Genomic DNA, 576,716 nt, shown 5'->3' on the forward strand with positions numbered 1-576,716 from the left:
GTGGTTGTCAACCTTCCTAATGCTGTGACCCTTTAATACAGTTCCTCATGCTGTGGTGACCCCCCCTCCAACCATAAAATTATTTTCATTGCTACTTCATAACTGTCATTTTGCTGCTGTTATGAATTGGGCGACTGCTGTGAAAGGGTTGTTCGACCCCCAAAGAGGTCACGACCCACAGGTTGAGAAGCGCTGCTCTAGGGCTAGCATTGTTGACATGATGCTAGAATTTTGCTTAGTGATTTAAGTGCTCTCTTCTAGTTTTCCTGTTGACTAGAAAGAATCGAGTGTATCATTGACTTTCTCTCGAGTCTCCCTGAGGAAATAATAGGACAGAAACTCCTCCATTGGTTTGTCTTTTTGGCCTTTGTGGAGGTCTTTTGTGTGTCAGATGCTTGGGACATAAAGGTAAAATGTGCAGTCCCTTTTCCGCAGATAAGCAAACTCACAAGTACATTCTTGGGGTAGCCCTATAACAGACAGTGTGATCAGCAGAATTCTGAGATGATCTGTAAGATTTCTGCCCATCTGGTGGAGGAGGAGGCGGTGGTGATGGCAGTTGCTGCTGAGTGTGCTCTGGCCCCTGGAGGCCCCGTGTACAGCAGAAGGAAACATTGCCTGGTCCTGTGCCATCACGATGGCTGTGCGGCTCTCCTCCACTTCTGTGGCCACAGTGCGGTGTTGCGTGCCGTCCATCCGTGGGCACTCATTTCCAACACAACAATACGCTCCTGTGATGCACAGGGTTTCCATGGACTCGTTTTCTTAAAGAGACCAACAGGCCTTCTTTTTTAGTGTGTTCCCCCGAGTCTGTCTCAATCGGAAAGCTCCATGAAATCTTGCTGCCATGTATTTGGACTACTGGTGGAATAGCTTCCAGCATTGTCGCATCACCACAGTGTAATAATCTGAGAGGTAGATTGGAGACCCCCTGGTGTATGCATCTTACATTATTTTCTCCCTTTTGGTTTGGGAGGGACCAGTGAATTGGATGGGCTATCACTCCTGTAATTAGGTTATTAAGAAAAAAGCAAAGCAAAACATATTCTGTGTGGTCCTGACCTGTTCTAGAGAGTCCTAAAAGGCGTTGTACCCTTTCTGACATCATGGGATTCAACAGTTAGGAGAGAATCCTTCCTGCTGGCCAGGAAGGTATAGTTTCCATGAGCACTACAGCTGCTCGGAAATGGATTCTGCCAGTAACCATGTTCATTTGAAAAAGGATCTGGGCTCTGACCGTGTATTAGTTTCGGTAAACTAGAGAAACAAATCCATGGACACACATATGTGTATAAGAGATTTATATACAAGAGGAATTGAACATTGAGAAAACATCCAAGCCCAGTTTAGATCAAGTCTATGAGTCTGTTATTAGCCGATATATGTCCAATAGCAATCTATAAGGTCCTCTTCAGACTCACGAAACACATGCAATGATGGCAAATGTAGAAGATCACAGGTCAGTGGGTAGCAAGTCTTTGGATCTAGTGACGTTGGAAACATCTCAGCGCTAGCAGGGGTCTCTGCATCAGGGTGGGTCCATGTGTCATCAGCTGCTATGTCACCCAGGGTGTGTGCAGAGCCTCCGACCTCCAAGGAGGAAGTACTAGATTTCCCAGAATTCTTAGGAGAAGGCCATGCCCACACAGAGGCCTCATTGGCTCTGATTGACAAGCTGGACTCCACCCCTACACTCTTATTCCTCAAATTGACAATTATCTAACTACCACAGGCTGTATTGTAAGACTAATTAAAGGACCCAGCTAATCTCTGCCACACCCTGACCCAGGGAAATGGTAAGGTCATAAATTTGTATTATTTGGTAGTCATTCTGTACATGGCAAAGAACATGAATACAGAGGTACATACAGATTACCAGGACAGCATGACCTCTCTTACTCCTGAAATTGATTAAGCCGGAAACTTGCAAGTCAAGTTGGTAGATGAATGTCAATGGTGAGGAAACTAAATATCTGAGGGCTATTACATGGATGGCATGTTTGTGGTGGTAAAAACAGTTCACACACCTGGTGCTAACTGAAATGCTGGAGGTTCAAGTCCATGCAGAGGTATCTTAGAAGAAAGTCCCGGTTATCTGCTCCCAGGAAATCAGCTATTGACAGCCCTATGATGCAACAATCTCTTCTGACCCATATGGGGTCTCCAGAGCCGGAACCCACCGATTGGCAAACAGTGGTACTGAATATTCTACTGTTCTCATCCCACTGGGCCTTGTTACATACGGGTATTTGGCTGAACAAGGGGAAAGGGGCTTGAATGAAAATAACTAACCTGTTGCGCTCAGATGAGATCAAGTAACTCACACGCAAATTTAATTAACGTTAATAAGCCTTTATTGGTCGGTGGTCATGGGGCAAGTAGAGCCTAATTATCCTTTGACTGAATGCCTACAGTAGGAAGCTTTATACTATGGAATAAAAAAGGCACAGGGGCAGGTGACATCACACACTGTATAGAGAAAGGGGAACTTGGATACAATGGCAGGCGGTATTAAGATATTAGGGAACATAGGATATTACAAAAATAGAACAGGGATTTTATATGCATCATCAGCAATTCCAAAAATCCATGGAAATGGGTCAGCAGTTACAGAGGTTACCAAACGAATTATAGTAGTTACAAGGTGGCTACACTTGCCCCAGACCAGTCCAGATCAATCAGTAAGTTCAATATTAGCCTATATATCTGATAGCAATCTATAAAATCTTCTTCAGACTCTTGAAACCCAGGCTAGCAGGTGGGAAGTCTTGTTGAAGTTAACTGTTATACATGATGGTGGGTCGTGGTGGGTTACTACAAACCTAAATGTTACCCTCATAGAGCTTGCTTTCTATGCAGGGAGTTCATCATTGTTAGTCTGGGTTGATTAGAGAAACAAATTCATAGATACATCTTTATAAGAGACAGTTTTATATCAGAGAGTAATTGTACTTTAAGAAAACATCCCAGACCAGTCCAGATCAATCCATAAGTCCAATATTAGCCTATATGTCTGATAACAATCTATAAAGTCGTCTTCAGACTCATGAAACACATGCAATGATGCCAAATGCAGGAAGATCACAGGCTAATAGGTGGGAAGTCATGCGGATCCAGTGGCATTATAAGCATCTCAGTGCTGGCAGGGGTCTTTATGTGGCTTTTCCAGTTCCAGGGCTCTTGCTGCCATCAGCATAGATCCATGCGTCTTGTCAGTAGAGAGTCTCTCAGGGAGTGAAGAGAGAAAGAGTGTCTCACACCTCCAAGGAGGAATATTGGAGTTCCCAGAATCCTCAGGAGAAGGCCATGACCACACAGAGGCCTCATTGGTTATGACCTGATTGACAGGCTTGACTCTATCCTTTCACTCTTAATCCTCTCAAATCAACAAATGATTATATAACTACCACAATCATATTGACAGTGGCTAAATTATAATAACTCTGAACAGGGACTTTAGCAAGTAACTAGGAGAATCTCAAAGAGGAGAAATGGTTGATCCAGCCAGAGACAGGTGAGAGAAGTATTCTGTACCATTCGAATGAGGACTTGAAGGATGTTCATATAGACCCAGCCAGTGCCTTTCTAAAGAACATTCTCTGCCCTCCCCACCCCGCTTTTTTTTTTGCTGAAAGAATCTTGATATTGTCTGGGACTTTATCTTTTCCTAGATTGATTCATGAGTTGACGCTGATTGAACATGATTAACTGGGCCAAATCCAGAATGACACCTGCTTTTTTAAGTGAGCATTTATTGGCACGAGTCAATGTGAATATTTTGTGTTGTCTGTGGAACCTGTTGCACTTCAAAGACAGAATTAAATGATTGCTATAGAGTTGGTATGCCCCAGAAAACTTAAAATATTTTCAGTCCAGCTCTGTACAGAGCAAGAAGGGCTACTTCTGACCTAAATCAAGATAGCAATCCTTGTTCCTGTCTCAGTGATCTTTGAGAAATGGGTATGTTACATAATTTTGGTCAAGAAAATGAGATAGTGAAGTTATGCTTCACACGAATTTTTTAGGAGGTAGTAATGGTATTCTAAAATTTGTGGTTCAAGACTTTGGAAAGTATGAACTATCCTATCAGTTTGAATTCAAGAAGAGTTTCTTTCTATAAAAATGTAAAATGATGAGGAGGGTATAGGATGGCTGGTAGGGTGTGATCAAAGGCAATGTAACCAAGAGGAATTACTGAAACCTGAATGAAGGCTGAACATGATAGTGGGACAAGAGGAAAGTAAAAGGAAATAGAGGAAATAACTAGGAGGCAAAGGACATTTATAGAGATTTAAATAAAGCCATGCACATATGTAAATATATTTATATATAGTGATAGGTAAATAGATCTATGTGCATATGTTCATACATTAAGTATCAAGGTAGCAGATGGCCATTGGGCCTCTACTCAAGTACTCCCTCAACACTTTGTTCTAATAATCTGGCATTCTGTGATGCTCACCTTCCCGACAAGATTGCTGAAGACAAAAAATGGGTGCATAGAAAATGTGGTGAAGACAGCTGATGGTGCCCAGCTATCAAAAGATATAGCATCTTGGGTTTCAAAGACTTGAACACAAACAAACGACTATCTAGCTGAAAACCAACAAAGTCCATATGGAGGAAGTACACCAGCTTGTGTGATCATGAGGTGTCAATGGGATCAGGTATCAGGCATCAAAAACCCAGAACAAAAAATCATATCATTGTGAATGACAGGTAGTGTGGAGTAGAGACCCAAAGCCCATCTGTAGAAAATTGAACATCCTCTCACAGAAGGGTCATAGGAAGAGACTAGCCAGTCAGGGTGCAGTATAGCACCCATGAAACATATAACTTTCCTCTAGTTTTGCTTTTTTAATACTTTTATTGGGAACTCTTATATCTTCTATCACAATCCATATATTCCTCCAATTGTCAAGCACATTTGCACATATGCTGCCATCATCTTTTTATTTTTTAAATTAATAAATCTTTTTATTGGGCTCATACAGTTCTTATCACAATCCTTACATACATCAATTGAGCAAAGCACCCTTATACATTCGTTGCACTCGTCATTCTCATAATTCACCTTCCACTTGGGTTCCTGGAATCAGCTTGGTTTCCCTTTTTACCCCCTCCCCTTCCCTCCCCGCTCCCCCCTTCCCCCTGGTCCCCTGATAGTTTATAAATAATTATTATATCTTATCTTACATTCCCCGGCGTCTCCCCTCACCCACCTCCCCGTTGCCCATCTCCCAGAGAGGAGGTTACACATAGATCTCCAAGATAGGTTCTCCCCTTCTACACCCCCTTCCATCCTGGGGTCGCCACTCCTACCGCGGGTGTTGAGGGGTTCATCTGTCCTAGATTCCCTGTGTTTCCAGATCCCTACTGCACCGCTGTACATCCTCTGGTATAACCAGGTCTGCAAGGTAGAATTGGGGTCATGATAATTGGGAGGGGAGGAAGCGTTCAGGAACTAGAGGAAGATTTTGAGTTTCATTGTTGTTACACTGAACCCTGAGTGACTCATCTCCTCCCCACTACCCCTCTGGAAGGGATGTCCAGCTGTCTACAGATGGGCATTGGGTCCCCATCACACACTCCCCCTCATTCACGGTGATGTGATTCTCACCACCACCTCACCTTTGTTGTTTGAGACCTGGTCTCCTCTGCCCTTCACGATCACCTATGTTGGTGTGCTGCTTCCATGTGGGCTTTGTTGCTTCTGGGCTAGATGGCCGCTTGTTTGCTTTCAAGCCTTTAAGTCCCCAGACGCTACATCTCTCAGTAGCCGGGCACCATCAGCCTTCTTCACCACACTTGCTTATGCACAATTTCGTCTTCAGCGATTATGTGATCACACAATGATTGTTTTTGTTCCTTGGTGTCTGCTACATGGTCCATTCAACACCTTGTATTCGCTTAGGCTGTGTGCTTCTTCTCTGTGGGCTTTGTTGCTTCTGAGCTAGATGGCCGCTTGTTTGCCTTCAAGCCTTTAAGACCCCAGACGCTATATCTTTTGGATAGCCGGGCACCATCAGCTTTTCACCACATTTGCTTACACACACATCTGTCTTCAGTGATCGTGTCGGGAAGGTGGGTATCATGCAATGACCGTTTAGCAGGGCGAGGTGCTATTGTATAGGGGGATTATGCATGAGGAGGCCCAATGTCCATCTGCTACCCTACTACTAAACCTATAAATATATGCACATAAGTCTATTGGCCCATAATCATACATATATTTACATATGTACATGTCTGTATTTAGGCTTCTCTGTATGCACCTTGCCTCCTACTCCTTTCCTCTGTTTCCTTTCACTTTCTTCCCGTCCCACTACCATGTTTAGCCTTCATTCTGGTTTCAGTAATTCCTCTCAGTTACCTTGCTCTTGGTCACTCCCTACCAGTCCTCCCATCCCCTTCCTCCTCTGGTTTTGAACCACTCGCTGTTCCCTTGTCCCTGGGTTGGGTGACACCTCCTTCCTTCCCCTACCTCCCATGCTCTCATGTCCCTCCAGGACCGTTGGTTCCATTATTTTCTTCTCTCATTATTTGTCCGGCCTATCTTGTCTAGGTGTATCTGCTGATATAGTAATATGTGCATGCAAATGCAGATGACTTTGACAATGCTTAAGTGGCACATATGAACATGCTGCCATCATCATTTTCAAAGCATTCTCTTCCCACTTGAACCCCTGATATCAGCTCCCTCACTGCGCACCCTCCCTGGTTCTTTAATGCTTCCTCCCCCCCATGATCCCAATTCTACCTTAGAAATCCAGCTAAACACAGGCACAGATAAGAGCTGGAAACACAGGGAATCCAGTACAGACAAATCCCTCAGGACCCATAATTAAGAGTGGTGATACCCAGCAGGGTAAGGGAAAGTTGTGGAGAGGAAGGGAGAAGCGATCACAGTGATCTACGTATAACCTCCTCCGTGGGGGATGGACAATAGAAAAGTGGGTGAAGGGAGACATCGGACAGTGTAAGACATGACAAAATAATAATAATTTATAAATTATCAAGAGTTCAGGAGGGAGGGGGGGAAATGAAGAGCTCAAGTAGAAAGGGCTCAAGTAGAAAGCAAATGTTTTGAGAATGCTGATGGCAACAAATATACAAATGTGCTTGACACCATGTATGTATGTATGTATTGTGATAAGAGCTGTATGAACCCCAATAAAATGATTAAAAATAAAAATAAAGCCAAAAAACACTTTAGAAAAGTGGAAAAAAGAAAAATGTAAAACATCAAATTGTGATGCTGTTTTTACTTTACCATAAGTGCTGCTGTATATTTAAGTCTTCCTAGGGTAGTGGAATGAATCTCTGGTGGTGCTACCAGGTAAGCATTGGACTGTTAATGGCAAGGTCCATGGTTCAAAGCCGCCAACCACTTTGAGGGGAAAGATAGGACTATCTGTTCCCCTAAATATTTAAAGTTTTGGAAACCCTACAGGGAATTGATTCAATGGCACAGTTTGGGGAGTGGAAAACTTGTTCTTTAGCTATTTTGCTGACTTCATTCATGCAAACGTTTATCGAGCAATTTCTTAGGGCAGGGTATTTGTATAAGAAGAAACAGAATGTCGGATATTTAGTTTTCAAGTCTGTTTACTAGCTGTCATTAAATGTGTCATTAACTCTAAAAAAAGTCTTATTAACATATATATAATTCTGTTACCTTACAATTCAGCCTTTGAACATATTAAAAAGAGTTGAGCAAGCCCTCCACAACTGATTGTAGAACATCTTCATGTTTGTACTTGTGATTAGGTTCCTCTACCCCACCAACTTGCCCCATCACAATCCGAAGAAATAATTAATCTACTTACTGTCTCTGTAGATGTGCTTATTCTGGATTTCAAATAAATAAAATGACACATAAGCCCCCAGCACCAATAACTAAATAAAACACAGAAAAATCTCAATCTAAAAGAAAGTAGAAAATAATAATAAATAGGACAAATTCAGAATGAGTTAAAAGGGAAAGCAAATGATAAGATGTTAAATTTTAACCTAACGATATCTGAATGAGTTCACTTTCTCATGGCCTCCATCAGAAAGCAGGGTTTTCCACATCTCCGCTCACATAGTCTGAGGGAATTCAATGGCTTATTCCCCAGTGAGTATATATGGATTTTGGACCTTTCACTGTCTTCCACAGCCTACTGTAAACCAGTTGCTTAGAATTTAAGCTGTAATACATTTCCATTCTCTGATCTTGAATTTTGTTATTTACAATCCGTAGATTTCACAGGCTGATGAGTTTCTTTTGTGAGGGCTTAGCTGATCTCACTTAAATTGCTACTTGTATGAAGACAGGCTTTTGAGACCCCAGATGCTATTCTTTCTGATAGCTAGGCACCATCTGATTTCTTCACCATACTCTGCTCTAGCACCCATATCTTGTAGTGATCACTTCATGAGGTTAAGTATTGAGTGGGGCTACATAGTAAGAATTCATTGTTCTTAGGATTTACAGTTTACTGTGAATGACAGTTGATTTAAAATATGTGTTTTAGAAATGGAAAAATAATAATAAAAACCCAAATCCACTGCCATTGAGCCTATTTCAACTCAGAACAACCCTCAAAAGGGTAAATTAAAAAAATCATTTCACAATCCACAAATCCATCCATTGTGTAAAGCACATTTGTACATTCCTTGTCCTCATCATTCTCAAAACATTTGCTCTCCATGTAAGCCCCTGGCATCAGCTCCGCATTTCCCCCCTCCCTCGCTGCTCCCTGCTCCCTTATGAATGCTTTATAATTTATAAATTATTATTTTGTCATATCTTACACTATCCAACATCTCCCTTCACCCACTTTTCTGTTGTCCATCCCCCAGGGAGGAGGTTATATGAAGATCCTTGTAATTGGTTCCCCCTTTCTATTCCATCTTCCCTCCACCCTCCCGGTATCACCACTCTCACTACTGGTCCTGAGGGGTTCATCTGTCCTGGATTCCCTGTGTTTCCAGTTCCTATCTGTACCAGTGTACATTAAAAGAATAAATTTTTACAGGAGCAGATAACCTCAATTTTCTCCTAAAGATGGTGGGTGGATTTGAACTGTCGACCTGTGAGTAGTAGTCAAATACCCCATAGTGTCACCAGGGCTCCTTTAGCAATGGAATAAAGACTCATAAATTATGAGAAGTTAGTAATGGAGACCACACATCTAAGAATTTGTAGCTCTTTTGACTAATTTGTAACTCTGTCATTCACAAACACCAAAAGAACATTTATGTTAACCCAGACTCCCTGCTATTGAATCAATGCTGACTCATACTGACCCCCTGAGGGTTTCTGAGACTGTAACTGTTTAAGGCCATTCTTTGTCACACAGAGCAGCTGATGGGTTTCCACTGCCAGCCATACAGATTGCAGACTAGTGTGTAACCACTCACTACCAGGGCTCCTAATGTTTACATTAGCTCATTAGTATTGAATCAGCCCCTCCAATTCATGACCTAAATCAGGGATAAATAAGGTTCTCACTTGATTGTTTGATAGAGACTATTTACCATCATGTTTGTGGGGGAAAAACATGCCTGAGTTCCTGTCTGGACTCCACTGGGAGAAAATGCTGAGATTGATTGACAATGTCTGTACTGGCTCCCGTTACATCATGAGTGCCCTCTCAGTCCTGATTCCATTCATTTAGGCAGATGGCAGGATTTCAGTTCAAGATAGAAAACCAACTTAAACTGGTTTCAACAAAAAAAGGGAATTTCTTTTGTTATTGAATTGCCTGGGCTAAGGGCTTATGACTCATAGATGTAGTACTCAAATGTTATAGGATTAATGTTTCTTTCTCTTCGAACCATTGTTGAGATAGTTAGGTTTTGTGTCAACTTGGCTGGGTCAGAATTCTCAATGGTTTGTTAGGTAACACCTAGTAATCCCTCATGATCTTCCATAACCAAATGCAATGTAATCACAACCAATCAGTTTTAAGCCCCCATAATGGGGTAAAATGAGGGTGGAATTTACTACCCATACTCCATTCACAGCTCAGTTGCACTTAATTGCCTGGGGATGTGGTGGGTGGGCGGGTGGGGTGGTCTGCTTCCTATATAACTGAATGCTGTGGGAAACTTGTTGGCTTTTTGGTAGGTTTGGATCCTGCAACTGGCTCATCAGCCTCCAGTTTTTTTGGACTTGAGAAACTAGTCTGCCATATTGCCTGTTGATTTTGGGAGTGGTCAGTGGCCTGCTATCTGACCTGCTAACCTTGGATTCATCCACTTCAGCAGTCAGAAGTCTGAATTTGTCCCCTTCTGTAGCCACTACCTTGTGGTCTTAATGCTGATATCGAGTTCACCAGTTCCCAAAGCTCCATCCTAATATCTGACCCATGGACTTGGAACTTGCACACTCGACTGATCTTGGGCTTCTTCAACTGTGTGAGCCATCTTTCTGATGTAAATCTATCTCTCTATATATTTGAACCACTGGTTTTGCTTCTCTAAGGAACTTGACCTAGGACACTTGACAAAGAGCAGGATGATAATACTGATGCTGAGGTCACAGGTGGACATCAAGGTGCTGACCACCACTATTTTAAGGACTTTACATTGATTATCTCATGTAATCCTTATAATGACTTCATGAACTAAGTAGTAGCAGCATTAGTCTTACTTGCACATGCGGAAAGTAGAGCACAGAGAAGTTTAAATAACTTTTCTGGGACTTTGCAGATGGTGGAACTAAGATTTGAATTCATGTAGTGTTTCTAGAATCTATGCTATAGATTGATTTGTCAAATTATGGCCCATGGGAAAAATTCTGCCCAACATCCCCCCTCCTTTTTTGGTAAATAAAATTTAAATGGAATACAACCATACTCATTTATTTATATTTTATCTATAGGTGTTCTCCCACTACAGTGGCAGAGGTGAATAGTACAATGTTAGCGACTATATGGCTTACAATACCTAAAATTCTATCTCTGGATCTTTATTGGGAAAGTTCACTCATTCATGCTCTAAAGCCTAAATCATTTTGCCAAATTGAATTATCTCAGTCTTAAGGCATCACTAGGTGGCTGTAGCTATTCCATTTTCAGTTCCTTTTTGGTTCACATTCATTAATAATGAGTACATACAAGTCTTCAATTGCTCAAATCCCTAGAACGGATTCCTTCTGGACTTTTATTGGCCTGGTCAAGGTAATCTCTGAACTGTGGTGGGGTCAAGGCTCGTTGGCATGGCCCATGTGTCATGCTCCACTCCTGGAGGTCAGAATGAAGTCAGCTTCATTCAGGCCACATTTCAGGGTGTCAGGACAGAGCGGCCCACTCTAAGAAAACAATGTGGGAGTTTAAAACAAGGAAGAAGGAAGAATTCTAGGTAGCAAAGCCAAGTAATATGCTATTTGGTTAGTGTATGTTTCTAATTAATAAAGTAAAGGGAAATACTGGATAGAAATATTTTTGTAATGTATTTGGATAGATATTTGGGAAGGAGCAGTTTTTATCTCTTTGCCTTTTAATCAAGTGCTTATTCCCCACTGATAGATGGACACTAATTGGTGCCTATTTTTTTTCTGAAAATAGTAAAAAAAAATTCCATTGGACAAAGACAAAATGAAGATGTATTCTAAAAGGAAAGGAGAGAAATTGAACTTACTTCCCAACTTCTAGTCGAGCACTGGTTCCCTTGGCAGACTCTATAACGGCCTTCTTTCTCATGCTATGTATTTTGTGCACTCTTGCCTTGTCCAGAAGCAGTTCTAGAACTAACTTACGATTTTCCTGGTGTCTCACGGTCCTCCTTCTAAACATACTATCATATGTTCTGCATGGCTCTGGACATGCAATTGGAGGCTGTTTCCCTGTCTGAAAGTAGCCTCAGATTGCTAGAATGTTTGAGTTCATCTGTTAACTTTTAACAAATGCCTTTTTAAATGTCTAAAGATTTGCAATGTAAATATCTTAAAAATTATATTTAATAGCACACAGAAAATTGCATGGAACAAATATAAATATAAAACCCAAACCCAGTGCCTCCGAATCAATGCTGTAACACTACAGGACCAAGTAGAACTTCTCTATTAGGTATCTAAGGTTATAAATCTTTACGGGAGCACATAGTCTTATCTGTCTCCCTCCGCATGGCTGGTAAGTCTGAACCTCCGACCTTGTGATTAGCTGTCCAGTGAATAAACCCTTGTGTTACGCAGACTCCTTCGACTACAAAACGTAACTGGTTATATACAGGGCAAACCTTTTAAATGATACATCGGTAGCATGTCAACCTCCCAGAAGTCACTTCTTAGTGTTTCTTTTAAAGATGAGAATTGTCTTTAATTTTATAATAATCACTTTGGTTTTTTAAAAAAAATAGGTTTACCACCCAGTGATACATCCCTAAATACTATATTTTTGCCTGCATGTGAATTGTGTGTAATTGCAATCATGGAAGCTGTATTCTTTTGCCTGGTTAACCTCCTCATCTGTGAGATTTGCTGTCTATATTGGGTAAAGTGGTAATGCATTCATCTTTATGCTTAGTATTCCAATTTATGAAAGGAATGTGTTGCTTAGTTCTACTTTTGGTCATTTGTGTTATCTTCTACCTGTAGCATTTATGAATAGTGTGGAGAGCTTGTCTTCTGATGTACCTGTAGGGCATATGTTTAGAAGTGTAACACATTGCTGAAACATAGGTGCAGTTTCTTTTCTATATAAATAATAATTTAAACAGTTTTATTGGCACATAATCCACATATCATACAATTCAATAGTTCAGTCACATCAAGAAGAGCTGTACAACCTCCCAGGCTCGCCACTCTCAGCACTGGTCCTGAAGGCATCATCTGTCCTGGATTCCCGGTGTTTCCAGTTCCTACCTGTACCAGTGTACATCCTCTGGTCTAGCCAGATTTGTAAGGTAGAATTGTTGGGGGGGCAGGGACGACGACGCGGGAAGCATTTAGGATCTAGAGGAAAGTTGCATGTTTCATCGTTGCTACACTGTACCCTGACTGGCTCGTCTTCTCCCTGTGACCATTCTGTAAGGGGATGCCTAGTTGCCTACAGATGGGTCTTGGGTCCCCAATCTGTACTCCCCCTCATTCACAATGATTTGATTTTTTTGTTCTTTGATGCCTGATCCCTTGCACCCCTCGTGATCACACAGGCTGGTGTGCTGCTTCCTTGTGGGTTTTGTTGCTGCTGAGCTAGATGGCCGCTTGTTTACCTTCAAACCTTTAAGACCCCAGATGCTATATCTTTTGATAACCAGGCACCATCAGCTTTCTTTGCCACATTTGCTTATGCACCCATTTGTCTTCAGCAATTGTGTTGGGAAGGTGAGCACACAATGACATGATTTTTTTGTTTTTTGATGTCTGATAACTGATCCCTTCAGCACCCTGTGATTGCACAGGCTGGTGTGCTTCTTCCACATAGACTTTGTTGCTTCTGAGCTAGATGGCCGCTTGTTTACCTTCAAGTCTTTCTGATCCTTGATGCTATATATCTTGATAGCCGGGAAGGTGAGCATCATGGAATGCCAGTTTAATAGAACAAAGTGTTCTTGCATTGAGAGAGTACTTGAGTGGAGGCCCAATGTCCTTCTGCTACCTTAATACTAAACCTATAAATATATGCATATAGATCTATTTCCCCATCATCATATGTAAATATATTTATATATGTACATGCCTTTATTGAGACCTTTATAAATGTCCTTTGCCTCCTAGTTCTTTCCTCTATTTCCTTTTACTTTCCTCTTATTTTACAATCATGTTTAGCCTTCGTTTGGGCTTCAGTAATTCCTCTCATTTACATTATCCTTGATCACACTCTACCAGGCTTTCTGCATCCTCCTCGCCACCGATTTGGATCACATGTTCCCTTGTTCTTGGGTTTGTTAACACCAATTCCTATCCCCCCACCTCCCCGTTCTCCTGTGTCCCCCCAGAACCATTGGTCCTATTTTTTTCCCCTCCAGATTGTTCATGCAGCCTATCTTATTTAGACAGACCTGCGGAGATAATAACATGCACAAAATCAAGACAGAGCAAAGCAAAGCACCAAAACAAAACAACAACAAGAAACCAATGACAAAACAGCAATAACAACAAAAAGAAAAAGAAAAAGCCTGTAGTTAGTTCAAGGGCTGTTTGTTGGCCTTTAGGAGTGTTTTCTGGTGGAGTTTGATGGAGTGCCAAGCCCTGGCCCCAAACTCTATTTTAGGTATTCCCTGGGGACTTCACTGCTTTGTTCCCTTGTTGTTCTATTGCATGCCCTTAGTGTTTTGCCTCAGTGTGGTGGGATCAGGTCGGGCGCAATTCCCATACTGTGTCTCCCGTGTTGTCCCCTATAGGGCTATGGGTCAGTGAGGGACGTCTTGTCTCATAGTGGGGCCAGTCATGTGGTCCTCTCTGTGGACTGGCTGCTCAAATTGGGAACATCATCCTCATGGCCTGGTGGGCCAAGATGTGCTCTATTCTCTCTTCCTCCCCCTTCATTTGCTCCCATGTGCTCTGATCAGACACGTCCCTCTCCCAGAGCTGCAGATTCAGTGCTGTCCTCTGAAATAAAGTCTTCTGGCGGGAGGGGTAGGTTTCCACATAGTTGAAATTGGGGCCGGCCCCTCAGACCTCTCCACTGGTTCCCTACGCCATGCCAGCATGTTGCATTCACATCTTGGGGCACCAGGTTGAAGTCTGCTGAGACTAATTTTAAAGTCTCCTGTTTCTTCCATCCACAGACTGGCAGTTTTGGATCACTGATCTTGTGGTTAGCAGCCCAGAGCTCCTCCCGAACAAACTCAACATGTCCAGACCTCATTGCCCCCCTCTGCCTTTTCCTCCCTCTCCAATCTTTTCCTGTTCCCTCCCTGTCCGGGCATTGCTTACCATTCTAGCTATCAAGCTACAAGTATTTTTTTTTCTTGCTGTTGGGTACCCTTGAGTTGCTTTAGACTCAGAGTGACCCCAGGTGACAGAACAGAATTTCCCAATAGGGTTTTCTAGGCTAAAATCTTTACTGAAGTCCATTGACACGTCTCCCTTCTGCAAAGCTCCTGGGTGGGTTTTCACTGTTTTCCTCCTGGCCTCGTGCCTCATTATTGTGCTTCCAGGGCAGCGGCTTCTTTTTTACCCTCTCAGGGCTCTCATCAAACCAATCTCTACATAGTGTTGATTTTTATCTCTTCAAGTGTTTCTTACACCCAAAGTTCCAGATGTTTTCATCTCTCCCTGGACCCACTTCAGTGACCAAAGTAGGCTCCCTGCCTTCAATCATGTCTACTTCAAATGGAACATTTACACAGCCGCCCGAGTCCTCTTCAAAAACCCAATTCCAACTATGTCAATTCTCCCTTAAAAATCATCCAGCAGCTCTCCTCCGTCTGTTAAGTTAAAACTTCTAAAATGCCCTCTGTAATCTGGAGGCTGCCACCCAGCCCACCCCCAGCAATGGAGCCCTTCCTAGCTAAGAGTCTGACTTTTGAGCAAAATCAATCTACTTCGTAGCCAGCAGTGTGCTGCTTTTTAACAGTGTGCCTCTGCTCATGTGCTGCCTCAGCTGTCATGCTTGAGGACTTACCTGAGTTTCTTCTCCTTTAGGAGATGGGGTTCTGGTGGCGTGTTGTCGACTTCAGCTCATGGTGACCCAGTTTATATCAGAGCAAAATGGCAGCCTGTAGGGGTTGAAATGGCTGAAGTAGATTGCCAGACCTCTCTGCGGAGGTGCCTTTGGGGGACTTGAACCAACAGTCTTTTGGTTAGCAGCCAAGAGCATTATTCATTTGTCTCTCCCAAAGACTCTCCTAACTATACACCCATAATAATCTCCATTTAGCTCTGTGATCACTTTGCCATGTTTTATTTTACTTATCTGTTTGGAATTTGATTTCTTATTAGAACGAATTCCCTGAGGACAAAGATTGTCCCCTCATTTATGTTGGTAATGTGCTTTATGTTTACGATTGAACACTGTTTGGGAAATGGAAGACAAGGTAGTCCATAATACTGAATGCGGTGAGTAGTGCTATGATGCTTAAGATGAGCACTACATGCAATCGGTGAACTTGTGGAGCCTCTGAATGTCAGGGAATCTTGGCATGAGGCAGCTTTCCCAGCACCCTGGCAGAACTGTCTTCAAATAGCACCCTAGAAAGACAAGTGGGATGCTGCTTGAGTAGGAATTAAAGCTTGCTAAGGAACCCTGCCTGGTGGTGTAGTGGGTTAGGCATTGGGCTACTAACCACAAGGTCAACACTTCAAAACCACAAGCTGTTCCTTGGGAAGAAGATGAGGTTTCTACTCCCTTAATTTCCAGTCTCAGAAACTCACAAGGGCAGTTCTACTCTGTTCTTTAAGGCCCCTCTGGAGCCAGCCCCAATCCCAACTGCTACGTGGACACTTGCCCTTCCCCCAAGAAGAATTTAATTCAAAGGATGGCATTGAATCTGCGTCTCTGGGAGAGGGACATATCTGATTGGGGCACACAGGAGCAGATGAAGGGGAAGGAGGAGAGAGTGGAGCACATCCTGGCCCACTAGGCCTTGAGAACGATGTTCCTGATCAGAGCAGCCAGTCCACAGAGAGGACCACATGGCAGGCTATTAAAAGATATAGTGTCTGGGGTCTTAAAGGCTCAAAGTTAAACAAGCGGCCATCCAACAGTGAAGTAACAAGCCTACATAGAAAAAGCACACCAGCTGGTGTGATCATGAGGTATCCTCGAGACTAGGCAACAGGCATCAGAAGATTCACAACAAACAGTAAACAAATAAAAGTGCATTGGTGAGAATGGAAGAGGGTTGGAGCAGAGACCCAAAGCCCATCTGTAGCCAATGGAACACCCACCCCCCCACAGAGGGGCTGCAGGGAGGGATTAGTCAATTGATGCAGTAGAGCACCCACCTATGGATCACGCAATTTACCTCTGATCCCTTGAGGCCTCTTCACCCCCCACTACCATGACTCCAGTGTTGCTTCCCACTCTGGATTAGACTGGAGCATGTACACACTCACGACACATGGAATCCAGGAACAGGAATGGGAATAGAGATACCAAAAGTGTAGGGGGTGGGGGTGGGAGAGGTGGGATGGGAGGGGGGCACTGATTGCAATGAACGGCACATAACCACACACCCCCATCCAGGGGGAAGAACAACAGAAACCAGAGGGGAAGGGAGACAGTGGTTGGTGTGAGATTTGAAAATAATTAACAATATATAATCTATCAAGGGGCCATGAGGGTTGGGGGATGGGGGAGGGAGAGGGAAAGAAAGAGGAGCTGATCCCAAGGGCTCAATGGAAGGTAAATGTCTAGAAAAGAACTATGGAGCCCCTTCCCACAGAAGAATTTATTTCAAAGGACAGCATTGACTCTAGAGCTCCAGGAGAGGGACATATCTGATCAGAGCACACAGGAGCAGATGAAGGGGGAGGAGGAGAGAGTGGAGCACATCCTGGCCCACCAGGCCTTGAGGACGATGTTCCTGATTAGAGCAGCCAGTCAACAGAGAGGACCACATGGCCGTCCCACTATAAGAAATGATGTCCCTCACTGACCCATAGCCCTACAAGGTACAATACTGAAGACACAGTGTGGGAATTGTGCCCGATCTGATCCCTCCACACAGAGGCAGAACACTAAAGGAGGTGCAACAGAACAGCAAGAGAAAAGAGTGGCGAGGTCTCCAGGGAATGCGGAAGGTGGCCTTTGGGGCCAGGGTGTGGGGCCCCAACAGACTGGACTAAAACACACTCCTAAAGGCCAACTGTCCTTGAACTAACTACAAGCTTTTCTTTCTTGTGTTTTGTTTTATTTTGTTTGTCATTGGTTTGGTGTTGTTTTGTTCTGTATTGTTGCTTGGTTTTGCTCTGTCTTGTTTTTGTGCATGTTATTATCTCCACAGGTTTGTCTAAATAAGATAGGCTGGATGAACAATCTGGAGGAGAAAACAATGGGACCAACAGTCCAGGGGAACATGGGAGAGGGAGAACGGGGGGGGGGGGGGGGGCGTAAAGGTAGTGGTGTTAACAAACTCAGAGACAAGGGAACAACAAGTGATCCAAATTGGTGGTGAGGTGGGTGTGGGAGGTCTGGTAGCGCATGATCGAGGGTAATGTAAGCAAGAGGAATTACTGAAACCCAGATGAAGACTCAGCATGATAGTGGGACAAGAGGAAAGTCAAAGGAAAGAGAGGAAAGAGCTAGGAGACAAAGGGCATTTATAGAGGTCTCAATAAAGGCATATACATATGCAAATATATTTATATATGAGGATGGGTAAATAGATCTATGCACATATATTATAGGTTTAGTATTAAGGTAGCAGAAGGACATTGGGCCTCCACTTAAGTACTCCCTGAATACAAGAATACTTTCTTCTATTAAATTGGCATTCTATGATGCTCACCTTCCCAGCACAACTGCTGAAGACAAAGCAGTTGAACAAGCAAATATGGTGAAGAAAGCTGATGGCGCCCAGCTATCAAAAGATATAGCATCTGGGGCCTTAAAGGCTTGAAGGTAAACAAGCGTCCATTTGGCTCAGAAGCAACAAAACCCACATGGAAGAAGCACACCAGCCTGTGTGATCACAAGGTGTCGAAGGGATCAGGTATCAGTCATCATGAGAACAAAATATTATGTCATATAGTGAATGAGGGGGAAGTGTGCACTGGAGACCCAAAGCCCATTGGTAGGCCACTGGACATCCCCTTATAGAAGGGTTTCGGGGAGGAGATTAGCCAGTCAGCAGGGTTTGATGTAGCAACGATGAAACATACAACTTTCCTCTAGTTCCTAAATGCTTCCTTCTCCCCAACTATCATGATCCCAATTCTATTTTACAAATCTGGCTAGACCAGAGGATGTACACTGGTACAGATGGGAACTGGAAACATAGGGAATCCAGGGCGGATGATCCCTTCAGGACCAGTGGTGTGAGTGGCGATACTGGGAGGGTGGAGGGAAGGTAGGTTGGAAAGGGGGAACCGATTACAAGGATCTACATATAACCTCCTCCTTGGGAGACTGACAACAGAAAAGTGGGTGAAGGGAGATGTTGGACAATGCAAGATATAACAAAATAATAATTTATAAATTAAGGTTTCCTAAGGGAGTGGGGAGGGAGAGAAAAAATGAGCTGATGCCAGGGGCTTAAATGGAAAGCAAATGTTTTGAGAATGATGAGGGCAATGAATGTACAGATGCGCTTTACACAATTGATGTATGTATGGATTGTGATAAGAGTTGTATGAGCCCCTAATAAAATGATTAAAACAAAACAACAACAACAAAAAGAAAACAAAAAACAAACCAAAAAAACAAATCTCAAAACCAACCTTAGAGGTTCAAAAGGCCTGATTTTAGTTCGGCGCATTGTGGTAACTCTCCCTGTTACCTGGCACAGCTGAGGCTCTCTGGCTGTGGAAGTGCATTTTGAAATGTCTCCCAAAACAATCATGTTCAATGATTGCTCATCAGTAGGACAGTTATTCCAACCCAGAGTGTAGTGGTGACTGAGTAATATAATGAGCAGATGAAAAATGAGGTCGTTATAATCTATGTGCGGTCATATAACTTTATGATCAACCAACTCACAGAGTTTTAATTGGTAAACGAATTCCTTGCCCTGATGTAAAATAAAACGAATTTGCAACTTTTATTTCCAGGTTGTGTCTTTAAGCAGCTGGGGAGAGAACATGGATTCCGAGGGGATTCTCTAAGAGAGGAAAGTCTAGTAGTGTGGAAGCTGTTTGTGAGTGTGTGCTTGATGCCTGCTAAGGAGGATCTGGCATTTGGTTAAAGCTGGAGAACAAAGAAAGGCTGTAATCACATCTCTTGCAGCAGCCCCTTCCCCTGTCTTTCTTGTGAAGCAGGGTATTTGGGCCCGATGGAGTTAATTAACCATTTCCATACTGGTCCAAGTCGAGGATATGTTTGGGTCATGTTTCACACCTGACTTAAAAAAAATCATTTTATTGGGGGCTTGTACAACTCTCATCACAATCCATACACCAATTGAATCAGGCATGTTTGTACATATGTTGCCCTCATTCTTTTCTAGACATTTACTTTCTATTGAGCCCTTGGTATCAGCTCCTCCCCCCCCCACGTAACCCCCTGATAGCTTGTACATTGTGATTATTTTCATCTCTCACACTGACCACTGTCTCCCTTCCCCCAGGTTTTCTGTTCTTCCCCCTGGAGAGGAGTGTATGTTTATGTGGCAATCATGGTGATCGGTTCACCCTTTCTCCCATCCTCTCCCCATCTTCCCCGTACCCTTCTGGTATCACTATTCCCACTCCTGTTCCTGGATTCTGTGTGTCGTGAGCTCCCATCCCTTTCTATACCTGTGTCCATGCTCTGGTCTAGTCTGAATTGAGAAGCAGCACTGGGGTCATGGCAGTGGGGAGTGAGGAAGACTCAAGGAACCGTAGGAATATCGTATATGTCATTGATGCTTTCCTGCACCCTGGCGACTCATCCCTTCTCTGTGGGCCTCTGTGGGGAGATTGTTCCACTGTCTACAGATGGGCTTCGGATCTCTGCTCCAGCCCCCCTCCTTCTCAATATGTTTTCATTTGTTATGTGTCTTCTGATGCCTATTACCGGTTCCCTATGATTCCTCATGATTGCACCGGCAGTGTGCTTCTTCCATGTGCACTTGTTGCTTCACTGCTGAATGGCAGCTTGTGTAACTTCAAATCTTTAAGACCTCAGAAGCTACATCTTTTAATAGCCAGACACCATCTGCTTTCTTCACCATATTTGCTTATGCACCTGTTTTGTCTTCAGCGATTGTGTTGGGAGGGTGATCATTTCAGACTGCCGATTTGATAGTACAAAGTGAGGGAAGATATGAGCAGAGGCCTGAAGTCCATCCTCTACCTCGGTGTATTGCCATGTAAACATCTATACATGGGCCAATACCTCTACTTTTGTGGATTAATGTGTTTGCATATGTACATCACTGTGTTATACCTCTATCTATTGCTTTGCTTCCTAGGCCCTTCCTCTGTTTCCTTTAACTTCCTCCTGCCCCACCGTCACTGTCCCCTTATTTCCTCCTCTTGGTATTTCCTTTTAGCTAGTTTGCTGTTGCTCCGACACCCATCCCCCTTGGTTCCCTATCTCCTCCTTGTTATTGACTCCAACATCCCAGTTGTTTCCCTGTCCATGGTGCAGCCTGCTCACCACCCTCTTCCCCCACTGCCCTCACCTCCCAGGCCTCCCCAGGACCATTGGTCCTGCTGTTCTCTCCTCGGGCATGCCTCCTGTGCCTATCCTATATAGGTAGACACACCGACTATGACATAGCCCAAACTGAGAGACAATAATAATAAATAAGAAAAAATTAAAATTAAAAGAGAAGGAATATACAAAATCCCGGGTCTGTTCACTTGCCTTCATGACTGTCCAGGAGCTGCCCCTCCCGGCCTGGTACATCCCCTTGGGGGCTCCTCAGGTGCTTCATAGCTCTGCCTTGCTCTAGCTGCTGGTCTGGTCTGTTCCCTTCTTGGTTTGCTCCACTGTGGGGGGTTCAGACCACACTGCCTCCCTACCATGTGACCCCAGAAATGTATTCTGTCACAGTCTGCTCCAGTAAGGGGACAACGCAACACTTGCTGTTGTCAGTTGCCCAGTCCCCTCTGTGTTCCTTTAGCTTCCCACAGGGCCACGCCTGACATTGCATGCTTTTTTTTACTTTGGAAAAGTTCTATTTTGAACTGAGCTTTCTCATTGCCCAATGAGCGTGTTACCTGCTCTGTGACATCTGTACCAGTACACCTGTACTGTGGTAGCTCACATGCTGGCATGATCCTGGAAGCTTGGCCACTGCTATCTTAACACCAGCAGGGTCAACCATGGTGGCCAGGTTTCAGTGAGGAAAACTGGGAATGAGGATCAGACCTTCTACTTCTGGGGAAGGGGGTGAGAAATTGAGGAACGACAATGTAATATGGAAACTGCGCCCTCAGGTTGAAGGCGCTCAAAACACAACTGAGGGAAGCGCTCTCTCCTCAAAGGGGAGTTGGCTTAATGACGAGGCTGGAGTACAGCTTGCGGCCCTTCAGCTGCTGATGGGACCGGACTCAAAATGAGAAGCAGCCGCAACAGAACAGAAGAACGTGGGACAAAACAGGAAAACCGAAAGTTCCCCAGAATGAAAGGGAGAGCATGAAGATCAGCACGGCAGCCATTGGTGAGCTGACATGACTGGTCCTGGCCGTTTGAATGGGACAAACATGGTACCCTATTCTGTGAATGAAGCATTGAAGAGAATTGGAACTACATCCCCACCACAAAGAGAACATCAAGCGGGAGCCTGTTGATGGAGTTCTGAAGAAGGCCGCACGTGACCTGGCACTTCAGGGCTAGCCAGTTTCCTCTGTGAGCATTTGTGCTTCTTAGGGGTACCATCTGCTCTCACTCCTGGGCTGCAGCACTCCTGGAGTGGGTGGGGGCCCCGGAGGGGGACAGCGAGCTTCCTTCCTTCCTTGGCCACTGTAGCCAGGTCTCTTCCCCGCTGTGTCCGTGTGTTTGCTGTGCGGAGCCTAGTCGCGGCCTGCACCCATCATGATGTCACCCTGCCCCCTGTCAGTGAAGGATGGTGGGGGGTCCTTCTTGTATGTCAGAGTTGGCATCAGGATGGGCAAAAACACTCTTTGGACCACACCACGCTCTCTCAGGCCCTGCATTTCCACCTTTACCTTTGAGATTTCTCAGAGGGCCCGGCCATGGCTCAATACCCCATCTTCAGCACTCCCCCAGCCCCCCCACCGCATCCTCAACCCATTGGAAAAAGGCCCTGTTGCCATGGGAAGCAGCTCTGTCTGTCCTGCTGGAGTGGCTGCACCTGCCCATAGAAGTTGCCCTCCCCTCCCCAGCCTGCCCCTGTGGCACAGTGTAGTTGAATTTGTCTGTTGATGCTTGGAGCCCCCAGAGGACTGTAGAGTGAAGATAAACAAAACAAAAAGTAGGCATGTGTGCCTTGAAATGCGTGTGCAAGTTTCTAACCCTCCCCCAGGGGGTCTCCAATCTCTCTCTCTCTCTCTCTCTCTCTCTCTCTCTCCATTCTGGGACTGGGCTCCTCAGGGGTTCATCATGGCTCTACCCTTCCTGGGCCATCTGTATGTGACAGGTTTCATCAGCCCCTGGGACCCACAGAGACCAGATTCTTTTGGACCTCAGAGGAGAACCTTCCCCAGCAAAGAAGGCCTGATGCTTAGGGCGAGAGCGCTGCGGTGGCCCCTCCCCTTGCAGGGCAGAGCGAGCTTTCCAGGAGAGTGTGGCCTGTGGGTGGCCTCCTCACATCTAGAGCGAGCCCACAGCAGTCCTCCGGAGGAACTTTCACTTACATCACATGAAATCAGTGTCCGCTGGAAGAGGTCTGCCAGCACAGGATGCCCGAGGGAGCCCTCCCTGCAGCCTGAGGCCCCCTCACCAAGCTCTCATCAGGCCCCCTCCACCCAGGGGTACACAGCCTGCTTGGCCTGACAGGAAGGGCACCAAGTCAGGAGATACCCTTCCCACAGCCTGGGCAGAGCCCGGCCAGCCTTGACCTTGAATAGGCCCACCTACTGCTCTGGGGAGGGGAGCCTCAGGCCATGTGGGCAGCCTCAGGCCAGGCCTGCCACTGCTGGGTGGGGATTAGAGACCACCCTGGGGGCTGGGAGGTAGGAGTCCTGGGCTTCTCCTGCAGGGCTGGAGGCTTTTCTTGCAGAAAACAAACAAACAAACAAACACAAACAGACAATCTTTTCTTACAATGAATCAGTGGGTCTCAATCCTTCAACCCTGTTGGCAGAGTCCCGGCTGCTCCCGGGGGGTAAAGGGTTCCGAGGGAGGAAAAGGAAACGTGTGTGAGCTGAAGCGCTGGTGTTTGACACCAGGTTCCAGCTGCAGGGCCCCTTACACCCCTTCTTGCCTCCTGCCCCCCACCTCCAGTGCCCTACCCTGAAGAGCCAGGCCTCACTTCCTGGGCTCTGCCATCTCCCATGCAGGGGCTGGGCTGCTAGGCCAGCTTGAAGGTCACAGCTTAGAGGTTATCCAGGCAAGGTGACAGGTCAATTGCAAAGGGACACTGACTTGACCTTACATGAGGACCCTTGGATGGGCTAGGACATATCATGTACCTGCTTCCATTCATTTTATCCAGTTTCATTTTAAAATTGGCTTCAGTGCCGAGATGGCTCCTTGTGCTGTTCGGACAGGGAGGAGAACTGGGAAGATATGTCACAAGGACAAAGGGAAGTCTTGGAGGGCAGCAGTTCAACCTTTCTTCTTAGCATCAACAGCATGCGGGGCGTGGATGCTTCTAGGTTTCATTCTTGCGCCCATAGGCCGTCCCACATGCAGTGGCAGCTACTTAGCTCCCCATCCCCTTCCCGGCCAGGGAGGCCTAGGCAGGATTCTGGGGCTTTCAATCCTCTGCTGCTGCACCTGGTGGGTTCCCCTGCCCACCCTCTGACCTTCCCGAGCACCCGGCACCCTCTCCTCTAGGCCAGTAGTTCTCAACCTTCCTAGTGCCATGACCTTTTAATACAGTTCACGTTGTGGTGACGCCCCCAACCATAAGATTATGTTCGTTGCTACTTCATAACTGTAATTTTGCTATTGTTATGAATTGGGTGACCGCTGTGAAAGGGATGTTTGACCCCAAAGGGGTCGAGACCCACAGGTTGAGAACCACTGCTCTAGGCTGTTGGCATCTCAGTGTCATCTTCCCGGCCAGCTCTCAACTCAGAGACCTCACGCACCCACCTTTTTCTTTGCCCCCATGTAAAGTCAAGAGGTGGGGATGAAGGCAAGGTAGAGCCCACCAGTCGGTCCCATCCATAGTGCTGTGGCTTCATGAGATTCTGGACCTGACTTTAGTGAGGAAAAGGGTGATGCTGACCATAGACCCAGAAAAGTCTCACCTCCTAATGGCCCCAACCCCACGAATGTGCAGTGTCAGGCAGGGCACTTTCTGGTACTTGCAAATCCCATGGCTTCTTTGGGAATTTTGAGGATTGGGGGAGGGACAAGAAATCAGCTTAGCTTAGCTTCCTACCTGTGAGTGTACATAGAGTGGATTGTTGTGTTCTCACAACTGATTGACCTTGCCTGTTGCTGTAAATGTGAATTTGGAAATAAAATTATGACTCTGAGTAAAGTAAATCAATAAAGACAAAAACCTCTATCCAGAAGTACCAGTTACCAATGATAGGATAATAGGGTAAGATCGATATACTTCAGATTAATACAACTGTTATTCAAATTTATGCCCCAACCACTAATGCAGTCAAATATGAAAAAAGGGAAGATTTTGACTAAATTTCCAGTCCAGTCTGAGGTAGATCAAACATGCAACCAAGATGCATTGATAATTACTGGTGATTGGAATGGAAAATTGGAAATCAAGAAGGATCAGTAGTTGGGGAATATGGAGTGGGTGAAAGAAAGGGACCAGAGATCGTGTGATAGATTTTTGCAAGATCAATGACTTATTCATTGCTTTTTGAATAGTATATGGTGCATAAGTGTGTGAACCTACAGGACTCAAGTGGACCACGTCCACAGAAAGAGATGACGGAGAAGGGCAATATCGGTCAGAACAAGGTCAGGGGCTGACTATGGAACAGCATTGATTGCTCAGCTCCAAGTTCAGGTTGAAGCAGAAGAAAAATAGAAAGTCCATGAGAGCCAAAGTATGATCTTGCTTATTTCCAACCTCAATTTCAAAGCCATCTCAGGAGTAGATTTGGGGCATCGAATCCCTGTGACTGGAGATAGATGAAAGGTGGGATGGTATCAAGGACATTATACACGAAGAAAGCAAAAGGTCATTTAAAAGTCAGGAAAGAAAGAAAAGGCCAAAATGGATGTTGGAAGAGATTGTGAAAACTTGCTCTAGAGTTCAGAGAAGCTCAAGCAAAGAAACGAAGAAACGAGGTATAAAGAGAAGCAGAATAAGGCCCAGGGCAACTCAGGAAGACAAAGGGAATAATTTCAATGAAATGTGCAAAGACATGAAGCTAGGAAATCAGAAGGCAAGAAAGCACTGTGCATATCTCAAACTGAAAGAACTGAAGAAAGAATTCAAACTCAAACTGTAAGAGTCATTGAGGAGTGCTGTGACTAAGATAGCGAGTGACCTAGGAAGCATTCAAAGGAAACTTAAGGAATATCCAATCGAGGGACCAGCCTGAATTGATCAACATTCAACCATGTCAGGAGAGCCTGCGATCCAAGGATTGACGGACAGAAGGAAGATGTTCAAGCTGCGCTGAAGGCGTCATTCAAAAACGAGGCTCCTGGAAATTGATGAAATAAATGGCTAATGAGCTATTTCAACAGGTGGATGCAAGGCTAGAGGCACTTCCTCGTCTTTGCCCAACCCCTCATCCCCCATCCCCCAAACCAAACCAAACCAAACCAAACCAAACCAAACCAAACCAAACCAAACCAAACCAAACCCAACCCAACCCAACCCCAGCTACCTGGACAACTAATTGGAAGTGATCTGTAATTGTGCCAAAGGTGATCCAAAAGACTGCAAGTTATCTGACAATATCATTCTATGGGAGCCCTGATGGTATAGTGGCTACATATCGGGCTGTGATCTGCAGGGTCAGCAGTTCGAAGCCACCAGCCTCTCCTCAGGAGATGATGCAGCTTTCTACTCCTATAAACAGCGTCAGTCTTGGAAAACTCACAGGGGCAGCTCTACTCTATTTTATGGGTGCACTATGCATTATCATGAATCCATGGCAGTGGGTGAGTGATCATTTTTTCACATGTGAGCAAAGTTTTGCTGGATATAATTAAAAATGATTTATAGCAGTACATTAACAAGGAACTGCCAGAAATCCAAGCCATGCTCAGAAGAGGATGCCGAATTAGAGCTACCATTGCTGACATCTAATGGATGTTGACTGAAAGTAGACCATATGAGAAAAATGTTCACCTATATTTTATTGGCTGCAAAGACATATAATTGTATGGATCATAACAAATTATGGGGACCATTGTGAAGAATGGGAATTCCATGGTACTTAATTGTGCCCATGCAGAATCTGTACAGAGGTCACGAGGCAGGCCAGGTAGAATGAGAGGATGTTATAGTTTAAAACCTGGAAGGGTGTGCTGTATCCTTTCACTATTCCATCTCTATGGAATATATGAAGAAGAATTCAGACACTAAGTCTGGAGGAAGACTCATCAGCAACCCATGCTGTGCTCATGACACCACCTTGCTTGCAGGAAACAAAGACTTGAAGCACTTATCGATGAGAATCAAAGGCCACGGTCTTCATTATGGATCACACAGTAAAATAAATAAATTCTCCCAACGAGACCAGTAAGCAACATTATGATAAACAGGAAATATTGATGTCAAGAATTTTATTTCACTTGGTGCATCCACATCAAAACCCATGGAAGCTACAGTCAAGAAGTCAAATGGCTATGGAAGGGCTGTGGGGAGGAGATGAGCCAGTCAGCGTGCAGTGCAGCAACGATGAAACATACAATTTTCCTCTAGTTCCTAAATGCTTCCTGCTCCCCTTCCCCACATCATGATGCCAATTCTACCTTACAAATCTGGCTAGACCAGAGGATGTACACTGGTACAGATAGGAACTAGAAACACAGGGAATCCAGAATAGATGATCCCTTCAGGACCAGTGGTGAGAGTGGTGATACTGGTAGGGTGGAGGGAGGGTGGGGTGGAAAGGGGGAACCAATTACAAGGATCTACATATAACCTCCTCCCTGGGGGACGGACAACAGAAAAGTGGGTGAAGGGAAACATCGGGCAGTGTAAGATATGACAAAATTATAATTTATAAATTATCAAGGGTTCGTGAGGGAGGGGGATCAGGAAGGGAGGGGGAAAATGAGGAGCTGATGGCAGGGGCTTAAGTGGAGAGCAAATATTTTGAGAATGATGAGAGCAATGAATGTACAAATGTGCTTTACACAATTGATGTATATATGGATTGTGAAAAGAGTTGTATGAGCCCCATATGAAATGATTAAAAAATCAAATGGCTTATTGTATCAGGCAATCAGGCAGATATCATGTTAAGGACTGAGGTGCATCTGTCTCAAGCCACGGTGTTTTAAATAACTTTACATGCATGTGAAAGTCATATAATAAATAAAGAAAACTGAAGAATTGTATTTAAATTATGATGTTGGTGAAAAACATTCAATATACCACAGATGGCAACAAATTTGTGTTGAAAGAAGGACAGATGGAACATTCTTTAGAAGTGAAAATGCTGAGACTTGGTCTCCTATACTCTTGGACATGTGATCAGGAGGGACCAGTCACTGCAGAAAGATAGCATGATTGGGAAAGTAGAGGGTTAGTCAGTATGAAGAAGAATCTTAACCAGATGGATTGGCACAGTGGTTTCAAACAGTATCAATTGTGAGGATGGGACAGGTCTGGGTACTGTTTTACTCTGTTCTCCGTAAGGTCACTGAGTGGAAACCTAACTTGACAGTGTCTAACATCTATAGTTTCCTCAATGAATGAAACTCAATCTTTGAGTTTCAGCCAATTTTGTCATCAAGAATCATCAAGCTCATTATCTAATTAATCTTTTAAAAACGATATGAAAAAATAAGATCTATGTCCCCCATCTTGTTTGGGAGGGATTGAGACGATAAATGAGAGGCCACCAGATAAAGGCACCACCGAATGAAGAGCGCAACCCCGGTGTCCTACCTTCTGCCTGGTTCAATGAGAGTCCCTGGTCCTGGAGGAAGCACCGGAGAGTGTATTGAGTAGCTGTACTGCGTTCTGGCTTATGTGTAACATGACCAGCTTCACATTCTTTCACTGAGAAATACTCGTCCATCATGTTTAACATGCCATGGTAATCATTTGCTAGGCTCTTTGATAAATTGACCCTCTGATTTCCTCGGAGGCTTCCCTCCCGTAGATGCTCAAGCAAATGAAAATGCCACTCGTCCCGTCCCTGCTGTGCTGTCCTACGTATGTGCTAAGTTCTGAGAGCGAGAGCGAGAGCTTCCAGTGGGGAGAGGGCGAAGAATAACTCTTGCCATGTCCCTTCGCCTTGTTGCGGGGACTGTATAGTGCTGACGCTGGGCTGTGGGGGTAACATCTCAGATGTGATCATGTTGCTCCCTGCATCAGTGAACGTGGTATTGATTGTTAGCTGTCAACCTTTCTGCACGCATCAAGCAGGGACACACGTGTTTTATTAACTAATGCTGTACTTTGAGCCTCGTTGCTTGTTCTTAATGCATCTTGGCTTCTGCTCTCTCTCATTCTTGCTTTTATTTATTTATTTTTGATTCCTTGACTCCACTGAGTAGTGCTGTTTGGATCGCCACATTCCAGCTCTCCTTAATCAAAATCCCAGTAGTGCACTGTTCATCCTGTAAGAATCCCGAGGCCAGGGGCGTGTGTCTATCTTTCTCACTGATTTCATTTGGTCACTAACTCAGCAACTATTTATTGATCACCTGCTGTAAGCCAGACAGTGTGCTATGCTGTGGGGATAAAAGAGTATACTGAACAATGTCCTGGTCCTCATGGGACTTAGCAAGATCAGGGAAGGTCTCTTTGAGGGGGTGACGTTTGAGCTGTATTTGTGATTACATGTCCTCTGTCTTGACCATGAATATTTGTGGAGCTATGGAAACCACAGTTCCACAATGGGGCAACTCTTAGCCCAGCTATTTGAGACTTCGGCAATGGGCTGTGCTCACTAAGGCCATGCATTCCTGCTCTTTCAGATTATACACCATTAGTCCCTGACCTCACCTCCTCTTCTATTTCCCCGGGCCTGGCTTCTTGTTGTTTACCTGTCAGCCATTCTGGAGTTTTCAACGTTTCTTAAACATACAGTATGGCTTTGGGTTTTTTTTTTTGGTCTTCACATATGTTATTCTGATACCTGGAACACACTTTTCTTTCTCTTCTCTTCCCCTGGACAACTCACTCCCTGCTTCTGGGATTGGTCTTGGGAACCATTTGGTCTTGAGAACAGTTTGAATGAGGTAGTGCCTCGCTGTGTTCTCCTGGCACCTGTACACCCACAATAGCACATGCCCCACGCCAGTTTATAGCAATGCAGAACAATAGTAATGAATGTGTATTCAGTGAATGCCGTTGGTCAGTTACAATTCTAAGAGCTTTGTGTGCATTTACGTGATCTTATGTTATAGCAATTGTACTATAGGTACCATTATTTTATCAATAATTGAGACACAGAGAGGTTAAGTAATTTCCCCAGGTTACTCAGCTTGTAAGTGATAGAGCTTTAATGTTAATCCAGCCAGGAAGGTTTGCACCTGAGGCTCTTGGTTTTCTCGTGTGGTGTAATGACTGCACACTGAGGCACTAACCAGAAGGTTGGCAGTTTGAAAACACCAGATGTTTTGAGGGAGGAAGATGAGGCTTTCTGCTCCTCTAGAGCTGCAGTCTTAGAAACTTGTAAGGGGCAGTTCTAGTTGAGGGTCATCTTGAGACAGAACTGACTAGGAGGCAGTGAATGTGTGTCTTTTTTGGTGTGTTTTTGAGTACTATCACCTATGAGTATGTGCGTGTCCCTTACTACACTGAATTGTCACTAGAACGGTCACTGTTCCAGACCATCCTGGAAAAGGCTTGACAGGTGGCACATGGTGGTACAAACCAGTTGTTACTGATTTAACTCTGAATCATGGTGACTGCAACTGACAGACTTTGCTCTGTAGGATTTTCAAAGCTGTGACCTTTCAGAAGCGGATCACAGGTGTTTGTTTTTTTTTCCCCTGAAGCATCTTTAGGTAGGTTCAAACCAACAACCTTTGGGTTAGTAATCAAGTGCTTAACTCTTTTTGCTACCCAGCAATTCCTGGTGTAGTACGTGATCATTCATGAAATGTTTAGTGACTGAATTGATTAATGGATAGTACTTAGCAGAGTAGCTGTTTAAGAGTGCCTGAATGGGGTTTCTGTCTTGCTGCGAAGGCGGCCTTTCTCCTTCTCCCTGGAGTTCCTCGTCAGCCTTCATGCGGTCCCTCTCCGAGTCCTCCCCTCTTTAACTGCTCTGGCTGGGTGGGAACAGAACACTAGGAAGCTAGAGCAAGAACCAACATTTGCTGCTGCTCTTTCCTGTTGTCTCTCGCTTTCCATGGAAGGATGCGTTCTGGAGAAATGTCTTCCCTGCTTCCACCCACTCCGAAAGCAGCATCCCCCAAATGATTGAGGTTATAACCATGAGGGCTGAGGCGGGGGGCAGGGAGGGGTTGGGTGGGAGGTAACCATCATGGCCTTGGTACCCACACAGGCAGGTCTACCCTGTCCTGTAGGGTCACTAAGTTGATAGCAACTTAACGGCGGCGAGAACCAGTGAAAAGAAACGAATTTGTTTGGCTTTTCAAGCAATGGAGTGGAGAGTGGATTAAGGCCCTGGAAAAAACTCCTGTTTCTGGCTCCACAGTTGTCATGATTTTGACAGTGTCACAGGCAGGAATCAACAGAGGCAACAGACCACTGATTCTCCACCAGGAGTTCAACCAGCTGGGCATGGAAGATTAGGATGAAGGCAGTGAAACTGTTGAAATCAAGTCAGGAGCTAGAGACCTCGGTGGGCCTCTTGAGTTCCCTCTCTGCTTTGCTGGCAGACCACATTTGTATTCCTGGTAAGCTGTCAGGCAAATATTTGGTCCCCAAATTTGGTGTGTTGATGAGCATTCTCACTAGAGAGAAGCTAAACACAATTAAGACAAAGTCTCTCTGCAGTATTGCACAGAGATGGGAGAAGTACCGGATCTGGAACAGGACAGATCTTGGAAGAACTTCTGGCTGTTTCTCCATAGCTCTCAGCCAATCCTTTTGAGTCTATTTTTTCAGCTATAAAAAATGGCAAGCGACCAATGATTTAAAAAGACCAATCAATGCATGTCACGTAATGTGTCCAGTGAATATTGGCTTCCTTTTACCCTCACAATTCCACACTTAAATACAGGGCCTGGCCATGGGTGTTTAGTAGAGATTTATGGTTGGATGAATGGGTGAATGAAAGGGAAAAGGGCAGGCAAGTTCTGGCAAACTGAAAATAGGTTGGAGACTTGAACAGAATGAAAATATCATTAGCTCCACGCTGCTAGGTCGGGCGCATTCCATACCGTTCACATCTCCTCTTGGTTGGAAATGCTATTTCATGTTTCAGCTTCCAAGAGAACTTTAGGAGCCTGCTTACATGTCATTTATTTTCAGAAACCTTTCATATCCATGGTTAATTAATTAACCACTTCCTCCTCTGTGCCATGTCTGCACCTCACTGTACAGCATACACTTTGTTCCTACCCGGCGCTCACTCTCCTGGAGGGTGGGGTCCAGTGGCTTGTGCACCTCAGTAATCTAGCCCATCAGCTATGGCCTGTTGGTTAATGTTTGGTACTCAGTGTTAATGTTTGGATGGACTGGTGGGTTATTTCAGGGGCTTCTTTTGGAATCTTCCAGTTAGAAACTTTCTAATCTTATACGTACAGACAGTCCCTGGATGATGAATGAGATCTGTTCCTCGGTGTGTCCTTAAGGCAAGTTGGTAGGTGGGGTGGGACAGCAGGTGCATACGGTTTTCGTGTGGCCTTTAGTGCCTACAAGAGCCCTGGCAGTGTGGCGGGTCACGCGTCAGGCTGCTCACCTTCAGGTCAGAAATTCAAAACCACCAGCTACTCTGAAAGAGAAGGTTTTCTACTCCCATAAAAAGTTATAGTCTTGCAACTCATAGAAGTAATTCTACTCTGCCCTCAGGGGTCACTGTGAGTTGGAACCAAGTCAAGAACAGCGAGGTTGGCTCTTTCAGAGCCTCTGTTCCTAAACTTGACTGAGCATTGGAGTCACCCGGGATTCTGGTGAAACCACAGCTCTCGGGTCCATTTGCAGCCTAATGACTCAGTCTACCCTGGGAGGGAAGGTGATTGCAGGGAAGAGTTTGTTGCAGTAGGGGTCCATCAATTGTTTCAAAGTGACGTAAAGGCACCTAGCATTAAAGTGTCCCTATACATTGTTCCACAGTGAGGCATTCATAACCCAGGGATGTGTGTCAACCATGAGTAGGGAATCGAAAACCAAACCAAACTCATTGTCACTGACTTGATGTGACTCATAGCAACCCTACAGTGCTGAGGAGAACTTCCCCTGGGAGTGTCTGAGGCTGGGAATATTTCTGGGAGCGTCTGGCTCATCTTTCTCCTGCAGAGGGGCAGGTGGGTTTGCACTCCTGAGCTACCTACTGTGGCGAGCAGCCCAATGTGCGATGCCACCGACGTTCCTCTGAGTAGGCGAGATTGATGAGAATCTGACAGCATCGCTTGGCTCTGTTTCCTGTGAGCCAGATAAACTTGATCGGGTTTTGTAATCACACTGGGCCTCAGTTTAATCTATGACAAAATGAGGAGGGAGCTACCTTAGAGTTTGAGGAGGAAATGAATTGACGTGAAGTTCATAGAACAATAAGGAGCCCACAATAAATGCTCAATGCAGGTTAACCACGATCACACATTGGTCAGCCAAGTGATGCCATGGCTAAGTTTCAGCTGCTAACGGAAAGGCTGAGGGCTTGAGGCCACCTAAGCCATGTCGAATGACGGGCTTCAGAAACACGAGTCATCGAACCGACGAGCACAGTTCTACTCCAGCACACACGGGCTTGCCAGGGATGGACGCACTGACAGCGACTCGTCTGAGCTTTGCTTGTGAGGGCTTGGGCTTTGGAGTCAGACACTTGAGTTGGAATTCTGCCTCCATCTCTTACTGTGTGCCCCTGGCTAGTGTGACAAATGAAGTCGATTTCTTCATTTGCAAAATGTGAGCGTGACATCAGCCTCCAGAAGTAACCAGGAGGAGAACGAGAGAGGAGGTATGGAAAGTACTTGGTATATTGCTGCTGTTATTTTAACTTTATTTATGCGGTTGTAAGTAAGTGACCTTTTGAGTTTCTTAAAATATTGGAGAGCTTGGACGGTTGGTCCCCGGGCATTTTACAGGCAATGCCAGACTCTGATGTCAGGCCTCAGTGACTTGTAAGTTCCTCAATTACTGATTAGTGGAGTCAAACGCAGGATCCACATTTCCCATCTCCGATCCCGTGTTCTTGCCATCGCTCAGGAATTTACGCCATGGAATGCAGCCTCTAAGACTTGAAAGCACAGGGGGAAAAGGCACAAGGATGGTCGCACCACAAACTATGTTTCAGGTCCATGTTGCTGCATGGTGTCTCTGGGGCTATTGCTGAAAATACACGAAGTTCATCTACCGTGTCCATCATGAGAGGCGGCAAAGAAGGCAAAGCTCCTCAGTGAAGGCCGGCAACTGTAGCTGTCAACTTTAAGGTTTTTTATTTTTTGACTTTTTTCTTCTTCTGGTGTCCTGACTACAGTCAGCAGAGGGGTGAAGAAAGGGTGGAACCCCAAAGGCAGGAAGGAAGCTTGTGGCAGTTTTTCTGCAGGTTTGAAAGGAGGGAAATCGGGTCTCACCTGTGGCCAGTGATAAACATTGCAGCGTCTCTTTAACATCTTCAAAAGAAAGACAAGAGAGACAGCTGGCTCGTTCCATCAGGTCACCCAGCGTAAAGAACTTCAGTTTCATCTTTGGTACAAATGGTGGGTGCCTAATACATGCTGATATGATCGGCTTAATTAGAAAATCCATGAGAGTTTAAAGATTTCACGCCCCCCCCACCCCCGCCCCAAATTGATGTAAAGGCAAGAGCAGACTTTAAAGGGTTCAGAAGCAAATTGGCTTGTATTGTTCCCACTCCTATGTCCCTCCCACTCCTTCATGCTGGCTTGCTTCCCCTCTTTGTTCCTCCCAATTCATATCCCTCCTCCTGACAAGGAAACACGGATGCCTGCCAGACATTGGCATTTGAACTGCTTATTTTGAAATGTCAGGAGATGAATGAATGTTGCATTAGGTTGGTTTTAATAAGCGCTCACAAGGTGTGGCTCTCATTTTCCTCTACGTCAACTGACACCTTCCATTTGGAACCTGATGTCTGATGTCAGCCAGTTTTCCCAAGCAGCAGGCTTCGCAGCATGGAATTGTTCAGGGTTCTTAGAGCTCAGTGCACCCTTGAGAAGATGGCAAATGTGTTTTCCAGTCGGGTGTAGTGTCAGCTGGCAAAGGGGTCACCAGAACTAGGGATGCAGGGGATCACAACGGTAAGCTACTTAGCTTAGTATCTGCCAAAGCAGGTCGTCAGTGAAATAGCATTGGAGGTGGTCTAGTCTCTGAGGCTTACCCTCTTGCTCCTGTCCAGGAGTCTTGAGAGATTTGCCTTGATGCACCTTTTGTAGGGTGAAAGAGAAGATTGCTTCTTTCTGCTCTTTTGCTCTGCAGTCTGGGGACAGACCTGCTATTCTGGAGCTCAGGTGTACATCTGTGGGCTAAAGGTATTGATTGGAGCAGCCAAACATCAAACCAAATCAAACCAGACTAGTTGCTATTAATTGGATCTCCCACTTTATGGAACTCCACAGAATTTTCTGGGTGGAATTTTCTTGGGTGCAGATCACCTGTTCTTTCTTCTGCAGGTCTGCTGGGGGAGTTCTAATGGTCAATCTTTATAATCTTTACTTTAAAGTAAACCATTTGCTCTATAGACTAGAGTGGACGTTTTTACCTGGAAGTCAGCATTGTGACAAAATTGTTCTTGTAGATCTGTATCATCTATCCTGGGGAGCGATTTTGACTCCAATAAGTGGCTCTATCCATCAAGATTCTCCTACTTCCAAAGGTTTAATTGCTCTGTGATGTCAGTTAACCAGAGTCTCAAAGCTGACAGGTATATACCTCATGGTTCACAAGAGAATTTCAGGTGGTGCATGGACACACTTGCTTTATTAACGGATATACGATTGTTTTAATGTTAGGAAAAAATAACTGGCATATTAAGCTTAACATTTCTTAGGTATTATTTCTTTAGAGCAGCCTAAGTCTTACTTTGGAAAAAGGTGGCTTAAGCAAATTAATAAGGGAGTAATAGTGTGGAAGTGAGCTGGTGAGTGAATCTCTCCATCCCAAAGCCCTCCTGGCGCAGACAGAGGAGTGGAGTCCCAGAGGGGTAGGACAAGGGCCAGGGAGGAGGCGGACGGTCAACTTTCTTAAACCATAACTCATTTGTCCTTTAACCATCTCAACGTTCTCTGTGACGTGGAGGCATTTTTGACTCTCCTGTGTCCTCGGAGAATACTGTCCCATGTCAGGCCAGGCATCCTGCCAAGAGCATTTCCACCTGGGTCACTCTCCTGGAGACGCCTGAAGGGGGGCCTTCATTGCAGGGAGAATGAGAACAGGGAGAAAGCCACGTCTTAATTAGATGACATTCTCTAGCATGCCTCCTTAGGGGTGAGATGTGCTTGTTCACATTGCAGCCTTTCTGAAATGGGGCTGCAGCTGACAACATTGGGTGCACTTTAAGTCGATAGCGTTTCCGGCCCCCTGCCAAGAATCTGCCACTAAGTGGAGAGCAGCTTAGAATCGAGACAATATGGTACTTTCACCTTTTTCCCCCTTCTCCCAAAACAAATTTCTCTAGAATGTGGGACTGCTAATATGGCTAGTGAAAGAAAAATCGCTTTAAATGAAAGAAGCTCTTGTCTCAAGCCACTTTCTCCTCACCAAATGGAAGTTAGGGGGAAATAAGTCACAACGACAAGTATGCTTCAGATAAAACTCAAAACTCACTTCCTTCGAGTCAGTTCAAGCTCATAGCAACCCCCTGGGGCAGAACAGCATGGCCTTTGCTGGTTTCCACAGGGCACATCATTACCAGAGTGCTAGCCTTCCCTTTCTATGGCACCACAGCTGGTGGTGGTAACGTGCTCTCCGGGGTGGGGGGTGGGGGTTAGAAGCCCAATGCATAACTCTCAGAAAACTCACTGCCATCGAGTCAACTGCCTCATGGCGACACTGAAGGGCAGAGTAGAACTGTAAATCTTTACCGCCGTAGGAAGCCCCACCTTTCTTTCTCCCTAAGAGCAGCTGATGGTTTTGATTGGCTATCTGCGGTTGACAGCCCAGTGCATAACTGACCCACTCTGCTACAGCTTCCATCCCTAAGCCTCTTCTCCAGATTTGTCAATTCTTTTGAGTTCATCTAGTCTTCTTCCTAGAGATATTCTATAGAGAGCCACTGGAAGGAGCCTCCAAGAACATACAAGTCCGAATCCCCAACGGACGAGAAGGAACCAGTCTGCACAGGTTCAAGTGACTGCACCGCAAGGCCGCAGCATCTCCATTGGGGACCCTGTGGGTTTAGGGAGAGAGCCTTCTGGTCTCTCTTGTTTTCAGACGATGACCTTGGGGTAGGCTAGCCTTGCCTCCCTAGACAGCGCTCATCTGCATTGTTATTGGCGTGATTGCTTCTAGCTACAATGGAGATGAATGGGATTGCTTTGGGGTTTGAAATCCCAGGAGGATGGGGGTGGTGTTGGTGTTCTGGGGAAACTGGGGGAGGGGGTGGGTGCCACTGCCCCATTTAAAACACCAGATAATAAGCAACCAGGACTTAGCCTTTAGAAATCAATGGCATAAATAAGCTGGGAAAGGTTGAAGCAGAAAAAAAAGCCAAGGAACGTGTTAAGTGGGGGCATTATATGGAGCCATTTCAAAGGACAAAAAAGCCAAAGTTAAAAGGCAGCAGATGGAATCTGGCCCCACACGGCCTTGCCAAGCCAATTCTGAGAAGCCCTGCGTGGAGAGTGTTCTCTTAATGTGCCTCAAAGCCCCCTCGACATTTCCTAGCCAAACACTCGGGCTGCTTCTATGGCTTGCACAAGAAGAGCCAATTCCAGTGTTGGGGTGCCCCTTTCCTTCTCATTCGGTGTCCTTTTCTCAGAAATAAATCTCGGACTCAAAATGGAACTGTTACAAAGAAATGGGGAGGAAAAAAATTAGGGAATGAAAGAAATGCTGACTACTTCTGAGTTTCCACACAAGAATTTCTCTAAGAGTAGAGTAAACGGTGTTTATTTTTTGATTCTTTTCAATCAAATGGAATTCTTTAATTAAAAAAAAAGTATCTTTTTCTCCTTAAGTACTACAGACAACCTCATTTTACCTCAGCAGACACCGAGAAACAAAACACTGGCCCCACCAGAGAGAACCGGGGAATAAAAGCATCAGAGATTCAAGTCAACTAGGGGAGAATTATTGTTAGCTCTCAACGGAAGTGTCCCGAACCTATTGAGTTTGACACAACGTTTCGCAGAACTGGGGAGGTGGGCGAGTTGGACTCCTTTCCAGTCTATCCCCGTGATTTTTCTGTATAGGGAAATTAAAGTCAGTGCATCCAATGAAGGCCCAAGGAAACATTTAAAAACATGTTTGTCTAGTATTGAGTATGTGAGATTATTAGGTAATAACTTGTCCGCCTAGTTGACCTTGTCCTGGAATATATATAAGTTATTTGTAGCCGCCACTGCTATAATATTTTCCGAAGGATGCCAAGCTGTATGCAGGATCTTTTTGCTGAAGTCCAGACTGTCAACACTGATCTCGTCTTTTCTCCGCTTGCCCCCCACGCATACTTTGCGGGGCTTCAGGATCGCCCGGGGCTTGCTGTTCTCCCGGGAGGCCTCCAGGGTGACATCGCGCTTGGTGTTGCGGTCGAACATCCTGAAGAAGTTGTTGTAGGAGCCAGTCATGATGACGCTGTAAGGCAGAGGACACGGGGTGAGCCGGAGCTATGGACAGAGGCAGTGATGTAACCCCCCCCCCCCCCGTGACGCCATACTGTGATGAGACCCACCGCCATTGAGTTGATTCTGACTCACGGTGACCCCTGAGTGGAAATGTCCCAGAACATTTTTGTGACTGTGTTTTTTTTTAAGAGACTCTTTACAGAAGTGGATTTGCCCGGTCCTTGCAGGGGTGGTTAGAGAGGCCAACTGTTAGGTCAGTAGCTGTGCAAACTTCCTGCACCACCGAGGGATCTAGTTTAGAGAATGTGTGACTGGGCTCATTTGGTGTCACCAAGAACAACCAGTGGGAACTCGTCATGGAGGAATGTGACAATCTGCCTTGCTGTTTGTTTGATGGAAATTTCCATCCAATTTCTTTGGTTCTTTGATTCAGGATCTGAGTCTAGTGACTTCAAGTGATTTCATCCCTACCCACCTCACACCAGGATAGTGAGACCAGAATGAGGCTCTGAGAGCAGACACACTTTTGAAAACAAATCTAAGGACAGAGGGCTGTCACAGACAGGTTTGTTGGCTCCGGCAGCTTGATTGCAGCCGTGTGGCGGGAAAGGTGTTGAGAGGCCAGGTCACTGATCCTTAGTGTGTTCTCCTTACAGTTTCAGAACTTAATTCACCTTCGGCCTTTTAAAAAAACAATTCTAGAAAATTACATGTCATCATAGTCTAAGCGGGAAGAAAGGCAGCACATTTCCATCCTACGAGGATGTGGTATAGTGAAAGGGGAAGATTTGGTCGTGGACTGACAGATGGTTTCTGTAATTTTGTAAGATTTATTTGTTCTCCGGGGTACCTACAAGGGGTCGGCGAATGCCAGAAAGCCTTCCAGGAGCACGAGCCTGCCTCTTTAGCGGAGACATCTCAGACACATTGACAGGCAGCGAGAGCCCGTGGACAAACGGAGCTGCCGGTGGTCCTCCACGTTGTGCCTGGTGGCTGCCTCCTGGAGCGCCAAGCCTGCTTCTGGGGAAGCGCTGTCTGGCTGAGTCAGACGGGGAGTCAGCTTCCCATCTGTTCCACACATGAGTTGGGTTGTGCAGAGAGATGAAGGAAAACTGACAAGATTGGGCCACAGCAAGGGAGATAAGTTTGGGGGAACTTTGTTGGCTGTGCTAAGCAAATTAATCAAGGGTTAGATTTTGTTATTTTTTTTGGCCCAAGAAATAGACGTTGTCAAATGTTTGTCTCTATGGGTTGGGCGTCGGGCTGTGAATCTCAAGGTCAGCAGTTTGGATGTACCAGCCGACTCTGCTGGAGAAAGACAGGACTTTCTATGCCTGTGAACGGTTACAGTCACTCAGATCTAGGGGGCCAGTTCTACACTGTTCTAGAGGGTCATTATGAGGTGGAATCAACTCCCTGGCAGGGGATTTTGTGTTTTGAGCTTCAGATAGAGGGGGAAGACAGTTACCACCATGTCAGTTACTATGCTGAGAGGTTTGCCTCTGTAACTATGTCTAAGCTTCAGGTATTCCATAGAAGGCAGGCAGAAGTAAGGAACTTGTCACATGGCTACTAAGTGGCAACGTGGAGACTCAAGCCTCCTCCTGCTCTACTCCACGGCAGAAGCTGTCGGCCTTGTTGCCTTGTTTCCTGTGCATCGATGTTCAGAAAAGCTCGACATTACCTGAGCCAAACTTTTAGCTGTGGGACATTTGGGTGAGGAGAAGTGGGGGTTAGAGTTGGCTGATGTAGACTGTGACCTTCTTTAGTGATTGATGCCCATTTTTCTAAGCTGAGCTCCCAGGAGGCATTAGAGGACCCTACTCTATAGTCGGTTATCGAACACCTGCTGTGTGCTTGGGATGAGCAGTACCCTTCGTGGTACTGTCCTTTCTCTGGTGTGATGCTCTGAAAGAACACTGCCCTTAGGACTTACTTACACTCAGCATCATGCGGATTCCCTCCCCGGAGCTGCTAAGTGAGAGATTCATTTGGATTCAGTGGCCCAGCAAACCGAACAACGGGTGGGTGTTGAGACTCACTAAAAACCCAAATCTCGGTGTACCTTACCTTGCCCCATGGTAGGACTGCGCTTCCAAGGACTGACCGTGGTACTGCCTTTACCAAGGGCCTAAATCCACCCCAGCAGGCTGCACATGGCCCTCGTGAAGTCAGAGAATCACCTGTATTTGCCCAACCAGATATGAACTCTCGAGAGGCCATATGCAGTGTCGAAGGCTTTGAAACAGTAATACATCACTTTCAGGGGACGTGATAAATGAGGCCAACTAGAATGCAGCTAACGAACCCAGGGCGGCTGGCCAGCTCCACACTAGCACCTTCCAAGGGAAATTTTAGCTCTAGAAGCACACTTGGACTGTATAATCTGAGCTGTTCCAGCTGGAATTTTCCAGTGGAATCATTCGTGATTTTCATTTTAAGCATGCTTAACCAGCTCAGAAGGTATCTGATTCATGAAAGATAGGATTTTTGTTGTTGTTGTTGACATTAAATTCCCATGCATGTCAGTCCTGAAAGAGAACCTCCCCAAGTCTTACTACTACCCTTTTCCCAACCCTCCAGCACTGGCCTCACAAGCCACCCAAGGACCTACAGAATCTTTCAAAGGCTGGCCCCTGGGGGCCTGATTTTGTGCTCTGTCCAGCTAAACTTCGCTTGGGATAAACTCCCCCCCCCCCCCCAAGATTCCATAGGAGAGGACCCTCTTTTGATAGGTTCCCAGCCTCAGAGCAGGACTTACCTGTCTGACCCATTCCACACACACTCAAATTTATCAAAAATGCAGTCATTTTCGTAGAGGGAGCACAACTTGCTGCGGAGGTAGTCATGGACCTGGAGTGGGCAGGAGGGACACAGGAAGAGAGGTGGTCAGTGAACATCGTCAACCATGGTTATTTCTGCAATCAGCTCCTGACACGAGTTGCTAATTCATTCAGTGTATGCAAGCGTCACACTAGACAGACGTGGGTCGGAAGCCAGGCCTGGCCTTGTGGCTGAAGACGTGAGGAGGGAACTCACTCAGGGATGAGACCAAGCGCGGACTGCGGCCTAGAGCCAGGTTCTTTAAGTGAGAGATGTCTATTTTCTTTGTAATTTTAAATACCTTTATTGGTATGTAATTCCCATATCATATACTTTAATAGTCCAACAGTTGTGCAGTCATCACCACAGTCAATTTTGGAACATTTTCTTCTGCTTGTACTTGTTGTTAGCTCCCTTGTTCCCCCCACCTCCCCTGCCATGCCCCTAGGTAAATTATTAATCTAGTTATGGTCTCTCTGGATTTGTTATTAGAATTTCCTATGCAGAAAATCATATAAAACAAAAATAAAATGAAATAAACCCTAACAGTGATAAAACAACACAGGAAAACCTTAAGGAAAAGAAAGCAGAAAATATTAAAAGATGAAACAACCAGAAAATGGGTCAAAAGGGAGATCAAGTGATAAGATGTTATATTTTGTTTTTAAAAAATAATTTTATTGGGGGCTCCTACAACTCTTAACTCAATCCATACATACATCCAATGTGTCAAGCACATTTGTTGCCATCATCTTTCTCAAAACATTTGCTTTTTACTTGAGCCCTTGATATGGGCTCCTCATTTTCCCCCCTCCCTCCCTGCTCCCCGCTCCCATATGAACCCTTGATAATTTATAAATTATTATTATTTTGTCATATCTTAACACTGTCTGAAGTCTCCCTTCACCCACTTTTCTGTTGTTCATTCCCCAGGGAGGAGGTTATATGTAGATCCTTATAATCAGTTCCCTCTTACCACCCCACCTTCTCTCTACCCTTCTGGTATCGCCACTCTCACCACTGGTCCTGAGGGATCATCCATCCTGGATACCCTGTGTTTCCAGTTCCTATCTGTACCAGTGTACATCCTCTAGTCTAGCTGGATTTGTAAGGTAGAATTGGGATCATGATATTGGTGGGGAAGAAGCATTTAAGAACTAGAGGAAAGTTGTGTGTTTCATCGTTGCTACCCTGTGCCCTGAATCTAACTATATCTGCCCCAATCAACTTTACAATGCTCTCTGTTCTGCTATTCTCATCCCAAGACCAGGTCCGAGGGGATTCACCAGAGGCTTAATCCATGTGGAACCCTGCAAGTGAAATGTGGGCTTCCACTGCCAGTCATTGTCTTCTGCACATGGAGATGCCCGTTGTCTAAACTGGTTTGCGGAGGATTCCATTCAGTCTCTATTCACCAAATATTTGCGGCGTGCCTGCTGTGGGCTTCAGAGGAGCTGCGCTGTTGGTTGCCGTGAAGTGGTGCGCCCCTCCTCGTGGAGACCTTACGAGTAACAGAAACATCACCCAGTCCTGTGGCATCTTCGTGGCCTCTGAACCTCTAGTGCCAATCCATCTCACGAGGCTTTCCCTGACTCTAGACTTTACGTTCTCATTTGCTAGGAATATTGTGATAAGCGGTGAACCCAATGTCCTTGTGTTACTTTTATGTCAATGTTGGAGGGAGAAACTTTATAACCAAGTAAATATGTAAGAGGTTTTAGATGATGATGAAATGATTGGAGAAAAAAAAACATGGACAAGAAGATTGGGAGAGCTGGGCTATTATTTTATTGGAGCAGAAACCTGAAGGAAATGAAAGACTCATAAGGATCTTTGGAGAAAGGCTTCCCAAGAGCAGGGTATGACAAGTGCAAAGGCCCAGGGGCAGGACTCCTGGACGCTGCTGTTAGGTGCCCGGGAGTCGGTTCTGACTCACAGTGACCCTGCACACAACAGAATGAGACACCGCTCGGCCCTGTGCCAGTCCCATAATTGTTTTTATGTCCAAAGGACTCATAGGGCTGGTCAAATGTAGGGGCGGTAAACGGTCAGAGAGCGGTGGGTGACCCGTGCACCCGCCCTTTTGTCTCAGTAGCTGCATTGCGGAAAGGATCATGATGCCTGTGTTATTTTGAATAGATTGAAAAGGCACAGTCCTGGAGCTTGTGGCAATCTTGTCCCCAAAGCATAAGAAGGTGAGAGTGAGGAGTGGGAACTGCATGGTTGGGAACTTAGGTGGGAGTCTGCGAAGGCGCTCAGCCTACTGGAGGTTGGCTGACAACTTTTAAATGATATTAGTCTACCTGGGTAGATGTGTTTTCCCCAGGTACATTCTGCCACTTAGGTGTCCATACCAAATTGGCGGAAGAATAAGGGTAATAACCTGGTTCAATATTCCCAGGGGAGGGAGGAGGGATCGTCCCTGAGTTAATTAGTAGAACAATCATGATGATGGGGGATGCTAGCTTAATGCTAACCATGTGATTTACTTACCAAAGCCTCATGTAGTCTCTAAAAGTATCTGATGATGTAGATCCTACCATTCTCTTCCCTTTAAGGAAGCGTGACCAATAGGGAGGTGCTATCATTTGTCCCAAGTCACACAGGCAAGTGACCGAGTGGGAATTGAACCTGGGTATGTGGATGTGGAGTGACCAACCTCGACGACTTAGCAAGAGTCCTTCCACTTGCTTGATCCAATAAGCGTCACCTTATGGGGGGGGGTGTCTCAGTTCTGGGCAGGGGGATGCAACACTGGGCTCAGGGGAGGCCAGGAGACGGAGAGCAGGCAAGATGAAGGATGTTTCCCAAAGTGTTGTTTCACTTCGTCGAGTTTAAGAGTGATGCTATGGCCTTTCCCCACAACCTGAGCACCTTGTCCCACTTGCTCCCTGAGTTCCGCCAAGGGCCGAACGCAGAGGCTCAGCCATGTGTTTGCTATTGGGCAACAGAGTAAGGGCAGCTCCGTCCCATGCTCAATCCAACGGTTTGGGCATTTGCAAAGCTCTCCAAGTTGGTTGGACAGTGTAACGTTTCCAACTCTACAAATGAATTCCCCCCGCCTGTATGCTTTCATTCCCAAACAGGTCTAGGCCCCTCGTCGGGAAATTGCTTGCTTCAAAGCTACAACGTGATTTGGGCCTGTGTCTGTGGACGGGCACGTGGTGTGTGAGAGTGAGGTCCACGTGCTCTTCTTGGTGTACCGACTCTCTTGCCCCCTACCTCAGAGCCACACAGCACGTGACTCCGGGCTGACCCAGAAGATCTGCCTGTAGCGTTAGAACCATTCTCAGGGAGCTTTTAAGAGACCCAACTGTCTAAACGAACATGGGATGGAGCTGACACCTTGCTGTGTTTGCTCCAGACCAAGCTCTATTTGTAGGCAGGAGGAAGATGTCCATTATCTTTGCGAAGAAGCAGACGAGGAGAGGGGCAGTGAGGGGGAGGAGGTTGATTCTTGAACAGTGGGCCACAATGTCTATATTTAGGCTTTGGGAGTCCATTGAGACATTGGTCACAAGGAGTACTCTGCAGCGCAAGCAGTAAAAGCCAGCACAGACTGTTGCTTGAAGCACGTGGCGGAGGGTGTTAGGGGTATGGCTTGTGGGCTGAGTGTTTAGACGGCTGCCTTTAGTGACTTGTGGGCTCTGTGTGTGAGGGAGACGAGGCGCTTCTCAGGGAACAGGGGCCACGTCGGGAACTGATCCTGTGAGAAACGAGTCACATTTGTTACACAGGTACTCCGGGCTTCCCATTTTGGGGGAGGTCAAGTGGAGCAGAAGCCTCTTCAGTCTTATTCTTCTCCTCTGTGGTGCATCACTTTAAGAACACAATTTCATTGCGCTTCAGGTGAAAGTTTACACAGTAATTTACTTTTCCGAGCCAACACTTCATGTGTGCGCGGTTTGGCGGCATTGGCGACTGTCCCCTGCATGTGTCGGCACTTTCTCATTTCTTCCCTGGCTTCCTTGCGTTCAGTTGTCTGACTTCCCTGTCCTGGACTGCCCTCTCCTCTCAGCTTTGGTTTTGGGCGAAGGCCGCCATGGACCCATCTGGGTTCACGTGGTGGACTAGTCTGCAGAGCACATTGGTCACGGAACGTCATGAAGGCGGGCTCTTCATTTCAAGCTTCTCTCAGGGCAGTAGACTCAGGGGCTTGCTCTTGGCTCTTCTTGACCAGGAAGCCGGGTTTGTTTGTTTGTTTCCATTTGTTGTTGGACAATTAAAAAAAAACATTTTCACAGTGATCGTCTCTCATGGTATTGGTCAGAGCGGTTGCCAGGCACCATCTAGTTGTTCTGATCTCAGTGAGGTGAGAGATGCTGTGGTTCATGTGGGCTGTGAGTCCTTTGGACTAACTGGTTCCTTCCCTGGCTCCTCCTCTATATGGAACATTTTTAAGGCAAGGCACAGATAAGGGGGTTCTAAGAAGGAACGCCAATTTTTGAAAATGCTGGGTTAGAGTCTTATAATACAGACCTCTTCAGAGCCTAAGGTTCTCAGTAAAACTATGAAAGGGAGAACAAAATATTAGATCACTAGAATCTCTCATCGTGTGTGTATGTGTGTGTGTGTCTGTGTCTGTGTGTGTGTGTGTGTGTGAGAGAGAGAGAGAGGACAGACAAATATACACAGGGGAGTGGCATGTTCTTTCAAAGCTAGTCGGGTCTTCCCTATCTTTATGACCTTCCTTGATTCATCACCATTTATAATATAAGTGTAGCAGGTACCGTACTCTTAAAAGGAAGGAACGAGTCAAGGGAAAACCTAGTCTGAGCCATGATCTCCCCTCTTCAGTCTGCGAGTTCTTGCCTGCTTCCAGTTCAGGGTACTTGTTGGAAAAGGACATCTGCTAAGGACTGCAGCATTAACAGTCTACTCTAACAAACAAAACACAAACACACCTTGTACAGAATAAGGCCAGCTCAATCCTTATCACAGGAGAGAACCAGGTAAACAAACACACCTCGTACACCCTGCTCATCACAGGAGAGAACCAGGTAACCCATCCTTTGTGTACCAAATATTTTCTATACAGGTGCAGTGGTTGTATGTTGGGCTGAAAACCCACAACTCAGCAGTTCAAAACTACCAGCTGCTCCAAGGGGGAACGCTGAGGCGTTCTACTCCTGTAGAGCGGCATTCTCGCAAACCTGCAGAAGTTCTCCCTTATTCTATGGGGTCACTGTGAGTAGGATTTGACTCAATGGCACTGAGTTTTGCTTTAGTTTTCTGATACAGTGGTTCTTAATGTATGGTGGAAAACTGGTATCATATAGTGAATGGACTGATCATGAGGCCTATTGATTCATAGTTTTATTTAAAGGGTTGATCATCTTTTTCTGTAAAAAGCCAGAGAGTAAATGTTTTAAGATTTGTGGGCCACGTGATCTCTGTAATTGTTGCATGGACACTGCCTATTTCATTGAAACACATCACACTCGATCATTTATGATCTTTATGCCTAGAAATAAATAGGGATCTGGATTTGGCTTTCAAGTTGTCGTTTGCCAACCTTACTCTATAGGAATCACCATGTGTCTGTCAAGTTGTTGTACTGTGGTGTGTTGCCGGAAGCTACATCACTGGGATTTCAAATACCAACAGGGTCACCCAAAGTGAACCGGTGTCAGCAGAGCTTGTGGTCTAAGATCAGATGATGAAGAAGGAATAGCTATTGAAACAATTTTGACAAAGGTGCAGGGCCAGGTGGTGTTTAGTTCTATTGAGGCAGGTTTGCTGTGAGTTGGAGCTGACTTAATGACCCCTCACAATGATATTCTATGGGACAACTTGAAAGTAGCTAGTCATGGTCACATCTATGGCTTTTCATCCATGCAAACATGTTTGAGATCAATTAGTACAGGAATGAAAATGTAAAGCAGGCATTGGTAGTTGAGCATGGAATTCTTTCACTTTGGCTTATAGACTTCACAATGTTTTTCCCATCATGCTCCAGCTGGCGCTGTTAAATTCTAGATGGCATCTACTTCCCATATGTATATACATTTAGCTAAATTGCCTTTTTAATACCATTTTAATGGTTTGAATATATTAAAAAGAATTGTGCACAAATTGCTTTTAACTATGCTATGATTTCCCTTCGTGTTCTACAAAGAAAATGAAAATGTCAACGTTTGGCGTGAGCACAATAATCTTAAAATGATGCATTTTCTAGAGGATCTATTCGAGAAGCCTTTCCCTAGAATATTCTCTTGCCACAGTGTAATGAAAATATACAGGGGGGCTTCTTTGACGCACAGGCTGCTTGTTGGGTAGGTGCCATCGAATTGGTCCCAACGCTCAGTGATGCTCTGTACAACAGAATAGATCACCACCTTAGCCTGCTCCAGCCTCACAATCGTGGCTCCATGTGAGCCCGTGGTTGCAGCCACTCTGGCAATCCATCCCATTCAGGGCTTCTTGATGACCTGTTACTTTACCAAGCACAATGATTTCCTACAGGGACCTAAATTTGATCTTCAGGCAGTCCATGGTCTAGTCAATATTCTTTGTGAACGCCATTACGTAAATGTATCCCTTCTTCTTTGGTCTCCTTTCTTCAATCTCTGGGAATAACACAACTATCCCCAACACACATGAAAGGAATGGAATTAATAGACTTTAGCCCATCACGTGCCTCCAGACAGAGATTCTTAACTGAAGTTCTCCAGAGCATCATGCCATCCATCTTACCTCCAGTCGCTCCTCTTCTGCACAGTTACCAAAGTTCTGAGTCCCTCTTTCACCTCCATTCCTGCCATGGCAGTCGGCATCACCTCTTGCATAATTCACTGCATACCTGAGTTCTTGGCCATCATCTGGCTTCCCTTATCCTGGTAAGCTAGGTCATGAGAGCAGGCCCATGGTTTGTCCTGCCCCTCTATAGTATTCATCCTAGAATAAGTACCCAGTCCCTAGTCCCTCTGTGTACACTCTTGTTTTAAATCACCTAGTATTTGTAGACACTACTATTACAGAATGCAAATATGTATTGTCTTTAATTTGTTAGGGTTGTTACTCATTATTGATAAGGGTTGAACCCCACAAAAGAAGCACTCAATCTACCTATGGGTGGGCTAGTATTCTGTACCTGGTAAGTCTCGATGGGGCGGTTCTCCATGTTGAGATCCCAGACTTTGACAGTCAGATAGTCCCTGGTCATGATATACCTCCCACTGTGGCTGAATTTCACATCCGAAATCGAAGAGATGATTTCAGAGAAAAACGACCTGTTGCTTGGGTCTTCCGGCTCTTCAAAAACTGTAGACAAAAGCAAAGCAAGAAGAATTCAGCAGTCCTTATAAAGCTACTCTCATCATGTCTGGACAGGCTAGAAATATAATTCATATGCCTTAAACACCACTCATTTAAAGCATACGATTCACGTTTTTTAAAGGATATTCACATAATTATGTAACCATCACCACAGTCTTATTTTAAAAGATTTTCATCACCTCAAAAAGGAACCTGTATCTGTGACTCCCCTTTCCTATTACTCTGAATCTTATAACCACTAATTTACTTTCCATTTCTATGGACTTTTTTTCCCAGAGAGAGTGAGTGAGTGAGTGAGAGTGTGAGTGAGCGAGTGAGAGTGTGAGTCAGTGAGAGAGTGAGTGAGTGTGTGAGAGTGAGTTAGTGTGAGTGAATGATTGAGAGTTGTGAGTGACAGAGAGAGAGAATGAGTGAATGAGAGTGAGAGAGTGAGTCTTCTATGGACTTTTCAAACACATGGACTCACATAACACGTGGACTTCTTAGGCTGGCTTCTTTCATGTGTCATTGAGGGTATAGCATAAACCAGTACTTCATTGTATGGACACCGCACATTTTGTTTATCCAGTTGATGGACCGTGACTACTCTGGGTATCTGCTTATGGGTGGGTGGGACTCCTGGGTGCACTCTGCTTAGCATTTTGAGGGGCTGTCACACAATTCCCCAGAGTAACAGCTCTATTTCACACTCTCATGTATGAGCGCTCAGTTGGCTGCCAAGTAGCCCCCCATAGAGCCCCACCAAGTGCTGCAGGTCACTTTTTCCACTTGAGCTAAGCATCCATCTTGAAGTCCTAACCTTAATCTGTAACTATGAACTTGTTTAGAGACAAGGTACAACTCGACAGGTGTTATCAACAAGACCATACACACCACAGGGGTGTGTGCGCGATGTGTTTCATCCCTTTGGATTGGAAGGGGTTTCAAAAATATCCCACTTTTCTAGGAACTTTTTGAAGTCCCCATTACTATCAAAGGAGTAAACAGAAAGAAAACAAAACAAAACACTACAAAGCCTAGAACCTTTTCGGAAACGAAACGAGACAAGGAAGGATCTTTCCCAAGAGCCCTCAGAGAGAGAACAGAACTTTGAAGTTAGACTTCTAGCTACCAGAGCTGCGAGACAACAAACCTGTGTTCTTCAAGCATACTTCCTAGAGCCCCCAATAAAGGTATTTAATAATTTTAAAAAGCATACTTCCTTTATGCTTTTTTGGTGCCCGTAGAAGACTAAGACACCCATTCTATACATACAATGATTATAGTACCCAGTGATTGTTTCCCTGAAGTCACACTCTTGATTGTGCCCCTTGATTTTCAGCATTTGCTCAGGCCCTCTCTGATGACACCATCATTTCTCCGATCATTATTTGTCTCATCCCTCCCACATGAGCTTCTTGGACAAGATTTTGGGTTTGCTTAAATCGGCAGTTCTCAATCTGTGGGTCGTGACCCCTTTGGGGGTTGAACGACCCTTTCACAGGGGTTGCCCGATTCATAACAGTCATAACAGTAGCAAGATTATAGTTACGAAGTAACAACGAAAATAATTTTATGGTTGGGTCATGACAACATGAGGAACTGCATGAAAGGGTCCCGGCATTAGGAAGGTGGAGAACCACGGGCTTAAATCCATGAATTCTTTGCCTGTGAGCTTGTTGTTCAGTGACAGAGTCAGTTCCGACCCATGCACAACAGAAGGAAATGGCGCCGGCTCCTGCTCCCTCCTCCCACTGTTCCCACGCTTGCGTCACTGTTGCAGCCACTGTGTCAATCCATCTCACTGAGGGCATTCCTCTTGTTTCGCTGCCCTTCCACTTTCCAAAGCATGATGTCCCTCTCCAGGGACTATAGAGTCCCTCCCGACAGCAAGTCTCGCTGTCCTCACCTCTAAGGGGAATGCTGGCCGTACTTTTTCCAGCCAGATTTGTTTGTCTTTTGTGAAGTCCATAGGACTTTGTGAAGCCAATATTCTTCCTCCGCAGCATAATTCACATGCATTATGAGACTACTGGAAGTGGCGTGGCTTGGAGCTGGTGCACCTTAGTCTTCAAAGTAGCATATATTAATTCGAACCAGACATATTTGCTAAAATCCAATTATTTTTGGTCTACAAATCTTGTTATCATAATTTGTGGCTGAACCAAACACCGGTTACTGAGTTAAATGGGTCAATGGATTTACGTAGTTCAACTTTAAATGTTGCTGAATTAAACTATGAATCAAAGCAAAGGCCTAATTATGGAGAGCTATTTAAGAGAATGAGAAAAAAATCTCAGAATCCCAATCAATCAGGATTTTAAGGTCGAGACGGTGGTCCAGCAGCTGCAATGTTTTTAGGGGTTCCTGTCCCTGTCTCGGGATCTTCGCTGTGATGATACCTGGGTCAGCTGTGGCCGCATGCTTGAGATCGAGCGCTGCTGGGAATGTTCACATTTGTTTCCAGTCCGTCTCAGTAGGTCTCCTGTTGCCATCAAGTTAATTCTGACTCATAGTGACTCTAAAGGACAGAGTAAAGCCGCGAACTAAGGCTTCCAAGGCTGCGGCCGTGACAGAAACAGACGCACCCTTTCTCCCAGGCAGCAGCTGACCTTTCGGTTAGCAGCTGAGCACTCACATACTCTGCCGCCAGGGCTGATGACTTAGAAACTCCAGGCCTGTTCCCATGGCTTGGCTATGTCCAGTCTGACACACAGACATAACTCGGAGCAATAAAAGATACAGGTTTAGCAGCCTGCACTCGGGGAATAGCATGAAATCCCTACAGCTTCTCCAGTTAAACGGAGAAAATAATAGTACCAATCGTCCAGGCATACGAGGGTTCAGTGAGATGGTGCATGTAACGCGCTGTGCCCAATGAATATCACTCCCTGTTGTGATAACTAGCAGCATATGTTACTTCAAAGTGGGTTCACCATACACCACTCATCAAGATCCTTAGGATACAGCCTACAGGTTATCTAATGACACAAGAAATGATTTAAAATAAATCCTTTCAGCTTTGTTCTTAGGAACCTCTTCTCCAAATACTTGGCTTAGTAGTAATGTGGGTCAAAACCTTCAGTATAGATATGCCTGAAAATGGATCAATCAATGTCCATGAAAGCAGCAGTTAAAAAATCAAATGAAACATTCCAATGGCAGATCTGCTACCCAAACTCTCAAAAGCAAAACTATCATTCTGGTGTCTAGCCTGACCCAAGGCAGGCCTTTGCGTCGTCTGCAAAGCTGGGCAGTGGACAAGGCTGACAGAAGAACTGGTGTGTTTGGGTTGCCTTTTGGCAACGGCTATTCGACTGCATTGGGGATTTCTAAAGAAGGAGTAAATCAGTCTTATAAGATACACAAATAAAAAAAAAGATACACAAATAGAAGGTTGTTTAGATGTCAAGATGGTGGAACCTGGGCTCACTTCATCAGGAAAAACCAGTCACCAGGAAGGGACCTCATGCTTGGGAGAGACACAGAGAAACCTGTAATGAGATGGACTGACACAGTAGCAGCCGCCATAGATTCAAACATCCCAATGTTTTGTTGTTTGACTGAATGTCACCATTCATCAAAGCCAGTTTGAAGGTCAGCAGCAATGTTGTAAAGGCTCAAAAGGACACTCCTACAAGATGGAGGTACAATGAAAGAAGCCAACCCTTTACTTGCCTTTTCCAGAGAACCTTCTTTACGTAGGACATAGAGGATCGAAAACAGATAATGTACCGGCACACATCGATCTTTGCAGTTCATGGATTCCATGAACTCTTCTCATTTGTATAGTAATTAATAATGCTACTTATTGGTTTTGAAAATGATTAATTTTGGAAAGCTTATAATATGAACAGATCCCATGCTTTACATGCTGCAGAGCTCACTGAAACTTTATAAAAACACTGTAAGAAGGGAGGGTTATCAATGTCTATTTCATAGATATGGAAAACTGAGGTTTTCTAACCTGTTCAAGGACACACAAGAAGACCAAGTTAGAGTTTCTATTTGACTCCTAGATCTATTCAATTCTGCCTCGTACTAAGGCCAAGATCTTTAGATGCTGCAAGAAGACACCAGGTTAAGATTTGGATTTGCCCCAGGTGCTTCTGTTAGGAAAAAATTTTGCTTAACTGGTGTTTTCCAAACCCAAATTCTCTAGATACTTCATTACTGTACAGCCCTTGCACCTGTGAAAAAAGGAAGGCTCATCTTTGCGTCGATGAGGACTTTCAACAACGTACAACCTCTATGTTCCCCTACCAAGTTCCTCAAAGTTCTACCATCATGACTGGGCCAGGATTCTCAGTGGTTTGGCGGTTTCTATATGGTAATCTCCCTTATTGAGTTTCCAATATAAGTGGATGTGGTGCGAATGAATTTGGCTTTCTAACCTCCTGGTCTTTTTTTTTTTTTTTAAATTTTATTGGGGACTCATACAACTCTTATCACAATCCATCCATCCATTGTGTCAAGTACATTTGTGCATTTGTTGCCATCATCATTCGACCCACTAAAACAATACCTACTTATTAATTAGTTCTTTATGTGGCTCTTATCTAAATATAAGGAGTCCTTGGGTAGTGTGAATTGCAACACTGACTGTTAACCACCAGGTTGGGGGTTCCACTATCAAAGAGGCAGATCCAAAGAAAGGTCTGGCAACCTACTTCTGAAAAAATCAGCCATTGACTATTCTAGGTAGTGCCATTCCTCTCTGACCCACATGGGGCTGCCATGAGTTGGAACCAACTCAACAGCAACTGGCAGGGGTTGCTATGTATACACACATGCACAATACTTAGCATATTACCTGGGGTTTACAAACAGAACACATCTGCTGAGTGCATTCATGTTGGTCCCTGTGCAGAGGATGCCATCATGAACAAGGCACAGCCTGCCGTGTTCTCATGGAGCTCAAAGGATAGAGGAGGTGACACATTGGAAAACAATTAGGCACATTTAGTTATGGTTGTAAGAAAGATTTCACTGTGGTATTTTCCAGTGTTAAAGTGCTAGGGAGCAGTCCAGTGGGATGCAAATGAACGATCGTGTGTGTACCCTGTACTGTACTTCCCCTGCCACCTTATCAAGACCTGCACAAAAGTTGACTCGCATGGTAGAACACCATCCAGCGCCCGAGTGATAGATGTTGACACATTCGAACGGGCACTTCCCCTGCTGACCCTTGAGCTTGGCATTCAAAATCCTTCTGTCAGAAAACAGAGGCCTCAAGAGGAGGAAGCGAGCTAGCATGCAGAGAAGAGTTTGCTTTTGTTTTTGGTAAGGAAGCAATCTTGATGAGAATCCCCAGCCTCTGGGAGATGTCAGATTTGCCGACAGGATCGGTGGAAGCATTTGGAGACCCAAAAGCAACAGTAATGGTGATAATTTATGGCACTGGCGACTACTTCATGGTCTTCCTTCTGGGTTAACATCACATGTAATGCTCAGCGGTACAACCAGTGTCCTCCGTACAGATGGGGAGACAGACCAAAAGAGGAGTAATCGAAAGAACCGTGGCCATGTAGTTCGCAAGTAGTAGAGTTTAATCTTCAACTTTGACACCTGTCAAGTAGCTATCTGCCTATTTATATCACCTCCTTGTCTTGCTTTGTCAACATCACTCCCCTACTGATGATAGTCATGTCATCCTGGATTTCTCCATGTTCCAGATGTGACTCGCTCAGCTCCACGTCCATGACGATGCCCTTCCTCACTGCTTTTTATATCCACCTTGGGGGAGTAGAAAGACCATCAGAAGGAATCAGGGATACTGGGTTGGAGTTCAGGCTGGGCACAAATTAAAACCAAACTCATGGCCATTGAGTTAATTTCTCCCTGTGTTCCCCATGTGTTAGAATAGAGGGGAGCGCCATTGGGAGTTATTGGTTGAAATTCCAGAATGTCTAGGCCTTTATTCCTATGGTGTTACTGAGTGGATTCTAACCACTGAACTTTCAGTTCACAGTCAAGCGGGAACCACTTGTTCCCACTCACAAACATCGGGTACAAACCAGGCAGCTCTTCGTAATAGCCCACACCTTGAGTGTTTGGAATATATGATTTACATATATTAGTTCATTCAATATTCTCAGTATTATGATTTTTGTCTTCTCAACAAATTAATCTGTCAACTCAAGCACCGAGGTTATATAGCTAGTAGGTGGCAGCATGAGGATTTGAACCCAGAGAGAGTGTGTCTCATTGGATGACTTTGAGCAACTTCTCTCTGCTCTGGGCATGCTTCCTTCTCCGTATAAAAAGGATTTCCTATAATGAGTTGGGAACATCTGGCTGATGAGCCATGTGAAGCCCGTGAAATCAATACCAGCTAACACCACACACCTTGCTAACGAGAAGCTGTTCCAGCCATCACATTCTCCAAAAGTCTGACTGCAATTAAGTTGATGCAGGAAGCTCCATCTTTCTCTCAAGAAGTGGCTGGTGGCTTTGAACTGTTGACCGTGTGGTTTTCAGCCCAATGTGTAAACACTAGGCCACCAGTGACTTAAAGTGCTTGACAGGTATGGCCAGCAGATGATGTTATAAAGATCCAATGGCTCTTGCCAGAAAAGAGGTTCCCCACCCCTGATCTACAAGGTCTCTTCCAGCTCTGAGGAAATTCTAATAGTCTTTCAATTTCCTTCTCCAAATTTCCATTCCTCAGGGTAGCCTTCCTCAGTAGACTCCACAGAACATTAAACCTGTGGCAGGGCAGGCATTCCAAACTCCCTGGTCAAGTGCGCCTGGGAAACCCCAGCCCTTTTTGGGGGCTGATGAAGCACAGCCTGTTAAACTCAGTCACCACCATGGAGTCCATTCTGACTCAGAATGGGTTTCCAAGATAGCAAATCTTCATGGAAGCAGAAAGCCTCTGTTTCCTCCCTCAGAACAGCTGCTTTTGAATTGCCGACCTAGCAGTTAGCAGTCCAACACGTAACCCTCTATATTCCCCCAGGGCCCCTCAGCTTATTACAGGTTCTTGGAAATCACATAGGTTAAAAACAAACCAATCATTCTTTCATCTAACCTTGACACAGTGGTTTGCACAATTCGTTGTTGTGAGGGGCTTTCTTGACATTGCAGAATGCTTAACAAGGGTCTTTGTCTCTGTCTCTTTAAGGCTACTATCAATTCTTCCAGTTCTGACATCCAAAAATGTCTGCAGATACTGCCAAATGTCTCCTGGGTGGTGGTGGTGGGGGGGGGCATCATTGCCCCTATTGGGGAATCACTGCTTCAACCCCATATTCCCAGTTTGATGACAGCCCCTCCTCCAGCTCCATTTTCATTTGGCAAATCCCTCTCAGCTCAGTGTTTCCGTGGTACAATGTTTCTCAGGATACACATTTAAGGCAACGATGCGAGAACCCAAACCAACTCCTACTTCCTTTTAAGCCTTAGATGCTGTACTACACTGTAGATCCAGCTGTAGATCTGATGCATTTCTGTGGAGCAATAAGTCTGATGCGTCTTCCACGGTTCCTACGCCAGGGATATTGACCCATAAGGTCTCAAGTAATTGATTAAATTAATTAGAGTTCTAGGACAGAATTGAAATTACAATTGATGAAGAGGAGAAGCTAAGAAAAAACTGCTAACGTTAGAGACACTGAACTATTAGGAAACCCTGGAGGCACTGTGAGCTGCACTTGGCTGCTGTCCTGGGAGGAGCAGTTCGAACCCACGCACCGCTCCCCAGGAGAAAGGCGAGGCTGCTTCCATGAAATCCTGAGAGCAGCTCTGCTTGGCCCAGTAGGTAGCTACAGGTTGCAGTGGATCAGATGGCAGTGGGTTGGTTGGGCTTGATTTGATTTTGCTTTAAGCGAATAGTACATTCAAGATGACTGGGGAGATGACAGCAGAAAGGAAGTATGCACTGTGCTAGACATGGAGTGTGAAGGAGGGAAGAGAGCAATAGAGAAACCACTGTGTGGGCGGTACAGCCCCTTTCTCTGGAACTCATGCTGAACACTGCAGAGAAATTCATATGCACTGTGGACGGGACCCAAGGCCACTACAGAGGATCCTTCTGATGGGTTTTGTGTCAACTTCACTGTGCCAACGTTCTCAGTAGTTTGGCTGTAACCCTCATATGATGCAACATAAGGTAACCAACTCTTGTGAGCATCTAGCAGCTGCGTGGAGAGCACCCCCTTTGATGACGTCACAGTTTTGATGAAATTGGAAGACTCCTCAGGAGTGTGGTATGCGCCTCTTAAAGCAGGCTGTAGATGAAAGTGTGTCCCTTCTGCTGGATCTGGCTCTTGCATCTGGTTTGATGACCTCCTGACACATGACCTAGTGACTGCAGGAGTCAACTGTCAATTTTCGGTTCCCCCAACTTTGCATCCACCCGCGTGTGGTCTTCATGGTTCATCTTCCTGCTTGGTGATTAATCAAACCCCGAAGCTACATGAGGCACGAGAAGCCTGCAGCTTACTCTGACACACAAACCTGAACAGGACTGCACTTACTTGCTGATACAACTGCGTGAGCCACTTACTAACATAAACCTCTTTCTAGATATACACAGACATACATGCCACTTTTCTAGAGAATCCAACACAATCCTGATGTCTGTGTCACTCACATCCCCCAGCATGTGGTCATGTTATCAAGTGACACCAGTCCTCGAGAAAGACATAACGCATGATGTAAAGTGGAGGGACGGTGAAACTGAGGAAGACCCTGCATGAGACAGACTGACACAGTGGTTGCAACAATTGATCAAACATAAGAACAACCGTGACGGTTACACGGGACCGGCAGTGTTTTGCTGCGCTGTGCATAGGGCCGCCATGAGTTGGAACCGATTCGACAGCACCAACCCCCGCCCCCCCCCCGCCCCCTCACCAATGGTTTAGAGTCCATGAAGGAGGCTCCTTGCCTCAGAAGGCCTATTCGAACCCATAGGCCTGCTGCTTAAAAGATAGGAGGCCTTGGATCAGTGGAAGGCTAAGCTTCACTTTCTGACTGATAACCTGGAGATTCATTGCAGTGCGCATGAGGTCACCGTGAGTTTGGGGAAGCTCAACAGCAGCAACAGCAACAGCAACAGCAACAGTGTTTATGAGAAGAGATGAACTCTTTTCGGCAGGCACTCATCACAGTTCCTACCCCGAGTATGGAGGGAGCAGCAGGGCAGAAGTAGGCACAGTCCCAGGCAAGGCACATGTGACATCAATAAAAACTCCTGATGCGTCCTTCCATTTGGGCGAGGTATTAGAGAGGAGCCTGTTGTTCTATTGATTTCTGGAGTCTCCCACCTGGCCTGTTACATAGACACACAAGAGCTTATCTCTGGTCTATGACTTGAAGTCTACTCTCTGGGTAAGAGTGTGTCTCACTGGGTGCTGAACAATGAGCCACTGTGGCTCTGAAGACTCAGGCGGATGAGCAGATTAAAGGAAGCTAGGCAGGGAGATGTGAAAGTGTGTTCAGGATGGAAAAGGAACGGCTTTGGAGTTGTGCATAGGGTTTTACATTGCTCACTTCTGCTGACATTTCTTCTGCGGAGCAGCACAGCTGGCAGGCTTCCCGTTGGAGACGTGGGTGACAATTTCTCCAGAATGGGGACACAACTGGCAATCTTCCCATAGAGGGAAGCAGATGGCAATTTTCCTTCAGAGATACGCAGGCAACGGTTTTGCCCCTGGAGAGAAATGGCTCGCCGATTGAGATGCTGCCAGTAATTTTTATGATACAGAAGACGCATCTAATAATTTTTGCCCAATGAGAGAAATGGCCAACAAATTTCCCATGGAGAGTTAGAACTTCCCTCGGACCAATAGTGTTGGCTCTTATCCAGCCTAGGACAATGAGAGAAGCAGCATAAGGTTTAATTAGTGGTTGATGTCATACAGTTCTATTGGCCTAACGACACTGCTTCCACGCATGGGTTAGAGATGAGAACATAGATATAAAGATTCAGACTGGGGTCGAGGATTCTAAAGTGGGAAATAGTGGTGGTATTGTTGATGTTAGGTGCCACCGAGTCAACGCTGGCTCACAGCGACCCCTGTACAGCAGAAGCAGCTGCTGCCTGGTCCGGCGCAGTCCTCACAAGCGTTCTCATGGCTAAGCCCAAGGTTGTGGGCACTGTCTCACTCTATTTTGTCAAGGGGCTTCCTCTTTTTGATGCCCTGCTACTTTATCAAACACGTCCTTCTCCAGGGACTCATCTTTCCTGACAACATGTCCAAAGTACTTGAGACAAAATCTCACCATCCTTGACTCTAAGGAGCATTCTGACTGTACTTCTTCCAAGACAGATGTTTGTTCTTTTGGCAGTCCATGCTACTTTCAATATTCTTCAAAAACACCTTCTAACTCACCAAAATAGTGGATCCCAGTTATTTAGCAGTTGTAATTTACTTCTGAAATGTTGTTAGTTGCCATTGAGTTAAGTCTAGCTCATGGAGACCTACTATTGAATCGTTTGCTCAACAGCCACGGCTAGTTGTTGATCACAATATTATGATCCATAATGTTTTTGTTAGCTGACTGCAGAAGTAGTTAACCAGGGAATTCTTTCTAGTCTGTCTTAGTCTGGAAGCTCCACTAAAACTTGCCAACTTCACTGTAACATGAAGCCTCCATGAGCAGCCGGGCGGTGGCTGTACCATGAGGTATATTGGCCTGGAATAAAATCTGGATCTCTTGCATGGAAAACAAGAATCATACCCTGAATGACCACTAACCTCTGCCATTCATTGTTTCCACAAACAATCGTCTGGCAGTGAATCTTGTAGCAATGCCTTGCATAGTCTGGAGGAGACAGAGAATTTATCCATCTAAAGAGACTATACTGATATTTTTTTCTAGCTAGAAAGGATACCAAACATTTAAGACAGTAAATATTATGAGACAATGGGTTGATTAGGTAAAAATTAATGGTGAATAGAAGCTTGAATGACCAATGAGAACTGACCAGAGGTTGACAGAATTTTTTTTTCCTGAAAAGGGCAAACTATTAAATCTTCTATGCTTTGTGGGGCTTCTGGTCTCCGTTTTTTTGGTGAAGATGTTTGGGGAGTATCAGGGGTTTACCCATCACATAAGAGAATTCCTATGAGAACCTGCAATGCATACTCTTGGGGATGGACGGGCAGTGAAGGCTGCCTGGGACAGAGAGAGCCGGGAAGGGCAGGAAGTGTGAGGAGACTGCGCGTTGCTTCCCCTCAGGCTAGTCTCTGCCTGGTGCAGGGAGAAGTCAATGCCCTCTGGGGTCAGACCCAGAAGCTGGAACCCTTACTGGACCCTGGTCCATGGCAGGCAGAAGGTCAATGGTCTTTACCTCCCTAAGGCTCAGCTTCATCATCGTTAAAACATAAGCACCAAGGCTTTCCTTGGTTAATTATAAAAGTCGCATGGAATAAAAGCAGATAAAGCCCTTAGCACAGTGCCTACTTGGCACATGGCCAGTGACAACAAGGGCGACTCTCACTGAGATGGATCGACACAGTAGCCCCCACGGTGAACTCAAACCTGTCAGACATGGCACAGGACCAGGCGATGCTTCGTCTTTCCATTAGGTCTCTGCGAGGCGCAATGGCCTGGCCTTCAATGACAGCAGCACAGTTCTAGATGCAGGAGCCTAAGTCTGGTCTTACCCAGACTGGGGGTGGCAGAGGTGGAAGCGAGAACCTGTGTTTAGTTTCCGGCTCACACACAAGCCCCAGGCCTGAGCTTGGCCTAACATCCACAGACAAGTTCATTCGTGTAGGCCTGTTTCTCCTCTTCTTGTGAGGAATAATCATGTATTAGGCAAGCAGGGCCAGTGCCTTTTTGAGAAGTGCCATTTTGGGAAGGTATGGATCGCAGGAGGTCTCTGAGCACATTCTCTGCAGCAGCAGCAGCAGCCGTGATGGGGGTGGCTGCGGTCCAGGCAAGATGATGAGCTGGCACTGAGCATCTCCATTGGAGCCTAATTAAGAAATGTGGTAACACTGAGGCCTGGTTTTATAATGCACACATTTGGTCTTTCGCTCCACCATATCCCTCTCTGCTGGGTTGGGTATGAGCTCGGGGGGCCTTCTCCCAGGCTGTGGCATCACCCCCCCCCCCCCCTAGCCAGTGAGCTGCAGTGTGCCCAGGTCCCGGGGCCTGTGCTGCACATCTCAAATCAGAGCTTTCCCCTCCCTCACTTTCTCTCTTCTCCCACAGAGGCAGGTCTCTCTCTCACCCTAATCATTTCTTCTCAACAGGAAGCTTTATAGCAGCTGCTCCGAAAGAAGTCCCAGCTCCCCCTCGGGGAGCCTCTGCCCAGGTGGAAGAGCCCACGAGTGAGAGGCCTTTATTAGGGGTGATTGCTGGGAAGCTCGTTGCCATGGCACCGCAGAGAGGCCAGGGCTACACTCCCAGGGTGTCCCTATTTTCCAGGCTGTCTACATAATCACTGCAATGAGAGGCGGGGACACAGGGAGTGAGAGGGGTGCAGTTCCCTGCTGACAGTAATCCCCTGGCAGAGCAAGGTGAGGGGTCCCAGCTGAGGAGGGGCACATCAGTGCACAGGCGAAGTGCTGCCCGGAGGGGAGTCCTAAAGAGGAGATGTCACTGCTTTATTGTCTGCTCAGGGCTCAGGGCTACCAGGCCCTTGTGTTCCCAGCATAGTTTTCAATAGGAAAACAACGCTTCTCACCTATGCACAGTCAGACCCATATCCTGAATGCTCCCGGGACGTGCATACATGGAGAGGTAAGAGCTACCACTTAGCCCAGGGCTCCTATCTGCCAGGCACTGTGCCCAATGCTGGGCTGACATCTCATTCCACCCTCATGGCAACTCAGTTTCACAGAGGTAGAAAGGAGTCTTAGAGTCACAGGGGCGAAGGGGCAGAGCTAGGATGCTGTCTAATCACTCTATAGCTGATTTCTAATACCTCAGAGAGGCCTGTTCCTGCTCCTCCAATCTGGTGCTAGGGCCCCACTCTCTGTGGATATGCTCCCAGGAAGAGGGATTGGCTGGTCCAAGGGTTAAACCTCTGATTTGGGCTTCATTCCATTGTGAGCTCTAGCTAAATTCCAGAGAAAGAGCCAGAGGTGGGAAGTGTTTATGGACGGAATCAGGGCTGTTGTAGAAAATAGGTGAAGACCAAGTTCACTGAGCACCTGCTACATGCTGGTTCCTCCCTTTGGGTCTGATCACATTCCCATTAGCACAGGGTGCTCCTTCCCCTCCAAGGTGCCCCTGGGACCTTGAAGCTGCTGCACAGTCTCTGTAGGACGGGAAGGCTTTAGCCCTGAGCATGCGCTGTTGCTTAATGTCTTCTTGGTCATGGGGGAAGAAAGCCAATGTACATTCTACTCTCATTTTGCTAAAAAGAAAAATAGATTTCTCCATCTCCACGGTTGCTCACATACTTCCTTTAGCACATCCTGAGAGGCCCTCAAGATGCATGAGACCGAAGGATGCTCATTTTCTGAGAGCCTGGCTAGACCCCAGAACTGTCGATCCTGCAGTTACGCGGCTACCTCTCCCTTAGGCCCAGGGAGCTGAATAAACTTCAACTCATAGCAACCCTACAGGACCGCACAGTACAAATGTCCCTGTGGGTTTCCATGACTGTCACTTAAAAGAGTTTTATTGACATAATTCACACGCCATACAATTCAACAGTTCAATATTAAAAAGAGTTGTGTAATCACCAGCACCACAATCAATTTTACAGCAGTTTCTTCCTTCTTTTACTCATTGTTATTAGCTCCCCTTTGTCCCCAACCTCTTGTGCCAAACCCTTTAGACATTATTAATCCAGTTACTGTCTCTATAGATTTGCCTATCTGGGATCTCATACACAGAAAAACATACACAACCCAACAAAAAAACCAACAACAAGAAAATAAAACACCAAGGCTGTAACTATTTTTAAAATAATATTTTTAGACATATCTTACTCATTTCAAAATATCCCTTCTCTTCCCATACAGTTCTGTTGTTCATTCCCATTGGGTGGGGCTATACAATCATCAATGCTATCAATGCCCCTCTCCCTCCCATCTCCCCCCCTCCCCCACCTCTCACTTCCCATACCCTCAGGGAACCCTTATACCTGTCAGTGTCTCTGAGGGGTCATCTCTCTTGACTATCATGTACTGAGCTATCTTAAATGAGCAAATGAATATATGCAAGTCTAACTTGACCAGTTAGGTATATCACATATGGATCATAATAGAAAAGGCAGGACATCTTAAAGAACTAGAGGATAGTAATGTGGTTCACCAGTGTCACACTGTACCCTGGATTTATCCTGTGTTCTGTGAGACCCTTCTAAGAAGAACTGTCCAATTGTCTTGTTGGTAGACTTTGGGTTTCCATTATCTCCAGTCCCCTTCATATTAATTTGGATGCATGCTTTTTGAAGTTCTGATATCTCTTCCTGTCGACACCTCATGATCACACAGCCTAGTGTGCTTTTTCTATGCGGGCTTGTTGTGACCCTGCTAGATGGCTGCTTATTTAACAACAAGCCTTTAAGACCCCAGACACTGTAACTTTTGATAGCCGGGCACCATCAGCTTTCTTCACCACATTTGCTTATGCACCCGTTTTGTCTTCAGTAATTATGTCAGGGAGGTGGGTATCATACAGAAAGGTAGGAACTCTTGATAGGAGTAGAAAGCCTCCTCTATCTCCTGCTGAACAGCTGGTTTCAAGCTGTTGTCCAGCAGTTAGCAGCCTAATGCTGACCTACTAGGGAACTATGGCTTCCAGGTGAGCTGAAAGGATATGCTTATTGATCAACAACATTCAGCCAAGGGCAGCTTTACCTCTGGCCAAGTCTTTGATTTTGTGAGATATACTAGCTCATCTGAACCCTGGTTTTCTCATCTTCAACTAACTCTGAGCACATGGATCCTTATGCTAACGATTTGCTGTTGTTGTGTGCTGTTAATTTTTGACTCTGAAATTGATCCCATGAAATTAATGCCCTAGATGCTTGATAGGAATATCATACTAATAAGAACCAAGTGCTTATGGGTCCTAGTGGTGCACTGGTTAAGCACTCAGCTGCTAACAAAAAGGTGAGAATTCTGGAAAAGATCTGGCTATTTGCTCTTGTCAAGATTACAGCCTAGGAAAGCATATGGTCATATAGCTCCACTATGAGTCAGAATCAACTTGACTCCATCACCAGCCCCATCACCAACCACCACCATCACGCTTATGGTGGACCAGGCATTCCCTCACCGAGGTGTCACAATCCATTCTTGTCCCTGGTAAAGATTGGCAGGCACACAGGTCTAGGCTTGGAGAGGCCAGTCATTTGTCCATGTTGTCACCATTTGAGTTTTTCTGGTTCTAGAACCTCTGCTTGTGATCACTCTGATCACACTTGTCCTCTCCAGCCCCATACGGCCAAGTTTCCAAACCATAAGAGTCTCACAAACGCCATGGCATTTACAGCTTGTCTTCTAAACCTCACCAGTATTGGGAAATTGGTTTGAAAGATGCTAAGTAGCTTGAAAAAGTTGCTAACAGTTATTCAGTAGGGTTTGAAATTCCTCAAGGGGTAAAATCATTTTATCTCTCTGGGCCCTTCTACCTTTTCTAGACAGTCAAGTTGGCCTTTTTAGAGCAGGGGCTACCATTGCTGGTCAGATGCAGAAAGGTTGTTGAACACCATAAGATACCATCATATCCTTGAAGCTCAGTAACTATAACTTGATATTAAATACACTCTCTTGTATGAGTCTGTTATATATACACCATAGAAGCTTTAGAAAAACTTATAGGGGAAATAAGTTTAAATTTGAGATATTTTTGAGTTTTAGTTTATTGGATTGTCTTGGCAAATGTCAACATCTAATTCTAGCACCAATTGCCTTCTTGTGGTAGTTAGGTATTATATCAACTTGGGTGGGTCTGGATTCTCCCATGGTGCGATTTCACATGGTGTGGTCAACTCCACGAGAGGATCTTCTGTGACTCAGGCAAGTAGTTGGGAGAATAATTCACTCTCATTGACTTCAGGTTGAATCCGACTCATAGCAACCCAATAGGACAAAGTAGAGCTGCCACGTAGGTTTCCAAGAATAACTCTTTATGGGAGTAGAAAACTTCCTCTTTCTCCTGAGGCTGGTAGTTTTGAACTGCTGACTTGTGGTTAATAGCCCAATACATAATTACGATGCCATCAGGCTGCTGGTCACAGCCTTGATACGAACGAGGGAGTGTTCAGTCAGGATGCAGTTTACTCTTAGTATAAATTGGAAGTGTGTAGAAGCTGGTTCACTCCTGCTGTTGGCTTTGGATCTTGCATCTGGTTCATGGACCTCCTGTTGTGTCACCTGTCAATCCCTGGAGCTATGGTAGACTACTGACCTTGGATTCATTCAGCTTGGAACCCAACAGCCAGTCATCTATCTTCCTGCTTCATCCTCCAGCTTCCTGTTTGTCAGTCCCTGCACCTTCAGGACTCAGGAGAAATCTTCAGCTTACATCTGACCCATGTATTTGTATCGGACTGGCTTATCCACCTCTACAGTGATGGGAGCCATTTCTTGATAGAAATCCTTCTATCTGCATACAAGGATCACTGGTTTTGATTCTCCAGGGAACCCAGCCCCACACATGCTGCTCTCCACACTTGGCTTCAGAACGATACTATTGCATATTGTGGACAAAAGCCAACTTTGCTCTGAGTCTTTTGTGCACACTTTTAAATTCTCCATGGACTCATCAAAAAATTCAGGAAGTGTGATCTAGTATCCACAATATTTTGCCCTTCCCTGGGGCAAGCCACCAGGTACTGTATTAGTACAAATGTCTAGTTTTGTGACCCCACAGTGGCACGAGCGTAGAAGATGCTCTATAGATGGAGACTGTGAAAATGCTACCTGTCCGAACTCAGGGGGGGCATCCGGGCATCTCAGTGTGTTGCAACAGCGCAGTGCCATACGAAGTTTAAGTACTTTTTTCCGACAGCTTTCGATAGTTTTCTCTCTTGAGTATTGGAAATCTACATCGCAAATTCAATTTAAAAGGAACTTTACTTTCACAACATTTCCTAATTCTCTATCCTCCGGCTGTACCAATGCTGGAAACGTGGCTTTGATGAGGGTGGCAAGTGAAAGTACATCATAGCTGTCAGTGGACTTGGGGGCCCACCTCTCATGCTCTCTCGGCCCGAGTGTCCACCTCTCTGGCATGGGGGCACGAATGATGCCTGAATTATTGAGTGGGCGTGAGGATTCAGTGAGATGCAGCCTGGACTGCAGCACTCTGTCTTGGTCGGTGGTTTGGTGACAATACATGAGCTCCACGTTGTAGATGAGACCACCAGGGCTCTGAGTAGCAAGTACCTTACACAAGGTTGAAGATCTGTCCAGAGGTACGGCTCAGATTCAAACCTAACACAGCTGAATGTTGTTGACCAAAACCAAGACTCAAACTCACTACAGGGTAGAACTCCCCCTGCAGGTTTCTGAGACGGTAACTATTGACAAGAGGAGAAAGCCATGTTTTTCTCCCTTAGAGCGCTTGGTGGTTTTGAACGGCTGACCCTGTGGTTAGCTGCCTAAGGAGTAACCACTATGCAATCAGAACTCCTCTGTGGACAGAAAGCACCGATAAATACATCCTATCTCCAACTTACATGGCTGAAAGTTACACAAAAGTGGTAATTACAGTTTATAGAACTTTCATCCCATTGCATTTTACACAATGTCTTGATAATATTGATTGATCCACTGCTTTGTTGGGGCCCACAGACTTTCCCTAAGCTTGATGATCCTATTTTTCTCATCTATTACTCTTCAATGACAATTTCATGGCATTACAGATTTTTACATGACACTAAAATTTCAGGATGAACGAATCCACCAAGGATTAAAGATGTTTGTACATGAGACAAATCCTATTTAAATCCTTACACTCAGGTTAAAGATATAAAGAAGATAAGTATCACTAGAAGCGTGCTGGGCATGAGCAGGTCAGGGGGTGCCTGAGTGATTCACAGATAAAGGGACTTGGGCGATGGCACGGAAAGCTGTGTGAATGCACAACACATCACAACTCCATTACCAGTGCCCCCTACCGAGCTGTCAAAATAGAATTATGTGAGCCACACAGGGGGCTGGAATTAGCAGATGTACTTAAACCGGGTCAATTACACACGCGGGGGAGTCTTCCTCCCTTTCCCTCTCTCCCCTCCACTGCCACACAAGGACCCAGTGGCCATATTCTCTGTAAGAAATACACCCAGTCTCTGTGTCACAGACTATCCTCTCAGAGCCTTGGTGCCCTTCGAGGGCAAAAGGAAGACATTCTTTAACATCACAGGTTTTTGTGAGAATCAATGAATATAATGGATGAGAAAAAAGCCAAAGCTATGGAGTCAATTCTAACTCACAGGGGCTAGAGCTTCGAGGCTTTAAACATGGACAGGGGCAGGACAGTCTGCGTCTTTCGCCCAAGCAGCAGCTGCTGGGTTGAAACCGCTGAACTTGTGGTTAGCAGCCCACTGCCTGACTCACAGGGCCACCAGAGCGCCTTAGTGGAGGACCTTCATACACAGTTAAGTGCTTCATACACGGTCAAGTGCTGATTGCTCGATGATTTTAGGTCAACTTGAAGATGTAGAAATGTGTGTGGGTGGCGTCCAACCTGTCAATCAGGTCACGGCCTGATGGTCCCTCCTTGTGGCCGTGGCCTTTCCTGCTCGCTGACCACCCGGAGAGATAAGGCAGCTCCGTGATGTTCCTCCAACTGAGGATCCAAGCGACTTTGCATCTGCCGGCCTGTGATCCTGCTGCGCATTGCATCATTGCCTGGGGTTGCATGAGTCTGAAGAGGGACTTGTGGACTCGTACTGGACTTAGGGACGCGAGTTGGACTGGACTGGGATCCTTTCTTGATACATAATTACTCCTTGATAGAAAGCTCTTTCTTACACATGTATGTCACTGAATTTGTTTCTCTAGTCAACCCCGCCGAACGCCAGTGCTAAACAGCAAGGGCCATCAATTTAGTGATTTGTTTTTACACTAGTCATGTTCGCATCAACAGAATTTGTAAGTCCTCGCCCCAAAGTGTCCCCCTTTTTGTCCTTGCCAATTCATTCGATGGCACCTTCATCTAGGCAAGCATTACAGCCCCAAATCTGGCTATGATTCCCAAGTCTTTCCTTTCCTCACCGACTCCATTTGGTTTCAGACGAGCCCTATGAAACTCGACACTCAAAACACAGTCCCAGTCCACCGACACGCACCGCTTCCCTTGTTACCATAGAAGAGCAGCCACTATTCCCGTGCCTGGACCATTTCGATCCTTTTCTGATTCTTCTTCTCCCCCCTCCGTTTTTCTTCCCCATAACTTATGCTTTGTATTATCACAGAATGAACTGCTTACATGTATCCACACACACACATGCGCAGACTTAGCTACCTGGAGCTCCCAGGTGGTACAACAGTTAATGTGTTCTGCTGATCAGCAGAGGGCTGGGGGCTTTAGGCCATTAGGAAGAAGGGCCTGGTAACCTCCTTCTTCAAAAAAATGTCCCCCCCAAAACAAGAGCTCACTGCCATGGAGTCGATGCTGACTCATAGTGATGCCGTAGGGCAGTACAGAACTCCCGCTGGGGGTTTCCAAGACTGAAATTCTCTCCTGGAGAAGCTAGTTGTTTCGAACTGCTGACTTTGCAGTTAGCAGCCCAATGAGTAACCACTTCACCACCGGGGTTTTCATGATAATCAACATCTAGCCATTCAAAAGTCTACGGGGCACAGCTCAGACAGACATGACATTGCTATAAGTTAAACTCCACTCCGGGGCAACTGGTTTTCTATAAGGATAAACAGGTGTTCTATATCTATATATGTATATAGCACCGTACTACTCCTTTGCATGGAATATTTCTAGATTTTTCCTTTGTAAATACAATAAAATGCAAATACCTACCACTGCCCACAGGGCTAGCACATTGCTCAACTCCCAAGCCATTTCAGGAGGGGAGCAAGAGAATGCTTCCCCCTACTCCCTGGGGTCGTGTAAGGTGACTGCCCTGCCTGGGGACCTCTTGTGATATGCCCCTTCCCTATACACTCCTCTAGCCTCCCCTCAGGCCATGCCTCCTCTATCAATGGGCAAATGGGTCTTCCTCCTGTTCCTCCACCTGCCAAGCACAATTCAGGTTAAGAGCTCCAGGACTGGCTTCTTCATCTTCCCAGGAAATACATGCCTGGTCTGTCTCTTACTCCGGTGAACCATGGGGAGGGCAGGGCCCATTATTTTCTGACTGCCTGGAGCAGTGCCTGGCTCAAAGTAAGCAACAATGAATCCTGGAATAAGTGAACCATTGGTTTATTACCACCATTACCCCACAGACTTCCCCTCCATACTGCCTGTGAACACCGAAAGTTCACTTACAGTTTTTCCAAGGTGTAAACATTCTCTTGCAAGTTTCAAAACTGTAATGTGTTTTTATTTCCAGTTTCCCACTTGGGGTGTCTAGAAATGCATGCAAATTTCAACACACATATGAGTTAAATGGAACAAATTAGGTATTTTATCTTAAAAAATGTAGGAGGTTGGGTGCTTCCATAATCTTTCAATGGATCTGGTCAATCCATTTTCCACGGACTTTCTGAAGCCCCCTCATGTAAATTCCATTGCCAGAACTAGAAAGGAGTGAACATTTGTGCAAACAGAAAAGCCAGATGCAAATTTATCAAGTTGGATGACTGATTCTACAAGCATTTGTTTAGCACCTTGATGATGCTAAGCACCGAGGGAGTACAAAAGAACCTGAGCCATATGGAGGCCCCAGCTAGTGAGAGAAATGGAAACAGACTATGTCAACCTAAGGTCTTCAATGTTCTGAGAGCAGGTACTTAGTCCAACCATGGGGTCAACGAAGGCTGGCTGGAGGAGATGCTCCTGGGCTGACGTGGGTCAAGAAGAGGACTGTCTGACTTTGCCTCCAGAGGGAGGAATGTGCTACTGTAGGGTCTTCCTTGCTTTGGCTACCATCTCCTTACCTCTTCTAGCCCAGTGTTCCTCCTTGGGAAAACTTGTAGTTAGCTACTGTTGAGTTTCCCCCTACTCCCACCCCCCAAGTGGCAACTCCATGCACAATGAACAAAAACTATGTCCAGTCCAGTGCCGTGCACAGGATAGACTGCTGATCCACAGGGTTACATTGGCTGATTTCGGGAATTAGATCACCAGGTCTTTCTTCCTAGGCTAGGAGCTCCAATGAAGCCTGTTCAACATCATAGCAACACGTGAGCCGTCAGTGACAGACGAGTTGGGGGTCTTCATGAGGTGCATTGGCTGGAAATGGAACTTGGTTCCCAGCACAGAATGTGGGGATTCTACCATTACTGTCCTCATCTGGAAAAAAACTTCCCAGGTATTTCCCTGACTGGCATTCTCGTGAACCTTGAGTTTAGTGTTTACTTGGTGCTTGAGATTTCTTCACTAATGATGGCTTATCATGGACCATGCAAATAGGCAAGTTGGTCTCGGGCTGTCCCCAAGCCTGGAGTGGTCAGAGTTGCCCCTCATCTCAGCACCAACTGTCCCTGCTCTGCAAGTCTTTGTGGTCCCAGCCATGAGCTCCGGCCAGTTTGGGCCTCTACTATTTTCTTTTAAATGAAGATTCTGAATGGAGGAGAGGGCAGGACCCTGGAAGGTGTCGACTGCTAATGAATGGTACTCACCTTCAAATTTAATAAGCCCTTCAGTTCTTAGAAAAACCCACTCAACTGTAGTCCCTAGGATGACTAATTGACAGAACTGGCTAAATTAATCAAAAATGGAAATGAGGGATGGAAAAATCGGAGTGTGCTGGTTCTATTTTTAACTCTGGCAGGAGCCTCGCGTGAGCTGCTGCTCATTGCTGCTGAGCTCGAATGGGGGAGAGCTGCTTCTGAACTGTGTGGGCAGGGAGGCCGTCAGGAATTCTGTTCCTTGTAGGAAGTGTGTTTGGCTCTTTTCCAGGGTAGGGAGTGTGTGTGTCTCTCTGTGTTTGTAATCCAGTCGTGAGGCAAACACATTTTAATAAAGGGCCTTGTCTTTTTAACCCAACCAAGGTCCCCTGAAACAAACAATGCTAATTATGCCCCAGATCAATACTGAACCCCTTTTGGAGGCTGTGCCAAGCCTCGGAGGTTGTAAGATTCATTGCGGCGGCAGCCTCGGCTGATGTCTTTGGACACATTCCATCAGAGCCCTGGGGAGTGAGCTTCAGGTTTAGTAAGGAATCTGCTGGGCCAGAGAACCAGGACTTGGCAATAGGTTTCCAGATGAGGGCAGAAGACTGACACGGTGTACTTCATTTTCTGTGCAAAGGCAGAGGTATTGTGCTCAAGAAGCAATTGGAAACGGCTGTCCGACAGGGGCATGGATGGAGGAGGCTGAAGGAGAGCACGTGAAACGAAGGGTCATGAGTGGATCCTTCTGGATGTTAGAAGAAGACCACACTCTCCTGCTCCTGACTGTCCAGGATGCTGGCTCCTGGGAACACAATGGGGATTTGGAGGCGATGACTCCTGCTTCCTCCACTGTGACTGGGGGCAAGTTTCTTCACCTCTCTGGTGCCCATCTAGGGCTAAAGAATTATCACCACTCCTCTGCACTATACCCACTTTTGGAGAGAAAATAATTTCTGACTTGGGTTATATGGTTGGGCATTAGATTTTGGCCCATTCTAATTGGAACTCAGGCTGTTTTACCCATCTGTGGGGGGCTATGATGGTTCAGTGGTGGAATCCCCTCCTTTTATGGTCGAGAACTGTGTTCAAGTCCTGGCCAATTGGTCTCGTTGGCAGACACCACTAACCTGTCACTGCAGACTAGGGGTTGCTATGGTGATGAGGCTCAGCGAAGCCTCTGACTAAAGGAAGACAGACTGTAAAACAGGCCCGGGGCTCTGCTTCTGGAAAATCAGGCAACGAAGAACTCTCTGGATCACACAGGTTCAAAGCCATGGTTTATGGCGTTGCCATGAGCTGGGTGTGGGTCCAATGTTCAAGGCAGGGAGCTAATTGCTTTTACAATCATTAACGAATGCATGGCCAACGAATTCAAGGAAACCAAAACTCATGAACACTTTTCTGCTCCCAACCTCTCCAAAGCATTTAGCACATGGTGATCCCAATATCAGTCTAAATTACTCTCTTGACTTGGCGTAAGTAATCTCTTGGTTTCTTTCTTATTTTCCTGGAAGCTCATAGTCATGTAAGACACTTCCTCCTTCTCTTGCCTCTCTTGGATGCCCTTGTTCCTGGGCCTGGGCTCTGTTTTCTTCTCCATCTATACCTTGCTCCTTGACTGACTTCACCCTATCCCATGGCTTTCAATGTAACAGGTGAATGACTCCAGAACTGATGTCCCCAGGCCAGGCCTCTCCCCTGATTTCCAGAAGCACACATCTAATTGCTTCTCAGATGTCTCTGTTAGCTTGTGTCATAGAGATATCAACCTGGACACAACCGGAAGAAAACTCTTGGTTTTTTCATCTGTTCCTTTTACAGTCTCCTCAGTATAGTATAAGTTACCACTGCCTGTACTCCCCAACCAAGCAAGCCAAGAACCCAAGGTCTAGCTTACATTCCTCCTTTGCTATGTCTTCCACTTCTGGTCTCTCAGCAAATCCTTTGTACCTTCCCACCAAAGTCGATCCTGACTTTTACTTTCATCACCCATTTTCTGACTCACCATCATTCCTCCCCCCAGATTATCAAGAGCTTCCTGAATGACCTCACCGATTCCATTCTTGTCATCCCTTTGTAAGATCGCAGATGGAAAACATGTAATATCATTTTAAAAGATGATAAATCTCCAGTAATCCAGTCTCATTTGATCATGTCAAACTCCACCTTTAGGGCTATGGATAAAGGTCCTAACAGAGCCTCAAATACAGAGAAATCATTGATAGATTAGTCACATCCCTGCTTAAAACCGGTTGGTTCCTTCTCTGAAGTAGAATGAAAGCCAACTGCCCTTCCCCGATCTTCAAGGCCTTCTGTGTATATCCAGGCCTTGGCCTAGCCTGCTAGCATCCAGCCAATGATCCCCACCTCCTGTTCTTGGAATACAGAGGCTGTTCTTTTGTCGGGGTCTTCATCCTCATAGATGTTCTCTAATCATTTTGATTAAGTCCAGGCCTTCTCTTTCCACCTGGTGGAAAGAGTTCCAGCACCTCATATGTCCTCTAACTCTCTTTCATTTTTAAATAGTCTTTATCATTCTCTGAAATAATTTTAATATATTTACCCATATGGAGCCCTGGTAGCACAGTGAGTTAAGCATCGGGCTGCTTAGCAGTTCAAAACCATCAAAGCCACTGGAAGGGAGAAAGAGGAGAATTTCTATCCCTGGAAAGAGTCACAGTCTCAGAAACCCGTAGGGGCAGTTCTACCCTGCCTGTCGGTCACTAAGACTTGGACTCTACTCAATAGCAGCAAGTATTTACATGTACACTTGCAAATGCTTCTTACTCCTCTCCCCAACTGAATGCAAGCTTCTGGGAGGCAGGAACCAATAGATGCTTAATAACTATTAGTTGAGTAAGCCATGTGTGCTGCTCTGGTAAGAAGCACAAGTCTGATCTGCACTCTAGGTCTGTCCCTTCTCTGGTGGCCATAAGCATATAAGTTCAAATGCGGACCATAACAGCATGTATCTCATAAGGTTGCTCTGAGGGTTAGATGAGATAAACCATGTGCCTACCTACTTCTTAGGTGCGGTAAAATGTCACAGATGTATACCATAATTATGTCTACTGTTGCTACATCTAGTGCGGCTACTTCTCCTGTTCCCAGGTTTGAAAGCCACACATGGCAGGCAAGACTGCATGGTCACCACAGTCAGCAACACTTGATTCTTGGGAGGTGCCATGCTGTATTATATGGCTTCATATGTGACTCTTTTAGTCCTCACAAGGGTCCTATAAAGTAAATGTCACCATTAGCAATGTTTTATACATGAGGACATTGAACCCCAGAGTAGCTCAATAACTTGTTTCAGGTCCCTCAGTTTGGCCATGGACATAAATGATAGATAGTGGAGGCCAGGTCCATGGTTTAGCCCTGCCTTAGTCTGATCTGTGAATTCCCTTACTACGGTCAGCCCTGCCTGACAGCAGAGAGGAGCTAGAATGATCTGTCATGCTGTGGTCCTCATTGACTTGCCCCAACCCAGAACCTCTGATAAGTGGTGGTGGCGGTGGTGTGTGTGTGTGTATTGGGGTGGGGGGAGGCGCTGTCAGTGTCATTCATTGCTAACTCTATCCTGGAGCTAAGGCACCCAGAGGAGCTCTCCTATCACACTCCAACTTTGTCAATTATGGAAGTGAAACGACAACCTTTGAACGAATCTGGAAATGGGGAAACTGCTCTGACATCATCCCCTTCACTCAGCTCCTGCCAGTCTTTGTCACTTTACACTCAAGGTCACATCTTCACCTTCTTGGGGAATTTATAACTTCGCATCCATCATGAGCGTCTGTCACGAACATTTCTCACTTCCCCATGTCAAGGTCTTGGGTAAGTTAAGTCTCTAAGGCCCTTCAGGATACTTTTCCCTCCCACATCTATGTAAACATTTCACTTGTGTATTTTCTTTTGTATTTTTCAAACTATCTCTAATTGTTGGGGGCAACTCCCCTAAAGAATGGCTTCTGCATAGGCTAGAGGCTCTTCAGCACCCCAAAACGACAAACCCACTCTTATAGTCATTGTGACTCACAGTGATCCCACAGGGTAGATTAGAAGGGCCCTGTCGGCTTTCCAAAGCTGTAATTCTTGACAGGAATAGGATGCCACGTTTCTCCCATGAAGTGGTTAGTGGGTTTGAACTGCCGACTGTATGGTTACGAGCCTAATGCTTACTCCACAACCTGGCCAGGGCTCCTCTCTCAGCACCCCATAACCTCTCAAATCAATTATGTCTCAGCATGACAGGGAGCATCAGGTGTCATCATCATAAAGCACACCAACAGTCATGGGGGAATCGGAGAGACAAAGCCACAGGCGTTTATGGACTCAGTTCCTTGTCTCCCTTCCTCGCTGTCTTTAATAGGAGACATGCTCACTGCGCGCTCACAGTTCGCGGGGGCTGTGCTAGGACCCTTGTGTATATTCTCTTTCTGTTCAATGACCAGTTGGAGGACAAGACTCGCTGTTGGGACCTTGCCTGGGCTTCCTGCGACGAGTGAGCTAGGGACTCGTACCTGGAACCCCGAGGTCTTCATTGCTTTCATGTCTTTCCTCCTTTCATCAATCTCTCTACCAGCAGAGGAGCGGGACGTGATGCCCCACTCCATGCTGGGCGCTATGAGGAAACCCAGCTGCCAACAAATGGATTCGAACTCACGAAGCCCCTGAGTGTTAGAGTAGAACTGTGCTCCATAGGGCACATTTTTAGCAAGTAGATCACCAGGCTTCCTCCCTACCCCACCCCCTTTCTTCCTGAAACAACTCAGAATGGGCTCACATCCGCATCATTTCACACAGCAGGCCAGCGCATGCACTGTTTGCACCCAGGGACACGAGCAGTATGCGAAGTGTTGATGGTCCAGCAGCTAGAAGATGAAAGTCGCCAGCCTTGTGGCACTTACATGCCAGCTGGGGAGGCTTGGAAGAAGGGAACAAACACCTATTGCTAGCTTCAGACGGAGATGCATGCTATCATAGAAGTTCAATATGGACGTAGAGGGAGAAATCAGAGCCAGATGGGGTGGAGAATCCACGTGAGTGGAGGGCCTCTTGGGAGAGCCTTCCAGGTAGAAAAAGAGTCTGTGCAAAGGCCCTGAGGCAGGAAAGGGCTGAGTACATGCTAGGCACAGAAGCAGGTCACTGTGGCTGGGGGTGGCTCCAGAACAGAGACGTAGGCCTGGCCTTAGGTGCTGGAAAGCAGCTCAGCTTTATTTCCTGTTTCATTTCCGAGGTTGATGTGTATCACATCTGGCTAGCTGTTTAACCCAACCCGGAGTTCTCACTCACTGCAAAGGAAAAGCACAAGGAGACGCCCCTGCGGCCACTGAGACCCTATTGTTCCAGCAGGGAAACCTCGCATTGCGCACACAGCCCTGGTCGCTCCCGCCAAAAGTGGCAGAAAAAAAGAGAAAGGCAGCAGAGAAGGAATCATCCCTCCCAACCCCTGCTGAGTATGCAGAGTGAGGGACATATGGAAATTAATATATGCAGCTCTGATAACACGGATCTCCGCGGCATTTGATTAAATGCCGACGGTTATGAAATAGCGTCCTCTCAGAGCCCCTCTCCGAAAGCCAATGTTGCTTTTCATTCTGGACGCAATTCCATTCGCACCCCTGGGTCGCAGCCGGGCCTTGGCGGAGGACGGGGAAATCAATGTGAAATGTCAGGAGAGAGGTCAGATGGAGCCGGGCTGCCGCGGAACAAAGGGGATGCGCGGCCCAAGCCCGCAAGGTGAGTCAGGAAAACAAATTTCGTCTGCTCCTTAATTAGATTAGCAGGCTGGCCGCTCGGAATTCACAGTGCCGCTGTGTCGGTCACCACCTGGCTCCGGGGTCTCCCCAGGAACTGTCCCAGGACCTGTCCTCCCCAGGGCGCTGGGTCGGCAGGCTTGCAGCCTCCATTTCCCTAGAAGACCTGCAGTGCTTCCACCCAGCGACCATCCCAAGCCTTAGGTCTCAGCTCCCAGGTGAAGTCACTGCCTTGGGGCATAAGGTCCTTGGCATACCTGCTCCTAGCATTACCTGCCTCTCTTGGTGCCACTCAAGACGTTTGGAATGTCAGATTTGTGTGTGACTCTCTGATAAATGTGTCTTCCCTGCTTAGGCAGCGATTTCTATTCTAAAACAGAGGAAGGCAGGCCAGCTTCTGCTCACCCGTGTGTCCCCGGAGTCTGGTTCAGAGCCTGCCAAATAGCACGTACTCAACCAATATTAACAGATAAATACAAGGGAATTCCAGAGGAATAATCGTGATAATGGAGCATGGGTGGTGCACGCTGTTAATGTGCTCAGCTGTCAATGGAAAGGTTGAAGCTTGGAATTCACCCAGAAGTACCTTGGAAGAAAGACCTGGCTGTCTACTTCTGAAAAAGCACCCACCGAACACTCTATAGAGTTCGATTCTGCTCAGATACATATGAGGTCACAGAGAGTTACAGTCAACTAAACAGCAACTGGCTGACTCATGACGGCGGTGGTGACTGCAAGAGCTGTGGCTGTCCCACAGGCTCCTGTGTGCCCGAGTGCTGGGACTGTACACTCATCAGGACACCCACTCACGACCTTGGGCCTCTAGACATTTTTACTTTTTAAATTCCATTATCCCATGAAATTTATGAAGCGTCCTCAAGTTTACTAAGCACTCACTTAGGTGCCAACCACCACCTACCTAGCTCAGACAGGAGAGCATGACACTTTAAATGCCAGGGTCATGAGCTCCAGCCCCACGTTGGGGTTGTAGTGGTAAGGAGCGCTGGTGGCAGTTAGATGAGGCATTGGGCTGCTAACCACAGGTTGGCGATTCAAACCCACCAGCTGCTCTGCAGGAAAAATACCAGGTTGTTGGTTCCCATAAAGATATATAGTCTCAGAAACCCTATCCAGGGTCACTATGAGCCAGAATCAACTCAATGGTACTAGATTTGTGTGCATACTTAGTGTAACCCTCATCCAGCAACAAAGCAGGATAAAACAAACAAAAAAATTAAATCTGGAATTTTCTGCAATTATGGAAATGTTCTCAAGTCGTATTAGGTAAGAGCCACTAGCTACACATGAAAGAACCGAGGTGGCATCATCAAGCGAGCATTAGATGACTAACCACAAGGTTGGTGGTTCAACCTCACCAGCGCTTTATGGGAGAACTCTGGGGCTATCAGGGTCACTGTGAAGCAGAACTGACTTGATGAGAGTAGGTGTGTAGGTTTGTGGAGCGACAAATGATGACTGGACATTCTCAATGTGCTGAGCTAGCTATGTGCTAGGCTGGATCACTCTAAGCATATTGGAAATTCGGGTTACCTCTGGACCCCCTGCTGCACTCAGTAGAACGTTTTAAGAAGAGCTGTGTCCCAGACCTGGGGAATGAGGACGTTCTGGATGAGTCAGAGAGTACATGGAAGCACAACTTTTGACTCTGCTCTTCAAGGCAGCCTGTGTCTCCCCTAATTCCTCTTCACTTCATCTCCTCAGTCTGTCCCTTTCTACCTGATACTTCTGGCTGAGATTCTTTAAGGTTTTACACACATTAGATTTTTACCGATGCTACAAGTACCACCATTAAGCATCTAACAAATCCTACTTGTGCTTACTTCAGAAGCAGACCACACTACTAAGCCTTCGCTGTGAGGTGTATTCCAAATGCTCAGAATTCTTAATGAATAGTTCACAAATCATGATGAAGTGTGACCTTCCCCCCCCCCCCCTTTGCAGGCTACCTTTGACACGGTGTAGAAACATACTTGGTTGTCACCTTTGGGGTTTGCTACTAACGTTGTCCTACAGTGCATGGGACCAGCTCCAATCCCACCCAGCAAGCAAGCACTGTCTGGCCCCAAATATCAGTAATTGCTACTGTCAAGAAATCCTGGTCTAGATCCTATTAAGCATTCTCCGCTGGTTTTCTGATTCTCTCAGCCAGAAGCTAACAACTATACTTCTGCCTTTTGCCAGAGTGATTTCTCTAGAATAAGATTCTGATCCTACTATTCTCTAGTTACTTTAGTGACTGTTTAAAAACTTAGGAAGGAAAAATTCACATTCTTTGTCATCGTCCTAATGGTCCAACTCCAGCATTCCTCCCAACCTCTTAACTCCCTCTAACTTCTCCAAGTGAATCTGTGTACATCAGTCCCCGTAGTCCCACAAATGTGTGGTGATCTTCTGGGTCTCAGCACCTTTGCAGTGTGAACCCTTCTGCCTTGGACTCTTTTCCTCTTGCTGGCTTTCTGTAAGAACTGCCCGAAGGGCAACCCGACACAAAAACCAAAACAGATTTATTAACCATCTATCATAGGTCAGGCATTGTTTTAGGAAAAGGGAGTGAACAAAATGAAATAAGCTCAGGCCTTCAGGAATTATCGGCAAAATCCAATTAAATTGTAATGATGGATGTTCCAAATTTGCACAAATATAATAGCCACTAGCCACAATGGCCACTGAGCACTTGAAATGCTAATTGGAATTGAGATGTGACTAAACATGAAAGGAGGCAGGGTGTTGTGAGCTGGTTGGCAAGCTGCTAACCCAAAGTTCAGTGGTTCAAGCCCAGCTGCTTGAAGGGAGAATGAGGAGGCTGTCTGATCATACAGTCTCGGTCTCATATAGAGTCCTGTACGACTGTGGGGTTGCTTGTTAAAATAAGTATGAAATACACATCAAAATTTGAAGATTTGAATAGAACAAGAATGAAAAATATCTAACAATATTTAATATTTATCTGAGCCCATGATAAAGCCATGAAGTGACGGTTATTGTTATCTTACCCGAGAAGAACTTGGCCAAGGTCAGATAGTTAATACAAGGTGAAATTTGGCTTTAACTCAGGTTGGTGTGACTCATGAACCTATTCTCTTAGCACTACATTGTACATGCCCCCATGCTATACCTCTATAGCAAATATTAAACATCAAAATTACCAAAATAAGCAAACCAAACTCACTGCCGTTGACTTGATTCCAACGCACAGTGACCTACAGGACAGGGGCGAGCTGCCTCTGTGAGTCTCTGAGACTATAACTCTTTAGAGGAGTAGAGAGTCTCATCTTTCTCCTGCAGAGCATGCTGGTGGTTTTGAACTGCTGGCTTTGTGGTTAGCAGCCCAACATGTAACCACTATACCATCAGGGGTCCTCTATGAAAATAGCCATGAAACATTCATCCTTCTCGTCAAGAAACTACACAGAAAACAGTCATGACCCTCAGGCCATAGAGGAATTGAAATTGAACATGGGGACGGTGGGCAAGGAAGACCTCCATTTTCTCTTCACAGACAACTGACAAAACAGGACCCAGAAGGACTGGAACATGGATCACCACTGCCATCCAGGTACCCTTCTCTGGGGAGCAGTGCATTCCCAGAATGCCTCCCAGGCAGCTCCAGGGCCACCCTGCTTCCATAGCACCAGGTTTTACCTGCTTATCTCCAGTTTTTAAAATTCCCCAATGCTCTTAAGAACTATAGCATGTAGATTAGAGCATATACACTGGTACAGATAAGAGCTTGCAACACAGGGAATCCAAGACAGATAAACCCCTTAGGACCAACAATGAGAGAAGTGATATCAGCAGGGTAAGGGTAAGGTGGGGGGTGGGGGAAAATGGGGGAACCGATCACAATGATTTACATATAACCTCCTCCCTGGGGGACAGACAACAGGAAAGTAGGTGAAGGGAAACACTGGTCAGTGTAAGACTTCAAGAAATAGTAATTTATAAAATATCAAGAGTTTGGGAGGGAGGGAGGGAGAGGGGAAAATGAGGAGCTGATACCAAGGGCTCAAGTAGAAAGAAAATGTTTTGAAAATGATGATGGCAACAAATGTACAAATGTGTTTGACACAATAGATGTGTGTATAGATTGTGATAAGAGCTGTATGAGCCCCCAGTAAAATGATTATTAAAAAAACCCCAAAAGCTACAGCATGTAAGAGAGTAAAATGACCTGGGAGTAAATCTAAGGAAGTGAAAGATGCGTACCTTGAAAACTTTAACGCTTTACTTCACATCATTCGACATCACCCCATTGCCACTGAGCCCTTGGGGACTCACAGCCAGCCCAGGTGGGGTTCCTGAGGCATTGTACATTTCTACGGGAGCAGACCTCCTTAAACATCCTATAAATGCAAATCAAAATCACAACACGATGCTAGCTTGTCTCTAATAGAAAAACAAGGATCAGAAAGAGCCAAAAAGGAAACGTTAGGTGTGTCAAGGTTGTGGAGAGACCGGACTCCTCATTAATTGCCTGCAGACGTGTGAAATGAGAGACAATGTGGGAAGCAGGCTGGCAGTCACTCAGAGTTGACAGCAGAGTTAGCGTGTGATTGAGCAATCCTAATCCTGGCAGTATGTGCCCAGAGAGATGGCGGGAGTGCAGAGGGCACTGGACATCTATGTTAACTACAGCCTGGGCACCGTAGCTTAGAGGTGGGCCCAGCGAAATGTCCGTGGACTGACACGTGGATAAATGAAACGAAAACATACAAACAATGGGCTATTAGGCAGACACCAAAAGAAATTAAATTCTAATGTGAACCAAACACAGATGAACCTTGAAAACATCTTGCTGAGTGAAATCAATCATTTTGACAAATATTAAATGATGTAACTATTAAGGGGAAATATCGAATGATGTAATCATATGAAATAAACGAATAGAAAATAAGATTACCACATATACTCGTGTATAAGCCAAGTTTTCCCAGCACATTTTTAATGCAGATTTTGTGGTAAAATTAGGTGCCTTGGCGGATATTCGGGTCAGCTTATACTTGAGTATAGTGTTAATGTTGTGAGGGAGAGGGGAATGGAAATTTTTTGTTTTGGGAATATTTTAGTTATCTAGTGGTGCTGTAAAAGAAATACCACCCATGGGGGTGGGGGGAGGGTTCCCACAGTTTAGGAGGTTAGAAATCTATGTTGAAGGTGCTGACTCTAGGGGAAGACTTTATCTCTGCTGGCTCTGGAAGAAGGTCCTTGTCTCTTCTGAGCTTCTGGTCCTGGGCGACCTTCCTGTGACTTGGCATCTCTGTTGCCTCATTTCGTTCCTTTAATTCCTTGTTCACTCTTTGTTGTTCCTGAGAACATCAACTCAAGATATTCCCTAGGCTGATGCTTACTCATTAATACAACAAAGACAAGCCATTCCCAAATGGAATTATAACCACAGGTAGAGAGGTAAGGATTTACAATCCATATTGAGGGAAGGAGGGCATAATTCAATTTGGGAGAAAGATGAGACTTTCTACTCCCATAAGGAATTACGGTCTCGGAAACACACAGTGGCAGTCCTACCCTGTCCTATTGGGTTTCCATGAGTCAGCATCTACCTGATAGCTGTGAGTTTGGTTTTTGTTTTTCATTCAATTCAAAATAGAGGCCATTGATTTTATGTTAATGATGGTAGGATGATTTGAAAAAGGATAATAAGAGTGAATGTACAACCTGAAGAATGTAATGAGGGTCACTAAATTGCATATATAGAAATTGTTTGGTTGGCATATGCTATGTTATATATATTTTCACAGTTTAAAAATATATTAAAAGAAATTGAAGACCTAAAAAATGAAGGACATTCCATGGTCATAGATAGAAGACTTAATATTGTTATGATGTCAGTACTACCCAACATGATCTATATATTCAACATTTTCCAAAATTCCAACAGCTTTCTTTGCAGAAATTTAAAAAAACAGCACAACAGCTCTCAAATTCTTATAGAATGTAGCCTTGTGGACAAAAAGGTGGCTTCGTCCCACATATCATGCTATCATTCTATAGCAAAGAGGTAAAAGGTAATTGAGACAGATTCGGAAGACTATCCTGAGACCCTGAGCATCAAGGAAAGGAGAGAGAAGTATGCTGAACAGTGATTGGAAGAAGAAAAGGACTGAAAATCATGAATGAGAAGAGAGCAAGAGGAGGGGTACCGTTAGCCGGCTCTGCAGGCCAAGACAGCAGCAACCAAAGATAGCTCCATTCAATTCCCAGTAGGTCATAGACATGTTGTCGTTAGGTGTTGATGAGTCAATTCAGTCTCATAGTGACACAATACATATAACACCATATATGACAGAGGGAAGCATTTCAACCTCCTGTATCATTGCTGTGTTTGAGTCCATTGTGGTCAATTCACCTTGAGGAGTTTCTTCCTTTTCCCTGACCTCTCTCGTTTATCCAGCATGCAGTTCTTTAGAGACTAGGCCTTCCTCATACGATGACCAAACTATATGAGTTGAAGTCTTGTCATCCTTGCTTCTAAGAAGCATCCTAGTTGTACTAGACAGATTTGTACAAGGCAGATTTGCTCATTCTTCGAGGACTCTAAGACATATTTAATATTCTTCACCCAAATCATAACTCATAGGTATCAATTCTTCTTCAGTATTGCTTATGCACTGACCACTGTTTGCATGTATCTTCACCTTGGCTTGAGTTGGGTGTACTTTAGTATTAAAAACTCACTGCCATCAAGTCAATGCTGACCCATAGCGACCCCCCTGTGGGTGTCTGAGACTATAACTGTTTATGGAAGTAGAAAGTCATTCTCCTGAGGAATTGCTGGTGGGTTTGAAATCCTGAGCATGTGGACCACAGCCCAATGCATAACCACTACACCACCAGGGCTCCTTTGAAAAGTGACTTGCATTTTAAGACTTTAAAGAGATCTGCCCAATGTGACATTTGCTTTCTGATTGTTGCTTCTGTAGATGTGGAATGTGGAAACAAGCAAAACGAAATCCTTAATAACCTCACTCTTTCCTGTGTTTATCATGACGTTGCTTATTGTGAGGATTGTTTCTTCACGTTTGAGGTGTAATCTATACTGAAGGCTGCAGTCGTTTATCTTCATCAGTCAGTACCCCAAGCTCTCTCCACTTTCATCAAGCAGGGGGGTCATCTGCATCTTATGGTTGGTAAAGAAACGCCTTCCAATCTGGATGGATGTTTCTCTTCACATAGTCCATTTTCCCAGATTTTCAGCATATTTGTTCAGCAGATGGATTGAATAAGTATGGTGAGTGAATGTGACCCTGGAGAACACATTTCTTTATTCAAATGGCTGTGCTTTGGCCTATGTACGGGTTCTGTGCAAACACAGCAAAGTGTTCTGGATTCTATAATACTCTCCTATGGGAAAGCAGGGCTTTCTACTCCCATAAAAAGTTCTAGTCTCAGGAACCCGGTGGGCCATTATACCTTGTCCTATAGGGTTGCAATCAGTTGGCATTGCTCAATGGCAATGAGTTTGGCTCACTGCCAAACTCATAATTGGCAATGATACCCACAGTGGAATGCCTTTGTATAGCCAATCAAATAAAGGTAAACATCTTTGCAGTATTCTGTGTTTTCATCCAAGATACAGCTGATACCAGCAATGATAGCTTTCGTTCCACATCCTCTTTTGAATCCAGCTTGATTATCTATCAGGTCTCTGTCAATATATTGCTACAACCATTAGATGTACACAGAATGAAATAAGGTTCTGATTGTTGACTGCAGCAAACAGGAAGAGCCCAGAACCCCACCCACTTTCCTTGAGATTGGTGGTACAAATCCCCTTATCCCTCCAGGCCTGACTGTCTGGGAAGAAGGAACCAGACCATTCTTTTGTCACCTTCCCCCACTGCTGGATGATCCCTCTGAATGTCAACAGGCTGCTGTGGTTGGTGCTAGCCACCGACCCTGATCCTCCCACATGCTGACCCTGCCGAGTGGGGGCAAGCTGCACTGGTGTGTTGTTGATTCCTGGGTCTACCATTATCGCCCACTCCTCCAACCACACACAAAGAAAGAATTCTGAGAATAGCTTTGGGGGAAAGTGTTATTTACCAAAGGAGACTGATAAATCTGATTTCTTAGTAGAAACCACACAGGCAAGAAGGCAATAGGATGGTATATAGAAAACCCTAAAAGAAAATACAGCTAACCAAGAATTATACCCCCCCCCAAAAAAAAGTATCCCTTAAAATGGTGGTGAAAATAGCATATTTCTAGATAACTAGAAATTCAAATTTCTATTTCTAATTTAAATACAAGTTAAGTTTGTAAAATCTGGACCAATCTTACAAGAAATACAAAAGAGAGAACAAAAAATGATACACACTAGCCCAAGATTAAGGCACATGACAACAGCAGCCAGAGATCAACCCAAGTAAAGAATTTTCTCAAGTGAAATAAACCTACAAGACTGAAAAAAAATTAGCGAGCTAGAGACATCATCTGAAATGTTGACATCAAAACAATAAACTACAAGGGGGTAGTTTCAGAATTTCCATGTGCAGTGGAAGTGATAAAGACAGAATAGACTGCTCTAAACTTAAACTTAACCAGCTCACTCAAATGAGGAGGTCACAAAGACTCCATAAACACAAATTTAGCAATAATTAATGAAAGGAAGGAATGCCCATACATAAAAATAAGTCAGTACCCAAAATGTACGAGAAAAAGAAATCATCATCACCATAAAAAAGCACAACTTAATGACAGCATAAGTTCTTACCTATCAAAAATTACACCAAGGGTAAGTGGATTAAATGCATCAGCAAAGAGAGAGGGACAGAATGGATAAGAAACCATGGCCCATTAATATGCTGTCTATAAGAGAAACATCTCAGACGCAAAGAGAAAAACAGTCTAAAAATGAAAGGATCAAAACAAAAAAATCAAACGACATCCACCGACAGTAGAAGTGCCAATATTAATCTCTAATAAAAGATTTTTAAAGGATGAACTAGCAGAAGATATAAGAAAGGGAACGGTACAATGGTAAAATGATCAATCCAACAAGACATAACCATACTAACTATCTACACTCCCAGTGAACGAGTCCCAAAGTATATAAAACACACTTTAACAGCAATGGAAAGAGAAGCTGACAACTCCACAATGATAGTAGGAGACTTCCATACTTATTTTTTCCTTTTCTTTTTTTAATAAATCATTTTATTGGGGCTCTTACCACAATGCACACATCCGTCCATCGTGTCAAGCACATTTGTCCATATGTTGCTATCATTTTTAAAATAAACATTTTTTCTCATACATATTTTTGCATGAAAAACAGAATAGAACACTAAAAGAAGGATAAATATAAATAAACACAAACTCAACAAAGATACAGATCTAAATAACACAATCAGCCAATTTAATCCAGAGGCATAGACAGAGCACTCCACCCTACAACTGCTTAGTAAACATTGTTTTTCAGCCCCTAAAATTTACCCTCCAGAATAGTCCATACATTAAGGCACAAAACAAGCCTCAATAAATGAAAAAAATCTAAACAAAACACCAAAATAATAGCATATTATCAGATAATAGCATAAAGTTAAAAATCAATTAATAGGAAGAATAACAACAAAATTCAAATGGAAAAAGAATGAGACACTACTTAAAAATACTGGATCAGAGAAGAAATAAAAAATGAACTAAAATATTCATAGAACAAGATGAGAATTAAAAGAAAACATACCCAAATCTCTGGGATATTGTCCAGGCAATGCTTATAGGTCAATTTTTAATTACACACACACACACACGAAGAATGGAAAAAACCAATACTTTAACTATACAAGAAAATGGAAAAGTAGCAAAACAAACAAACAAACAAACAAACAGACAAACAACAAAACAACAGTTACCAGACAAAGGAAGTAATAACGATTAGAAAAACTAACCATAGGAGTCGGTTCTTTGAAATGATTAATAAAATTGACAACAAAACCCAAAGTACCATTGAGCCAATTCTGACTCACAGTGACTCCATGGGCCAGAGTAGAAATCCTTTTTTTTGGTTTCTGAGACTGTCAATATTTACAGGAGCAAATAACCTCATTTTTCTCCTATGGAGTGACTAGTTAATTTGAACCACTGACCTTATGATTAGCAGCTCACTACCCCATCAGGGCTCCTTAAAATAGACAAACCACGGGCTAAAATGACAGAGGAATGGAAAAAGGCAAACAGCACAAATAACTGAAATAAAAATAGTAACAGAATACTATGTTCTTCAATAATTTTGACAACTCAGAAGAAATGGACACATTTCCGAAAAGCACTACCTACCTAAAATAGTATGGACTGGAGTAGAAAACATGAATAAACCCATAACAAAAACAAAACCTACTAACGAGCAACAACATAAAAGGCTGATCTGTATAACTTCATTGAGAATTCTATGGAATTCTGACACTAATTCAGGATATAACAAAAGATGAAATTCTACCAAATTTATTTATATAACTCTAATCCCAAAGTTAAGCAAAGAAGCCACTGGAAAAAATCATAAACTAACATTCATCATGAATGTAGATACAAAAATGCTCAACAAAATCTAAGCCAGTGGACTCAAAGGCATGAGACCCCCACTGTCCCCCAGAAAAAATAAGTCGTGACAAGTGGCATTCATACAGGTGTGTGAGTATAGTTCCACATTAGACAAATCAATCAATGTGATCTACCACACAAATAAAACTAAGGAAAAGAATTATACCATCATATCCATCAGTGTAGGAAAGGCATTTGATAAAGCCCAACACTCTTTACTGTGAAAAGCACTCAGGAAAATAGGAAGAGAGTGAACATTTTTTCAATATAATTAAGAAAATATACATAAAACCAATAGCTACCATTATTTTCCATAGAGACTGAAAGCATTCCCCTTGAGAAGGGAGACCAGACAACAGTGTCTTTTTATCACAACCCTTCTTCAATATTTTACTGAAAGTCTTAGCCAGAGTAGTAAGGCAAGAAGGAGAAATAAACGGCAGCTAGACTGATGAAACTCAAACACTAAACTCTCTGCCATCAAGTTGATTGTGACACACAGCCACTGTATAAGATGGGGTTGAACTGCCCCTGTGGGTTTCTGTTGACAGGAGTGGAAAGCCCCATCTTTCTCGTGTAGAGCAGCTGGTGTTTTGAATTGCTGATCTTGAAATCAGCAGCCCAGCCCATAACCACTCTTCCAGGGCTCCTACTAAAATATATGGACTCTTCATAATTTGCCTAAGGAAGTAGTAAAACTACCCCATTTGCAGATTATATGATCCATATACAAAATCCCCTAGATATGCTATACGACAGCTACTTGAACAAATTGAAGGGTTCATCAAAGTAGGTCAACATAAAAGATAAGTTGGATCCTTCTACATTAACATTGAGAGCTCTTTAAAGGAAACAAGGGAAGCAATACCTATCTACAATAGCCACCAAAAAGATGAAAAACAGGAATAAATCAAACCAAGTGTGTACAAGACTTACACAACAAAAATTCCAAATCACAACCTTCATGAATATACCATGAGCATAGACACAAATGATCTACAGCTATAGTACAATTCCAATCCAGATCCCATTAACTCTCTTTAAAAAGATGGAAAAACTATTCATCAATCTTAGATGGAAAGAAAAAAACTCAGGTAAACAAAAACCTGAAGAAGAAGAAGAATGAAGGACAAACACTCCCAGATCTTCAAAACCTAGTTTACATCCATGGTAGTGAGAACATCCCTGTACTCATACAAATGACAGACTCAGAGACCAATGGAACAGAATTGAAAACCCTGGCTGAATCGCTCCTTCTCTGAGGTGATCTAAACTTGTCTACAGATGGGCTCTGGGCTCCACTCTGAACCCTCTCCTTCTCATGGATATAATTGCTTGTTTTTGATCTTCTGATCCCTGATCTCACTGACACCTCATGATCACACAGACTGGTGTGCTTCTTCCATTTGGGCTTTGTTTCTTCCCTGCTAGATGGTCACTTGTTTATCTTCAAGCCCTTAAGACCCCAGGCACTATATCTTTTGATAGTCTGGCACCATCTGCTTTCTTCACATTTGCTTATGCACCCATTATGTCTTCAGCAATCATGTCAGGAAGGTGAGCATCACAGTGCCAGGATATTAGAATAAAGTGTTCTTGTGTCGAGGGAAGACTTCAGTAGAGGCCCAAAATCCATCTGCTACCTTAATAATTTCACATATAAATCTATGCACTTAAATCAATACCCCATCCTTATACATTAATATATGTACATACTTATATCTATACCTCTATGTAGCATTTTCCTGCTAGTTTTTTCATCTGTTTTCTTTTACTTTCCTCTGCCCCACTATCATGTTCACCCTTCATTCAGCTCTCAGTAATTCCTCATGATTACATTACAATTGATCAAACCCCAGCACACATTCTACACTGTCCTCACCACTGATTTTAGATCCCTTGTTGTTCCCTTGTCCCCGAGTTTGTTGACCTCCCACGCCCTTTCCCCTATATCCTCCTCTCCTATGTCCCCCTCCTCTCTGTCCATCTCCTCAAACCATTGGTCCTTTTGCTTTCTCCTTGGTAGTGTTTATCCAGCCTATCTTATATAGACATATAAAAGTAAAAATAAAAAAAATAACAAGGGGGGAAAATTAAAAGCCTATAAATAGTTCCAGATCTATCAGCTGACTTTTATGAATGTCTTCCAACCAGTCTGATGAGGTGCCAAGTACGGCCCCTAGGTCAGAAGTCTATTTTGGAGATTCCTTGGGAACTCTGTGATTTTGCGCCCCTCACTGCTGTGTGGTGCTCCCTTCCTGGTTCGCCTCACTGTTGGGGGATCAGACGAGACATACTTCCTGCACTGTTTCTCCAGTGTTGTCTCCCTTAGTGCTTTGGGCCAATGAGGAGATGTCATGCCTCATGTTGGGGCAGGCCCCACGGTCCTCTCTGTGCACTGGCTGTGCTGAGCAGGGATGTCATCCTTAAGGCTTGAAGGACCAGGGTGAGATTCTCTCTCTCCTCCTTCTCCTCTCTTCTCCACCCCCCGACCCCTTCTCTCTCCCTCTCCTCTTCATTTGCTCCCGTGTAGTCAGGATAAACTGGCCACTCTCCCTAGCCTGTATCTTCAGTGCTGTCCTCTGTACTACATTCTCCTAGGGAAGGGGTCAGGATAGCTTGAATTGGGGCCAGCCCTGCAAAAGACTAGACTTCTTTACGAGTGTGGAAAGTCTTGTCTTTCTCCCATGGAGCACTTGGTGATTTGAACTGTTGACCTTGTGGTTAGCAGGCAAGTGTTACCCCACTCCACCACCAGTGTTCCTCATAGCTTAGGCCAGGTTATACCTTAATCAGCAAAGTGATATCTTTGCTCTTCAACATTTGGGAGAGGTCTTTTGTGTAGCATATTTGCCCAATTTGACATGTTGTTTGATTTATTGACTGCTGCTCCCTTGAACATTAATTGTGAATCTAAGCAAAATTAAATCCTTGGCATCCTTAATATTTGTCTCTATCATAATATTGTTTATTATCCAGTTGTGAGGATTTTCATTTTCTTTATATTGAGTTGAAAACCATATCATGTGACCCAGAAATTCCACTACTATTTATATCGCCAAGGGAAGTAAGAGTCTACACATCTACACCTACATCCAAATGCACTTCCATGTTTTCTGCAGCTTTATTCCAATAGCAAAAAGATGGGGAAAACCCTAAGTGCCCATCAATGGATGAATGGACGAACAAACTTTGGTACATATGCACCATGTAATAATATGCAACTCTGAAAACATTCCAAACTCATTGTCATGAAGGTGATTCTGATCATAGTAAGGGAGGACAGGGTAGATTTGACCTTATGGCACTTTGGGTTTCCAAGAGAGTATGTCTGTACCCTCCTCCCTCCCTTTGAGCAGCTCGTGTTCTTTGCCTTGCGGTTCCCAGTCCCAGGGGTAACCCACACGCCACCAGGGCTCCTGGACAACAGCAGAGGAGGACGATGCAACGGGAACATCTCGCAGCATGAGCGACTCTAGAAGTCATTCTTGCTGACTAAAATAAGTGATCACCAAAGGACAAACGGTCAACACGATTCCACTGCACGTCCCCGCACAATTCTTCACAGAAATGGAAAACGAATGGCCAACTTCATATGGAAAGGAAATAAAACCTCCCCCTAACTACCATGATCCGAATTCTACCTTGCAGGGCTGGATAGGACAGAGGCTGTACACTGGTACATATGAGGGCTGGAGGTACAGGGAATCCAGGGTGGATGATACCTTCAGGACCAAGGGTGTGAGGGACGATGCTGGGAGAGTGGAGGGTGAGTGGGTTGGAAAGGGGGAACTGATTACAAGGAGCCACATGTGACCTCTTCCCTGGGAGAGGGACAGCAGAGAAGGGGGGAAGGGAGACCCCAAATAGGGCAAGATATGACAAAACAACGATGTATAAATTACCAAGGGCACATGAGGGAGGGGGAAAAGGGGAGGGGGGGGAAAGAGGACCTGATGCAAGGGGCTTAAGTGGAGAGCAAATGCCTTGAGAATGATTGGGGCAGGGAATGTATGGATGTGCTTTATACAATTGATGTATGTATATGTGTGGATGGTGATGGGAGTTGTATGAGTCCCCGATAAAATGTAAAAAAAGAAAAGAGGAGAAAAAAATGATTAGGGCAAAGACTGTACAGATGTGCTTTATACAATTGATGTATGTATATGTATGAACTGTGATGGGAATTGTATGAGCCCCAATAAATTGTTTAAAAAAAAAAGAAAGGAAATAAAACCTGGTTAACCAAAACACTGTTAACAATAAGTAGGAGGTCTTTTATCTTGGATCTCAAAATTGATTACCCGGTCATGGGAACCAAAACAGCTTGGTATTGATACAATGATAAACATGTAGACCAATGAATTAGAGCAGAGAACCCAGAAATATAACCAAGCACCTACAGACTTTTTGATAAATGACTAGAAGAAAATCTGTAATTCGATAGGAAACATGTATTAACTTGGGCAAAGAAATGCTTTCTATAATATGGGAGAGGTCACAGAACATGAGCAAGGGAAAAGGAGGCACTGGGAAGCGTGGAACGGAACAACAGTAAACACTATCATATATACAGTCCTGAAGTAACTATAATAACAAGCAACAATTGCCAAGTAATACATAGGTAGATATGTAAGCTGGACAGGTGTCAGAGGGTATGTGGAGTATACCAGTGAACTTACATATGCTTGGTAGAAGAGAGTTCTCCATATGCATTTGTATGTGAAACAAATGTACTCGGAGGTACAACAGTTGTATGCACTAGAACGAGATCTTAATAGAGCAATCTTTAAAGAATAAACCAGAAGCACTCACACTTCCTGATCTCAGACATAAAGACCAATGTAAGAAAACTGAATCTGTAGGTAAAACTATGTACTTACAGTCAGTGGGTTTTTTGATAAGGATGCTGTATCCATCCAGTGGATACAGGATAATCTCTTTAATGAATTATGCTGGGGTGCCTACATCTGTCTACACATACCAAATAATGAGCATGGATTCATATCTTATACTTTATACAAAAACTCAAAATGAATCAAAGCCCCCAATGTCCGAACAAAAGTCATAAACGTTTAAAAACAAAACATAGAAGTAATGTTCTAGACCTGGTTTTAAACAATAATTCTTAGCTGTTCCACTAAAAGTACAAGCCACCAGAGACAACATGCCATCTATGGGGCATCACCCAAGTGAAAACAACGAAAAAAAGAAAACTTGGTTCACTGAAAGATTTTATCAAAAATGCAAGATGACAATTTACAGAGTTAGAGGACATTTTTGGGAACCACATGTATCTGAAAAGGATTTAATATGTAAAATATGTTTTAAAATTCCCACAACTTAAACAAAACAAAAGTGGGCAAAAGATTCGACCATGTTTTTCACCAAAGACTAAATATTAATGACCCACAAGCCTGTGCAAACATGCTCAATATCATTAGTGGTTAAATAAAATCAAACCAAACCAATTGCTGCTAGTTGGCTTCTATGCATAGAAGTCTCAGTGTCTCTGCAGAACCCCACCACGTGGGCTCACAATGGTCACGAGCCTTTGGACTCGCATTACCCCTCTTCTGAGACCCTTTGGGGTGAATATGAACTGACGGCTGTTTCATTGGTACCTGAGCTCTTAACTGCCCAGAGACTCATTCCCAAAACCGAACTCACGGCCACGGGATGATTCTGATACATGGCAACCCTATAGGACAGGGTGGAACTGCCCCTGTGGGCTTTTTAACGGGAGTGGAAAGCGCCGTCTTTCTCCCAGGGACTCCTGAGCCATTTAAACCAATGAATCAATTCCGACTCATAGTGACCCTAGATTAGCCTTTTAAACTCTAAATCTCATCACCATCAAGTTGATACATAGTAAAATTTAAAAAAATTAAAAATAAAATTGCAAAATTAAAATAGAATCCATAACTACATGAATTTGTGGTATCCTATTAAAAAAAAAGGAGGCTATACTGGCTGCTGGAGAGGGGGAGAGATGGTCCACCTCCGGAAAGGCAGATGAGGGCTCTGATAGACAAGGCGCACATGCACCCACTGGACAGCAGAAAACTAGTTGCCTGAGTGGGACTACTGGCTGACCTCCGACGTGGCAGTGAGGAGAGTGAGAAAGTGATATAGCCCCGTTTTAGTGTCGGTTGACCCACCTTCCATGGCCAGGGGCCACCAGAGTCTGGGTGAGGCTGGCAGGGAGGTGTGTGTGTGTGGGGGGGTAGCATCCATGTCATTTGGAAGATGTAAATCAAAACAACAATGAGACATCACTCTGTAGCTACTAACATGACTATGATTAAAGACCAAAGCAAATGAAATCACACCAAAACAAGACGACACAGAAAACAACAGCGACTGGCAAGGGGGCAGAAAAATTAGTATCCAATCTGTTGCCACTGGGAGTGTAAAATAAATAGTTGAAACACTGGGAAAAGTTTGGTGGTTTCTTCAAAAGTTCAACATAGAATCACCGCAGGATACAACAATTCCATTTCTAGGTTTTGACCCCAGGGAGCTGGAAACAGGAGTGCGAACAAATCTTTGCCTGCCAATGTTCATGGCAGCACTGTTTAGCATAGCCAGAAGGTAGGGACAGCCTACGTATTTATCAACAGATTCATGCGTAGGTAAAATCTAGTACAAACACACAATGGAGTATTATTCAGCCACAAAGAAAAATAAAGTCATGATACATGGTGTAACATGGATGAATCTTGAAAAAGCATTCTTTTCAGTGAAATCACTCACTCACAAAAGGACAAATGTAGGGTGCTTCCACTGATAAATATTGAGGGCAGAGACCAAAGTTTATTGGTGGCTAAGGGGGGAGTAGAAAGGAAGAGGGGCTCATTGTGTAGGAGACAGGTAGCTGCTGTTACAGGTGATCAGAGTGTTTGGAAATAGAGACTGGTAAAGCAACACGATAAACATAATGGAGCCCACTGACTTGAACACGTGAAAATCACTGAAAAAGTAAACCGTTGGTTATTTAGATATTTACCACAAAAATTAAAATAAAGTTTAAAAGCGGGAAAACAAAGACCACACAAAGATCGAACTTGTGCCTGACCTGAAAGCAGCTTAGGGAGGCTGCATTTTGCCCCAATCCCTTTCATCTGATCCTTGCAGGGTACTCTGTCGGCCCGCCAGGACTTGGAGCACACTGGATCCACAGCTGCAGCCACTGAGAAGCCACGGAACTCTTCTCCCGCCTGCACTGTCCATTCCCCACTTTCCACAACAGCCCCAGCACGTCCTGCTAACGAGGCTGCCAGGAGATGCTCACCTCCATGCCCACCTCTCCTTTCCCCAGCATTGCCCTCGTCCAGGTCACCCCATCTCTTGCTTAGATGTAGCACCTGCCTCTTGAATGCCCTCCGCTTCCCCCCCACCCCCACCCAGTCACCGGAGCGATCTTAACATGTAGCTTGGATTGCACCATACTGTTATTTAACCCTTTCACAGACCGGCATCTGGTCTCATGTCCCAAGCAAATGCTTGTGGAATTCCAAGTGAGGTTTCCTCTTTCGGAAATGCTAAACACTGAGCCGAGACTCTCCCACAGGGAAGGCGTGCCACCCCTCCTAGGAGGCTTCCTTCCTCTGGCCTGCCAGAGGCCAGGGGCCTGTTGCCCAGTCCCCCCACCCCCACCCCCATTGACCCTGGATAGCTACTCACATTTGGTGTGCCTGTCACACAGGGCTGACGCCCTCATGTCACACAGCCGGATTGTCCCTTTGCTGCTGCTGTACACAAAGGTGTTGCAGTGATGTGGGTGAAACTCAGCTGCTGTGATCACCTCCGTGAGCTCCTCCATATTGGCCGGCTTGATGTCGACGATATCTGGCACAGACGAGTCAAGGAGGGGACTGGGAGGGCAGGAAGAAGCGGCTGCGGGTGACAAGTCCCCACCCTACCTTACCACTGTATAATGTGTCAGCCTTTCCTGCACACCTGGCGGGTCCTTGTGACAACGCAGGGATTACTCATCTGGAGCAGGTGAGAGGGGGAATTTCAGGAAACAGCCCACTCTTACCCAGTGGTCTAAGGTAGGGTCATAACTCAGGTCTCTCTGACTCCCATCAGTGTTTTATCCTCCACAACATGAAGACAACGTCCTATTCACCAGCATGGTCACCTGCTCGTGCAATCGTGCTAAAATGGACCAAGTGCAGAGACTTGCATTCTCCATTGTATAATAGTGATTAAGGAACTAGTCCCATTGCAGCCAAGTCAGTCAACTTCTATGGATCCTGAACTGACTCCTGGTGTGATGAGTGATGTCCACAATAGACTCCAAATCTACAAATTCCATGAGCTCTCTGAGACCATCTTTCATAATAGTGTTGCTGATACTCATAACAGTTGCTCCTATTTGCTGAGCATTTATGAAATGCCGAGCACGGTGCTAAGCATAGTAGGCACTTTATCGCATTTACCCTTTTCAACGACTGTCATCAACGGGTGTCCCCACTTTTCAGGGGTGAGTAGAAGCTTAGCGGACCCAAAGCAGACTGCCTGAAAACACAAGGCTAATGAGCGCCAGCACTAGGCTTTGATCCCAAGGACACAATCTGTATTGTTTATGTAGAATGTACCTTAAGATAGACAGGCCCGCCCATCTGCCTACATTGGGGTCCACTTAGTTCCTGTGTGGGAGTGGACGTTCCAGGCGAAGCAGTCGGACCGTGGTGACCTTGAAAGTGCTGTGGACTGCCAGAAGAACAAGCAAAGCTCTCGGGAAGAAGTACAGTCGGAATTCTCCTTCGAAGTGAGAATGGCAGGGGTTTGTGTGACGTACTGTGGACGCGCTGTCAGGAGAGACCTACCACTTGAATGTTCCTGGGGCATACTGTGGTGGCTTGTGTGTTGCTGGGTTGCTGAAAGCTGGGTCACTGGCTTTTCAAATATCATCAGGGTCACCCAAAGGGATCCGTTTTCTGTGGCGTGTCCAGACCGAGAACAGACCACTGAGAAGGGGGCGGCTGTCCACTTCAGAAGAATTAGCCACTGAAAACCGATGAACAGAATCGAATACCCTCTGGTAGCATCAAAAGTTTGTCAGCTACTAAAAACCCAATGAATAGAAGCAGAACATTGTCAGAGGTAGTGCCAAAGGTGTCACTTATTAACTTCCAACCACTTCTTAACAACCTGCACTATGCAGATGACACAACCTTGCTTGCGGAAAGTGAGGAGGACTTGAAGCCCTTGCTGAGGAAGATGAAGGACAGAAGCCTTCAAGATGAAGGACAGGAGCCTTCAAGATGAAGGACAGGAGCCTTCAGTGTGATTGCAACTCAGTGTGAAGAAGACCCAAATCTTCACAGCTAGACCAATAGGTTACATTTATTGTGCATGGAATTAAATGTATAATGCACATGTATAATAATTAAAGCAAAAACATTTGTGTGTGCAAGTGTTTAAGTTCTACATTTACAAAAGGCTGCACAAAACCGACCAGCATAAACTCTCACACATGCTCCGATTGGATGAGGATGGGTAAAACCTTCTATACGGTTCACTAAGTAGCACAGCCCCCTTTTTAAGAGGTTAGAGGGGGAGGGAAGGAGGGGACAAAAGAGCTGATACCAAGGGCTCAAGTAGAAAGCAAATGTTTGGAAATGATGATGGCAACATATGTACAAATGTGCTTGACACAATTGATGGATGGATTGTTTAAGAGCTATAAGAGCCCCGGTCAAATGATTAAAATAAAAAAAGTCATTAAAAAACAAAAGTTTAGAGGGGTATACGCTCATGCATAGATACATTTGTTCCCAGCAGCACTAACACTGCGGCCCTCTACACTCGAACACCGCCCAAGCTCCTGCTGCACCGATTCTCTCAAGCCACTGGTTGCAGCAAGGGCTTCGTTATTTGTCAGGCCCTCATTTACCTTCACTTTCTCTAGCAACCCTGTTGGGTTCAGTCTAACATTCGCTCGAGATTGAGCTAGGTTTACAATTTATTACAACTTCCCCACTAAATCCAGATGCAAATATTACTCAGGTCTCCAGGGTACGTGAGTCCCCTGGATTCACAAAGTACCACCTTTCAACTCAACAGCTGTTGGGGTTAAGCACATTATTGCAGTTAGCACCACACACTGGGGAGCAAGGGCCGGTGCCAGAGGAGGCGGTTCCAGCTGAGCTCTGCGGTCCTCCTCAGCCCCCACTCATGCCCCCGCCGGGCCGGCCTCGTGTGGGGTACACAGGGGTGAGTGTGCAGCTGCTGTCAGATTCCATCACCCCCCAGGAGGAGTCTTCACTTCCTCCTGTGCCAGGGAGCATGCTTCTATTTTCCCAAAATAGAGAAAGAAAATCTGGTGTCAGTTTTCTCAACCTCTACCAGTACAGCTTTAAAAACAATCTGAATTGGAAGGGGTTTTCTGTGTGTGGGAGGAAGAGGTGCTATGTATACAGCTATTTCTTCCCTACCTAAAAATAAAGCCCCCAAATCAGAATGTGTAAAAACGAGGTGCCGAAACATAACTGTGAACCCAGGAACACCCCCACCATCAAGAATGCCACTGCGTGGAGATAGACCCATTGAATCTGCTTAGGGCTGCTGCTTCTAGATCTTTCCACACCCATCCAGCCAATCCTTCCAGATCGCTAAGCCTGTCCTCATCACCATTCAACCGCAAGCCACTGCTTCCTCACCCCTCCAAGTGTTTGTCTCCTTGTTGGCTAGGTTGCTTGTTTGGGTCTGAGTTTCTGTGGGGGTCTGGGTGATCAGCCACATTTTAAACTCTGTTTTTCATAATCTTGAGGGTGAGGATGAAGAAGAGGATACCAATGACCAGGTGATGACGGTAATCAAGTCCCATGCTTCCCTCGTATGAAGTGCTTTATACATATAATCCCATTTGACCCTCATGACAGTCTTATGAGGTTGGAACGACTTTAATTTCTCCCCCGCTCTAGCTGAGGAAACCGAGGAGGGCAGTGAGGTACATTACTTAAGGTCATCTGCTGAGAAGGGGCCAGGGTTGGGATTTGAACCCATGAGCGCCCAATGTCACACCTTGCGCTCTTTATGCTCTCTGCCTCTGCTCAGGAACGACTTGTTAGCAACCATCTTCTCTGAATGTGGTCGTCTGACTTTCTTGACACTAACAGCAGTAGACAAGTGGCTGCAGGGTCAATTCTGACCCATGGACACTCCATGTGTACAGTGCAAGAAGTGTGTCCCGTGAGGTTTTCCACGGTTGATTTTCTCCAAAGCACAGGCAAGACCTCGGGAATATGGTGGGTTCGGTTCTTGAGCACCGCCATAGAGCACACATCACAATAAAGTGATGCATACAATGTGTTTGGTTTCTCAGTTCGTGTAAAAGGTATGTTTATGTTATATTGTAGTCTATTATGTGTGTCTTAGCATGATATAAAAGTCTGACAGGCTGTGGGAATTAGTAAAATGTGACAAAGAGACTCGACATAAGCACAAGCCATTGGGAACATGCTGCTGACAGACTTGGTTGATGCAGGGTTGCAGCGAACCTTGACATGATAAGGAATGTCGCACGTGTGGTGGTCTAAAGCGAGGTGCAATCAAACAAGGCAAGCCTGTCGACTGCCACGACTTTCCCCAAGGTGTCTCTGGGTGGATCTGAACCCCTAACCTCTTGGCGAGTAGCCCAGTGCTTGAGTTGTGCATTCACCATTTGCACCACCCAGAAACCCCGATTCAGGTTTACCAGAGAGGGTAGCTCTATCCCTTCTGCTTCAATTCTTTAGTTCGCCTGTCACTTTGGTTACTACCTAGTTCTGAACCACAGTTTGGGATGTGGCATCTGACCCAAGCTGTTTGTGTCCTGTGATGTAATGAACGTTTGGGATCAGAAGAGGGGACAGAAACCTGACAAAAGAGTTTTTTTGGATTGTTACCTGAGCAGGGATTTGCTGAGTTCCAAAAATATTCAGGAGAAGCAAGCTGGTTGCCAAAAATAAGCAATGGCTTGTGGGGAAGACAGGCGAGGGCAGTGCACACCTGCAACATCCAGGCACCCAGCCCTGTTCTCTCACCCTGTTCTACGGGGCTCCTCCGCAGATGTGGCTTTGCCCTTCATGTGGGGCGGGAAGGAGAAAGACGAGCAGTGCTAAGCTCCCTGCATTCTCGTGAACATGGAATGATGCACGTTGACAGTCAATTTTCTCTTCCCCGTCCTTTCGAGCTCTCTATCCCAATTATTTCCCTGTTGTCTCAAAGAACTAAACGGCAAAAGCAAAACATCGCATTTGATCTACGGCCCATATCCAGTGCAGACAGCCAACAGATTGCTATGAAATTAACCCCGGGGCTTGACAGATCTGTTCTTTCTGACCCCAACTGCTTATGGCATCCCTTATTAATGCTGAGCCCAGGCAAATTACCTCTGCTAACAAAAGGGGTTAATCTGGTTCTCTGCTGGGACTCTGGAGGCAGCTCTGAGGCCAGGAGGGGGCATAGGCAGCTTGGCAGCTGAGCTCCATGCTAGAAAGACAGAAGGAAGGTGAGGGCACCACTGTGCCAGGCAGTGGCCTAAGGCATCATTTAAAATAATAATTGAAGACACTGGGAGGTCACCCCTTAAGGGATCTGCTGCAAACCAATCAGAAGCTAGCGCTGTACAGGTTCTCAGCGGTGGGGCGAGGGAACAGAGAATTATGGCGGGATGGCAAGAGGCAGCAAGGGAGCGCGGGAGATACCATTCTCTCCCCCCCCCCCAGTTGGAGAAGAGTCTTCTGTACAAACTGCCTGATGTCCCAAAAGGAAAAGAGCAACCAGAACCTGGTACGCAGAAAGAGCAAAGACATATGGGAATTGTGACCGAGCTCATTCGATCAGAGAGCAAATGTACACGGAGTTCTACAACATGTGGAAACATCTCTACACAAAGCCTCATCTACCACACGGTCATACCATCTTTTAAAAGAAAGACTCTGAAGATACCACGCGCTTTGAAGATAAAAGGGCAAGCATCAAAGTGTTAGTGATAGTTCTGTCTGGTTGGTAGGTCTACGTATATTTTATTCAATTTCTCCATTAAAAAATGAAGCTATAGTATTTTTGAAATCTCCTCAGGAGAAAGACAGAGTTTTCTCTTCCTGTAAACAGTTATAGTTTATCAAACCCACAGGGACGGTTCTGCCCTGTCCTGTGGGGTCACTATGCGTCAGCATCGACTCCACTGTGGTGGGTTTGTGTATTTTAGAATGGGCAAAGGCCGCGGGAATTTTCTATATTTATGCAGCATAACCTGTACAAGCTGGAACTTGACAAGACTGCCTTGTTTTTCCAGGTCCCTCAAGACTGCCTTGTTTTTCTAGGTCACCCACTTTGTAGGCGAGGTTTTGTTACTTTTTAAGAAAATCATTCTCTCTTAATGTTCCTTCTCTAACAGGTTTCTACTCTACGGAGGTTCCAGCATTCTCAGGCTCCACTGTCTATTACTTTTCCCTCAGGCTCACTGCCATGGAGTCGATTCTGACCCCCAGCGACCCTATAAGACAGTATTAAACTGCTTCTGTGGGTTCAACCTTTCTGAGAGCAGAATGCCTCCATTTTCTCCCATGAGGTAGCTGATGTATTTGAACTTCTGATCTTATGGGAGTTAGCAGCTCTATACAACCGCCACTATGCCATCAGAGCTCCTGCATATTATTTTAAATATTATAAAAGTATTTGTTGTCAGGTGCTGTCTAGTCCGTTCCAACTCATACTGATCCTGTGTATAACAGAACAAAGCAATAACCAGTCCCACGCCAGCCTCACAATGAAGCGAGCCTTCAGATCTTTTCTATATTTATACAACCTTTTTGCTGAGGAATGCATTATAATCTACCAATAGGCATACTTAACAAATTGCACACACATTCACAGAAAGAGAGGGAGAGAGAATTAATTGACAGGAAGGAAGTGCATTTGAATCTTGTAGGGGGATTTGATTCTAAAGCCACCATTGCCTATCCATTTAATAATGTTCCTTTAAATCCATTCATTAATTTAGCTCTTTTGCTAAGGAGCCCTGATGGTTTACTGGGTTATGCGCTGGGTAGCTAGCACCACGGTCAGCAGTTTGAACCCACCAGGTGCTCTGTGGGGAAAGATGAGGCTTCCTGTTCCCTCAGAGACGGATCATTTTGGTAAGCCAAAGGAGCATCTACTTTGCCTTGATGGGAGCGAGTGAATTTAAGCATTCTAGAATTCACTAGTGGCACTGGTGAGTAAGCACTGGGCTACTTATCACCAGGTCAGTGGTTCAAACCCACCAGCTATTCTGAAGGCAGAAGATGAGGCTGCCTGCTCCCAGACTTACAGCTTCAGAAACCTTATTTGGGTCTCTATGAGTAGGAAGCAACTAGGTGGAAGTGAATTTTTTATGAAGTTTGGATTATTAATGAATCTACAATCTTCCAGTGTTTTTTTTTGGGGGGGGGGTGTGCAAGGGACATGGGTTGCCAAAGCAGAAAATAAAGAAGCCCCAAACAAAGAAACAAAACCAACCCCACCCTTCCTAAAAAGGCCTGATCTCATGGAACCTATGTTCCAGTGGGAGACACGGTCCATAAATAAGCAAATAAAGTATACAGTGTATCAGAGAGTAAGAAACCCTGACAGCATAGTAGTTATGCACGGCTAACTGCAAGGTCAGCAGTTTGAAACCACCAGCTTCCCTGGGCAGAGAGGGGTTTTCTACTTCTGCAGAGTTAAAGTCTCAGACACTCACAGGGACACTCATGCTTTGTGCCATAGGGTTGCTTTGATTTGGCTTTGACTCAATGGCAGTGTGAGTGAGTGAGATATTCCACAGTGACATGGGAGAGAAAGCGTATTGAGGCGAGTGGCGTGGGAGAGTTGTCACAGACTGAACAAAAGAACGGTTCCGGGGTAAATCAAGTGTTCTACATTTTTGGGGGTGGGTGTCATTTTCACCCCGAGTCCACATCGCCGAGTTAGCACTGTTAAAATTTTGGTGTACCTCCACTTTATGTAATCAAGTTTAGTAGTTAGAGTACTGGCCAACCTACCCCCTCCAAAAAACTCTACAATGAATACAATGTTTCTTTATTACTAAGCAAAGGAAAGAACCTTAATTTTTAAAAAGAAGTTTTCCAAATGGGAAATCTTTCAGGAGTGAGCTAAGAGATAAGAGCCTTCTCTCTGTGGGTGAAGGTCAAGTGACTATTGTGATAAAATTGAAAACAAAGGAGTCTAAAACATTGTGATTCCATTTTGGTTTCATTTCCATTTTGCCAAGAGAACTTGAGAAGGTAATTTTATCTGAGTTCCAGAATCTTTACCTTTAAGTAGGCATATTATTTACTCGGTCCATCTTTGAGTAGCAATAAGAAAATGAGAAAGGGTTATTTATTAAATGGTTGTATATCAGTTATAAATGACGTCAACGTCTGAAGGAGGCATGTATTCTTCCAGGGGTAGTTTTCTAGGCACGAATTTTGTGAGCTGTAAAAGATGACTGTCCCTTATGTCTCTGGAACTGCTGGTTTTTCTTATACTGACCATGCTTATATTTCCCCAAGCCCTGCCCAAGGCAAGCACGGAAAGGAGAGACCAGCAAACAGCCCTTATGCAGGACAAAGGATTCTACTCATTAGTCAAGTTTACCTGGGTAAGGCACCCATGTCCAAAGATGCTGGCGATGCTCACATTTTTAATTGGTAGATAATAAAATCTGCCAAGACTGACGATGGAAAATAGCCCTCAAATCGAGCATATTAGAGTTGGTACCTATTTGAGGGAAATGAATCCCCCCTTTCCTTTGTACGATATGAAGTTAACAAACAAACCCATTGCCACTGAGATAATGACTCATAGTGATCCTATAGGACAGGGCAGAGTTGTCCCTATGCGTTTCTGAGACTGTAATTACTTGTGGGAATAGAAAGCCCCATCTTTCTCCTGTGGAGCTGTTGGTGGCTTTGAACTGCCGGTCTTGCAGATGGTAGCTCAGTGCATAACCACTGTGTCCCCAGGGCTCCTCCATTGGTGATTAAGCATTCATATGGTGTTAGCTAGAAGGGCATACAGAATTCCAAGGGATCTCTTTCTCTTAAGAGCTTTACAAGAAAGAAAGGAAGAGCCTGTGTGCAAACAGTCACTGGACGGCTGCCAGTTGCGAGCCGACCCCGAGGAGGCTGACAGCGACTGACGCGAAACTGGCTCCTGCTTTTGAAATGCTCCAACCTGCTGGAGGCTTGGGGCTGTGATTGGTTTGCATGACTGGGACCACTTAAAATCTACAAACTCTTTATTAGTCATGCAGCACAGCCTGAAATTCTACCACTGTAAAACTTTCAACATTTCCTGCAAACATCAACTACAAAGTTACACACTTTATGAAGCATTTCAGCCTATTTCATGATCCTCCCTGCTCCACAAATCCAAAGTACTGGGAGTAAACCTTTATAAAAACACTTTGAAAAACAAACACATTCTTTTCTAATTTGATATGCCATGTAATACGGTAAAATTGACTAGAGTTTAGAGTAAGGCCTACATTTTAATTCCAACCTTATGATCAATTTAATAATCTCAAAATGGCTTTGAATCTGTTAATTTATCCAGAGAGAGAGAGAAGTACAGAGAAAGTGATGAGAGGGGGAATGAAAGCAGGGAAGAGAGGGGATAGGGGCAGTGGGGGTAGAGGGAGGGGGAACTTATAGATGATGTGTATGATATATGTAATGTTTAATACAGGCTTAAAAATTGCTAGCTTCACCCTCCCTATTATGATCAATGTCTGTCTCTCTCTGTTCCCCACCCAACTTTTATGGTTTTGTGGTATGTCTACTTTGTTAGACTGAATGACAATCTTTGGGATTTCCTTCCTAGTATAGTTCTGGTTAGGCTGAACTCTCAGGGACGGCACCTTGGGTGAGTTGGGACAGGGAATGAGGGAGCAGAGATTTCGTAGCAGGCTCATAACTTCACTCACTTTTCAACTGATAGAGGTGTTGCAGGAAAGAGATTTTGCAAACGATTAAAGTCTCTAATCAGTTGATTTTAAGTTAAGTTCAAGAGAAGATTATCCTGAGTGAGCCTGACTCGAACAGTTGGGAGGCCTTTTTAAAAAAATGCCCAAGAGACCCACATGGGCTCTGGGTCTACAACTACACTGCTTTCCCCCGCAAACCGCCCTTCCTGACTGCTGCCCCCACGCACCAAACTTCAGCTCAGGATGGGGGCACTCTAGCCTGCTCATGCTCTTCCCTGACCAGCTGCCCAAGTCAGTCACAACTGTACCAGCAAAGTCTTTGTTATAAATCTCATTCTTTAGGTACACACACACACACACACACACACACACACACACACACACACGCACACTGGCTTTATGTTTCTAGTTCAACCTTAACCAATACACTAAACCTTCCGATTCAAAGGGCCATGATTGCAGGGAGGGAGTTTTATTCATTTTCCCATCGCCAATTCACATCCGAGGTGCTCAGTAAGTGTCAATGGATTTGAATTCATTCTTATGATTTAGCAGCCTTGGCATTTTTTTCTAATACTGAAAACAAATGATAGGTCAATATGAGTATGCCAATGTGTCAGTCTTGTACAGAGTGAATTGTTCAGCCTGTCATTTTAGGAGAGAAGAGAATCCAAGCAACGAGGCAAGGAGGACAAGGGGCTTCCAACCCAGAAAGACCCTGTAGGACAGAGTAGAACTGCCCCATGGGGCTCACAGGGCTGTCATCTTCATGGAAACAGACGGCCGCACCTCGCTCCTGTAGAGCGGCCGGTGCATTTAAATGACCCATTATTCAGTAAGCAGCTGAGCACAGAATGGCTCCTTTCCAAGTCAGAGTCATTACCATTGATTAGGCCTGCTTTCTGAGTCATGCATGCTTCTGAGTACTTTTCGTGATTCCCTTTCTTAACCCTCACACCCACCTTACTAGATAGCATTGTGATCCCCATTTTATATCTGGGGAAATGGAAAAGGTCAGCACCCGACCAAGGTCACAGATTTTTAAGAGATGAAGTTCAGTTCAAACTCCTGAACCTGACTCCAGAGTCTATATGACCAATTACTAAACTGCCATACTAGGAGGAGGCTGAAGGAGCCCAGGATGAATCTGCACGGTCTAATTCTTGCTCTCTCCCTTGGCTATATGAGGCCCAAAGGACTTGCCCTGTGGGAAAAGAAGCCCAGGCTCTCGATACCTAGTCAGAAAGCTGTAGGACTAGCCTCAGGCACAGAGGGTCAGTATCCACACTAGCTGACTCCCCAGTTTGAGGAAACCCACCAAGGCTGCTCTCTCTGCCCTGACCCCTCAGGTCAGCGCTCTCTAAGTGTCATGAGAAGAGATGCTCTCTTTCATACAGATGTCAAGGTGAGGGTTGTATGTGACACTGAGTCCCTGGAAGAGTGAAAGAACCCACACCAACAAGAGATACTTGTAGTATGGCCCAGAGTGCCCCCCCCCCCCCAAATTTGTCCGGGCGAATCTCATCATTCAAGGCAAGGAAAAGCTGCTGTCCATGGTTCTGAAGAGAGGCGAAGCTGGAAGCTAATACAAAAATCAAGCTCACTGCCATCAAGTCAATTCTGATTCATAGCAACATTGTAAGACAGAGTAGAACTGCCCCATAGGTTTTCCAGGACTATAAAATCTTTACCAACGCCTACTGCCTATTTTTCTCTCATGGAGCCACTGGTGGGTTTGAACTGCTGACCTTTTGAGCCAAGTGATTTAATGGTCCCTTGAGGAGAGAATCAACTCCCAAAGAGCATCAGCTCATTTGCCAAATAAAACTAATGCTCAGGGTTGCTAAGACCAATGTCAGTGTACATTTGGCATCCAGTTCCCCTTGGTTAAGCAGGGGAAAATTCTGTTCGATGCCTTGAACTTGGACTTCTTCAAGGTATGCCTTTTGCTTTCCATCTTTCCTTTATCTCCATACCACTAAGTCTACCTTTCATTCTTTCTTTCCACGTTTGCATTGTAGAGATTAACAGTGTCTGGCACACTCTAGGTGTGCAATAAATAGTTGAGGGACATAGCATTACCTTGGGTGGGGGGCATGGGACCTTGAAGATCCTGCATACTTAACAAGGGAACTTCAAAAGGTTTTCAGACAAATGGAATTTTAAAATAATAGAAAATTTCCAAAAACTTTTTGAAGCCCCGGGCTATCTGGTAAAGGGTATAATGAGCAACATCTCACAAAGATCACTCTACTGCAGAGCCGAGGAAAGAATCCAGAATAGAGAAGACAGCTCCACTAATAGACTCGTCAGGATAGAAGCCACCGTTCTGACATTCAAAACCAATTGTTTCCTTGTCCTTTGAATGGTGATGGTGATGGTGATGGTACTAGTTCGTTTAGTTAGTAATGTACTGAGCACGCACATGGGCTTGCATGTGTGTGTATACACACATACACAGGTGTGTATATGTACATATATAAATAGAAAAATTCTTATGCTCCTCTTTGATAGAATTGTTCTACACAGATGATGAATGGAGGTTTGAGGAAGCTAAACAGCATGTTCAAAGGTACACAAACAGAAAGTGATCGAGCTGAGCACCAATTCTTGGCTTGTCTGACTCCAAAGTTCTCAACAAAAATGTAAGTGGCACACCAAATGCCAGTTGCAAGAAATCACGGTTTAAAAATCAACAAAACTCTATCTCAATACCACGTCTTATTATTCACTTCGTACTTTTCTATACATGTCTGTGTTTTATACTTTAATTGCATTATTCAATGTTTGTGAACTCCTGGGACCAATCTGGCAGTTGTAATTTCTAATATACATTACAAATACCTAATTAAAAAAACAAAGATGTGTTTGCAATTATCTTACCAAATCCTGCTGCTACTGAGCATTAGGCATTGGGCCCCTCAGCCCAAGGTTGGCAGTTCAAACTCAACAGTTGTTCCACAGGGGAAAGATGAGGTGGTCTGCTCCCATAACTATTGACAGTCTTAGAAACCCTACGTGGTTTCTATGAATCAGAAATGACTCCATGGCTTCCCATTGGTGGTACTTACACCATGCATTGGGAAACCCTCCATGATTCTGTCATGAACCATGTTTCATCTGACTCTTTAGCATAAAAGAGACAATACAGTTACTAAATAACATATGATTTAGGATCTACCTCATGGTTGGTGTTTTTCTGAGACTGTTTTGAAAGGTGGTCGCTTCCTACCCCAGGCGTGGCTGTACTTCAGTCACGATAGGCAAAAGGGTCTCCATTTGTAAACTCAGCTCAGTGCTTAGGGCAGGCTGGATGAAAAGGGCTATATAGATATCAGTTATCATCATATTCATGATGACAACGATTATTTTACATATGGATGTTTTAAGGGTGAGTGGCACGGTCTCATTTATATGCCAGCATCTGGCAGGCTGGCAGGCATCTGCAGAATATAACCTCAATTGCACTATTAATATTTTCCCCTTTGCATTCTCCCCAAGGCATCTGTCTCCCCAAATGCCTCAAGAAACGTCCACCCCCTCAAAGGCCTAGAGGCAAAATGCAGAAAACATGTCTGCTAGACTGGGGAAAGCAGAGGCTCAGAGTGACAGCAGCTGAGCGCAAGCAGACTTCTGGCTGTTGGAACAGTTGCACGGGGAACCACCGCCCACACGCATTCCACTAGCAGCTGCACTGACTGGCAAAATCTGTAGGCAGGTTCCTCCAGGCCCAGAAATATGTTGCGTCTGTTCTGTGCAAAACACAGATGCCAGTCATGGTGCTGATGGTCAAGCTTCAGTGTTTCTACATATACATACCTCACAACCACCACCACCTGCTGAAAGCTGCCTTCCTTGAAAAGTCTTGGGCACTACAGAGCATTCTCTGTGGCGGGGAACTACCTAGATGTGCACTGATATCAGGTCTTTATTTTCTTGGGCACATAGCTAAACTACATTTACCAGTGTGCTTTGCAGCTAGAGGTGGCCACATGACAGGATTCTAGCAAAAGCCTCGTGCATGGGGCACTAGGGCCTGACTCATTGGCATCTCCAAGGCACGATTCTGGGAGGATCTCCCTTCTGAACACAATCATGGTGGCATTGGAGAGCCAGAAGACTGTGGGCGCAGGTGAGGGGGCAACAAAACCCCAACTAAGTCAAGTCTTTGAATTACTGATTGGAGGAGGCCAGGAGTTGATGCGATGACCATCAATAGTGGACTTGACAATAGTCTTTTCTGTGTTTTGAGCCATTGCAGGGTCAATTTTATATCTAATCATTCAGCACTTTGTCATAGTGAATATTATGTATTTTTGCTCAACAGTCTCCTGTATATCTCCACTTAGCTGGATTATTGGTCCTTCAAATTTGTCATGCCCAATCAAAATAATACTGTGTGTCAGAATGTTTTGTTACTCTATATCAGAAAGCGCTTAAATACCACAATGGATCATACAATCGCTCTGATGGAATTTGCATTCTAATATGAATAAATAAAAAATAAATTAAAAAACCAATGACAAGTTCTAGGAAGATATCAGGATAGGTGGTTATTTGAGGCTACTTAGTAATTAATCAGAGAAAATGCCTCTGAGGAGGTGACAGCAAATGGAGTCCCGAGTGACATGTATTTATCCACATAAATCCTGGGGGCAGAGTCTTCCAGAGAGAGAATAGCAAATGCAAACAATGGAACTGAGAATAGGTTTATCCCAGAGCAAGGTGGCCAGGTGGCTGAAGCAGATTGAACTAGGAGAGAGTGGTATGAGGGGATATTAAAGAGGAATAGAGAGCCAAGACTGTGTGGGATTTTGTAGTCCAGAGTAAGGAACTTGGATTTTACGCTAAGTTCAATGAGAAGCTAGGAGTTTTAAAACACAGAAAGAATAATGACATGTTGGAATGTCTACTCTGTTACATAGGAAATGCATTGTGTAGAAGAGCTAGGAGACATGGAAACCGGCAGATTTTTTGGTCATCCATGTGAAAGAGAACTCTTTTCTACTAGCCTGTGTTGGTAAGAGTGAAGAGAAATTAGTTAATTTGAATTGTATTTTGGAGGAAGCTTTGGAAGGGTTCAGGGGTAGATTGGTTTGGTGTTAGGGGAAGTTGGTGAGTCAGAGAAGTGTCAAGATTGACCCCCAGGTCAAAGGGCTGAATGGAGAACCGGCACCGAACTAGGAAACTAGTAAGGAATAAGGTTTGCTGTGGGATCGAGGCTATGACAGATTCCCAACAAAGAGTGGATTTTTATTCTGAAATTGAGGCTCAACAATAACATTGGTTTAGATATTCAGCAATTTTCTTGACTTATTTAAGTTCTACGTGTATGGAGATAATCTGCACATGTTATGAGAGTATTATATCAAGTATACAGTGGATGGGCAGAAACTAAGAGGAAGTGTGATGGGGCATTTGAGGTTTGCTAGCATATGATTTTGGTTCTTGATCTGGATGTTGGTTACACAGGTGCGTTTGTGAAATCCATCAAGCTGTAAAATAATGATGTGTGTTTTTATGTCTCTGTTATACTTAAATAAAAGGTAAAAATGAGATAGTCTATATAAAATTCCTAGCACAGTCATTGGAACTCAACAAAAGGCATACATTATTGTTTAAACTATTGTAACACAATGGAAACAGTCTCACATATACCTGTAGTCCCTGCTGTCCACACAGGCATTCAGGAACCCTTTCACAAGGATAAAACACACTAAGTGAACTCGAGTTTCTTATAATTGATAAAATCACATCTAATTTTAACTAAGGACACATAGCTGCATCCCCCCAAAGGAGTTCATTCAGAGCTGCAAACACTGCTCATCATGGAGACTGGTGAGCACCTCTATATTTTTCTTGTTTTATAGTTAGGAGGAATGAGTATCCATGTAATCTAAGAGAGAAATGTTTCCCATAATTGCTAGTGTTAGTGTAATCTTTCTATCCCATTTTCCCAAGCCAGCTCCTATCTCAATATTCTCAGGATTGACTATCTTGTTGGCTAATTGACCCCAAGTAAAGGATACTAAAACTTTGATTGGTTATCTCAAAGTTCCACAGGTTGATCCTCAGGTCATCAGCTGACATGTAGGTTTCATAGTCGCTGTTGACAGATATGGAGTTGATGTGATATGTGTGCGCGTTGGCAAACACTCTTCGTGGGGTGGCCTCCACCATCAGGTCCATGGGTCTCAGAACAGGCACCTGGGAAAGAAAAGAAAGAAATTACTTCAGAAGCAAAGCTCTGGAAAAGCAGCCCCACTGAGTGTACATGTTTATATTCTCTTGAATCGCACAGAATTCTAGCCACATGAAAGAAACGTTTAAATTCTTTAGGAGATTAACAACAAAGCTCATGCTGTTCTTGTTGACTCTATTCCTTTCAATTTTACCCTTGTTTAAAAGGATTTTTTGAAACTTCATTCTTTATTAAGTCCTCCTTCCCCTGGACATCTCCAACTGACTGCATCCCAGGGGAACTTGGAGTCCACTTGGGGGTCATTTGTTGATAGGGTCACTGGTCCAGTTTTTAATTATTTTTTTATTAAAAGATTTTATCAGGGCTCTTACAGCTCTTATAACAATCCATACATCAATTGTATCAAGCATATTTGTACATATGTTGCCATCATCATTTTCTAAACATATATTGAACCTTTCTATTGAACCTTTGATATCAGCTCTTTTTTCCCCTCCCTCCCCACACTTCCACCCTTGTGACCCCTTGATATATTAGAAATGATATTATTTTCATATCTTGCACTGACCTGTTTACCTTCCCCACCTCTTCCCCCCTCCTCTCGTTTCTGTTGTTCATCCCCCTGGTGGTGTGTGAGTGGTTATGTGTCAATCATTGCAATCTGTTTCCCCTTTCTCCCCTCGACCCCCTTCGCCCTACCCTCCTGGTATTGCTACTCCCATTCCTGTTCCTGGATTCTGTGTGTTGTGAGCTTTCTCACTTATCTGTACCTGTGCACATGCTCCAGTTTAGCCTGCAGTGAAATGCAGGACCGGGGTCATGATAGTGGGGGGTGAGGAAGCCTCGAGGAGCCCGAGGAAAATTGTGCATTTTCTCAGTGCTTTACTATGCCCGGGTTGACTCATCCCTTCCTTGTGACCCTCCTGTGAGGGCATGTCCCATTGTCTACAGATAGGTTTGGGGTCTGTGTTCCGACTCCCCTTGTTCACAACAATATGGGTTTTTGTTTGTTTGTTTTGAGTCTTCTGATGCCTGTTACCTGATCCCACAGACAGCTCATGATCACACAAGCTGGTGTACTTCTTCCTATGGATGTGTTGCTTCTCTGCTAGATTGCCTTTTGTTTATCTTCAAGCCTTTAAGACTCCACACTCTATATTTTTTGATAACTGGGCACAATCTGCTTTCTTCACCACATTTGCTTATTCACCCATTTTGTCTTCAAGTGATTGTGCCAGGAGGGTGAGCATCACAGAATTCCAGGTGTTAGAACAAAGTGTTCTTGCATTGAGGAAGGGCATGAACAGAGGCCTGAAGTTCATCCACCACCTCAGTGTATTGCCATATAAATATATGCACACAGGCCAATACCTCCATTTTATGAATTAATATATTTACATATGTACACTCCTATGCTCTTACCTCTATCCATAGCTTTGCTTCCTAGCTCTTTCCTGCTTCCTTTTATCTTCCTCCTGCCCCATCATCATGCTCGCTGTTCTTCTGCCTCTCAGTAATTCCTCTCAGCTAGATTGCTGTTGCTCCAACACTCCCAGGTGTCTATGACCTCCTTATTGTTGTTTTTAAAACTTCATTCTTTATTAATTATGAGTCACCCACCCCTGGATATCTCCAACTGGCTGCATCTCAAGAGAACATTGGAGTGCACTTGGGGGCCATTCGTTGATAGGGCCACTGGTCTAGTTTTTTTTTTAATTACATGTACTTCACAAAGGATCTTGTTTAAGAAGGCAAGCTGGTTATAGCTAATGGAACTGAGGGGCGCTACAAGAAAATACCACGAGGCGAGAGAGAGGGTTTGAAAAATAACAGAAAAAATGTTCAGACTCGATGAAGGAAAAAAGTAAAAATTATAAATCAATTATAGAATCAATTCCAACTCTTATAAGCCTCACATAGGGTTCCCCAGACTATATATCTCTACAGGAGTGGTCAGTGTCATTTTTCTCCTGTGGAGTGGTTGGTGGTAGGTTTGAACCACTGACTTTGCTGTTAGCTATCTCGTGCCTAAGTCAGAGCATCACGAGGACTCTTTAGCTGGAGGACTTGCATCAACAAATATGACACGTCCAACAACCTCTAAGTAGGATAAACACAAAGAGGTCTACACCAGGACACAGCATCAACAATCTCTGTAAAACCAAAGATAGAGAATCTTGAAAACAACGAAAGAGATGAAAAATGTCACATATAAAGATTCTCAGTAAGATTAAGAATTGATTTCTCCTGAGAAATTCAGGAAGCCAGAAAGCAGTGGAATGACGTATCTACCATGCTGAAAGAAAATTCTAAATCTAGTAAACTAAAAATTCTAAATCTAGTAAAACCACCCAAACTCACTGCCACCAAATCAATTCTGATTCATGGTGACTTTATAGGACAAGGTAGAACTACTCTTGTGGGTTTCTTAGACTGTAAATCTTTCTGGGAGTAGAAGGCCTGTTTTTCTCCCAAGGAGCAGCTGATGGCTTCGAACTGCTGACCTTGAAGTTAGCAGCTCAACTTGCAACTCACTATGTCACCAGGGCTCCTCAAGGGAAAATTAAGACATTCCAAAGTAAACAAAAGCTGCGTGAACTTGTTATGACCAGAATGGCCCTATAAGTAATGCTACAGGGAATCCTTCAGTGTGTGCGGGCAGGACACTCGGCTCTTCCTGGACCTGTAAAGATCTCTAGTAGAGGCCATTTCAAATACCAGGGCCAGGCTTTAAAGTATTTTTGGAAATTCTAAGGGTTATGTTTCACATGCTTTAAAATGAGGAATGCCTAAAAACAAGCATAAGGACTTGTTACAAGGCATGTGATTTATATGATAGGAGTAAATGTTTTCTTCCCTGCAGGCCAGAGAACTAGGCACATTAAATAGTTTCTTACACAAGAAGCCCTGCCTGGCAACCCCGAACTAGGAGAGTGTCCTGACTCTTTTTGAACTCAAGCTTATTTCTTAGTACACCTGTGTGAATGACTCTTGAGAAAGTGGGTGAGATCACAAAAGCCTGAGAGGGGCCAGACTTACAAAAAAAAAAGAATGACAGGTGTGGTCATTTAATAGAAACAGGCAAAGAAATCTAAAACTATGTCCTTTGCAAGGCAATCACCACTTGCAACTGAGCCTTGACTGATTTGGTACCTGGGGGTGAAGAAGAGAAAGTGAACACAAAGGTTCATTTTTGTGAAGTGGAACCACCTGAGCACTGTAAACCTTTCACAAGACCGATTTCTCCCCTCAGTCTTCAGGGAGCTTACCTCCCCAACCAAAACCACTGCCATTAAGTCAATTCTGACTCATAGCTATGCTGTAGAATCGAGTTCTCTGGGTCTCCAAGGCTGCAAATCATTATGGGAGCAGAAAGTTTCATCTTCCTCTCTCAGAGAGGCTGGTGGTTTTGAACTGCTGACCTTGTGGTTAAGCAGCACAGTGCATATACACTTCTATACCACATACCACTAAACCAACCAAACAAAAATATCCCAAACTCACCACTATCAAGAAAATGGACGCATGCTGACCCTATAGGGCAGGGTAGAACAGCACCTGGGTTTCTGAGACTGTAACTCTTTACAGGACTAAAAAGTCTTATCTTTCTTCCAAGGATTAGTTGATGGTTTCACACTGACCTTGAATTTGGCATCCTCACTCTTAACCACAATGAAACCAGGGCTCCTTAAAGAGGATTTAAAATTAAATGAATATTCAAGCCTTTAAGACCCCAGATGCTATATCTTTTGATAGCCGGGCACCACCAGCTTTCTTCACAATTGCTTATATGAACACATTTGTCTTCAGTGATCGTGTTGGGAAGGTGTGTATCATGGAATGCCAATTTAATAGAACAAAGTGTTCTTACATTGAGGAAGTACTTGAGTGGAGGCTCAATGTCCATCTGCTGCCTTAATACTAAACCTATAAATATATGCACATAGATCTATTTCCCCATCCTCATATATAAATCTATTTACATATGTGCATGCCTGTATTTAGACTTCTATAAGTGCCCCTTGCCTCCGAGTTCTTTCCTCTATTTCCTTTGACTTTCCTCTTTTCCCAGTATCATGCTCAGCCTTCATTTGGGTTGCAGTAATTTCTCTTGGTTACATTGCCCTTGATCAGTTCCTACCAGACCTATCACACCATCCTTGCCATTAATTTTGGATCACTTGTTGGTCCCCTGTCCTTTCCCCCACCACCCCTTCTCCCATGTCCCCCAGGAACCATAAGTCCCGTTGTTTTCTCCTCCAGACTGTTCATTCAGTCTATCTTATCTAGCCAGACCTACAGAGATAATAATATATACAGAAAAACAAGGCATAGCAAGACAAAGTGACAAAAGAAAACACAACAATGACAATGACAACAAAAAAACCCCAATGATCGAAAGCAGAGGGGGTGGGGGACAAAAACAAAAAATATAGGAAAAACCTGAAAATAATTGAAGGTCTGTTTGTTAACCTCTAGGAGTGTCCTCTAGTCGAGTCCGATGAGCCAACTAGCTCAGAAGCAACAAAGCCCACATGGACGAAGCACACCAGCCTGTAAGATCATGAGGTGCCAAAGGGACCAGGTATCAGGTATCAAAGAACAAAGAATAATATCAGTGTAAATGAGGGGGAGTGCAGATTGGGGACCCAAAGTCCATCTGTAGGTAACGGGACAACCCTTTACAGAAGGATCACAGGGAGGAGACGAGCCAGTCAGGGTGAAGTGTAGTAACAATGAGGCATACAACTTTCCTCTAGTTCTTTAATGCTTCTTCCTCCCCACTATCATGATCCCAATTCTACCTTACAAATCTGGCTAGACCAGAGGATGTACACTGGTAAAGATAGGAACCGGAAAACACAGGAAATCCAGGACAGATGGTCCCTTCAGGACTAGTGGTGAGAGTGGCAATACCGGAGGGTGGAGGGAAGATGGGGTAGAAAGGAGGAACCAATTACAAGGATCTACATATAATCTCCTCCCTGGGGAAAAGACAACAGAAAAGTGGGTGAAGAGAGGGAGACATCGGACAGTGTAAGGCATGACAAAATAATAATTTATAAGTTATCAAGGGTTCATGAGGGAGGGGGAAACAGGGAGGAAGGGGGAAAAAATGAAGACCTGATGCCAGGGGCTTAAGTGGAGAGCAAATATTTTGAGAATGATGAGGGCAACGAATGTACAAATGTGCTTGACACAATGGATGGATGCATGGATTGTGATAGCCTCCAATAAAATGATTTTAAAAAATAAAATTAAGTAAATGATTCAGAGGAATCCTAGAGCTCTCTATTGATTTGGTGCTGGATATTCTGACCACCAAAGTGGCCTTCAGATCAGGGCTTTCTGAACTACTTTATTGTGGTTCAAGCCTCTGTTGAGTATAGCCTGGGTCCAAAAATCGAGTCACTGCCAATTCACAGAGACCCTCTGGGCCGGGATAGAACTGCCCCTGGGAGCTTCTGAGAGGATAACTGTGTGTGAGATTAGAAGCCCCATCTTTCTCTTTCAGACGGCTGGTGTTTTTGAACTGTGGACCTTGACCTGGAACAAACTAGTTTGAAGTCTTGCTTGCGATGACCACATAGAACAAGTCAGAGTTTCTGTGAATACTAGCCAAGAGCCCCTCCCTCTCCCCCACTTCCCATCATGGAGAATGGTTCTTTAGCACAAGCTGCGGAAGAGCAGGAACCTGGGTTCTGGCCTTACACTGACCACTAAGGAACAGCGGGGTGGTCATGGCTAAATCGCATGTTCCCTTGGGCTCTAGCTCTGTCACCTCAAGAGCAGCAGCAATAGCAGTTGTGCCCTAATCGTCTGCAGGGTGTTCGAGGGACTGGTTAAAGTGATTTACACTGTGGCTCCCCTTCCCACCTGCCTTTCCAGTAAACACTTACTGAGCAAGATCTTGGAGGTTCAAGGGTGAGCAAAGTCAGATGATTCCTGCTCTCCTACAGTTAACTGGTTAAGATGTTGAAGAGATACAGGAATTGAATATGTAACTTTGTGGTTAGCAGTTCAAATCCATTAGCTGCCGCTCCCTGGGAGAAATATGAGGCTTTGTGCTCCTGTAAAGATTCATATCTTAAATAAGCCAAAGAGGATCACGATGAGTCAGAATTCACGTGGGGACAGTGAGCTTTGAGTTAAAGAGCGAGTGTGACAGAGAGGCAGAGAGAGAAAGGAGGAGGACAGAGGGCGAGCAGACAGAGTGCTGACAAGGTCTGTAAAGACATTCTTAAGTGTGGATGAGTCTGAGGTGGAATGTTATCAGGCACATGAAGTATAATGATACAAGTAAATGTTTTCTTCTCTTCAGGTCAGAGAACTAAGCACATTAAATGGTTTCCCACACAAGAAGCCCTGCCTGGCAACTGTGAACAAAGACCCACCACTCTCAACTCTCTTTCTGAACTAAAGCATACTTCTAACTATACCTGTGTGAGCTGGCTCTTGAGAAAGTGGGTGCAGATACTAGAGCTTAAGCAGGCAGAAGGGGCAGGGAGATTGTTCCAGGAAGAGAAGTCAGCATGCACGAATGTCGTGCGTGTGTGCGTGTGTGCATGTGTGTGTGTTTGCGTGTGCGTGTGGTTGGGTGAGCAAGGAAGACGGAGGGGCTGAGAGAGAAGTGTAGTTGTGATAGAGAAGATGAAAACCATTGGGTGAGATGAGGCTGATAGGAGGCGAGCCCCAGAAAGATTTTTCCAATACTCAAAGAGGCAGGGAAAGCAAAGGATTGGAAATGATTGTGGTATGATCGGGTTCATATTATCAACTTTGATAAGGTCATTCTAGACTCAGAGTGTAGGACAAATCAGAGGGCTGATGAAACAGAACTTTGAAAAGGCAGATGATTCACGACTGAGCACCAGTGAAGGCTTTCTAATGGGTAATAAGGTGATCTATCCTTCAGGAATTTTATCTGTAAATATCTAGGGGATATTTACTCTGTGTCACATTCTTCTTCATCCATTACCCCAGGTAAGGCAATTCTTCCAACAACTCTGTGATATCGGTCCTAGGACAAAGTACTACTTCACAGAGGAAACTCCTGCTCAGGGAACCCGTGTCATTGCCCCAACTCTAGGCGGCACAGCCAGGATGTGCTTCTAGGATCTGCCTGAACGGACATTAGTGTTCTTTCCAACGTACCATGTAGAACTCAAGCACACAGAGTGGAGAGTGAAAGGTATTCTGAAACGGACAGGAGTAAATTTCCAGGCGAATCTGTGACACATACCGAATTACTGATAGGAACAACGGCATTGGTAATCAGCAGTGCGATAGTTTAAGGTGCCTCTAGCGACCTAAATTGGGCCTTGTAGGTATTTGAATGAAGCCCCACCACATCTCTACTCGGTGCTTTCAAAGACATTTGTCATCCTTTTATCATTTATTACAAAAGAAACCCACACTGGGGCTTCTGAATGCTGTTTCCTTTACCCACAGAGATACCAGAGCTCGAGGTGGGCGCCCCAGCCCCTCCACCCTGGCCCACAGAAGAAATCAAATCTATGAGGGCCTCCTGTGGCGCCTTCTAAACCCTGCCCTGGGCCTCTTCATTACTGCACATTGTCTGTAGCGGTTCCCTGTGGCTGTGGTGACAGGGAAGGGAACACGACAGCCAGCATCAAGTGGCATTACAAAGTAGGAACTGCCAGCCCAGAGCTTCCGTTTTATGTGAAAGACCTGCCTGCTGATTCAGGCTGACATATTCCATGATGTACCACTTAATGGGGAAGGGCTGTGCAGAGGCGTCTGGGGATGGAGTCTCGAATGCTTTGCCCAGGGAAGGCAGGGGGCTGAGGACTGCTCTCCGTTATTCCAATACTGTGCCTATGTCCAATATTGGGGAAGGTTTGTCCACAGCCTGGTGACTCCTTTCATAAAAGAAAGAGCGAGGCTTGGCAGATCAACAAGAAAGGATGCATCAATTATGTAGCCATGGTAGGATCACGTTTCCCACCTTCTCTGGCCAAATATTTCTCCTTGAGCCAGGCAGAGAGGAATCAGGTCCTACCTCTCGTTTTACCCACAGGCAATCATTAAGGCATTCTCCATAAGATTTTATACACATTGGCTGCCTTCACAGAGGACCTCCTGAGCTGTGTGCCCGTCATCTTATCCCACCACCCAGTTAGCTTTCTCAGGAGTCAACCGAGAGGAGGATTCTTCTGTTTGCCCCACTTTACAGGGAAGTGAACCATCTTCTTTAATGCTCTTGGGTGAGTGAGTTAAGAAGCAGACAGCTCAATGACAACTGATAGTTGCAACAATCATGCTTGGATGATCTTCAACATTTTACTTGTATGTGACATTAATGATATTGTTCTACAGTTTGCACATTCTGGATCACCTTTCTATGGAAAGGGTACAAATATGGATCTCTTGCAGTCACTTGGCTACTTGTCTGTCAGTTTGCCATAATGTGGCAGCTTCTGTGTTACTGTGGTGCTGGAAGCTGTATCACTGACATTTCAAATGCCAGTAGGGTCCCCCAAAGTGAGCAGGTTTCAGCAGAACTTGAAGACGAGGACTAGATTATGGAGAAGGAATAGATGGTTCAATGTGGAGGAAGGAGGTGCTGAAAATCTTATGTGTAGTACGGAGTCACTGTCAGATTTGGAAGGCCTAATGATTGGAAGCAGAACTGTCAGAGAGAGTGCCAGAAGGTAGGCCCCTCAGATCCAGGTACACTCCAATGTGACGGAGGAAGAGCTGCCTTGCACAGCAATGGAAACCACAGTGATATGAGTGGAATGAAGCCTTCAGGAATCCATTTACTGCTGTTGCAAGCCGCAGAAGGAGGAGAAAGAGCTGCAAACATCAACGACTAATTAGAATTTGGAATGTATGAAGTACGAATCTAGGAACACCGGAAGCCATCAAAAATAAAATGAAACTTATAGACTTTGATATCTTAGGCACTAGTGAGCTGAAATGGACAGGTATTGCCAGTTTGAAACAGAAGGTTATATGGTTTACTATGTTGAGAATGATACAGTCAAAGGGAATGGCCTTCATTCATTGTCAAGAAAGACATTTCAATATCTATCTTGAGGTACAATGCTGTCAGTGATAGGACTTTATCTGCTTTCAAGGAAATCCAATCAATACAAGTACAATTCAAATTTAGGCACCAACCATTAAAGGTAGTAATGAAGAAATTGAAGAATTTTACCAACATCTTAAGTGTGAAGCCGATCAACCATGCAATGAGGATGCATTGATGATTGGAATTTAAAATCTGGAAACAAAGGAAGGAACAGTAGTTGGGAAATATGGTCTTGATGATAGAAACAAGGTTGGATAGACAGAATTTTTTGAGACCAATGACTTGTTCCCAGAAAATACCTTTCTCCAAAAACACACAGTGTTGAATACACAGAAGTCAAACTGACTACCTCTCTGGGAAGAGAAGATGAAGATGAAGAAGCTCAACATAAGCAGCTAACACCAGACCAGGGGCAGACTGTGATACAGACCACCGATAGCTCATATGTAAATTCAGGTTCAAAATGAAAACAAGTCCATGAAAGCCAACATGCAACCTGAGTCTAACCCACCTGAATCTCAAGAACATCGTACGAATAGATTTGACACATTGAACACTAATGACAGAAGACCTGATGAGCTGTGGGCAGATATCTAGGTCATTCATGAAGAAAGCAAAAAGTCGCTAAAAATACAGGAAAGAAAGGCCAGATCAAAGTGGATATCAGAGGAGAGTCTGAAATTATATTTAATCGTAGAGTAAATAAAATAAATGAACAGAAACTTTCAAAGGGCAGCTTTAGAAGACAAAGTAAAATATTACAATGAAATGTATAAAGACCAGAATTAGAAAAACAAAAAGAACCTGTTCAGCCTATCTTCAAATGAAAGAACTTAAGAAGACATTCAAGCCTCAAGATGCAATACTGAAAGATTCTATGGGCTAAAGACTGAATAATGCCAGAAGCATAATCAAAGAGAATATTAATGAAATTATGTCCCAAGGGGTGGATCCATAAAAGGGAGGTTTGGAAAGGGAATCAAAGGCAGATAAACAAACAAAAAACCCAACATAGATCCAGGAATGGATTTGGGGAATGCACTAATCCTAGCTCTAATTTAAGAGCAATTAGTTCTTACATCATGTCCCTGCTCAATATTTGCCCTCAGGAAGGGAACCCAGAAGATATGGATGCTAGAGCAAAGTGCGGTGAAGAAGCATCTGGGGTCTTAAGGATTTGCTTCCAAACAAGCAGGCATCTAAGTGAGGCATCAAATAAGTTCACGTGGAAGAAGCACACCGATGATTGCAAATCATATAATTCAAAGCTGAATGAGGGAATAGTATCAGAGCTAAAACTGTGAGAAACTGGTTTACAGAAGACTATGAATGACCGTGGAAGCCCAAGATACATTTGTGGGATCTACATAGGAAACAAGCCTCTGGTTATTTCTCTCTATCCATACAAAGGGAAGGGAGGAAAGTGGTTACGGAACAGAGTGCATTGGGGAGATGCCTATAGGACTTCAATGTGGTGAACCTGACTTGAACAATTAAAACCTTGTCAGTTGATTTCCTCCCTGATGTACGTTAGGCCTGATCTGCTTTTCAACATTTTCTGTATTTGTTGTTTGTTTGTTCATGTCAGGGTTTATCTCAGAAGTGCTATGTCATGGGGGGTCACCCTCTTGAATTTGTGTGGTATGTCTTTTCTGTACTTCGGTATAAGAAACCCAGGACTGATGAACGCATAGGGACAGCAGGTAGAATGAGGGTTGGGAATACCGCGGTAGAGGGGGTGAGGCTGTAAGGGAGCTGGTGTCAAGGAGTCCAAGAAGGAAAGAAGTAACGTCATGAAGCTGATTGTGGTAGACAGTGCACAATACTGCCTGATGTGATTAACTAAGCGATGATATGAAATCTGTACTAGCTCCCAATAAAACGGTTTTAGGGATTAAAAAGTGATGGAAAGAATACGTAGAGTCACTGTACGAAAAAGAAGTCGTGGACAGTCCACCATTTCAGGAGAGAGCACCTGAGCAAACACCAATGGTGCTGAAGGAGGAAGGTCAAGCTGCTCTGAAAACATGAGCGCAGACCAGGACTCCAGGCATCCATGAAACACCAGCTGAAATGCTTCAGCAAGCTCACGAAGCACTGGAAGCACTCATGAGTCCATGTCAGGAAATGTGGAAGATAGCTGCCTGCTAGGAGGCACTATTCATTATCTCTTCTCGCCCTGGGTGCTAGCAACTACCAATAAAAGGGCCCTTTTTATAAGTAAAACAAAAAAGCCATATATCAATTAATTTTATGTGGTTAAACACACAAGCTTTGGAAACTCTGATGCGTGACACTGAATCATGTACTGGGCTTTGAAGGTGTTTCAAACTTTCTCCAGCTAGCAGGCCCTGCATTTGGGGCTCACCACCTGCATTATTCTGTTATACTTGAGTCTATTTGGCGTTTTAATCATGTTTTATTCAAGGAATGATTTCTGTGGCTAAGACAATCACTTCAGAAACAAGCAATCCATTGTGGTTCATTGAAACCTATAGACAAAAGAACTGACAGACAAGAAGTGAAGCACCTCCTCACCCTGCTAGGGACTGACAGCCCCTCTTGGGCTGCGGGCTCCCACCCTGGCGTCTGGTGCTGCACATACCATCTGCCTGAGCCATTTTCATGCAGTACAGAGTTTTCTTCTTGCCAAGTACAGGGTCAGGACCTGACAAAATTGAGCATCAGGCTATGATTTTTCACTCTTGGTTCAAACACTCCTTCTGAGCCACCACCACGGCAGCCATTGGTGAAGCTGAAAGCATCTTGGAGACAAGGGCAGTACTGTGTCAGGAGAACAGGGGCCAGAGCTTGACCCCGAGAAGGAGTAGGTGGTTCTTGCCTGAGCTGCTGAATTCAATGATAATTCTTCCTCAGGCTGTCTATGGGAAGCTTATATTCCACCTTGAGCTGGATGCAGTTTCCACCTATCAGGTTACTTCTGATAGGCTAATTCTTGATTCCAAAGGACAAGCACTCCACCTGATGGCCTTCCCTGCTCCTAGTACCTCATGTTAGACTAGCAATTCAATGTACCCACTCCTCACATTTTGATGGAGTTAGGTCCCAAGACTAAGTGGTTTTGTAAAAATCATCATTATGAGAGAATGGAGCACATTGGAGATCACATGGAAGATCACTACATCATTACATAACCACCAAGTTATAATATCATCTAACTGCCCAAATATATTGTGGCATAGCTGCCAAATGATGGAGACCAACGGCCTATTACAACCTTGACCATCACATCATTACTCTTGCATCAGACCTCAGCATTCATTACTGCCAGGTATACAATTTTGAGGGCCAAAATAGTCAGATTTTTTTTACTATTGTAATAATATGAAACATTGGATAATGAGACAAACAGCTAAGAGTGAGGACTAGGTATCATGTTCTATGGCCCAGGAGAACAACCCAAGGGCATGACCTGAAGTTAAGCTAAAGTCTATGGAGAGATTCAGTTGGTATATCCTGACTGCTTAAGACAGCAGTTCTCAACCTGTGGGTCACGACCCCTTTGGGATCGTCCAATCCACAACAGTAGCAAAATTACAGTTACTACAGTTATGAAGTAGCAACTAAAATAATTTTATGGTTGGGGGGGGTCACCACAACATGAGGCCCTGTATGAAAGGGTCGCGGCCTTAGAAAGGTTGAGATCCACTGGATGATTTAAACACTTAGGGAATTCATCAGAAGTAGAAATCTTATAAGGCAGCTTAGTATATCTTACGATCCCTAATGCACAGTTGGGGAAACTGAGGCACGGAGAGGCTAAGCAATTTGTTTAAAGTCACCCACAGCACTCACGCCAGCAGCCTTGCTTCTGGCGTCCACATGCTCAGTCAGAGGCCGGGGAAAAGCACACTCAGAGGCCTGGCAGCCAGCCAAGCAGACTTTCAAATGCAGCTTTCACTGCTGTCCTAGAGGCCAGTAGGCACTGCCTGTGTCCTTGGCAGATGCAAGCGGATAACACACTCAGATGCTAATCCAAAAGTTGGAGGTTTGAATCTATCTAAAGGTGCCTTGAATGAAAGGCATAGGGTTGGTTGTTCTTTCAAAAAGTATCAGCCACCAAAACAAAACAAAACAAAAACAACAACCCTATTGAGCACAGGACCACTCTGATGCAGGAGTCACCAGAACAAAAAGAATCCAGCCTAGCACAGTGGTTAGAAGCACTTCCCTATTAACCATTGGCAGTCTGCTTCTATAAGTATTCATAACTTTGGAACCCCTATGGCACATTATTATATGCCCTATTAGGTCAATATGAGTCAGAATCAACTAGTAGCAATGAGTTTTAGTTTTGGTATTTTTCTGGTCTTGTCTTCTAGTTGGGGTGGCGTGGATCACTGAAGATCTCTATAAAGTGGTGACATCTGATTAGAGTCTTCAATGAAGTGAGGGAGGGGGTAGAAGCAGAGGAAACAGTACATGCCAAGGCCCTGTGGTGGGAGTGGGACCAGGTTGTTGGAGGACGGAGTGGTGAAGGAAAGATGCTGGATGGAGAGCGAGGCAGGCCTGACGGTGGGTTTATTGTGAAGGGGAGGAAAATGCAGGAGGCACAGAGAGCTGCCCAGTACTGTCTCTTCCCAACCTTCTTCCCGCCTTCTTTCTCATTATCTTTCCTGCCTCTCCCTCTGGGAAAACCGTATCATCCTTCACTTCTCAGAACGCATTTGCTAGCAAAATGAACGTTGCTGTCACTTGGTTTATTTGGCGACCATGCTGGCGATTCTTCACAATTTTCTACAGCATCCAACTTGCGGGGGTGGGGGCAATGGACCACAATAGCCCACTTCAGAGACACACAGTGAAAGCTGAGTGGAAGCCTGGGACATGGGAAACCCTGGAGGCCCTATATTAAGACACCACTCCCCCCACCCACCTTAACAGGCACATCTGGGGGGAGGTGCAGGGTGGGGAAATGACAATGAGGTATAGGTGAGATCTCAATGCACCTTCGTGCTTACACTTTTCACCGACTGAAAAAAAATCACAGTTGTGTTTACAATGGCAACTCCGCACCCCAGTAAACCCACAGATTCAAGGCAAGACTCCCAGAGAGAAGGGGTGGCCAGATATGGGAAAAACAAAAACACACCAGGAAATCGACAGGGTCATGAAGATAGTAAGAAGCCCATTTGTAGAGGCAGTTAAAGGCCTTTAGTTGCTCACTGGTCTTGGGTCAAATTTGACTGAGTCGAGCACAAAACACTTTCACACGCCTCCTTACATGTAATCTACATAATCCAAGTTAGAGGGCCTTTCATAAAATTCTACCAAATGAAAACGAAATCTACGCTTGCTTCCCATCTCCTTGTTAATGTTCAACAGATGCTCATCAGCCCCTTCCCCAAGTCATTGGTATCACTTTACATTAGACCTACCAGGACATGTTAAGATCATGGGTTTAGGCTGGTTCTATTTTCACAATTTGCAAGTGCATATAGGAACGTTCTGACCACATACGCTCCAGATAAACCATGTAATCAACTATTTGCATTTATTCTGTGCTAGGCAGTGACCACACAAGTCTTAGCCCTCTCCATATTTCACAGCCAGCCATTTGGGGTGCAATTAAAACTGAGGCTGCTTGATCTCGGGGAGAAAGTGATGATGGATGTAGTCCTGGGACTCCCCCATACTGGGTGGCCCATGCTGGAAGCCTGGCCCTGGGGCTGTGCAAGCACATGTCTGAGGGCTGTGAAGAACCTGAGGTGAACAATGTACCCCATCTAGAGGCCCCGGATGACACAAATGCCAAGTAGGCTCAGAAATTCCAGCTTCAGCCTCACTTCAATTTACGCTCGATCTTCCCGCTGGGCTACTTCAAGAAAACATCCTCGTGACCTTCCAGAGATCTTTGCTGTGGGTTTGGGGTAACTACAGAGCAGCCAAAGCTTCGTTTTCAGGGGCGAGGCTGCGTGTCCATTTGGAAATTGCAGGGTCATTCGATCTGTCTGTATTCTGACCCATCTTTCAGGGTCCTGTCATGTCGAAGGGCAGAGCTGGACTCTTCAGCACGTTCCCCTGGGAATGTGCAATGATGTCCAAAGAACTTTGCAGCTCTCAGAAGATGGCCACAGCCGAGGTGTCTTCTCTCTACTTACACCATTGTTCTCTCATTTTGCAACACAGAGTCACCCATCCTGAATCTTGCCACAGGCCACTCTCCCAAGGTGTACACACTTCTGGAAAGGAGTGTTGGACAACACCTTTAATCAAGTTCTCATAAATATCCTCATCCCAGCTAACTGCATTTCTAATAAAATTTCCTTTTTGTTCCATCAGTATTGCCACCTTGAGCAATTGTGTTTTATTAATAGTTATCAGGATGCTTCAAATTCATAGAGAATTTTAAATTCTTCACAGTCACGTTATAGGAAAAAAGTACACTCCCTTTTCTCCCCCACTCCCTGCTATTTTTTTATAGCGATGATCGGTTCAAAGGTTTTAGCTCTGGTAGTGGATGCAATAGGGGCCCTGGTGGTGTAGTGATTATACATTGGGCTGCTAACTGCCAGGTCAGCAGTTCGAAAGCACCAGTCACTCTGCAGGCCAATGAAGGGGCTTCCTACAGTCTCAGAGACACCGGGGCAGGTCTACCTGTTCTATAGGGTTGTGAAGAGCTGGCATTGATTTGAAGGCAATGACTTTGCGGGGAAGGGAGGTGCTTTTCCTAAAACTCACCTTTTAAGAAGGAAGGAACAATGTCAAGATCCAGACTTTTATAGAAGAACTTTCCCACATACTCTTTTCACAGATCTTGGTAGGTAATTTAATAATCTAATATAGACAAAAAGGGGTGAGGAGACAGAGGTGGTTTTTCCCCCCTATAACATATGGTGGTTAAGAGGTTAAAATGTAGTTGAAATCACCATGCTACTTAAGTTCCACTGGATATATAAGAAAACTATACGAAGTACAGTTTTGCTTTGAAGTGTTAATGTCAGAAATACCCCTGGAACCACATTCTCTGCAGTTACTTAACATCACAATGGGAAGGTGTCAGCTGTCCACTTATGTTCAGGAAGGCAGATAAGGCTTTTGAAAGTTCTAGGGAGTCCAAGGTCAAATGTGCAGACGGGTGGCCTGGGAGGCTTTCTGCACTCCTGCAGACCTGGGCTTGCACCCTGGCCCTGCCACATGTTGTTAGGTACCATTGAGCTAGTTCTGACCCATGGCGACCTTATCCCCAAGAGACATACACTGCCCAGTCCTTCGACATCTTCACGATGGTTCCTGTGCCCGAGTCCCCATTGTTGCAGCCACGTGTGAATCCATTTCCTGAGGACCTTCCTCTTTTTCACTGTCCCTCCACTTTACCAAGCACAATGTCCTTCCCCAGGGACTGGTCTCTCCTGACATCATGTCCAAAGCATGTGAGACAGTGCATTTTCCTGCCATTTCCTAGCCCCCGAGTCTTTCTCACCATCAGTGCTTGCCTTTGGAACATGAGAGAGAGAAACCCTCCTATTGGCATTGTGGTGAAAACTGAGCACAGCACCTGGCATGTAATAATTTAATACAGACATGTGAAGAACATGCTTTGTGTGAAATACTTTCACATACTCGGTGACTGAATCCTAACAACAGCCCTCTGAGGAAGGTATTGGTCCCTTTTACAGATGTGGATCCTGACCCAGAGCAAGCTGATGCAGCTTACCACAGGTCATAGTACTTGATGAAGCTGGCTTTGAACTCTGGCACTGGGCGCTCACCCCTCACACTCCCATTGCCATCCAATTGACATCAACTCCTAGCAACCCAATAGGACAGGGTAGAACTGCCCCTGTGGGGCTCTGAGACTAATTCTTTATGGGAATAGGAAGCCTCATATTTCTCTAGCAGAGGAGATGGTCGTTTTGAACTGCTGACTGTGTGGTTAGTGGCCCAACGCGTAAACACCAGCATTGAATATCTGAGGAAAGAGACATTCTCCCTCATTGCCATCAACTGCATTCCGGCACACAGTGCCCCTATAGAACAGGGTGGAACTGCCCCTATGGGTTTCCAGGACTATGACTTGTTACCGGAGTAGAAAGGTCTTCTACTGGCACAGGGTTTCCATACCCTTTCCATCTCTCTCTAGGGAACTCAGTCATGATTATAGAACTTAGCACCACTCCAGAGAAGTGGATAAAGAAATGATTGGTCATTGGGTAGCAATTAATTTCACTGCAAAAGTCGGTGGGGGGTGGGGTGGGGAAGAGGGGTTGAAAAAAGAAAAAGCCCCAAACTCTCCTGGTCCAGAGTCTTCCAAATTGCTTTGGTCCACAGTGTTCTGAAAACCTTGAAAAATATGGATGCTCATTTAATTACTGGCCCAATCTGGGTAGCCGAGTATGGCATCGTGCATACCCATTATTAAAGGGTAATTCAGTGTAACAAACCAAATCGAGTATGCACAAAGACTGTCAAATAAAATAAACCACGAACAAATTAAATTACTTTCTATTTTCAGTGGGAAAAATGCCAGTCATCTTTCATTTAAAAAAATATGCTTCTTAATTCCATTACAAAAAAAAGAAAAGAGAAGAAAAGTAGCCTCAACTGGACTCACGGATGTCCACACTGAGGCTTAATGTCTACTGGAGCCTCTCTCGTGGTGCTCAGGTATTTTCCCGGAGAGAATGAACAAAGCATCAAACCTAACTCCCGTCAGAAAACTTGTTTTCTCCATAGATCAGTGGTGGATGGAGTTTGAAAAGCAGGAGCAATAGGTTGGCTCAAGCTTACAGTGACAGATCAGAGCGGTTGTTTCCAGAACGAATCTGTCACTCAACAGCACCCTGCCAACACGTCCCCGCCCCTGGGAATTCTGCCCAAATACTGTAATTTTAAGATTTCCAGACTCACACCCTTCAATAGCCTCAATATGTTGCCAATTGCTTCCTGTACTGGCTTTGCCACATAGACTGCACTAGCTTGGGAGGAAGAACCTCTATAGTACAATTCAGGCTTTAAGGCTCCTGTTTTTAGATAGCTTAGAACAATATTCTATCAATTCACAGTAGATATTAAGTAACATCTATGTGCATATTTCAGGACTGGAAGGTGAATGTATAAAAGGGGCCCAAATAGATAAGCTGTGGAACTTAAAGTCCCCCAGCCGTTCCACGGGAGAAAGATGAGGCTCTCTACTCCTGTACAGATTTACAGTCTCAGAAATCCATAAGGGTAGAGCTGCCCTGTTCTATAGAGTCACTATGAGTGGGAATCTACTCAACCGCAGGGAGGAAGCCCTGGTTACAAATGTTGCTTTGTTTTGCTCTGTCTTGTTTTTGTGCATGTTATTATCTCCACAGGTCTGTCTAAATAAAATAGGCTGGATGAACAATCTGGAGCAGAAAACAACAGGACCGACAGTTCTGGGGGGACATGGGAGAGGGGGAGGTAGGAGGAAAGGTAGTGGTGTTAACAAACCCAGGGACAAGGGAACAACAAGTGACCCAAGTCGGTGGTGAGGAGGGTGTGGGAGACCTGGTAAGGCATGATCAAGGGTAATGTACCCAAGAGGAATTGCTGAAACCCTGGTGGGAACTGAGCATGATAGTGGGACAGGAAGACAATCAAAGGAAATAGTGGAAAGAGCTAGGAGGCAAAGGGCATTTATAGAGGTCTAGATAAAGACATGTAAATATGTATATATATATATATATATATATATATATATATATGGATGGAGAAATAGATCTATGTGCATATATTTACAGGTTTAGTATTATAGTAGCAGAAGGACATTGGGCCTCCACTCAAGTATTCCCTCAATGCAAGAATACTTTCTCCTATTAAATTGGCATTCTATGATGCTCACCTTCCCAACACAACCACTGAAGACAAAGCGGGTGAATAAGCAAATGTGGTGAAGAAAGCTGATGGTGTCCAGCTATTAAAAGAGATAGCGTCTGGGGTCTTAAAGGCTTGAAGGCAAACAAGTGGCCGTCTAGCTCAGAAGCAACACAGCCCCCATGGAAGAAGCATACCAGCCTCCGTGATCAAGAGGTGCTGAAGGGATCAGGAATCAGGCATCATCAGAACAAAAAATATTACCATAGTGAATGAGGGGGGGAGTGCAGAGTGGAGACCCAAAGTCCATTTGTAGGCCACTGGAAACTGCCTTACAGAAGGGTCTTGGGCAGGAGATGAGCCAGTCAGGGTACGATGTAGCAACGATGAAAAATACAACTTTCCTCTAGTTCCTAAATGCTTCCTCCCCACCCCCACTATTATAGTCCCAATTCTACCTTGCAAGTCTGGCTAGACCACAGGATGTACACTGGTACAGATAGGAACTGGAAACATGGGGAATCCAGGGAAGATGATCCCTTCAGGACCAATGGTATGAGTGACAATACTGGGAGGGTAGAGAGAGGGTGGGTTGGAAAGGGGGAACCGATTACAAGGATCTACATGTGACTTCTTCCCTGTGGGACGGACAACAGAAAAGTTGGTGAAGGGAGATGTCAGGCAGGGCAAGATATGACAAAATAATAATTTATAACTTATCAAGGGTTCATGAGGGAGGGGGGAGTGCAGAGAGAGGGAAAAATGAGGAGTTGATGTCAGGGGCTTAAGTGGAGAGCAAATGTTTTGAGAATGATGAGGGCAATGAATGTACAAATGTGCTGTACACAATTGATATAGGTATAGATTGTGGTAAGAGTTGTATGAGCCCCTAATAAAATGATTAAAAATTAAATTAAAAAAAGAAAAAAAACCCCAAATGTCTGGCTTAGGAACAACTTATACTTGCCCTTAAGATTTTATATAAACTTGCCCTCACTTTGAAATGACTGTACCAGCCCCGACTCAGGACAAATCCTATATCAAGTCCCCTTCATGTGCTGCGCATGCAAGCCTTTGGGCCTTCTCTTGCACCAGAATCAGGTTAAACAAGGACAAGTAGTTTGAGTTGTTGAATACAAAATTGATGATCTGCAGCATAACCCCTCACATAACCCATAACAAAAGTTATATTACAAAAACAACTATCATGACCTGTTCCACGTCACCTATAAATTCTATTCTTCAAGATGGAATTAGACTCAGTTTCTCTCCTTTATAACCCAGGGATGGCCTGTGTTGTTATAAATGGTGACGGATGCTATGAAGGAGCCCCGACTTAGATTACTGAGAGACATCATTAGCGAAGAAGGGACAACACCCCTTCTTACCTGAAAAAAAGGAGGACCATCAGTATCCTATGAATTAATGGGCCTGGACGACACAGAGGATGGATATGCTCTTCATCATTTTACCTTGGGCAGCGCGGCACCCCCCCCCCAGCTGAAACCAGACATTTTTGGTCCCCAAATGCCAATAGTTCTGAGGTTGAGAATCCACATTTAAAGAAGACCCTTTCAGAATAACATGTAATTTCTATTGTGGGGAAAACAAACAAACAAACAGCTTCAACCTCTACGATAAGTAGCACAAAGGTCCCGTTTATAAAGATATTCTGGATGAAGTGGTAATTTCATAATAATCATTTGGAAGGCGTAAGAACTCATCTCACATTTCCAACTATAAAAATAATACACAACCCACAAAAAATGTCTGGGGAATTATTTTATATATCTATTTAAGCCCTTTTGGCCGCTCTGTGGAAGAGAGGAAAAATACCTTTCCCTCAGAAGATAAACTCACTATCTAATTACTAGCCCATGCAGCAGCCTATAATTCTGCCAGTTTTTTCTTATTTTTTTTCTCCCAGACACTTCCATTTTCTGCCAACATCGCTATTTCTCAAAGCGTGCTTCCCCGTTCACTGCCCTTCCTGTTATTTCCCTTGATGCTTCACATTTTAATTCCACAGCAGAAAGGAGACATCTTAAAATATCCTAGTAGAGAAAAATTTCAATTAACACTTACAGCTGGGGAAAGATGGCAGTGGAAGGAAGCAGTGCTTTGCTTTTGGGGTAGTTTGCTTAGGATCAGTCACAAATCTTGCTTTTGTTTTTCAACAGCTCTTGATGAAAATTATCTCAAAACTTGTTAATAATGCACTTTCTCTGATTGGTGATTAGGATAAATACCAAGTCTCTGACACCAAAGCACCCAGCCCCCTGGAAGTGTCACCCTACAGGCTGTCAGTGGGACTGGGATATATAGAGAATAGACTTCAGATGAGAAACCTACATTTGCTGGTAGCCTCAAGAATCTCACAGCTGCAAGGAAGCAGAGAAGCCATTTCTAAGGAAAACCATTTGGATAAATATAAATTTGCCATCTCTGAGAACTTTCAAAACGTCATTTCCCAAGTTAATGACAAGCTCTATGCATTCCGGAGTTCAGTCAGTTCTGCCTCCCACCCACAGATGGTGGTAGTGATTGGTCACTGGTCACACTTGCATTCAGAACAAAGCCATTTCTGAAGGAACGTTCAGAATGATGTCCTCTGATTTTCAACCTTGGCTGCACTTGAGAACCCAGAGGGAGTCTTACTAAAAACGACGCTAGGCGGCACTACTGGTCAGTTACCTTACATTTAACGTGATCAATCTACCTGTGAGGCAGAATCCAAGTACCGGGATTTTGAAAAAGTCCCCAGATGACATATACAGCCAAGACAAAAAAATCAATGAACCTGAAAGTAAACTGAAGTCTTTTCATACAAAAAACTCTGCGATCTGCTCTAATAAAGATTATAACCTAGATAGCTCTTTGGGGAAGTTCTGTCACTGGCTGTGTGGCGTGGGTTTTGCCTTGGGCTGAGAACCACAAGGACAGTAGTTCGAAACCAGCAGCCACTCGGTGGGAGAAAGATGAGGATTCCTTGTTCTATAAAGAACTACAGTCTCAGAGACCCACAGAGGCAGCCAGTGTGAGTCAGAACTGATTTGATGACAGTAGGCTTTGTTTGGAAAAACACATTGTGGAGTATGAGCTTACATGGTTTAAAAATTCCATTTACAGTTCTTTATGGATTTGAAGGTGTTGGTGTTAGTTTTATTAAGCATACTGCTTATTTGTGTAAGTATAGAAAATACAATGATTTGTGAAAGATTAAAATGAGAGGAAAAAAAGGTTACTATCTAGAAGACACAAAATGTTCCTTGTTTGACAAGAAAACAAACAACTCAACATGAGTAAAAGGTATCAGCAGAACATTTAAAGAAAAAGCAAAGGGCCAAGAAATACATAGACATATGCACAGCTTCAGTAGTCAGGCAGATGAAAATTAAGATTTTCTTCAATTTCACAAAAAATAAGAAATGTACCACATCCCAATGACTATTCTTAGCCTTTTCTAACTATCGATTTATGTAATGCTCAGAACTACAGGAGGCAGGCAGTTTATATCATTCCCTTTTCACCGAGAAGAATAACCGAGATGCAAAGCAAGTGGAAAGTCTTCACATAAAGTCAGACAGTCTTTAAGTTCTTGTTGGAACTGGGGGATTCTGGCCAAGAAAATCTACCCTGAACCACTGTCCTTTGCTGTCTCTCATAACAGAGTTCCTCAGCTGGGCAACCATTACAAAGACTGATAACATGTAAGACGAAATAAATATTTGCTGATGGGAATATGAATTACAAGAAGCCCTTGTGGGCTATGCATGGAACTGCTGCAAGGAAGGAAGATGAGGCTTTCTGTTCCCATGAAGAATTACAGTCTTGGGAAACCAAAGGGCAGTTTTATTTCTTCCTGCACAGATTTTTAAAGAGGCGCCATATTTCCCCCCAAATACATGTATGTTTGTTTGCCCACTGCACCCCTCCCACTGGGGAAATGTATATAAGAGCTGCTGTGTCAGTTCAAAGACAATACCACCAAAACAGGTTTCTTCCTTTTAAAAAAGAAACAAACATGTTTGTATAAAGTAAAATTAACTTAAGAAGTCTTTGAAAATATTTGTGTGCATGTATGTGTGTGTGCATGCCCAAGTGCATGCACCTGCAAGTGCTTTGTGTAGGCATAGTTGACAAAAGTTGGGAAGTGCCACTCCCCGCAGAGGTTCTGCATAAGAAAGGCCTGGCATTCTGTTTCCATATGGAGCAGTTCTAGCCTGTGACAACAGGGCTTGCATTGAGTTGGAATTGCCTCACCAGCAATAGGTTTGAGTTTATCTCATAGAAATGGTGTTAACAAACACAGGGACAAGGGAAGAACATGGGACCCCAAATGGTAGAGAGGGGGGAGTGGCAGGCCTGGTGGGAAATGATCAAGGGTAAGGTTGCTTAGAGAAGAGGTATACTCTAGCCCAGGTGGCGACGAAGCATGGTAGTAGGGCAGGAGGAAAGTCAAGGGAGATGGAGGAAAGAGCTAGGAGTCAAAGGGCATTTATGGAGGTCTAGACAAAGACATGTACATGCAAATATATATATGAGGATGGGGAAATAGACCTATGTGTCTATATTTATAGGTTAAGTATTAAGGTGTTGGAAGGACCTTGGGCCTCTACTAAAACACTCCCTCAATGCATGAATACTTTCTTTTATTAAATTGGAACTCTAAGATGCTCACTCTCCCGACACAACTGCTGGAGCCAAAGTGGGTGAACAAGTAAATGTGGTGAAGAAAGCTGATGGTGCCCGGCTATCAAAAGAGATAGTGACTGGGGTCTTAAAGGCTTGAAGATAAACAAGCGGCCATCTAGCTCAGAAGCAACAAAGTCCACATGGAAGAACACACCAGCCTGTGTGATCGAGTGGTCCCAAAGGGATCAGTTACCAGGCATCAAAGAACAGAAAATCATATCATTGACTGCACACCTCCATGATAGGATCGCTGAAGACAAATGGGTGCATAAGCAAATGTGGCGAAGAAAGCTGATGGTGCCTGGCTATCAAAAGAGATAGTGTCTGGGGTCTTAAAGGCTTGAAGGTGAACAAGCGGCCATCTAGCTCAGAAGCAAAAAAGCCCACATGGAAGAAGCACACCGGCCAGTGCGATCATGAGGTGCCCAAGGGACCAGGTATAAGGCATCATGCAAAAAAAAAAGAGATATGTGTGTGTATGTATATATATGTGTGTGTGTATGTATGTGTACATGTGTGTATATGTATATATATATACCATATTAAGTGAAGGGGGAAGTGCAGAGTAGAGACCCAAGGCCCAAGTGTCGGCCAATGGAGATCCTCTCATAGAGGGGTTAGGAGAGGAGATGGGTTAATTAGGGTGCGAGGTAGTACCGATGAAGAACACAGCTTTCCCCCAGATCCTGGATGCTTCCTCCCCGCAACTACCATGATCCGAAGTCTACCTTGCAGGGTTGGATAGGGCAGAGGCTGTACACTGGTACATATGAGGGCTGGAGACACAGGGAATCCAGGGTGGATGATACCTTCAGGACCAAGGGTGTGAGGGATGATGCTGGGAGAGTGGAGGGTGAATGGGTTGGAAAGGGGGAACTGATTACAAGGATCCACATGTGACCTCTTCCCTGGGAGAGGGACAGCAGAGAAGGGGGGGAAGGGAGACTCCGGATAGGGCAAGATATGACAAAATAACGATGTATAAATTACCAAGGGCACATGAGGGAGGGGGGAAAGGGGAGGGAGGGGGAAAAAAAAAGAGGACCTGATGCAAAGGGCTTAAGTGGAAAGCAAATGCTTTGAGAATGATTGGGGCAGGGAATGTATGAATGTGCTTTATACAATTGATGTATGTATATGTATGGACTGTGATAAGAGTTGTATGCGCCCCTAATAAAACGTTGGAAAAAAAAAGAAATAGAAAACATTAGTATCTAACAATGTATGCTGGAGAACATTTACTGAAGCATTGATAATTACAATGGCATTGAAGAAATATATGAAAATCGCCTGAATAAACATCAATTGAGGAATGATTTAATGGTGGTGTTGGGGTTTGGACTGTGAACTATAAGGTGCTTGGTTCAAACCTGCCAGCTGCTCGGGTAAGGGGCACGGGGAGTGGGTAGAAAATGAGGCTTTATGCTTTCCTTAATGACTTGTGGCCTTGGAAACCCTCGGCAGGGAACACTGACGTCAGAACTGACTTGATGGCAGTGGGTTAGTATAGTATCCACAATGATCTCAATGAATATAAGGAATCGACTGGGAGGGATATGGATATTACAAGCAGAATAATGCGTACAACATAATCCCAATCTTGTAAAAGCAAAATGAAATCACATTCATCTACTCATGTTAGTGAGTGTGGACAGACACCAAACTAGTAACAGACTATCTTGAGAAGGGGGTCCATAATCTAGTAGTATTTGATTTGTGACTACAAGCAGCCACGACTTTTGTAATGTAAAAGAAAAGGAAACAGTACAAGAGGAGCCATCGCTTTAATGTCCCACCAGGGCAAGTTCTCAGGTTTGTCCCGACTGCCTGGTAATCTCCCGGGGAAGCTGGAGTAACTCTCACAAGCACACTGTCTTCTTTTCTCCGACCGTAGACCTACTTTCCTTAATCATTTCCCGATTCTGATACAATAGCCTTTCAGATATTTGAAGACAGCTCTCAACCCAATCCATTCCCCATTCCACAAATTATCTTAAGGCTCAGCTTCCAATTTTCCAACTCACCAATGCCGAGGGCTGCTTGATCTCTGCCAGGGCTTTGCTCTACTGAGCACATTGGATGCGCTGCAGATACATGAATTCAGAACCCGGAAGGCCTTCCTTAGTCTTCTGAACAAGAACGATGTATTCTGCTTACAGGTATTAAGAATGATTTCCCTGTAACGGTACTTAATCACATCGCCACTGCTAATTGCCATCAAGGCTGACTCGTGGGGACCCTGAGGGTGTCAGAGTAGCACCGTGTCAAAGGGCTTTCCAGAAGCACATCTCCAGCCCTTTCTTTGAGGCACCGAAAGAGAACTCCAACTGTTAGCTTGTCTGTTCCCACCCAAGTGTGTTAAACATTTGCCCACACATCACATAGTCAACTAAAATTCCTATGCCCCCCATCCCCTTTTCATTGCCTGGACGTAATGAAAATACTTTTTCAAATAAGTTATTTCAAATCAAATCTCTCTATACTGATGGCTACTTTGAATGTAATTTCCTAACCTCTTCTCCTGGAATCCCTTTCTCTGAAAAGGGAAGGATAAGGGTGGGAGCTGGAACTTACTGCATGTGGGAGATGGTGATGGGAATCAAATGAACTATGGATTCTATATGATTGGATTTTTCTGCATCATGAAGGTGCTTGGGCAGACGATTAAAGACCTGGTCAGGGGGATGGAGAAGGCATGGCAGTGATCTGAGGTCTGGTTTCAGAGTGTGAGCTATTTTACACCTCCCATACCTCAGAGGCAGGGCTGACTCTGAATGTGATGGTCCTGGAAAATAGAAATGTTACATGAAGTGGGTGGGGAGCGAGAACTCTAAAGGGCAAGGTTGGCTTGCTCCAAGGAGAGCAGGACAGGAAAACAACTGAAGTGCAGGCTTGGGATGAGAAGGAGAAGAGGGCATTTAGGAGAGACAGACACTACAAGAACTCCCACAAGAAAAATGACAGACAAGTCTCAAGAAATATGACTGGGAGGGGAGAAGAAAGAAAATCTAGATTCTTTAGATGATCAGAGTCAGAAACAGACCTAAAGGGGAAAGAGGAGGATTGTAGGGTACAGAGGGTGTGCCAATCACTTTATAACACTGGCAGCAGAGCACGGGGAATGGAATGGTGGCTTGGAAATGCACTAAGGGAGCTGGGAAACCATACGTTTCCATTGTTTCTCTGTCCCTCTCAGGGGCCACCTCATTTCCCGAAGTGATTGTCGCAGCATGCTTGCCACTTCGCCTCCTCTATCTCTTGATGTGCTTACCAGGATGCACAAGACCTCCCATGGCTCCCTCTAGCCCTGCTTCTTCACACTGCTCAGTCCAAGACCCCGACTGGAAAGGGGAGGAAGAAACTAGCACGGAAAAATGGCAGCATCTCTTAAATTCATGCCTTTCAAGAAGACTCAATCCCCTCGACATCTTTTCCTTCGTTGCTCAACTTATTTTTTGCCAAACCATTTTTCTCGCAGCTCATACCTACCTATCACGCCACAGTTCCCTCACATCAAGCAGTGTGTACAATCGCTACCACCATCAGTTACAAACAAATCTTCTTCCTTCTTGAACTCCTTGATATCAGCTCCCCCGCCCGCCACCTCCCCCACTGGACTCCCAGGAAACTCTTACTCTAGGGGTTGTAGGTTCATTAATCCTGGGCTTCGTATATGGAAAATCCCAAAGCAAAGATTCAAGAAGGCTATCCACAATGACAAAACACAACAGAGATCAACCCCAATATAAGGAACAAACACAGAAAATATCAGAAAACTAGATCAAACCTGAAGTGTATTGGAGGGGGGATCGAGGGACGTGGCTTTAACTGTTCAAGTCGTTTTTGTCATTTTAATCTGTTCTAGTTGTCTGTCCAATACTCTGTCAGGGAACCAGTCTATTCCCAACCCTCAGTTATGGTCAGAGGGCAATCACCAGAGACTTAGTCCATGCGGAAATCCTGCAAATGCATCTTGAGCTTCCCCTGTCATCCAGAGTCTCCCGATGGAAGGCCTGATACTAGTCCCTCCTACGGACGATGCTCCACTCATTCACTTCACTTCTGTCCATGCGCATCCAAGTCTCCCTTGAGCCTGATTCTGTTTGCTCCAGCTCATAGAACTCCTCATGTCTCACACCACGTGTGCCCAATCTAGTGCAGAACATAATCTACTATTTTTAAAAGTCCAAAGAAAAAGTCTGTTTCCCGCCCCTACCCCCTTTTTCTTCCTTCTGAAGCCTGAGTCAGCTTTTGACAGCTCAACTTAAATCATTTTCTCTCCCGAGTTCTCCATGTTTCAATTTCATTAACACAGTCTCTTGTTCAAGAAGAGTGGAGTGCCACTGGCCACGATTCCCTTGGTAAACATTGTCCTTTGTTTGGTGTTATTGCCTTTCAGTCTTCACAAAATGAACCCCGTTTCTTGAACTCTCCCTTATAATTCCTTTTTCCACTCCCCTACCGCTGTTCATGGCAGCCATGCTTCTTTTGAGACTAGACACTCAAACCACATTTGAATCAGAACTGAATAAAGCTGGATAATTATCTTATCTAGAACAACATACTACGTTGGCTGACATACGCCTGAAATAGCTTCAGCTGACACCTTTGTGTTGTTCTTTACTAAGACCCTGCACTATTTTCCTGCAGATCAACCTGTGGGTCTTTGACATTCTACATGGGCGGCTGGCTTTCTTTCCACATGCATCAGCACTCTGCTTTGTCCTTGTGGAGCTCCACATCTTGTCTACCACCCTCAAGTGTTCATCGTAGCCCTCCATTTCCTTACTCATTTTAAAAAATCATTTCCCCTTTGTTTTGTGAAATGCAAATCTATGGTTAGGTATACAGATAAAGGTGAGAGCCTTTGAGGCTGACTCAGGACAGTAAATTCCATTAAAATATATTTTTTCTCCTAAAGAGAGGAATATAAATTATTCTCTGTAACAGCCAAAACAGATGATAGCCTTAAAAACCACACATTCATGAAGCTCCTAGTTAAAAAGGGGAGACTCTAATCCTACAAGGGGAAAGGACAAATCCGCAGTTCATTTAAAATCACTGTAGTTGAACGTCAAATTACCACACCTGACCTCCACCCATTCAATGTGATGACGACCTTCTTTTGCATCCAATCCAGGAGTAATAAGCATATACGGAATTGCATCACATATGCACAGAATGTGGGAATTCAACTATAGAGTTCACATAAAGCAGCAAAAGAGGGAAAAAGTTTAAATCAAGTTGACTATTGCAACTATATCCCACCCAACAGAGAGAAGGCTTAACAAGAAGACAAGATGGAGGCTGTGAGTCTGTTCTTTCCTCAGTCTAGGTGAAGTCTATATGGACCTCATCTGAGACCCTCGATATGGTGAATCAAGTACTAAGATAGCGGTTCTCAACCTGGGGGTTGAATGACCCTTTCACAGGGGTTGCCCGATTCATAACAGTATCAAAATGACAGTGATGAAGTAGCAACGAAAATAATTTTATGGTTGGGAGTCATCACAACACAAGGAGCTATATTAAAGGGTCGTGGCATTAGGAAGGTTGAGAACCACTGTACTAAGGTTTAAAGAATAGCTTTGATAAGTGGGTCGTAATATTTTTTTTGTACAGCTTTATAGTATATATTATGCTTTATATGACATATATGTCATTCTGAATTTATAAAAACTAAGTATAATATATCGATGGGTAAAATTTCAAAGGTAATTTCTTTAACCAAATGTGACTTCTGATTTTGGGGAAGACTTTGGAACTAAGCCTCTATAAGACTGCTACTACACTGACCTTTTATCAAAAACTGAGGATTTCCCACATGCTTGGTGGGTATTACCTTCTTTAGAGAAAAATCTTGCAAGATTGATATTATTTTATCAATATTTTTTAAGAGAGCTTTTTTTAATTAAAAATATTTTATTAGGGGCTCATACAACTCTTATCACAATCCATACATATACATACATCAATTGTATAAAACACATCTGTACATTCTTTGCCCTAATCATTTTCTTTTTTTTTAATCTTTTTTTAAAAAATTTTATTTTATCAATATTTTGTGATGCTTAAAGACCATGAAGTCATTCTGTTAGGATTAGTAGGCAGAGGATTCAAACACAATCTGACTTAATGGATTGCAGGTCTTTATTGAGAAATCTAAAATCTCTATCATTTTTAAGCTCTACAGCAGCATACACAGAGGGCCTTATATTCCCCCCCACTCAAAGTCTACTTAGTAATATAACATCCTAACATTTAAATGTCTTCAAAGTTAACCAAGCAACAGTAATCGAGATTTATCAGATGCAAGGTACTACTGTATAGGATAGCTATAAGTCACTTTTTCTAAAAATAACTAAAAACAACCTAAAGTCACTGAGCCAGTTACAACACACAGCAACCCTATGGGCCAGAACAGAACTAATTGTTAGGGTTTTCGAGACAGAAAATCCTAAGAGAGCAGAGAATTATCATCTTTCTCCTGTAAATGGCTGGTGGGTCCAAACTGATAACATGTCAGTTAGCTCAGCTCAGCTCACAAATGGAGAAAACAAAACAACAATCAAAGGATACAAGAAACTTATCAAGTACTATGTAGTTAGGAGTTGATGCACGGCCTTGTAAACCAAGGTGAGAACTTTGGATTTTATTTTAATGGATGGATGAGAAACCATCTGAGGCTCTTACATAGGGGAGCAAGTAACCCGATTTACATATTTAAAAGAGCATGCTTAAGTGCTTTGTGGAGATCAGATTGTAGCTGGGAGGGGAAAAATGTAGGGAGAACAATTAGCAGCCTTAATTATCTGGGAGAGGTAGATCTAGGTGAAACAAATAGAAGCTGAGTGTTCAAGAAGGGAATGAAAAAGAGAAACACAGAGACATAAACCACTTTACTACAACAATAGAAAGACAGAATCTGATAAACTCATTTATCAACATAGCTTGCGAAAAACATGAAAAAAATACAAAAACATAAATATCACCATAAAAAAGATTATAAGGGTGGATTTTTTAAAGCTTGTAGAAAAAATATCATACTCTTTTAATTACATTTTTTAATGAACATTTTGAAGCATCCCTACTTATGTGGAAAACACAGGAGGGAGTCAATGTATATGCACAATTGGTATTCATGAAGAGCCGCAAATAAGCAAAAGGAAAGACATATACACAGACACATATATATTTAAAAATTTACCGAGACAAAGACTTCAATTCAAAGATTAAAAAGATTGAAAAGACACAGTATTCAAAGAGAAATTCTTATAAATTTATACCAACACAAAGCCTAGTGAAGTTATTTTTAAGCATAGAGAGAAGTTATTTTTTTAGCAATATCTAGCTTTTTGAAAATAACTATAAGAAGGAAAAATAAAGTTGCCCTTAGACAACACATGTCAGGAACATAAGCAAGAAAAGTCCTCCAAGACTGTGTTTTATTCTTTAGGCTGTTAAAATAACAACAGCATTCTTTAGGAGGAAAAAAAATTCCATCTAACAGAAGAATATTTGTTATATTCTATATGAATAAAAAGAATAAAATAAATTAGACACTTTTCTCTTTCAAAGATTTCTAATATATATATATATATATATATATTACTTAGAGCAGTGGTTCTCAACCTGTGGGTTGGTAACCCTTTGGGGTTGAATGACACTTTCACAGGGATCACCTGATTCATAACAGTAGCAAAATGACAGTTACGAAGCAGCAATGAAAATAATTTTATGGTTGGGGGGTCACCACAACACGATGAACTGTATTAAACAGTTGTGGCATTAGAAAGATTGAGAACCACTGACTTAGAGATATCTTTAACAATAATTTTTAAAAGCTGTCATAGGCTAATTGTGCCAGCCTGGCCAATGAACACATGTGGGATTAATTGAAGGGTGGAGAGATAAATCGCTTGGCAAGCTTTGCCTTTCTTGTCTCTTGCTCTTTGTTCATCAGACAAGTGATGGCTGTTTTAGCTGGTTCTCTGCCTCAACTTGCAAGCTACACTACCTGTGGAACACCCAACCAGTGGACTATGTGGCTGTAGTTTGAGGTTCCTTCAGACCTGCATTTCCATACAACTGGAATATACATTCTTGAGCCGAGGACTGTCATCTGGCTGACTGTTGGTAACCTGCCTTGCTGTTTGTTGCCTGTGGCCGAATTGCCTGATTTTCTCTACAGAGGACTCAGTTGTCTGCTTCCTTGACTTGCCCCAGGTGGCCCTCGTGACTTGAAGGACTGCCAGTGTATTAGCTGTCTCACGGATATGAGTTGCACTCAACCATTTGTACTGCTCTATAGACTAATTAGCTGTTTATTTCTTATGTTGTATACTGTATATACTCATGTATAAGCTGAGTTTTTCAGCATATTTTTTAATTTAAAATTTTATTAGGGGCTTATACAACTGTTTTCACAATGTGTACATACATCATTTGTGTCCAGCACATTTGTACATATGATGCCATCATCATTCTCAAAACACCTGCTTTCTACTTGAGCTCTTGGTATCAACTCCTCATTTTCCCCCTCAATCCCCACTCCCCCAAACCCTTGATAATTTATAAATAATTATTATTTTATCATATCTTACACCATCTGACATCTCCCTCACCCGGTTCTCTGCTATCCATCATCCAGGGAGGAGGTTACATGTCATGTAGACGTTGTCATCTGTTCCCGCTTTCTCCCTCATCTTCCCGCTATGGCCACTCTCACCACTGTTCCCGAGGGGCTCATCTGTCCCGGATTCCCTGTATTTTCAGCTCCTATCTGTTTCAGCACATTTTTAATGCAGTTTTTGTGGTAAAATTAGGTGACTTGGCTGATACTTGGGTTGGCTTATACTCGAGTATATACGGTATATGTCAATCTATATAAAATTATAAGTGTCCTGTGCTTATTTCTCTAGAGAACCCTAACACAAAAGCCAAACCCCCAAAAGCATCTCCAGAGTAATACTTCAAGATTCTCAGTTGTCTGGGTTAGGTGTCTGCATTTTGATTGGCCACAAAGAAGAGACAAGCCAGTCAGGGTGCAGTATAGCACCAACAAAAACCCTTCCTCTTTAATGTCACCCCCACCCCCTGCTTCACTATCATGACCCCAATTCTATCTCACAAATCTGGCTAGACCAGAACATGTACACTGGCACAGATAAGAACTCGCAATACAGGGAATCCAGAACATATAAAACCCTCAGGACCAATAAGGGGAGCAGTGACACTAGGAAGGTAAAGGAAATCAGGGGGGCGGGGAGTAAGGGGGAACCAATCACAATAATCAATGTATGGCTCCTCTCCCAGGGGGACTGACGGCAGAAAAGTGGGTGAAAAGAGAGTGGTTGGTGACGACATAAAAAAGAAAAAGATTACCGTACATACTCAAGTATAAGCTGGTCCGAATATCAGCCAAGACACCTAATTGTACCACAAAAAGTGCATTTTAAAATGCGCTGGAAAAACTAGGCTTATACATGAGTATATATGGTAATTTATAAATTATCAAGGAGACATAGGGAAGGAAGGGGGGGAAATAAGGAGCTGATACTAAGGGTTCAAGTAGAAAGAAAAGGTTTCAAAAAAGATGATGACAATATATGTACAGATGTGTTTGACATAATGGATAATGAATGGATTGTGATGAATTGTAAGAGCCCCCAATAAAATAAAGATTAAAAAACTCTAATAACATCATAAAAAACGCTCCCCAATAAATGAGTATACAGGATAATAATAAAAGAGTAAAATCCGAACCAAGCCATTGCCGTCACACCAGTTCAGACTCACCGTTACCCTATGGGCAGAGTGCACCTACTCTACAGGGTTTCAGCCACCGTCGATCTGCACAGAAGCAGACTGTCACGTCTCTCTCCCGTGGAGCAGCTCAAAGGTTCAAACCACTGCCTTTCCTGTGGGCCAGTGCTTTACCCACCGAGCAACCAGGGTGCCTCTGATGTCAGAACCCCAGCCAAACTCTATCGCTGACTCAATTCAAACTCCTAGCAGCCCTAGAGGGGGAGAGCAGACGGGCTCCACAGGGTTCCCAAGGTGGTAAGTCCTTACGCGAACATCTTTCTCCCACGGAGTGGCTGGTGGGTTGAAAACATGGACCTTGTGGCTAGCAGTCCAATGCTCCCCCACTCCACCTCCAGGGAATCCCTTGAAGACAGAAAACGGCTCGTCAAATTTCAGTCCTTTCGGCACTTTAAAACTTTTGCCTTGTGGGTTCTATCTGTACAACTGTTTTCTTTACATGGACCTACTTTTTAGCTGATAACATTTAGTTGGAAAGGAAATTGAACATCTTTTCAATACATGGAAACTCAATTTCTGTAATTACAGATAATGCAATTAGAAGGATTTGAAAAGGAAGTGAAAAGGAAACGCTTTTCTCAATGATGTGAATTGATATACATTTCAGTCTTGTACCAACAGAAACATGTATCTCAGACACTGGGAAACAGTGATTTTTGACGGTGACCAGCACAGCATTTGGGCTATCAGAGGTGATTAACATATACCGATTTCAAATATTTATAGAAAATCTATGATTGCTAGGCAAAATATTGTGTTAGAAATAGATAGACAAAATGATTAGGGCAAAGAATGTACAGATGTGCTTTATACAATTGATGTATGTATATGAATGGATTGTGATAAGAGTTGTATGAGCCCCTAAGAAAATGTTTAAAAAAGAAATAGAAAGACAATTTCTGTCCCTAAGCTGCCCATTGTATTTTCCATGCACCTTTTCAGAGCTGGCAATGGCTTCACGGTCAGCTGGATGAGCTGTTGCACAGGCAGACAGGAGGCGCGCCAGGCTTCCCAGCTGCACGCCAACAGCAGCTAGCTCCTGCTCATGCACAATGACCTGCAGCTTTCAAACCTCTGTATGGGTTTACTATGCACTTTAGGCGTCCTTCCTAAAACCACCATAGATTGAGGGCTGCTACTTCAGTTGCTAACTTCAAGGTTGGAGGTTTGAAGCCACCAGCTGCTCCAAAGAAAGATGCAGCAGAATTCTTCTGTAAAGTTTACAACCTTAAAAACCCTATGGAATAGTTTGACTCTGTCCCATAAGGATGCTAGGACACATCATTGACTAAGGTAACACTTTTTGAGGGGGTTTGGGTGCAGTGCGGTGGGGGGGCATTATCTCATTTAATCCTCATAACCATCATATAAGATAGTGGCTAGCCTCACGTCTCAGATGGAAAACTTAGACACAGTTCTGACAGAGGCCTTGTCCTTACTAAGACAAAACGACATCCTCTGCTTACCCGATTGGCTGAGCTCTCTGATACGGGCTTTTCTTCCATTGTATAGCCTGCTTCCTCTAGTTACATCCCTTTCCTTATCCTGGTGCGATCATCAAGGGAACATGTGACTCCAGGGGTGGTCTCATTAGCTTCTGCTTATTACAGAGGAGAATGCAGAAAATCTGGAGGCAGGTACAGATGGGAACTGCCGGACTGAGCAAGAAGTTGGATGATAAGCCAAACAAAGGGAGAGAATAAGGCGATGACTTCGCTGGGGGGTCGTCAGTGAAATAATGAGCTCCGTTGTAAACACCAAAGGCGAAGATAAGGGGTGCATGAGGCAGGCAGGCTGCTGGATCTTGGCAGGGGGTAATTTATTGATCGACAAGTAAGAATGGGCCAAAAAGCAAGGCACTGGGAAGGGAATTCTCTGCTGCAGACATCCAAGTAGGCAAAAGATGTCAGTTTCCCAGGGGAAGGAGATTATGAAGTCAAAATCTCCATTTCAAGTCCTCAAAAGGAAAGGCATTGACTTTGATGTCAAACACAGATCAGAACAAACAATTGTTCCTCAATACTGACAGACAGCTAAAGCTGTGTAGAGTCCAGGAGGAAAAAAAATCCAAAAAACTCTAACCAATTGCTCCCGAGTGGATGCTGACTGATGGGGACCCTCGTACCAGTAAACTGTGCTCCCACGGCTTTCACGGCTATGATCTTTGGGCACCATATCGCGAGACTGTTTTTCCGAGGCACCTCTGAGTGGGTCCAAGCTGCTAACCTTTCGGGTATGAGACAGTCCTTAACTGCACCAGCAGGGGCACCAGTGAAGGAAGCTGCAGAGAAGGCAGTGGGGAGATGGGACTAACAAAATCTTCTAAAGCTAAGGTCAGAGCAGACACGGAGGGAGGGGGTAGAGGGTCAGTGTGCTTCAGTGGGTGCTCCTGGAAGAAAGGCTGGAACTGGAGCTAGAGGAAGGAGACTGCTGGAGCAGAGGGGTACCCTGAAACAGTGAGCCTCTTTCCAGCCGAGCATTACATTCTCTATCTGAATGGAGTGATCCCCAAGAACGGAGAAGGTAAAGGAATTCATGCTGTGGTGCCGGGCAAAGGTGGCTGATACCCCTCCCTCACCATCTGTGGGCTATACACTGCTGTTCAGCTTTGATGTTCATTTAACGTTTTTCATGTTAGCTCTCAGTTCCTCTCAAGAGGAACTCGACTCTTGGTCTCTTGGCTCTTCCCTAAAGATTTCTTTTTACTTTAGCAATCATCTTGAAATGAGCTGGCATTGAACTCTAGACTCATATATATTATATGTATTAATTTTTTCCCCTTGAATGACAGGAAATGAAATAAATCCAGTTCTTGGGGTGTGATACCAAATGTAGGAAAGTATTCTGATTTTGTAGAGGGGAAGGTTTAGGTAAGAGAGGGGTTTTCAAAGAGGGGCCCCTGGGGACATAGCCATTAAAACACTTCATTACACACCTAAAGGCTGGCACCAGTTTGAACCCACAAGTTAGTCCTTGGGAGAACATTGTGGTGGCTGGCTCCCGTCAAGATGGCATCCTTGGAAACCCGACGGCACAGTCTGATGATGTCGTATAAAGTTGTTTTGAATCAAACTAGACTTGATAGCACTGGGCTCGTTTAGGGGCTACATTTACAGACTGGCTGGGATTTGGTATGATACTTGCAAATACATCTGCTCATAGATGTCTTCTTGTTTGCTTGTTTTCTTCATCCCAGAAAGGTCTAGTGCCAGTAAAGCTCATCTCTCTGAGCAATAGCTTTTTCCCTCCTGATAATCAGCAGAAATGATGCCAAGGCACAATGTTATCACCACACAGGGAGAGAGCCATTTAAGTCTACCTGATAGTGTGGTGTGGCTGACTGTTTTTCCAGACTCCACCTCATGACAGATGCTGGCAGGATGATTTCCATAGGGGGTTGGGGGTGGGGGTGGAATCAATTAAGAGGAAAAGTTTTAGAAAGTCAATTCAGATGTCCAGCATGACATCTGCGTATGCAAATGTTAAGTGAGTTAATCATGAGCTTGTGCTGGAAGAAAAACAGACATTTTTTCTTCACGATTGAGACAAATGAGACTTCATTGTTATTAGAAAATAAAGGCATAAGGATGGGTATCTTCCAGCGGACACTTTAATGTAAGGTGAAATCTCTAGGCCAGGCAGAGAATCCACATTTTTACTGACAGGTTGTTGGAGGCTAAGGTAAACCCCAACCAAACTCACTGCCAATGAGTTTTTCTGATTCATAGTGATTCTGAAGCAGTGGGTAGAATGTCCCCTGTGGGTTCCCAAGACTGAAACTTTTTTTTTTTTTAAGACTGTCACTGTTTACAAGAGCAGAAAGACTCAGCTTTCTCCCATGGAGCAGCTGGTAGTTTTGACCTGCTGACCTCGAGGTTAGCAGCCCAATGCATAGCTACTAAACCACGAGGGCACCTGAAGGCCGAGGCAGAGAATCTGAAGATGGAGTCACAATCCAGAGTCCTGAAACAACTCTCAATAGATTTCTAAGTCATCATTCCCAGGAGACTTGGCTGTGGCTTCTTCCCCACAAGGGATTTTTCTACTGAGCACATGACCTTTCTTGATGGCACAGCGAAAATATGAAGATCTCTGCTGTTTGAAAAACTCGTGTCATAGTGGGTTATGTGTTGGGCTGATAACCCCAAGGTCAGCAGTTTGAAACCACCAGCAGCTCCCTGGGAGAAAGAGGCGGCTTTCTACTCCCATAAAGTGTTACAGTCTTGGAAACCCACAGGGGCAGCTCTACTGTGTCCTATAGGGGTGCTAGGAGTCGTAATGGACTCAATGGCGGTGAGTTTAGTGAGAGTTTTCTATGCACGCCATGTGAGTGTGTGCATTATTGATGTGGGCATGTTATACGACAAATACGGTAAGCCAGCTCACATTTCTCTTGGCAAGAAGAACATTGTGCTCACACACCCTGAACAAACAGGAAATTACTTTATTTTATCCTAAAGGATGTAGGCGCCCTTGTTCCTTCAGCTCCCTCATCTCTCTGTGTACTCTCTTGACACATTTTTTGGGGCTTATTCACATAAAATATATTGCAATTCTCTTCTGGGTCCCAAGGCATTTTAACTGGCAGGCAACACATGCTGTCATTTTGAGGACTTGCTTCCCGTTCCAACACGCCACGGTGGAAAGGAAGCAGGCTGTGCCACCGCTGGCCGTGGCAATGTCTCTCTGCACTGGACACGCGCGGTTCCCTCTCTGTGCGGGTGGCCCTGACCGCCCCCTCTCCAAGGCTCCAGAATGAGGCTTCATCTGTCTCTCCTGGAGAATAAGCTGGTCCCATCCCTTGTCTTGGCCCCCACGAGCAAGAGACTTCAGTGTTTCTGAAGTTTCCTGCATAATTTAGCAGAGTTTGGGATTACTCAGTGCTGGTGCTTCTCCAATTGGAATCTTCTAGGCCGTCACAGTCTGGTAGCTCCTGGGTATTTTATGCAAACTTGGGCACTGTGCAATCTAGTTATAAGCTCTTAAATCTTCATGCAACATTTTCCGACTTGCTGGCCTTCCATTGCTTTCCTTTTTTTTTCAGTTGGTGGCCACACATGGACTTTGTTCTTTGTCCCGAGAGACACCCTGATATCTAGGCTCAGGGGCGACTCCTGCAACACCTGAGTCAGCGGGATAACGGGATAAAGGGTTCACCACAGCTGGCCCTGAGATATCCAGCGTGAAGGCAAGAAAGGGAAATGAGCAATAACAGTGGTCACTACGGTGATTACACAGTAGGGAGATCTGGGATCAAGCATTCAGCAAGCGCAACACAAGCATGCCCTCACTCTCAGCCCTCCTTGGCTTCCAGGAAATCTTTGTTGGATGCTATTGGCAGGTTAGCCGTCAAACCCTTTCGTCAGTTCCAGAGAAACAAACTGTCCCTTCCTGGAGCCAGTGGGCATCTGTCTCTGTCGTTCCTCTGGGCCGGGGCAAATCGTGCTTGGGAGGCAGGCAGGGACCTTTTCATATGGTTCTGCACGGCTAACCAAGCACAGTCACTTCTTTTCTCTTTCCCTGGCCCAATTCTCGCATGGAGGATCCAGGTAATGATTTACCCCGGGTAAGCAGCTCTGACAGAAGCACTCTATCTCGGCTCCCTCCAGCCCCAGGCCTAATCGGAGGCTTATCTTTTCCTTTGTATAAGAGGGAGCTGTCAGGTCCTGTGACCCTGCACACAATTCAATCACCCAGGGAGGACTCACCTTGGAGGGAGGACGCCTTGATACTGGAGAAGCTTTGGAGGCCGTTCCCTGACATGTATCAAAACAATGGTCGTTAGGGGGCCGGAGGGTGACATGGCCACACTGTCAACACACCAAGTGCATCACCCATCAGGAACTACCGGGGCTGTGCTGCTGCGGCGTGCTATGGAGTGGACCGCAACGCACAGCAAGCCCGTCCGACAGAGCAGGGGCACCCACAGGGTTTCCCAGGCCGGGAGATGGGAACGGAGAGGCCCTTCTCCTGTTGAGCTGCTGCTACCTAGTAAATCCTGTCTTGGGTGCAGAGTAAATCTGGGTGGATTCCAAAAGTGAACTGGGCAGAGAAGGCTTATATTGTTGTTGGTTTAAAAAAAAAAAAAGCAAGTCTCACAGCAGGGCCTCCAATGTCCAATATAGTCTGTCCTTAAATTTCTTCATTGCCTGCATCTTGCTGGTACCACATATCTCCCTCCTTGCCTCTCAGACCCACTCTCTCATCTCACTCCCTTGGAGATGCTCACTGATAAGACACATAAGACACATGGCCCTGTGCCCTGGGAGCTGGAGAAGCCACATGGACCTACTCTGATGCAACCAGACCTCTGGAGCCAGAGAAGCCATGTAGAGACCCCTGCCAGCGCTGAGATCCTTACAATGCCACTGGATCCACAGGACTTCCAACCTACTGGCCTGTGATCCTCCTGCATTCAGCATCATTGGATGTATTTCATGAGTCTGAAGAGGACTTTATAGATTGATATTGGATATATGGGCTAATATATGGACTTCATCTGGACCGGGCTGGGATGTTTTCTCAATATTCAATTGCTCTTGTCTATGAATTTGTTTCTCTAGTCTACCTGGACTAACACAGGGCAATTTCATGTGCCAGAGTAGAAATGTGCTCCATAGGACTTGTCAATGGCCGATTCTTCCAGGATGCTTCTAGGTGAACATGGACCTGTCATGATTCAGCCAGCAGCTGAGCACATTAACTATTTATTCCATGCAGTCACCTACCTCCGATTTAAACTAAAATATGAATTGCTCAGGAAAGCGTTCACTATCCTCACTGATGAACCAAATTCCTTTCATCGTCTGCTGTCCTAAGCACCATGTATTTCTCCGCGGCCCTCATCACAAGCCACTTTCACATATCAACATTATCAGTCTTGCTCCATCTGACTAAGAGAGACCATAAACTCTCAGAGCACAGCCTTGGTCTTTCAGGTTCATATCTCAGTGCCTGGTGCTGAGCGAAAACTCAAACACACAGCAGACTGGGAAAAGTATAAACTGTGAAAAGGGAAAGTATAAACCTATAATTAGTTGGTTTGGTGATACTGTCCGGCTAGAGCCCATTCATTTGGTCATAATTATGGCTGGGTGCATCCACGTATACGCAATGGCATTACTTGTGCGAAGGACTAAGGCTAACACCAAGGGTGGTTTTTTCGTCCCTTCTATCTCAGTATCAAACATACTGACACCTCAAGTCCTCCTGTACTGTCTGCAGTGATAATAGCAGGATCCCTTTCTCAGATGCTATTTAAATTGAGAGAGAAAAGGATTTTAAAAAATATCATGCCTTCAGGAGCTTCTAAACATCTGCACACTTACCAGAATAATTGGATGACATTTTCACCCAGTGTCTGGATGTTTTGGCATTAAACATACAAAGTCTTCATTTAATTGAACATTGCAGAAGTCTCTCTCTTAAAATAACAAGAGGGAGTGGACTCCAGAGCAGCAGACACTGCGGAGAACTCAGGCTGTGATGACATACAAAATGGTAGGATGGCGATGTCAGACAGGCTCCTGCCACATTGGTGCCGTCACCTGGAATGATTTTCAACTACAAGCTCAAAGCCAACTATTTCCTGACTGGAGTGTCAGCTCCAGGAGGGCAAAATCATCACATCTGCCCATGACTCTAATCATGGATGGAATCTTCTCTTATAAATGGCAGATTGATAGACTTTACGCAAGCTAGAAGCAACACTGGTGAGAAGTGGTGGTTTCTGGATTGGTGAAAGGAGAATTTCTGCCTCAACAAGTCTCTAGAAATTAGGCAAAGTCTCTGTTGGCTCAGAGAGATGACCATGATTCCTGTTGTAAGGCTGGAGAACATGGAGCTTAAGAGTGAGAATTCTGCAGCCAAATCGCCAGGAGTGAATCCTGCCTGGTTCTGCCTCTTGTTAGCAGAGCAACCTTGCACAAATGGGTTCCTTGATGTCGAGCACAGCTTCCTTATCTATGAAACAGTGATGAGACCTCTTGGCTCTGTGGCCGGGACTAAGTTCTCAGTGAACATTAAATGAACTCCGGTGTCCAGGGGAAGGCTGTATGGACAGGATGAAGACACAGCCAAGTGACTCCTGATGGGGACCCGATCCTTTCAGCCAGCATTTTCCCAAAGTGGAATCTCTAGCTGAACCACTCAAAGGAACAGATCCAGAACGATTGTTACCAGCCCATGAAAGGTTGCAGAAGTCAAGTCAGAATCGGCGCATTACGTCTTTCATTGACAAAGAAAGAGGAGGGATGGAGCATTAGCTGAGCTCTATAGTACAATAGACAATTCACATGATAGTACAGAATCCTTATCTGGTTGTTGTCTACAGGCACTGGGCCAGGTACAACATTTGGAGTAGAATGTTCTAAAGAACAGAAATCCTGTGAATTGAGAATAGGGTTCTTCAGTCAAACAGTTTTGGTGGACTCTATGTCTTTTTTTGAGTTTGAGACTGCTTATTGGACTACTGCTTCTGAGAAACCCTGAAGCAAATAAATAAGTTTGTTTAACTGAGAGTTTCCCATATTTGCTGGAGAAGGAGCCATTTATGCGTGGTGTGTGTGTGCAGGCATGTGTAGGGGGTATGGGAGGGTGTGCTAAAGAACATGAGCCCAAGAGATCACGTGTTAACAGTAATAAACCACCAGAGGGTAGAGCCAACTTTTCCTCACCCAAAGAAACACAAATCAAACACCTTTCAGATAGAAAATTCCTTTCACTCTGGCCCATACCTTTTTAAGGAAACTAGAGAAATAAAATTCTTTCCTGTCGATAACCATCTTCCTTTAATGTAAAGGTATCCATTCAAAATGCATTGTTTCAACCATTTAAAAAATTATAGGTATCCAAGAAAAGGATGTAATTTGCTTTGTACTAACCTTAGGGAAATATTCAAAATCTCATTCTCTGGTAAGGATGGGAATTTAAGGTGTTTTTTAAATCAATGTATAGGTTTGAGCCTGGTGGGTACATACTAGGATCAAAGTGAGCATGTCCTCTCCTTCTCCTGAACTTGATTCCAAATCTCTTTGTGTTAATTATTTTCTACAGATACCTTATGAATATGGAACAAAGGCCCTTAGAGCCCTCTTGGGTTTTCAAATTAGTTCTTTATAGAACCTGATAGCAAAAGGAATCTAGGCACTTATTTTTGATCTCTTGTTAAGTAAGTCCAATTGAAAAACAAACGGAAGTTAGTTCTGGGCTTTATTACCATCCCCAGGCTTCGTCAATAATGTGTGACCTGGCCATTCCGCGAGACGTAGACATGCACACAGATGCACAGGGAGTGTCCCAGACTAGAGACTCACCCCCTCATGCCAGCAACCGCAGGCTCACCCCTCAGAGCCAGGACCTGGTCTGGGGACCACCTGTGACTTCGTTGCATTCATGATCCCAATAATTTCTTCCCAAAGATCCAAAAAATGGAGACATTCCTCCCCCTTACATAATCCGCCATGCCTCCACCTTTGACATCCTTCTAAGGGTGCACAGGGGACTCTTTAAATGGACATATCTTGTCTCGTTTCTGAAAAATCCATCTGGGTCGGTATGAATTAGGTTCCAGACAATGACAAGATTTGATCTGGTAATGCCTGAAAATATGCCAGAAGTCAGCCTTGGCCTGGCTAATCTCCCAGGTCTCTGAAATACTGATCTAATGACTAGGGTTAAAAACAAACAAACAAACAAACAAAAAAAACCAAGCTGGAATGCTGGCCAGCCTCCTGATAGATTGGACTAGAGGCCACAGAAGCATCTACAGTTTCCTCTCTAATATGATTCTTTTTTGTTAATAAATCTTTTTATTGGGGCTCATACAACTCTTATCACCATCCATACATACATCAATTGAGCAAAGCACCCTTATACATTTGTTGCACTCGTCATTCTCAAAATTCACCTTCCACTTGGGTTCCTGGAATCAGCTTGGTTTCCTTTTTCCCCTCCCCTCCCTCTCCTCTCCCCCCTTCCCCCTTAATAGTTTATAAATAATTATTTTATCTTATCTTACACTGCCTGGCGTCTCCCCTCACCCACTTTCCCATCGCCCATCTCCCAGAGAGGAGGTTACACATAAGTCTCCAAGATCGGTTCTCCCTTTATATACCCCCTTCCCTCCCGGTGTCACCACTCTCACCACTGGTCCTGAAGGGTTCATCCGTCCAAGATTCCCTGTGTTTCCAGATCCCTACTGCACTGCTGTATATCCTCTGGTCTAACCAGGTCCGCAAGTTAGAATTGGGGTCATGATAATTGGGAGGGGAGGAAGCATTCAAGAACTAGAGGCAGGTTTTGAATTTCCTCTAATATGATTCTTTTGTTTTTCTGGCACTAGTGGGCTTGCTTCTCAGCTTCCTATTGTTAGTGAATCCACACACAAGGCAGGCCCTTAGCTAGTTCCGTGGGAGTCCTGGAGCCACACAGGTTATGGGCTGGCGTGTTAACCGAAGGTCGCCACTTTGAAACCACCAGTACTCTTCAAGAGAAAGCTGGGCCTTTCTACTCCCATGAAGAGTTAGTCTCAGAAACCCACAGAGGGCAGTTTTGCCCTGTCCTAAAGGGTTGCTATGAGCCAGTATCAAATTGATGGCAGCGATTAAAAAAAAATCACATTAAAAGAAGTGCCCTTCTTGCAGGTAAATAAGCAGCCATCTAGCTCAGAAGCATCAAAGCCCACATGGAAGAAGCATACCAGCTTCTACACACCAGGTGTAGAAGGGACCAGTTATCAGACATCAAAGAACAAAAAAATCTAGTTTTTAAATGCTTCCTCCATCCCCAACCCCCCACTATCATGATCCCAATTCTACCTTACAAGTCTGACTAGACCAGAGGAAGTACATTGGTACAGATAGGAACTGGAAATACAGGGAATCCAGGACAGATGACCCCTTCAGGACCACTGGTGAGAGGAAAGGTGGGGTAGAAAGGGGGGAGTGATTACAAGGATCTACATATAACCTCCTCCCTGGGGGATGGACAACAGAAAAGTGGATGAAGGGAGACGTCGGACAGTGTAAGACATGACAAAATAATTTATAAATTATCAAGGGTTCATGAGGGAGGGGATAGTGGGAAGGGAGGGGAAAATGAGAAGCTGATATTAAGGGCTCAAAGAGAAGGCAAATGTTTTAAGAATGACGATGGCAACGAATGTGCTTGACACAATGGATGTTTGTATGGTGCTAAGAATTGTACGAGCCCCCAATACAATGATTTTAAATTTTAAAAAGTGTCCTGATAGGAGCTATCACACTTTGAAGACTAAGGTACGCCTGACCCAAGCCATGTATTTTCAACTACTTAATACACATGTGAAAGTTGGACATTGAAACAAGGAAGATAGAAGGATAATCGATGCATTTGCATTATGGTGTTGGCAAAGAATTCTAAAAGTATCGACAGTGTCATGGACTGCCAAGAGAAGAAACAATTCTATCTTGCAAAAAGTACAGTCAAAATGCTTCTTAGAACCCTGGATGGAGAGACTCCATTTTATGTACTTTGGACACATTATCAGGAGAGATCGGTCCCTGGCAAAGGACATCACGCTTGTTAAAGCAGAAGGTCAGCAACGGCCTGACACAGGGGCTGCAGCAATGGGCTCTTGATGCAACGGCCTGACACAGGGGCTGCAGCAATGGGCTCAGTCATGAGAGTAAATGCGAGGGTGGTGCAGGGCTTGTGTTTTATTCTGTTGTACACAGGGTTGCCATCAATCAGAACCGATGACTCCGAACAACAACAACAGAACACACCAGCCACCAGGTGGGCTGTCCCAAGGCTAAATAAGGTGTACAGTGGTCAGAGAACTTAAGCTAGAAAGGGCTGGTCAGCTCAGATGAGTCAATCGCAGCCAGCCTGGTTTTCGAAGGCTCACTCCAACTCACGTTACGTAGTGTAAAGGAGACCACAGTTTGATAATAACATTGCTTCTAACGTGACTGACAGAGAGGCCTGGGGTAGGGAGAGGAGAGAAGAAAAAGAAGGCCTTAAAAATCCAGTCAGATAATCCATACGTTGGGGTCCTTATGCTAATGGATCTTGAATCCAGCTACTCTTCAGACTCATCAGGGAAATAGTTGAGAAATAGGAGTGAATTCTTATCCCGCTCCTGGAGAGTCTGAGACCATCAAGTGGGGGATACTTTTAAATATCTCCAGAGTCTGATGGATCACTCACGTGTGGTGTTCCACAACCTTGTTCCACACACCCTTTCTGCCCCATTTTCCTCCAAGCAAATAGGGAAAGCCATCTGTGCCCAAGGCATGGGATTCCCTTGTCGTCGTCCTGACATGCTAGTCTCTAGTCCCTGCTTACTGATATTGGTTCATGAGAAGCAACTCTTGACTCATAGCAACCAACCTCCTAGTCAATGGACCAAAATGCTGCCTGGTCTGTATCGGCTTCAGGGCCAGTTGAGGATGCAGACAGGGCTATTGCGATCCATCAGATTTTCATTGGCTGATTTTCAGAAGTAGATCGCCAGGCCTGTCATCCTAGTTCTTCTTATTAGGAAGCCCCCCCCACCCCCCCACCCCCCCGCCCAAAGCTGTTCTCACCATAGCAACTCATGGATGAATTGTTGAATGGAAAACTGATTTGCTCTGTAAACCTTCATCCAATTCACAACAAAGAGTTAAACACAAAAGCCAACCAACAAAACCAAGAGGCAGGACAGCAGCACTGATTTTAGAGTCTCTCAGTCATGAATTCAGGTCCAGGAACTGCCACTTACTACCCATCTGACCTCAAGTGACTAACTGTACTCCTCGGACATCAGATCTTAAATCCCTACGATGAGGACAATGTCAGCACTTCCCGAAGGGGTTTGTCTAAAAGAAAAATTAGTCAAATGGATAGCACGCATTTCTTGAACAGTGACTGTTCTGTGCGTGTCTGCTGCCCTTATTACGATGCCAATGGAAATAGCTCCTGTGCCTCACGTTGACACCACATCTCAGCCAGAAGGTGAAGCATGTCAAGACACAGAGAGGCTGGCTGTGGAGGAAGAGCCCGCAGTTCCTGGCGAATGTCTTCTGATCCCACAGCCGAAACTCCACGACACAGACGGATACAATCAGATAATGATGGCAATCAATAACGCTAACAGAAATTATTATTTATTTTCATAAACACAGACTATGTGCGTCCTGCTGAGTTACACACATCACATGCCAACCTTCGCTGGCGGGGTAGTCAATCAATGGGAGATCTCAATATCCTCCCGCCGAGGCAGGAGGGGGAGGGATGGAGCGAGGTTGAGAAATCCCCCACACCAGAGTGACACATCCACAGAGTTAATCTAATCCAGGGGGGGCATCCGGGTGCCACTGCAAGCCTGTGAATATGGAACAGGCTTGATTGATTTTTCACCGCACTCGCTAAACACTTCGTTGTTATTTGCAACAAACATAAGGAAAGGAAATATGAAACTGTAAAAGGATTGGATATTAAGCCCCCAGAGCTGCCATAAATCACACAGTGAAGTCTAAAAAATTAAAAATGGCTAGAGAAAGGCTATATCTATGTCCTAAGAGGCTTGGTTATCAAAGCATAAACTCAAAATTAAAACCTGGGGCAGTGCAGGGCGATCCGGCCTCAACCAATAATTTGCCCTGAAACTGGCCCGGGGTTACCCATCCTCCCAGAGTGAGTATCAGTACGTGGTCACACTGAGGACGTGCCAGCGTGTCAAGGCACACAGAAATGGGTTTGCATACCAGTTCCATTTCTTCCTAGGTGTGGGGCACAGGGTGAGAAACCTGCCCTCACAGAGCCTCAGTTTCCCCCTTTAAAATGGGGATCAATCACACCCTCACCACTCAAAAAACTCATGGCCATCAAGTCAATTCTAACCCACAGAGACCCCATTGGCAGTATAGAGCTGCTTCTGTGGATTTCTGAGACTGTAAATCTTTGCTGCAGTAGAAAGCCTCATCAGCTAGTGGCTTCAAACTGCTGAACTTGCAGTAACCACCTCACTGTACGAGCCACTATGTCACTTGGGCTCTTTCTACACGAATAGGAAGGGGGACGTGGCAGTACATATCCTGCTTGCCTCCTCCAACCCTTGGGAGCATCATGAGACGCCAATGTGAAAGCCCACCTATCCTGCAAGATGCATCCTGAAAACTGCCTCCTGTTCCTGAATCTCATTCCTTCTTAGCTCCCTGAGTTGTTATGTCAGGACACTCACTGTCATCCAGTGTTTCTCAAAGGGTGGCCCAGGGCCATCTGCATCAGGATACAGGCGGTTTTGGAGTTCGTGGCTGTTGGGTCCAAGTCAGGACTTTAAAATAAGGAGCCCCCAGTGGTAAGGCCTGCAGTATGGATTACAACTCAACACAAAGAAAGGAAACCCTCACAGCTGGACCAACAAACACCATACTGATTCGACTAGGACCCACAATCAACGTTAACGGAAGCATCGGGTAAGACATCAGACAATGGACTACACTGGGCAAATCTGCCGCCCCGTAACTCTTTGAAGTGTTCATAGAGAACAACGGTGTCGCTGTGAAGACCAAGGTGCGCCTGTCAAGCACAGGGTTTTTTCTTCATCTTATATTCAAGTCAGAGTGGGACAGTAAAGAAAACCAAGGAAGAAATGATGCATTTGAATTATGGTAATGGCAAAGAATATGGAAAGTACTTTGAACCTGCCTGAGGAACCAACAAATCTGTCTTGGGAGAAGTACAGCCAGAAGGTGAGGGTGGTGAGACCTCATCTCCCAGAGGATCTGGAGAGGCCCGACCTTTAAGAAGGAGGTTGTGCTTGGCAAAGAAAGAAGCTGGCCCTCAGTGAGATGAACTGATACAGTGGCTGCAACCACGGACTGCAACATAAGCACCATGGTAAGGGTGGCATCAGACCAGGCAGTGTGCTTCATTCACTAGGAGTCACAACCAACTCAATGCCACCCAACAACAGCCATGATGAAGTGAGTGAGTGGATCCTAAAAAGCACCCTGGGTGATGGTGAGGCACACTATAGATTGTGAACTGTGGTTAGAATTAATTTCATGTTACACTTATTCATCATTTGTATTCTCCCCATGAACAGGGAGTGTATTTCACACATATTTGCAGGTCCATTTTTTGGGATGCACTGAGCAGGGTTGGTACACAGTGCACCTTCAATGCATGGAATCAAATTCCTACATATTAGATGCTATTTTCTTAAAAGGGGTTCTGATGGTGTACTGGTTGCCCCAAGTTGGGCTGTTAACCAAAAGGTCGACAGTTTGATACCAACAGCTGCTGTGAGGGAGAAAGATCAAGCTTTCTACTCTTGTAAAGAGTTACAGGGACTCCCTGGGAGACATCCCTGCTGACAAGACACATGGAGCTATGCTGAGCTGGAGGAGCCACATGAAGACCCATGTCAGTATTGAGATGAGATGCTTCCACCATCACTGGAGCCACAAGATTTTCCACCCACTGGCCTGTGATCTTCCTGCATTTGGTGTTATTGCATGTGTTTCGTGAGTCTGAAGGGGAATTTATAGATTGGTATTGGACATATGGGCTAATATCATACTTATGGACTTAATCTGGACTGGGCTGGGATGTTTTCTCAATATTCAAGTGCTCTTCTATATAAAGCTCTTTCTTATACACACATAGATACACAGACACACAGAGACACACAGACACACAGAGTTAGAGTCTTGGAAACTCACAGGGCAGCTGTACCTTGTCCTATAGAGTTGCTATAAGCCAGAACTGACTCGACGGGAGGGAGTTTGATTTTTGAGTTTGGTATCCTAATTGTGTAAATTTGGAGCCAGTCAATTATAAATATGAAAAACAACAGAAAACCCAAGCCCAGGAGATTTGGGATTAGACACACCTAGATTCTGTTAGGTAGCAGAACAGGGGTCAGAGGTGTCTACTGGGCATGCACCAATTCAGGCCCTGGGTCGTACACCTAGTGGGTGGTACACCCGGATTGGCCCAATCTAAGCCAGGTGGGCATAGTTCAGCCAATAGGGTCAACCAGTACCATCGGCAATGTTTTCCAGAGGAAGGCCCTACAAAGCTGGACCCTGGAGACCCCTGCTCTCCTTTTCCAGCTGCTCCTCAGCCTTTCACTCAGCCGCGCTGCGGTCTCTCCCTCAGACTCAGGTGGCCACGTGTGGGGGCGCAGTCCCGTGTTCAGTGACCGCAAAACCCGAAACTTCTTCGACCCTTTATAAAAACCCACTTGGATCACAAACCAGGTTTCGGTGCCAAGAATCGAACAATTCCATTTTTAATGTTGTCCCTTATTAACTCTGTACCCTTATACCTGTCTTTTCCTCTCTGCACCTCTATTTTCACATCTGTAAAATGGGTGTGATTACTAAATCACCAGGTTGTAGTCAGGAAAGACTTGTAAAAGATACATAAAACTTCCCAGGCAGCAAGGGCTTAAGTGGAGCTCAAATGCTTTGAGAATGATTGGGGCAGGGAATGTGCAGATGTGCTTTATACAATTGATGTATGTATATGTATGGATTGTGATAAGAGTTGTATGAGCCCCTAATAAAATGTTTAAAAAAAAAAAAGCTTCCCAGGCAGAGGCTGTCTTTCGGACTGGCTGTCTAGGTGTAGTTGCTATTAGTAATGAGTGGAACTGACAGTCTGTTTAATCATATGGAAAACAGTACACAATTACAGTAAGCTCATTGTTTCACTAAAAGGATTCCTTCTGGGAAAACTAGCTAGTCTATTTAGTCAACCCAACTAATCTCATGGCCTATGAGCAGTAATTCTTAATAATTCCCTTTCAGGAGTCCGAGGTGTTTACTGCTCATGTCAGTTTGTCATCGTGTCTCAGGCTGTGGCTAAGAGGCTTTGTAACTCACAGGGTTATTCCATGTGAAAAATATTAGTCCTGGAGTGTCACAAAACATGTGTGTGCCCTGCGTAGAGAGGAGGGCAGGGGCAGTCACCAGCAAGAGACACATGTGTCAGCCCATGGTATCCACTACCCAACACCCACACATCATCCCACCTCTAAGGGCCATCCTGTGCTAGAGAAGCACTCCTGACCTTCCACCCCTCCTCCCAAATCAAGCCCACATGCTAAGAAAATTTTGATTAATATAAGAAAAAAGAGTAATAATAAAATTCTTCCTTCCATGGTCTCACATTTTTCTTAGAAAGCAGAAGCTGAAGAGAAGAATCATTAAGATAATGAGATTTGCAATCAAACAAGCTACATTTGAATCCAGGTTTGTGTCAATCTCTAGCCATTAGACCTGGGGCAAATCTCATGCCTCCTCTGACATTTTGGGTTATTTATTCAGTTGACAAATAATTACTGAGTGCCTACGGACAGGTGGGCTGTGCATTATTCTAGGTGCTGGAGAGCCACTTCCTGCTTTAATGAATCTGAAATGTTGGGGTGACAGAGGGGAGGCACCAAACCAAACGCACTGTCATCGAGTCAATTGTGACTCATAGTGACCCTGGAATTGCCCCTGTGAGTTTCCGAGACTCTAACTCTTTATGAGAGTAGAAAGCCCTGTCTTCCTCCCTTGGCGCTGCTGCTGATTTTGAACTGCTGACCTTTTGGTCAGCAGCCCAAGTTGGTGTAACCACGACACCACCATGACTCCTCAGAAGGGAGGTAAACAGTGAACAGTTACCATATTAAGCAACTATAAGAGCTAAGAAAACAAGGCAGGGTGAGTTTCGGTGGTCAAATTCCCTCCTTCCATGAAGGGACCCAGATTTAATCGCGGGGGCATGCACCTCATTCACAGTGCCCATGTGATTGTCAGTGGAGGTGTGTGTACCTATGACACTGAACTTTCTGGAAGTTGACTCTGAATGCTCCTTCCAAGTGATGAGACTTCATCCCACATACTTTGGACATTGAAAAAGACAAAGACCCTCGATGGGACGGATTAGCACAGTGGCTGCAATAATGGGCGCAAGCACCGGAGAGAAGGTGAGGACGGATCAGGTGCTGACAGCGATCTGCTTCGCTGTACCAAGTGTTGCCAGGAGGTGACACAACGTGATGGCACCTAACAGCAACACGCTATTGAACAAGTTTGTGCGGAGCTTCCAGACAAAGAGACTGGCAAGAAAGGCCTGGCACTCTACCCCTGAAAATCAGACAGTGAAACCCTGTGGATCTCAATAGGGATGGACCAGGGTCCTAGCTGACTCCATGACAGCTTCCAACAAGATTTCTGGAAAGCTACTCGCAGGGTGATTGTGGGAATTAAATGATGTAAAACGCAGCTCCTGGCACGTGGTGCACATGCAGTTAATAGTGGTTCTGTGCTCCTACTACCGATTACCACTACTGGGAAGAAACACCATAATCCAACAGACAACCACACAAAATCACACACACTTGGAAGTTCCACTGCCACAGGTCCCGACTCACAGTGACCCCCCAGGGGAGAACAAAGCTGGGCCGTGGAGTCCCCAAGGGGCTACATTTAACAGAGCAGATTCCACACCTTCCTCCCACCGAGCAGATGGTAGAGTTGAACCGCTCTTTCTCTAGCAGCCCTGTGTGGCCAGGGCTCCATAATGAACAGTACTTATTCTTTCTATTCAGGTGAAAAGAGACGAGATAAAACCCACGAGGAAGCTCCAGCTCCTGGCACCATCTTCCTTTTCTGTAGGGGGTCGGATCTGACAAGCTACAACTCAGGAGCACACCACGTCCTTCGAACCGTTTTCCTAACTGGTTCAAAAACACACTTCCACTTGGCCTAGGCAAGAGCCCTGGCAGCCAAGTATCAGGAGACTTAACAACTCCACACTCCTCCTGCAGCGAGAAGTAAGCTCAGGTGATCTCTTGCCACCCAGCTCCCATCCCAAGCTGATGAAGTCAGTGAACAATGAGCTCAACTGAAACACTAAGTTTCAAATACTAAATGTATTTACCTCTTGACTTTGAGTCCTAACTTTCAGATACCCAGTTGCATGGCTTGGGGCTTGGGGCTTGGGTAGAAGTCATTTTCCTCCTCTGAAGTTAGGGTAACAGCTTCCACAGCAAAGTAGATCCAGTTTTGATTCTTTACCTGTATTATCTGGGGCATATTACTTAAGCTCTTTGAATCCAAATGGGCATAGTAGCAGTGCACTACATCTCATGGGACAGCTAATACAGGTAGCATGTGAAGTCCGGTGCACGAGATACAGTAAGCGCTCAATAAGTAAATACCAGCATTTTCACTGGGTAAACACCAGTACCTATTTTGCCTTTCCTCACTAGGTATTGCGAAGCATAATAAAGGATTAGGTAGGAAAACACTGTGCGACATACATGGTACTTAGAAATTGCACGTTGTTAGGAACTAGCAAGTCGGTTCAGAGTCACAGTGGCCATATGTGCATGTATGTGCATGTATGTGCATGAAGTGATGTCACCCCCCCCGTGCCATCTTCCCAATCATTACTATGCTTGAGCCCCTCGCTGCCATGTTTCCACCCATTGTTGCAGCCACTGTGTTAATCCATCCCACTGAGGAGTATAACGATAAGGGGTTATTATTAAATTATCATCATGATTATTGCTTTGAAAGTTATGCCTTTGAGCCGGGCTATGCTTCCCATAAAAATGCTTCTCAATGGCTTGCTTTCATGCAAACGGGGAAAAAATCGCCACATTCTTCCATTGAAAAGCGACGCTTTCCAGCCTTGAAACAGAATAGGTCCACGACTCAGTGAGGATTAATTAGCTGTCTGGTATTATTAAACGCACTCTCAAGATGCACGTAGGGCTGAAAACTATGAAAGTGAGCAAGAGGTAATCAGAGTAAGGGGGTGGGGGAGAGGCCACAATTGCTGGCAATGCAAATTTCAAGAGCTGAGCTTGTTAGTAAATGATAGTCTGATTAATATCACGTCGGCTTGCTCTCTGGAGCCATGTTCTGAATGTGTGGTCTTCAGGGTTGCCTGGTTCTTTCTTTTTCTACAAAGGGACCGTAGAGGTATAAAAAGAACGTCGGCGTGTGGGGTGTTGACGTGGAAATGTAGGGCATTTGGAAGTCTAAGAAGGGAGAGGAGGGAATGTCAGACACGAGTAGCTCTAATTTTATAACAGATCTGTCTCCCAAGTTGGTACAGTTCATTCTGAGGTGGTTGACACCTAACAGGAACCTTAGAGAGGACAGGGAGACCACAGTCCCCCTTGTCTCAACCACCCAGAGGTGGCGGTGCATACATTAGAAGTCCAGATTTATCTGAACCACCTGACTTGCTAAGTAGAAGGGCCCACGCCCTTTAGTTCGCCACAAATCTCCTGGGGATGGGTCACCGGAATTGGTGCCCGTAACCAGCAGTCCTGGTGGAGGACCACTGAGGTTGCCCAGCCCTCTACTTGGCAGCTTAAGAACGAAAGCGAGAAGAAACCCATTTCACTGGTTCTGGATCACATCGCCTGTTAATTAAAAAAAAAAAGCAAGAACCAGACTCGAGACTCACCAAATTCCAGCCACACACCAGGGTTTCCCTTCCACGTCTGATACGGTCAGTCCACATCATCTGCAGCATGGTCTTGCCACGGGGAGCCTCTTCTTCTAGGGGAAACTAGTTTCCCATCTGTAGCTCTTCATCTCGGGGATGGAATTGCCCACAGTGTCTAACACCGAATTAGGAAATGCCGTCTACCCATGGACAACAGCAATACACAAGGGGGCCTACAGCTGCCATCCGATAAACTCCATCCACATTGAGACGTTCAACTTATGACACCCTCACTGGCACCCAATCCATCTGTTTCCTCCCAATCTCTGGAGGGGTGGATGGATGATTTCTTCCTATTGTACCACCAGCGCAGCGCTTGCCATTTGGTATGAGTGAATGGTCTGAGGGTGCATTCAGCAGCCAAAAGTGTGCAAGCAACATCATGTTAAATTCCTTCTACGCACTGACCCACGGCCAGTAGAGGGCGATAACAAGGAGGCTGCTAGCAATCCTGAAACCTCAGTAGGGAACTACCATGATGGAGCGCTTGCTTTCAGAGAGACTCGCCATGTAAAGGCTGAGCTCTTTGCGACACTCAACCATCTCAGGAGCAGCGAGACATGAGGGGCTCAAGGAGGGTAAGCTAGTTGCCCAAGGTCACCCCGCCAGCGACCGTCCCAGCTGCTCTTCCCTCAACCTTCCGGGGCATTTCGAGCTGCAGGGATTGGTGGGGCCTCACCCATGTCATCCGAGGAGGCAAATTTGTAGGAAAATGATGCAGGGTTAAAGGCAAATGCTTTAGGGCTGAGGAGAGAGAAGAGGGCAGAGGTTGGCTCGTCCAGAAGAGGATCCATGGAAGATCATGCAGTCATCAAAGAGAGCCAGCTGCTGTCAAGTTAGTGGTGATTCCCGATGACCGCATGTGTGTCAGTTTTTAGACTGTTCAACAGGATTTCCAATAGTCCGGTTTTCAACAGCAGATCACCAGGCCTTTCTTCCAAAACACCCCTGGGTGGACTTCAACCTGTACATTTGTTAGCAGCCAAGTCCATTAACTGTACTACACAGAACTCCTTGTGCCTGTTAGACCCGAGAAACATCCACAGCTTAGCACTGGAGTCAGCAAAAGTACTGCCGAACGAGCAAATCAATGGGCAAATGGATGAATGTACCCATAAACAAGCGAGCTCACCAGGCACACAGTCACTATTTATTTCCTTATCTGCTTTATACCTAGGTTGTATCAGAACTTAATTTCTTAACACTAGGCTAGTGAAAGGCTGTGGTTAACCATGGCAGCTCAAATCCATGGTGAGTTCTCACGTAGATTCAGCCTCTGCTAAGTTCTTTCTGCCCACTGGTCAGCAAGGTAAAAAGCTTTGCCTTCATGACAGAGTGCTTGAAAGGAGATTGCGATGGCCCCCCGGCCACCGCAAGGAGGGCAGTCTCACCCTTATGGAACTGCCATGATGGGAATTAGGGTATTAGGGCCATATGTCATGAGTCATACCCAACAAGGCAGATAGAAGGTATCAAAGCCAATTCTAGAAGCCTTTCTAAACCAGAATAGTGTTTGTATCCTAATCTCGGTCCTGTTCCTGCTGCTGAAGTCTCGCCTATTGCAGTGATAATTCATCTGCCACTACCCTTGGTTTGTGACAGTTCCCTTTGTTTTCCGGGTTCTGTGCCAGTAGCCACGTGGCTCTGAATCCCTGGGACACCAGGATGACCTTGCGTTGGTGATCTCCCTCATTGATTCATTTTTGTCTCTGTCTTTATCCTGTTTATGACTTAATAAGGAAGGCTCTATATAATAAAATCTAAAAAAAAGTGAGAGCTGAAACCAAGGGCTCAAGTAGAAAGAAAATATTTTGAAAATGATGATGGCAACAAATGTACAAATATGCTTGACAGAATGGATACATGTAAGGATTGTGATAAGAGTTGTACGAGCCCCCAATAAAACGATTTTATATATATAAATAATTTGAATTTGGGGTCTTCTTCAATGTTGTTCCCTGACATATACTCATTGTCTCCCTTTTCAATTTTTGAGCAGCTGGTGCCTGCAAACACAGTTTTTACACCATGTGGAAGGCCCTTGGGGCTGGTCTCAACACATGCCTGCTTTTCTGCTCACACTGAACATGTCCAAACTCATCATCCAGTCCTGCACTACTTCCCTGCATCTAGAGAGCCTTCCCTCCCAGGGCCATGTTTACAGATCTATTTGCAGCCCCATCTCCCTCTGAGACCTTTTCTGCTTTCTCAGAAACAAATGCCATTTCTCCTTCCTTTGATCCAATGGCAAGTGTTCACTTTCCACTCTTGTTGTATCTATCTTACTCTGGTTAGTGTCGTAACCGCTTGTCTATCGGTCTTACAAGTCTTCTTCCCTCAGCAGACTGTGCGTGTCTAGAGGGCAGGAAGGAAGCAACCCCTACTCGGATAGCTACTCGTAGAGGCGATCATTTATGTAAGACCCGAGCTAGCACTTTCTAGCTCCATTCCATTCTGTTCTCCTAAGTCCATGGGACTTAGATTTTTATCTTCACTGTTTTACGTGTAGAGAAATGGAAGAAACCTGCAGGACTAAAGTTCAAGGAAGGCAAAGAGACGATGTGAGATTCTGGGACATGGCAGAATTCAAACCCAGGCCTGGTAGATTCTGAAGTTTATGTTCAGGATCATGAGACCCTGCCCTTCCATCGAGGGTCGCCCCGCACCCTGCCAAGCACAGAAGGTTCTCAAGATCTCTGAGATAATCGGACCAGACAGAGCCTAAGAATACAGTAGCATATGGCAGTGGGCACATGGGCAGGTCCTCCAGGATACAAGGAAAAGCCTGGGTTGGCACCTTTCCTACTCCTTCCATCTGCCACCCGAGGCTATGGCACGGATGCCTCGGCCTAGGGTCCCTCTACTGTAGTTGCAGCAGCCCCCCGGCGGCAGCGGGAGATCTTCCTTCCCCCAACGCTAGTGGCCACAGGAATCTCAAGAAGGCCTTGCTCACCCGTAGGGTTGTGATGGTGGACGGATCCCGGAGCCGGCCCTCCTCATCTTTCAGGTTGTAGCCTTCTGGTCTCTTATCACGCTCGCTCACTTTCCACAGCTTCACAGTTTTATCTGTGACAGGAGAAGAGGATAACAGAATCACATACATTGAAGCAAATGGTTCTCCATGACAACACATACTTCATTCTATAGCTTTCACATTAGTTTGCTTCTTTCAATACACACATTGATTAGACACTGGAGAGGAGTAGTCAGGTGTTATAGAATTTATGGTGTAACTATGGATGCACTTTATATGGGGAATTTAATATTCACCATCATCCCAAGAACTAGGTATTATTAGTGTCCCCAATTTACCATCCCGCCTTACTTCCACACCGATCTGGGCCACTCTCTCTCCTTCCTACCTTTCTTTCCTCTTTTTGGTTAAGTTTCACTGGCACTTCATCCACACATTATACAGCTCAATAGTTCAATCATATCAAGAAGTCTCTCTTTTACCATTCCAATCCCATTTTTTACCTGTCTTGTCATCCCCTCTGCTCCAGTCTCACATCTTTACAGCTCCTTGGACACCTAAAGCCCAATCTGCCTCAGGGGGCCTTGCATTTGCTATTCCTCCTGCCAGGAAAGCTCACTACCCCTATCCCATGGCTCTCCTTTATCCCATGACTCCCCTTTATCCCATGATGACTCCCCTTTATCCCATGATGACTCCCCTTTATCCCATGCTGACTCCCCTTTATCCCATGACTCCCCTTTATCCCATGACTCCCCTTTATCCCATGATGACTCCCCTTTATCCCATGACCCCCCTTTACTCCATGGCTCCCCTTTATCCCACGACTCCCCTTTCACGTTGCTCTCGCTGCTCAAAGCCAACCTCAGAGAGGCCTTTCCCAAGCAACCTGTTCTCTCAGTCCCAGCTTCCTGCTTGGATTTTCTTTACAGTACTTTTGGTTAGGATTCATTATATGACAGGGCTGCAAACAAATCAATTTTTGCACAATCTTTTTTAAGCCCCCTTATATACTGAGAATTCATTATATAGTTTATCTTTTAAGGATCATTTTATTGGGGGCTCTTAAAACTCTTATACCAATCTATATATCAATTGTATTAACCATATTGTACATATGTTGCCACCATTTTCTAAATATGTACCGTATATACTCGAGTATAAGCTGCCCCAAATATCTGCTGAGGCATCTAATTTTATCAAAAAATGCATAAAAATGTGCTGAAAACTTAGTTTATACTCAAGTATATACAGTACTTTCTATTTGAACCCTTGATATCAGCTCCTCTCTTCCCCACTCCCGCCACCATGAATGCTTGATAAATTATAATTATTTTCTTATCTTATAGCAACCACTGTCTCCCTTCACCCATGTTTCTGCTATTTGTCTCCCCTCAGGGGTGGGTGCGGGGTTATGTGTGATCAGTTCCCCCTTCCTCCCCTTCCTTCCTGCTGCCCTCCTGGTATCACTGTGCCCATCCATTTCTCCTCTTGCGGGGCTTATCTGACCTAGATTCCGTGTGTTGTGAGCTCTCCTCTGTACCTGTGTACATGGTCTGGTCTAGCCAGAACAGAAAGGCAGGACTGGGGTCATGATAGTGGGGGGTGAGGAAGCCTCAAAGAACCAGAGGGATATTGTGTGTTTCATCGGTGCTAGACTGCACCCTGGTAACTCATCCCTTCCTCGTGACCCTCTGTGAGGGGAAGCCCCATTGTCAATAGATGGGTTTTGGGTCTCTGCTCTGACACCCGTTGTTCCATTACGTACTTATTTATGACCCATCTCTCACTAGAATGGAAAATCACCAGTAGCGGGCGGGGGTTCTGTCTTGTGTATCGTATACTATCAGCAGCTGGAAAAGTGGCCAGAGCGCTGCAGCTGTTTAAAAGAGATCGCTTGATGAAGGAAGAGGATAGCCGACTGAGTGCAGAGTGCTAACAAAATTCAGGCAAACAGAATGATAAGGAGGCCAGTCCAAAGTGCTTCTTCATTCTTTTCTGAGCCTCGGCTGGCCACCATTGTTTTCCCCAGTGCAGTCCCAGCACTTTATCCCCTGGCCACTCGTAATTCTCTAACGGCACTGAAAAAGGCGGAAGAGTGCCGGGCAGGCGAGGGGAATGAGCAAAAAGGGGTGGGGCTCTTAGGAGCCGGATATGACATATTCCATCCACAGACTTTTACTTCCATTTTTCCAAGGAACATGCTCTGGCCAAACCCGCCATGTCAGTGGGTCACAGGCCTTTGTTGGTCCTTATTAGTGGACCCCTGTCTTCATTAATTATACTGGTCTGATTTTCTCTTCTAAAAGGCAGGGACTCGATGGCCTTCTTTGTACCCTTCTCTAAGCATGCCCAAGGTAGGCTTTGGAATCAGACGGGGCTGGAATCGATTCTCATTCCAACTCCAACCTGCCCTGTGACCAAGTAGGGAGTCCCTACTACGGAGACCCCCATATGGGAGGCATATTGTTGAGTCGGAAGCAAATAGCATCGACTAAGACAACTAAGAAGTACAGAAATTTGAATCTTAGATAACAAATACTTTTTAACTGACATGTCCCAGATAAGGCGTCCTGGGGGCCCACTGGTTAAGCGCTCGGCTACTAGCTAAAAGGCCGGCGGCTTGGAAGGCGCGGCTGCCCCACAAGAGCGAGGTGGGCCACTTTGCTCCTGGAAGATCCCAGCCTGAGCACCCCGTGGGGCAATTCCTCCTTGTCTTACTGGGTCTCTCAGTCAGCGCTGATGTGATGGCAAAGGGCGGCTCCATATAGTGCAACCTGATGCGCAAGATACCTAATGTTTCTGTGCCTGCTTTTGTTTGTTTGTTTTTCACTTGTAACTCGGGGACAAGGAGGACATGGGGTCTCACAAGGATTAAATGGAACCATGTATGGAGAGCGCTCAACATTGTGCTGGGCTGTTCGTAACGGTCCATGAGTGGCAGCTGCTATTAAGAAGGGAAATGTGGACAGCCCGTCAGAAAGCACGCCCTTCATCCCCTGTGTGTAGCACATCCTCTTTCCTATTACACGACCAGGGGAGAAAAGCCGCCCCTCCCCTGCTCGTTAATGGAGTTCTCTTTTTCTGCTGCTCCCTCGTATCATGCCTATTTCCTTTCACCTGGCTCTTCTATCACCTGATTCCCTTATCCCTGGGAAGATAGGCCATGTAAGCAGAGCCAGAGCAAAACTCAGACATTGTACTTCATCTTCAGAGGCCATGATGTACCACATTGTGAAGTGTGCTCCAGCAGCAACTGGGCCACTTGGGCGGATGGAGTGTCTCCATTCCTAATACTTGGGACTGCTAAGCATGAGCTCTGTGCATGTCGCCCACCACATGCATTCACCCCGGTGTGCCCTGCAGCAGAGAGCCGAGGCCACCTTTCCCAGCTGGATGTTGAATCTGGAACTTTCTATCTATAGGCCACTTCCACAGTCTTGGTCCCACCCTCTGAATAGCCTGCGTTCTGTAAAACTGCTTTTGCTGAGGGAAAATGAAAGATGGGGCACAAGCTTATAGTTCTACTTGATTAGCCGCTGGTCAGTCCTGCCGCAGAACCACCCACATCAGTGAACTGTCACATTAAACAGTTTCTGTCTTGGGGATGTACTCTATCACATTCTCTAGGAACATCGTATTTTATATATGGTCCCTTGTGGGCAATAAATTGCTGTGCAGTGAAGTGAAAGGATGGATAAATCAATGGATAAAAATAATCTATAATCCCGTTCTTGGCGGTGGTGGTAGTGGTGACAGGTACTGGTCAAGTGGTTTTCCAATCATAGTGGCCCCATGTGACAGAGTGGAACTGTATCGAGGTTTGCTGCTTTTGTAAATCCCCAGGAAGGTGACAGCCACATCATCTGCCATGGAGTGTGGCTGATGGGTTTGAACCAGTTATGTTTTGGTTCACAGCCAAACGCTTAATCACTGGGCCACCAAGGGACCTATGATCCTCTTATCGTCATTAATATTTTGCATCGATCTTTCTAGTACCTTCTCTGTGGTATGTTTACATAAATGGAATTTGCATTTTCTCATTTCAGTTATTTAGTTGTGTTCAAGTAATACATGCAAAGGTATTTAGAAAAGGAAGACAATCATGAGGGATATTAGTCTATAGGTATTTGTTTCTATAAACTTCCCTGCCTGGCTTTGGGATCTGAGTTATGCTTGCTTTATAGAAGGAATTCTGACGTGGTCTCTCTTTTTTCCATCTTCTGGAGTAGTTTTTATCAGCTCTGTTCTGAATGGTTGGAAGAATTCACCATGAACCTGACTGGGACAGGGTTGAATTTTTATTCCTGTCCTTGAGAAGTTTTATTTATTTATTTTAACAAACTGTTCATTGCTTTCTTTGGTATGAATTTATTTAAGCTTCGGCCTCAGCACATGTGTGTGTCCCTCCCTCAGTTGAGGTAGGTAATGTGTGTCTAGGAACTGGACTATTCCTCCAGGCCTTCAAATTTTTTGGAGTACAGTTCTCTAGAGTACTCTGTTATTATCCTTCCCTTTTAGGTTTGTGCTGCCTTAATGGTGCCCATGCCCATCTCCTTTCTAATATGAGCTCTTAGTATTTTCTCTCTTCTTTTGTTAAGTGTCACAGTGGTTTATTGATTTTGCTAATTCTGTCAAAGGCTCAACTTTCTAACCTTGTTGTTTCTATTGTTTTTCTCTTTCATTTATTTTTGCTCTAATCTTTATTATTTCCTTTCTCTAATTGTTGAAGATGTTGGGATAACGTGTTGATTTTGTTAATTTTCTTTTTTGATATGCACAGTTATTGCCATAAATTGCCCTTTGAGAACTAATTTTATTATTTCCTAATGGTTTTGGTATGTTGTGTTTCATTCTCATTTGATTCAAGGAGTTTAAAAAATTAATTATCTGATAATCTTTAAACAGGTTGAGACTCAGTTTCCATATATTTGATTCCTTGCTCCCCCTAAATCCTTGACTTTCTAATTTTGTAGCACAGTGATCTGAGAACATTCTTTCTAATATAGTTCTTTAAAAAAAAGTATTGAGGCTTGCTTTGGGGCCCAACATTCTGTGGAATATTCTGGAGAACTTCCATGTGCGCTAAGAAGGAATGTATACTGTGTTCTCATTGAGTGGCGTGCTCTGTGTATGTCCATGAGGTCAAATTGGCTGATTGCATTCCTGAGCTCTTTGGTATCCTTGTGGGTCTCTTTCTAGTTATTTGCTTTCTCACTCTCTCTCCTACTATTATGGGCTCATCTCTTTTTCTTTTCATTTCTGTAAAAGTTTGATCATGTGTGTGGATTTTATCTATAAATAGATATATGTGCACTCATGTTTACTGCAGTACTGTTCACAATAGCCCCCAAATAGAAACAATTTAAAGGCTCATCCATAGAAAATTGGATAACCAATCTATAATACATAGAAACAATGTGAAAGAAAAAGGATGAATCTGCAAGACATCTCATAACATATATGATCCTGATGGAGATTACATTTAGTGACATTAGTCCATCACAAAAGGTACATATTGTGTGAGATCCTTATTTTATATCTCTGTCTACATCTATTTCCAGGCCTTCTAATGTGAGTCCTTTCAAGTAGACAATAGTGGGAGTCAGTCATACATATAATGACAGTCTAAAGTGCATTTACTGGTCTCTCCCCACCTAGAGGAAGACAGAAAAAACAAAACAAACACAAACCTATGAAACATAGGGAAACAATTAGTCTACAGGACTAATGGACCCCTTGAGCCTCCATGGCACTGAAAGGAGAGTAGCTTGATGGAAGCCAGCTGCCACTGTTGACTGTCAGGAAAGGAACCTCATTAGAAGGTCTTGGACAGAGTGAGCGAAAGCATAAAACCAAATCAAAATGATAAAAAAGACAAGGCTCACGGGTCAGGTAGAAACTGATGGAACTGCTCAGATTATGGCCCTTAATCACCTGGCAAGCCTGGCAGTGAACACATGCCTATGGCTCAACTTTCAGCCAAACAATAGGCAGGTCTATAAGGTAAACAATAACACCAGAGAGATAGGCACTCCTGAGAACAATCAATCAATGGGATCCAAAGGACAGTCTTTGCTGAGAAACTCGGTTCAGCAGACAAGAAAGGACAAAGGGATGGGGGTGGGAGTGGGGGGGATGGGGGGAAGGAGGAAGTGAGGTGAGCCCTGCTGCATTATGAGGACAGCGGTCAAGAGCATGAATCAAAACGTGTACAGACTGTTGAATGGGAAATGCATTTACTCTGCAAACTTTCACCCAAATCAGAATTGTTTCAAGAAAGTAAAAGATTATGAAAGTTAAAATCTCCTTCAATTCCACTATACAGAGATTATGCAAACTATACTCACATAACTTTTATTATATTTGTATTTGCAATTGCATATCCCTTTTAAGTAAATATAACATAGTGCATACTATGTTTTTTCTCTAATTTTATTTATACACATCTGTCACAACATCCATCCTTATACATAAGAGTAGGATTTGTTCATAAAGATTTGATAGGGGATACTTATTAATCAATGATAGATAAATCATATAAGAAAATATTAGGCTTTTATTGTAAATGTTATTTTAGAAAAAAAACTACTTCATAATTAGGAGGACGTTATTAAATAAAAAACCCAGTTAACAAAGTTTGTGGAAATAACATATTGTTAGTAAATACTGGGTTTAGTGCCTCTTTGCTCCTTTTCTTAAAATAATCATTTTATTGGGGTTCATATAACTCTTATCACAATGCACACACACACCCATTGTGTCAAGCACATTTGTGTATTTGTTGCCACCATCATTCTCTAAACATTTGCTTTCTGCTTGAGCCCTTGGTATTAGACGCCTCACTTTGCTCTTTGTCTACCTAAGACATTGCCAGTGGTTGTCTTGGGATGGGGACATTTTAATCATCTTCATTGTGTCCATGCATGTTCTAGACATGTACAACGAACTTGCTCTACTCCCATTAACAAGAATTCTGTACACCTTCCATTTTAAGAAGGACTCCTAGTTGCTCGATGGGTTAAGCACTGGGCAGCTGACCACAAAGTCTGTGGTTGAAACCCACTAGCTGCTCCACGGGAGGAAGATGGCGCTGTTTGATCCTGTCAAGATTTACAGCTTGAGAAACCCCAGGGTGCAGTTCTCCTGAGTCCTTGTAAGTCCTAGTCAACGGGACAACAGTGAGTCCCGTTTGATTGTCAGTTACACTCCCTCTATGTATTCTGCTAGAAGACATTTCCAACTCTACAATTCTTAAGGAACCATCAAACCAGCATTCACTTTGGAATCTAGGTCTTGAACACATTTGACACGTGAAAAGCACGTTGCAAATAAACTCAAAGCCTATATTCTCAAGGGAATGTGGTTTTCATTTTTTAATTACCAAAAAAGATACAGAAAGTAAAAATTGTACCCAGCTGTCATGAGATAAGGAGCACATATTTTTTCCCTTAGAAAGATAATTGATGGCAAATTCAATCCAATCCCCATGGCTGGGTTGCCTGGAGACATTCTTGACTTTATTATCACGTGCTTTCTCTTGACTCAGTATCTGGAAGCTTTATGGTTAAAAATGTCTATGGAGCACATGGCTGCTACCATGAGTAATGGCTTTCCCTTTCTTCTGGCTGCTTCTCTGAGTAGTTTATCATCACTTGTAGCAGCCTTTAAACACAATCTTATCATCTATCTTCATTTTCCCTTTCCTACTGTAATTCCCATTGTCTGCCACTAATTTTTGAATGTTAACCTATTTGGCTTAAGGGGGATTCTCAACCTCAATATTAGTATAAAAAAGAAAATCACATAAGAACATGGGAATTTTTTTTATAACAATCATTTGGAGATGTTGTTGGCAAATGAAATAGCATCCCAAATGGGAAGATAATATCCTTGTTAATCAAAAAACTATTTAAAAACTCAATTAACAGAACATTATGCTACATAATTAATCTTCATTGCATTTCACCGATTTCCTTTCCATCACACCCACAAAGTAGTTAATAAGCCTTTGCATTTTATTGCAATAATCAATAGGATAAATTTCATAATATAAAGCAAGCTAGCAATAGAGGATAATCGGATACTTTTTCCCTGCCTGAAATAATTAAGTAAAAAATCATCAGACCTCTCTTTTATTCTAAGAAGCATTGAAATGGAAGAGTACTTGAGTGAAACATAATCCTTAAACTGAAAATAAAGAAACTGAATCCATTGTAGTGTGGCTTCTAAGAAATCAAACCCAATGGGTGTATAAGTAGAGATATGAAGAAGGAGGAAAATGCTTGGAATTTGGGCGGGGGAACAGATTAATTGAGATCTGGTCATTCAAAGATAAGAGATGCTTGAGATCTTCCCATTCAAAGACGAGAGGTGCTAGAAAAACCCTAAGGTGACTGAGTCAGGATTATCATATTTTAGATTTGTATCTGGCTTTTTTGGATGGATTTTTGGTTCACATGGAGCAAAACATTTTGCCCATTCTTTATGATTAACATAAAACTTATTGTAAAGACATAGAAAATTAAGAATTTTTAAAATTTATAAATCATGATAAAACACATTCTCAAATTAACTACCATATATATACTGGGGTATAAGTCAATATGAATATCAGCTGAAGCACCTAATTTTACCACAAAAGCTCATAAAAATGTACTGCGTCCCCTTTTCCCCCACTATCATGATTCCAGTTCTACCTTAAAAATCTGGCTAGACCAGAGAATGTACACTGGAACAAAGGAACTGGAAACACAGGGAATCCAGGACAGCTAAAGCTCTGAGGACCAATAAGGAGAGTAGCAATACTAGGAGGGTAAGGAGAAGGTGAGGGAGAAAAGGGGAACCAATCACAATGATCTACATATAACCCCCTCCCTGGGGGACGGACAACAGAAAGGTGGGTGAAGGGAGACATCGGAAAGTGTAAGGCATAAAATTTTTTTATAAATTATCAAGGGTTTGCGAGGGAGGGGAAAAAACGAGGCGCTGATACCAAGGGCTCAGGTAGAAAGAAAATGTTTTGAGAATGATGATGGCAACAAATGTACAAATGTGCTTGACACAATGGATGGATGTATGGATTGTGATAGGAGTTGTATGAGCCCCCAATAAAATGATTAAAAACCCAAACCAAAATGGCTTATACATGAGTATATACGGTATAACGAATCTTTTTGTAAGGTTCATTATAATTATTTTTTTTCAAGTCTTTAAAATAAATGAATCATTTTTATTAATTCTGTTTCCTTCCAGTCTTTAAACTAATCACATTATATGTTGTTAAGTGCCATTGACTTGGCTCTGCCCCATAGCAAACCTCTGCACAACAGAAGGAGACACTGCACGATCCTGTGCCGGCCTCACCGTTGTTCCTGTGCCTGAGCCCATTGATGCAGCCACTGTGTCAATCCATCTTGTCGGGGGCCTTCCTCTGTCTCACGGCCCCTCCACTTTACCAAACAAGATAGCCTTCCCCAGGGACTGGTCTCTCCTGACTACATGTAACATGAAGTAAGTAACGTGAAGTCTTGCGATCCTTGCCTCTAAGGAGCTCTGTTATTATATACATAGTCTATATATTTGTTCACTTGACATATGAACATTTTTATTTTCCTTTTTCCCCTCTCAGTATTGAGGCTTGATGGAAAACACACCCATCATTTCATAATCAATATGGACAGTCTTCCTCGCAGGCTCACAGGCATAGACTCATTTTATGAGGGGCTTCAAAAAGCTGTGGAAAAATTCCATTGCCTTTTAATTCTATAAAATTCCACATGCTTTTGAAGTCTCCTCCTATTTGCTTGGGAGAAGGTGCACCAAGTTACTCACTGGTCATGAGCCATACATATATGATCGCATTCTGCTATCGGGCCTTCTGCTATCGGGCTATAAGAAGCAGAGGGGAGCTCCACTGTATAAAAACTTACTGAGATAATGTGTAATCCAGCTCTCTAGTCAACCTCTAACATATCCTCTCTTACCTATTTACATTAACTTCCTAGAATCCAGACAAGCCCTGGTGGTGTACTGGTTACATGTTGGGCTGCTAACTGCAAGGTCAGCAGTTCAAAACCACCAGCCACCCGCTGGAAAAAGACAAGGTTTCCTACTTAGTTACAGAAACCCACAGGGGCAGTTCTGTTCTGTCCTGTAAGGTTGCTATGAGTCAGAACCGACTTAAGGGCAGTGATAAAAACCAACAAAGAAATAGGAAAGCTATAGCAGAAGATAGTAAATAAACCATTCTTTGCTCAACTCTCTGGTTGGCACTCCTCTCTCTTCTCAATGAGTACTCCTAGCTTGGAACTTGATTGTGTCTGAGAGATGTGGCCTCTACCTTAGAACACAAAGGAGATTCAGGGCCTAAAGCTATCTATTCAGTTTGCCAAACTCACAGGGGCAACCTACAGAATTTCCTGAAACCTATTCCCAGAATCACATTCATTGGATCTGAAGACAGGAAGTCACATTCCAGAAACACCCAGAAGTGACTAGAGAGTCATACATTGGTTGTTTCTAAAAACAACAGTGACTATTTACCGAGAGCCTAATTTTTGGGATGGCAACATGCTTGGCATTTGTGAAGATTCTTGCTGATCTTTCACAACCTGTGCGGTCAGAAGAAACTGCCGGCAGAGAGGATGGAGTGTATCAGGCTGCATCTCTGACACTATCGAATGGGGACAGTCCCCCGCACATACCATTAGTAGACAGAAGAAAGTAGGCTGCATTCTGTTGTGGGAGCCATCTTATTTTATTGATTTTTTCTTCTATTTCTAAGCTCTTCAGGTAATCGAACTCGGGTTCATGGCTCTGGAATGTGCTGTAAACATTGTATTCACCCCTACGATGAACCTGGCTTTTACTCTGTAGGAAAGGAGGGAAACAAACAAGCACACAAGGTTAAACCATGGAAACCAACCGCCATTTCTCCAACCCTGTCCTTTTGACAGAGTGAGTAGGGGCCAGGTGGGCAGCCTGTGTCTGGGGCAATAGGGCAGGGCCATGGCATCCTAGTTCACGGTCCTCCAGAGCTGTTCCCCTCGGAACACGCTGAGCAGACACATCATACAATAGATGCTATAATGCATGCGAGCTCCAATATATACAGGGACTTCTGTATTCATGCATGGAATACCTAAGTATAATTTACGTAGGACAAAGTTTCAAAAATCAATATTCACAGGAGTTCTAACATTTTCTTTTTGTGCTCTGATAATTTGGGGACTTTCTTTGCTGGAGTTCACGTATCCATGCATCAATTCAGGACAAAGATGACAAAGTTGGATCACAGTGACCCTATAGGGCAGAGGAGAACTGCTTCTTAGGGCCCAAGACCGTCAATCTTTACAGAAGCAGATTGCCACATCTTTCTCCCATTGAGCAGGTGGTGGGTTTGAACCCTTGATCTTTTGGTTAGGAGTGCGATGCTTAACTCAATGCACCACCCAAATGCAAGTAGCACACACTAAATAAGCAATTGGGTTATTGCTGGTGGAGACCCCAGTCAAAAGAGAGGAGAAAGTGGAAAAGGAGAGAAAGGGGAGGGGGATTCCTTTTAGGTAGCTTAGGAGCTGATTACAGAGAGCTTCACAAATTCAAATACAGGCTTAGTAACCATTTGTTTCAAATGCTTCAGTTTTAACAAAAGACTCCATTTTTTTTAAGTCCTCTTTCTGAGAGGGTGTAGAACATTCAACTAAAATCTCCAATTCACCAATGGGCTGTGGTGCTGAGCCGTGGTGTTAATGCATCTGTGGGCACCGTGGCCCTGTGGGCAAACACTCTGGGGGTGTCTCTTGAGGATTCACCACCAAAAGGCTGGGGGCCAGGGGTTCTCACAGGGCTTTCTCTCTCAGCCTTCATGTCTCACTTCAGGACTCTTCATAAAAGCTAAAGGACTTACCAGCACGCTATCCATCCAAACGGACACTTATTTATTTTTATGGAACAAAAGCAGGCAGCTTTTGAAAGCATATCCCTCAACATTCCACTAATGAATTAGGCTTCCCAAACATTTCAATAAATTAAAATAGGTGAAATCTATAAATAGCTAACGGGAAAAAAAAGTGGAGCAGGGATAATACTGGCAACATGCTGCCTTTAGGTAATTTATGCTAAATAGCTCCTCCAGTTCCTCTTTATCATCACTGTGAACTTAATTGGATTGAAAAAATCAGAGAAGATTTGAAAACCAGTGTAAAGAGGACTTTTACTACTGACATATTTGGTGCTACCCTACTTCTTTGCAGGGAGAGTCAGGCCACCTGAACAATAAATGTATGAGTGTTGATTTGCCACCACCCGGATCAGACTGTCAAGTGTGTGCAGCATGTGCCAGACCAATTAGCACCAGGCAGCTCCGGAAAAGCAGGAAAAACTCCAGGTCACGAAGCGCTCTTCGTTCCTACTTGCCAACCATATTTTCATGTTTCCAGGGCCAAGGGAACAGGCTGGGTGCCTGATTTAGTGCTGAACACTTGCATTTGAATGGAACCCCAAGGGATTAGGATGCCCTTATAGAAATTAATTGCAAATAATGTGCAATTACCAAATCTATCACCTCTAAATGAGGCTTTCCTTTTTCTAGGGGAGGTGCCACACAAATGGCTTTGAGGCACAAAGCAAGCTTTAAATTGCTAAGGAAGCCTCTTGTGAAGTTGTCCTCTGGGTCTCCCCCTCCCCCCACCCACGCACCTTGCACCTTGAGCTTCCCTTATGCAATGTGGATCTCAGAGGTGGGCAGTGGCAGATGAGAGGGTCACCAGGACAGAGACCAGCCTGTGGGAAACTCCCGGGCCATTCCATGGAGGCCAAGGAAACCGGGTTGGGTCAGAATTCCATGCAGATATAACGGTAGCAGAGAGCAACCAATGTCACTTCTCTGAAAAAGTGAAGCAACCGCTAGCCTAATGAGAAAAATGGCTTTTTGAGAGCCCCGGAAAGTTCTTAACGAGTGCTCAACACTCTTTCTTGCTGAGCTCCTGGGTGGGAAGCTCCAGTCACTTACAAGGGGAGGGTGGTGTGTGTGTATGTGTGTGTGTGTGTGTGTGTGTGTGTGTGTGTGTGTGTGTGACTCCAGTCTTGTTTGGTAAGATCTATCTCACTCCCTTTAGTAGGCTGACCTATCATTTTCTTCTCTACTGAACCCACGCTGTCCTTTCCACATGTGTTGGCAAATAAAGAGAATACATGCATATTTCGCCCCCTACATTCCGGCAGTCCCTGAAACAAAAGGCAACTGACTGCATTTCAGCAGCAGGAGGACAAATCCCACTCTAAAGGGAGAGGTCAGACTCAACAAGCACCTCTGCATTGGCAGGTCCCATGAGAAGTGAAGTCGTTTTGAATGTGCAACACCCAGACTGGAAGAGATAAGGCCAGGCCAGAAAAGGCTCTATTTTCAGGTACTTTTATGAGCCACAATGTGGAACTGTTGATGTTAATGACTTTTTTTTTTGCAGGCTCCCCCCTCCCCTTAGTTTGCTGGCAGAGCAGCAAGGTTAAGGGCAACACAGGAGGATTAAGGAACAGTAGGAGGCCTCCTTTAAAAAGAGAAGAAAATAGGCATTTTGCATTCACCACCACTTACCTCCTGCTCTCGTTGAAATATTACAACCCGACCCCCCTTGTCCCCTGTCGCGAGCAATTCTCCCGTGTGGTTGAATTCTACCGTGGAGATAATGTCGGCTGCAGAGAAGAAGACAAAGGCATTTAAGTCGCTGCACACTTACTTGGGAAGGATAGATAATAGTCATACTTTTCTGTGCATTTAAAGGCTTAGGGCTTTGTCTCTGCAGAGGAATTTGCAAAGATTTTATGTTCTGTACTCCAAGTGGCACTTGGAAGCCTGCGTTTCTCAGATGGCCACATCTTATTGTGATCTGCTGGAGCTTCTGGAGAGAACAAAACGGTAAAAGCACCTTCAGACCCCTTTGTTCTGGGCAAAAACTACTGCATTTCTTGCTGGCTCGAATAAAGATAAAGATGGCAACTTATTCTCTTTGCAAAAAATTCTTTGCAAATTTCTACCAACAGCTTGCCCTTCACCCATTCTTGGCCATTTCTGCATCCCCTTTTCTTCTGCACCAAGAAATGCCTCCACCGCGGTCTCAGGGCTATTCAAAGGAGAGCCGAGGGTTGTGCTGACACAAGTTGGGCATACCTGGAGCTCAGACACTCAAGTTCAAGGAACGAAACACAAAGAAATCACAGGACAGGTTTCTGGGTCAGAAATTCAAGGGGAGGCCCCATGATGCTCCAGCCTGACTCAGGCACCCACCCTTGTCGTGTGAGGCCAGCACACCCCTCTGTGAGCCCAGCACACCCCTCTGTTGAATTGTAGCCGGGTGCCGGGAAAACAGGGTTGGGGGTCACTGGGGAGAGGGCAATTTGTACTCTGAATGTCTACTTGGAGCAAACGCACAGGCGCCAGGAACTGAGATCACAGATAATTGCTGAAGGAATGCCAGCCTGCCAAGTCTTTCTTCAACACTAGTTACCCCCAGAGAAGCATGGACAGGTAAATTACCTGTGATTGAATTTATTAGGGCTATTTTTAGAAAAATGTCAGAGGTTAATTCCCCTGCAATTATTCCTCTGCATGACTCCAACAATTGCTACTGAGAGTGCAAATGAGTTAAGAGAGAGAGAATGAGAGAGAGAGAGAGAGAGAGAGAGAGAGAGAGAGAGAGAGAGAGAGAAACGATGAGGATGGTTTTAGACAGAGGGGCATTCTGAAGAGTTTGTCTCAGGGAGGAAAGCAAAGGGGAAACAGTGAGGTGAGAAACAAAGGCAGTGGCCCCTGCAAAATTCAACCCTCTAACCTTACTTCAATATCATCATTCCAGGATTTTCTCTGAATGCGATTTATTCAGGTAAGTAGTGCATAATTGTCCACTTCATGTGTAAAGTATTCTTTTCCATATAGGAACGTGTTACCTGTGGCCGTACGTTTTGCAGGAGTAAAAAGAGCCAAGGGTGTGTCAGAGGCCCTCGCAGGCCAAGCACACTGAAGACAGTGTTCCACCTGTCTTGCTTTGGACTCTGAGATGATTAGCCCCGCCGGGTGGGCGGAGGGGAGGGCAAAGTTACATCCCACAGGAACTACATCTGTAGCATCAAGAAGCAAAGCAGACCAGGTGAGCCAAAAAGCTAGTGCTTCCCTTCAAGGGACAAATGGCTGTGGAGTTTCATGTGTTGCCAGATATCCTGATTTTTTTTCTGCAAGAAGCTAGAAATCTGGATTTTTATACAGATATTTATTACATTTTAAACATCGAGAATTACTTATTATTTTTAAGTGCCATACCATTAAGAAATTCACATAGTTTGAGGGTCACCAACAATAGTCTCAGGAATTTCTCCAGGATTTACCAGTGTAGTCTTTTATGTGAATTTGAGTTTGGTGAGATAGTTTTCTACCACTCCAACTGGGTCCTTCTTTTGTGTCTCTGCTCAGAGCGGCCAGTAGTGGTAGCAGGGCACTATCGAGTTCTTCTTGTCTCCCGCGGACCATTAGTCCTAAGGACTAACTCCTTCCTCGAGTCTTTATTTCCCTCCCCTCTCCTTTGCTCCAGATCGGAAGAGATCAATAACTGTATGGTACGTGCTTGCTCCTGAGCTTCTAAGAACTCAGACACCAGCACAAAATTATGATATGGAACAGGATCTTCAGGAACCATGGCAATTAACCTAGGAGTCCATGAAGATTACGGGCCTTGGCCTGCAAGCCCGACTCATTCAGTCCCATGAGGTGTCTGGATACGTCTAAGAAGCTTCTACAACTGTGCTATGCTCTCTATTATAGATACAGATCTTTATATGTAGCACATACGAATGTCCCCAGAAATACCTTAATATTCATATGTATGTGCTCCCGTACGTCTCCCCACCTTTTCATAGCGTACACATCTACCCATGTAACCACGCATACATTTTTTGTTATTACTGTTGCTGCAAAACTGTATATATTAGTCATCCGAGTTCTCTACTTCCCTTTGTTTCTCAAGTCCTATCATTCTTTATGTTTTCTCTCTCTCAAGAAGCTTGTAAGAGAAAGGGGAGGAGCACGGCAGGATTCTAAAATCTCTTCGTCTTCTTGTCAAGTCTTTACATTTATTTTAGTCCAGTTAGTCATTTGGGCTGTGCAGTGGTTTACACATTGGCCTGAGATCCACAGGGTCGGTAGTTCAAAACCACCAGCAGCTCCCTCGGGAGAAAGACTGGGATTTCTACTCCTGTAAACAGTTACAGTCTCAAAAATACACAGGGGTTGCTAAGAGTTCGCATTGACTTGATGGCAATGAGTTTGATTTTGGTTTGAAGTCTGTTGGGCTACTGAGATAAAGTCAATTAACAAGGCCCTTCTACCTCTAATACTTTCCATGTGATGTATTATAATTGCTCACTGCTATGCCTGTGGTTAGAATCCAGTTTTGGAGGGCGTTCTCAGCTATGCTAATGGGCAGGATCGAGATCAAGGTGGCATGTATTCTGAGTCTCTACTGTACTAGAAAATGTGAACCAAGTGACCACTCGGTTTCCTTGAGGATGTGGTCTGATGGAAGACAAAAAAAATCACACCTCCATTAGAGCTACGCCTCTGCTTGTCAGAGTCATCTCAGAAACCAAAAGGGAAATCCCAGAACCCTTGTGAAGGAAGAGCCACCAGAGGCTGTGGCACAGAGCAAGGCAGCCAGGCCAAGACTAGATGCTGTGGCAAGGAGGCCGGGAGACAGACGTAGGACCAGCATTGAGGCCGTGAGGCAGAGCAGCAGGCTCCCTTCCTGGTCTACGGAGGCAGAAGCTAAGAACCCATGTGGGTGAGAGGCTGAGAACCAGAGAGGTAGACTTGGCTGCTGGCTGAGGAGAGGCCCTGCTGTGAACCAGTGGCTGTACCCTTACAGTTTACTGATCCCGACTGGTGGTAACCTGTTAATTTTCCTAATAAGCCCCCATGATTGTGCATTTTGTCTGTGAGCTCCGCAGGCGCTGCAACAACTACAGCGCCCAATAGAAAAGCAGAGTGTTAGGAAGGAGTGGTCGGTGTCAGAATGTCTGATTTCTGCCTTGTGGCCACAGTCCTCAAGCAGACGAGGCGATGGATTTTCCTTCTCCCTTGTGTAGCAACGAGAATAATCTTATGGTTGGGGTGTGTGTGTGTCATCACAAGATGAAACTGTATGAAAGGGTCGCGGCATTAGGAAGGTTGAGAACCACTGCTCGAGAGGGTCACGATGAGTCAGCATCACCCCGAGCAGTGGATTTGGGGGTGGTATCGTCATTAAGCAGCAGCCGTGTGGTTCAGCTATGGCCCCCGCACTGTTTTTACAGCTTTCTATTAGATTGTGTACATTTAGCTATTGTCTACCTCCCCTGAGAGCGTATGCCTCTGCAGCTCAAGTTAATATCTATTTGGAACTTTCTTGCCTGAGTCATTTATCATTCCTAAGCCAGTAGGTGCAACTAGACTACCTTACTGCCCCATCCATCTCCGCATATTTTTATCTATGACTGCTTAATAATTGATGCAAAACTCATGAATCACCTCGCATTCCAATTTCAAGACACTGGAACTTCTGACATAAACACTCTGTGTCTGCAATATGCCCTTTGGTAGAAAATATACACTACTCAAGACAAAATAATTGTGTGAATATAGAAAGATGCAGTAACAATAATAATAAACTAACAAATCTAGAGATGGCAACTTCACTGGAAATCAAAGTTAGGAGCAATCAACTCATCCAGTTCAATGTAAGTTTGGCCTTTGGGGTCTACTTTGGGGTCTACATGAGATTTCGTGAATCACACCGTTGAACAGGAAACGATGTGAACTTGAACACTTTTTCTCTTTTACATATTCATAGATTAAAATGCACACCGACTAAAAATAAAATATCAAACGTGTTTTTAAAGCCCTCAAACCCAGAAATAGTTATGGAGGTCAAATGTAGTTAAAATATTTTTTAAGAAAACCTGGGAGCTGTGACACTCGCCCTATTCCACATGTATTTGTGCTGACTTAATTCCACTGGTGGCCTGGTAACCTCTTTTCCACTTCACTGGGCCCTCGGAAGAGAACCCCTCCTTCTTTACATCAATCTTGGCATACTCCAAAGGTTCCACACAGCAACTTCATACACAATGTCTCCATTTACCTGAACCATAAAAACTAACTTGGCAATTATGATTCGTGTAAGGTTGAAGAGAACTGGGGTGGGCAGTGGGGCATCTCCCAGTTTATGCCATGGCTTCTGCATTGCACCTCTCTAGAACCTAGCTTGGTGTCCCTGGGTAGTGTAAATGGTTGAGTGACTGTCCACTGACTGGAAGACTGGCAGACTGGCAGGTGGAACCCACCCAGAGAACTTTGTCTTTTTTTTGAAGACAAGCCTGGTTTTCTGCTCCTGAAAGGTCTAAACCAAAAATAAATAGATCAATGAAATCCCAAACACCGGCTAAATCGATTACAACTCATAATGACCCTCGTGGGCAGAACAGGATTGCCCTATTGATTTCCAAGGCCATAAATCTTTAGGGAAGCAGACTGCCACATCTTCCGCCACGTGCCGCTGGTGCGTTCACACCGCTGACCTATAGGTTAGCAGCTGAGTCCTTAACACCGCAGCACCAGGCTCCTCCGGAAAGGTCACAGCCTTGAAACCCATCAAACAATTCTTACTCTGGGCACAGGCAGCGCTGGGTGTGGAGGTGGACTCTGGAGTACGATATGGGGTGATGCCGGGCCACAGAGACCCGGCACCAATTGACTTCATGGCAACTTGAAACAACGAGGCTCGAGGACCAGACCAGGGGAGGAAACAGACCGTCAAGTGGCAGGCTGACTTTGTTGGTAAAAGCATGACTGCTGAGACTTGAGAGGATTTAAAACCAAATCCTCCTGATGGAGCAAGATCTTACTGACCAGGCCAATCACATCGGCCTCGTAACATCAGTCATGAGGACTGAAATGAGCGAGTAATGCAATTTAGCCTTCAAAATCCATTCAATGCTTTATCTCTCATCCAAGAAACATTCGGCAAATAATAATATAAAGCCGTTTATCCTACTTGTGTCAGCTGACCCGTTCTCTCTCCATAGCCTATACTTGGCTTTATTCATGGGCATTAAGTCAGTTCTAGGCTCCGTTTTCTGTTTCTTTAGCTAGGACGAGGACATCAGCAAGGATGAGAAGTAGATTTCAGAGCAGATGACAATGATGAAATGGTAGTAGTTGCCAGAAGGTTTTTGTTGGGGGTGGGGGTCACTTGTAGGCTGAGATGCTCTGACTAATTGGCACTGGGCCCTGCAGCAGGGAAAGATGGCAGGTGCATTCTCTTCTTGTCATCCCTGCCTAGGGGCTGCTAGATAGATTAGCAAGTGGCAATGAATTTGTAGATCATTAAACAAACAAGAGGACTCACAGGTTTCTCAGTGGGAGTTATTAATTACTCCTTCCATCTACATTAAGGGTCACTGTTGGGTAAGCACTGGCTTACTGAGCCCAAGGTTGGAAGTTCAAACCCACCAGCTATTTGGTGGAAGAAAGGCAAGGCTATCTACTCCTGAAATGATTTCTCAATGCTGACTCAGCCACCTGCTATGGGTTTCCAGGTCTGGACCTGTTTATGTGGTTAGGAAGCCCAGTCTTTCTGCAAGGTGCTGCTGGTGGTTTCAAACTGCTGACCATGCCACCACCAGGGTCTGTAATGATTTAAAGCCTCATAAACCCTACAGAGCAGTGGTTCTCAACCTGTGTGTCGAGACCAAATTGGGGGTGGAATGACCCTTTCACAGGGGTCGCCAGATTCCTAACAGTAGCAAAATGACATTTATGAAGCAGCAATGAAAATAATTTTGTGGTGGTGGGGGGTGTCACCACAAGATGAAACTGTATGAAAGGGTCGCGGCATGAGGAAGGTTGAGAACCTCTGCTCGAGAGGGTCACGGAGTCAGCATCACCCAGAGCAGTGGATTTGGGTGTGTGGTCCTCATTAAGCAGCAGCCGTGTGGCTCTCCATTCGGCGGCTGACTGCAGGGTTAGCAGAAACCACGAGCTGCTGCGAGGGAAGCTGACACTTTCTGTCCCCATCAATGCTCACAGCCTTGACAGTGCAGGGACCCTGATGCACTTTCCTCTGTGGTCTCTGTGAGCTAGACTGGACTCAAGGGCGGCGAGTCTTTTGGGGTTTGGGTTTAAAGAATCCACCTTAAGCGGTGGACTCTTTTGGGGGCCCTGGTTCACAGTCCAAACCCAGCATTCATTTTCTCTGGGATGATTTTTTTTGGTAAGTTTTAATAGCTGAAATCATGCATTGGAGCATATTCTCCACCAAAGTAGCGGGAAGAAGAGAGTCCGGTTATGAGCCAACCACAACAAGATAAACTCATTGCTGCTATGAGACTCTACCAAATGGTCCTCTTGCTGAAAGATGTTAAAATAGGTGTAAATTTTTTTTAAAAAGCAATCAGTAAGACAATATGTGTCTTATGATCACATTTTGTTAGGGTATTTTTATTTTAAAAATGCATCTTATCTAACTGGTAAAGCAGCACACACTTATTAAAAATGGGGTGTAGAATTGAGGATAATGTCGTTAGTTTTCTTACAGTATTTCTCAAATTTTCCTCTATTTTCTATGTTTTAAACTGGAACCACAAATATGTGAACAATTTTTTAACTTGTAAATTATTTTAGCTGTTTCAAGCAGAATAAGAGGTTTTAGAATTTGTCTCAGGGATGTTGAAAACTTTAGAAATTAATTTAATAACACATAGGAAAATTAAGATTTTGTAGTGTACAGGTCTATGGATTATCGGTGTATATCTACCACCCAAATCATTTGACGGGAGTAGTCCAGTACTCCTAAAGAGTTCCTTCATGCTGCCTCATTGTAGTAAGTCATTTTTTTAATAAAAGAGTAAATTAAGGAAATAAAATGGGTGTGCAGCTATTACGCTTTTAAAGTCTAAAATGTTGTAGAAATAAAGAAGTTAGTACTACTAGTGTCTGTAGTTATGACATAACTCAATTTGAGATCATTAATCATTTTTCACTGCATGCAGAGTCAAAGATTTTTTAAAAATCTGATTGCTTAACTAGTTACTCTATAGAATCATGCTATTAATTGAAGATTTATATCGATAAAAGACTGATATTGATGGGTACCGGTGTCACAAACTAGGTTTAAGCAAGAGATTTCTGCAAATTAGGTTTCTGCAAACAAGGTTTCGGCAAGAGGTCTTCCGCCAGATAACTTCCACCTTTCATTTCTGCCCCTCAGTCATTCAGCTTGGCATTTCAAGGTGACAGAAAAGTAACATATTGAGGCGTGCCAGCAAATAAATGGACTAGATTTTGATTACGAACTCCAATCAGCTGGCAGAGGTGCCTTTTGAGAAGACTTCTGAGGTCCTAACTGGGTTTGGTGAGGGAAGTTCTGACATCAGTTACGGGCTGCCAGGGTGTAGGAAGAATGAGAACACGCGCTACGTCCCTGCTATCCCTTGTCATTCTGTGCATGAGATACACGTTCTGTCTGAGCCCCGCTCAATGCATGTGCTGCCAGACGCCTGTGTCTACTATCTGGTTAGGGATTCTCTTTCTTTCCTGTGAGCAGGAATCACTGTGCATCCTGGTTTTGACTCTAAACGGTGCTGGTCTTCTTCACACACGGATAAAAGGCAGGTACAAGTTTCCAATAGTCACATTCTCCATACCTCACCAACGGTCATTTCCTGTTTATTGACAAGCAATTCTAGAAGGTGGCACTATTTAAATGTCAGCCTGCCTCTCTAGGTCATGTTCATGAAGCGTAAGGAGAGGCTGCAAAGCAGAGGATGCAAAAGCCAAGTGTTTACTTCCCAGACTCCCTTTGACGAGTGACAGCCATGTAGGCCTGATTTGCTCAGTGAGACCCAGGAAAAGGGGGTGTGTATGTAGGGGGGAGGGGGAGAATGTTGGACAGATTCTATGATATAATTTTCCTCTTGAATAAAAGGACAGAAGTAACTGAGGAGAGGCCTTCTGGCTGCATTGATTACGCTTTGCTTCCTGCCTCCGTATGTGGTCATATGTGGGTAGGATTTCTGAAGCTGAGGTGGTCATAATATGATCATGAGGTGACACGCCTGAGGACAGAAAGCCAAGAGGCTGAGGATGACAGATGGAAGATGGGAATAATTCCCTCGATACCAGCAATGAGCTGTAAAAACCTACCTTAGGAAAGATGAGGTCTGGATTTGTCCAAGAGTTGACCTCTGGTTAAATCACAGGGTTTGCTACTTGCAGCCAGATGCATGCTAATAGATCGATCTTTGCTGTCTTCTTAGCACTTTTCACAGGGCCACATTTTTAACATATATGCAAAATGGGAGACATGGACTCTGGTCCTCCACCCTCCCTGTACAAACTGTCCTATCGTGGTTTCATTCTATCGTAAAATCCATTTTCCTTCCCACTTGCCTGGTTCCCAGTATTGGGATATTGGTTGCCCCTCTTTCTCCTGCTGTGGAAATGAAACATTATCTTTCAACCATTCAAATGTGAAAGCAGCTTACTGGGTAAGAATGCCAACTCCAATTTATTCATGGTGTCCATCATAAAATTATGACTTCAAAGGGACCTAGCCACGCCCTCTTTAGGAGCCAAGCTCTTCCTGATAATAGGCAGGAAGCCCACCATGCTCGCTGAGCTGTGAACATCCAGATGGTGGGAAGCAGGTGAGCAATGAATGCCATGCTGTTTCCATTAAATGCACACAACTTCTGCACACTGACCAAATCCCCAGCACGGTCCAGGCACATGTGAGTTGTTGGAGGTTGCTTTAAATTCACAATAATTTCTAGCAGAAAGCAAAAAGAGAGAGAATTTGCCTGTAGCTGGAACAAAACTTGTCCTGGGGGCAAGAGTCTAAATGTTAGAAGTCCTCTAAGTACAGAAAAATCCAGTAGGAAACTTGGAGCAGCCCAGACTTGCCTACACGCCTGTGCGGCTCCTAGTGGAATCTGCTGCCAAGGTGTCTACCATCTGTTACCCATTCTTTCAAAAAGCGGAGGGGCAATTAGCTGCTCCGATGATGCAAACGCTGTCAAATTCCCACCGAACACGGAGATCTATTATCTGCACACTGTGCAGCATCTACATCCGACTCCAAAGTCCGTGGGGCAGCAGGTCCCCAGTGAGGAGCTCATGGCCTCTGTCGGGAAGAGAAGTGCTTTGGCAGCATGGCACCACCCACACACCCGTAACACGGCACCTCTTAAGTACTCCTTTGGTCTGTCATTTCGTTGAGCCACAATGCCAGTGTGTGTGGAAGACAGACACCAGCCTTGTGGGAGGTTCAACTTCTCCGTGCTTGTCGGTTGGCTTACATATCACTAGACTGCTCTCAAAACTAGAACAGGGCCCTTATCGTGAAGCCTCAGTGCTTCCCAAAGGCATCCCTGGGGGGGGGGGGGGCGGTGTCAAACAAGCATTTGGAAAAGGCGGACGGTCCACTTTGGAAAGACCATGGCCTTTGGAAGCTCTACGGAACACAATTCTATTCTAATCCATATGGGGTAGCCATGAGTCAGAACTGGTTTCATGGCAACTGGTCTTGTTTCTCATGCTTCTCCTTCATCCCAGCTATCAGGCCTTATCATCGCCATTTATCACAATGTAATCAAATCCTTTTAAAAGCTTGTGTCCATCTCTACACCATAAACTCTAGAAAGGGTTTCTCATTGAACCTCCGTGCTTAGCTGAGTGTGTTAGCAAATAACAGATGGTTCTTAATATTTTTTCTTTAATGGAACATTGACTGGGAGCCAAAATGAAAGTGGACACCTTATATAAGGAGTGGGCATTTGCAGGACAACGACATCCCCTCAGCAATTATCAAAGAATAAAATATTTGTGCTTGATGTTACAAAAAGAAAAAGGAAAGGGAAATTGGAGGGTCTAAAGGGAGAGGAAATTCTTATTGGAAGAGTGAGTATTACATGATTTTAGAACAAGACAGACTAATCAGTAAAGACCAAGTTTTACCTGAAAAAACCCTTGCGGTGTTGACTGGGAGTTAGGGATGCTATGAAACAGAGGCTGAGCGAAACACCCAGTTCTGTTTTTCATAGAGGACACCTAGAGGGCTTGGAGATTAAGTAAAAGAATAGAAAGAGACTTCGAGCACTAGGACCGGAATGGACAACCCCTGCTTACTGGGCATCTGCTCTGTGCATGTTGTCAACCAGGGAGCAGGGATATATTACTAAGCAAACCAGACCTGGCCTCTGCCCTCAGGGAGCATTCAACCTGGAAGATCACAAAGCAGTAGTAGAATGGGAGAGGGGCAAAACATTGCCAGAGAGACTGTCAGCCTCTTCCAGTAATGGTCATAGTTCTGACTGAGAGGCAACAAGGAAGGTGCTGCAGGAATGTGCGCATGCCCCCGGATCTCTTTATTCAGACAACCTCTTGCATTTCTCTAGAGGACAGGCTGAACATTAAATGCAGCGGGTCCTTCTTCTGTCCAAAGTCAGAAGGGATTAAAGTAAAGAATAAAGATGATGGCAGGAGAGGATTTGGATTATTTCCTCCTAAAACACTAGATGTCTGTGTGAAACAATAAAAATGCCAACAGTTCACCAGGACCTATGCTAGGATGGATTTTTCAATAGTTTTAAGAAAAAAGGGAAGTATTAGAGCCAAATGTGCCAAGTACAATTCTGTGGATCACTTTGTATTTCTCTTTATCTGTTTGCCTGTCCTTCTAAGAGTTGTAGTGTTGAATATTATGAAACGTAATGCTCTTTGGAATCATATGTACATGTTAAGACTCTGGATGCAATGCCTGACGCACCACCGCACATACCTATTAAAAGATGGAGCCGATAGCACACCATTCCGCTTTCCTTCTTCTCTCAACTGGAAACTGGATATTTAGAAAATCTATTATATTTGATTTCATGTTCAGGTATTGGTTTAGATATTATGAACAATACAACATGTAGAAAAACCAAGAAAGACTAAAAATGATATATTCATTCATTCTTTGTACAGCTATTCACTGATTGCCTACTAAGTGTCAAACACCATTCCGGATGTTACCAAGCCCACTGCCGTCAAATACAGTCCAACTCGTAGTGATAGGCAACACTGGCCTCCCTGGGTTGTAAATGCTCGTGGGAGCAGATAGCCTCGTCTTTCTCCTGCAGAGCATGCAGTGGGGTTTGAACCGCCTATACCACATGGTTAGCATTCCAGGGCCTACTTGACTGTACCACTAGGGCAACTGGGGAGGTACATAAAAGAGATAAAATCTCTCCCCTTGTAGGACTGGTTATGGGGAAAAGCCAATAATCAATTATAGAGTAAACAATGAACTACTAAAAATAATAGGTAAAAGGGCTTCCGTACTTGAGGTGGGTGGGGTAGGACTGGAATTTTAAGTGTGTGGTTGTGATAGACTACGCTGAGCAAGTGACAGTTGAGAGAAGACCTGAAGATGGGACAGGAGTTACTTATGTATACATTTGTAAGAACAGTGTGCAGGCGAGGAGGAGAGCCAGCACAAAGGCCTGAAGAGGGAACCATGAATGTGTCAAGGGATCGGTGTGGCTTGGACAGTATTAACAATGTGCTGGAGAGGAGAAAGAGTGGGATTGTGTGGTCCTATAGACCACATAGCTAACTTGGCTTTTACTATGAGCGAAACGGAGGGCTGTTGAGAATGTTGAACGGAAGAGTGGCGGGAATCATCAATTCAGTGATGGTGTTGAGGACAGACTGCAGGGCGCTGAGGTGGAGTCAGGGAATCTACTGAAATAATCCAGGTGAGAGATGGTGGTGGTTCTGTCTAAGGCGAGGGCAGTGGAAGTGGAGAGAAGTCATCAGATTCTGGATACATATTAAGGTTAGACCGATCAGGGTTTTCTGATGGACTGGACATGGAATATAAGAGAATGAGATGAAGCTAGGTTGAGTCCAGAGATCTTGGTCTCAGCAACTGGCACAATGAAGTTGACATCACTGAACTCGGGGAGTTTTTGAGCAGATCCAGTCGAGGTTTTAGGAGTGAACTAGAAGTTCAGAACGTTTTAGCAATGTCAAGTGTGAAAGGTTTATATGTTGAATAAATATGTTAAATCAGATGTTGAGTAAATGATTGGAAATCAAGATGTGGTGCTCAAGAGAGGGATACAGTCCAGTAATATAAATTTGGGGCTGATTCACAGTGAGATGGTACTTTACAGGTATGAGACTTGGGTGAGAGCTTAGGAAGTGAATGTTTAAAAGAAATAAAAGAGAAGAGGGATTACCTAGGGGCACTCCAACAGTGAAAAAGGGAGGAGAAGAAGAATCAGAAACAGCAGAGAGGGAACAGCCTGCAAGACCGGGGGAGGATCATCAAGAAAGCTTAGCATCCTGGAAGCCAAGTGAAAAAAAAAGTAATGTGATCATTCTTGTCAGCACTGCTATGAAGATGGTGAAACACTGGAGTGAAATCTAAATTTGATGCTGTAAAGACCTCATCAAGGAGGAGTAAAATATGGTCTAAGCAGACCAATCCTGGAGGACAACATGCCTGCATGGAGCTGCTGAGGCACAGAGAAGACGGTAGGGCTGGCAACAGCTCAAGGCGTGTCATCCTCTCACTGGAGCACACTGCGACAGAGGGCAATACTGGGACACATGGTAGGGAGTCAGTCCAATCTGAAACCCCACTGCAGCAGGGTGAACCAACAAGGGAACATAATAGAAGAGCAATGGGGGTAAAGCAAACACACAAAGCCCCTGAGAAGTCCCCAAAATAGACTTCAGACTAGGAGAGGCAGCACCTGGAATTCCCCCAGGACTAGCAGGGAGACAGTCATAAAGGTCGGTGGACAGACCTGGAATGATGTGCTTTTTTCCATTCTGTTGTTTGGTCTGTTATTGTTGGGTTGCCTACTTATATAAGAGAGGCATGGGAAACAAGCTTGAGGAGAAAGCAACGGGATCAATGGTCCTAGAGGGACTTGGGGGAGTAGGAGGTGGGGGAAGGGAATGGTGAGCAAACAATGCCATAGACAGGGAACAACTAGGGAACTAAAATCAACAGCAATGAGATCCTAGGGGTGTTGGAGCAACAGAAATCTATGTACCTGAGAGGCATTACTAAGAGGCAGAAGTAAGGCAAGTGTGATGGTGGGGCAGGAAACAGGAAAGATCTAGGAAGCAAAGCTATGGATAAAAGTAAAAGATTAGGTGTGTGCATATGTAAATACATTAATTCCTAAAATGAGAGCTATTGGCATATATACATATATTTATAAGGCAAAACACTGAGGTAGTGGATGGATTTCGGGCCTCTGCTTATATCCTCCCTCAATGCAAAAAGTTTGTTCTAACAAACTGGCATTCTGTGACGCTCACGTTGGCACAATCATTGAAGGCGAAACGGGTACATAAGCAAATGTGGTGAAGAAAGCAGATAGTGCCCAGCTATCAAAATACAGAGCGTATGTGTCTGATCAGAGTACCCAGGAACAGAGGAAGAAGGAAGGAGAGAGAGTGGAACCCATTCTGGCCCACTAAGCCCCCAGGACGATATTCCTGCTTAGGGAAGCCAATACACAGAGACGACCATAGGGCCAATGCCACTACAGCCACGACGCCCCTCACTGACCCATAGTGCTTTGAGGGACAACACTGGAGGCACAGTGCAGGAACTGAGCCCAATCTGACACCACACCAAAGTGAAACACTAAGTGTGTGCAACAGAGCAGCAAGGGAAACAAAGCAATGACGTCTTTGAAGCAAAAATAGACTTTGGGGCCAGGGCGTGGCGTCCCATCAGACTCAATTGGGAAAATACTTCTAAAGGTCAAAAAACAGACCTGGAACTATTTATAGAAAGCCCAGAGCTTTCAGGGTGGAGCCCCCTCAGAAGCAGATCAGCAAGCCTGTCTTTAGACGGGTTTCCAGGTGAGTTCAGCTGCCCACCTTTTGGCCTGCAGTTGAATGCTGAACCTTTCACGGTCCACGGTTCTCCTGTTCAGTTCTCACGCAGAGCTCAAAGATGGAAAATCCTACCTCCGTGCAAGTTTTAACAATTATCAAAAGCTTTAGGATTGTTTCTTGCATACTTTAGTATTGCAGGTTCATGCGAATGCTCTGAATCAAAAAGAGCCTCGTGTTTTCTTTTTGTCTCTTATCCCTTTCTCTCAGTTTTCTCCCCTGTTTGCAGTCTCATCTTTTCCTCCCCTATGTGTTCCCAGGAAGCTTCGAGTAGAAAAGACCATTCCTTCTGCTACCACGTTCAAGGTCTATTACCCCATCTGCCTTCCAGGAGGAAAGCTGCTCAAGGGCATAGCACTTTAAAGGGTGAGAACTCTGCACAAGATCACTTCCACATGGGTAGCCTGACCTCCTTGAGGCCTTTCCCGAGTGGCTTTTACCTCGATGCCTGCTTACTGATAGCAGGGAGGGGAGCCGAGTCTGTCAGAGGGGGAGAAAAACCACACAGACATATCTTGGCCCGCGGAAGATTTGTAGACACTTTGCAAATGACCAGGCCCAGGTGATGCTGCCAAGACCTTTCCAAGTGATTTGTAGAGCTTCCTTCCAGGAAGTCAGTCTTCAATGGAAAGCTCTCCTGGTCACGGCACATTCCTTGGGCACCCAGTGACTACAGGGAGAGGATTCAAACTGTCATGCAGAACACACACGGGAGACTCACTGAAATTAACTCATTGTTGACGGGGCCTCGAGGAACGTCAGCCTAAGAGGAACACAGAGTATTTCAGTTGAGAGAATGCCTATGGGCTTTTGGTGCCCCACCATTTACTGCATTCTCATTACTATACACATGTACGTCTCCGGGAGCTGCCAAACCTTCAAGGCACATTCAGAAGGGGACATGGAACAAGGGATATCATTGCTGCTGTGGGAAGGGAGTAAAAAAGACCAGAGACATGTTCACTTGTACCTCATTGACGATGCTACAAACAAGCTCTTCAAGGCAGCGGTTCTCAACTTGTGGGTCGCAACCCCTTTGGGGGTCGAAGGACCCTTTCACAGGGGTCGCCCGATTCATAACAGTAGCAAAATGACAGTTATGATGTAGCCATGAAAATAACTTTATGGTTGGGGGGGTCACTACACTATGAGGAACTGTATTAAGGGGTCACGGCACTAGGAAGGTTGAGAACCACTGCTTTAAGGTGTTCAAAGGTAAAGAAGTCACTTTGGTAACTAAGGTGTGCCCACACCGTGATTGAGAATGTTCAATCACCTCACATGAATAGGAAAGTTCGACAATGGATAAGAAAGACCGAAGAAGAATCGGTGCCTTTGAATTGGTGTTGGCAAAGAATAGTGTACACACTACAGACTTTCAGAAAGGGAACCACTCCGTGTTGACAGAAGTACAGCACAAGGTTTCTTTATAAGCAAGGATGATGAGACTTTCTCTTCCATACCTTGGAGATGTCCCAGGAGAAGGATAACATGCCTGGCAGAGAGAGGGCCAGCAAGAGAGAGAATGATCCTCAGGGTTGACGGGGTGGCGACCATGGAGTCAAACATAGGAAATGATTGTGCAGGTGGCATGGGACCAGGCAGTGTTTCATTCTGTGTTGCCAGAGTTGGAACCACTGGACAGTACCCACCAACAATCTCGACCACTTATTGGAGGGACTGAGTGCACGGCAGACACAGTCCTCCCCACTAAAAACCACCTTCATTTATGGAAGGTCTGCTCCAATCAGGATCTTTACTGCTAATTACTATGTCATTCAGTTGCCACTTAACTTCTGATTTTAGTATCTCCCCCTACTTATGATATGAAAAAAGGGCAACTCAGAGAGGCCAAACATTTTGTCTAAGTTTACAAGGTGTGATAGATAAGGTTTTATGTTTATGTAGCTGGGCCAGAATTCTGAGTGGGTTTGCAGTTAAGACCTAGAAATCCCCATGAATATTGAAACCTTTTGAAGCCACCATGGTCTCCCAAAAGGACCAACAAATCTGTCTTGGAGGAAGTAAAGTGAGAATGATCCTTAGAAGCGAGGATGACAAAAGTTTGTCTCATGTCCTTTGGATGTTATCAGGAGAGACCAGTCCCTGGAAAAAGACTTTATGCTTGGTGAAGTAGAGGGGCAGCGACAGACAGGAAGAGCCTCCATGAGATGACTGATGCAGTGCCCCACCCCGGGCTCCAACACAGCAACAGTGGTGAGAACGGCTAGGACCTGGCAGGGCTTTATTGTATTGGCAGAGGGCCACTATAGGTCACATCTGGCATGACTGCACCCAGCAACAACCCCCCCACGACGAAATCTCACACAAGGTCAGCGCCTCCACAATGAGATCTGCTATGAGCTGGCAATGAATTGGAAGGAAGTCTCCTCAATGGTATAGCCTTTCCCCACTATACACGGGCACTGCGGAAAAAGCTTGCTTTTGCTGAGTCTAGACCTTGCATCTGGTTCATCAACCTCTGTTTCTTTAGACTTCAGCCAATGGCCTGCCATACTATCTGACCATCCTGGGAGTTATCAGTGGCTCTCCTCTGACTTGCCAGCTGTGGATTTATTCATCTCTACAGATGAAAGCCTGCCATCATCCTGCTGATCTTGGGCTCATCAGCCCTGAAGTTATGAGTTCAGAGAAGGCCCCAGTCTAATAGCTGACCCACCAACTTGGCAGCACTTGCTTGCTTCTACAACAGGGTGAGACAGTTTCTTCATATACATTTCTCTCTCTCTCTCTCTCTCTCTCTATTTATATATATATATGTAAGCTTCATTTTTTTTTTTTTGCTTCTCTCAATAACCCAGCCTAAGATAAAAGACAAATGGTTAGGAGAGCTGGGCTTTGACCCCAATGGGTGTTCTAAAGCCTATGTTCTTCGTCTGCCTCTTTCCATTTCTTCTTTTCCCTCCACCTTCCATTATCTCAGCTGACCCTTTCACAGGATTTCCCGATTCATAACAGTAGCAAAATGACAGTGAGGAAGTAGCAAAGAAAATAATTTTATGGTTGGGGTAGAGGGTCACCACAACACGAAGAACTGTATTAAAGAGCCGTGGCATTAGGAAGCTTGAGAACTACTGTGTTATCTGATCCTTACTCCTTTTTTTGGTCTATAATTCCTATTTTATTTCCAATCCTTTATTAACCTCTCACATGTAGTTACAGGACTTATTTCCTAGCTTGGCAGACTGTATCTTTCTGGGCTCCACCTTAATGCTTTCTATTGTCAGGAGCGTCCAGTCTATGGAAAGAGACCCTCACATTAGACAAAGGGGAAGGGCCGCGAGAAAAGGAAGCGCCTCAGAAAGATGGGGCGACACACTGGCTGCAACCGTATACTCATAACAACAATTGTGAAGATGGCGCAGGCCTGGGCAGTGTTGCGTCCTGACGTACGACGGTTACTACACGTTGGAAATGATTTGACGTCACCAAACAGCAGCCACATCTTCTGTACCCCTGTCGCACACCTGCCACAATAGCAAAGTTTAACTTTTTGGATTCCCTAAGCAAATATTGTTTTTGTTGAGTAAATTGCATGGTTTTCCTGTGTCTGGGGGCATTTCTCCTATTTGTGTCTGCTGACACTTCAATCTAGGACTAAGGCACAGAGGGTGCCTTTGTGGGTAGACATTTATTCCCTAGTTTAGTCTATGGATCTAATGTGTGAACTGCCGCCGAGTCCCTTCAACCCCAACCCCAAACAAACAAAACACCCTGAAACCAAATTCACTGCCGTAGAATAAATTCCAACTCATAGCCACCCTGTAGGGTAGAGCAGAACTAAGGCTATCTAGACATGTTTATGGGAGCAGAAAGCCATCTGTGTCCAGAGGACAGGTAGACAGCCAAACTCATAACCCGCTACTCCACCGCGACCCCTTTGACACCTAGTAGGTTTGCAAAATATACCTTTTGACAGCTGAATGGAAAAAAACAAAAACGAAAACTTTAATACACAAGTCCTTCAAGGTCAGATCAAAGCCACCCACCCGTGGAGCTTTCCATGAGCTCTCCCGACTGGAAGAAGCTTCTGCTTTCTCACCGCAGCTGCCACGGACACTCTTGCTTCTCTGTGCACTTGCTCTGCGTTCCTTACTGAAATATGTCCCTAACAGCAGAGACCATATTTTACTCCTCCTCTATTGCTTCATGAATAAAGAAATGGAGAAAGGGACCCTTCTTAAGGCCACTAGCTCCTGACATTTTCTTTAGAGGTCTTCAAGCTCTTTCAGGCTTTAATAAATGTATAAATCATTTTCTTGCAAAGATATACATACACCTTTCACTATGAAATCCTGCACCCCACTGACAAGGGACTTCTGGATTTCTTTCTTTCTTCCTATTTTTACTAAGTGGATTTCTTAAACTTAAGCATCTTTGGGAGATCTTGTACCATTATTCCAAACCACCCTGGTCCCAGGCCTTTGCTAATCCAACGTTTCAATCCAGAATTTATTTTCTTAGAATTTATCATCTTTTCTCTTCCTTCAAAAACCCAATTGAAAAGTAGTCCCCCCCCACACACCCCATGAAAGCTTCCCTAACCTAGCTGGTCTCTTATCACACACACTTCATTTATATTGGATTATTGTAAAGATGTTGATAGACTGCATGACTATATTGTATGTGTGTGTCTGCTGTCTCCCCAACTAGATTATAAATTCCCTGAAGACATAATTGTATTTATTTATTTAGTAGACAGCATCTCTGTCATTAGTTAGCATCTCCTTCTGTGCACAACAAACATGACATAAATCGTTCGGAGTTGGAGATGAAGGATTCTCAGGGAGACAACTGATTGTTGGCTCAGGTAATGCATAGGACAACTCTCCCCTACATTTAAAGTCACACATGCAATCCATTTTTGCCTGCAGCTTATTGCTTTCTTCTGTTTTCAGTGGTCTGGGACATTTCAGAAATTAAAACCAGGATTTGGGAAATTAGGGAACTAGGTCATTTTCAGAAGTGCTTCCCGCAAACATGTCTACAAGGACAGTTCTAGGGGACACATCTCACATGCTGATTTTGACAGTGGAAGTGATTGCTCCTAGAGAATATGGAAAATCTTGGAACTTGGAAAGAACAGTAGGTAGAAAATGCACTAGCAAAGTTTTTGTCCCTGCGATATGTTATAGCAGCCACAATTCTTTGCCCTGATTGTGACCCGCTGATTATTGTTAGTGCCAATGTTCACAGGTAGAAACCCAAAGCCAACGTTTTATCAGGGAATCAAACTATTAAATACCAATGGTTTTTAAGTCAACTCTTGCTACGATCTGAGCTATGCCTCCTGCTTCCTCAGCGAACCTTAACACTATGATGTTGCAGAAGCCGTTTGGGGGAAACTAGCATGCGGCCACTTTCGCGTAATTTATTGGTAAGGAAAATACTACTGTGAAATCACGCTTTCTTGTCTCTCACAGCTTAGGACAACACGCGCATGGCGCAGGGCTGGGCGCAGGACTGGGCGCAGGACTGGGCGCAGGACTGGGCGCAGGACTGGGCACAGGGACACGGTGGGTTGGAACTGACTCCTGGCATCTTTCAACAATGTCTCTCAAATCTCACCCCAAACCATCTCCCTGTACCATTGGCTCACTCCATGCTACTCCCACCAGCTCATTTGTCAGGACCTCACAAATGGCACGTGGGATCTTACTCTGTGGTCTTTAAACATGCCGCCTTCCCTTTACCTAAGTTACTTTCTTCTCCTTTCCCTTTGGCTTCCTGTGATTTGTTTACCTCTCAGCATACCTGGCACTCATGCCAGCGAGTTCTTCTTGAACTCTGAAATTTGTTCTACTTTGTTAGTACCCTTTGACCCTGACTCGTGGCGATCTCAAGTATAATGAACCTGTTTCCTGGTCCTGAACCATTCCTGCGGTCACTGCATGCCAGATTACTGTGATTCATGGGGATTTCAATGACGGATTTCTCGAAGCAGAGCCCTGGGCCTTCTTTCCAGTCTATCCTAGCTTTGCTAAAACCTGTTCTACAGCGTAAGAACACTTCAGCACCTAGTGGCCTACAGGTGGCACCTCAGAAGAGTGAAAGATGAGATAAAATAATACTTTTAAGTTATTAAGGGTTCATGAGGGAGGGGAAGCGGGGAGGGAGGGGAAGGGAAAAAAAGGAAAATGAGCTGATTCCAGGAACCCAAGTGGAAGGCAAATTTTGAGAATGATGAGGGTAATGAATGTATAATGCTTTACTCAATTGATGTATGTATGGATTATGATAAGAGTTGTATGAGCCCCAATAAAATGATTTATTGAAAAAAAAAGAAGATGGCAACAAATACATAAAAAAAGAAAAAGCAGCCACTGAGAACCCTGTGGAGCACAGGAGTACTCTTGACACACAGGAGTTGCCATGACGTAGAATCAGTTCAAGGACAACTGGTTTTGGCCTACCACTTCCCCCGTTGTTTTTCCCTTAAGTTTCCTCTACCCCTCTCTAACTATCTCTTATTGGACTTTTCTGGTTCCTACAGGCATTGCCGTTAGCAGCTATTAGCCTTGACTATTGGCTGGTATGCTCTGGAAACTGGTACCCATTCTAGGGCTACATGAAAGGAAACAATATAAACAGAAGCAGTAGCCTTCTCATCCCTAGTGTCTAAGGCTATTGGTCTGTCCTAGCCAACCAGGTGTAGCGGGGAAGAATTGTCGAAGCCCATGGCTGAGACTTGAGAAGGAGTGAAGATGGCGGAGGGCAGTGGCCGTGGTGACCCAACCTCAGGGCCTGTCAAACTCTGCGTCTGACGGAGCATGGGCCTTCCTCATCAGAGGAAGACTTTCCTTGACCTTTAGGTGCTTTTAGATTTTCTTCATCTCAGAAAGAAAATAAAATTTCGGAACCCAAGACTTGGCAAGCATTTAGATGTTATGTCCGGGAGCAGGTAGTCCTGCCTCTTTTATCCAGTCACATGACCTCTTCATCAGGCATGGGATCTCTTGGCGACAGCTGACTTCGAGGATTTGAAATGGAAAAGGCTGCTTTCCTTTATTTGGTTCCCCCTCTGAAAGTCAACCCAGAGCAGCCCTTTTTTCTTTCTCCCCAGAAAGAATCCACTGACCTGCATCTTCTGCTGCTGCTGGCTTAATTGTAAAGAAATTACTTTGAAAGCCGAAGTCCAACATAGCTTTGAAACACATGCTCTGCTGGTGGATTGTGAACTCTTTACTTCTTGTTCCATAGAAGACCAACGGAACAGCAAACAGGGATGGCTTCAGGGTCTTATTGTTTCTGTTTTCATGTCCCCCAGTCTCAGCCTTGATCAGGAAAAGCGCAGCTCTTCCTCAGCAGTGAGTTCTAACATGCGGTTATACAGTTGAATTTGAAGTATAAAAAAGAGATGGTAAAACATGACATATATCCAAATCTCATCTCATGACATATTGCCAGATTAAATCAAGGTCCAATTTTGCAATTAAACCTTTGATGTGATGAAGAAGCATAAAGCAAGGTATCTCGGGGTTAATCATATGTGAATAAACCATCACAAACTCTGTACTGTGATGAATTTTTGCATATGTAAACCACAATTTTAGGTGAGAGAAGGGGATTTTTTTCCTCCTAGAGAAGGAAATTATGTTCACTTTTTCTCGGAAATCTTTGGACATCGATAATTATAAATGTTTTTCCATTCATGACCAATGGACAGTATTGTTTGGAACCTAAACTCATGAATATACGTGTGTTTAGTGAAAGAGCGGTAAAGGAAAACAAAACCGTCATTCACCTACTGGTGGGGAACCCTTTTTACCTTTCTAGGAAGCAGGCAGCTGGGCTGGAAATGACTTTATTGTTCTTTGTGGGGTTTCCATTTGAGACTTGGTTTTTATTCTGCCATGGCAAGAAAATAGGCAGAGTGGTTTTGCAGTTCAGAAGATGTTGATGGACCCCAGGTTATGGTTGGCACATAAAGGAGGATGGTGTGATGGGGAAAGCTTCACATAACTCCTGCCTCCTGAGCAGCAAAGATGCCGTGTACAGCTCTGATTCTATGATGTTTTACATTTTTTAGTTCTTTTATAAAATTACAAGTAACATTTTTTCCTTCCAATCAAGATGAGTTCTTGGGTGTTCGGTTTATTTTTTTCTAGGCGATGGTAGGCTGGGCCTCAAATAACTGTGTGTAGGTGGAACTTAGCCTTCTCGGGAGGGAACGGGCCTCAGCAACAATGGCGTGTTCGTGTGCAGAACTAGAAGGATTTCAGAGTCCAGGAAAAAAACCTCAAGAAGAATTTTAACAAGATATATAGATCTTCCTTTCCTTCACTTAAATGTTTTGAGAATGAGGGTAACAAATGCACAGGAGTGCTTGACACATGGATGTATGTGTGGATTGTGATAAAAGTTGTATGAACCCCCAATAAAATGATTTAATTAAAACCATATTACACCACACAGACAGACTGTAGAAGGCGGCTATCTTGACTTTCAAATTCACAGGATCATTGTATGAATTATTTGGCTCTTATGTAAGGAAAAAAAAATCAATGTGTGATCCTTTGAGATTAGAGAATTTAAAAATTTTTAGGTGGAATTAAAAAGAGAGAGTCTTAAAAAAAATTCTGTGGCTGAAGGCTGGCCTTTCCCCAGAACTGAGCACATCCTTGGAGAATAGCCTCTCATTCACAAGACGATCCATTAAATTCATAGTTTACCTCATCTGTCTCTATGTGAATTCTGACGCAGGCAGGAGATCCGTGGACAGGAAAACAATGTGCTAGAGCTGAGCTCCCTAAAAACTACCACATGGATTATTGTTCTGTGAGATGCTGCTCCTCAGAGGACAAAAGTGAAATATGTTGGAGAGGCCTTTGGGAAAATAAAAGACTCAGTGCTTTGAGGAAAAAGTCTATCTGTAATTCATGATCAAGTACCTACTATGTGCTGGACTCTGTTCGAGACCTTGGAGATTCAGCATTGCTAGGCACAATTCCAGGACTCAGTGACTGAATCTAGTGTGGGCTAAAGGAGGATACTTTGTTTGGTTTCCTGGCCTGCACCCCAGGGAAACGCTGATATAGGCAGGATGCGAAGCTGCTGGAAGATTCCATCGCAGAAGTCCTTTAGGATAAGAGATGAACAGAGTCCTCCCCACCCCCACCCCTCATTGGCACATAAGAAAACAAAGCTGCTCCTAACCCCTTCTTAGAGAAGCTCAGTTCCTTTTGGGAAGACTGAATGAGCGTGCAAGGTGCCTTCGTTTGGGAAGAACCATAGCCTCACTTAGGACCTCAGATTTGGCAAGGGTATTGTCCCTCCGAGATGCGGGTGGTGAACAGCTCCGGGGCTAATCTCAAGGGTGAACACTGGTGTTCCACCCAGAGGGGCCTGGGCAGAAAGGCCTGGTGATCTCCTTCTAAAATATCAGCCATTGAGAACTTTGGGGAGCACAGTTGTAGGCCGGCACGCATAGGCTTGCCCCTGAGTTTAGGTGATTGGATGGCAACTGGATTCTTTCCCTGAATTACATGAAGGGTTAACCCGGCTCTCACCTCCAGAGGGGAGCCGCTTTTCTCTGCCTGCAACGTGACCCAGTTGGAAATGTATTTGTTTTTCACTGTTTACTCTTCTGCATCACCCATTGTTGATTAGATTTAATTAATTTATGTTTCTAATGAATTTAGAACCTCGCAACGCTGTAGCAGGCACATTTTCCGACAGCATCTGGCCACCGAATGGATTGATTACCTTGCCTGCAAAACTATTTCAAACATCTGGGACCCGATTTTGTGAAACGTTGGTTTCAGAAGCTCTTTCGGAGGTAAGAAAGCCCACACCAAACATCTTGAACACCCATTGAGTACACAGACAGAGAGGGCTAGAAATAGGTAAGACGTGCTGTGATTCGCAAGTGTGGATTCTGGCTCTCCACCAACATGAAAGTGCATTTTGCTATTCATTGGCACAATTTCAAAGGCACCAAATAGACTGATCTGAATCTATTTTGTTCAATACCCTCCGAATCCACCAGGCCGGAGCCCAGGCTGCCACCCTGTGCACTTCTTTGGCACTGACTTCTGTGAGGAAGCTCCCGCCGATCATTAGGATGAAACATTTATAGAACACATTGAGAGAGAAGCGCTGTGCTCCCATTCATTGAGCAAACATTTATTGGGGGCCCATGGTGTGCCTGGCCCTGCGCCATGGGCACCTCTTCATTAGCCGCTCTTGGCAACAGCCCATTCTCACAGATGCGACCGAAAACAGTACAAACTATAATAACCATTAACATTGGTATTTCAAAGGACTATTCTTGGATGTGGAGATACACACAGGTTCTAAATGAAGCAATTCACACACAGTAACTCATTCAACTTCATAAGACAATGATGCGGTAGATGTCACTGTCACCTCCATGGTTCAGAGGAGGACACAGAGACAACAGCAAGTCTTTCTGAGCCCTTGTTGATAACCCCTCTTGCTTCCCCATTGGTAAAGGCCTACTCTGTGTTACGTTCCATCCTGAGGACACAATGGCATTAGATGAGGGGGCTTCAAAAGATTCATGAAAAGATCATGGAATTTTTCCCATGAGGTTTTTGAAGCCCCTGTGGCTTTTCATCTACAGTTACACCTTATAAAAAGAAACAATCATACACACGCAGTTACCATTGAGTTGTCTCTGACTCAGGGTGGCCCCATGCCCATCAGAGTAGAACTGCTTTGTTTAAATATTGTTCTTCCCCACAGAGTTTTCAGTGGTTGTTTTTCAGACATAGAATGTCAGCTCTTCTGAAGCCCACTGGGTAGCCTTAACCGCCCAGTCTCTTGGTTAGGAGGCAGACACACGGACCATCTGCAGCATGCAGGGACTCATCCACCTTGTAACGTGGGTATCGCTACCCCTTTGTCAAGGCAAGGAGGCTGAAGCCCAGAGCCATGAAGCAATGTGTTGAGGTCACAGGACAGGGCAGTCTAGCATTTGACTCAAACACTACTGTTTGCCTGCTGGTATACCTACTTACAGAGGAGAAAAACGAGCGTGCTGATAACCACTGATTGGACGTGTCAGCAAATCAGAGTGACTGGTGACTCTGCGCCACCCAGCCCCCTCCAGGGAAAGAGAAGCTGAAGAAAGCACAAGGAATAATGGAAGAGCTTCATCTTAAAGGGTAAAGAAATAGGCACAAACTGTTGGAAATCTCATTGTCTGACTGGTTTTTCTGGTACAGTTTTAAAAAGACATGACTCACAGCCGAGTGGGCTGCCTCCCATAAAAATAAGTGATAAAGCCTAAAACACTGACCATCTGCGTTTATCTCAACAAGGGATGCAGATTGTGGTTCAATTAAGCTGCTACATTTACCGCTATTGAACAAAACTGATTTAAGCAATTGAGTGATTAGCATTTTGAAAATTCACAGTTTCTATAATATAATATTGATCAGGTCTGGCCATTTCCTGCATTTGAAAAATGAGTTCTTTCCATTATTTCTTACCCATGACCACGACCTCAATAAGACCATGCCCTTGTCATCTCTGGGACCTACACATGCTTTCTCTTGGCCTGGAACCACCCACCCCACGCTCATTGGTCTGGCTGCCCTCTGTTTATCTCTCTAGTCTTATTCAAAACCCTTCCTTGATTTTCCTAGTCTGAGTTCTTAAGGAGTCCCTGGAGGTGCTGTCAGGCAAGTATTGGACTGCTAGCTTCACGGTCAGTTATTCAAATCCACTCGCCACTCCATGGGAGGAAAACGAGGCTGTAGGTTCCACCTGTGAAGATGGATAGCCTCAGAATTCCTAGGTGGGGTCGCAGTGAGTCAGAATCACCTTGATGACAGTCAGTTTAGTTTGTTGGCTTGGGTTGTTAGCTGCGGTTGAGTCAGGCCCTACCTTTGGGCAACCCTATGCAAGATGGATTGGACTGTTGTGATCCACGGAGTTTTTCAATGGATATGGTTTTCAGAATCCGACCACCAGGCCTTTCTTCCTGGTCTGCCTGAGTCTGGAAGCTCTCCTAAAGCATACACAGCATCACAAGCCTTCACTGACAGGCTGGTCATAGCAGTAGTTGAGACGCACCTGCTGGAACAGAACCCCGGTCTCCCACGTGGAAGGTGAGAACTCTATCACTGAACCTAGGTCACCCTTTTTAAGGGCAGCCTGCATTTTAAACTTCTACAATGCTTCTCACACTTCAAAGCAACTGTTTCTTGATCTGTTGGTCTCCTCTTTGAGAGATGCTTTTGCTAGTTTCCATTTTCTTTCCAGTGACTGTGTCTGGCGCATATTAGGTATTCCATATCTATTTAACTGAATGGGTGAAGGATTGTGAGCCTTATAGCCTCTTTATTTGAAATTGTTCTCCTTGGCATTTCATGCTATATTCTAGGAGGCATTATACTTTTCTATAAACCTTCATCATGGCATTTTCCTAGTTTATCACTAATTTCCAAATTCTCACCTAAGTGAGTATAGTGATAGACACGGGAGAGAGGGGTCAACAGGGAAGGGACATGAGTTAATCTTATGGGATCCTGGAATTGTCCTATATCTTGATCTGAATGATGATTATATAAGTAAATACATATATAAGTCACTGAGCTGAGCACAAAAGATTAATGTACTTTGCTGTATGTAATTAAGGCCTCGGTATATAAAGATGCACCCATTCAAAGATTGCCTCTGTTAATAGAATAAAATCTGGACCTCTTCACCCCCCATGTACAAAGTTCCTTGGTAACTGACCCAGTTGGTGGCTGAAAAGTTGAAATACTTTTCTAAAAAACACATGACTACATTTTATCCCAGGTCCTCAAACTTCATGTTCACTCCCACATTTGTGCTTAAAATAGATTAAGACTCAAAAGGTTGGAGTCGATTCCTTTCACTGTTTACAAGATCCTCCCATCCTTGAAGGAGACCAGGTCAAGTCCTGTGAATCCTTGATGTGTGTCTGGCTTAGTCACTCATGCCACTATTTCATGAAGACTGTAAGCTCGCCGAGGGCAGCGATTTGATCTTGTTTTCAATGTTGTATATTTAGTGCAATGGCTGGGGCAATGGTAGGATCTCAATATATATGCTATTGAATATACTAAGGGCCTATAGCTCTGTGCCCAGACCTTTGGCAGCTACAGGATTATATTGGGAAGAATAAGAGAAGCTGCATATCTCCTCTAAGATGAAAACTTAGTGCTGCTGTTACATCATGGATGTAGGATTCATACTTGATTTCCATCTCGTTATTTCATAGCTTACTGACTCTGTGGCCCAGTGCAACCACAGGCCATTGTCAAAACTCAGTTTCCTCAACTGTGAAACAGGGAGCGTCCACAGAGGGCTGTAGGAAGGGTTTCAAAACAAATAGGAAGCTAGTCGTTTTCCCTAAACATAGCCATCAGACCCAGACCTTTAATGATATCATGCAAAGGATTTAGCATAGCGCCTAGCCCATGGGAAACACTCAATAGTCCACACATTACATGCATAGTTCTATGTATCTATTCACTGGCTCAGATATCACCACAATTGCTCAAAACAACAATGGGGTTTCAGGGAGAAAACTCTGAGAAGGCAAAAACACAGACTGCAAGAAGTGGGGGGCATGGAGTGAGATGCAAACGTGCGTACATACACACAACGAAAATTTAACTCCCATGAAATTCCTTAGGGAAATTCCATCACATCGCATTAACATTGTCCCAAAGGCAAGAGCTGGCCTCTGATCTTTACATATTTAATATCGCTGAAGAAAAAAAAACCCCAACCAAAACGAACCCTATGAAATAACCGTCATCTTGGAATGGCACACAAAGACACGTGTGCTGGCGAGTCACATGCAAAAGTATCCTCCTTTCGCTCTGCTTTGGGCAAATCTTTAATCATCCTAATTCCCGGTGTCTCCTTGCAAACTTTTGACCCTAGGAGAGCTCTTTTGATTGCTCAATAGGGTTTTGACAGGAAGCGAAGGGGAGCAGTGAGAAACACGGTCTCACTGTGTTCTGACACACTCGTTTAAAAGACAACAATGTAATCATTCTAATTCAGATATACTTCTATTCACACAATCAATAATTCATTGCAATTCCTCTGCAGCATTTTTGTGACAACAGAAAGGGCAAGCCATTCCATCTCCTGCCTTTGCCTCCCTCCCTCCCTCATCTGCCCGGAGCCTGGAGAGTTCAGAATTTCAAGAAAACAGTTTCCATGGTGATTCTTCCTTTGAGTACCCTGCCTGCATTTTGCTCTTTCTGGAGTGAATTAATGCTTTTTATTGCTTTCATGCTAAATATATTGAAGATTAGATTTGATTTCCTCTGCAGTGATTCAGTTTTATCGAGAAAATGGAAAGCAAAAACACAGCAGGAAGGAACTCTATCTTCCTGCCACCTTGCTCTCAGAAGGGTGTGGGAGTGGGGTGGGGTGGGGACGGAGAACATTTCAGAGGAAAAATAAGCAGCCGGGGACGGGAGGTGTATGCAGGTGTCTGGAAGCTTGGCTATGCACGCATGCGTCTGAATGGTAGCAAGCCTGCTTTCAGAGGCACTGCTCTTCGTTCTCCCACGGGCTGGGGTGCTAAAGCCCCAAGCTGACCGTAAAATGCCTGTGACTGGAACCACCTTGGTTTTTAGGGTACTGACCTCTTCTAGGAACAGAAAATATAAGCTCGTGTGGAATAATCAAGCCATCAGACCCACAAACTCGTCCCTACTTCATAGATTATTAAGCTTTGCTTTCAACGACAGCTACCTCGCTGCTTTCCCTTACTGGACAAGAGACTTGGGCCACCCTCTTCAGACTCATGCTGCTGTGTGTGAGTCAAATCTGATACAAGGTGATGCAATAGGTCAGAGCGGAACTACCTCATAAGGTTTCTAAGCGGAAATCTTTTCAGACCATATCGCCAGGTCTTTTCTCCTGCGACTCCTCTGGGAGGTTTGGGGGTCCAACTGTTGGCCTGAAAGTCAGGAGTCACGAGGTTACCTAGTAGGCCACAGTGTCTCCCTGTGGCTCCCACGGAGCCACACATTCATTTGTTCCCTCACTGTACTTTATAGGAGGAGCCCTGGTGGCTTAGTGGGTAGGAGTTGGGCTGCTAGCCCCAGGTCAGAGGGAGAAAGATGAGGCTTTCTACACCTGTAGAGATTTGGTCTTGGGAACTCACCGGGGCAGTTCTATCCTGTCCTATAGGATCAACTCAATGGCAGTGAGAGACTTTATAAGGGCAAGGACTTAATCTTTTTTATTTATGGGGCTAACCACACGGTTGGTGGTTCGAACCCACTGGGAACTCTGTGGGAGACAGAGGAGGCCGTCTTCTCTTTCTTCTCTTGTCAAGATTTACAACCTCAGAAACTCTATAGATGGTTTTTATGAGTTGGAATCGACTCACTGTCAGTGGGGTTGGTTTTGAGTTTATTGTTGTAACCATATACCTAGTACATTGGGAAAATGGGAATTATTACTAAAGAAATGTAAAAGGGCAACTTTGAGTCACTCAGGGAGCCCTGGTAGGACTGTAAGGTTAAGCACTGGACTGCTAACTATGAGGTCAGTAGTTCAAACCTACTGTCTGCTTCCAGAGAGAAAGATGAGGCTGCCTCTTCCTGTAGAGATTTACTCATCAGGTTGCTAAGAGTAAGATTCTTGATGTCAGTGGGACTGCTTTTGCTTTGGTGGAATCAATGAAGTCTCCATTATAAAGTAGCAATGTTGGGTGGAGATACAATCTTGCTTAAATAAAAACTTAAATCTCAGCAACAACTACTGGCTTTCACTGTGTCTCTGGTCCTAAGCCCTATTCCTTTCTCTTCCTTGAACACAATGAGGAGTCAGCATGAAAGGCAGAGGCAAAGGGCAAGTATCGTCCAGTGAAACTTCCTTCGATTCCACTATATATATTTACAGGTAGCTGTAAAGTTTACATATACATAAATACATATGTAAAAGTTTCCAGTGAGCTAATTCTGACTCACAGCAACCCTTGTGAGTCACACCGCTCACCACAGAGTTGTTGTTAGGTGCCATGGGATTGTTTCCAACCATAGCATCCCTGTGTACAACAAAACGAAACCCTTCCCTGCACCATTCTCACAATCGTTCCTATGCTTGAGCCCATCGGTGCGGCCACAGGGTCCATCTGTCTCCTTGAGGACCTCCCTGTCTTTTGCGGCCCCTCTACTTTACCAAGCATGGTGTCCCTCTCCAGGGACTGGTCTTTCCTGACAAGATGAACAAAGTGTGTAAGATGAAATCTCATCATCCTTGCCTCTAAGGAGCACTCTGGCCATATTTCTTCCAAGACAGATCAGTTTGTCCTTTTAGCAGTCCATGGTACTTTCAATACGCTGCCCCAGCACCTCAATTCAAATGCATCACGTCTTCTTTGCCTTTCCTTAGTCAATGCCTAACTTTCACATGCATATGAAGCAACTGAAAATACCACGGCTCAGTTGAGGGCATTTTATTCCTCAAATTTTCTTGCTTTTCAATAATACTCTAAAGAGTTCTCATGTATCAGATTTACCTAGTGCAATGAGAGTAATTTGAATCGATTACAGCTTCCATGAACATTGGTTGTGGATCCAAGCAAGATAAAATCCTTGCCAACTTCATTCTTTTCTCCATCTCCATTACAATGTTTCCAATCGGTCCAGTTATGAGGATTTATTTTGGTTGCCTTCACATTGGTCCATACTGATAGCTGCAATCCTTGATCTTCATCAGCAAGTGCTCCAAGCCCTCCTCAATATGAAGGTTCATTCTTGTGTGTTGTGTAGGCTTGCAGGTATTGACAAAAGTGTAATATCTTGTTTCCACTATTATGGTATTATACAGAATTGGTCTAATAAGCTACCCTTAAAATGCTATGTACTGCCCCACACTGAGACACGACGTCCCTCACCGACCCATATTACTACGGGGGACAACACTGGAGACACAGGGTGGGAATTGCACCTGTTTTGACCCCACCACACTGAGGCTAAACACTAAGGGCGTGCAACAAAACAGCAAGGGGAGCAGAGCAACAAAGTCCCCAGAGAATACCAGAAATAGGCTTTAGGGGCAGGGCATGACACCCCATCAGACTCAACCAGAAAGTACTCCTAAAGGTCAACAAACAGACCTTGAACTATTTACAGGCTTTTCTTTTTTGTTATCGTTTGTTGTTGTTGTTTTGTTTCCTTTTGCTACTTTGTTTTGCTTTGTCTTGTTTTTTGTGCATATTATTATCTCTGCAGGTCTATCTAGATAAGATAGGTGGGATAAACAAGCTGGAAGAGAAAACAACAGGACCGAGCACTCTGAAGGGGACATGGGAGAGGGGGAGGCAGGGGAAAGGAAGTGGGTGTTAACAAACCCAGGGACAAGGGAACAACAAGTGATCAAAAATCAATGGCTAGGAGAGTGTAGGAGGCCTGCTAGGGCTTGATCAAGGGCAACGTAACCCAGAGCAATTACTGAAACCAAAATGAAGTCTGAACATGATAATGGGACAAGAGGAAAGTAAAAGGATACAGAGGAAAGAACTAGGAGGCAAAGGCATTTAGAGTTCTAAATACAGGCGTGTCTACCATAAATATATTTATATATGAGGATGGAGAAATAGATATATGTGCATATATTTATAAGTTTAGTATTAAGGCAGCAGATGGATATTGGACCTCTACTCAAGTCTCCCTCATTGCAAGAACACTTTTTTCTATTAAACTGACATTCCATGATCCTCACTTTCCTGACATGATCGAAGAAGACAATGCAGTGCATAAGCAAATGTGGTGAAAAATGCGGATGGTGCTCAGCTATAAAAAAAATACAGTATCTGGGGTCTTAAAGACTTTAAGATAAACAAACGGCCATCTAGCTGAGAGGCAAAAAAGCCCACACGGAAGAAGCACACCAGCCTGTGTGACCATGAGATGTCGATAGGACCAGATATCAGGCATCAAAGAGCAGAAAATCCTATCACTGTGAATGAGGGGGAGTGCAAAGTGGGGACCCAAAGCCTATCTGTGGGCAACTGGACATCCCCTTACAGTCTTGGGGAGGAGACGAGCCAGTCAGGGTGCATGTGGCACTGATGAAACATATAACTGTCCTCTAGTTCTTTAATGTTTCCTCTCCCCCCTCCCCACCCACCCCAATACCACGATCCCAATTCTACCTTAAAAATTCGGCTAGACCAGAGGAGGTACACTGGTAAAAAAAAAAAAGAGCTGGAAACACAGGGAGTCCAGGACATATAAACCCCTCAGCACCAATAATGAGAGTAGTGATACTAGGAGGGGAAGGGGAAGGCAGGGGAGAAAGTGAGGACTGATCACAAGGATCAGCTATACATTAGATATGTAGATCATTGTGATCAACATATAACCCCCTCCATGGGGGACGGACAACAGAAAAATGGGTGAAGGGAGACATTGGTCAGAGTAAGATATTTTATATATATATATATATATATATATATATATATATATGTATATATATATTATCAAGGGTTCATGAGGGAGTGAGGGTGGGGGAGGGAGGGGAAAAATGAGGAGCTGATACCTAGGGCTCAAATAGAAAGAAAATGTTTTGAGAATGATGATGGCAACAAATGTGCTTGACACAATGTATGTATGTATTGTAATAAGAGTTGTACGAGACTCAAATAAAATGATATTTTTAAAATGCTCTGTGTTCAACATATTCATCTCTGTCCATGTCCCTCTGGACCTAAAAGAGTTTTATGGGGGACTTAATTTTATAAATCACCTTGTAGGAAATTCAATATTTATCATCTAAATATTGATTTTCATTCCATAGAAACAGTGAGCTATCTGTGGAAGCTAATGGACTGGCTCTTAAACACCTCCCTTTATTTCCAACAGTGCAGTTGTCTTCAACTAGGTTAAACAAATGTATTACAAAGTAGACAGAAAGGGCATGGATCAAAGCTTAAAGGGGAATATTTTACTTTTTAAAGATAATTTTATTGGGGGCTCTTACAACTCTTATAACAACCTGTACATCAATTGTATCAAGCATATTTGTACATATGTTGCCAACATTTTATTCTAAACATTTACTTTCTATGTGGACCCTTGGTATCAGATCTTTTTTCTTTCCCTCCTCCCCTTCCACCCTTGTGACCACTTGATAAATTAGAAATTATTATTTTCATATTTTACACCGACTGCTGTCTCCCCCCATGGTTTGTTGTTCCTTTCTCTGGGGGAGGGGGATAGTTATGTGCTGATCATTGTGATTGGTTCCCCCTTCCTCCCCTCTTCGCCCTACCTTCTTGGCATCGCTACTCCTGTTTCTGTGCCTGAGAGGTTTATCTGACCTGTATTCCGTGTGTTATGCGCTCGTATCTGTACCAGTGTACATGCTCGTCTGGCCCGCAGTGAAAGGCAGGGCTGGGGTCATGATAGTGGGGGGTGAGGAAGACTCAAGGAATCAGAGGAACATTGTGTTTCATCGGTGCTATACTGCACCTTGGTTGACTCATCTCTTCCTTGGGACCCTTCTGTGAGGGGATGCGCCATTGTCTAAAGATGAGTTTTAGGTCACTGCTCCAACCCCCATCATTCTTAAGGATAGGTTTTTTTTTTTGTTTGTTTTGCATCTTTTGATGCCTGCTACCCTATCCCATCGACACCTCATGATCACACAGGCTGGTGTGTTTCTTCCATGGGGTCTTGTTGCTTCTCTGCTACATAGTTTTACACTAAAGTCGTTAAGACTCCAGATGCTATATCTTTTGAAAGCCAGGCACCATCTTCTTTCTTCACCACAGTTGCTTATGTAGCCATTTTGTCTTCAGTGATCTTGTCGGAGGGTGAACATCACAACATGCCAGGCTGTTAGAACCGAGTTCTTATACTGCGAAAGGGCTTGAGCAGAGGCCCAAAGTCTGAGCACTTCCTCAATGTATTGCAACACACACACACAGAGGCCAGTATCTTTAATTTTTATGAATATATTTACATATGTACACACCTGTGTTTATACCTCTATCCATACTTTTTCTTCCTAGACCTTTTCCTCCATTTCCTTTTACCTCAAAGGGGAAGATTTTAAAGAATCTTTAATGAACGGTTTCTAATTTTGCTACTGCTTCTTTGAAATCATTCTCATTCCCAAATTTCAGTAGCATCTTAAGCATCACTAAATAAATCCCTTTATTTTAATTACTTTTAACGTATTGATGCCTCAGCAAAAGAGAGCAAAGACAGGGTACAGAGTGACACTGAACTTATCTTGTCAATGAGCGTTCAGAATGGGAAGACCAGGAAAAGGGCTCCTCTCTGACGTTACGCATCTTGTGTGTGACTCCTATAAATAGACTAGTTCACAATGGCACCCTGCACCCCAATGTAGTGTGGAAACATGCCACTTAGTAAGCAGTACCAACCTGAAGTGTGTCAGGGTGGGTGGGTGAATGTGAGTGTGTGTGTGTTACTCCTGGAGGAGAGAAGGGCCTCAGAGTTTGCATTCATGACCTCCCCATGTCACAGAGTTCACTGATCTCTGGGGGTCTGTGGGAACCCAGAGTCTGTCTTATTCACGCTGTGCTCTCAAGGCCTTCTCATCTGAAATCTGAACCAAGTCATGCTCCAAATACCGGCTGAGATTATGCTTTCCTCCTTAGGAAGAGGGGCAGCCGGGGCAACCTGGGGGGGGGGTGATGGTGGGGGTGGTGGAGGTGGTGGAGGTGGTGGTGGTGGAGGTGGTGGTGGTGGAGGTGGTGGTGGAGGTGGTGGTGGTGGTGGTGGTGGTGGTGGTGGAGGTGGTGGTGGTGGTGGAGGTGGTGGTGGTGGTGGAGGTGGAGGTGGTGGTGGTGGTGGAGGTGGTGGTGGTGGTGGTGGTGGTGGTGGTGGTGGAGGTGGTGGTTTTGTAGGTGGTGGTAGAGGTGGTGGTGGTGGTGGTGGTGGTGGTGGTGGTGGTGGTGGTGGAGGTGGTGGTGGTGGTGGAGGTGGTGGTGGTGGTGGAGGTGGTGGTGGTGGTGGTGGTGGTGGAGGTGGTGGAGGTGGTGGTGGTGGAGGTGGTGGTGGTGGTGGTGGTGGAGGTGGTGGTGGAGGTGGTGGTGGTGGTGGTGGTGGTGGAGGTGGTGGTGGTGGTGGAGGTGGTGGTGGTGGAGGTGGTGGTGGTGGAGGTGGTGGTGGAGGTGGTGGAGGTGGTGGAGGTGGTGGTGGTGGTGGTGGTGGTGGTGGTGGTGGTGGAGGTGGTGGTTTTGGAGGTGGTAGAGGTGGTGGTGGAGGTGGTGGTGGTGGTGGTGGTGGTGGTGGTGGTGGTGGAGGTGGTGGTTTTGGAGGTGGTAGAGGTGGTGGTGGTGGAGGTGGTGGTGGTGGTTTTGGAGGTGGTGGTGGTGGAGGTGGTGGTGGAGGTGGTGGAGGTGGTGGTGGTGGTGGTGGTGGTGGAGGTGGTGGTGGTGGAGGTGGTGGAGGTAGTGGTGGTGGAGGTGGTGGTGGTGGAGGTGGTGGTTGTGGAGGTGGTAGAGGTGGTGGTGGTGGTGGTGGTGGAGGTGGTGGAGGTGGTAGAGGTGGTGGTTTTGGTGGTGGAGGTGGTGGTGGTGGTGGAGGAGGAGGTGGTGGTGGTTTGACTAGGTAACTCAAGCCGAGAGACTGCATTTTCAGGACAGACAGATAAGGTCTTCAAGGTACTCATTGGAGAGGGGGAGGGCTCGTCCCAGGCAGCTCCACAGTGTGAGCATGGAGAGAAAAACACAGATGAGATGTGTCTTCCTGCCAGGGGGTACATGTGGCACACCAGCTGGCTCCCTTTCCCATCTCCCCCATCTTCTCATTACATAAACTATGACTCCGCTCACCTGGTGGCAGCCCGCACCACAAGTCAGAGAGCGAGGCGGCGATGAAAACAGGGCACTCTCAGGCATGTACAATCACTGCCGGCTGCCAGATTTTAAAGTTTTTGCAAAGCTGCAGTACTGCTGGACATGTGATATTTTGGGGGGACATCCCCAGGAACATAGCTCTGCTGCTGGGACTTTTTAAAGGGCCTTATGGTACCTGGGTAAGAGTCCTTTAAGTGCCCGCACGGTGGTGCTGGCAGGGGGTGTGGTTTGGGATCATAGTACTGGGTAATAAATAAATAGTTTGCCAGAGACAGTAACTCTACCGTAAAACATTGTTTGTTACATAATTAGTACCAAACGTGCCAGACAGAAGACAACTTGCATTTCTGTGTATTGTTCCCCTCCCCGGCTTTAGTTTTCCTGGTCTAACTAGAGTTTAACGGAGGGTTTGAGAGCTCAGGCTTTCAGGGTGGATGGCTCTGGCATAAAGCTCAGTGCTGCCAACCTTAGCTATATGGTTTGGGGCGCATCTGTTACCCCCACTTTCCACGTCTGTGCAATTGCAAGGAGGCTGGTCAGTACCTTGAATCTACCTAGCGACTCCACTGGACAAAGATGGCCAATTGCTCCCATAATGGTCACAGCGTAGAACATAATACGGGGGCAAGTTTACCTCATCACATGGGGTCACCAAGAGCTGGGATTGACTTGACAGAGCCACAAAACAACACAACAGTAAAGAAATTCTTTCCCAAGGGACGTTCCAATGTCCTCCCCCATCTATTCTGATTCAGACTCTATCCTAACCAAACTGGTGGCCATAGAGGTCATTTTGACTCATGGAGACCCCACAGGGCAGAGGAGACCTGCCAGTGTGGGTTTCGGGGCCTGTGACTGCTTACAGGGTCAGAAAGCCCCACCTTCCTCCCAAGAAGTGGCCGGTAGTTTTATGCTGCTGCCTTTGTGGTTAGCAGTTCCTTGGTGAACCCATTTATGCCCCCAGGGCTCCATATAGGGATCCTGAGATTGCACATCTTTATGGGATCCAATAGCCTCATTTTTCTCCCTCACCGCAGGCTGGGGGGTTGAATTACTGATCTTATAGTTAACAGCCCAATGTTTATTCCACTTTGTTGTGGGGGATTCTTTTCATAGGAAAGTAGTGAGGAGGAAATGAGACCATGCAAGCAAGAGAGCTACAGCATCTGGCATATGCAAACCAAAACAAAGTGACCTGATGTGACGGACCAGAACTTGGGGTGTGTCCATTGAATGTCTTGACTTTTCCCTATACAAAGGTTCTCATCTTACCATGGGTTCTAGTTTATACACTATACTGGTTACAGCCTTTCTTTCAGACCCCAAAGTTAAAACCAGACACACGTCTCACTCACTCGATGATGGCAATAGGTCCAAGAACTCTTCCCTCCTTTGTGATTTCAAAACCACCTTTTGCAGAGATGGTTGATGGGTTACAGAGGTATTTATGACTCAGGCCTCCCAGCAAAGTCCCTGCTGTTGGCTCATTTGTTGCCCAGAGAGGGACAGAGGCAGCGAGATCATCTTTCCTGGTTCTGATGCAAGGCCAATGGCAAGCTGCCCAACAGAAGGCCGTGAATGAGGTCCAGCAGTTCAGGAACTCCCCGTTCACCACCAGGGAACACAGGCTTTCTTACAAACACACACTCTTAAGAATATTAGCAAAGTCCTCCTTCAGACCAGCGGGACTGCACTCACTGCTAAAAGGATATTCTACTGAGGGCTCAGACTCTGGGTTCCAAACCAGACAGGAGCATTCTGCAGTGGAGCAAGGGGAAGCCAAGTGATAATTGATTGGAGGGAGGTGTGAAGAGAAATAGTAAGGAGGCAAGACTTCGCATTTCCCTAATGATTCCAGCCTTGAAATGAGGCATAAGCGGCAGCCCTGCAGAATTATAGGAGGAAATGTAAAAGGTCTCATACAACGATAAAGGTAGTAATTAATGTTATTTCCACAAACATAAAGGTAAGAGTGGGACCGTCACTATCACTATCACGTGGTCAGACTCGGTTGGCTTCCTTTGGACACAGCATCAGGCAGGACCGATATCTGGAGGAGAGCAGCATCACGTTTGATGAAGCAGAGAGTGAGAGAGAGGCCTCTGGTGACATGGACTGGCACAAATGCCACCCTGAGGCACTCAGACATGTAAGCAATCATCAGGCTGAGGAGGACATGAGGGAGGGTGGGCTTGAAGTCATGTAACAATCACATCACAGTACAACCACCAGCAAACATAACATTAATAAAATGGACTCAATTAGAATTTTACAAACCAATTAAAGAAATATATCACAGTGAGTACTTCCTAAGCGTTTCCTCGGTTTCCATGCTAACAGACCCTAAAAGCAGCTCCCCATGGAGTCCCCGGTGCGGATTGTGAAATTGATTCTCTTCTACACTCATTTTACAGCCAGGGTCTGGAGGCTTAGAGATTTTCAATTACTTAGTTAAGCAGACTACAAGCTCTCTGTTCCCCATAAATTGATATAAATTCATTGCAGAAATGAATTTTAAGTACCAAGTACTACTTGGTTCAAAGTACAAGATTTGAAAGAACATTTGGGGCCAATTTTGACTTTGGGCAAGGTGGCACTGCCAGTGGAATTGCTGCTACCACATTCTGGAGACTCTGAGACTCTCACCGTCAACCCTCCTGAAGCATCATCATTTCAAATTTTGTGGGGATGTGGGATAACATTGATAATGTCTCCAAAGTTCACGGATAGGTGGTGGAAAAATAATGACATTTAATTTTTGTCAATGCCCAGAATTATTGAGTTCAATGTCAGCAGGGATGTTTTTTGCAAGATATGACATCAGTTGGAGGTAAAATGTCTGTGTAGCTACAATACACAGATTCCTCCAACCTTGCTCCCCTTATTCTGCATTTTGAGTAAATAAATAAGATTTGTAGAGCTTACTCATAGACACATGTGGCTTTTAGAAGGAAGAAAGTGACCCACTGAGAGCATACTTACTGAAGTTTGAGGCGTGACGAGAGAGAGAGAGAGAGAGAGAGAGAGAGAGAGAGAGAGAGAGAGAGAGAGAGAGAGAGAGAGAGAGAGAGAGAGAAAGGGACAGATATCAAAGACAGGATACTGAGCTCCTAAATGAAGCCTGCTTTTTCTTAGGCTAGAGCTTTAGACCAACGTCCCTCAAGCAAGACCAGAGCTGGTGTGTGGTTGAGAGGAGTAGAGAGCGATCGAGGACAGAGAATGCCTTCCTTGTCCATGCTCCCTCAAGTACTCATTCATGTATAAGTTCGTAGTTACAATCAGGGGCTAACTCTGCTTCTACAGCTCACTTCAAGGTCTTTGGAATGTATTGATGGGCTAGAACTGAGTTGTAATTTGCATCATGACCGGTGTGGTGTGAATAGTGGTCGCAGCAGCAATAACTTTTGCTAACAATTGTAAGCATTTCCAGGCACTGGAATATATTACCTTTCAGGTGGCTGTGAAGATAAAATGAGTTAGTTATGAACTTGTCCCCTTTCTATAAATGAGAAGGAACTCTAGTAGCACATGGTTGAGTAGTACGCTGCTAACTGAAAAGTTGGTGGTTCGAACCCACGAGCCACTCTGGAAGAGAAAATATGGCCATCGGTTTCCTGAAAGTGTACAGCCTTGGACACCCTGCGAGGCAATTCTGTTTATTCTAAAGGGACACTAGGAGCAGGGATTGAGTTAGGAGAAGTACCACAAGTTCTGTACATGGAAGTGCCCCCATATGTAGCATCACACCAGCCCTTTGAGGTACATTCAGTCCTCAGACTTACCTATAGGGACCTATTGTTATTCCTATTTTACAGATGAGGGAACTGAGGCAGTGAGTGCTCGTGGCTCCACAGCTAAGAGAGAAACGCGCTACACTCAACCTCCAGGTTTGTTTGATTCCAAAACCCATGTGTGTAACTGCTTGCTATTTTTCATTTGGAACCGGTATTCTCCGTCCCCCTGGCCGAGACCACCTTCTCGAAACCTCCTTTCTCCTGCTCTGCTTGTCCTAGCGAGTGGCGGAGGTAGAATTTTAGTTTCCTCATTTGTCAAATGGGATCAAATCAATGTCTACCTCAAAGGGCTGGTACGGTGTTCAAAATCTTACGACGTAAGGGAAGTGTGCATGATGTTTCCCCTATGAAGACACCCGCCAACCATTATTAGAATCCCGCTGCAACCCCGACTGCCTGCTCCTCTCCATGCGAGCTCTTTACTCCGAGGGCTCAGCCACGAGCCGGCGATGAATTTCCCAAAGAGGAACTGGAAGGGAGGCGAGGGTTAATGTGGAGGAGATGAGCTGAGCCAGATGAGAGGAGAAGGAGAAGGGGGACTGCTTCGGATCCCACTGCCGAGAACCCCTTTTTTATTATTTGTATAAATCACTTGGCTGTGAAGGCACCACAGGCCAAGCCTCCGAGTATGGCCATGATAATAAATTGGGCAGCATAATAAATAATGGGGAAACCAGGCTGCCAAATGAAGAAGGATTTAGATCATTTAAATCCTAGGCTATGAGTTGTCAAATCCAGTTTAATACTGATAAGTGTGGGATAATAACTCATAGCAAACACCCACCCCTCCCAGTCCCCGGCACAGCCCTTCCAACCCCTTCTCCTGCCCCTTGCAAACAGAAAGAGAAGCCTGAGGGGATTTGCAGAATGAAAAAGGGATGGTACAGACTGACCAGAAAGGAGCCCGAGTTATTACATAATAATCCCAGATGCCTCAGCTTGGGCTTAGAGCAAATACTGAGAGCTAATAGAATGCTGCAGGCTTCGATTAGCTGCAAAGGAGATTCTGAAATCGAGAGAGATTTTATACTATTAAATGGGATGGACAAAAGAAAATCCTAGATTCTCACAGTTGGGTAATAATGACAAAACCAACAAACACCAGAAAGGGTGAGGCAAACAGGAAATCATGGGCATGGGCTAAGTGAGCTGTGGCCTGACTTCAGGGCAGAGTCAACTCTGAGGAGACTTGTCAAAAGGAGAGACAGCCGAGTCATGAGAATGGTCCACTCTGCGGCTGTGGCTGCGTCTGCAGGACTCACACAAACAGCCATCCGCATGGCCTCGAGGCTGTGCGAACACTAGAATTTGTGTGATCCCTGGCTTTGATGACGATGATACATTATTTCAGCAACGAATACTTACTGAACACCACCTCTGTGCCAGGTATTATTTTAGACCTGAAAGCACATCGGTGCACAGAACAGACTCTGATGGTTTGTGTTCCCAGCAAGGGTGCTCCCGCACAGTCACATTAGCTCTTTCAATCCTCACAACAGTCAAAGGAGGTAGGGACTCGTAGCTCCACCCTTTTATCAGTGAGTAAGCTAAACCAGAGAGGTTCAGTCACTGGCCCAAGGTCACGTGGGAAGCGATGGTGCCGACATCCAAACTGCCTCTGTGCAAACCCATTTGGTTTACATTGCTTCCAAATGAGGATGGCAGCCACCGTTTGATGTGCCATCTCTCCTCAGGCAGCACCTTGTGATGCAGTCTCTAGGTCTCTTCTGAGACCTCTTTGCTTGGTTCTATTGAGAACCCAAGGCGTCCTTTTATTTTCCAGCACAACACCGTCCAACGGATGCACAATGCGAACCACATGTCATTACAACTGTACTAATAGTAACATTCAAAGAAAGAGATATAATATTTAATGATGTATTTGATTTCACCCCATTCCCCTAAAATGTTATCATTTCAATTTGGAACACATAAAAAGTATTAATGAGCTGCATTATAGACTTCTTTTTCATACTTAGTCTTCAAACTCTAGCATGTCTTTTAGATGTATGGTGTATCTCAGTTGGAACTAGCCACATTTCAAGCGCTCAATAGCTAGCCACCGTCCTGGGCTCTAATGAATGGTGAGTTTTTGGTGATTTGTCTTGACTGGATTTAGTCACAGGAGTGAAACCACTTTATTTGTCTAGTGCATGTGAAGGCTTGTACTGGACATTTGTATTCACATTATACCTAACCGTCTCAGCAACTCTTCCGGAGCACATTATTGGGGCCCCACATTACAGATGAATATACTGTAGGAACGTGATCAGAGATGCCAAGATTGCAGTGAAAATCTAAGGTTGCCTCTGTAACACCATGTGGCCTTACATGGTGGATTCCACAGAGCAGGATTCAACAAATATCTAGGAGTGAATGGAAGGTTACTTGGCAAGCTAGAACAATGTTGTAAATTGAATCACATATGTCTGATTTCAAAAATGGAATCACATATGTCTGGTCTTGAAAACCGACTCATGTCTGTCTGGTTGTAAAGCTTGCACTCTTTCAGTTCTGCCACCCCAATTCCTGTGGGTCTGCTACAGCTCTGGTACTATGGGAAGGGTTTCCCCAAAGCTTATAAAACCCCTGAGCCTTATACCCCAGAGAAAGAACTTATAGTTGCAAAGCGTTTGATCCAGATAGTACGTCTAGTAGTCTTTCCCTTCACTTTGTATTTGGTATAACAAATAATCAATAGGCAACTACAAAGTCCGGGGATGGTGCAGTGCCTTAAGCACTGGGCTGCTAACCTTGCACTGTGGGAAAAAGATCAGGTTGTCTTCTCCCTTTAGGAAGTACAGCTTCAGGAACCTTATGGAGTAGTCTCTTTCCCATCCCCCATCCCATTCTATAGGGTCTCTATGGAGCCCAGGTGGTATAGTCGTTATGTGTTGGGCTACTGACAACAAAGTCAGCAATTTGAAACTACCAGCCACTCTGGGGGAGAAAGATGGGGTTTTCTACTCCCATAAAGAGTTACAGTCTCAGTAGGAGCTAGCATCAACTCAATCGCAATGAGTTTGTTTTTTAAACAGGGTCTCTCTGAGTGGGAATCAACTTCATGGCACTGGATGGTTGGGATCTGGGTATGGAGGTGGAATAAAGGGCTACTCAACTTGATGGCAGTGATGAGGTCTGGTTTGGAATTTGGATCCCCTGGGTGATACCCAGGTTACATACATGCTTGACTACTAACCTAAACATTGGTCATGTGAACCCACCCAGGGGGACCTTGGGAGACAGATCTGGTGATCTCTGCTTAGTGAAGACTATCACCTTGAAAAGCCTATGGGGCAGTTCTACACACAGGGGGTCACCATGAACCAGAATTGCAGAAGGACGACTAGCAGAAATGTCTCAGATCGAGGCACTAGGCAAGATCGTGGAGGTGTGAAGACGATCAACTCATGATCTCCACCTTCATGTAGCTCAGACTGGTAGGGAAGACAGATGTGCTATGGAAATGTTTCCTACAGTTAAATGCTATAAAGAAAACTTAGATTCACCTAAGTACTCAGTGGAAAGTGACTTTCCATGATGTCTCAAAATTTGTGCTTCCTTATTCAGAGCGACATTGAGTGTCATATGGAGGAACTCTTTTGTTCCCCGTGACATGTTATTTAGCCAACAATAGGTCTTTTAAGAAAAACCCATATATTTACCCCACAATTCATCTTGCAGAGGCCAAGCAAATGACAGGTGAGCTTCTCTTAATTAACCGGCCTTGGCTGTCTCTGTTTCTGTGTGTAACCAAGAGTTAGATTCCTCATGGCCTAAGCGTAGTTTGATCAGATATTGTTGAAGTGCTAATTATAGAACACAGAGAAGCAGGAAGATTCTTCACTCTTTCTACAATAAAATGCCTTAAACACATTTCTTTGAGGAGTTTTTATGAAATTGAACATACTAGTAAATCAAAATAGGTACCCACTACTCTGCATCCATTAGTGTGGCTAGAACTCTGACCATGATAGTCTATGCTCTTGAGAACATCACCGATGAAGACACAGTGACAGGAAGAGGTAGCTGTAATATACTGTGAGAACTAAGATAAGCACAGAATGCCAAGCTCGCTGTAACTTGCAGAAGGCAGGGACAGTTTCCTGGGAGAAGCGTCTTAAAAGACAGACGAGCGTTAGCTTGGTCAAAGGATAAAGGACTGGGGAAGGAAGAAGCACGGCATATCCGGAGCCCAACAATGTAAGTGGCCCATGGAAGACAGCTTTCCGGATGACACTGAGAAGCTCCGCCGAAGATCAGGAGGCAGCGGAGAGGAGGCATCAAGGACTTTCAGGAGGAAGCCAGACTTGGGTTTTAGGAACATTTTATTGTTGCTCTTGCCACACTTCATCATGGTGCTTATCACACTTTGTGATCATGGTTTTTCTTACCTGCCTTCAACGCTAGTTTGAAATACTTAGGACAAAGATCCCCGTCTTGGTTAGTGTCCCCGGTGCTTCCATGCGTGTCTGCTGCGTAACTGATGACCAGTCTTTATTTTGATCAATGGTTTGTGTGGGACTCCTTGGTAGATTTGAGGGGACTCAATCTGTGATCCCACAGACCTTCTGGAATTGTATGCAAAAATTTGTGTGTAATATGTGCAATTGCTCCCCCCTGGAGAGATCTTAATTTTTACCAGGTTTTCAAAGGGGTCTCAGCCCACCCAGTGATTAAGAATCGATGTATAAATGGGGGTACTTAGAAAATGTGGACTCATGCTACAGAAGACCTCTCAAAGGTGGAAGGCTAAAGAGCAGTTCACAAGAAAGGTAGACTCCATCAGGCTGGCAGGGGGGAGACGACCTGCTCCAGGTGTTAAGAGATGGGGACAAGATGACACCTTCAGGGAAAGGGGAAAAACCTTGGTGATGATACCGTAATTACCCCGCTTGTAGTCCTCAAAGGAGGATGCTCTACATACAGCTATAAATAGGGAGCTTTGAAACTGCCTCAAAGGAGGCCCTTGTAAGTGAAGAGCCCGGCTTGGCAGAATCCTAGGAGGAGAAAGAAGGGACGTCTGCATGCAAAAAGTCTTTCTCCTTCCTGAATTCGGGCTGCTGAGCCGAAAATGCTGCTTTTAAATACAGAGATGATCCACAGACACAGAAAAACATCCTTGGTGGCGGTCCTGTTTCTTGACGGATAGCTACTACAATACTTATGGTAATTCCGTCTCAATGGTCGAAAATGGATGCCTTATACTTTGTCATCTCTGATTAAAAAAAAACAAACAAGAATGGTTTTCTGCAAAGAGACATCCAGGGAGAAAGCCTACATTCCTTCTGAGAAATAAAGGTAAGATAAAAAGAAAAAGCAAGTAAACAAACAAAAACACCCACCCCTAAGCCCCTAGTACTCTTAAAGAAAGATCACAAGAGGGCACTGGAGTGCTGAAGTTGTTTTCAGGCCTCAAAGCTTACAAACAGCAAAGGAACTCATTTTAAAATGGCTGATCTCTAGGCCCCATTGCTGTTCCACTAGATAAAAGTCTTTAGGAATGGGCCCTGGGAATCTACCATTTTCAAAGCTCTCCAGGTAGAGCCTATGCTTCCCGCAGGGACTTTCGGGAACACATGGATGGAAAGGGTGAAACATGCAATAAGGAGGGAAAGTTCAGGCCTAGCTGGCAGCTTTACTTTGTATCTCCAAAGAACCACTGTGATCCATCAGGGTCGCACTAGGTGACTCTCTGAGATAACTCTCCAGGTCTTTCTTGTTAGTCTGTGTTCATCTAGAAGCTATATTGAAATCACTTTAGCATTACAGTAACATGCGCATCTCCACAGACTTCCAAAAGGCGATGCCTGGGATTCAAATCTGTGTGGATTCTACCATGGAGCCGCCACTTCCCTCTTCGAGGTACTCAAACCAAACCAAGCTCAGCGCCATGAAGTCCACATGGACTCACAGTGACCCTATATAAGAGGGTAGATAGAACTGCCCTTGTGAGCGTCTAAGACTGTAACTCTTTAAGGGAGTGGAAAACCCTGTCTTTCTCTCCTGCAGTGGCGGATGGTTTCTAATGGGTGGACTTGGCATTTAGCAGCCCAATGCATAACCAGCCACTGTGTCACCAGGGATTAAGAGAAATAAGAGCATCATGAGCAACTTTGGTGACATAGGCCCGTTTGAACCCTCAGCCGCTCTGAGGGAGAAAGATGGGGCTTTCTGCTCCTGCAAACTTTTAGTCTTAGAAACCCACACAGGCAGTTCTACTCTGTCCTAGAGGGTCCCTTTGAATCAAAATCTACCTGATGGCAGCGAGCTTTTGTTTTCTTAAGGGCCTGTCTCCCATGGGGGTCGGTGAGCATAGCCCATGATGTGACTGGTAGAACACGCAGAGCTCTGAGGCTCAGGGCACCTCAGGAGCGGCGGGGTCACCACCCATCAGGTTTGCTAGCACTGCTCCTTCCTGGTTGCATGAGAAGTTGGCTTCTAATACCCAGGGCCCACCATTTTAGGTCAGCTAAATTTTAATTTATTTTAGCCTATCATATCAGACATACCTTTGAAGTAAAAAAAATTCTTTTTGAAACAAAGTAAACATATTCCAGTTCAACAATTTTTTGACAGATCGATATTAACCTAGTTTCCAAATATAAACAGGTATACCCTACTATCTGTATTTCTAGGTAAGAAATTGTGTCTTTGAGGAGGGAGACTTGCCCGGGCTCACACACATCACTGACGATTCTTCATGGAGGTAATGGGATTTCCCTAATCGCACCCATTAGACTATCTTCTTGTAATTATCTCGGGGGCCAATCTGTCTATGTAATGGGCTCTGGAGGAATCAGATCTCCGCGTTCTTACAGAGGGAAATGTTGTGTACGTGTCAGAAGAAAACTGCTTTGAAGAATTACTGGCTAACCATGAAATTGTTCGATTTGAGGTTTTATTGCTCCAATGGGTATTTCTTCTTTCTTTTTTTTTATTCAAAGGCTCTTTAATAAGTTTTAAACGTGACGACGCTAGTGGCACAGGGACGCCATACCATATGGTGAGGTTGGGCAAGCTGCTGCCTGCCTGCTCATTCTGCACGAGCATATCCAAATCTTAAGGTTGGGGAGACTGCCAAAGCTCTCGATGGCATAACGAGTGTCCAGCTCTGCTGCCATGCTGGATTGGGTTGACCCCTCTCCCAGTTCTTCCTACTTCTATATCGATACCTTGATGCTCAGAACATATTTCACAAGTGTTCAGTTAGAGTTCTGTGCAGATATTCTGACTATACAGTGCTCTTCCTGTTTCCTCATCTATTTTTTGTGGGTGCAGTTTTTTAATGTGTAGGGTAGAAAGAGAGGGAACCAATGAGAATAGGCAATCATGAAAAAACTAGTGACTGTGAATAAAATATAATAAATTATAGGAATGCATGAACCAAGTTCTGCACCATTCTCTTTATTCTAGATCTCATTGAATTCCCTCGAACAAGCACCCCGTGGCTTGAAGGCACGCAATGACAGATCACTGACTGGCTGTGTGGATGGGGAATGGATTTCTCTTCTCCCCTTTTCTCTACCGAGGACGACTTCAGTGTGTATGTCAGATTTGTACAGTCTCAAAACATGCAACTTTGCTAAAAATCTACAAATGACCACGAGGCATTTTGCTGAGGACTGCTCAGTTGTGAGGCACGTGAGATTCCTTTTTCAATAGAAGTGGCCTAGGAAATATGGGGTGGCCTAGGAAGAGGGCCCTGGCGTTAATGCTAGGGTGGAGGCTCCGTAATGGCTTGCTGCACTTCTTGGATTAGCTGCTATCCGCAACCCCCATGTACACACCTCAAATGTGGGCCTCCCACCCGCCTCAGCCTACATCCATTCCACTGCAAGTTTCTCAAGGCCTAGGTTCACCAGGAGTCCTGGTGGCATAGTGTTAAGCACTGGGCTGCTGACTGCAAGGTCCCTATGAACCAGAATTGGCTCGACGGTAGTCAGTGGGTGTTTGTGGAAAGGTGGTATACGATGGAACCGTGATGTTATAAATTATGTTATAAATTATGAACCAACACATCGGGAGTTCTAACGCACCCAGTAGCTTCTGGGGAAAAAGATCTGGCGATCTGTTTTGGTAGAAATGCAGCTCATTTTATTACATCCTTGGGGTTCACTCTGTGTTGGAATCAACATGAGGACCCCTAACAACAAAGCTCGAGTTTAAAAGCAAAACAAAGAAACAAAACCCCTTCCTGACTCTCTGGAAAATTTATTTCAAGTCTCCTTCTTGTCAAATCGATTCTTCCCAAGCTTCCGGCCTATACGCTCTTTGTAGTATAAGAAAGCAAACAGGCACCCAACTAGTAAGCCGACAGGAGAAGGCCCGGCGCAGCGTCACACGCTAAAACGTGCCCCACACATGCTCTCAGAGCATGGAGCAAATATCACTGCCAATCAATCTGCCTCCACATCGAGTGGTGTGCAGCCAGGATTACCAAGATTAAACCAGGACTGGATGACGTGCGAAAGTGGGCCCGGCTGACCTTATTGATTCCTCCCCTCTGAGAGAGAATCACAGGTTAGCAGACGGAAATCAATTCGACTGCATTAAGCTAAGTCACGGGTAGGTTTATTTATACTAGGCCTGGAAACAGCTTTGTACAATGGTGGGAAAATATCTGTCTACATACAGGTATATATACTTGTTTATAAATGAATACAGATGGAATTCTATGCATAGGTTGTTCTTTCACCTTTTAATAATATTTAAAATAGGCAATAGACCGTAAAGCCTTCCCTACCCTACGTGTCCTTTCACCCCCAGATCTGGTTTCTTCCCCCCCCCCCTTCTTTCAAATAAAAGAGGTTGCTTGTACCAAGCGGTCACCAACTTGGCTATGTTAGTTCCACTGCAGATTCCAGGAGAGGATGGTGGAGCAGACCCAGACACTGTCGGGAGAGAGGCACTGGCAGCCGTTGGCTCCGGAAGGGCGCATCATCTTGGGTTTTAGAGTCCAGGAGCGTGGCCCTCAGGCTTAGCACTAAAGGGAATGCAGAAGCCATTCTCTCCCCTCCTCCCGCACAGCAAGCAGCCTGGTCCCGAAGAAGAGAGCGTTCAGAATCTTCAGTGGGCCGAAAACACAGCCCTTCCAGCCGAGCGGAATGTGACATTCCACTCCCACCCCCGCATGGGGCACCCGGGAACCATCCTGATGCTCCCCGGGGCTGGGGCATGAGCCAGGCCCTCGTTGTTGTATTAGGTGCTCAGCCATCGCCTAAACACCACCAGGAGAGCCAAAGAGGGGCTCCTTCTCATTCCTCCTCACCAAGAAACAAAGCAGCACACGTTCTCTTCTCCTGCACGAGGCTGCGGCTCTGCTGGAGAATCGCTTAGGGCCTGTTTTTCCTTGAGCAAGCTGTCCACTTCTGAGCAGGCTGGGCCTGCCTAGCTATCCTCCTCCTTCAGGCCTATTCAACCTGCTGGGCCTTTGAAAGGAGCTGCCAGCTCCAGGGGAGCTGAGCTTGTCCTTTGGTGGATGGCCAGGAAACCCAACAAAAGTACTTTTACCAAACACACATGGTCAGCATTCCCAGAGATCGGGCCGCGAAGAGGGCAAGAGCCAAATTTAGATTCGAGTTTAGAATATAAACCTCCCCTTCCCAACTGGGTGAGAAATAAATAACAGACCCAAACTCTTGGCTGTTCAAAGCTGGCACGGTGGCCACCTTTGCAGTGGTCGGTCAATTGCCCTGTTTCATTAGCCCAAAAGCCCCAGTTGGAAATGTGCCTTCCATGTACGCCAAGCTTGGGATGATGGGTAAAGACCTCGGAGTCTTCTCTTGGTTTTACCATTTGGGAATCGTATGCCCTCGAACAAAGGGATTAACCTTAGCGAGATTTGAGTCTCCTCCACCAAAAAAATGAAAGGAAGAATTTCAACTAAGGGGTTGAGCTTTTTAGTCCATTAAAAATAAATGGAACAATAAAAACCTGACTTACGGGGCTGTTATGGAAATGGCATAGGAAAATAAATACAATAACATTTTGTACGCTGTCACGTGCTAGATGAATGTTAGTTATTTCCATATGGGCAGAAGAGTGTTCTTTAAATGCCTATCATATCTTTACCACAAGCAGCTCTAAAATGATGATTTAAACATTTTTTTTTAATCGTGTGATGAAGTACAACTACCCCCCATGGGGTTTTCAAAGGCTGATTTTTCACAAGGAGACCACCAGACCTTTCTTCCAAGCCACCTCTGGGTAGATTGCAAACCTTCAACCTTTCCGGTTGCAGCTGAGCACATTAACCATTGCATCCCCACCCCTCACCTCGAGGGATAATTATGAAGACTCTTTTAGTAAGTCACTGAATCCCTCTGAAGTTACGTGTCCACCTAAACGGTTTGCCGTCCAAGTGAGGCGAAAATGGCATAAAGTAGGTGAAAGGTACTTTGCTACAAGCCACAAATTATCCTAGAAATGCAAGCAATTATTATTGCGGGAGCGTGTTCTGATGTTCGGCGTTAGGATGCACATGCTGCCAGCTCTTGGCTCCATGACAGCTTTTAATTGGCCCGCCTCTGAAAACTGCACAGAGCCATTACCACCACACCTGTGCTGGCCGTGCAGCGTGTTAATCAAGCCAATGAGGCTGGGGACCCAGCGAGCGGCTTTCCTCCACTGTGCAGAGACCTCCTCACTCGGAGGGGGAAATCACCAGCTGCTTTAAGGTCACTCAGCTGATCTCACTTTCTTGGAGAGGGATCCTAATCAGATCCACCTTGACTAAGCTGCATTTATCACCCGGGCCTGGAACGACACCACATCTGGGGAGAAATATTCACTTTGACTTTGAAACAGTTTTGGTGCTGGGAGTTTTAAAAAAAAAGGTCCCATGTGGCCCTCAATGCATAAAACAGCCCTGCCCCATCCCCCAATCTCCAGGTGACAACCTGAACTGGCAATGAGGACCTTGCTGTCCTTTACGGGATGTGTTCTCGGAGTGGCGTGGGGGGAACATTGTGACAACAGAGGCCGTTAGCTGGAAAGGTATTCCCTCTCCCTGAGAGCAGCAGGGGAGGGCTTCGGCCAGTGTAACCTTCCCCCCCTCAGCTTCTCCGGAACATCACAGAATCTGCTAGGATTGCCTTCTTTCCTCGGCCCACTGCCCAGGCCCATCTTTTCTAGAAAGCCCGAGAACACATTTTGTTTGGATTCCTTTGGACCCTTGGGCGAAGCAGCTTGGATGCAGCCTTAGTGATTAAAGAGGGGGGCAAATACCAACGCCTGTTAGGTGGTGACCTGAAACTGCGCCTACACTCACTGATGCCGTCAAATCTTGCAAGAAAGAGGTGCTGTGGGGATGTTTTCTTTTCTTACTCTTAAACAATAGAATTTTGGTTTGGGAATGGTTTTAGGTGTACAGGAAAATTGAGCAGAAAGCAAGCAGAGAGTTTGGACTATAGATCCCTCCCCTACCCACTCGCGTTTCCCCTATTGTCGACAATTTGCACTGGCGTGGTGCATTTGTTATAATGGAGGGAACCGATATTGATTTAAAAATAAATAGCTGCCCTCTGAATCGATTCTGACCCCTGGCAGCCCCGGTGTGCCGACAGAGCAGGCCTGGGCCCCATCGGTTTTCAGTGGCTGCCTGTTCTTAAGTAGATCCCCTGGCCTTTGAAAGCAGCAACGCACCCCCATGGTTTTTCAGCCCACTCACAAGGCACTGGAGCGTATTTCAAGTTCAAGGGGAACATGATGACTGTCAACATCGGTCAGATGCTTCAGCTTACACATTCCTTGCTGCCAAGTCGGTTTTTGACGCAGAGAGACCTACGAGGGAGTAGAGCTGCCCTACTGCACGTTCAAGGTTTTCTTTTTATAGGAAATGGTCGCCAGGTCTTTCTCCCATGGAGAAGCTGGGTGGGTGGATTTGAACCACCAGCCTTTCGGCTTGTCGTTAGAGACTTAGCCATTAGAGTGTGGCAAGCAGGTAATCCTTGATGTACAAAGGGGTTCCAGGCTGACATCTCTGGCTGAAGTCAGTTCTGACATAACACAACCATTTCAGGTATTGTTTGCAGTTTCATTATTATTGCCTTGATTATGAGCATCTTCACAATCCAATTTTGAGCACGTGTACATGGATATTTGGGGAGAAAGAGGAGGGTCTCTCGTGCTGTAGAGTTAGTCTCGGGAATGCTGTTCCACCCTGTCCTAAAGGGTTGCTCTGAGTCAGAACGGACTCATTGGACAGCAGGCGGGAGGGAGGGAGGGAGGGAGGGAGGGAGGGAGGGAGGGAGGGAGGGAAGCGAGCATCTGAGGACGATCACATCAGCAGATTACCTGCTGAAACATGGTATGCAGCATATATGATTGAGGGTAGGAGGTATACAGTGTACACACACATACACACACAAAGCAGGCACACACTGTGTCTAAATGGGAATACATTCCAAGTCAGCTTTCCTTGTATTCTCTTCAATAACTGATTGCTGCAAAGTTGTTTTCTTGGCATTTAATGTGATTCAAACACATCGTACCTCAAAATCAAGTGAGGTGCCTGGCATCCATTTGGTCTCCAAGAAGCTCTGAAGTGTGTGGCAGATACACACACCTCATTGTAAGTAATTGTGGTTAAGAATGAAATTAAAAAAACATTATCTCACTTTTTTTAAACAGCTGCTAAATGGTGAGGATGCAAACACTTATTAAGTAGTTTGGTCCTAATTACTTCTTAAGAAGAACCATTATTTATTTTGGTCTAGGAGAACAGAGGGAAAAAATATTAGAACAAAAGGGGACCCTCGTGGGGATATTGGACTGCTAACCTGGAGGTCAGTGGTTCAAACCCACCAGCTGCACTGACAGAAAGATGAGGCTGTTTCCATAGAAAGAACAGTCACAGAATGAACACACACACACACACACACACACACACACACACACACACGGCTGCTATATATTAGAATCAACATGGTGACAATGGATTTTGGGCTAAGAGTGCCATGAACTCAACGAATGTCAAATGTGCTTGACACAATTGATGTATGTATAGATTTTGATAAAATTATTGAAGAAAAAAAAAGACTGCCACGAACTGTTTGGGGACCTCTGAACCACACAACTCCCGGGCTTCTGGTTTCCACAAAAGGCAGCAACAAAACCAGCTCCCATGTCCTGAGCTGTCGACCCGCAGTCGGGACACCGGGCTAAATACTGTAACTGCAAACGCCCACTTCCTGCTCAAAATAATTAAGAGCATGGGGTGCATCGTGATCCCCACAAAGAAACTGAACCTCAGAGAGGCTAATAAACTTCTCAGAGTCACTGAGTTAGTAAGGGCAGGGCAGGGGTTTCCACAAGCCCCAAGCTGTTAAAGTCCCAAGGCCTGCATTTGGCTATTTTTTTTAATATACAAAATTAGACTTTCTACCACATTGGGATTGTGTGATTTCACAGAAGGAGCCCTGGTGGCACAGTGGCTCACACTCACTCACTCAGCTGCTCTGCCAGGTCTCCTGGTTGGAACCCTCAGAAGAAAGACGAGGTAGCCCGTTTCTGTGAAAGTGAGTCTTGGGAACCCAATGGAGCAGCTCTACTCTGTCATGTGCAGCCACCATCTACGTTGGAAGCCTACCAATGACAGTAGGTAGTTTCATGCACAGTTGTGCAGACTGATAGAGTTCCCATTCATCCTTCAACCAATTGCCTGTCCCCAGTGGTAACCCCTTACAGAAGTATAATACAGCATCAGCTAGGATATGAACTTTGATGCTTTTAAAATTTCCTTTCCATCCCCCAAGGATCCTCACATATCAACTTACCTGACCCTCACGTTCGTTGTTCCCACTTTCACTCCCAGCAACCATTCACTGTTCACCACTTCCATGACCTTGTCATTTCAGGGGTGTTATAAAATGGAATCATATCATATATAACCCTTAGGGGCCTGGATTTTTAAAAAATTAGCACTATTCTCTGGAGAATCATTCAGGTGGTTGTATCAATAGATTTTTAAAAATTGCTAAGTTGTATTCCGTTGCATGGATGCCCCAGAGTTTAACCTGTTGGCGGACACCTGGGTTGTTTCCAGTTTGGGGAAACTTTGAATAATGAAGTTATAAATATTTGCATAGAGGCTAGCGGATAAGTTTCTATGCAGGCATTGCATTTCATTAGGAAAAAGAGTGTCCTTTTCCTCAGTGAAATGCTTAGAACAGTGATTAGCCAAGTGGGTGTGATTGTCCCTGGAGGTTGCTGCAATACAGGGGGGGGGGACTGTAAAAGCAGAGACCTACATTTCACCCTGCCTTACGGACTACAGTGCAAAAGTCTGTAATTGCCAGGCAGTGCTGGGTGGAAAGATGGCAGGCCAAGCAAATTTAGGAACCAATGGTCTAGAAGTTCCGTTGCTGGATCTATGGAGGTTATAGCGTTTGGATGTTTTAATATTTAAGAAACTGCCACACTGTTTTCCAGCGAGGCTGCACAGCTCTGGATTTCCACCAACAATATATGAGGGATGCAGTTTATCTGCCTCCCTATCGGTTTTTGCTATTGTCACTATTCCCCCCCCCCCCCCATTTTACTCATTGTGACAGGTGTGTAGTGATATCTTATTGGGGTTTTAATTTGCAGTTTCCTAATGGCTAATGATGTCGAACATCTTTTCATGAGCTGATCTGCCATCTGTATACACTCTTTGGTGAAATGTCTATTTGTATCTTTTGCCCAGGTTTTAGTTGGTTTTTTTTTACTGTTGAGTTCTGAGAATTCTTTACATACTCTAGATTTACCTATTGTCACATATGTGGTTTGCAAATATTTCCTCCCAGGCAACAGCATGCCACTGCAGCTTTTGCCATCAAATGGCTCTAGTCGTGTTGAACTCCTAGTAACCAATCTGCCCCTTTATGAATTGTGCTTTTGGTGCCAAATCAACAGACTCTGAAAAACTTTTCAGCTTCGTGTTTTACATTTACGTCTGTAATCCACTTTGAGTTACACATTGTGTATACTGTATGAGACAACTGAAGCAAAATATTTATTTATGGCATACAGAGATCCAGTTGCCCCAGGACTATGTGTTAAAAAGGCCATGATTTCAACATATGTACAAATGTGCTTGATGTATGGATTGTTAAAAGAACTGTAAGAACCCCAATAAAATGATTTATTAACATTATAAAAAAGGCCATGATCTTTCTTTCAATTGCTTTTGTCCCTTTGTCAAAACTTAGTTGAGCATGTGTGTGTGTGGAAGTGTGTGGGGATACTCCTGGGCTTTTTATTTTGTTTCATAGATCCAGATGTCCATCCTTCCATTAGTACAACACAGTCTTTAACACAATAATTATAAAGTAAATCTTGAAATCTGGTAGGCTAAACTCCTCCCACTTTATAAAAACATCTAGAATCTTAGTCCTTTTGATTTTCCATATGCTTTATAGAGTAAACTTGTCTGTAATTACAACAACAAAAGCTCGCTGGAATTTTGATTGGACATGCATTTAATTTGCATATCCTTCAGGAAGCATTGACATCTTTACTATGCTGAGTCATCAAGGCCTATGGTTTTAATTAGCAATTGTAAGCATTTGTCTATTTTAGGACCCAAACCCCCAACTGAACCCACTGCCATCGAGTTGATTCCAATTCATAGCAACCCTTGATAGGGGTTCTGAGATGATACGTTTTATGGGCACAAACAGCCTCATTTTTTTTCTCCTATGAGCAACTGGTGGGTTTGAAATACTGACCTGATGTTTAGTGGCCCAACCTCACCCACAATTCCACCAGCACTCCTTTTATTTTTAGACCAAACCCTAACCCACTACTACTGAGTCAACTGTGCTGCCAGCCATTCAAAATGTGGAGAAAGATGAGGCTGTCTGCTTTCATATTCAAAGCCCCCCAAGGACAACAGAGCCACTTTAGTCTGTCCTAAAGGTTCTCTGTAAATTGAATGGAAGATAGCCGTCATACATATATATTTTTAACATTGGTTTTTACCATCCGAAAACAAGAGCTCAAGAAGAAGTTAAAAGTCAGAGAACGTTAGCGCTCAGCAGTCGACACAAACAAGGCGGGGTGGAGACTGGCTGCAAGCTGAAGCATGTCCCTGATGACTGGGCAGTGGCTACTCTAGTCCCCTGGTTGTGGCCACTTGCGAACACAGGCACACTATTGCCATTGTCTGTAAGAACATTCTTAACAGAAGCCAGAAAACCATTAAACAAAATGGTTTGTTTTTGCGACAGTGTTGGCAGCTACTTTGCATGAACATAAAACAAAACGAGTCTCATTTACACCACAGTAGGTTGAATCCAGATGATCTTAGAATGAGGACTGAAGAAGAGAGGTGCCCAGCCGCAAGGAAAAAAACCTCTAGCTGAAATAACAGACATACAAATGTCACAAAGCAGGGCGTCATGTGCTCTGCTAGCAGTGGGAGCTAAGTGAGCCCATGGGCTCGGGAGTTCAGTCTTGACTCCAGGGGGAGGGGTATTTATACAACAATTCAAAGCAGAGACACTGTGCGCATGCTAGCAAAGAGCAAGAAATACTTCCCAGGAAATCCAAATGGTGGCCGGAGGGACACATGGGGAGCTTAGTCCAGGGGCTGATTCAGCATGTGGTGTTTAATCTGCGCAGGTCAAGCACACACTGGTAGGATGAACGCATAATGCCGAATTCTACGCTTGGGCAGTACAGGCTGTAGAGTGAGGAAGAGACCATACAGGGCAATGTTTCTCCAAATGCTGTGTTACTTGCTAGTAGTAATCACAAAGAAAAAACAAAACAAGAAACGTTTCCGGAGGTTTCTTTCTATTCCACACCATAAAATCGGAGCCCCTTGCCTTTGTGCATGAGGCCATGTGTGGTCTGACCCTGGCCTGACTATTCAGCTTCCTCTTCTTTCTACCTTCTCTTGCCTCCTGTCTGCTCTTTCCACACAGTAAGTCTCAAGGTTTTTGCATTTTGTCATTCATTCATTCGTTCATTCATTCAAGAAGCATTGAGGGCAGACCACTCTTCCAGGAAGTGAGATGACAGCAGTGACCATAGCCAGCCCAGTCCTACTACCACGGAGCTTCCATTCCACCAGGAGCGATGCATAAAGTAATTCGAGTCTGGTAAAGTCTCTGGAGAAGTACTAGGCAGAGCTAAGGCATGGATGATGGCAACTGCGGGCTTGGATGGGAACTGGGGAAAGCGTCTGGTGAACACTTGAGCAGAACCTGAATGAAGTAATGGGGGCAAAACACAAAAACAGGGGAACAAGCTATTCAGACAGAGAGAGAGAGAGAGAGAGAGAGTTCTGAAATGCAAAGAAGCCGAAGGGAGGAGAGACAGAGTGTGTGGGTAGAGTAGGAAGACTGGGGGAACCTAGGTTGGAGTGAAGGCTAGTCAAGATCAGACTTTTTTAGGCCTTGGTGAATATTGTGGATCTTTTCCTCGGTGGACAGAGATTATGAGTCGGAGAGTGTCATCATCTGGCTTACAGTGGGTGGAGACAGGGAAAACAGGAAAACTCTGTGGAAAGGATGCAACCACAGTGTGAATGGCAGATGGGGATGGCTTGGACTGGTGCAGCAGCCTTGGGGGCAAGGAGAATCTGTCTGCTCCGAGGTACGCTGATGATACACTGACGGCGCTTGCCTGCTGATTGGATCTGAGTCACGAGAGCCAGAAGTCAAGGTGTCTCCAAGGTTTTTGACCATAGCAAATGGCCATTTTATTGAGGTTGAGAAAATGATCTGCTTACTACTCCCCCCACCCTCCACCACCTTGCTGCCACTGATTTGAAGAGAACTCATAGCAACCCTAAATGACAGAGTAGAACTGCCTCAGTGAGTTTCCAAGACGGTAAATCTTTAGGAGAACAGAAATCCCTTTTTCCCAAGGAGCAGCTAGTGGTTTCAAACTGCTGACCTTACAGTTAGCAGCCCAATGTGTAACCAGTATGCCACCAGGACTCCTTAACAACTCCCTAAGGCTGACTGATTTTTATGATTCAGGATTCACACCAATGTCCTCTCTCTGGAGAGATCTTCTTGGACTACCCCTTGGCCAGTCAATCATGGTTTCATTTCATTTTTCAGGGCTTAGGAGTCTGAAATTATGTTATTTATCTTATTTAACTCATCGATCATATGGCTCCTCTCCTGTAATACTAGACCCAAAATAATTTTGTATATTATTTTTATTACATTATTGCCGTAACTCCAGTACCCAAGTTACAGTCTGGATCATAGGCTATGGTCAATAAATATTTGCTGAGCAAGATTTGGAGTGTGTTTGACAAGTTAAACAAGTCTCTGTGTTTCTTTAGTGTGTGCTTTTTTTAGATCCTTTAATAAAGCAACTCATTAATGAACTAAATAATATTGATTCTCTGCACTGTGGCAAGCACTTTGCCAGGCTCTAGGGAAACAAGAGTAAGCAGAAAACACAATCCAGACCCACAGGGAGATTATAGCACTTGGTGTAAGCACGGGAAACAATCTCACAAACACGGAATTGCCAGGGTGTTAATAAGTGACAAAGTGCATACAACAATGGGCTCAAACATGAGAATGGTAGAGAGAGTGCTACAGGAGCAGGCAGGGTTTGGTTCTGTAGCACATAGGGTCCTCGTGAGTCAAAACTGACCTGGGACCCTCTCACAACAAGAATTATGAAGGAGGGAAAAGATGAAGAATTCAATTAAAAATACACAGAGGACCTGAACAGACAGTTCATCAAAGAAGACACCCAGGTGGTCAACAAACACATGAAGACATGCTCAAGATCACTAGCCATCTAAGAGATGTAAATCAAAATGACAATGCGATACCACCTCATACAAGCATTGACATCAAATCTCAGGAAGTGCTGGAGAGGATGCAGAGAGATTGGAACCCACACACACTGCTGATGTAAGTGTGAAGCTAAGTAACCACTCTGGAGCATAGTATGGCGCCTCCTCATGCAAGGGAGGAGGGGGGACCCTATATTACTTGTTTATACCATAAACTCTAAGAGCCATAGGATGAACAGATATATGCTGATCCAGCTTCACCATAGTACTATTCACAGTAGCAAGAAAATGGAAAAAAAACATAAATGCCCATGAATGGAATGAATAAATAAGCATTGGTATATACACACAACAGAATACTACATATAGCTAAAGAAGAATGATGAAACTGCGGAACACGTCATGGCATGAATGGACTTGGAGAACATTATGCTGAGTGAAGTCAGTCAATCACAAGAGGAAGAAATACTGATTGAGACCACTGTTATCAAAATCTCACAGCTATCGAGTTGATTCCAACTCATTGTGACTCTGTAGTACAGGACAGAACTGCCTCTGTGAGTTCCTGAGGCGATGATTCTTGAAGTAGAAAGGCCCATCTTATTCCCAAGGAGCAGCTGGAGGCTTTGAACTGATCTGTGATTAGCAGCTCAACTTATAAGTCCTATGCCAGCAGGGCTCCTGTTACCAAGGAAAAATCAAGACAAAGGATTTCATACCCAAATAAACAGACTTTAGTTGTTACCAAAGTAACCACTTTGGGTGGAAGGGCAAAGAAGGAAGGAAGGCGCATCAGTCAAGTAGATCAGCGTTCATTTGACTGACGGCAGGATAGCGTTCGACAAGAGGGAAGAGAGAAAAAAAGGGGAGCAAGGCAAACTATAGGGCGATGTGTTACGTAGTATAAGATATTGAACGCAAAATTGGTGATCTGCGATGTAAACCCCCACCTAATTAACATTTTTTTTAATTTTGAAGAAGAGAAACACAGAGATAGTAGAGCATGCAGTATAGAGAGCCAATTTTGTGGGCGAGCACAGAGAAAGCTTCTCTGAGCCAAGATCCAAAGGAGGAGTAATGGTGGGCCTTAGGCATCTCCAAGAAAGATATATTCTGTGGTGATAGGTCCCAAGTTTTGTGAAGTTTCTTGAGAGAAAAATCATGTCTTGGAAGAAACGCAGCCAAAATACTCCTTAGAAGTGGGAATGAAGAGACTTCCTCTCGCGTCCTTTGGACGTGTTATCAGGAGAGACCAGTCCTTGGAGAAGGACATCATTCTAGGTAAGATCGGTGAACAAGAGGAAGACCCTTACTGGAATGGATGATGGATTGACACAGTGGCTGCAACAATGGGCTCAAAGCATTACCATTATGGGTTTGGCGCAGGACCAGGCGTGTTTAGTTCTGTTACACTCAGGGTCACTGTGGGTGGGAGCTGACTCGTCAGCACCTAACAACATACCCCCACCCCATCCAGAGTCAGTAGCTCCTGTTAATTACTGATGCAAAAGGGAGGAGCTTTTTGGCCAGCCAAGGACAACTGACAGCTTGAATGGAAGGAAGTTAGCTTGATCCTTGGTTTTAACAAAGAATGTTACTATGTTAGAAATTCCCAGCCGATACAGGGATTTGATGTAATATTAGTTGTAATAAGCAAGCATAGCCAATGTCCAGGAATATTTGCTTCTAAGATGGCATTTTCTTTGCATTGAATCCTCTGTGCAATTTCTCAGCTGCTACTCTTGTAAAGGAGGTGGCTGTGAATTACAGTAATCAACCTGGCTCTCCAGAGGCACCTTGTACCCGACAACACCCCAAGTCCTTTGCAAACATCAGTTAAGCTCTTCTGCTTCCTCAGGGTTGAGCTCCTGGATTTTCGCTGAAATCAAGCAGAGTTGAAGGGGAGAGGCTGCAGTAATTCCAGGCTTCTCACAAATCCACAATGGAGAAACATAGAATTATCTGCAAGTTCCTTAATATATTTCACCAAAAAAAGTTCTTTCACATGGCCATCGAGTGTCTTGTCAGGGATGAGAAAACTATTAGAAATTAAAGCAACAGTGTTGGAAGGACAGGTTGGCAGTAACTGTTATGGTAAGCAGATCCTTCAACTCAGCAATTCTATTTTGAGGCAATTTTCCTACAGAAATCCTAGTGTTCACCCTAAAAGCTATCAGCAAGCACTCCCACTGTGGTATTATCTGCAATGGCAAACAATATCTTGACTCAATCTTCAGGTAAATTGATCAAGATGGAAACAACCACATAGGGAGTGGATACTAGGAAGCAGATAAAAAGAATGAGGCTGAGCTGGATGGACTGGCCAAGGAAGCATTTTGAGAAAGATTTATTGAGGGAGAAAAGAAAGTTTCAGAATCGTATGTGGAGCATGCCATACATGGTAATTTTATAACAAGACTAGACATTTTTTGATATGTCTTCCGTGGGAGGTGGAAGTCAACCAGTCTTCCCTTGGAAGTGGGCCAGTCTCTATGGTTGACTTCGAATGAGCAGAAATATGGCCGAGATGACCAGGTGTCACTTGCAAGACTTGGTCATCAAGTCATTCATTTGTTTCCGCTTTGATCTCTGCGTCACCATTCTCTCCGGGGAAGGACAGCTGCTGTGTTGGAAGAACACCCAGGGCACCCTCTGGAGAGCCCGCCCCCCAAAAGGAAATGGAAGTCTCTCACCAACTACCAGGGAGGGTCTGGGGTCTCCAACCACTGGACAGCTGGTCAGTGAGCATGGTGGCAGAAGGCCCGGCAGCCCCTGGCAAACTTTCAGCTGACTGCAATGCTGGACCACATTCGGACCAGAACTCCAGAAGTCAGAACCACCCACTTTTGCAACTTTTGGACTCCCACCTCTCGGAAAAATGTGTGACGTAGCATACGTTCCTTATTGTAAACACCAAGCATTGTGGCATTAATAGGTAACTAATATTTTATCTCAACATTATAGATTTTGAAAATGTAATGTATCCGCACATACAAATATGTAGAGAAAGGCCTGGCAGGGGATGGACAAGGCTAACTAGAGTAGATGCAATAAAGACATGTTGGTAATTACTGTGAAATTTCAGTGTGGAAAAAAGGAAACAAAGAAGGAGCCTTCTTTTGAAATATGGCTTTGGTGATAGAAATGACACCAAAGATTGCATGATAAAAATTTGCAACCGACCAACAACTTGTTCTCCACAATTATTTTTTTTAAAAATAACACAAATGCTGGCCATCCATGTGGACTTTATTGGACACACAGGGATCAAATTGATTACACACATCTGAGAAAGAGCTGATGGAGAAGCTCAAAGTCAGCAGTCAGAGTAAGGCCAGGGGCCATCTGCAGGGCAGACCATCCGTGACTCATGCGCAAGGTAAGTTGATGCTGAGAACAGCTAAAACCAATCCACCACAGTCAAAATACCACCCTGAGTACATCCCACCTGAATTCAGAGACCATTTCAAGAACTGGCATACAGAACACTGGTGACTACAAACCCGGTGTCTGCAGGTTCAACAGGGACGCCACACATGAAGACAGCAAAGTGTGATGAAAAAGACAGCAAAGGGCAAAGAAACAACCCAAAATCCTAAAGGACAGTCAGAAGAGACTGTGGAAAATGTCCTTGAAAGAAAAAAATATTGCAGAAATGCTAAAGTAATGAGTTGAACAGATTCCAAAGGGCAGCTCAAGAAGTTAAAGTAAAACACAATGAAAGTATAAAGCATAATGAAATGTGCAAAGACCTGGAGTTAGGGAATCAAGAGCACACTCAGCCCGAGGGGCAATATTGAAGGAGTCTATTGGCAAAATATTAAGCAACGGAAGCATCACAAGAGCATGGAAGGAACACAACGGCGCACTGCACACACACACACACACACACACACACACACACACACACACAGGTTGATGCTCAACCACTTTAGGAAGCAATATGTGATCACGATTTATAGTAATCAGGAAAAAAGTCCAAGCAGTACTGAAAACATGGGTGGAAAACTAGGCTCCAGGAGTTGAAGGACTCCCGTTACGCGATGTTTCAGCACATAGAGGCAATGCTGGACGCAGTCTCACCTCTATGCCAAGAAACGTGGACGGCTGCTTACACGGTCCACTGAAGTGCCAATTCCAAAGAAAGATGAGGCCGCAGAAGGTGGAAATGATCAAACCATATCATTAACATCATACAGAAATAAGCTTTTGCTGAGGAGAATTTTGAAAAGGTTGCAGCAGCCAGAAATTCAAAGCGGACTCAGAAGACAATGTGGAATGAGGACGATCATTGCCGGTGGCAGAGGGACATGGGCTGAGAGCAGACAACGCCACAAAGACGCTTACCTGTATTTCACTGGAATGCAAAAACACTCAACTGTGTGGAACATAACTATGGATGACATCGCAAAGAATAAAAATTCCAGGACACTTAATTATGCTCATGCGAAATGAACACACAGACCAAGTCACGGCCTTTCAAAGAGAACAAGGGGAGAGTGCCTGGTTTAAAATCAGGAAAGGTGTGTGTCAGGTTTGCATACTTTCATCAACTTAATGCAATCTCTGCTGAGCAAGTAATTCAAGAAACTGGGTCATACGCGGAACAATGTGGCACCGGGATTAGAGACACATTCCTTAACCACCTGTGTTATCCAGGTTACAGAACCTGGCCTGCTCAATGTGAAGAGGATTTGAAGCACTTAATGATAAGTAGCAAACACTACAGCTTTCGAGATGGATTATGCTTCAACATAAAGAAAACAAAAACCCTCACAACTGGGCCAATAAACAACATCATGATAAATGGAGGAAATGTAAGTGGGCAGGATTTCCTTTTACTTGGATCATAAAGTTCATGGCAGTAGCAGTAAAAAAATATCAAAGAATGACATTGCATTGGGAAATTCTGCTGCAAAAGACCGCTTTGTACAGTGCTACAAAGCAAAGGTGCCCCAGGGTCAAAGTGCGCCTCGGCGAAGGCAGGGTTGATGTCACGCGAAAGCTGGGCAAGAATAAGAAAGTTGAGGAAAATGTGATGCATCTGAATTATGATCTGAGTAAAGGATATGGACGAGGCCACGCGCTGGCAGAACAACACACACATTCGTCTTAGAAAAATCTAGCCAGAATCCTCCCTGGAAGCAAGGACAAGTGTGTCTCATGGACTTTCTATGTGTTATCAGGAAGAACTAGTCCCCGGGGAAGGACACGAGGCTTGGTAAAGTACAGGCGCAGCAAACGACAGTGGCTGCAGTCATGGGGCAAACACAGGACTTATTTGGGAGGATTGTCAGGATGAGGCAGTGTTCTGTCTCAGTGGGTGTGAGAGGTCTCTGTGCGTTAGTACCAGTTTCAAAGCGCCCCATCCATGACATCCACCTATGAGGAGTGGGAAGAAGTGCGATCGGGATGATGGAAGTGAGTTCCTGGGTGGGGCTAACAGTTAAATATTCAGCTTTTAATGGAAACAGTGGGTGTTTAAAAGTTCACCCACAGGCACTTCAGAACATCCACTTCTGAAAGCTCCTGGAGCCAGGCTTGACTCTGACCCACGGAGCACTATGGGTTGGAATTGCCTCGACAGGAACTGATTTGGTTGTGGTTTGGGAAGGGGGCACTGACTACTTTGATTGCACAAGAGTGTATAAACGCATATTCACTCACCCACTCACTCACTCACTGCCATCAAGTGGATTCTGACTCATAGCGAGAGGCTCTATGGGACAGGGTAGAGCTGCCCCTGTGGGTTTCCTAGATTGTAACTCTTTTCGGGGATGGGGGCACCACAGACTAGAACTCTGTACACAAATAGAAAGCATCATCTTTCTCCTATTAAATGCATTACTGGAGTAATTTAAAAAACCTAAATATCAGAGAAGGTAGAAATGCAGTTTAAAATTCTACTGCTTTGGAATTTGGTGCTTTTGAGATTTACTCCTGAAAACTAGTTGCTCAGAAAATTAATAATAAACAAAGTTATCAGTGGACTTCCCCTACCTACTTAAGAAAACCAACCCGATAGTTACCCTTAAAAAGCACCTTTTCATCAGTTATATAGATTGTCATGTTTGTGAAATCTATGTTCTTATCAATTGTTAAAGCAGGTCAAAGTGCCCTTAATTTGGGTGACATTTCCTGGCAATATTCTTACTACCAAAGATTAGCTGAATTCTTTTCAAATAACTCAGGTACTGCTTTGGAAGGAGTTATGCTATCTATGAATGTGTAAGTAGTCTAATCAAGTATTTCAGAATCAAAGTTTTGTTGTCAGGCAAAAGTCATGGAAAAAGCATTTTTAAAAGTAACTTAGTATAGGATTTTTTAGGTTTTGGCAAATTTGTTTGTCAACTTTGGGCCTAGGGTTCTGCACAACGTGGGGCCAGTTCTGTGGATAGGACCTCCGTCTTGGCCAGACTGGCTGCAGACACCAAAGCTTCTTGCCTTTCGGTGGCATTGGCAGCTGGAGCTTAGCTGCAACTTGACTTGTGACTGACCAGAAATTCAATCACTGCACATTCATTTCAAAAAATCCCTTTCATGTAACATTTCTAAACAGCCTACGTGTTTACATGTGCATTTCTCTGAGCCGGGGTTTGGAACTACAGAAGAATGGGGTTCTGTTTTGTTCACAGGGTAATGGGAGGGAAATAATGGAGGGAGGGGGGCATTTCCTTTTCTTGGGTAGAGTAAGTCCTGCTGAGAGATCTGAACCAGCAGCTCTGACAACAAGCCACTGCCCCACGGAGCTCAGGAGTAAGAATAGCTAACATGTACAGAGCGTTCCCCCCCCCCCCCCAGCGGAGGGCCTTAGCATCCATTGCCTCATTTCACAGGCAGACGGAGAGCACAATGGCGGCATCTGCCGAGACTGCCCTGGTTTCCCTTCACGCGGACACACTAAGCAATGATGATGCCGCATGCGCGCGCGTTGTCCAGGCGAGTCAACGGCAGCCGGCATGACCCGGATCATTTCGGTACGTACACGCCAGCATGCTCCCTGCCTCTCTGCACTCGTTCCGATGTGCCCGGAACTCAGGGAAAGCCTGGGTGCTGGGACAAGTTCTGATCTGTCTGGGGCTTCAGAGTGCAAACACCGGGGTTTCACCTTCTAGCTGCGTGGCCTTGACCAACAAGCTGTCTAATTTATCTGTAAAACCTTTAAAATGATTCATCTGTTTTCCCATCTCGAAGAGGGGCTAATAAAACACCACAGCCATCCCACGGCGTCTATGAGAAGGAAGTCCATGAATGCATGCAGAGAGCTGTAAAGAGTGCCTGGTACCCTGTCTACGCTTGCTAATGATTAGCTCAAACGCCACACTCACTGCCAACTACTCGATTCGACTCTCAGTGACCCTATAGTGACTACTTTTGGTAAATGACATCCAAAGAGATCTGGCTGCACAGTGGTTCTGTCCAGGCTGCCAACTTCAAGGACAGCAGATCGAAAGCACCGGGTGCTCAAAGGGAGAAAGACAGGACTTTCAACTCTCATGGATGAAAAAGAACAGATGGAGTCACAAATTAGCATCTAACTCATCCCTGTAGCTTTCTGACCTTAGTGCAGGGATCACTGAAACCCACGTTATGTGGGCTATGGGGGCAGAGGGGCTAGAGTTACCCCTGCACCTCAAATGATCCTGGGACCTAGAACCACTGCCTGGAACCAAACCTCAACAAGGTTCCAGAAATAACCATGACTTGATCTGCAGCCCTGAACTCGAACCCTTCACCCTGACCTCACCGTGACTTTTGAAGGCTAAAGAAATCTACAGGGACCAACGTCCATTTCCCCCCACAAAGCATCAAGGCTCTGCAGCCCAAAGACAGGCCACTGAATTGGAGCTGAGTAGACACAGGCAGACTAATAATGTTCAGACAAATATAGCCCAGCAGGGGACACAAACCCCAATGAGAGCAGAACTAGTCTGTCTCCAGCAGAGCTTGGCCTTGTCCCCCCATTCCTCAGTTCATTGGGCCCACGTGGTAGTTCAGTTTCGGCACTATTTCTGCCTGTTAGGGGCCCTGCTTTTCTTGATCTTAACCTCAATGATGTCAGCACAGGAATTTGCTTATATATGCATTCTCTTTGGAATGAACTTGACAATTGCCAGACAACTGTAATTCAGAAGGACTGCCCAAAGGGTTCAAACGAAACATGAGAATTGGCATAGAGAGGCCGGGGTGGGGGTGGGGTCAAGTCTAGGTTCTGCATTCAACTGTGTGACTTTCAGCACGAATTTTTGATCCTCTTCATTTCAGTTTCCTCTTGGTTAAAAATGATCACCGTATGCCTCAAACACTTGATTATGAGGTACGTCAAAATGTTTTATCAAATTAGAGTAATCCAAATATAGCATTATCACCATCATAAAAAAATACCAAATGCTTACATGAAAACCAAATACCCAAACCACAAACAACTGAAGATCCATCCACAGGTGGATAGAGAAATAAAATGAGGTATAAACATAAAATGGACATTGTGCAAGCAGAGAAAGAAAGGGGGTTCAGATGCAGGTCGCATCATCCATGAACCCTGAACACATTCAGCTGCCTGAAATCGGTCACAAAAGAACAAATGCTGTAAGATCTCACTTACGGGAAATATGCAAAGAGAAAGGTGCCCCGTGGTTATGGGAGAGGGGAAAGGGAGAGTTTTTTTGCTTGGGAGAATTGAGCTTATATGAACGAGGGGGGCTATTTTGGAAAAGGATAGTGATATTAGTGACATGGTGAAGAATGTCATTAACGTTACCGAATTGAAACTGTGGAAGTTGTGTTGGCAAAAGCTTCGGTGTGGATAGTTTCCCAATTAAAACACAAAAAACCCACACGACGCCAAACAACAACAAAGTGACCCATTGACATGGAGGTGCTGTGGACTCATGGGGAACCATGTATTCCAAGGTAGAACTAAGCTCCTGGGAGTTGTACTCAGCTATGTCCTCCATGGAGCAGAGAGCCAGAGAGCCAAGGCTTTCCCTTGTGATGCCGCCAGGTGGGTCCAAACTTCCAACCTGTCACCTGGTAGGCCAGTGCAAACTGAGGGACCCCTTAGGGATTACATAGCATCTGAAAGATTTTCATTTGCTGTGTTTCATGGAAAGATACAGACGAGGCTGTCTGCTTCCAGAACGGTTTATGGTCCTGGAAATGTTCTACAGGGTTGATAGGAGTTGGGATGGACTGGATGGCAGACACTGTTGGTAGATGTTTAATTCGGTAATTCACTAATTAACGAGCTATCACTAAATTGTAGAGTCCATGAGTGTAAATTGCCTTAGTTAGCTTTTTCCCACTGCAAAACCCTACCACATGGCAAAGGGCTGGAAAATAGCCAGTTCTCAACCTGTACAAGTCGAATGACCACGAGGAGGGGGAATGAACCCCAAACATCTCCAATGAACCAGCCACCACTCTCTTTCTTCCTGGTTGGTTTTGGGTTTTTTAAGATGAACTTTTCGCTAAAGATTCCAAGTCCATTTCAATTTTACTTTTCCTCCTCTTTTTTGAAAAAGTCACTCAAACCACTTTTCAGAATAAAGAATCTAAAGGGATTTTGGGGGTTTGTTTTTTAAATAAGTATATTATATATATGAGAGGTTACCTCAAAAAACCTGATACTCATTTGTTTTTTTGATGTGAAGGGGAGAGTACATTTAGCATGCATTCCACCAGGCCAGACTGTTAATCAAGCTTTCTACTTAAAGGTTCTGAAAAGATTGCATAATAGTGTGTGAATAAAAAGGTCTGACTGGGGGCAGACGGGGGACTGGTGTTGCTACCACGACAAATAACCAGCTCAGCAGCTTTGTCAGTGTGCCAGTTTTTGGCAAAAAATCAGCATGTCTCTCTTGCCCCATGCACCTGACTCACCTGACCTCACTCTGTGGGACTTCTGTTTGTTTCTGTGAATGAAGAGGGACGCGAAAGGACTGTATTTGATGACGTAGAAGAGGTGAAGAAACATCTAAGGGAGGTGCTGTTAGCCATCCAAGTGGATGAGTTTGAAAAATGTTTCCAAGAACAGATTGGACAAATGTATTAAGTGTAATGGAAAGTACTCTGAAGGTGATAAGGTGTGTTTTTTAAAACATTTAAATACACAGCTTTTTTGGGGGGGATTCAATTTGGGGGGGTGGTACTCCTCATGTATCACACAGCCCAAGAAATGAAATCAATGACAATATCCTACTAAACTCTCTATTTGTTTTTTCAATGTTAAAAGATTAATAATCTTCTTTGAAGATAGAGAATATTCCTTCCATTTTACAAGTTTAGATTCTGAGTGGCAAGAATGGTTTAGTTGTGCTGCAAACTGAAATTTTCCATCTGAATTCTTGATAGAAAAAGACCTAATCCTGCTGACTCTCAGCTTCCCGTTTGTCCCCTTCGGCTTTTTCAAATGGAATTAAAGCCTGTGTTTCCCTTAATGCAGCCTCTCATTCCCTTCCTGAAGCCATCTGCTTCTTTATATGGCAAAATGTATTGATTTTATTTGAAAACTTTTAATTAGAATCTTCCAGGCAGTGGCTGAGTTAAGTGTAGAAGCATCAAGCTTGTCTGATACGCCGCAGCTGTGATAAGGCAAGGCTTGTGATTGAAGCCCATTATATTCTCTTTGTTGATGTCATTTTCTTTTCCCTTGCAATTGCTTTGTTCCAGGAAGTTGCATGAGGCTTAAGAGCTGCCAGACTAATATTGCTTCTAAGAAATGACCTTTCAGGGAATTTTCCTCATGTGCTCAGAGGCCGGGAAAGCTATAATAAGGAATGATCTTTCCCTTCTACCTCATCTTTCCTCCAAATATTTTGGAGAATTTCATAAATATTAATTAAGCCAACCACTGAACACTTCAGGAAAAAGGAGGGATCTGCCACAGGAAACCAAAGGGAGTTTAAAGGCACGTGAGTGGCATGCTTGCACTAGTCACCTGTGGCGAGAAGACTGTTGTCACAGAAGCGCCCCCTTGGAGGTATGAATGATCCACTCAGGGCCCACTTCCTCTTGGAAGCCTCCTCACCTTTGCTTTTGAGGTCGAATAGGTGCATCTCCTTCCTTTCCACCCCCCCCACCTGCTCTGCTGATATACCTTCACATAGATGTACCTTCACATACCTGATGTTCCTTCTTCATATAGATGTACCTTCATATACCTTCATCTCAAGGATGCCTGCTCCTGGAGACCTTATGGACAACACGATGAATCATCCTGTGTCCTGTGTTATCTTTTCCAGCATGTTCCAGTCCACTGCTGCAGGATTATGCTAATCCATCTTCCCAAGACTCTTCCTCATCCTCCCAGGGCCCCCACTCCAGGAAGCATGACATCCTTTCCCAGGGACTGATCTTCCCTGATGACACATCCAAAGTAAATGGGTCTGACCGTGTTCTGTTGTGAGCCGTACCACTGTCACTGGCTAATTTTCTGAGGGCGAGCACCAGGCCATCTGCTGTCGTTGGAAGGCTCGGGGGAACCTGTCCACGGTTTGAAACAGCAGCAGCAGAGCTTCCACAGCAGCGACCACCGTGCAAAATGACAGATGGATGGGTGTCTTCACATCACCCGCCAGTACAGTTTGATACTGTTTTTAGCCTTAGTTACTTCATCTCTTAGATTTTATCTCCCCGAGGACATGTCGGGGACTTAAATCTCACCCCGACCCTTGCAGGGAGCAAGCTGTTCAATCCACATTTACTTAATTGGGCAGGTCTCTTTTTCGCAGTCCTGAAAGCGCTTTGCCTAGGGCAGGGCCATATTCTTTTGGAAAACCTTTCTAAACTCAGCCTGCGCTCCTTTCTTTCTTTCCTTTTTTGGTCGAGCCTATAATCTGGCACACCACAGAGCTCATGGTTCATACCGGTTAACACAGGGCACGACTGCTTCTCCTGGGCTTGCCTTGCACGTGCTTCTGGATCCTAAAAGATTCAGTGCTACACATGCAGCCTGCTCCAGCGGCCCTCACCTCCTTTGTACAACAATCCCCGTGACTGCAGTTAGTTGCCACATGGGATGGTCCGATGCTCCGGGGATGCCGGCTTCTTCCCCTTTCGCAGAGAGAGCGCGCAGGGCATCAGACAGAATGGAGCACGAGTGCTAACATCATGGTTATCTTAAACTCACCGTGTTTTATACATACAGCAAAACATCAGCTCCACACTTTAACTATTGTTGTTATTTGATGCCATTAAACCAATGTTGATTCATAGTGACCCCACGGGACCGAGTAGAACTCTCCCAGCAGGGTTTGATTAGTAAAGGTTTTTTTTTTAGCAGTAATCTTCATGGAACCTCCTGCAGAGGCACTGGATGGACTTGAACTACCAACCTTTTGGTGAGAAATGGAGTGCTTAACCATTTGAGCCACCATTACTCTTTCCTGAGATATACCACAAGCACGTTACAATACTTTATCTGTGCCTGGCTGGTCTAGAACATGACTCTACAGACAGGGAAAGCAAGCCAGTGCTTTTAAATAAACTTTTTGGGTAAAAACCACTTTTTCTTCCCTTTTGAAGTTGACAAATTCTTTTTATTTTGCAAAAATTCAATGAGATAATTGCATATAAAGCACTCGGCACAGCATGCAACACACAGCAAACACCCCATAAGCCCAGCTATTGTATAATAGTAGCATTAATAATTACTATTTATTGAGTGCTTATTAGGTGCCAGGCAGGATGCCAACCTGCTTATATACTTCCCTCTCAGTATCCTCAATGACCTCATAAGGTGTTCTCATCCTTGTTTTAAGTTTGAAGGAAGTGCACTTCTTGCATTTTATCTCATTTTCACTAAGTTGCACAGCTAGTGAATGGAAAACTGAGGTCAGCCTTCAACATCCAGTAATTTAATGTCTTTTTTTTAGGCAGGTGAGTGACATTTATGAAGGATCCATGTGCCCTGTAATGTGTTATCCACTATTAGCAAGTTGATTCCCATTCATGGGTACCCTGCAGGAAAGACCAGAACTTCTCTTTGGGGTTCTGATACTGTAAATCTTCACAGAAGCAGGCAACGTCAGCTTTCTCCTAAGCAGAGGGTGAGTTTGAACCACTGATCTTGCTGTTAGTAACCCGCATCATAACACAGTTCACCACCAGGGCTCCTTTTAATGCATTAGGCAAGATGGAATTTTCTGTCCTCCTGAAACTTACAGTCTAGCTGGAAAGGACAAGTAGATACCCAAGTAGAAAATCAGAGGTGATAAGACAATGTAGAACACATTTTAAGCTAAACAATTTAGGCCAAATGTGCCACTGGCTTTGAGAAAAGCGACCAAAAGGGTGGCATGGTCGGGCAAGACCACTGGTCAGAACTGGAGTTGTGCCCGCAACGATCTGTGTGGTTAGCATCCACTGCTGTGACTCTGGAGGCGAGGCATGCATTGAAAGCATCTCACCCCCAGTCTGAACACGCATACGTTGACGATTCCTGGGGAAGTCTGCCATGGTATTTGAATCGCATCCCCTGCCCCAAATAATTATTGGAATCCCAACCCTTATGCCTGTGGATTTGATCCTATTCAGAAATAGGGTTTTCCTTGTTATATTTATTAGACCATAACCATTTCTGAATTAGAAAAGAATCGATTCAACAGAGACTCAGACATCAGCTGGAAGTGGCAGCTACCATGTATTATCTATCAGGCAGGGCTCCACGGGATGTCTGGGACAACTCACTAGAACAAAACCTCAAGCCCATGGCCATTAGGGCTTCACCATTGCATCACCAGGGCTTCTTACTGAAAAGGCACTAATAAGACTGAGATCCTGGTTGGGACATTTCACCCCCAGAAATGTACTACAATAAGTGTATGTTCTTTAAAGTCACAAGTGCGTTGTATTTGCTACAGCAACACCAGGTAATTAAGGCAGTCTTGTTGAAAATATTGAAAGCATATTAACTAACTCTAAGGACCTCGATGGCCCCATGGGGTTAAGCATTGGGCTGCTAACTAGAAGATCTGTGGTTCAAACTCACTGGCTACTCCAAGCAAGAAAGATGAGGTTGTCTATTCATGCATCGTAAAGATTTACAGCCTCAGAAATCCATACGAACAGTTCTCTTCTGCTTTAAAGGGTCACCGTGAATTGTGATCACCTTGCTGAGAGTGACTGCACTCTCTCTTGCCTAGAGAGTTTTGGTTTAATTGTTAATCTGAACTCTGCAGTTTGATTGCCTGTATTCAAATTTGGCTATGTCCAATCTCTCAGTAAACCTCGCCTTTCCCATCTGTGAAACGAGTGAGCATTATTATAGTAATAAGGAAATGTATGTAACTCCCCTAGCAGGGAGTCTCGCATAGAGGGACTACTGGTAGCAGTATTCCTCCTGCTGAGTGAGCAAGAAAGAGTGGAAGAATCATTGGTCCAAGATGTGTGCAAGGCTTCACAGTGCTCTGAAATCCTTATCGCGAGCCTGCCTCAGGCTGTCAACAGGGAGGGGAGAGGCGGGGAGCTTTGGGTTCAGGAACCGTGTTTTCAATTCATCTTGGGACCTAAACTTTTCAATCTAAAGACATCTCAGGCTGACAGTTCTTCTTAGAGAGGTTTGATTTCAAGTGACCACTTAAACATAATGGAATGAGATGATTTCATACAGCATGCTCTTGGGATTAGAATTCCTTGAATAGATCATTGGAAAAATAAAAGAGTTAATAATTTTGGCAAAAACACAAGCATGGTTTACTGTCAGATACTCAATAATCTCTCATATGAGACATTTAAAAAAAAGAAAATGGGGTTATAAACTGTATGAGCTCAGTGGTGAAACCCATGGCTGAAATTCACTTGGTCAGGGAGAGGCTCAGATTCCCTAGCAAATGGGGATCATAATAGTACTGAGGAGTTCACTCAGGGAATCTGAGGGAATTAATTGAAATAATGAGGAGGAAGCACTTAGCAGAATTACTCAATAAATGTCCACAACTCTCATTATTCCAGGCACTAATAAACTATCTGACAGAGGACTTAAGACACACTAGTTTCTAGTGTTGACAAAGACAGAGCTCTAGTTCGAGCCATTCTGTTCTCCATGCCTCCGGAGCTGTGTTAGTACGGGTAGAAAAACAAGTCCACAGAAACTCATGTATAAGAGAGAGTTTTACATAAAGGGTAAGTGCACATCAAGAACGCATCCCAACCCAGAGCTGCCCAAGCCCACAAGTCCAACATTAACTCATAACACGAATCCACAAAGTCCTCCTCCGTCTCACAAAACAGATACAGTGACGCTGACTGCAGGAGGAAAGCTGAGTCAGTGAATGTGTAAGCGTCTCAGCACTGGCAAGGGTCTCCACACAGCTGCTCCAGCACCCAGGGCTGCATTGGGGTAGATCCATGTGACTTCTTGGGAATGTCTTGCAGGAAGTGAGCCTTGCCAGCTGAAGCAGAGAACTGGCTAAGGCAGCTGCACCCTGGTCTGACCATCAGAAAGCAAGAGATCTGAGAACTAGAAAGGCGAGGCTCACTGGGCCACTTATCCCTCTGCCCTTCAGTTAACCCCATGTGTTTAGCGGCCAGGTTGGCACAATAAAGTAACTACCTCAAGAGCCATTTGCAGAATGACGTGCACAGTACACTCTTCATAGTTGCAATTTGAATGAATGAAGGCAGGTGTCTTAATCTTTGCCTGAAAGAAACTCATGGGAGGGAGAAAAGAGACACAGAGACATAATGCCTTTGATTTGCTGTGGCCAAGATGTTCAGGGTTCTCAGAAGGCGTCGTGTCCTAGAGATAAACCAGACCGAGCCTGGCTCTGCCCTGCCTCAAGCTGGCAGGTAATAAGTAACACGTGAGGACTATGACCCCACATCTGACGGCAGTCACTTAAGAGTTCTCTAGTTGCGCTTGTCATTTGGCTAATGTTCGGCACACATCAGAGGACCGACCTGTGACCCCGCGGCCCCAGGAGCAGCTTGGCCGAGTCTGTTTTGCTAGCTCTCTGCCTGGAGCACTTGGATGTAACAAAGTGAAGAGGGGAGAAATCAATACAACCTGAACGGAACGCGCACTTAAAACATCAGCCCTCCACTCTGGGCGCTCACACACAACGTGCGCTCACGCCCCCACCTTGCTGGTCCACAGCTACAAAGCCAGCAAGGAGGACGAAGGGGAAGCAGCTGCAGGGCACAGGCAGCGAAACGCGCTGTGTGATAAGTAAAGACAGACAGAGGGATAGCTTCCCACGCTGGCAGCCTGACCCTTCAACCTCTCTGTGTCCCAGTTTTCTTCTTCGGGAAGTATCGTCTCTGCGATCAGGAGGAAGCACCGGCATATCCCCTCAGCGATGCGCCTGGAAAGCACCTAGCACTCGGTGCTCGGAAGATGCTCAGCACATGGAAGCTTATCAGAATAGTTTATTTTCTATTGTTAGCAGAAATCAGGCCAAAGGCAGAGGAACATTTACTAACCACACAAATAAATGCTAAACAAAGCCACAGTTGCAGTGCGACAACTACTGTGTGCCCGAAAAGCAGGCTTCCCATAGCTCTATTCCAGGCTACCGATGACATCCCCAGCACATGTCCCATGCTGCGTCAAAGGCCAAGGACCCCAGGATGAGCAGGACTGTCCTCTAAGAACCAACATTAATCCCAATATAACTCTTAAGAGCAACTTCACAGACAGGAAGAACGGATAAGGTGACAAGCTGCATGGAGAAGGGGCACCTCACTCGGCAGGGAGGCAACGGAAGCCGATGTGAACTGAAGGCTGAAGCATAGAGCTGGCTGAGAGGTGAGGTGGGCACCCCAGGTGCATCTGACTGGATTGCGGAGACAAGACGGGCCTGAAACAGCACGGAGCGTGTAGGCTACCGGAACTGGAGGCGGGTGGGCAGCAGGTGGCAGAAGTTTCAAGTTTTGTGGACCTCGTTGGAGGGAATTTATCTTGAGACCATGTAAGTCACCGAGAGCTTTTGAGTAGGACTGGATTTACATTCTGACACATCAGCCTGGGCTCACGGCCATCGAGTCCACGCTGACTCATCATAGTGACCCTACAGGACAGAATGCAATTGAGCCTGGGCGTTTCTGAGACTGTAACTGTTTATGGGAATCAAACGACCTGCCGTTCTCCCGAGGAGCAGCTGGTGGTTTCGACCTATAGACCTTGAGGTTTTCAGCCCAATGCATAACCACGCCACCTCCGGGAGATGATTCAGGGGCTATTTAGTCATTCGTTTCCAACTCAAGCACACACACAAAGCACAACAGGGAAGCGCTCCCCTGCTAACTCCAGGGCTGCTGGGTTAGCCCATCCAGAGCCCTGAGGGAGAAAGGCCTGGGGGTGTGCTCCCAGAAAAATTGTTGTTACTGTACGGCCTAAAAATTGGGAATCCAGTTTCGAAAACTGTGTACGCAGTTTGACTGTCATTTGGAGACCACTATGAGATGGCTCCTGTGAAAAGAGGCGCTTGGCCAACAGAAACCTCACCCTCCATGTGGAGAACTGGGTTCAGTTTCTAGTCAGTGTACCTCTTGTCTGTTAGCAAAGGCTTGTGTGCATTGCTCTGGTACTGAACGGGTGTTTCAATGGAACTTCCAGACCAAGATGGACTAGAAAGCAAAGCCTGGCAATCTACTTCCTAAGAGCAGCCAATGCAGATCCCACAGAGTACAATAATCCAAACCCATCGTGAATGCATTCTCCTTGAGTCGTTGGCAGCACCTAACAACAACATAGCACTTTCAGAGTGATTCAAATTAGTGATGATATAACCAAGTAAGACTTCAGGACACTTAATCACTCTGTAATGGACAAACTGCTTCAAGCTGGCCTCTCTCTGCTCGCACACTCCATCCCCCCAGAGTCCCTACCCTTGATCACTCACTTGTCTACGTCTGCTATGCCTGCCAGATTGAAGTTCATTACTCTCCATCACGCATGTCCACTCAGTTGTACACAACCTCAATGGGGAGGTCACAGGTTCCAGCTCTTGTGGTGTGTGCTATAGTTAAGCTAACTAAAGGCTTTTTAATCTCAAGGGTGACCAGCCATACCAGCCCCACAGAATGAGACAAAACTGTATAAAAAGGTCTGTACTCTGCCCCAAGTCATCCTGGATCTAGTCATTAATAAAATATTAAGCTACGCTCATCACAGATTTCCTTGCAACACAATTAAGAATTTTATTTTTCTCATATATGAGTTAATGAGGCCAATTATCACACTAGTGGTAGGAAAACATAATTGCAAATGTAGGTTTCAGAAAAAGAATAAGTTTTCTCAGAGAATGTCCTTCACTCTATTTTAGAACTCTTTATTATGTTCTAAATAGTTGATGTGATGTTCTTTTTTTTACTATACCATAGAAAATTTAGTATCAATTTAAATAACACTCAAATACAACTGCAAATAATAATACCCCTATTTCACCCGCTGATTTCCACATTTATAAATGTGGCGCATGAATGTCCAAACTCCCTACCAGGCAGTGTGTGGGTTTACACATGGTTTTCCATGGTACCATCCTTCTGGTCAAGGAACCGTGCTTGCCCGGTCGGGGAAGCTTTGGGTGGCATATTCAAAGCCTGGTCATTCCTTGAGAGAAAGATGAGGCTTTCCACTCCTGGAAAGATTTACATCCTTAGAAACTTTGGATCTGGTTACTATTAGTCAGAATAGACTCAATGACAGTGAATTTTGGAGTACCATTATAGTCAAGACATCAAATGATAAAGTGCACTTTTATAAAGTGTTCAAGAGCAAGCACGTGAGGACTAAAGGGTGCCTGCCCCAAGCCATGGCATTTGCAATCTCTTCATATGCACATGCAAGCCGGACAATAAGCAAAGAAGACCAGAAAAGAATTGATGCACAATGAGCTATGGTGTCGGTGAAAAAGGTAGACAGTACCAGAAGATATTCATTGTCAGATGCGCAAACACACCTGTCTTGGAAGTCGTGCTCTTTAGAAGTGAGACTGGCAAGACTCATGCACTTTGGACATGTTATCAGGAGAGACAAGTCCCTGGGAATATATAATGTTTGGTAAAGTAGAAGGTCAGAGAAAATGATGACCTTCAACAAGATGGACTGACACGGTGACTATGTCAGGTCACCCATGTCGAGGTCAGCACCAGACCAGGCGTTGTTTCCTTCTGTTGGGCGTGGGTTGCTATGAGTCACAGCTAACTTAGCAGCATCTACCCACACCCATCCTCCTAAGGATGTTTATCAGCACAAGTAGAACACAGTAAACTTATGTTTCTCTTCTACGTATTCCCCAGCACGTTAAGGTCAGGCCTATGGTGAAAGAGCAGTACTCAGACATGAACCACACACTCTGAGAAGTGGCTGTAAAGCTTCTATGTCGATAACTGACTTGTTAGTGATGACACGACACCCCTGAAAATTGTAGGGGGAAAAAGTAATTAAAGTCCAAATGGCAGCACCTGCCTGCTTTGAAAACATCCAGATCTTCACGCATGCATTACGCTCCAAATGCTGGCTCTGAAGGCGTTCGTTCAGGTCCCTCCAGCACTGCATACATCATTGCTATAACTCAGTCCTTCTCACCCTATGTATAGGGAAGGTAGTTAATACCGGGTCTACACCTACAGGAAGTACATTGACGACATGTATGGCAAGAGACAGTGAATTTAGATAACTATTTTCTAAAAAGCCACCAGAAACACTGCTGAAGTCACCCTGACACAGAGCGGTTTCTGTGGGAGCACCGCTTCTCAGAATGCGCCAGTGACGTCCAAGCCTAGCATAAAGTCACCCTGGAGCATGTTTGGACCAACTGCTTTAGACCGATCTGTTTAGGCTTCCCATGTGTTATAAAAGAATGTGGTAGTAAAAAATGGGGGTATTTAAGCTTGGCCTCCCCACCCCCAAGAGCAGGCATGTTCATTTCTACAGTTGTAAGGATTATGACTATTTTATTTAGGTTGAGGGGTGATTTATATTGAAGCCTATAGTTTTTGGTTTTCACCAGTAAGTGCTTTAAGTCTATTTGTTCAAGCAACATTATACCAATCTGCACATCCAACCCACAGATATTCCCTCAACCCAGTGTCTTAGCCATCCTGTAGGTCGGAGTCTTTTAAAGAAACGAATGGTATTAAGTCACCAATGACAAACTGAGGAAAAAGCACCACATAAGCAAAGTTCCCTCTAAAGTGCTCGCTGTGCTTTCCATCACGTGGTCCTAAGCTGGATGGCTTTCTCTGTGTGCTCGGGAAAATCTGTTGTGCCGCATATTCTGCAGTCTTTGGTGTATTTTGCTGAAGATAAGGAAATGCTCAGATTGTAGTAAAACAATTATTCCAATATTTTGAGGTTTAAGTATGATGCCTGGGGGAAGGAAAAACAAGAGACCATTTCTCAGAAAGAACACGGGCTTAGAACAAGCCCGTTCCAGAGATCACCTGTGCAACAGTTCTTTCGACTCAAGGACCAGCGGAGAGAACTGAAGAAATCCTTAGAGAAGCAGTTCGTGGAAGAAGCGAGAAGCGTGGTCTTCGGGCCTCTGAGAAGTTGGGCACAATGCAGGCAAAGGCCATCATCCCTTCAAAGGGCATTTATAATTACAGCCCGTGTGGTACGAGGTACCTGGCCAATTTTGTGTATCCTTATAACCACTCCGTGGGATGGGTCTATTGGCCCCATTTTCAAATGAAAAAACTGAAGTCTGGAGGGGCTATGTGCCTCAAAGTCCAGAGACTCAGTTGTGGCATTTATTTCTGCCCATGGCACCACCCCTCGACCCTACAGCACTCACAGAAAAGTTTATTGTTATAAGGGGCCATTGAGTTGGTTCCAAATCACAGTGACCCTGTGTTTGACAGAATGAAAACCTTGCCCAGTACTGTACCATCCTCACGATTGCTCCCCCATAAAAGATGGATCCAAAAACGCTTAGTTGAGATCAAGAACAGCAGCACAAAATATCTTGGGTAGAGTTGGTTGTTGTTTTTTGGTTTTGTTTTGTTTTTGTGTCAAGATTTTGCTAGCGATGGTCCAAGAAGAAACCATGATAAAAGGCGTATTTGAAAGTGCATGGAAATGCCTTCTGTCTTTAAGAATCGGAACCACCGCATGGTTGAAATTTATATCCTGAGTTGGGCAAAGGGTTACCACAGTTGGCTGGGGTTGATGCCATCTAGAGGAGTCTCAGAAGCAAAGGTTGGTGATCTCCATCTGAACAACGATCTATTAGAAATCCCACAGAACACAGTTTTAACACACAAAGGGTCATCCTGAGTTGGAATCGACACAATGGAAACTGACACCTTGTTATGGCCATCCCTATTCTCCTATAAAGAATCCAGAGAACTCACCGAAGCATCAGTCATTGACTCTATGTGCAAAGCAAATGTCACATATTTCAGATAGGGCCTGGAGTTAGCTGTTCGGGGTGAGGAAAATTCCTAGCATCATGATCCTAAGACCATTGCCAACTCTAAACAAGGAAGTGCTGATTGCCCTGTTAAGCAATTCTTTCTTTCATTTGAAGAAGTAAAGCGCCCTTACTTCAATGGAGGACCCTATTGAGACCAATAGAGGGGCGTTGAAACAGCAATGCTGAAATGCTAACCTGAAAATAGTTTTGAAATGTTATTTACCAGGTGCTCTGTGGAAACATCTTAATAAGTGATTCACAGTGAATTGCACATGTTGAAGTCTCCTGAAAAATCCAATGAGCTATTTGTTGTAGCCAATGTTTCCCAAGCATTTGGAAGTGGTTGGGGTCAACTACTAAAATTTCATGCCCTCCAGGCCTCACTGTCATTCAGTGTCTCCTCTCTGACTCAAGCCAACCTCATTTCTCATCAAGTTCACAGTCACAGAATCCTGATCTAGTTTTTCCACTCCACTCTTGCGAAAGGCCTTTTCTTTTTCCTCTCAACAGCCAACATAATCTCTTTAAGATATGAACCACAGCTCAGTCCTCTGCTCATAATTGTTGGTTTTTGACTGCATGTAAGATAAAATCCCAAATCCAAACTCTTCATTATATTCTACAAGGCCCTACCTACCTGAGGGTAATGGAACCCTGGTGTGGTGGTAGTAATGTGTTGGGCTGCTAACTGCAAGGTCTGCAGTTCGAAATTGCCAGCCACTCCTTGGGAGAAAGACAAGGTTTTCTACTTGCCTAAGGAGTTACAGCCTTGAAAAGTCACAGGGCCACATCGATTCTATCCTATAGGGTTGCTATGAGTTGACATCCACTCAATGGCAGTGAGTTTTATTTGTTTGTTTGTTTGTTATATGATGCAACGTCCACCAAACAACTTCAACTTTCATCCTTTGCTTCCTCAATTACCGGCCCCCACCCCCCTGGCATCCCTTTAGCTTCTAACCAAGCTCCGCTTTCCTATGTGTGGGCACCTGCTGTCTGCCTGAAGCATCTGCACTTCCTCCTTCCTCAATCTGTTAGTCCCTGTTACAGGGATTCTTGACGTGTAGTTTTCCAGATCAATCGCATCAGCAACACTTGGAAACTGGTTAAAGGAATGCAAGTTTCCAGGCCCTTCCCCAGACCTGCTGGATCAGAAACTGCAATTTATGTTTAGACAATTCCTGCCAGTGATTCTGATAGGTTTAAATGTACAGTGCTTTATCTCAGAATTTCTAGTTCCTAAATGTTGGTCACGAATTATAATTACTTCTTTATGTGCTTACTTTGCCAGTTTTTGCCTAACTTCCTCAGTAGACGGTTAAGGACTGTCAGGCAGAACTCTATCTCAGCAATCATTGCTATAACTCAAGACTATGGCTGGAGGTTAATAATTCATATTTGCTGAATGGATGACAGAGAAAAACCTCAAAAATACAGCTTTTAATAAGACTTTGCCTGTGGCTATAATGCTATGAGCCACCACTTTGTCCTCATTCATTTCTTCAACAAATATTTATTGAAATGTGCTACACATTAGGTACTTTTCTAGAGACTGTAAGTACTAAAATGAGTTAAGTCCTTGTTCTGATAAGATGCATATCATACTAGTTGGATAGAAAAACAAACACATCATTCATCCATTCTGATAAGTCTGACAATACAGCTAGCAAAACTTCTCAAAAACATTCAAAATATGCATCTTTGCCTTTGATTTAGCTATTCTGGTTCACAGATTAATTCTAAGAAAACAGACAGGGTTTGTACATGCAGATTTATCAAAAGAACATTTATCACAGTATTGTTTTTGTTAGCAAAGAGTAAAAATTTAGCTGTAAAAGAATGAAAAAGTAAAAAGGTGTCTTATATATAAAGAAAGTATACAAAAAGCAATTAGTGATTTAAAAGTCAAAACCTTCCTCTAGTTCCTGAACATTTCCTCCCCTCCCAGTTATCATGACCCCAATTCTACCTTGCAGACCTGGTTACACCAGAGGATGTACAGCGGTGCAGTAGGGATCTGGAAACACAGGGAATCTAGGGCGGACAAACCCCTCAACACCCGTGGCAGGAGTGGCGACACCAGGATGGAAGGGGGGTGGGGGAGAACCGATCTTGGAGATATATGTGTAACCTCCTCTCTGGGAGATGGGCAATGGGGAGGTGGGTGAGGGGAGATGCCGGGGAGTGTAAGATAAGATATAATAATTATTTATAAACTATCAAGGGACCAGAGGGAAGGGGGGAGCGGGAAGGGGGAAAAAAGGGAAACCGAGCTGATTACGGGAACCCAAGTAGAAGGTGAATTTTGAGAATGATGAGTGCAACGGATGTATAAGGGTGCTTTGCTCAATTGATGTATGTACGGATTGTGATAAGAGTTGTATGAGCCCCAATAAAAAGATTAATTTAAAAAAAGCTCATAAAAATGTTTTTCCCATTTTAAAGTCACTGTGTGCATCAGTGTTTATTTTTTATTATTCATACTTTTATTGGAGGCTCTTACATCTCTTATCACATTCCATATATTAATCTATTGTGTTGAGCACATTTATACATATATTGGCATCATTTTCAAAGCATTTTCTTCTTATTGGTATCAGTTCCTCACTCCCCCTCCCTCCCTCACCTTCTCTCTCTCATGAACCCTTGATAAGGTATAGAGTATTATTTTCATATCTTACATCATTCTCTGTCACCCTTCACCCACTTTTCTGTTGTTCGTCCCCCTGGGAGGGGGTCATATGTTGATCCTTGTGATAAATTCCTCTTTTCTCCCCCCACCTCCCCCTTATCCTCTCCTGCCATCTCTATTTTCACCATTGTTGGTCCTGAGGAGTTTATCTATCCTTGATTCCCTGTGCTGTGGACTCTTATCTGTAGCAGTGTGCATGCTCTGCTCTAATCCGATCTGTAAGGTAGAATTGAGGTCATGATAGTGGGGGAGGGAAGCATTAAAGAACTAGAGGAAAGTTGTGTGTTTCATCAATGCTCCCTGACTGGCTCATCTCTTCCTTGTGACCCTACTGTAAGGGGATGTCCAATTGTCAATGGCCTTTGGGTCTCCATTCCTCATCTCATCCCCCCCCCACCACCCAATTCACATTAGTATGATTTTGTTCTGGGTCTTAGATGCCTGATACCCGGTCCCTTTGGCACCTCATGATCACACAGCCTGGTGTGCTTCTTCCATGTGGGCTTTGTTGCTTCTCAGCTAGATGGCCACTTGTTTATCTTCAAGCTTTTAAGATCCCGGACGCTATGTCTTTTGATAGCTGGGCAGTATCAGCTTTCTTCGTCACATTTGCTTATGCACCCGTTTGTCTTCAGCAATAGCGTTGGGAAGGTGAGCATCACAGAATGCCAGATTATTAGAACAAAGGGTTCTTGTGTTGTGGGCGTACTTGAGTTGAGGCCCAATGTCCATCTTCTACCTTAATTCTTAACATATAGATATAAGTACATAGATCTATTCCCCTCGCTATATATAAGTATGTTTACATATGTACATGCTTGCATTTCAACCTCTATCAATATTCTTTGCCTCAGTTCTTTCCTCTATTTCCTTTTATTTTCCTCTTGTCCCACCATCATGCTCAATCTTCATTTGGGCTTAATAATTCCTCACTGTTACATTCCCCTTCATTAAGCCCCAGTAGGCATCCTATGCCTTCTCTCCATTGATTTTAGTTCCCTTGTTGTTCCCTTGTCCCTGGGTTGGTTGCCTCCCACCTCAATGACAAAGTTAGTCACCATATAGTATTATGTAAAAAAACTGCATATTGAATGTTTTTCAATTTAAAAACCGTATAAACGTGCTTCAGTGTATAAAAACTGGAAACATAAAAATATACTGGAAAGGCCTATGTCAAGACACTAGCCAAAGTTATCTTGATTTTTCTCTTTTTGTCCTTCTTTGTGGTTCCAAATTTGCTATGATGTGTTATGTATGTGCTAGGGGAAAGAAAAGGGAGAGAGCAAGTCAATCTGCTATGCGGGGCCAGGGTGTCAACATGGAGCTCATTGAGTTGGGTCCTGAGATCACGTGGGAGTTGGCTGTCAGGCCTCATATGTTGGAGGCATGTGCACCAGTGGGGAGGCAGGTTAGCACGGGATGGTTGGAGAGGCTTCAGTCAGGCTGAAGCAACGGTGGTGAGAGCTTGCAGCTCCCACTAAAATTAGCCTACAAGAGGACGCTACAGTATAATCCAGGGAAGCTGGAACTCATGTAAAGTGGGAAAATGTCAGGGGAGAAAAACGTGTGGTATTTTCCACTCACAGAGGGCGATAGAAAAATGGCGATGGCCTCTAGAAAAACAAGGCCATCCCCTTTGAGTTCTGGCTCGCACGGTGCCATTGTATTTACCTTCCTGAAGAAAACAAAGCCCCAGATGGGCAGTGGCACTGTTCATTAACCCAAACCAGAAGCTACTCATGCATGGTGGGCCATCTGCACCCCACTTGGACTCTCTTACCAGCATTTTGAAGAGTGAATCAACAACAACCAAGCAGCTTCCCCATGGGGTGAAGGATAACACCGTGCATAGAAACCATCCCGAGGTTTCACTCTGGCTGCATGGCTGTGAGATAACATCAGTCGGAAGTAAAAGAAGGAAGACACACAAAGTAGCCACACATCTTAGACAGAAGCACCCAGTGCCAGAGTTCTCGAAGCAGGCCTAATCCACGAAGTCTGGCCTTCATCAGGGGCCAAGAAAGCGGACCGAGCAGTGAAATGCCTCTTTGATGCTCGCTCATCACTCATCGCCAACACAGAAATTTCAAAGTCCGTGATAAGTGGCTTGACAACCTGGAGACAGATGATAAGGTCTCGGCTTCTAATCACTAAACACAATAAATCCATTGTGCACAGGTTCGACTCATTTTTTTTAAAGACCCATCCCGTGTTGTCAATCATTTCCAGGTCAATTACACGAGAGCCTGTTGACCTGAGGCGTATTCAGATTGAGCTACAATTCCGTTGAGTCCACATGTGGGGGAGCGTGCATGTGGTTTAAATAGAAGGGCTTGCTCTGGAGAGGATTTCAATCAGGGGTGACAAACGCAAATGCTCGGGGAGCCGGGGAAGATGAGGAGTTTTCTATCGCAATCAGTCCCTCCCCTCTGCAGCAGAATCATGTTTTAGTTCGCCACAGAATACGGGAGAAGTATTTTCTGGCCTCTGTTGCCATGGCAGGAAAGCTAGAACCTCACTAAGCTATGTACCGCCCCCACCCTCGCGCACACAATTAATCTATAGTTTCCCGTCACTCTTGCAGTGAAGACAGACCACATGTCTGCGCTCAAGTCAGTGGAATGTGGGTGGAGGGGATACACCCCATGTACTGGCATGGTCCGGGGAAAACTCTCAGGCACAGTTCTTTCCCTGCTCCCATCGCCCAAAGGAGAACAGACTCTACAGATGGACAGGGGGTCAGAATGTGCGGACTCTGGGGGCCAGAAGTCATCCTTCATCCAGCAGATACCTGGGCACATGGACACAATCATTTATATAAATACTCACTGAAGCCTTGCGTATTGTGGCAAAACATGGGAAACACCTGAACGACACCCTCCACAAGGCCCTACATGAACGCTGCAGCCTCTGTAGAGGACGCAACACAGCCTTTCAAAGGAGTCCGATGGCTGCACACTGTGCTGATGTGGAAACATCTCCAAGACCCACGGCTGGACCCCAAAAGCAGGCTGCAGGAAATTCATTCCGTTACACAGCTAGGATGGATGGACAAGGGTGGTGTCAGGAGAGACCAGTCCCCAGAGAAGGACACCATGCTTGGTAAAGAGGAGGGGTGTTGCGAAGGAGAAAGAACTTGGCCAAGATGGGCTGGCCCAGTGGCTGCATCAGTGCCTCAAACAGCAGGACAATGGTGAGGAGGGCGCGGGACCGAGCAGTGGGTCCTGCTGTTGTGCAGAGTCACTGTGAGTTGGAGCCGACCAGACAGCACCGAAGCACAACAACATGCCGCGCACTGGTCTAGGAACTGAAGAGAAATCAATGCACACAAGAAATCTTGTCTGCCAGGAATGTGAATGCCCACAGAGCACCTATGCTGAAGTCCTAAAACCACAGAGCTGTTGTCAAAGGTGCTGCTGAGTCAACGCGTGACTCACGGCAATGCCGTGTGACAAAGTAGAAATGCTCCTTAAGGTGTTTGCTCTGTAATCTTCACCGGAGGACACCACCAGGCCTTTCTGTGTGGTGCGGGGTGAGTTCAAAACCTTTGGCTAACAGACTAGTGTGTGTATATACCCAATGTGCACTCACAGTTTCCTTTCCCTCTCCCCCTCTCTAAATATGGAGGAGAGACCCAGAGTGACACCCCCACCAGATTGTTCCCGTGAATCAGTCTCTAGAAGGGGAAAAAGATTCAGCTGGGGAAGCGTGGACCCACTCACGCTGGGCTTGTTTTCTCCTGTGGCCTCTGGGGTGTTTACAAGAATCCTTTTGCTCATGACTTGGGTGTTAGAAAGGCCTGCCTAAAGCAGCTCGTGGCTGCTCTGTAGAGGTGTGGCCCCGGGACCCCCAAGGCCCTCCTCCTCTGTCCGCAACATTCATCTGTCTTCTTGACTTATATCTGCATGGGAAGTCTCTTTTGACTGAAGGCCTCAGTGGCAACAGAAGTTTAAAATCAACCAACCTTGGTCACAATCAGAAAATGAAAACACAGGCACATGGGACTAAGGAGGAAGGCCTGACTTGGGCATAGTACTGGACAGACCCCTGGTCATTTAAGGGTTTAGATTGTCTGGGCCTTTCATTTCTGAGGCTCGTCTGCCAGGAAAGAACAAGAATTTGACTTTTCAGATGTCCAGCAGCACTCAATAAACATCACAAATGAGCTCTGATATGGACAACACATTTTCACATGGATGAGTTTTTGTTTTATTTTATTTTGAAATTGTGTTAGCACTGAAAAAGCCCCTGTAATAGTGAAGATAAAGTTAATCCAGTAATGCATTTACCACAGTAAACCTCTATAACAGAAACCCATTATCTCCTTCTGCTGGAGTTCTAGGTCAGCAGAGGGATTAAACAGCCTGACTCAGCCGGTGGAGAGCGCCGTGGAAGCTCGGTGGGTTCACAGATGTGACCGCCAAGCGCACCACCATTCATGCTGCACGAACGCGGCTGTCTGGCCCTTCCCTGATTACTGCTTGTGACACATGGGTGGCCACTCGCTGGAACACATTCAAGAGAAACAAATTTTATTTATTTTTTCCATGTGGAGATAAAAACAGTCTGAACGAATCAGGGTAAGTGGACGGAATCGACATAGGAAACCACAAGGAATCCAAGTCCTCCTCTCCCAGCTTGCACTTCAAGCAGGGCTCCAAGGTTTGGGTGGTCATGTCTAAGTTTATTCAGTACATAGTTTTTTGTTTGTTTGTTTTCAAAACAGTTCTTTTAGACCCAGTTGCTGCCTATCCCCTACCACCACCTCCAAATCGAGTTTTACAGGAAATATCTTAACCATCTCTGTTTCATAAAATCTGATTAACCCTTAATGACAGCCTACTTATATAGGACATGTCTTCCCCCAAATGCCCCAGCCCCCCACCAGGCAATCCTGTGGTAACTGCGGAATGGGTAATACCTAAATGAAATGAAATATCTTCGAATTTGGGGCAAAACCAGAGACAAGGCGTGCATTTTTCCAGGGTGGGCACTCTGTGGATCCATACACATGGACTCACCTGAGCACAGCGGTCGAATGCAGTACCTTAGAGTACTTTTCCATTCACCAATCTTCTGGAAATGTTGACCCCTCTAACTTGGTGAGTGTAGTTCAGTTTTCTGAAAACGGATAGGATAGGATGGCAACACTGCCCGTAGGGTTGTCATAAGACCTTAGTGAGAAGATATATGTAAAATGTTTGTTTTTGCAAAACCAATGGAAATGGTTTTGATTTTCAAAACAAACCAATAACTGTGGACTAGATTTGGGCTTGTGATAACTCCACTGGGCTTTCTCAGCTATAGTCTTTGCGGCCCAGATCACACGGACTCTGCTGCGCTCGCAGCTGGGGGAAGTTCAAACTGCCAACAGCGCGGTGAGCGACTGCACCCGCGCTGCCAAGTCCTCATGAAGGTGGTTATGATTGGTGCTGTTAGTGCGATGACTAGCCAATGTGCTTTCCTATAATTAACTGAAAGAAAGAAACATTGTCTGTGAACCAGGGATACAAAGGAAAAGCTTCTTGGAGCTAGATGTTAGTAAAAATGGTAAAAGAATTCCCTCAAAGTGGGAGATGATAAAAAAAAAATAATGCTCTGTTGTATATTGAAGACATTCAAGCAAAGCTTATGATCATCCAGCAGGAGGATCCTAAAAGGAATTCCTACAAGCAGCAGGATATTGGACAAGAGTCCAAAAAGCCTTCTTCCAGTTATAAGGAAGCATATACGAGAACTGAACCCGACCAGAAATATTCCCCTGATTAAGCCCTTTCACTTCTTCCATAGTAGCAACATTAAAAAAAATATTGTTCTAGCATTCTCGGTGACAATTTCCCATCTTTGTCTGGTGATATAGTCACTGAAAATCATCTTTACTGTAATTTTCTCTTCCATAAATGTCCATGGAGCTCATCAGGTTTCAGAAAACAGATCATCTTACAATAAATTTTAAGATTTCCAAGTAGAACAGATTTTTCTACGAAGTCCTAATGTAGAGAGTGAAGTTCTCCTCACCTTGACTGTCTTCACGAGGGGTGCCGAGTATGACACCCAGGGCAATGGCATGATTAGGCGGGCACGACAAACATGCGAACGTAATTTCCACCCAGGCAGCCAGCCTCAAATACCCGGTCTATGTGGAGGCAATGTACGTGAAAATGACGGTGGCCAGTGCCGCTGCTGTCACTTCTAGCTGCCGCTCTCCCTGGGGCTGTCTCATTCACCCGGGTCCTACTCTGCACACCACACACCATCCCCTTCAAGCATCCACTAACGGTGCCTTAGGGTGATTTTCCTTTCAACAAGTCTATGAGTGTGCGATTGGACTCAACAGTAATTAACAACCAAACCAAAACCCAACTTGCTGCCATCAAATCAGTGCTGACCCACAGTGACACCCTGGGGGTTTCCTAAGTTGCAAACGTTTAGGGGTGTAGAAAGCCCAGTCTTTCTCCTGCAGGACTGCTGGTGGTTTTGAACTGCCAACCATGCGGATCAAAGCTCAACGCTTAACCACTATGCCAGCAGGACTCCTTTAGCAACAGTGGTAGGGTAGGGTACTGTAGCAGTTACACATTGGGCTGCTATAATCACAAGGTCTTCAGTTCAACACTACTAGCTACTCTAAGGAAGCCAGATGAGGCTCTCTAGTCCTCTAAACATTTAGTCTTGGAACCCTCCCGGCCCCGCCCCCCCTGCCAAGGACAGTTCTAGTCTTACTACAGGGTCCCTATAAATTAGTGTTGACTCCACAGCAGTGAGTTTAGGGCTTTGGAAGGTTTCTGAAACAAAGAAGGTGTGCTGGTGGCAAAGATGAAGTGCTTCAGCTCCTAATCAAAGGGCCAGCAGTGTGAACTAGCCCCAGTCTCTCAGAAAGAGACCTCGTGATTTGCTCCTGTGAGCATTAGAGACTAGGGAGCCCAATGGGGCAGCTCTACTCTGTCCTAGCGGCTGCTGTGAGTTGGAATTGACTCGGCAGTGCACAATGATTACAACGAACAAAGAGACACGGGAGGAGAGAAGATGGCTCACTGGCTCAAACCTGTGAACCAGGGCAAATAGCACAGCCATCTCAGCACATCCCTGGGCCACAGAAGGCACGTTTAAGTAATGATTGGGAAACCCAGACTCTAATCAAACACATCTGTGCCTCAGATCCCTACCTGCTGTCTTGCCTGAAATGAGGATGCTTAAATCCCCATTAGTGGGGCAGGACCACCAGCTCTGGAAAACCAGAGCTGGACTCCAATCTGCTTTGGGGGGGTCTTTAGAATGGCTGGCAGCTGATCAGAAATCATTTAATGTGGGGGTCCAGTGTGGGGCAGATGAACACAGCTGGCTGACACAGCAAGCTGTTAGGAAAAACAACAAAAATGCCATTTGATTCGTAGGAGGAGCCATTCCATCGAGGAAATCTCTCCAAGAAAGTGACTGGAAAGTGACATTTCAGCCCCGATTTTCTTGGCAAAGGCTGCAGCTGAAGCCACTGACTCAGAAGTGACAGTCCATCTGGATGGTGTCACCAACAGTGACGCCGGGTTTCTTCTCATTTGGTCCTTGGGGAGTGATTTTAGTAAGAGATAGCACAGGAGAAGGGGCTGGGTGCTAAAAACCTGGACAATGCCCACATCTCGTTTCCAGAAAATAGATCACCCTTCTAGCTGTTGACTCCTGGATTCCCTATCATGAGATCAGAACCCTGGGCCTGATGCACAGCGAGGCGTGCGGTTGGCATTTGCAGCCACCTTGACATCCCACACTGCAGTTCAAGATAGGTGTCAGACAAAGCAATGTATTAAATGACTGCCCGCCCGGTGATAAGCCCCGTTATTACTGAGGTGTAGTTTCCCCAGGTCTAAAGACTCAGAGTGGTGGCACTGAAGCATGCCGGGGAAAAGATAAAATTTAATTAATAATTTCCTCAGAGGCCAACAGTCTATTACAACTATGTTCCTCGCTGTTTTTTGCAATGACCTTACAGCTCATAAACATCATAGATGCACGCGTGGTCAGAGTCTCATCCCCAAGTTTAATTTATGGCTCAGGGTGCACTGCATAATTAGCTAGCCTGAAATGAAGATTTTCAGATGCCACTGCTGTGGCTGGAAACGTTGCTGGCTCTGTGTAAGGCAGGTGTGTGTCCCCCCCCTCCCCCCTGCTTTCTGTCTAGTCCTCTACCTAGAATAGACAGTAGCATTTCTGGATTAATATTATGGACGATGATGGGAACAAAGTCAGCTTTTCAGATTGTGATAGTGGGGGCGCTCTTTGGTTTCTATTCCAATGGGAAATTCTGGACAATAAAGTAGCTTTATTTATTTTTTCCTCTGGTGTTCCAGAATGTTGCTCAATCTAATTGCTTTTAAGAACATACAATTGCAATGAATGCTGTCATATCGGGGCAGACCTTCTCCTCTACTCCTTTAACACTGAACCGCCATTGATTTGGGAGCTGTATCGTGCCCGGCCCTTGGGAGAGCTGTGGGGGGAACAAACAAAACTCTCCATCGTCTCTGGGATCGGTGCTCTGCATAAAATCTGGGAAATAGTACATGTTTAAAAAATAACTGTCGGATAAGTACATCAATACACGGATTGTGGCGATATTTGATATTTGGAATCATTAAAAATACGGATGCTACTAGTATACAGAGAAAAATAACAATGAGGTAGATTGCCAGCAACAGTCTCTACCCAAATGGAAAACCAGTGTTTGCTGAATGTCTAATACTGGGTCTGATGGTGCTAGGGTTACAGGCAATGATAGAGTGACTTCCTCAACTTGCTAAAATAGAACCTAAATTCTAAGCCTGGCATTACTTTGTGCCTCTACAAATTGGTCTCTGGAACTGTGTTTCTACCCTAATCTTGGACAAATTTCCATCACCATCCTATGTTAATGGCAATGTAGATTAGTCTCTTTTTCCTCCCCAACACAGAATAGGCATAACTATGACTTTATGGGAACTGTGGACTATATGGTGACTCTGTGGTCTAGGCATTGGATTGCTAAGCACAAGGTCAGTGGTTCAAACCCACCAGCCACTCTACTTGAGAAAGATGAGACTCTGCCCCAAAATGATTTCATTTAGGAAACTCTCTATACAGTGGCTCTGAGTCAGAACTGACTTGAGATGAGAGTGGGTTTGATGTTGAGGCAGATACAGGACAGCTCAGCATCGGGACTGGAAGAAGACTCATTAACCATCTATGATACAGAATTGATAACAATCTTGCTTGCTGAAAGTAACAAGGGCTTGAAGAACTTACTGGTGAGCATCAGAGACTACAGTCTTATACATGGATTACATTTCAACATAAAGAGAGCAAAATGACACGAGTGGCCATTTCCCCCACTAGTGGACCAATATGCAACAGCATGATGAAAAAAAACGGAAGTCAAGACATTCATTTTACTTGGATCCACATTCAGGGCTCATGGAAGACGAAGACAAGGAATCAAACAATAGCGGTCATTGGGGGAAATCTTCTATAAAAGACCTCTTTTAAAAGTATTAGAAAGCAAAGATATGCTGGTAATTTTGAGAACCTAGATGTGCCTGTCCATGATGTCTTCTGTCACCTCATACGCAAGAGAAGGCCGGACAAGGAATAAGGGAGACTGAAGGATTGGTAACTGTAACTTATGCTGTTCGTGAAGAATATGGACTAGAGCGTGGACTATCAGAAGAAGGAACACCTTCGTGTTGGAGGAAGCAGAGTCCGAATGCTCCTTAGAAGGATAAAGGTGAGGTTTCCTCTCACACACTTTAGTCTCATTGCCAGCAGGCACATGGAGCTACAGTCCCTGGAGAAAGGCTTGGGACAGTAGAAGATCAGTAAAACAAAAGGGAAGGCTCTCTATGGGCTGGATTGACACGGTGACTACAACAATGGGCTCAAATGTAGCAATGAGTGTGAGGGTGGTGCAGGACCACCAGTGTTCTGGAATGTTGCGTCTAGTTGCTATGAGGAGGACCTAACTGGATGGCACCTCGTGACTAGTGTCTTCAGTGCCAAAGTGATGCTCCTTGCAACTTTCATCGGATCCAAGATGATGATGATGAGAGCAGCTACAATTATTAGCTGAGTTCTGAGTTGTTATCCTCTTCTTACAGAATCATCTTAGGTATACACACATCACCACCAAATATTGTGCCATTACGAATAAGTAAACAGAAACAGACACATTAGGTAACCTACTACCCACTGCTATTGAGTCAATTCGAACTCAGAGCAACCCTTATGTTGTTCGCTGTTTGGCGCCATCCACAACAAGCCCGTGCACAACACAATGAAGTCGGGACACAGGAAAGCTGATGTAGGACAGAGTGGGGCTGCCCTATAACATTTCCAAGGCTGCAAATCTTTATGGAAACCAACCGCCACACCTTTCTCCCACGCAAGAGCTGGTGGACTGACAGTTTGCATAGCAGGTGGGCAGTTTAAGCACTGTGCTACCAGCGCTCTTTACATGAAGAAATCGGCCTCCTAATCACACAGGTAGGTCCATATGTCAGTATGTTAAGGTAGGCCTACATAGAAACCTTTGCTTTTAATCACTGCTCTCCTACCACTCATTATCAACAGCTATGGAGGTGGCTAGTTAACTATGTACTTGACGAAGAAAATGGCATTATCATTTGCCCGCCTGACAACACCTACCACCTACTGTCCACACCACTGCTCTCTTCTAGTTCTTAGCCTGTTTTTCTGTTTGATTCCTCTGGATTTTTATAGGGCATAGCAAAGAATATGGGATAGTACCTCAATTGCTGCTTTCTTTCTTGCCCATTTTTAACAGCTGTTCATAGTTTTTCAACCTACGCTTCATATATGGTGACTGCTTTGCTTTCTGAATTCTTTTTGTCTATTTTACTACATCAAATGCCTGAAGTTTATTGAGGGGAGATTGTGTGTGTGCCTGCATGTATGGGCAAACACACACACACACACACACACACACACACACACACACATGAATGAGAAACAAAGAGAAACAGACATGGCTGAGGAGGAGTAAAAAGGACAGAGATGTGGTTAAACAGTACCATAGTAAAATATAGGAGTATGAAAAATGTTCTAAACTGCTCCGATAGATCCTCAAATTCTGCCTTTTAGAAAATTTCTCCCAAATATGAAAAGCATGAAGGTAGTACAGGAATTAAGAATATTGAAACACTGGAAGTAACGACGGTTCTCAGACTATATTCTTGTACCTACAAGGGGCTCGTGCTCAGAGTGGCCCCGTGTATAATACCGCCCTGGCCCATTCCATCCTCGTAATCCTTAGGTTTGAGTTCGCTTCGGCAGTCTCTGGTCAATCCATCTTGTTGAGAACCTTCCTCTGTTTGGTTGCCCCTGTATTTTACCAAGTCTGATACCCATCTATCCCCCGGGACTGAAACCTCCTGATAACATGTCCGAAGAACATGAGGGAACATCTCACTACTTTTGCCTCTAAGAAGTATTCTGGTTGTACTTCTTCCAAGACAAGTTTGTTTCTTCTTCTGGAAGTCCACGCTATGTTCAATATTCTTTATCAATTCTATAATTTCTTCTCTGGATCTTCCTCATTCTTTATCTAACTTTCTCATGCAGCATATGAGGCAACTGGAAATACCATGGTTCAGTAAGGTGTACCTTAGTCCTCAAAGTGATGTTTTGCTCTTCAATCCTTTAGAGAGGTTGTGTGCAGCAGATTTGCCTAATGTAACGTGTCATTTGTTTTCAAATATAGGATAAGTTAAATGAAGATGCACTTATATGGTGTATGTAACTGGAAAGTTATATGTGGCGCACTATTAATGACACACCTCTTTGGATGCAGGGCTAACATAGGTGTACATGTGGTCACAGCCTCGTCTTGGGGTTTAATGTGAGGCTGCGGTTGCAGTGCATTATCAGCTAGACCCAAAGGAGATTGTCATGCTCAAAACGCTACAGGCTCAGCATAAGGTAGAGTCAAGTCGACTGAGTGTATTCAAAATACACACAAGAAATGAATACAAGAAAAAGATAAAGATTTCCACCAGATGTTTCCAGTAACATATCCTTGCATGCTTTACGTGTTATTTCTGGATTGTTTTGTCTTCAATTGTTGATTAAATGGCATGAATCATTTCAATTTAAGAAACAATTTGCTGTTGCCATTTCCCCCTATTTTCACAGCCCACATAACTTTTTAATCAGTTTCAATAATCTATGTCAGAAGTGGGAAATCAGTTTAAAAACACACAAAAACAATTAAAACAAACAAACAAAAAACACTTATGCAACTCAGGCACCAAAGAGGCCTTTTGCTGTTGAGTCTTTTCTTTGCGGCTGGTCAACAGGCACAGCTCTGCAGACCATACACCTGCAAGTCTCTAACAGCACGTGTCACCGCCCCTCCAGACCCAGGACCTGAAGGACTAACACACATTCCATCTCCGAGCACTGCGCGCACTGTGCCACTTTGTGGGAGCGGGCAGGAGAAGCAAGAAGGCTGTGCTTCCGCCTGGCGAGTCAGCCGTGTTAGTAACGTATCCTATATTGGACTATTAGGGAGAAATAGGAATTTCTGTGTGTTCCAGTTTCTGGGTGCATCTGGATCTACAGAACTTGGGTCACAGGGAAGAAGAGGTTCCCCAGTGGGGAGGAATCACAATATCTCAAGACCTTATGCATTTATCCAAAGCAGAGAAGAGGCTGTTCTTAAATGGAACCAAAAATAGAAGTTTTAGCTTATTTTCTACTCTCTACTTTCTTCCCAAACTACAGCTTTCTTCCCATTTGTCTGTACTACAAAAAGAAAAATTTTCTGAGTAAACTACAGAAGTAAACTGGAAAAGACCCCTGTCAATGCATTATGTGTATTTTTGTCTTTATACTACTATGATTTTAGCCTTACCACCTTAGTGCAATTTTGTTTTTTATTGTTTTCTGTTGGGTTTTCCCAGCTGTGAAGCACAGGAGTGGAGACATAATGAGAATAACTGATACAAGGGGTTATAGGGAATGCAGGGGTGGGTGGGGGTGATCTGGAGAGAAAGGGGATTTCAGGAGTAAATAATGCTAAAGCTGGTTGTTATTGCACAACTCAGTGTAAAGCGGATTTAACCATGGGGGGGGGGATGTTCTAAGATTGATGTGGTGATGACTGCGCAATGCCCCTTGATAAGGTTGAACTGTTGAACTACTGACTTGCATGATATGTAAATTATGTGCCAATAAAACTGTTGGGGGGGGAAACAGTACACTGGAATCTCAATTACTAAAACTGACAGGTAGCAATCGGGATGTCTAAGTCCCCTAAAGCTTAATTTCTCATGCATTTGTACAAGGCACTTAGGCTGAGCTCTTACTTTGTTGTTGCTGAGAATAGACACAAAATACACATCAACACATCAATTCTACCATTTCTACATGTCCAATGTCATGACAGGACCACTGACCCACCAGCGCCTCTTCCTACATAGAATGCTGGTCTCAAGTCTCCTATTAAACACGCTAGTTCCAAACTGCCCGACACCAATGTAACTTTATTTATTTTTGGTCTAAGTCTCAGACTCTTCATAGAGATATGCAATCATTTCCTGCTACGATTAATAACTCCACTTCGTAAAAGAGAGCTTTATTACCTTAACTCTGAGGAGCCCTGGGGGCTTAGTGGTGATGTGAAGAGGGGCAGTGGAATAAACAGGATGGGCACCTGGTGGGCTGCAGTACTGCCTTCAAGGCCGTGCTTACTAAAGTGCAGGGGACTTCTGGCTAGTGCACATGATGAATGTGCTCGGCTGCTAACCTAAAGGGTAAGAGGCTTGGGTCCCCCACAGAGGTGCCTCGGAAGAAAGGCCTGATGCTCTACTTGAAAAACTCAACCATTAAAAACCTCCGTGGATCACAGTTCCCCTCAGTCGCCCACGGGATTGCCAGCATCTACTCAACAGTAACTGGAGACTGAAATGTGTGCCACAGGCAAGTGGGGAGGGAGGGGAGTGGGAGAGGACTCTTGGATCATCCTCAGCCTCCAAAATGATCCTGGAGGAGAGAGGCACTTCCTGCTGATGCTCGATGTTCTCTTGGTGGCTTTTGTTTTCTGCATGTTTCTCTCTTTGCAGTTGTAGATTCCACAAGTTGTGTCCCCTTTTATTTTCCTCCAAATTCACTGCTATCTCAGCTATGGTCAGTCCTAACATTTCAGGATTCTGACATCTCAGTATATCTGAGACCAAATTCTCCAGAGACAAGACCTTCTGTCAAGTTAGGTAATGCCCAAACCAAACTCACTGTCATCAAGTCAGTGCCAACTCAGAGCAACAATACAGGACTTATGAAAAGCCAAGTTGAATGTATAGCACTGTCTAGGGATTACCTTGTTTATGCCTTACACACCCCGCCTCCTATGAAGTCATACTATGGGGTGGGGGGAATCCCTATTTTGTGGATAAAGCAATTGAAGCACAGAGAGATCAACAATGGATTCAGGGCCATATTAAATAGCAGATTTGAGTTTGAATGCTAGGTCTGTCAAAAATTAGTCAAACAATCTGTCAAACAAAACAAAGTATGTGCCTACGTGGTCCTAGATTTACAGCATATTGGAGTTATGATGAACCCCACTTACCAGTCAGCCTGGGTCTCTCTGTGTATTTTATCATGAGTCCATGTAAAATGTTGCAGTACTTAATTTGCCAGTGTTACCATTCTTATGCTCACTGACAGATAGATGTTCACTGCGGTGATTTATAAAGATACTGATAAAATAATGCAACACGTACAAATAAAAACTAAAAGAAACGAGGCATTTGACTGACTTACCATCAGAATGAAAACTAAAATAAAATGACACATCTGAACATCAGAACTACCTTACATTGGCGTCATCAGCATGGGACCTGTCAGCAATCCAGGATTACCTGCATGTACAGCGACTCTTCTCTTTCTCCTGAGTTGGGTTGCAAACTCAGATGCCACACCAGTGATTTCAATTTGAGTAGCAGGCTGCCAGGGGTCTATGGACTGGAGGGCAAATTGTACCGCACTCCAGCCAAATGTGGGTATGATAGGTACCAAACGTGGCCACAATTTTGGGGTTTTTGAGATGAAAACATGGACATTCTTGAAAATTTTAAAGTCTCATTTTTCAAATGTTGGCAAAACATTAAAAAAAATCTGGAAACACTAAAGGTCACCTCAATACTGGTTAACCCAAGGCCACCTGTAGCCTTGGGTCTTGACAGGTGTGATAGACGCAAATGAATCCATACCACGAAGCAGCTTTGACTCAACTACCATGTCTCTTTCTCCAATGGAGTAAAGGGAGGGGCACTGAACACTTTTCCCTCCATTTCTGCTGTGGGAGGCAAAGTGTAAGCCCAGAGGGTTTAGGAGCCTGCTTCCCCCACTAGTGAGAATAGGTCCTCCCTCCCCAGGCTGGGCCTTCCCAGCTCTCTCAGTGGTTCATCTACAGACTGGCTCTCTCTGTGTTTGTTCAAATCCAGTCCCACCCCATTGGAACGTCTGAAAGGAGAGAAAAAAACATGTCTTCGACTCCAACACTGAGAGTTCAGCTTGAGCCTTCTATGTCTACTTTCGGAGGATGGCCACTGCCTCGCTCACCAGCAATATGGTTCTCCTTGGCATGCCCAGATGAAAATGCCACGGCCGGTGCTTGCCGGGGTAGGGAGTCTGGTGTTGGATAGAGCGACCGAGAATCTTAGCATTAGGGAATCCGGAAGCAGACTTTGAAGTCTGGGGTGAGGGTATTGCTCTGTTTGCGGTTAAACCCTAGCAACAAAAACAGTGACCTTCTCAAGCTTTGGGACGGACGGACACGGACACACACACACACACACACACACACACACACACACACACCACCTCCCCCCCGCCCTCCCCATGCATTCACTCCCGAGTTTCTTGGAGAGATCTTAGCATCCATGAATCAATCTTGCTCACAATGGTATCCCCAGCACCTGGCACAAACATTAATAAATATTGGTTGAATAAATGAATAAAATGAAAGACGGGCTCAGATCAGCTGGGGCCGAGATACCATCTACGCTCTGATTTATTCATTCAAATATGTTGGAATGAACTTGGCTCCCTGAGGAGTGTGCACGAGGAATAAAAGGTGGCGGCTGCTCAGCTCCCTGTAAGGCTTTCGTCTTGCTGGGCAGAGAGACATTGGGATGGGGGGGGGGGGAAACGACAGATTTTTCTCAGGACAAATGTGGCAGAGAGAGGATTGGGAGTAGGTGTGTGGACTGCAGAGGAGGAGGAGGAAGGTACTTGAAAACTGGTGGGGTGGGGTGGGGTGGGGAGCAGCAAATAGGCAACATGTGGGAGAGCAAAGATCTATGGCAGGGTGTGTGAAGGAACCTTTGGCCTGAACTCTGCTGAAACTCTCAGTAAAACATTCACTCTCATGGGTGATTCTGGAGTCAAGTTACACAGGACCGTTCAAACCAGACGACCCAAAGCAAAGACAATAAAGTCCTGTTCTTGGAGGAACAGATAGCCTAACATGAAGCAACCACGGAAATAAAATCTTATATAACAAGAGAAACTTCTCAGAGAGATCCCGCGCCCCTCCCCCCCCCCTTTCAGGATCATTTACATGTGCAAAGACATTTGCTAGTGTTTATTCTATCCTGGCGCTACTTGCTTACCTGTCTGTACATCATAATGCGATGCTTTGCATTCTGTGATTCTGTAGCAAAAGTCACCCAGGGTGGACAGGGGTCAGCAGAGCTTCCAGAGCAAGGCAGATGAGGAAGAATGACCTGGCCAGTGACAACCTTGTGCATAGCAGCAGAAAACTGGCTGAGCCCGAGCCAGACGATGAGGCCTTCAGGCGTGAAGGCCCTCAGAAAAGGACTGGGAAGGGCTGTCCCCTCAAGGTAGCAAGGACCTTAATGATCAGCAGTCAGGCCTTCCAGGACCTCCTGTGGCTGATATATGGCTCAAAATGATGGCAAACAGCGTTCGTCTTCCATTAATCAGAGCATGGCGTGTACAAGTCTGAATCTAGGAAAACGGGAAGTAGTAAAAATATATGGACCACTTAAAGGCAAAACTCTAGGCACTGTGACCTGAAATGAACTAGTATTGGCTGTTTCGAATTGGGTAATCATAGAGTCTAGTACACCAGGAATCACAAATTGAAGAGGAAGCGCATCATATTCATCCTTAAAAATAGTATTTCAAAATCAATCCTCAAGTATAATGCTGTCTGTGATAGGATAATATCCACACACCTGTAAGAAAGATCAATTAATATGACTATTTTCAAGTTTGCACCACAACCACTCAAGCCAAAACAAACAAACAAAAATAAAGTCCCTGCCATTGAGTCAATGCCAACTCAGAGCAAGCCCACAGAACAGAGCAGAACTGCCCCTGTGAGTTCCTAGAATGGAACCGTTTGTGGGAGTAGACAGCCCTGTCTTTTTCCTGAGGAGCAGCTGGTGGCTTTGAACTGCCAATTGTGTGGGTTGCAGCCCAAGTCGTAAGCACACCACCACCAGGGCTCCTTACTCAAGCCAAAGATGATGAAATTGAATCATTTTTACCAACATCTTTGGTCTGAAATTGTTGAAATGAAATCAAAGTACATTGAGAATTACTGGAGATTGGAGTGGGAAAGCTGGAAACAAAGCAGGCAGCATGGCGGCTGGGAAAACAAGGGGCTTTCCAAAAAGTAATGAAAGAAGCGCACCAGCCTGTGTGATCCAAGGATTATCAGTGATGAGATCTGAACCTGAAGGCAGAGACCGTGTCAGAGCTTAAACTGTGAGCACCTGGTTTGCAGAAGACGATGGATGACAGTGGAGGCCCCATTTCCGTTTGCAGCGTCCGTGTGTGCATTATGCCTCTGGTGACTCGCTTGACCATGGTTGAGAGAAGTGACTAGCTGTTATCAGACAGAGATTGTGAACTTGACTGTGACAGCTGTAGCTACGTTAAAATGTAATATCATTTAATTTCACTTTTACCCATTAAAAAAACCAAAACCACAAAACCTCTGTTGAATCCCCTCTGACCACAGGACAGGGATTGGAAGAACCTTGTTATGCAGGATGCAGCCGAAAGTAGATTGCTGCAGATGCAGCTAGGTTAAAATTTAACACATTGCCATTTCGTTTCCCTTTGGATCCATTTTAAATTTGTTCTAGATTTTACTATTTTATGCTTTTTTTCTCAATTGAGGCTTTTATGTTTTACTTTGTTAGGTGTTTTTAAAATGTTTTTCTGTACATGAAATCCAGGATAGGCAAATCAGTAACTGGAGTCAGTAACTCGATTAACGGGTCCTAGTGGGCACCAATGCAGGGGAGGGTGGGAGGAATGGGGAGCTAATAACGAGGACACGAGTGAAGAAAATGCTCTCGAGTTATTTTGGCAATGATTGCACAGCTCTTGATTTGACTGAACTACTGGATTTTATGATATGTGAATTATATTCCAATAAAATTCTCTGTAGAAAAAAGTTAATGGGAAATGGGATTAAGTGACTACGGAATAATTTTTTCCACAAGCTTTTTGAAGTGAAAGACAGGGCTTTCTTCTCCCATAAAGAGTTACAGACTCAGAAACTCACAGGGGCAGTTCTACCTTGGCCTATGGGTCCTTATGAGTCAGCAGTGAGTGGATTTCATTATCTGATATTGGTGATAGAAATTTGCAATACCAATGACTTATTCAACACTTTCCAACAGCATAAATAGTGACTCTATGCATGGACCTTGCTAGATGGCATCCATAAAAATCAAATCAACCACATCTGTAGCAAGAAACAATGGAAGACCTAGACATCGACAATCAGAAAACGTCGACTACAGAACAAATCATCAATTGCTCATGTGCAAGTTCAAGTTGAAGGTGAAGAAGACGAAAACAAGTCCATGACAACCAAAGTATGATCTTGAGTACATTCCATCTGGATTTAGACCAGTGGTTCCCAACCTTTCTAATGCCACCGCCCTTTAGTACAGTTCCTCATGTTGTGGTGACCCCCAACCATAACATTATTTTTGATGTTACTTCATAACTGTAATTTGATACTGGTATGAATTGGGTGACCCTTGTGAAAGGGTTGTTCGATCCCCAAAGGGGTCATGACTCACAGGCTGAGCACCACGGATTTAGATATTATCAAGAATAGATCTGATGCACTTAGCACTAAGGTCTGAGGGTCAGATGAGTTGTGGGATGCCATCAGACGTCATCGATGAAGAAAGTGAAAAGTCAATAAAGAGGAAATAAAGGGCAAAGTGGATGTCAGATGAGACTTTGAAACTTGCTCTTGAATGTAGGAGTAACTAAATAGATGCAATTATGAAGTTAAAAAAAAAGAGGTGGCCAGAAGATGTCAAAAGACTAGTTTAAGGAAATGTGCAAGGAACTTATGTAGAAAATGAAGCTAGAAGAACATGTTCAGCATTTCTCAAGCTAAAATATCATATGTACTCGTGTATAAACTGAGCTTTTCAGCACATTTTTAATGCAGTTTTTGTGGTAAAATTAGATGTGTTGGCTGATATTTGGGTCAGCTTATACTCGAGTATATATGGTAATTGAATTAAAAACTCAAGCCTTGAATTGCAATATTGAAAGCTTCTATGGGCTAAACACCAAACAACACAAAGCGTGAAAATAGCATGGAAAAAACATTCACTGTATCAAAACATTTGGTCCCTATTCAGCCATTGGAATGGGCAGCATCTAATCAAGAATCAACAGTAGTAAAGGAAGAAGTCTAAACTTCATTGAAGGCACTGCCCCAAAAATATTTCTAGGAATTGATGGGATATTGATGGAGATGTTTCAACAAATGGATGCATTGCATGGATGAGCTATACCAGGAAATTTGAAAGTTACTGGCCAGACAACTGGAAAATATGTGCTCACAACTAAGACAGAGGATCCAACAGACTGAAAATTATCAGACAGTACTACGTGCTGGGCTGCTAATAGCAAGATTCTTGGATCAAACCCACCATTTGCTCCACAAGAGAAGGAGACTATCTGCATCCAGACAAATGTACAGCTTTAGAAATCCTACGTGGGTTGGTATGATTTGGTGCTTATGACTTGATGGCAGTGGGTTGGCACATACATGTAAAATTTTGCTGAAGAGTATCAACAGGAGCTGCTAGAAATCCAAGCAGCACTCACAGGAGAACATACAACAAGGTATATCATTGCTGATGTCAAGTGGATCTTGGCTGAAAGCAGAGACTACCAGAAAGATGCTTACCTATTTTATTTACTATGCAAAGATATTCAACTGTGTGGGTCATAACACATTATAGATCACACGGAGAAGAATGGGAGTCCTAGAACACTTAGAGCGAGAAGCAGTCCTTCAAAGAGAGTAAGAAATATATTTTAAATCAGGAAAGGCATATGGCAGGATTGCATCCTATCATCATATTTATTCTGTGTGCTGAAAAATTCACCCAGAAAGCTGGACTGTGAAAAGAAGAATGCAGTATCAAGACTGAAGGAAGATTCATAAGCAATCTGTGGCACAGGGGTGACCCAACCTTGCTTGAAGTGAAGACGACTTGAAGCGCTCACTGATGGAGATAAAAGAAAGGAGCCCTTGGGATGGATTATACTGCAATGTGAAGAAAACTGCAACCCTCACAACTGGATCGATACGTGGTATCATGATAAATGGAGAAAATACTTACGTTGTCAAAGAATTCATTTGCTTGTTTCGCAATCAACGCTCATGGAAGCAACAGCCAAGAAATGGAGCTACATATTGCATTAGGCAAATCTTTAAAGTGCTAAAAATCCTAAAAGACCTCTTTAAAGTGCTAATGAGCAAAGCTGTCACTGTGAGGATTAAGATGCCCCTGACCCCAAGCCATGGTCTTTTAAATCGCCTGTGTATGTGGAACCTGGACAATGACTAAAGAACACCAACAAGGAACTGATGTCTTTGAATCACGGTCTTAGCAAATAATAGCGAATATACATACCATGCGCTTCCAAAAAACGGAGAAATCTGTCTTGGAAGGAGTCAAATTAGAATGCTTCTTAGAAATGAGGATATGGGTGTATAAGGGGGTTTCAAAAAGTTCATGAAAAATTCCATTCCATCTTTTTATGAATTTTTGAAGCCTTTTCACACTTTGGATATGTTATCAGGAGGGACTATTCCCTGGAGAAGGACATCATGCTTGCTACAGTAGAGGTTCCGGGAAAAAAAAAAAAAAAAAGGAGACTCTTGCTGGGGATTGACACAGTGGCTACAACAATGGGCTCAAAAATATCAACAATAGTGCAGGACTGGGCAGCTTTTTGATGTGTTGTACATGGGGTCACTGTGAGTTGGAACTGACTCAATGGTGCCTAACAATAGGGCAGTGGGCTCTGGTGATGCAGTGGCAAGCAAGGGAGTCAGAGCCCCTGATGTAAAATAGCAGATGGAGTAGCAGGAGGCAGAGAGGCCATTGGAGTCCACATCAGAGAGCGAGAGAACATGTGTACGTCTACAAGGACAATGAGTGGACTTGCAATGAGTCAAGAATTGATGACTGCAACGCAAAGGTAAAATGTAATCACAACACAAAGGCCTTAGCAGCACCATCTCTAGGGGGAATGTTCTCAAACATTAGCCCTCCAAGGGGTGGGGAATAATGCAGTCTACTTAATTGCCCTTCAGGACCGCTCTGTGTATGAATGTAAAACTAGGGATTATCCAGCCCCAGATGCAAATGAAAAGGGCACAGTGGGTCACTGGTTTTCCCCCAGACTCTTTTCACTGGAGGTAGAAGTGAAAATGTCAATTACCCTCATTTCTGTTGAAGGGAAGTAGGGGGTGGAGGAATGGAAAGGAGAAACATCAGGAGAATTAGGCTTTCTGATTGGCTTGTCAATCATAACCACCACCCCAAAATGAAGAGCACAAGGGAAAAAAGCCCCTTTCTCTTGGGACCCTGAGTGATTAGAAAGAGTTGTTATTTGGCTGATTTTCACACTTCATTAGCATACACATAATTTAACGAGGGAACATGCTGGGGGGCTGGCAAGAGTGAGGGTAGCTCCCTTACCCACAGGCTGGAAACTAGGGCAGGAGCATCGGGAGGGCTTTATGCAAGCAGGCAATAGAGATCAGCTTCTGCAGGCAAAGGGGGATAAGTATATGATGCAGTTATAGAAAGGTGTGCCAGTGTCTACCTTTACCTGCAAGCACACCTGTCTTGAGAGCTGTAAGGAATAGTTTAAGAACATTCCTCCCAAGACAGCCCTCAGTGTAAATCCTCATGTCCTGTACCATGCCCAGCTTCTCCCTGGTCAACCTGATGGATCAGATACTCACACTTTGTTCTCTAAGAAATGGTGATGCCAACAAGCAGCACAAGGCATTCCATTGTGGTTTTCCACATCCCACTGAGCAATTGAAGATAGGAATAAGGGAATAAACTGTAGGAGAATCCCACTTTCAAATTCAAATTCTGAGCTACCTGGCTAAGTCTACTGGTAGGACGAAAGTCTTACAACCAATGCTTTAAATTGGTTCACTTCATGATTTCCTTTCCTCAAATCAAAAAAGTATCCTTTAGGGATGTTTATATACTAAACATGTTGTGACTGATTTCACTAAGTTGGGTGCTCTCAACTTAATGTTGACTCATAGGAAACCATAGAGTAGAACTCCCCCTAATGTTTCCTTAGCTGCAATCTTCAAAGAAGTGAATCACTGTATCTTTCTCCAGAGGAGTAGTTGTGTGGGGCAGAACTACCAACCTTCCTGTTAGCAGGTAAGCACATAACCGTTAAACCACTAGGGCTTCTTGTATCCCTAGATTCTATACCTGGAAAATGTTGAAACTGGCAAATATTGTCATGTATCTGTATGGGTGCATATATATGCACATATACAAACACAGAGAGCAATAAGAAAGCACCCTTTAAACTTCCAGGGCAGGTAGGAAACAAGAAAAGGAACAGTTTGGCTGGCTGTCATGGGATGGGGCCATCATCTTTCTGTCCTTGTTTGTCTGACGAATCACATACACAAGGCTAACTTTTTACAGTGGTTAATACAACGGTTCTCTCTAAGAGAAGAGACTGGTGATCTTACAATGTTATACCATCATACCATGTCATCTTATCACCACGTTCAATGTTCAGTGCCATAAAATAGTAAAATCATCGGATACTAATAATCTTCTAAGGATTCCTATTGGTGTAGTGTGTTATACATTTGGCTGCTAACTACCTGGTTAGCAGTTCAAACTCACTAGCCACTCCAAGAGAGAAAGATGAGAGCCCGTTCCTATAAAGATTTACATCCTCAGAAATCCTAGGGAGGAGTTCTAGTCTGCCCTTTCCCCAAACTAAAAAACCAAACCCATTGCTATCAAGTCGCTGCCAACGCATAGTGACCCTATAGAATAGGGTAGAATGTTCCCTTGTGAATTCCTGGGACTGTAACTCTTTATGCAAGCAGAAAGCCCTGTCATTTTTCCAGGGAATGGCTGGTGACTTCTATGATGTCCTCATGGCGAGCAACCCAACTTGGAACTCGCGACACCACCAGGGCTCCTCCATCATGTCCTATAGGGTCACTCTGGACACAGAGACACACTGAAAAAAAAGATCTCTGAGTTGGAACGGGCTTCATGGCAGTAGGTTTTAGGGGTATTTATAGATCTTATTCTATTATGAGATGATCAGGGTTATTTTATGCTAAAAGACAATGTTCTTTCTCAGACCAATTTCCCTTGTGTATGTGTGTACATGGGTACGTATGTCTAAAAGACTTGAGCAGACTCAATCCCTTCTCCTCCTTGGCAACAGAGATGTGTAGAGATTTTTTAAAAAATCCAATTTGTATCACAGAGAAGTCCAAGACTTTTGTCAGTGCTACTGAGGGTATGCCAATGCATTATTTTCACACCCTTCATACCATGTCTTCACAGCTCTCCAAACATGTCAACCATTTTCATACCTCTGCGCATGTACAGATGCTATTCTACTTCGTGAATGAATAAAGAAACCCATCGACTCTCTCATATGTTATTTTGGCTCAAATCCCTAAGCCGTATGCTACCATGCTTAACACAGTGACTCTGCCCTCACTCTTGTTGTATCCGATCATGAATTCTATTGGACATTCATTGCCCATCTCCCCAGCCACTCTGTCCTCCTCCAGCCAACACTCTCCAGGATTTCTTCTTTTTTACTCCCAAGGAAAAATTTGGTAGCACTGATTCCTTACGCAACATCAGAATTACCCTAAATTTGTTAAATGCATCATGTATACCATTTTACTGGGTACAGGGGATAGATTTAGGGCTGGGAACAGAAACCAAACCTTGCTCATGAAATGCTAGAAGATACGTCCTAGGGGTATTTTGAGACCTTTCAACTAAAAGAACCTCAAGGAATGCATTCACACAGATGTGGAAAAAAGTCACGAGGCAAGATAAAACCTGTTGGAAACGATAAAGTGAGCTCTTAATTCCACTCATGACAACCCCATGTGTGTTACAGTGGAACCACATTTTATCAGATTTTCAATTTTTTTTTCAAACTGGATCACCAGGCCTTTCTTCCCAGGAGCTTGCTCTTTGTTAGTAGCCAAGTCTTTAACTGTTGCATCACCTGGAGACTCCAAACTATGTTCTTAGTCAACAACACACTTCTCATTCATTCATCGATGTAACAAACACTTGCACACTTACTTTGTCTCAGTCAATGTGATAGGATTCTTGGGACCCAGCAGTGAACAAAGGAAACTATACATAAGGAGCATAGACATTAGTGGAGGGCGGCGGACGTCCCCGTGTGCTGAAGGTGACCCTGGGGAAACAATCTAACAGGGGTAACGCAAATCAGAAAAGTCAAAAGGTGGTCAGAGCTTGCCATTTCAAAGAAGATACTCAGAACAGGTTTCTTTGAGAAGACAGCACTTGAAGAAAGTAAGGGAATGGACCACACAGTGAACTGGGGGAAGCTCACAGGCAGGAGGGAAAGCATGAGCTAAGGCTATAGGAACGGATGGTTTTAAGCAACAACACAAAGGATGTTGAGCAGGGAGTGAGAATGAGAGGGGTCAGATAGGAAATGGGAGGACCGAACATGTGGGCCACTCTAGAGACCCTTTCACACTGAATGAGATGGGGAGTCAGTAGAAAATTAAACAGACAGGTGGCATCATCGAATCTATATTTTAAAGGGACCCAGCTGGCTACTGTTTTAAGACTCGCGGGTAGGTCAAAGGCAAGGTGGAAGCAGAAGACGGTTGCAACAATGCATGTTCTTCAGATCCAATGACTGGCATCAGAGAAGTAGTATTGGAAGTGATGAAGAGATTAGAGTCTGAATTTTTGTTTTTAAAGAACCAGTATGATTTCCTGATACACTGCGTATGAAGTTTCTATCAAAAATGATCCCAAGGATTTTGTCCAGAGGAAATAAAATGATGAAGTTTCTATCAACTGAGAAGTGACCAGCGTCAGGTGAACAGTCCAGGAGGTGAGTTTGGAAAAGCTAAGAGATATTATTAGACATCCCAGTGGGGATGTTGAATAAACTCTTGGAGAAGTAAGTCATATCAGGAGAGAGGGGTGGACAAAAGGTATACATTTGACAGCTGACAGCATATAGTGTATAAATCTACAAGGCTGCTTCAAATAATGACAGAAGTCTTACAGATGAGACGAGAGGATCCACGAACTAATGAACTCATTTACTTTTATATTAACTTTATGAAATCAGTTGTCATTAATTTTACAATGGAGGAAATTGATGTTTAGATGGGGCACACCTTACAGAAGGGTCATGAGGAGGAGATGAGCCAGTCAGCCTGCAGTGTAGCAACAATGGAACATACAACTTTCCTTTAATTCTTAAATGCTTCTACCCCCCACCCCCTATATCATGATCCCAATTCTACCTTACAAATCCTGCTAGCCCAGAGGATATGCACTGGTACAGATAGGAACTGGAAACACAGGGAATCCAGGACAGATGATCCCTTCAGGACCAGTACCTAGAGTGGTGATACCAGGACGGTGGAGGGAAGGTGGGGTGGCAAGGAGGAACTGATTACAGGGATCTACATATAACCACCTCTCTGAGGGACAGACAACAGAAAAGTGGGTAAAGGGAGACATCAGACAGTGTAAGACATGACAAAATAATAATAATTTATAAATTATCTAGGGTTCCTGAGGGAAGAGAGAGCCAGGAAGGAGGGGGAGGGGGGAAATGAGAAGCTGATACCAAGGGCATAGTGGAGAGCACAGTATTTTGAGAATGACGAGGGCAACGAATGTACAGATGTGCTTGACACAACTGATGCATGTATGGATTGTGATAAGAGTTATATGAGCCCCCATAAAACTATTAACAAAAAGCATCACACCACAACTTGGCCACGAGCACAAGCACTGCAGTGTATAAATGTTTAAGTGTCAGGGCTGAGATTGACCTCTCAGCATTCTGGATCCACAGTTTGTACTCTCAGCTATAACTTGATATTTATGTCTATTCCCAAGCAGGATTAGTTGATTAACTGAAAAATATTTAGCCTTAGAGCTAAGAAAAATGTGTAGGACCCAGGAGTGGCCAATCACATACCAACCCACTGCCATCAAGTTCATTCTAGCTTACAGCAACCTGGTAGGACAGAGAAGTGTCCTACAGGCTGTAACTCCTTATAGAAGCAAAATGCCGCATCTCTCTTCCTTGGAGCTGAAGTTGTGGGACCCAAACACTGGGAGTGCAGCCAGTTGAGGGGGCTTCAAACTAAGTCAGAGTCACTTGGGGCAAAACTTAGATTCCCAAGCCACTGCTCCTAGAGATGACTTTGTAAATATTGAGTGAAGGTTAGGGATTTCATTTTGACATGTGTCTCAAGAGATTCTGAACACCTTCTGAACACCGTAAGAAATCAGCTTGTCACTGGTATTTCCCATTACGCCCCCAAAAAACAATAAAACTGGATTATAATTTTTCTTAGAGAGGATTGTGATAAAAGAAAGATATCTAGGTATGACTAACGACTAGTGCTTAGTGTTCTTTTTTCAACAATAATTAATTACCCACTTGAACTAAAATCACTCTTATCTTTTTAATTCACTCATATTAGTAAATGAAATTGTCCTTGGACTTTGCATAACAAATGGCAGGCCTTGATAGTTATTGAAAAGATAAATGAGTGAGAATTTCATATCTTGAATTTGTCACGAGGAACCCAAATTTGGCTGAATACCTTCTTTTAAGTTAATACTACACTCAACGCGTAGGAGGAGTGTTTCATTTAAGCTAGCAAATCCCTATCCTTTACAATAGAAACTGTCAGAGTGGGGCTATAAATAAAGCCAACTTCTGTGAATGTTATTTTCTTTTTAGATTAAACAGACATGTAGGGCGCTTCTCAGGAACGCACAGATTATAAGCATAATAATTCAACCGTTGAGTAAGCCTAGAAGAGCATGAGAAAAACAGCTAATATTTGCTCCCAATTTGATTAGAATTTAAAGGGAATTGCAAAAATGATTTCCTCCAATACCAATGCCATCACCAAATGTTTGCACTTCCCATCGCTTCCTGTTGCTAGTTTGAGTTTGGAACACACTCCTTGCAAATTGCCTCAATTCTACTGATGCGTCGAATCACCATAGTAATAGCACATACTTTCTTCATAATTAAAATTTTCCTCTCCAAAAACTTCTGACTTATTCAATGTCTTGGTATCTTTGGGGGCACCTAAGTGAGAATGGACTTTATAAAGCAGGAAAACCAGAAACATGTTAGTGCCTTCTGTTCTTCCCAAACCCCTCTTTTTATCACAAATGAAAATATGGGACAAAGGAATAATTTCCATCCAATAATCCACTATGCCAACCAATTTTATTAAACAATTATGTAGCGGTTAAGCCCATGGGTTTCTAGTTGAGTGACCTGAACAAGTTTTTAGTTGCTTCATTTGTAGAATGGGGCTGGTGAAAGTATCTGTCCTATGAGGCCTGTTATGAAGATTAGTTGGGAGAATGCACACAAAATTACTAGCATACTGCCTGGAACACCGTGAACGCTCCAACATTGTTAGTGACTGGTACTTTTCTATAGGCACACGAGTGACTGGGTATACATACATAAGCATCCTTACTCTTTTTGCTATTGTGCATCTCACCATTTCCTCAGCTGCCAGTGCTGCCCACTAAGGTCCCAATACGCATCTCCAGTCACCTTTTCCAATGTCACCGTAGGTTGCACGCTCTTGTTGCTGACCTTAATGACGGCACACCGCTGGAGGACACGCTCACCGAGGTCACGTTCATGCTCCCCCATCTGAGGGGCATTTCAGAAATGCTGTCACTGCTCTATCGGGGAATACAGAGACAAAGGGCATCTTCACAAAGAGGCTGCGTGTCGCAGCACAGTGAATGGCTGCGAGCGCTGCTCTCCTGCCTCCACACCCACACCTCCGTCTTGCAAACAAGTCACCAGAAAGGTAAGAGGTGCTCCACTGGAGGGACGGCACCTTGCTTCCCTAGGCCCCAAACAATTGCTGTTGTGAGCCGGGTTTAGTGATTAAGAGAAAGGAGGCCACTTCCCTGAGGTTTGATGGCTCAGTACCTGCAAGGAGCAGAGACCATTTCCTTTATTGTGCAGCCACGGAGCACTCACCGCGCACTATACATTGTGCTGAGTTCTTTGGGGGAAAAACACAAGCAAATTAGACAAGATCCCTGAACTCCAGGTAAGGATAATAAAGCTGTAAAATGCACTAGTTTTCTAACAAATGACTAGAAAGGACTTGGTCCATAACAAATGCTTAATGAAGATTTGCTGACTGAATGGACAAATGTTCCATTTGGGCTTTTCTATTTACAACCCCAGACAAATATTCAACTATATGCATCATAACAATCTATGGATAATCTTGAGAAGAATGGGAATTCCAGAACACTTGTGTTGCTGTTGAACTTGTACAGTGATTGAGTGAACAGAACAAGGGAACCCTGTATCGTGTAGTATCAGGAAAAGTGTGTGTTGGAATTGCATCCTTTCAACATACTTGTTCAATCTATATGCTGAGAAAATAATCAGAGTCTGAATTATATGCAGAGGAATGTGGCATCAGGATTGGAGGAAGACTTATTAACAACCTTTGATATGCAGATGACAGACCTTACTCACTGGAAGAGAGGAGGAATTGAAGTACTTGATGAAGATCAAGGATTGTAACCTTAAGTATGGTCTAGAACTCAAAGTGAGGATGGCACAAGATCAGGCAGTATTTTGTTCCATTGTGCATAGGTCACCATGGACCGGAAACAACTGGATGACACCTAACAACAACATCTACAAGCCTAGGAGCTGTAGTGGTTTTGCCTTGTGTTGCTATCCAAAGGGGCTGAAGTTCAAAGCCACTAGCTGCTCTGCAGGAGAAAGTTGAGGCTTCTTACTCCTGTAAACAATTACCGTCTCAGAGACCCAATGGGGGAAGTTCTACTCTGTTCTTTCGGGTGACCAGGAGTCAGAATTAACTCGATGCCAACGAGTTTGGTTTTGGGTTTTAGCTGTAAGCCCCAGGTGGAAAGTGAAATTAGTCAAACCGAATTTAGCCACCTAGCTATCATGGCCCAAAGCTACCACTCTTTGGTTTGTAGCTTCTAAGTCACAAGCTTCTCCTTAGAGCATTGATTCCTACTGGGTACGGCCATTGATGAAGGTCTACCCTACCCTTTTCATCATAAATATAATGACGTGATATAGGGTCGCTGGCAATGGGAAGAATCAACGTGACTCACTACTCCAGAGCCTGGTTCCATAGGAGCACCACCTTTTAAAGTGGGAGGCAAATCATTTGTTAGCAGTCAACAACCTTGTTTTGCTCACAGCCTGGAAGTGGCTCACCATTGTAGAGAAATGGGCACTGGCCGTGGCAATCAGTATGGTAAAGGACTCGCTTGGACTTCCTTCCTGCCAGTATTTGTAGGCTGAATACCACCCTGCTTTAGCTTACAAGACCCTGAAGAACTTGAAGATGCACCATCTGTAGATTCTTATGATTGCATAAAGCATCTCATTGCTTCTTTTTCATCTGTGTCGCTATTACTAATTTTTAGCATGTCCACAAGCTATCCCATCGACAAACTGGGTACTGACGCAGCTTGCTTCATTATGCAGTGGGCTTGTGTATCCTGTGCTAGCCATCTTGACTTCTCAATCCAACGCTCTTGCTTTGTTTCTTCTCTTTATCTTTAACAGGAGGATCATAAGACCGTCTTTCTGGCCTCAGGAGGGATCAATGTTCAGATGAGCCGCAAAGGTGAAAGGCGCCGCAGCCAGACTGAGTATGAGAGAACAAAATATGTTTGCAACCTCACGCTAAAGACACCTATCGATTTGGCAGATCCGGCTACCAGCAGTTAAGCACGCTACCGTCATCAAAGGCTTATTTATTGAACATGCAATAACTGTCTTCTGAGCGCCAAATTAATGGGAGATTCCTGAGAACCTAATTTTAAAACGTTATCCCCCTCTTTGCTATCTGGATTTGTTTGTTGCAGAGCCTGACACTTTAATTGGGCCTGAGGACTGCAACGCACAATGGCAATTTTCCCTTAGAAAGCCGAGAAGGGGGGCTGCTTAAAGAAGCCTGGCTTAGTTCAGAGGCTGGCAGCGGGCTGTGTAGTCACAAGTGCCCACGATTACCGTAAGAACGGACAGAACCTGGAACTTGTCTCAGGTGCAGCCCGAGAAATGGACAGACAAGCCGTTAAGGTTCTTTTAGCATCACCTTTCCTGTAACTATTCCATCCCAGGCAGGCACTTGTCTTATTTTTAGCCTGTCTCAGGAGCTTTCCATTTGTATCCCCCAGTTTCTTCAGGAGCTGGTGAGTCTGGGTTTGATCCTCTAATTGGCTTTTACCCTCTAATCCCTTTTGATTTCCCGGAAGGCAAATTGGCCCTTTCCATGTCTACTTCATCCCAACTTTTTCCACTCCACTGACTCATTTCAGTTGTTTCATCTTCCAAGGAGGTTTGTCCTCTGCTTTCTCCTTAACAGGTCACTGGAGAGATCTGTCAAGATTCCTGTAACCTTGACTCCCCGTAACCCCCTCATGGAGGCTTCTCCGATGGTAATTAGCTTATCTTACAGCTTCCCCCATCCTTGGCTTGGGTCTTCTTCCCTACATCACATTCTACAGTGGTCTGTACCTGGGAGCTCCTTGCAGGTGGGGATGTGGCAGAGGACATAGCGTGCACAACAGAGTGCCAAGGCACTTAGAAGAGAGTGCAGGCACTCCTAAAAGTATTATTAACAATTAGGTACTATAATTAAGTGAGTTGAAAATGTAGAAGCCTTCTAGATGTTAGAATCAACAACTAAGATTACCTAACAGCATGCTAGTGTTGAGAACAAAAACGATTTAAAGTAGCAGTAGCAACTGATCTTTTTCCAGTATTTAAAATATTCAGAGTACATGGCTACTTACTTTTCCCTCTCAATAACTTTGTGAGGTGGACCCTCATGGTCCATTTCATAGAAGAACATTTTGGTAGCTTTACCGAGGATGCACGGCCAACAAATGGCAGAGCTGGGATTCAGGTCCACGTCTGTCTAACCCTGGAGTTGACTGTGTAAGTCACTAAACTTACTGGAGTGTCCTTTCTTTCCTTTGGGGCCTGTTTACAAAGACAGAGGCAGGCTCACCTTGAGTGACTTGATCTGACACTTGGTAAAACTTTTAGGACAAGTGATAGGCACACGGAAAATTCAGACCAGATCAGGCACAGATGGGGTGGTGTGGCCATAGACTACACTGAGCATTCAGATGTGACTTGTCCATTTCTATAGGGAACCCTGGTCATGCACTTGGTTAAGCACTGGGCTGCTGACCACAGGTCAGTTGTTCCAGTCCACCAAAAGAAAGATGAGGTTGTCTACTCCCCACAGCACTCTCCGCTGTGTCCTATAGTGTCGCTATGTGTCGGAATCAATGACAGTGGGCTTGGTCAACCGATCCTGAAAGATACAGTAAAGCCATGGGCCAACGAAACTTTATCTACTCTCCAACTTTCTTCATTAAACAATTAAGGTTTTCTCCCAAATCTTGGTGCAGGATAATCATTATCTTTCTAGTATTTTGTGGTATAGAGGGTAATTGCCTTAAGTTATTTTACATATGAGCACAGCCAAACTTTGAGATGGCAAGAGAGGAGGAGAGAAAGCTTTGGGGTGATAGACGAGGAGTTACAGGCGGGCTCCATTTCCTTGTAGTTAACTGCCAATCTCGTCAGAGTCCCAGGTCAGTGAAAGAAGTGTAAAGCCAATTAGGGTTTCTCAGCTTCTGCTTGTTTGAGGTTATGCACACCCCAAGTACATAGTTTTGTAAGAAGGGTGGCTGGTCTGCAGTCACTCTGCCACGCAGCAGAGTGGCTCAGTTATCCCAGCCTGGGACAAAAAAATGTCCACACTTTACACTTGGGGTCAAAGTGCTGTGACCCAAAAGAACAGAAGTGGACAAAGAGATCCGGCAAGAGTGGGAATGAAGCATGAATCACAGATAGAGGAGATTACTATCAAAAGCTCTTAAAAAAAAAAACCTAGCAAAGCTATATAGCTCTCTGCTAATGACTCTAACTGTAATTTCTGCATATTTTAACAGATGTTCTGTTTATAAAACAGCAACCGGATTTAGGGGTTATGAATAAAGCCAGGAGGCCCTGGAGATGTTTCTTTGTGTGATTAACTGACCACAGGCCATTTGTTTTACAGCAAAGATGCTCAATGAGCCATAGTCCATGATTTATACCAGCCCATGTATACTAATGGCTGATATCTCCATGGTACTGCTCATTAACATCTGAAGGGAGATTGGAGGAAAACAGATTGTGGGAATAGCTCCCCATAGCTCGACATGAGAGTTCATTAGTGGGCGTGGAATCGATCCGAAAGACAACAGGGAGAACCATATGCGGAGATTTGAATTATTAGAACAATTAGGAGTTCAACTCAATGACAAAAAAAATAATATCCCTCTCGCATAACCCTCGCTGTGTGCTTCCATGCAAGCTGGGAATGAGGGGATCTTTTAAAGAAAGGGCAAATCACCTTAAATATCATGTAAAAATAGTAATAGTGCAACCTTTATGAAGCATCTACTACAGACATTCTGCTGAGCCGAGGACGCAGGTCATCGCACTAGATTTTCATGACATAGTAAGGGGACCCTTGCACTGGAAGTAGACAGCATGAGGCTAGAGGCACTCCCAACTATTGGATATAAATATGTGTGTTTTCTTTCTTTCCCCCCTCCTTCCGTCGTTCTCACAACCCTTCTGCTTCTCTTTGATCGCTAATATTTTCCCTAACAAATGCATTTCTTGCCTTAGTCATAGACACTGCTGTCCCATTACTGCACAGTCATGGTTTCATCTTCAGTTCACAAGGCCAAGTGGCTCTCCTGGTAGTTGGCATGCTCTATGTAAATTCCCAAGATGAGGGATCTGATGGATTCAGCTACCTCCTCCTCCACCTCCCCGCTCCCCACACTAGCTCACAACATAGGTTTCAAGTCAGCCTCCTAATTGGTTGCCTTTCCGGAAGTCTTTCCCTAAGTGCAGTCATCTGCAGTTGGAGGGATGATACGGTGGGAATGGCACGTGGTGCCCTTTGAGGAGACGCTGGAGCTGGTGGTGTATCAGTTTCCTGGGACAGTAATAGCGTAACACAGCAATGTGGACGCTTTACAGAACGGAGGTTTATTTTCTCACAACTCTGAAGGCTAAATAAAAGTCCATGGTAGGGTATTGACTATGTTGACTCTTAAGACTTCTGAAGGAGACACTACCCTGTGGCTCTCTCATTACTGCTGTTGCTGTTGGGGGCCACTGCACCAGAGTGAACCCCAACACAGTCCTGTACCAGCCTCACAACTGTCCCCATGCGTGGGTCCCTGGTTACAGCCACTGTGTTACTCCAGCTCGCTGAGGGCCTTCCTCTTTCACACTGCCCCTCCACTTTACCAAGCACGGTGTCCTTCCCCAGGGACTGGGCTCTCCTGACAACAAATTCTGTACGATGAAGTCTTGCCATCCTTTCCTCTAAGGAGCACTCTGGCCGTACTTCTTCCAAGACAGGCCAGCTTGTCCTTTTAGCAGTCTGTGGTACTTTTAAGTTCCTTCTCTGGCACCTCAATGTGAAGGCATTGATTACTCTTCGGCCTTCCTTATTTGTTCAATGTCCAGCTTTCACAGCATGTGGGACTCTCCTAGCTCCTGGGACCTCTGTTCTTGTGATGACAGGAACATCTTTCTTCTGTGTCTGTGCTCTTTTAAAAGACAACACTCAGAAGGGGTCAGGTTCTACCCCACGCTGATGTAATCTCATGTCAACTTAACAAACAGCATCCTCAAAGGACTCACATTCTCACTACCAGGAATCAGGATGCCAGCATACTTTCTTGGAAGAGACAATTCAATTCCGCCAACAGCTGGAATCTCTCCTCTGAGAAAGTCATCAGCACTAAGTCTAGTTCCACCCTGAGCGTGGTGCGAGAGGGTACCGGATGTGGAGTCAGGCCGCCTGTCTCGGCTTCTTATTAGCTATAGGACCTCAGGCAGTTACGTTATGAGCCTAAGCCTTATTCACTCATCCATTAAATGGGACTATCATAATTGCCTACTTGATAAGATTGTTACGAGAAGGAATTGGATGCACAAGTCCTTAGCATGGTGCCTGGTGCCGAATCCATGGTAAATGCTCGCTATTATCATAATGCATTAATGCATTGTATCAATAAAAATTTATAAATGAAATCACAACTCATATGTAGATAAGCTCAAACTCAAGGATTAGCTAGGACTCAGACTGATGTCACTTAACCACGGGGTGAGAGAAAGGAGCAGATGCATTTGTGTCTGTCCTTTTAATTCACTGGGTAATTGTATTTTAAGGTGAACATACAAAAGCTGGGTCCTCAACGATATGATCCTTTGGGTCTGGCACAGTGGGTAGGGTTGCTCTGAGACCCTCCAGCGTGGCCGTCACCACAGACTTCTAGTTCCAGGCTCAGGCTCATAGCCCCATTTCCTCCTGTCCAGAGTCCCACCTTCCAAATTCACTTCCCTCTGAAATGCATCAGCTCCTTCCACTTGGAATGTCTAGGTCAAACCCAACATCTGGCAATAGCTACCCCAAATTTGTTGGATAATTAAAGTCTAGCCAAGAACTCAACAGGGGGCAGCCAATGAATACCTGAGGGCACTGCCTGGCTCTGGAAGTTTCATTTGAGTGCAAATGATCACTATTTGTGTTTTTGTGAGCACAAAATAATTACAAAATGCTTCCAAAATATCATCTCATTCCATCTGTTGCCAAGGTTCACGTTAAGTACCAAATCCAAGGGAGAATAATGAGTGATGGGAAAATTGTGCTTGGAATTTCAATATCCCCAGGTGATGCAAATAGTCGCATTTGAACTTATTCTGAAATATCCCAAGCTCTGGGGTCTGAACATATGGTCCAATTTATTGATAACATTTGGGATTTCCTACAAGTTGGGTTTTGTCATCAAGATGGTTACAACTTCCCCGTTTGGACTGTCAGAATCATGGTGGGTGGTAGGGAGGCAGGGGCGTAGCAAGGTCTTTCCACAAAGGACACAGTTACAAAAAGAGATCGAACCCCTATGCTTTGCCTCAAGGCTCTGAAACCATCATCATTTATGCAAGTGCTTTGTTGAACCCAAAGGACTTTTGGAAATTGGAAGAATTCCAACCTGGCTATTAGAATCAAGCTTCAGATATATTTCACTCCTGTCTTCACGCTGCACATTAATAAGATGCTCAAGGAACTGAAACCAGAGCTTTAAGGAATCATGGCACAGAAGGAAGGATGGATAAAGGACGCGAGGTGGGTGTGGATGGTGAATTTACCTTATGGATTGTGCCCTCCGTGTACTACAAAGGCAACTTCTTTCTCAGAAACATGTTTCTTCCACACCTAATATTTTCAATTCCTCTCAATGCCTTACAGCTATTGTTCTGTAGCCTGAAGTAGAACACTTAAACAAAGTATTTATTAGGAAACCAAATCCAGAGGCAATGTGATGTGATATTTTCCTACATTGTCTTCTAGAAATCCCACCATCAGGACAACGCAAACCCAAGTAAAAGCTTTGTGTGGGAGAGTGTTCTCAGACAGGGCTGGGTATTATCAGGCACGTTTGTTAACGTTAGTACAATTGAGACACTTAAAGATAAAGGTCATTAATATTTTAGCACATCATTAAATTTAAATTCAGAACTGAGAACTGTTATAAGTGAGACTCTAACCAGGTTTAATTAGGCATTTAATAAAAATTCTCTATGTGAAGAGAGAGATTCATTGGCAATCATGAGGTTAAAAAAAAGCCACAATGGAATGAATGTTTGAGAAAGGTTACATTCTAGCTAAACTAAGGTTACATTCTAACTTAAATCTAGATTAAGTTTCTCAAACAACATAATATCCAGCTACTGAAAACACAAAGAAAGCTCGGTTCCCTCACCTTGGTCATGGTAAAGACCACCAACTCCAGAGCTAGACACATCTGGGTTTAAACCAAAACCAAACAGCCCAAACTCTGCCACAAAGGTGGTGCGGACTCAGAAACCCTGTAAGACAAGGTAGAATTGCCTACACAAGTTTCCAAGACCATAACTGTTTACAGGAGTATAAAGTTCTCTTTCTCTAGTGGGTTCAAACCACTGACCTTGCAGATTGCGTTCCAACCTGTAACCACTACACCACCAGGGCTATGTCAATTATCGTCACTGAAGTATTACTTGAGCATTACTTGAATTACTTGAGACCACACTAGGTCTCAAATTTTCTCACCTGCAAAGTGGGGAGAATAATAAAACCTACTTTATATAATTGTTGTAAGGACTGAATCAGGAGAGAATGCTAGCTAACATTTATTGAGTGCTTATTAAATGTCAGGCATTAGTAGAGACATCTCAAGATATGTTATTTGGGTTTTAACCCTACAATAAACCCATGAAATAGGCACTTTTATCTTTTAAAAAAATTGGATATTGAGGCTGAGAGAGAAAATAAGCAACTTTCTTCAGATCATGACTCGTATCTGGCAGACCTGGGACTGGGACCCAATCCCACCTGTGTACTGTTTACTCTTCTGCTGCCCTCCCCCGCACCCCCTTCTTTCTAGCCACCCATCCCAGCCCCTTCTCCTTTCACAGACCCAGGTACCTGTAACTGTAAATACCCGGAGACTTGTCCCTCGGTAACTATTTGTGAAATGAAAAAATGTATCTTCCACTACTTAGAAAGATGAAATCAAGCTCTGTTTAGAAGCAATGAGAAGTCCCTCCACCAGTTTGAGTTAAAGGTAGCATCACGACTGTGAACTTCTCGAAACTATTGCTATACTGAACAGTAACCTTTTTAAAAGTCGGACAAACACTGACCAACAGAGTAATTGCAAAGTGTGTACTAATGGCCTCTGAAATCAATCAGAGTCAGTCGCTGAAGGGAAGTACAAAACTCCGTGGTTCTCTTCCATGATGGGCTCATGAGAAGAAATGAAGCTGAGTCGGAATTAGGTAGCCTAGGTCGAGACAGTGCTTCTGGAAGCATGTGGGGCGGGTGGCGAGGAGATGCACTCGATGCTTTAATTTGAGGAGGGTGCAGCTTCGCAGGCTATGAGAGTTGCTTGGCCTTCAGAACAAAGCTGTTGCGTCCCAAGATGGCAGCATAAACTCCTGGCTCAAGCTGTGGGGTCAGATTTTATGTGCCGGGAAGAGATTAACTTTATTGCAAGGAGGAGGATTTAATTGCAGAGAGTGATTAGCCAAATGCTTAGATCAATAGAATGCAGGTCAAACTGTGCTTAGAAATAACTGTGGCTCTTATTCCATGGCAAGTTGAAGACCGGGACATCCTTTAGGGACTGCAAGCCATTTGAGCATGAAGTCATTGGCCAACCCTCTCTGGGACTGCAGACAGTCTTTTCGCTACCCGGCACTGAGGGCCTGCTGACTCAACGAACCTTTGCCCCAGCTCTCTTGGAATTGGAGAAAGTCAATAAAACAGCTGGCATGCTTGAATGCTATTTGTAAAAGTAAGGGAAAGTATCTTGCCTGATCTGTCTCTTCATTCTCTAATTGCAAAACAAAACAAAACAAAACAAAACAAAACAAAACAAAACAAAAAAATCAATGGTTTTTAAAATGGGAAACAGATCACTCTCATTTCCCCATGAAGGTACATGGGAGGAAGGCGAGGGAGTGACATCACCTTCTCTTCTTCAGTTTCCAGGTTAGCCAAAGCCCTCCTGGTCAGTCAGCTCTGTACTGGTATTGGTCTTTTGAGAGAATTCATCGACAGCAATGGATCATAGTAAGTCAGATATACGTATCTAGACCTTAGGATAAAAATGGTATTTTATTCAAGGATTCCCTCCTGCTCAAAAAGCCTATTAATCTGAGACTGCACAGAAGACAGGGTTCAAAGGGAAAGCCACTGTATTGCTAACTCGCCCAGGCTCAGACCCCCAAATGTGTCTCCATCTATAACCCAGGGTTGATAAGAACACAAAATCAAACACAGTCCCACGGAGTTGACTCATACAGATGCTGTACCAACTGCCCCCCGCCCCCCCCAAAAAAACCCTCAGTGCTGTCGAGTCAATGGTATCGAGCCATAGTGACCCCCTGTGGGTGTCTGAGACTGTAACTATTTACAGGACTAGAGTGTCCAGTCTTTCTCCCACAGAGCTGCTGGTGGTTTCAAACTGCCCACCATGTAGACTGCACCTACCAGGGCTCCTCACGGGGCAGGATAAAACTCCTTCAGAGTGTTTCTGAGGTTATATGTCTTCATGGAAGCATGGGTTTGAACCATTGACCTTGCAATTAGCAAGCCAATGCTTCACCTACTGCACCAGAGAACCTTAGAGAACACAGGCTCACTACTTATCATCTAAGTTCAAGTTGTTCAAATTCCTAGGTTTTTTAATCCAAGTAATATGATAGAAAATGCCTAGACAATTTCTATTCCTTCCATAGCCTCGAGCAACTAGATAATACATATACACCAAATCATTCAGAATTCCCAGGGAAGTCTGTAGTTGGTACTTCTCTCGTCTTGACAACACATTTGTGAACTGGTTGCTAGGCATCAAGTTGGTTCTTACTCGTAGTGATCCTAGGTACAATAGAAGGAAATCCTGTACCATCCTCACAATCTTTGCAATGCTTGAACCCATTATTGTAGTCACCATGTCATCCCACTTCATCTTGCTGGGGACCTTCTTTTTCACAGAGCCTCCAGTTTATTAAGCATGATGTGATTCTCAGGGTCTGGTTCCTCCTGATAACATGTCTAAAGTAGGTGAGATGAAGTCTCACCGTGTAAGGCTCATTCTGGTTATATTTAACATGACTGATTTTTCCAACAACTAGATGCATCATGAAGGGAGTTATATTCATATATGTTAATAACTGCCGTCGAGACGATGTTGACTCATAGCAATCCTAAAGGAGATGGCAGAACTGTCAGTTACGTCTCCAGGATTGTAACTGTTATGGGAATAGAAAACCCAGTCTTTCTCCCAAGCAGCAGCTGGTGGTTTCAAACTGCTGACCTTGCAAATCACAGATGAATTTGTAACCACTATGCCACCAGGGGTCCTCATATATACAAGGGGGAACCCCTCTCCAACAACAAAAAAACTAAACAAACAGAAAAAAGTACGTATTTTTCCTGCTAGGAGAGCGTGAAGAAACTCGCTGAGTTAGTGCACCTAGTGGCGTTACCTGGGAAGGGTCTCTGGTCACAGTGAAATTTTTCGTAAAAGCAGTTTCACTTGAACTTAGTTTTTTGTGATGGCCTATTTAAGAGAAGAGTTGTGAGGCTGTGAAATTTTGTTTCCTATGAAAAATGAAACAGAAACATTAGTGATATTGAACACAGCTTACAAGGGCAGTGCTATGGGAAAAAACTCAAGTGTACAGTGGTTTTCTTGTTTCAAATAAGGTGAAATGTTGATTGATGAAAAGCCTCATTCTGGATGTATGTCAACTTTCCAAACAGACAAAAATGTTGACTCATTGTGTATTTGGACTTTGTTCCACCAGGTCAGACTGTTGATCAAGCTTTCTATTGAGAAGTTCTGAAAAGGTAGTGTAACAGTGTGTGACAAAAAAGGCCTGATTTGTGGCAGACGGGGAACTGGTTTTGTCACCAAGACAAAGCACCTGTTCACGCAGCAATCTCAGTGCACCAGTTTTTGGTAAAAGATGGCATGCTTATCTTGCCCCATGCACCTGACCACCTGACCTCACTCCTTGTAACTTCTTTTTGTTCTGCAAATGACGAGGGACATGAAAGGGCAGTAATTTGATGATGTAAAGACAACAACAACAAAAAACCAAGGGAGGTGCTGTCAGCCATCCAAACAGAAGAGTTTGAAAAATGTTTCCAAGAATGTAATCGCAGATTTGACAAATGTAGTACGTGTAATAGAGAGTACTTTGACGGTGATAAGGGTTTGTAAAAAAATTTAAATACATGACTTAAGAAATCCATTTTCTTTTGTTTTTTCTGCCCCCACCCCGGAAAAATCCATTTTCAAAAAAAAAAAAGTGTGTGTGTGTGTCCCCTTGTATATGCTTCTATGTAACAAAAAAATCAAAACACAAACCTAATGCCATTGAGTTCATTCCAACTCAGAGCCACTCTGCAGGGAGATGAGAACTACTCTGTAGGAGGGCTGCTCCAGAATCAGACCATTTCCTCTTCATCTTCAACTCCAAATGGTTCATCTGGCAGTAAGTAGTTCCATTCATAAACTCCTACACTACAATGGCCACTCCACGTGGGAAAGGTCAAAGTGAAGCTCTAACTTCCCCGAATGGGAAAATGCTCCCGTGGCTCTTGTGCACTGTCGAATGTACACTGCGTAAGTACATATATAAACACATAAATAAGAAAAGAATGCGTGTGCATATTCAAGCTTACCTTGAGTTAGTCGTCTAAGTCAGTAGCAGAGGGGAGATTTTTAAAGGTTTAATCTCCTTTTCTCTCCCGAGGTCTATTAAGAAATTGCATGATTCACAGTTACTAAGGAAACAATTTCTTTGGTGAATCAGTTTCTTGAGAGTTTAGTGCCTCCTCTTTGCCTTTCCCAATTGCAGCCACCATTTATTTTGGGTCCCTAAGCAGCACACACATGGCTGCAGGAACTGTCTGTGCACAGGCTTAGAGCAACATTGCTACTCTTCTGCTTGTAATGAATGTTCTGGAATCCAATGCTTGTGTGACATAGAAAGGAGAAAGATAAAACACGTGATTCTTCTTCTGCCTCCATGTTCTGGCTGTGTGATGTCCTAAATGAAACCGCACTTAAGTCCCTACAAAGACTTAGATTCTTGGCCATCAGAATAGCAGACAGGAGCCTCTCAAAGATGGGACAGGGAGTGGCAGCCTGTTAGTGTCTAAAGCAGTGGTTCTCAACCTTCCCAATGCCGCAACCCTTTAATATAGCTCCTCATGTGGTGGTGACCCCCCAACCATAAAATTATTTTGTTGCTACTTCATAACTGTCATTTTGCTACTGTCATGCATCGGGTGACCCCTGTGAAAGGGTCATTTGACCCCCCAAAGGGTTTGCAACCCACAGGTTGAGAACCGCTGGTCTAAAGGAGGGGTCCCTGCATTAAGAGTCAACACATGCAAATTTTCACTCGAGCTTAGTGGGTAGTCACTAACTGCAATTATGTTTGAAAGCGGAGTCATCTCTACTCTTTGTTATCATCCTCAAAGCTGACAAATGGAAAATGGAGTCCCTGACAGAAAGACATTTTGCAAACTGCTGAGTGTCATGAAATGCAAGAGACTGCAGCTGCCTGTGGAAGGGCAAAAGTGCACATGACACTGCAACAGGGAGGGGGTTGGGAGGGACTCTGTTTCACCTCGGCTCAATTTCTCAGGTCCCATGACCTTAGGCCAGTCACTTTCTCCTGTGGGTTTCCACTTTCCTATTAGAAAAGGAGGTTATAAGACTCTAGTACTTGCTAGTCTAAATGTGGGCCGTGGACCAGCAGCACAGGGTGACATCTGAGGACCTGGTAGAAATGAAGAGTCTCAAGCCCCATGACAGTCCCACTGAATTGCAGCCTATAGTTTAACAGGATCCCTATGTGATTTATTTGTACCTTAAAGCTTGAAAATCATTGGTCTTCAAGAGTCCTTCTACCATTCTATAATTCTATCATCAATGGTACCATGAGTTGGACTTTCACAGAACATCTGATTCAAGATCCTGCTCTACAGTAATCCCTGGCTGATGAAGCATGGAGGCATGTTGTTTCTAGGTACACATTTATATAAATAATGTGTCCAGTCACTTTTAGGAGAAGAAAAGTTTCTCTTTGTCCTCTCTGACTCCCTTTTCATCACAAAACTCATCAGATATGCTTGAGATATAAAAGAGGAGCATATTTTATACTGAAGGTAGTAATATACTCAATTTAGAACATAAATCGCACCAGGTGCAGTATAAAATGCCTTAGTATCTTATATAACAACTCTAGGACACAGATTCTATTATGACCATAATAATAAAAACGAATCTTAAGGAAATTAAGCAAATTGTCCACAATCACTTAATTAGAACTTGGCAGTACTGGAATTAGAATTCTCATTGTACTGGAGCTGTCTCACACCAGGTGAGTATGCTGATGTTTAACGCCTCCTGTGACAGGACCTGCTTAATCATTTGGTTAAAACTCCTGAGTTTTCCTGTCCAGTGAATTTAAATACCCAAAGTGTGACTATTAAATTTTTAATTAAGCAAAAATTAAAAATTCCGTTCCTCATGCTTAGCTAACTCCAAGTGCTCAGTGGTCAAATATACCAATGGGTACCCCCAGTGCTGGGCAGCTTAGCTACAGATTTCCATCATCACTTAAGTTCTATAGGATAGCACTGTCTTAGTGAGTCAAAAAGCAAAAATCGTCACTCCCTCTTTGGCCATCTCTCAAAGTTCACTAATTCTCAGTATTGAAAAGCTCTCTTCTTGTAAATGGAGGCTGTGGTTCAGTGTAGAATCTTTGCCTTCCCATGTGGGAGACCCAGGTTTGTTTCCTACCAGAGGAATCTCAACATAGACACTACATATCTGCCAGTGGAAGGGTTCATTCTGTTATGGGACTGAAGTTATGGAGTTTCCAGACGATGACAGGGGAGAAAGAAAGGTCTGGCAATCTACCACTGAAATCCTGCCAATGAAAATCAGAATGGTCGGATTCTACTGCTGTGCAGGGGAGTGGACACTAAGCTAAGCTGATTTGATAACTAAAAACAACTCCTCTTAGACACACCCATGGAGAGAGAGAGAGAGAGAGAGAGAGAGAGAGAGAGAGAGAGAGAGAGAGAGAGAAAGAGAGAGAGAGAGAGAGAGAGACCGAACATACTCCCTCAGCTCTCCTTCATGAGGAATTAATGGATATCTGGAGAGGAAGGACAGAGAGATCCCTATCCAGCAAGATGAGTGTCCTACAATTTGACCTCGACTTCAAGTTAAGAAGGAAAGTCAGGGTGTTGGTGTGTGTAGTCAAGACTTGCAAGCCTTGGCCTTTATGATTTACTATGGCAACAACTCATTTCTGTCAAAGAGGGAAAAAAGTCCAATCAGGCAGAGTTTTATTTTCTCTCTGAAATAAAATAGAAGCGACTGGGCAACGTACCTCCGGGGACATCTGCTGTGGGGTCTTCAATTACCCAGTAACACTTCCAGTCAATCCCACTTCCATGGTGGAGTTTGCAATCCACATTTATCTCTATCTGACAGACCATCTGCAGGTTTTTAATCCCCGTTTTATTATTACCTTGTAAATGTAAAATCCTTGAGGCAGAAATTCCAGCTGCTAACAGGAGTGTGCATGCGCCACTTACTTCTCCAGTGATGAATGCCTCTGAGTCCCCAAGTCGCCAACAAAACTCACACCACAGACTTGCCCAGAGATTTCTTACTGTGTGATTTCCCACCTCTAGACTTTTTGGTGAATCTACTGATACCAATAGACTTTTCCCTTCTCATCCAAGTGAACAGCCTTCTGCTTAGCCTTTCGACTTTGGGAACCACAAGTAATGGGAACAAAAATTATTGCTCTTTACCTAACACACCACAGCAGCCTTTGTGATGAGTATTGATGAACACTAGCAGCTACTGTTTATTGAGGTCCCAAGCTTCCATTTCTCCACTAATTTAGTAAATGTTTACAAAGTACCTGCTTTGTGCCGATACCGTGTTTTGATCCATAGGGCCCCAAACAGAGTGGCCAGGGTCTTAGACACCTTTAAGTCAGCAAGGGCATACACATTTAAGCTAGAAAACATCCACAGAGATTCATAATCACAAACAGCAATAAAGGCTTGGAATGAAAAAACAAAGCAAAGCAAAAAGCTAACAGAAATGAAGTTAGGGGGACATAGTGGGGTCCACATTGGGCTGCTCACCCAAGGCACAGCAGCTGCAACCTGACTTCCACTCTGCAGGAGGAAACTGAGGCAGTCTGCGTCTGTCAGTATCTAGTCTCAGAGACCTACAGGGACAGTTCCACTCTGTCCTGCAGAGTCACTATGAATCAGAATAGACTGCATGACAGTGGGTTTGTCCCTCTACAGATTGACCCAATTCTCGACACATTAATGAGTAATTATTGAACAAATTGATATTATTTGTTGTGTTCAACTCAGTTCTGACTCAGTGATCCATGTTCAGCAGAACAAAACACTTCCTGGTCATCCTCAAAATTGTTATGTTTAAGCCCATTGATTTCAATGAATATTTGCTGAGTAATTTCCTAATTCACTGGTATCTTTGAGATGGGAATTGGCCAATTTAATGCAAAGGGTTGGGAGACTGGTTAAGTGCATCCATTGGCACAATGCAGGAGCTCTGGGTTAAGTTTTGGCTTTTATTACTAACTTGTTGGCTCTACCAGCATCCAATGTGGCACAGTTTGCACTCAACCAGTATCCAAATGGTTGCTGGTTCAAACCCACCCTCAGTAGCACTGTGAATATATGTGCATATATATATATATATTTAGCATTCTGCTTCCACAAAGATTATTCTGACTTATGGCCATCTGATGTATTACAAAGCAAATGTGCCTGATTGCTATCATGCTCATCATCGCTCCTATATTGGAGCTCATTGCTGTAGCCACCAAGTCAGTCCTTGTTGGGGTCCTCCTCTTTTGCACTCTTACCCTGCATGATGCCCTACCTCCAGGGATAGGTGTCTTGTAATAATATGGTGCATCTCCACCTCTAAGGAACAACCTGGCAACCCTTCATTCAGGACACATTTGCTTGTTCTTCTAGCTGTCCTTTAATTGTGCTTCACCAGAACCCTCACTGGAACCCCTCAGCCTTTCTCCAGTCTTCCTAATTCATTGCCCAGCTTTCGGATGCACATGAGGCAACAGAAAAGACCAAAGCTTGGGGCAGGCGCATCTCAGCCCGCAAAATGAAGTCTTTGCTTCTTAACATTATAAAGAGATCATTTACAGTACATATGCCTATTGGTATTTTTCATTTGATTTCTTGACTGCCACTGCCATGGACTTTGATTGTGGATCCAAGGGAAATGGAATCCTTGAGAATTTCAATTTTCTTTTTCTAATAAGCATGTTGCTTATTGATCCAGTGGTGAGGATTTCTGTTTTGTCTAGGTTGTCTGCAATTCATACAGAAGGCTGTAGTCTTGATTTTTGCCAATATGTTCAAGTCCTCTTTGATTTCAGTAAATACGGTCGGGTCATCTGTGTATCACAGGCTGTTAATGATGCCATATTCATTTGCATATATTTCAACTTCTTGCCCGCCCTACCACGCCTATCAGCATACAACTATGTGTGGTGAAAGGATAGCACTCCCACAAACCCTGCAGTACCCACGAAAATTACAGCCAATGAAGTCCTAGGGACCAGTTCAACTTTGTCGCGTTGCACTGGCATGTGCTGGAATTAACTCAACAAACCAAGATAACAACAGCAGCTAGTTCTATGTTGCTTCGAAAGTCTTAGATCTCTTCTCTGGACTTTAGTTTCCTCTAACTAGAACAAAGTAAAACCTGACCCCTGACCCCACAGAGTTGGCCTACATTCAAATAACAATCATGAATGGGCTTGAGAAGGGATAACGTGTATATATAGGGAATGTGTGTTCCTTGCTAAAACACCCAATAGCCCTGTTCCCATTCGGGGTGACTCAGAGGTGAAGATTTGGGGCTCTGGAGTCCAGCAGATCTGCGGGGTCTTGGCTCTAGCATTTATTAATCGCTTGAATCTGGACAAACCCTGTTCTATGAGAGAAAGGCCTCAGTAGCCCTAGTTCCCACAGAGTCCTTCTGAAGATTCAGTGGCCACAGTCTGAGTCAGACAGACTTGGTGGCACATAGCCAGCAGGTGTCAGGCTCTATTTAAACCAGTTGTTGGTAAGTGACCTTGGATCCCTAGTGACCCTATATGGGTTGGAGTAGAACTGTGCTCCGCAGGGTTTGCAATGGCTGATGTCAAGGAAAACCACCAGGCCTTTCTTCCTAGGTACCTTAGGGTGAATTCAATATACCAACATTTCATTTTGAAGCCTAGCATGTTAACTGTTTGCATGCCCTAGGGAATCCAGTGCTTTGGGTGTGTACCTATACACATGGGTTTCAGGAAGTTCGTGGACTGAATGGAATTGAGAGGGGAATCCACAGACTATTGAAGGCCCCTTGCATATAAACTCGTATATCTTACAGAGTAGTGTTCACTACAAAAGAAACATCTAAGTCATAACTTTTATGATGATTATTTTTAAACCCTCTCTACACAAGCACAACGTCCCTCCTGTACGAATCCAAATTCTACACCTAACGTTTGGAGGCCAAATTTGGGGGAATGATTTTTAAATGCTACTGAGGATGGACATTATGTAAAACCATCCCCCGGAGCAGCTTCTTGAATCAGTTTCCTATAAACTCTATCTCCAACAAGCCACTGTAAACGGAGAAAGGCGCCTTTCTTCACAGAAGTGCTTTAGGAACTTGAGAGGCCGTGTGTCGCCATGAAAGGTCTGTGGTGAGGACCCAATCCCAGCAAACCCCAGTCCTCCGTGAACTGAAACGTTCCACCCAGGAAACTTTCTTTGTCTCCCCAACTTCTCAGCACCAACAGACCACTTCTTCTTTTAGATTTCCATCTTCTAATTCAAAATCAAACCTCCCATTTTCCACCTCTCTGCTCTGCTGCCACTCAGCCCACCAGAAATCCTACCGCCGGAGCGCGTGGCGCTCAAGTAGCCCCATAATCCACAAACGAGGACCCGCTTAAGCAGCTGGAGGATAAAAGGGTGGACGAAGGCATCCTTGGCAGGCAGAGCAGAGGAATCCAGGAGCCCTGGGGCAAGGCTGCACAGGCTAGATGGAGGCGGAGGAGGCCAGGAAAGGAAAGAGGATGCGGGAAGAGCAAGTGATAAGGAGACCTGTGAAAAGCCCCAGAACTGCCGGGCGGAGCACAGATTCGGAACTCAGGCCGGGGGTTGAGACTGCGCTCCAGCATTTGCTGAATGTGGACTCCTGGGAAAGGTGCTCCACTTCTGCACCTCAGTTCCCCAAATGGAGGTTCCTGGAACATCCTCCGAGGAGCAGGTGAGCGATTAGCACAGTGTGTGATGGCAAACCGACCCTCGATACACACCGGGTGGGTGTAAGACCATAAACGAATGAAGGAGGAACAGCTCGGCTTTGAAAGTCCACTGGGACCATGTCTAGGACACTGTTCGTTTTCTGGTTCACCAGTTTCTTCAAATTCGGCTCACTTCCTTTGTTGCTCCTCTAAGCAGAGTTCAAGGGTACTTGGTTGTTAGGCTAGGAAGGCATTTGTGTACTCCTGCTCACCTGGACGCTCCCTGGCAGCACCCCGACAGATGTGGCTGTGCCTACCCCAATCTGCTGATGGGAAGCTCACTCCCTCAAGGACAAGTTCTTTACATCTTTCTGAGAGCTGGGTTCAATCTGCTGATGGGAAGCTCACTCCCTCAAGGACAAGTTCTTTACATCTTTCTGAGAGCTGGGTTCACGAAGCTCTTCGCCAACCAAAGTACAGCTCCCTGTCCTTGCCAACTGCTGGTCTGTAGTAGGCCTGATGGCGGTCACTGCTCGTGGTTGCGTTGAGTCAGATCCGACTGGTGAGACCTGCACAACAGAATGAAATGTCCCGTGCCATCTCTTGTGCCACTGTGGTCCACAGGGTTTCACCGACTGATTTCCAGGGCTAGATGGCCCAGTCATTCTTCTCCACGGCAGACTCGGGCAAAACCCTTTCGACAACATAGCCAACCATCAGCTTCTACTGACAGTGGGTGGTGATGACTGCACTTGCTGCGCACTGGCCGGAAGGCGAACAGTGCTCTTTCACATGAAAGTCGCGGATTCTACTCAGCTACCACTGCCCCCATCCTACCTAGCGTAAACTCAAAAGCAAAACCAAATTAAAACATCAAACACGTTGCTGTCCCCCTATAAAACAGACTGGAATGTCCCCATAGTTTTTTTCCCAAGGCTGTGACCTTTAAATTCAAAGGGGACAGTTCTACCCTGTCCTCTATGGGGGAGACGATTCAGCATCGATTTGATGAGTTTGGTTTGCGTTGGTAATTTTTAAGAAAGCACAATTCCCACATCTTTCTCTCAGCAAAAGGATTGGTGAGTTTAAACCACCAGCCTTTCAGTTACCGGCTGAAAGCTTAAGCACTGTGCCATTAAGGGGCCACAGCTGTATCTGACCTCTGCGAGGAGCCCGGGTGACACAATGGCAGAGCACTCCCCTTCTAACCCAAGGCCACTGGCTCAAACCCAATGGGATGGAGCTGCCTCTGTGGGTTTTCCGAGACCGTAACTCTTTACGGAGTAGAAAGCCTCATCCTCTCCCCAGGAAGGGCTAGTGGATTTGCACCGCTGCCTTGCAGTTAGCAGCCCAGTGAAGAGACCACTAAGCCAGCAGGGCGCCTTGGCAAAGAGTAGGTGATGAATAAGTATAAATGAACAAGTGATATGCAACACAACTAAATGAATAAATGACACTCAAAGGACACGCAGAGCATATGCTGGGGTATGGTAAATGAAAATAGCTTCAGGGGCCCAGGCAGGTAAAATAAACAAGACGAATGGAACACAAAGTTGCTAGTTCACCTCCACCAGATCCTCAAAACAAAACAAACAAACAAAAGATGAAGCTATCTGGCCCTAAAGGTTTACAGCCTCAGAAACCTTCTATGGGTCACTATTCATCAGAATCAATTGGATGGTAGTGGGTTGAGTTTGGGGTTTTTATAGCCTACATGGTTAATTGAGGAATACATGCTATGCTAAATGTTTCTGAATTCAAATGGTTTTAGAAAAGCCCATTAGCTGAATAAGCCCATTTACTGTTAGGTTGTAAATTGCTGGTCAAGGAGTTTTGACTTCATTTTAATCAACCCCCCATTCCCAGTAGAAAATTGAAGCTCTTCAATTACATCCTTTACTTACACTAACTCACACTCACGGAAAGGGAAAGAAATAGCCCCAAATCCTTAATTATTTAAAAATTCAATACCTGCAGCTAAAGGCTACTTCCTTGCAATTTTATCCAATAGGTCTTACTTGCCCCCTTGGAGGATAGCATAGAAAATTGAATTCTTTCCCTATTTGATTTCCCTGCAAATATTTGATGTTTATCATCCCTCCAACTCACTAAATCTTTTCCAGATTAAAGTTCTTTCCGCTGTTTCTTATGTCAAGCTTATGAATCCTCCACCACCCTTAGCCACTCCACTGTGTCAACATTCCTCTATAAAGTGCACTGCCACCCGAGTACCTACTCTTAATCACAGTGGAACAGTCTGGAAAAGATCCAAAAAGAAAACTAATAAGTAAAATTTGGTGCCCCTCTTATAATGGACAATTGCAGCTATTAAAAATCTTGTTACCAGGCATAACAAAGTATTCTTATTAGAATATGTAACCAAGAAATCAGATTATAAAACAATATATCTGATATTAATTTGATTCAAAATGATTTTTAAGTAAAATCAGTATGTGAATAAGATGGCAGATTAGAATGTAAACTAACATTGTCCCCAACTTCATCAGGAAACAAGATTATGTTACAAAGGTGGTCTTCAGAAACAAATTTCCATTTCCTATGTATGTAGGTTGTGTAACATAAATGAATGGGAGATGGCCCCTCCATTGATCCAGGTCAGTGTTTCTCAATTAGGGCCCCTCATGAGGGAAACGTTTTCTACATCCATGTACACCGCCCCTACGCTCGGAGATTCTGATTCAGCCAGACTGGGTGGGGTCTGGACAGAAAAACCTGTCCCCCGCGTGATTGCGATGAACACCACTGCTGAGGGGTCAAACTACATGGTAGGTTTCCATGAATGTCACCAAACGCCAAGTCTCTTTCTTGGCAGCTGCATGCGCTCTCCTGACTCACTGGAGCGTGAACAAAGACCCTGCAGGCTCCGTCGCACGAGCAGCTCCCTTCCGTGCATGCATGCGGGTGGCTGTGGGAGACCTCGGGGACACACTGGCATTGATCGCCATATTCTACTCGTGCTATTAGCTTCGGCCCATCCATCTAGACTGTCAAGATCGCTCTGTTCTGGCTTAGCCTCTCGGTCCACGAGTCACTCTGAAATTCAATCAGAATGACATTCTGGTACTTCTCATGCAAAGCTCTTTTCTCTCCAGGTAAAAATTCACAGTGTCGTCAAGCAGACCATGGAAGAGAGTTTTTCCCCTTACTATCCAGCCTGGACCTCCTCGGCCACAGGTGTTCCCTCCACATAGAACATGGTCACCGCTCTCCACTGAGGACAGAGGGGCCACCTTGACTGGCTGCTTGCATGTGTTTTTAAAGAAGTCCCATTCACAGCTTAAAAGTCTTTAAGTATGGTTTTTTCTTTCCAAATGTAATATTTAGTCTCTGGGTCATGAAAATAGTTGACCTGCTCGACTGCTAACCAAATTCTGGGTTCTGGTGCCGCGGAGAGCTACTTCTGAAAAACCAGCCATTGAAAGAAAGCCTTTCGAATGGAGTCCTACCTGACATGTGGGGTTGCCATGAGTTTGAATCCACTCAATAGCTACTGCTTTTGGCTTACAGTCGGATTTCCTTATAGTAAAAAAAATGTAAACTCCATGTAAACATTCCAAATAAACAACTTGTACCACAAAACTTATTTCCCCCAAGTAATCACTATTAACCACTTAGTGTACACGGATGCTCTCTGGGTCTCACTCTGCTGGCTTGGTTTCAGCTCAGGTGAAGCACATCCCCCTGTGTTTCTGTAACCCATGTCATCATCCGAATTTAGTTTGGTGCCAATTTTAAGAATCAACTGACTCCATCCTTTAATCTTCCATAAAAACACCACCTCAAGTGTTCACTTCTTAATGGTGAGACCAAGCAAGCGCAGCACTCGTGGCTCATCAGGAATCTGGGCGGTTTCTCTGGGGCTTGGTGTGTGCAAAGGGATAGAAGAACAATTTCCCCCAGGCCAGCCATTATCGGGGTTCTTCAGGGAGCTTTAGGAAAAATACAATGTCCCAGAGTATGATTCCTGATGGCATTTACATAGCGGGGGCTTGGACGGGACTCAAGATTCTGCCATTTTAATGAAATCTCTAGGATGTCCTAGTATTGAAATCAATGGTGGGACCCAGCTTCCCTGAAACCCCACATATGTCAGAGTAGGGCTCTGCTCCAGAGGGGTTTCAACAGCTGACTGTTTCTGAGATGCCTCTGAATAGACTACGTGCAAACCTTCCATTTAGGAGCCTGCACAGGAACCCTTTGCATCACGTAGGAGCTCTGTGGCACGGTTTTGAGTGATTTCAAAATAAGGTAAAAGTACCGGACACTTTGGCTTGATGCTCTGATACGCCCCTCACCCTGAATCCAACGAACTTGTCATTGTTCTATCATGACCACACTTCCTGATGCACAATCTCCCATTGCTCTCCACTGTCAACAGTCAAAACGACGCAGCAGCTCTTAGCTTGGACTTGAGGACTTCGCCAAGACTGGCCCCCGCCTACCTTCTTTCTCAGAATTCCCCTTCTCATGTTATGCCATACATCCTATGCTGCTTTCTCAGAGCCTTTGATTGTTCTCTTTTGCTTAAAATCCCTCTTCTTGGCTTTACTCCCCACACCCCCAAACTCTCCTCTAACACAAGGACTCACCAGGGGTTGGAGTCTATGGCAACTGGTTTGGTTTTTGCCTTTTTGGTTTTAACACGTAGCCAATGGACAAATGATTCGTCCACTGGTCCTTACAAGGTGAATTAATTCACCTTGCATCATGGATCTCTTGGGTAATCTTGAGAAAGGCAATTGTTTTCTTTGGGCCTGGGATGGGGGTTCAAAAGAGTGGATCCTTGGGAGAAAAATGAGGCCATCTGCTTCTGTAAATAGTTACAGTCTCGGAAGCCCTCCGCAGGATCCCTATGCATCAGCAATCAACCCCATGGCAATGAGTTCTGGGGGTAGGATGGGAAGATGCAATGACACCAGGCCTTCAAGGGTTTCTAAGCAGGAAAGCAGTACTGCAAGCAAGTAGTCTAAGGCATTATAATTCTGCTTCACCCCTCCCTACCCTCAAGAGCCAACCGATGGCCTTCTCATTTGAATAGCAAGCATCCTACGAAGGTCAGTCATGCCTACAAATCAGGGTAGGCTTTCTTCTCCTGCACAAAGTTGCCAGATGGAAATCAGCTCTAATTCTTTCTCTTACTCAGGACTTGCGTTGAATTATATATTTTGAAACTGAACTATTTTGGGCCCAAGAAATCTGTAAACTGGAGCTGTTTCATCACTTTTGCCATCAAGCTGTTGCTCCTCTGCTTCTTCTGCCTTTTCAAATAAAGATGCTGTCTCCACTAACACGTTCTCATCACGCTGCGTGCAGAGTTCTGCTCGTGTCATGATCAAATTCTTTGCAAAGGGTTAAAAACCCATGAATGGGCAGAGTCCTAAGAAATAAATCTTGAGAAGTAAATAAAACACAGGGGTAGGATGAAGGTATGCTGGGACACAAGTGCAGACGAAAGGAGACCCCAACGTGTCGATTATCCCTCCTAATCTAATCAGACCCTTGACCATGGAGGCTATTCGGAGTCATGGTGACCCCATCTGTTCCAGAGAAGAACCGCTGCACAGGGTTTTCTTGACTGTAATCTTCAGTGAAGCAGATGGCCAAGACTTTCTTCCATGGTCCCTTAGGTTGGAACTGCCAGGCTCTAGGCAAGAAGTCAAATGAAAACCTATCATGTGACCCAGGGACCTTGGCAGTAGGAGTTGGGGGTTGGACACAAGAAATACTAAATAACCATGACAATTCCTGAAAATATAGTACTTAACAACCAGTTCTAGCTAGCTTTGGAATCCTTATGACATTCCCACAAATACTTTCCTTGGGACATTTTTCTTAATAACTATATTTTAAAGTAAGTCTGCTTTTATGAACTTTGGAGACATCCTTGAAACTATGGTAGCTAGAATGGGGCAGCCAGCATATGAGAACAAATGCCATCAAGGCCAATTTATGGATCACTGGAAATTGGCCAAAGTTTCTTAGGGACAGAGACAGTTTTACAGAAAACCTTCCATAGTCCTTGGGCCTTTCAGAGCTCTTTAGGAATGCAATGTGGTCACAAAGCACATACTGCAGGACTGGAGGAGTCCGGCCATGCTGCCTTTCCTCCCTGCTGCTCTTGCTCCAGGTTATACATTCCTCCTCGGTGCTTGCCCCAGTCTCTGCTTCCCCCATGAATGGCAGGATGCTCAAACTCAGCTGACTCTTACATGTATCCTTTCCCCATCTAATCAATCAATCAATCAATCAATCTCTCTCACACACACAAACAGCACACATCCTTTATTCTCAACAACCTGTCTGCCATGCCTCCATGCCACACCCCCATGTCACACCTGTTTCCCACTTTAACATCTCTGCATAGGCTTCTCTCTCTCTAGCACTGCAGCATCCACTTACACTCCTGAGGTTCTTATCTGTCCAAATACAGTTTAAAGCACATCTCCCCTCGATACAACCAGTGGGCCTTGTCTCTCCCTTCTTTCTCTAACCCCTAAGAGCATGTTGTACCTTCACACCCCCATGTACCTGGAAAGTTTGTTAGGCTTACATCCTTACTGCCTCCTCCAGTTGTAAAAGACAGACCATCACAGCATGGCCACTTGGGTCAAAGAAAACTGGGGAAACTCCAGAAATTTCAATAACTTAAGAAAGTAAATTCTCTGAGTCCCAATTTTATCATTTGAAAAATAGAGATAATAACCATATATCAATGTGTTTTACTGATTACTACATAACCTTTTTTTTCCTCTGTGAATTCTCCCTCTCATGAGGCCTTATGCTCAATGAAATGAGAGCAGCAAAAAACCTTGCTGATGGGCATTCAGCAAATATGTGTCAAACGGACGCATTGTCCAGCCTCTCTTTATCACCAGTAGAACACAAAGAGAAATCCTTCTATGCCTTCACAATGTAAACTGACATCCTTGAAAGGAAGTCAGCACCCTCAATTAGTACCCCTCAGAAGATGTGAGCCAACATTGAACACCATTCTTGCATCTTTGAGAACAAAGAACTCCATTTTTAATTTATACTCAAGGCAAGCTGAGTCTTTTGGCAAAAGACACTGCTTGGAAACACTCCTCCAGTTGGAATCAAGAGGTCACTTATGCTTCTCCAAACTGGAGCTCAGCCCCCTGGCTCTGGTTTCAGTCTCAAGTCCTTATCTGACAGCCAGCATATCACTGCCTACGGAGGACTTACTCTGTTGTCAGAGATTTAACTTAGAAGATATACCACATATGGTGAAAGATGGGCATCAAGGAGAAATGAAACCATCTTCAAAGATGTTTCATTTCAAGACTTGACTCTAAAATTGTCTGGAAACTTCATTTCTGATATCATATAGCACCTGATAAGCTCTGAAACACTCAGAGATTGGTTCAAAGTAAAGCTTATCAGATAGAAGCAGTGCATAGTAAATGTCTAATAAAAGGCAGTTAAAAAGTATGAGAAATTGCAACTGAAATTAACAACAATTCATTCAGTGCAAGGCAATTAAGTAAACTTCTTTTATTCTCAGGCAGCATTTCATGTTTCAGATGAATAAATCACCTTAGAGAGGTCAACTGACTTGCCCAAGGTCACACTAGGGAGTGGAGAAGTAGGATACGAAACGCCAGAACCCATGTTTCCCATCAGCAGACTATTTGTGCCTGTGGTTTTAACAACACAACTGCTAGAATTAGGAGCATAGTAGCAACACATCTCGATTTTCTAATGGATTGACCAGTGATGTACCTCTATGTGCCAAGGCAGCAAACAGTCCACCTATCATCCAGCAGAAGGACTCTGAAAACCCGGAAAAGCACCAAGAGCTCTTGAGTCATTACTGATGGTTTCTAAAAGCACCAAGAGAAAAGGTCTAACCAAATGTACAGTAACGGTTATTTGTTTTATAAGTTAGTAGTACCATCTGAAAGGCTAGGGTTTGAAATCTATTTCCTTCCTGGATATCTGATGTTTGGGGAGCACCTAAAAGTGAATTCAACTTTGGGTGAGGGATACATTGGATGGTGTTAAGATATGGAAATAATAATAATAATCTATTAAGGGATCAATAGGGTGTTGGGGGCGGGGAGGGAGGGAATAAAGAGGAGCTGATGTCAAGGGCTCAAGTCGAAAGAAAAGGGTTTGAAATGATAGCAAGTTCGCTTGATGTAATTGATGTATGGATTGTTATAATATCGGAAAGAGCCCCCAATAAAATGATCAACTTAAATACACCAAAGCAAAAAGTGATTCCAGGCACACAATTATCTCCCAACTAATTCCATTTTCCTCTATCTCACTTTTAGACGGTAGACCCACAGACCCACCCTCTCCCTTTTATCAGAAGTCTCAAGGAGTTATACAAAACTGAATTTGGATTGGATTTAATGTCAACTCTGATTACAGTAGAAAATCAAAAAGCTTTTGAATATGAAGCTATTTCTATTTTAAAAGCTCAGAATATAGTGTCTTTTTTCGACCTTCTAGCCTCAAAAATCAGATAGAGATTCTTGATGAGACAAATCCCAAATCCCAAATGATGTCTCAAGCTCAGCGTGCTGTAGTTTATGCTCCTCACGACCATCTCTGTGGCCTCCAGCCAGACAGAGCCTGCTACAGGAGCCCTGGCTCTTCTCTCTCCAATGGATGAGTAGCTGCTTAACTCCCCAGGGGCACATCTTCAAAAGCTTCAGGACGGATAGCTATACATTTCCATTTGTTCTTATCATCATCGAATAGTTGAGTTCTGATAAAACATTGGGTACAAGTGGGGTAAAAATAATTTTTTTTAAATGTGGGGGGAAGAGGTATGCACTGCCAAAATGTGGATTCATGAAAATCAAATCTGGTAGGTCTATAATTAGTAAAATAGCTTTTAACAGAACTAGAGAGTACTATTAAGACACTTCATAATAATTAATTGAGCCTCTTCTAGTCCTAAATTAAGAAAAATACAAAATCAATAAGTTAAAAGGTGTCGCACTTATTGACACTAAGGAAACCTTCTGAAAAAGCACTTAAAGCATCCCCACTGCTATTTCAAACTTACGCTCCTCACTGAGTGCGCATTTACTAGGTCAGGTCAGCTCCCTGGGGCTTCAAGGACAGGACTTTCTCAGGCTGTAGATAAAGCAACCCTTTAGAGGGGCCCTGAGCTATCCGTGGTGCTGGACAACTATGGTTTCCCTCCCCCTTCTCCTTTGGTTCAGAAGACGCCATAGCTTTCAGATATGATCCGGTATCTTCTAGTGCAGTGTCTCATATTCCCATGTTTATTTGGAAAAAATAAAAGGATCTCCTAATACTCTGACTTCGTAGCAAGCTTTTGCTTTATTATGCTACCTTAAGAAAGTCCTGCTTGTTACTCTTTGAACACTCGGATATTAAGAACCACCTCAAATTATATTAATTTTAACTTGGTTGCATTTTCTCCTTGTAATATATATTATACTTATCCAAATGGACTAAGTTTCTCATATGTGAAAATACTCATGGCATTTCAAATTCAGATTCCACCATTTATTAGCTGGGCAAGTTGATTGAGTCAAATCCTCTATGCCTAAGTTTTCTTAATTATAAAAACAGGTAATTAATACCCACTTACGAAATTTTGTGGAGGATCAAATCCAAGTGTACATTTTAAAAGTGCTTTCCAAACAGAAATGTGCTATGAAGATGTAGATCTTCACCACCTATGTTTGGTAGGGGTGTGGGTGGGGTACAAGGGCAGTGGTTCAAACCACGAGCAATTCTATGAGAGAAAGATGGCGTCTTTTCCTATAAGGATTTATAGTCTTGGAAATGCTAAGGAGTGGTTCTTGTTCTGCTCTGTCCTCTACGATTTCCACGAGTCTCAACTGGCTGGATAGCAGTGCTTTGGGGTTGGGAGTGAGATTCTCTTCATAAAGTGTTTGCAACTAATGTTCCTACTGCTTTCTTCAATGTAGAACAGTCGTACATGAATTCAGAATCTAGCTGCTGCCAGGGCCATTTTTGGAGGTTATTGAGATGTAAGGAGAGGTTCACTTCGGGGAAAGTGAAGAAAATTCATAAAAGCAATCAAATATTAAGATCCAAACTTCCAGTCATCTCCAGCTCACAATTGTGGCCACCTTTCTAGTACTTTACATCGTTTTGGTGAGTTTTTGTTTTCCTTTTCTATTAGGATAAAAAACTCAGCAACCTTAGCAATTACATTAATTTCAAATTGCAATTTCTCCATCTATTTAAAGTCCCTCGTTGGTTAAAGATCCAGTTAATATTCTTCTTCCTCCATGAATATTCACAGATGGTTTAAACTCACAGTGATTTAATTTTTCTCTGTATTCACATCACTTCTGCCTACACCACACATTTGGCAACAAGTCCTTTCCCCCCTGGGATATCTCTGCTCTCTCACATTGCTCCTTCACATTTATACCTTATTTCATTGATGCTATAAGAACTAGCTTATAGTAGATGCTTCAATTACCATCTGAGCTCACTCATCACTCAGCACACCCAGTACTGAGAGTGCTCATGACATTTATGCTTGCTCCCCTTCCTCCCCATAGACTAAATCCATTAGGTCATAGCTATCTTTTCTATCATATCCACTATTACATTCTTGGTGTCAATCACAATATTGGGGCTTATTTAAATGGGAAAAATCAAAGAAATTAAGGAGCCAGCTGAAATGACATTGTATGCTCACAACTCTAACTTCACTCTGGTACCTCCAAAAAAAATCCCTGCTGTGGAGTTAATTCTGATACACCATGACCTTGCACAGCAGAGTGGAGCTGTGCCTGTGAGTTCAAGTCTGTATGACTTATGGGAGCAGAAAGCCATTTCTTTCTCCTGTGGGGCAGCTGGTAAGACTGAACGTCCACCTCTGAAGTTAGCAGCCTGATGGCGTAATGATGTCAACAGGATTCCAAATTAAGTTCAAGACTATAAAATGTATGACTTCTAATAAACTAAACTAAAACGTAAACTCTATTTGAAACAGGAACCACCTTCCAAGTACTGTAGGATATTTGTGTTTGGAAATTCTCTTCCCTCTTAAAATTATATATATTCATATATAAACATATATAATGCATGTATATATTTATAATGCATATCATGGGCCATAGGAGAAAACATAAGACAATAAGATAAACTTAAGTGTGAAATAAAGGAGAAAGAACACACATAGTTCTTTAATGAATTATTCTAATTTCGAAATCTTTTTGGTCAAGAAATAATTAACACATTTTCAGTACTGAGCTGAGAAGTAATTATATGAATACTTTTCAAGCATGAAAGCTACACCTTAAATATATCACCATAAATTTATTCAGTATTAATTCCTGATGTGCGTGTTGAAGATAGAGAAGTGAGTAGAATCACTTGTTCTCATCGGACCTACAATTCTAACTTTAAAAATGATTTCTACCATTTATTTTTATAGTAAGTACTGATAAAGAATCCACTCCATGTACAATATTGAATCCTCATTTCCTGGCCTTACTACTTCTCAGATATTACTGAGTATAGAACAGATGACACAAGTAGTTAATCTGATTTAATAAATCCTTTAATTCTCTTGGTAAATACAAGGGAAGCAAGAGGATCATGGAGAAAAGGGGCCCAAAATAGACTATAATCCCTTTTTCCAGCTTCTTCGACTCCTTTCGCTAGAAGTGCTAAGATATTTTCTTGAGCTGTTGGGACTTTTGCCTTGCTCAGGGGGAAAAGTATTGAGAGTTTCAACGGCCTAATTAGGGAATTGGGGGAAGGGGAGAGTGAGAATGTGTATGTATGTGTGTGTGTGTGTCTGTAAAACACTCACAAAACTTCCTTTATGATGGTTTTCTTGTCTCCTGCAATAGTCAAAGCTTAGTGGGGTTAAGAAACAACCTTTGTCCTGCGCAAAAATATACATCACCATGGGTTTAAGAATTTTTCTCTTTCTTTTTTTAATGGTGGAATTTCCTATCATAGCCAAAGGTTAAGTACTATCTTTAAGAAATTCCCTTGCTTATCACTTTGGAGCTAATACCCAGGCCCATACAATATTTTAAAAGAGAAATTCATGTATCAATGATGAAATCTACACACTAGAATCAAGAGCTAGTGTATTACTTTAAAAACGATCCTTATTTATAGAGAGCGTAACTGCATTAAGTGCCAGCGTACTCTGCTTTATTTGTGACGAGTTTTTATGGCCCGACTCTTCAGAAGCTCAGATCCCATCTGTGACAGTACACTGTTGTAGAGTTTAGCTATTAATAGGTTCTGGTACACGCACTCAGAGCTAAGAGGCCCAGAGCTGTGGAGGCAGCCAGATGGAGATAATACCAGAGGGTGGCTGTATGGACAAAGACGATGATCTATTTTCTTTCCCCCAACACAAAACAGATAGCACTAAAACCATGATAATCCTGTTTTATTGTAAGCCAAACTCTTTGAGTAGTTTTTCTTTTTCCTCTCTGGAATTCTTAGGCCTGGTTCTAACTCTCATATGATTTATTACCGTTTTTGATGTTCAAAAAGCTCCTCATGCAGGTTACAAAGAGGAAAACATCCATATGGGTTAGAGACCCAGTAAAATGTTATTAATTATTTATATAGAAAGTCAAGAATAAAAAAAATTGGCCTGTATCCAAAGGAAAATAAGCCTTAAGACTGAACATGCTTGTGAATTAGAAATATTTTCCTTAACACAGCAAAGAGACATTAGACACTTCTTGTAGAAAGAGACAAAAAGCGAATCTATGTAAAGTAATTTAAAGCGATTATGGTTTTAGTTGAGTTTTATTCTAATCAGAGAAAGAAAACCACACTAAGACATAACTGATGTACTCACTACCTTTAATGCCATGGTCCTATTAATTAACGATTCCTTTAGGCCGAAATGTTATAAAGCCTAATCCTTTATTTTGCTTTGCTTTTTAAATGATACCACTCTACTTAGTGAATAAGAGGGAATTTTTAAAATAAGTGATTCATTACTAAATGGAATACCAAGGCATTACATATGAAGAAACCCAGAGGTCAACAAAATGACAAGGCAGAGATGACCACATGGACACCCTAAGAGGCTGGAACGTGCTATGACATGTAATGAAGCGAAAGGGAGAAACGAGGAGGTCAGAACAGAACACAAGATTCAAAAGGGGGCTGGAGGAGCCAGAGATTATGCTTTTGTAATGAAATGTGTGACTATGTGGAGTTAAAAAAACCTAAAGAGAAGAACACACTCAGCATTTCCCCAGCTGAAATGACTAAAGAGTAATTTAGGCCTTAAATTACAGCATCGAAGGATTCTATTTTTAAAAAATCATGAAGGATGCAGGAATCATCAAAAGAAGATGGAAGAAATATAGAGTCACTGTAATAAAAATATTAGTCAGGGTTCAGCCACTTCAAGAGGTAGCACATGACCAAGCATCAATGGGACTAAAGGAAAAGGCCTAAGCTGCTCGGAAGGCAGTGATCAGTCCCCTGGAGAAAGACATCACACTTAGCAGAGCGAGCGCTGGTGACAAAGAGGCAGCCTTAGATAGGCTGATATGGTGGCTATAGCAACAGGTTCAAATATAACCACTGAGACGATGGCACACGAACAGGCAATGTTTCAGACTATTGTGCACATCTAAGTCGAAATGAACTCTGCAGCACTTCACAAAACAAAGAGTAGAGAAGCAATTCCACAAAGTGAGAATTTCATGGTTTTCAAGCCTAGAAACATCATAGAAATTAATATATGCACCTGTGTGCTCTGAGCAGATGCACATATTAATAAATGTTTATATATGACGATGGGGAAATAGATCTATGTGCATATATTTATAGGTTTAGTATTAAGGTAGCAGATGGACATTGGGCCTCCACTCAAGTACTCCCTCAACGCAAGAACACTTCGTTCTATTAAACTGGCATTCCATGATGCTCACCTTCCCAACATGATTGCTGAAGACAAAGAGGGTGCATAAGCAAATGTGTGACGAAAGCTGATGGTGCCCACTTATCAAAAGAAACAGCATCCAGAGGCATAAAGGCTTGAAGATAAACAAGCAGCCATCTAGCTCAGAAGCAACAAAGCCCATATAGAAGAAGCACACCAGCCTGTATGATCATGTGCCGATGGGATCAGGTACCAGGCATCAAAGAACAAAAAATCTTATCAATGTGAACGGGGAGCAGTGTGGAGTGGGGACCCAAAACAAAGCCCACCTGTAGGCAACTAGACATCCTCTTACAGAGTGTCACGGGGAGGAGATAAACCAGTCAGGGTGCAATATAGCACCTATGAAACCTACAACTTTCCTCTAGTTGCTAAATGCTTTCTCCCCCACACCCCCCACCATGATTCCAATTCTACCTTACACATCTGGCTAGACCAGAGGATATAGAGTGGTACAGATCAGAGTGGGAAACACAGGGAATCCAGAACTGATAAACCTCTCAGGACCAATAATGAGAGTAGAGATACCAGAAGGGTAAGGGAAAAGTGGGGGAGAAAGGGTAACCAATCACAATAATCGACATATAACCCCCTCCCTGGGGGGTGGAAAACAGAAAAGTGGGTGAAGGGAGTGGTCAGACAGTGTAAGACATGAAAAAATAATAACATAAATTATCAAGAGTTTGTGAGGGAAGGAGGGAGGGGAAAATGAGGAGCTGAGTAGAAAGAAAATGTTTTGAGAACGATGATGGCAACAAATGTACAAATGTGCTTGACACAATGGATGCATGTATGGATTGTGATGAGTTGTATGAGTCTCCAATAGAATTTTTAAAAAGAAATTAACATATGCAATTTCATTAAAGATAGGAATGGAACCAGCACACTCTAACACCTGTAACATGAATAGTTTAACACAGTTCAATTTGAAGTCCAACGTAGCTACAGGGAGGAGGTACAGTACTGATTTTCATAGAAGGACTAAAAAGGGCATCTTTTGCTTTTACACTTTATATGTACTATGTCCAAAATATAGCACAGTGCCTGTCACACAGTTAGTGCCCGATGGGCGTTTCTTCTTCCTTTTCTGCTCCTTCCTATTACTATGTTACTAGGAATGGACAGGTTGTAAAGTGAGACCTAGATCCGAATCGGGGCTCGGAGACCCTGATCAATCCTTCTCAGGTTAGTTAGTCATCCATATCCTGGTGTGAACATATTTACTCACAAGACTGTGAGAACTAAATTTGCAAATGTATGTCTTATGCTTCATACATTATCTGACCCTGGCTAACTCCTATAGAAGAATTAGTCACTGTAATTTCATCATCACAATCATACATCTAGCTATAAAGATTGATGCAAGCACGTAAATGCAATAATGTATAAAAATCCCTCCCATCCTTTATCAGACATTATTTCACTCTTCCTCCACTTTCGGTTAGCTAACGTATCTTGCATATTAAACAACAGTGTCATCCAGATATCAGCTTTGATATTTATAGGTGGTCAAAGTCATTAGACCTCACTACCACACAATCATTTCTCGAATCAATGAAAGTGTATGTATTACAAGTTCTCTAAAAATTGGACACTGGAGTTCTTTTCATTCGTTTGTTAATTATCAAACAGTCAACAACTTAAACATTTTTAGATATTTCTAGCAGGTGTTTCCCAGGTTGCTTTCATACCTTCTATGAAATTTCCACATGAACTCACCACTCCAAAATGCTTCCACACTGATGCGTTAGGTTCCACCATCATACAGAGCACTTTACATATGCCTGCAGAGTATGGGGCTTCAAGGGAACAGCTCTACAAAGGGATTTTCTATCTACTTCCCCAAGTAGCAGGGGGATTTTCCTGTGTTACTTCCCCTCTCTTGAAATGGTTACTGAATAGCTTATAACTTCATTGGTTTTTTTTCCTTCAAAACCTACCCCTAGACACAGTAGGAATACATTCAAAAGATCGACATAAGTGGTGTTCTTAGGCTGCCTAGAGGAAGAAAACGGTCTTACTGTCACACCAAACCCTTCCCCTCTGTTGGCACACTAGCTAAGGAAACATGGCCTTTTCTACCTACACTTTGCCTTCAGTGTGAAAAGGCAATGCTAACTTCAGGCCATTCAGTGGTTATGAAATCTCGCCACCCCACCCACTGTGGGAATGACATGTTGACTCAGTCCCTCCATTCTCTGAGGCATTTTCATATTAATCTCCGGTGAATGGAAACTAATGAGATGGACCACAGAGTGCTCTGTCAGACAGACTGTCGTTCGTCACTTTCTCCTCCGTCCCATCCTCCTCTCCAGCGCACAACTGACAGTGTCAACGATGCATTAATATTGATCCCTTGTCCTCTAGCAATCGATAGTCAACGTCCAGCGAACCCAATAATATTCAAGGTACAGGACTGTATTTATTTTCACATAATACTGCAAGAAAATTAGAGATGACTCATTATATGAACCAATTTGTCTCTTTTAGATTAAGAAATGACTGCCTTTTCTACATACATACTGGGGTTTCAGCTAATATTAATTCTACAAAATGCTTGTTGAAATTATCTTTCATAATACCTATTGTCTAATAAAATTTCTATATAATAAATTCTCATATGAAGTAAATCACTTGTGTTCCAATAATATAAGTAGTTAAACTATCCGGAGAGGAGACGAGGCACTAAGCAAAATCCTAGGTGTTTTATATTCATAATCCATTAGTTTCTTAGAATAACTAAGTGGCATTACATTATTATTGTTCACACTTTGTACAGACGAAGACACTGGTATTTTGACAGACTGGGTAACTTCTCTAAGGTTACACTAACTAATGGTAAGATGGACTTGAGAATTATTCTATCTGAAGCAAAAGCCAAAAGTTTTAAGCATTCATTTACACTACCATTCCTGATAGCGTTATTTAAGTCACTGTTGTTTTAAGTTATTTTACCTGCAAATATTTCACTATCTCAATTTACTAAATATCCTTATGACTGAGGTTCAGCATCAAAACTCAAACTCTATTTCGTACTCTGAGTGATACATCTTCCATCTGAAAATTGATAAGCCTTTCTAAGGACTTCTTAGAGAGGTCAAAGACTTTGATTTGTGTTCCCAACCTGAATTTCAGAAATCAGACTAAACGATGATGTCAAAGAGATTTTTTTAATGAATATCTATTTGTCCACTCAGATTTTGACTGGGGTAGAGGAAACTTTGCTGATTAATAATAATTCAGTTTATTATTATGCTTTTTGAAATGCATAATTGAAGACCATATATTAAAAATTCTCCTTCAAAATGTATCAGAAACATAGTAAACATTGTAATATATGAGCAATTTAACAGTGAGTATTTATTTTCAACTTATCACTTTATAGAAGACCATAATCCTCACAACTGGGCCAATTGGCAGCATAATGATAAATGGAGAAAAGGTTTAAGGTGACAATGATTTTGTCTTGCTTGGATCCACAATCAATGCTCATGGGAAGTCAAAGTCAAGAGATCAAAAGATGAGTTGCATTAGGTAAATCTGCCATACAAAACCTCTTTTACAGTCTTTTAAAAAGGAAGGATGTTTCTTCGAGGACTAAGGTGTGACTGACCAAGTTATGGTATTTTTAATTGCCTCATGTGCATGTGAAAGTTGGACATTGAATAAGAAAGACTGAAGAAGAATCGATGCATTTGATTTTTGGTGCTGGCAAAGAGTCTTGAAAGTCCCATGCATTGTCAAAAGGAAAAACAAGTCTGTTGGAAGTACTGCCAGAGTGCTCCTTAGAAGCAAGGATGGCGAAATTTTGCCTTACATACTTTGAACATGTCAGGAGAGACTAGTCTTAGAGAAGGACACGGTGCTTTGTAAAGTAGAGGGTGGGAAAAAGAGGAAGGCTCTCAATGAGACTGAGCTCAGGCACAGGAGCAATTGTGAGGACGGCACAGGACCGGACACTGCTTTCTCCTGCTGTGCATGAGGTTGCTGTAGGTGGGCACCAACCCAACAGCAGCACCACCTCAGGAGAGTAGGCATGGGCCCTCCTCACTAGCCTCAGGGAACCTGGCCATTCTTTGGTGGACCCAGGGTACAACAGTCAGGGTTTCCTTGGATTGTTTCACAAAGCAATGAACTACTTATTACAAGTATAAAAGGACTGCTATTATTGAAATTCAATTTCCCAAGAAGCCCTGGTAGCACTGTTACCCAAGTATTTAACTGCTAACCTCAAGGTCCGCAGTCAAACCCACCATGTATGCAGTCAGACCCACCATGTACGCAGTCAGACCAACCATGTACGCCACAGGACAAAGTTGAGCCTATTGTTCCCATACAGATTTACAGCTTTGAAAACCTTATGTGGAGTTGCTCTGAGTCACAGTAGACTCAGTGGCAGGCTTGTTTTAAATATTACCTAACGATCTGGGTTACTGTCCTAGCCCCATCAGTTATAATGACACACGTTACAGTTGGGTAAGTTACAAAACCTTTCAAAAAACTGGGTTCAAAAATTTATAAAAAGGTGACGATACCAATGCCAATCTTATAGGGTTGTGTGGGATATAGAAGTGCAGTAATTCAGGGTTAACACTTAATAATATGAGGGAGGCTTCAAGAGTCCATGGTAAAATTCCATTATCTTTTAATATCATTTTATCTGAAAAAATTTTCAGCACCTTTATATGTTTGACACATAATGAGAATATAACTCAATACTCAGTAGAAACTGAAATCTTATCATTTTTCCCCTAGATTACAGCAGAAGATTCACTATCAAGTATTCAAGTAATTCTGCGTATGACCCAGCCTTCATGCAGCTGCCAATGAACTTTCTGGAGATGATGCACCAATGGCTAAATTCTAAAGGGGCTAAAAAAATGTAACTCACACCTCAATCATGACCCACAGGTATCCCTTACCCACGTGGAGTCTGAGGTCCCTGGGAACCATTTACCACGTCCACACACACTTTGATTGCAGCATACCACACACTTCAGCCTTTTCCTGGGAAGTGTCATTGACCAATGTCATAAGAAAGGCATAACCACAGTCGGGTAGAAATAGCGCATTAGCAAGTGCCTTCCATAGGATCTCTATTTATAAAGAGTTCCTCACATGCATGTGAAAGCGGGGCACTGAATAAGGAAGACTGAAGAAGTATCAATGTATTTCAGTTACAGCACTTGTGAGGAATCTTGAAAGTACCATGGACTGTCAAGGAAATCTGTCCTGGAAGCACGACTGCCAGGACGCTCCTTAGAAGGAAAGATAGCAAGACTGTCTCACATACCGTAGATACACTGAGTTTTTCAGCACATTTTTAATGCAGTTCTTGTAGTAAAATTGGGTGCTTCAGTTGATACTCGGGTCAGCTTATACTCGAGTATGTACGGTACTTTGGACATGTCATCAAGAGAGCTAGTCCCTGAGAAAGGATACCATGTGCTTGGGAAGCAGAAGAGCAATGAGAAAGAGAGAGGCCCACGATAAGACGGGTTTCCACAGTGGCTCCAACGATGGTTCAAACATAAAAATTGTGAGGATGGCGAAGGACCACTATTTCATTCTGTTGTACGTAGGGTCATTATGGGTCAGAACTGACTTGATGGCATCTACCATTTATCAAAATTACAGTACTGTGGTTGCTAGGGGCTGCCATTTATTTCCTTTCTTTAAGGTCTTGACTCGGAATGGAAGATGACACTGTTCCAAATTCAAGCTAACTGGATCCCACTCATTCTGTGAAGTTGAGGTGCTCCTAATTGAATTATAGAACCATGCTGCCTGCCTGCTTTCTTAAACTGAATTCTTAGAGCCTGCCGCTCTCACTACTTCAATGGCTTCAAGGACTTCAAGGAAGTAGCTGCCCTTGTTCAATGACTGACAGTTTTCCATCATTTAAAAATGACACACACTGTGGTACTCTGACAATCATTTCTGGTAGAGATAAATATAAAAGGTTGGGAAATATGGCTGCAGACACTGACGTAGTATTAAGACACTTATTAGCTTTTTGGTTAGAACCTCATTATGTAGTTGGTAAAATACCTTGGTGATATTGCCTTTTGACAGTTTGTAGTCACTGAATTTATTTTTGTTGAAGACACTTGGACATCAAGTTCCTTGGAAGTTCACAAGACCTGAGACTATAGTATCTATATTCATATTCCTTTTAAGTATGTATTGAATGTGTGCTGCTAGGTGCTATGGCAACAAAGAGCAGGGACAATGGCAATGGTAACAACTGCGTCTATAATCCAGCAGCAAGAAATAACCCATGTGCATGGCATAATATGTTGGGACGTCATATGGGGACTGGCAGGAAGTGCTCATAAAGTAGCACACTAACGTCCAGGGCAGGGCTACCAATGGAACACAGTACAGGAGCCGCATCTCCTCAACATTTTCTAGCAGTTATATTACAAAGCTAAAAAAGCAAAATTTTAATGTATCTCATAAAACCAAATATACCCAATACATTACCACATGTAATAATTATGAAAGCATTTTATATTCTTTACTGTTTTATATTAAATCTTTGAATTCTCGTATGTGTTTCATCACACTGAAAGCACATTACCAGTTCAGACGAGCCATATTTTAACTGTCCAGTATGTGCATGTGGCTGGTAGCCACATTTTGGATAGCATTTTTTTTAAAAAAAGATAAAAGCAAGTATGAGCCTCCAAAGTAGAGGCAGGTGGAAGAGAATAGAATCTAGTAAGTGGACTTATCAGGCCTCAAGGCACCTGAGCTAATTTTCAGAGGTGGTCTGCTCCTTGGCACTGTGTCCCACACTGAAGGAGAAGGCCTTTCTGTTCAGTGCTTCATGACTCCTCTGAAGGCAGGCTGCGTGCTCACATCTGTATAGATGGACTTCTGTCCCTCAAAAACGTGTGTCAGCTGGTGTAGGTCATGGCCCACAGCATTGCGGTTGTCCTCCATGGTGATCTGATGTGATCATCCTCCTCCATTTTGTAATATATGTTGTAAACCCTGAGCTCTGTATGTTAATGGGCGGTATTACTGTACGCTGCATCCGGAGCCATGGCCTTACAAGATAGCACGGCTCAAGTCCCAGCCTCAGTCCTCACCCTTATGTAAGTACTCGAGTCAAAACCCTACTAACTCATCCCCTTGCTTGAGTCACCCTTTATGTTTTACAAGAAATAAAGGAGAAAGAAGACAACAGAGAGGAGAGACTGGACTACCACCACCCAAGCAGAAGCCAGGCGTGGAGCACAGCCTTTGGACCTAGGATCCCGACACTAAGACTGTCCTGGACTCAGGAAACCTGGACCAGTGGCGATTAACAAGAACTAAGATGCTAAGCAAAGACTCCCCCTACTACTTTCCTATCAGTTAGCAGCTGAGTGCTTAACCATGCACCACCAGGGCTCTGGATTTAACTCAGAGTATAGGGCAGGAAGTAGACATTAAAGCTGCTGACCATGGTATAAAGCTGCTTGCTGCTAGAATCACATGAAAAAATACATCTGTAAACTGGAATGATAAAACTATAATAAAGTCCTAACTTGCTGGCTTCATGGTTGTGTTTGGGCAGCTCCCAGCCTCCAGGGGTGGGGAGCAGAGAACATTAATAGTGTCTCCATTTCTACAACGTGATTCACCCTTCTCTCCAGCCATGTATTATTGCTTCCTTAGGGTATCAGGAAAAGCGTGTTCTAACACAATTGTCCTGAAATTTTGCCAGGAAGTCAAGTTTATCTTTAGCATCGTCTCTGGGCAAACAGTACAGACAGAGGAAAATATATTTGGGGCCAAATGTTTGAAAACTTGAATCGTCTATAGCCTGAGCTGAAACAGCAAAGAACCAAAACACGAGCTACTAATGCTGGTTCTGTTTTGGTCTACCAGCATTTCTATTTAAAGAGGCATCGTGGAATAGTGCAAAGAGACTAGGCTTCAAGTACTAACAGCGTTGGGCTCTAGCTCACGCTTCATCGATGGCGGCCTGATTGAGTATCCTTGGATAAACTTAAGTCAACAAACATTCAACCAAATGATTCCTCTGTGCCAGGAACTGGGAGATGGCAACCTTGTCCTCATAGAAAATCGAGGTAACTAAGTTAGTGACTCTTTGTATCTGCTTTTCCGTCTATGTGCAAGGTCCTATAATGATTAAAAGAGAACATATGGTAGGAGTGCCAAACCCAGTGTCTAGGACACAGCAATTTAGCAGATAGACATTTCTTTCCCTTGCCCTCAGAATAATGGACTTAATCTCTTCTTTAAGTCAACTTGTAACTTAAAGGGACCGCTTGAGCATGCAGTTACCAATTAAACCAAGAGAGACGTCTATAAATCTGTGCAGTCGCTCAGTGTCGCATGTTCTCTGGGGGGTCCATCAGCCATGAAAATCAGACCTCGACAAGCTATCACAGGCCCTGTTGCCCAGCGAGTCCCACTCTGACTGACTGTCCTCATTCAGAACAGTGGAAAAGTGTTTTACCGTTCAATCATCAATATCAGATCTGTAGCGCAAAAATAAGGTTCCAAAATGATGCGTTAGTCTCAAAATTACCTACTGATTGCCTGTATTGTGCCAGGTATCGTGAAGGAATTAGAGACATGGCAGAAACAGGCATTCCTGGCTTTATGGCACTTACTGTAGGTGTGTCTGCTCTCATGGAGGCGGAAACTAGGAAAGACAACATTCCCATACTAAATAAGAGTGCCCAATATACTACAGTTGAAGCGCTAGACATTGAGTCTCTAATTTAGAAATTAAGAAGGCATGGCATTATCAAGTAGATTTTTGGTAAAAAAACAGAACTTTAGCTGAGGCTTACATAAAGTTGCTGTATACTGTCAAGTCAGTTTCACTCAGGGACACTTTGAACTATAAAGCACGGTTCAGTTCGATGCCATTCTCACAACTATGTTTGAGCCTACTGTTGCAGCTACTGCACCAATTCCTCTCTCTTTTTGTTAGTTTTTCTTCTGATACTCTTTATTGTTTTTGCATATATACAACTGATTAAAGTTACCACAGATTGTATTAGACTCACGTTAGTCTTCTAGTGATATCGTTAACATAACTTTTTTTAAAAAGTCATTGTACTGGGGGCTCCTACAACTCTTATCACAAGCCATACGTCCATCCATTGTGTCAAGCACATTTGTACATTTGTTGCCATTGTCAAAATATTTTCTTTCTACTTGAGCCCTTGGTATCAGTTCATTTTTTTCACCTCCCTCCCCACTCCCCCTTCTTCACGAACACTTGATAATTTACACATTTTGTCACTTAACAAAAATTTTAAAGAGAGATTTGCCCAAGGTCCCAATTCATCTCACTGAGGGTCTTTTTCACTGACCCTTTGTTTACCAAGCATGATATTCTTCTCCAGAGACTGTATACTTCTAATAACTACTCCATAGTAGGATAGTCTCTCCATTCTTGCTTCCAAGGAGCATTGTGGCTGTACTTCCTCCAAGACGGATTTGTTGTTCATCTGGCACACAATGCTGTATGGAGTACTCTTCACCATTATGCAAATGCATCCATGGTTTCCAGTCTTCCTTATTCATTGTCCGGCTTTCACGTGTAAATGTAGCACTTTGAAAAACCACAACTTGAGTCAGGTGCATCTCAGGCCTCATGGGACATATTTGATTTTGAACAACTTTCTAATGATCTTTTTCAGCAGATTTGCTCAATACAGTACAGTATGGGTGGATGCTAGCATGACTTTTATCAAAGGCTCTCTTCTTGGCAGTGAGCGTGGTTTGGTTTTGGATTCTCCCTATGCATAAAAATCAAAGCAGAAGCCAATGGCAACTGTCCTTCGCTTTCTGAATGCACAGCCCTCTCTTAACTCTTTCATTGTTCAACATTACAAATTTTACCTAGGAAGGGGCTTAAGTGGAGAGCAAATGCCTTGAGAATGATTGGGGCAGGGAATGTATGGATGTGCTTTATACAATTGATGTATGTATATGTATGGATTGTGGTAAGAGTTGTTGGAGTCCCTAATAAAATGTAAAAGAAGAAAAGAGAAAAAAATGATTAGGGCAAAGACTGTACAGATGTGCTTTATATAATTGATGTATGTATATGTATGAACTGTGAAAAGAATTGTATCAGCCCCAATAAATTGTTAAAAAAAAAAAAAGAAAATAAAATTAATCAAAAATGTTTTTCCTTTCAAAAAAAAAAATTTTTACCTAGGTTTCACATGACCACAAAGATAGCATTAGCTATTCTTGGGCAAAAGATAACTGTTTTGAATTGCATTGTTGAGTTTTTGAAGGGATATTTCGTCCAACTGGCTCTATCAAAAAATTAACCAAAAAATGGCAGACCCAGATAAAGGCCCTGTTTATATTTTCTGATTGGGGGAATTTCACATCCACCTCTCAAATATCCATGTGCCACAAAAGTAATCACAACCCAACAGAAATGAAGGAGCAGGCTACGAATACAGAGATTTGATGTTAGAAAGTTCAAATATTCTAAATCCTGTTGGACTAGACAAACTTCTGAGTGGAGTCTTCTGAGACAGACCTTCATTCATCTTCCCCATTCACACCATTCTAATTTGATAGTGATTCTGCTTCCTTGGTTTATCTTATGGGATTATCATGGCAATGAAATTATTTCAAAATCATATTTAATAATTCCAAAAGTGCCAGACAAACACATAAGGTAGATGTCTCCTGTCTCCTTGGATCCTTACTCTTCCTGCATACACACAATCCACCACAGACCTTGAGCTAAGTGACCTCATCTTTCATGTGCCCCATCATCCTTACCTTGAGACTAAGGTAAAGGCAATCTTCTCAGTCCTCAAGACCTTTCTCCAAAACCTGCTGAAGGATTCCGATGACACTTGGAACCATACTTCACCTCCTTATCAGGGCCTCAAAGTCCCATGAGATTTGGCCTCTGCCCACCCCTGCAGAATTCTCCCATGCCACACACGTCATGCACATGCTATTTCCTCTATCCGTACTTGATCTACTCTTCTCCCAATTCTATGCGTGACTCATCTGTTACATCTCAGTTATGACCCCTCCACTGGAATTATCTAAAGAAACCTCACCATGGTTCTCCAGTGGCTCAGCCTACCAACTGTACCCATAAAGCATAATTTAGTTACTTCATGTATTGTTTTCTTTTTACATCTAGACTCCATTCATCTTGTATGTTCCATGGAGAAGAATCATGTGTGAACAAATCAAGTTCTAAAAAAGTCTGAGCTGAAACAGTGGGTGCTAGACTACTAATATTGTGAAAACACATGAATTGTTTATTGATCAACTGAAAGCAATTTCAGAACAGAATTCTGTTTCCCACACGCATGTACTACAAGCAGGAATGTTGACTAGCTCATTCCAGAAACATACATTAACAAGTGCAAAGCTCAGGTTTCCTGCGGAAGAGTTAGCTTTATACAGTGCAATACAGCAGTCACTGGTCACATGCGGGAACTGAGACTGGTCTGAACTGAAATGTGCCACAAGTGTAAAACACACTTCCGATTTCAAGGACTTAGTATCACAAAACAAATGAACTGTATCTCCCATTAATTTTTATATTGATCCCCCACTAAAGCAATATTTCCAGCTAGATTAAATACACTATTAAATTTTCCCATTTCTTTTATCTTTTCAATTGTGGCTACTGAAAACCTAAAGATGACACAGATGTCTTATATTGTAGATCTATTAGATAATGCCCGTCCAGAATGCCCCCTTCCCTGAGTGAATCAGGGTTAAATGTGAAAAATGTTTAGAAATCTCCAAGTCCTTGCTGAAAGTCCTTAATGCTGGCCTGCAGTATTTTTCTTTTACTACCAGAACCCATGATCAGCCAGTCGATTCTGACTCATAGGGACCCATCTGACAGGGTAAAACTGCTTGATAGGGTTTCTGGGGCTGTGAGTTTTTATGGGAGCAGACAGCTGTATCCTCTTCCCAGAAGAGGGAGAATTGCCACCCTTGCACGTGGTAGCCCCATGCTTAGTCCATTGTGCCCCAGGATTCCCCTTATATCCACCACAATGCTTCACTTCATAAAAAGAACAAAAATTGCCAAGTTGCAGGATCTATTGTTAGAAATAAGCTTCCCCTTCTTTGACTTCTATTTCCAGGCCACTACGAATCTCTCACCCGCACAAAGGAACCAGCTTCCTAACAATTCTTCCCGCTCAGTTCACTTCTTAAAAGCAGTGCCTGGAATGATCCTTCTGCGTACAAGTCCGCTACGTCACCGTCTTGTTTGGAATCTTCCACTGAGTCTAAGACTGAAGTCCGCATCCTTCACCTGGATATCAAGTCCTAGCATAATAGGAACCCTGCTTGCCACTCTTGTTTCCTCTTTACGTTCAACGCTCCAGTCACACTGGAGTGAAGAGGTCCATCCTCCTTTTGACTTTCGGACTTATCGATGGTGCGCTTCTGATGCCAGAACCAATACCCACCACCCTCCTTTGTTCTCAGTTTAGGATTAAAGAAGATCAGTGGCCTGGTGCCCTGGGTTCAAGGGGAGGTCAACTTTGGACCCCCCAGGAACCTTTTAAAAAATCATTTTATTGGGGGCTTGTCCATACAACTATAATAATCCATCCATCATGACAAGCACATTTGTACATTTGTTGCCATCATCATTTTCAAAACATTTTCTCTCTACTTGAGCCCTTGGTATCAGCTCATTTCTTGATACCATTACTTGAGCCCTGGTATCAGCTCCCCCACTGTCCCTCCCTTAGGAACCTTGATCATTTATACATTATTCTTTTTCCCCAGGAACCTTTGTTTACTGCCTTGACCACCACTGATATAGGGCTTGCAACATTCCAGGCATGCATTAAATTCTCTCCATGGAGTATCCCATTGAACCCTCACTTTGAATAATTCCATTGAGTACACGGATTGATCAGAAGCAGGTCACCAGACCTTTCTTCCAAGTCTCCAGCCTTTCCGTTAGATCAGAGCCCAATAACCATTTGTACCACCAGAGAGTCCAGCCACAGCAGCTTACTTTGATCCAGCAGCACCGTGGGCCAGGGCTGGTCCTAAGCATTTTCAAAGCCTTTCTTGTCTGTTGCAGCTATTAGTACCATTTTAGAGAAGCAACTGGAAGCTCTGACAGGTTAAGTAAGCTGTCCCAAGTAGTCAAGTTAGAATTTGAACCACTGTTTTTGTCTGAGTCCACAATGACAGAGGTATCCTATTACAGTTCCTGCAACCGCTCTGTACCTAAGCTTGTCATTAACTGCCTTTCATCAGCTTCCCAAACTAGACTCTTTTTAAAATTAAGGCTAATTTTTTAACAGTTTGATATTTAAAGAACAGATAGTGCATCTAATTCCCATATGAACCTTCCCACACGCAATTTCACTGTTATTAATGTATTATATGAATGTGGTACATTAATTGCAATGAGTGAATCAATGTTAATTTACTTTTATTAATTGAAGTCCATTAACTTATTTGAATTTGCTTAGTTTTTTCTTACTATCTTTTCTATTCCTAAATCCCAAACTACCACATCAATTAGCATATCCTGTTAGGTTACTCTTGGCTGTGGTGGGTGTTCCTTGCTTTGGGATGACCTTGACGTTAGTGAGGAGTACTGACCAGGCACATAGGATGTACCTCTAACTTAATCTCTCTGATGCTATTCTCATTACTATACTGGGGCTGTGAGGTGTTTTGGAAGATAGATCACAGAGGTCAAGTGCCATTCTCATCACAGCATATCATGGGTGCAGATTATCAATACAATTTATGACTGTTGATATTGATCTCACACAGCCGCTGTCTGAAGTCTTTTAGGTTCCCTCACTATAAAATGACTTTGTCCCCATATTTCTATACTGCTCTCTTTAGAAAAAAAGTCACTCTGCCCAGCCCCCCCCCCCTTAGCTTAGCCCTGACCTGTGAAGTGGGGGGAGGGGGGACTATTGCTTCCCCTCCTTCAGGGTGGAATATCTACTATTTTTTAGTTCTTCGATACAGGGAGTTTACTTGTTTTTTTTCTCTTTGCTAATGGACTCAATCATCTGCTTACACCAATGTAGGCTCATGGATATTAATTGGTACATTAGATTATAATCCAATATTACTTTATTTTGCCTTCAAATTATTAGCGCTTTGGTCTTTTGAACTTTTCCTATTGGCTCCTTCTTTCCTTTGACATTCTCCATCAATGTAGGATTTGGGGCTTGCTTGCTTGTTTTTAATTTATTTATCTTGTATTTTTACTTTCTGGCACTTCAAGATGTTCCAGGCTCACCTTGTATTTTCCTGCAGTAGAATCAGCCATTTCTCCCAGGAGCCCTGGTTCCTTTTATTGGCTCGCATTAGAAGTTAATGTCTGGGACAAGCACGCCTGCTGATGCCAGGGTGTCATTTCTCTTTAGCCCTCTCAGCAAACAAGTATATGCGTATATTCTATTCTGTGCAATTACGCGTTATCTTTAAAGTAGCCTTCTATATTTTACTACGAAGTTAAACTTGGACTCTCAACATGTCTCCAACTCTAATCTATTACCACTTGGATTATCTTACCTTTCCCCGTACCTTACCTGTAAATTCCCACTCCAACAGTGAGATATGCCTTTACGTTTCTTAAAGTCAGTATCAGCGCCTTATTTGCTAATGTGCCTCAGGGATAGCACTTGGTACACCCAACCTACAAATTGACTCATTGCAGAGTTGAACCAATAATTTCATTTCTGGAAGGGACTGTTGATAACTAGACAAATGCTACCAAATATAAATTTCAAAGACTAAAAATCACAACAATTTATTAAGGCAACATTACAAGAGGGTGCACTAATAAAGGTCTGATTTAAGTGTTTGTATTCAGCTCAGTGCAGGAAAAATGACAGTAATACATCTAAGCCACATAAAAGGAATTCCAGCTTCCCTGCAAAGGATTCAAGTGGCAGAAAATGGTTTGTTTCTCCATAGCAATTTACATGTATTAAAATAGATAATAGGCGTAATCGTTGTCAAAACAGAGCTTCCACCCTGTATAGTGTCTTAATACATTCTCCAAGTTCCTGACAAACAGGCACAACGCCACGGCAGATTAGACTGTAAGTGGGGGGCTCACTCCCAGAGCACTGCAGCAAAACCAATCTCACCCTCCCAGGAAGGAAAATAAGACCTGCAAACAGCCTGCCTTTGAAGATGGAGGGTAAAGTACAAAGGGAAAAGTGCTCACGGGATGCATCAGCTGGGAGGGGACCCGGGCTCCATCGTGACACTCGCATTAGTGATGCTCATTGGGATGTGGGTATATAGGTGTGTGTGCATGACACAGAGGTGCCTTGAAGAGGCCTGTCATGTCCCAGGGAGGTGCTGATCTTTCATCTTTGGGGAGAGTAAGCGCTTCACACAGAGACGGCCTCACAGGGATGTACAGTCAGCATCCTTGGTGTCAGCTTCACAGGAACAGATCACTTGCCTCCCAGCACCCATTCTGGGCCCCTTCCCATTTTTTAAAGGTCATTTTATGGGGGGCTTTTACAACTCTTGTTATAATCCATACATCATTATATCAGACATATTTGTGCCTACATTACCATCGTTCTTCTCTAGACATTTACTTTCTATGGAGCCTTTGGGATCTGCTCGTTTTTCCTTTCCCTCCTCCCCACTACCCTCACGGCCCCTTGATAGATCACAGGTTGTTACTAGTTTCCTATCTCACACCGACCTCTGTCTTCCTCCCCTTCGGGTCTCTGTTGTTCTTCCCTGAGTGTGTGTGTGTGTGTGGTTGTGTGCCATTCATTGCGTTCGGTGCCCCCTTCCTCCCCTCCTCTGCCCTCTTGGCATCGCTATTCCTGTTGCTGGGTTCCATGTGTCGTGGGCTTTATCTCTTGCCTCTACCTGTCCCATTCGTTCTTTACACACTGTAGCCAGAACAATCTTTTTGAAAAACAAATGTTGTCACTACCTTTCATCTTTTCCATATTTAAATGTTTTAACAGCATCTCCTGACTTTTAGGACAAAAGATTCATATAACCTTAAGGAAGATGTGGGGTATGCCCAATCCTTACTCTTTGGGAATGTAAAGATACCATATTGCCATTTAAAATTCTCTGAGCACACACGCATGCATGCATACGCACATGCACTACCACTGAAGGGCCCTTGTATATGCAGTTCTCTGACTGAATTCTCCTCCTCGAACTCTGGCTGCATAATTTAACCCAAATTATGAAAGCTTTATCTGTCCAGATCTCTCAAACAAACAAACAAGCTCACTGCTCTCCAGTCAATTCTAACTCACAGAAACCCCGTGGGCTAAGCAGAATGGCCTCTGTAGGTTTTCGAAGCCGTAAATCTTTACAGAAGCACAAAGCCTCATCTTTCTTCTCCTTGTGGCTAACAGTCCAACAGTTACCACAAAATGCTAATCCTCTTATTATATGAACTTCCCCTTCCGGGGCCCGCAGAAGCTTCCTCAACAGTGCATATTACAGCTTCAAGTGCACATTTGATTTTGTTCCTCGCTGGTTCATGCAGCAACCCAAAGAGCCTTGTCATTCTCTATCACTACCCCAAGCCTGGTAAACGCTAAAGACAAACCAGGAAAATAAAAACCAAAACCTCACTGCCCTTGAGATCAACGCTGCCTCGCAGCAACCCTACAGGACAGGGCAGCAAGTCCCCTGCGAGTTTCAGAGACGGTAGCGCTTTGCGGGCAAGTACCACCCCACCCAGTCTTTCTACTGCACACTGGCAGGCACTCTGAGTCGCTCCCAGCCAGTTAGCAGCCCAATAAGTAGCCACTCCGCCACCACCGTTTCCAATAAGTAATAATCCAATAAATGAAGAGTCAGCACACCGGCTGCCCACCTTTTTAAACACCTGCGCTTTACAGAAGGCTATGTAATTTCATATCAGAATTTTGACTGTCCATGCTGGCAACGTGTCTAAGAAACAGCACTGAAGGCTTCAGTAGTTTTCAAAGAAACAAGAGGTGCCTTTTACAGTAAGGGCTACTAATCCATTGAAAGCATATTACATGAACGTGAACTTAAGAAGACAAACAATCCCCTGCAGCAGAGGTCAGCCCCGTGCTCACCACTACCTGCCCTCTCTCTTAACATCATCGGCATCGATTTGTTTCACTTCACAAGTTCTCAAACACAACCTCTGGTTTTCCAGTTCATCGCTAATAGCCTGGAGTTCATTCAACATTCAGCAAATATTTACTGAGCCTATTTTTCACATGTGAGATACTACACTAACCCCTGGGATGAGTGATGAGCAAGACAGGTGCTTGCCCTCAAATGGCAAAGATAGTCAACACATTAATAAGTAACATCATTTCAGATTGTTCTGAAATCTAACTAAGACGGAAAGCAGGTCCTATGTCATGAGAGCACTTTCAGGGTCTCACCAGGATCTTACAGATCTTAACGCCCAATATTGGGCTAACCTGTACCATTATTGGTCCATGATATCAGATAGTAACATTTTCTTTCTACTCAGTGAAGAATTGAAGGATTTTATATTTTCGTGTCATGGTCTCCCATAAGAATTTAAGTGAATTAAATTCTTCAAGTTAAATAAGACCAGACAAAACATAAGGTATGGTTTCTCTGAAGAGTCACCATCCCCTAAAAGCTCTGTCTACAGCCAGCCCCGCTGCTCCTCAGAGGATCGAAGGGCTTTGCTCTCTAAGATGCAGATCTCGCTGGAGCATATGTCTGATGCAAGAGATCTTTTCATTTGCTTCTAGTGAGACAAGTGTAGTCCGTGGTACGGAAAGCATTAAAGCTAAGGATAGAGAGTCGAAATCTCACAAAGCTAGAATCCCGACTGTCTTAATAACCATTATAAACCCAAGAGGTTTAAGATAGTGTTTAGGGCAGAAAGGGGGCCGTCAGTAATTACGTGTTAAATCTTTGTTGGATGAATGGTTGTGATTTAAGGAAATTAGCCAGCTGAAGTACGGAACCCTAGCTGAACTGAGAGAGAAAAAATTAAGTGGAAGTACCTTCACATATCGAGGGACAGACACAGAGCAAAAGCACCAAAGCAGTATTCTCTTTGTCCCCACTTTGACTAAGCCTGCAGACTTACGAGGGGTCAGGAAGCTGATAGAATCTCACGAGCTCTAATAGCATCCCCGAGGTGCTGCGGCTCATGACAAATGTCGCAGCCTACGGTCTTCAGTGGAGAAGACCCATCAGCAGACTGGTAAATTCTGCTGTTACGCTCCTGAACAAATAAACTAATTGTGTCTTTATTTCTAACCTAACCAATCATAGCTCGATTACAGGTCATTAGTGACCATTAATAAACAAAACTCTTTGCATTTCCCTGGGGAGTTCACGGTCTTGCCTTTCACACTAGTTCAGTCACGCCTCCAAAGGGAACCTCCCCCCACCTTTAAAGAAAACCCTTCTTGAAGCCTCAACTGAGACGTAAGCAATTGGTCTTTGGAATTGAAGTATGATGCAGGGGAGTTCATTATTTTGGTTAATTATTGTGCTTCACTGCACGGCTGGCCATTCCACTTGTAGTGGAGATACCGCTCTTCGTGCCGAAACGCGCATGCGTCTCCCTCTCTGACCCTTCTCAGGAATTCCCAACAAGAAAGAATGGGGTGCTCATGTGATGTGAGCATAGAGTCCAAAATGTACAGTACAATGGTGAACTGGAGTCCTGATAAACACAGGGAGCACACTGAAGGTTGCTAGAAATATAGACTTAACAGGAACAGAGTCTATTTGGCAAAAAAAAAAAAAAAGGACAGAGAATACAGAATATAGGCACAAAGGTCAACTCAGTAATCCCGAGTTTTGAAAAGCTCAAACTGGGCCTTTGGATTATCCATATGAAAAGCCAACATGCTTAGAAATAATTGGATAATTGCCAAGCCTCCATTTCATTTTGTGCCAAGCAGTCACAGAGGGGACACAGAGTGATTAACAGAGATTAACGATCTCAGAAGTCACTGAAGACTTTAACATAGCAATTGTCACTTGGGAGCATATCCATGGTCCAGCTCATCTAATGATCTAATGGTACACTGCCTAATAAAAAGTCCCCCAGGGAGGACCATTTTTGACCACTAACATGCTGAGACCCTAGAGTTAGAAGAGTTGCTAAAAAGGCAAGGGATGTGGTCAATATAGTGTGGAACCCACTGTACTTTTCACTCCGGTAAGCTTCTGGCACATAACTCATGGCACACGAATGGTATAGCATTCCACACAGGCTTAAGAGACTTTTCCCATCAGTTTTCCTGTTCCTCCTGACCAGCAGCCGTACAAAAATGTTAGGATACAGACCATAAATGGGAAGGTAAAGATGGAAAATGAAAAAATCAAATCTGTATTTTTCCAAACCCTGGCTTCTCTATTTATTCTCAGAGTAAGCTCAAGCAAGTTACCTCATCTCGCTTGTCTTTAACTCTCTCATCTGTAAGAGTCAATCATATACCTACCCCACACAATGGTTGTAGTGCACCAATGAGCTAGTTAAGTCAATGAAAGTCTTAGTACACTACAGTCAATGTAATAACTATCCAATATATATTAATTGCTATTGTTTATCTTTTTCTCTACCCCTTTCCAGGATAACCACCACCATGCAACTTGGCCACCATCTCGGCCACCACCATAGCCATCCCCAATAGGAAGGTAAGGAAACTAAATCTCCCAGGTAGACTTTACCTGAATTCACCTATTAAGTGATTATGACCACTGAATGGTCACCAGACCGTGCCCCTTAGTCTAGGACACCCTTTATCCCTTTTCCATTTGCCCGAACCACCCTGCCTCATCTATGAGGACCCAGGCTCGCCATCTTGTTGTGAACTTTTCTCTGAGCTCGTACCTTCGTCACACAATTCCTCATACCATACTATGACGGGTCACCGGCTTGTCCATATCTCCTACTAGAGAAAGCAGGTATGTGCACGCAGTTCTCGGTCACATATGAGATCCGAAACGGTGTCTTTAGGTTCTGACGGGGAATTTGTAGGTGAGTCAAAACAGGTGCATATGGCTATTACACTTCAGTGCAAGAAAGTCTTCATGTCTTTTCGATGACTTAAAACCTGCTTATGCATCAAGCGAAGATGACTATGATGACGGAAATGTAAGGGTTGGTTTAATCATTTCAAACTCACTATGATCAAGTTGGTCTGACTTATACAACTCTATACAGAGTTGCAGATACTATGAAACGTTAGGGTACAGCCAGCCTCATCTTTTCCTTGCTGAGTGGCTAGTGGGTATAAACTGCTGCCCCAATGCCTAGTCCACAGTGCCACCAGGGCTCCTTAACCAGGTAAAAATGAGGGCAATTTTAACCCTATAACACCTAGTGCGGCATTTTCGTAACATTTAATTAAATGTATAGATTAGTATATATTGATAACTATGAAAGTAAAGAATTAAAAAAAATTTTTCCTGAAATTAAAAATTCAGGCATTATAGGGTTAAGTAACATTAAGGGCAAGCAAGAATTGTCATTAAGTCAGACATTAGTAACCTGAGAAGTACCTTACTTTTGTTAAACTCTCCAGGGTAAAGAACAGCACCAATGACTTATTAAGTTCCTAATAAATGCTTCAATGAAAGGATGGATATGTTATTTTCATACCAATGTTCTTTCATCATTAAAGTATTATTTTTCATTGGAGCCCATTTGGGGCAACACAGTTATATGTGACTCAACACCTCACACTGCTGTTAAATACAAATCTTATACTTATGTTGAAACTCAAGGTCACCTTAATGAAATTCTAATGCATGTTATCTCTGAGAGTAGCTGCACTTGTGGAAATGACACCTTGAAATGACTTTTACACATGATTTTAAACACATATATACACGCACACTCCAGTTTTTCACCTCCCGCTGATTCGCTAAGTTGTACATTAATGCTTACATAGTTACTGGCCTGTTTAGCCTTCTGAAAAGGGCAGAGTCTTTGTACTTTGAAAGTATGTATCAGACATTTGGGTTTGGCGAAGCACAGTGAAAAGCCAATGTTCACCCCTACCATTCAGTTCAACAACACAATTTTGACACTGAATGGTCTGATTTTGTGCTTTTAGAAATGTTGAGTCTGAAAAGACAGATGAAAAACAAGCCTGCATAATAAAACATTACTCTCCTTCATGCTTCCTATAGAGTGGGCATACAATTTGGAAGCTCCAGAAGATACCCACCAAAACTAATTCATCTCCTTCACTACAGTAGCATCATCAAGGGAAAATCAAATAAAACACAAACCTCCCAATCAATATCATTAAAACGTATGGAATATGTTATTTAGTTGAGAGAAACGATAAAAGGAAAGATTCAAATTACAACAGACAGAAACCTTTATTAACATAGGCCAGACAGATGAAGTCTACCCCAAATCAACATCTCAAGGTGTTTGTTATTAAAACCAAGCCCTGCTACGTTTCTAGTGTTCTTACACTTGAAAAGCACATTAGCATCACCTGCAAGAGGTCGCTGTGCATGTATAAAGATAAGATTGCAGAGTTTCCCTGAAACATTCACTAGCCGACGTCTCTTTGTCCACAGGGAAGATACATAAACATGTACACATAAGTGTATACATGCATAAATAGATAAATCCTGTCTTCTCCCCCCTTGGGACTTTGACCACCTTTCCTGTGTAATTTCATTCACTACAATGACTATTTATTTGGGATCTTTTCTCTCCATTCCTTTTCTTAAAGGACGTTCTTGCCTTCTGAATATGTCCCCGACTCAGCTGTTTCAGAATTCATATCTCCCTCTGCTACAAACTTGACCACGAGAGAGAAATTCTGGTAACACGTTTTCTCGAAGCAAAATGCAGTTCTTACTGTACAGAGTTTTGTTTTCAAGGACCCTCGCCTTACCAAACAGTTTCAAGGAGTACAGACAAGAGGCTCTCAGAGATCTCCATGCTGGCTCATCCCAACCAAGTGGCGCTACTTAAGAGCATCTTGGAAGGGCTTTAAGAATGCTTAATACAGGTAAGAACCGGTTGCTTTCCTTACCCAGCGATGGTTCCATCTGCCTTCTCTCATTGAAAACAAGTGCTCCAGTGACACCCTTCAGCTTCCTTGTACACAAACGAAATGCCCCTATTGCTGTTTTTCTTTTTTTGCCCCTGAAAAGGTCCTTTTTCTTTGCTGCAGCAGTTCATCCCTTTCCGCTGTTCACTAGCCTATTCTCTATTCCTCCCTGGCAACATAGAAGTAGGACCTGCTCTCACCAAATTCCTCTCTCGGTCTTAGTTATTTTATAACCAGTGATAATTTTATCACCCTTGTGCACCAACACGATTTACCAAAACGTGTTAACTACATTCTCAAAACATTAAGTGAAATGCTGTTTCTTGGCGATATTAATTTCCTGTTGATTTGGGCCGCACAAAACAACTCTGAAGCAATCAGAACGATCTACTAGTAGCCTCTTGCTGTGCTATCTAAAATAGGCAGAAATAATAATGGTGATACCTTTATTTCCACAGGTGCTTTCATCTGGATAACTCATCCTTCATTATTGTGCCACTGTTCTCTGTCTTGGGCTCGCCCTTGGCTCCTGTGACAAATATGGGGTTCAGGTCCAGGCTCCAGGAAGTGGGGATGTTATCTTTTGGCAACATGGCGGTATAGTCCTACCAGCTCCATGTCCTCTAGTAGTTTCTTTGGGTGAGCGTGCGCTTGCGCTATCGTCACCCAGACTAATAAAACCATGGGTACGGTTTCCAAGGCTGTCAATTGGCGCAGAAGCAGACGACCAGGTCTCCCTCTCATGGCGTGCTCCAGGGTTGAGTCACTGACCTCATGCTTAGCAGCCAAGTATTTACCCAGGATGCGCCTAGGGCTTGAATTCAGCTTGGGCCTACGGAATCAGAACCACTAGGGGAGGAGCCGACAATTTGGTTTAACGGAGCACCCAGGTGAGTCTAATGATTTTACTGTTTCAAAACCACTGGCAGCGGACATAGGGTGATTTGCGAAGGCTGGAGTAGTTAAGAAAGCTATCTTCAGGCGTGGCAAAGAGGTGTCAGGTGGGTAAGCACTGGGCTTAGGGGTAAGATTGTATTTCGTAGAGCTAGGCTACAACAGATACGTGCTAGAGAGGCTGCGCCAACACACAGAACAACTGTGTTTCAACACAGGAGTAGGCCTATCACTGATAATAAGTCACCCCCCCTCCTGGGTATGTTGAGAAGTATTAGGTTATACCCACCCCTAACTTGAAAAGAGAGGGTTATAGTCTGTCGAAGGTGGTTTTCTTTTTTAATATTTCAAAGCTATTACTTTAAAAAACTATGCTCCTGGATGGCAGAGAAAGTGAATGAGATGGTCTATTCTGTGTTCAGAGAATGGCAGCAGTTGGTTAAGGCTCTCACAAGCTTCTACTCAAGAGGTTACATTTATTCTTTCAAAAGGGAGAGATCACAAAGAACCAGAGCTGATACTAGAAAAACAAAAAAGATTAAAATGGGGATGTTTTCTTACTCCTCTGTTCCTCAATCAAAGCAAGTCTTTCCACAGCAAGGACTGTGCTTTGGGGCATATGGATAACCATAGCAATATTAATGAAAATAGCAATCTGACCATACTTAATGGTTACTACACTCTATGCACATATAACTACCCTGAGGACATTGCATGCAGTCTCTTATTTAACTCTCACTTCAACCTGCTAAACTTGAGCATCATTATCCTCAGTTTCACAGACGAGGAACCTGGGATCCAAAGGGTTAAACAACCTGAACAAGATTTTAAAACTAGAAAGTGGTGGAGCCAAGATGCAAACCCAATTGTCCCCGGAGTCTGTTCTCTTAACAGTTTAAATGCATTTTCTAGTATAATCCGAAGCTTTAGGGATTGGAAAGAATTACAGTCCAGTGAAAAGAGTATTTATGACAAAGGCTTCTAGAAATACTAAAAACAAGTGTTCCTCATTAAGCGTTCATTTTTGCGTGAAGGGCTGAACAACGCTTCTCTCGTTGTGTTTGCAACAATCAGAGAACATATATGCTACTCTTGTTCTGATCTCACAAACTGGCAGCTGCTGCTAGGGGAGTTAAGTAGTAAACCCTTATTTTAATTAAAAACTTTACTGCTCATGTAAGGAAGTAAACGTGAGGCAAAATGTAAAGATTACTCAGTAAATATAGCTTCCTTTACATTGTTTCTTTCATGGTTAACAGTGGTATTGGTGATTGATCCATTATTTGGATCTATGTCAAATAGCAGATATCTCAATCTGCTCAATATGGACTTATAAAATAGAACTAGGTCCACTGGCTCCTCCACATATTAGTAGTCACTCGACTCTAGCTCTCTAAGTCTTTCTTTCACTGCTAGCCAGGAGCAAGGTCCCAGGGCCGCTTCCATTTTACAGTTGACCCAGTCACCATAGAAGTGAGCCATGGCCCACTCCAAAGCCCAGAAGCGAAGGGACTATGTCCCCAAATCAGTTACAGCCAATGAGCTTTGTGCTAAGAGTGTTGGTATCTACTGAAGCAGGAAATCAGCAAGAATGAATGCGCTTTCTTTTCCTCAACACTAAGACATTTCATTTTGTTCCTATTTTAGTAAAATTAGTCGTGAGTTCAGTAAATGCTGGCTTATTAGTATTCTAGCATTATGGAAAGAACTCTGCTTGAGGAATCAAACTTTCTGGAACTCAGTCTTGTTTCCGTCACAAACCAGACACATACTCCATGGGCCTTCAGCCTCTTCATCAAGAAAATGAGAATAAAACTTTGTTCTCCACATTTTGGGGACACAGTATAGAAACTTGGGTTTTAAACCAGTTCTCACTGCTTTGGTGAAGTGAAACCAGAATGGACCCAAATTTATAACATGGGAAATAACAGGAACAAGAAAAATTACATGTAGAAACCCTGTGAAAGACTTAGTCTCCCTCCACATTGCACAACAACCAAATCTCCTGACCAGCAGAACAGACAAACAAGCAAGCCCCACTCAAAGATGGCAGCTGACCAGGCTTCTCTGAATGTATGCCACTCTCCACTGTCTGGACAATAATCCAGTCACTGACGGTAGGCTTCTGAAAGAGTTCGCCATGTCTTTTCTTATTCTCCTATTCTAGGGCCTTGATTCATAACATTTCCCATCATGGTCACAATTTTATTTCACTCCATTTAAAAAAATACAGGACTGTTCAAATTTCATTGGTTAGTTATGACTGAATCCATTCAAACTTATTTGAAGTCTTGAAATAAACCAATAATCAAACCTATTGCCGCCGATTTGAATCTCCTTCATAGCGACCCATGGGTTTTCCAAGACATTAAATCACAGATCAGCTGGTGGGTTTGAAACAGTAACCTTTGAGTGAGCAGCTGAGTAGCATACTAACCTGGATACAGATTGGTTTACTAATTTAAAAAATAAAAGGTAATGGTGTTGGTTAAAACAAAGGCATGCCAGCAGTACTAAAGACATTTGTGATTCTATTTGCTTAGTAGTTGATGGCTAAGAGGAATTCATTTCCAATGGCCTTCCTTCCAGGTAAGCATGGGACACCCCTCCAGATCAGCACATGTAACCATAAAATAGCTTGTAAACATTTTCTGTGAAAATATCAAGGGATATCAGCAACCTGTTATGACAATAAGTAGGAAAGTAACACTTTCATTAGTTTTACAAGGACAGTTACTGTATTTTGTCAAAGACTTCTTGGGCTTCTTATTCAAATTTCTAGATGCCAAGTTCAGCTACTTCAGGGTGTCACACAGGGTCATGAATTAATACCTTTGAAAAAAAGTCCAAGCTACTTTCAGTTTTATTTATTTTCAAAACAATTTTATTGTGAACTAATGTAGATAACACATTATTCCAGGATCTAATCACATCAAACAATATTGTACAATTGCTACCACAATCAGTATCAAAATATCCGTTTCCTTCTTGAACTCCTTGTATCAGCTCCCCTTCATACAACAACCCCCCCCCCACTACTGTACCTCTTAGGAACCCTTATTCTACTTGCTGTCTCTGTAGGTTCACTAATCCTGGGTTTCATATATCAAAAACCATAAATCTATATATAACAAAAATTCAGGGGGTGGGGGCAAGCATTGTAAAGAAACAAGACTCCAGGAATTGACAGGATGACAATTGAGATGTGTTGACAACGTTATACAACAATGGACGTGCTCACCTGTCTGTGCCAAGCAATCTGGAAGACAGCTACCTGGCCAACCAATTGAAAGAGATCCATATCTGTGTCCATCCCGAGGAAAGGTGACCCAATGGGATGCAAAGTTGAATGAACACTATCATTAATGTCATGTGTAAGTACAGTTTTACTGAAGCTAATTTAGAAGTGGTTGCATAAGAACATTGGTCAGAAACATCCACAGATTCAAGCCAGACTTAGAAGAAGATATGGAATCAGTGGTATCCTTCTGGTGTCAGGTGGCTCTTTGCTGAAAGTGGAGAGTACCAGAACTTTGTTCATTTGCGTTTCATTGACTATGCAAAGGCATTTGCGTGCAAGGAGCATAACAAATGATGGACAACATTGAGAAAATAAATGGGAATTCCAGAACACTTCGGGTCACGAGACAATTATTTGAACAGAACAAGGACATACTGTATGGCTTAAAAATCATGAAAGGTGTGTGTCAGGGTTGTATTCTTTTGCCACATTTATTCGATCTGTATGCTGAGTAAATAATCAAGGAGCTAGACTACATAAATAATAATGTGATCATTAACAACCTCTGGGATTCACATGAAACAAAATTGCTTGTTAAAACCAACAGTACTTGAGGCAACTGCTGATGTCAAAGACAACTGCCTTCATTATGGACCACACCTCCACACACAGAAAAGACCAGCCCTCACAATCAGCGAGTGATAGCATGGTAAATAGAGAACAATTTCTAGTCACGGATTTCCTTTTACTTGGAAGCAGCAGACAAGAGATCAAATGGCATGTGTTTGGTGCAAACGACCACTTTTGTTCAAAAGCAATGATGTTGATGTTCCTGGGAGGACTAAGGAGGCAAGTGACCCAACCCATGACACTTTCAACGACCTGGTGTGCACACAAAGCAGGACTCAAGAAGGCTGCACAGAAACAGCAGTTTCTCTGAATTACGGTGTTGGGAAGAATGTCAAATATACCATGTATTGTCAGAAGAACCAACATCTGTTTGGGGAAAAGTACAGCCAGAATGTTCCTTAGAAGCTAGGATGTAAGCCTTTACGCACATATTTTGGAGCTGTTATCTGGAGGAACCAGTCCTTAGAAAAGGACATCATGTCTGGTAAAACAGTGCCTAAGAGTATCATTAAGGAGATGGCTGCAACAATGGATCAAACATAGCAAAACTTCTGAAATTGACATAGATTTGGGCATTGTTCTGTTATACACAGGGGCACTCTGGCTTGGAAACAATTTTGGAAAAACCTAACAAGGAACAGTAGTCGGAAAATATGACCTTGTTGATAGAAAGGAATCATAGAGAAGAATGGGAATTCTAGAACACTTCATTGTGCTTATATGAAACGTGTACATGAAATAAGAGGCAGTTGTGTGAACAGAACAAGGGAATAAGACTGCCTGGTTTAAAATCAGGAAAGGTGTGCACCAGGGTTGTATCCTCTCACCCTAATTGTTCATCTGTGTGCCAAGCAAATTATCAGAGAAACGGCTTGATGTGAAAAAGAACACCATCAGAATTGGAAAAAGGTTTATTAGCAAACTATAATATGCAGGCAACACAACCTTGCTTGCTGTAAGAGAGGAGATCTCGAAGCACTTGCTGATGACGATTAAAGATTGCAGCCTTTGGTACAGATTACAACTCAATGTGAAGAGAAGTAAGATCCTCAAAAGCAGATGAATAGGAACATCATCGTAAGCAGAGAAAAGATTAAAGTTGTCAAGGATCTCATCTTGCTTGGATCCACAAGCAATGCTCATGGAAACAGCAGTCAAGAGATCAAGGAACACAATGTATTGGGTAAATCTGCTGAATAAGACCTCTAAGGTGTTGAAAAGCAAGGATGAAACTTTGTAGACCAATGTGTGCTTGGCCTAAGCTTTGGTGTTTTCAATGACCTAATATGCATGTGAAAGTTGGATATTGAATAAAGCACACCAAAGGAAAAGAGATGCATTTGCATTATGGTGCTGGCTCAGAATATTGAGGAAACTATGGACTGCCCAAATAGAAGACGACAAGAGCTCATCTCATGGACTCTGGACATGTTATCAGGATAGACCCGTCTCTGGAGAAGGACATTGTCATGCTGGGTAAAGTAGCATTGAAAAAGGAGGAGGCCCTCAAACAGATGGATTGACACAATGGCTGCAACAATGGGCAGAAGCATAACAATTTTGAGGATGACTCAAGACATTAACAAGTTATTCTCCCTTGCATGACTAAATCAGATAAAAGCATTTGCCCTATGTGTAGGTTAGTTAGGACAAAAGGACGCAATGCATATGACAATTTTACCCAGTGAGGAAAACAAACAAATAAGCCAACATTTGAAGATTTCCTAGTCTTGACAATTTTCACAACTTACTAGAAGGATTCATACCAAAGAAGCAACATCAAAAATGTAAGGTTCAAGGAAAAAGACAAGGGTGCTATAGCAAAGCGTGGGAAGAAAGCAGATGGTGTCTGGCTATCAAGTGGAATAGTGTCTGGAGTCTTAAAGGCTTGTATCCAAACAAGCCGCCATGTAAGTGAGGAGTCAACTAAGTCCCCATGCACGAAGCACACCAGCTTGTAGGATCGAAAGATGTCAGTAACAAAACCCAAATATGATGAAAGGAAAAGTATCATCTTAAAGTGTCAACACCCAATTTGTGAAGGCTATGGAGGACAGTGGGAGCCCAAAACCCATCTGCAGAGCATCTAGTCAGATTAAGCCTCTGGAAGAATCCCTCCAGCCACAGGCCGGGGACTCAAGTGGCTTTACCATCAGAGATCCTTGTAAACTTGATTATGCTGGATTGAACTTGTTAGTTGTTCAACTGACCTACCTCATGATCCAACCTGAATTTGTTCAAGGATCAAGTATTTCTTGCTTGTTCCATTACAAGAATTTCTCCCCTGGCTGTTTAAATATTGATGGTGATCTTTTTTTTCTTAATCATTATTTGCATTTTTCTATTAGTATTATTATTTTATCCTTGACAGTTTATTTAGGTTTTATTATTATTTCTCTTGGGTTTCCCAGTTTATGAAGCACAGAGGAGTAGAAGAATAGGGATCATAACTGATTCTGGGGTTTATCGGGGTATGTGTGTGCTGGGGAGTTGCACTGGGAAGTTGGGAAGGCGAGGTTATTTGGGGAGCAAACAATGAATGCGGGAGGGGGAGGGGGCACTAGACCTTATTGTGTTGACGTATATGTAACTCATTTTAAAAGTGATTTAACCATGGAAGTGTATGATATGTGCCTACTATATCAAGAAAACCATGAAAAGAGAAACCAAACTTGGCCATTGGTTACCATAGGGCAATGGTTCTCAACCTTCCTAATGTCTTGACCCTTTAATACAGTTCCTCATGTTGTGATGAATCCCCAACAATAAAATTATTTTCGTTGCTACTTCATCACTGTCATTTTGCTACTGTTACGAATCCTAATGTAAATATCTGATGTGCAAGATGTGTTTTCATTGTTATAAATTGAACATAATGCATAGTTATAAATCACAAAACAATATGTAATTATAGATTGTGAAGTATTTCTAATTACAAATAAATGACATTTTGTCTTGAAGCATGGTGTAGCATGGGTAACAGTCTTCACACTGGGTACTCATATGTGGGCATGTCTGCATGTGGGTGGGCCCCCCTGGAGATGGATAGAGGAGTAGTGTCTCCATTCCTAAGAACATCAGAAATATTTGTTTCCCGATGGTCTTAGGCAACCCCTGTGAAAGGGTTGTTCAACAGCCAAAGGGGTCCTGATCCACAGATTGAGAACCACTGCCATAGGTGAAGCGGAAAGAGTTGTTTCGTACCATTGAGTTTATGTCAATGGTGGTAGGATAATTTGGAAAAGGGTATCAATAATGATTGTACAACATGAAGAGTAGAATCAATGGCACTGAATTAGAAGATAATAGAAGTAGAGAATGTTCTGGGGTATATATTTTTGCCACAATTAGAAAAAAACAACTAAAAATGACTACAAGGAAGAAGAAAATGTTGTAGAAGAATATGATAACAATTTGTACAATTTTTCTTGATATGATGAATTATTAAATTTTATGACATGTGGATGAAATGGTAATAAAACTGTTTTTAAAAATCAAGGAAAATCTTCAGTAACTTTACATTTTTCTTGTATGAGTTTTTTCTTCTTCAGTTACTTAACAGATTGAAAAGTCTTCTTAATATCACACCATCACCCTGGCTTTTTATTATCTTTCGCTTCTTAAAATATTTTGCAGGTCAAGCCAGACAGGCAAAATTAAAATAAAGATCATGCTATTCTAAGTATAATTTTTCTGGGTCTAGATTTGGAAAGGCGTAGTCATCCCTTAAGTCATTAGTTGTGAGGTTCTACAGTGCATTCCTTGAACAGTCACCCCACACTCACTCTAGGGCATCTCCCCACGTTGATGTCTCAGGATGTAAAAGCAGAGGTCAGAACTGTTGGTCAGATCATCATCAGTGACTGGGAAGCTCACCAAGATTCCTGAGATATAAAACATGCCAAGTTCCCTGAAGCCAAGATCACTTCACGAGTGGGTGGTATTTTCCTGTCTACATGTCTCTGATAAAACATGATGATCCTCTATCACTAATCTCTATATTTTTTGCAAAACGCTACACTCTACTAACTGCCCTGACTAGGACCTCTCCAGTCCATCTAGTTGTCACTAATACATTGAGTAAACATTTTAAGGCTGGTTTTGGCAAAACATGCCTGACATTCCTTCAGGGTAATTAAATCCACTTTCTGTGTCAATAAACACCTACTGTGAGATCCTTCTTGTACAGAGGGGCCAGCTCTGACCCGCTGTCTCTAGGACAATTTTTATGACCGGTCTCTGTATGGAATGATTGGCTGAAGTCACTGTTACTGTCTTATCTTTATTGTGTAAGCCAAGACATAAGTACTATAGAGGGTACAAAACTAAGGGCCAAGCTCATTGCCAAAGCCTTTTTACCCAGACCCACTCTAAGATCATTTGTAAGGAATTCTTGCAACAGAATTTAACAGTAACTCATACTAAAAACAAAGAAACAAACTTACTTCCAATGTGTTGGTTCAGACTCATAGCAACTCTGTAGAACAGACTAGAATGGTCCCTTTAGGTTTACAAAGTTATAGTCCTTGCCCCCCACCCAAAAGCTTTATTGGAATATAATTCACATATCATGCTATTCAATAGTTCAATCACATCAAGAAGAGTTGTACAATCATCACCACAATCAGTTTTAAAATATTTTCTTCATTCTTATACTTATCATTATTAGGTCCCCATTTCCCCCCAACCTTCCCTTGCCGTACCTCTAAGAAACCATTAATCCAGTTACTCTCTATAGATTTATCTAGTCTGGATTTCATATACAGAAAACTAGTTTTTAATCAAGCAAAAACTAACAAGAATAACAGTAAACAGATAAAAGCCTCAAACAAAAAGCAGACAATATTAAAAATTAGAACAAATGTAAGGAATCATTAGGGAGATCAAATGACAGGGTGCTAAATTTAACCTAACACCTGCAGTTAGCTCTGGGAATCTAATCGTCCACTTTCCCACGCATTCTGCACGTTAGCAGGGCTGTTCACAGCCTTGTCCATGGTCAGAGGGGTGATCAGCGTCTAATTCACATGCCTTTCCCCTTTACCTTTGTCTTTTTTAACTGATTCGGCTTTCAAGGGAGATCACATGATAAGATATAACTCTGCCTGCCATAGTCCACTTTAAAGTGCTCTCCGTCTGCTGACAGGGCTAGGCACAGTCCTCAGCTCTGACTGGCAGGGATTCACTAGAGGCTCAGGTCACTGGTGGGCGCCAGGGCTGTCATTGTGGAAGGGAGTCCAGGGTCTCGTCTGTTCCTGCCACCTGGCGGGGTGTTCACATGGTTGGTCTTGTAGTTGGCAGAACAGCACACAGCCCTCTATACCCCCTGGGCTCCTGTGTCCATTTGAATGAATATTGGTGGTGTAATGAATGGTTCAGCTCTGCTGCTGCTAAATGAAAAGTCAGTGGTTAGACCCATCAGTTCCCCCAAGGGAGAGAAGCCTAGTGATCTGTCCAGGGAAGATCACAGCCTAGGGGATCCCCAGCAGCAGTCCTCCTCTGTCCTACAGGGCCACCAGAAGTCATACTTGACTCACTAGCATACAACAACAATTAACAGTGTCCACTGGTCACTATTTTCCCATGGCTTCAAGGGATTTTCATTGGAAGCATTCTGAATGTGACTTCAAAGTCAAAGGAAGAACTCAAGTGAATATTTACTGATGGATCTCTTGAATCTCTGGGTGGGGCAAACAATACTATGTGGGCTGCTAAGAAAACATGGGGGTTCGAGTCCCCCTCAGAAGGACTATCTGTCTGTCTTCTTCTGGAAATTCAGTCACTGCAAACCCCACGAAGCATAATACTGCCTTGGTGCACCAGGGTTCACCAGGAGCTAGAATCAACCAGATGACAACTGTTTGTTTTGTTTTTTATCCTGGGACTAGTTCTTTGAACAGATATTCGACCACAAATGCAATCTGGTTGTTTTCTTTGATGTATAATGTAAATAGCATATATGCTTATTTAAAACTGTTATATAATATAGAAAATAAACAGGAGAAATTACTTAAAATTCTGCCAAGCTAAAATAACCATAATTTTCATGATATTCTTTATGCATACACAGAAGCTTATATCAGGGAATTCATGCCATAACATGCCTTTTTAAAAGTCGTGATATGACTTAAAAAAATAGTCCCTTTTGCTTACTTCTTTCCTCACCCTCCTATCTAATGTTAATAACTTTCTACATACTTTATGCATATTGTTATCATATGCCAACTGATATATAAATGAGATTTCAGTTGCACAAAAAATACTTCCTTAATCATTAGAGTCAAACGGAAAAAAGCAAACAGCCACATGAATGGACGTCAGAATGAATAATAGGCTATGCTTCTAATTAGCTGGTACATGACTTTCCAAGTGATTACAAAAACCACATAGCATGTCTTTTAACAGTCCCCTCCCCCTACATCTTTAAGCTTTAATTGGATTGGAGTGGGAGAACCTTACTTAAACCTATTCAGAAGTACCTAGAAATTTAAAACCTTAAGTAGAAAATGCATCAATGACTGTTGTATCATCAAAATTCAAATCAACTTAAAAAAACCATTTATAAAACATCTGTGTATGGCCCTCTATAGAAGAAATGAATGAAGCAAACATTTGATTGCCACTTCCAGAAGGTTCTGATCTACTGAAGGAGACTCTATGTGGGATCTGCTGCTTTTTGGCTCTCTGATTGCAGACTCCAGTTTGCACATTTGGAAAATGGGAATCATACCTATAGCTTTTTCAGGGGGCGTCAAACTTTTTAAACAGGGGCCAGTTCACTGTCCTTCAGACCTGTTGGAGGGCTGGACTATAGTTTTAAAAAAAAACTATCAACAAATTCCTATACACACTGTACATATCTTATTTTGAAGTAAAAAAACAAATGGGGCAAAAACACCCGGCGGGCTGGATAAATGTCCTCCGCGGGCTGGATGTTGCCCACGAGTGTAGTTTGAGGACCCCTGGATATGATGATTGAAGAACATGAATTCAGGAAAATCTTCATATAGGGAAATGAGGATCTGAGCTATGTCTTTCAAGTTCAGGGCCAGGGGAAACAGCACAGGAAGTGGTAGAGGGGCAGAGATGGCCAGGGGGATTGAAAGCTCAGTGAAGAGAGATCCAGGAGATGAGGGAAGAGACTGGAAACATGACAGGTTGTTAAGCAGAGAGGGGAAGAAATGTGAGTAAACTAATCTTCTTTGGGGGGGAATCAATCGAATGTAATGAACTATTTCTTTGCTTTTACAGCTTATGCCAATGTTTCCATCAAGGCCATCCATACGAAGGAAGCAAGGGCGACCTGACTGTCAAGTGTCTGGAAAAGGAAAATAAAACCAACCAAACAAACAAAAAAGCACCCTGGCCTGCAAGATGGGCTGAAATCCAAGCTTCTAAGACTTATAGGAAAAATTCTGATCGGAAAATTTCCATCTCAAATAATGCTGAGGCAGCTTGGGGACTGAGTAAGCATGTTGGCAACCGAAGCAAACAATGATAATCAGACTACTTTTGCATTTTCCATCAGAGCCCACAGAGCTCTTAAGATCCTGGTGATACTTTAGGGCGTGCTGGACCTCAGGCCCAGCAAGGAGTTAGAGACTCTACTGGAAATATGCATTGTTCACAAAGGGAGCTGCCCCAAAACTCCCCCCCGAGACCCTCGGAAATGACCGGAGTCCTGACTCGGTTTTACTTAGGCCAGTGGTTCTCCACCGTCCTCATGCCGCGGCCCTTTCATACAGTTCCTCATGCGGTGCTGACTCCCAACCCCAAAATTATTTTCATCGCTACTTCATAACTGTCATTTTGCTACTGTTATGAATCATCATGTAAATATCTGATATGCAGGACGTATTTTCACTGCTACAAACTGAACATCATTAAACATAATTAAAGCATTGTGATTAACCACTGAGCAATATGTGACTATATATTGTGAAATATTTATGTGTTTTCCAATGGTCCTAGGTGGCCCCTGTGAAAGGGTCATTCGACCCCCAAAGGGGTCACGACCCACAGGTTGAGAACCGCTGACTTAGGCAACTCCCTAGAGCAGTCCCTGCTGATGCAAATGGTTTGCACGCTAGGCTGCTACCAACAAGTTGGAGGTCCGTGTTCTCCCAGAAATGGCTCCAAAGACAGTGGCCCTGGAGTTCTACCTCCAAAAGAATCCGGCACGGAAAACCCTGTGGAGCAAGGTCTACTCTTGAGCACATGCAGCGACTGTAAGTCAGAGGTGGTGGCTTCATCACCAGTGAACTCGAATGAATGGAAAGGGAATCAGACAGTAGGCTAATTGGAGATCGCGGTAACCTGATTCCACTGGATTGTCCCAGTCTTTCTGGTTAAGTCGGGATTCCAAGGAAACTTCCCTCCCCTCTGTCCTGTCTTCCTCTTTTAACTAGGGCCCCGAGGAGTTCCAGGATGCAGTGCCCCAAGTATTTGCCCTGCCCTACTACTACTTCCACATCACCCTGTCCCTGCCCTTGACTCCCAGACGGAAAAGGAGCAGGGGGAAAAGGGAAGAAAATCATCATTCCAACGCATAGCAATCTTATATAGGTTTTCCAACTTGGAAGTCTTTATGAAAGCAGACAGCCTTATTTCCCCCAAGAAGAAGCTGGTAGATGTAAACTGTTGATCTTGCAGCCAGCGATCCAACGCTCACCAGACAATTCCACCAGGGAATGAGAGATTTTAGTGCTGTATCAAGTCTCCACTGAAAGTTGGTACCTCCAGCAATTTCGTGAACACGTTAAGTCCTCTGAGACATCAAATGTGACACCTAACTGATACACACATCCTTACCCAGTCAACAGTTCATCCAACCATCCATCTGAATTTTCTCTATTGAGCAGGTAAGCTCATCCCTGCTTACAGTTAGAGTTTATAAAAAATAGTTAAAGTCTCACAGAATTTGGTATCGCCCTTTAAAACCAAAAGATACTTGATCGAGGAGGGGAAAGGTATACAGCCAAATGAATTAAGGTATCAAACCAACTTCCACCTGAAGGTCCCAAAGACTGATGAAAGCTAATTTGTCAATATATTTGGAAAGCTGACTAGAAATCACATTAGAAGCATAATCCCAGTGATAGTTTGTAAAATTTGTATTTCTCATTCCAATTAATTAAGTTGCCAATTTCTAGAGACTATACGAAATGCCTCTAAGTCATTGGCCAGTAAAAATTTAATCAGACTCTAGTTTTCTCAGATTTGCTTGAGCTGTATTGCCTTTAACAACACATAGTATTAAGTCGCTTGCTAAAGAAATCCACAAAGGGGTTAGCAAACTTTTCAGAAACTGGTACCCCTCAAGATGCTAGCTTATTAAATATTCAAACTAGAAGTTGTCATACGAGATCATGTTAACTATTCACCACTGTGAGGAAAATTAACATTTTTTGGTCACCTGGTTTCTTATACTTACCTACAAATGATGCTTTAGGACCATAACATTTATTTTATTTAACAGGATGGGCAACAGCACCCCAAGGGAAAATTTTCTCACCCAGGTATTCAAGGGAAGATGCAGAATGGCGCATGCCGTCCCTTTTACAGAGAGCAGAAAGTGCACAAAGCCACGGATGCAGATGGGGGCGACAGCACCAAATTGAAAGTCAATGGTTACGAAGCTATTCCATGAAGCACTTTGTGAAGTAAACAACCGATCTCATGAGATAGCATTTGCTTTAAGTGCGGTGCTCTTTTAAAGCATTATCTATAAATCAAATGGATAAATATATGTATATAATAAGTATATGAGCTATATATGAAATTAAATTGACGAATGTCTGAGATCACATGGGGATATACATATATACATACACACACATTTATATATTCCTTTATGAGAGCAGGTAACGTCAGCGTCCTCCGGGACTGTGGGCTCGGCGTTGGGCAGCAATAATTCTAAAACACAGATGGGAAGCTTGGGGAGTAGAGTCTAAGTTAGTGGTGGCACAGTGATATGAGTTATTGCAGCGATAGGGAGAATGAGGACGCAATGCGAAGTGTGTCAACACAGTCAACTAATTGTACATGTAAACACTGTTGAGTGGGTGTACACTTTGTGGTATATATATTTTCAAAATAAATGAAAAACTCACTGATTAAATCTTTGTAAAATGTTTTCCTCTGATTTTCATCGAAGATATATTCCTTAAAATGAAGTTTAAAACCTGGAAATCTGTAACTATGAGACAGAGGTAAAATATAGACAGAAGAAAGCTGGGGGAGGTCCACAGTAATTCCTTGGGACAATCTTGTTAGGGGACAATTTGATCAAGAAATTTAACTGTTCATGCTATTTAACCTAGTAATCCTGTCTTTAGAAATGTGTTCAAAATAACTAGATATATAAGCAAATACATAGGTTTAGGAATTAATGTATAGCATAATCATAATATTGAAATAATTAGAAACTAATTCCGCAGAATTAGGGGATTCCTTACATTATGGATCAACTATAGGATGATGTAGAAAAATGCTTGCAATATTGTTGTGGTAGCTACATAAATTCATGTCCACTTGAAGTGCAGAGGTAGAATCTAGCCTGTCAATCGGGTCACAGCCTGATGGTGCCTCCTTGTGGGCATGACCTCCTCATAAGAAGGGTCCTGGGAACCTCCCTCCCCCCGCCCACCACTCTCACTGCCTTTGCCTTCCTGCTGTCGAGTCACCTGAAGAGCTTTCAGAGCCACCACCATTGGATTCATGGGGTTTTCGCCCCGTGGCCAGTGATGTTCCTGCATTCTGCATCACGGCATGTGGTTTCATGAGTTCGTTCTGAAGAACTTATGGACTAGCACCAGTCTTATGTGGACTAGTATTGGACATATGGTCTTGAGTTGGACTAGGCTGGGATGTTTTCTTGATAACGACCTCTTGATAGAAAGCTTTTTCTTACATGTATATGAGTGTCCCTGAATTTGTTTCTGTAGTCAACCTGGCCTAACACAGTGTGTTTGGGGTAAAAACTAAAGTCTTAGATGTTGTGCCCTCTAATGTAGTTCCAGTATTCATTCATGCATCGCCTCTCAGCCTTTCGCGCGTGCATATGGCTGTGTGTAACTGCAGGCAAGCTGGAGAGCACACACTTCGCTTGGAAGGAAATAAACCAAAAATGTTCATAAGGATTACACTGGGCCAGAAAGAAATATCCTTTTCCTGGATAGCCCAGTGTTCTTCAGTGACCATGTATTTGGTTCTCTCGCAGCACCGTGCTTTTTCTATGTAGTATTTACAAGCGAGCATCACTATCAGGCAGAATCTACTTGGTGGTAATGGGTTTGGGTTCTGGTATCCTCAGATTGTTGCATCTCTATTAACTTAATTAGGATCTTCCTAAGAGAATGTAAACTTCTAAACAGCAAAGTATATAGCTGTTACTTTTTCCTTGTATAACTGTTTTGTCTTTAAAAAATATTTTTAATTCAATTATTTTAAATTAAAGTATTATAATTATACTGAGGGACAAGTTTGAGGGCACTGGTAAGAAGCATGGGGCTGCATGTGTGGATTTTCATGAGCTGTCTAACATCCTGTTGTGTTTCTAGTTTCTAGCTAATTTGCTTAAATGACACATTATTGTCCTTGATTACTATTTTTAAATCAATTTTACTGAGGTAAATTATGTGTCACAAAATTTTCCATGTTTACTATTTTGACATGTACAACTCAGTGACAGTAATTACATGCACAATGTAATACCATCATTGCCAATATTTCCAAACTTTTCTATCACCCAAAATGAAACTCAATATTCATTAAGCGAGACCTTCCCATTGTTCTATTGTTCGCAAGTGGTTGGTGACCACTAACAGATATTTGTTGCTGTGCAATTATCTCTCCTACATATTTCACATAAGTGGACTCACTCAGTTTTTGTACTTTTGCGTCCAATTTCAGTCAGCACAATGCTTCCAAGATTCACTCTTATTACAGCATGTGCCCACGTTTATTTCTCTTTAAGGATATGCTCTATTCCACTGGATAGGTATCCTTTTTGTTTACCCGTTCACCTCTTGGGGAGCACTTGGGTGGGTTTTGAAAACGTGGCTATTGGGAACGCTCTGCGGTAAACAAAGACATGCAAGTTGGTCTGCGCTTCTTGCGTGCCAGACTTCTGTGTATGTAGCTAGTAGTGCGTTTATCAGTAGTTCTACGCAGGTTTTAACTTTCTGAGAAACTGCCAAATGTTTCCACGGTGGCTTTCCTGACTTTCCCTCCCACCATCACACAAAGTGCCACTCTATTAGGAAATCCTTTCCAATTTTACCTGTCAGGAATCCTCTAAATGCCTAAACCATCTCCAGCAAGTTAAGCTTCCTTCCAGTAGATAGGGAGACCACTCACTTAAAGACAAACACTAACTACCCTTTTATAGTGTTCCAAACCTTCTTTTAGAGTGGGAGTCAGAAACCCGTGACGGAGGCTCACCATCTGATTTTGTAAAGACAGTGTCACTAGAAAATAAGTCTCCTCGTGAGCGGCGCTGGCAGAGTGTGTGGTTTCGCAGAGGCATATGCCCACTACACCTTACATCTTTACGGTGATCCTCCCGGAAAAGTTTACCATCGCTCTTCTAAAGCAGCTGTGCACTTGTATAAAATGGAGAAAACACCACATTTTCATTCTATTCAGAGGGAATCCTTAGGGAAATATAGTATCCAAAGGATATCTATGTCCAAGAGCTTTGTTTTCAAAAGGTAAGGTGCTAGACCACTATAAAAGATGACTTTTAAATACTCATATACCCAAAATTGTCCCTAAGAATATACATTTTGCATGCATTCAAGACCTGGGTCTGCTGATTGATATTGAGTTGATTACAGAATTTCTCTAAGCCTCAATGTCATTATCAATAAAGTAGAAATCCATTCTTCCCTCCATCATTCCCTCAATAAACCTGTAAGATGTAATTGTGCAGGACTTATTAGAAGACAAGGACAAGCCCTGGAGGGGAAATAGTGGGTGGGCCACGATTAATGAATAGGTTAATGGTCTAAATCCACCCATCATCACTGAGAAAGAAAAGGCCCGATTGCCTACTTATATAAGAGTAAGCCACTGAAACCCTACGGAGCCCAGTTCTACTCTGAAAAATATTTTGTCCCAATCAGAATTGACTCAAAGGCAATTGGTTGGTTCGTTTTTGCTAGCAGATAAGATATAAAAGTCTGACCTTATTCTGCTGTAATTATATATGCAACTGAGGGCTGTTTTAAGGAAAAATTATATAATACATATTATTTAAAACCAAAAAGAAAGCTCCACTGCTGTTGAGTAGATTCTGGTGACCCACTTAGGATAGAGTAGAAGAAAGTACAGTCTCAAGACCGTAAATCTTTATGGACTAGTCTGCCCCTTATTCTCCTGCAGAAGAGGACTTAAGAGAATTCCTAACACATTGTAAGTCTTCACAGCCTGGCACTCTTCTCCTTCATCATAATTATTTTTCCTTCAGATGTCATATCATCCCACAGTTCAATCGCATCAAGCCATATTGTACAATTGCTTCCACAATCTGTTTCAAAGCATTCTCTTCCTTCTTGAACTCCTGGACATCAGCTCCCTTTTGTACGCCCTCCCCCGCCCCCACTCTAACCTCCAGAAACTCTTATTCTACTTGCTGTCCCTATAGGTTCATCAATTCTGGGTTTCATATACTGAAAAACATATAACAAAAGTTCAAGAGGGTCACCCCCAATGACATAATACATCTGAGATAAAGCGCAAAGTGATCAAACAAACAAAAATACAAAAGATGTTGAGAACCAGATCAGGTCTAACTTGCATCAGAGGGGGGACCGACTGACAAGGCAGTAACCATTCAAAGTCAGGTGTATCATTTTGGTCTTCTGTAGTCATCTCGCCAATGCACTCTACTTAGTCGCCATGTTGCTCCCATCCTTCTACTATGGATAGAGGTGAATCACTGTAGGCTGATTCCCTATGTAGATCCCACAAATGTATCATGGGCTCCCACTGCCATTCACAGCCTTCTGCAAACCAGATTCGCACAATTTAGGCTCAGATACTATTTCCTCCTTCGACTTTGGATTACATGATTTGCAATCCTTTGGTGGCTGGTACTGATGTGCTTCTTCCTCGTGGGCCTAGTTGACATCTCATTAGGATGCTTCTTGCTTAGAAACAAGTCTTTAAGACCTCAGACAATATTTTATCTGATAGCCGGGCACTATCTAATTTCCTCACCACACATTGCTATCGCACCCATGTCTTCTGTGTTCCCTTCCCAGGGGCCAGTAGCTATTGGACAGGGCCCTGACGTAAGAACTAATTGTTCTTTAAAACAGAAGTAGGATTTAGTTCGGCCCCAAACTCATGCCTGAATCTATGTTTTTGTTTGTTTATTTGCCTTTAGCTCCCTTTCAAAACCTCCTTGTCAGTATATGGTAGAGACTCTTATTGGTCATCCCCCTAGGGCATAATGATCTTGCATTAATGGTGTCTTTTATTAGCCCCTGGGACTAATTTTCTAAAGCCCAATTAAGTGCAGGATATTGGGCCAATGTAGACTAACTCCATATTGCTGTACCAAAATGATTCACCTGTACAGAATCAATCCTTTTGTGGCTGGATGCTATTTACACAAACTCTGGGGGTTCTCGGGGATAATTTATAAATAATATTCACTGAGAATGTCAGTCACGGGCTTGCCTGAATAATATATATCTTAATACAGCATATAGGGTGCTGATGTAGCAAGACCATGTTGATCCACTGACCAACAGTTCAATAATCTTGGTGCAGTGGTCTTCAACTTCCTCAGGCACTATGAGTTTTCCATATTAAGTCCTTAGTGGGTTTTCTGCATCGGATCTCACTGTTATCATAATTATTACAGAACTCCTTTCCATTGTCACCTAGTTGGTTCACTGGATGGATTAATGCTTTCCATTTCCCCTGTAAAATGGTCCTATAACCCAACCACTGCCATCAAATAGATTCCAACACCTGGTAGCAAATTTGACGGAATAGCCCCTTTGGGTTTCCAAGGCTGTAAATTTTTACAAGAGCTAATAGCCTCATTTTTCTCCTGTGGAGCAACTGGTGGCTTCAAACTGCTGACCTTCTAGTCAGCAGCCCAATATGTAACCCAGCATTCCACTGGACTCTTTAAATGGGTCCATAGCAGGTTGAATAGAGCTCACAGGCTAATCTGTGGTACACAAGCACACTCCTGCTTTTTTGGGTTGAGCATATTTATTAAGAATCGGTTGTCATTATCCCCCAAATCTCTTGAAGGTGGGTATATTTGTTAGAATACCACAAAAAGTGATGAAACAATGGCAAAAAAGGAAAGAGGATGATCGTTTTGTGTGAAAACTAAGTTGGATGGTTTCAAAAGACTCAATAAATAATTGTCGAATCAAATGTGAAAGAAAAAATTAGAGGCAATTATTAAAATCTGTAAGTATTCTACAGAATGCTTGTTTATCAAGATAGCTCCCATGTAAACTCAAAGAAAGTAAATTTGGACATGGTCTTTGTCATTTTGAGTGTGGTTTCTGCAAGAAAAAAAATTCTAAGTCCCAACCAGCAGACACATATACATAGAAAAGGTCTTGGCTATGCCTAAGGCCCTTCATCAAAATTAATTAATATAGTTTTAAATAGATATGTTACTATTGGTTACCTTAACATTTCTGATTCATCAACCCTTTGTCCCACACATGGAGTAAGAGAGGGATGCTTTTGTATCTGTTTAATGCACTAAATTCTACCTCCTCATGTGCCATATTTTTATCAGTAATGAAACACTCAAAGAGAAAACCAAACTGAACCCACTGCCATGGAGTCGATGCCGGCTCATAGCGAGCCTGCAGGACAGGGTCGAACTGCCCCTGTGAGTTGCTGAGACTGTAACTCTTTAAAGGAGTGGAAAGCCCCATCTTTTCCTTCAGAGTAGCTGGTGGCTGTGAACTGCTGACTTGTAGATTGAAGCCCCAAGCATAACCAATTCATCACCAAGGCTCATCCAGATGGCACGACCTGTTCCAGGGCACAGAGTATTACTGAAGTGGGTCTAGATCCCATGTATGCTCTGATTCCAACACCTCATCAACCTAATGACAGCAAAAAGGCAAATCTAACTCACTTTCATGACTTCTACGGTTATTGCCTTTGGGTGGACAGGGTGTCATCTGCCTGAGTAGATTTTAGGTAGGCCATAGTAGCCACTCATTGAAAGTGAACTAAAGCTGTCTGCTCCTGTGAAGATGAACAGTTTTGGAAATCACAAAGCACCAGTTCTACTCTGCCCTATAGCATTGAATCAAGTCGGTGTCAAGAGGTTTAATTTCTTGGCGGGGGGGGGGGGGGGTTGTTGAGGCACTTGAAGAAGCCCTGGTGGGTATAGTGGGCTGTTGGGCAGCTAAGCACAAGGTCAGCAGTTTGAAACCATCAGCTGCTCCACAGGGGCAATATGAGGCTTTCTTCTTCTGTTAATGGTTATATCCTTGGAAACCCTGAAGAGTCGTTCTACTGTGTGCTTTAGGGCCACGATGACCCAGACTCCAGTGAGTGAGTAAGGTACGTAAGAACAAGAACTTGGTCTTACATTTCACCATACTCCTGAACATCCGCACCGAACACCTGGCAATACATCATTTTAAAATTTCAATTGATGAATTTTCTTTCCTACTTCATCACAGTAGGAGAGATTGGGGCATTTCTGATTTCCAAAATAAGTGGAGCTGTGGCAGGGGAGCAATTGTATTGTGTCTATCAGATTGTCATCGAGAGTCAGCCTCACTGATTGGCACTTGTTCTTCCCTTGGCAGCGTGGCAAGATGAGCAGCACCCTGCTCACCAGATGGTTACTTGTTCCACCAGCCACCTTTGCTGCATCCCAATTCACTCCAGCCCAAGAGTCTCCAACATCCGTGCTGCAAGGCAGCTCCTGCCAAGAACATTGCCAAATGGCTCCTCTCAAAGTCATGGGCTGCCCAGACAGCCTGGCTCCTCCATCTGCAGCAGCTTTTGGCAAAGGGGAGTTTCCTTTTCTGGCTCTGTCTCTGGGCTGCACCAGAGCCCTCCTGCCAGAAGGATGATATGACCCATCAGGAAGTACATGCAGGCCTGGAGTTCTGGGGTCATTTAATGTCTATGTCTATATATCCTCCATCCCCGCCCTACCTGCTCCAGTTTGACCCGTGAGCACAACATCAGAACACCCGGATGGTCACAAGCCAGACAAAGAAAGGAACGGAATGGTAGAGCCAGAAAACTCTGTGGAGTGCCTCTGAACCCTCCCCCACCTTCACCTCATTTTAATGGATTAGGAAACTGAAGCCCGGAAAGTAAAACTGACTAATTATGGTGGCAAAACTGGGAATAATAGGCAGGTCTTATGATTTGCATTCCACACCACTGCTTCTGATACTACATTATTGTCTTTTCATCCCCTCCTCACTTCATTGTCATGGTCGTGGTAGAAACTGGATCCTTTGGGTTAGTATTGATCCAACAGAGTTTCTTTATAAAATTAGATTCCTTTTATCCTATCTCTATTTTTGTTTACTTGTTCATTTGTTTCACAAAACAGGAAGAGCCACACAGCACCCTGAGAGGGTGTTTAAGAAAACGGACTTCAGGATCAAACAGCCCTAGCTGTGACTTCTGGTCTGACACTTGGAGTCTATGACCTTGAGCAAGTGATCATTAACCTCATATTTCTTCCTTTATACTCATAAAAGGGGAGCAAGGCTGGTGGGAACCCAAAGAACTATGAAGATCTAGGGATCAAAGTCTGTCCAAGTCCAAAGGCTGTTTCTGGAGCATAGGACACCCACCTCAACTGCCACCAATCAATGCTATTCTAGGCTAATACCAAATCTGCAATGGTTTGGGAGTGAGGTAGGGACACCAGACTGTCTACAGTTAAGTACGTTTGCCAGGTATTGCCATTCTCAACATTAGGAAATTTAGGTTGATATGGCTAAGTCACTTATCCAAGATTATGCAGAGGGCATGGAGGGGAGGAACAGGGATTGCTTCTAGCCAGTTTGTTAAGAAATGGGAATCATCATCTTGACTTTACAGATGACACCATCAAAAAGGTAAAACTGCACGATATATATGTATATATATCTGAATACTCAATGCTGTGTGTGGCATAATATTAAAAAAACTGGACATAAATGCATAAATCTACTAATCAACTATGGTACAGCCATAGTATAAGGCATTATGCAACTGTTTAAAAAAATCAGGAAGGCCTAGGTGTCCTGACATGGAAAAATCTCTAAGACATATTATTGGGGGTGTATGGGGGAACAAAATAGAAATGAAACAAATAATATGATTGCATTTATGCAAATACAACCAGTCATACCCACTGATTCATTTATCCATGTATATTTAAATGTATGAAAGTGCATGGGAGGGTGGCTATGGGGAAGCATGTCCACCTACTGACAATGGTAACCCTTGAGAGAAGTGAGGCAAAGGTGAGGATCGAGGTGGGTTATTGTTTTATTCTATCCACTTCTATAACGTTTGAACCATTTAATGTAAAAGGCATATCTGTGTGGTTTGTCTACAGAGGCATAAATGCAGAGGGATGTGATTAACACTCAACAATGTAGCCGACTCGGACCAGCAGATTGCCTCCCTTTCAGTGTCGTGGCCCCAGTGTGGACTTCTGCAAAGTTACATGAGCAGTGTTTCATCTCTCCAAGCCTCTGGTTAAAGCCCTCCCTGGGGCTGTCTTATTTTTAGGGATTCAAGTTTTATCTTCCTTGTCTGACCTTTTTTAGTGTTGTCTTTGAGGTCATCTGGGACCTGTTGTCTTGCTACAATATTCCCAATTTGGGTCACCTGCAGCTCTTCCACCCTCTGCACACTGTACGTCGTTGAGGGGCACAGAGGTGAGCCCCTACATTAAGTGGAAGTGGCAGCCAGTGACCCCGGGTCTGCTTCAGGTGCATATGCTTAACTGCAGTTCCCAGCAGCTGAATGAGCAATAATCGATAGAAATGGCCGCAAAGGCCCTAGCATCGAGCCCAGTACAGCTTGCAACATATTTCTCACAGGTGAGGTATTTATTGGCACATTCCACCTAGCAGATTCTATCTTTCTCGGGTTAGAACTCTGCCCTCCAGGACCCCTCTAGTCTCCTAGACTCTCCATATCTCTGTCCCCTAACAGAATGTTGTTCGGCTTCATGGAATTAATTACAACTCATGTGTGTATCATGTACAAGAGAGTAAAACACGGCCAGTCCTGCCCTGCCTCAAGTTCACAGCCATGACGGTGTGTGAGCTTACTGTTGAGGTCACTGTTTCTCCGTCTCCTCAAGCGTGGTCCTCATTTTTATTGAGTCCCCTCCTTCAGCAGGCATGATGTCAATTGTCCAGAGACGGTTCCCTCTTGATAGCATGCCCATAGTACTGGTGATGAAGTCTTGCCATACTTGCTTCGAAGGAACATTCTGACTGTACGTCTTCACAAAATGCTTTGTTCATTCTTCTGGCAGTCCAGGGTACATTCGGATTTCTTTGCCAACACCACAATTCAAATACGTTAGATCTTTTGTGGCCTTCCTTCCTTCCTTCCTTATTGCCCGGCATTCCCATGCATTTGAGGCAATTAAAATCCCATGGCTTGGATCAGGTGCACCTTATTTCTCAAAGTGACACATCTGCCTTTTAACATTTTTTTAATCTTTTAACATTTTAAAGGGATATTTTACTACAGAGTTGCCCAACAAACCACATCCTTTGATGTCTTAACTGCTGATTCCATGGACGTTGATTGTAAAGAAAATGAAGTCCTTGACTCCTTCAGTATTTTCTTTGATTACCCTGCTGCTGCCTATTGGCCTTACGCACAGATTTCCTCGCTTTATGTGGAGGGTAATCTGTACTGCAGGCTGGAGTCTCTGATCTTCATCAGCACATGTTGCAAGTCTTCACTTCCAATACGTAAGGTTTTGTGATTTGCATATTTTCAAGCAGTTAATGATTCTTTCTACAATTCTGATGCCCTGTTCTTCTTAACCTAGTTCAGCTTCTTGGATTATTTACTTAACATACAGACTGAATAATTGTGGCGAAGAACACAACCATAACACACAGCTTTCCTGATTTTAATCACACAGCATTCCATTTAATCTGCTCACATGACTGTCCCTTGGCCTATGCACAGGTTCCACATGAAAACAATTCAATGTTATGGAATTCCCATTCTTATCAATGTTATTAATAATTGGTTATGAGCCACATAGAAAATGCCCTTGCAAAAACAATAGAACACAAATAAGCATCATTCTGGTATTTGCTGCTTTTAGCCAAGATCCATCTGAGATCAGCAATGTTATACCTTATTCCATATCTTCTTGCGCATAAGACTTGCATTTCTGGAATTTCCTGTCAATGTCTTTACCCACCCGGTACCCTTCATCTCTTTGTAAACGCTGTGCAACCAAGCCTCAGAGTTCTACAGCACAAAACCGAGAAGCTGACTTCTGCCTATACAACATGGCCCTCCCACAATGGTCCTTCTGCCAACAAAACGAATTGAAACCAATTCCTGGATTTCACACATTCACAACCTATCATAATCTCTCCAGACTCCTTTCCATAGTGAAATTGGAGTATAAGAGCTCAAGGGTTCCTCAATTATTTATGACAAAATTCCCATCAGCTTGTAAGAAAAAATCTGGTCTTCTACTAAGATAGCTGGGCCATTATGTCAGAGCTGGCTTACAGCATGATTCTAGAGTTCTACTGAACAAGACAAATAAGGAGATTTAGTGGTAAAGAAGCTACATTTGGTAAAAGCCAACTCATCCACTCTTTACTGTGGGATAAAGCAAGCAAAATTTGGGAGGCACCCTCGTGGTGGACAAAGGGCATGGGCTCCAATCTTGGCTCTGCCACTTATAAGTATTGTGATTTTTAAGCATACGACACAATTTCTTTGCCTCTCGGAGCCTCCACATTTCTTTTGCTGAACATCATAACTAATAAAACCATTATTACAGAGTTGTGGGATGACAATCGGAGTAAACATGTGAAAAGTACCCAAGAATACAGCCAGCACTACACTAAGTTCTAGAGTTATGAACGACCGACTGAAGGAGAACTTGTATTGGCCCTTTAATGTTATGTAAGTCTTCCTACACTTTGAAAGGATCGAGCCTACTCAGAACAAATTCTTCAGCACATGCACATTCATTGGCTGCATGTGCCGGTTTACATCACTCAAAAGGTGGCGAGTCCTCTTTCACACTAAAGAAAGGTTAAATGAGAATCGTATGCACCTGTTAAACTTACCTATCAATTCGACTTAAAAACATACTTAAAAATAGATCTCATACATAAGCCAGGGTCTGCCAGGATTCAAGAAACATTAGTTCCCTTCCTTCCACTAAATCTCTAAATTGGGCCCTTAGTTTCTTAAATGCAAACATTAGTGTCTAGGATTGTCAGTCTATAGTTGTGTTCTTTTCACTGAGCATTACCAATATTTTGACAGCAATGGCCTAATATTATTCACCCCGGGTTCTTCGGTATGTTTCTGACCAGCTCTCACAATGGCTTGGGAATGCCCCTGGGGACCGGGATGCTAATGAGGAACACTTGCTGGTGATTTTCAATGCACGTTGGCTATTAGGTTCAGTAGCTGAACATTTCCCATCCCCAGAAAGGTCATTTACGATCGTATAAAGCAGCGTCGTCCCACCTTACATATGAGATTTTACCAAGAATAGCAGAGAGTTCAAATATTCATCCATATGCATCAGAAATACCATTCAGATCATGCATTTGCATACAAATACCAAAGTAACTTCAGGAGATACAAGGCAGCTTTCCGTCATTTGATACCACCTCCGTTTACAGGGTCTGCCCACCAAGGCCATTTTCCTGTGCTTTCCTCTCCTTCAAGTACACGTGGGGTGGAAGGGGACTCCATGTTTCCACACGTTTATTCTTGTGTCCTGACGAAGTTGTACCATTTCACAGCTTGCTCAAATCTCAAATTTGTAGATCCTCAGAACTCAATTCTCATACAAGAATTGGGTCGTAGCATACTGCTAAGTAGTGGCCGGATAATTTTATTCAAATGATTTCAATTTGTGGTTCATTACTGCTCACCAGGACAGTCTCCTCCACGGTGAGGTACTTGCTATTATAATCAAGCCAAGATCGAGTTTCTTGACATCTTTTACCCATCAGCTCCGATTCTGCCCTCTGGAATGCTCTGCTCCTAGGCATCCCACTGAGTCACACGGTTTTCCCGTACTATTAATACATCATTGAGCTCTAATCACAACTGTATATTGTTCGGCCAAGTCTTTCTTCTGAGGTTCAGACCCAGGCATCTGACTCCTTAAGAGTCACACAGGAGACCCCTCAAATAAATCCACTTCCAGAGTCTGTTACCCATTTCAGGAATGAGCCCTACAATACATCCATTCTCTTGGCAAAATTCTGGGAGATGTCATTGACACTACCTTCTCTATCCACCACATCAAGTAAATTATATCCATCTTTCTTCAGAGGGTGTCTCAAATTCATCTAATGCTCTCCACATGCCCTGCTGCCACGGGTTTAGACTGCAGCCCTGACCTATCAACCTGCGTTCACTCTGACTGAATCTACAGTCCTGGCCCACACCGTGTATTTCAGCCAAAATGAGCTTCTGAAAAAACAAAACACAACAAAAAAACGATCATATTTCCCGCTGATCAAAATTCTCTAATGGCTTTCGATTGATCTTTGGATACAGTCCAGACTCCTTTGGTCATCAAGGTTTGATGTGTTATGATCACTGAATGCTTTTCCAGTTTCTTTTGTCCAATATTTTATTAGGAAAGATTTCCAACTGATAGTAAAATTGACAAAAATGTATAGTGAATATCCAGAGACGTATACCACCTAGATCATTAAAAAATACCTTTTTATACTGAATTGGGTGGAGGTTGAAGCAACAGATCAGTTTTCCATTCAACGATTGCTACACATTTTGTTTCACATCATGAATTGAAATCCCTGCCACGTGACATTACTTATCTTACTTCCTCCTTATGTTTCTTACTTCTTTCTTGAACCTTCTGGACCTTTTTGGGTAAATGCTGCCTTTTTCATTTCAAATGGTTGAGTCAAAGTTTAAGGTATGTGTGCTCCCCAAGCACTACCGTTCTCCTCAGCGACCTGTCTGTTGGTTAGCTGAAAATTATCCCATGGGATGAGCTCATTTCTAAACCTGAAGTGTGACTAAGGGGACCCGAGACTCCCCTGATCTCTGACAGGTAAGCCTGCTCTGTTTTCTGATTTTGACTCTTGTTCCACATTCGTCTCCCACTCTATCCAGAACCTTTTAATATGGTCTCAGAGCACTTGTAGCCAGGCACCATCATGTTCTTCTGGCTTGTAGAGACCCACCCCTAGTTTTTACCATTGGTTATGCGTGCATGATCACATAACCACTTTGCTGCTTCTCTCAAACGACTAGTTGACTGTAGGTACATCCCCAGGAAACTGCAGAATCCGCTTTCTCCCCATCACTCTCGGCCTGCTTCCTACATTCCGGTCCTAAGAACTTTTCTGCTTGTTGACTCTGTTGAGATTATTTCCTATCACCGGGCTTTTCTACCTGTTATTCGCTCTACCTGACATGCTTGCAGTTCTTCTCTGGAAATTCCCACGCAACTCACTTCAGTTTTCAACTTCAACTTGTTTAAAGATCTCTCTCTGAATCCTGAATCTAAGTTAGGCTCAGTTCATAAATGCTCAAGGTTCACCTTGAGACTCTCCAGAGTGCCATTTATTATAATTGGGAATGATATATTTATTTGCATAATTATTAGTTCAAAGTCTACCCCTTCACGACATTGAAAGTTTCACGGGAAGAAAGACGGAGTTCGGATGGAATCACCTCTGCATGAACTAAACTATTTGCTGAAGGAATTAAATGCAAGAGGAGCCGCCAATTAAAAGAAGCTACATAGAATAATTGAACGTATTTTGTTCTCAAGTATGTACAAACAGCACTGTTTTCCTAAGATCTCTGAGGCCTAACAGCACCAGGGCATGTCCAGAAAATAAGATAACTGACTAAAGGGCGAGAGACACAGATAGTGACTGCGCCCAAAGGACATTAAGATGGGCTGTGGTGACTGCTCCCCTCCATTGGCGCCCCACCCCCACCCAAGGAAAAACAGTTGTTTCCCATGCAAATTCAGTGTATGGAATGGTAACAACAGGCTGTAAATGATGGAGGGGGTTACCAGAGGGCTTGCTTTGTTCTTGGCACTTCTAGGAGTGTTTCCCTTGTACGAAGCAACTTTCCCTGTTAGATAAGGTCTGCCATCATCTTCATTAAAAGTGAGGGAAACAGAGCAGTTGCTTTGGAGCACAGCCCCTAATTTCCCTTTCTAAGCAGATTGCCTCTCCTGCAAACTCACACGACATAGAATATCCTGCGCCCCATTTGGAAACAGGACGCTTAATCACAGACTGCTTTAAAGAGGTGACGGTTAACTTTGACTCCACCAAGAGCCTAAAAATATGGACTGAACTCCACATGCATATCAGAGCTCTCTGAGCAATGAATCCTTGCATTTTTATGGTCATTTCAACTCTATCCAGTGCTCTGCTCCACCTCTAATCCCACATACGTATTTTCAAATGATCCCTATAGAGTTTTACTCTGGGTAGGAACGTGATTTATGCACAAAACTAAAGCCATTGTGATCTTCCCCATACCAGAAACTGATGTTTTAAGGGAAATTAAGCGGTTCAGAATTTCCAAAATTAAAAAGCCTGAGCTTCCGGAGTTTGAAGACAAGCATTTCCACTATTTGTATGACCTTGACCAATAAGTGATAGCTCCCGGTTTCCTTATTTTAAAATGAAACTAAGAACCACCACCAAACAGGGTTTGGATGCAGTAAATGCCATGCAGGAAGAGGGCAGTGCAGTGCCTGTAGCATAACAAATGCCACAGACGGGAGGACACTTCACAAAGGGAAGGGGGTGGGCGCGATAACCTCAATAACCAGAATAAAAGCGATGATAGAAAGATTTCTCTAGCGCATGTACATCTGAGAGAGAAAGAATGAGAAAACCTGGCTAAACGTGTCCTTTAGTATTTGCATTGCTTTTAGCTGGATGAACTTGCCTGCAGCTACCACTTACAATGCAAATTGAGCTTAGAGTCCTTCACACTAACTACACAGCAAACATCTTGCAGCTTTAAATAGAATACTGCAGTGTGGAGTGATGTAGCAGAGAAGGAAAATCAGAAACAAAAGCAAAGGAGATTTTTGGGGTGGTGGTGGTGGTGGTGATTCAAGCATCTCTCGGCAGATAGAAAATATAAATACAAATACATTTTAAAAATGGCTAAGTTTATAGAAGAACCTAGATGTTAACTACCTAGGGTGTAGGTTTATGCTAATGAGGGAGAAGATAACTTAACAGCATTCCAAGGCTATCTGCTCTAGGAAACCCTATACAGGGGTCGCTGTGTGTCAGAGTTGACTTGATAGCAGTGTGTTGGGTGGGGGGTTTAGGGGTGCTCTTTTAAAGTATCCTAGCACGTTCTAAGGTATTCATCAGAATGGCATGGATTCTTCTGACCAGCACAATTGCATGACTCTTCTCTATAATAACCAGGTGAAGAGAGCTTCCTGCGTTACCCAAAGTCTTCTGCTATTTACATTAGCTAAGTTCGTGTTTTTTCTTGCTATACCATCACTAAGAGCAAGTCACACACACACACACACACACACACACACACAGTTTACTAAATCTTTATTTCACCGCAGGCTTTCAGTGTGTGTGTGTGTGTGTGTGTGTGTGTGTGTGTGTAGTGTGTAGACAGAGAGACTGATTATTGCACATCCAAAATACTTTAGAAAGCAGAGTTGTTTGCTGGGAATTCATTCTCAGAACCAGAGTTTACCCAAAATGCCATAAAGTAGAAACAAAACTCATGTAGTATCGAGGGCCCTGGAAACAATAATGAATGCAATAAAGAACTTTAACTCATTTCACCTTTTTATAAACAGACGAGCACCTTCTGTACCACTGGCCCAATTTTGACTATATTCTTAGCTTGGTTAGTTTCTTTTGCATATGCTTAGGGTCCTAATGCAATTTACAAGGATGCATGAAGTCAGTTCTTTGTAATCAAGCAGAAAGAAATGTCTCCCCAAGCAAGACCCACATCAAGAACAACTTCTTTCTTGGATGACATAGTCAAATGCTGAGCTAATCAAATTCCACCTGAAACACAAGTCAGTGACAAAGCCCTAAGGAAGACTGAACCAGACCACGTTGCTATCATGCAATTAACAAGAATCAGCAAGGATGATGCTTGGTGTGGGGAAAGGATGGACATGTGAGCGTCTTAAACGCCATCTCTCATGTCGTTGAGGCCAGAGCACATGCTCATCTAACTCTGCTTAATCTGTCTAGCATCACCCAACAACAGATTAGCCTTGAAGATAATTATGAAAGGGGAGAGGATATTTGCAAACCTGTTCTTTCACTAGTGTTGGTTCTTGCAAGGATGTTTAGAGAAGAGTCTACCTTTACCTTCAATTGCTTGTATCTTTACATTCCTTTCAGAGCTTGAACGCTTTCATTCCCTGCACATCCCATTTCTCTAGTAGTCTTTGGATTTGATAGAATATTGTAGAAATATCACATCCCCAAATCACCAGCTTAATCTTAATAGACCTTATTGGAGTGTCTTTCACAGGCATTTTCCGTACATAGCTATTAAAATATAAGGCTTCATGAAGCACTACGTAAGTGGCTAAGGATGAAGGCTTACAGGTAGAAAATGAAAGCAAAAATGCAAAAGTTTTGGTAATTGGAGGGGAAAAAAACCAGCCTTTACTCTGTTCACACACAAAAGGCCGAATGAGATTCCACCTGCTGGCTCTCCCTGCCTGCCTGCAAGGCACTCCAGCTAATGTCAGAACAGCCTGGGAGAGAGAGAAACGACAATTTCACCTCTTGGCAACGCTCAGCTTGCTGAAGCCTCTTGCTTTCTGCTGGCTGTTGATTCAGCAGAAACCACTGCTGCAGAATTCCTAATGGTGATTTTTTAAAGGCCCTACTGATCGCATTGCTCGCCCCACGTGTCAGACTCATTCGCTCGCTGCTGAACACTATTTCCCCAGCGACCTTTTTATTTCTTGCTAAGGCACTTCCAGGTGGAGAGGGGCTCCCCCTTTTGCAAAAGGCCTTTGGGGGTTGGATTGTCTGGGCAGGTAACCAGGCCGGCGGAGAGATGAATGGGCAGGAAATGAGACCATGCCCTCCCTGCAGCCAAGGAGAGACATCATTCCGCCCAGGGAGGGGCGGACCCTTGGCCCTCCAGGGCCCTTCCCTCACCATCTCCCCCTACGACCTCCAGGAGCATCTTGGGGGAGGGATCATCTCTCTTTACGGAGTCGTTCCCTCCCTCCCCCCAGCCGGTGGTCCCACCCTGACAAGCCTACACCCCAGGGGCCTTTTTAACTCCCATGGGCTCCGGTCCACCTGCTGCTGTCCATGGAGCTCGCCTCGCAGAGCCCGGATGGTTGGATGTGCGGCGCACGGGGGGCTGCCGCGCCTGGGAGCCAAAGCCCCCGACCCCAGCCCTGGGGCGCGGGGGAGTCGTCGCCCGCTCCGCGCCCAGCTGGCCCGGGAAGCACAGCGACCCGCAACTTGCGCCGGGCCCCAGCGACGGAATGCGGCGGGGCTGGCGTTACCTTCGGTCGCATAGCTGTGGTCGCGCAGGAAACTGTTGTTGATTTTGCGGGTATCAATGTCCTCCTCCATTGACAGCAGGCTTACTTGCGTGGGAACCAGAAGCCGGTAGACAAGTATCCATGATCCCTCCCCGCAGCCAGTGTCACAGGAGAGGGGGGCAGGGGAGCCAGTGGGACTGCACCATGGTCCGAGCCTGAGGACGAGACGGGGAGGCGGGGAGAGAAGAAAAATAAAAAGCCGGCAATGGAGCTGTCACCTCCTCCTCCTCCACTCGGGGGCTCCGAGGCGGCGGCTCCTCCCGCGCTGCGCGGCGCTCTCTCCAGTTCCACTTCCAGGCGAGGATGCTGCGCTCGCCTCCGCTGCCTCCGCCGCGCCGGGCTGCGCCGAGCCCCGGGCTGGTCCCGCCCGCCCGCCCGCAGCCGCTCACCAGCCGGCCGGGGGAGATGCCCAACAGGTTCCCCTCGTGGGCGGCCGCTCCAAACGGCACACAAATAAAATAAAAGAATCAAAAAGCCCTGCTCCGCCCGGGAGAGCGGGCGGCCACGACAAGATGGTGCCTTTCGGGCCCCGCGCGGCCGTGGCGAGATGGCAGGGGCGGGGTCCCGGCGGGCCTGGCCCGGGGCTGGGTGCGGGTCCCGGGGGAGGCGGCCGGGCGGTCGGCCGGGGGCTAGCGAGGGCGGCGGGGAGCCGGGCAGGGCGTCGCGGCGGGCGCCAGCGCACTCGGGCTCGCCGCCACACGCGCGCGCTTGCCGCGGCCGCCGCTGCTGCAGGGGGAGGCTGGCGGCGGCTGGTGCATTCAGGGCGAGGCTCCTCCCCACCGCGTCAGCAGCCCGGCTCTCCGGCCCCGGCGCGGAGGCTCGCTGCGGCAGTGGGGGGCAGGCGGGCGCGAACCCACACCGGAGCGGGCCGCCTGCGGCGGGGTTTCAGCTGCACGTGGAAAGCGGAGACCCACTCGTCTCCCCTGCCCCCTCCCCGGTACGCAGCCGTGCTCGTGTCTACGCTGGCACATCCAAAGTCCTCAGCTCCGTAACCCCCGCCCCCCTCTCCGGGAACCTGCACTTCAGGAAGGCGTGCGATGCAGGTTTCCATGGGTACGCAGCAAGTCTACATCCAGGTCTCTCTTGCTCCCCCTCAAGTGATGCGTGCAGTTCCTTGGTAGACTTAAAAGGTCTGGGGCTTCAAAAGGCCAAGGGAGGAGGGAGGAGAGTGAGAGAGGAGCTATCCATAGCTCAGTTTACGCCCTCTTTGCTAGGAAAAGAAGGGGCGCAGAGGCCAGGACTTTGCGCCTGAGGTCACATCTGACACCTCCGTTCCAAACAGAGAAAAGACATCTCCTAGGAACTGCAGGGGGCTGGAGCTGAGCGAGGTGCTGCATCTTCTCTATGTCTGCACGGGCAGAGGGAAGCCCAGGGCTGCGTAGCACACCTAGTCGACACAGCCAGTCGGGAAAAGTCCATTGGCCCAAACGTCCAACTGCTGCAGCCCCTCCGATTTTTTTTGTGTCAACACAGCCTTGCAGGAAAGCTTTGATGAGGTACATTGAGGAGCCCGGGAGCCCTGTGCCCGGAGAGTCTGCTGTCCCAGGGGGATTTTACACATCCAATTAATACAAAAAGAGGCCTGTCTTCCTATTCCAACTGAGAGGAAAATGCAGGATTACCTCTACATTTCTCCAGACTGCAAAACAATTCCTGATTTGAAAAGAAATAAGGGTCGGGGCTGGGGGGCGGGGGGATCATTATTTTTATAAACCAATCTAAAGTATTTCTGAAATGACCCAAAGCACGAGAAAAGCCACTTTGGAAAAGAAGTGTCTCTTAGTTCCTCTTGTTGAAGGCATCCGTTTCTGTGGGTGTCACTGCAGGGAGAGACGTCAGCAAATGTCTTGCTCAGTGAAGCTCCACAAGTTTAGCAAGATGAGCCCAGAGGGACCTGTGAGTTAATTATATACATACAACGAATGCTTCTGCTAATGCAATTTAGAAAGTATTTGAAGTTCAGAAAAATGGGAAAACAAGTCCTTAACGGAGGTTGGGAATTGTCATTAGATTTCCATGAAGAATAAACGCTCCTCCTCACAGGTGGAAAATGGCATTGCCTCCATCGTCAGAGAGCAGAAGCAGGTCTCTGAGAGAAGAGAGTAGGTGTTCTTGATTTTTTTTCTCCCCCCTCCCTCCATCCTCAGGGGAAGTTCAGCTTCCAACAAATTCCACTTTGTTTTTGTCTGCTTATTAAGCCTTACATGCTTGTGTAATATTTCTTCCATAGTCACATATAAAATTCTAGAACAGAGGAAGACTTATGCAGGTTGATTCCATCCATTTTAGATACTTCGGCCTACTTCAGACCCAATTGCTGTGGCTGGTTCTTCCTTGGGCTGCATCCATCCCCAACGCTCCAGTGTTCAGTTCGTCCGCAATTACACAACCCTGCTTCTCTTAGTAATAGGAATATTGGAGGGGGAGGGAGTGACCCGGGGGAAGAAGTGTCTCAAAGCGGTTGCATCTTGCCTTCAGTTGAAATAACCTTGAATCTGTAGATGGGAAATTCTCTCCCTTGTCTTACGGGACATGGGTTGGAAGTAGATTGGCACGGAGCTGAGTGGTGAATCAGGCCGACCCAGGTTCACCGGCCAGGCTCCGCTTGGGGAATTCCCGTTGGAATAATAGGGCCTCCCCAGATTGGAATAATAGGGCCTCCCTAGATTAGGGCTCTGGGCCGACTCAAATTCCCATGCACATTTTCTGTAACATTCCTCCCACATTCGGCTACAGGATAAGCATTTGTTTCGAGACCCAAGTTCTGAGAAGACACGTACAGATATCCATTAAGTGGATTTCACATTCTCGATTGTGCAGTCCCTATGTCGTGTGCAAGGGGCTCACCTGCTAGCCAAAAGATTGAAAGTTTTCATCTGATTATGAGCACGTTGCAAGAAAGCCCTGGCGATTACTACATCAACCATGGAAACATCAGCCATTAAAAACCCTACGGACTGCAGTTCCATTCTGATCCGCATGGGGTCACGATGAGTCAGAGCTGACTCAACAGGAACTGGAGCTTTGCTTTGTGGCCCACTCTTGTCTATTATGAACAATGTTAAACTTGTCCTTCTGTCTAAAACCAGGAATAATGAAGCTGTTGGCTTTTGCTTTACTATAATGGTGTGCGAAGGAAGGAAGGGGCTGTGAGAAACCCCGTGCGACCTTGTGGAGGGCAAAGGGTTGCTAAGACCATGTCTTTGAAGACTTACTGTTCCTCCAACCTGCCAAGTTATTTCCAAAAGGTCTTTGTCCCTGCTGCTCCCCGTGAGCCTTCCTCACACCCTTGGCATCTTTTAGCCTCTCAGATGAACTGTTCCTATTTAATTGAAGCATCTTCTGACTACATTACAATCTCTAGGGCTGGTATTTCTTATCACCACCACCCCCTTTCTCCATATAGCACACTGCACTGTGTAATAGGTGTACAATTTATTATTGTTAACTTTCTCTACTGTGTCCCCCAACATTGGATGTCTGGCACTTAATCTGTGGGAAACAGAACCGGGACGAGTGTACTCCGGCAAACACTCAACATTCATACGTTCAGGAGTCTGGGAGGCCAAGGCTCCTGTGGAGGGTTGGAGATATGTCCCACTCACATCCTCCTAAGTAAAAGTTATTCTCCAAGATGTCTCCCCATAATAATGCCAAATGTAAGGTGCTGTTTTCAAACACATGGTCACTGACTATACACTTGGAGGTCAACTGCTTGAAGGTTACCTGCCTGAAGGTTGTCAGCCAAGGCAATCAGACGCTATTGTCTGTCCCACCCTAAGTAGGGCCAACTCCCTTCTGAGAAGCATAATGCATTGCTCCCCTGAAGGAGAGCTTAGAGGTACCTAAGGTCAAGCCAACTCCATAACTGAGGTTAGGCTGCCCTCTTGATTCTAAAGTCTGCCGTCTTGTCTTGTTCTGTATGTCTTCCTGCCACATGTGTGCCTCTAGTGCCTCCCCTTCCTATTGGGTGTATGCCCCTGTTGACCTCCTGTTCCCTTTATGTCTATTGTGCAACCCTTTCCTGTTAAGTATGTGCTTATTGTGGCCTGTGAGCCTGACATTACATAAATTCTTGAGATGACATTACTCTCCCTCTCTCTGCTCAGAGCTGGCTCCTGAAGTCATGACTGAGAGGTGAGCCCTTGCATGCTTTATCTTGTCTGATGTCTCTTTAATTTACCCCTCAGTTACACAACCGCCCCTTGGACAGTTGTGGGGAGGTTGGTCCCCACACTTAGTCCAATGCTCATGAACTACTTATTGAATTAATTGATAATTTACTGAGTTTATTCTAAATCTATTAGGTGATCTTAGGATTTTATAGCTCTACCGTTCCTAAAAGTTAGGTGTTAGGTTGCTAACCACAAGGTTGGAAGTTAAAAATCACCAGCCACTCCAAGGGTAAGCGATGAGGTTGTTGCTCCCAGCACGTTTTACAGTCAGAAATCCTACCTGGAGTGTCTATGAGTCAGCATCAACTCAGTGACAGTAGGCTTGGGGATTACCCTTACTAACATTCATGTACCCAAATAATAATAATAATCTGTCATGAGCCTGATATTATCTAGTCTGTAACTCTTCTTCCTAGTGAAATAACTACATGAATATGCACCCAAAATATTAACTGAATATTTATTATGTGACGGAATTCCTCTAGGTGCTGGGGTTACAGGGAAAAAAATATTTTCCATCCTGAAACTTAAATTCTGTAATCATATTTAATGGCATGATCTTACATAGAAATGTAACCAATGCATTTTAAATCAACAGAGTACAGAGCATTACTAAATGTCTAGTCTTTGTTACCAGCAAAATCCATTTTCTACAACTTGGCATTGAGGAAATAACAGTATCTCGTGAAGCCATGGTTGCCTCCTCTAAAAACTAGGGACAGGACTCGTGACTACTTCGTACCATTATTGTGAGGATTCAATGAAATCATGCTTAGGAGGAATATGCTGCTCTTGTTGACGGTTCACTTTTGTTAGCATCATCCCGCTGCGATTCCACTGTCTCTGCTGGGTCAGGCACTGGACAGGACGGGAGGTGCAGCAGCATCAATTCATCAGGGAGGCAGTTTCTGCCATCACATGACTCCAAATACAAAGTCTAAGTGATGCAAAGGGGATCGCAGGCCCAAGAGAAGAAGCAGAAACACTAAAAGCATCTAACAGGGTGATCTAATTCAGGCACAAACTTTGCACAGAAGAAAAGGAAAAGTTAATTGCAAATATCTAGTTTTCAAAATGAACCAATCATCAAGATGACATGTGACATATGGTTTTGATGAGCACCTTGTCCTGTTTCCCCTCCTTCACCATTGATAGATCTCAGGTATCCCAAAGCTTCCTAAACCCTTTCGGTCATAAGAATAGACGTGTGTGAGAGTTTGAATTCTGAGCACCTGTTTTGCAGGCGGCTATGGGTAACAATAAACGCACAAAATCTATTTGCAGAGTTCGCACCCACATTAAGCTTTACTCTATTGAATTCTTTCTGATCATTTCTGATGTCAAGAGACTTCCCCTGAAGCAGGTGCATTAGAAAGTGGAATACCTCTATTCACTCACGCTACACCAGGGAAGGGCGGTCTCCCTAGGGGCCCTTCGGGCCTTCCTGAGCTTGCACAGTCCGCATGGCCTGGCTGCCTTGGTTGGAGAGCCCTTCTGTCTACATGACGTATGCATCACGGTCATCCTCCTATTCCCATTTCTGTGGTTCCCTGTGTGACTGTGATCTATTGATTCACTGTCAATCATCTTTCCTGGACAGTTTCCTTTGCCCTCCGACATCCTTGTAAAAGTCTTCAAATATCTTGCTAATGGTCTGCCTCGTCCAGACATTGGGTCTTTTTCCTTGTCTTGTCTTTGTCCTGTTTAAGACTTAATAAGTGTTTCTTCTTAAATTAAATTTGAGATTTGGGGTCTCTTTTGTACACTCAAAACTTATTCACTGCCATCAAGTCAATGCTGACTCATCGGGACGCCAACCCCCATATGGGTTTCTGAGACTACAACTGTTTAGAAAGCCCCTTTCTCCGCCAAGCTGCTGATGGTTTCAAACTGTCAACCATGTGGATCGCAGCCCACCCTGACCACTGTATCGCCAGGGCACCTTCATCAGCCTGGCAAGTCTTATTGTAAGCATACCTGTCAGACTGCCCGGTCTGGTGTTCTAGCTCAGGCATTTATCAATTTCATGACCTTTGGTGAGTCGTTTAACATCTCTCAGGTCCTATATTTGCAAATGGAAGAAAAATATAGGAGCCACTTCCTGGGGTCCTCGGATGGCCGCAGAGACAATGCAGGGTTGGCCCATCGCCAGGCTACACTAAAATGCCGGCTCTCCCTCAGAGCAGGGCTGCTTTCCTCCATCTGCAGTGAATCTGAGCAGTGCACCACAAGTCAGTCAGTCAGTCAGTCAGTAGAACCAAAGTGACAAAGAAATGTGTGTTTTCCCACCTATGGACCCGTCCTACTGAGCCAGTGGAAACTGGATACAGGAAATTTTGCCATTTACAAAAGGCCCTGCGTATCAGTCATGAAGTCACAGGCAGATAGAAGGAGTTAAGGATTCTCCTCCTGATTTTTACACCCTATGTGCGCAGAGCTCATCATTTCTCTCTATTGAAGGATCATATGGAATTTCTCTCTACGATCACTATGCATTAAATGTCCAGTGATCTCCCTGAGGTCGTTTATGAGCTGACTGTCTCTACAGGATGACCTGTTGAGTTTTTAGTAAGGCGTATGATTCCTTCTTGTGCAGTTTCTGAAGCACACCGCTGCCGAGTCTATTACAAAGCAGAGCAACCCGGCAGGGCACAGCAGAATGGCTGGCCCCAGAGCGTCTCTTATGGCAGCAAGCTGCCCCATCTTTCGCTTACAGAGAAAACTGGTCGGTCGGTTCGAATCACCTACATTTAGGTAGCAGTTCAGTACTTAAGGCACAGCACCAGCGTCCCTTGGCTCACGTTACAACACGTAAGACTGCCTGGATGATATTTGAACACATTATTTAACTTAGGAAACCAAAACCAAACAGCTTTCAAAGTATTAATTTTCAAGGTTTTAGTGGATTTCATTTACTGAAATGCCTCCCCAATTAATCAAGTATAGTACATTATGAAAATATACAACAATATGCAGGAGCTGACAGGTTGAGAGTCGATTGTTCTAGTTATGCACACCTTTTCCTAACTTTATTTTCATTTTATCTTCTTAATGGTATAAAACATAAAGTCTGCCATGGTAGAATATCAACACCGTGAAAATCAGAACAAAAATTTAAAACAAAGTGTTTTTTTGATGGGGGGAAGGGGGTCATAGGGAACCAGTTGTTAAACACTTCCCAGCACAGAGTGGATACACATGACTTGCTGATGGTCTCCCCTCCATCCACTGTTCATCTTGAGCCAACATCTTCCCACGCACCCGTTTTCTTTCCAAAGTGACCCTCCGGTTGTTCACCATTAAGCCTCCCAATCTGCATCAGAGTTCAGAATATTCCATCATCCAACCCAATATCATCCGCCACAATGTAAATAACTCTTAAAACCCTACCTTTATCATGAAGCTTTCCCATATCCATGAGAGGAGACCTGCTGCTTTTGTCTGTTACGCTTCCAGGCTGGTTATGAAATTGCCACCGTGGACATGTGGGTGATTGCCCCTATAGGCTCCTAGACCTGGCAATGTAAGGAATATTAGGTGCATGCCCACTCTCAATCGATAATGCTTTTTACTGTTCAGAGACCATGGCCATCTAACTCTCCCCCTTGGTTTACTTAAATGCAAAGCAAATTCACTGTGCCCAATTTCACTGACAGCTTGTTTACTTGCCCAGTAGTCTATTGATGCGATATGAGAGCAGGTAAAGAGGTGCCCAGATCTGAGCACCTGAGAAGCGCTATCCTCGGGCACCTTTTCTCATTTAGTGGCTTTAAACAGAGCTTTACGCTGCCTGCTAGAAGAAATGATTGCACTACATGCTATTCTATGTAAACACAAGATGGGGGTTTCTACAACCAGTTTAATAATACTCCTGTGGCATCTTCTAATACCTGATTAAATTTTCCCACGTAAAATTTTAACATAAGTGAATAAATAAGAAGAGACATTCAGAAGTGTCTTTATACTGCTTTAAAATAGGCCAAGCATTGACTGACAGCTTACAGAATTTATCCTAAGGAAAATGATCAATTATTTGGGCAAAAACTTAGTGCAGCAATTTCATTTCAAGAGAGTTGAAAAATGTGGGCTAAAAACTTGTACATGCATTTTTATAGCAACATTATTAACAGTCTAGATGTGGAAACAACCTGAATGTCCATCAACTGAAAATTGGATGGCGAAGTATGGCTATTTCCACATAACAGATCATTGAGTCATAACGAGGGATGAAATGCTTCTGCATGCTTCAACATGGAAGAACAACAAAGACTTTATGCTACATTACAGGCACCCCTAGCCACACATATTGTATGCTAATTTATAGAACATGTCAAGAATAGGCAGATTTACAGCCTGGGAGCAGCTTAGTGATTGCCAGGGGCTGGGAGGGGGGAGAGGAGTGACTGAAGGAAACTTATGAAATAGCAGTGAAACATGGACAGACATGGTGCCAGAAGATGAGCCCAGAGACTGGAAGGCCCTTAAAATATGACCAGGGATGAGCTGCCCCCACAAAATGGAGTGGACCATAATTATGTGATCGGAGTAAGGTTTTCTGGACCCTCCTTTGCTGATGAGGCAGGATGCAAAATTAGAAGAAACAGCTGCAAACATCCATTAAAATCACAATGTGGAATGTAGTATGTATAAATCTAGGAAACTTGGAAGTCATCAAAAGTGATATGGAAGTCATAAGAAAAAAATCAATATCCATTAGTGAACTGAAATGGACTGGTGTTGGTCATTTTGAATCAGCTAATCATATGGTTTACTATGCTGCGAATAACAAATTCAAGAAGAATGGTATTACATTCATCCTCAAAAAGAACATTTCAAGATCTATCATGAAGTACAATGCTGTCTGTGATAGGATGATATCACACGCATACAAGGAAATGTACTTAAAACAAGCATTGTTCAAAATTAAGCACTAAATAATAAAGCTAGGGATAAAGAAATGGAAGAATTCTGCAAACATCTTTCATCTGAAATTGATCAACTATACGATCAAGATTGATGGATAACTTTTAGAGATTAACAGTTGGAAAATACAGCCTTGGTGATAGAAAGAAACAACGCTGAGGATCACATGATAAAAAAGACCAACAGATTCTTCATTGCAAATATCTTTTTTTTCAACAACACAAAAGGTGACTAAACACATGGACTTCACCAGGGGGAATGCATAGGAATTAAGTTGACCACATCTGTGGGAAGAGACTATGGAGAGCTCAATATCAGCAGCAAGTGAAGCCAGGGGCCTCCCGTGGGACACACCATCAATTTCCTTGTATGTACCTTTAGGTTTAAGTTGCAGAACATTGAAAGAGAGCCAGGAGAGGCGAAAGACTACCTAGAAGCATATTCTACCAGATACGAGAACATCTCAAACACGAAGTTGACACTGAAAGCAGGCCTGGCAAGCTGTGGCATGACATCAAGACTAAAGACAAGAAAAAAAATCAAAGTGGATATCAGAAGACATTCTGAAAGTTGCTCTTGAACATAGAGTAGCTAGAGTAAATAGAATAAATGATGAAGTAAAAGAACTTGTGGTGGTTAGCTTTTATGCCACCATGATGATACCTGTGTAGAGACAGGGGTGGAATCCAATCTGTCAATCAGGTGGTAGCCTGGGGATTCTTCCCTAGAGGTGTGGCATTTCTATAAAAGAGAGGAGAACATCTCTCTTGCCCTTCATCTTCCTTCTTGCTTGGAGTCTGTGTCTGCTTCCAGGGGTGGCCCAGTGTGAATTGCTAAACCTGGGAGTATCATCCAGTGGATACTCCCGTCAGCCTTGGGTCCATGTAATTCTGCACCCACCAGCCTGTGATTTCCCTGCTTCCTGCTTCACCTTTCTGTGTCATGGCCCTGCAGGTACCTGAGTCTGAAGTAGGCTATGGCTAGCCTGGGACCCAGGGACTTGAGCGGGAATGGGCTGGGACACCTTTGGGACATAAAATAACTTCTTTATATAAAATTCTTTGAATATATGTACATGTATATATCTGTTTTTCTTTCTCTAGATAACCTAGCCTAACACATAATTGAACAGAAAATTTAACAGGTCAATTACACAAAACAAAGTAAAATATTTTAATGAAATCTACAAAGACCTGGTGTTTTTTAAACCAAAATGGAATAAGATGCTTAGCAAATCTACAGCTGAAAGAAGTGGAAGGGAAAAAACTTATCTTTGAGTTACAATATTGAAGGATTACAGGGGTATAATATTGAATGATGTAGGAAACAGTGGAAGAAAACGGAAAGAATTCACAGTCACTCACCAGGTAGCCTCTGGTCAAGAACTGACGGTACTGAAGGAAGAAGTCTACACTGAAGTCATTAGAGAAAGATAAGGCTCTGGGAATTGATGAAATACCAAGTGAAATGTTTCAACCATCTGATGAAGCATTGGAAACTCTCATTTGTTTATGCCTAGAAATTTGGAAAACAGCTAGCTACTTGATTAACTGATTTGAAGAGATCCATATTTGTGCCCACATAAAAAAGTGACCCAACAGAATGTAGGAATGATCAAACAATGCTATTAACATCATAAGTAAGTAAAATTTTGCTGAAGGTAATTCAACAATCATAGCATCCATCCATTGGCAAGTGGCAAGCTTAGTTCAGAAGAGGATGTGCAACACGAGCTTTCAGCTATGAGCTATGCTGATGTCAGATGGATCTTGGCTAAAAGTAGAGAATACTAGAAAGATGTTGACTTGTGTTTTATTGATTATGCAAAGACATTCATCTGTGTAGTTCATGACAAATGGTGGACCTCACTGAGAAGAGTGGGGATTCTAGAAGACTTCATTGTGTTCATGCAGAACTTTCACATGGACCAAGAGGCAGTCATTGAAACAGAACAAAGGAATACAGAGTGGCTTAAAATCAAGAAAGGCATGTGATATGGTTGCATTATCTCATGATACTTATTCAATCTATATGCTGAGTTAATAATCCGAGAACTGGATTTTAAGAAGCATGAGTTATCAGGATTGGATGAAGGCTTATAAACAAACAGTAATATACAATCTTGATAGCTGAGAGTGAGAATACCTTGAAGCCCTTGCTGATGGTGATCGAGGACTGCAGCCTTCAATGTGGATTATAACTCAATGTGAGGAACAACAAAATTCTCACAACTGGACCAATAGACCACATCATGATGAACGGAATAAAGATTGACATTGTGGAAGATTGCCTTTAGCTTGGACCACAACCAATGCTCATGGAATCAGAAGTCAATAAATAAGATAAGGTATTGCACTAGACATTGTTTTGAAGCTATGCAAAACATTGTCTAATGTAATACATCACCGGAAGAAGTACAGCCAGAGAGCTCCTTAGAGACAGATGGCAAAAGTTCATCCTATATACTTTGGATGTGTTGTCAGGGTAGACCAGTCCCTGGAGAAGAACACCATGCATGGTAAAGTACAGGAGCAATGGACAAGAGAGGGGCCTTCAACAAGATGAATTGACCAAAATGGGCTGCAACAACGGGCTCAGCATAAGAACAATTGTGAGGACGGTGCAGGACCAGGTAGTGCTTCATTCTGTTGTCCTTAGGGCCACTATGAGTTTGAATCAATCTGATGGAAAATAATATTGTATTGGACAAAAGTATTGCAAAAACCCCAAATCCGAACTCACTGCTATAGAGTTGAGTCTGATTGATAGTGACTCCATGGGGCAAAGTAGAGTTGGTCTTTGGGTTTCCAAGGTTGTAAATCTTTATGTGAACAGAAAGCCTCATCTTTCTCTCTTGATGCAGCTGGTAGTTTTGAACAGTTCACCTTGAGGTTATTATTCCAAGATGTAACTCACTGTGATAATAGGGCTCCTGTTAGACATCTTTAGAGTTGAAGATGAAAATGTCATTTTGAAGACTAAGGTGCCCTTGAAGCAAGCCATGGTATTTTCAATTGCCTAAGCGTACATGGAAGTTGGACAATGAATAAGGGAAATCACAGAATTCATATATTTGAGTTGTGGTGTGGTTGAAGAATATTGAGAGTGCGATTGATTTCCAGAAGAACAACAAGCCTGTCTTGGAAGCAGTAGAGCCAACATGCTCGGTAAAAGTGAGAAGGGTAAGACTTCATCCCACGCACTTGGATTCATGTTACCAGGAGAGACCAGTCCCTGGAAAAGGACATCAAGCTTGGGAAAGTAGAACGACACTCGATGATTTGGATTGATAGAGCGGGCTAGACGGGCGCAGTCGCTCAACAATGGGCTCAAACATAACAATGATCATACGGATGGCAAATGACAGGGCAGTGCACCCGTCTGTTGTACATCGGTTGCTAGGAGTCAGAATTGATTCTGTAGCACCCAACAACAACAACGGCAGTCTTGAAGGACACGGCCACATCTTTTCTTTTCTTTCTTTCTCTTTTCGGATCGGAGGCATAAGGGCTTATCAGGAGGGCTTTTGAAGCTGTGAGCTTTCACCCCCCCTTCATTTTTAATTAACTTTATTTACGAATTTATTTTGTTTTTTTAAAGAAAAATGTTGCAAAGCTCATCTTGTCAAATCAAATCAGTAATAATAGCATTGCTTCAATCCCCCCATAGGTGTGCCCAATCGTTCTGCATAGTTGCTGGGGGGTTCAAACTACCCACAATGGGGCTAGTGGCTGAGGGTTTCAATACTGTGTGCACTATGGCTCATTTAGCAATGTACTAGTATAAGAGAAAACAAACAAACAAATTTATAAGTATATCATCATGAAGATAGAACTTCATAACAATGCACGGAATGGTTCCATTTCATTTTCAAAATATATACTTGCTAAAAAGAAACTTAACAAAATAGCAGTAGTCATTGGTAGTTTTCTTTTTGTTTATATTTTTACAAATGGAAATTTAGAACATGTAACATTTTTGCATTAAGAATTCAAAATTTTTGTGCTTGATTAATTAATTCAATGAGGCAGTTTAAGGAGGAACTCTTATATCGAAAGACTCACTCTTTTCTTTCTACCAGGAATTAAGAGATAGTGATAGAAATTTTTTGTCTTATTAGAACAATTTTGTTTAATAAATATATAATGCAAGGTATATTTGTAATTGTAAATTTCCTAGTTTCTTCATTAAAAAGTTCAAATAAACAGATAAGATAAATTTAATGTATCTGATTCAACCAAACATCTCCAAATCATTATAATTTTAATATATAATCCATATAAAACTATTCATGTATATATTTTTTGCTAAGTCTTTGAAATTGAATATGTTCTTGTAGTTCAACACATCTCTGTTCAAACATACCATATTTTAGAGTGCTCAGTAGTCACATGGAATGAAATGAATACATATATGAAAGTTTGATTCCAACCTGTATTTCCCTCATTTAATAAAGTGAATAAATAGAACTTTATGAACATCAAGACTCTAAAAGCATTAGCATGATACCAAACTCATACTGCAATGTGGATTCAATATACTAGTCCATCACTTTAATATTTACCACCCTAAAAGTTCAACAGCTACGGCTTCAATTCCAGCTAGGTGAAGAAGGCATTTAGTTAGATATGAGGGCTGGAGGCACAGGGAATCCAGGGTGGATGATACCTTCAGGACCAAGGGTGTGAGGGACGATGCTGGGAGAGTGGAGGGTGAGTGGGTTGGAAAGGGGGAACTGATTACAAAGATCCACATGTGACCTCTTCCCTGGGAGAGGGACGGCAGAGAAGGAGGGGAAGGGAGACTCCGGATAGGGCAAGATATGACAAAATAACGATGTATAAATTACCAAGGGCACATGAGGGAGGGAGGAAAGGGGAGGGAGGGGAAAAAAAAGAGGACCTGATGCAAGGGGCTTAAGTGGAGAGCAAATGCCTTGAGAATGATTGGGGCAGGGAATGTATGGATGTGCTTTATACAATTGATGTATGTATATGTATGGATCGTGATAAGAGTTGTATGAGTCCCTAATAAAATGTAAAAAAAGAAAAGAGGAGGAAAAAAAGAAAATGATTAGGGCAAAGACTGTACAGATGTGCTTTATACAATTGATGTATGTATATGTATGGACTGTGATAAGAGTTGTATGAGCCCCTAATAAATTGTTTTAAAAAAAAGAAAAACAGAAAGAAAAAAAATGAATATTCAATCCAATAAAGGTGGAAAAATGTAAAGCTTGGAAACTATTAGTTCTCTTTAGATTGCTTTAGAGAGAACTTTGTGGTTCTATGACCAGTGTATTGATGTGAGTACTTACTGCATTATGCACATTGTTGTCTTTAACATAGACATGTGCACATGTTCTCCTTCCTAATATGCCTTCTTTACTGACTCCTTGGGCATCACTCTCTTTTTGGTTCTTTGGCAACTTCTGTGCACTTGCCTTATAAGGCATATTTGCTGGTTTCTTTCCACTGCACTGTTTCCTAAATGTAGCAGAAGCCTAGAGCTCAGGTCTAAGAACCCTTTTCAACCCACATTCCTGTCCTAGATGACGTCATGCATTCTCTCAGCACTCCCTTGATAATAAAAACCCCAAGCTGGAATTTTGAGCATAGCCTTTCACCTAACCTCTGGACTGGCCTCCCATTTTATGAGCTATCTATAAAACTGATGGCCACCGAGGTGATACTGACACACAGCAACCGGGAAGGACAGTGTAGAGCTATTCATGTGGGTTTCTGGGACTGTAACGCATTAGGTGTGTAAATGTCAACATTTTCTCTTGCAGAGCTCGTATTTAGCAGCTCAAAGTAAAAACAAGTCATCGTATCTCAGCGTCAGCCCCATTATCTCAGTCCATCTTCCTGTTCCTCAGCTTCAACACCGGCATCGTCTTTGAGTTTCCTCCTCCTCATTCCCCACAGTTGTCATCCCCTCAGGTTTCCTGCCAGCTCGAACTTCAATATATAGCCAGAATTCAACCCCTTCTCACTCCCTCCAGTGCGAAGACCATGTGCCAACAACTATCCAATTTCACCAAGATTGTTTCCATAGGCCCTAATTGGTCTCTGATTCCTTCTTGGCCCCTTGCAAACTAGTTTCCTGGCAGTAGGCAGAATGGGCCTTTTAAATGCAAATTGTTTCCTGTCCATCTTTCTGCTCAAAGCCCTTAATTTGCTTCCTATATCCCTCAAAGGGGGCTGGGATCCTTGAACTGAGGGGCAGGTCTAACTCCAGGTCCAGCTCCTCCTCACTTCTTTTCACTTTTCACCTGCAGCGCCATCAACTCCTGAGTGGCCCTGCCCTCCACAGGTCCATAGAGATGCGCATCCCTGTTTTCAAACACAGCAGGAAGACTTCAGGCCCATCCACTAAGTTCCTTCTGTTCAGACACCAGCAATGCTCAGTGTTCCAAGTCATTCAGTGTCTGCTCCAGCATCGTTTCTGGGATAACGTCACTGACCACTCTATATAAAATGAAATACAAGGGGGCTGCAAAAACTCATGGAACAAGAGAATGAATAGATAAGAATAGAATTTTCCAACCAATGCTCCTTGCTCCCCCAGCATTTTCTGTCCCCATAAACTATGTCTACCTGTTGCCATAGCCCTGCAGGACAGAGGAGGACGTCCCAACTGGGCTTCTTAGATCTGCAGTATTTATGGGCAGACAGCACATCTTTCTGCTTCGGAACACTTTTTGAAAAAAAGAAAATTGAATGTGTGTTTGCTGGAAAACAAAGATCAATCAGAAAGAAACCTGGATGGAAAATGAACGTAGGATGCTAAACAAAAGTTCAGGCTAAACGGGGGGTGGCGGGGGGGGGGGTGTAGAGATCATTAGGTTAAACCCCTTCTTTTGCCACGGAGGACACTAACTTGCCATGGCTACCCTGCAGAGGAGTGGCAGTTTTGGGGCAGGAACCCGATGGCCTGTTCCAAAGGTTCCCTGACTTACAAGGACTCTTCAACATTTTCTGTGACAGACTCGTCACTTTCTCTTGAAGTGGCTAGGAAGTTATCTATCAGGGAATGGAAGTGAAAGTCGGATGTTTACAAAAGTAGTTCAACTCCCCATTGTGTGAAAATTGGCATCAACATGTTATGTACACAGGGATTGCCAAATGTTACCCTAGGATGCAAAACATGAAGCAACAGGCAGTCTCTTCATCTCCCACAACTGTTTCCCTTCTTTGAGGTGAGCGGGGAGAGCTTCAGGAGAGGCTCCATCGGGAGCGCTGACTCAGGGCTGCCGAGGTCTGCGGAGGGCGTCTCAGCGCACTCAACCTCGATTAGATTGGGAACCGCCAAGTCTGGTCCCATGCATAGCTCCTCTGTACACAGCAGAAGAGACCGCCTGGTCCACCATCCACCATCCTCATGCCCGTTCAAATGTTACAGCCTGTGTCAATCCATCTGGTCATGGACTTTGCCAGCTGTTTATTCTCATTCTGAGCCTTGCCACATCAGCAGATGAAGGTCTCAAATGCCTCACTTCCTCCACGATGTCATGATGTCATTCAGGTCAACTCCACTGTGAGGAGGCGGCTCCTCCCAGTGTTATTCTGAGTGCCTTCCAAATGAGGTGCTCACCTTCTGGCACTGTTTCAGACAATGGTCTACTGGGACTTGTAAGGGCTTCCGTAGTTCAGTTTTCAGAAGTGAAGGGCCTCTTCTTTCTTCCTAATCTGCTTTAGCCTGGAAGCTCTGCTGAAATCAGCCTATCACAGGTAGCTCTGTCGGTATTTGAAATATTAGTGGAGTAGCTTCCAGCACCTTGAAGTCAAATCTGCTTACCCTCTTCCTGACAGATCATGGTCTGCCATTTTCCCCTTTGCAGTAAAAGTACCTTTGTAAGCCACAGGCCATGCTGCATGGTCCACCTAGCCTCAACCATGGGAAACACTAGGGAAATTTTCAGATTGTTATGGATGCATGATTGTCACTCGGACATGTAAGTTACTAAAGCTGGAATTCAAGAATTAGATGGATCTTAAATTTATAAACAAGCTTCTCTATTTTTCAAAATTCAAGAAATAGGAATGGAATAAATATAAAGTTATATACATTACACTTCTCAAATAGAGGTCTCTGCAGTACTAGGACTAAAGGAACCAAAATTTCTTAATTTACATCTGAAAAGAAGCATCAGCTTCAATTTTAACTTTTTTGTGTGTGGAGAATTTAATGAAGGATTGAACCCAGAAGACAGTTTAGAGCACTTACTGTTTTAAAATGCTGACTCACTAAGCCTATTTCACTGACAGAGAAAAGAAGAAAGGGAAAAAAAAGACCTTGAGATTTAAATGCAAGTATAGAATTAAAATGTCACTTCTTCCTGTGTATATTTCTATACAGAGAATCTAATGGCTATGCAGGACTTGGAGTCCCTGGGCGGCCCACATGCTGTTCACCACAACGTTGGTGGTTTGAGCCCACCTCGACGGTCCTAGAGGCAGCTTGGAAGAAAGCATGGTGATTTACTTAGGAAAAAGCAACCACTGAAAACCCAGTGAGCACGAATCTGATCTGATTGACAAGGAATTACCACGAATCAGAATGTGCTCCCCAGTAATTATGTCGTAAGAAGGTAACACTGAATTGACCATGGTGTAAGGCCAGATGTGAGTCTCCTTCAAAGGTGGATCAGAAAAGTGTGATATGTAAACAACTTTTGAGAACCAGACCGCTGGAGTTAAAATTCTGATTTGATCTTTCCTAGCAGCATTATTTTTGGCAAGTTGCTCAGTCACTTTTGCTTCCATTTCATTTACAAGATGAAGATAAAATTAGTGTGAGTTTTCTTGGGTAGTTTTAATGTCATATATATATATATATATATATATATATATATATATATATATATATATATATATATATATACATACATACATACATAAATGAGATGTTTAATTGCAGTACATAGCAATAATGCATATCCAATAGATTGTTGGTATACTTAAAGATAGCTTCATTACAAGGTAGTGTACAACTCTCCCTGTCCTTCAACATTAAGGATGTAACCTAAATGGGGAAAACAGTTAACATGCTCCGCACTGACCAAAATGTTGGCTGTTCAAGTCCACCTAAGCCTGCCTTTCATCTGTTGTGGATTTGTGGGCATGTCTCTAAAAGTCTTTGAACTTCAGTTTTCTCAGATGCAAAATGAGAATACTGATGTTAAATGTTCCTCATAGGATTAACGGGAAGATTAAAAGCCTTCACAAATATAAGACAAACCTTGAAATAATTCCTTATCATAGCAAAGAGCTATTATTTTCTCGATAACACATTGCATCGCATCTATAGGTTACAAATAGCACTTCTCAGCACCCACAACACTCTTAAAACATGCGCACAGTCCTCCCTCCACTTCCATGTTCTGGCACATAGGAATTTTCTGTCTTATAATCTTAACTAGTGTCTTTGGGTCATCATGTCTTCAATCATTACCTATTTCTCAATAAGTGATCATTTAAAAAATGATTTTATTGTGGGCTCTTACAACTCTTATCACAGTACATACATACATTGTGTCAAGCACATTTGTATATATGTTGTCATCATCGTTTTCAAAACATTTTCTTTCTTCTTGAACTCTTGGTATCAGCTCATTTCAACCCCCCCTATTAATCCTTGATTATCTATCTATCTATCTATCTATCTATCTATCTATCTATCTATCTATCTATTAATTTCATGTCTTACATTGACTGCTGTTTCCCTCCATCCACATTTCTGTTTTCCATCCCCCTGAGAGGGGGTTCTCTATAGATCATTTTGATTGGTTCCCCCTTTTTCCCCCCACCTCCCCCTTCCCCTCCTGGTATTGCTACTCTCATTATTGGTCCTGAGGGGTTTATGTATCCTGCATTCCTGTGTTGCAAGCTCTTATTTGTAGCGGTGCACATGCTCTGGTCTAGCCAGATTTGTAAGGTAGAATTGGGGTCATGTTGGGTTGGGGCGGGGGAAACTTTAAAGAACTAGAGGAATGACGTGATCTTTCTTAATCATAGATCTATCCTTGTCAGTCTGTGGTTTTACATCCTTGCATGGTTCCGCATTGCTTACAGCATGGTTTCCTAAATTCAATGCCACAAAACCATTCATAGTATTTTGAGGTGTGTTGAGTTTGGAGGTGGAGGGTGAGGGTTATGATCTATCTTTCCACTAGAGATAAAAAAACATTGGAAGTCTTGCCATAGAGAAGTCAATTTAGTTTTGTTTAAAGTGGATTTTCCCCTATTAATTTAGCCTTATTGATAGTCTATAGTACACTTAAGTTCCTTGGGGGGGGGGGACTCTCTCAATTTGTTGGCCTATAGGATGACTTATTCAAACCAAACCAACCCTGCTGTTTTACGTTGATTCTAACTCATAGTGGACCTATAGAGTGGAGTAGAATTGTCCCATAGGGTTTCTGGAACTCCAAATCCTCATGGGAGCGGTCAGCCTCCTCTTTCAAGCTAAGACAGTGGCTAGTGGTTTGAGGTTAGCAGCCCAGTGCGTCACCCATTGTGCCATCAAAGCTGGCCCACAAAATGCCCGGAGCCCTACATTTCAGAGTCATTTTCTGCCATGCCCCTCACAAATTTTACATTCCAGAAACAATGGCCTTTTCACGTTTCTTGAAGATCTTTGAGCTTTGCTTATGTTGTGCCCCTTGCCAAGAGTGCCTTTCCACTGCCCATCTTTCTATTTACTCCCCGGTGGTTTGTTGCTCTTTTGTTGAAAGTCCACCTCAACACCCTGTAAAGTCTTCCTGGAGACCCTCGGCAGCCACGCCCCCCTTACTTTCAGCAGTAGTCTGCTTCTGTACAAATTTGTATATAGTAATAATCATTCACATTTATTAAACATCCCCTATGTGTCAAGCCTTTAATTCTTAGCATAGGGTAGGCCACCTAGATGATTAAAATAATTTCTATTACAGTTAGAGAGAAGCATAGATGAAAGAACTCATTCCTTCTTTTGCATTTCACTTTTTGAATGGTACCTGTGGTCCATCAACTGCCCCGTTCAGAAACCAGAAAAGACATGCTAACAGCTTTTTCCTCTACTCTACACCTCGTCAGGTGCCAACTCTTATAAATTCCAACTCCCTAACAGCCACAAACTCTGTCTACTTCTATCAGTCCCCACTGCCACTGACGGTACTAGAGGCACGCTCCTTCAACAGCCTCTTATACATCTTCCTTTGTCCACGTTGCCATAGTATGAACATCCCCAGGTCTGCTTAAGCACGTTACCCTGCTTCAACTGTCCTTCAGTGGATTCCTATCACTCTGGGGGGCGCACGGGGGTGATAGTAGTGGTGGATCCAAGACCCTTAATACAGTTGAAAGAACTCTTTTAGGACTGACTGCAGCCAGCTTCTCCACTTACAATGCAAACCAACCAGGACCACACAAGCTACACTGTAATACACACTGAAATGCTTCGTTTCTGGCTTTGGCAAGCATTTTTCTTTTCTGCTTTTTCTGTTTTTTGTCTTCCTTCCTTTTGAAAGTCTCCTTTTTCTCTTCACTTGCCAATCATCACTGGAATCTTTAGGAAGATTGGGCTTCCTAAACACGGGTAAAGGCTATTGCTCTTCCTGTGTGACCCCAGCACCTGGACAACCCTCCCTAATGGGAGAATTTAGTGGGCCAACCGTATGTCTTAATGTTGTTGCATTTCTGAACCTAATATGGTGTCTGAAATAGAAGTAGAAGGGAATGATAATTTGGTGTCTGGATAGATTCAATAATAAATAAAGGGATGGCTGAAAGCACAAGTAAAACAGCAACTAAAGTCTTACAAGAAAAGGAATTTAGTGCCTACTACACATCTTTTTGCCTTTGTCCCTTCTGTCAGAATACACTACCCTCTTTCAACTCCCCAATAGCACAAGACTTACTCCCACTTTAGGGTCTAAGCATGTGCCTGAAATGTTCTTTTGTCTTCTACCCCTTAGTTCATACTTCCTTTCTTTGCTTGGAGTGGTGGTGGAACAGTGGTTATACACTTCGTTGGTAACCAAAAGTTTAGTGGTTTGAACTCAGCAGTCACTCCTTGGAAGAAGGATGTGGCAGTCCGTCCCAGTAAAGATTGACAGCCTTGGGAAACCTATCTGACAACTCTGCTCTGCGCTTTAGGGGGCGATGGGTCAGAATAGATGGGTTTAGCTTTCCCTTTTCAGAAGGCAAAATTCTTCCCAATTGCTGCTCAACTCAGCTGCCCCTCTCATAGCACCCTGTGTCTCTCTTCACCATCCTACCCACAGTTCAGTTCTGATTCTGTGTCTATTGTTGGTCATTGAGTATTGTCACCTCTATGAGACAGAAAGCTCTTGGAGAAAGAACCTTATCCATTTTTCATTCCCTTCTATATTTCCAATGTCTATGTGTGGTGCCAGACACACAAAATGAACGTTTGCTGCATGGATGCGTGCATTAAAAACTCACTGTCTCGTCAGCAGCTGGTTGCTTTGATATAACTATGTGCACAGGAAGCGCTCAATAAGCAATGCTCATAATTATTTGTTTCGTCAAAGATACCCAAACCAAACGAAACCCATTGCCACCTAGTCCGCTCCAACTCCTAGGGGCCCTCCAGGACAAGCTGAACTGAGCGGCAGGGTTGCCAAGGCGTGGCCATTGCAGAGCAGATTGCTCCATCCTCCCCTGACGGAAGGCTGATGGGTCCGAACCACAGACCTTCAGAACAGCATTCAAGTGCTTTACCACTAAAACGGGCTTTTCTTGATTCGGCTTATAAAGAACTGCTAACTAGCATGCTTAAGGCTGAAAAATTAATTCCTACACATGTAACGACATCTGCATCTTTGTGTCCTTCCCCTCCCACAATTCCCTTATGCTTATAGTGTTTCTTGACAGGAAAGCTATCTGAAGAATCCTGTCTCTGCCTGGTGCCTGGCCTCTGCTGCAGCAGGCCATTAAGGAGCTGCAAAGGCCATCCCCACACAGGAAAAGACAATAGCTCTAATTCATAGATGCTACGAAGTGCACGTAATTAGCCTTCAGAACCTGTCGTGCCACAGATTCGCCAGTGATGCTCCAATAAGTGATTATTAAAATGGCAAAACAGATAGTCCCGAGGAGCCATTGCTGTCTGTTAATTCACTGGGGCTAAATAATATCGACTAAGTGGTGGCCTGGCTCAGTTTTCTAATTCTCTCAGTGCTGAGCAAAAGGAAAATGGGCTTCAATAAAAGCAGAAGGATTGAAGAGAGACGTTAAAGAGAAGTTAATTATGAGACTTGTGAAGTTAATCAACCTTTAGTGTATCTACAGAGAAGTGGCCCCACCCATATTCTTATGCAGCGAAAAGGATGACATCATCCAGGCTGTTCACCTCATATTAAAATCAACTGCCATGTAGTGAAGAGCCTTGATGGGACCGTGGGCTATGCACAGGGCTGCTAACCACCAAGTCAGTGGCTCTAAACTAACACTCCTTCTGATAGAGAGAAAGATGAGAACTTTTACTCCTGTACAGATTTACGGTCTTGGAAACCCAGAGGGGCAGCTCTACTCTGGTCTAGCCATGCAGTGAATGCTTGCCAAGTGCCAGGCATTGTGCTAAATTCCTTATGTACACATTCTCTAATGCACCTTACAGGTGGGAGTCCTATGTTCACTGTCTGGCCAAGACCTCATGTTCAGTGGAGTCTTGTGTTTTGCCATGATGCTGGACATGTTTTAGACTAAGATGGATTTTAAGAAAGGTCTGGCAATCTACCTCTAAAAATCAGCCACTGAAAACTCCCTGCCTCACAATAGTTCAAGCAATAATTGATGCTGAGAATGAAATAAGAGCAAAGAGCATTTTGTGCCCTTGTGCATGGGGTTGCCATGAGTTGGAGCTCACCTTGAAAACAGCTAACAACAATATCAATCTCTCATGACCTCCTGTGCTAGTTACATAACCTGGTGTCAATTTAGAGCTTGAGAGGATTAAGAGTGAAGGGGTGGAGTCTAGTCTGTCAATTGGATCATAGCCAATGAGGCTTCTGTGTGGGCATGGCCTTCTCTGAGAATTCTGGGAAATCTGGTGTTTCCCCTTTGGAGGTGGGAGACACTTCTCTCTGTTTACTCCTTTGGAGACCCTCTACTGACAAGACACATGGCACTATGCTGATAGACTCCATGCCCTGGCAACTGGAGGAGCCACGTGGATAGCCTTGCCGGTGTTGAGATGCTTCTACCACCACTGGATCCAAAAGACTTTGCATCCATTGGCTATGATCTTCCTGCATTTGGCGTCATTGCATGTGTTTCAGGAGTTTGAAGAGGAGTTTATAGATTGGTTTTGGACATATGGACTCAAATATGTTAGCTACCTTAGAAGTAGTAGAATGAGGCAGGTCTGGGGTTTGAATTCAACACTATTTGGTTCTTAACAAGATACTCTATAATGGGTTCACTTACATTTTCCCAGGGAAATTTCTGTTCCAGGCCAATTAGAAAGTACATATTAAAAATGCTATAAAGACAAAAAAACGATGAGTCCCATATTGCTTTAAAAACACATATCAACATTTTCTCTCTCAAAAATTGTGCTCAGGTTAAAATTCCAAAGCTAATGAGAACTTCTGAAACTATAAAGAATTCCTTGGGCTTTTTGTTAAAAGTTTTAAAGACTTTCAAACTCATTTTTTTGTTCATTTGTTTCTTGGTGATTCACATCTGTATTTCTAAGACTATTACATAACCACACATGAACTAAAATGGAATATTTCAAGGTTTAAAGGCAAAAGGAGGATGTCAATACATGAAAGCAGAAAAACTCTTTGGTACTATTGTGAGTCAGAGCTAAGGCTCGACATGTCATAGAAGATGGATGATTTCCTTCAACATCAGCGTTCCAGGATATCGAAGGGGACTGACTAAGAAAGGGTAACTTAGCTTCTTAAAAAGTAATGGTCTATCCTGGATTTCAGGTAAGCAGGGGGGAAGAGCAAACATGAACTGAGCATGCACTTATCATTTCTTCTTTCCTCTCTAAATTTATTTAAACCAGTAGTAAAGGAACAACGCGGGTACAACGTTACAACAGTGACCAGAATATCAGGAGGGCCATGAGTGCCTTATGCATTTCAGTGCATGTCTGGGGGAGGACAAAAGTAGATGGAAGGATGATGACAGATGAACAGTAGGACACAACTAAGAGAGACACCCATCTGCCTTGCCAATATTTGGAGAGCCTCAGGGCTAAAACACACCAGAAATGAAGTGATATAAAGACTTGAAAATTTGAGGAATATGAAAAAAACATATACAAAGATATACTAATTCACCTACCCTTTTTGCTCAACTTAAAAAATACTATGCTGATTTATTATGAGACATCTCTTCATTCACACCACCTAGAGATCACTTCACCCACAGCCCTGTTTGGCAACCAGTCTCTTCTGTCTCTCATCTGCAGTGGTGAGGAAGAGACCTTTCCTCAAGGAAGAGCAATCCATGGTTTGGTGCCTTTGCCAATAAGCAAGATCCTGGAAAGCCTGGTGTAAAAGCTATGCCATTAGCATCTTTCATGTGAACCACATCAAAAAGCCAGGACATACATCTCTCTCTGTTAGTGATCACACCAATTCTTCCAAGGCTAGCACCTCCAGTAACCACACACACTGTACCAGTGTTGAAATGATGAATCAGCAATCACTCAAGTCTCCAGAGCAACCTTGATGATGCCTTTCATCTTGATGAAGCAATTGGGGTAGCAGATAGTGTGAGCATCATGAGCCACCAGGTGAGGGATCCCTTTTATCCCACAAAGGCCTTTCTTGCATAACTTGCACTTCGCCTCCTCAGGTGTAATACAATGTACAGCAAAGCCACCCTTCGTGTCATAAATCAGATAGAAATTCTCTCCAGTCTTGTCATGCTGATGACATCTGTAGAACCAGTAGGGTAGGTTATATCAGCTTAGATCTTGCCATCAATCTTAATAAACCACTGTGTGAAATCTTCTTTAACTTCATGTTTAGTCAGACTGCACTTCAGTCTATTTCTTTAAAACATGATCAGCAGGAGACATTCTTTCAGCTTACAGGCACCAGTGAATGGTCAAGGAGCAAACACAACAGTCAGTTTTTCCAGCATCCAGTTCTTTGGAGCAACCACACACAAGATGCTTCTCAGAACCAGAATCTGCCCTGATCGTGCTGAGTACAGAAACAATTATAATTCTCTCCCCGACATGATCACTGAAGACAAAATGGGTACATAAGCAAATGTGACGAAGAAAGCTGATGGTGGCCAGCTATCAAAAGATAGAGCATCTGGGTGTTAAAGGCTTGAAGATAAACAAGTGGCCATCTAGCTGAGAAGCAAAATAGCCCACATGGAAGAAGCACATCAGTCTGTGTGATCATGAGGTATCTATGGGATCAGCAGTCAGGCATCAAAGACTCAGAACAAAAAAATCATATCAATGTGAGTAAGGTTGAGCATGGAGTGGAGAGCCAAAGCTCATCTGTAGACAATTGGACATCTCCTTACAGAAGGGTCACAAGGAAGAGATGAGTCAGTCAGAGTGCAGTACAGCACCGATAAATGTACAACTTTCCTCTAGTTCTTGAATGCTTCCTTCTCACCCCACCCCTACTATCATGACCCCAATTTTACCTTACAAATCTGGCTAGATCAGAGCATGTACACTGGTGCAGATAAGAGCTGCAAACACAGGGAATACAGGACAAATAAACCCTCCAGGACCAATAATGAGAGTAGCAATACCAGGAGGGTAAGAGGAAGGTAGGAGGAGAAAGGAGGAATTGATCACAATGATCAGGGGAATGGGCAACAGAAAAGTGTGTGAAGTGGGACAGCAGTCAGTGTAATACATGAAAAAATTATAAATTATCCAGGGCTTATGAGGGAAGGGAGGATGTGTGAGGGGGAATATGAGCTGACACCAAGGGCTTAAGTAGAAAGAAAATGTTTTAAAAGTGATAATGGCCACATATGTACAAATGTGCTTGACACATGGATAGGTGTATGGATTGTGATGAGAGCTGTAAGAGCCCCCAATAAAATGGTTTTAAAAGAATTATTATTCAACTTCTCAATGCCTTTCCCACTCTATTCTGGGAAGAGACAAAGGAAGGGTCTTTCTCTTTTATAAAAACAGCAACAGCAATAATGTGAGGTAGAATATGTACTAGCCTGGGACTTGGGTCTCAGAGAGAAGTGCTCTACATTCTATTATTTAGCAATCACCAAACGCCTTATCAGCTTCCCTTCAGTTCATTTTACCATGAGCCTAGTCAGCTGAGAAGGCCCTAGTCATGGTCATTTGACTGTTCCCTTGACTCATTATTACATATGGCTAAGCCACGTAAGAGCTAGACAATGAACCAAAGCCTATACTGTGGACTAAGAAAGAGGCTGAGATAAAGAAACAGAGAAATACATCCTAGAGGAAGAAGATACTTTAATGACAAAACAAAATGAACCTTAATTAGCACATATAAAGTTTAAGAGGTATTAAACCTACAAACCAAGAATAGGATGCTATGAAAAAGATAAAGAAAAATAGTTCTGTAAATTAGTCAAGGAAATCTCTTAAACAAGGAAACTATCGAAATTGTAAAATAGAAATCTAAGTTGCTGTGAAAACTTTCACAAAAACGCAAAAGAAAAGTTAAGACCAAAAAGTAAAAACAAAACATGAGAGATCATAAAATTGCGGGATTCCCCTATGAAACCCAATGCCCAGCTAACAGAAACACTAGACAGAGGGAGGAAACAGAAGGAGTGAAATTTATCAAACAGAAATTTCCCCCAGATGAGGAAAACGGAATTTTCAAGACCTAAAGGACATTATTGGGTATTTATACCAGTTATTATTAAAAGACCCACACCTACTTCACAATCATTGCAAATTGTAAATTAGCAAGGATAAAGAGGAATGCCTAAAATGCACTGAATTATGCCATCCTTTGCTAGATACTTTACAATAAATATTTTAACAATGGCTTAAGAGAAGCATAGATGAGATCTCCTAATAGGTCAACCTGATGTGTGATGTGTAAGGAGCAGAGCCAGAAAATGTACCTACATCACCTGCAATTCTTCTCCCAGAAAAGACAGGTGTAGGAGGCAGAGATGATCACAGGGAAGTCTCTGCAGCTGGGAGACAGTGACAGTCCTCCGTTACTGCGACTTTGAAGGAATTGGTAAGCTGTTGCCCTTTGAAAAGGAGTATTACGTCGTTGTTACCTTGGCAACTTTCAAAAGTTATATTACAACTCACAACATGGGTGTGAAAGTGGTTTGGAAATTAACACCTAGTAACCCTCCATTGTGGTGCTGGAGAAGAACATTAAAAGTATAATGGACTGCTAAAAGATCAAACAAGTTTGTCTTGGAAGTACAGCCAGAGTGTTCCTAGAGGCAAGGACAGCGAGACTCTGTCTTACATATTTGGGCATGTTGTCAGGAGAGAGCGGTCCTTGGAGAAGAGTGTGATGCTTGGTAAAGTGGCAGGGTGGCAAAGAGAGGAAAGCCCTCAACGAGAAGGATGGACACAGTGGCTGCACCCATGCACTGGGGGTGGGGACGATTGTGAGGGCGGGGCCGTGCCGTGTCTCCTTCTACTGTGCATGGGTTGCTGTGAGTCGGAACTCACTTAACGGCACCTCACAAAAACTATTATCCCCCATTACCTGATCTAACACAACATAATGGGAGCCAATCGTTATAAGAAAATTAGCGTAGAGGCAAAAATCTTACTCAGGTCATAACTCTGATACAACCAATTGAACAAAAGTTCTCTCGTGGGGTGGACCATTTCCAACAGAGTGCAAAACATGACTTGCTTTTTTTCTCTGTCTGGATCCTGCATTTGGCTCATTGACCTCAGTTTCTTTGGATTTGAGCCAATGGCCAGCCATATTGTCTGCTCACCCCGGGAGTTGTCAGAGGCCTATTATCTGACACACTGACCTTCAGATTCATTTGCCTCTGCAGCCACAAGCCTTACCTGACGACCTTCAATTCATTTCCCTCTGTTGCCACCAGACTATGATCTTCCTGACATCTTGCATTTATCACCCCCCACAGGAGAATGTTCTAGCTGAACATCTGGCCCACAGACTTGAACATGCCTGGATTTAGACGCATCAACTTCTACAACTGTATGAACTATTTTCTTGATATAAATTCCACTCTCTATCTCTATCTAATACACTCCACCTATACAGTTTGAGGGATTTTATAAAATGAGACATATCTACTTTTGAAATAAAATAAGATCAAGAAGTTTCTATTAGAATTTGCTGACCTATTAGCAGTAAGTATAAATTAAGTCAACTTAAAGAACAGACTCCTTCAGCATTTCTATTTCATCTGATTTCTTGAGTCCTGTTTATGCAGTCATGGAATAAATATTTATTCTACTCAAGGACATAACTGCTAGAGGTTATGTCAACATTGATGAATGAAATATAAAATCCTTGTCCTCATGAAGCTTTCTTCAATGAAAAAATAGCTAGAACTTGGTGAGAGAGATCATGAAAGGTAGTAGGAAACTTACTCAGCTAGAAAACGCAAGAAGGGCCCTCCTGGGCAACGACGTTTCACTGACCCAAAGGATTCAGCTGTGTTACAGAGTTGATGTGATGGGTGGGGCATTGCAAGAAAAGAGAATATCAGCGCTCATACTCAAATGAGTTTTCAGAGTTAAAATATTTGCTGTAAGCAAGAGAGAGATGATACCCTAAATGAAAACAGATAAGCAATTGAAGTCAGAACACACAAGGTCTATAGGCCTATAGGCTATTAGAAAAAAATTAGAATACAACCCAAAGGGTGATGTAAAGCCTCTGAAAAACTGAAAGCACAGGAGGAACATGAATTGATGTATGGTTCTGGATATTTCCGTGTGCGTGCTGTACGGATAGCTCAACAGTCATTAGATTCAGACAGGGGTGCTACCTTCAAGGTCAGTGATTCAAGCCCACCAGTGGCTCCTTGAGAGAAAGATGAGGTTGTCCGGGCCCCTAAAGATTTACCTTCTCAGAAACCCGGAAGAGCAGCCCGGCTCTGTCCTACAGCATCATTATAAGTCGGAATTGACTGGATGGTGGTGGGTGCATGGTGAAAATGGTAAAGCTCTCAAATGCTAGCCAAAAGGCTGACAGTTCTAATTTAGCCAGCCATTCCCTGGGAGACAGAAGAGGGAAAGGCTTGTGAGAGGCCCCGTCCTTGAAAGCAAGCGGGAGCAGCTCTATGCTCGCACAAAGGGGATCACAGAGTTGGGAGTCACTTGACAGCAACGAGCACAATAAAAATAATTCTGACCAAGTTGTGGCTCTAGATCGGGCTCTTTATAGTGTCCTTTCTGGTTGCTTTTCCGCTGTTACCTTCTTTTCCCTAGCTACACTGCCCATTCTATTGCCAGACTCCTTGTCCCCAGACAAAGTTATGTCTTCCCCCTGCTTTCAGAACACCCCCACATACCTTCATTTGTTCATTAGCCTTCCATGAGCTGATCCGATCTTGTACTTCTGAATCATAGCTCATTTTTCCCTCTCCATATCATAGAGTTTTACTGAATTGGAAATGGGCTTCAAAAAGCTCATGGAAAATGAAATGAAAAGATATGGAAGTTTTTCACGAGCCTTTTGAAACTCCCTTTTATAACTGTTCTAACCAGTAACTCTCAGACTGTGGTCTGGGCACCTCAAGAGGTCTCTAAGATTCCATTAGGCAGTCTACCAGACAAAATAGCTTTTATAATAGTTCCAGGATACTATTTTCCTTTTTTAAATCTCCTTCTCTCATGAGTTTACAGTGAAGTTTTCCTTTCTTTTTTGGGATCCAAGTGAGTTTTTATAAAGGATAGAGGATATTTCAGGCATTAGAGTAGCCTGAACATAAGCCAGAGAGAGAGAGAGAGAGAGAGAGAGAGAGAGAGAGAGAGAGAGAGAGAGAGAGAGAGAGAGAGAGAGAAAAGAGAAGAGAAGAGAAGAGAGGAGAGGAGAGGAGAGGAGAGGAGAGGAGAGGAGAGGAGAGGAGAGGGGAGGGGAGGGGAGGAGAGGAGAGGAGAGAGAGAGAGAGAGAGAGAGACTGTGGCCCGGCTGTGTGGGACCATAGCCACAGAGGAGCAGATGGTGGTCTCAAAGTTCCAGTCTTTCTAGGGCCCTCTGGTGGGTAGTGTGGTCAACTGTACTGGCTGACCCCATTGGCTGAATTAAACTCCCTGGCCTAGATTGGGGCCCACCCAAGTGTCCTGCCCACCTAGGTGTACTGCCCCTTCCTGGCTCAGAGCCTGAATTTGGAGCTTGCCCCAGTCAACACCCTTGTCCCTGTTCTGGCTCCTAACATTTCCCCACTGAAGGGGTATGGACCCAAATCTTTGGGGAAACTGGCCGACATCACTAGCTGGCAAAGGGGGCACAGAGTGGGGCTTTGGGTCCGCATCCTTCCTACTCTGCTAGAAAGGGTTGTCTACTCAGGGCTCACAAGAGATGAGGTTGGGGTGGTCTAGGAGCTGGTGATCCTGGGGTTGGCACACTTGGCTCAGAGACATGGTTAACTTAAGAACTTCTGGAAGAAACAAAGCAGGTGGAGAGTTTAGGTAAGACAGGGGTAAGGCTGAGATGGCCGTGCCCTTGGAGGTGGGGTTAAATGTCATGGCCAGTTTAGAAAAGAGGATATCTCAGCACTGACAGTCATGGGTGCTAGTTTACTTTAAACACAGAATGTTCTAGAAGCATTTACTGGCTTAAAGGCTGTGAGAGGTCTGATTAGGGTTTTTTTGTGGAGCACTTATATGTCCTGGGGTGGCAGTGAAACACCCCCCAACAGCTCTCAGGGGTGCTTGTCTGTATGCTTCGCTTCTGAGGGATCTGGGTGCAACAGCTCCCATAGTTTCCCATGTGAATGGTTCCCCATGAATGGTATCCAGGGTCCAAGGAAGAAGGTGAGGACCAAATATAATGGGGGATGGATCCTCCCATAGCCATCCAGAAAACAAAACAGAGAAGTCACGAGAACTCAATGCTTCAAGGTCAGTGACTGGTTTCAGCGTGCGCACTAGGGTGCTGTGAAACTGGAGCCTTGATCGGGTCCCCTGCCTGAGCGAGGGTTCCGGAACGCCTGTCTTTGCCAGCAAACTGGGCCGCGACTGTTTTCTAGACTGCAAGCAGTGGGAACTGGCGTGGGTGACTGTACTGGGCCTAAGGAGGGAACTGCTGGGAAACACTGGACCTCCGAAGGTGAGACCACTGCTTGGAGTGGCCTTCCAGTAGCCTTCAAAGGTGACCACTGGCACAAGCGGTCTTCCGAACCTGTGAAAGGGAGGAGTGATCCATCAATTGGCTCAGGGACCATTGTAGGGAAATTGGGATCCGTGGCTGGGCATGTACTGCCACAGTGGACCTGTAGCAGGAGCTGTACCAGGCACGGGTGATGGCGGAATTGCTGAAAGGCCTTTGGAGACGGAAGTGAGCAGTTACTCAGGCTTGGTTTCCGAATGCCTTTGGCCGAGGCTTTGGCAAAGGAAAACCAGCTGTAGGAAAAAAACACAACCCCCCAAATAGCACCCTGGCAGAGTGCTAAAGCAGCTTGTTTATAAACCAGGAGAAAACAAAAGAAAGTGAGGTGGCAGGGGAGCATCCAACCCGTGGGGCTAGGCTGCGCTAGCCTCCAGGGCAGGACAGTCGCCCACTAAGTACAACCCTCGCCTCCACACCCCCCCCCCCACCACGTGTTTGGAGAGGTGGGCGCCATCTTGGCCGACCTCAGTTGCCCCTCAACAAAAATGGCGGCGGTCACTGGGTGGCACCTTCCTGCCAGACAGTGGCGTTTTCTAGAGGCTACACAGTGTGTGCTAGGACAGGAGACTGAATGCAGAAGCAGATCTGAGAAATCAACTCTCCTTCATTAAGCCAGACAAAGGGGTTTACAGGTGGTATAAAGCAGATTAAGAAGTGTGTAACTCTTCTCACTATTTCTGTTAGAAAATCCAGTACACTTAGGACCAAGGAGCTTGAGGAACACTCTCAGGAGTTAAAAGAATATGCTTTAAAATAAGATTGATCTAGAGTTCAAATCCTGCTATTAATGACATGTGGGCTTCAGTTTTTCAATAGCAAAGTGGAGAGAGCTATCTACCTTGTTGGCTAATAGATGTAAAATGTTGAAGCCAGAATTGGCATCCAGCACACCACAGTAATGGGACGTACTGCCAGCATCATGATCAGCTTAACGACCATTAGTACTGGCATGCCCTACCTGCGCCTGGGCTTTTCTGACTCAGAGTCATCAATAATATACTTGTCTAGGCAGGACTGTCCTCTCAGATACTTCTTTGCCCAGTGAAAGCCAACGGAAGCAGGAAAATAGTTCGTCGAATCAATAGGATACTCTTCCTTGCTGTAGAAATGGTGTTCTTTGTGTACCGAACTCAGGGAGAAAGCAGAAACAGAAAGATCAAAGTACTTTTTGTTTATTTGTTTATGAGCTTCTAACTAGACTTTCATAACTTATAGTAGGATATTAATCAGCCTTGTTGTTAAGAGGTTGTGGGCTGAGTAAAGACCAAATGGTTGGTTTTAATTAAGTGCCAATGATCAAAAGATTGAAAGCATGTCGTTTATTGTATGAAAAAACCTTTTATCCCTGGGGGATGGACAAGAGAAAAGAGGGTGAAGGGAGACATTGATCAGTGTAAGACATGAAAAAATAATAATTTATAAATTATCAAGGGTTCGTGAGGGAGGAAGGGTGGGGGAGGGAGGGGAAAATGAAGAGCAGATACCAAGGGTTCAAGTAGAAAGAAAATGGTTTGGAAATGATGATGGCAACAAATGTACAAATGTGCTTGACACAATGAAGGGATGTATGTATTGTGAAAAGAGCTGTATGAGCCCCCAATAAAATGATTTTAAAAAGAGAAAGAGAAAATCTCTTAAGGGAAGAATGCAAGTTGATGATATCAAACATCAAAGGAAATCAAAATTTGGCCAAATGGCTCAATCTAGATATTGATGTCTCCCGACTCTGTCTGATAAGTCCTCTTTGAACCAAGTCCTAGAATAGACAGTTCAGTATTGGAAAGCAGAGACTGTGGGAAATCCTATAGATAGCAGGGGAAGGTTTGTGCTACAGTAGAAATGAGCAAAGCTGTAAGTGTCTTGGATGAAACTCTTGTCTAATCAAATTGTTTTTATCTGAATCATCGGAAATTTAATAGTCTCTTGCACCCTATACTGTGGATATCGGCTCAGAGTCCACAATGTCAGCACAGGGCGCAAACAACTATGGAATTTCTTATGACTCGGGACACATGGTAGACCTGGAGACCAGAGGCTACTGAAGGAGCATATTCAGTAGTAACATGCAACACTAACCTTGGCAATCAGATTTGAATAGCCACATCCAAGCCCAAACTAGGAGAAAATACATATAAATCATGTACCTATGTGATAAAGAACATATCCAAATCATTTAAGAAGTTCTTACAGTTCAATAAGAAAAACAACCTGGTACATATGGGGTCAAGGTATTTGAACAGATACTTCACCAAAGACGATTTACAAAAATGGCAAATGAACACACAGAAGCATGTTCGACATCACTGGTCATTAGATAAATGCATATTTAACCCACAAGGAAACACTATACTTGCTAAAATCAAAGATCTATAATATTAATTGTTGGTAAGGATATAGACCAAATTCTCCTATGATGCTGGTAGAAATACAAGATGTTAGTCACATGCCCCCTGCTTGATACTCACCCTTATGGAGAGATCACTGAAGATATGGGTGCTATAGCAAATTCTGGTGAAAAATCAGACAGTGCCTGACAATTAGAAAGGATAGCACCTTAAAAGTTTGTCGTAAAACAAACAGTCATCCAAGAGAAGTGTCAACTAGGTCCGCATGGAGGAAGCACATACGAGCCTGTGTGAGCTAAGGGTTATAAATAATACGATTTTAATCTGGAGGAGGGAATGGAATCAAAGTTAAGTTCTGAGCATACAATTTACAGAGGGCTCTGGATGAGAGAGAAAACCTAAAATCCATTTTTCAGGGTCCCCACGTAGACCATACTTCCAGTGAATCCCCTCTGACCACAGTCCAGGGATGTGAGCATCTTTGCTATTAAGCAGGGCACATTGTAAAGTCAAGTATGGCAGGTGCTGTTAGCTTAAAATGTAGCACCTTATCATTTGATCTTCTTTTTTCCCTATTTTAGGTTCTTTCCAGTTTTAATATTTTCTGGTGCCTCTCCCACCCCCCCGCCAAATTAGGGAAAGTGAAGTGAGAAGCAAGGCGATCACAGATTGGTGGGCGCAGAGTCACCATGGATTCAAAGTCAGCAGGAACATGGCAGGACACAGACAGTTCTCAGGGTCAGTGTTCCTTGTGGGCCACTAGTCCCAAAGCCAGACACATAATTCAGGTGAACAGGAAGGTGAAGGATGGCAAGAGAGAAAAGTCCCCAGTGTCTTTCTTATAAAAAAAGGCCATATCCCCAACATCACGAGGCTGTTATCTGATAGAGACATTGCACTCCATCCCTACCTCCATACCGGTACCATCATATTAACATAAAGTCTAACCATCACAACTATAATGACAGATGCCAGATCTTTGGTAGACAGTGGTAGGAGGTGTTTGATTTCTAAAGAGTAGAAGGCAACTTTTATGGATGGTGGAAATGTCTTCTGTATTGTCCAATACAATAATCCTAACCACACATTATAACTGGACACTTGGAATATGACTAGTATGCCTGAGGAAGGGAAGTTTTAATTATGTGCTTTAGGTAAATACAATGAAAATCCAATTAAAAGGAAAACTTGTAAGTATGTTTAAAATACCTTGGGCACATGAATCTACCTTTTCAATTCTAAATTTTATAAAATTTAAATACAAATCAAATATATCTATTTAGCAGTGGAATTGAAATATTCTGCAAGTAGCAGGGTGCAGTAAAGCACTGATGAAACACACAACACTCCTCTGGTTCCTTGAGGCGTCCTCACCCCCCACTACCATGACCCCAGTCCTGCCTTTCACTGTGGGCTAGACCAGAGCATGTGCACAGGTAAAGGTAAGAAAAAAGAGCTCAGGACACATGGAATCCAGGAATAGGTATGGGAGTAGCAATACTAGGAGGGCAGGGGGAAGGTTGGGAGAAGAGGGGGGAAAAGGGGGGATGAGCAATAGAAACCACTGGGGGAGGGAGACAGGGGTTGGTGTAAGGCATTAAAGTAATTTATAATTTATCAAGGGGCTATGAGGGTGGGCAGGGAGAGGAGCTGACACCAAGAGCTCAATAGAAAATACAGTAAATGTCTAGAAAATAATGATGGCATTATATGTTCAGATATGCTTGATACAATTGATATGTGGATTATTACAAGATCTGTAAGAGCCCTCAATAAAATGTTTAAAAATAAATAAAAGCAGGGGAGAAAGAAACATTCTGCAAGTATGAAATATACCCTGGATTTCAGAGAGTATAAAAAGAGAGTGTATGTCATTAAATGTTCTATATTAAGTATATGCTAAAAAGGTAATATTTGGGGATATTAAGCTAACTAAAAGGTATTGCTAAAATTTGTTTTTTTCTTTCTGTTTCAATGTGGCTACCAGTAAATTTTAAATTACACATGTGGTTCCCATTGAATTTCTATAGAGAATGCTGCTGGTTACCATGATTATAGTGGTAATAATAAGACTGTATGCTGCTGTTGAAAACAACCGAATTTCACATTTAAAACCGGTGAATTTTATAACATATAAATGATACCTCATATAGCTGATTTGGGGAGCTCTTGTGACATAGTGGTAATGTTGGGCTGTTATCTGCCATGTCTCTAGTGTAAAATCACCTGCAGCTCCTCGGGATAAAGACAGGGCTTTCTATTCCTATAAAGAGTTACCATCTCCGATACTCCCAGAGGCAGTTCTACCTATAGGGTACAGGGTACAAGGTTGCTATGAGGTGGCATCTACTCGATGGCAATGAGTTTGTTTGTTTTATGTAGCTGATATTTAAAATGACGATTGATCTCAAAGGAGAGCCGTGAGGATAGCAAGACGAGTCACACCCGCGGGAGCGAGCAGCTGAGTTACACCTAGTGGATGGGGCAAGGTGGGGTATAGGCCAACACCAAACACCAGCAAAAGGTGAGATGTTGCTCAGCTGGTCCAGTGAAGACCAAAGATAGCCAAAGGATGCCTCTCTGATAAGGAAGGAAGGAAAGAAGACAGGTTATATGGGTAGGTGTAGTGTATAGTTGAAGAAGCTGATAATCAAAGAAGGAAGGGATGGGGAACTTGCAGTCTGAGTATAGGCCTGAGAAATCATAACTGCCAGCGAGTAGCACATGCCACTGAGGAGACAAAGAAGGAAGGGATGGGGAACTTGCAGTCTGAGTATAGGCCCGAGAAATCATAACTGCCAGCGAGTAGCACATGCCACTGAGGAGAGGCATCCTAGCCATTGCGCGCACTCTCTCTCTCTCTCTCTTTCACACACACACACACACACACACACACACACACACACACACACACACTGCATAGAGTCGATTCCGACTTGTAGCAGCCCTACGGGACAGGGTATAACTCTCCTGTGGGTTTCGACCACTTTACAGGAGTACATCATCTTCCTCTTGCAAAGTGGCTGGCAATTTTGAACTATCAACCTTATGGTTCACATCCAACAATGTCACCCAGGCTCTTTAACCATGACAGTAGGGGTGAGTTAAGTAAATGCTTGGCCTTTATGGCCCAGGAATGATGTCATAAATATCCAAATGGTGCTTGGTTAAAAAAAGGTTCCGAGCCCTGAAGAATGTTATGGAACTTGCCCAGAGGTATACGCTAGTTTGAGCCAGACTTAGGATTCAATTCCAGGTTCCCCTCAATATGAAACCCATACTCTTACTTAACCTTGCGGGGTTGCTTAAGGATTCCCAGATCAGCTTCTGGAGTCAGTTTCCAAAGAGAAAGCAGATGGTCCACAGAGAAGCTGCAGTGGGAGAGATGTTCCCCAGAGGTAAGAAAGGGCAGCGAAGGGTCAGAGGCAGAAACAGGGTCAGTGACCTGTGCTGTGTCTAACCACCCACGAATTCCACAATCGGAATTTACACTGAGAGATTAAGTGACTTACTTGGGACCCCATGAGGCATGCATCCATCCTCCTAGACTATGACAGCTCTCATATTAAAACCACAGGCAAGAACTGGCAACTGAGTATTAAAAATAGAGCCGCTCTTCAATTCAGTTAATCAAGCTCCTGGGGGGTTGCTGGATGTTCACTCACGCCAACTGCAATACACATTACAGAAGGACAACATGACCCCTCCTTGTCCTGATGCTCGGAGAAGCTTTTCCTCACCATCTCACCAGTATGCACATATTCCTGTCCTCTAAGAGGTCACTAAAGTCTTTCATTTCAAAATCTAATTATATGCATCTACAATCGCCTAGTGAGTTATGCCATCTGCATCATACTCTGGCATGGATTTTTTTTAACCAGGCTTTCCAAATAGAGAAGGAGACCTCCATCAGGGCAGAAGGCACTCCCTCTCCTAAACAGGAACCCATTTGCAGATTAAATTTGCCGAAAGGTCAACTTGCAGCTGCCACTGTGTTGCAAACCCCCCGTGTCCTCTGTGTCATGTTCCGTGACACATCTTGAGAAGAGGCAGGGTCTTTTCCAGTCTGCTGGTTCTCTGTTTCAATTAGAATAGATTTAAGAGTCCCCACACCCTGGTTTCTAGGTAGCATTGCACATTATTATAAATAATTCAATCATACCTGCCCTGATAACATATTACACTTCTACTATCACACCTAAAAGAAAAGAAAAAAAATAACTCAAACAGATTACGGAGTACTCCATGGATAATTTCTCTAGCAGTTTTTGAATTTATTGTTTATTTAACCCTCAAATAGTCAGAGTAATGCTACGAGCATCCACTGAGTTCATTGCAGTCAGAAGATTAAAAACTAATTTTGTTAAATGAAAACTAATGGGACAAACCTGTTTGCTTTAAGTGTTGGTTGTAGAATGAATGAGTGGACAAACTAAAGAATCAACAAGCCAATGACTGAACAAATGAAGAAGGAAAGGGACTGTGAACGACATCAACTCTTTCAAATGAACACGACAATATGGCTCCTCCATCAGTGCTCTCTCTCTCCCTGAAACACTGGTTCTTTACCTTCTACTAGTACAGGTTGTTACTTCTACTCATTCTTCTGTTCTTAAAGAGTCAGAAAGTTGATCACTGACTCCTCGTGTTGATAGGATCCTTCTCCGTCAGATCTGCTGTACCTCTCAGGAAACTTAGTATATGCTTTTGTTAAATTAGAGCTTGTGATGTGACTCACCACCCCCTCCAACAGAATACTGAAAGGGACCCTGCATGAACAACACGCATACTTTTATTCATCTTTATACATCTAGTAGGCATTGGGCTGCTAACCACAAGGTTAGTCGTTCAAACCCACTACTCTCTTTGTGGAGAATGCCAGAGCTGGCTCTTCCCATAATGATGCACAATCTCAGAAACTGTAGAAAATATAGAGTTTATATGATTCAGGAACGACTCAGTGGAAGTGGATTCACTGTTCAAGTAGTTGTTTTAGTCAAGTTTAGCAAGCTATTTATTCTAGGTGTTCAACAGGTATTTATGAATTATAAAGATGAAATAGGACCCAAGTGTGGCCATGCAGAAGGAGGCATTGGGGCTCACATATGGAGGAAATAACTTTAACAGCTAGTAATAACAAATAAAATAGACTCACACATAAGGTTTTACATGCCCTGTCCTTGAATGAGGCTGGACCTGATAGGATGGGGGCAGTGGTAATATTGCTTTGATATCATCCACCAAATAATTATATTGTACCCACTAATTCCACACTGCTGTGCTGAGGGAAAATTGTCCTGCAAAGCATAAAGTGCCCGTGCTTTCTTTGAGTTTAAAATCTAATGGGAGAGACAGACTTATTGTTGCTGTTGGGTGCAATGGCCAACCCATCTTGACTTAGGAAGGCATGTTAATAATTTTATACTTTATTCTCAAACAACATGAAAAACCACTTCATGGGTGAGGCAACATGAAAACGCTGTATTATGCAATATAATACATTTTGAGCAGAAACTTTAAGCATTTACTGAGCACTCATTATGTGCCAAGCCAAGTGCATCTCGTGAACTACTTCCTTTTATCTTCACTACATCCCTAGGGGGGAGGTCGCTAGGATCAGCATCCTTTTGCAGATGAGGCAACTGACACTCAGAGATCAGGGCTAGAACAAGGATTCAAAGCAAGCAAGCCACAACATTTTGGGAAGAAAGTATTTGCTTTCAGAGTCCTGCAAATGCCCAACCTGTCATTTTGGAGACTGAATACTGGCATGTTCAAACTCTAGCCATGTTGAACGGGAGATGTTGCTAACTGTATTCAGCCTTCTTATAAGATCCTTGTTTCATTTCAGGCCATTTTTGGAAGCCGTTGTCCTTTGGTGATCCTGTTTGCTCACAAAAGTGAAATGATTGGAAGGAAAGGCTGCGCTTTTATTGGGCTACGAGGATAAATTTGCTTTGATTGTAGAATTATATGGTTGAGTGCTTAATGCAGAGACTACTAAATAGACATTCTTGTTGTTGATGTTAAAAACTTGGGATGTTGGGGGTAGGCAGAGGGAAGGATTGGCACATTGGAGAAGGTATTATTCATACGCAACTGTCCAGTAGAAGGGGTCCCTGTTTCAGAGAAAGAGGAATCCTTGAGATAGTTTTTTTTTGTCTTTCATTTCAGTGAAGAGTCATGCAAGCGAGAACCTCCACACTACCCAACACCAGCGGCAACACCAAGGGCATGCTTTGCTTTGAGAAGTTTCTTTGCTTAGAAAGTTTGGCATTATTATATGACACAAATTCAATATACAAAAATTAATCGCATTTCTAGATTCTAGAAATGAATACTTAGAATTCAAAATAAGAATGAAATGTTTATCATTTAGCTCATCATAAGAATGACATACTCATAATTCTCACAAACCCAAAAACCAACATCACAGTCACTGAGTCAATTCTGACTCAGAGTGACTCTGTGAGACTGGTAGAACTGCTGCTGTGGGTTTCTAAGACTGTAACTCTTTCCTAGAGTAGAAGGTCAAGTCTTTCTCCCCTGGAGTAGCTGGTAGGTTAGAACTGCTGACCTTTAGTTCGCAGCCCAGTGCATAACAGTGTTTACACCAGGATTTACAAAAGTAGTCGTCAACACGTATGTTGGATGTATTTATTTTCCTAAATGTCTCCAGAAATATACATGGACATTCAAATAAAATTAGAGTGAAGTGAATTCATATATTTATGTATGAGAAAACTCATTATTGACAGGATATTAATTCTACAAAAATACTTTTATAGATTCATTAAATACAAATACATTCTCTATAGAAAAAAAAAGAGTGGAACAAAAGAGGCCAGCACATATTCTAAAATTCTCTTTATATATAGGTCATTTTATATTTTGAATTCCTGTTTCTCAATGACTTTTTTAACTTTCATAATTTTCATAACTTTCATAATTTTCAAAAAAACAACTTTTTGTGACTTTGGTGAAGATTTACAGAGCAGATCACCAGGTTTAGATCGAATAACTCATGCCCATTGTGATTCGACTTATCCTTTGAAATCCGTTCCATGTACCATTGCAATCCTACTCCTTCCGTGTCTCTTGCTCCCATTCTTCCTTCTCGCCCAACCTTCTGAATTTTGTCATTGGTTAATGTTGCCCTTTGGATCACAAACCCCTGATTATTCTAATGTATGGATGAGTTCACATCCAGACCTGTCACGTTATAACAAACAGCTCCCTCCCATTTGCCCTTACCTGAAGCCCTGACGAGTTATAACGAACACATTATCATTCCAAAGTCCAATCATGTGAGAAGGCTGTGTAACCATTGTCACATCAACTTGGGAACATTTCCCTCTTCTTTTGTGCATCGATGCTGATTCCCCATGCCCCCTTCCCTTTCCTCTGTGTCCCAGGCCACCATCAATCCCATCCCTGTCTTCATGTTTCCTTCAATCCCAGTTTCCCTATACAGATAAATATACACGACTGGGGCAGACACCAAGCAAGCCTCCATCAACAATGGCCTCAAAAAGGGACCACAATCTAGTATAGAGCAGAGAAGATTAAAAGTCTAGAATAAATTCACGCAGAGGATCAATAGAGAGATTACAGAATAAGACATGACATTCTGGCCAGAGTACAGTTGCCAAAATCCTCATTACAATGCTCACCCTCTGACTGGGGGTTATTGTCATTTCTAGCTGATGTCGATTTGCAATTCACCAGAGGACCATCCCATGCAGTGAAGCTACATCCCATGCAGAGTCTGAGGTCTTAAAGACCTGATGTGGTTCGTAAGTGATTGTCTCTATTCTGAAAAGATGAAACTGAATTGAGACGGGAGAATTTGGTAAACTCAGACATAATCTCACATAAATGTAAGAAATATATTTCTATGACTGCTCCAAACTTTAAGCGCAATGACTAAAGTCTAACTCTGAGACCCTTTAATGCATCAATCTACAAGAAGAGACCCTTTAAAGCAATGAGACTCTTTACTTCTCGATCTATCTTCATTCTGCCTAAGTGGAACTAATTCAATGCTCTCAATTTTCCGCTTATGAAGCCTTTGGTAGAATTTTCAGTGCAGTTAAGCCAACTACAGATCTATGGTTATCAAGAATCAGCAGAGAAAATGACATATGGTAGAGAGCAGGTGGCTTTGGGAAATTATATTAACTATATATAAATGAAATCACACCAAGTATTAATATTTAATTTCCAATGTTTGAAAGAGAAAGGTTTGCTCTGAGAGTGGACTTTAATGCATATGTAAATTAATTATAATTCATGACATTCTTGGCACAAATCATTATTTCACCAAATGATGCAATCATTTAAAACCAATATTGACATTTTGAATGTTACAAAGCCTTCAGAGATCTACTGCTATATCTTCTTTCACCTGAAAAGGACCTTTTATCATCAGCAAGGTGAAACAGAAAACAGAGGCCACAAGGTTTCTGTCCCTCACGCTTGTGCAAATTGGGCTCAGAGGAGACCATGCGTGGGGTCCTTCGGGACACAGTGGCTAGGGTGGCTGCAATTTACACAGCTGTCCCACTGGACTGCAGCCTGCTACCTCATTACAACCTGCACATCGGTCACACCCAAAGGTTAATGATCTGCATATTTTCCTGGGCACTAAGTCTCTTCTTCGGTGATTTCCAAGTTTAGGAAATGTTTAAACTATCTCAAAGTCTTATGTTCTCGCCCAATACACAAAACAAAATGTTTCAAATCTGGAAACAAATTGGGCGTCTACATAGGATAAGCAATCTGTTGTTACTGAAAAAAAAAACTTTGCTGGTCAAGTTGGCCCTACAGTGAATGGGGACAATTAATAAAAGTCATGAAGGGAGATGCCGGGCAGTGTAAGACATGACACAATAATAATAATTTATAAATTATCAAGAGTTCCTGAAGGAGTGGGGAGTGGGGTGGGAGGGGAAAATGAGGAGCTGATATTAAGGGCTCAAGTAGAAAGCAAATGTTTTGAGAATGATGATTGCAACAAATGTACAAATGTGCTTGACACAATGGGTGGATGATGGATTGTGATAAGACTTGTACAAGCCCCCAATAAAATGATTTTTTAAAAAGTTGACTGCTGACAAGTATTAGAGGATTGAGTTTTATAAACAAAGTCTTTTCTCTGGTCACTTGATAAGCAAAAGATAGATTTGGTCATTGAAGCAGGAGCTCCAAAGATAACTAACAGAAACCTTCTATATGGGTCTGGGTACATAAACTTTTTAGCTCAAATATATTCCCTAATCCGGAGCCCCAATGGTGTAGTGGGTTATGCATTTGGCTGTTAACCACAGGGTCAGCAGTTTGAAACCATGAGCTTCTCTGTGGGAGAAAGATGAAGCTTTCTATACCAGTAAAGGTTTACAGTCTTGGAAACCCACCAGGCCAGTTCCACTCTGTCTTGTAGGGTCACTATACATGAGAACTGAGAGAATGGAAAATGTGTTTTTGAGTAATCAGTCTGCCCCTCCTAACATTTAGACTCACCAGTGGTTTCCATCAAGGCCCTTTTTCATGTGATGCCTCAGTCTAAATGGAAATATTCTAGAGCTAAAAAGCAAGGAGTCATTTCCCCCTTTTACCATCTGTATCTATTTTTATCAGTAAATCCTATGCTTCTATTTTCTACCGAGCTCTTAAATGCATCCTGATCTATCTTTACTGCCACCATCTGCTCCTGCCACCATTGTCTCTCACCTGGGCTATGGCTGCAGCTCCTCTCTGCTCTTCCTGCTTCCTTCCATGCCCTCTCACCTATTTTATGCCATTGCACTAAGCAAGGATCATGGCGGAAAGCACCCTTGTTGCTAAGTGTGTGGAAAGAGACAGCATGAATCCCATCCCCAAAGTGTGGAAATGGAGAAGCCACCGCATTCCCACTTCTCCATCCCCTTGGCCAGCTGTTCCATAGCACGTGTTCTCTGTCTGATCCTAGCCACCATGAGCTGGGTCATCGCTTACGAGTCAGTGACACTGTCTTTCAGACCAGCCACCACGTGGCACATCTCAGTTCCTAGCAACCCAGGTCTAGGTCAGAGCTCACACGTTAGAAGGGTGTCTTCTTTCATATGTCAAGCAGGCAAACACCAGGCCCGTTGGCACTCACTGCCCCTTGTGGACTTGTTAATTCACTGAACTAGCTCCATGCTTACAGCTACACCTTTATTAAATCCCAAAGGGACATAAATAGAGAGAGCATGGAGCTTCTATATTCCAGAGAAGTCCTGGCCTCTCTGGACCTTTCTAGGTGTCCCTGAGTCTCAGTGCTCAGGCTTTTAGGGGCTTCACCATGTAGCCATGTTATGTAACATCACTCATGTAATGTAACATCACTCAGCCTTGGACTCCCAGTAGTCTTTCTAGGTCTGACCTGCCCCCACACATTAGTTTCATGTGTGGGTTCAACTGGAAAGAACCTTAAACAAAGGACAAATGGATTTTTGCAAGGAGATTCCACACTTCGCAGTCATGTAATAAGGAAAAAACATTTTTTTCATCATGTCAATCAGACCATACTATTGTTATATTGGAAAATGCTCTAATACCTTGCCCCTCCTCTTATCCTAGAAATAAAATCCAAATAGCTCACTTTGACATTCAACTGAAAGCATCCTACCTGCAGCTCCTGTGTGCTGCATTTTCTCATTGAGATAACACTTGCCCTCTCACCCCGTCAGTACGAAGATATCGATCACCGCCCTCATGTCTACATACATACACTCTATTACTATTTAATCATAACAATGGCCAGTATGTTAAGTGCCAGGACACTAGGCATTCCATCTGTGCCACAGAGCTGTTCTTTGCCCCAAGTGTAGCTAGAATGTTACTGAGTTCAAGGCATTTGCCACAGTAGCTGCACTTTCTTCGTTACTCGCTCATTAGCCTCCTGTCCTTTAAAAGGACACTGTTTTATGTGGTTCCACATGTTATTTTCTGAGTTGTTAGAGCAGAAATCAGCTGCCATTGGACCCTTTTATCCTACTTAGATGTTTGTGCTTGTCTCTTCCATTAGGAAACTAGAATCATTAAAACACAAAACCTGCATGAAGGCTGAACATGATAATGCGACAAGAGGAAAGTAAAAGGAAATAGAGGAAAGAACTATGAGGCAAAGGTATTTATAGAGGTCTAAATACAGGCATGTACATATGTAAATATATATATATATAATGATAGGGAAATAGATCTGTGTACATATATTTATATGTTAAGTATCAAGGTAGTAGATGGGCATTGGGACTCTACACAAGTGCTCCCTCAATGGAGGAATGCTTTGTTCTAATGACCTGGCATTCTCTGCTGCTCACCTTCATGGAATGATCTCTGAAGACAAAATAGGTACATAGCAAATGTGGTGAAGAAAACTGATGGTGCCTGGCTATCAAAAGATACAGAGTCTAGGGTCTTAAATACTTGAATACAAACAAGCAGCCATCTAGCTGAGAAGCAACAAGTCCACATGGAGGAAGCACACCAACCTGTATGATCAAGAGATATCGATGGGATCAGGTATCAGGCATCTAAGACCCAGAAAAAATCATATTAATGTGAATGAGGAGAGGTGCAGAGTGGAGACCCAAAGCCCATCTGTAGGCAAGTAGACATCCCCTTACAGAAGAGTTTCAGGGAGGAGATGAGCCAGTCAGAGTGCAGTGTTAGCACTGATGAAACATACAACTTTCCTCTAGTTTCACTATCGTGATCCCAATTCTACCTTAACAAATCCAGCTAGACCAGAGCATGTACACAGGTTCAGATAAGAGCTGGAAACACAGGGAATCCAGGACAGATAAACCCCTCAGGACCAATAATGGGAGTAGCAATACCAGGAGGGTAAGGGTAAGGCGGAGGTAGAAAGAGGAACAGATCACAATGATCTATATATAACCCCCTCCCAGGGGGATGGACAACAGAAAAGTGGGTGAAGTGAGACATCGGTCAGTGTAAGACAAGACAAAATAATAACAATTTATAAATTATCAAGGGTTCATGAGGGAGGGAAGGAGGGGGAAGGAGGGGAAAAATGAGGAGCTGATACCAAGGGCTCAAGTAGAAAGAAAATGTTTTGAAAATGAAGATGGCAACAAATGTACAAATGTGCTTGACACAATGGATGTATGTATGGATTCTGATAAGAGGTATATGTGCCCCCAATAAAATCATTCAAAAATTAAAAAAACAAACCAAGTCTCCATCTGGACACTACTAGTACTGTTTTCTCCTAGCATTTAGTTTTGAAGTCAAACTCCTTTAGAAAATCTCACTATCTCAGACTTCTGCGAAGATGGCGCCAGTGCAGGGTCCCCGTGTGAGACACAGAGGTTGATAGGAGCCAGCTTGAAGGAGGAGACCTCACAGTGTCTGAGGTCACTCCCTCAAGAGGTGGAAATGGGAGATGACCATCTGCTTGTGGCTATACAATGTGGAGATAAGGCTGGGGCAAATCAGGGGGGACCCCTTAGGAACAGAAGAGATCCTTACTGGAAAACCAAGCTAAGAACAGGAGAGAGGAGCATCTACATTTTGGAGGAGAAGCTGACATTCTGTTGGTGAGTAGAGAGGGTGACAGGGAGAGGTGACCTCACATCAGAAAGAGGTGCTAAACAATGATTGTAGGGAAACTAGGGGGACAATGGACCAGATTTTCTGTTTCTGGGTAAAATCTATGAATACATTTTGAAGAAATGCTCCATGAACCATGTCAGGGAATAAACAGCACAATGATCGTGGGCATTGACCATGCGTGCAGCGAGGAATAACACAGGGGCTACATGCCAGGAAGGACGTGGCATGGAGGTCCAGCTGAATGAAGTGAACTCTGCCTTGTGGTTACCCGAGGTCTGGGGTGTTCAGATTGGAGAGGAAGGAGAGAGAGGGCACTCTGTGACTGTGGTGGTAGCGTCATTGGACTCTGGGGGGCAACTCCTGACTCAGGGTTGTCCAATGGAGGGGCACCCAGAATCACCACATGTTTGATGCCTCAATGCCCCCCGAGCAGTGACATGACTGGTTTTGTTCTGTTGGGTAGGAATCTGCACTTGGAAGAACTGGCACCAAGCCCTCTCCTTGGGGTAAACAGAGCTCCATAGAACCGAAGATCAATCTCTCTGGGGCAACAACCCATGGGCTGCAGCTCCAGGTGGGTCTGTACTTGCATGGACTCCTCATGCTGACAGTGTCCAGAGGGCTGTGTCACTGGGAACACTCATGCCATCAGTGCAGTCGCCTTACACCCCAGGGGGACGATTGACAATGTTGTATATTTTCTGTTATATGATTTTTTGTTTGTCTGATTTCCTGCCTTTAGCTTGTTATATTTTTTGTTGTTTTTCTTTGTTGGTTGGTTGGTTTGTTGCTGATGCTGGTGTGGGAGAACCGATGGGAGTTTGATTTGGTCATGAAATGACTACCAAAGTAAACCTCAGTTGTGCTTATTCCATGGACAAACAGATGGATTCTGGGCTCCTACTTGGCTCTGGCCCCAATCCAAGAACAGTTGGTTCTGATAACCTGGCTCTGCGTGATATTCATGTCCAGGAAATGATCACTGAAGTTAAGGGTACTGCAGCAAAGTGTGGTGAAGAGGTAGATGGTGCCCGGCTACCACTCAGAATAGTGTCTGGGGTCTTAAAGACTTGAGCTCAAAGAAGCAGCAAGCTAAGTGAGAAGTCAACAAAGTCCACATGGTGGAAGCACACCAGATTGTGTGATCCAAAAATGAAAATAACGAAATTCAAATAAGATGAAGGGAAAATTAGAGTTAAAAGTAGGAACACTCAGTTTGTGGCAGGCTGTGGCGGACAGTTTAGGCACATCACATCATCATGTATATAGTTCATCAAATTATTTCAAGTACGCACATCTGGGTAGAGATAAATAAAGCAAGTGATTTCCTCACCCTAATGCATCTTGGTCATCCTTGTACCCCACAGGCAAGCCTAAAATCTGGCATATTCAAGGAGGTACTCCCACCTAAAAACAGAATTGCACTGGGCGGAGCAGTTTTTTAGTATGCATTTTTCACGTTAGGCAAGCATTGAGCAACTCCCTCTGAGGTTGTGCACCCAGTGGCGTCACCTGGGATGTTCTCTCTGGTTACAGTGATTTTTTTCCTAAAAGCAGTGCTCTCAAACCTTGGGTTATGTGTGATGGCTCATGTAAGCGAACAGTGTGCAGCTGTGAAATTTTGTTTCCTACTCAGGAAAAATGCCACAGAAATTGTTGTGATGTTGAACACAGCTGACAAGGATAATCCTATGGGAAAAAACTCAGATGTACGAGTGGTTTTATCATTTCAAAAAAGGTGAAATGTCAATTGATGACAAACCTCATTCTGGATGTTTGTCAACTTCCAAAAGGATGAAAACACAACTTGTTGTACTTTTGTAGTTCATTCCACTAGATCAGACTGTTAATCAAGCTTTCTATTTAGAGGTTCTGAAAAGATAGCATAACAGTGTGACAAATAGGCCTGATCTGTGGCAGACAGGGGACTGGTATGGCCAGCACGACAATGCACCTGCTCACATAGCCATTTCAGTGCACCAGTTTTTGGCCAAAACCAGTATGCCTATATTTCCCCATGTGCCTGACTCACCTGACCTTGCTCTGGGTGATTTCTGTTTCCGTGAATGAAGAGGGACATGAAAATACAGCAATATGAGGACTTGAACTAGGTAAAGAAAAAAAACGAGGGATGTGCTGCCAGCCATTCAAACAGATGAGTTTGAAAAATGTTTCCAAGAAGGAAATAGATTTGACAAATGTATTAAGTGTTATGTAAAGAACTTTGAAGGTGGTAAGGTTTGTATGAAAATTTTAAATACAAAGCTTTGAAAAAAAATTCCATTTTGGGGGGTACTCCCTTATATATGGTTGGCATTAAAGCCATGTAGACTAAGTGTATGAATACATGTAGCTAGTACATGCTAAAGCACAGCTGACTATGTGGACCATAACAAACTGTGAATAGTTTTGAGAATAATGGAAATTCCATGACTACATTGTGCTCATGTGGAATCTGTACATGAATCAGGAAGACCAGTTGTACAAACAGAAGAAGGGCATCCTGTACGGTTTAAAATCAGGAAAGGTGCGCATTGGGGTTGCATCCTCTTACCATATTTATCCAGTCTGTATGCTGAGCAAATTATCAGAGAAGCTGGATTCTGTGAAGAAGAATGTGGTATCAGGATTGGACAACAGCTTATTAACAACCTCGACAAACAGCTATTTTCAATCGCTATGCATGTGAAAGTTAGACATTGAATAAGAAAGACCCAAGAAGAATCGATGCAATTGAATTGTGGTGCTGGCAAAGAACACTGAAGGTGCCATGGACTGCCAAAAGAACAAACACAGCTGTCTTGGAAGAAGTACAGCCAGAGGCTCCTAAGAGGTAAGAATGGCAACACTTTGTCCCATATACTTTGGACGTGTTGTTCAGAGAGATCATGGTAAGGTAGTGGGGCAATACAAAAGAGAAGACCTTCAGTAAGATGGCTTGACAGAGTAGCTGCATCGATGGCGCAAACATAAGAACAGTGGTGTGGATGGCACGGGATGGGTGTTCTCTTCTGTTGTCACACGGTCCTAGGAGTTGGACCTCACTCAACCACAACCACAGTATGTGGTAAATCTATTTTTCTAAACCGGATTAGTCTGCTTATACATCTATGTCCAAGAGCTATATTGTATTTTTCTCTCATTCCTCTGAAAAATTGTGGTGTCATTGATTTTCTGTGCCACACTTTGACCCCTGCTGTACACTACTCTGGATTGTATTATCTGTGTTTATGCTTATTTGTGTAATTAAGAAATTCATTTTATAGAGAATATTCCTCATTTCAATATTGTACCCCAGGGCACACAATTGGTGGGAGAGCTGTTTCCAGAATCAAGTTGGCCTCCTCACTTTATTTTATAAACAAGGTGAGTTCCAAATAAAAAAAAAATTAACCTATTTCTCTTTTGCCCATACTATTTCTGATGCCACCATGCATACAAAAGTAACTATTTTAATTCTTTAGGCCAGACTTACTCAGGACCTAGCTGTAGCAAAGTCAGAAGAGAGGGGATGTAAATAGTCTAGTGAACCCAGAAATGTGAAGTTCTGCATGCCTGATCTTCTACCGTGCCCTGTCATTGTCTTTGCTACACAGATATGTAAAGTATTTATTTCATAATAAAGTGTCAAGAAATTTGACATCTCCTCCCCAAGGCAAAACACAGGTTATTCATCTCAAACCAGGCGTGTGCATGTCATTTTGCAGTCTACTTTGCCTTCCACAGGCACTCTCACCAACTTCATGCTTTCCAATCTCCCCCAGCCCCCTTTTGTGAAAACATATAATCTGGTCCACCTGCATTTTTGTGTTTAGGCTCCAGCGAAGAATCCATTATGAAAGTGACAGACCTGTCAGAAAGAATTATGACTTCACTGCTTAACAAGCATGTGAACTCACTGAGGAGACAGTAAGGCAGAGGAGCAGAAAGACAGGAGGTAGAATACACAAAACAGAAATTCACCTTGGGCTTCACACCTTCCCTCTGCATGTTGCTGAGAAGAGTTTTAGCAGCGCTCTAGCAGGCATATGTTTGCTCCATTACAAACTACCGTAAGTCTCTTTCCATAGCACCAAGTAGAGAGTCTTTGCCTTTTTACTCATGCTTGTTGTACTGACTCAGAAACGTCACTGCCATTCAGGTGAGTCTGACCCATAGTGACCTTGTAGGACAAAGTAGAACTGCCCCTTTGGGGTTTCCAGACAGTAAACCTTTATGGGAGTCAAAGCCCCATCTTTCTCTTGTGGAGTGGCTGGAGTTTTCCCGCTGCTGATCTGGCAGTTAGCTGCCCAACTCGCAAGCTAGAGCAATGACAAATGTGATGATGAGGACAATGATGATAGCAGCTTCCACCTAGTAAGAAGTTATTAAAATATTATCATTATGCAAGCTTTTGTAATACATTATTTGATTCAAATTTTCCACGTGCTCCTCCTCTATGGAAAATTCTTTTCGACTCCCTATTACCTTGAGAATACAGTGCAGCTGTGTCTTGATATCGGTTTTGAGATGATCTAAAGCTCCATTCATCTTTGCCTCTCTAAAACCTCAACATTTCATTGAGCTTCTCTTTAAAATGGGTCCATTTCTACTCGCATGATTTTGGTTCTTCTAGTGAGTTGTGTTCTCTCTTACCTACATGCTTTAAAATATGTTCATTCGGGCTTCAGCTCCATATCTTCAATTTTACCTGGGATAAATCTTATCTTCCTTGAAGCCTTAATATCTTTTTGTTGGGATATACAATTAATGGTAGAGCTAAACCAGATAGATCCCACCTAAATTACCTAAACCTGGTAGATTGCTCCGGAGGCTTCCTACTACCGTAAAGAATTGGTCTCAGAAACCCACAGGGCAGTTCTACCCTGCCCAATAGGGTCACTGTGAGTCAGATGTATCACAATGGCAGTGAGTTTGGTTTTGGGTTTTCGTTTCCATGGTTCACTCTACTTCCTCTTTTATAACCCATAAGACCTATGGTGTGTAGTTAAACATGGCCCTTTCCTGTTAGGTGTACCTTTTCAAAGAGGGTCATGTCTTCTTGTTCATGGTTGTTCCCTTAGCATCCGACTGCTTCCTGGGCGGTGAAACAAGCAAGCAAACCAACCCAGTGGTTGTCAAGCCGATTCTGACTCACTCACAGCAATGCCCTGTGTTGCAGAGTAGAACCAGGCTTTAAGGCGTTTCAATGGCTGTGACCCTTTGGAAGGTGACCACAAGGGCTTTATCCTGTGGCACTTCTATGTGGACATCAACCACTAAGCTTTTAATTGGTAGCCAAGTGCTTCATCATTTGTGCCACTCAGGAATTCCTGATATTGGTAGACCATGAGTTAATGAGTGGAAATTACACACATACACACACACACACACACACACACACGAGGTTAAATGAAAAAGCATTGTTAAACATTCGATGAAAACTTTGCTAAGTAAAAACATCAAAATGTGAACTATTGCGTCTTGACCATCTACATCTATACACCTTTGAATGAAGGGTTTCCATCTCTCTGACTAGTCTCCAAAATCCTCCTTGCTCTTCAATACTTGAAAGAGGTCCTGAGCAGCAGATTTACCTTTTGAACTCTTGGCTGTTGCTTTTGTGAGCATTGATTGTGGATTAAAGTAAGACAAAATTCTTGGCAACTTCAACCTTTTCTCCATTTATTGTGATGTGACCCCTTTGTCCAGTCGTGAGGCTTTGAATCTTCCTCATATCGAGTCATAATTCATACAGAAGACTGTCATCCTTGATCTTAGTCAGCAAGCATTTTGATTCCTCCCCACTTTTAACAATCAAGGCTGTAACGTCTGCATACTGCAGATTTTTAATCAGGCTTCCTCCAATCCCGATGCTGCATTCTTCTTCACATAAGCTAACTTCTCTGATGATTTGCTTCGCATTTAGATTGAACTAGTGAGAAAATGCAACCCTGACACCCACCGTTCCTGATTATAAATCATGCGGTTTCCCCTTGTTCTGTTCACACATCTGTCTCTTGATCCATATATAAGTTCCGAATGAGCACAATGATGTGATCAGAATTTCCATTCTTGTCAAGGTTATCCACAGTCTATTATAGTCCACACAGTCTAATGTCTTCGTATAGTCAATGAATTGCAAGTAAATATCTTCATGGTATTCTCTGCTTTGAGCCAAGATCCATCTGACATCAGTAATGATATCCCTTGTTCCAAGTCCCCTTCTGTGTTAGTCTAGGTACACTAGAGAAACAAATCCGCAGAAACTCATATGTACACAAGAGAGAGCTTTATATAAAGGGTAAGTGCACATCAAGAGAGCATCCCAACCCAGTGCTGTCCAAGCCCATAAGTCCAACATTAGGCCTTTTGTCTGACACCGATCCACAAAGTCCTCAATCTCACAAAACACACACTATGATACCAACTGCAGGAGGAAAGCAGAGTCAGTGAATGTGTGAGCATCTCAGCACTGGCAGGGGTCTCCACACGGCTGCTCCAGCACCCAGGGCTGCATCGGGGTAGGTCCATGTGGCTTCTCCTCAGGGATGTCTTGCAGGAAGTGAGCCTTGCCAGTTGAAGCAGGGAACTGGCTAAGGCAGCTGCACCCTGGTCTGACCATCACAAAGCAAGAGACCCAAGAACTAGAAAGGTGAGGATCACCGAGCCATTCATCTTTTCACCCTTCAATTAACCCCACATGTGTCCATTGGCCAGGTTGTCACAACAAACCCTAACCATCTCATCTCCTGAATCCCCTCTAAACATATGGCAGGTCCCTGCCAATGTGATTCTGTAACTGTGGTTGGATGAAATTAAGTAAAATTTTACGTGTGTGCAATACCAATGATATTCTTCTACAGGTAAGGTGTGCCTAACCCAAGGCATGATATTCCTCATTGCACCATATGCATGTGAAAGTTCAACATTGAATAAGGAAGACCATAGAAGAACAGATGCTTTTGAATCGTGGTGTTGGAGAAGAACATTGAAAAGACAAACTGATAAGTACTGGAAGAAGTAAGGCCAGAGGGCTCCTTAGGGGCAGGATGACAAGACTTTATCTTATATACTTTGGACTGGTCCCTGGAGAAAGACATCACTTTTGGTAAAGTGGAAGGGTGGTGAAAAAGAGGAAGACCCTCAATGAGATGGATTGACCTAGAGGCTGCATCAATGAGTCCAGGCATGGCAATTATTGTGAGGGCAGCGTAGGAGCTTTTTGTTCTGTTGAGCATAGGGTCACAATGGATCGGAGCTGACTTGATCACACCTAACAACAATAACAATAACCACTCTCTAAAAAAACACTCTCTTTCACTTATACACCACATCAACATGGAAGTTTTTATATCCTTGAAGGGCTGAAATCATATTCCTTTTAAAGCTTCTTTGAGTTTGGGAAACAAAAAGGAGTCTGAAGGGAGAAGATGGGGGCTCCAGGAAAAGGTTTCCTAAGAAACATTCCAGAGAGAAACCTTGCTATCCTCAAGAACGAGCAGGTACATCATCCTGACAGGGGAAAAGCACATCCTGACAAATTTCCAGGACTCTTTCCCATGAAAGTTATTTTCACTTTTCTTAAAACTTATAATAACTCACTGTGATCGAGTTGATTCCGACTCTCAGTCACCCTGTAGGACCGGACAGAACAGCCTCTGTGAGTGTCTGAGACTAACTTGTCAGGAGCAGAAAGCCTCGTCCTTCTCCTGCAGAGCAGGACCTTACAGTTAGCAGCGCTCCGCGTGACCACGGCCCCATCAGGTAAGGCCTCAGTCTCCTAGTCCCATTTATAGACAAGGGAATAGGTTTCTGCTATTGTTGTTAGCTGACATTGCTTGACCTCTGACTAATGGCTACTCCATGAACAACTGACTGAAAGACTGGCAGTCCTGTGCCGTCCCTAGGGCTTGGTCTGAGGTGCATTAGCCAGGAATCAAACCCGGGTCTCCTACAGAAAGACAGATGTCTATCATGAGACCACTAGTGTCCCCAAGAAGAAGCCGGCTAAGCAAGAGTAAATAACTTGCCCAGAGCCACATAGCTAATGGTCACGCCAAATGTTGAACTCAAGGCCAACTCCCAAACCACACTCTCAAGCACTCTGCAGCCTTGCATTGTCAACATTCCCTTAGCAATTGTAGGAAAATGAAAGATAATTACTACGGATGATCTCATAGAAAACTGGAATAGTGAAAGCTGCTGGAATTCCAACAGACAGTCTTTCTTCCAGCTGATTTCAGGGCAACTTGCTGTAGCAGGGCGTTTGTGTTTTTGGCATTTTGGGTTTGATTGCGCACCTCTCTTAAAGATGGCTTCTGCCCCTCATCTGAGAGTGGTAGGGCCTGACAGGCAACCTGCAGCTACAACTTTTAGTCCTTCTCACTGATCTGCATGGGAAAATAGTATCTTTTATTCTGAGAGAGGTTGCCCAGGCAACCAGGACAGAGCCTGAGCAACAGACCAGCCAGCTGAGACCTGCTGCAGCATCCGCAGCATTGCAGACACACGCCCACTTCTGAATCTGTGGGGCAGCTGCTGACGGGTGAATGTATGTCAACCCTTAAATGAAATATTTACCTGTCCCAAGGACGGTTTGTAAAGTCATCACCATGAACAGTAAAAATAACATCTCAAGACCTGGTGCTTAGGTAATCTCCCCAGTGCTTAATGGGTATTAATAACTACATAACCAATATGCCTACCATGCCAGAATAGTTAGGTTCTTAGTCCCAATTGTGTGGCTTGTAATAAGAAAATGAGTTAGCCACTACATTTAAATTACTTTTCAATATTAATTTAGATCAGTTTGTAGATAATGTTACCCTGTAGCAAAGATCTGGCAAGAGCTGCATAACCTTTGATAAGTTACTTAACCTATGAACATGAATATTCTCATTTATACAATAGGGACTATATATATAAACAATTTACAAGAAGATTTTGTTTTGTAAGGAGCCAGCGGGAAAACACATGTACAGTGCTTAACATAATATGTGGCATATACTCAGTACTGATGGATGTTGAATTGATTATTATTAAGACATATGCTGGTTTAGTAGTAAGATTCTGAGTAATTCTCAACCAATGCCCCTTATGTGCACGCTCTGCTAGTGTGTGAGGAGGGGCTTGGGCATTGCTATGATTTTAACATATTGCAGTGCTTCCAGACTAAGATCGATTGTCAAGGACTGCCAATCTACTTCCCAAAAGTCACCCTAACCCTGTGGGTCACAATGGTCTGATCCACAGGACGTGGAATTTACATGAGTTGGGGGCTGAGTCAACAGCTGTTAACAACAATTACACAAAGCATGATCACTAGGACTTATTTGAGATTCTGAAAAGCTAGCTGGCCAGAAGGGCTCACCAGTCTCTTCCTTGGAGTCTTTTGACTGGCTTCAGTCTCACGTAAAAGCAAGTCAGCATCAAAACTGCTCCTATAATAGCCAGCCTGTGGGCTGTCAACTCCCCTTGGCAGAGACTGACTTTGCTGTGTAAGAGAAAACCATTTCCAGGCCTAATAGAGATGGAGGCACACAGTGGTTGCTCAAGAAACTCTTCTTGAGCTCTCATAGTTGGGATGTCAGAAGGTTCAAAGCCCCGCTGGCATCTGGATCTGGAAAGAAAATTGTTCCATCCTAGAAGTCATTAAATGAGTGCTTTGGGGATGCCAGTCACAACATATGTCCTGATTGTTTCGTTCAGAAGTACTTTCCAACTGGGCTCTTCCACAAGACATCCTGTTCTTTCTTTGCTACAGCATTATGTGTGCCTGTGAGTCGCTACAGGATCACTTGCTCTTTGTGTGTGTGTGTGTGTGTGTGTGTGTGTGTGTGTGTGTGTGAGAGAGAGAGAGAGAGAGAGAGAGACTCATAAGCAAATTCCAAATCTCATTTAATTCTATTAGAAAATTATTCTTTAGGTCTAACTTAGTTTCTCCGAAACTATTTTATACTCTGAACACTATGACATTTTATTTTTTGGTGTTGGAGGCTGGGAGATAGATTAAAATGTAAATGTATTAATGAGTGCTTTTAAACATTGAACTGTTTCTGGCTGAGCAGACCAAATGACTCTTTCCTCGCCCACAGAGCACAGTATGTATGTCGGTTTTTGAGTTAAAAAGTCAAGAAAGAAAAGCCATTCTAGACTGAAGAACCTCTCAAGGATAACTTTGAGAATTACAAAAACTGAGTATTTATGACTTGTTAACATTTGCAAATCACCTCACTTGTGCTGCTTTGAAACGCAAACTGCATAAAAATGTCAATTAATAAAAGATATCATGTCTTATTAACGTTCCTATAGTAATTACCAAAATCACAAATCCATCTGCTAAGTAGTCAGCAAACAAGACAAATGACTGTGCTCGGTTAAACAGATTATCTAATGCCTTGGGGAGTACAAGCTCATAGTCTTAGCTGAGCCATGAATCACACTGCTGCTCCTCTGCCACACAGACAGGCAGCAGCCAGCCCGTCACCCCTGTGTGCAAGAGTGTGCAGCCCGTCACCCCTGTGTGCAAGAGCGTGCAGCCCATCACCCCTGTGTGCAAGAGCGTGCAGCCCGTCACCCCTGTGTGCAAGAGTGTGCAGCCCGTCACCCCTGTGTGCAAGAGCATGCAGCCCGTCACCCCTGTGTGCAAGAGCGTGCAGCCCGTCACCCCTGTGTGCAAGAGCGTGCAGCCCGTCACCCCTGTGTGCAAGAGCATGCAGCCCATCACCCCTGTGTGCAAGAGCATGCAGCCCATCACCCCTGTGTGCAAGAGCGTGCAGCCCATCACCCCTGTGTGCAAGAGCGTGCAGCCCATCACCCCTGTGTGCAAGAGTGTGCAGCCCGTCACCCCTGTGTGCAAGAGCATGCAGTGGGGGCATGCAGCAACTTGCTCTCTCTGGATGGCACGCACTATTGCACATGTGCAGATATTGCCCAAGTATCTATCATTTACAACCTTTGCACTGACACTTAAGATGTGGTTTCTTCAAATGACACAAGAAAAGACCCAAAAGATGTCCCTGAAGTAACGCAAATTTCCACTAGTCCTTGCATTCAAAACACACATTTGTGGGATCTCTCAGCTCCCTCACAGAGAAGAAATTTCATTTTCCTTCCCATTTTCATGTCACTTCCTTTCCACTCCTCATTGTCTGGACACATTCTAGGTCTCTTAGACAGATCCTTGGGAGCAGACCATACCATATGAGTTTTCTAAGTGCAGAAACAATTGCAAGTGATAATTTTAACATGGACTGTGATACAGATGTCATTTCTTGGGACTACAAATATATTCATTAGAGGAGCACTTGAGTTTATTCTATTTTTTCCAATATTCACAACATTTGTTTGAAGTAGGCGTATCCTCACTTTCCACATGAAGTAACTGAGGCTCAGAACATCTTAAAGTCTGACAGACTCCCAAATCTGTGTTCTTAAACATTGTATAAACTGAACCAATCCCATCGCCCACCTAAGCCAGGGCCCAGGCCATGGTATTGCTGTTAGGTACCACCAGGCTGGTTCAGATTCTCAGCAACCCTGTCGAGCAGAGAAAAGCACTGGCCACTCCTGGGCCAGCCACACAATCCTTCCCATGTTTGAACCCATTGTCAACCCATCTTGCAGAGGGTTTTCCTCTTTACTCTGCCAGTATACCAGGTATGAGGTCTGATTCGAGGGACAAGTCAACGTGACTCAAGCATGAGTCAATACACTACTACATGTTGGTGGAACAATTAAATATCTTAAAACCAATTCATTCCTGTACCCTCTTGGTAGTTAAGGTTAAATCTTTGTACTTTCTACTTTCTCCAGGTATGTGCATAATGTCAAAAATTATTATTAATATTAAGTATCTAAAATTGTCAAAGAACATTCCCCTTACCTTTATAACATCAGAAAATAAACAGCTCTCCCGGTCTCCACTTCGTAGTTCAATGTCTGCCAGAATGATATTCACAGCTGGGCACATTCGAGGGATTTTCATTTGTGTTGCGTGTTACTCACATGTTGGGCTACAGATGGATGGCAGGAGGATGACAGTGTTTGTGGGCCTCCTCTCAGCTTTCTTCAAGATGCTAGGTACAACAGTCACATGGGGGGATTTCAGGGCCGGGGGGCCACTGACTTCACAATAGTCAATGTTTCTCATTGGTGGGGTAGTGGGTTTTTGCTGATTTCACCTACTCAACACTCTGCTCCTCCCTCCATCTTGGACATAGTACCTCTAGACTATAGCCCAAGTCCTTAGACTCAGGGAGCAAGCCCGACTCTGAGTTCTAGCGTAGAATCCTGGTTGGTTTAAGCCAATCAGCATGGCATCTTGTTGCTGTGATTACTTCAAAACAGAAGCCTTAGTTTCGGCCAATAAGAAACAAGATGTTAGCTGAGGCTCCCGGGGAAAATGCTTCCTGGTTTCAACGAGCTCCCCCAAGGAGATTCTCTTTCCAGGCCTTCCTGGGGAACCACGGAGTGCTGGAAGTCATTTGGGAGCTATGAAGGAATCCAGCCCTAGGGTTAATCAAGATGCCACAGAAGGCCAAGGAAAAAAAGGAGAGTAATTGCTTTTGATGACACAGGTTTAGGGACTTAATCAACTCTTGTCCTCGAACTTGATCTATTTCTGGATATTTTTCCATTTATATCAGGGTGCAAATTTCTTTTGGGGATTAAGCCAGTTTTGAGTTAGTTTTCCTTTAATGTGAAACTAAAAAAATATTAACATATATTGTTGGTAACATATATTGTTTGATCCCCATTCTATTTTGATTTTGTTTGGCAAAGAGCAAATAAGCTCATTGGTCTGGAGTAGCAGAGAGGACCACTCAACAGCGCACCCCGGGTCTTTTCTTGCTCCCTGCATGGCGTCAAGGCTGACTCTTGGCAACCCCCTAGGACAGGGTAGAACGGCCCTGGTGGAGTCCTGGACTGTAACTCTTTCCACAAATAGAGAGCCTCCGGCTTCTCTGGCGGAGCAGTTGTGGTTTTGAAAGGCTGGTTTTGAGGTTAGCAGCTCAAGGCATCACCACTACTCCACCAGGGATGCTTATGCAGGCAGAATTTCCTTGTTCAATCCTGAGCAGAATGGACCTGAATGACTGAGGGCCACCATCTCACAGAATGCCGTTAAATGTATGTGACACAAGTGAACCTCACTTAGTCAATTATGTCTATAGTTAGTCATAAAGCCTATTTATGAGGACGAGTGAGCATGGCACAGCTGGACCAAGAAGTAGTGGCCACCTTGTAAAAGACAGGAGCTCATCCAACCTCAATTCCACCTAGAACTGCCTTCTTGGGTTTCAAGGAATAGAATTTGTCAAATGGATTAATAAATATCAACTACTTAAAGTGGGGAAGAACGCTGCTCTCCTTTAGATGCCAGGCTGCTTTGGTTGCAGTTGCAATGGCTCTTAGAAACCATGACGTCAGCACCAACAAGGGATTGCAGGTTTTAATGTAAAACAATCTGCAACAAAATGTCTGGTCTAGACTGCTAGTTGTGAAGGACGGGGTCCCCCTTGGGTGTTTCAGATTTTGGATATAAGTATGAAAAAACCAAACAGAACAAAGGGGGCATAATAGAGACTGAAAAGGACAATACTGATTCCCACTGAGAGACCCTTCTGGGATTGAAAGATGGTGAGATAGTGGTCTCTTCCTTGTTACTAAGTCAATTTCGTGGTTCAGAACCTTGTATGGTTTGCACAGGACCCCAGGCTCAGAAGGCCTCCTTGCGTGGTTTAAGGTTCTATTGTCGCCAATTTGAAAGTCTTAATTTTTGAACAAAGATCCTTCATTTTTATTTTGATCTTGGCTTCTGGATTATGTAGCCCATCTTGCTTGTTAGAGACCTTCAGTTCCTTTTTAAAGGAAGCCACATAAGGGCAAAAAGAACGGTCTGTCCAAGAACTGCCATGGGTTTGCTGTCTCCTGTCTTTTATGCCCATCTGTTCCTCCTTGACTGACTTCATTGGATTGAACAAATATTTTAGTGTCATTTAAATTCTTCTGTTGATAGACTATATCTTTTGAGTTATTAGGGTTGGTTCTAGGGATATGTGTTAGTCTGGGTAGACTAGAGAAACTAATCCATGGACACACATATGTATATAAGAAAGAGGTTTATATACAAGAGCAATTGAATATTGAGAAAATGTCCCAGTCCAGTCCACTTCAAGTCCATAAGTCCAATATTAGACCGTATGTCCAATACCAATCTATAAAGTCCTCTCCAGACTCATGAAATACATGCAATGACACTGAATACAGGATGATCACAGGCCAGTGGGTGCAAAGTCTTTTGGATCCAGTGGCAGTAGAAGCATCTCAGCACTGGCAGAGGTCTCCACGTGGCTCCTCCAGTCCCCTGGGCACGGGTTCTATCAGAGTAGTACAATCTGTTTTGTCAGTAGAATGTCTCCCAGAGAGTGAGCAGAGAGAGTGTGTGTCTCTTGCCTCCAAGGAGGAAATATCGGAGTTCCCAGGGTTCTCAGGAGAAGGCCATGCCCACACAGAGGCCTCATTGGCTATGACCCAGTTGACAGAGTAACTCTACCCCTTCACTCAAAATCCTCTCAAAGTGACACCAGATCATGTAACTACCACAGGATGACAATATGTTTGTTAGTTTATCGTAGTCTCTTTCAGATGAATAATAATTTAATACTGGCAAATATGGAAACTTCATGTGGTATAATTCAATTCTTCCCCTTCTTTCATGTTATTAATGCTATATACATTACATCTATCAGTGTTACAAACCCAACAGTATAGTGGGAATTATTGTTTTCTACAATCATGTCTTTTAAAGAAGTTTTAAAAAAGGTTTTGCCAGCTTATGCCAAGAAACAGGAAATATACTCAGGAGAGAGAGAGAGAGAGAACTCAGTGAAGAGAAATTTACAAAATTAAAAATTTTTAAAGAAGAAAGAAAATATATTTACAGGCAACCCTTAGCATCAAGGGGGATTAGTTCCAGGATCTTTGCAGACACCAAATCTGCAACTGTTCAATTCCCTTATATAAAATAGCATAGTATTCGTATATAACCCATACATCTCCTCCTGTGTACTTTAATTCATGTCTAGATGCCTACAATTTAAATAGTACTTTATACTTCCTTTTGGCTATTGGAGGATTGTCTAATCACTTAATTGTTATTTTATTCCTTCCAATTATTTTCAGTCCGCAGTTGACTGAGACCCACAGACACAGGAACCCACCGAAGTTCTTCAGAGGGCTGACCGTATAGAATATTATACATTGTATTAGGCCTGGTTGACTAAAGAAACAAATTCAGTGACATGTATATGTACAAGAGAGTTTTATATTAAGAAGTAATTGTATATCAGGAAAACATCCCAGCTCAGTTCAACTCAAGTCCATAAGTCTGATACTAGTCCATAAATCCCTCTTCAGACTCATGCAGGAAGATGATGGGATGGTGGATGCACAGTTGTATGGATCCAATGGTGGTGACAGGGCTCAGGCAAGTCTCAGTGTTGTGGTTCATCAACAGGAAAGTGAAGGCAGAGAAAAAGAGAGAGAGAGAGAGAGAGAGAGAGAGAGAGAAGCTTGCCTCCAGGGAGCCATTTATCTCGGTGAACCCTCCAAATGAGGTCATCAAGCTGCAGCCCAACTGACAGACTAAACTCCACCCATATCTTCTTACAGGTGCTATGTTGACATACAAAAAACTACCACACAATGTATTATTTATAGCATGCTTCACTGCCTTCAGGAGCTCTGTTAGAGTTGATAAGTGCTGGGGGGCCAACCCAAAGGCTTTGCTGGTGGAGATGTTGACGTCTGCTGCCATAGAGATTTACAGACTCGAAACCCGATAAGGCAGTACTACTCAGTCCTGGAGGCTCATTCCCAAATAATTATGAGCCAGAAGTGACTGGGCAGCAATGGGTGTGAGTTTTATTTCCTTCATGTGGATTTAAGTCTAGGGCCACTTTTGGAAATAGTTCCTTCACTATAATCTTCTGAGGCAGGTCCATGAGCAAAATGTCTGCTCCATTTTTATCTGTGAGGGTCTTTCTTGTCCCTTCATTTTAAAGAATACTTTTACGTGACATCGATCTGTGGTTTAACAGTATCATTCTTCTGTCTCCATGAGTAGTTTTGGACGAGAATCCAGATGCAAATGACGCCAACACATGCCTGTCTGTGACACACTGCTTTTCTCGAGCTTCACTCAAGTTTTCTTGATGGGGTTGGTTTTAAAAGTTGTACTGTGACTTTTTAAGGTATGTGCATTGATCCTATTTGGGATTTTGTTGTTGTCAGTTTTGTTTTGTTTTTAGCTTCTTGAATGTATGAGCCCAAACGAACCTCATTGTCATTGAGACGATTCCAACTCAAAGCAACCCTATAGGACAGGGAAGAGCTGTCCCTGTGGGTTTCCAAGACTGTAACCCTTCGCCGGAGTGGAAAGCCTTATTTTTCTCCTCAGAGCAGCTTTTGGTTTTGAACTGTTGAGCTTTGGGTTAGCAGCCTGACGCTTACTCCAGCCCAATACTTAATCCACTGTGCTACCAGGGCTGCTTCTTGGATGTAGAAATTAGTTGTTGTTGGTTGTTTTGGGGGAGTTTTTTTCCAGCCACATTTGGGAAGTTTGCCCCTTTCTCTTGTCTTCTGACAAGACCTCTATTACATACCGTGCAGACTCTTGTCCCATAGAATCTGCGCCCTTTTTCTTTCACGTCAGTCTGTTTTCTCTGTTCTTCAGAATCGGTCCTTTTTGTGCATCTTTAGTTCACTAGCTTTCCTGCTCTCCGAAATTTGCTGTGGAGTCTCCCTCATGGATTTTTCATTTTCTTCATTATAATCTTTAGCTACAGCATTCTCATTTGATTTTTTAATATAGAATTTCCAGTTCATACTTTTTCCTAGTTTCTATAATCTTGTTGAGAATTACCATTTGTTGTGTTCATACTTTAATTACATAAAACATAGCTTCCTTTATTTCTTTAAATTTATTTATATAATGGCTTTGAAGGTGCTATATTTCTGCTATTTGTCTGGTAACACTCAAACATATAAAGTTCTCTATTTTTTTCTCTCCTGAGCATACTTCTTATTTCTTGCTGTTCTCATAATTTTATGTTAAAATTAGGCCTTTTAGATAACACATTGTAACCACTTGAATTTCTTTTCTTTCTTCCTTTTTATTTAGAAAGGTTGTTGTTGGTAATTTACTTGCCTTGGTTGGTTAGCTACTTGCCTTGGGTTGAATCTGTAAAATCTGTTGTGACTATTGCCAGTGAAACCTTTGATAAGTTTGTTTTTCCCTAAAAAAAATATTATCAAAAGCCAAACCCATTGCCACCAAGTAGATTTCTACTCATAGCAAGCCTATAGGAAAAAGTCGAACTGCCACCAGAAGAACAGTTGAAATGGAATAAAGAAGACCAAAGACGAATTGATGCATTTGAACGGTGGTGCTGGTGAAGAATATTGGAAATCCTATGGACTGCTAGAAGAACAAATAGATCTGTCATGGGATAAGAAGAGTGAGACTTTGTCTCACATGCGTTGGACATGCTATTAGGAGATGCCAGTCTGCAAAAGGACCTGATGCTCAGTCAAGTCGACCCTCAAGGAGCTGGGCTGACACAGTGGCTACAACAATAGGCTCAAACCAAACAACTGTGAGGATGGTGCGGGACGCAGGCAGCCTTTTATTCTTCTGTACAGGTCGCAGAGTGCCTCTGTCTCAAAGCTGACTCAATGACACTTAACAACAGCTCCCATAACATTTACAAAATTATAAATCTTAACAGAAGCAAGGTGCCACATTTTTCTCTCCCGTGGAGTAGCCATTTAATTAGCGGTCAAGTGCTTTAACTACTGCACCATCGGAGCTTCTTATTGATTGCCTATGGGCTGCAGTAAAACATCTCAAGTTAGCATAGTACTCCCCATCTGCTATTGAACCTGTAGATAAGTAGGGTAGCCATTTAAAGTTCAAGTTCTTTTTCAGACTTCCTTGGGTTTTAATTTCTGTAGGGCAGACTTAGCATTCGCCAAAAGTGAGTGGATGACTTGGGTCTTAACTGGTCTCTGCTGCCTATGTGTGCAGCCTGAGCCAGAAACCTGCTTTCCCTGACCACGGCTGCAAGTTCAGGCTACGGGCACTGATGCAACTCCCCACTCAGCCACCTCCAAGAGGATCGCTTCTTCTGACACCTTGCTGGCTAGAAGAACGGCCCAATTTGTCAAGTTGTGTGGGTCCTCTTCAGCCCTGCCAGAGAAACTTCTGGTCTTCACAACTCATCCAGCCTTGGCAGAGCAACCAGCTGGAGTGAGATGGGGGAGATAAGCCCCAAAGCAGAACATCACAGATTCCATTCCCACTATTCTAACGGTAAATCCAACCCGCTTAAAAAAATATAAACGCTTCTTAGATTGTTGTTCACCTTATGCTGGTTTTCAGAGCAACAAAAACCCTGCAATTTTTCAGCTCTATAATTGCTTTGCTGAAAATAGTTGCTCAGTGGGCTACAGCTTAGGCTCTAACTTTTCATATGCTCTCTTTTCTTTTCCCATGGATCCTCTTCCCACACCTCAGGTCAACATATGCTAATAACTGATGAGAAATAAAATGGCTCTCATACATACATGCAAGATACTTTCAGAAGCCAATTGTGTACTACTATTATTTTAATAAACCACACAAATCTACTTGAAGCAAGTTAAAAATTTGACACAAACTCTTCTGCGAACACCACCTTCTAACTACTCTTGTCTCTTTGCCTGTAGGCAAGGTGAAGCGAAAATCTGATACAGGCCGGCTACTGTTACTTAGGGTTCCACACAGGTGGCAGACATCACCAATCGATTGTCACCTTCATTGCTGCTAAGCTCCCGCATGACCTCAGGATCCTTCACAATGCACTAGGGAGCTTGCGCTCCAAGAGAGGAACTGAATAACCGATTTTGAAAATCCCAGGTTAGGAGGGTAAGCTTTGCCGTTCATGATCCACAGAAGAAAGCACTAGGGTTAAAGTTGGATTGTTCTCAGAGGATAAGAGAATCTGAATTAGTAGTATAGAGGAAAAGGCCCAGATTGGGGGCGGGTTTCATTAATGTTGTGGTCTGCCCAACCTTTAGATGTTTCCTCAGACCTTCTGACCAATGCTCATGCCCAATTCTCTTCATTGTCTTGTTACCCTAAACATTCCCTTTTGCATGTTCTCTCCCTACCTCCCTTCTCTGGGGAGGAGGGGGGGGCAGAAAGCAATCTGTCTGCCAGCCCTAAACATCCAGGAAGATGTTCAGCAAGCACCCATCCTATTCCTTTAAATGTGTAAAAGTGCAAAACATAAACCCTCCCCACATGCTCTGTTAATATAAATTCCAGTGTCTCGTGAGAGTTTATTTGACCTTGCCACTCTAGCCGGAAAAGTCTGTCCCTATTGTGCCAGGGAAAATTTTCTTTATTGCTCTTCTCAGTGACTGTAGTTGAAAGGGGGGAAATGATATCTCTGTAACCCGAGCCAGCGCCTTGTGCAATAAGACATTGGCAAGTGACAATGCGATGAAATTGTTGTATGTGTGCATGCCTTTGTTTCCGGTCAGAATGCCGAATGAGCTTGCTTGTTATTCTTCTGCTACAGAAGGGGAAGTGGAGGGAAGAGGACTTCTGACTACCTGCAGCTTTCAGACAGAATTTCTTAACAAGAATGCTTGCTCACAACAGGCTTCCTTGGGCATGTCCAGAAATGGCACTCAATTATCTTGTCTTCCTACATGGGCAGTATTCCCTGGACTAACCTAAGCCCAGTCAAGAGTTCCCTATGGCACCAATTCAAAGACTCAGGAATCGATCGATTACCCACAGGGATGCACTTAGATGTCATTTTCCTTCTTTGTCAAAACCCTAGCTTTTGAGAACTGTCCTTGTTCTTAGCCCCCTTAACAAAGAATGAGGCGCAGGTTTCAGAAAAGCCTGGAGAGATAGCAGAAAGGATTGAAATTACCGTCCACGGTGAGCCTTGAGACGTCTGTATGATTTTTAATTAGCCTCATCTTAGTTTGTTTCTTCCATACCACGGATAATTGATAATTGATGATAAATGAGAAAAAAAATCTTCATTATCTTGGAATCAAGTTGGTTATGATTCTTAGGGACTCTGTGTACAATAGAGCAAAATACTGCCTGATCCTGTGCCATCCTGACAATTGTACATATTTTTGAGTTGATTTAACCACTGTGTCAATTCAACTTTTGGGGGGGCTTTCCTTTTTTGCTTCGCCTCTACTTAACCAAGCATAATGTCCTTCTCCAGCAATTGCTCTCTCCTGACAACATGTCCAAATACGTGAGATGAAGTTCGACCATCCTTGCCTCTAAGGAGCATTCTGGCTGTGCTTCCTCCAATACATTTGTCCTCTGGGAAGTCCATGGTGCTTTCAATATCATTCTCCAGCATCATAATTCAACTGCATCAATTCTCCCTCATGCTTTCTAATCCAATGTCCAACTTTCACATGCACAGGGGTAATTGAAAACACCATTACATGGGTCAGATACAACTTAGTCCTCACAGTAACATCTTTTCTTTTCCAAACTCGAGGTCTTGTGCAGCAGATTTACCTAATGCATTCCATTGTGAGATGGTTTGACTGCTGCTTCCACGGTGGATCCAAACAAAATGAAATCCTTGACAACTTCCATCCTTTCTCCATTTGTCAGGATGTTACCTATGAGTCCAGTCGTGGAAATGGTTTCTTTATGTTGAGTTTGAATCCACACCGAGGCTGTAATCCGCAGTTTCCATCAGCAAGTGCTTTAGTCTGTCTCGCATGGAGCTCGCAAGGTCCTGTCATCTGCATACCTCAGGTCGTTAATAAGCCTGCCTTCAATCTTCTTCACTTAGCCCAGCTCTTCTGTTTATTTGCTCAGCATACAGGTTGAAGGAACATGGTGACAGGAGGAAATCCTAACACCCACCTTTCCTGATCTCACACCATATAGTATTCCCTTGTTCTAGTCACACAACTGCCTCTTGAGCCATGGACAAGTTCCTCATGAGCACAATGAAGTCTTCTGGAATTCTTCTTTTGAAGGTTTGCTATAGTTTGTTATGATTTGTACAATTTAATACCTTAGCATAGGCACTAACACACAAGGCAACATCTTTCTAGTATTCTCTGATTTCAGCCAAGATCAGCCTGACACCAGCAATGACATCTCTTGTTTCTGGTCCTTTCCTGAATCAGGCTTGACCCTCTCGCAGCTCTTGCGTGTGATACTGTTATATAATTTGAGGTTTCTGTTGGGTCATCTTTCCTCTGAATGGGTATAAGTATGGATCTCTTCCAGTCAGTTGGCAAAGTAACTCTCGTCCAAATTTTCTGACACAGATGAGTAAGGGCTTCCAGGGCTTCATCCACTTGTTGAAACATTTCCAATGGCATTCTACCAATTCCCAGAGCCTTGTGTTTGACCAACGCTTATAGTGTAGTGTGGGCTTCTGCCTTCAGGTTTTTGCTTCTATGCTCTTCTTGAGATGGTTGAATGTAGACGAGTTCTTTTTAGTACAGGGGCGCTGTGTATTCTTTCCCTCTTATTAGAAATCTCTATTTCAATCACATCTACATTTTATCTTTAAAAGAGAAAATAATTGAATCTCTTTTTTTTTTCTTTTTAGTTGAACCACTTTATCCAATTAGGTATAATCTTTTCTAGTCATTCTTTATTTTTTAAAGATCATTTTATTGGGGGCTCTTATAACAACCCATACATCAACTGTATCAAGCATATTTATACGTATGTTGCTCTAATCATTTTCTAAACATTTACTTTCTATTTGAGCCCTTGGTGTCAGTTCCTCTTTTTTCCCTCCCTTCCCCCTTCCCACCCTCATGACTCCTTGATAAATTATAAATTATTATTTTCACATCTTATACCATCACTGTCTCCCTTCACCCATGGTTTCTGTTGTTCCTCCCCTTAGGTGGGGGAGTGGTTATGTGTCAATCATTGTGCTCAGTTCCCCCTTCCTCCCCACCTCAGCTCCTCCCTACCCCTTCCCTCTACCCTCCTGGTATCACTATTCCCATTTCTGTTCCTAAGTGGTTTATCTGACTTGGATTCTGCGTGTTGTGAGGTCTTAGGTGTACCAGTGTACATGCTTCGGTTGAGCCAGAATGGAAAGGCAGGACTATGTGTTTCATTGATGCTACACTGCACCCCAGTTGACTCATCCCTTCCTTGTGACCCTTCTGTGAAGGAATGCCCTATTGTCTACAGATGGGTTTTGGGTCTCAACTCCAACTCCCCTCCTTCTCAACAATATGTTTCTGTTTTGTTTTGGGTCTTCTGATGTCTGTTACTTGATCCTGCTGATACCTCATGATAACACAGGTTGGTATGATTCTTCCATGTGTGCTGATTGCTTCTCTGTTAGATGGCCTCTTGTTTAACTTCAAGCCTTTAAGACCCCAGACACTATATCTTTTGATATCCTGGCACCATCAGCTTTCTTTACAACATTTACTTATGCAACCATTTTGTCTTCAGTGATCATGCCAGAAAAGTGAGCATCACAGACTGCTGGTTTATTAGAACAAAGTGTTCTTGTGTTGAGGGAGGGCTTAAGTAGAGACCCAAAGTCAATTCACTTCCTCAATGTATTGCCATATAAATATATGTACATAAGCCAATACCTCTATTTTAATGAATTAATATATTTACATAAGTGCACACCAATGTTTGTACCTCTATCCATATCTTTGCTTCCTAGATCTCTCCTCTGTTTCCTTTTACCTTCCTCCTGCCACACCATCATGCTTGCCCTTCTTCTTCCCCTCAGCTAGATTGCTGTTCTTCCAACACCACCAGGATCTCTATGTCCTTTTCATTGTTGCTTTTAATTCCCTAGTTGTTCCGCTGTCTATTATATTGTTTGCTCACTTCTCCTTCCCCCTACTTTCTCCTCCCCCCAAGTCCCTCTGGAACCATCAGTCCCTTGCTTTCTTCTGTGTCTTGCTTCCCATGCCTTATATAGGCAGGCAAACCTACCATAGTGTAGACAAAACAAAAAGGAAACGAAATGGAAATTGAGTTACCTTAGGACCCAGGAATCCCTCGACTTGGCATATACCCAGAGGAGTTAAGAAATAGACCACGATGGCTTCTGCACTCCAATGTTTATTGTGCCACAATTCACAATCACAAAAAAATTGGAAACAACCTAAATTTACATCAATAAATGAGTGGAATAGAAAAGAGTGGCACATACACACTACCATGCATCACTAAAAAGCACTGATGATTGCATGAAGCACAACATCTCATGGGAAGAGTTAGAGGAAATGATGCTAAGCAAAGTTAGCCAATCACAAAAGGACAAGTACAACCTGAGTCCACTGAGGTAAGTATAAACAGCACAATAGGTACAGAAAAAAAAAACACTTATCTTACACTTTACAGGATGAGGTACAGGCAGTCAGGTTGGGGACAGACCAAACCCAAGGATGTACATGTCATTCCAACACAAAGAAGGGGAAAGAGGTGTGGTGGGGAGGTAGACAAGGAGGGCAGGGGGGAAAGAGGGAGATGATGGCACTGGGGAAGCAGGGCACTAATCCACCCAGGGGGAGAGTCTTATTTATGTCTCCATAGACATGGGAGTATGAGTGCAGACCCCACTACAGCATGCCAAACCCTGAGGGCAACGTAACCACATGGAGCAACTCATGAACAGAGAGATCTACAGGGCCAAATTGACCCCATCTCTAGAAGTAAGTGCTACAGAGAAGAACACGAAATCAACAGGTTGGAGCGAGGGGCCAGCCTGCCATGCTCATCTGATAGCAAACCAAGAAGGAGAAAGAGAGAGCGAGGAGGAACAAGACCCTCACACTGGCACAGAAAGTCCTGAGGAGGCGTACAGGCACACCAAGACCTTGCACAGAGCTGCTAAGGCTATAGGACTACAGGGCCAACAACAGCTCAAGACATGATGTCCCTCGCTGGAACACACCGCAGCAGAGGACAATACTGGGGACACACAGCGGGGAGTGAGCCCAGTCTGACCTCACCCCCAGTGCAGTGAACCAAGAAGGGAACATAACAGATCAGCAACAGGTGCAAAGCCAAGTCATAAAGCCCCCAAAGAGCCCCCCAAATAGGGGGACAGATCCCAGGCTCCCCCTCCCCCTAGGACTGGTGGGGAGACGGTCATAAAGGTCAGTGGGCGGAACTGAAGTTGTGTACGCTTTTTATATTTTTGTTTTTCTCTTTTTCCATCTTCTTTGGATGCTTCCTGCATCATTCAATATTTGCCCACAGAATCTTTCAATATCGCAACTTGGGGCTTGGGTTTTTTCTTTGGTTCTTTCAGTTTAAAGATATTAATACATCACTAAGATAATGAACATGGGATTCATTTTCATTATCTCTAATTAGACAAATCTTCAATTTAGACTGCAATTCAGGAAATACTTGTGTGAATGTGAACTCACATTAGGCTGTTTGCAAACATGTGTATGTGTGTATGTTTGGCTCATTTTTAAAGTGTGTGAATTGGTTAATCTACACTTAATTTTTTCCCTCCCCCCCAGCAGCTCAACCAGGTTCAGGAAATAGCCACAATCCAGAATGTTTCCCATCATTGTCTGTCTGTCTATCTATCTATCTATCTATCATCTATCTATTTGGCTTCAGGAGAGGCCCAAAGTATTTGGGCATTCCTTAGTAAAAAACCATAGCAAGTCCATAGGGCAGAGTCGAATTATTCCATGAGTTTCCCAGGCTGTGCTGCTTTACGAGGAGCAGACAGACAGCCTTGCTGTTCTTCCTCACAGTGGTTAGTGGGTTTGCAATGCTTTCCTTGCAGTTAGTGCAGAGCGGAACACACTGGATCACTAGCATTCTTTTCCCTTCCTGTTGCCCTTAGGTGCTGCCAAGTCGGTTCTAACTCATAGCGACCTATGAGCAATAACTGGAAACATAGCCTGGTCCTGGGCCCCCCTCACAACGTTTCAGCCCATTGTGGAGCCACTGTGTCAATCCATCTCGTGGAGGGTCTGCCTCCTTTTCGCAGCCCCTCCACTTTCGGCAGCATGGGCACCGGAGCAGAGCACTTGCTTGTGTACTACGTGTGTTCTAACTTGTTGGACTGGCTCGCCCACTCAGTTAGTAACTATTGACCTCACATCACGACACTCCTCCTCACTCCTGTACTCATTCATCATCATCTCCAGACATTTAGGATTCTTGAATTCAAGTCCTTTTGTCCGCTAAAGCTTATCAAGTTATACACCTGTCCCTTAACTTTCCATTCTCATTTTGAGAGATCTATTGAATTACTTCAAATGCCAATCGTTGGGTAATGGGAACCACAAAAAGGCTGAATCCAGGTGGCTAAGTCCTTCCCTGCCATGCTGAGTGCTTCTCTGCCTACACTGCATTTCTAACCGTGAACAACAGTGCATCCCAAGAGCCCGCTCCTGCTGAGCTGTGACAGGAGAGCCCACGTGGAGGGGCGAGCAGGTAGAGAAAGCTGTGCCACCGGAGAGAGGATGGCTGGGAAGTAGGAAGGAAGCCTGGGGAATTTGGGAGGACCACGGCAGGAAACAACAATGTTCCTTACCTGCAACAGCATTCGGCATGCCCATGGGGGGTTTGACTGTTTTAATTAAAGCTGGGTACATTCTACTTTGGAATCGTACCTCATTCTGTTCGCTCTTTGAGAATTTCGGATTCTCTTTTCAAAATATCTTTTGCTTTAGTAGATGAGATTTCAAATAAAGGGCTGTGTTTGGGGGCATGCTGGAAAAGAATCCCATGTGTTTCCAATTGGATGAATTGTTTGCTTGTAAAGTTATTTCCTGAGTTTTTTTTCAATTAACATATTAGATCCTTGAAGAGTCCTCTGGCTAGGTGCCCAAGCTGCTTTTTGGTTAAGTAGAATAGCATGAATTCCGTGTCCAGGGAACCTAATATGCTGATTAGGGAACAGGTCGAAATTGCACCTTAATTATTTCTTGTAAAAATCAAAAAACATTTCACAATTATTTGGGAGATATCTTTTTCGTTTTCGTTTTCCATCAGATAAGCATTTTGGCAATGGTGCCTGGCTTTTGGGGTGGGGGTAGAGGGAACGAGGGGTGGGGTTACTTATTAACTACACCTGTGTTGCTATTAATGGCCCCTTTGTTTTGTCCTGAAAACTTTACAGGCAGATTCCAAAAATGCAGATTAAAAACAAAATGAAGCACATGTTAGCTGGACAATGTGGCTCATTCTGATAAATAAGAGCTGTGAGCTGTCTTGAGGGTTAGGAGATAGGTAGTCGTGCATGAAGGTAAAATCAAATTTTAAAATATCCCTCAAAGTAGGGGCTACCCCCAAAGGATATAGGTATGTGCAATGGCTTCTCTGTAGCTCATATTTAAAAACGGAATATTTGAAACTTGAATCCTGTTTCATCAAAGCTGAGCGTGAAATGGAAGAGAACACACATTTTATCCAGGATGGAAGGGGCTGTGCAGGGGGAGCCAGGGCCAGTCTTCCAACAGTAGAAAGCACATCCTTCCATCTCTCTGATCGCTAACATCCTTAACAAGGCAGGGCTCATCTGGAATCCAGGGCTGGGAGGAGGTGAGAGCTGCCTCAGGTGTAGGGGAGTGGATGGGCTCTCACCACTCTGCCCCTGTAAAGCAATCCTCCTGCCACCCCTCAGCTCCCCGCTGTAGTCATCCATTGTTTGATTTATGGATGTATTTACTTCTCCTACTTTTATTTATTGGAGTCCCTGGGTGGGGCAGTTAGCTCACTTGGCTGCTAACCAGAAGGATGGAGGTTTGAGTCCTCTCAGAGGTGCCTTGGAAGCAAATCCTCATCATCTATGTTCCCAAAGCACCAGCTCTTGAAAACCTGATGGACCATGGTTCTACTCTTAGCACACAGGGTCACCATGTCTCAGAATAAACTCCACAGTGATTCATTTGATTACTTATTGAACATGTACCAGCTGCCAGGGTTGGAAGAACCAGCACTAAACCAGACAATTACACAGAGACGACTATGTTATATGACGAGGCAAGCATGGAGGGAAGCCAAGTACCTTAGGGGCAAATAATGGACCACTTAGCCATAGATAGGGCTGGGGTGAGCTGTCAGAGAATAGAGTCCTTGAGGGAGGCAGTAGCTTAAGGAGGCTGGGCGTGCACCATGCCAAGGAGGAATAAAAGCAAAGGGCGAAGAGCAGAACATGTGTGAAGCCTCAAAAGAATTTTGGACTGTCTTTGGTGGAGAGTTTGGAGAAGCAATAAACTCTGCAGGGAATATTGGGCAAGTCTTCTAGCCACGCTGATGGGAGTCTGGCATCTGAGGTCTGCAGAGGTTTCGAAGCAGAGAGCTGGGTCTGAACTCCAGTGCCAACCTTCCCTCACAAGTTGCTTCTCTTCTAAGGCTCACTTTGAGTGTAGCTGGTTCTGTGTTGGTCTGCAAACCACAGAGTCAGCGGTTTGAAGCCACCAGCTGCTCCCTTGGAGAAAGACTGGGCTTTCTACTTTTATAAAGGGTGACAGTGTCGGAAACTCACAGGGGAGTTCCCCTTTGTCCCACAGGGTCGCTGTGAATGGGCATCAACTGTATGGCAGTGAGGTTGTTTTGGTTCCCCACTTCAGACAATTGCTTGGCAAATTAATTGACAAAACAACATCTGGACGTAGCAGATAAGAGATAGTCCACAGAAAGTCATTGTGACGTTTCTTTCCCACGAGTTACGTATTTCCCCAGTCATAGGCTTCAGCATTGCAAGGACTCACGGAAAGTGAATTCTGCTGCCATCCCGTTTTGGCATCAGCAGGCTAGAAAGGACAATGTTTCTGACGCATCCGCGTTACTTATTCTTTTGGAGACTTTGGCCCTATATTTAGCTCAGGGAAGCAAAGCCTTCCTAATACAAGCAGTGGGGCGATTTGCTAACATACCATTTTAGGCATTGTGCTCATCCATTACTACCCTCACTGTCCTTGCAATTCATACTGTCTAATGACACCCCGACCCCCCACCCGCGAGTGACCATTACCTGCTCCCTGTGAGTAGGCCCAGGAAGCAAATGCAATAAACTGATGACTGTGATCAGCATGAGCAAGGGTGGCTGATCCATGAGATCCAGTGTCCCTGTTATAGCTTCTTCAGCCTCCGAGTGAGCAGAGAGAGAAAACAAAACCAGACAACCCCCTAGATAGTTACTATTATTATTGTAGTTTGTTTCTTTGAAAACAAAAGGTGGGCCCATTGGGGCTCTGTCAGTCCTTCAGATTGCTTTTCACATCGCTAAGCTCAAACAAATGAAACGGCACGCTATAGACAGATCGTAGGTGGGCATTCACAAAGCAGAAAGCTCTCCCTGAGCGGGAAAGAAAAGCTTAGAGAGAAGCCTGTCATCTTTCTGTTATTCTTTTTTCATAAGCGCCTTGGCTTCTTTGTGTGCATCTCGTAATGCCTGTTTCCTGCGAATGTCCTCCGTGCCAGGTCCTAGAGAGCGTAGGGGTAAAGGATGGCTTCCTAGGGCATATGGCCTAACGAGGGAGACCACCAGGAGGCTGGCATTTCCCCAGGCACCAGAATATAGGCTGCTGCTTGGTGACGAGGGGACCAGAGAAGAGAAGCCCTCCAGGAGCTGGGTGAGCACAACCACAGCACTGACCGAGGCTCAATACTTCAGACCATGAAGGCGGCGTACGGTGGGTTATGTTTCATTCTGTCATATGTAAGATCACCAAGAGTTGGAGCTGACTGGGCAGCAACTAACAAAGAGTTTTTTTAAGCGCTTTGCACATGATCCTAAATTCATGTCTCTTCGGCTTTTGAATGAATTTTTTTTTTTACTTATACCCTGCCTTGTTAAATTCATTATGTGGGTTTTTATGCAGTGACCTCCCTAATTAGGTATTTCTAGGCACTGTCAGGTTCCCCTTCGTATTCCCGAGCCGAATGCAGAGCAACGTGGAATGGAATTTACATTCTTTGAGCCCAGGGTACGTGGTTCACAAGGGCAGCTGGTCTCTGAAGCCCGGTGGGTGGCAGGCAAAGCTGGGCTAGAGCTAAAATTGATTTAAGATACTATATTTCAGTGCATCTAGGATGCCACTGATCATTAGATATGCAATGTATGTGCTCATTAGAAGTGAAAAAATGCTGCAAACTACACCATTACATAATTTCAAGACACGATTACAAGACGTAACCTGATAGTAATCTGGAGGACGGGGTGTGGGGCGGGGGGAGTCCAGCTTTAGAGAGAAAATCCCGGTGCATTTTCCAACCCAAACAGTCGGACATTCCAGCGTGTGCTCATATTCTGGTTGAGGGTGAAAGGAAAGAAACTGTGATACCATTCCCACGGGCCGGTTGTCTCACGTTTCAACAGCCCAGCGAATCTAAGAAGCTGCCTTAGCCACTCAGCGAGAAATTCAGCCCAAGCAAATAATCAGAAAAGTTCATAAGGATGCCATCACAGCAGAGCATTGCTTACAACACACACACACACACACACACACACACACACACACACACACACAAATAAGGAAGAAACACCGAAAATACTCCTTAGTTTAGGCCCTGTTTCTCCACCTTCCTAATGCCGTGACCCTTTAATACAGTTCCGCTTGTGGTGGCGACCTCCCACCATAACATTATTTTCGCTGCTACTTCATCACTGTCTTTTGCTACTCTTATGCATCTGATGAACCCTGTGAAAGGGTCGTTCGACCCCCAAAGCGGTCACCACCCACAGGTTGAGAACCGCTGGTGGGGGGAGCTATTAATGAGCCCTGGTGCATGGTGGACAAAACCAGGAAGGCAAGCTGGGTCAACACAAAATTTGCCAAGTCCTCTCTACTTTGGCGAGGAGCCATAGTAAAAAGCCACCAACCTCTTCGTGGAGAAAGACAGGGCTTTCTATGTTCCTATAGCGTTAGAGCCTCAGACACTTGCAAGGGCAGTTCTACCCTGTCCTGTAGGGTCGCTCAGAGCAGTGCGTTTGTTTTGTTCGCCACTTCTTGTTTATTTGCATATTACTTTTAGTGTTTTTCTTTATATGTCAATTTACTTATTTCTAGTATGCCTCTTCTTCCTGAGTTCCAGGTCCCACAGTGGGAGGGAGCGTGCTGGTTAGCTGTCGAGTTAAGCCTCAAATGGCAAATGTGCTAAAATGCAGATCCTTTAAATTTTCTTCTAAGCAACATTTCTTCAACCAAGTCAAAGGTTGCTTCAAATTGATTACAATGCTTAGCAGATGAAGAAGTGAGTTATGTGGTGACACATAAATCCTTGCCAGCCTAGACCTGGCTCTGAGGTTAAAATATCACCATTTGACCGGACCTCTTTGTGAGGTGGACTAGGCTGCCCAGATGACATCAGAGATGTTTCCTTTGGATCAGCAGTCGCAGGACTCCTGTTTGAGTAAGAAAGACTAATAGGCATCCTACTTGTATATTTTATCTCTATAATCTAGTGAGCTGCCTTTTAAAATACATTTTGAAATAGCTTTATATTTCTTTATTTATAGCTTGCTTTAAAAAAGCCATCCTTCATACTTTTCAGTATTCTATATCTAGATGTTCCTTAACTATACATTTAGTTTATATCAGATCACTTGATTTTGCAATTGATTTTTAATTACTTGCTTCGAGACTCAGGCTTGTCATTTCTTTCTTGGCCAAGCCTAAGCAAATCTGTAAGGTCTCATTGATTTGTAGTCTTTGAATGTCTACATCATTTATCTTTCTTTCTCTCTCCTTCCCCATGCCAAATCTCTCTTTTTTTCTGAGCCTGTTTTCCTTCCACACAATGCATGACAGTTTTACCCTAAAAGACTACAATTTCAAGTTACACAACTGATAGGTAAGGAAAGAAGGATTAACATTTGAGGTACATGGATAGTCAAGTGGGCATCTAGTGATTGTCTTGCTCCATTCCTTTAGTTTCTGGATCAAAGTCCTTATGTTTTGGGGGCTGTGTAATCTCCTTAGGAGCCCTGGTGGAGTAGTAGTTACACATAAGGCTGCTATCTTCAAAACCCCCAATCTGAAGTTCAAAACCCCCAATCAGCCTAAGAGAAAGACAGGCTTTCTACTTCTATAAACAGTTTCTGTCTCAGAAACTCACCAGGCAGTTCTATCGTGTTCTATAGGGTTGCTATGTGTCAGTATTGCCATGATGGAAGTGAGGTGTAATCTCTGTAACCCCATTGTCTTAACTATGTGTCCAATCACAGTGTCCTGTCTTCTTGGCTGCAAATCTGGGCCTATATTCTAGGCTTGTTGTTAGGAGGTAGCCCTTCTACTTGGCCTTAATGATGGACCCAGGTATGGGTATCAAATCCTATTCATCTTGGACTGTGTTCCATGGAAATGCAAGCTAAATTATTGTCTTCCACCAGAGCAGCAGCAAAGGAGTTCATTAGGGAGACTTACAAATGAAGCATGCCCTGGGGAGCTGCAACCAAAACACACACACACACACACACACACACACACACACACACACACACTCCCTGCCATCAAGTTGATTCCAATGCATAACAGTCCTAAAGGACAGTGTAGAACACCTCAATGGGTTTCCAAGACTGTGATTCTTTACAGGAGAGCCTCAACTTCATCCAGTGGAGTAGCTGATGATTTCAAACTGTTGAACATGTGGTTAGCAGCTCAACTCATAACCACTATGCCACCAGGACTTGGATTGGTTCAATTCTCCCAGCCACCCAGGGGGTGGCCTGGGATTTACAACTACAGTAAACAAAAGTGGACTGTAGCTATGGATTTATAAGGCCATTCCAGTCTTCCTCCAATCCTAGTCCTACATTCTTCTCCATTTAATCCAGTTTCTCAGATTATTAATTAGTATTAATTGTTTTGGAATTTGCATAGTCAACAAAGCACAAGGAAGATGAAGAAAACAAGAGCAAACAACTGGAGGATGAACAACTCTCTATTGCAAAAGGAGTGCATACTGGCACAGATCAGAGATGAAATTAGGAAATTTCTAGAAACCAACAAGAATGAGCACACAACATATCAAAACTTATATGACACAGCAAAGGCAGTTATCAGAGGAAGTTTCATAGCAATACATGCACACCTGAGAAAGGAAGAGAGACTCATGAGTGATATGCTGGCACAAAATTTACAACAACTAGAGCAGAGTCCGAAGGACAATCCTACTAGTAGCAAAAGAAAAGAAATAATAAAAATAAAGGCTGGGATTTAGGAGAGGGAAAATAAGAAAAATATGGGAAAACATTAATGCTGCTAAAAGTTGGTTCTTTGAAAGGACAAACAGAATTGACAGACTGCTCGCAAACCTAACCAAAGAAAGGAGGGAACAAATTTCAATATAAAGAATGAGGGACAAAAGAGGGGACACTGCAACACACACTAATGAAATCAAAAGGACAATTACGCACTATTACAAAGGATTGTACTCCAATGAATTCAACAACTTGGAAGACATGGGCAAATTCTTGGAAAAACAATCCCTCCCTAGACTGTTCCCCAAAGGATATCAAGAATCTCAACAAATCCATATCAATGAAGAAATAGAGCAGGTTATCACGGGATTTACCAACAAAAAAATCCCCTGGACCAGATGGCTTCACTGGAGAATTCTATCAAGCATTTAGGGAAGAACTAACACCAATCCTACACAAATTCTTCCAGAACACAGAAGAAGATGGCAAACTCCCGAACTCCTTCTATGAAGCTAGTATAATTCTGATACCAAAACTGGGCAAGGATCCCACAAGAATCGAGAACTACAGACCAATATACTTAATGTATATCAATGCAAAAATCCTTAACACACTATTGGCCAATAGAATACAAAAGAATATAAAACAAACAATTGCCCATGACCAAGTGCCAGTCATACCAGGGATGCAGGGATGGTTCAACATACAAAAGACCATTAGTATCATTCACTACATTGACATGAAAAACTATAAGAACCACATGATAATATAGATAGATGCAGAAAAAGCATTTGAGAACCTCCAACACCAATTCCTGTTTAAGACACTTGAGAAGATAGGAATGGAAGGAAAATTCCTCAAGACAATGCAAGCTGTATATGAAAAACCAACAGCCAATGTGGTAGTCAATGGAGAAAAGATTAACATAATTCCACTGAAAAAGGGGACCAGGCAAAGATGCACCTTGTCCCTAATCTTATTTAATATCGTGCTGGAGTTTTTAACTAATAGCACAAGGCAAAGAAAAGACATCAAAGGTATTTTTCTGGGCAAGGAAGAGGTGAAACTATCGTTATTTGCAGATGATATGATTTTATATATGGAAAAATTCCAAAAATTCCACAAGTGGAGTACTGGAAGCAATGGAGGAATTTGGTAGAGTGGCAGGATATAAGATCCACAAACTAAAGTCCATCAGACTGCTATACACATCGGATAAGTCCACAGAAGAGGAGATAAAAAAGGTGGTACCCTTCACAATAGCCAAATACAAATTGCAATGTCTAGGGTTATACCTGACTAAAAGAACAAAAAATCGAAATGGGGAAACTACAGAACACTATTACAAGAAACCAAGAGCGACCTCAACAAATGGAAGAATATCCCATGCTAGTGGACTGGAAGACTCAATATAGTCAAGATGTCAGTTCTGCCAAAGGCTCTATATAAGTTTAATGCAATCCTGATACAATTACCCTCATCTTTCTTCAAAGAAATGGAAAAACTGATCACCAACTTCATATGGAGAGGGAAGAAACCCAGAATTAGCAGAGAACTCCTCAAGAAGAAGGATACAGTGGGAGAGCTTGCTTTACCTGACATTAGCACATACTATACAGCCCCAGTTGTAAAAACTGCATAGTATTGGTACAATGACAGATACTCAGACCAATGGAAAAGACTGAAACCCCAGAAATAAAATCATCAGCATACAGGCAACTGATCTTTGACAGGGGCCCAAAAATATCCAATGGGAAGGAGATGCCCACTTAAACAAGTGGTGCTGAAAAAAATGGATATTTACCTGCAGAAAAATGAAGCAAGGCCCTTATATCACTCCATGCACAATAATAAACTCAAGGTGGATCACAGACCTTGAAGTTAAACCACAAACTATGAGGGCCATCAATGACGGAATTGTGACCAACTTGAGAACTTTGGCACAGAGAATCCATAGGCTATCAGAAATAGGGAAGGACACACACACAGAGGAGGCACAAATGGACAAATGGGATATTCTGAAGATAAAAGACCTGTGTACATTGAAAGAATTCATCAAGAGAGTAATAAGAGAGTCCACAGACTGGGAAAACATCTTTAGCAATGACACATCAGACCAAGGCCTTATTACTAAAATCTACAATACTCTGCTAGCTTCCAAAAAAAACCACAAAAACTAATTTCCCACAGAGGAGGTGGGCAAAGGACCTGAACAGAAGCTTCTCAGGGGTAGGAATCCTAATGACCAACAAATATATGGGAAAATGTTCCCAATCTTTAGCCATAGGAGAACTGCAAATTAAAACAACAATGAAGTACCACCTAACACCCTCAAAGATAGCCCAATTCAAAAATTCAGAAAGTGTTGGAGGGGCTGTGGGGAGACAGGAACTCTCATTCACTGTTGGTGGACCTGTAAGTATGGACAACCACTACGGAAATTGATCTGGCAATATCTAAAACAGATGGAAATCGAGTTACCATATGAACCAGCAATCCCCCTACTGGGCATATACCCAGAAGAGGCAAGAAACAAACCAAAGCCAGACATCTGTGCTCCAATGTTCATTGCAGCTCAGTTCACAATTGCAAAGAGTTGGAAACAACCCAAATTTCGGTCAATTGTTATGTGGATTAAAAACTGTTGTATATACATACAATGGAGTACTATGCATCGCTAAAAAGCAGTGATGAACATATGAAGCACATCGCTACATGGGAAGAACTGGAGGAAATCATGCTAAGCGAAGTAAGTCAAGCACAAAAGGCCAAGTACAACATGACTCCACTGAGGTAAGCTTTAAAAAATAATGCAAAAGAGGCATAGGGAAAAAGCTACTGTATACAAACATTTCTGGGGTGAGGACCAGGTAATATGGCAGGGGCCAGACCAAATACAGGGATACATGGGTAGACAACTAAATAGAAGGTGGGGAAAGGAAAAAATTAATAAAAAGAAATGCGTAGCGGAGGCACAGGACACTAACCTACCCAGGAGAGAGTATTGTTTATATCTCCACAGGCAAAAAGGGACCAGACTTCAACCCAGTGCTCCAAGCTGTGAATGTAACATGCCGGCATGGAGTAGGGAACCAGTAGAGAGGTCTGAAGGGCTGGCCCCAATCCCAACTACTATGTGGACACCTGCCCCTCCCCACAGAAAAAAATTATTTCAAAGGATGGCACTGAATCTGCAGCTTCAGGAGAGGGATATATCTGATCAGAGAACACGGGAGCAGATGAAGGAGGAGGAGGAGAGAGTGGAGCACATCCTGGCCCACCAGGCCTTGAGGACGATGTTCATAGAAAGGACCACATGGCCGGCCCCACCATGAGACATGATGTCCCTCACTGACCCATAGCCCTACAGGGGACAACACCAGAGACACAGTGTGGGAATTGTGCCTGATCTGATCCCACCACACTTAGGCAAAACACTAAGGGGGTGCAACAGAACAGCAAGGGAATGGAGCGGCGAGGTCCCCAGGGAATGTGGAAGGTGGACTTTGGGGCCAGGGCTTGGTGCCCCAACAGACTGGACTGGAAAACACTACTAAAGGCCAAAAGTCCTTGAACTAACTACAAGCTTTTCTTTCTTGTTGTGTTTTTTGTCATTGTTTTGTTGTTTTGTTGTATATTGTTGCTTGGTTTTGCTCTGTCTTGTTTTTGTGCATGTTATTATCTCCACAGGTCTGTCTAAATAAGATAGGCTGGATGAAGAATCTAGAGGAGTAAACAACGGGACCAACAGTCCTGGGGAGACATGGGATAGGGGGACATGGGGGGAGAGGTAGTGGTGTTAACAAACCTTGTTGGGAACAAGAAGTGATTCAAATTGGTGGCGAGGAGAGTGTAGGAGGCCTGGTAGGGCGTGATCAAGGGTAATGTAACCAAGAGTAATTACTAAATCCCAAACGAAGACTGAGCATGAGAGTCAGACAAGAGGAAAGTCTAAGGAAATAGAGGAAAGAGATAGGAAGCAAAGGGCATTTATAGAGATCTAAATAAAGGCATGTACATATGTAAATATATTTATATATGAGAATGGGAAAATAGATCTATGTGCATATATTTATAGGTTTAGTATTATGGTAGCAGATGGACATTGGGCCTCCACTTAAGTACTCCCTCAATGCAAGAATACTTTGTTCTATTAAATTGGCATTCTATGATGCTCACTTTCCCGACACAATCACTTAAGATAAAGTGGGTGAATAAGCAAATGTGGTGATGAAACTGATGGTGCCCGGCTATCAAAACATATAACATCTGATGTCTACGAGGTGCCAAAGAGATATCAGGCATCAAAGAACAAAAAAATCATCATATCATTGTGTGCTCACCTTCCTGATACATTCGCTGAAGGCAAATGGGTGCGTAAGCAAATGTGGCGACGAAAGCTGATGGTGCCCGGCTATCAAAACATATAACATTTGGTGTCTTAAAGGCTTAAAGGCAAACAAGCTGCCATCTAGCTCAGAAGCAACAAAGCCCACATGGAAGAAGCACACCAGCCTGTGCGACCACGAGGTGTCGAAGGGATCAGGTAGCAGGCATCAACAGAACAAAAAATAATATCATTGTGAATGAGGGGAGGGGAGTGCAGAGTGTAGACCCAAAGCCCATTTGTAGGCAACTGGACATCCCCTTACAGAAGGATCTCGGGAAGGAGACAGTCAGTCAGGGTCCGACGTAGCAACCATGAAACATACAACTGTCCTCTAGTTCCTAAATGCTTCCTCCCCCTACCCTCCATCATGATCCCAAGTCTACCTTACAAATCTGGGTAGACTAGAGGATGTACACTGGTACAGATAGGAACTGGAAACACAAGGAATCCAGGATGGATGATCCCTTCATGACCAATGGTGTGAGTGGCGATACTGGGAGGGTGGAGGGAGTGTGGGTTGGAAAAGGGGGATCAATTACAAGGATCTACATATAACCACTCCCTGCGGGATGGACAACAGAAACGTGGGTGAAGGGAGACATCGAATAGTGCAATACATGACAAAATAATAATAAATGATAAATTATCAAGGGTACATGAGGGAGCGGGAGTGGGGAGGGAGGGCAAAAATGAGGAGCTGATGCCAGGGGCTTAGGTGGAGAGCAAATGTTTTGAGAATGATGAGGGTAATGCATATACAAATGTACTTTACACAATTGATGTGTATATGGATTGTGCTGAGTTGTCTGAGCCCCTAATAAAACGATTTAAAAAATGCCAACCTTTCTGTTAGCAGCCAAGTGTTAATTGTGCACCACCAGCACATTACTACAGGGGGTCTGCTATTCGTGAAAAGTCCTGTTGGCACACTGATTAAGTATTAAGCTATCAAAAGATCAGTCAGTCTAACCCACCATCAGCTCCTGGGGTGAAGGGCCCAGGTATGGGCTTCTGTGAAGCTTAGAGCCTGGAAAAACTACCCAGCAGTTCCATCCTCTCCGATAGCGTCTGAGCCAACCCAGGCGTCCAACAGCAACAAGCCAGTCCAGGTGCTGCGATTCTCTCTTCATCTACACAGGAACTGGAATTTCTCCCCACAATTAAAATTGTTTTAGTGTTGTCCCTGACTGTAACATGGATACACATTGGGTTAGAAAATATAAATATACCAAAAGAAGTATAAAAAGACATTGAAAGTCTTCCAGAATCACACCAGTGGAAAGACTAATGTTTATTCACAGGGCTACTTCTATTGTAAGTCACGGTCCCGTATGGAGGCCATGAAAAATTAGGAACAGTTTCTGAATGCATTGTGCTCCCAAAATGAGTGCAGAAACACTGATGAACATGAAACATTTCTGGCAGTGCATGTCCAAGTTACAAAGCATGAGTTTCCTGCAGCCTCAATTATGAACACAGCATGTGCACATGACAACAACAACACCAGTTAGGTGTTCTGCTTTGCAATACTATCAACATCTTTAATTTCCTTAAGAGCCATGTTTGATTTGCATGCTTATTTTATATACTTGTACATCTGGAGTTGTGTGGATATCTGAGGCGGAAATGGATCATGTGTAGAAAATGAGTAAGAAGCCCCGATTGTCCCCCAGGATAAAGCCCAAATGTCTTACCTTGGTATTAGAGGTGCTTCACTTCCTGCCTCATCTCTTGCCATCAATTGCCTGGAACCTGGCACTCTACCCACACTGGACTCTAACTCTGGTGATACGTATTTGGCTGTAAGTTCATGTTTATGTTCAGAACCAAGGATGCAGTGAAGTTGGATGAGGTGAAACACACAAGCACTCCCAGGAACACCTTAGACTCATCACACGTCTTATGTCTTATGTTGAATTAGATTTTGATCTTTCTGCGTTCAAAACCCTTTACTGTTGCCCAATGTTTTGCAAACCCCACATTCACTTACAGGACCCCACGGAGCAGTGCTTCTCAAACGTCCTCGTGCCGCGGCCCTTTAATACAGTTCCTCATGGTGTGGTGACCCCAACCATAAAATTACTTTCATTTAAAAAAGTATTTTCATTGCTACTTCATAACTGTAATTTTGCTACTGTTATGAATTGGACGACTCCTGTGAAAGGATTGTTCGACCCCCAAAGGGGTTGCGACCCACAGGTTGAGAACCACTGTCACTGAGGGTTATGACCTACAGTTTAAGAAGCAATGAATTTTAATGAACATTTTTTCAAATAATTCTCATGCAACTCACTTTTTTTTATATCAGAATAATCTAAGTTAAATAGCAGAGGTAAGTAAGTGATGTTTGCAGTTTCTTGTAAAGTGTTATAAATAATCCTATGATACTGCTGCCCAAAATCATCGTGCAATTGACAAACGCAGATCAGTAAGACTACTGGGTGGAAGGCAAAGTCCCTTCTGATATACATTATCAAATTGTCATCCAGAAAGGACATATCAAGTTATGCTTTCACCAATAATAATACACAAGAGTTCTCATTTCCCCCCACTTGCTTGGCCCTATGGACTATATAAAATAATAAGAGAATGCTTATATGTAGGCATGTTCTTTGGATGTATAGTAAGACTTACTGTGTTTTCTCATGTCTTCTACACTAAGGTAGCAAGCATGAATTCATAATTTTATCCAGTGGTTTTGATAATTTTATTGGCTATTATTTAAAGCTTGGATCAATCTAGAATATTTTGGGTCTAGTCACCCCAAAGATTTGGATAGGGCTGAATTCCATAGCTTTGATTTCCTTTATAATTCACTCTAAAAAATTGTTTTGTTTGAGACTATAAACAGATTCTGTTCAGTGTGCTTTCTAGCCTCCTTTCCAGGTTTAGTTAAAGAAATACCCTCTACTACCATATTACACACTAATCGCATGTGTGTATATGGCTTTTGCAGCCCACCCAACTCTTTGTGTGTGTTTCCCATGAGCAGTGTGTATTATATGCTCGTATAAACTGGTTTATAGCATGACAGTTATTATATGCAAAAGTACAGCAATTCATGGAAAAATGCATATTCAAAAATAACGAGGGAGGCAGACTATTGAGTATGAGGCAGTAAGTATTACATTTAATCTATATATATTGTGAATTGAAATACCCAGCATTCTCTCCAACTACTTCTTTCTCTTTCAAAATAGCCAATCAGACTGTCGAAGAATGAATAGATTTTTTCTGCTAACCTGGGATCCATTCTACTTTGTTTTCTTTGGAATGCTATTGTCTGTGTGTGTCATCGACACTGCCTCATAGTGACACTGTGACCAAGTAGCGCTTCCCCAGAGGGGTTCCTATGCTGTCATCTTTATGGAAGCGGATCCCCAGAGCTTTTCCTTCTATGAAGCACCTTCTATGAAGCTTTCCTTCTATGAAGCACCGACAGCGTTTTTGGTGAACTGATGGGCACTTCACTATTGGTTCCCCAGGGCTCCTTCCTTCAAAGTGCAACACTGGGGCCCTTCATTGTCTTTCATTATCAAGATGTAGTTCAATCACTACTTGCTAATCCCCTCCTATGCTTTCATAATGTGCCAGAGGACAAGACCCCTGGTTCATAGAAGCAAAAAGAATCTTTGGTTTTAAAGCTTAAGCTTAGAGGAAGCAAACTTCTTCCCAGAGAAAATCTTAGTGGCCCATTGGAGAGCAACTGACAACAACACGAATACAGCCTTAAGGGGGCAGTGGTAGTTCTCATGTTCGAGCCACAACCATCCCGTTCTCTGAGGCGTGGGGTTCCCAGGTCAGGGGCCAATTTGACAGCAGCTAAGGACAGCAACCCAAACAAGCTTACTTGAAACAAGCAATGTTTGCAGAGGAAATGGCCCACACTCAGACTCATTATTGAAGAATACTTATCCCCTAAATCCTCCATTCTTCAGACTGGCCTTTTCACCATAACTTCCCCCCCCCCCCCCCCCCCCACAGCTGGGCACTTTTCACCATGCCTTAAACCTAATCAACATGTGCTCAGGAGAGGCAGCCGCGCCCATCTCAGGTGGGTGAGATTTCCCCTCAGTGACTTGTTATTTAGCTGCAGAGACTACCTCTAGCTCCCTCATTCCTATCAGTTTAAATGAGTAAATGAATACCCATTAAAGTTTTAATCTCAGACTGTAACGCCAATGGTATTTTCGCTACAAGTAGTTTCATAATGGCCTCATTACAGCTCCTAAGCGCATCACATTGAGACATTTAAATTGCTGAGTTGCTACTACATGTATTCTTCGAGGACAGGTATCCAGGTAACCATGGCAATCATGTCTGCAGGCAGGATGGGAGTGGGCTGGGAAACTATTTCATTAATTGAAAGGAAGGGATTGAAAAGAGATTTTCAAGCTGAAGATCAGAGAGAGAGGGAAAGAAAGATTTTACAATCTATTTGCTTTTCATTATTAAATTATGCAACCCTGAGAAACTGCAAATTATTTGAGCAGTTTAGAGAAATCTTAAGATTAAAAAAAAGCAATGTTCTTCGTAAGTTCGCATTTTTACATAGAATTGACCTGTTCCAGCTTTGCTTTGGCTGGGTCTTTATACAGTTTGATTGAAACTCGATGTAACTCCTGAGAAAGAATCAGGCCCCGGGATTTGAAGGGAAAACGAAGAACACTCTCAAGAGCTTTGAGCAGGTTGTGTAGGCGGCATAAAAGCTCAGTTTCTTTCAACCTGCTAGCGCCTGAAAAGCTGATTTTATCAGTAAAATTCATTTTCAGCCTTCCTTTCCTGCCCTCACTGCATCCTTGGTAGTTGTCAACATGCTTTTTATATGTATATAATATAAAAGCTAAAGAGATGCTGGGAAGGAAGGGGGTGGGCGGGCATCTGGAGAGTTTGGCAGGTAAAAACAATGTCTGATATGGCTTTTCAGAGCAGCTGAATACTTTGCTTTCATTTAAAACATACTGCAATTGGTGATTAGGGCAGCCCCTGTCATTTAACCAAACATGCCCTTACATAGTTCGCTATTTCCACTATCTGACAGAAATGGTCTAAGGAACGGGCAGCTTAGGATTTTTGAAAACCCAATTACCTAGATAGACTATCTGATTTCTAGCATATGCCGGTCAGAGTTGGTGGAATTTCATTTCAAATTAGGGCAACATACGGCCCCTTAGTGACCCATGATGAATCTCCCCAACTCCTGTTGAGTGCCCACCTCAGTGCTGTACCATCTAATTAGCTCCAGAGGAATCCGGGCCAGATAACATTAGGTTCAGCTACGACTGACCAGGGAAATGAGGGCTTGGATCCATACGTGGGGGCCGTCCCTCCAAGGATACAGCCACTTCTTATCCATCTCCAGGAGAGGTAGCACTGCAAGATTTGTTTACAGAATTGAGGGAAGCAACATAACGCTGGATGGCTAATCATAAATCAAATGGATTTCATTTTGAAACAAACATTTCAGTTCTGCCAAACAGATCTCTCTCTTGGAAAGCAGCTAATCCCCCAGAATTAGGGCAGGAATCCTGGTCGGAATTATAATAGCTGTCTGGTCCTGTCCGAGTCCAAGGTATGAATTTCTTTGCTCCCACTGCAACCCCCAGGCTCTTAGTTACAGCAGCAGAAGTTGTGCTGCTGCAGCAGCTGCTGCTGCTGTTTCTGGGTACACCCACTGAGGGAGCCCCTGGGAAAGAAAAATAACCATTTGTTTTCCTGAAAGTTTACAGGATAGCAAGGGCAGAAATGTTCAGCCTCATCATGGAGTATAACATGGCACTGGATTGTGCACAAACAGGTCTAATTCTGATGGCTAGACACTGTCATGAGAAGCAATTTCATCGGAGAAAGAGCATTGACGATGGTATGCAGGAAGAGCCAGCCATTGTTTCTAAGAAAGAACTGAGGGCCGGAAAAGGGGGTGACACGAACAGTGTCTTGGGAACCCTGCCTCCAGACCTGTGAGTCACCCTCCGTGATGACGGCCACTCCCCCTGCAGAGGTACAGATGAGGGATGGGGGGTTGAAGGTGACTAGCTAGCGGCTGGACAGGATTCCTTACAGTGGAGTTGTTAGTTTCAATTCCTCGTGCGGTGCTTGAGCCAATCAGGGCACAATCCACATGGAGGCACGTGGATTGCACAATGTGTTTCACCTAAATCCTTGATCCTTTTGTTCCATTTACTAAACTATAGGCACGTAAATCAAAAGCAAACTCAGTCAGTTCCAACTCACAGCGACTCTATATGACAGGGTAGAACTGCCCCAGTGGGTTTCCAAGACTGTAACTGTTAACGGTTAATTCTAGTCCATGGTGACCCCTTCGTGTCAGAGTACAACTGTTTGTAATGATTGATTATTCAGAAGTAGATTTCCAAAACTTTCTGTTAAAAGAGCCCTGGGTCATACTAGTTAAATACACAGCTACTGATTGAAAGGTTGGTAGTCCAAGGCCCCCAGCCACTCCACAGGAGAAGCTGTGCCAATCTGCTTCTCTAAGGATTACAGACGTGGTAAGAAACCCAGAGGGCAGTTGTACTCTGTCCTATAGGATTACCATGAGTCAACTCAATGATAGTGGGTTGGGTTGGGTTTGTTTTGCGATTTCTGTTATGATCTGAGAGATGATCCACTTAAATCCCCTCTTTCCTCAAAGCCTCCCTGCCTCCCCCAGGGACTCCTACTTAAGCAACAGACTTATACAAATGTGAAAATGGTTAAGCACTTGACATTAGCCTAAAGAGTTCTGCTTCGGCCAATTTGGAGCTGCCTCAGGTGGCAGGCGTGGAGCGTGGCTGCTAAAATGGCGCTGCTTTGAAGACCATAGGGAGCAGTTGTTCTCTGTAACACACGGGCTCAGTGGAGCCTGAATCGCCTTGACAGCAACAAAGCATAGCAAAACTCACCTAATGCAAAACTCCCATAAGCATTCAACTTGCTTGGGCAGTAGGTGCTGATGGAAGAAGCACGGCTTTATTCCTTTAGAGGTGATCGTGAATTTCTCTGTGTGGAGTCTCACAGCTACCAGGGTACCAGCAAGGCCTCACAAGTCAAGGGAAGCTTCCCTTTCAAGCTCTGGAATGCCTTCCTTTCAAGCACTGTTTGATCATTCATAACACAGCGTAGCCAACAGTGTCACTTCTCCAAACCCCAAGTCTGTTGCCTAGTCTCAGTATCTCAAATGACTGAGTCTGTTGGTGTCAGCTAGAACTGTAAGTGGTGAATGATTATTTTTTACCTGAAATCATACATACTAGAAGTAGGCCAAGAGATTATAGTTTATCATTGAGTGTAGATGGAAGGAGAATTGCGTGTGGAGTATATACAATCATTTCTATGTCTGATTTGCATCACAAACATAGATGCTACCCAGAGGTGTGGAGGAGATTACATAAACCAAACATGACTTCACTATTGTGAATGCTCAATTCATGGCAGAAGACACCAAGGCAATAACAGAAGCATCTTGTTTCCTGAATTTCCCCTTTAAGGTGACTGCCAACAGGATAGGAATTGGGTAGGTGGGGCAAAGGGAGGGACAATTTAGGCAAACTCAAACTCACTACCATTGAGCTAATTCTGACTTATGATTCACAGTGACCCTATAGAACTGGTAGAATTACTCATGTGGGTTTCAGAAACTATACATTAAAAAAAATCATTTTATTGGGGGCTTATACAATGCTTATCACAATCCATACATACATCCAGTGTGCCAAGCGCATTTGTACAACTGTTGCCATCATCATTCTCAAAACATTTGCTTTCTACTTGAGCCCTTGGTATCAGCTCCTCATTTCCCCCCTCCCTTCCCACCACCCCCTCCCTCATGAACCCTTGGTCATTTATAAATTATTATTATTTTGTCATGTCTTACACTGTCTGACGTCTCCCTTCCCCCGCTTTTCTGTTATCCGTCCCCCAGGGAGGAAGTGATATGTAGAAAATGCACATTTTTATGGGAGTAGAAAGCCTCATCTTTATCCCATGGAGAAGCTGGTGGGTTTAAACCGCTGAACTAACAGTTAGCAGCCCAATGAGTAGCCTGTAACACCCCCAGGGTTCCAAGGAACTGTTTAGGCGGTTTAGGGAAATAGTCGACAAGGGAGTACGGGAGAGGCTTGCTGTGCAAATCCTAAACATGTTTGAAGTCCTGCATCTCCTGCTGCATTGAACATCCTCAGTTGAAGGAGAGACAGCAACTTGCTCTTTGACTCAATCTGAGCCCTAAAGAAAAAACCGGATGTGATAGCTAGGTTTTATAAGAATTTGGGTGGGCCAGGATTCTCCCACGATGTGCTCCAACTCCATGATGGAATGAAGCCGCGGAGAATAGGGTGGAGTGCTAACTTAATCAGGTCGCAGCATTGATACAATTGGGGGTGGAGGAGGTTTCACTCATGGTGAGGCCTACTCTTAGTATAGATTGACACTGTGAAGCACCTAGCTCATTTATGCTGTGGGATCTGGATCCTGCACCTGGTCCCCTGATCTCCTGTCATAGTGCCTGCCAATCTCAGGAGTCATCAGTGGACTTTAGCAATGGATTCATTTGGCTGTGCACGCATCACTCTGTGGTTTTCCTGTTGTATTTTTCCTGTTTCCTGGTTCATGGGCCACTGCAGCTACATGAAGAAGGAGAGGCCTCCAACTTGCTGTCATCTGACCCACAGGTTGAACTGGGCTGGATTTACCCACTGGGTTAGGCTGCGTTGTCTAGAGAAACAAAACCAGTAACACTCATCTATATCACAAAATGAACTTTATATCAAGTAGCAACTTTCCATCAAGAAGGTGCCCCAGTCCAGTCCAACTCAAGTCTATAGGTCCAATGCTAGCCAGGGCCCTCTTCAGACTCATATTGTTGAAGACCAATGACACCCAAAGGTGAAGTTGATCACAAGCCAGATACAAAATCACAGCAAGCAGGATGGTGAAGATGGGGAGGAAGGGAGGGAGGGAGGGAGAGAGAGAGAGAGAGAGAGAGAGAGAGAGAGAGAGAGAGAGAGAGAGAGCGATATCCCAGTTTCACCCTTAAGAGAAGTTCACAACCCTAGGGCGATATCATCAGGCTGTGACCTGATTGACAGGTTGGATACCACCCCTACAATTTCACAATTTTACATAAATTCAACTTGACATAAACTCTTACTACCATACCAGCTTCTATAACTGTATGAGCCATTTCTAGATATAAATCACATGCATACACATATAAGCATTTCTAGTTTTGTTTTTTAGAAAACCTAAAACCTAACACATATGAGGAGTTACCCCCAAAACACGGATGTTTTCCCCTAAAGCTATGTATTAAAAAAATTTTTTTTTTACCAAACAACCTTATCACCTTAAAAGTACTCTCCATTACACTTAATACATTTGTCAAATCTGTGATTCCATTCTTGGAAACATTTTTCAAAGTCATCTGTTTGGATAGCCGACAGCACCTCCCTCATTTTTTCCTTCACCTCATCTACTAGTCAAATTGCTGTCCTTTCATGTCCCTCTGCATTTGCCGAAACAAAAAGAAGTCACATGGAGTGAGATAAGGTGGGTCAGGTCTGTGGGGCAAGAAAGGTATGCTGTTTTACATAAAACTGGTGCCCTGAGATGGCTGCATGAGCAGGTGCATTGTCATGGTGGCAAAACCAGTCCCCTGTTTGCCACAAATCAGGCCTTTTTTGTTTCACACTATTATGCTTTTTTTTTAGAGCCTCTTAAAAAAAAGCTTGAGTCATCCTGGTGGAATGAATTCCAAATGCACTACAAGTCAACATTTTCATCCATTCAGGAAGCTGACAGATGTCCAGAATGAAATTTGTCATCAATCAACATGTCACCTTTTTTGGAAACAAGAAAACCACTCATACATTTGAGTTTTTCCCATAGCACTGTCCTTGTAGTCTGTGTTCAACATCACAACAGTTTCTGTGGCATTTTTCCTGAGCAGGAAACAAAACTTCACAGCTGCCCGCTGTTCCCTGAAATCGGCCATCCCCCCAAATGAGGTTCGAGCAAAACTGCTTTCCTGAAAAAATTCACTGTGGGAATCCAGGACACATAAAACTCTCAGGACCAATAATGAGTGTATCAATACCAGGAGGGGAAGAGGAAGGTAGGTGGAGATAGGGGGAACCAATCACAATGATTGACATATAACCCCTCCCAGGGGGATAGAATGCAGGGAGGTGGGTGAAGGAATACAGCGGTTGGTGTAAGACATTAAAAAAAAATCTATGAATTATCAAGGATTCATGAGGGAGGGTCGGGGAGGGAAAAATGAGCTTATACCAAGGGCTCCCGTAGAAAGCAACTGTTTTGAGAATGATGAGGGCAACATATGTAAATATGCTTGACACAATGGATAGATGTATGGATTGTGGTAAGAGCTGTAAGAGCCCCCAATAAAATGATTTTTAAAAATAATTCACTGTCACCAGCGAGAACCTTCCCAGGTGATGCCACTGGATGTACTAACTCAGAGTGAGTTGTTTGATGCTCACCAAGCTGGAAAATGCATACCATGAAAGCTCTGCCCAGTGGAGTTTTATCCTTTTTATGGGGGGGGGTATCCCCTCATAAGAACTATGTGACCAGTGACCATAAAAAGCACATCATTTGAAGTTGAGAAAAATATTTTATAATAGGCTTAAAAAGAAAATTAATGCTTTTAGCACAACCACATGTAGAGCAACTGGTAGACATCAACATTTGAGAGTCTTGTACTTATATGCCCAGGCAAATGACACTCTATGATAACCTTCCATTCAACATGGTTATTTTTCAAATTTACTTCTGGGAACAAACTCCAGATTTGGAAATTGATGTTTCTGAGAGTGGGACTCTAGAGTTTCTCTATTTTTCAGAGCTCCCTAATAAGTTAGCTGCCCCAAAATGATATTTGGAAATCACTGAAATGTCCTATCTTCAACTACTATTCTAATTATAATGCTCAATAGGCAGACTCTGAGGAGCCATGGTGATACAGTGCGTTACACACTGGGCTGCTACCCACAAGGTGAGTGGTCCTAAACCAACAGCCACTCTGGAGAAAGATGAGGCTTTCTACTCCCATGAAGATTTACCCCCTCAGAAACCCACAGAGGTAATTCTACTCCATCCGAATGGGTTGTTATTACCGTGTTTCCCCAAAAGTAAGACATCCCCCCAAAATAAGACCTACTTACAGTTTTGCCTCTCGCTGAAATATAAAGCATCCCCCCAAAATAAGACCTCCCCGAACATAAGGCTTCCCCGAACACAAGGCCTCCCCAATAATAAGGCCCCCCGGGAGCTACCATTGGACCATAGCGGCGGGCACCTCAGCGCAGATCACTGTTGGCCACAACGCAGGCCAAGCAAACAGGAAGTGCGAGGTCTCTTTTAATCAGAGAGCACACGCCGCCGCCAGGACAAGCTGCCACCTGCTGCTCGCTCTGCCCTGATGGAGTCTGCCTGACTCACAATTAGACAGTGAGTTGCGTGGGGCAGGAGTCAGCACATTGTGTGGACACACAGCGGTGACTGAGGTAGGGAGGAAATGTCTGATAAAGGGGTGGGGAGGGATGTCTGGTGAATGCGTCTACTGGCACAGGAGTGGGGGGAGGGGTATCACTTAAAATGCACTGGGGTATCACTTAAAATGACACAGGAGGATCAGAAGGGGTTACAAAAGAGTAACCCCCCCCCTGATTCTCCTGTGTCATTTTAAGTGTTCCCCTCCCCCCACCCTGATACCCCACTGTCATTTTCTTTTACCCCTAGACATGAGCGCAAAAAAAAAAAAAAAAAAAAAAAAAAAAGGCTACTCCATGGAGTACAAGAAAGGAATCGTGGAAGACTCTTGGGGCCAAAACCTTACAGCTTTCTGCAAAGAGAAGATGCTGAGGATTCGATTGGTCTGAAAATGGGGAGCAGAGTATGGTCACCTCATTGAACACGTGGACAGGGAAATGCTAACGAGCACAAGTGTGGATCAGGGCAGCACACATTACTTTCCGAGCTGGAAGACCTCATCTGTGAATGGGTTGTTGGCAGGAGAGCAAAGGCTTTGGTGGTGAAGAGGCCTCAGATTCAAGACTTTGCCCTTGCAATGGCCCCACAGTTGGACATTGCCCCCGAAGACGTCTAAGCATCAGGACACTGGCTGGATCATTTCCTTCAGCGAAGTGAACTGTCTTTAAGAAGATTCACAACTACTACTGTACCATATACAGGCGATTTCCTTTATTCTTGTTCAACAATAAATGTGTACCGTATTCTTCTTCATGGAAAAAACAGACATCCCCTGAAAATAAGACCCAGTGAATCTTTGGGAGCAAAAATTAATATAAGACACTGTGTTATTTTCAGGGAAACAGGGCAGTTGGCATTGACACAATGGCCGTGAATTTTGAGTTTTGATAGATAAGTTCTACCTGTCTGAAAAAAACTCAGCTTATGACCTTCATCTTGCTCTGGAGGAAAGGAATAGCCTCTCCGTTGTTATCCTTTCAGCTGCTTTCTCCAGACATTTTGGTAGCTTTATTTTCTATGATGACCATTTGTTATTATAAACCTGGAAAAATGACACCGCGGCACATTCTTGGTGACTTTTTATCCTAAACTGGATCTGTTCCCTCTTTTGAATGGTAAGAGCTTCCTGATTCTCTCCACCACTGTCTGCAAACTTTGGGAGACTGCCAGTCAAGTTGCTTTTCATGTGATCTGCGCAAGGAGAATCTAAAGACCTAGTACCTTGAAGATGAGCAATGCAAGGACAAGGGGCAAAAATAAAACAAAACAAGATTGGAGCCAAGTCATTCCTGGAACGGCTTTCTGAGGAGACAGTCAGTTAAGTACCTAGGAACCTTGGACAGCTCTGGTTTCTGCTCTTGCTCAGCTAGACTTCCACTTTGCTGAAGTACCTATCTTCTGCCAACGGTTTCCTGCTTTTCTAAAGTTAGCCAGAATTGGCCTCTGTTCCTTGAAACGAAAGACTCTGGGTGATACAATGCTACAAGAGGCCAGTCACACTGGCTTGATTGTTGGGATCACAGGATCTAGTCTGGCAGTAAATTAGGACTCTGATGAGTGAGGGTGTGTGCGCGCAAGATTACGCGGCTATAACCTTGACCGTTACTTGTGAGGGTGTCCCAAGCTTAGAAAAATGGGTGTCCCTGTTATTCACTTTAGACACACGGTAGCAAATAAATAAAATCGAGCATGAACAAGCGATTCTGGAGGTGATGGGCATAGAAGCCATCCCTGGGTGAGGCACAAATGGCTAGAAGCACTAACAAAATGACTGGCGATTCACAGGCATCTGGAGGCACTTTGAAAGTCCTGCTGATGGATTTCCAACAAGAACAGCCTGGAGAACCGTGGAGCAGCTCTCCTGCCCACAGGGGGGTCATTATGCCTTGAAATTGACTGGAGGTCAGCCGGTGACAACGACAACAAAAGCAGAATCACCGGGAGCTGGGAGACACAGCCAGGAAAACAAGAGAAAACTCACACCTCAGGTTAACAGATGACATTTAAAACAGCAACAATCTTCAGGGTGTCAGCATTCACAAACCCCAAACTAAATGACTGATACCGAATTGCATGCGCTCCCATTCCTCCTGGCACCAACCAAAACAGATGAGTGAGTTATAATCTAGAAAACGCATTCTGGAATGCATTGAATTGTTGATGAATCTACATCTGAATGCAACTTTGAAATGTGACTAAATCTACAAAGTTGCTTCTGATAACATATCTACTTCTCTCCTTTTTAGGACATGCTGCACCAAAAATGCACATCTCTGTGTGTACATACACATCCATCTTTGCAATATATTAATGTCCGAGTTGCCTTTATTTCTCCAAGTCATTTGCTAAACTGTTGCCAATGCAGATGGGGTCTAGTTGTATCATCCAAGCACTGAGCTCACTGAGTTGCCATGTATTTCTGTGGAACAAGCCTTTTCCCCTCAAACTCAAAGGAACTTCACATCACTTGGTAGGAAAGGCAAAAATGAGTCCACAGGTTTAAATGGAGTTGGTCAAACGCATGTCATGTAAATGACAAAGTGACATAAAGTGATGGAAATCTGATTTGTTGAGCTGCTTGAAGGAAATGAACTCCACAGGAAAAGGAGTGCATGTTGGAGCAATGGCCGTGGCGTATGCAGCACTGCGAGTGAATTTAGCATTGCACTGGACTTGTTAGTAAACATGAGCTCTATTCATCTAAAACCAATCCTAGGAGGTAGTAATTATCTTCATTTAACTACTGAAAACAGGTTTAAATAGTAACAATTACTATTAGCTACCCAGTTTGTGTCAGATGATAAAGTTTTATGTAAAAATGAATACATCAAAAAATAAATACGGGTAAGTTAGTAAGACATTTAAAGCCAAGAAGTAGGCAGAGCTGTGTTAAGAGAGAACTACAGAAGTTCTGATCCGTAATATCAACTGCCACTAAGAACTGAGGTCCACAGTGTTTCCAAGTTGTGGTATGAGTCCTTTCTTGATTTAGATGTGTGAGGCGTACTGCATATGTGTAAGTGCCCCCATATTCATGCACAAAGGTGTGCCACCTCCCTGCTATAAAAGCCATGGTACGTGGTGTGTCCTAAATAAGACAGGACTGCACAGTTCAGTTTTATCAGGAGATTTATTTGTTTTGTTTTTTCAAATCAACTTGGGGAGCTACATAAAGCCTGTTTGTCCCTCCTCTCAATCCATCACCCCTTCTGAATGCTCTTTTCTTGGTATTTGTTCTTCGGGACCTAAGGTAATTAAGAACACAGTAGTAATTGTGATAATACTGCTTTTTGTAACTGCTCATTTTTACAATACAGCTTTTCAAATGAAAAGCCATCATCAAGAACAGTCTAAATGATGCCAGGACAGGTTCTAAAACAGAAGGTTATTTGGACCTTGGAAAGTTTGAGAAAAGAATCCAAATCTGTAGAGATATACGTGCACGAAGTACATCCATGTGTCCATGTGTATGGAGGGTGAGGTACTAATGAGTGTTTCCTTTAATTAACTGTTACTCAAGAAGAACTAATATGGGGCAAGTAAAATAGACCACACCCAAACTGCAGTGACCATCAGATTAACGATGGCCAACATTTCTGGAATGGTCACTAGCTAACAAGGGTCATGTTACATAAGCAACCCTGAAGAAACGGCTTCCCCATTTTGAAGTAACAGACACAAGTTAAATTACTTGGCCATTGGCACAGCTAGTGAGAGACAAAACCGCAATTCCACCCTAAGCTCATATACATATCAATTATGCTAAAGTATAATGTGACTAAGTAAGAGTCTAGGAATCTGAACTTTTAAAGATCTCCACGAGATTCTTCTGCAGTCAGTTCAATACTGGCCCAAGAATGCATTGCTAAGTCTTATGTGCCCCCAACCAAACCTGCTAAATTGAAGCTTCTCATGTTGTAGGTCTGAGGTTGGAGTCTGATATTCTGCATTTCTAGCAAGCACCAGGTAACACTTATTGGCTGACTCACATTTTGAGGAGCAAGTCAATAGAGCATAGCACTATTTTCAATTGTTCTCTATTAAAAACACGAGTTTTTGTAGTTCCCGATGAAGTGTTAGCATCGAAAATGTCTTCTAAAATATCTCCATGCCCTAGCTGTGAAGACTACAAGAAATGAAGCGATTTGGCGAATACTTGTTGAGCAACACTTGGGATAAATGATCCCTATCTCAAAATTCCACACAGGAAGAATTGGGACCAAGAGGTGAAGTATCCAGAACCGGTTTCATCTGGAAGAGGTTGCGGATTCTTCTGCTGTGTCTGGTCTTGTGATAGATTATCACTGGCAATGCTTGTTGTTTCTAGGTACTATCACGTCAGCGACCAACTACACAGCAGAACAAAACACTCCTGGTCGTGAGTCATCTTCCCAACTGTTCCTGTGCCTGAGCCTGTTCTGGCAGCCATGGTGTCAGTCCATCTGGTTGAGGGTCATCCTGACTCTTGCTGTTCCTCCACTTTACCAAGAATGATGTCCTTTTCCAGCAACTGATTTCCCTTGACACATCCAAAGTATATAAAATGAAGTCTCTCCATCTTTGCCTCTAAGGACCACTCTGACCTTATTTCTTCCAAGACAGATTGGTATGCCCTTTTAACAGTCCATGGCGGATTCCATCTTCTTCTCTAGCACTGCCATTCAAATGCATCAACTCTTCATTATTCACTGTCCAACTTTCACACACACGAGGCAATTGAGAATACCGTGGCTTGGGTCAAGTGCACCTTCATCCTCAAAGTAACATCTTTGCTTTGCAATACTATAAGAAGGTTGTGTGCAGCAGATCTACCTAATGCAACCTGTCTTTTGATCTCTTGACTGCTGCTTCAATGAGCATTGATGATAGATCCAAGCAAGATAAAAGCTTGACAACTTTAACCTTTTCTCCAGTTATCATGATATTGCCTATTGATTCAGTTTTTAGTATTTTGGTCTGTTTTACATTGAGCCTATAATCCACACTGAAGGCTGAAATCCTTGATCTTCATCAACAAATGTTTTGAGTCTTTTTCACTTACAAGGTGTGTCAACTGCATAACAGATTGTTAATAAGCCTTCCTCCAATCCTGGAGCCACATTCTTCCTTATGTAATCCAGAATCTCTGATTATTTGCTCAGCATACAGATTGAATAAGTATGGTGAGAGGGTACAACCTGACTCACATCTTCCCCAAGTTTAAAACTTATTCTGTTTGCATAACTGCCTCCTGATCCACGTCCAAGTTCCACACTTAAGTCCTCTAGAATTCCCATTCTGCTCAAGGTTATCCATACTTTGTTAAAAATCCACATGGTCAAATACCTTGATATAGGCAATAAAATATAAGTAAATGTCTTTCCGATATTGTCTGCTTTCAGCCAAGATTCATGATACCCCAAGCGATATCCCTTGCTCCATGTCTTCTTATGAGTTAGGCCTGAACTTGTAACAGCTCTCTGTCAATGTGTTGCAACCATTGTTGGATGATTTCCAGTAAAACTTTACTTGTATGTGATATCAATGATATTGTTCTATAGTTTGAGTATTCTGTTGGGTCACCTTTCTTTGGAATGGGTACAAATACGAGGGGAACCCCTCTAATGAAACAAAACAAAAAATAGAAAAAATCTCCACTGGGAGGACCTTTTGTGGTACACATTTTTCTGCTAGTGAGCATCAAGCAACCCGCTGGTGAGCATCCAGTGGCTTCGCCTAGGAAGGTTCTCTCTGGTCACAGTGAATTTTTTTGTAATAGCAGTTTCGTTTAAACCTCATTTTTGGTGATGGGCAATTTAACAATACAGTGTGCAGTTGTGAAATTTTGTTTCCTGTTTGGGAAAAATTCTACAGAAACGGCTGTGATGTTGGACACTGCTTACAAAGACAGTGCTATGGGAAAAACTCAAGTGTAGAGTGGTTTACTTTTCTCTTTAAAAATCATTTTATTGGGGGCTCATACAACGCTTATCGCAATCCATCCATCCATCCATCCATCCATCCATCCATCCATCCATCCATCCATCATGTCAAGCACATTTGTATGTTTGTTGCCATCATCATTCTCAAAACAGTTGCTTTCTACTTGAGCCCTTGGTATCAGCTCCTAATTTTCCCCTCCCTCCCTGCCCCCCTCTCCATCATGAACCCTTGATAATTTATAAATTATTATTATTTTGTCATATTTTACACTGTTCGACATCTCCCTTTACCCACTTTTCAGTTGTCCATTCCCCAGAGAGGAGGTTATAAGTAGATCCTTGTAATCTGTTCCCCCTTTCTACTCCACCTTCAATCCACCCTCCCAGTATCACCACTCTCATCACTGGTCCTGAAGGGATGATTTATCCTGGATTCCAGTTCCAGTTCCTATTGTACCAGTGTATATCCTCTGATCTAGGTAGAATTGGGATCATGATAGTGGGGGGAGGGTAGGAAGTATTTAAGAACTAGAGGAAAGTTGTATGTTTCATCGTTGCTACACCGTACCATGACTGACTCATCTTCTTGCGACCCTTCTGTAAGCAGATGTCCAGTTGCCCAGAGATGGGCTTTGGGCCCCCAATCTGCATTCCCTCTCATTCACAATGATATGATTTTTTGTTCCTTGATGCCTGATACCTGGTTCCTTAGACACCTTGTGATCACACAGGCTTGTGTGTTTCTTCCATGTGGGCTTGGCTGTTTCTCAGCTAGATGACCGCTTATTTACCTTCAAGCCTTTAAGACTCCAGACACTCAATCTTTTGATAGCAGGGCACCATCAACTTTCTTCACCACATTGGCTTATGTACCCATTTGTCTTCAGTGATCATGTCAGGAAGGTGAGAATCATGGAATTCCAGTTTAATAGAAAAAAGTGTTCTTGCATTGAGGGAGTACTTGAGTGGAGGTCCAATTTCCATCTGCTACCTTAATACTAATAAACCTATAAATATATGCACATAGATCTGTTTCCCAATCATCATAAATAAGTATATTTACATATATACACACCTTCATTTAGACCTCCACAAATACCCTTTCCTCCTAGTTCTTTCTTCTATTTCATTTTTAGAGTGATTTTCTTGTTTCAAAAAGGTGAAATGTCAAATCTCTTTCTGAATATCTGTCAACTTCTTGAACTGAAGAAAACGTCCACTCAGAGTGTATTTGGAGTTCATTCCACCAGGTCAGACTGTTAATCAAGCTTTCTATTTAGAGGTCCTAAAAAGATAGCATAACAGTGTGCAACAAAAAAGGCTTGATTTGTGGCAGACAGGAGACTCATTTTGCCACCACGACAATGCACTTGCTCATGCAGCCATCTCAGTGCGCCTGTTTTTGGCAAAACCCAGCATGCCTCTTTTGCCCTGCTCACCTCACTCATCTGGCCTTGTTCTGTGTGACTTCTTTTTGTTTCCGAGAATGAAAGGACAGTGATTTGACTAGCAGAAGGGGTGAAGAAAAAAAACGAGGGAGGTGCTGTCAGCCATCTCAGCTTATGAGTTTGAAAAATGTTTTCAAGAGCAGAATCACAGATTTGACAAATATATTAGGTGCAATGGAGAGTAGTTTGAAGGTGATATGTTTGTTTTGTTAAAAAATTTAAATACATAGCTTTGGGGGAAAAAAATCAATTTTGGTGGGGGATACTCCCTTGTATGAATCTCTTTAAGTCAGTTGGCCAAGTAACTGCCTTGCAAATATTTTGGTATGGATGACTAAGTGCTTCGTCGGTGTGTTGACATATTTTAATTGGTGTTCCATCAGTTCCTGGAGCCTTGTTTTTGGCTCATGCTTCAGTGCAGCTTGGACTTCTTCCTTCAGTACCTTTGGTTCTTGTTCATATGCTACCTCTTAAAATGGTGGAATGTCAACTAGTTTTTTTTAATACAGTAACTCGTGTATTCTTTCCATCTTCTTTTGGTAATGGTCATACTCAAGGTCAAGAAAAAATAAACTCTAAAAAAAGACATCAATAGAGTCATCAGCATTCAAAACAAAAACAAATGACAGTTCTTTGGGAATGATTTATAGTTTTCATTAACTCTAATAAAACCAATTCTATTACCTCAGAGTTCCAAGAATTTGTTGTTCAAAACTTTCCATAATAGTTATTACAAGGTCATTTTACACATTTTATTCTCTATGCACTGTAAACCCTGAAGTAGAAAGCCTCTGCCTGAGTCCTTCACTCCCACCTTCTTCATTTTCATATCAGATTCAGAACTATGTAGAGCTGCCGTCACAGAAAACGAATTGCCTTGGTCACTCCCCAAAGAGCTTGCTCAAGATTTTATCAACCTTTGTTTGACCAAAGATTAGGCTTTTGATCTTGGAAAGATATATATCCAATTCAGTCAGTGTTATTATTATTTTAATCCAAGACACAATTGTGGTATTTATTTATTTTTTTTTAAATCATTTCAAATTTAGAGTATTCTCTCTTCTTTCCCATAACTTATTCTTCTCCAAGTGTGCGTGCATGCGTGCACACACACACACACACACACACGAGGGGGCTTTGTGGAAATTTTTAATTTTTGAAGGCCCCTTGTGTACACATATAAATGAGTATATATATATTTTTATTCTTATTGTTAGTATTCAGTGCCGTCTTGGCAGTTCCCACTCATAGTGACCCAATGTACAACCAACCGAGACGTTGACAGTCTTGTGTCACCCTCACTATGCTTGTTATGTCTGAGTCCTTTGTTACCATTGTGGTAATCCACCTCATTGAGGGTCTTCCACCTTTTGACTGACATGCTACTTGAGGCCTTTTGCAGAGGCTGGTCTAGCCTGATGACATGTCCAAAGTCCATGAGATGAAATCTCACCGTCCTTCTACAGGTTATTCTGCCTCTACTGCTTCCAAGACAGATTTGTTCATTTTTCTGGCAGACAGTGATGTATTTCCTAGTCTTTTTCAACACTACAATTCAAAGGCATTCACTTTTCCTCAATCTTTCATATTCATTGTCTAGCTGTCACCTGCATATGAAGTGATCGATAATACAATGGCTCAGATAACTTGTACCTTAGTGAACTATATACAAGAGGGCATTAAAAATTCATGGGAAAACAGAATTAAAATATAGTGAAATATTTCCACAACTTTTGAAGCTCTTTGTATGGGTGTATATGTTTTGGGTGTTGTACTCCAGTTGAACAAAGCTTATTCATGTCTTCCCAGTAATCAACTTTTAAAAAATAGTCTTACTGGCATAGATTTCACCTATCAAAAGTTTGAGAGTGTAATCACATTAAGAAGAGTTGTGCAGTCATCAACTCAATCAATTTGGAACATTTTCTTCCTGTACTCTCTGATGTTAACTCTTCAAGTTCCCCAACTTCCCCTGCCATGCCCTTAGGTAATTATTAATCCAGTTGCTGCTTCTATAGATTTACCTCTCCTGAATTTCATATACCGAAAATCACATATAACAAATGGGAATTAAAAACACCAACAACAATGACAAAATTTAAAGCACTGCTGAGAAAAGGAAATTATACAAGAATAGGCCAGGTTTTCAAGTTGAATTACATGAATTGTTGACTTGTATAGATTAAATTGTTCACTGGCTGGACACTAAATGAACATTGTCGGTTGATAATAGGGAAAAACTTCCAATAACACTCACTCACAACGAACCGAGCCTACCAGACTAATATATGTAATTAGAAGGCAGAGAAAGTATTAAAACAGTAAATAAATATATGGAAGCTCCAGGATCCCTGTGACTGGGCACACTCAAAGCAAGACATTTGAACCAAAGTCCAACAATCACCAATTCCCTTACCTTGTACATTAGTCATCGCTTCTTCTAACACGAGGACATTTCAGCCTTAAGTACAAGGCAGCACTTAAACCTGCTCCTCCCTGCAGGGTGGGGCAGGGCAGAGGACCCTGGAGGTGAGGGCAGGCAGCACAAGGGCACTGCAGCAGTGAACAGTGCCGCCCCTGCCACAGCCCCTTTTCACTACTGCCAGCACTCCCGGGCAGGGCTGGGCCTGGCAGCCAGAAAGAGGCAGAGCCCAGAGAAGCAAGCAGCTCTCCCGCCCTTCCCCAGAGGCTGCAAACCCTCCTACAGCCAGACATGGGCCCAAAGCAGGCCTTGTGGATGCACTTCCTGGAGAGCCAGGGTTGCTGCTCTCTCCCTTAGGACCTGTGGCCCGAGCTGCCACTCCATCTGCTGCTGCCAAAGGCAGGTTGGCACGAGGTTGTCTGGACTTGTGAAAGATCAGGGGTGGGGGTGGGCATGGAAAAACGAGAGAGGAAACTGCTCTGAAGTGTCGGGGAGCAGGGGTGGGGGTCCCATCCAGAGGAGTTCTGGTTCTGGTAGATGGAAGCGTTCTCCTTCAACAAGTCCAGACCCAAGTGGCAGCTCCAAGTGCCCTCCGGAGGCTCCGACGTGGCCGGGTAAGCCAGTCCTGTGGTGGCCACGGTCACAGGCGTCCTTCTCCGAGGTGCCGCAGGGGCGGGAGGTCTTCCCTGCCGCCACCATCACGGCCCTGAGCGGCACAGTCAGAACAGGATCCCAGCTCCTCCTGTTGGCCGTCTTCTCGTTGATCTTGGAGTCCTCCAAGCAGAAGTGGCAGCCGTTGTTGGGCAGGGCAGTCCATCAGGACCTTTCTTGGTCCTCCCTCGGTCCTGGGACGGATGGGAACCAGGAGTGGGGGTGGGGAGCTGGGCGTCCTCCCTGTCTCCGCCCTCCTCCTCAGCCAAGTGGGAGTGGGCATGCCAGTTCTTGTGGCACTTCCCGCAGATGTCACAGGCACAGGGCTTGTCCCCATCCTCTAGGGTGGCGGTGGCCAGCTTCTTCCGGGCACTGTTCACGCGTGTACCCTTGGCCTTCCGCTTGCCCAGGCGCGTGGGCGTGTCTTCCTCGTGGTCTCCATCATCTAGGTGGTCTAGGAAGTCTTCTGGTTCTAAGATCCGCTTCTGGGCCCGACTGTTGGTCCCAGGGAACTCGCCCAGGCCGTCGTCATCGTCCCCTGGGGGTTCGGGGTCACCTCGCTGCAACAGGGGCCCAGTCCACAACAGAGCCTCGAAGCTGCGGCCATCCTGCGGGGGGAATCGGCCTTCCTTCTCCCAGGTCTGGGCTGTGTCTGGCTTAACGGAAGGGAAGGGGAGTCAGGGATCTTGCGGGGGTGGGCTCGGTAAGAGTACAGCGGTCCAGAGGCCAGCTTTTCCACCCAGACATTGCGGTGGCTCCGGGCTGCTCCGCTCCGCTAGGCCAAGAAAGGCAGGCACACGATGCGCCGTGTAGAGGTGGGCGTTGTGATCGTGACCCTGCTCCCCGCGGAGCTGCCCTACATTCGCCTCTCCCTCTGACCTAGAGGCCCAGGGCCCGTTTAATGTTTTTTTGGTACTTTGTTGAACATTCATTGCCTGGAGGTGGATACTCTTACTTCTGGGTTTTCTATCCTGTTCCGTTGGCCTATGTATTTATCATATCAGCGTGGTTGTTACATAATCACATGTCAAGGTGAGGATATGATGAATGAAGGGATGGCATCTAATCTGCCAATCAGGTCACAGCCTGGTAATCCCTCCTTATGGGCGTGGCCTTCTCATGAGGATTCTGGGAAGTTTCCTCTCTTCTTCCCAAGAGCAGGGACACATTCTTTCTCTGCTACACCTTTCTATTGACAAGCCACATGGAGCCAAGCTGATGGCAGCCAGAACCCTGGAGCTAGCGGAGCCACTTAGAGACCCATGTCAGAGCTGAGATGCTACCACTACCACTGGATCCACAAGACTCTCCACCCACTGGCCTGTGATCTTCCTGCATTGGGCATCATTTCATGGCTGCGTGAGTCTGAAGATGAATTTATAGACTGGTATTGACCATCTGGGCAAGTGTAGGACTCATGGACTTGATTGGGACTGGGCTGATATACAATTATTTAAGATACAATTTTTCTTAATATAGAATTACTCTTGGATATAAAGCTCTCTCCTATACACGAGTGTCTCTGAGTTTGTTTCTCTAGTCAACGTGGACTAACACAACCAGTATCAGGCTGAATAATAAATTCTTTTGAGTCCCAAAAATATACTAAAAATTCTAACAAACGCACTCACTTAAACATGAAGGAACTCCCAAAAGTTCATGAAAAAATAAAATTAAAAGATAATGGAAATTTTACATGAACTCTTTGAGACCTCTTCATATGTGTGTGTGCATATGTGTATTAGAGTTTCTAGTGCATTTTGGGACTCAACAAACAGAAAATCCTTACTGCCACAGAGTCAATTCCTTCCCATAATGACCCTATAGGACAGGAAGAACTGCCCTTGTGGGCTTCTGAGACCGTAACTCTTTATTAGAGTGAAAGCCTTAATTGTTCTCCCATGAAGCAGTTGGTAGTTTCTAACTGCTGACCTTGTGAGTAGCGGCCCAATGCATGACCACTGCACCATGAGGGCTCCAAAGAGTTCTTTACTTGCACACAATGCCCAATATATTATCACCTTGTACCTTGCCTGCTAGAGAAGTGAACCACAGAACTGAGTGGGCATAAGCTGCCCCAATGAGCTTCATTTAAAAATGCAGTCTTCTCAATTTTGTGTGTAGCCATGGTGATTCTGGAAATCAGAACACTTGCTCAAGATCTGCATGCTCATACAATCTCAGAAAATTTTTCTTTAGAATCTTTCAGCTTAGAATGGAACAAATAATTGCAATCCAACAAGCTCAACTAAACAACAAACATGCAAATCACACGTACTGCAAACTGAGGACAGCTATAAGGCGACTCTATTAGGTATAGAGTAGGGAAGGATGGTACAGATGGCTTCCACGCAGCATATTCTAAATTGAGTCTCGAGCGACTTTAACAAGTGCAAGTTCTGCAGATGCTGGATGATGGGATCCTAGGAAACAAATGCATTTTTGTTATATGGATTATTAAAGATATAGTGGGGAGACTGTGGGGGGGGAAGTAGAGGCTGCTGGCTCATAGTTATGTAGAATGTCCACGATTCAACCTTGTGAAATCAGTCATGTGTACTGAAGTTCTCTGTATTCATCTGTGTTGGTGTGAGTAGACTAGAGGAACATATACACAGAAACTCATATGTATATAAGAGAGTTTAATATAAAGGGTAAGTGTACATTAAGAAAGTATTCCAACCCAGTGCTGTCCAAGTCCATAAGTCTAACATTAGCCTACATGTCCAACAACAATCTACAAAGTCCTCCTCAATCTCTCAAAACACACACAATGACACTGACTGCAGGAGGAAAGCCAAATCAGTGGGCGCGTAAGCATCTCAGCACTGGCAGGGGTCTCCATGCTGCTGCTCCAGTACCCAGGGCTGCATCGGGGTAGGTCCATGTGGCTTCTCCTCAGGGACGTCTCCCAGGAAGTGAGCCTTGCCAGCTAAAGCAGCTGCTCCCTGGTCCAACCATCCGAGAACAAGAGACCAAAGAACCAGAAAGGCAAGGCTCACTGAGCCATTTAGCTCACCACCCTTCAATTAATCCCACATGTGTTCATTAGCCAGGTTGGCACAATGAACCTTAACTATCTCATTTTCACAGTAATGTTCTTACATATATATGGCAACCAAACATGTTGATGAAAGAGTGTCTTTTTCTAATTTGTAAAAAGACCAATGGGTTAGTCATCTAGAGGAGAGGAAATGTGGGAACCACATTATTTTTTCACTAGTTTGCCATTCTCAAAGAGCCTGATACCACTCCATAAAGGACATAGAGAACATTGGAGGCTGTAATTCTATTCCGTGGTGTCAAAAGCCATGAACCTGCTCAAAATGTGACGTGAACACCTGGGAGTGGGGGTTGAGGGTCCTAGATGATGGAGGAAGTGGGAGAAGCTAAACTGGGGGAGATGATCAAACCTCACAGTTATTGTTACTCTTTCTCTACAGATTACTGCCAAGACATTAATCAAAGAGCCAAGCTGCCGTGTTCTTCAGTTCTGACACCAAGTATGTATTAGTCCTGGATTCGCTGGGCATCCAACCCTCCCTCAAGATGCCATCTAGGAAGAGCGGTGCCTTTCTTCTCCCAGAGGACTCTTATTTCTCGCCACCTGTGGCACTGATTAATGCCACCACCAGCCCTTCACTCTAACTAAAGTCTTATTCCTCCCAAAGGTTCCTGATGCGAGGATTAAGCATTATGCTGCTAATCAAAAGCATAACTGTCCTATAAAGACCACAGCCTAGAAAACCCTTTGGGACCATTCCATTCCCACATCGGCTCATTGTGAGTAGAGAATCCATCGACACACCTAACAGCAGCGGCGTCCGTTCCAAAGATTTGTGTTCCAGGGAGTTGTTTCCATTCTATTTTGAAGGAAATACCACCTCGTGCACACCTGCCAGGCATGATGGGTTTTCCTTCTAAGGACAGCTAAGGACTCTCTAAGAGTGATTTGAGCCACCGTCTTTCTACAATTCTCTTTCTTGATGTTGTTAGGGGCCACCCACTGAGGTTCAACTCACAGAGACACCATGTACGACACCACACAGTACTGCTGGGTCTTCCATCATCCTTACGAATCAGTGCTGTGTTTGAGCACATCGCTGCAACTACTGAATCAATCCACCTTGTTGAGGATCTTCTTTCTTTCTCCTGACCCTCTATGTTACCAAGCACGACACCCCTCTGCAGGGATTGCCCCCGCCCCCCGATGATATATCCGAAGTGTGAGTGTTCTAGCATCCACCATCCTCTTGGTTTGCCATTGTCATGTTTAAGAAGCTTTAGTATAGACAATTGGATCAGAACTTACGGAGTAGTGGTCGTCCTACCTGTCGCTCAGGTTTAGACCTAACTGAATTTCCCAGTGATATTCTTACTGAAATTATCTTGGCCCTATCGAGAGTAATGAAATTATTCCCAAGGTTTGTGTGTTGTCTACACAAGGCATTCCATCTACCAGATACTTATGGCTTTCCAACTGATATCCCCTCCTTTAAAAATGACTCAGTCTCTGAGGAGACACAGCAGTGAAGAGAGGTACAGAAATTGGAATAGAAACCCACCAGACTGAACTGGAAATGGACCAGGTAGTGTAGACAAATCGAAACAAGTTAGACTCATGTGCCAGTGAATGTGTCTTTTAGGGGGTGCATCTACCAATCTTCAGTTCCCTAGCTCCTGCAGCAATGTGAGTCAGGAGAAGCCTTTAGCCTGACATCTGATCTATGCACGTGGAATGCACCTTCCTCTACAACTGTGTGAGCCATATCCTTGACATAAACCTATATGCATATGAAACTTCAATACTTTTTCTTCTCTCGATAACCCATCCTGAGTCAGATACCACTTCAGGATGACAGGTATAGCTTTATTAGATTTCATTACCTTCATTGCAAAAATGTTAAAAAAAAAACCAAAACAAACAAACCTGAGATCACAGACCTAAAGGGTGGCAGAAATGGGATCCTATCCCATGTCTCTCTAACTCCAGACCATTTTCAGGAGACTACGATACTTCCCGAGGCGCTGTCTTCACTCTCTCTTGTTTTATAGGTGGGTGAACAATGGCCCTTTGGGTTCAGGGACTGGCCTGAAGGCTGAAGAGCTCAGTGAAGGGAGGCTGCATGGCTATAGCTGGTTCTTTTCACAGCAGAATTATCTTTGAGAGGATGAAACTATTTAATAGGGGAACATTATTAAATGTGAACAACTTGGATTGGGGTAACTAGTCAAGAACACCTTGTATAAAGTGAGTGGAACCCATACTCTTTGTTTAGCTCCCCAATTCAGGACATGTTCCATGAGCCCAGAACAATCAGTACTTATAACGACTGTCTGTGGGGTTTTTTAGTAGGTGTCAATTGCCTTTAAATCAAAAGCAACGCAACCGACATTTGCATGTTTTTAAAATCTCCGTTGAGGCTTTATGAGATTGAACGATGGAATGAGGTCACATGAAGGACTGACTGCATATGAAGAATGCCTCACAGACGGTCCCCTCTCGGAGTCTGTTCGGGTGCATCAGAGAGCAGCACTAGCGGTACCGAGACTTCATCTTGCCTACTTTGGCTGTGTCATCAGGAAGACCAATGCAACGGCTAGCAAAGACGCCATGTTATGGAAAGTAGAAAGCCAGCCAAAATGACAGGACCCCTCAGTGAGACAGACTGATAAGAGAGCCGCAACAGGGGGATCACACAGATTGGAATTCACAGAGATAGGTCCAAACCCACTGCCTGAGTGAATTCTGATTCAAAGAGACCCAATATACAGTTTCCGAGTGTTTATGGAGCTGCTGGTAGGTTTGAGCCACCAATCTTGCAATTAGCTGTCCAACTGCCTACCTGACAGCACCACTAGAGGGGGCAATGCTTTGTTCTGGTATGCACAAGGCTGCCACGAGTCACAGCCGACCTGTCAGTAATGAAAAACAATACCCGACAAGAAGAACAATGGCCATAACTTGATCTTTCAGATGGCACTCAACAGGTCCGCGAAGCTGTTTCTCTAATATGGATCATTTACCATTCTGGAGACTGGATGACTTCTGATAAGACTTGATCGTCTCTAGGTAGGTCCACCCCCACTCCCAAACTCCTGTGGGTTTCTGAGACTATCACTGTTTCTGGGCGTAGAAAGTCCAGTCTTCCTCCCTCAGAGCTGCTGAGGCCCCCTTTAATTAAGGCAGTCCGTACGCCTGTTGGTCACTGGCACGCAAAGATGGATTTGTCCTGTGTAGAGTTAAGGGCGCGCCACAGACAGCCATCCTACCAGATGCTCCTAAACACGATGCCATGGCCAAAGGATTTTGGATTCCCAGGTAACAAAATTTAAGTTGATGCTTTCTAGCTGTTCCTATTGAGCATCGTTGGCTTTAAAAAAAGATGTTTGAAGTCAGGTTTTATAAAATGTAACTAGTCTACTTGCCTCTAGAGTTTTATAAAATGTCTTAGCCCATTACAGTTCTGATAAGTCTTGTGAAATTTGAACTTTGTTTGACTTGGTGTTTCCTGGAGCTCTCTATTCTCAGGACTGGTTTTGGTTTTGCAGCGCCCAAAGAACTGACTCTGGATGGGCCTCTGATTTGAATTCTAGTCCCCCGTATTTTGAAGAGTGTAGGGTGTCTGGGAATTGGTAGGGACCCTTCTTCTAGAACTCTTGACCTGATCATGTTCCCATCTAGTGACTATGAGCATGTTTCCCCCAAGCCCTGGGCCCCATGGTTGCCATCTTTAAAATGAAGCGTGTAGAACTGGTGGGGCCATGCACCACAGTATCACAATAAACCGTGTCGTTTACACAGGTCATCTTACTGGACCACCCAGAAACACACAGGTAGTTGTCTTTTCCAAACAATAGCTAGAGTAAACATAGGGGTATTGATTTTCTCGCATCTGCTGACAAATCTCAGAAAGTACATTGCTCTCTGGCATTACATAATCATGAACTTTTCCAGAACTGGGAGGTTCTTTTGATCAGCCCGTTTTTCCAGGATAATGGGAACATCCCTGGAGGGGCCCACCAAAGGTGGTCTTGTGAGTAACCGCAAGCCAACAACTTGACCAGCCCATGTCTTATATTCTTTGCCTCTAGAAAGGAAATCATAAGCATGTGCCCCACCGTCCTCTAAGGTATCTAGTGAGGACTGTCAGCCATGGTTAGGGGACCATGGTCCTCTGGTGGCTCTGAGGACCTCTGGTCTAAGGCTTCAGGAGCATGCTGAGGTGCCACTCCCCGTCCTCCAGCAACAGCCCTTCCTAAAGCCAGGTGGGTGCTACATCAAGAACTAATCCTATTAATGTATGCATTAGGATGTCATGTCCTAATATCTCATTTCCACAGTAATGGGAAACAACCTTCTCTGCCGTTTAGCTTACTAAAGGTTCTTCCTCACAAAATACCCAGCAGCCCAGCGTTGTGATTAATAATGAGCGTTGAAAGGAGACAGACCCAGGTTTGAATTCAGCACCATCACTTACTAGCTGCCCATCCTTAGGGAGACTACAACTCACCGAGTGTTGGGTCCCTCTTCTGCACGTGGCTTACATTGCAAAGCTGGTGGGGTGAGCAAGGCGATAATGCTTGTACCATTCTTTATACAGCACTTGGGCAAGCCAGAGACTACAAACAGAATTCATTTATTTCAGGCATAAATATAGGAAAATCCAAAAGGAACGTGTCACAGGACCAAAGATAGGAATCTGACACAGCCATCAGAACGGATAACTGTAATTAGTGCTTGAAGCAAATGTTCCTTGGGTAGCCTGCAATATTAATCCTGGCCAGAGCCCCCCTTTAATGAATACGTTCATTGTTCATTGTGGAACACCGCCATCTGGTGGACATATCATGCACATGCAGGCAAGGGAAGCAGGTTATGTCAGGTCACCTGGTCATGCAAGAAAGAGGCAATTTTGTCTCTTTGTCTACATCCTTGTCCACACTGATTTCAACTTCTTGGTGTGGAGGTATGCTCCGAGGAAGGTCAGAATTCTTGCCTATATAGATACCCTTCATCTTCAAGCAGTCATCAAACTGAGACAAAGATGTGGGACTGGGAGAATGTGTTTGTTCTCAGTCTAGTATTGACCATGTAAGCTGAGCAAATGGTCACAGCTTCCTCCGACAACATCATCTAAAGCAGACCAGCACCAGGTTCAACACTCTGTACAGAACACTGTTATAATATCTAGATAAATCATATTCTTACCGGACAGTATTTTTTTCCCTCCCCAATGAAGGAAGCTGGAGATCTTCCTGTGTGCCAGGCCATGCCAGTTCCGTGTCTCGGCAAAAAGTGCTTGGGGAAACAAATGGAACTAAAAGATCATGGAATTCCCCCCACAAACTTTTGGAAGACCCCGTGGATATCCCTGACATCATGGCTGATGCAGAAAAATACCTGGTGTGTGCGCCATAGAAGGAGCAACCGTCATGCGGAATCACAGGTATCACGCTTTAGGGACACCTCGTTGCTTCAGGCACAGGAATAAGCTGCACGCACAGATTCTGTAAGTTCATTTTCAAACCACCCTTCTTCGCAATGATGTCAGCCAAATAGAACAAGATGTTTCTAGGGTCTTGACGTGATCGTGCCAATTCAAAAATCGGAATCCCTCTGTGCTCAGAATTATAATGTGATATTGCATTTAATTCTCACTCCTGGGCATGATGCTTTGAGTTTTCCCACTTTATCCTGGTCATGTTGAGGGCCAGCACAAAGAGAGGAAGTCCTCTGGCAAGATGGACGAACTCAGTGGCTGTGCCACTGGGCACCAACATAAGCTCCCGTGTGAGGCGGGCACAGGACCAGGCTGGTACATCCTGTTGGCCATGGATCGCTTCCAGTCATCACCGACTCAAAGGCACCTAACCACAACATCAACAACCATGTGCTGAAAACAAAGCAATTTAAAAATCTTATACACGGGAAGCAATTTTCTCAGCTCAGGTCTTGTCTAATTCTAGGAGGCCCTGAGCGGCACATATGGTTAAATGCTCAGCCAGCAGCTTATCAATTTGAACCTCCCCAGAGGCACCACCTAAGAGAGGCCTAGCTACCAGCTTGCCTATTGTTTACAGTCACGAGCAGTGGTTCTCCACCTTCCTCAGGCCGCGACCCTGTCATACAATTCCTCATGTGTGGTGACCCCCAACCATAAAGTTATTTTCATTGCTACTTCATCACTGTCATTTTGCTACTGTGATGAAATGGGTGACCCCTGTGAAAGGATTCTTCAACCTCCAAAGGGGTCATGACCCACAGGTTGAGAACAACTGGTCAGGCAGGTGCGATGGAGCAGTTCTGCTCTGACACACCGAGGCTCTCCATGATTGATGGTGACTTGTTGGCAGGTTTGCTTCATTCTAAAGGCCATGCTGCTCCTACTTCCATACACTGGTTTCCTCAGGAAGAGGGGTAGAAAGGGCTCACTAAACATTGCCCTGGAAACCCAGACCCAAGTTTGGGCTAAACTTTGGAAATAAGTTACGGTATATCGGTCAGGATTCTTTGGCCCTCCAGAACTCCTGTGTCTTCCCTTCAGGATGGTTCCCTGCCAGTGATGGAGATTTCATGATGTGCCAGGCCGGGTTTGACGTTGCTCGCATGAAATGTTACAAAGTTTCCTGATGTTCTACTGTTGCCATCATGCCCATTTCACAAAGGAGGAAACGGAGTCACGGAGCAGTTAGCAGCTTCCCCAGGGTTACCTTGTTTCTGGGACAGAGCCCGGCTGGAACCAAGGCGATCTGACTCTGGAGCACACACTGTGGCTGCCAGTAGTCTCTTCCGGGGCTCATCCTGGTGAATTCCCTTTGCTCTCATCGAGCACAGAGAAGGCCCCCAGAGAACCGAAGGCACAGTCACCCAGGACAACCTTCCTAGCATATTTAAGATCAGACACCCCCCCCACACACACACGGTAACAGAAGGGGATGCTGGGGTGGCCTGCCCACCGAAGTCCTTCTTTCCCTGCCTGTTTGCAAAACCCAGCCTCACGTAGTCTCCATTTGTAGAAGCAGCAATTCCTTAGGGATGCACAGGCCAAAAAGAGAGCCTGACTCAGCCCAAATCCCCAAATAGCATGCCTGCAACAGGCTAGCTAGTGATGGAGAGGCGAGGCGAGGCGAGGCGAGGAGACTTCCCCTGCAAGGTTTGGACAATTCTCAACAACAGCCCACTCAGCTTATGTAAGCAGCTTTCACACCAACAAATGCAGTGGTCCCACTAATCTAGGACAAACCTGTCAATTATACGCTAATTAAAAGTTATTTAGTGCCACCCACTCACACTTTGGGGAAGCTGACACCACACTGCTGAATTGTCTGTCTTGACTCATTGGACCTGCGCCCGAGAGGCTCAGGCGACACCGCAAGGGCAGTGGCAAAGTCATTCTTTGGGAACCAATTTAGACGGCACGCACCCTTTCTTGGACATTTTATTCATGGCAGCAGGCAGGGATGGGTTTGGGGGAATACTCGGCCCCCTATGTTGATGTACTGTCACATGCACACATTGATTCCATAAGTACATAGTGAGCACCACCTATTTCAGGAGCGTGACAAGTGCTCAGATGGAGGGTGACGTTCGCATGGTGGTGTGCCCCAGCGACGGAGCTTTCCTCACCGGCTCCGAAACGCACGGGGCACTGCCGCTCGGTCCCGCAGGGTTGAAACTACAGAGACCACGGCGTACTTTGAATCTGCATGACTAGCATTTTCTTGCCTCTAGGTAGTCAATGTAACAATAAGTCAAGTCCAGGTTTGGAGCACTTGCCTGTTTCCAAGTCTAAATGTTCCCATCAAACTTAAAGCTGTCGACGTTGTGATGGAGCACGAAGCCGGGAGAGCGGCGGAGGGCACCATCACAGAGCGCTGCCACTGCCCGGGACAGCAGAATCACACAGCATCAAGCAATTAGGAAGGCGGGAGTTTTGAGTACTTGATAGTTTAGATTTAATTTGTCAGTTTATATAACTTGAATTTTAATCATGGCTGTACCTAGTATCTAGCTATCCACAATCCTGGAAGTTTAACCATCATTCCTGCAAGTCGGCATTAGTAGGTCCCAGCACACTGTTGGTCAGGCGTAGTCTCTTAGGTCAACCTGCTTACCATTAAGTTGAGGAGCCCTGGTGGCACAACTGCTTCTGCAAGGCTGGCAGTTTGAACCCATCCAGTGTCTTCACAAAAGGCCTGCTGATCTATGGGGCAGTTCAACCCTGTCATGTTTGGTCACAACGAGTCCAAAGCAACCAAACAACCCTTAGCAAAAACTAGCAATGAGACTTTGTGAGAAGTACCAGGTGCAGTGGGAGCGTTTGGGAAGTGGATCCAATGGAGACATGGGTTTGGTGTGAGCTTCCTGGAAGCAAAGATGTCTAATTTGAAATCTAGGGGGGTGGGGAAGCGTTAGCTTTGTGGTGGGAGTTTAACCGGGTCTAGATGGAGCAATAGCCTGTGCGTGACTGAAGTCAGACAGGAGGACCTGTTAGAAATACACAGCATTGCACTTGGACTAGAACAAAGTGCTCAAGAGAAGTACAGCCAGAATGCTCCTTAGAAGGGAGATGGTGTGACTTCATGTTCATGTACTCTGGACACATTATCAGGAGGGACCAGTCCCTAGACAAGAGCATGAAAGAAGAGGAGGGACAGGAAGGGTACAGACTCCGCACACAGCCCATTAGAAGAGCTCATGTGTTCAGAGAGCGACGGCTGGTGACTAAGTGGTGCCGCGAGGAGATGGGAGTTCTTACTAGGTGGGTTCCGAGATTCTGTTTGAAGCGATGAGACTCTTTTGGAAACAGAGAGTGGTCATGGTTGTGCAGCATTGCAAACATAATCAACTCCAGTGAACTTGAAAATAATTAAAATGCCAAATCATAAGTTAAGGACGCACTTTAAAACATTGTACTGAGGAGAGTGGGTGTTCTTTGAGAGCTCAATGAGGGTACCCTGACTAGACTTCACGATAGAAAAATCACTCTGCCTGCAGTACTGAGGGGGTGGGGTGGGGTGGGGGGGAAGCTAAAATGGAGAGATGAAGGTCGCTGGCATCACGATAATGGCAGTGAGAATGAGGGACAATAGATGAAACCCAGAGTCACTTAGGAAGCTACATCAGCAGGATTTGTGTGCAATTGAGGGCAGAGTCTTGTGGTAAAAAATTGAAGAATGAGACTGAGGTTTCTGGCACAGACAACCCAGTAAATGAATGTGAATGGGAGATTGTGAAGGATGAGGAGATAATTGGGTTTGAGGATGATCTGTGTGGTTTTAGCCAGGTTAATTTGTGAAATCTGTAAGTAGAGATAGCTAGGAAGTAGTTGAATTTATAGGTTTGAAAAGCAGGACACAGATCTGGGATAGAAAATTTTTGTGTCAGCAACAAACAGATGTAAACTAAAGCCACAGAGGTGACTGAGGTCATTCAGAGAGTGCAATTATGACTGAGATTTTGGATATGACTCTGCTAGTCTTGTCCAAGCCCAATATATTGTTGCCATTGAATCACTTCTGACTCCTGGTAGCCCCATGTGCTTGACGTACACCCACTCTTAATCACCACAACCCCTACTAACATCACGGTTATTATACTCATTTTTGAAGATAAGAAAATTGAAGCACAGGGAGGGCAACTAACTTCTCCTCCAAGGCCACACAGTTAGTAACATATTTGAAACTACTCAATCTTTCGTCAAAGTTCACACTCTTAACTCTAGTAGGCTGCTTCTGTGTGCAAAATGCATAGACCGAGAAGATTATTCAGGACAAAACCCTGAGAATGTAATTATATAAATCACAGGGAAAAGAACTTACAAGGGAGACTAACTGATGAGAAGTGGAATGTGAGACTTTTGACTGTGTGTTGTATTCTCTAGATACAAAAACAAAACAAACCAACAGGGCACCTATGAGTATGCCTATTTATGTGGCTAGGTTTATACAGCTAGAAGGAATATAACAGCTAATTAGTCCACACAGCACTATAGAGGGCTCAGGTCAACTCACTTTCATGGAAGAGTTAATATTCTGAATGTCCTTTGACTCATGTGAGCTGCTGGGTCCAAGGTCAAGGAAGCAGACAGCAGATTCCTCCCTTGGCAAAGGAAAGCAGCATGCCCACAGGCAGCAAACAGCAGGGTAGGTCAACAATAGTCAGGAGCTTGGGAGTTTAGTGAAGCAAGCCTGGATGGATATCTAACTCAACCAATGAAAGGTGACAGGATCCACCAGCCTCAAGCTCTAGTGACATACACACCAGCAGCATGGCAAAGCAGGTCTCGAAGGAGTCTCAGGCTCTAGCAACACGATTCATGGGTTGGTCTGGCCCACAGGTATTATATCTCACAGGTTGAGGCAGAGAACTAGCTAAAGCAGCAGCACACTGGTCCAATCACCAGAAAGCAAGAGAGAGGAGGGCAGACCTTGTAGAGCCATTTATTTCTTTGTCCTCCAATCAAACTGTGACCTGATTAATCCCACATGTTCCTATTGGTCAGGCTGGCACAAATAACCAAACTATCACAGACGGTAAAGTCAACTTCTTAAGAACGTCTTCCATATAAATGTGGTAGATAACTGATTTGCGTCTCCAGACCTTTAGCTACACTCTGATTACTTATATTCTTTCCTGATTCAAATGCAATACTTTATCCTTATAAGAGTGTACAAGAGACATATAAAAGAAAAAAAAGATCATTATTATGAAACAGAAAGGAAGAAAAGTGGGACAATGAATCAGCAAGACTAAAGAACTGATGCATTTGAATTACTGTGTTGACGGAGAGTAGTAAACATACCATGGAAGGTTAGAAGAACAAAAGATTTTTCTTGGAAGAAGTAAAGCCAGAATGTTCCTTATCAGTGAGGATGGTGAGGGTTTGTCTTATCTATTTGGGGCATATGAGCAGGGACTAGCCCCTGGAGAAGAATGTCATGCTTGGTAAAGTAGAAGGTCAGAAAAATAGAGGAAGGCCCTCAGTGAGATGGATTGACACAGTAGCTATAACAATGGGTTCAAACATTTGAAAGATTGTGCAAAACTAGGAAATGATTTGCTCTGTGGTATCTAGGGTTGCCGTGAGCCAGAATCTCCTGGAAGGCACCTAACAACAGCAACAGCAACAACAAGAATCCAGTCACCTCTTGTGCAGATAGGATCCCTGGTGGCATAGTGGTTATATTATACATCGGGCTGCTAACCACAGGCTGCTAATCACAGGTGAGCAATTCAAAACCCTTAGTCCTCCTATAAAGAAAACTATAGCGTTATAGTTTTGGAAAAATCACAGGGCAATTCTACTCTGTCCTATAGGGTCACTATGACTCAGAATTGGACTCAATATCAATGAGTTTGGTTTCTGGTTTTGGTTTGACAGACCTCACTTGAAATCTTATCCTACACATGCAGGAAAAAAAGAGGTTGTTTTTAAAAGTGCTATAATTTTTTTTTTTAAATTAAACCACTATTGGTACTAAGATACACATTTGAAAGTAGACTTCCAGACCTTAAAATCAGTGATGCTTTACAGGTAAAAGAAACCTTTAGTGCCTGAAAAAATAGAGCATCTTATACTGGATGGCAATGCTATTGTGTTGGGATGATATAGAATTGGTTCTGCATTATAGCCACTCCATGACAGAGGAGAACTTCCCCTTAGGGTTTTATTGGCTGTAACTTTTTTTTTTACCAACAGATAAATCAATTTATTAAAATAGTTGATTTAAGCACCTGCAATGGTGACTTCAACCTCTACTCCAGGCTCAATACTGATGGAAGTGATCTGCTTCACTATCTCAGACGGACTGTGCAAGTCAATGAGACGCTTGTGGATCCTCATCTGGAATCGATCCCAAGTCTTAGCACCTTCCCCACAGGGAGTTTTCCTGGTCGTGATTCTCAGAGTCTTGGTGGGCATCCTAACTGCTCCCTTCACTTTCAGGTTCTTCTCCTTAGCCCCTCTGATCAAGTCAGCACACACTTTCTCCAAGGATTTCACGTTGCGGCTGGTCAGAGTAATTCTAATTTGACGAATGGCCACCTCTGGTTCCACAGGTGTCTTTCCGGTGTCCTTAAATGCCATGGCGGCAGGGCGCTTCCTGACTGACTTGTTCCTCGGCGAGAGCGAACAGTGGTGAGTCAGGAATGGGAGCGGGGGACGGAGCACGGCGGGACGACGGCTGCGTCTTCCTCAAAGAGGTGGCTGTAATTTTCATGGAAGTACAGCATCAGGCTTTTCTACTGTGGAGCTATGGAGTAGGTTCAAAAGCCAGCCATTGCTTTAGCAACCAAGAGCTTACCTATGATACTACTAAGGCACCTTTAGGCTTGGTGGTATAAAGTAAATCATATATTCACTTCTTTCAAAGTATAAAATGAACAAGAAGGCACACAGAGAGCAGTCTTTCTTTCACCCCTGTCACTGGTCATTAGTGTTGCTCCCTGGTATCAGGTAGTATTTCTAGTTGCTTGAACCTTAACAGCTATGTGCTTCTGTAAAGATTTATAGCCGGGGGAATTACGGCAAGATGGCGACCGAGCAACACACACCAGAGGGACTCCGTGGAAATCAGTGGAGGAGCGCCATTGAAGGGGAAACTCTACTCTTATAGGTTACAGGAGGAACATTTTAAAGATAAGTAGACAGATCTACTAGCTTTGGAAGACTGTGGGTTTTGACTTACCACTGCAGAGGCTGACTGGAGGTTAGCTGTAGCCCTGCTACAGGCGCAGCTGGTGCCAGGATACGTTGGCCGGCCCAAGGACCTTACTTCAACACAGCCACAGCAGTGGCCACCTTTGGATAGGGTTTAAACCCCTCAAGTCCTATGGTCAGGTGACTGGAGCTCATCTGTTTCTTTACATTTTTCTCTCTCTCTCTTCTCTCACCACAGTCAAGGCATACTCAGTTTAATTGTCCCCCCCCCCCACCTCTCTTGCCTTTCACACAACACTACAGGCCTCCAGGGGATTCCCCTCTGCCTAGGGCAACTCTGCCTGCCCTTCATCAAGCTGGTGGAGCTCACACCCACCCTCTGTGGCCTTACACGTGGCTGGGTAAATCCTGCCCACCTTCCACTGCATCTTCAGTTTCCAAATGGCTGGATGATCTCCCACCTCCCTTCCAATGCCCTCTAAGTAGCTGAGGGAACTGCTTCTCTCCCTTTGTTGTGCTCTACTCAGACCTCTGCTCAACCTCCATGGTGATCTTGCCAACTAGGGCTATTCTAGCTGCCATCCATGGTGCTCTACACTAAAACAAGAACACACGTCTGCCCTCCATGACAACCCCATTGCAGCAGGCACCCGGAATGCCCTCCAGGGCGTTCCAAACCACTCTGGGCCACAACACCATGGCTTCCTGTGAGATGATCTAGTGCAGTGCCATCCACGTGGACCCTCAACCACCCAACCACAATCCCCTTAGAGGGCTATCCAACTTGCCCTCCAAATAACAGGATACCAATTGGCTAGGGAAAGAGTGAATCCACAGGAGGATAAAGTGGTAGCCCGACTCCTCAGTGCAGTTAGCTGCAGGCAATATGGAGAAAAATTCCGATGAGTCTCCCAAAGAGAGAGTCCAGTGCTCTTTCACTCTCTGAAAAATGACTCCAGGGTACTCTAAAACAACAGGCAAAAAGCAACCAACCCAAAAAAACCTCAACGAAAAACAGAAGAAACAAAAGGCAAAGTCACAAGAAGTCCTGAACCTAATGACATGAATAGAAGCAGTCATTGATCTGCCACAGAAAGAAATCTTCAGAATGCTGCTTGGAGTCATACAGGATATGAGGGAAGCAATACAGAGAAAGAATGAAATAATAGAGGAGATAAAAGCCACACACCAATGGGAAATACAAGACCTAATGGATGAGATCACAAAAGCCAGTAGCAAATTCACAGACTTTGAAGATAACCAGGAAAACTTCAACAAACAGGAAAGACAGCCAAATGAGATAATCAGAGAAGAGGAAGAAAACCTGAGAGTCATGTCTGAATAGAAGCACGAGGTCACTGGCAAAAATAGTGAGGGAATTCTCAGAGGAAAATTCCCCTAGCTTAATGAATGAAAACCAGACAACAATTCAGGATGCTGGAAAAACACCAGTGAGACTGAATCCCAAATAGAAGTCACCAAGGCATATAGTAATTAAACTATGCAACTTTGAAGAAAAGGAGGAAAACACAAGAGTAGCAAGGGAAAAAAAACCCAACATAGTCACCTATAACGGAACCCAAATAAGCATATGCTCAGACCTATCAACAGATCCTATGAAGAAGAGGAGAGTGGAGTAGCATATTCCTAAAATTGAAGAAAAATAACGCAAATCCAAGAATAATCTATCCAGCCAAATTATCTCGCAAGAGAGATAAAGAAGTAAGAGTCTTCCCAGATAAGGAAAAACTCAAAGAATATGTTAAAAGAAACCGAGGCCTACAAAAGATCCTTGCTGACCCAGTACGAGCAGAAGAAAATCCCCCACAAAGCACAACTAAGAGACCACATAGAACAACTCCACCCAGAGGGCAACAAAGAGAAAATAGCTCCCAAGCGAGCATTGGCTCAAAGAAGGCAAGAATGAACCACAGACACACACACACACACACACACACACACACCACACACACACACACACACACACACACAATGCATTGATAAGAAAGCGAGGTAGGAAACACCCAACACAAAGGTACAAGATGACATCACAGAGTCCACAGATGGATGTAATAATCCTGAATATCAATGGACTGAACTCAGGCATTAAAAGGCAGAGGCTAGAAGACTGACTTAGAACACACAACACCCCAATCTGCTTCCTACAAGGGACACATCTCAAGAATACAGACAAAAATAATCTGAGAATCGAAGAGTGGAGAAAAATATACCAAGCAAATGACAATTCAATTACAGTAGGGGTTGCAATCCTAATCTTGGACAAAATTGATCTCAAGGTGCAAGCCATAAAAAGAGATAAGAAAGGGCACTATAGAATAATGTTCAAGGGAACAGTAGACCAAGAACCAGTGAGCATAATTAATACATATGCACCTAACTAGAGACACATGAAATTTGTCAATCAAATGCTCTAAAAGATGCAAAAAGAAACCACAGGCTCAATAATTATAGTAGGCGACTTTAATACACCAAGAAAGATAGATCATAGGGACAGAGCTTAACAAGGAGGCTACATATCTAAACATCACAATTAGATGACTTGACCTGATAGATATTTTCAGAGCTCTCTATCCAAATGCAAAAAAAAAAAAAATCATTCTTGTGAGCCCACCTGGCACATACTCAAAGATAGACCACATGCTGGGACACAAGTTTAATCAATGTAGATTCAAGCCCATAGAGATCATACAGACTTATCTCTCCAACCACTATGCCACAAGGCTGAAAATTAACAAAATGATGGTTAAGAAACCAAGAGCAAACAATTGGAGGATGAACAATTCTCAACTGCAAAAGGATTTGGTACTGGCCCAGATCAGAGATGAAATTAGGAAGTTTCTAGAAACCAACAATAATGAGAAGACAATGTACCAAATCCATTGTGACACAGCAAAGGCAGTTATTAAAGGAAGTTTATATGAAAAAGGAAGAGAGTCTTATGGTTGATATGCTGGCACAAAACTTACAGCAAGTAGAGCAGAGTCAACAGGACAATCCTACTAATAGCAAAAGAAAAGAAAAAACAATCACAGCTGAGATTCATGAGAGAGAAAACAAGGAAGCTATGGAAAAAATTAATGGAGGTAAAAGTCAGTTCTTTGAAAGGATCAACTGAATCAATAGAATGCTGGCAAACCAAAGCAAGGAAAAGAAGGAACAAATTTCAATAGCAAGAATAAGGGACGAAACAGGGACATTACAACGGTCCCTAATGAAATCAAAAGCATAATTACACAGTATTACGAAGGCCTGAACTCCAATGAATTAAAAAACTTGAAAGGCATGGACAAATACTTGGAAAAACAATACCTCCCTAGACTATCCCAGATGAATGTCAAGAATCTCAACAGACCCATAGGAATAGAAGAAATAGATAAGGTTATCAAGGGATTATCAACAAAAAAATGCCTCAGGTCAGATGGCTTCACAGGAGAATTCTACCAAGCATTCAGGGAAGAACTGACACCAATTGTACACAAAGTCTTCCAGAATATAGAAACTCCTGATAGTTTTTTATAAAGCTAGTATAACTCTGAAACCCAAAGCAGAAAAGGATTCCACAAGAATTGAGAACTACAAACCAATATCCCTATGAACATCGATGCAAAAATCCTTAATAAAATACTGGCCAAATTAACACAACATATACAAAATAAATAATTTATCATGACCAAGTGGGATTCATAGCAGGGATGTGGGGATGGTTCAACATATGAAAGACCATTAGTATTATTCACAACACTGACACAAAAAATTACAAAGACCACATGATCATATTGATATATGTGGAAGAAGCATTCAACAACATCCAACACCAATTCCTATTTAAAACACTCAAAAAGATAGGATAGAAGGAAAAGTCCTCGCATGATGGGGACCCAATGCCCATCTGTAGACAACTGGACATCCCTTGCAGAGGGGTATTGCGGAGGAGATGAGTTACTCAGGGTTCAGTGTAGCAATTATGAAACTCACAACCTTCCTCTAATTCTTAAACACTTCCTCCCCTCCATCTATCATGATCCCAATTCTACCTTGCAAACCTAGTTAGACCAGAGGATGCACAGCAGTACAGATGGGATCTGGAAACACAGGGAATCTAGGACAAATGAACCCCTCAGGACCAACTGTGGGAGTGGCCATACCGGAAGGGGAAACCGATCTCGGGGATCTACATATAACCTCCCCTGTGGGGGATGGGCAACAGGAAAGTGGGTGAAGGGAGAAGCTGGGCAGTGTAAGATAAGATAAAATAATAATTTATAAATGACTAAGGGTTCATGGGGGGGGGCAGAGAGGGAGGGGGAGGGAAAAGGAAAATGAGCTGATTCTAGGAACCCAAGTGGAAGGCGAATTTTGAGAATGATGAGGGAAACGGATGTATAAGGGTGCTTTACTCAATTGATGTATGTATGGATTTTGATAAGAGTTGTATGAGCCCTAATAAAATGATTTTCAAAAAAAGAAGGAAAAATCCTCAATATATTACCAGCTATATATGAAAAACCAACAGCCATGTAGTAGTCAATGGAGAAAAGATGAAAACAATCCCATTGTAAAAGGGGACCAGACAAGGATGCCCCTTGTCCCCAATCTTATTTAACATCGTACTGGAGGACCTAGCTAACAACATAAGGCAAAGAAAAGACAAAAAAGTAATCATCCAGGGAAGGAAGAGGTGAAACTATCATTATTCATAAATGATAGGATTTTATATATGCAAATCCCAAAAACTTCACAAGGGAAGCCATAGAGGAATATGGCAGAGTGGCCGGATACAGGATTAACAACAGAAGTCTATTGAACGGCTATACATATTGGATAAGACCATGGAAGAGGAAGTAAAAAAGGTAGTACCCTTCACAATAGCCAAGCACATATTGAAATATCTAGGGATATACCTGACCGAAAAAACCCAAAATATTTGTATGAGGAAAACTACAGAACACTCTTACAAGAAACCAGAGTGACCTCAACATACGGAAGAATCCCCGATGCTCGTGGATCAGAAGACTCAATATAGTAAAGATGTCAGTTCTGCCCAAGACACTCTATAAGTTTAATACTATGCTGATACAAATAACATCATCATTCCTCAAATAATTGAAAAAACTGATTACCAACTTCATATGGAGAGGGAAGAAGCCCAGAATTAGCAGAGAATTCAAGAAAAAGGACAGAGTTGGAGGGCTTGATTTACCTGATTTTAGCACATATTACATAGCCACGCTGGTAAAAACAGTGTGGTATTGGTATAATGACAGATACACAGATCAATGGGAAAGAACTGAAAACCCAGAAATAAAATCATCATCACAGAGACAACTGTTTTTTATAAGGTCCCCAAAAATATCAAATGGGAAACAGATGCCCTCTTCAACAAGTGTTGCCTTGTTTTCTGCAACAAGTGTTGCCTTGTTTTCTGCAACAAGTGTTGCAGAAAAATGAAATAAGACCCTTACCTCACTGCATGCACAAGAATAAACTCAAGGTGGATCACAGATCTTGAGGTAAACCCCCAAAGGATCAGGGCCATCAATGAGGGAATTAGGACAAAACTGATAACTCTGGCACAGGGAATACATAGACTATCAGAAATAGGGAGAGATACAAACACAGAGGAGGCACAAATTGACAAGTGGGATATACTGAAGATAAAACACCTTGCATGCATTTAAAGAATTCACGAAGGGAGTAATAAGAGAGACCACAGACTGGGAAAAAATCTTTAGCAACAACACATCACACAAAGGCCTTATTATGAAAATCTATAATACTCTACTAGCTTACAATAAGAACAAAAGTAATTTCCCACTGAGGAGGTGGGTAAAGGACCTGAACAGAATTCTCACAAGGGCAGAAATTCGAATGGTCAATAAACATATGAGAAAATGTTCCTGATCATTGGACATTTGAGAAATGCAAATTAAAAGAGTGATAAGACATCACCTAACATTCTCAAAGTTAGCCCAATTCAAAAAATCAGAAAGTAACAAGTGTTAGAGGGGTTGTGGTGAGATAGGAACTCTCATCCACTGCTTGTGGACTTGTAAGTATGTACAGCCATTATGGAAACTGATTTGGTGTTATCTAAAACAGATGGAAATTGAGCTACCATGCAACCCAGCAATCTCCCTACTGGGCATATACCCAGAAGAGGCAAGAAACAAACCTCGGCCAGACATCTGTGTTCCAATGTTCATTGAGGAGCAGTTCACAATCACAAGGAGTTGAAAACAACCCAAATTTCATCAATGGACAAATGGATTAAAAAATTGTGGTACATATGTACAATGGAGTACTATGCATCCCTAAAAAACTGTGATTACCACATGAAGAATTGGAGGAAATTACACTGAGTGAAGTAAGCCAAGCGCAAAAGGACAAGTACAACATGAGTCTGTTGAGGTAAGCTTAAAAAAATGCAAAAGGGGCATAGTGGAAAAGCTACAATGTACATACATTCCTGGGGTGAGGTCCAGGTACTATGGCAGGGGCCAAACCCAATCAAGGAATATATATGGCAGTCAACTAAAAAGGAGGGAAAAAGAAAAAAAAGACATGGGTAGCAGGGTAACAGGATACTAATCCAATGGGAGGGTATTGTTTATATTTCCACATGAGAGAGAGAGGGACCAGACTTCAACCCAGTACACCAAGATGCGAATGCAACACATTGGCACGAAGCAATGAACCAATAGTGAGGTTTGTGGGACTGTCTCCCAGCTCCTACCAGAAGAATGCACTTCAGAGGACAGCATTGAAGCTATAGCTCAGGGAGAGGGGCGCGTTTGATCAGAGGACACAGGAGCAAACAAAGAGGGTAGGAGAGGGAGTTGAATACATCCCAGCCCACCAAGCCTTGAGGATTATATTCCTGCTCAGAGCAGCCAATGTACAGAGAGGCCCACAGGGCGGGCCCCATCAGGAGATATAATGTCCCTCATTGACCCAAAGCACTTCTGGGGACAACACTGGAGACACAGGGTGGGATTTGTGCCTGATCTACACCACCACACCAGTGCAAAACACTGACATACAACAGAGCAGCAAGGGGAACAAAACAATGAAGTCCCCAAGGAATACTAAAAATAGACTTTGGGGCCAGGGTGTGACACCCCATCAGACTCCACAGGAGAACATTCCTAAAGGTCAATAAACAGAACTGGAACTATTAATAGGCTTTTCTTTGTTTGTTGTTGTTTGTTTTGCTTTTTTTTTTGTGCTTGCTATTGTCACTGTATGTCTATCTAGATAAGATATGTGGGATAAACAATCCAGAGGAGAAAACAGTGGGACCGACGCCGGTTCTGGGGGGACACAGGAGAAGGGAAGGTGGAGGAAAAGAAGGGGGGTGTCAACAACCCAGGGACAAGGGAACAAAAAGTGATCTAAAATCCATGGTGAGGAGGATGCCTAGTGGGACTTGATCAAGGGCAATGTAGCTGAGAGGAATTATTGAAACCTGAATTAAGGCCGAACATGTTAGTGGGACAAGAGGAAAGTAAAAGAGGAAATAGAGGAAATTAGAGGAAAGAACTAGGAGGAAAAGGACATTGATAGAGGTCTCACTATAGGCATGTAAATATGTAAATATATTTTATATAATGTTATATATATCATCTATATATTTATCTTATATAATATACATTATATATAATGTTATATATTACTGTATATAATGATAGTAAAATAGATCTATGTACATATATTTATATATTAAGCTTTAAGGTAGCAGATGGATATTGGGCCTCTACTCAAGTACTCCCTCAGCGCAACAACACTTTGTTCTAATAACCTGACATTCTGTGATACTCACCTTCCTGATGTGATTACTGAAGACAAAATGGTTGCGTAAGCAAATGTGGAGAAGAAAGCTGATTGTGCCTGTCTATTAAAAGATATAGCATCTGGGGTATTAAAGTCTTGAAGATAAACAAGTGGCCATCTAGCTGAGAAGCAACAGAGCCCACATGGAAGAATCACACTAGCCTGTGTGACCATAATATATTGATTGGATCATGTATCAGACATCAAAGAACCAGAACAAAAAAAAATCATACTGATGTGAATGAGGGAGAGGGCAGAGTGGAGACCCCAAGCCCATCTGTAGACAACTGGAAATCCCCTTACAGAAGGATCACAAGGAAGAGACAGGTCAGTCATGGTCCAGCATAACACTGTGGAAACACACAATGTTTCTCTAGTTCATTGGAAAGTGGATCGATGCAGTTAGGTTGAAATTTAACACCCTATCATTTAATCTTCCTTATGATTCATTTAAATTTGTTCTAGTTTGTGGTAGTTACATAATTTCATGCCAAATTGATATATAAAAGTGTACGGTGGAGCCTTGCCTGTCAATCAGGTCACAGCCTGACAGAGACTCCTTGTGGGCATGGCTTTCTCATAAAGGAGGGTTCTGCGAAGCTCCCTTTCTCTCTCTGCTTCACTTCCTGCTGGCAAGCCACTCAAGAGACCTGCTGGGGACCTGTCCGAGGCCAGTGATGCGTCCACTACCATTGGATCTGCGAGGCTTTTCAGCCAGCGGCCATGGTTTTCATGCATTGTGCATTATTGTATGTGGCTGCGTGAGTCTGAAGTGGGACTTATGGACTACTATCAGACATGCAGACTTATGGACTTGATCTGGACCGGCAAGGATGTTCTCCTGATATATGACTACTTCTCGATATAAAGCTCTTTCTGACACTGGATGTGTTTCCCTAGTTAACCTGGCCTCCCACACAGTTTTTAATACTTTCTGATTTGTGTCTGGTTGAGGTTTTTCTCTAATTTACTCTGTTATTCCTGTTAGTTATTTTTGGTTTGCTTTTACATGTTTTTTCTTTATACGAAATCTAGTTTGTTAAAATCTATAGAGACAGTACCTGGATTAATGACTTTTTGGGGTATGGCTGGAGTGGTAGGGGGAAATGGGGAGGCAATAATGATGAGTACAAGAATGAAGAAAATTGTTCTAAAACTGATTGTACAGTTCTTCTTGATGTGACTGAACTATTGAATTGTATGATATGTGAATTATATGCCAATAAAATTGTTAGGGAAAAACAAAACAGAAAACAAATTTGCGAGAGCCAAAGTCCAAACTTGGGTGTAACCCAACTGAATGACTTAGTAAATTCTCCTTTTGTGGACACACAGGGTATAAAAACTGGAGGCCTCATAATTAAATAACAATTAAAAAATCAACATCCAGACACAATACATTGAACAGTCAGAATATAAGAAAAATCTGTTTACTCATTTATCTTGTTTATTGTATGCCTTCTCCCATTAGAATATTAAGTTCCATGAGACAGGTAGAGACTATTTCCCCATTTTGTTTACTGCGATATCCCCAGTCTAAGCCCAGTATCTGGCACCTATGCTGAGGCAATTAAATGGATTTAATTCCTTGTCTGTATTCTGAGTATAATTGCTTTCTTGCTGAGGTTTATCCTTCAGTTGTTCTGTTAGGGAGGATCTGGAGCAGTAAAATCTCTTTTGATGGAAACTTTTACTTTGTCATGTATTTTAACTGAGAACTGAGGGGGATAATCTAAGAGAGTGAAAAACAGAAGTGCGTCAAAGAGATGGGTTGACACATTGGTTGCAATGGTGGGCTCAAGAATAACGATTATGAGGCTGGAGCAGGACTGGGCAGTGTTTCTGTTGTGTAGAGGGCAGCTATGGGTTGGAATCAACGTCTTGGTATCTAAGAAACTTGATGGTGTAATGGTAATGCACTCGGCGGCTCCCTAAACGATGTGAGGCATGAATACTCCCAGAGGAGTGGCTCCATGGGGGGAAGACTTGGTGATCTGCTTCCACAAAGATTCTAACCACAAAGAAAGCTGCCACACTCGCTGCCATCTGGTTAATGCCAACTCATACTAATCCGATATAAGCTTTCTGAGATTGTAAATCTTTAAGGGATCAGACAACTTCATCTTTCTCTTGAGAAGGATTTACCTGATGACTTCTCAGAGGTTCAATGCGTAACCCAGAGAGCAACCATGGATGCTTTATCTATGAGGAGGCAGAGCAACATGGTGATTTAGTCATGCATTTCTTACCATCCCCCTATAAAAAGACTTAAAACCCAAATGAAACAAATATAGTTAACATTGAGCAATAAAGGGAAGAGTAAAGATTGAACACTGAGTGGAAAGAAAAAGTGGATGAGAACAGTGAACTAGGGCACATTCAGATTATTGGTGTCCTTCCAGCCAGCACAGCACAGCATGATTATCTTAAGACAAAGCAAACAGCTCCACTTATTGTCTATCTAGATAAGATAGGTGGGATAAATAATTCGGACATGAAAAGAATGGGGCCAATGGCTCCAAGGGGATACGGGAGAAGGAGCGGTGGGAGAAAGGAAGGGAGTGGTGGTGGGGAACAAACCCAGAGACAAGGGAACAACAAGTGAATGGAGAGAAGGGTATAGGATGCTTAGTGGGGCTTAATCAAGTGCAATATAGCAGTGAGGAATTACTAAACCTAAATTAAGGCTGAACATGATGGTGGGACAAGAGGAAAGTAAAAGGAAATAGAGGAAAGAATCAGGAGGCAAAGGACATTTATAGAGGTCTAAATACAGGCATGTACATATATGTAAATATATATAATGAGAGGGGAATAGAACTATGTGCTCATATCTACATGTTAAGAATTAAGGTAGCAGATGGACATTGGGCTTTGATTCAAGTACTCCTTCAACACAATAACATTTTGTTTTAATAATCCAGCATTCTGTGATGCTCACCTTCCCAACACGATCGCTCAAGACAAAAATGGGTGCATAAGTAAATGTGGTAAAGAAAGCCAATGGTACCCAGCTATTGAATGATATAGTGTCTGGGGTCGTAAAGGCTTGAAGATAAACAAGCGTCCATCTAGCTGAGAAGCAACAAAGCCCACATGGAAGAAGCACACAAGCCATGCGATCATGAGGTATCAATGGGATTCAGGTACCAGGCATCTAAGACCCAGAATAAAATCATACCCAAGGTGAATGGGGTGGGGCATGGAGTGGAGACCCAAAGTCTATCTGTAGACAATTGGACATCCCCTCACAGAGGGGTCACAGGGAAGAAATGAGCCAATCAGGGTGTAGCACAGCACTGATGAAACATACACCTTTCCTCTAGTTCTTTGGTGCTTCCTTCACGCCACTATCAAGACTTCGATTCTACTTTACAAATCGGATTGTACCAGAACATGCACACTGCTATAGACAGGAACCTGCAACACAGGAAATCCAGGATAGCTAACCCCCCCAGGGCCAACAATGAGAGTAGAGATACCAGGAGGATTAGGAGAGGGTAAGGGGAGAAAGGAGGAATTGATCACAAGGATCAACCTATAACCCCCTCTCAGGGGAACAAACAATGGAAAAGTGGGTGAGGGGCAAAGAGGACGATGTAAGATATGAAAATAATACTCTATAACTTATCAGGGGTTCGTGAGGGAGGGCAGGTGGGGCCGGGGTGAAAGAAATGGGGATCTGATATCAGAGGCTCCAGTGGGAAGAGAATGCTTTGAAAAGGATGATGGCAGCATGTGTGCAAATGTGCTTGACACACTGGATGAATGTATGGATTGTGATTAGAGATGTAGGAACTCCAATAGAAGTATATATATATTTTAAAAACCCAAGTAGCTCCAAGCTGTGTTATAGAGGGGCAGTAGGGTGACTCAACACTAAATTAAATAAAGACATCAGTATTATTTAAAATAGCCTCTAAGTGATAAATATATAGGAACAAACCTAATGAGGGCCATAAAAGACTTATACAAAGAAACAATTAAAACACTGAGAAGCTAAACGATATCTACATAAGTGGGAAAAATCCCATGTTCATCAACTGAAAGAATTAACATTGTGAAAATGTCAATCCTGTTAAAATTGGCCTATGGATAAAATACTCCAAATCCGAATCTCAACAATATTCCTTCTGAAATGATAGCCCTAATCTCCAGCTTCATTTGGAAAGGAAAGAGGCCCCAAATAGCTAAAGCAAGATTGACGAAGAAAAACAACGCAGGGGGTCTTTGATTTCCTGTTCAAAACAGTAATGGTCATAATCAAAGCAGGCTGTTATTGGTCTGATGACAGACACATAGACGAATGGAACAAAACCGAGAAGTAAGTCCATCAATTTACAGGCAGCTGGTGTTCGATAAAAGGTCATAGCCCATTCAGTGGGGAAGAAACAGTCTGTTGAACACGCAATGCTGAAAAATTAACTTGCTGAAAAATTAACTAAGAACTATACCTCACACATCACAAAAATGAATTCAAAATAGATCAAAGATCCAAATGTTAAAGCTAAAAGTATAACGTTTCTGGAAGATCATTGTGTTAGGCAGAGCTTCTGGAGAAACAAAACCAGTGACATTCATATATGTATAAGAAGTATACATATAAGAAGTATCCCTATAACAAGTAGCATCCCAGCATAGGCTGGTGGCTCCAGGTGTAAGATAAAGGGCCCAATTGAACAGGCAGTTGAAGAGTAAGAGTGACAAACGTTCCCAGTATCTAATTAAAAGGTCACACACCCAGGGAGGCATCAGCAGGCTGTGACCTCACTGAGAGGTGGGACTCCAACCCCATCTACATACAGGTACCATCAAGTGGACATAAAATCTAACCATCACAATTTAAAAAAATCGAACTTCCAACTTACTGCCATCATGTCGGTTCTGACTTACAGCAATTTAAGACAGGGATTCTAAGAAGTGAAAGCCATTTGGGGCCACCTTTAGCTTTCTCCTGAGGAGAGGTTTATGAGTTTGAACCACTGACCTTGCAGTTAGCATTCCACTATTTACCTGACAGCATCACAAGGACCAACTAGGATACTTAAGTTTTGGGCATAAATAAGATATTAAGCACAACTAATAATGCCTAAACAAAGAAGATGAATCAGATAACAAGGGCTTCCCAAAAGTGAAATACTTATACTCATCAAAAGAGAGTAAAATGAAGAGTAAAAAGATGATCTACAGATTAGGGGGTTGAGGAACAACTTGGCATTGACCTGTCTGACAATATGTTATAAAACATCAACTCAAAGGTGAAAACAATAGAAACACCAAATAACTTTTTAAAAGGACCAACGTCATGGAAAGCCACTTCACAGCAGAGACCATTGTGCTAGGCAGCAAAGAAGAAGCTGCTCACATCATTGGACATTAGAGAGATGCAGAGCCAAACGACAAGGCGCCATCTCATCCTATGAAAATGACGAGGCCAGTGGAGAAAACAAAGCCAGATAACAAATGCTGGTGAAGTTATGGGGAAACTGACATCTCTCTTATACTACTTTTATAGAACTATAAAATGATACAATCACTATGGAAAACAGTATGATACCGCCTAAAAATAGAAGCATTGAGTCATTTCCTACTCAGACTGACCTTATTTAGGGTTTCGGAGACTAATTCTTGATGGGAGCAGGCAGCCTCGCCTTTTTTTCTGAGGAGTGAACAGTGGGATTAAACCACAGACCTTGTAGTTAGCAATCCAATTCCTAAGCTACAGTTTCATCAGGGCTTCTTAGGTATATCTATGGTAGATATAAGTATATGTATAATAGCTGCTCACATGTGCTGCATATATATCCATGAATATATAAAGCACATAGGAGGCATAGAGATTTTTTAGACATATCCAAATGATTTGTGGATTGATTTGCTGAATTAAGGGCTGATGGCTAGAGTATCATGGGATAACTTAGTCAATTAACAAAATGTATCACATAGAGTTAATGTGCTACACCGTAGTTTAGTGAGTAGCTCCTGGAGACTTAAAAACTTGTGAGCGGGCATCTAAGACACAACAAAAACTCTCTACCTGCCTGGTGTAAACGAGAATGAAGGAAACCCCAAACTCAAGGCACAAACTAGCCCACAGGTCTGAGAGCTCACATGAACCATGACCTCTTCTAACTTGAGAATAGAACAACCAGATGTTCCCCATCTACGCCTACAGACTGTTCTCACTAGGGACAATCCAAGGTTCTGAGTAGAATGGAAGAAAAATGTAGATGAAAACTCACAATTATGCAAAAGATCAGACTTACCAGAGTGATAGAGCCTAGAGGATCCACTGAGACTATTTCCTTACGATACTCTTTAACCTAAAACTAAAAACCATTCTTGGCAGTCACCTTCCATTCAAACACTAGACTGGATTATAAAATAAAAAATATAATTGCTAATTCATACCCTCTTTAATTAACCATAAGAGAACAAAGACCAGGCTTACTAGTTTGATAGAAGCTTGTGGACGCCCACAAGTATGACCCTGAGATATCCTGGTCTGGAACATAACTCACCCTGAGGCACAGCTTTCAACCACACAACAGGCCCACACAGGGAACAAAGACATCGTAGAAATACACGCTCCTTAGAATAATCAACTACATGGAGTCAAAGTGCAGCATTTGTCCAGGGACAAAGTCCAGAAGGCAGAAAAGGAGAGGGAAGAAGACTGAATGGAAAGGGTAAACACACGGAAGAAGCAGGGAGAGTGCTGTTCCAATGTGGGCACGACAATCAATGTCATCAAATAAAATCAGTATCAACTGATGAAGGGAAAACCTATTTGCTCACATCACAAAAAATACTTTAAAATATATATCCAAAATATATATCCATAAATTTTTATTGACAAGCTAAAACCCTCAGGAACAGTAGTGGGGGTAGCAATATCATAAGGGTAAGGGGATGGGTGTGGGGAGAAAAGAGGAACCCATCACAAGGTTGATTAAAAAGCCTTCCCCCAGGGTGGGGCAAATAACAGAATGGTGGGTGAAGGGGGACTACAGGCAGTGTAAGATGCAAAATATCAATAATAATAATAATAATATATAAAATTGATCAAGGATTCATAAGGGTGGGAGAGTCGGGGAGGGAGGGTTGAAAAAAAAAGTTTGACAAGGGAGCAACAAGTGATCCAAAATTAGTGGCAAGGAGAGTGTGAGAGGCCTGGTAGGGATTCAGCAAGGGCACTGAAACTGAGAGAAATTACTGAAACCTAAATGAAGGCTGAGCATGATAGTGGGACAAGAGGAAAGTAAAAGGAAATAGAGGAAAGAACTAGGGGCCAAAGGTTATTTATAGAGGTCTAAATACAGGCATGTGCAAATGTAAATATATTTATATAGGATGGTGGGGAAATAGATCTATGTGCATATATTTATAAGTTTAGTATTAAGACAGCTGATGGACATTGGACCTGGTGTGCATTTAGCAAATGTGAAGAAAACTGATGGTGCTCGGCTATCAAAAGATATAGTGCCTGGGGTTTTAAAGACTTGGAGGAAAACAAGCAGCCATCTAGCTCAGAAGCATCAAAGCCCATATGGAAGAAGCACACCAGCATGTGTGACCACGAGGTGTAGAAGGGACCAGGAATCAGACATCAAAGACCCAAAAATCATATCAGTGGGTACCCACCTTCCTGATACGATCACTGAAGACAACTGTGTGCATAAGCAAATGTAGTGAAGAAAGCTGATGGTGCCCAGCTAAAGGATCAGGTAGGTATCAGGCATCAAGGAACAAAACATAATATCAGTGTAAATGAAGGTGAGTGCAGAGTGGAGACCCAAAGTCCATCTGTAGGCAACTGGACACCCCCTTCCATAAGGTTTGCGGGGAGTAGATGAGCCAATCAGGATGCAGGGTAGCAGAGATAAAACATACAACTTTCCTCTAGTTCTTAAATGCTTCCTCCCCCCACTATCATGATCCCAATTCTCCCTTACAAATCTGGCTAGACCAGAGGATGTACACTGGTACAGATGGGAATGGGAAACACAGGGAATCCAGGGCGCATGATCCCTTCAGGACCAGTGATGAGAGTGGCGATACTGAAGGGTGGAGGCAGGGTGTGGTAGAAAGGGGGAACCAATTATAAGAATCTACATATAGCCTCCTCCCTGGGGGATGGACAACAGAAAAATGGGTGAAGGGAGATGCCGGACAGTGTAAGATATGACAAAATAATAATAATTTATAAATTATCAAGGGTTCATAAGGGAGAGGGTAGTGGGAGGAAGGGGGGGGGGAATGAGGAGCCTATATCAGGGGATCAAGTATAAAGCAAATGTTTTGAGAATGATGATGGCAACAATTGTACAAATGTACCTGACACAACACCAAGAATATCAAGCATGTATGCATGGATTGTGATAAAAATTGTATGAGCCCCCTAATAAAATGATTTTTTAAAAAGGAGTTGATAGAAATTGTTTTGGAAATGCTGATGACAACATATGTAGAAGGTTGCTTAATACTATTGAATAATGGATTGTTATAAGATTTGTAAGAGACCCCAATAAAATGATTAATTAAAAAATCATTTATTTACATATAAATTATATCCATTCTCATATACTGATTGTTGATATATGCTATATTGAGATATTTGGTAAATATAAATAAGATAAATCCAAGGGAATGAAGCAACTATATGAGACTAAATGTTTAATATTTACCCAGAAAGCAAAGATGAGAAGGAAGGGAAGGGAAGCAAGATCCATGGAAACAAAACAGAATGGAAATAATGAGAATGCAAACACACTGCAAAAATTGTAACCAGTGTCACAGGACAATTTGCATTAAGGTTTTACATTGTTAGGTTAGGAGCCAATCAAGTCGGTTTGGACTTTCGGTAACCTGATGCACAGCAGAATGAACCACTGTCCAGCCCTGTGCGCTCATTGTTGTTTGAGTCCACTGTTGAATCCACCGTGTCAATTCATGTTGTTCATCTTATTCGCTGTCCTCCTTCACCAAACATAATATCCTTTTCAGGGACTGGTCTCTCCAGGAAACATGTCCAAAGAGCATGAGACAAAGTCTTGCCATCTTTGCTTCTTAGGAGCATTCTGGCTGTACTTCTTCCAAGACATTTGTTTGTTCTTCTGGCAATCCATAGTATTTTCAATATTCTTAACCAACACCATTACTCAAAAGCAGCAGTTCTGTAGTCTTTCTTATTCACTATCCAACTTTTACCTGAGGCAACTGAAAACATTCCTGGGTGAGGCATACGCCAGTCCTCAAACTGACATCCTTAATTTTCAAATCTTTAAAGCAGTCTTGCATAGGAGATTTGCCCAAATGCAAGATGTAATTTGCTTTCTGTATTCTTGCTTGAAATTCTTGACAACATTTATCTTTTCTCTGTTTATCATGATGCTACCCATTGGTTCCGTTGTGAGAATTTTAGTTTTCTTTATATTGGGTTGCACTCCATACTGGAAGCAGAAAAGACCCTGACCATCAAGTACTTCAAGACCTCCTTGCTTTCAGCCAGCAAGTGGTGTCATCTGTTTATCAAATGTTGTTAATAAACCTCCCTGATGCTTCTTATAGTCTAGCTTCTCAGATTATTTGTTCAATATACACATATAGATTGAATGAGTATGGTGAACTGATACAACCCTGGCACACACCTTTCATGATTGTAAACATGCAGTATTCCCTTGTTCTGTTTGAATGGCTGCCTCTGGATCCCTGTACAGTATGCACATGGACACCATGAAGTGCTCTGGAATTGAGGCTCTTCTCAATGCTATCCAGAGTTTGTTATTGTCTATGCAATTTAGTCAATGTATAGTCAATAAAACACAAGCAAATATCTTCTGGTGTTCTCTGCTTTCAGACTGAGGAAGAAGCAAGTCTTCTGAATTATGGTTCTGGCGAAGAAAATTGAAAACACTCAGAAGAACAACAACAAAAAACTGTCTTGGAAGAAGTGCAGCCAGATGCTCCTGGGCAAATACCTAGGAGCCATATCTGACCTCCCTTGGCTTCCCTATCGCTATGAGGTGGAGTTCAGACTCGGTACCAACCATTTCTCCCAGGGCACCCTACTTCACTGATGAGTTCAAAGTGTCACTACAATGGCCACACAAAACTCAAAGACCATACAATTAAGGGGTTTCTTAGGGAAGTCAACTGGTTACTACAAGAATCCAGGACCAGAAAGCCAGGATAGTCACTGGCACATAGCAACACCTGTCCTTAGTCAACAGTCAAGTCTCTATAGTCTCAATCTAGCCATGTGGTTCCTTGGCCTCTGTCTCTGTGGGTCAGGAAAACAGCCTGCTTCATCATCTTAGAGTCTCAGCTCTGTCCAATAGCATCTATACTGAAGTCTCCAGTGCCTGTGGTTTCGGTCTCTGCCCACTGCAGAGAGAGATCTCAAAGGCCCTTCACTAGTGGCTCTTGTTGCTTGATAGTTCTGGGATTTCTCACTCTCTGCTCCTCAGATGGCTCTTACACACAAAGAAATGGCTTTGATGGAGGTATGCTTTTTTGTCTTTGATCTGATGATACTCTCAAGAAAACGAAATGGGGTGACTTGGTTCACACCCTTGAGGAAGGTGGAGACTCAGATACATGCTCCACAATTCTGTCCATTAGCACAAAAGAGAACTCCATCTAAAATGAGATTGTAACCACATGCTTAGAAGCTAGCATTTACAACACATCACATAGGGATCATGGCTTGATGGGCCATGTTAACCAATTACATGTCAGCTTGTTAGTCGGTGAGATGGTGAGACTTCATCTCACATATTTTGGACATGTTATCAGGAGAGAAAAGGACATCGTGGTGGGTGAAGTAGAAAGGCAGTGAACGAAAGGAAGGTCCTTGATGAGATGGACTGACATCGTGGTGCACTGATGGGCGCAAACATCACAGTTGTATGAGGAGGGCACAGGCCTGGGCAGGGCTTTGGTCTGTGGTACGCAGGGTTGCTATGACTCGGAACTGACTTGATGGCAGCAACAACATCTACTGGAAAAGGCCTAATATCTAGAATGTATGCAGTATTCCTACAAGTTAGCAAGAAAAAGATTAGAAAATTAATACAGGCAAATAGACATTTACCAAAGAGGGTATACAAATGGCTAACAAGAACACCAAAGACGTTCAATGTCACTAGCCATTGCTGTCTTTGACGTCCTTCTGACTGAGGGCAACCGTCAGTGAGTAGAGTAATTGCCTTTTCGGAAGCAGATCTCCAGTTCTTTCTTGTCAGGAGCTCGGGGAAGGTTCAAAGCACAAACATTATGTTCTGTTAGACAAGCCATTAACCATGTGCATCCCCTGGGGACTACCATTAGTCATTATGGCGATAAAAATCAAAAGTACAAACGGGATAGCAATTCATTCCCATTGGAATGGCTAAAACAATGGAAAGTAATAAGAACAGAACATTTGAAAGGTTGGCAAGAAAGCAAAAATGCTTCGGCCACTGCAAAAAATGGTACCATATTGCCCAGCAACCCCACTCTTAGATATAGACCCCAGAGACCACAAAGCATCAGCGTTAACAGACATATGTTCACCTATGTTCACCGCAGCACTATTCATAGTAGCCAAAAGGAGAACACCCAGATGGCTGGATCAAGGAAATGCAGTGTGTATATATATAGCCCTTGGAATATTTCTCTGCCATGCAGAGAAATGGAGTCCTAATGGACATCATAACATGGGTGAGCCTTGAAATAACTATGTGAGTGAAATAAGTAAATTATACAAAAAACAAATACTGTATTATTTCACTAATATGAAACACAATAAACAAATACACAATGATTAAAGTTTAACCAAGAGCAGGAGGGATGGGACAAGAGGCGACTTTGTGTCTAGATTGCACTGAGTTTCTGTTGGGGGCATGGAAATATGGTCATGGGCGGTGATGGTGGTGGTTGTACCACATGAGTGATACCATTGATGTCACCAAGCTGTAGCCTGGAGAAATCAATGTCATCTATGGTTTCATAGAGCCCGGGGGTAGGGGGGGGGCGTGCAGTGGTTATACATGGGCTGCAATCGCATGATTGACATTTCAAAACCACTGGCAGCTCCGAGGGAGAAAGTGGGGGTTTTCTACTCCAGTAAACATTGACCCACAGGAAACCCACAGGAGGGCGCTATGAGTCAGTCGGGACTCGAGGGCAGAGAGAGTTTGTCTATATTTTCACAATAGAAAGCACTTGTACATATAATTTTTCAAGTTATAACTATAAAGATATGGCAGCTCTGTTTTCAGAGAATGCCTAATTCTCTATGCCTGCGCTGGAGAAACCAAGAGGCAAAGGTGACGGGGTTTAGTACCTGAATTTGGTTCTGTGAGTTAGAATTGTGTGGTCTGGAAAAGAAATCTATTTTCTCTATGTCTCAGCTTTTTCATCTGCAAACTAGGAATGACGACAAGCGTTGAGTATTTTAGAAGCTGTAGAGCTATGGTGTATGGGAGCAGAATCTCCAGAAGTGACGCCTGATATCATTATTAGCATCAAAGGCTCCAAGTAGGGGAAATAGTTAACTGCCTGGCCACGAACCATCAGGTTGATGATGTAAACTCACCCAGAAATGCTTTGGAAGAAAGGCCTGGCAATCTGCTTCTTCCAGGTCTCGGGGAGGAAGATCCTTTGCGGCACACAGTTCTGCTTTGCCTTCGCGAGGCTGCCGTGACTCGGAATGGACTAGATGGCGTTTAAGAACTCATCATCACCACTGCCATTGGAGTCATTGCTATGTTGCCTAGAATGTCCAACATCACTTGGCATGAAGGTGAGTCATGTTTAAACTGAAATTTGCCTCCAACATTGAAGTCAGTGGAGTGTCTAGCAGCAGGTTTCTGTGGATTCAGAGCTGCTCTTTAAGCCAGGAGGCAGGAATAGGCCTGAGCACCCTTTGTGACCTGCTGAAAACGAACTCTCATTAAAAGCTTGTTATTCTCCCTGTCAGTATGGATCCACTTCAGGAATAACTGAGCAGATTGTGGGTTCTTGAGGTCAAGTAGACACAGAAAAACATCTCTCCTGGTCGCTTGGTTGCTTACTCGGCTGGGTCCCAGCTGGGCCAAATGACCTTGGGATATGACAAAGCAGTGGTCCATTTCAGTAACTCAGCACAGCTTAAGGAAGGCTTTTGCGCAGCATATGCCATCAGTGAGACAAGCAACAACCTGGTGAAGTCAGAAGTGGATTCTATAATGGATGGGGATGAAGGCTAAGGGAGGTAATGACTCATCTAATCAAAGTCTCTCAAATAAGTGGTGTGGTTAGGTGAGGCTTCGGTCATTCAATAAATGTATTTTGGTGAGCACCAACTTAGTTTGGGTTCCGAGTCTAACATTTGATTGCAGGGGGTTTCTTTGGGAGGTGAGCTCAGGAAATGATGGTAATCGTGTGGGAACCTGAGCTCTCTGTGGCCATTGCAATGAATTATTGAACCCAGCCTCCGAAGCAGTGCCGTGGGAAGGACAGTTGGCGTGAGAACAGGGTATAAGCAGATGGAGCGGGAAGGCATGATCTCTGCGCCATGACAATCAGCCTTGGGAGCTAGGAGAAGTCAGATGTGGCTCCCCTACCACCCAAAAATGCTCAGAAGGAGATCAATAAAGGATATAATGTCGAACAATTTAGCACTTACCTTTAATCCACTGGTGAATTCTGAGAGGCCGTGCACATGGAATTAAAAGATAATGGAATTTCCCACAAACTTGTTGAAGACCCTCATACAGATGCCTCACAACCCGAAGGGTGAGAATGAGGCTTCGAAAATGATCCACCAAGTTCCATGACCCTTAGTTGAGGCAATGCTCATCCCCAGGTGCAGGGTCTGCTCTGTCTACGCCACAAGGGCTGAGCTGGCAGTCAGGCAGGCACATCCAGGAATGGTGAGTGGCATGGCCATGTACAGGGTTGTTACGTGAAACCCTTGTGATGGGCTCAGCATTGTGCCAGTGCAAGGGCTATGGCGGTGGTCAAAGAAGAGGCCATTCTTGATCTTGTTGAGGTTATTATTTAGTCGAAACCAGCAATAGGCAGACAGGCAGTTGTATTTGTCATACTGGGCTGCTTAGATAAAAAAAACACAGAGAAAGCAAAATGCACTGCCACTGAGTCAATTCCTTCCCCCAGCAACCCTATAGGACAGGGTGGAACGTCTCCTAAGGGTTTCTCATCATCAACACAGTAGATCGCTACTTCTTACTCCTGGCTTATATAAGTTGTTGTGGTTGTTAGGCACCATTGACTCAGTTCTGAATCATGATGATCCTCACGATTGTTCTTATGTTTGAGCCCATCGATGCACTCACTGTATCAATCTATCCTGTAGAAGATTTTCTTTTTTGCTTCCCTGCAACTTTACCAAGCATGATGCTCCTTTGCAGGGAACGGTCTCTCCTGACAACATATCCAAAGCACGCGAGACGAAATCTCAGCATCCTTGCCTTTAAGCAGCATTCTGGCCATACTTCTTCCAGACAGATTTATTTGTTCTTTTGGCAGTCCATGGTACTTTCAGTATTCTTTGAAAACACCAAAATTCAAATGGATCACTAGTTCTTCAGTCTTCCTTATTCAATGTCCAACTTTCACATGTAGATGAGGTGTTTGGAAAAAACCATGGTTTGGGTTAGGTGCACTTTAGTCTTCAAAGTAGCTTTTCAGCACTTTACAGAGTTCTTGTGCAGCATATGTGTCTCATGCAATGTGTCAATTGATTTACTGATTGCTACTTCCATGAGCATTGATTGTGGATTCAAGATGAAGTCCTTGACAACCTGAATCCTTTCTCCTTTTATCATGATGTTACCTACTGGTCCAATTGTGAGGATTCTGGTTTCCTTGACACTGAGTTGTAATCCATCCTGAAGACTGCAGTCCTTGACCTTTATCAGCAAGTGCTTCGAGTCCTGCTCACTTTCAGCAGGCAAAGCCATGTCATGTGCATACGGTGGGTTCTTAATAAGCCTTCCTCCAATCCTGACTCCCATTCTTCTTCACATAATCCAGCTTCTCTAATGATTTTCTTAGCATCGGTTTAATAAGTATGGTGAGAGGATGCAACCCAAACTTGATGCACACCTATTTTGATTTTGAACCATGCAGTATGTTCATACTTTGTTCATACAACTGCCTCTTGATCCACATATAAATTAAGCATGAGCGCAATGTACTCTTCTGGGATTTCCAATCTTCTCACAATTATTCATAGTTTGTTATGGTCCACACAGTCAAATGCTTCAGCATAGTCAACAAAACACAAGTAGACATGCTTCTAGTGTTCCATGTTGTCAGTCAATATTTTATATCAGCAATGATAGTACTTATTCCATGTCCTTATCTGAATCATGCTTGAACTTCTGGCTGTCAATGTACTGCTGCCATTATTGTTGGATGATCTTCAGCAAAATTTTACTTGCATGTGATATTAATGATATTGTTCTTTAATTTGAGCATTCTGTTGGGCCACCTTTCTTTGGGATGGATGCAAATAATACCAAGGATACAGCCAAGTAGTTTTCTCCCAAATTTCTTGGCATAGACCTGTGAGTGCTTTCAGTGCTGCATCCCCTTGTTGAAACATTTCAGTTGGTATTCCAATGATATCTTTCAATGACCAGAGTCATGCTTTTGGCAACGTTTTCAGTGCAGCTTGAATTTGCTCCTTCAATAGCATTTGTCCTTGATCATGTGCTACCTCTTGACATGGTTGAGTTATGAGTAGTTCTTTTTGGTACAGTGCTTCTGTGTATTCTTTCCATCTTATTGTGATGTTTTAATGCTTACTGCATTCGTCAATATTTTGCCCAAAGAATCTTTCGATCTTGCAACTTGAGGCTTGAGTTTTTTCTTGAAGGTATGTTTAGAATGTTGTTCCCTTTTAGTTTTTTAATTCTAGCTTCTAAGACTTCTATAGACCTGTTCTCTTCACACAGAACATTCCTATTCCCACTTTACCAGGCTGTCCCCAACATATTCCTTATATCTCAGTTTACATGTCACTTTTTTTTTTTTGCCGAATCACCATGCGCACTGCCATCAAATGGATGCGCAGACAAACAAACCTCTCTGCCACCGAGTCAAGTTCAGCTCCGAGTGACTCTACAGGACAGGCTAGAACTGCTCTGCTTTCCACTAATGCCATTCAGGTGGCTTATACTTCTTCCTTCATTACCACTAGTAGTTGGCCGCATACTAGTGCTGGTAATGGCTGAATTCGGTGATTGATTCTTTTTGATACAGTGACACTATGTACATATGTATAGTTCCTTTTGTCTTCTTTTTATGTTGCCTGGTGGCACTGCCAGATTAAGTGCTGAATGAAAAACCACAAGGTCGACACTTCAAACCCACCAGCCATGTAGGCAGTGATAGAGGTGGCTGTCTGTTTCTATATCTACTCCCCAGGATAAATCTGTATAAGGTCACTTTGATTCAGAACTGCCTTGATGATAGTGGGACAAAGTGACAGGTATTGTACATGAGAATGTGAATGAGAACGACTTCCAGGATATGATTCTCTCAGGCTGAACACGCAGGTTTGAATTCAGAGATGTCATGGACACTTCCCAGCTCAATTAATCACATAGTGAGAAATATGTTGCCCCAAAGTGGGAAGCAAATAAAGGTTGTGTTTGCTGTCCACCTACTTGCCTTTCCACAAGTTCAAGTCCTCATTTTCTCTGTGCTATGCTTTATTTCTGGGAAACTCAGAGTAAAGTTTCTGCAGTTTTCATCCCATTCCCTCTCACTCTTGAGAGAGTGAAGAGCAGAGGCAGGGGAGATGAAAGACATCCATGACATAGAACTAAGTGAGACCAGGGACGATATCAAAGAGCCTCAGCATTCCACAGGAGCACAGTGTATGGGATTCTCCCTCCTGAAACATCTAGAATCCGTGGGAATTATTTGTCACTGTTCTATGTGATAGCACTATCCCAATGTCAAAATCAGCAATGCAAATTGTGAAATATATCATGTTTCCATTTGTCCTAAGACAGGGTTCAAATCTTCTCATCACGATAAGAGATGCAAATACTCAATGATTTTGGCAAGAAACCAGACAGGATGCACCAGCATCTGGACCATAGGGTAAACCTTGACTCTTCTCTCCAGCTGTTTTTTAGGGACAAGGAGAATAGGATACAAATGACTGACTACCCTTATATGACTATTAGTTCAGCCAGGCCAATAATAAAAACAAAAATTACTACTGACTCATCAAATGGAGGGAGAAATAAAATTTAACTGGTAGGTGGGGAGCTTAATTAGAATTTTAGCTTTGATTTGAATGATGGAGATTATTTTGATGGATGTTGTATGCCATTGAATCAATTCTGACTCATAGACACTTTGTAGGGCAGCGGAGAACTGCCCCATTAGATTTCTAAGATTGTAATCATTACAGAAGCAGATTGCCTACTTTTTCTCTGATGGAGGAGAGCTTGTTAAAATGTACATTCTGATTCAGTATATCAGGGGTGGAAATGCAAATTCTCAGCGGGAGGTCAAACCAGAATGAACTGGTTCAAAGCCCTGAAAGAAATTATTCAGGAGACTTTGGTCTAGCAAATTCAGGTAATTAAGGCAAATATTTATTGGGCTTTTATTTGCATCATCTAAATGCATAGATTGGAAGACCTGCTCTCTTTCTCTCTCTCATTCTTGTTTTATTTTTTGAACTACGTAACCTTTGATTTAAATGAAATATAAACCAAAGCCCCAAATGTAAAGCAGATAATTGGGTTGCTCTCTAGGGAAATAGGGATGAGGTCAAATCTCCACCTCCTGCCTTCTCCCTGTCCCCTTCCTCCAATGGCCTAGAGAGCTGCAGGCAAGACCCAGCACTGCAGAAATTGGCTGTAATTCCCTCTTCACTTTGCATACCTAATGCAAAGGCCTCAGGGAAATTCTATCAAATTCTTGGGGCAGATATTTTAATGGCTACAAAGAGAGGCTCATTTGTTTTTGTTATGGTGATGTGTTTTCCTAAATAAAAAAATAGGTAAGAGTGAGGTGAACTTCACCTGCGACAAGGTGAGTACAATGAAAATACAGGTGTTGCAGTCATTCATGCAGCCAGAAGACAACCACCTGCCCAGGAATGTGTTCTCAGTAAACAACAGTAATTGAACCTAGCCATCTGGGCAGCCTATTCAATTGCCAGCCCAGGAAGTGGTAATGATTCAGAGTCTGTCTGTGACTATATTCTGCTTGGGCAGATGCCACCGAATTTGCGTGCTTTATTTCTGCACAGCTTTTTCTGAAAAAAGAAGACAGAATGAAAGAAAGAAAAATGCCCACCTGCACTTGCATGCTCACTCACAGCTTTCTAGACACACAGCCGCCTCGTCCTGCCAGCTGTCCAGGCTCCTGGGACTTTGTATGAGTCAATGTCACTCAGAAAACAGCCATGTCACAAATATTTAGCCAGTGGGGATCTTAAGGAACTTCTACTCCAGTGTTTTTTGAGCTGTTTTCCTTTTAGAAGCAAAATTTTTACTTCAGAATAAAATTTACTAAGAAATCAATTGTTATAGATTGAATTATGCCCTGCACTCCAGAATAGGTACTGGAATCAAGAAAACAAAGGATATTTTGCATTGGGGAAATCTGCTGCAAAAGGCCTCTTTAACATATGAAAAGCTACTGGAGTCATGGTATTTTCAATCACTACATGTTGTGACATCCAAGATGTAAACAGTCTTTGGAAGGTAACAGGGCTAGAAATCATCAAAACCCAGATTAGAAAGTAGCTCTTGATCTTGAAACCGTTCATAAAAGCTGGCATAGTTTCAAGGCACTTCCTCATTTATTCATTGCTAGGTGAAAAGTGGACAATGATAAGAAAAATAGAAGAATTGATTCACTTGAATTATGATGTTGGTGAAGAATAAGGTACAATGGACTGAGAAGACTAGTCTGTCTTAGAAACCTACAGACAGATGCCCTTTATAATCAAAGATGGCAAACCTATCCCACACATGTTAGCAAGAGATAACTCTTAGAGAAAGACATCTTGCTTGGTAAAATACCAAAAATAAATAAAACAAAACAAACTCACTGTCACTGAGTCAAATCTGACTCACAGTGACCCTATAGGTCAGAGGACAGTTGTCTCTGTTGGTTTCAAGACTATAACTCTTTACAGGAATAGACAGCCTCATCTTTCTCCCATGGACCAGCTAGCTGGTGCTTTTGAATGGCTGACCTTGCAGCCCAACTCCTAGCCCACTATGCCACCGGGGCCCCTTTGGTAAAGTAGAGGGCCAGGAAAAAACAATGCCAAATCTCAGCAAGATGGACCGGACAGCTATTGCAATACTGGATTCAAGCATAAGAACAATAGTGAGGGCAGTGCAGTGCTGGGAAGTGCTTTGTTTCCTTGTACACTAGGTCACTATGTTAGATGTAACAGCATGCCTTTAAGGCCATTGGGGAATAGTGTTTCTTTGTTGTGTTACTGTATAGGCTGTCTCCTAAACCTAATATTTTCTTTTTTTTAACCTAATATTTTCTGTGGCATATAAAAAGTAGACAAGGAACAGAAAAAAAGGCATAAGTGGGAGAAGATGTCACGTGAAGATCACCAAGTAACTGAGGATTACCTGGGATCAGAAACTGAAAGAGATGAAGGATTCCCGCACAGGTGAGAGCGAGAGTGAGAGGTAAAGCGAGGGCCAGGTCAGGGCCAAGGCCAGGGCCAGAGTCAGCTCCCTGGATTCATGCTTTTAGCCCTCAAATGGTGAGAAAGTAAATGTTTGTTTTTCACAAACCAGCCACTTCAGAAATATCCATGAAAGCAATGCTAGGAAACGAAGGCTTAGACAGATAAAAGTGGGGTTTCTTTTACTTGCCCTTTTAACCTTTCTTTCTCCTGTCCTGCGCTGAGGAATTCAGCAAAGGCCCACTTTTAAAATCAATATTCCCAAAGAGACATTGAAGCTCACGAGGTAAATTGCCGTGCAAGAAAGCAGGGTTAGAGATCAGCAGAGCCCAGACTCGAAAGCCCAGCTCAGGCTTGAGATCTTTCCAAGGCAAGCCAGCATGAAGTTGGCAAAGTTCCTGGGCAGTCATTCATTCACACAACCCTGATACACATCTCTTCTGATTTTAAACTATTGAGCATTTGCATGTTCTGTTTGAAGAACTGCGTCTTACCCTATGTACTATGAGTGCAATGAAATGCCTAGAATCCCCATTCTCAACTGTACCCGTAATTCATTATAATCGGCACAGTTGTGTACCTCTGCGTTGCCATTAAAAATAGGCAAATGCCTTTCCCCTGATTTCTGCTTTCAGCCAAGATTCACCCGACATCAGCGTTCTACCACCCCTTCTGAACATGACTTGAATTCCTGACAGTTCCCTGTCAATGTCCTGCTCAACTCCTACTGAGTTATCTTCAGCAAACTTTTGATCAAAGCTGCACATTATTTATCAAGCTATGCAACTTCTTGTTTCTCATCATTTTACAATTCTCCCCTTGATGAAACAATTGGCTGCTAAATGCAAGTTGGTGGTTACCCGTTCACTGTATTCCAAAGAATTAGTCTGGTAAGCATAATGACACGCAGCATCTTAAATGAAAGTATTTGTCAAAGGCAAGCAAAGCCTTCTGGATCAATACTCATTATTTATTGAACTTCAATAAAATAATTGGCCAGCACCTCCCAGATAGTCCATGAATCACTCCTAGACATGGTATAGGACACAAAAAATTGTGTAAAGGGGAGAGTGGCATTCCTTGGCTCCTGACAAGGAAGTAGCGGTTTCAGTAAATGTAGTGGATGACTCTCAGGCTTTATAATAATTCAGTGCTCTCAGTTTATGCGTCTTTTGGCAAAGCTCTGGTTTCTTTAGCGAGTCAGTGTGATGAATGGAGAAATCCGTGACTCCTCAGTGTCCATTCTAATACCTTCACATAGAGGGTGTATTTACCTTCCTGGTCTCATGCCTGCCACTTTTCACTATAAGTTTTAACCAAATAGGACTTTTTGCTGTTTTTAAACTTCCTATGCGAAGCATCCTTGAGACATTTGGGGGCTTTTGACTCAGGCCTCCCTTCTTTGACAGTCATTTTATCCACTATGAAGTTTAGGGGTTACCCATCAGCCATGTCAGAGGAGAAAGCCCTGACACTCTGCAGTCATAAAGATCCCAGCCTAGGAAACATTCTGGAACAGGCTACTCTGTCCCACAAGGGGTGCTGTAAGTCAGAATCAAGTCAGTGGCACATCACCACACAATGACAGCCGAGAACTTGAAACACCGCATCTGTCTATAAAGCAGAAACAGAGGAAGAACAACAAAAGTTAAAGTGGATCAGCCTTGAGAAGTTATTTGAGGGGATATAATCTATACCAAATGTCTTAGAACAACCAAAACCTTGAAAATAACTGAGCTTAACATTGCTCAGATAATTATATCTAAATGTCTGGCATATATATTGTTCAAGTAATTAATTACTATTTAAGGTTCTCATTGTATTTATATACTTTTGGTTGAAGATATTGGAGCTGGAGATAATTTAATGTATTTTAAAAAACACCGAGTATAACTGTCCTCAAACCTCTTGCTATCTCGTTGATTCTGACTCATAGTGACCAGATGGGGCAAAATAGAAGTGTCCTAGGTTTTTCAAGGCTGTCAATCTTCACGAAAGCAGATTACTGCATCTTTCTCCCACAGAGCAGCTGGTGGGTTCAAACTGCCAACCTTTTAATGAACAGCTGAGCACTGTAGTCACTGCACCACCAGGGCTTCTTCATACAGTCACACTAACAGACAAAAATTGTGAGTCTAAAATGAAGATGAGAAATCACTCTGTAACCTTTAAAGTCTTAATCACAAGCAACATGATGTGTGTCTATTAGAAAGCACACATTTTACATGGGCATTCATTTATCATTTGAAGGCACTTCTAATTCTTGTAGCTTAATATAAAAATGTAATATATTAAAGGGGTGCATTGAGGACCAAAAGCGACATGCTTGCTGACATGACTCAGTAGGGGCATTGCTATGGCCAAGAGTACTGTAGGCTTAATGTTTACTGACCCCGGCTTGTTAATAGTCACCTGTTGACTTCTCTGCTAAATCCATACCTGGGATACTGTCTATGAGTTCTAGGTGGCCACTGTGTCGGATTACAAAAGTGAGCAGAGTAGAGTGCTGTCAAGAGTTGATGGCAGACTAAATTAAAGGAACGTGGAGAGCAGTGACCTGTCTGACCTCTGCCTCCTTGTCACCATCCTTGGAAGGGTGTTCGGTTGGACTCTCTTTCCCCTTGGGCTGGCAGAGAAGCTTAGTCTTGACCCCCCACACCATTTCCTTGTCTTTCCATACACTATATGTATTAATTGCTCATTTATTAATGTGTCTTCTCGATCTAGACACATTTCATAGAGACAGGGAATTTTGCCTGATTTGTTCCCTGATATTGTCCCGCTAAATAAAATAGTGAAGGTATTGAATAGATGTTTGTTGAATGAATAACTAAACCATATGTAGAATCTCATTCCTGTAGTCAGTTTTATAGGCCATTGTGGCATTAATCTTATTGTCCTATTGCTCTGCTCCCAAACCCTTGCTGGCTTCTATGCCTAGAGTAATAGAAGTTCACTTTGATCAGAATAGTGTGGACTCACTCCTAAGGTACTCCCAATTTGTTATATTTTTAAAACCAGGAGGCATGGTGGCATAGTGGGCGAGGTATCGGGCTGCTAATGGCAAGATCGGCAGTCGCAAACGACCAACCCCTCAGCAGGAGAAAGATGAAGCTTTCTATTATAAAGAGAGTCTCAGAAACCCACAGGGGCAGGCCTACCCTGCTTTTTGAATTTACTTTTTTTGCTAAATCCAAATGGATTCCCCTTGCTTTGCATTGTGTACCCTTTACATTTCCCCACCTTCGTGTCTATTTTTCAGCTGCTTTCTTTGTCTAAGTGTTGTTTCCTCGCTTCCCTAAAGGCCTCGGCGTTACTCATATTGAAGCGCCTAGCTCAGGTCTGTCTTCTGCATGATGCCTCCTCACCCCTCCAGTAGGGAAAACCGGTCTTCCCCGGCCAGTCCTCTCGCAGCACAGCGTTGCATTGCAGAGAAGGCTGCTCTGGGTTACTAGCTTGCCATCTAAGAATTTGGTCTTGGACCTGGTTCTTAACTCTCAGCCAGGGTCCTGTCATTATAAAACAGAGACAGCGATTGCTTATTTACAGTCTGATTGGGAAGGTAACTGAAATAAGTCTGTTTTTAATTTCTTCCAATATATACTCACTCCTAACTTGTAGACATGATTAGGTTTCAAGAATCAGGTCAGTATGCAAAACTGGTGCCTTGCAAGAGTCGGGATGGGCATGCTCTGTCTTCTGGGGCAAGTATCACCCCCACTATTGCTCACTGTCCGTAGATTCCCATGTGTGTCTTGAAATTCACATGGATACACCCTCTTCACCATCCATTTTCCACCTCTGTGAAGCCCTGGGCTTGGAAGTGGTGTGGCTAGGTGTTGTATACTGTCCACCATCTCCTGGTGCCCATCCTGGACAAGGGACCCTGAATAGTCTATATCTACCCCAACTATGCAGATCTGTGTATCCCCATTTTCTCTTCCACCATTCCTGCCTTCCCCCATTGACATCTCTGGCACCTTCAGGTCTTGGCCTGGCCTTCTCTGACATCCTATACACTTGCATTATCCTGCCATCACCTTGTTGTGACAGAATGAGAGAACACATTCTCCAACCTGTTGGCTACTCTTTTTCATGTGGCCCAGTCATCACTTGAGCCTCTGAGACATCATTTGGGGTGGCCTGTGGAGGGCACCCCAAGCCTAGCTATAGCTTTACATGAGACCTGATACCACTGGAGATGCCACCTAAGAATATTTTCAAAGATTTCCTAAATGAAAGATGTTGAATGACAAGATAGTCAATAGGTGAGGAGTAGGGGTATATTGGCTATGATCAGCAATAACAACAGCATCCTAATTTCCTGATTTACATGTGAGAATAAATGTCAAATTCACCTTTACATAAATCAGGTGTTCAGTAAATGTTTGTTGAGTATATTTAAGTTTCAAGACTATGAACTTGTCCTCTAAATTAAAAATCATTACCAGAAATATGATGGATTTTGTTGGTTATCATGTTCTAGCAAGTAAGTCTTGTCTGTCTTTGCACATCTCATACATTGGTAGAATGGAATTGGAAGTCCCCTACAATTGGGTTTTCTTATTATATTTCCTAGTGTACAAAAGTAATTTGCTTAAACCTATGACCTTAAAACAATTTTAAAGGAAGACAAAGAATATGTCATGCCAGAGAAAGAAAAAGAAAAAAATTAAGTTCAATACATATATGGTCCCTTCTACATGAGAAACAATCAGATATAAAGATACTGTGTAGAGTCAGTATATGAGGCTGTACCCAAAATAAAACCATGAAACATGATCTTCTGGGTAGAGCTTTTGTAGTACACTTTTTTCATGCCAAGTGAGCATCCAGCAACTCACTTTTAGTTAGTGCACCCAGTGGCATTGCCTGGGAAGGTTCTCTCTGGTCACAGTGAATTTTTTCGTGAAAGGAGTTTCGCTTGAACCTCATTTTTTGTAATGGCTGATTTAAGAGAACAGCATGCAGCTGTGAAATTTTGTTTCTTGCTCAGGAAAAATGTTGTGATGTCGAATACAGCTTACAAGAATAGCACTATGGCAAAAATTCAAGTGTATGTGTCGTTTTCTCATTTCAAGAGAGGTGAATTGTTGATTGATGACAAATTTCATTCTGGACGTCTGTCAATTTCCTGAATGGACAAACATGTCTACAAAATTTGTGCACTTGAAAGAGAGCAGAGTATTAAAGAAACAGGGACGTTATCTAAACTGTCTTGGAGCTCGGTTCAATGAATTTTAATGGCAGATTTGGGAATGAGAAGGGTTGTTGTGAAATTTGTGCCTTTGGTCTGACTGACCAGGATGACTGGAAACATGCCCTGCTTTGAAAGAACAGCTCCAAGGGAACCCAGACTTTCCCCCAAGGTCATTCAGTACTGGTGATGAGACATGGTGCTATTCTTATGACACCCAAAGCAAACATCAATCAAGCCAGTGGAAGATGCTATCATCACTTTGCTGCCTCCCCCCCCCCAAAAAAAAAGCTCATCAAGTGAAATCAAAGATCAAGATGATTCTCATTTTTTCTTTTTTTATGTGAGAAGTATAGTGCATTTGGAGTTTGTTCCACCAGGTCAGACTGTTAATCAAGTGTTCTATTTAGAGGTTCTGAAAAGATTGTGTAACAATGTGGTACAAAAAGGGCCTGATTTGTGGCAGATGGGAGAGTGGTTTTGCCACCAGGACTTTGCACCTGCTCACACAGTCATCTCAGTGCTCCAGGTTTTGGTAAAAAACCCAAACCCAGCATACCTTTCTTGTCTCACGCATCTGACTCACCTGACCTTGCTCTGTGTGACCTCTTTTGGTTTCTGAAAATAAAGAGGGACATGAAAGGACAGCAATTTGATAACGCAGAAGAGGTTAAGCAAAACCAAACAAACAACAATGAAAAATCAAAAACAACGAGGGAGGTGCTGTCAGTCTTTCAAAAGATGAGTTTGAAAAATGTTCCCAAGAATGGAATCACAGATTTGACAAATGTATTAAGTGCAATGGAGAGTACTTTGAAGATGACAAGTTTGTTTTGTAAAAAATTTAAATACATAACTTTGAAAAAAATTCCATTTTTCTTTGGGTACTCCCTAATTTGTGATCTCTAATCACAAATTTATATCATTAGGCCAAGTCTTTCTTCTGAGTTTCAGACCCAGGACTCTGACAGCTTAAGAGTCACACAGGAGACCCCTCAAATAAATCTATTTCCAGAGTCTGCTACCCATTTCAGAAATGAGCCCCACAATACATCCATTCTCTCGGCAAATCCTGGGAGTTGTCTTTGACACTACATTTTCTGGGTGCTCCTCGTACATAGGAAGTGATAGACGAGAAGCTGAGTGCCTAGGGGACCAGAGAGGGAGAGTGTTGATTCCAGTTATGCTGTTTGAGGAATACTCCTAGGGAAGATCATATTGAAGCTAAGGCTTTAGAGACAAGTGCAAACGAGTCCAAGCAGAATGTGAAGACGCCTTCCATCCAGGATAAACAAGGCAAGAATGAAATGAAAATGAATCTGTTGACATTAAGGCAGTAGATACTTTCAAGAAGGAAAGATTGATCAATAGTATCAAGTATAGCTGCAATGTAAAGTAAGAAAAGACCTCTAAAGCTTTTGGGGGTAGTTTGCAAAGGACATTTTTAATGAGGTTACAGGGAGAAAAACAAGGAGGGGTTAATCTTGTGGAGTGGGAAAGATGATGTAATGCTAACAGATGAGCGCATGAGAGAAGCCTCCCGCTTTGTTTCTCTTCTCTCCTGTCAGGCAGGATGGTCTTCAAACTAGACAGGTAGAGTCAGTGGCTCTAAGAGGAAATTAATGACAAAATAGATTAAACGATGGCAAGGACAGGAACACATTGCTTTATGTATCGTGAAGTGTTCAGGCCCAAATGAATTAGTTTGCATACACACACACACGCACACCATGGCTGTAACGGTTTCACTACTTTTATTGGAAAGCTTAAGCCTCATGGATAAGAATATAAAAATGCTAAATGTTTGGAACTTAGAAAACTGAAAAAAAGGCACTCTGGAAAAAATTGTGATCAAATATACAAAGTATTACCTTATACAATAAGAAATATATTTATTTTGTGTGATTCCAAACTGACAAAAGACTCAAAGCTAGAAGCTGCAGAAGGGCATATTTCAGCTAATCATCAAGAGGAACTGTCTACTCCCCAGGATGAAAGCACTGTGCAGAGTCTATGATGCCACTTTGAAAGGCAGTGTTTCCCCCACGGCGGTGTTCAGACTGGACTCCATGGCCAGCTGTTAGAATGGATACAGGGACTCCACTTGCTTGGCCCAGTAACGTATTTGCATTCCCTTTCCCCGTTGTTCTTAGAACAAAAATTAGACTATCATGTTTTTCAACTCTGGATTATATTGTCTTGAAGGTTCCTTCAAATTAGAAATTCCACGTATCCTGGATTCTTAAGATAACCCTTAATGTTGAAATGATGAAAAGGAAAAAAAAGGAAAATAGGTTGTATACCTAAATCCCTTGGGAACTGGATAGGAGTAGAATGAGGCCCAGAGTTCATACTATTAAGCTTATCTTCCCAGGAGGGGCCCTGCAGGCTGCACGTTGAGTTGCTAACCACGAGCTGGAGGTTGAAACCCACCAGCTGCTCCATGGAGGAAAGATGAGGCCATCTGCTCCCACAAAGGTGTGAAGTCTTGGAAACCCAAAGAGGCAATTCTGTTCTGTCTTATAAGGTTGAGTCTGAATCCACTCATTGGCAGTGAGGTTTGTTGTTTTTTTTCTCTCATGGGATTCCCTGAAGGAGAACCAGGCTCATCGGTTGAATTAGGCAGCATTCTTTACTGGCTTCAGACTATAAGGGTCAAACACAAATATTTTCAGATGTCCTGCTTGTTCCAGGTATAATGCTAGGTATAGGTTCTGCAGAGAAATTGTGTTTAGAACAGACATAATGTACACTTAGAACAGAAGGTGATGGTGTTATAAAAGACTTCTTACCATCTCCCTTTGGCCAGTTAAAAAGAATTAGAATGTTCAAAGGCATTAACAATGAGTTCTTGCTTTGCCTACATTGAATTCATGCTTTGTTCAGCCTACAAATCAAATACTACTCTCTGTTTATTACTGTGAGACTATAACTCACAGGAGAAGGTTCAGCAGGGTCAGTATTTATGACTACCCAAAGTGTTTCATTTGCAAGAATTATAAATGGAAAATCTGGCACATAGTTAGAAATGTAGATCTTTTGATACATAAATTTGCCCCATTGATTTTTATGTATTTCTTAAACTGTGCACTGCTGCTTGCAATATTGTTTTGGAACAGATTGACCATAAATATTTAAATAACTGCTGTTTCACAATCAAAACTACTCACAACAGTAGCCGTTTAAAGATACAAATGTGATCTACTCAGGTCAAGAAAGGAAATTTAAAACAAGAGAGATTCAAAATAAATTATTACTTGGCATTAGCCTATCAGCCTAAACAAGAGAAAGTCATAGATCATACATTGTTGTGATGGTGGTGTAGTGAGTCACCAAAACTTAATGTGACTCCATGCACAAGGTAGCTAACTGCTTCCTCATCCCGTACCATCCCTACAATCTGAGGTGGGTTGGACCATAGTGCTTCACAGGGCTTTTATGACTTGATAGTTTTCAGTAGGCTTCTTAGTTCCCCCTAATCTGAAAGCTCACCTAAAGCCTGCTGAGCATCAGAGCAACATACAGCTTTCTTCATAGGCTGGGAATAGCACTAAGTCTCATCTATACCAACTGTCATCTAGTCAATGCTGACTCATAGAGACTCCATAGGACAAGGTAGGGCAGCCCCTGTGATTTCCAAGACTGTACTTCCTCATGGGAGCAGAAAGTCTCATCTTTTCCCACGGAGCTGCTGGTCACTTCAAACTGCAAACTTAATCAGGTGGTTTCGAACGGCTAGCTGACCAGTCCCTGGAGAAAGACATCAGGTCTGGTAAAGGAAAGAAGCAGCAGAAAAGAAGGGCTTTAAAGAGATGGATGGACACTGTGGCTACAATGGCCTCAAGCATCGGGAACATGGTGAGGAGGGCACAGGACCAGAGAGGGCTTTGTTTGCTGTGGGTCAGAGCCAACTGGAGGGCCCCTACCAGCAGCAACCTTGCAGAGAGCAGCCCAATGGAAAGCCATTAAGCCACTAGAGCAAGGCAGTGATTCTACTATAAACCACCAGCACCTCAATGCAAGCCATTCGGTACTCAATAAATACTGTTGGAATGGAATGTGCGAGGGGGCTTCAAAAAGTTCATGGAAAACAGCACTGAATGATATTGGAATACTCCTGTGAACTTTAAGAGTCCCCTAATATGAGTAAACGTGTCTAGCCCTAATAAGGGAACAAAAGAGCAGGAAGAGTTTCATTTTCAGAATGACCGACAGAATGGAAATACAAAAGCCTGGTAAATAAGTTCTTATGCTGCCTAAATATTGTTATTTCGCTTTTTAAAATTTATCATTTGGCTTCAAAGAGATATGATGAAAACACAGAGTACTTAAAATCGAGTCTATCATTAGAACACGGCAAAGTCACTCATCTTAGTCTGGGAAATAGTCTCTTCATGAGCATTATTCAAAACATCTCCCAAGGAATCCTGCAGCCTCCCGGCTCGGCCAGAGGCCCGTATGAGAGCTGCAGGAGGGACCGCTCAGGCTGTCCATCAAGAGAGCACGTGCTATGGGGAGTGTAGTTAGCTGCCAACCCCCGAGACCACACCTTCGGGCTCTCCCACAGCATCAACAGTGAGGCCATGTTGCCATTGAGGTGCATGAAATAAGTACTAGACTTTGGCCATTGCTGATCAGCGCAGAATTCCTTCAAAAGGCCACCTGTGCTTTAACACTTCCCCTTATTCTGATCTGGCTTCGCTTGCAATTGCATTGTAGTCTAAGCTTCTTCCTACTCAGTCTTCCCTCATTCATTCACTATTTGCCCAGGTGTCAGCTTTGTAGTACTGTCTACTTTCCCCCACCCACTCTCACGTCTTCTCTCTTTTATCTTCGGATATTTCCCTCGGAACCTCGGAACCTCAGAACCCTTTTCATTCTATGTTGGCATTCACTTTCTGAAAACCACACACTGACATATCTGATGAGAAAACCTCAGGGTACCTTGCACCTTATCTTCAAATCCCAAAGCATCTGTTTAATTATACATTTGTTTAAGTAGTTATTTTATAAGTCTTTCCCTCCCATTTTCCTGTCAAAATCCACAACTGTCCTGAAAGGTGGCACTGGACCCGGCAATGTTTGATTCTGGGCTCGCCGAGAGTTGGAGTCAACTTGACGGCAACTGAGTACAACTACCTGGCCACTCTTCCGCTACTTGTGAATTTGCACCAGGGAAGGAATAGGTGAATGGAAAGCATTCGATGGTACTGTACGATCACACACACAAAATGAGGTTGCTTCAGGAGTATGAAACAAAGCTGTTAAAATCAACTTTGGCAAGAGAAGGGGACCAGAAGGGTGGAGATACGGGTAAAAAACAAACCCAGTGCCACTGAGTCGAGGTCGACTCATAGTGACCCTATAAGAATCGTAATTTATGAGACTGTGATTCTTTCCTGGAGCAAAAAAGCTTGTCTTTCTGTCATGGAATGGCTGGTGGTTTAGAACTGCCAACGCATAACCACTATGTCACCAGGGGTCCTGGAGATATAGCAAGAAGGTTGGAAATAAGCCCAAAATATTTATAAAGTTACTTATCTCTATCTTGACGAGAATTGAGACAGAAGATATATTCACAATATATAGGTTTCAGCTCTCAGATGCCTAGAGTCTCATAATAACACATTAATTTTAATTCCTAGTAAGTAAAGCAGTGACCAGCCTAGTTAACATTAGTTATAACCTTTAAGTTGGGACACCAGTGTGCATGACTGAAAAACAAAGAACATTTCTAAGCCTAACCAAGCAATTTCTCATGAATAATGATATCTTAGACAAGTGTTGCAGGAGGGGGGCTGTATCAATACTTTCCATACAGTTGTAAAATACTACATGATATTTTATTAATTATTTTATGAAATCACTGCAAAACTTGTGAGAGTCCTTTATGCCACACCAAATGGGTAGTAAATGTCACTGGCTCTATTTGGCAGGGTAAAATACATTTCTTTTGCTTCTGACCTCAATGGCGAATGGGTTTCAGATTAGCTGTTCCACTAAAAAGAATTAAATCATGAGAAAACTACACAGAAGGAATCTCAGGGAAAGTGGGGTGAGAGGCTATCTTATCTTCAATATCAAACAATACAAAGGTATAGAACTGTGTTCCCAGAGTTTTAGTATTATACTGAAATTGTTTTTGGGGGTTCTGAAGGCAAACAAAAGCTGGGGGACAAAAGAGTGCTGGTAGTGTGGTTGTTAAGCGAGTGGTTACTACGTGAAAGGTTGTTGGTGGTTCGACTCCTCAGCTGTTTCCCAGGAGAAAGGTGCGGCACGTGGCTCTATCAAGATGACAGCCCTGGGAACCCTACAGGGCAAGCCTCCTGCCCCAAGGGGTGCTAGTAGTAGGAATGGACTCAAGGTGATCGACAAAAAGAGGGTCGGAAGGGGTACTTACGCAGAACATGAGACTTGCTTAGACAGAATTTCTTGAAACCAAAGGCAGCTGGAGTTTTAAGGCGCAGTGCTCGAGAAGAGAGAACAGAGAATCAGGTTGAGATCTCCATTAGAAACCCCTCTGCGTGCTTGGCTCACTAGTGAAAAGCGCACCTATTTTGAAACTTCATGACCTGGACAACGAATGACCATCATGGGAACAAACATGCAAGTGACACGTAAGCAGAATAATCCTGACCGGGAGATTTTCAATCAGAGATATTCTGCAGTCTCCAGAGAGGCCAGGTCTCAGGACCAGGGCTCAATTAATCATAGGAGAAAGGTTACTCTGGACTTATCCAAGGACATTTTTAAAACAAGTCTTGGCAGAAGCAAGATTTTTACATTAAATTAACTGGCTTCCTTACAAAGCCAAATATTCTATAAAGAAAGGCAATCAAATCCGATATACAACAACATAGCATTAACAATGTCCAGGCTCAAAGATCACTGGATGTACAAAGAAATCGGAAAATACAACACATAACCAAGAGAAACATCAGTCAAAAGAAATAGCTCTGTAGGAGGCATAGGGAATTCATAGAGGTCTAAATGGGGGCAAGCACATATGCAAATATATTTATATATGAGAATGGGGAAATAGATTTATGTGCATACATTTGTAGGTTTAGTATTAAGGTAGCAGATGGACATTGGGCCTCCACTCAAGTACTCCCAAAATGCAAGAATACTTTTTTCTATTAAACTGGCATTCCATGATGTTCACCTTCCCAACATGATTGCTGAAGACAAAGCAGGTGCATAAGCAAATGTGGTGAAGAAAGCTGATGGTTCCTGGCTATCAAAAGATATAGTGTCTGAGGTCTTAAAGGCTTAAAGGTAAACAAGCGGCCATCTAGCTTGGAAGCAACAAAGCCCACACGGAAGAAGCACACCAGCCTGTGTGATCATGAGGTGTCGAAGGGATGAGGTATCAGGCATCATAGAACAAAAAATCTTACCATAGTGAATGAGGGGGGGTGCGGAGTAGGGACCCAAAGCCCATCTCCAGAGCTAAGATACATGTTCACTGATTTGGCTTTCCTCCTGTAATCAGAATCATTGTGTGTGCATTATTCTTGGAAGCCTACTCTTGTTATTTGTGTTCCTCTAGAAAAGAGACCATTGTGTTGCCTTGTTAGAGTAACTAGATATGGTTCGTACATCACACACCTCTGCCAGGCTCAGAGGGAGTTGCTGATTCAGCTGCCCGTTGGTTGAGAAGAGGGCGGTTACAATTGAGGTCACAGCCTTCACAAAGAAGGGCCTTGTCCTTCCTCCAACAGAAAGAAAATGCTCACTTAATCTACTTGGGCTAGATGATTTCTGGTCAAGAGGGTACTATCTTACATCAGTGACAGGTAAGCTCTCAGTGCTGACTCTTGGTCAAACTTCATATACTCACTCACTCACTCACTCTCTCACTCACTCACTCACTCTCTCACTCACTCACTCACTCACTCACTCACTCACTCACTCACTCACTCACTCACTCTCTCACTCTCTCACTCTCTCTCTCACTCTCTCTCACTCACTCACTCTCTCACTCACTCACTCACTCACTCACTCACTCACTCACTCACTCACTCACCACCCAAACTCACTACCATTGAGTTTATTCTGATTCATAATGACCCTACGGAACAAAGTATAACTGCCCCTATGGGTTTCCAAGCCTCTAACTCTTTATAGGAGTAGAAAGCCTCATCTTTCTCCCATGGAGGGACTGGTAGTCTCAATCTACTGACTTTGAGGTTAATGACCAATATCTTATATATAAAGCCTTTCTTCTAGTGTATATGTAAAGACGTATATAAGAGAAGAAATCAGAGGGATAGAAGATGGGAGGGAAGGTGCAGCTTAACGATTCAGCGATACTGCTGCAACCTCAAACCTGTAGTACCTGAGTCACTTCTGATTCACAGTGACCTCGTGTGTTAGGGGCTAGAACTGAGTCACACAGGGGTTTCTGAGGTGTAACCTTAAGAAACCGATCACCAGACCTTTCTTCTCTAGTGTCCCTAAATGGATTCAAACGGCCAACATTTTGATTATTTTTGGAAGACAAACCACTTGGGCCATGCAGGGACCATCAGTAACAATACTGTTGTCTGATTTTGTTTTAAACTCTGCTTGCCTAGTTTCCTTTCCTGATTCTTTATCCAACTTAAATATGGAAAGGCTTCCAGGACAAAGGGAAAAGATGGCACTTTGAGGACTAACATGCACCCGATCTTAGTCACAGTATTTTCAATCACTTCACAGCCATGTGGAAACTGTTTACTAACTAAGGAAAACCAGAAAAAAAAGTTGTTGCTGTTTTAGGTGCCATTGAGTCAGCTCAGATACATAATGACCCATGCACAGCATGGCCCTGCACCAGCCTCACAATTGTCCCTGTGTCCAGCCCCACTGATGCAACCATGCGCCAATCCAGCCCATGGAGGGCCTTCAGCTACGTGGCTCCTCCTCCACTTACTGAGCATGATGCTCTTCCTGACAATATGTCCAACACGTGTAAGACAGAGTCTTACATCCTTGCCTCTCCGCAGCTCTCTGGGCATACTTCTTCCAAGACAGCTAAGTGCGTTCTTTTAACCGTCCATGGTACTTTCAATATTTTTTTCAGCACCACAATTCAAATGTATCAAGTCTTCTTCAGTCTTCCTTACTTAATATCCAACTTTCGCATGCATGTGATGAAACAACAGATACATTTGAATTTTGCTATTGGCAAAGAACATTGAACATATCATGGGCTTCCAGAAGAACAACCATATATGTCTGAGAAGAAGGAGAGCTGGAATGTTCCTTAGAAACAAGGATGGTACGACTTTGTCTTACCATGTATCTGGGACATGTTATCAGTACTGGTCCCTGGAAAAGGAAATCTTGCTTGGGGAAATAGAGGATCAGTAAAAAAAAGAAAAAGAACACCTCAATCAGATGGATCGACAGGGGGCCTGCAACAATGAACTAATGCATAGATTAACAGAGGATGGTGAATGACTGGTTAGAGTTTCATTTTGTTGACATAGTGTCACGATGAGTGGAAATTTAGGGTAACCATGAGTGGGAACTGACTTGACAACACCTAACCACCACCAACACCACCATCACCACCACCACCACGACCACCACCTTCACCACCACCACCATCACCACCACCTCCACCACCACCACCACCACCACCACCATCACCACCTCCACCACCACCACCATCACCACCACCACCACCACCACCACCACCACCTCCACCACCAACACTACCACCACCTCCACCATCGCCACCACTTCCACCACCACCATCACCACCACCACCACCACCTCCACCATCGCCACCACTTCCACCACCACCATCACCACTACCACCACCACCACCACCATCACCACCACCACCACCACCTCCACCACCACCACCACCACCACCACCACCTCCACCACCACCACCACCACCACCACCACCTCTACCATCACCAAAGGTTTGGTAATGGGGTCCTTCACTTTTAATTTCTACTTTTTCTGTAATTAGCATTCAGGTCCCATGATGTTAATATCATCTGTATCTACTACTCTAGTCTCTCCCCATATGCCAGATCCAGATATCTCATGGGTTCTCTGATGTAATCTTCTAGATGTATAAGTTACATTGTGCCAAACAGAACCCCTAAACCCTCTCAGAGAAGAAGCCCTCCTGAACACCTAATCTTTCCCTGCTCTACACTCTTATTCAAATGTGACATGGCATCACAATACTCACCCACACAGTCATTTGTCTTAGATACCTTATATACTTATTCATCGTCGATAGGATATCTACTCCCATTAGAAAATAAACGACATGAGAAGGAGAATCATGCCTGCTACCCTATGGCCAACACGCAGAACTTGGTCCAGAACATAGCTATGTGTACTGACCATTTGGGGAATGAAAGGGAGAAAATATCCACAGCTAAGTGATACCTTTTTTCCCTTAGATGACTCCTGGCCAGCATAGAGGCCAGGTGGTTTGGGAAAGAATATTCCATTCTTATAAAGAATAAGAATTTATAACTATTTATAGCAATTTGTAACTGTACCTGCCAAGCCAACCATTTATCTCAGGGATGCTCCTTGGTTTTCTCTCATTAACACCACACACATTTAACCAATTCATTAGCAATGGTGTAAACTCCACCTCCAAAATAATTTATTCCCAGATCCATTATTTTTGCTCCATCAATTTGGACGCCATCTAACGCAACCCTCTCTCCTCTCTTGCTTTAACAACTGGAATAGTCTCCTGTGGAAGACATTAAGAGTCTCTGACTCCTGTTCCCACATAATCCTTTCTCCACACAGCAGTGAAAGTGATATTGTTAAAAACAAACCAGATTATGCTCCTGACCTTTAAACTCCATTTTCCAATTACACTTAGAATAAATTCAAGTTCATCACCATGGCCTGTAAGCGCTACATGATCTGAAGGTGGCTTCTATCATTCTTTTCATCTTTAATTAAACTCTAGCCACACCGTCTTGCTGACTTTTATGTTAACACAGTGATCTTGTTGTTGCTTGAAGTGTGCTGTTTGCCCTTTTCTCGGCCCGGATCCCCCCTTTCCCTGAGTTTTTAATGGCTGATGATGTCATCCTTTATGTGAGGGCCAGTCACTCTTTCATTAGCATGTCACCCTGTATTATTTTTTATGTAATTCCTATAGATAGTTGAAATTATTCTTAATGTTTATTTTCTGTTTTATTACCTGTCTTATTCAAAGCCATTCACTATAATTGTCCATGTATCTAGGGCAATGCCTGGCACATAGTACATAATATAATTAGAATATATAAATGAAAATTTGAAGGAAGACCTTTTCAATTTTTCATCCCATTCCTATTCTGAGTGCTATTTATCTGAGATAAATTCTGTTCATTCATTTTTGTCATAAAAGGCAATATGAAGGTTAAGTCAAAGAGTTTTGCTATAAGATGTCTTGTAGTAAGAAAGCATGACCCCATCTTTTTCCTGCAGAGCTGCTGGCAGGTTGAAGTGTTGACCTTGTAGTTAATAGCCTGGAACTTAACCCTGTGTGCCACCAGACCTCCTAACATCATAGAAAGGTTTATTAAACAAAAAATAGCAGAAAGTGAAGCTATTGTTTCTCAGCATATCCTCTGTAACTGTTTACACGTGTCTGAACTCACTGTTTCCATCTCCTATCCTTCACAGCATCTGTGCTCTGTTCTTTACAAGGCAGCACATCAGGACTGGCACAGTGGTGTTGTTTTTCGCTTTATTCCTCATTTTATAGGGAGCTCTTTTTTTGTTGTTAACAATTTATTGGGGCTCATACAATTCTTTTCACAGTTCATACATATACATACATCAATTGTATAAAGCACATCCATACATTCCCTGCCCCAATCATTCTCAAGGCATTTGCTCTCGACTTAAGCCCCTTGCATCAGGTCCTCTTTTTTTCCCCCTCCCTCCCCATTCCCCCTCCCTCATATGCCCTTGGTAATTTATACATCGTTATTTTGTCATATCTTGCCCTATTCGGAACTCCTTGATATCAGCTCTCCTTTACCCCTCCCTCCCCCCTCTCACCCCCAGGAAACTCTTATTGTTATTATTATTGTCTTTATTGTATTGTTGTTGTATCTTACACTATCCAATATATCCATTCACATCCAATTCTGTTATTCTCTTCCCGCAGTGGGTAGTTATGCAGCCATCAATGCAATCACTGTATGCATCTTTGAGGCATTCAAATATGTTTATTTAAAATATTCCTTGAGTTTGGAGAGCAAAAGGATCAGGGCAGTAGGATGGATGAGTCAAAGTTTTCCAAAGAAATTCTTAAAAGACATCCTGGAAAACATAGCAGATGAATTATGGAGGAAAAAAAAATCCCTGGTCTTTTTCTCAGCATTGAAATTTATGCTTTTCTTAAATTTCTTCATAATAAGTCCCTCATGACTGGCCTTCAAGAAACTTTATCAAGATTACCCCTTAAAATCCACTGATATCAAGTTGACTTGACTCATAGTGACACTATATATGATTTCCAAACCTTTGTAAATCTTTTCAAGAACTGATGCCTCATCTCTCTTTCATGGAGTAGCAGATACGCTTGAACCTGTGACCTCTTAGTTAGCAATCCAATGCTTACCCAACAGTGTAAGGGCTGTTACACAACATTGTAACAATTTTAGGGCTCCTTAGAGTACCCCTTAGGATATAGTTGCTGTAGCCTTTTAATCCAATACCTCTGGTTTGAATTTAAATGGCCCAACAAATCCTCTCTGAAGCCACCAATTTGGTTAGATCTTGCTTTCTGGATCATATCGGTAAATCCAAGATTCCCAGGCTATGATTCATCCCATAAAATCATCTTTATTATGTTCAAACTGCTTACAAGACTGAAGGAGAGATAAGCTCTGTACGGCAGCAGATCTGTATCCCACGCAGCATTTCTAGTGTTTTCTAAGGCAACCTAAAACGATGGACAATGGTGAGGATGGGCCAGGACCAGGCTGGGTTCCCCTTTGTTGGGCAAAGGGTCACTATGAGTCAGAACCGGCCTGATGGCACCTGATAACCAACACCAGCAACAGTGAAAGTAAAGGGGCCATGGCAACACTGTGGGTTGTTAGTCACAAAGTCAGCAGTTCAAACCCACCAGCAGTTCTGAGGGAGAAAGATGGGATCGTTGGCCCCCATAAAGATTTATGGCCTGAGAAACGCTCTGTAGGATCTGTGAGTGGGAACTAACTCAAAGGCAGTGGAGTAATTTGGTTTGTTTTTAATGAGACTAAGATAAGTATATCCATGTGTTATCTTTTCTGTACCCATCCACTGATCGTAGAAGCATGCTAAACATGTGATATTTGGAACAAGCTCATGCATATGTGAAGTGAGACCCTAGTGGCAATGTTTACCCTCATAGAGCAAGTGCACCCCCATTTCCAGAGAAGCATCAACTTTTAAAAATAATTGTTTATCAACTTGATGGCAATAGTTTTTTGTTTGGGTTATTGATCTATTAGCATCACACAAAGTGCTAGATAAACCCTCTTCCCACACCTATGCTCTGAATTAGAACCTTGTGTGATCCATATTTTATAAATGAAGAATCTGAGGTTTGGAATGTTTCCATTATTTTTCTGAAACCATACAACTAACCAACAATCCATCTTAAGGTCTAAATGAACTTTAGGTAACAAGTAAAATAAAGATAAATTTGAATTTAAATTTTCAGAAAGTGTTGGGTAATCAGTGAAGATAAGAAAAAGTAAAAATTTCATACTTGATGATTCAAGAAAACATTAGTAGCCAGCTCTGAACTCAGCTCATTTAATTCCATCCCCAGAAGTAAGGACAAACCAAAGTCAGGTCATTCTCTGTGAAGAAAAGCAACTCACTAATTAGTGGACTCTCAAGGTTTCAAGTTCAGAGAAATCAGAAAGGCTGACTTTGCTTACCCAATTAATCCTGCAGCTAGCTCGACCAGTTCATTTTGCTGTCTAAGAGACAAAACTGTAGGCAAAATGTTAAGCCATGTTCCTACAACCTTTATGCTTATAGTTTAAAGCAGAAGAAAATAGGAAAAGAAGAAAAATATAATTAAAGAAAAATCTTAGGCAGATAAAAGACCATGTAGACCAAGAGAATATCTCTAAGTGCTTTCAAATGTCTTTATGGAAATGGAAAGAAAAATAGACAATTTGATATGTAGATATTGCCTAAAAATTTCATTTTCCATCTTGTTATTAAGCGCTATGAAGATACAGTCATGCTGAAACATTTCACAAAGGAAGGTTTTAATGATTATTGCTTCCGTTGGGTGACCTTTCTTAAAATTGTAGTTTTCTACCTTAATATTTTGGATATAAAATATGGTTACTAATATTCATTAATCCCATCCCTACGATCCACTCATTAGGAAGATTTTTTTAAAAAAAATTAGTAAATAATTTAGTGCTGACTTACTTTCTGAAAGGCTAGCTCAGCCATCAGTTAATACAATGAAGAACAAAGACAGAAAAGAAAATACCAAACATTATTAAGCACTTCTTATATGTCAGCAATTTTGCTAGCCAATGCATGTGAATTCACTGATTTGATTCTACATCATGCCTGGGATGAAGGTATGATTATGACCCAGTTTTAAAGAGAAGCAAAGTAATTGTCAAAAAGGAGGCCTGGTTGCACAGCGGTTAAGCACTCAGCTGCTAACAGAAAGATTGATGAAGCAGTTACATAATCTCCTGTCAACTTGCTAAGGGGTGGAGTCTAGCTTGATGACCTCATTTGTAGGCACGAGGGAAATAAATAGTTCATTGGAAGGAAGACACACTCTCTGACTTGTCTTCCTGCTGACAAGCCACATGGAGTAACACTGATGCAGCCAGAGCCCCGGAACAGGAGGAGCCACATGGAGACCCCTGCCAGCGCTGAGATGCTTCCACCACCACTGGATCCCCAAGACTTTCCACCCACTAGCCTGTGGGTAGATCTTCCACATCAGGCATTATTGCATGTGTTGCATGAGTCTAAAGGGAAATTATAGACTGGTATTAGACATATGGGCTAATATCGGACTTATGAACTTGATCTGGACTGGGCTGAGATGTGTTTTTAATATACACGTACTCTTTGATATCAAGCTCTCTATTACACACATATGAGTGTCTATGGATTTGTTTTTCTAGCAAACCAGACTAACACAACAGGTTTAAAACCACGTTGTGGGCAAGAAGGCCTGGCAGTCTGCTCACCTGAAGCCCACCACGTGGGGAAGCCTGTGGGGCACTGTTACACTGTCCGATGGAGTCACAGTCAGTCAGAGCCCCTCAGCAGCACACATGAAAGGTTAAGAAACTTTGTCCAAAGTCTGAGAGAAAGCACATGGGGTAGCCAGGTGAATGCCGGCAGTCTACTCTTAGCATCCACTCATTCTACCACACAGTTTATTTGGGCAAATGATACATGCCTCCAAAACCAGGTAAATCACCAGCCAAAGGGCTGTGGCCCATAGTATGAAGGAGTCTCTCCTGCCAGGCTCCCTTACGTATTAAACTCAGACTGGACCATGGAGATGTGACGCCCGCCATCATCCATGAGCCCCGTTGGAGGAGGTTGTTATGATCCAAAGTGAGTCCCATAGCTATTTTTCTTTGAATCTGGTTTCTTACCTACCTTTTTGTTAAAGAGTGTTAATTGAGCCCAATTCTCTCCCACCCAACGCTCTGAAATTCCTCCCTGCAGCACTTACCCTTGCTTTCTTCTTTTAAAAAAGAAAAGTTTTCCATATAGGTCTTCCAGTTGGTTTTACATATAAGGCCAGCAAGGCTCACAAACCGAGGGCGAGAGGTTGCCTTTTGCAAAGGGCTATTGAGCCTGTCAGACCTTGACTGCGTGATGCCTTGAGGTTTGACCCCCAGTCCCTCAGAATAGCTTTCTGGTGCTGACCAAGAGTTATGCACTGAGGCATATGCCTGTGCGTGTGGTCACGCTGTCTGAGAGAGGAGCCACGTGTGCCAGGGGAACACATTCACGCGTGCCATCTGGGAGCAGTCCTGGAAGTCATGGGAGCCTCGGGAGAGGTGTCAGGAGGCATGAGTCAGGCGGGGAACAGCGCTTCCTGACTGCCCACTCACCAACACATTGCCAGAAGGTTTGGTTTTATCCTCTAGGGTCTAGCCTGCAGATTCATGTAAAAATGATGTTACTGCTAGAGCTGGTGGAGGAGATGCTTCTTGTGAGGATTAGAGTGAACTCATTCCAGACTCAAAATCTCCTGAGGGCAGGAAGTGTGTCTATTTTATGCACCGTCATCTGCCCTACATTTTATACTCCGCATGACACAAAGTCAGGGCTTAATGAATACCTGTTGAATGAATGAATGAATAATAAATGAATCTAATATCTTATACTTATTGGATCAGATCCTGCCAGTGAATCATTGTTCTCCTGGGTCACTAAGATGTTGGCAACTCAGATTGTGCTATGGGATAATTTTAGTGCCAACCATGCAGGTCCTTTGTAAAGCTAGTCTCTGGTGTATTGCTTTGAGAGTGTGTAGACACTTAATTCAGTAGACAAACATTTACTGTATTCTTCTGTGTACACACTGTGCACTGCACATAGTGTGCCATACAAGGTTGGAGGGTCTTTGTTGTCATAGAATTTACTTTCCTGTAGGTTGAACCATATTAATCTCTAGGAGCAGAAGGTGGGACCTTGTGCTTTGGAAAAGACCACAGACTTGGAAACCCATGGAGCAGCTCTACTCTGTCCTGCTCTCTTCCTATGAGCTGAAATTGACTGGAAGGTAACAGACTTGGTGTGGCTTCATCTACGAGGTGGCTTCAAAAGTTCATGGAAAAATGGAATTAAGAGATAATGGGTGGGTCTTCCAAAATGGTGCAAAAACCCCACTGGTTGTGATAAATGCCATGAAAAGGCAGGGAGAACGGAAAGAGGAGTTATGTGTATAGAACACAGGCCAAACAATCTCTCTTGGGAAAACCACTATCCGGGGATTAGAATCAATTGAAAAAGTGCATGAGGTCTATCTTTGTTAAAATTACACTGAAAACATTCAAGGGTTTCCTGAATGGCTGGTGAGATAAAAGGGTGGCAGGGTTGATCAAGAAAGGGAACTTCCACACAGGGAATTATAGTATTATTAGAGCTAGTATACGTTTGAGCACTTATTGTGGGCTCTGGGAAATGTTTGAAACCAGGAAAGGTGTTCATCAGGGTCGGGTTCTCCTGCTATACTTATTTGATCTGCGTGCTGAGTAAGAAGACGGGCTATATGAAGGAGAACAAAGCATAACAGCGGAAAGAAGATTGATTCACAGCCTGGAACATGCACAGGACACAACTCTGCTTGCAGAAAGGGAAAAAGACTTGAGACACTTACTGATGAAAATCACAGACTACCAAATATCATTCAAGATGGTTTACACTGAAATGTACAGAAAATATAAGTCCTCATATTTGAACTACTGAGAAACGTCATCAAAATGAGAAAAGATTGAAGTCAAGCATTTAATATTACTTAGCTCCATATTCAATGCCCATAGAAGCAGCAGACAACAATTGATATAGCCAGAACGCTCCCTGGAACAAAGATGGCAAGACTTCCTCTCCCTGACTTTGAGAAATGTTTCTTGCAAATGACTTCTTTAAATAGTTAAAGCAAAGATGTGATTTTGATGACAAGGATTTCCCTGATTAAAGCCATGGTATTCTTCATCTTCTTATATGCATATGAAAGATGGAGAATGAATGAAGACCAAAGAAGAATTGGATTGTGGTGTGGACCAGGAATATCAATAGAACAAACAAATGTATCTTGGAAGAGGTATATCCAGAATACACCTCAGAGCAAGATGGCGAGACTTCCTCTCACTTACTGTGGGCCTGTTCTAAAAAGGTGTGGTGGAGTGAAATTTCTTCATATGACTGTTCTGTCCATGTCTCCCACTAAATGCTTGAGTGGAACCATATGCCACCATCATTTGCACCAAATGATTAGGTGGAACGATGCAAACAGGGCATGTGTCACATTAGTGGAGGATATTGGTTCATTTTAGTTGCCACTATCCTGGCTCTAAGAATGAGCCACCCAAAAGAGAGAGATCCCAGCACTATTGGGAGAAGAGTTCCTACTGCAGCAGTTCCAGGACTCCTCTCTGAGGAGGCAGAGGTCAAAACAAGAGGTGCCAGAGGCTGAGGCAAGACCATGAGCCAGGGCATAGGTGTAGCACCAAGACTCATACCGTGAGGCAGAGTGGTGGGCTGGCTTGAAACATGTGTTGCTCAGGAGTAGGGACTGTATCCTCACTGTTGATTAATCCTGGCTTGTGGTAACCTGTTACCCACCCCCGGCCAACCCCCTTAATTGTGAGTATTGTCTGTGAATTCTGGGTGGCCATTGTAATGAAATATTAAGCCCAGCTTAGAAATAGCGTGCCACGGGAGTAGGGGGAGTGCCATGAATGGTTTGTAACCAAATAGGGTAAAGAAGGCTGGGGAGTGGAGGCAGGTATAACCCCTGCCTGTGGGAAATCAGAGGAGCTTGGGTACGGCCTTCATGAGATTTCCACAGAGAGGATGAGTCTCAGGAAAAGGCCATCATTCTTGGGAAAGAATAAAAGAGGAAGACCCTCGACAAGAAGAGTACCCTTAAGGAGAGGGTCCGCACGAAAGAGGAAGACCCTCAGCTTGTCTGAAGGAAGATTCCCAGTGGTTGCACCATCAGTGCAATGGACTCCAACAACAGCGATCCCGAAAATGGCGCAGCCTGAGGAGCATGCTCTCTTGTTGTGCACAGGGCTGCTGTGGGTTAGGACCAACTGGAGAGTCGTGTCCCTGGCACGATTTTCTATCCAGCCTGTGCGGAATGAGTACAGCTACATGGGAGTAGAGAGAGCTGAAGTAGGAGCTAACACATACTTGCCCCCAAGAGACTCACACACAGTCATGAAAACTCTAAGAGCTCCCTTGGAAGGTAATATGAAGTTCATTTGCAGAAGAAGCAATGTGGAAGCTATTTGGCGGTACATCAGCAGGCTGATGGCGTAGTGGTTATGCATTGGGAGGCTAACCAAAAAGCCAGGTGTTGGAACCCACTCCAGCCACTCTGCAGGAGAAAGATGGGGCTTTCTGCTGTCAGAAAGATCCCAAGATGTGCTGCAATCAGACACCCTAAGGGTCTTCCGTTCTTCCATGTTCTCCCCAGTCCTGAGTCAGAACTGACTGGATGACAGTGAGGTTTGAGTTTGTGGTAAGATATGTACAAAATCATTCCAGTTTTATTGAGTCTCCTTGCTCATGTCTTCTAGTCTCACCTCGTTTTAAAAATGGAATCATTGCAGTGGCTGATGACCTATGTTCCAACTGGAAATAAGACCCATGGGCGCAGGGATCCATCTGCCTTCCACATCACTGTGTACTCAATGGCTACTCTCAACACACAGCGGCTACACAAGGAAAGTACAGGCCAACAATAAATTATGTCTGTAGACCAAAGTTGGTCCACCGAGTCCATCCAAAGCCACAGGTCCTTCTCCAGTGGATTTACATATCTAATTTCATTTATTTAGCCTCTTCAGGGGTGGGTCTGTGTGAGCATATTTTATAAAGCAGAAGTGTTTAGTGGTGGCTGCAGTGGAGAATGTTTTGTTGTGTGTGCTTTTGCCACCAGTAAACAAATTACACACATAACGATGGGTTGAAGGAAGAAGAAAAAATTCTAGAAATGAGTGTGATACTGATCGTACAACTCTTCTTGATATGTTTGGCCAATTGAAATCTTTGATATGTGGATGAAATGCCAATAAAACTGTTTAAGAAACAATTTAGTGGAAGATGCCTTTCTTCTTCCAGGCTCTGCAATGAGGTTGTGGGTGTTTGTTTGTTTTTTTAATGAAGGGTGGGCATGGCTGGGAGCCACAAACTTTAATCAATGTACTGAGGTCTGCACTTCAACCCGATAGTGCTGTGTCACATAAATAATTTTGAATGATGCCCCGAGCGTGTCTGGGGATCAATGGAGAAGTGTAACCGAAACCGCGGCCACTGCTGTACTTATAGGATCATTTCCATTTATCATCTCAGCTCGAATTTATCTGAATCTGAGCCAAACATACAATTTCCAGACCGAGCACTGGAAATGAGCACAAGTGAAGTGAACCTGGAGGCAGCTGCTCCCACATGGACGGCGAGGTTAGCTGGGGCAGAGAGAGCGGGGGAGAGAGAAACACTAGTCGCCACAGTGACATGCTTGACATCGGAGGAGGAGAAATTGTAGACGACCCGGTTCCGATAACATCGACTGTCCCAAATCCTCAGCCTGAAGCTCCAAATAGTCAGGGTGACCCACTGCACAGTGGTCTTGAAGGGGCACCATGCGGGGGAGCACATAATATATATCCTGCCCTGAATTATGTATCCAACAGGGGGAAGGCAGCGCTTAAATCAGAAGGTTCTTGAAGGCTTAATACCAGATAATAGTCCTTTTTAGCTGATTCTGTGTGTAAATAGGGCCAATTTCAAAGAATAATGAGCTTCCTTTTAAAAACTGTAAAAAAAATAGTGCCATTCTGGATGCTTCACTCAGCCATTTGGAAGTACCTCCACGCTGGCACTCTCCTGAGAGCTTATCAAGACTCAAGCCCACAGTGTGGTTTTTGCCTCCCTACCCACCTATGTAGTGTCTTGGCTCCGATATGCACATCATTTGAAGATACTCACAGTACTCACAGGACTGGTAAGAATAGTCGAGCCATTTTCTCCCGAGACACAGAGAAATTTGCAGGAGAATTTTCAGACTGGGTTTCAGTCCAGTTCTTACAGTAATTAGCTGTGCGGCTTTGGACAGGCCACTTAATCTCTCTGCAAGATGACGGGGGTGGCCTCCTGCAAGGCCTCGGCGTCTGCTCCAGCTCGGACTGGGCTGATGAGAACTGTCAGTTGCCACCGGAAGACAGCTCTTTGCAAGGCAAGGGAGGAAATTAATGTGGTCCTTTTGCCTCTGAGTTCACCGCTAAGGCCTGTCCTTAAGCAGATGTGTGGAAGTGGCCTGCAGACGTGCCCGAGAGAGACTGAGCGAGGCGAGTGTTTGTGACTCAACACCCTTCTTTCCATCATCGTTGTATTTTCAAAACCAAACAAAGCAAAACCCTCACTGTCATCAAGTCCATTTCGATTCTTTTAAAAAATACTTTTATTGGGGGCTCTTAAATCTCTTATCACAATCCAGACATTCCTCCCATGTGTCAAGCACATTTACACATCTGCCGCCATCATCATTTTCAAAGCATTCTCTTCCCACTTGAGCCCCTGATATCAGCTCCCCATTTCTTTCCCCCTCCCTCCCCCTCCTGCCTTCCCTCACACACCCTCGATAAACTAGATGATTTTTCCACTTCTTACATTGTCCTCCATTGCCCCTCACCCACTTTTCTGTTATTTGTCCCCCTGGGAGGGGGTTCTAGTTGATCCTATGATCGAATTCCCCTTCCTCCCCCCACCCTCCCCTAATCCTTCTGGTATCTCTGCTCTCCTTGTTGGCCCTGAAGGGTTTCTCTCTCCTGGATTCCCTGTGTTGTGGGCTTCTGTCTAGTCACCCTATTGGAGAGGGTAGACTCGGGTCTGTGGATTGCTGAGGCTGTCACTGTTTTTGGTTGGGTGTCATCTGGTTGGTTCGTGTTTAAAGAACCATGTACAACCAAGCGAAACACTGTCTGGTCCTCCTCAGCCATCCCCACAATTGTTTGTAGGTTTGAGTCCATTGTTAAAACCACTGAGTCAATCCAACTCTTTAGGAGAGTAACGTCTCCTCTTTCTCCTGTGGGGAGCTGGTGGTTTGAACGTGTGACCTTGGGGTTAACAGCCCAGCACCAAACGATCTCACCAGGGCTCTGAGATTTATTTCAAATGTAAATTTGTTTGATAGCAAAACCTGTGCTTTGTAGTCTATATCTGAGGTACAAAAACGTCCCAATACCCATCTATCTGGGTTCAGACTTTGCCTCCGTTGCTGGTTAATTGTGACTTTGGGCAAGTTCACTTACCTTTCCGGCCCGCAGTGCCTCCTTCTGTATGATGGGGCTAAGAAGAGTTCCTTCTTCATTACATTGTTATTACAATGAAATGAGCTCGTACAGAGAAACAGCTCACATGGGCACCCCGATTGTAGGAGAATACTTGAAAGAACATGAAATCTTCAGTTTGCACAGGGCTTAAAAACACCCTTACATGCCCCAAACACTGTCCCACGGGGGTGGGGGTGGGGCAATCCAGGTTTCTTATTTGGTGGATGGTTCTAAGACACAGATTTTAGCTCCACTGAAAATAACAACCTAAGCATCGACACAATTGTCCTCAATGAGGACGGTTGGATGTTCCCTTCATCATTCCCTACAAAGAATGCTGTGTGGGGTTAGAGAACCCCAGGAAGGGCTGGATTTGATGTCTCCGGAGGTCTTCTCCCAATCTGAAATTTCATGATGCTTCCCAATAGGATGGAAAGAGATCGCTTAAAGGCCTGGTCTGGCAGTGTTTTCTTTGCTCAGGGTTTATTTTATTTTATTTTTAAATAAACTTAATTGCTTTGCCATTCACGGGATCAAACTCACAACATTACTACAGCTAACATCAGACCCTTTGGTTTCTGCTACCTGCTTGACTCCTTGTGGGGTTTTATGTTTGGGATTCCCATCAATATGCTTAATCTATGATCTGGTTTATAGGGTCATGGAAAAGAGATGAATAATTAATGTAGGATACTGCTTCCTTAATTTCAACCATAGGCTTAGCTCTGCTCTAGTTTCCCCTGAGAGGATCTCTTGCTGTTTACGCATGGCTAGACATAGCTGAGCCTATGTATGTTCTACGGAAAGACTTTGAGTCAGCCGCAACCGCTAGCTGAATAAACATGATGCCGAACATTCTTGGTGGCTATGTCCGAAGACAGTCTTGCTCCTCCTTCTATGCCTCAGGTGTTGAAGGCACTGTACCTAGAAGAACAACTCTCCCCTCCCCCAAATTTCTCCATGTCTGGAAGGTCCACTGCCTCTTCTAAACAAAGCAGAGTATGCTCCCAGTATTCCTTGTTGAGAATAAAACATCCTTTGTCTGGATTTCAAAACAATAGACAGGTTTTGAGGTTCAGAAGAATGCCGCATTCAGAATCAGTCACAAACAGACACTCAGGAATTTGGGGCATACGGAGTGTAGGAGAAGGCAAGGGAGGAATATTATTAGAAACCAAGCTTAGGATGCTTTGTTTAGGGTGACCAAGTCTTTACAATAAGCCTTTCCACTCTTAGCGCCTATAATCCACTCTTCTCACAGTAACCACAAGCAGTTTTCCTTGCTGCACAGATGGAAAGATTTTTCGTAAAATGTATACCTTGTCATAATTTCCAGTTTCTTTCTTGGAATTACACCCAAACTCCTTCCTTCCCTCAGATCAAAAAGGCACGTGTGGTTACATTACACTCTAGTCTCAGAGTCTTGCTTAGTGTCTGTGCCAGTCACCTTGACCTCCTTTTAGAAACTTCCATGACCTTCTGGGGCCTGGTCCTTTGTAAACATATTCACTTTTGCCCGGAAAATTCTCATTCTGCTTAGTTAAGGTCTACTTATCCTTCACATCTGGCTTAAGTGCCATTTTCAATCTGACATTTCTGATTCAGACATTCGACTTCCCAGGCCTCCTGCCTGTTAACAAACTCTATTAGAGCAGTATTTATCACCATTTACTAAATTACTTTGTCTTCTTTATGAGCAGATACCATGCCCATTTTGATGAACCCAGTGCCTGGCCAACACGTGACACATAATCAAAACGTTCTTTATGTATGTACCTGTAGCTTTTAAATAGCTGAATAATTTCTTCTGCAACTATTTTTTCTGGCTACTGAATTTGTCCCTAAGCTTCCAGATAAAAGATATTTCCCTGTCAAAACATTCAGGAAGGGCTTTCATATAAAGAATATGTCTGAAGAAGGGGGAGCTGACAGAAAAGATGACTGTAAAACCCCATTTTAGGGGAGCGAATAACAGATCATAAGGGGAATTGATATATTAGTGTAAGATATGGCAACAATTTATATATATATATATATAAATTGTATAAATAACAAGGGCTCCAGGGTGTGTGTGCAGGTGTGGGAGGGAGGGATAAAGGTGAGTGGCTATCAAGCAGGTTGACAAGAAGGAGAATGTTTTGAACCCAATGGTGGGGACAAGTGTGCCTTACTGCTTGATGTGACTGAACAAGGGAATGAGGTGATCTCTGAATGAGCTCCCAATAAAATGATATCAAAGAGAGTATGTCTGAAGCCATACATTGATTTGCCTTCAGTTTGCTTTTTCTACTGTGATTTTTTCCTCCTAACGGTGTTTTGAAGATGAAGGCCTTGCCATCTCTGCCCATCTTTCCTCTTGGCTCAATCTGCCAGTGCAGGAACAATGACTTAGAAAACTAATGGGCCAGTCTCTCTAATGACGGCGATGATTTCACTGCCGGCGATTTTTCTATTCGATTTATAAAATGGAGTCAAAATGCATGCACCACCTCAGGACACAAGTCCCAGAGAAAAACAAATGGTTCTAGAAACACAAATCAGAACCATCCTGACCAGTGCATGTTAAAGGCAAAAATACTTGCAAGGATGATGAAAGTTGAAGCCATCAAGAAATACAAAACAGAAACTTCACTTGATGGAACATTGGTGAAGTGGAAAGAATACAGAATCTTTGATCAGATCCTTTTACTGTTAACCAGCTATAAGATCTGGACAAAATATTGTCATAGTAAGTATAGGTTTAATCTATTTAGTGGTCACCAGGAACCTTCTGCTCAATTGCTTTGCTCCATGTAATAATATGAAATGGAAACCTTATTAGTTCATTTGAAAGCTGATGGAGTCGAAGCTCAGAAGATAAATAACTATACATCTTGATATAGGCACTGGTTCATCTAATTCTGAGGTCACGACCTTTCCAACAAAATGCTTCATCTCACCAGTCTTTAGTAACTTCACCTGCACAATGGATAGACTCCTTGCAGGGTTGCTGCCATAGCTCTGGGATAATGACACCTTGAGAGTACCTGGCCCCCACATGGCTCTCGTCAAACTTCCTTTCCTTACCTGTCCTCTCTCCTGAGTAGCAGCTGTTCAGTTCTTAGTTTATTAGAAACTCCTGAAAATGGGTCACTAGACTCAACTTCTCATTTTAGATGGGAAGAATCAATACAGAGAATAGCCTTCACAAAGCACATGCCCCTCCCCCCCCCACATGGGTGTTTATTTTATTCCCATTTGGCTCTGAGGCACAGAAAGATTAACCATTTCCCCAAGAACATTAATGTCAGAAGAGGCCCAGAATTTACGCCTCGGAGCTGTTAGCCCAGGATTTTGTCCAATACCACGTTGTAAGAGTACACAGAGCACTAACTGACTTCGTAGGCCTCCGCTGATATGAGTCATATCAATAACAACAGTTAAAGAAAATCATTTCACTGGGGGCTCTTATAGCTCTTATCACAATCCATACACACATGCATTGTGTCAAGCACCTTTGCAGATTTGTTGCCATCATCATTTTCAAAACATTTTCTTTCTTCTTGAGCCTTGGTATCAGCTCATCCCCCACCCCATGCCATCCCCCACTCTCCCTCCCTCATGAGCCCTCAATATTATTATTTTTTTCATGTCTTACACTGACCACCATCTCCCTTCACCCATATTTCTGTTGTCTGTCCCTCTGGAAGGGGGTTATATATAAATCATTGTGATCAGTTCTGTCTTTCTGCCCCCACCTACCCCTTCCCCTCCTGGTATTGCTACACTCATTATTTGTCCTGAGAGGGGTCATGATAGTGGTAGGGAGAAAGCATTAAAGAACTAGAGGAAAGTTGTATGTTTCGCTGGTGCTATACTGCACCCTGACTGGCTCTTCTCTTCCTTGCAACCCTTCTGTTAGGGGATGTCCAATTTTCTACAGATGGGCTTTGGGTCTCCACTCTGCCCTCTCCCTCATTTACATCAATATGATTTTTCATTCTGGGTCTTTGATGCCTGATACCTGATCCCATCGACACCTTATGATCACACAGGCTGGTGTGCTTCTTCCATGTGGATTTTGTTGCTTCTCAGCTAGATGGCTGCTTGTTTATCTTCAAGGTGTTAAGGGCCCAAACACTATCTATATCTTTTGACAGTTGAGCACCATCAGCTTTCTTCACCATATTTGCTTATACACCCATTTTGTCTTGAGCAAACGTGTCAGGGAAGGGGAGCATCACAGAATGCTGAGTTATTAAAACAAGGTGTTTTTGCATTGAGGGGGTACTTGAGTAGAGGCCCATGTCCACTTACTAACAGCTAACTTTTTTGAACTCTTAATTTGCACAAGGAAAGAAGGCCTGGTGGCATAACCTTGGACATGGTATGGGTCAGTTCTGCTCTGCCCCATAGGGCCTTTTTGAGTCAGAATTGATGTAAGAATAACACTGTAAAGAGCAGTCCTTTGGTGGTTTAAAGGGTAACCACTAGACTGTTAGCTGAAAGTTTGGTAGTTCGAAACCATGTAGAGGTGCCTTGTCAGACAGGCCTGGTGGTCCACTAACAATATCACAGTCAAGAACCCCCTATGGGACGGTTCTGCTCTGCACACTGGGTCACCATGTGGATCTGACTGAGTGCCAACCAACACCAGCTGCTCTTCATGTTCCCTGTGATTCATCCCATTAACTGACCAAAGAAAATACTTAACATGAGTGCAATTTTTATCCTGTTTTATAGATGACTAAACGAAACCAAAGGCAGAGAAAATGAATGGCTTTCTCTGGATTAGGTTGACTTTCCCCCCTACTGAATATGGAAATGGATGACAATGACCTTGAGTTTTCCCAGGATGGCCACTTTTGTGTCAGACATCAGCGGCCTTGACCAAAAGTAAACGCTTCTCAGCTGAAGGGTTTTATGCTGTCGTTTCAAAGAGAGCCACAACTGATCAATCTTTTTCTCTCAGAATATCTCCCTTGAGCTTTTAATGCATTACTCAGCCCCTGTGGTTTATCATGGACTCTGGATCCCAATTCTTATGGCCTGTATGCTTCACCCCGGGCAGCTGGCAACCTGAGGCCCTCGTCTAAGGAGTTTCGTACATGAGGACTGTGGGGAGACGGCCACACGCCTTTTCCATAGGTGATCCACAGGCACAGCCAGGCTTCAAGTCTCAGTTAGAGTTGGGTGGGAGGACCTTTCTCTCCCTTGTGAGGCTGGAGCTTCTCAAAAGTCAGATGGGTCTTTTTCAACTTTAGTTCCCCCCGGGTTTTGGACAGTACCTGAAGTGGGGTGGGCAGTGGCAGGAAGCAGATTCTAGTCACTCAGTCTAGGCTAATCCCAAGTTACCATGTATCAACTGTGTCTCTTTTGGCTAAATTACTAAATCTTGCTGTGCTTGGTTTCATACTCTGTAATATGAAGAAAATGAACAGTGCTTCTTTTTGATGTTTTGGGGAAATTTACGTAAGGTACTAATGTACTAGTGAAATTTGTACTAATGTACTAGTACTTGTACTAGTGTATTAGTGAAATTATATAAGGTACTAATGTACTAGTGAAATTTCCTAATATGGCTTTTCTACCCAGCCCTTATAACTATCACCAAATGATTTGGTGAAACTGTGCAGAAGGGATTGGTCAGTTTTCACTGGTCAAACAAAAACACATTGGGCTGCTAATTGCAAGGTCAGCAGTTTAAAACCACCAGCCACTCATCTGCAGAAAGATGAGGCTTTCTACTACCCTAAAGATTGATAGTCTCTGAAACTCACCAGGGAAGTTTAACTTAGTCCTGTAGGGTTGCTATGAGTCAGAATTGGTTCAATGGCAGGTGAGTAAGAATTGTTAATGCCTTTGTGGCTGAAGAAGCCCTGGCGGTCCAGTGGTTCAATGCTTAGCTTCTAACTGAAAGGTGAGTAGTTCCAACCCACTAGCTACTCTGTAGGAGAAAGATGTAGCAGTCTGCTTGTGAGCCCTGTGGGGCAGCTCTACTCTGTCTTAAAAGGTAAGTGCAAGTCAAAATTGATTCGGTGGTAAAGGATTTGGGTTTATGCTATGTGTTTTGCAAATGTTAGCTTTCACCCTTATAAGAATTACTTTGCTAAGTTATCATTCAAAATGGAAACGTGCTTTTTCTTGCTAAATAGCTCGTAAGGTCACCCCACAGGGAACTATTATTGCTGTTATTGAAATTCAAGGTTTGAATTATTATTGCTGTTATTATTATGTTATGAAATATTATTGCTGTTATTGAAATTCAAGGGCTTCAGATCCACTCTTTCTGTCTTTCTGCTAAGACTTCATATGTTCATTCATGCCCCCGTTCACTCAATCAACACGCATCTATTACAGGCTTAAAACCAAACCAATTGCCATTGAGTCAATTCCAACTCACAGTGACTTTACAAGAACGACTAGAACTGTCCCATAGAGTTTCCAAGGCTGTAGTCTTTTCAGAAGCAGGCTGCCATGTCGTTCTCTTATGGATCACCTACTTGGCGTGAACCATAGACCTGTAGGCCAGCAGCTGAGCACTTTAACCACTGTGCCACCAGGGACCATAATCCATGCATACTATGCTAAGAACAAAACCCATGCTTTCATGTGGCTTACAGTCCATGATGAGTAAAGACAAGTCATAAATAGCTAAAAGAATATATAATATGTCAGGTAAAGTTAAGTGCTATAAAATCATTTTAAATTAAAATAACTAGTGTATGTATACGTGTATTTGTGTGTGTGCATGTGATAGGCAAGAGAACACAAAAAGTTTACCTGACACGGAAACACTAGGAAGATAAGTATGATGAGCTGTGATTGGATTTTGCTGTTGTCCGGAGGTCAAGCCCCGAGGATTTAGGGCTGAATTAGAGTAGGAGAGAAAGTAGACTATCAAGGAGAACATTTAGGTTTGGGACTTGAGTGACCCGGGGAAATGGAGTTGTCATTTACTGAACTGGAAAATAATGCAGGGCAAACAGCCTTTACTTGGGAGAAAATAAAATTCTGTCTTGGTATCTTGAATATGTATCTAAGTGGAAATGTTTGGTAGGCAAGTAGATGTATCCATCTTAGGTAAAAAGCTGGTGCTGGAAATAGAAATTAAACAGATGATACTTAGACCGCGGGGTGGATGAGATTACTCGTAGGGAGTGTAGAGTAGAGCACCGAGACCTGGAGTCTAGTCCTCGCAGCTGGGGAAGAGAAGGAGAAACTATCTGAGAAGGATTGGCAAGCGAGGCAGAAGGAAACTGAGTGCCAGTGTAGGCTTGAGGCGAAGACAGGAAAGAACTAGAGGCTTCAAGAAGGAAGCAGTAATCATATGAGCCATTATGTCTGCCAGGTGTAGGACAAGGAGACCTGGACTGTCCATGCGGCGGCCAGTGGGGGCACCCGTGAGAGGCTTTCAGTCGGGTTATGGCAAAGAGTGAACTGGAGGAGAGAAGACACAATGAGGGCAGAGGACTCTTCCAAGGCAAATTGTGGAAAGCAGAGCACAGAATGGGCAGGAGCGAGAGGAAAATACAGAATAATGAAATAGGTACCTCAAGGGAGATGATTTACAGATGTTTGTGGGCTTCAAAGAATGCTTTTAAAGAGAGCACAATTATGTGATATCAGAGAAAGGCCATTTCAAAAGAGCTGTGGAAAGGAGTCCTGGTGGTGTAGTGGCTATGTGTTGGGCTGCCAACCACAAGGCCAGCAGTTTGAAACCACCAGCAGCTCTGTTGGAGAAAGATGAGGCTGTCTACTTCTATAAAGAGGTAGTCTCAGAAACTCACAGGAGCAGTTCAACCCTGTCTTATAGGGTTGCTTTGAGTTAGAATCAACTTGACGACAGTGAGCTTGATTCTTTGGTTATGGGTTATAATTCACCATTTGACTATAAATGAGAAAAGGGATAATTGACTCATAGTATGGAAAAAGATGGAAATATTTATAGCATATAGAAACACCAAATGACATATTTTCTTACTTAATACTTCTCCCATTAACAGATACAGCCTAGCAAACTCACAGGGGGCAGTCCTACCTTGTCCTACAAGGTTGCTTTGAGTTTTGGTTGTAGCCCCTAAGGTATATATTGCTAATTCCATGTCATGGTTGAAGTATCATAAACATATGGGAAAGACTTGAGATGTGGGTATGGATTTTGGAAGAGGAGTGATATCTATGAGAAAATGAGCAGTCAGGGAAGGTAGAAGGGTATGTGATGTGGATCAGGGGGAATGCACTCGTTATGAATATGTGTAAGTGCCTAAGAAGATAATTCAATAAACACGAAAAATAAGAATTCCATAAATATAAAGGAAGGCAGAAAATATGCAAGTTAATTCATTCTCCTAAGGTACCCTGAAACCAGACGGAGTTCTAATCACAGGTAGTGTGTGATCTAGACAACACCTAACTATTTCTGTATCTTTGTTTCCTTACCCGTAAATGGAGACAGTCAGAGCATTTACTTCAGAGAGTTGTGAGGAATATGACACACACGCACACACACACTGTACTTCTGCCTAGAGAATTGTACACACTATGTGCATTTTACTTATTGTGATGGTTAAGGTTGCACTTCAACTTGGCTTGATCTTGATCTCATCCCTTTGGCAGTGATGACATAGTAAGGGCTCTTGATGAGGAATAGAATGAAATCACTTCCATGATGAGTTTGCTATGAGCAGCTCATCGGTTTAAGGGATGACCTGCTTCTGGAATCATTCTCTGGCTTGTTTGCTGCCTCTGGCTTCTGCGTCTGTCTCCTCATTGTCTGATTCTTTGGGCTGGAGGCAGCAACTTGCCATAGTGCCTGCAGATCCTAGGACTGGTTGCCCCCAAAGCCTTGCAGTCAGCAGTCTGGCATCTGATCTGCTGATCTTGGGTTCATCAGCTCCTACAAGTACACGAGTCAAAAGAAGCCTCCATCCTGATATCTGACTCACAGATTAGGAATTTTCCAGTCTAAAATAGTGTGAAGTATTTCCTTAAGATAAATCAATCAATATCGATCTCTATGCCTATATCTGTCTTTATCGATTTATCTATATCATTCTAATATATATCACCTCACTGGTCTTGCTTCTCATGAGAACCCAGTGTAAGACACTTAATATTTTTCAACAAGCCTGCTTTGGGGCATAATTGAATGCCATTTTGGTCTTCGTCTTCAAAAGGACTATTATTGATAGAAGTTAGAATCTCTGAGTGAGTTAAGAGATTCAGCTACTAACCAGGGGTTGACAGTTAGCCACTAACCAGGGGTTGACAGTTAGCCTCTACCCAGCGATCCCTTCAAAGGTAGGTCTACAAATCTTTCCTCCCAAAAAAGCAGCCATTACAAACCCTGTGGAGCACAGTTCTGCTCGGACATGCTTAAGGTAGCCACAAGTTAAAACGCTTCCATGACAGCTGATTTATTGATAGAAGTTAGGCCAGTTTGTTCACTCTCTCATTCAGACCCTCATTTAAGAAAGATTTGTTAGGCATCTACTCAATGTCAAGCTCCGTGCTCCAGGAGGAAGCAGAGATGGATGAACAATGCTGAATCCCTGTGCCTAGGTTGTTCTTGGCCACCCAGGATGCAGATGTGCAACGAAGGCCTTTTCAATCTTATCTGATGGCTCCTCTCACTCTGAACACTGATGGACTCAGATAATGTAGATCTGAGTCTTAACACTGCTACTCACGAAATGTAGCTCTGAGCGAGTTATGCCTGCGAGTAGTTTCCTCATCTACAACATGGAGTAAAGGGCGTCCCTTTCAAGGGATTGCCGCGAGGAGCTTAGAAGGGGGTTCTCACACAGGCCCAGATCTTAGCACTCAGCAAGAGGTCCACAGCGTTGATGGGGCAGCTGGTGCCGCTAGCTCTCATGTCTGCTTCCCACTCTTAGGAAGGTTGGGATGACTCACAGCAACTCAAAGTTTGGAGCTGGTTGAGGAAGTCTTCTTAGAAAGACTTGGGCTTAGTTTTTAAAGTTAAGTAAGAGTTTGCAGTGTGGAAATGAAAGGATCATTCTGGGAAAGACATAGAATATGGCAAGGCGTTTTTACACCTGCCCCTTTCAGACAAGAAGGCATCCCTACTAACTTGTGAGCATTACTAACAGCAAAGGCTCTCTGATACCAGATGCCAAATTTGGTCCCCTGGAAAATACTGAGCAAGGCTCCTCACCAATCATTTGCTCTCTCATTCCTGTGGGTCACCCCTCCCTGACCAGAATGGCTTCCCTTTGCCTAGGATTGTGAGTTTGTGTCTCTACTTCTGAAAGTAGAGCCTTGGTGGCATAGTGGGTTACTTGTTGGACTGTGAAGCACAAGGTCAGCAATTTGAAGCCACCAGCTACTTAGTGGACGAAAGATGAGACTTTCTACTCTTATGATTGTAGAATCAGAAACCCACAGGGGCAATTCTACTGTGTTCTGCAGGCTCACTATGAGTTGTAGTCGATTCCATGGCAGTGAGTTTAATTCTGAAATCATTTTTCTGACAGAATCTTCCCCAACCACGGAGAAGTGAGTTATATTCTCCCTTAATGAGATCCACAGAGAAGGGAAAACAGTTGCAGTTGTCTTCGCCAAGCCCTGTTCATACACCAGCATTATTTGGTAGATGTTTTCCCTGTCTTCTGCTATTTCAAGGTAAAGCGGAGCCCTGTACTAACACCAGACCCCACATGCATGCCTCCATAAAGCCCCTTCTAATTCCAAATGATTAAAACAGCACACATTCACGGGAGAATGCTTTTCACCTATGTTCACACAAATATTTCAGCTACACTGCAGCCTTAGGAATCAACATCTTTTCATTCAACAATAATTTATAGAATACCTACTATGTGCCTGGTCTTCAGCACTATGTTTGTAGAGTTAGGGGAGTGTATTGGGGCTTAACTTCTGAGCACTACATTTGTAGAAGGTTATGGCTTACAGGGTCGGCCTCCATATAAATTCAGCCTTCATCGAGTTCTCTCAGATGATTGCCAGGCAATGTAAAAAGTGCTTTTCGGGCACGGTGTGTTGAAAATGGATTGGTGTGATTTCCCCTGGTCAAACTGGGGAGGATCAGTCTCGGGCTCAGATATTTGCATGGATAGAAATTGTGGCACCTAGGTGGCATGATTATTATTGATGCTCCTACAAAGATGGTCAGAGGTCCCAGGCCAAGCCTATACATTGAAAATATCTGCAAGAGTGTATCTATCCCAATCAAGATCATATTCCTGCCTCCTCAGTCCTGTTTGAGATTGTGATGAATTGATCTTCTGCCAATCATGATGTGATGATTTCATTTGTTTCCTATGTTCTACGTGAGTAGCCATGTAGCTGGGAAGTCTTTGGACACTTATGGCCTCATGCTGATGGGCTCCCTCATGTAGAGGACTTGTCGTTGTTGACTTTGTCTTCTCTTTATCCTACTTAAGACTCCATAGGACAAAGACAATATATTTGAACCTGGGAACAGTTTTTCCCCAAAAACAGGCACAAAGAATAAAATTACATGAGTCCTAGTCTCATGAATTTTTTTACATAAGGCAACAGATGTTACAAACCGAGTTACATCTGCTTATTCATAATAAGACATTGGGATCAATATGCTCATGTAATGAAATTTAGTGTTCTAAGACCTAGGATCACCTGAGTCAGGAATAACTTTTCAGCCAGAATGTACAGACTAGGATTAATAAATCAAAGAAATAGAAGGCAGAGAGAAGTGACCCAAAGGTGAGAGGGATACTGTTTGAGGACACAGAAAAGACCAGGGTGGCATGATCAAGTGTTTGAGGTCACGCAGAGATCATAATGGTTGGCACCAATGGTTTGCACTTGTAGCCTGAAGGTTGCTGCTTCGAAGCCACACAATGATACCACTAACGAAAAGCCTGGAAATTTGATTCCTTTAAGATAACAGTCGAGAAAACTCTACAGTGCATGGTTCTATTCTGTACAATGGATCTCCAGGGGTCAGAGTCAATCAACAGCAATGGATTTTTAAATTGGTTTTGGTTTGGTATGTAGCCCCGCAAGCATGTTTATGGTGGTATTGTAGTGAGGGGATCATGCTTCAAAGCATCGCTGATTGCAACAGGAAGAATTTCATTGCCACATGACTGATGAAGAAACAGACTTGAGAACGATAATAAAAGAGAGAGAAAGAAAAAGGAACCCATATTTGTTGACCACGTATTGCTAATTCACCCCCTATCCAAGTGCTTACTATAAATAAAGTGCTTAGATGATGCATTGCACCCAAGAAGTAAAATATAAGAGAAGGTTGTTGTTGATGTTGCCATCACTCTATGTGTGGGATTTGGAATGTATAGCCTATAAAGTGCATTTTACCCATGCTCTACCAATGGGTATACTGAGACTTAAGTCAGATAAATCACCTAATGTCACCCAGCTGACTAGTGGCAGAGCTGGGATTCAAAGTCCATGGCCTTTCTGTGTCAAAAAGAAAAACAAAACAAATTTAAAATCAGGTTAAGGCAGAATCCAACTCGTGAGGTTTCGCTCCCTAAGAAACATGCTGTAGAATTGCACTTTAAGGGCTTATTCAGGTTATTGGCATCTATTTTACTTTCATAGGTACATACACAAATTATTCATTCTGTATTTTTCAATTAAATAAAGCATTAATTTCATGGCCAACATGTGTCTAGAAACGCTGATAGAACGGCATGGTTGCTTACAGACAGTATAAATAGTGAAACACAAACCCAGACTCATCTTCACAGACAAATTATAAAGGGAAAAAGGTGTCATTAGTTCTTGGTAGCTCGTTGCTTAAGATGAAGAGATAAAGATAAAGAGCATGGGAGCATCTAAGAACAGAAACACACGGTGTGGGACTCAGAACTAGACAGCACCTCTCACATGCCAAGCAGTACTAAGAGCTTTATTTATAGAATTACATTTAATTCTCATAATATCTTGAGAAGGATTTTTACTTTCATCTTCATTCGACTTAGTTTTTATTTCTGTTTTATACGTGAAAGTGGTCACAGGATAGTTAACTTTCTAGACTGCTTGCTTGATCCCCACCTCATGCCTTTTCCACCTTTGCCAATGTCTCATCCAGGATGCTAGTGTTTGAGAGATGCTATGATCCGCACCTGGTAGCCTTGTAGGCTTACAACACATTTAAAGCTATGTCCCCCGCCTTCCTTAAGTAGAGTGATAGTGCATTGAACAGAGATTTTACATACACACAGCATGGGGTTTTCATTTTGGTTGGATAAATAAGCTAACTTTTATTTTAATTAATGCTTTGAAAAGTTCTTATCATGGAGATTGTTAAAATCTATGCAACTTGGAATATTTAGCTTGATTAATAAGATTTTATGAAATACCTATTATTTTTCAATTCCATTCCCAGAAGTTTCTTGAAGCCTCAACATATATAAAAGGTCAACTGAATGATATAATGTTTGGGTTCTCAAAGTCTAAGTTGGCAGGGGGCACCTATCAAATATATAAAAATTATCTAGTTAGCTTTCTATATGAGATAGGTGTAGGTCTTTGGGACATAATCTCTGAGATTTGTCCTACCCACCCCCCCCCCACACACAAACACACATATATATGGATTTACTAAGCTTTTCTCAGGGCAGATGACAGATTTTTCAAAAGGTTTATGTTGATCACCAATAACAATTTTAAGGGAAATATCAATAATCAGTTGAACAACAACAATAAAACTCTACGAAATGCCAATACCTATAGAAAATGCCATCCTTAGTCCCAATTCAAGGGCGATTCCAAGTTCAACTCTCTTTTCCTGGTAGGTGCTAATTACAAATAACCCTATGCTGCAATATATGTACTACAATAGCTCCTTTTCTCATTTTTGTTCAGTTTCTAATTTCTGGCTCCTACTGGAGAGTAGATTTTCAAAACAGACCGGTCCCCTGCTCAGTTGGCGAAGAGCTCAGACCTGAGGTGGAGTCCCAGTACCTTGCCATCCTCAGCCCTCTTCAACCCAGCACCGCTTGTAAGACAACCTCTCAGGCTGCAGACTGCTAGGCAGTCGCTTTTCTTGAAATTACTCTTTTCTAAGACTGCACTGGACCCAAAGAAATGGGCAAATTGCATATCTAAAGAAATGCTGAAAGCTGCAGTGTAGTTGAGGTGCATTTCCAGAATGTTTATCGGGCGTGCACACGTGCACACAGAAAGTCCACACACATGTTTGCAAACCACACTAGGTATGAAAGCAACAGAGAAGTGCCTGAAAGAAACACACCCGGGGCTGTTTGTGCAAGTCTCAGCGCCGATCTCACCCTCACCTTACAGGGTTAACTTAGCATCCCCGCAAAACCTGTTTCCCCCAAGTCCTGAAAGTCAGGCGGGTGTTCCAGCGCTCTGCAATCCAAGCCCAGACTTGAAGTTAAACGATCAAACCGTCAACACTCCACCGTCATACAGGAAGCCCCTTCGATTTTGCTCATTGCTTCCCTGGGCATGCACCAAGTTCACGAACAAACAGTTGGCAAACACAGAGAGCTTAGAGAAATGTATGTGGCAGCATCTACTGAATTTTTATCTCTCTCTCAACACTAGTTCCAGTGACTTGTTTGCATGTTAAGTGGAACCACGGAAACTGGAAAAAAAAAAAAGCATTTCTCAATTATCTTTTCATTGGCTAGATCAGCTTGGAGATCACCGTTTCAACATTATCCTGCTTCTCCGAAAAGACTTCCTTTTTTCTAATAGAAGACCAGCTGATTTTAGAAGCAGATCTAAGTCTGTTAGAGACAAGCTTTTTGCCAGCGACGGCAGGCAGCTAATAGTCACAGAAAGCAGTGTCAGCAGAGCCTGTAGCAAGTCATATACCAGCCCACTTTTTCCCACCCACCCAGACACACTCCCTCTCTGGGTCTGTACCTTCCGTGTGGCAGCTCGAAGAGAGGATGGTATTCGGAGGTCTGAAGATGTAAGGCAGGTAACGAGAGAAGCATTTCATCTTCCCCAAAAAGGAAAAAGAAAAATCTACATACAAAACCAGTCTCCTGAATCCATAAGGATTCCCTGGGCCTTTGAAGCTGGCTACATCACCAATATGTTTATGTAGGTTCTCTCCCAGATCTGCAGAGCTGGGAAGCCCGAGGAATCTCTGGAGATGGGTCCCATTTTGCCATCAGCGCCAGGAAGCACTGCCTTACATTTGTGCATGCAGCTCAAACTCAGAAGCCCCCAAGCAAGCCGGGATATAGCCTCTTCATTGGCTGCAGCTCCTCCGAGCAGGATTTGCTGAGTAAGTCAGTCCTGCCTGTAAACACACGCTGAAATGCCCTGCCCCAAACCTCTACCTTTCCCGTGTGATCAGCTTCTCTTTTAGCAACAGAAATCCAGTGGGAGACGAGAGTTGTGAGGACCAGTGCCCATCTCTCACTGAGCTGAAAGATCAGATGAAACAAAGGCAGCATAGTGTTCCACCCTTGAGAGAGGTGGCTGTTAAAAGGAGCCACCCTTAAGAGCACGGATCTCAGGAATATTAAAGTACAGGGCAATGAAATGGGTCTCTGTCCCTGCTCAATCTAGATTTAGTGCGATTTTGTTTTAATACTGAAGCCCAGACAACAGGACCATTGATCATTTAGGTGAAGCCCCAAGCGAGCCCGAGGAGTTGGTGACCGAGGGCTAACACAGACCGTCTGTGCTCCAACACGGGCCCCCCCTGCCCCTCCCCTCTCTTCCTCTTTTCCTGCCAGTGCTCACAGAGAAGCACTGACTTAGTTCCGAGTTATCTGCTGCACAAATGCGAAACCACAACACAGGAACAGAGACTGAACCTGAAGGACCTCACCCTTCAGCCACCTGGCCACCCTAATAGTATACAAAACATGAAAAAGAGGTCAGGTGATCCGTGGATGAGATTAAATTTACCAAAATTCTTACTGGGAGAGAGAGAGAGAGAGAGAGAGAGAGAGAGAGAGAGAGAGAGAGAGAGAGAGAGAGAGAGAGAGAGAAGAAAATAGATATGTGTGTGTGAGAGAGAGGAGAGAGAAGATAGATGTGTGTGTATGAGAGAGACAGAGAAAGAGAGAGAGAGAGAGAGAGAGAGAGAGAGAGAGAGAGAGAGAGAGAGAGAGAGAGAAAGAGTTGATTGATTATATTCACAACCCCAATCTCTACTCTTAGTGGAGAATATGAAGCAAGAATGGGTTTTCAGATCAGGCTGATCCCCAGCTCAGTTTCAAAAGAGCCTGTGCCTATAGTGGGGTGACACAGGTTGTGATGAATTTCCATAGGATATGGCCACTCATCAAATACAGGTAATGGTGTGTGTGTGGTGGTGGGGGGTTGGTTCTATTTTGTGCTATGAAATAATACTGGCTTTGGGAACCTATCCCTGGAAGACAAGTACCTGAAATCCAGTTGGGATCTATGAGATCTGGTTAAGACTCTATTACATGTGATGAAGAAAAGGAGGTGGGCATCCTCTGGGCCATATCCATGCTGCATTCTAAGATGTAGGAAACATGTCATATGGTCTGTAGAAGGAAACCAATATTCCCTTGAGTGGGATTTTATAAAATGAGGTTTAATACGATATTAGGTGAACCTTGGAAATTTATGTTTTCTTAAGCTTTAGTGGGCTCACACTTTTGAGAAAATGTTTAACTTAACATGGGAAAATGTTATAGTCTGCCAAAAAGATCAAAATCTTAGAGCCATAAATTAATTATAATACCAGTAGAGTCCTGTGCTAATGTAAATTGCTGGCTCCACCAATATGCCACCTGTCTGGTTTGGGGGCCACTGTGACATGGTGAGAGATCCCTGGTACCATAGAGAGTTTCATTTTAGGCTGGTGAACTCAAGTTCAGCAGCTAAATCCACAGGAGAAAGTTGAACTTTTCAGCTCCTGTAAAGATTTACAGTTTCAGAAACCGAAGGGAACATTACTACTCTGAGTCATCCTGAGTCAGAATTTATTCTGAAGTGGGTTTTGGTTATATGATGAACTGAAGACATTAGTAGAGTCATACATATCATTTAGTCCTGAGATAAGCACAGCATATCCCTCTTCGTAGATCCAGGAACCCAGTAAAACGGGATCACCCAAAGTAAAGAACTGCTATTTGTCTGTCAGTACCTCCGATGGTGGTTTGTGTGTGGCTGTAATGCTGAAAGCGATGTCACTGGTGTTTCCCATGTCAGTAGTGTCACCCAACATGACCACATTTCAGCAGTTTCCAGGCTCAGAACAGACTATGAAGAAGGAATAGGCTGTCCACCTCTGAGGACTCAGCATCAAGCCAGTCTCAGCTCACGAAAACCTAATGAATTGGAGCAGAACTAATGGCAGAAGACGGGCCCCTCAAACCGAAAGGCATTCAAAATATGACTTAGAAAGAGCTGCCGTCTCAGAGTAGACTTGACCATAATGCTGTGGATGGGGGAAAGCCAGTGATAATAAAACCTTCAGGACCTTCAAAATGAGAAGAAACAGCTATAAACACAAATTAAAAATCAGAGCATGGAATGTATGAAGTATGAGTCCAGGAAAATTGACAGCCATTTAAAATGAAATGGAAGGCATAAAGAACAATATGTTGACTGCTAGTGAGTTGAAATGGACTGGTATTGGCCATTTTGAATCAGATCATCAATGGCATTGCATTCATGGTCAAAAAGGATGCCAAGACCTATCTGGAAGTACAATGCTCTCTGTGATAGAATAATGTTCATCTGCACACAAGGAAACCCATTAATACTATTCTTCAAATTTGTACTCTCATGGCTAAAGCTAAAGATGGAGAAATTGAAGAATTCTACCAACACCTTCAGTTATAAATTGATCAAGCATGCAATCAAGACACATGGATTAATAATTGGTGACTGGAGTGCAAAAGTTGGAAACAAAAAAGGAAAGTACCTAAAAACCAAATTCACTGCCAGTTAGTCCTAACAACCCTGTCGGACAAAGGAGAATTGCCCTTTGGCTTCCTGAGACTGTAACCTTTTATAGGAGTAAAAACCCTCCCTTTTCTCTGCAGGAGCAGCTGGTGATTTCGAATTACTCTCCTTGCGGTTATCAGACCAACAAGTACTTAACCAACGACACCGGTAACGAAAATTGCATGTTCATTCTAAGGAGTAGACTGACTGTTCTTCCAAGACATACGTGTTCTTTCTTCGGGCAGTCTATGGCACATTCAATATTCCTCATTTGAATTCTGTTTCTTTCCTCCTTACTCATTGTCAAACATGTGAATGCATACGAAGTTATTATAAACACCATGACTTGAGTCAGACCCATTTGAACCCTCTAAGTGACATCGTTGCTTTTTAACACTTTAAGTAGGTCTTGGGCCACAAATCTGTCTAATGCAATCACTCATTTGATTGCTTGACTGCAGTTTCCATGAGTGTTTATTGTGGATCCAAGTGAAATGAAACCATGAGCAATTCACTCTTTTCTCCCTTTGTCATGATAATGCTTCTCGGCCCACTTTAGAGGGGTTTGTTTTCTTTATATTAAGATATCATCCATATTGAGGCTGTAGTTCATGATCATCAGCAAGTGCTTCGAGTCTTCTTTGCTTTCAGTGAACAAAGCTGTGTCACTTGCATGGGGCTGGTTGTTAATGAGCCTTCCTCCAGTCTTGAAGCCATGTTCATCTAAATGTAGCCCAGCTTCTTGGATTATTTACTCAGCATACAGATCGAGTAAGCATGCTGAAGGAATACAACCCCGACACATATCCTTCCTGATTTTAAACCACACAGTGTCCTATGGCCTGTTCTAATAACTGTCTCTTGGTCCTCAAGAGCACAATTAAGTATTCTTGAATTCTCATTCCTCACAATACTATTCATATTTGCTATGGTCCATGCTATCACATGCCTTTGCATAGTCAATAAAGGACAAATGAACATCTTTCTGGTTTTCTCTGATTTCTGCCAAGATTCATTTGACATCAGCAATGAGATCCCCAGTTCCGTGTTGTTGTTTTTTGTGTGTGTGAATCTGGCTTCAAATTCTGTAATTCCCTGTGGATGCATTGTGCTCTCCATCTATGCCTGTGCGTTAGGCATTATTTACAAAAAGCTCCTGTTAAAAGGCGATTATCTTCCTGGGAGGCATAGCAAATGAACAGCTAGCAGCCATTAACTCTGTAAGTGCGATTAGACTCTGATAACCCTAATGCCAAAGAAACTTGGTGGCACAGTGGTTAAGCAATCAGTTGATAACCCAGCGTTCTGCAGTTTGAAACCACCAGCCTCACTGTGATGCGACGATGTGGAAGGCTGCCCCTGTAGAGATTCACAACCTGGAAATCCCGACGGGGCTGTTCTGCCTTCATAAACAGCGTTGCTATGAGTCATAATCAACTCACCAGAAAGGGGTAAACCTAGCATCATGAGAGATAAAAGCAGGGTCACCAGCCTAAGAACATTTGTTTTCCCTTTGCGGTGAAGGGTGGACATACCTTCACGTGTACCTGAAATTTTGATTGTGCATTAGGGGAAGGTTTACAGAGCAGATCACCGCTTTTACCCTCAGTAGTCCATCCACATTGTGACTCAATTCACCCTTTCAGCCTCATTTTTATGGTGCTTCCACGTCTCCTACGACCAGAGCAGGAGCACCATTTGTTTCCTGGCTCTGTCTCCACTAGAAGTGGGAGGGCCCTAGAGCAGAAGATGTCTCTGAAAGAGAAACCAGAAGTTTCAGAGGAGAACAAGATAAAAGCGACCTATATTCAGTGCCATACGAGGTTATTGGAATCGGGCAGAACAGAGACTGGGGACAAGAATTCCCCCAGATGCCAAGTTCTGCTACCAAAGGGCAACAAGCGATTAATTGGGGTCTCTTGAGTGCTGCACTGTTACAGGGTTGCGCCAAGCTCTTCTGTAGGTTGACCCTTGGGACATCCCAAAGGTTCTCTTTTACCTTGGAAAGTCCCAGCAAGAGTCCTTGCCACAGAGCCAATGGGCCTGGAGTCTCCGTCCGGCTCATTCCCATCAGTGACATTCCTGCTGCCTCGCTGAGGCGCATCACTTCTGGCCAAATTGCCTTGTTCATTCCTGTTTAGCACGTTCTTGCAACTTCCTTCCTTTTCGGGTAGGTTTATTATTATGATGTTTCATTTTGCTAAGAAGGAAACTGAACTCAAGTTCAAACTCACCACCATTGAGCCAATTTAGACCCCTAGCACTTTCTTAGGACAGAGTAGAAGGGCCCCCGTGGATTTCTTAGACTGTACACCTGTGCAGGAGTAGAAAGCCTCCTCTTGCTCCTGCTGAGCGTTGGGGATTTCAAACTGCCGACCATGCTACCACGAACACAGCGAATAGCCCAGTACCCTACCTGGGGAAGGAGACTAGCTTACTTAGTTAGATCAGTCAGAATAAGCTGTAGGATTGCACTCTCAAGTTAAAAAAAACCCAAAAAGCAAATTCTTCTTCCTTCAAATCTAAGATAAAGTGTCACATCATCAACGAAAGACTTCTTACTGCCTTTGGCTGGGTGAAGACCCCTGCTACAGACTTTTGCTCACCATTCTCCCCTATCAAAACAGCCAGTCCTTGATCGATTGAGCTTATTTATTTTAGACACGCTGCATGGTGCTAGATAATCAGCAGTAAATAAGGTAAAGGACTTATCTTCTTGAGGTATAAAAGGAGTTCCTATTGTCTAGGGTCATGGAGAGGGGTAAATGCAACAATTCAGTAATTGTTTAGAACTGTGCCTGACCCACTGAGAGTGTTCTTCAATTACTTTGATAATTTTTAGGTTAGTATTTAACTCCCTTGTCATACTCTAATTTGCACAAGGGTAGGCCTCCGACTTTATTGAATGCTGCCTTTATTGAATAATGTTCACTTCCCGTTGCACAATAAGCCAGGAAAGTAAACCCATTGTCATAGAGCTGATTCCATTTTATGATGATCTCCTGTTAGAGAGCAGAGCTTCTCTAGAAGGTTTTCTTGGCTCTCTACCTATGGAAGCAGGTCTCTAGGGTTTTCTTTGTGATGTTCCTGAGGTGATTCAAACTGTCAACCTTGGAGTTAGTTGTTTAGTATAATAGAAGTTTGACAAATAGATTGAATTGAATTGAACTAAGTCAAGAATGTTGTACCTAGTTTCCATCCTCCCAACCCACACCTACTGTGTAAAACTTACAGGTCAGGAGGAAACTAAGAAAACTGAACTTGCTGCCATTATGTTGATTTTTAACAAAATACATCCATTCATACAAAGATATGTTTTTTTAGCATTTATTAGGTGCAAAAGGATTTCATTTTACCAGGACCCACAATTAATGCTCATGGAAGCAGCAGCGAAGACATGCAACCTTGTATTGCAATGGGAAATTTTGCTGCACAAGACCTCTTTAAAGGGTTGAAGAGCAAGTACATCACTTTGAGGACGAAGGTGCACCTGACGCAAGTCTTGATAGTTCCAATCACCTCACAGGCCTGTGAAAGTTGGACAATGAATAAGGAAGATCACAGAAGAATCGATGCATCTGAATGATGATGTTGGTGAAGAGAAGAACAAACAGATGTGTCTTGGAAGAAGTACAGCCAGCATGCTCCTTAGAAGCAAGGGTGGTGACAGTTTGCCTTATGTACTTCGGCCATGTCATCAGGAGAGCCCGGTCTCTGAAAAAGGACACTGTGCTTGGTCAAAGACAGGGTCAGCCAGAAAGAGGAAGAACCTTGGCAGGACGGATTGATACAGTGGCTGTGGCAGTGGGCAGAGCCACAACAGCAATTGTGCGGATGATGCGGGCGTGGGCTGTGTGCCATTCTCTTGCACAGAGGGACTCTTTCACCTTGAGTGGAAACCAACTCAAAGGCATTGAACTCCAAGTGCAGAGCCCTCGACGTGTATGCTGTGGCTTATTGAGACTGTATCTTAGAAGGAAGAGATAGAGTGTATAGCAACTATCTCCTCAGATGGTGGAAATAAAACGGAAAAAAATTAAATGAGGGGGCAGGTGGGAAAGAATTGAGAGTAAATGCTTTGCTTGGATGGTGAATGGGTGGCTTCTCCATAAAGGAACAGTTAATATGAGCGCTAAAAGGGGAGAAAGAGTCGACTATGAAATGATTTTGCT

At 43.6% G+C, this 576,716-nt stretch overlaps 1 protein-coding gene and 1 pseudogene across 1 annotated transcript; both read right to left on the minus strand.

The window, feature by feature from the left end:
* Positions 1 to 37,791: 37,791 nt before the first annotated feature.
* PPP2R2B (protein phosphatase 2 regulatory subunit Bbeta) lies at positions 37,792 to 379,894 on the minus strand. Its single transcript, XM_075543149.1, has 9 exons — positions 379,290 to 379,894; positions 180,315 to 180,412; positions 177,424 to 177,589; positions 166,697 to 166,809; positions 109,702 to 109,879; positions 94,408 to 94,572; positions 48,562 to 48,731; positions 41,407 to 41,498; positions 37,792 to 38,655 (listed from the first exon to the last, which is right to left on the minus strand). The coding sequence occupies exons 1-9, from the start codon at positions 379,357 to 379,359 to the stop codon at positions 38,376 to 38,378; spliced, it is 1,332 nt and encodes a 443-aa protein (XP_075399264.1). The 5' UTR covers positions 379,360 to 379,894; the 3' UTR covers positions 37,792 to 38,375.
* A 104,035-nt stretch (positions 379,895 to 483,929) lies between these two features.
* LOC142440152 (zinc finger protein ubi-d4 pseudogene) lies at positions 483,930 to 499,319 on the minus strand (annotated as a pseudogene).
* Positions 499,320 to 576,716: the final 77,397 nt, after the last annotated feature.

The sequence above is a fragment of the Tenrec ecaudatus genome, chromosome 2 (assembly GCF_050624435.1).
Source record: "Tenrec ecaudatus isolate mTenEca1 chromosome 2, mTenEca1.hap1, whole genome shotgun sequence".
Classification (NCBI taxonomy): Eukaryota; Metazoa; Chordata; class Mammalia; order Afrosoricida; family Tenrecidae; genus Tenrec; species Tenrec ecaudatus.

Coding starts and splice junctions, on each gene's coding strand:
- PPP2R2B (XM_075543149.1), bottom strand. CDS start 379,359: ATGGAGGAGGACATTGATACCCGCAAAATCAACAACAGTTTCCTGCGC. Junction 177,590..180,314: donor TATTTCAACGAGAGCAGGAG/GTAAGTGGTGGT, acceptor CCTTTCCTACAG/AGTAAAAGCCAGGTTCATCG. Junction 48,732..94,407: donor GTGTGACAGGCACACCAAAT/GTGAGTAGCTAT, acceptor TTTTGTCTACAG/TTTTTGAAGAGCCGGAAGAC.